At 40.0% G+C, this 576,716-nt stretch overlaps 4 protein-coding genes and 2 pseudogenes across 29 annotated transcripts in view; 5 read left to right on the forward strand and 1 right to left on the reverse strand.

Annotated features, from left to right (window-relative positions):
* Window positions 1-12,487: 12,487 nt before the first annotated feature.
* STAM2 (signal transducing adaptor molecule 2) lies at window positions 12,488-61,359 on the forward strand. Of its 2 annotated transcripts, none has more exons than XM_045821413.1 (14): window positions 12,488-12,766; window positions 30,667-30,751; window positions 31,647-31,722; window positions 31,828-31,926; window positions 32,833-32,979; window positions 34,507-34,576; window positions 35,158-35,344; window positions 42,805-42,899; window positions 48,906-48,985; window positions 49,120-49,207; window positions 49,978-50,032; window positions 54,336-54,489; window positions 56,955-57,124; window positions 58,521-61,359. In XM_045821413.1, the coding sequence occupies exons 1-14, from the start codon at window positions 12,727-12,729 to the stop codon at window positions 58,747-58,749; spliced, it is 1,575 nt and encodes a 524-aa protein (XP_045677369.1). In that variant the 5' UTR covers window positions 12,488-12,726; the 3' UTR covers window positions 58,750-61,359. The 2 variants fall into 2 exon arrangements, with proteins under 2 accessions (XP_045677369.1, XP_045677277.1); XM_045821321.1 differs by having other exon boundaries at window positions 12,490-12,766; window positions 48,903-48,985.
* A 16,443-nt stretch (window positions 61,360-77,802) lies between these two features.
* On the forward strand, window positions 77,803-313,109 carry CACNB4 (calcium voltage-gated channel auxiliary subunit beta 4). Of its 4 annotated transcripts, XM_045821840.1 has the most exons (15): window positions 77,803-77,893; window positions 78,124-78,207; window positions 259,394-259,513; window positions 261,131-261,253; window positions 268,850-268,980; window positions 271,117-271,193; window positions 272,693-272,712; window positions 272,938-273,018; window positions 274,305-274,363; window positions 282,237-282,346; window positions 286,438-286,589; window positions 288,993-289,088; window positions 307,143-307,328; window positions 308,020-308,060; window positions 309,541-309,655. In XM_045821840.1, exons 1-14 carry the CDS (start codon window positions 77,885-77,887, stop codon window positions 308,047-308,049), a joined length of 1,278 nt encoding a protein of 425 aa, XP_045677796.1. In that variant the 5' UTR covers window positions 77,803-77,884; the 3' UTR covers window positions 308,050-308,060; window positions 309,541-309,655. The 4 variants fall into 4 exon arrangements, with proteins under 4 accessions (XP_045677796.1, XP_045677606.1, XP_045677737.1 ...); XM_045821650.1 differs by lacking the exon at window positions 308,020-308,060 and having other exon boundaries at window positions 309,541-313,109; XM_045821781.1 differs by lacking the exons at window positions 77,803-77,893; window positions 78,124-78,207; window positions 308,020-308,060 and adding exons at window positions 184,520-184,771; window positions 186,691-186,850 and having other exon boundaries at window positions 309,541-313,109.
* LOC123814384 lies at window positions 276,016-276,126 on the reverse strand (annotated as a pseudogene).
* Window positions 313,110-320,405: 7,296 nt separating the features above from the next.
* LOC123824625 lies at window positions 320,406-322,135 on the forward strand (annotated as a pseudogene).
* A 2,201-nt stretch (window positions 322,136-324,336) lies between these two features.
* ARL5A (ADP ribosylation factor like GTPase 5A) lies at window positions 324,337-350,154 on the forward strand. Of its 2 annotated transcripts, XM_045831749.1 has the most exons (7): window positions 324,337-324,697; window positions 331,781-332,336; window positions 333,070-333,130; window positions 334,152-334,299; window positions 336,027-336,110; window positions 340,902-341,053; window positions 343,885-350,154. In XM_045831749.1, exons 2-7 carry the CDS (start codon window positions 332,066-332,068, stop codon window positions 343,931-343,933), a joined length of 765 nt encoding a protein of 254 aa, XP_045687705.1. In that variant the 5' UTR covers window positions 324,337-324,697; window positions 331,781-332,065; the 3' UTR covers window positions 343,934-350,154. The 2 variants fall into 2 exon arrangements, with proteins under 2 accessions (XP_045687705.1, XP_045687784.1); XM_045831828.1 differs by lacking the exon at window positions 331,781-332,336.
* Window positions 350,155-400,468: 50,314 nt separating this feature from the next.
* NEB (nebulin) overlaps window positions 400,469-576,716 on the forward strand; it is a 199,106-nt gene continuing 22,858 nt past the window's right edge. For 16 of the 21 annotated variants that reach the window (XM_045854028.1, XM_045854306.1, XM_045854386.1 and 13 more), the window contains exons 1-145: window positions 400,469-400,555; window positions 401,156-401,240; window positions 401,784-401,848; window positions 405,320-405,361; window positions 406,981-407,187; window positions 409,299-409,406; window positions 409,876-409,980; window positions 410,661-410,765; window positions 411,463-411,567; window positions 417,360-417,464; window positions 422,787-422,891; window positions 423,415-423,522; window positions 426,433-426,549; window positions 428,170-428,274; window positions 428,364-428,471; window positions 428,569-428,673; window positions 429,076-429,174; window positions 430,263-430,367; window positions 431,331-431,438; window positions 431,522-431,635; window positions 432,801-432,902; window positions 432,997-433,104; window positions 433,191-433,295; window positions 434,292-434,390; window positions 436,107-436,211; window positions 436,778-436,885; window positions 436,969-437,082; window positions 440,382-440,579; window positions 442,440-442,547; window positions 444,261-444,359; window positions 445,154-445,258; window positions 445,344-445,451; window positions 446,930-447,241; window positions 447,347-447,553; window positions 449,656-449,760; window positions 450,635-450,742; window positions 452,491-452,802; window positions 453,766-453,972; window positions 456,289-456,393; window positions 457,998-458,105; window positions 459,025-459,336; window positions 459,883-460,089; window positions 460,568-460,672; window positions 460,826-460,933; window positions 461,583-461,894; window positions 463,290-463,496; window positions 465,284-465,388; window positions 466,645-466,752; window positions 468,235-468,546; window positions 468,842-469,048; window positions 469,493-469,597; window positions 470,563-470,670; window positions 472,685-472,996; window positions 473,196-473,399; window positions 477,386-477,490; window positions 478,694-478,801; window positions 479,139-479,450; window positions 479,880-480,083; window positions 480,372-480,476; window positions 480,567-480,674; window positions 481,608-481,919; window positions 482,214-482,417; window positions 482,878-482,982; window positions 485,637-485,744; window positions 487,390-487,701; window positions 490,048-490,251; window positions 490,568-490,672; window positions 492,927-493,034; window positions 494,249-494,560; window positions 495,111-495,314; window positions 496,035-496,139; window positions 497,188-497,295; window positions 498,380-498,691; window positions 499,624-499,827; window positions 500,294-500,398; window positions 501,331-501,438; window positions 503,718-504,029; window positions 505,550-505,753; window positions 507,135-507,239; window positions 507,379-507,486; window positions 507,899-508,210; window positions 509,102-509,305; window positions 510,140-510,244; window positions 511,395-511,502; window positions 512,802-513,113; window positions 513,894-514,097; window positions 514,796-514,900; window positions 515,471-515,578; window positions 516,351-516,662; window positions 519,454-519,657; window positions 520,008-520,112; window positions 523,631-523,735; window positions 523,837-524,148; window positions 524,818-524,922; window positions 525,481-525,579; window positions 525,777-525,878; window positions 526,006-526,113; window positions 526,729-527,040; window positions 528,636-528,740; window positions 528,850-528,954; window positions 529,327-529,434; window positions 530,200-530,307; window positions 530,409-530,522; window positions 530,910-531,107; window positions 531,504-531,608; window positions 532,330-532,434; window positions 532,530-532,634; window positions 535,711-535,818; window positions 537,951-538,064; window positions 538,386-538,583; window positions 538,908-539,012; window positions 539,662-539,766; window positions 540,719-540,826; window positions 541,902-542,009; window positions 543,125-543,232; window positions 543,770-543,874; window positions 543,973-544,077; window positions 544,700-544,798; window positions 545,129-545,239; window positions 548,985-549,089; window positions 549,755-549,859; window positions 550,234-550,338; window positions 552,387-552,491; window positions 552,652-552,756; window positions 553,402-553,506; window positions 554,551-554,655; window positions 556,693-556,797; window positions 558,387-558,491; window positions 558,856-558,963; window positions 561,022-561,126; window positions 562,891-562,995; window positions 563,420-563,524; window positions 564,195-564,299; window positions 564,388-564,498; window positions 565,167-565,277; window positions 565,503-565,604; window positions 565,713-565,817; window positions 570,339-570,449; window positions 571,056-571,160; window positions 571,679-571,783; window positions 573,121-573,225; window positions 574,376-574,486; window positions 574,893-575,003; window positions 575,565-575,678; window positions 576,464-576,568. In XM_045854028.1, coding sequence (XP_045709984.1) covers window positions 401,813-401,848; window positions 405,320-405,361; window positions 406,981-407,187; window positions 409,299-409,406; window positions 409,876-409,980; window positions 410,661-410,765; window positions 411,463-411,567; window positions 417,360-417,464; window positions 422,787-422,891; window positions 423,415-423,522; window positions 426,433-426,549; window positions 428,170-428,274; window positions 428,364-428,471; window positions 428,569-428,673; window positions 429,076-429,174; window positions 430,263-430,367; window positions 431,331-431,438; window positions 431,522-431,635; window positions 432,801-432,902; window positions 432,997-433,104; window positions 433,191-433,295; window positions 434,292-434,390; window positions 436,107-436,211; window positions 436,778-436,885; window positions 436,969-437,082; window positions 440,382-440,579; window positions 442,440-442,547; window positions 444,261-444,359; window positions 445,154-445,258; window positions 445,344-445,451; window positions 446,930-447,241; window positions 447,347-447,553; window positions 449,656-449,760; window positions 450,635-450,742; window positions 452,491-452,802; window positions 453,766-453,972; window positions 456,289-456,393; window positions 457,998-458,105; window positions 459,025-459,336; window positions 459,883-460,089; window positions 460,568-460,672; window positions 460,826-460,933; window positions 461,583-461,894; window positions 463,290-463,496; window positions 465,284-465,388; window positions 466,645-466,752; window positions 468,235-468,546; window positions 468,842-469,048; window positions 469,493-469,597; window positions 470,563-470,670; window positions 472,685-472,996; window positions 473,196-473,399; window positions 477,386-477,490; window positions 478,694-478,801; window positions 479,139-479,450; window positions 479,880-480,083; window positions 480,372-480,476; window positions 480,567-480,674; window positions 481,608-481,919; window positions 482,214-482,417; window positions 482,878-482,982; window positions 485,637-485,744; window positions 487,390-487,701; window positions 490,048-490,251; window positions 490,568-490,672; window positions 492,927-493,034; window positions 494,249-494,560; window positions 495,111-495,314; window positions 496,035-496,139; window positions 497,188-497,295; window positions 498,380-498,691; window positions 499,624-499,827; window positions 500,294-500,398; window positions 501,331-501,438; window positions 503,718-504,029; window positions 505,550-505,753; window positions 507,135-507,239; window positions 507,379-507,486; window positions 507,899-508,210; window positions 509,102-509,305; window positions 510,140-510,244; window positions 511,395-511,502; window positions 512,802-513,113; window positions 513,894-514,097; window positions 514,796-514,900; window positions 515,471-515,578; window positions 516,351-516,662; window positions 519,454-519,657; window positions 520,008-520,112; window positions 523,631-523,735; window positions 523,837-524,148; window positions 524,818-524,922; window positions 525,481-525,579; window positions 525,777-525,878; window positions 526,006-526,113; window positions 526,729-527,040; window positions 528,636-528,740; window positions 528,850-528,954; window positions 529,327-529,434; window positions 530,200-530,307; window positions 530,409-530,522; window positions 530,910-531,107; window positions 531,504-531,608; window positions 532,330-532,434; window positions 532,530-532,634; window positions 535,711-535,818; window positions 537,951-538,064; window positions 538,386-538,583; window positions 538,908-539,012; window positions 539,662-539,766; window positions 540,719-540,826; window positions 541,902-542,009; window positions 543,125-543,232; window positions 543,770-543,874; window positions 543,973-544,077; window positions 544,700-544,798; window positions 545,129-545,239; window positions 548,985-549,089; window positions 549,755-549,859; window positions 550,234-550,338; window positions 552,387-552,491; window positions 552,652-552,756; window positions 553,402-553,506; window positions 554,551-554,655; window positions 556,693-556,797; window positions 558,387-558,491; window positions 558,856-558,963; window positions 561,022-561,126; window positions 562,891-562,995; window positions 563,420-563,524; window positions 564,195-564,299; window positions 564,388-564,498; window positions 565,167-565,277; window positions 565,503-565,604; window positions 565,713-565,817; window positions 570,339-570,449; window positions 571,056-571,160; window positions 571,679-571,783; window positions 573,121-573,225; window positions 574,376-574,486; window positions 574,893-575,003; window positions 575,565-575,678; window positions 576,464-576,568 — 20,427 coding nt within the window. In that variant the 5' untranslated portion in view covers window positions 400,469-400,555; window positions 401,156-401,240; window positions 401,784-401,812. Of the gene's footprint in view, window positions 400,556-401,155; window positions 401,241-401,783; window positions 401,849-405,319; window positions 405,362-406,980; window positions 407,188-409,298; window positions 409,407-409,875; window positions 409,981-410,660; window positions 410,766-411,462; window positions 411,568-417,359; window positions 417,465-422,786; window positions 422,892-423,414; window positions 423,523-426,432; window positions 426,550-428,169; window positions 428,275-428,363; window positions 428,472-428,568; window positions 428,674-429,075; window positions 429,175-430,262; window positions 430,368-431,330; window positions 431,439-431,521; window positions 431,636-432,800; window positions 432,903-432,996; window positions 433,105-433,190; window positions 433,296-434,291; window positions 434,391-436,106; window positions 436,212-436,777; window positions 436,886-436,968; window positions 437,083-440,381; window positions 440,580-442,439; window positions 442,548-444,260; window positions 444,360-445,153; window positions 445,259-445,343; window positions 445,452-446,929; window positions 447,242-447,346; window positions 447,554-449,655; window positions 449,761-450,634; window positions 450,743-452,490; window positions 452,803-453,765; window positions 453,973-456,288; window positions 456,394-457,997; window positions 458,106-459,024; window positions 459,337-459,882; window positions 460,090-460,567; window positions 460,673-460,825; window positions 460,934-461,582; window positions 461,895-463,289; window positions 463,497-465,283; window positions 465,389-466,644; window positions 466,753-468,234; window positions 468,547-468,841; window positions 469,049-469,492; window positions 469,598-470,562; window positions 470,671-472,684; window positions 472,997-473,195; window positions 473,400-477,385; window positions 477,491-478,693; window positions 478,802-479,138; window positions 479,451-479,879; window positions 480,084-480,371; window positions 480,477-480,566; window positions 480,675-481,607; window positions 481,920-482,213; window positions 482,418-482,877; window positions 482,983-485,636; window positions 485,745-487,389; window positions 487,702-490,047; window positions 490,252-490,567; window positions 490,673-492,926; window positions 493,035-494,248; window positions 494,561-495,110; window positions 495,315-496,034; window positions 496,140-497,187; window positions 497,296-498,379; window positions 498,692-499,623; window positions 499,828-500,293; window positions 500,399-501,330; window positions 501,439-503,717; window positions 504,030-505,549; window positions 505,754-507,134; window positions 507,240-507,378; window positions 507,487-507,898; window positions 508,211-509,101; window positions 509,306-510,139; window positions 510,245-511,394; window positions 511,503-512,801; window positions 513,114-513,893; window positions 514,098-514,795; window positions 514,901-515,470; window positions 515,579-516,350; window positions 516,663-519,453; window positions 519,658-520,007; window positions 520,113-523,630; window positions 523,736-523,836; window positions 524,149-524,817; window positions 524,923-525,480; window positions 525,580-525,776; window positions 525,879-526,005; window positions 526,114-526,728; window positions 527,041-528,635; window positions 528,741-528,849; window positions 528,955-529,326; window positions 529,435-530,199; window positions 530,308-530,408; window positions 530,523-530,909; window positions 531,108-531,503; window positions 531,609-532,329; window positions 532,435-532,529; window positions 532,635-535,710; window positions 535,819-537,950; window positions 538,065-538,385; window positions 538,584-538,907; window positions 539,013-539,661; window positions 539,767-540,718; window positions 540,827-541,901; window positions 542,010-543,124; window positions 543,233-543,769; window positions 543,875-543,972; window positions 544,078-544,699; window positions 544,799-545,128; window positions 545,240-548,984; window positions 549,090-549,754; window positions 549,860-550,233; window positions 550,339-552,386; window positions 552,492-552,651; window positions 552,757-553,401; window positions 553,507-554,550; window positions 554,656-555,965; window positions 556,071-556,692; window positions 556,798-558,386; window positions 558,492-558,855; window positions 558,964-561,021; window positions 561,127-562,890; window positions 562,996-563,419; window positions 563,525-564,194; window positions 564,300-564,387; window positions 564,499-565,166; window positions 565,278-565,502; window positions 565,605-565,712; window positions 565,818-570,338; window positions 570,450-571,055; window positions 571,161-571,678; window positions 571,784-573,120; window positions 573,226-574,375; window positions 574,487-574,892; window positions 575,004-575,564; window positions 575,679-576,463; window positions 576,569-576,716 lie in introns of all 21 variants that reach the window. The other 5 variants (XM_045854126.1, XM_045854714.1, XM_045855577.1 and 2 more) reach the window with 4 other exon arrangements.

Genomic DNA, 576,716 nt, shown 5'->3' on the forward strand with positions numbered 1-576,716 from the left:
CCCCTGTTGCTAACCCTCCATGTGATCTCCATTTCTGTGGTTCTGTTCCTGTTCTAGTTGTTTGCTTACTTTGCTTTTTTTTTTTTTTTGGTGTGGTTATTAGTAACTGAGTTTGCTGTCTTTTTACTGTTCATATTTTTTATCTTCTTTATCTTAGATAAGTCCCTTTAACATTTCATATAATAAGGTCTTGGTAATGATGAACTACTTTAACTTGGCCTTATCTGGGAAGCACTTTATCTGCCCTTCCATTCTAAATGAAAGCTTTGCTGGATAGAGCAATCTGGGATGTAGGTTCTTGCCTTTCATGGCTTGGAATACTTCTTTCCAGCCCCTTCTTGCCTGTAAGATCTCTTTTGAGAAATCAGCTGACACTCCAATGGGAACTCCTCTGTAGGTTACTGTCTCCTTCTCTCTTGCTGCTTCTAGGATTCTCTCCTTCATTTTTACCTTGGCTAATGTAATTATGATGTGCTTTGGTGTGGTCCTCCTTGGGTTCAACTTCTTTAGGACTCTCTGAGCTTCCTGGACTTCCTGGAAGTCTATTTCCTTTGCCAGAATGGGGAAGTTCTCCTTTATTATTTGTTCAAATACATTTTCAATCTGTTGCTCTTCCTCTTCTCCTTCTGGTACCCCTATAATTTGGATGTTGGAACATTTGAAGACGTCCTGGAGGTTCCTAAGCCTCTCCTCATTTTTTTGAATTATTATTTCTCCATTCTTTTCTGTTTGGTTGTTTCTTTCTTCCTTCTGGTCTACTGTATTGTTTTGAGTCCCAGTTTCCTTCCCATCACTTTTTCCATTATTTCCACAGGTTCCCTGTGCATTTTCCATTATTTCTCTTATTGTAGCCTGCACTTGTTCATCTAATTTGCTACCAAAATCAACCAATTCTGTGAGCTTCCTGATCACCAGTGTTTTGAACTGTGCATCTGATAGGTTGGCTATCTCTTGGTCACTTAAAAGGGTGGGTTCTGGGGCTTTGATTTGTTCTTCTCTTTGAGCCATCTCTCTCTCTCTCTCTATTTATTTGGTCTGGTTGCACCTGTTACAGTAAGGGGTGGAGCCTTAGGTGTTCACCAGGGCAGGGCACCCCAGTCACTGGGTTGTGATGTTGTATGTGGGGGTAGGGTCGAGAGGTAACAATGGTGCTTGCTCCATTCTCTGTGGGACCTCAGTCCCTTCTGCTGCTTCCCTCGAGCAAACTGGGCCCATCTGGTGCCAATTCCCGTGTGGGTGCACTTGTGCACGCCATGGGACCCTCCAGGGACCTCTCCTGTGAGGCTGGGTGTCTCTCTGTGTGTCTCAAGTCCTACAGGTGTCCTCAATCAGTGTCTTGAGGCTCTATTTCCCAGCACTGGGATCCTGGGTTGTGCACGCTGCCTTGCTTTACAATCACCACCTCACTGGGTCTGCCGGTTGCCACCCCTTGCCCAGGGTCTGCCAGCTGCCACTTGCGCACTCAGGGTCTACCCGCTGTGGTCTTGCGCACCCCCAGATGCCTTACGTGCCTGGTTCCAGCTCTCTCTGCTCTCATCGCCACAACCTGCGCCAGGCTGCCCGACTCCGCCCCTCCTACCTGTCTGGATGAACAGGTCTATTTCAACTTCTTGGTTATCTGAGTTCTATTCAGACCAATTTTCTGTCAGTTCTGGATGTTATTCTGTTTCTAAATTGTTGTTGTCCCATTCTTGGTTGTGCGTGGAGGCACAGTGGTCCACCTATGCCTCCATCTTGGCCAGAAGTCCTGTATATGTTTTTTTGAAAAAGTTTATTTAGAAAGTCACAGAAATAGTCCTGACTGGTATGGCTCATCCCACAGACCAAAAGGTCACTGGTTTAATTCTGGGTTAGGGCACATGCCCGAGTTGTGGGCCAGCCATTTGGGGGCATATGAGAGGCAACCAATTGATGTTTCTCTCTCACATCGATCTTTCCCTCTCTTTCTCTCTCCCTTCCTCTCTCTAAAAATGAGTAAAATAAATAAAATCTAAAAAAAGAAAGAAAGAAAATCACAGAAGTAGAAGTGAGCCATAGAAGAAACAGGCTTCTGGAAACAAGTTACAGCAAAAGGAGTGTCCTTGGAACTTAAAAGAAAGGGAGGCAAGGAAAAGTCGCCAAAGGGGAGGGGATGGGAGAAAGCACGGTGTGCTCCTTAGAGAGAGCTGCCAAAATTTGGTACACTATAATGAGGTATTATTCATATGACTTTTTAAGGTAGATAGAAAGGACAATGTTTTTAATTTTGGCCAAACTAGGTCCCAGAAATTTGTTTCAGAGTTTGCCTCTACATTTCATAGTTCAGGCCTGCCAGTTGATTCTAAGAGTGAAGCAATGTCGCCACCTACTGTGAATAGCATGGCAATAATGACAATAAAGGGAAAAATAAATAATTCTGTTCTAAATAAATTTTAAGGTAAAAAATGATTTTTAGTGTAATTACATTACACCATTTTCAGTTGTATTTCCAGTAAACAGAGTTACTGAACAGAATCAGCTAATTCTGCTAAGAGCCCTATCAAGTGAGATTTTTCTTCATTGTGGGCTTTTAAGAACCTTCATCCCAGTACTTTTATAAAAAGCATACACACATACATGCACACAATTTCCTGAATTTGTACATTTTTTCTTTTACAATAAGGCCTTTTAATGTTATTGTTACTTCTGTTTATCCTTTACTTTTCCATATTATCTTTTTCATAAGTTGATTTCCAAAATGATTTTTTGTCTTCACTGTTCATACATAGTTTCTCTTTTCATTTGGCTAAGGATCAAATCTATTCAATTTATTAGAGTTTAGATTTTATATTACAAGAAGAAGCATTTCTTTTCTTTAAAATGTATTTTATTGATTATGCTATTAGTTATCCCATTTCCCCCTTCTCTCCCCTCCACCCTGTACCCCCCTTCCACCCACGTTCCCCCCCTTTAGTTCACGTTCATGTGTCATTCTTATGAGTTCTTTAGCTTCTACCTTTCCCATACTATTCTTGCCCTCCCCCTATCTATTATCAACCTACATTCTATGCTACTTATTCTCTGTACCTTTTCCCCCCCTCTCCTCCTCCCACCCCCCCCCCTGCTGCTAGCCCTCCATGTGCCCTCCATTTCTGTGGTTCTGTTCCTGTTCTAGTTGTTTACTTGGTTTCTTTTGGTTTTGCTTTAGGTGTGGTTGTTAATAATTGTGAGTTTGCTGTCCTTTTACTATACATGTCTTTTCTTTATCTTCTTTTCTTAGATCTAAGTCCCTTTAGCATTTCATAAAATAAGGGCTTGGTGATGATGAACTCCTTTAACTTGACCTTATCTGAAAAGCACTTTATCTTCCCTTCCATTCTAAATGAAAGCTTTGCTGGATAGAGAAATCTGGGATGTAGGTCCTTGTCTTTCATGACTTGGAATTCTTCTTTCCAGCCCCTTCTCCTGTAAGGTCTCTTTGGAGAAATCAGCTGACAGTCTGATGGGAACTCCTTTGTAGGTTACTGTCCCCTTATCTCTTGCTGCTTCTAGGATTCTCTCCTTCATTTTTTACCTTGGCTAATGTAATTATGATGTGCCTTGGTGTGTTTCTTCTTGGGTCCAACTTCTTTGGGGCTCTCTGAGCTTCTTGGATTTCTTGGAAGACTGTTCCCTTTGCCAGATTGGGGAAGTTCTCCTTTATTATTTGTTCAAATACATGCTCCATCTGTTGCTTTTCTCCTTCCTGTTCTGGTACCCCTATAATTCGGATGTTGGAACATTTAAAGGTGTCCTGGATGCTCTTAAGCTTTTCCTCGATTTTTTTGAATTCTTATTTCATCATACTTTCCTGCTTGGTTGATTCTATCTTCCTTCTGGTCCACTGTATTGTTTTGAGACTCAGATTCCTTCCTTTCACTATTGGCTCTCCTCCGAGTATCTTCCTTCATCTCTTTTATGGTAACCTGCATCCTTTCATCTAAATTGCACCCAAAATCAACCAATTCCGTGAGCTTTCTGATCACCAGTGTTTTGAACTGTGCATCTGATAGATTGGCTATTTCTTGATCGCTCAAAAGGATGAGTCCTGGGGGACTGATCTGTTCTGTTGGGTACACGTCTTATGTCTTTCCCTGTCTCTGGTCGCTCTTGTTAAGGTGGGGGGGCGGAGCCTTAGGTGTTCACCAGGGCTGGGCACCCTGGTCGCTAGATTGTGACGTTATATGTGTGGGCGGGGGCGGGGGCGGGAGCCGGAGGGGACAATGGCGATAGTTTCGTTCTCCCGGGCTCAGGCTCTTCCTTGGGATCTTGGGCTGCGAGCTCTGCCCTGGTCCACAATCACTGCACCACAGGGTCCGCCAGCCGCAGCTTGCGTACTCAGGGACCACCGCTGCGTTCTTGCGCCCCGGATGGCTGTCGCACCGATTTCGCGCCAAATTTTCCCCGACCTCTGCGCTCCACCGACCCGCACCAGCCCCGCGCCCACCCGGCTCCTCGTCCCCTACCGGTCTGGATGTATGGGTTTATTTCAACTTCTTGGCTGTCCGACTTCCATTCAGATAAATCCTGTCAGTTCTGAGTGATATTCTATCTGTAAATTATTGTTGTTCTAATCTTGGTTGTGCGAGGAGGCACGGTGCGTCCACCTATTCCTCCATCTTGCCGGAAGTCTCAAGAAGAAGCATTTCTAACACTAAATTTGTTGGGCTAACTATTCTCAACAGGACAACTAAAATATTTTAAATGGGTACATACCAATACACCATTGATCTTTATTCAGTTAGCACTTAGTATTTCCCTTTTTCCTAATCTTCAGTGAATTACTTTCCTCAGTTTCTCCATTTGAATATAACTGATTAGAGGGCAGCTGTTATGTAATTTTCATACCCACCATCATCAACCCATGCCTCCACCACTAGTAATTTGCAAATAGTAAGCACCCAATGCTTGCTAAACTGGAACATGAAAAGTGTAGTGTACCTGAAAAATATTTTTATTCATGTACAGGAGTAGGGAAGTTAAAGTAACACTAAGGAAGAGAAAGGGGAAAAAAGTAATAAATATTTTATTGGTTATTTGGACACTTGTTCTTTGCAACCAACATTTGGAGGCTGGTGTCAATGACTGAAAGACAATAGGAGTGAATCAGAGAGATAAAGGACAAGTAATCAATCCCACATAGATTGTTGAGTGTGTCTTCATTCACACTGCTATAACCAAGTACCACAGGCTGGGTGATTATAAACAAAATAAATTTATTTCTCACAGTTCTGGAGATTGCAAGTCTGAGATCAAGGCGCCAGCATGGTCAGGCTTTGGTAAGATCCTCTTCTGGGTTACAGACTGAAACAACCTCTGGTATTTTCACATGATAGGAAGAGAGTGAGCTAGCTCTGGCCTCTTCTTATTAAGGACCCTAATCTCATTAATGAAGTCTATATTCTCATGACATAATTACCTCCCAATGGCCCCACCTCCAAATATCATTTACATTGAGGGTCAGATTTCAGCAAATGAATTTGGGGGGAAACAAATATTCAATCTATAATGTAGTGTTTGCAGTGTTCTAAGTAATAGGTGAAATGCTTGGGAGGGGCACAAAATTTAAAAACCGTACAGATCCTGGTGCTGTGTTCTTGGGGAGTTAGAACAATCACACAAGATAAGTCAGGAATATTAAGGGCTAAGTAGTGTGATGTTGACTATCTGTTCAATAAAAGTTTCAGAGAAGTGGAAGACAGATTGGGACCATTGAGGAACATTTCTGGAGAATATGGGTGTTGAATCAAATCTTAAATTTGCAGCTGTAAAAAATAAAAAGAGGTAAAGGAAGAAGATAGGTGGGAGAGGAAAGCATGTGTGTTTGGAAAGTGAAATACAATTAAGACACAGGCAATGCAAACAAGACACTTCTTTTTCTCCTTCAACTGATTTTCACAACGTTGTCTAGTGCTGCACTAATATGCTAGCCATTGGCCACATGTGCCTATTTAAATTTAAATCAGTTACAATGCAGTAAAATTAAAAGTTCAGTTCTTTATTTTCACTAGCCAGATTTCAAGTGATCAATAGCTACAGGTGGCCAATGGCTACTGTATTGAGCAGTACAAATATAAAGCACATCCATCACTGCAAAAAGCTCTTTTGTAAGTGCTGTTAAGCCCTATAGAGCACTTACTATATGAAAAGCTCTCATGGTCCTATTTCATCTTCATGGCAAACTTATGAAGTGTATACTTGCAGATAAGAAAACTGAGGTTCCTAGAACTTAACAATTTTTTTCAGTCACAGAGTCAGTGGCAGGGCTGTGATTTGAAATTTTATCTGACTTCAAAAACTGATGCTGCCAGCCATGGAAAATAAGGTTACTGGGCAGGGAAAAATGAGTTATTTACCAAGATAATGACATCCCAGACTAAACTTCTTATGGTAGACAAAATACAGTAGGTTCCTGAGTAAGGGAACAAAACCATGAAGGTGGTGTTTCAGGATAATTGTTGCATGTGTACAGGACTGTGCTAGCCCATACGAAATCTTTAGGCTAGAAAGGCTCTCTGTGATAAGTGCAACCTCATGGACTCATGACCCAGTTGACAGAGCATATAGGTCCCAGCCCCTTCTCACTCCTACATAGGTGCCCCTTTCTCATGTGTGATATTTATTTATTTATTTATTTATTTATTTTTTCACCATCTTAATAGGTGTGTCATGTTATCTCATTGTGGTTTTTAAAAATACTTTATTTTTTTATTGCAGTTGACCTACAACCTATTAGTGTCAGGGGTACAGCATGGTGTGTGCCTTCTGGCAGAGGTAAGAGTGGGATGGCTGGAGGAAACAGGAATCTGGCAAACACTGGGGGTGATGCCCAGGGGAAGGGAGGAGGGGAGAGGAGCAGAAAGAGAGTTTGAACAAAGAAGTAAAAAAAATGTTTTTAAAAAACTGGAAAATTAGAAGCAGAGTTTGAGCTTATTCCAAGGTTTCTAACATATGGGCCCAAAGTATTTGGTATTTATGATAGAAAAGAGGCCAAAAAAGCCATTGTCTGGCTTCTGGTGCAGCATCTAGGGAATTTGGAAGTCGTCACTTCTATCCACACAACAAGAAAAGAAGTGCTGAACTGAAAGCCAACAACTCTGCATAGATGCATCAGAGAAGGGAGTTCACAGGGCAAACAGCTGCCCCCAAAACTGGAGAGACAGATGGGCAGACACAGAGAACCACAATCTACTGGAGCAGAAATCACCACTGTAATCAATGAATTGCTTGAGGCTCTGTGTACAAATCTAAGTTTAAAATTTCAGAGGGATCCAGTCATAGGCAGGCCCCCCAATTTTTGTGAGTTTTACCTCTAGAAGCCCCACCAGATTCTCACACTGAAGGTTTAGAGAAAATCCCCTATGCTTCTTGCAGGGGGAGGGGGAAAGCAGCTGTTTTGAAATAAGGCCAGAGAATTCTGTTCTTAGTGAGGCCTGACCTCAGGAGGACTATGTTACCAGAGCCTAACCAACTAAAGTTTTACCAGAGCCTAACCAGCCTGGGGGAAGGAAAATACCCAAACGTATCCCTCTCTAGCCTTCCTGTCTCACCTAAGAGGGGAAGGGGTAAGTTTGCAAAGCACTTGTGAAGGATTCCAGATTTTGAGAACTAATTCTGTAGCATCACAATTACTAAGACTGTGGTCCATTGGAGTTGGGTATAGGTAGAAGGGCATGCTCTGGCTTCTATAATAGCTCTGGCACTTGAGAAAAGTAAGGGCAATTATAAGGACTGTGAAGTTGGTTGGTTATTTACTAGTACTGAAGGAAGGAAATGACAAGCTCAGGTTAGCCAGCATACTCAAGGCACATCATAAAAGCTAGAAATCTTCTATGGTAGCCTTTAAAGAGACCTTCAGAACTAGGGTTCTTTTGAGAAATGATTGATTCATTTCTCAAAGACTGGGGCAGAGAATATACAAGATGAGGCTGGACCATCTTGTGGTATAAGAAAGTAAAGACATGACCCCCCCAAAAGAAAAAAAGGACAGAGAGGCATCAAAGGGACATAGAAGTCAACTGAAAGAGCTTCCAGTTACCAAAGCGGGAACAATTTGAGCAAAACAACTATGATAACAATAAATGCATTAATGGATTACAGCCCAAATTATAAAATATGGGTTCATACTGTTAAAAATGATTGAACAAGTAAATAGAAGAGACAAATTTTGAGGACACTGCATCTCTGTCGTATTCTTTGTAAACCCCTGTAACACCTGCTCAAGCATGAGAAAACTATCAGGCAAACCTAGATTCAGGGACAGTATACAAGATATGTGGTCTGCACTTCTCCAGATTGTCAAGGACATGAAAAACCAGGAGGGACTAGGAAATGGTTACAACCAGAAGAGACTTAAGAGCCATGATAACTAAATGGAATATGGTACCCTGCTATGCAAAAAAAGAGTTACCATAGCAGGCCTGAGACTGCTATCCTTAGCAAGGCCTGGTTGCCAGGTTGGTTCCTGACTAGTATCAGGGAACTTAGATTTTAAGAGAGTCCCCATAATTCCCTGATACAAATAGCTCATGGTGCCTAAACTATTTATACAATGTAGTTTGTGCTGAACACCTACTGTTCTTTTGAGAGTCTGGACATTGGGTGCATGTTAGGGGAAGGGTGCCTGGGTGACCTGCCCTCAATAAAACCTTGGGCACGGAATCTGCAAAAAGCTTCCCTGGTAGACAGTGCTTCATGTGTGTTGTCACAACTTACTGCCTGAAGAGTTAAGCATGTCTTGTATGACTCCACTAAGAAAGACCTCGTGGAAGCTTGTGCCTCCAGATTTCACCTCCATGTGTCACTTCCCTTTGCTGATTTTGTTTTGTTTCCTTTTGTTGTAATAGATCGTAGTCATGAGGATGACTATGTGCTGAGTTGTTGAGTGCTAGCAAATCATTAAACCTGGGACTGGTCTTGGGGACCCTGACACAGCTGGATTGGATCCTGGGGATAATAATATAAACACTGGTAAAATCCAAGTTAATAACAAAGAATTGATGTTTATTTCTTAGCTTTGATAAATGTAGCACGGGAATATAAGATTTTAACAATGGGAGAAAAAGGGTGAAGGGTAAATGAGAACTGTATGTAGTATCTGTAAACCTAAGATTATTCCAAAATAAAAAGTTCATTAAAAACACTCAAACCAAATGTTTTGGAAACTCGTGAAAAATAACATAACACTCATCCTAAACAGAGAAATTATCCAAACTGAAACACAATGAGAAAAATGAGAAAGCAAGAAAGCAAGAGAGAGTGTACTTTATTTTCTGTAGCCGGCGGGACATTGACTGTGGTAAAAATAAATAAATAAATAAATAAATAAATAAATAAATAAATAAATAAATAAGACTCAAGACCTGATTGTGAGAGTAGCAGAATTTAAAAGGTTTAATTAATAATCCAAGACATATCTAATAAGTCAGGGCCCTGAAAGGGAAAGAATAAGACCAAGATCTAGAATGTGGCTATCTGGGTGGATCCTCTTGAGAACTTTGAGCTGATAGACTTACTGCAATCCTCTGGACCAACGGAAGTGGAGCACTTGCCCTTGCTATAGGACAGTGGCCTCCCTTTGTCTGAAGACCATGTAGAAATCTCACTGGAGGAAGATACCTTCCAAGATGCTACTTTTTCTTCTCAAGATTTGACACAACTACCTCCAGTGTTTCTAGAAAAATAACTAGGGTCAATTTTCATTTGTGCTGGCAGCATTGAAAGAACATACCTGGGGATGGATCTTGGTGTAGGTTTGGGGAAAATGGTCTAAAATAAGGATACCAGATTTGTTGAGTGTAAACCCCAAACCAAGAAAACCCCAAAGAGACAAAATTTAACTAAATTTAAGATAATTTTCTGTCCTGGCTGGTGTGGTTCAGTGGATTGAGTACTGGCCTGTGAACCAAAGAGTTACTGGTTCAGTTCCCAGTCAGGGCACATGCCTGGGTTGTGGGCAGATTCCTAGTGGGGGGCGCATGAGAGGCAACACATTGATGTTTCTCTTTTCTTTCTTCCTCCCTTCCCCTCTCTCTAAAAATAAAAACATTTTTAAAGTTATTTTCTGTTATCACGGAGGCAGGCAGGGATTCAAAAGAGATTGTATGACAGAATGAGGAAAAAGTTGCATTTCTTTGCACACTAGAATTTGAACACTGTCACTGACATATCTTTCAATTTTTCAGTAACTTCATTAGATCAAGTAATAATCTTTGCAGCCTCTTGTTTCTAATACAAGGTCTGGCCCTTAGGGACTTATAATTTTTTGTTAATGAAAGGACCTCATGAAGAGACTGAGTACACACAGAGAAAGGGAAATACCTACAGATTTTTTAGTATGCTTGACATTAAAGATGAGGAAGAGCTAAGTAAAGGAGCCTTCAAAATGTGAATGCTTTCCAAAGCCCAATCCTCAGCCCTTTGCCCTTATCTCAGTACAAGCTCCTGTACATGACTTCTTATGGTTTTCAAGTGAAGCAATAGCCTCCTAAACTGTTCTGCCTGGGTCTGCTTCTTCATATACATCATGCACTCTAATGTCAGATTAATATGTGGAAACTTTTTTCTATTGTTGTTCAAGTACGGTTGTCTCCATTTTCACTCCGCCATGGTCCCTACCCCACACATCCCCATGGAAACTTTTAAGAAAACTATTCTGCTGCAGAAAATCTTTAAATGATTTAGCCTTATATACTAAAGTTTGTTAAAAAATAGCTTGCTTTTAGGGTTCTTCCCAATCTGCTTCCTCTTATCTCTATCTAGCCTTGTTTTCTGTTCCAACACTAAGCCTTAATCCCGACACATCCATTCAGTCTCCAAACATATTTTGAACATCCTAGGTTCAATTTTTTAAATTTAATCTTTATTGTATTTTTCCATTACCATTTAGTACCCTTATAGTCCTCTCCCCCACCAATCACCACAGTGTTGTCCTTTTTGTTTTTTGCAAATCAGTTCCTTTACTTGAAAATATTTATTTGTGCATTTATTTGACATTAATGCACAAATTATAGTATAGTATAAAATGCAACCACCTTCCTGATCTATACCATGTGCAAGGATTCTCTCTTCTGTATCATCTTTGTACCAGAGGTTGGAAAATGATTTTGTTTGATTCATTGTTGAAATGTTAAAGTAATTCTTAACATTAAAAGTCATCTTAAAATTGGAAGCACTAGTATGGCCCAGTAGTGAACAAAACTGATCATGGAATTTATATTTGTAAGAGGGGAGACAGAAAAATGTAATAAGTAAATTATATATTTGGGAGTGATAATGCTACAGAAAGATAAAGCAGGGTTAAGGAGATGGAGTATTTGCATGAGAAGGGTGCTTGTACTTTTACACTCAGATACCTGGCTGGATCCTATGGGAATCTGAGTTTGTGATCCCAACTATACAGTAGTCCACCCTTATCTGGGGTTTTGCTTTCCATGGGTTCAATTATCTGTGGTTAATCGTGGTCTGAAAATACTAAGTGAAACATTCCAGAATAAATGATTCGTTAAGTTTTAAACTGCAAGCCATTCTGCATAGCATGATGAAATCTCCAGCCATCCAAGCTGTGTGTGCTGACACTCCATTAAGCAGTTAGCAGCCCCCTCCTTAGTAGGCTAATTTGTGCTATCACAGTGCTTGTCTTCAAGTAACCTTTATTTTACTTCTTCATGGACTGAAAGCCATTGCGATAACTTTGATTACAGTATATTAAGATAACTTCAATTTTGTTAATGATCTCTCACTGTGCCTAATTTATGAATTAAACTATCATAGGTATGCATGTGTAGGAAAAAACATCAGTAGGAATCCAATGAAGGTCTGGGACTGCATCCCCCTCCGAGAAGCAGGGACTACCGTATATCAGGATCGTCGCAGCCTGTCATGTATACACTACTGTCAGCAACCTGAAGGCAGGGAGTGCGCCTCATTCCTCTTCGGACTCCTCGAGTACAGACAGCAGTATTTTCAGGGTGCCAACACGATGGAAGCAAAACGTTAGGAGTCCCCAGAGTCAAAGTTACGTTAACCACTGCATCCCAGAGTGGTTATTCAGGTGGGGGTTTAGCACTAAGGAGCGTGCAACACCACAAGACCCCAGAGAGAAGAGCCAGCCTCTTGGCTACTTTCAAAGCCACCTCTATGACGACGAGGCTCCATCTGTTTCCAGGGCTACAGGCCTCTGACGAGAATCCAACGGCGGGGCCACAGCCACTTGGAGGAACCAGCCTGCCGCTTAGTAACCAGCTATTTAGCCATTTGAGGCCGCAGGCCCACACACAAAACCCCTGACTACCCGGTACCTACAGCAGAGCTGTAGCTTCGGGCCTCTGGTCTTGCCCAGTTCTAGGCGAGACAACTTCCGGCCTCTGAAGGTCCCTCACACTCCATGGCTTGTCTGGGTCTTACTGCAATGGTAAGGTGCCCGTGGCGAACGCCTGACCCATACAGGGGTCTTGAGCAAGGGCTGTCTCTTCTTCCCGGCAGGCGGTGGCGACAGAGGCGCTTAGAAGATGCCCCCGGCTGGTAGAACCTTGGCGCTTGGGCACAGTTGTGGGCGGAGCGCAGGCCCGGAGCTGGCGAGTCAGGCGAGATTTGGGCAGATGCGGTGGCGGAAGTAGTTGGACACCGTGGGAGCTGAGCCATTTAGGAAGGCGCGGCGGCAGGTCTTTAACCTGGAGCAACTGCCTGTGTCAGCCAGACCGCAGCAACTAGGGTTCGCCAGTCGGCGAAATGCCTCTGTTCGCCGCCAACCCCTTCGAACAAGACGTGGGTAAGCGTTGGTTCTGGGGCTAGGCTGCTGTTTGTGGCACTGGAAAGTGGGCGGTGGCGACTCCGAGGACTGGAATGCCAAAGCAAAGGAAGAGGGAAAGGGGGCGGCGCCGCTGTCTCACCGCCCGGAGGGTCACTTCGCCCTGGAGAGTGCTTTCTGCCCCCACCCCACCCCCCGCAATGTTGGGGATCCCTAAAGAGAGGACCATTCCCTTCGCCAAGCTCAGGCTGGGGAAGAAGAATCTGGGGCTTGCTGTAGACAGGGCTAATTAAGCAATTAGGAAGTTGACGGTATAAACTTTCTGCTCCCTCTAGAGCTGGCTAAGCAACCCCCACCCTTTTAGGAGATGATGCAAAGGTGGAGACTGCTGTCGAGGGCAGTACAACCCTAGAGACCTTGACTTGCCCGCATTCAATAGAAAGAACCTATTTCACTTCTCTTACATGCAAATTTATCCAAGCCCTGATAGCATAGCTTCAGGATTTATTTACACCGGTTGGAGGTGTTATTCTCTATCAGTGGGTGGAGCAAGTGCTATGAAATATTGCTTTGAAGTGTGAAAAGTAAAACAGTCCAGAACAACTAATATTGTTGGGGGTTGTAAGAGTGCCTTTGTCTCAGTGACTATGAAGTGAGAAAAAAAATGGACAGGATAAGAGAACTTGTTTTTTATTTTAGGCAGTAGAATAATAGTAAAACAAACTGGCTAAGTAAGATTTTTGTAGCAGAAGCTTAGGTAAAGTTTTAGGGTTTCGTGGAATGAAAAAACATGGCTGAAAACCACCAGAGTCACACAGATACTTTACATTACAGCAGTGAAAGCCACTTGTTTCATATTTACACTTTTCTAATTATCAGGAGACTAGAAAGGGCCCAATTTTGATATGTGATTCCAAAAGCATGCTCAAAAGTCAAGTACAATGTATAAGTTGCTTCCATTCCCAGAGAGCTGAAAATTTTTATGACATCTTAATCCTAGAGTCTTCAAATATGTATTTCCATAATTTTGTTCAACTTCTTTTGCTTAGTAGCTTAATACAGATGACTGGCATAAATCTAGGAAGCTTCTGCTTTCAGAACACCTAATGTTTTCCTTAATTGCAGTGAGACTTATATTTTTATTGCTGTTGTGAAGACTTTCATTCTGTCCCAGTGAAATAAAACAAAGGGCAAAATAGAAAAGACAAATGATTTTCAAATTTAAAAACTGTGGAACTTTTTCTTCAAGGGAAATCTGTCCTGGAAACCTATTGTTTTCTTAATGAAAACTTCTAGAAGTAGGTTGAGTTACTCTGCCTGTTTAGCTTTTCTAAACCTTCAGTGGCTTCTGAGGTCCTTCCCCAGTTTAGTGGATCACAGTTTAGTACCAATGTAGTAAAAAAAAGAGGCAGTGCTGTTCAGACATATAAATACTACTATGTTTATATTATTTCATCGGCAACGTCATTAAACAGAGCTTCAAGTACTTGTTTGTTAACTCAAATATGACTAAGTCCTTATCCAAAAGGCAGTTTAAAGGTAAAAGAGCAAATTTGATTGAGGCCCACTTGTAACTTCTTTTAGACAAGTGAATGGAATTAATAGAAAAAGTAGAATGAAATACTTAGGAATTCAAATTATCCTTAAACCTTTATCATAGGAGGAAAATTATATAATGCATTTTTCATTAACTTAAAGCTCCTTTTTTAAAAAATGTAAACACTTTTAAACTTTTTAAAAAATTTTATTTATTTTTAGAGAGGGAAGGGAGAGAGAAACATCAATGTGCAGATGTTGGGGGCCATGGCCTGCAACCCAGGCATGTGCCCTGACTGGGAATTGAACCTGCGATGCTTTGGTTCTCAGCCTGCGCTCAATCCACTAAGCTACGCCAGCCACGGCTAAAGCTCCTTGAAAAAATTATTTTTAGAGAGAGGAGAAGTGGGGAAAAGGGAGAGAAACATCAATGTATGTTTGCCTCTGGCACACCTGCCAGCAACCCAGGCATGTGCCCTGACTGGGAATCGAACTGGTAACCCTTTGGTTTCAGGCTGTCACTCAATCTACTGAGCCATACCAGCCAGGGCTAAAGCTCCTTTTAATCGGAATTAGTTAAGTAATGCAAGCAAGTCATTTTTTAACTTTTGATGTCTATAGGAATGTTCCTGTGCCACCTCATTGTCTTTCACGTACTCTCTTTGATTCAGTCAGATTTTTACTGTTGCTTCTTTTTTGTCATATCTTTGTTCATCTTTCATTCAACAAACATGCATTGAATGATTACTGTGTGTCAGACATTGTATTAAGTTCTGGGAACACAAAAATTTAATAAATGGACTGAATTCCTGCCATCAGGGAAGTCAGTCTAGTGGTGGACACATACACACATAAAAAGGCCATTGTTATATAGTGTGATTGTTACAGTACTAGAAATAGGTGACATACTTTATTTACATACTCCCTTTGTTTAAAACAGTCATTGCCTCTGAAAAGAAGACAAGAACCTCCGGGCAGACTCACTCTCTGTAAAGGTGTTGACGCTGCCCTCTCTTTCTCCCCTACTTTTCTGAGAGTAGTTTTACCTGCAGGAAGTAACTTTACCTCTTACTATATGTATGATATGGTCATTTTATAATTAAAGGCCTTTAAAGATGAAACTTCATTCCTTTGGTCTGTATAGTCTCACCAGAGACTGAGCAGTCTTTCTGACATTTAGGGAAGAAACTCTACTCAGATTCAGAGAAAAAGCTAAGTAGGTCAAAATGTCAGGAAGGCATTCCTGAGTTGATTATGGTATATGCCTTGTCAAATGGAAGCAGGCCAAAGGCTAGGGAGTTCTTATTTTTTTCAGAGTCAGAACCTACAAACCCAGATAGGTATGCTAGGAATGGTAGCATTAGAGTACTTTAAATATTTATTGGATTTGTTTAAGTCTGGATTTATTTATTTTTTGTTCAATAAAATTCCTTTGAAGCTGTGCTGAGGAAAAAGAAAAATACGTACATACCCCAGCATATTAAAGGGAGATGTAGGGTTCATGATGTGGAGCCTGGTTGGTGCAGCCGCCTTAGGCCATTCCAAGGGGAAAGTGAAACATGGGAGAGAGCCATAGTAGGAAGATTTAGTGGTTAGTGTGAAAAGGGATGTCATTTCCTTATATTCTGGACCAACTTTTCTAGTTTCACTACATTGATTCCTCACTTGTCTGTTCTACTCCCTAACTCCAGTTCTTAATTGCATATCTTTTTTCTCTTTACTCCGTCCAGGCAACCTTTCTTGTCAGGTTCTGCCTCTGCCATTTAATATTCACTGATAGATTTGCTTTTCCCAACAACCTTGGTATCTCCTTCCTTAAAGATACATTTCCTTGTGTCCCAAAGAGCTGACCTCAAATTCTACCTCTATAAAATTCTGGCACAGTGGATTGAAGTGTGGACTTTTATCTTAAAAGGAGACTTTCAAAATGAAATTTGAATGTATATATTACCATATCTTTGGCTTGTGTTTGGCTTGTTAGAACTTGACAATAAGGTAGCTTGAGGCTTTTATTTTATTTTATATTATTTTACTTTATAAGAAACCTTAACATAAAAATAGGTTTTGATAGCACTTCAGTAATACAAATTTGTTTTATATGTTCAAATTTATAACATTTATATACTAAAGTCAATTCTTGAACACAGTGAGGTTCTATCCTATTTATTTGCCTCCCTTCTCAGATTTAAACACTCTCCAAAAAGCTATAAACTCTATTTTATAACATATAATAAACTGTATTTTAAAATATATACTGATGACCATTAAACAGCATGGATATTAGGAAAACTGACCCACTGCACAGTCAAAAATCCTTATATGACTCCCCCTAAACTTAACTACTAATAATCTACTGTTGACTGGAAGCTTGACTAATAACATAGTCAGTTAACACATATTTTTGTATATGTTTTACATATTAGATTTTTACAGTAAATTAGAGGAAAAATGTTATTAAGAAAATTATAAGGAGCCCTGACTAGTATGGCTCAGTTGATTGGGCGTTGTCCTGCAAACCAAAAGGTTGTTAGGTTGATTCCCAGTCAGGCACGTGCCTGGGTTATGGGCCAGGATCCTGGCCGAGAGGCAGCAAATCCATCTGTCTCTCCTTCTCTTTCTCCCTCCCTTCCCCTCTTTCTAAAAATAAATAAATAAAATCTTTAGCAAAAAAAAATCATAGAGAAGAGAAAATACATTTACAATGTGTACTGGATCAGTACTGTAAGTTTATATCATCTGTTTTAGGTTTTGTGGTTCATCTGCAAGTTTTTTCAAATTGTCAATGGGAAAAAAAATCTGCGTATGAGTGGACCCATGCAATTCAAACTGATACTGATCGAGAGTCAACTGAATGTACTCTACATATAAGTATACTGTATCATTTTTCAGGTTTTTAAACTTCATAAAAAGTGTTATTTTTGCATTTCATTTGCAACTTTTCATTCATCATTTTTTGATAGTTTTAGCTCTAGTTCATTAATTTTAAGATCTATGTGGTGGTCTACTCTACGAATATGCCATATTTTTTATCTATGCTACTATTAATGGACATGAAGCTTTTTCCAGTGTTTTGCTATTACAGACAGTATTGCAGTGAAAATTCTTATCCGTTTTCTTGTTCACATAACTGAGAGATTCTCCAAGGATTGTGCCTTGCAGAGGAATTGATTGAAAGTGTGGATAGTGCAGAGTTGCAAAATACTGATTTTTCAATAGCAGAATTACCCTTTTAAGTGTTTTGGGGAGATTTTACTCCCATCAGCAGTGGAAGTAAAGTCTCTGTTTATTCAACATTCTCATTAACACTGTTGTCAGATTTTTAAATTTATGCCAGTGTGATGGGTATGAATTGGGTATTGTTTTAGTTTTATTTCAGTTTCATTGCTAGTGAAGTTTAGCATCTTTTCATATATTTCTTGGTTATTCCATTTTCTTTTTCTATAAAAAAATGTTTATGGCAGCTATTACTGTTCCACTCTCCTCATTACTTTTATTTATTCTGTAGGATTATTTTTTCTTGATTTTTAGTGTACCATATATGTTCTCTACTAATCTTTCATTGGTTATAAAAATTACAAATATATATCTCAGTTTGTTGTTTCTTTTTAAATTTTCTGATGTCTTTTATTGTTAAGAAAATTTGTTTTAATTTAGTGATATCATCTTTGTCCCTTGATTTTATTTTTCTTGTTTAGGAATTCTTTCTCTAACCTCAGTTTATAAGGATTTTGTCATATTTTCTTCTGAAAGTTTCATTAAAGTTTTGATTTTCACAGTTAGGTCTTTAATCCACCAGGACTCAGTATTTGTGGAAGGTCCAAGGAAGGATTTGATTGGATAGTCAATTGACAATAGACAGTGATCAGTTTATCTAATCACTATTTACTGATTGTCTGTTTTTCCTCCACTACTTTGGAGAACTCTCTCCTTCATACAGAACTTCCTTTTATGAGGCCGGTATCTGTGCTTTCTGTTCTGCTACACTGTTCTCTTTAGCTACTGTGCCTCAATACCACACTCTAATCTCAGTGCCCTTTGTAAGTGGTAGAGCAAGTCCCCTGTCTTGTTTTCCATCATTTTGATAGTCTTACCTGTTTTGGGCCTTTGTTCTTTCATATCAGTTTTTGATCAGATTGGTCAAATCATAAAAGGGAATTTCTTTTAGGCTTTTTTAGGATTTAAGAGAAAAAACATTGTAATTGATATTTTGTTTCATATGAACTGATGTTATTTAAAACATTCTCTTTTACTCCTTAGTAGTAACATTTAATTCTAAGTTTACTTAGATTATAGTTAGAAAGTAAGGCAATAGGGCAAAAGGATTATTTTTCTACCGGAGAATATATGATGTAATAGTACTGTAGCAGTGTACCGAGGTGGATATGTCTCTGTGTTGCTTTTTTGTTTGTTCAAATGGAAGGACCTGAGAGATGTTCTTACTGTTAAAAGACTACATCTTGTTTATAAGTATGTCGACTAGACTATCTAACACCTGTCACTTGACAACTGATATTTGTAACCATCTATCATCCAGGTATCAAAACAAAACTTAAAGATATTTAGCTTTTACCTCCAGTTATTTTCTCCCCCTTTTTGGTTGCCTTGTGTGCCCAAATCTAACCCTCCCCCACCTTGGTTTTTCTACTTTCCATTTTTTACAAAAATTTTTAAAGTATTTTTGCTTACAGTTTTTTTCCTGTTTTAAATAGCTAGTCAGCAACATTGGTGAGAATATTGTTTCTAGAAACCTGAGATATTTTGGCATTGTCCAAGTGTTCATTTCCCTTATCCTTCCTTTTTAGCACTGAGTTTCACACTGGCTTATTGGCATTTCTGGGTCTTCCTTTGGAGTAATAAACATCGCTCCCATCTTCTAGACTACCCTTATGTTATTTTCTTAGTGGACCTATACCTGCCTGAGCTTACGGGATAAGCATGTCTCTGTTTCTGTGACACCCTGCAGAACACTTAAGGTGTTTTTTACTCTTGAGACCTGTTTGTGACAGCTATTACTGTTTCACTCAAAAAGGACTTTTTAAAGTTTCTTCTAGTTAAGGAATGTTAAAAATTGAAGGTCCCGGGAAGTAGTTACAATTCTGACTGACTTTTAATGAACCTCAGAAGTTGTACTTAATAGGTCTCTTATAAAAGCATGAAGGGAAATGATGAATGATTTTAAAATTTTGTTACACATAATATCCCTGTTGTTTAGTATAATTTTTAAATGGTAGCATATAGAAAAAAATTGTTACAGAAATTGTTTTGTAAATGAAAACTTGCAAACTCTTTTTCTTAGTGAATGCACTCATATGAAGCACTTGTTCACCAGTTTTCATTTGCATTGTGAGAAATGTAGTGACTGAATTTTAGTTCGTTTGAACTAAAAGGGACTTTTATTGTTGTCTGGAGCAGCTTCTCTTGCTTTCATATGTCACAAGGTGAATTGTCTTCACATCCTTTTCTAAAAGCTATGCTTAAATACTTAAAGAGATCTAGCATGCTCAGTGTTTCGGTTTTCCTACTAGTACTAAGCACTTGAGGTGGAAGGTTGAAGGTTGACGGGGGAGACCTTTTTTTAAAAAACATTATTGCCTTATTAGGCTCTTACTTTACTTGCGTTAAAAAAAATTAAGATGAGTAAATTTGACCATCTAATTGGCCTTATTAAACAATTCATCAGTCAGGCAGCATCTTGTCTAGCAAGCAGAGATACTCAGGAGTTATAAAAAATGGAATGCTTTTATAGGAAAGAGGGGCAAAGAAGTCATGAGAAAAAGAAAAGTGAAAGTTCATTGGTGGAAACTAGGAGTTCAGGGTGATGATAGCTTGTCATTGGCTGAATTGTGGTGTTTCCCATTGGCTGGGCTTGTTGCTGGGCTTGAAGAAAATCTCCAGCCAGGGTAGTCAAGTAGAGACGCCTTCCTGTTGGAGGTGGACTGCATGTTGGTGGTAATTGACACAAATGGTAGGGTGTGAGAGCTCCCTCTACAGGCCTTCCCAACCCCAACTTTAGTTGAGATTTCATTTATTACAATATTTTGCTCTGTGTAATTCAGTTTTTTGCGCAAATTTTTGAGGGAAAAATAAGGATGGGCTTTATACATGGGTGTAATAATCATATACCACAGGTATAATAATGGGTATAATAACCCCACGTATGATGTGCACAAAAGCATGGGTGCGCATTATATGTGGGAGCGCATTAATTTTCACACTTGATAGTGAGTGCATATTTGTATTTAGTGTAGGGATTGAACCTAAAAAGGTTAGTGTATCAGATATCAAACATTGCCCCCTGAAGATTATTGACATTCTGAACTTATTTTTAGTTTATATCACTTTAGTTTCATGTCAGAAATTTGTCAGTATGTGGTGGTATAGTTTTAAGAATTTTAGCCATTTTAGTGGTATCTCATTGTGGTTTTAAAATGTGTTCATCTGATTACTGTTGGGCACCACCTTTAAATATATTTATTCACCAAATGATTGTCATCTCTTTTGAAGTATCTGTGTAGTCTTTCATCCCTTTTTCTTTTCATTTAATTTCTACAACACTTTTAAGCCTGGCAGCCATTGTGGCCTTCATTTTACAAGTGAGAACATGGATTCAGATTTGATTCAGAGCTGAGGTGAACTACCTAGAGACCATAAGCTAATAAGTAAATCTCAGAGCTGGGTGTAGAGAAGACAGGTCTTCATTGTTTAATGGGTGATGTGTGTACTCTGCATGTGCTCACAGAGTGTACATAACCATTTCCTCAAGTCAGCAGAGGTCATGTGATCACCTGCCCAGTCTACAGCTTTTGATTTTCCGTCTGTGACATCTTGACATGGTTATGGATACTTTGTAGACTCATTTTTCCCCAGCTATGGGTAAATGTCTTACTTATGAAACTTCCTGATAAGTCTGTTTCAGTACAAATTATCCTTACTACATTTATGCTTCTGCCTTGTTTTCTAAAGTAAGGGTGCTATGGAAATGAGGATCTGGTTTTTGAGGGAGGTGGGAGTGGGTGTGGCTCTCACCTAACAGGATTACAGCAGGCATCTTGGAAGTATTAGCCAAGAAGAAAGTGAACTTGCAGGAATATAAGGCTGGCCCTAGACCTTTTGCTTTTTTTAATACATGATTTACAATATTAAAGGCAGCAACAGGTAATTTTGATGTGTCTTTTTTATCCTCCTCCCTACCTGCCCTATTCACCCAACTCTCCCAAGATGGTGGTGACATAGCAAATGAAAGAAGAGCTGCAGTCACTCTTCTGTATTCAACCAGAACCAAAGGCTCTCAAATATATGTATTTTTAGATGATGCAATAAATGAAGTTAATCATGGCATTGCCATGGCATTCCTTATAAACAAGAGTTGAACTTGCATTTGTCTTATTTGCCTTATTCAGCATGTTTAAAATGTTTGTATATAGGGAAACTGAAAACTAACTTGTTGGGAAGGGTTAATTTAGCAGTTTTGAACAAAAATTGCATTCAAGAGGCAGTTTAACACAGTATTTAAACTTAGAGAATATACACTGAGGCAGACTGCTTCTATTGAAATTATTGTTTTACTACTTAGTAGCTGTATCACTGACCTTGTGCTGGTTACTTTCTGTGTCTCAGTTTCCTGATGTTTAGAATGAGGAATTCTTACTTTATTGGATTGAAGTGGAAGCAATTTAGCATATGTAAAATGCTTTAAAGCTGTTGGTTGTTGTTGTTTTAAATTGTTATTTATAATTCAGTACTCAGAACTGTAGGTAGGTTTTCATTGTAGGAGATAATGAACAGCATATTATAAAGTAGAATCTATGTTACTGCTTTCCCCAGAGTAGACTGAAGATTTGCATTGATAGAAATTTACCCACACAAATCAGAACAGTAAATGAGAAGGAGGATTAAAGGAGAAAATATGTGTTAAACCCAGGCACTCTAGAATGCTAACCAGGGTTGTAATTGGACTCAGAGAAGCAGGTGAAAATACTTTAATCTGTCAGGTTGAGGTAGAGGACATTTCAGTATTTTCATCTAAATTTAACTACACAAGAATTGTATGGTATAGAAATTTAGTAAGTGTGTATCATTGTTTTAATAGTGTAAACATGTATGAATTATTATAATTTTTTAAAAGATTTTATTTATTTTTAGAGAGGGAAGGGAGGGAGAAAGAGAGAGAGAGAGAAACATCTATGTGCGGTTGCTGGGGGCCGTGGCCTGCAACCCAGGCATGTGCCCTGACTGGGAATCGAACCTGTGACACTTTGGTTCGCAGCCCGCACTCAATCCACTGAGCTACGCCAGCCAGGGCTGAATTATTATAATTATAAACTAGAAAAATTGGCTCACCTACATTTTCAGTTTTTTTAATTTATAATAAATTGGTCCAAAGAACGAACATATTTAAATTTTTAATAAAATCTGTCAGCTGTGATTTTCAATATGAATTCTACTCATTTACTTTTCCTTTTCTAGCTTAGTTTTGTTCTAAAAATTTCTTTTTGCCAGTTTTCCCAGTTCTATAATTTTAAGGTATAAAAATAGTTGTTTTCTTCCTATTAATACGTAAAAATATTTTTTTCCTTTAAGATCTAAGCATTGCTTTAGTTACATCCCAAGACAGTAATATGTAGTATCCTAATTATAAATTTTTATATTGCCTTCTACTATACTCTTAATTATCTATCCTGATTGTTAATTTCTATGTGATTATGTTTTATGTTTGGTCTAATAAAAATATATTGTATTCAGAGAATATACTGTGTGTACTGTCCTAAATTATTTCTAGTTTTCGGTAGTTCTATGCACATTTGAAGAAAGATATAAACTCTGCTTTCATGTACAGGAAGTCTTCATGTAATTCCAATCTGCATGAATTTAGTTATAATGTTTTAGTTAAATAACATTGATCCCCTAAAACAAGCCTTGTAATACCTTGAACATAGAACAGGCAAGATTTTGAAATACAAAACTATGAATTAATAGCAGGTGGTGTTCTAAACCACTTAATTTGCAATAATTTGTTACATAGCAAGTTTAAAAAACAAGTAGACTGAGACTCCGTTCAGTTTTTTCATCTTTATTCTGTTTTTCAAATTTGATTACTTTTACTGACTTTTCTTCATGTTCACTGTTTCTGTAATCTTTAATCTGTTTGTAAGCTCATCCAGCGAATATTTTTAGCTGAGATCCTATCCTTTTCATTTCTATAAATTCCATTTCTCCTCTGAGCACTCACCACCTACTCAATTATAATGGCCATCTTTTGCTTTAAGTTCTTCAAAGAATATATAATACCAGCTTTTTTAAAGTACATTTCTGCTAATAATAACATTTGGGTTAACAGTTATTGGTTTTTGTCTTGATTGTGGTACACTTTTTTGTATCTAGTAATTTTTAAAATTATGTTGGTCATTGTAGTTATTCTTTGCAAGGAGGCTAGATTATGTTGTCTTCCTTTAAAGAGTGTTGAGTTTTGTCAGGTAGTTATATTATTGGAGAATCTCTTAGGTTTTTGTCAGGCTTAGTTTCCTTTGTGAGGCAAGCCTATTTTCATATTGAACTTAAGGGACCTTTACTCCTAAGGCGTCACCTTTTAGGGGTTTCAATGGAATGCCTGAAATTTTCTCTCTGTTTCAGTTGGGTGGAGTATTAGTTTGCTTGGCCTGCCATAACTAAATACCATATACCAGGTAGCTTAAACAACGGGAATTTTTTTTCTTGCAATTCTGGAAACTGGAAGTTCAAGATCAAGGTCCCAGCAGGGTTGGTTTCTGAGTTGCAGATGGCTGCCTTGTCACTGGACATTTGCAGGACCTCTTTGTGTGTGTGAGGAGAGAGAGCCTTCTGGTGTCTCTTCTAAGGACACTTAATGCTACTGAATTAGGGTCCCAGTCTTATGCTCTCACTTTACCTTAATTACTTTACTCGAGGCCCAGTCTCCGAATACAGCTACACTGGGGATTAGTTGCATATGAATTTTGTGGGGACGCAGACATTTAGTTCATAACAGGCAGGAATTCCAGAGACTCTCAGCACTGCACTACCCTTGAGCCCCATAGTAGGTGATCTGTGCTAATCCTCATAGAGCCTCACTCGGGGTGTGTGTGTGTATGTGTGTGTGTAGGTGGAGGCAGCTCTTGATCAACAAGGGACATGTGCTCAGGAATCTGGTCTCTGTCCCCCAGCTGCTCTACTAGGGCTGGTCTTCCTTATGTTGGGACAGGAAAGTGTTCCTGGGTAGAAAGCTGGGGCCATCGTGAGGGTCATTTCATATTTACTTTCCCTTAAAAACCTCAGACCTGCATTATTATTAATTTTTTGAACACAGTTGCCTCATATATTTTGTCCTCTTTTATACATGTTTTTTGTAGAATAGCAAATCTGGTACCAGATACTCTGTTATGGTAGGAAGCAGATCAGTTATGAGTTATTTCCAAACATAGTTGGAGGAGCTTTAAAGATCTCTTGTGGGCATTCTTGTTTTATATAGTTATTTTTTTTATTATTTACAGAGCCTATTTTATTAAAAGTTTTATAGGTAGACTTGAATTCCTTTTAAAGCAGTATGTTGAACATAATGGACTGTGTGGAGGGGGAGCCTTTTTTGATGGGCTGCTGCTTTATGATATTGTTAGAATCTCTCTGAAGTATTCCACTGGGTATATGAGTCTCTCTATATGCAGTAATCAAAACCTGGTGATGAAATGTTATGACTTACACCCACCAAACCCTGGAAATTTAGCATGTAGGCCTCATTTAACTCTCTTACTTTCTGTGCATTAGACATAGGACAATGTGAGATATGGCCCCAACACTGGGCAAAGTGACATGCTATAAAAGAATGGTTCCTTAATTACAATATTTAAAATTTTCCAGGAGTTTAAAATACTTGTAAGTACATAATTTAACTGTTATTTTGCTCACTTGAAAAATGAAATCCTTTTTGGCAGGCTATTATAAAGTGTTCACATTTTATACTTTTTATAAAGAGTAATCATGAGCCCTATATTTGTAGGGAGTAATACTCTGCTGGATAGAGTATTCAAATCAGGACTTTTAATTTTCTACAAAATTAAATCAAGTAAAAATATTCTGTTTAGTTTTGAAATTATTGAAAGGGGTTTGGAGGTTACTGCATCTGCTTCACATTAAATTGTGTGTCAAAATTTGGTAAGTGATGATTCTGGTTTCTCAGATCAAAGAGGAAAGGATACATTCTTCAATATTGAAACTACTAAAAATATTTTATAAAAATACTTCTCCTGCCTCACGCCATGTGCTGAATGAAATTCCAGAGTAGACTAAGTATTTACCCATTAAAGAGAAACTATATCTACACAAAAGAGAATATGAGTGAATAATTTAATCTGAAGGTAGTTTTAAACACTGTGCTGAAAGATACTATTTTTAAAAAGAATGATAAATCTGTATAGCAAAAACAAAACTCCATAAGCAAAGAGCAAAGATGAGCATGAAGATGGAAAGTCATATGTAATATAAGTGATTTGCTCTTTAGATTCAAGATATGAAGTTAGTCACCTGTGTATCACTGTACAAGAAGTCCTTTTCCTCCATCTTTAAAAAGAATAAGCAACAGGTATTTATTTCTCACAGTCCCTAGGCTGGGAAGTCCAAGATCAGTGTGCTGGCAGATTTGATGTCTGGTGAGAACCAACCTTCTGATTCATAGATGGTCATCTTCTTGCTGTGTCCTCACATGGCTCAGGTGGCTCTGAGGTAGCTCTCTGGGGCTCTCTCTTTTATTTTTTAAATTAAATTCATTGGGGTAATATTAGTTAATATATGGTCAATTTTATGTATAAAACTTTATAATATAATATTCCTATACACTATTGACTATACTCTATACTCAAGCATTTTCAACTGGTGTGGCACAGCACATGGGTGTGTTGCAAGAATTTGTAAAACCTGCAGTGCCTGACTGGTTAGTCAGGGGCACTGACCTCTTTGCCCCTTAGATTGTCAAATTGAAAAATGACAACAGCCAACACAACAGTATTCCCATGTGTATGAATCAAAATTATTCCTATTTTTGTCAGATCAGCAAAAAATGTATTATTTTTGGCGTGCCACAGAATTGTAGTAATTAGTTTATGTGTACCATGCGATGAAAAATATTGATTGCTATGACTAGGGACTTCCAGTACTGTGTCGAGTAAGAGAGGTAAAAGCGGACACTCTGTCTTGTTACAATCTTAAGGGGGAGTAGAGGGAGCATACCTAAACATAATAAAGGCCATATATGACAGACCCACTGCCAGTATCACACTCAACTGGAAGAAGGCTGAAAATTGTTGCTCTATTGTGTGCCCACCACCCAAAGCTGGTCTCCTTCTGTCACCTTGTATTTGACCCCCTTTACTTTCTGTGTCCTCCCCTTGCCACCCTTCTCCTCTGCTAATCACCATTCTGTTGTCTGTGTCTGTGGGTTTGTTTTTGTTTAAAATTTTGTGTATTCATTTGTTGCCTTTTGTTTTATATTGCACATATGGGTGAAATCAGTTCTTGTCCTTTTTCATCTGACTGACTTCACTTAGCATAATACTCTTAAGGTCCCTCCATGTTGTCACAAATGGCAGTATTTATCCTTTTTATGGCTGAGCAGTACCTCATTGCATATGTGGAGCACATCTTTATCCAGAGTTATTTCCATGTCTTGTTTTGCCTTTTGAGGCATTTCTTTCTATCCTATTTACTCCATCTCCCTGTGAGACCCCCAGAGGTATTGTCATTCCTCTTTAGTAAAACAAGAGGAGGACTGGGATCTCAGAAGCACACCAGTGCTGTTGCCTTTTGTTGTCACATGGCGTTGCTATGCAGCACCTTGGATGTGTGTCTGCTTAGGGGTGAAGATCTTGCTGGTCCAGAGCTTTGCACAGACCTTACTGGGGCCATACTGGGCATCATAAAAGCTCTTATAGTTCACGTACTTAGAAGCTCTGTTATTGATTTCCACATTACAATATTGTGCCATGGTGATAGGATATGGAGGAGCGACCAGCATCATTCATTCATTGAACAAATACTTACTGAACACTTTGTGCCCGGATATGGTTCTGTCCACTTGAAATAAAAATAGTGAATAAAATGAAACAAAAAATTCCTGCCATAATGGAGTACATTCATTTTGCAGGTTGGAGGGAGGGAGAGAAGTGGTGGCAGAGATAGACAATAGATAAAGTATTTATGCTACGAAACGTCTATAGAAAGGCCTATGTATGAAATCCTGACATTTAAAAATTATGTTGTATTTGTTCTATGTGCAGCATCAATACAATTCTAATGAATGTAACAAAGAAGAGAGTCTGGGTACATGATAGATTTAAAACCACAGGTGGCTGATACCTTCTTACTAGATTGTATAAGCACTGTGGCCACTGTATGTACTGGTATACCATGTAGCTATTCAAAATATTGGTATAGACATGTATTTATGAACATGGAGAGATGTTTATGGTAAGTGGAAATGCATGTTAGGAAATGATATATCTAATATGATTACACTATTAGTGGGAAATACCCCTGAAGTTTCCTTCCTGAAGAGGGAGTTCCACTAGTGTCATCTGACTTCCCCTGCTCCTGTATTCTTTCCATTTCTGGTGTAATGATGTTTCTGACTGGTAAACTTTCAGTTAATGGGCCCTGTTGATGCTCTTCGTCCATGTAAGAGCCAGCTAGTTTTTCCACAGCCATTGAGTGATTTTTCATCTATTTTTCATTGGAGTAAGTTGTACAGGGACTCCCCTCTGCAGGGGGAGGTCTGCCCCTGTGTAGTGCTAAAGCATGCCCAACTCTGGGGTTCTCTAGTAGCAAGCCCATTTGTCCAGCATACCTAGAGCTCCCATTAGTAATAGCAGCAGTATTTTATTTTTTTGTTTTGTTTCTTAATGTATTTGTAATTGCAGGGAAGGGGTTATCAATTTTGGGGTGCAATCTTTGGCCATCTCATACCTATGGTCTTATTTTATTTAGTTTACTGATATTTTTATTTTTCCATTTATATGTATAGAAGGAAGTCTGGAAATATATGTGTTATAATTTTCAGAGGTTGGTAGATTTTTTCTTTTTTTGTGTGTATACTTTTGAATTCACTAAACTTCTTAGATATGTTATTAAATAGTTAAACATTTTAAACCTTTGGAAAAAATACATCCTGGTCTGACTTTACAGGTAGGAGAATTAGTCATCTCTGTACAAGGGAAGAAGGTGGACCTGGGTAGACAATGTTTCTACCTACAAAGCTTGGTGCTTGAATATAGAACTTAATGCAAGGCAAAAAGTCTATTAACTTTTCTAAAACCTCTGGCTTGCCATTTCTTCACATATATCAAAATAATTACTTTCTATCCATAGTGTTAGGCAGTTCACATGGTTTTATAAAGTGAGTTCCAGCATTTAACTGAGGTTAACTGGATTCTGTGTTTTTCTTTCCCACTTGCCAAATATAGCTGTTTACTTAAGCCTGTTTATTTCTTGGCTTTTATTATTTATTGTCTTTAAAAAAAGGAACTACTTTAGATTCTTACCACTGTGATAAGCTTGTATGTATCTAATGCCTCAGTTTGGCTATATTTGAAATTATAGGATATAAAGGGGAAAAGACATAAAAAGTTTTTGAAGTATAATTTTTATAACCTCACTTCTTATACTAGCAGAAAAGAAATATATCTCTTTTTTTGGTCATTTTTTTAAAGATTTTATTTATTTATTTTTAGAGAGGGAAGGGAGGGAGAAAGAGAGAAAGAGAGAGAAACATCAATGTGCGGTTGCTGGGGGCCCTGGCCTACAACCCAGGCATGTGTCCTGACTGGAAATCGAACCTGCGACACTTTGGTTCGCATCCCGCACTCAATCCACTGAGCTACGCCAGCCAGGGTGAAATATATCTCTTGATATTGAAACTTTGTAAAAGTAAAAATATTACTTAATTTAGTAATTATATTCTGGTCATGCTCTTCAAAAATTTACTTTAAAATTTTTATTTTGATCATAAATTATTTCAAACCACGAAAAGATACTAAGAATAAGAATGATTTCTGGATACTTACTTCAGAACTTAACAAAACTTTGTAAATATAATTGGGTCCTTGTTTACCCCATTTTGATCATCTCGTTTGATGTTTTTCATTTTCATGCATATGGTAATATTTTTAGTACTTATATCTCACAATATAGTGTATTTTTTGAGTGTTTCATAACTTTGTATGAAACATTCATGTATTGCTGGTGGAATGTAAAAGGGCACAGATGCTTTGGAAAACTGCCGGATTCTAAAAAAAAATTAAATAGAGCTGTTGTAAGACTCAGTGGTTGGTTCTCCTAGGTATATACCAAAGAGGTGTGAAAACATACATCACACAAAAATTTGTGCACAAGTGTTCATAGCAGCATTGCATCCCTAATTTTAACCAAAAGTTGAAAAAATACCCAAATGTCCATCAACCGGTGGAGAAATAAAATGACGTGTATCTGTACAGTAGAATAATACTCAGCAATGAAAAGAAATGCAGTACTGATACGTGCTTCATCATGGATGAACCTTGAAAACATTATACTAAATAAAAGAAGCTAGTCATGACAGACCATATGTTGTATGATTCTATTTATGTGAAAAGTCCAGAATGGGAATCTGTAGAGACACACAGTAGATTAGTGGTTGTCTAGGGTGGAAAGTATGGAGAGAGAATGGACTGTGACTGCCAATGGGTATAGATTTCTTTTTAGGTTAGTGAAAATGTTCTAAAATTAGATAGCAGTGATAGTTGCACAAGTCTTTAATTATACTAAAAACATTGAGTTGTGTATTTCAAGTGGGTGAATTGTATTGTAACGTGAATTATATTTCAATAAAGCTTTTTAAAAAGTTCATGTAAATGTTATATATTCTACTGTTAGCTTTTTAAACTCAGCATAAGCAAAACAAATCGTTATATTTTGAGATTTACGTATTTTTGTACATTTAGCTCTGTAGAACTCATTTTTACTTTCCATTGTATGAACTTTTTATATTTTATCCATTTTTCTTTTTGCTCTTAAAAGCAACGACTCAGTGAATAGTTTAGTTCATATTTCCTTATATGATGACACATTTTAAAGGCTTTCTTCCAAATTAGAATTTGTTGGGATTATTGATAGTTTGTAATTTATTCACTAACTAAATTTAGAAGACATTTTATTGGTATAACTTAGAACATTCAATTCATTTAATTATACAATTTAAAGTTGAAACGAGCTAAAGTACTCTATCTTATGTTTTTTATAGTTCTTTTATATTTGGCAAAAGGAAAGGTAGGACTTCTTCTGTGCCTTTCCTGCTATGTCAGTGTTGCATAAGAAATGTCCTAATTTGGGGGTATGCTAATATCTTATAGAAAAAGCCACAAATGAGTACAACACTGCGGAAGACTGGAGTCTTATTATGGACATATGTGACAAAGTTGGAAGCACTCCTAATGGGTAAGATGCCTGTCATGCTCAGTAAATGTCTAAGGACATGATAACTGGTGTTCCTTTTCTTGATGTAACTTTGAAAAGTTTCTGTTTACTTTGAGGGGAATAAAAACAAAGAGATCATGGTGGGAGGGGATTTATGGAATTAACTTTACCTTGAAAGAACAGATGGAAAGAGAGTTCAACTGAAAACCTGAGGTAAATTAAAATACATAAAGCCTTGACACAATAGAGACACATATTAACAATGAATAGACTAGTTGTTGAGGAAATTGTCTTGTAACTTAGACACTTCTGGGAGTCTTCTAATAATGAGGTAAATAAATATAATAATTTAATAGGTAACATGCTGAAAAAGCCTTTCAGTAATCATAGGTAACTATAATAGCATCATAATGAAAAAAATGAATATAAAAAGGATGCTTTGCGGGGGAGATGCAGTAGTTAGGCTGAACTGAATTATACTTTAGAAGCTGAGAAGACTGAAGTAAGCATTCGTTTTAACATTACAACTTTTCAAAGTGCATTCATGCATGTTTATACTTAAACCTTTTAAGACTATATATCCTGCTCTTTTTTTTTCCAAGATAAGAATTTGCTGTCTGAAAACTAAGTCTCTCTTGAACAAATGAAAAGATATTTTTTATATGATATAGTGCTTTTGTTTTGACTGACTTTTTACCTCTTGATTTTGGAATATACAACCTTTGGAATAAGCTTTTTTTTTTTTTTAAACTTCTACAAGTCTATGAACAAAAGATTGTGTAAAATCATTTTATGTAATGAAGTTTGCAGGATTTATTTTTTAATTTAAAGTTATTTAGTAGTAGTATACCTCATATTTTTAATGTTTGATTTCAAATTCTGAATAAATATTTAATCTTCATCATTTTTTTCGTAGGGCAAAAGATTGCCTAAAAGCCATAATGAAAAGGGTAAATCATAAGGTTCCTCATGTTGCTCTGCAGGCATTAACTGTAAGTAAAAATCATGCTATTGTTTGATCCAAATTTTATGTGTATGTTTATTTTAGTAAGTTAATATCTCAACATATATATATTGATTTTTATTTTAATTAATAGCTTCTTGGGGCTTGTGTGGCAAACTGTGGAAAGATATTTCATTTAGAAGTATGTTCCCGTGATTTTGCAACAGAAGTACGTGCTCTGATAAAAAATAAGGTAAATTTTTAAAAGAGAAGAAATTTAAGTTATTAAAAATATATATATACTCTATATCATTTTAACTATATATAGCATTAATAAAGTTGTATTATAAATGAAATCATTTTAGATAAATTTGAAATGAAATAAAACTTCCTGTTCTAAAATTTGATGTTTTTGTTTGTAGCACCAAAATCTGTTTTCCTCCCCAAGGCATATATGCTAGTGATAATAGCTAATCTTTACTGATGGTTAGTTACCAGTCACTGATTTAAGCATTTTACATCAACTCTCTTGTTTAACGCTCTTAACAACACTTAGAAGTTAGATTCTCTTGTCATTCTTATTTTATAGATGCAGAAACTAATGTTTAGATATTAAGTAGCTTGTCCAGGGTAATACCAGCTAGTAAGTAGCAGAGCTGAGGTTCAGATGCAGGTTTCTGTGAGTCCAGTGTCTAAAATAACCACCATTCTGTACTGATTTCCCAATAGAGATGGAGAGCAAAGGTGGGGCAGGGTGGAGGGGGTCTTCGCTATAGGGGTGTTGTTATTGATTTCTTTAAGACGGAAACTCTGAAGCACCATTCTCATGCTATTGGTGGCAGAAATCCCAGAATTGTAGTTTAATTGACATAAAAAGCTTTTAAGAAAACATTGAAGACATAACCTCTGAATATAAAAAAAGACTTGCAATTATAGTAAGACTTAGAAATTGATGTTCAAAAAGGGTAATTTTGCAAGAAATAACTATATCTTAAAATGTAAATAGGCATTACCAAGTACTTGCCTAGGCTATGTATTGCTGGGCTTCTGTTGAAGTTCATGTGATTAAAGAAAATTTGGGTGATAATTCTCTTTGTTATTAAATAATTCAATTACTTTTAAACATAGTGTTTTTTTTTCTTTGCCTTTTCTTTGAAAGGCTCATCCTAAAGTATGTGAAAAACTGAAATCTTTAATGGTGGAGTGGTCAGAAGAATTTCAAAAGGACCCCCAGTTTAGTCTAATATCTGCAACTATTAAATCTATGAAAGAAGAAGGAATTGCTTTTCCTCCAGCAGGTTCTCAGGTAAGAGATTCATTCAAACCCATGGCTGACCCTATATCATTTTGAGGGTATGTATCTTATGTAAAATCTGGGCCAGGTCTATTGTGATCGTCACCCACCTCCACTCTCCACGTGCCTATCTGGCACAGTTTCTTATATTTAGTAGGTGTGCTAATTGTAGTGAATTTCTTCTACATATCAGAACTTTGAGAAGTGACTCGGCCATAAATAATCTGTTTGATGCTACTCTAGATACATGCAGAAGGCATAGGTGGATGAGAGAGCCTTATTGTTTAAGAAATTTATAGTAAATTTGAAGGGTAGTTATGTACATGTGAAACATAACTAAATTATAAGTGACAAATATGGATGAGGGGTACAAATGCTATGTGCCAGGACAGAGAGGTAACTATAGACTGGGTAGGTGAAAATGAAGTAGAATTTTGGGATTGGAATGTATTCAAGAGGTAGAGAAAGCTCAAGACCTGTTTGTTAAAGAGTGAAAGGAATGGTTTATATATAAGATGGGTGGAACTATAAGATGAAGTTTATTTGAGGAGATAGCTTTAGTAGGACAGAGTGGAGGCAGGAGTGATAAGTCACTGTATGGACTGTTTAGGTCTGTGGGAGAAAAACATTGTATCTTGGGTTTTGCTCTCAGTGCTTCTTGCCCTCTAATTAATATAATATATGGGTTAGGGAAAGAGACTAGGAAGAAGACTATATATCTGTGTATATCTATATCTATACCTATACCTATATCAATATCTATATCTATATCTAATCTATATAATTTTATTGTAGACTCTAAACTACAGAGGCAAAAAAAATCTTTACAGCTCACCAGGTCTAAGGATTCTAGGTAGATTTTGGGGATAGAAGTCTTATAAGTAACAAAAAGCAAGCATTTTTCTGTTCTGTCCTTTATGCACATCATTCTCAGAAATCTGTTAAAGAACTGATTGATGATTCAGAATCCTGGACATCTCTGTCTTCCCTGCCTTTAAATTTAAGCATGACCTTCCTTAGTCCTCTGCTGTGCCTGAAGAGCCACCACCATTCAAACATAATGAGTAAAAGAGGGCTTAAGAGGCATTCCTAGACCACACCCTTTGAATTTGTCCTCCCTCCTCTGCAGTAGTCATCATGGCTTCTGGCTGCCACTTCTCTTGTAGCTGTACATCTATAACGATGTAGCACCTCTCACTGAGTTAAGAGACCTTGGACAATGTAGACCAAGAAGTGCAATCAAGAAAGACTCTTATTTAAGTACTTTCAGTATGCCAAGTTCTGGGTCAGATACTAAGATTTATGCAATGTATAAGCCAGTTCCTGTCCTTTTTGAATTGATAATGTTTTCTTTAAAATTCTGATGTTTTATTTTAGTATTTGAAAACAGCTACTTAAAATTATCATAAAGAACTTCACTTTTAAATGAAACTCATTAGTTATTATCAGTTTTATTTTAAATTACCATGTGTGAGTAATTATAGAACTTGTGTTTTCTTTGAAAGGGTGGTTGTGTTTATTTTACTTGTACATTTACAGACTGTCTCAGCTGCTGCCAAGAATGGTACATCATCGAACAAAAACAAAGAAGATGAAGACATAGCTAAAGGTAAATCATGAAACGTGTAATTTAGGGTTACTGGAAACATCCTTGCCAGAATAATTTATTGAAAAAAAAAGTTATAATAAAATTGGGTATACTTTTAGTATTTTACCTCAAACATAAATACTAGTGGGGTCTGAAAATTAAGTAAAACAATTGACATGATCATAAGATTAATTCATTATCTTTGTCAATAATATGTATTTAATGTCCTACCTTTGGAAAGCTTACATTTCACCTTTTCTTTAATGCCAAAGTTATGAGTCAAGCACAGAAATATATGTTCCCAGCTTGTCCTATATGGAAAGCTACCCATATTAAAATGTCACAATCTGTTTGCTATAAAAATAATAGCTGCTGTATAAGACAGACTGTTATAATCAGGAATGAACAAAAACTTCACTTTAAAAAGTGTCATGATTCTCTGCCCCTCTAGAAAGTTAACTGCTTAGTATTTATTTGGACAAATAAAATACTCACTTGATTTACCCTTATTAAATATAACATTAATATCTTTTTTAAACTTTAAAAAAATCAGAATTAATTCTGGTTACCTTTGTTTTTTGCATTTTAATTTTTCAAACTAGCTATTGAATTATCGTTGCAAGAGCAGAAGCAGCAGCACACAGAAACAAAATCCTTATATCCATCTGCAGATGTTCAGCTAAATAATAGAGTTGCAAGAAAAGTGAGAGCGTTATATGATTTTGAAGCTGTTGAGGACAATGAACTTACCTTTAAACATGGTGAAATTATTATTGTTTTGGATGACAGGTATGTTTTAAATCTTTATTTCTGGAATATTTTGAAGTTAAAGATAATATCCTTAATTTCGAATCCTGGATATGCAGCAGTTTGACTTTGTGTATCATAGAAACTTTTCATATCTTAATTATTTTTTTCTAAAATAAAGTTTATAAAAGCGACTAGCTAATGTGATTTTCTTAATTACTATATTGAATGTGGTTTTTCTTTTTATGTTGGATAAAAGATGTATTAAATGATTGATTATCACAATTGGGAAACATAAATATTCAGTCACCAAAATTGTATATCAAAACTACTGACAAATAAACTTGAGAAAGAAATATAGCTATGTTATCTTTGATAAAGGCAACCGAAAGGTATGCTCAGCTCCTCCATAATCTTAATTTGTTACCCAACTCTCCCTCACAATTTCTCTATCATTTAAACTTGTAATAAAGACTATGTCTGAATATATTGGGTGTAATTCCAACTTCTACTTTGCTTTTAAATGAAGTTGATGAAATGTAAGAAGAGCGAGACCTAACAGCTTGTTGCTATGAACACAGATTATACATGTATCTGGTATCCATTATAAATAGCTTACTAAAGATATATTAGTGTAGTGTATTTTTATTTATTTGTTTAACTATATTTTATTGATTATACTATTGCAGTTGTCCCATTTTTTCTCCCCTTTATTCCCCTCCACCCTGTACCCCCCTCCCAACAGCATTCCCCCACCTTACTTCATGTCCATGAGTCATGCATATAAGTTCTTTGGCTTCTCCATTTCCCATACTATTCTTAACCTCCCCTTTTAAGAGTCTCTCCTCATCTTTAACCTTGAGTAATGTAATTATAATGTGCCTGGTTGAGTTCCTCCTTGGGTCCAGCTTCTTTGGGGCTCTCTGAGCTTCCTGGACTTCCTGGAAGTCTATTTCCTTTGCCAAATTAGGGAAGTTCTCCTTCATTATTTTTTCAAATAAGTTTTCCATTTCCTGCTCTTTCTCTTCTCCTTCTGGCACCCTTACGGTTCGGATGTTGGAATGTTTAAAACTATCCTGGAGGTTCCTCATTTTTTTGGATTCTTGTTTCTTCGTTCTATTCTGGTTGAATGTTTCTTCCTTCTGCTCCAAATTGTTGATTTGAGTTCTGGTTTCCTTGCTGTCACTGTTGGTTCCCTGTCCATTTTCCTTTATTTCACTTTTCATAGCTTTGCTTCTTCCTCTATTTTGCGACCATACTCAACTATTTCTGTGAACATCCTAATTGCCAGTGATTTGAACTCTGCATCTGATAGTTTGGCCATCTTTTCATAGCTTTGGTCTGTTCTTTCATTTGGGCCATTTTTTTTTTTGTCTTGGTGCCCCAGTTACATAGTAAGGCACGGAGTCTTAGGTATTCATCAGGGCAGGGCAACCCATATCACTGTGTTGTGATGCTGTATGTAGGGGAGGGGTCAGAGAGGGAACAGTGCTGCTTGCTCAGCTCTTGGCTGGCTTTCAGCACTTCCCTGGCTACCCACAAGCAAATTGGGCCCTTCTGGTGCTGGTTCCCAGGTGGGTGGGTTTGTGTACATTCTAAGACCCTGTGGGTCTCTCCAATGAACTCTCCTGTGAGGCTGGGAGTTTTTCCTGCTGCTGTATCCCCCACAGATTTTTACAGTGAGAGATTTTGAGGCTTTATTTCCCCACGTTGGAACCCTGGGTGGAGAGGTCTGTCTTGCTCTCCAGTTGTTCTTCCCTGTTTATCTGTGTGCAAATGTGGGACCAACCGGCCTGCCAGCCATGCCTCACCTACCCTGGTCTTCCAGCTGCCGCCTTGCCCCACATCCTTTCCACCCTGGCTGCCTAACCCTGCCCCTCCTCCCGGTCTGGATGAATGTTTCTTCTTTAACTCCCTGGTTGTCGGACTTCCATACAGTTCAATTTTCTGTCAGTTCTGGTTATGTTTTGTTTTTAAATTTGTTGCTGTTTTTCTTTTCATTGTGTGAGGAGGCCAAATGTATCTACCTACTCCTCTGTCTTGGCCGGAAGCTTAGTGTAGCGTATTTTTTAAATGGATAAGCACACAAAAATGGTTTTACTGTGCTGTGGTAAATACTGAGAAAATGTTGTGTAATGGGCACTGTTTAGTTCTGCCGTCTAAAACCTAGAATAAAGCATGGGAGTTAAAGTTACTGTACAGGTGATTGAATGGAATGCAGAATGTGAATGGCATAGAAGTCACGTTGGGGTCCAAAGAGAGCAGATTAGCATGTGGTGTGAGCATTTGGGAAGGAAGGCCTATCCAGGATCCATTTCAGGTGAACTTGGATTGATTTTGACAGGACAGGAAAGATTTTGCAATAACAGAATATGAAAACAAAGGTCTCTTAGGCAGTCAAGATAACACTATGTTCACAGAAGTTTTTTGCTTTTTAAAAAATAACCATTTATAATGAAGCACATGATCCCTGAAGGAGAGTAAACAGATATGAAGGTGAAGAGGTAGTGTGGGCCTCAAACACTGACAGTCTGAAAGCTCAGGCTTCTGAGTGTAGTTTCAGTTAGAATATTTACAAAGTAACTTACATTTACACTTCTGTTACTCTTATACAGCTATAAATTTAAAGACATTTGTCAAATAGAAACAAAACTAAAATGGAGTAGTTCTTGCTCTGAGATTCAAATTTTGAGCATTTGTTTAATAACAAATTTTTCTAAAATTTAATTGCTGCTCACATAGTAAGTAAATTACTGATAAATGGTACAGTACTTCATCACTCTCTCCAGCAGGTCTGTGTATTACCCTGTGTTACGATAACTGCATTTGAGTTTTTCTTTGTAACTGTGAATCCTTCATACATATTGTATCCCTTGATGTCACTTGGTGTTGGTGCGGTATTGTATACCTGTCGCAGGCCATAGGCTTGCAGTGAGTAAAGGGTTATGTTACTGTGCTGCATGTGTTCTTTTCACAAGTAATGTAGACTCATGCAAAACAATTTTCATTTGAGACTTACTGCAAAGAAAGAACTTTATTCTTTGTAATTGCTGATAGAATGCAACATGAATATGATGGAATATATAAGTTGATTGCCCTCCTTTTGAGGATAGGACACCCAGTCTTAAAATTACAGGAAAAAATATAAAGGACACATGGACAAAAAACTAGGGGGGGTGGAAATGGGAGGGAGGTGGGGAGGGGTGGGTGGGTGGGCTGAGATGGGAGTGAAGGACAGAAAACTGTACTTGAACAATGATTAAAATAAAATTTAAAAAATTACCATAGACATTTGTATCAACATGTATAGATTAAATGTCATTCTGGGTGACTGGTTATCACCGCAAGATTCTAAACACAAAGGCAAACTTGGTAATTAAAGTTAAGTGGCAGTCTTAGGTTAAGTGGAGGTCATCTAGTTGATCCAGATCATGACTATATTCCATGTATTTACATTGCTGTGGAGGTGAAAATATAAAATTAAAAATTTCACATATAGAACTTGAAAAAAGTCATTGAAATACAGCATTCTTGGACTTCAACTTAAGAAACATGGAGCTGATAGAAAAGGTGCACATTTCTTAACAGTGTGCCAATAAAGCTTTTTATTTTCTCCATTTTTAGCTGTATCTCACCGCTCCTTGTTTGTTCTATATGTACCATTTCAAATAATTAAGTGGAATTCTTGCAGTTCCAAAAATGTCATGTTGTGATTAGACTTTTGTGGCATTGTACATTTGGTTCTCTCTGCCCCAAAAGCCCTGTCAAAGAAGCAAACGCATTTAGAAAAGAATAGGAACTTTACTTGCAGGGAAGGTTTGCAAGGGAGTCCAGGCCAAGGATTTGTTCCCCAAATTAAAAAATAAAACAGATAATTTAAGGAAAAGACCCCCACAAGATTACCAAGTATCCAGGTTTACTATTTGTATGTTTGTGGCAGAAATAGCGCTTTTCTCATATGATTGTCAAATCCATAAAGGACATCACTTATCTTCAACCATTGTCATTGTAAAAGTCAGCAAATAAGTTGTTTTGGTTAAGAAGTCAAGAGGCTAGATTTTCATTTATTTTGAGACCTAAAGTGAGACAAGATAAGTTTGTTTTTTGTTTATCTCAGTGGACAAAGTATTTTATTTCTTTGTTTTTATTTTCTTGCTCATCCATAATGGAGAAGGGTATTTTTATGTCCATAGCCCTCATTTTCTTTTCTTCCTGATGAGTGCCTACTAAACCTTCAAAACCCATGTCAGATTTTTTATTCCCTGAGAAGCCTTTAAACCCTTCTCTGCCTTTACCTGTAAATTAGGAATTCTATCTTGGTGCTGCTCTAGCTCCCTGAATGTAATTGATAGCATTTCTCCTATTGTATTGTAATTACTTCTTCACATGTGTCTCTCCTGCTAGATGAATTGATTCTGCAGAGGGTCAGCACTTCCCTGGGTGGGAGGAAGGGGGAAGGGGAAAACAAATCCCAGAAGGTAAAGCAAGGTAACATGTCTTAGATAGTAGGGAGGATTGAAAAATATAGTACTAAATTTTAAATTTCTTGAGGGCAGAAACTGTTTCTTAATTATCCTTATAACTGCAGTGCTTAGTCCAGTGTCTATCCCCTCCTTGGTGGGCTTTCATAAATGTTAGCTGAATAGTCAATTTGTTGAAGGTACCATTTATGTCTTTTATATTTGCATCATTTTTTACTCCAGTGTGACTGACTTTCTTAACATAAACATCTGTAAATATAAATGCTGCAATTTTCCTTAATTATCAAGTGGTTTATGTGCAACTACAGTGCCAAATTATCTTAATTTAGGAATTTACATATTTTGCGCCATTAACATTCCATATAATCAACTAATTGCCAATGGAGAGAATATAGAGCTGGATTAGGGCTGGAAAGGAGTCATCATGCTTTGACATGACATTTGGGTGTCTTGCCTACTTTTATATTTCATCAAGCTGTTTGCAGTAGTGGTTGGGAGGGAAATTATCCTACATTAGTAGAACCACTAAGGAAGGCTACACATAAAATTTTTGATAGGTTCAAGTAAAATCCATGCACCCATTTCACAGGTTTGGGTTCTTTGGTTTTATCTAAAAATTCCTTTAAGTTCAACTTCCCTTTTTAAAATGGAAAGTTCACTTTAAGGAAGTATATGAGAATAAGGAAGAGTTTCTCATTCTGCAGATGTAATACCTTAGAACTGTCAATATGTCCATTATTTTCTGGCTTTAAGAATTTGGGTAATACATAGCTCTTTCATATTTTTGTAGCACTTCTTTTTTACACCAATGCTAAATTTTATTAAAATCAAACTACTAGTGGGCCCCCGAAGATTAAAGAAACAAAGCCCTTGTCTCACATCTCCTTCACAACAAGCATAACCTTCATGGAAAAAGACATCTGTCATCTGACCGACTAGCATTATTCTCAGGAGCATGAGCCATCAGCATGTGAATTATGACTCAGTAATTATCTTTGTTGTACTTTTTAATGAAATAATGTTTCAGGGTCATAGAAGTTAATTAATCTTTAAGTTTCATTTTTAAGAATGCTTGCTCAATAAGTCAAATTTTAGATAAATTACCATTATTTCTAGATTTTATGATTGCCTGTAGAGAACATTCAAGAGAATCAATGGGCAAGCTATTAAAACTGGTGAGAGTTCATCAAGGTTGTTGGGTACAGCTCAACACGCAAAATCAGTGGTAAACTTTACTGTAATCACAACTATTTAGAAAATGTAAGAGAAATACATGCCATTCTCAGTAGTAACAAAAATTATAAATAATCAAGAATAAAAAAACCTAACAAAGATGTATAAGGCCTTTATGGGAAAAAATACATAAAATTCTTTGAAAGATATAATGGAATATAAATATATTTAACATTTATATAAATATAAATAGAAGGAGATACTGGCTTCATGGTAAAGAAACAATATTATTTCTTTATCATGAAGCCAGTATCTACCAATATAGATTTAATTTTTCCCATATGAATGCATAAATTCAATGCATTTCCAATTAAAATTTTAACACAATTTTTTAGAGAGAACTTGAAAACACTATAATATTAATGTAGAAATGTGAAGGTAGAGGATAACAGAGAGTGTCCTTGCCTTGCTAGGAATCAAGGCACGTTAATAAGCTCTAGTATATAAATATATAGACTATTACAACAGAATAGAATCCAGAAATAGGTTCATGAACAGATAGCAGCTGGCTATTTGAAAGATAGGATATGATAAATCAGTAAAAAAATAATGATATTATTCATTAAATTTTGCTGGGGTGAATGGCTCTTTATACAGTCTAAATAAAATTTGATTTGGATTCATATAGTACATAATATTTCATTCCACATGAATTAAAAGACCTAAACATGGGAATGGAATAAAAAAGAAAACTTGAAATAAAATAACAAAATAAAATAAAATACTGAAAAATGAAATAAAAAAGAACAAAAAACATGGAATAAAAAACCCTGTAAACATCCTAAAAGACAAGTTTGAGAGAAACTATTTTCATAATGAAGTTCAGACAAACAGTTGCTGTCCAGAATGCAGAAAGAACTCCTACAGATCCATGAAAAAGACAGAAGACCCAGTAGGGGAAAAAATGGATAGAAGACATGAACAAGGCAGTTTACAGAGGAGGCAATCCGAAAGGCCGACAATCACGTGTATACATGGGAAGTGCAAATGAGACATGATTTCTCTCCTGTCTGATAATCAAGTGTTGCTTGCACAGTTAACACACGTGAGGAGAAATGACATTCTGAATTGCTGCTTAGGGAAGGAGGGTAGTGAATTGCCACGATCCCTTTAGGGAACATTTGACAATATCTAGTAAAATCAGAAATGCTTATATCTTGTGACCCAGCAAGTACATGTTTGTGCATATGCCTAGAGAATTGTTGCATGTGTGCCCCAGAATCTAGAGCGATCATTACCCCAATCTTTATAATGGTGAGAGACTGGGAGTTCCTAAATGTCCATGTGTATGGGAATAGATAAATCAAATATGCCCTATTTGTGTGATGGAACTTTGATTTAAAAAGGTTAAACCTCTGAATCAAAGATCTAAAAGTATTAACATATAAAATTAAAAAGATCTATAACAGCTAACATCTAAATCTATAGAGTAGGCTTAAATATACTTATAGATGAATAAAAAATACACTGGCAGGGAAGCTACATACTAGCATGGTGCAGTTGTTGATTGAGGGGTCTTCAGTGTTATCTATAATCTTATTATTTTAAAAGCCTAGAATAAAATGTGACCAATTGCTAATTGGTTCTAAATGTAAGTATGGGAATATGGATTTGTTTTATTTGTGCTTTTCTGTATCTTTTACTAAATTTAAGAACTACTTTTAAATATAATTGTATCTGAACTAATATTTTTCAAAGGCTAAATTTAATTTTTATTTTAATTCATCTCGACACAAAAATGCACTAAAATGTATAGGAACAAATGACATTTTTCCACTGTATTTGCAGTGACGCCAACTGGTGGAAAGGAGAAAATCACAGAGGAGTAGGACTCTTCCCATCTAATTTTGTAACAACAAATTTAAGCATGGAGTCTGAGGCAGGTAAGTTAAATCTTAGGAAAAGTTAAGTTTGTTAAAGTTCTTTGTACTTTAATTTATAGTTTAATTTTGACTATAAAGTAAATTGGCATTTGACTCTTGTTTTAAAACACTTATAGGCAATACAATTTAACCTATTTAAAAAAAAAAGATTTTATTTATTTTTTAGAGAGGAGAAGGGAGGCAAAGAGAAGGAAATATCAATGTGTGGTTGCCTTTCCTGTGCCGCCTACTGGGGACCTGGCCCACAACCCAGGCATGTGGTCTAGACTGGGAATCGAACCAGTAACCTTTTGATTCACGGGCTGTCACTCAACCACTGAGCCACACCAGCCAGGGCCACTTTAACCTACTTCTTAACCAGATTAAGGGGTTAGCCTTTCCAGGTCAATTCTAAGAATTATTTTTTTATCATAATATTTTAAAACCTTTAACAATTAACATATGTAGTTACATGTAAGACATAAAATAATCTGTGATCAAGTAAATATTTAAATCAACCTAATTATGATTTAAGAGGCCATTTGTGTCTGTTCATTACAAAGAATGCTGGTTTTATGCACCACTGAACCACAGTAGAGAAGGAGGGGCCATGGGGGTAGGGGCTAGTTGATAATTGCCATGCCAAGTGTGATTGATTACAGGGGTTGGAAGTACTCCTAAGTTTCAGACTTCTCCCTACCTTGATTTGATCCTAGAGCACTCCAGACAATATTAAAGTAATGTAATCAAGATAGTAGGTTCCTCACTCAGTTTTGTAGCTACAGACAGGTCCCCTCAGCTGCTGTCAATCGTGCAGAGAAAGTTTCTATTTGTTATGCCAGTGGGGAGGTGACCAGAGCTGAGGGTAAAGAACAGCTAATAATAATACAAATAATGATGATGATCAGAAATAAAAGAGCTCAGTGGTGTTTGAGCTGTTATGTATAGGCATTTTGCTAAATCTTTTGCTTACACTATTTATATAATCCTCATAAGTCTGTGAGAATAGGTACTTTTGTTACTCCATTTTACAGGTAAGGAAACTGAGGCTAAGAGGTTATGTGGCTACTAGGTAAAATAGCCGGGATTCTAAAGTCAGCCAGTCTGTCTTTATAATGACTCATTGCAGGAAATGTTGGTGATAATCCTTACCAGTTCTGGAAGAGTCAGCTCGAAAGCTCTGTGCATTTATATAACAGTGATTTTCAGCCTTTTTCATCTCATGGCTCACATAAACTAATTACTAAAATTCTGTGGCACACACAAAATACACTTTTTTGCCAGTCTGACCAAAAAACAATAGGTATAATTTATTTATTTTTTAATTTTTAAAAAACATTTATTGATTTTTTTATTATGGTTCTACTTTTTCCCCCTTTGCCCCCTCTCCATCGAGGAAACCCCACTCCCCCAGGCAGTCCCCACACCATTGTTCACATCCATGGGTCATGCATATAAGGTCTTTGGCTACTCCATTTTCTATACAGTACTTTACATCCCCATGGCTATTCTGTAATTACCTATTTGTACTTTTTAAAAAAAGATTTTATTTATGTATGTACATATGTATGTATATTTATGGGAAGGGCTCTCCCATAAAGGGAGAGAAACATCAGTGTATGGTTGTCCCTTGCATGTGCCCTGCTGGGGACCAGCCAGGCTTGCAACCTTGGTATGTGCCCTGGACTTAGAATCAAACCAGTGACCCTTTGGTTCGAAGGCCAGTGCTCAATCCACTGAACCATACCAACCATGGCCCTATCTGTATTTCTTAATCCCCTCACCACTTCACCAGTTCCCCTACAGCCCTCTCCCATCAGGCAGCCATCAAAATGCTCTCCTTATCCATGATTCTGTCTCTTGTTCTTATTTGCTTAGTTTGTTTTTAGATTTGTTAATAGATACGTATTTATTGCCATTTTATTGTTCATAGTTTCGATCTTCTTTTTCTTAAATAAGTCCCTTTAATATTTCATACAATAATGGGTTGGTGATGAAGAACTTTGTTTTTTTCTTGTCTGGGAAGCTCTTTATTTCTGTTCCAATTCTAAATGATGTATTTCATGGGTGAAGCAGTCTTGGATGTAGGTCCCTGTTTTTCATGATTTTGGATATTTCTTGCCAATCTCTTCTAGCCTGCAAAGTTTCTGTTGAGAAATCAGCTGACAGTCTATGGGAACTTCCCTGTAGGCAACTAACTGCTTTTCTTTCACTGCTTTTAAGATTCACTCTTGCCCTGGCTGGTGTGGCTCAATGGTTGAGTGCTAGCCTGCAAAGCAAAATGTCACTGATTCAATTCCCAGTCTAGGGCACATGCCTGGGTTGCAGGCCAGCTTCCCATTAGGAGGCATGCAAGAGGCAACCACAGATTGATATTTGGGTCTCTCTCTTTCTCCCTCCCTTCCCCTCTCTAAAAATAAATAAATAAAACTTTTTTAAAAAGATTCTTTATCTTTCACCTATGATGTGTCTTGTAATGGGCCTGTTTCTGTCCATCTTGTTTGGAACTCTGTGCTTCCTGGACTTGCATGTCCATGTCCTTTTCCAAATTAGGGGAGTTTTCTTCATTATTTTTTCAAATAGATTTCCAATTTTTTGCTCTTTCTCTTCTCCTTCTGGCACCCCTGTGATGCAAATTATGGAATGCTTAAAGTTGTCCCAGAGGCAGCTTATACTACCCTCAATTCCTTGGATTCTTTTTTCTTCTTGTTTTGCTTGGTTGCTTTTTGTTTTCTCATGTTTCAAGTCATTGATTTGATTCTCAGCTTCATCCATTCTATTGTTGTTTCCCTATAAATTGTTCTTTATTTCAATTAGTATATCCTTTATTTCTGACTGGATCTTTTTTATGCTGTTGAGGTCCTAAGTTCCTTGAGCATCCTTGTAACCAGTGTTTTGAACTCTGCATCTGATAGATTGCTTAGCTCTACTTTGTTTAGCTCTTTGTCTGTAGTTTTGATCTGTTCTTTAATTTAGGCCATGGTTCTTTGTCTCTTCATTTTGCCAGCCTCCCTGTGTTTCTATGTATTAGGTAGAGCTGCTGTGACTCCCTGTCTTGGTAGCATGGCCTAATGTGGTAGGTGTCCTAGAGGGTCCAGTGACACAGCCTCCCCTATCAACCAAGCTGGGTACTCGAGGTGTACCTTTTGTGTGGACTGGGTACACCCTCTTCTTATAGTTGAGAATTGTTTGCTGTTGTCAGGTCAATGGGAGGGACTTACCCAGCCCAGTCAGCTGCAAGGACTGGTTGTGACCATCAACCACCAACTACCAACCTCTGTCCATCATGGAGGATGAGCTGTGGAGGGGCAGGGTGATGGTGCTCTGATGTGGTCTATAGCTGTCCATTCGGAGCTCGGGCTCTGAGGTTTTCTGAGTGTTTCAGGACAAGGTCAACCCCCACCTGTGTTCTGCCTGGGGCTACCCTGCCTGATCTATAAAGCAATCTGAGATGGCTGCTACTTGTGCTGGGCTTGGAAGTTCCCGGGCAAAGCCAAGCCGTGAACCTAGGCCGGCTGCTGCTAATGCCAGGCCTGGGGCCACTCAACAAGAGGAATAGGGGCTAGGGACTCACTGAGGTTGTCTGTCACTGGTTTGAGAGGATTTAGGAAGTTGTGAGGCATGAGCCAAGACCAGCTATTCATATGGAAAAGTCACTGTTAATAGTTTGGGTTGACCTGTAAGTTGGGTGGGGTGGTATCTTAGGATCTTTAGAGCAGGGCAAACAGTGTTAGCTAGGTTGATGGAGTCTCAGAAAGGGCTCTCACTTACCAGCTCTGTGACTCTATATGGGACAGGATCAGAAACGGGACAGTGGCCTCTGTCTGCCTTTCCTTCTGGGAGAAAGCTGTCCCCCAGCTCTCGCCCTGATGTCAGACACTTCAGTTCCTCCCTGTATGCCACTGGTGCCTTTCAAGCTGCTACTCTGGTGCTGGACCCAGAGGGAGTGAGTTTGAGTAAGTCTGCATGTGGGTTCCACATACTGCTTGGGGCTCTAGCTGTTTCTTCCACCAGCTCAATCCTCCCTGGTTTTTGCAGCCAGAAGTGTTAGGGACCTATCTTGCTGCCCCTGGAACTCTGGGCGGGGAGTCCTGGTGTGGGTCATCCTGGTGTAGGTTTGGGATTCCTCCTTCCCAAGATATCCCTCCCCATTTTTACTTACTATGCATGGGTGTGGGGTCAGTTCATTCTGCCTCTCCGCCCCTCCTACCAGTGTGGATGGACGTGTTTTCTTTAATTCCACAGTTGTTGCATTTCCATTCAACTTGATTTTCTATGGTTCTGAGTGATGGTTGTTCTCTAGTTTAGTTGTAATTTTGATGTGGTTGTGTGAGGAGGTGAGTGGTGTTTACCTGCTCCTTCCTCTTGACCAGAAGTTGCCATTTATGTCTTTAACCATGTTTCTGGTAGTGACATTTGGGGCAGGACACCTTTTGGAACCTGCAGCACAGCACTAATAACTACCCTCCTGCCTGGTATTTGAAACATTAGTAGGCATGATTGTGTAGACACTTGTGAATCTGTGTAACTATCCCACAGTCTGTATTTTTCCATCTTGTGACTCTGTTAAATGGCTTGATGAATTGCACCTAGCATTTTTTTTTTTGTAGTCACAACAGAAAAGAAGAGCATTGAAATCAAGGTGGATACCTTACTGTCCCTGTCCACCATCCATGCCATGCTCAGGGCTACTTTCTGGTTTCCTTTTAATATTCTTTTTGCGTGAAAGCGCTCATGTGTGCTCGCACTCTCTGTTTCTCTCCCCCGCCCTCTCTCTTTCACCTTTTACTTATATTCCTAGTACTCTTTCATGGCCAGAACAGTTCTTCCTCCTCCAAGAAGCCAGCACCCATCTTGTCTCCATTAATTCCAGACATTCATAGTTGCTTTATAAGGCAATTTAGCCCCTAATCTTCTGGTGCATGGTGTATTACCTGTACACCTAGAATAAATCACACACTTGGGAAGTATTAGTTGGAGGAGTGAAGGTTAGTCTTCATCTAACCATATCAGGCTATCACCATAAGCTTCTTGAGGGGAGCTGCTAGTCTAACAATCACTCCCTTTTTTAACTGAGGTAGAATTCATACCATATAAAATGAACTGCTTTAAAGTGAACAGAGCGGTGCTTACAGTTCCTTTAAACTCCCTCACAATACATGGCACACAACTGGGCATACAGAAATGTTTAAGTGGGCATTTGCTAATAACACCTGATCATCTAATCTAGTAATCATAGATCATAGTAATAATCTATCGGTTTCCTCCATAATCATGCTGTGACTAATGGCTAATGACCCAGATCCTTTGAAATGGATTTATAAACATAGCCAGTGTTTTATTTTTGGGAACTCTTAAATTGTGGACTAAAGAAAGTTTTATTCTGAAAATATTAGACTCTTCTGTGCTGTTATTTAAGAGATAATTCTTCTGGATGAGCAAGTAGCACTTAGAAAGTAGATTTCAGCTTTCTCTGCATGAAAAGTTTTTTTGTGTGTTGCTTTAACTGTTATCAAAGTTAGGTTTTGATCAACTATATTTTTTTGTTCATATAGAAAATACATTTTTATAGCAAGGATAGACAGTTGAAGGAACTAATAGATTTAACTGGAATTAGTTAACTAGATAATTAGTTAACTAGATAATGCCCTACTCTCCTCTATATTTTTTCACCCTAATGGCAATACTCTGTTTTTCAGAAAATGCCTGTAATAACTGTTCTCATTATTATTGCTTGCTTGTTCCACCAGAATTTAAGTTATATCAGGGCAGGTGTTCTTGTCTATTTTACTCGCTGTTGTATTTCCAGTGCCTAGAACAATGTTTGGCATGTTGTAAGAGCAAATGACTATTTGTGGCATGAATGATTGAACATATGTAATGTTATTGATTACGAAATTGTGATGACTATACTATTTGAAGAGTTTCCTTTTTTCTTATGGATGACCATGGACCACTTGTAAATTAGTGACTAAAATACCAAAGTAAATGCTAAGGAACTTAAAATTGACTTTGTTTTCATAGCAGCTGTGGACAATTTGAATGTAATTGATGATGAGGAGGAAGAAATTAAGAAATCAGAGCCTGAGCCTGTTTATATAGATGAGGTATAGTCCTTCTTTTGTTTAATAGTTAAATTTTCAATACTTTATAATGTATTATCCTTAAACTCTTGGATAATTTCTGTATTCACCAAAATCAAAACTCTAGTGAGTTTTTGATGTGTTCTGTCATTTCTTAGGAGAAGATGGATAGAGCCCTGCAGGTACTCCAGAGCATAGATCCAACTGATTCAAAACCAGACTCCCAAGACCTTTTGGACTTAGAAGGTACTTAATGAATATTAGGGATTACTTTAATGTCCTTTAATATTTTAGCTATCTATAATGTCTTAAATTTTTTTCTACCTTGTGTTTGCTTATAGAGATTAGAAATCTCTGGTGGGAAATAGATGAGTGTACTTATGTAATAAACATGTTATTTGGAAATTGTTGTTATAAATCTGCCTATCCTATTCAAGAAGGAAGTCTTTGTATTTCTGTAAGCCCACTAATGAATTTGGCTGAAGAGATTTGCAATCCAAAAAAGGACAGAATTAGAAATAATAGCCTATTAAATTAATTGAGTCAAAATGTTAGAAATTCACATTCCTCTTTTAATTTCTTGTATCATAGTTTTAAAGGTCAAAATAATGCATGATCTGTGTTAACTTAGTAATACGGTCATTAGATGCATGCTGGTGTGTCTTTTTAGATCCCAAGATATTTGAAACAAATAAAACAAATGTTTTTATGCCTGTTTAAAAAAATCCTTTGGTAGAAAAATTTGTGATAAATGAATAAATCATCTTAAATCTTTTACTAGAATGTTTAGTTATTAATATGGAGTATTGTAGTGTTCATTATATCAGTGTTTACATTTGGAAATACATGTATTTAATTTTGACATGGCTTAAGTAAATGAAAATGGTCATATCTCATCTGTATGTAATTACATATTTTATATACTGACTCAAGTTCATTTTACTTAGCTAATAAGATTTTGCGGTAACTCCAAATTTCACAGTCTTAAAGATTTTAAAATATTTTTATGTTTACAGATATCTGCCAACAGATGGGTCCAATGATAGATGAAAAACTTGAAGAGATTGACAGGTGAAGTTTCTTTTGTGCACAAAATAAAAAGTATAGTTTTTCTATGTTTACTTGTTTTGGGTAGCATTTCAAACGAGGAAGCGTTTATGAATCTGTTCAATCTGTTGAAATTATTTGTCAGGGTCCCAAAGTCTTACAATCTAATAGGAAGGTGGTACTTTTTATTTTGCTAACATTTTTTGGGGGGGTTGCCTTTTTAAAATTTTATTTTATTTATTTATTTATTTACTTTTAAACATATTTTATTGATTATGCTATTACAGTTGTCCCATTTTCCCCCCTTCACTCCCCTCTACCCTGTACACCCTCTCCCACCCATATCTCCCTCTTTAGTCATGCCCATGTGTCATAAGTTCTTTAGTTTCTACATTTCCCATACTATTCTTACCCTCCCCCTATTTTCTATTTACGTTCTATGCTACTTATTCTCTGTACCTTTTCCCCCCTCTCTCCTCCTCCCACTCCCCTGTTGATAACCCTCCATGTGATCTCCATTTCTGTGGTTCTGTTCCTGTTTTAGTTGTTTGCTTAGTTTCTTTTGGTTTTGCTTTAGGTGTGGTTGTTAATAATTGTGAGTTTGCTGTCCTTTTACTATACATTTTTTTTCTTTATCTTCTTTTCTTAGATAAGTCCCTTTAACATTTCATAAAATAAGAGCTTGGTGATGATGAACTCCTTTAACTTGACCTTATCTGAGAAGCACTTTATCTGCCCTTCCATTCTAAATGAGAGCTTTGCTGGATAGAGAAATCTGGGATGTAGGTCCTTGTCTTTCATGACTTGGAATATTTCTTTCCAGCCCCTTATTGCCTGTAAGGTCTCTTTTGAGAAATCAGCTGACAGTCTGATGGGAACTCCTCTGTAGGTTACTGTCCCCTTATCTCTTGCTGCTTCTAGGAGTCTCTCCTTCATTTTTACCTTGGCTAATGTAATTATGATGTGCCTTGGTGTGTTTCTTCTTGGGTCCAACTTCTTTGGGGCTCTCTGAGCTTCTTGGATTTCTTGGAAGTCTATTTCCTTTGCCAGAATGGGGAAGTTCTCCTTTATTATTTGTTCAAATACGTGCTCAATCTTTTGCTTTTCCCCTTCCCCTTCTGGTACCCCTATAATTTGGATGTTGGAATGTTTAAAAATGTCCTGGAGGTTCCTAATCTTCTCCTTGTTTTTTTTGAATTATTTCTTCATGCTTTCCTGCTTGGTTGTTTCTTGCTTCCTTCTGGTCCACTCTATTGTTTTGAGTCCCAGTTTCCTTCCCTTCACTATTGGCTCTCCGTGCATCTTCCTTCATCTCTGTTATGGTAACCTGCATTTGTTCATCTAATTTGCGCCCAAAATCAACCAGCTTCCTGATCACCAGTGTTTTGAACTGTGCATCTGATAGATTGGCTATTTCTTGATTGCTCAAAAGGATGAGTCCTGGGGGACTGATCTGTTTTTCTGTTAGATTCATATCTCTCTCTCTCTCTCCCTTTTTTTTTTTTTCTTGCAGTCTGGTTGTTCTTGTTATGGTGAGGGGCGGAGCCTTAGGTGTTCACCGGGGCTGGGCACCCCAGTCGCTAGATTGTGACGTTGTATGTGGAGGTGGGGGTGGGAGGGAACATTGGGGGTAGTTGTGTTCTCCTGGGATCTCAGTCCCTTCTCTGGGGTCCTGGGTTGTGCGCTCTGCCCTGGTCCACAATGTCGCCTCACTGGGTCTGCCAGCTGCCGCTTGCATCCTCAGGGTCCACTGCTGCAATCTTGCGTGTCCCGGAAGGCTTACTCGCTCCCAGTGCCTTATGCGTTCAGTTCTCCCTGATCTCCGCGCGCCTTGACCCGCGCCCGCTCCTCCTCAATGCCCCTCCTACCAGTATGGATGAACGGGTCTTCTTCAACTTCTTGGCTGTCGGACTTCCATTCAGATAAATTCTCTATCAGTTCTGGGTGTTATTCTAGCTCTAAATTGTTGTTGTTCTATTCTTGGTTGTGCGTGGAGGTACGGTGCGTCCACCTATGCCTCCATCTTGCCGGCGATTTTTTTTTTAATGGCAGTAGAGTATATATATGTACAGCCATGGACCCTTGCTCTTACGGTGCCAGTCTTCATTTTCTTACTTGGGCTGGAATCAAGGGGTAATGAGTAATGAAGAATAAATTTATATAGAGTACAAAATGAGAACAGAGATCTTAGACAAGCATTGTCTTGTTATGTGATGAGAGTTAGTATTTGTAAAACTTTCAAATGAAATTTGCCTTTTATTTATGAAGCTAAATCCAAAGCACACACCTTATTGTTCTTCCTTACATTTCTGTTGGGCTTTTAATTTCAGTATCCCACCTAGTCTTACTCTTCCTTAGAATTAGTAACAGCACCAAAGGATAGACTAACAGGGTTTTGAGCCTTTTACTTAGTTTTGCCCCTTCTCTTATTGCTCAGAACTGTCTGTCCAACATCAGAAAGGGAAGCCATAGTGAATGGAAGACAGGGATGAGGCTTTAGTGTTCTGCGGCTGTCCAGTTCTAGATTCTGTTTCTTGAGCCAATGTGTGCAGCAGCACAAGCAGGACAGGAACTACTACCTGCCTTTACCAGAGAAGGGCAGTAGCAGCATTTTTTTAGTCACTTAAGATTATAATTTTTGTTCCATTGGGCTTTTGAAGTAAATTCTTTGTATTTTCTACAGAAATGAAAAATAAATCTCTGTTGCAGTTAAATGATGGTGGTAGTCTCATTACACTTTATTCTTATTTTGGAGATGGCATTAACAACTATCTACTTAAACGTCTTCTACTACTTTGGTTTCAGTGCAGGGATGTTAATGGTCAATGAATAATCAAACTGGGATCAATAGTAATCAATGAGTAATCAATAAAATACATGCCTATGGTTATTCTTAGTCACACTTTTGTTAGCATGGGCACTCATTTCTGAAGCTGCTGTATGTTCGATATTTCAGAAAATAGAGTTTGACCTGCCTCATACTGTCACATGTGCAAGAGGGGAAACGGCATGTTTCTGTTTTGTCTTCCAGATATAACATTCTAATAGAGGAAAGGTGACAAGTCCTAATAGGTCTCAGAACAGGTCATTTGTTTGACAGCCCTGTGTATGGTTGCCTACCTCTGCCTCTTATCTCTTGAGCCTCTTGCATATATAGAGAAAGAACTACATTTAATAAACAGCCTTGTTGGATGCCCTAGGCCAGAAAAAGTGGACATTTAACTTTTATGAACCTGTCAGTTGCAAAGGGTGTTCTTTATTACTCCCTGAGGAACAGATAAGAGTGTACCAAGTCCAGAAGGATTTGCTCTGGAGTTCCTTGGGCAAATTTGAAAATACTCTTATTGGGACTTGTTTTTACACAGTAAGGTATCTGGTTTTACTCACTTTCTTAAAAGAAATCAACCAATAAAAGCAGTAGATACTAATTTATATAGACATTTTCATTTGCATTTTCAAGGATAATTATTAAACATATTTTTCAGTTGAGCTTTTCATGAATATAACCAAATGAAAGTGAGTGTGATTTTGTTTCTGAATGTGTTTTTATTTCGGTCATATTGTGTTTCACAGCAGGTTCTGGGCCTAAGTATTTTCTTCTACTAAGATGTTTAGTTAAGGCCTGGACTCTTCCTAAATTGAGAATTTTTTCTTCTTTCTAATTGAGTTTCCAACAGAAATCTATAACATATGGAACAAAATTTTCCTAGCACCAAAAATATGAATTGATTGTATTTTGTCAGGTGGGGAAAGAATTTTCCCTAATTTTATGAAGTCATGTTATCTAATTGTTATAAGAATTAAATAATTCTGCCCTGGCTGGTGGCCCAGTGGATTGAGTGCTGGCCTGTGAACCAGAGTTGCTAGTTCAATTTCCAGTCAGGGTGCATGCCTGGGTTGCAGGCCAGGTCCCTAATTGAGCACATGCAGGAGGCAACCACACACTGATGTTTCTCTCCCTCACTTTCTCCCTTCCTTCCTCTTTCTCTAAAAATAAATAAAATCTTTAAAAATAAAAAATATAGAATTAAATAATTTCCCCTTTGCTTTTCCCCTTGTGAATATTCTTTCATCATACAGGATGGGGTAAAAGTAGGTTTATAGTTGTGAGTATACGAAATGCAGCTTATTTTTGTATTAATAATTATTAATTATTGTATTATTTTTCCATATGAAAAACTGTAAACCTACTTTGTCCTACCCTGTATGCAAAGAACTATTTAAAATATGTATAGAAAATGTGTTAAATTTAAAAAATAATTTGTGTTGCTAAATACATATTTAAAAACTTTAAAGAGTACTAAAGTGTGCTTTTCTTCTGTATCAGGAAGCATTCAGAATTATCTGAATTGAACGTAAAAGTCTTGGAAGCTCTGGAACTATATAACAAATTGGTGAATGAAGCACCAGTATACTCAGTTTATTCAAAGCTCCACCCTCCAGCACATTACCCACCTTCATCAGCTGGGGTCCCAATGCAGGTGAGCATGGTTTCTGAGAACATTTTTCAAAATTAAAAAAAAATTAATTACCAGTAAACAGACTTTTAAAGTATAGTATTAAAATTGCTACTTTAAATGGTTCTAAAACTCATTTTTGATAGAAAAATAGTGGTTAGCCCTGGCCCATGTGGCTCAGTTGGTTGGAACATTGCCCTATAAACTGAAAGGCTGCAGGTTTGATCCCTGGTCAGGACACATACTGAGGTTGTGGATTTGGTCTCCAGTTGGGGCATGCGCAAGAAGCAGCTAATTGATGTTTCTCTCTCTATCCCTCCCTTCCCCTTTCTCTAAACATCAATAAGCATGTCCTCAGGTCAGGAGGACATTATATATGTGTGTGTGTGTATGTATTAAACGATTAGTGCTCACCAGGACAAATTAGATACTGGTATTGCCCAAATACACTTTAGTTCATTTTTAGCATTAATAAAGTGACCACTAGATATACTTGGGGACTTCTGGTTCTTTATAAATGCTTTTGTAAATATAAAGCATAAATCCTTTAAGTAAATAGAAAAAATAAATACAATTTTTATAAGTATAGAGTATAAATCCTTTGATTTAGGACATTGTGACATAGCTGATGCTGTTCCTATTGTTCATCAAGGAAGACTGAACATTCTGTTAAGAGTGTAATCATTAAAAGGCTTAGTTAATGAACTTTATTTGTTCCCAGATCATGTTTTCTATTTTCTTAGATGCATGACTTAAAAATCCATGTATGATGAGGATATGATACAAGTCCATTGATGCAGGTTCAGTAAGCTGTTCATGAACAGCATCTTTCCCCAGGACTTTACACTGTATCTGTTATTCCCAGCAGAAATACTTATTTATTAGTGTCCAATATTCTGAGGCCTTTTTCAAATTCCAGCCAGTTAGTGATTGAATTTAGAATGAGCTCTGATGAGCAAAATTTATGTTAACTTATGAAAACTGGTATGTAAAAGAGTGTGTGAAGGAGATACCAAGGCGAGAGAATGTGGGTGCATAATCTTGATGACTTGACATAACATAATTGTTAAGTAGAAAAAGAATAATTACCATGGTAACTGTCACATTAGACAAGATGCATTTATCAAATATGCTATGCCCTGAACTTTTGAACAGAATAAAAGAGTCATTACAATTGAGGGTAGAAGGGGTTTCTGGGTGCAAAGACATCTTGAGTTTATTCAATATTGCTTCTTTTTTCAGAGAGTTCTTTGCTGTTGCTCTGAGAATGGAACAAAGTATTTGTACCATTGTATGATGGAATTGTGTACTTTCTTCTTTGTATGTCTGTAAAGTGTTGTCATTCCTATGTCAGCTTTTTGTGTTTAGTTGCATACTATTTGCAGTCTGTATTGTGCTAAGCAAAACTCATTTACTTAAAATATTAGCTTTCTGTCATTTTGATTCCTCACTTCTTTCTGCACTATTTATTCATAACAGCATTTGAAATATTCAAAGTTTCTATTCTAATTTGGGGAAAAAAGCTTCTATACTACATGAAAGTTGTAGGAACATACCATTAGTTGTGTCTGTGAAGGGCACCAGAAACCTTCACTGCAGAAGAGGTCCATTCCCACAGTCTCAGCCTGTTTTTGGGAGTCCTTACAATGTCTGCTTAGGAAGTTACATGATCGCACTTACTGTAGTTGATTTGGCATTTGTAGCATTCTAAATTTCCATGTCACTGGTTTTTGCTTAAAAAATAGCTCTGTTTAAAACTGGAGTGATGATAGTTATGAGATATGATATTTATTAAATGTGCATTGTTCTGAATGCTACATTTGGTAGACAGATGATAGGTCCTGTCCTTAAGGAGATGTTACCCTGAATGTTAAGTGGGGCACATAAAAATATCCAAAGAGACTTAGACCATTTTGCTATTTTGTGAAGATATACCTTTCCTTTGCCCCCAAAATTATTTTTTACTTTTGTCCAGACGTCTATCCTAAAGGCAGGAAGTAAAGGAGACATTGCTGGAAAGGACGTGAACCCCACCGAATACCGCTTATTCTTCAACTGACTGTCCTATGCTTCATTCTTAGGCAGGATTTGAATAAGTCATCCTGGGTTGAGGGCAAAGAAGGTCATCACTCTGATGGCTGCCTTTCAAGGGAATATTTAGTTTTCTGTGGTTCTAGAGCTACACACATCACTGAGTAATGGACAATCTGGATGAACTCCAGTCTGCTACTTAAAAATACGCTACCTCCCTTCTTTTCAACACCCTGCAAAATAAAAGAACAACCAAGTAAATAATAAATTTCCATAGATTTGGCAGTGCAATTTGGAAGCTCTCTAGTTTTTATATAGAGCAAATAGATTGGTGAAACCAGATTGTTCTCCCAAGAAGTGTAACATTCTATTTCATTTAAGTCCTTTAAAGTTTTAAATATATTGTTAGGGAGATGTTTGGGAGTTCAGTGAGTCACCTTTTTCTCTTTGGTTAATAGACATATCCAGTTCAATCACATGGTGGAAATTATATGGGTCAAAACGTTCACCAAGTTACTGTTGCCCAAAGCTACAGCCTAGGGCCAGATCAAATTGGTCCACTGAGATCTCTGCCTCCAAGTGTAAATTCCTCCGTGACAACTCAGCCTGCTCAAACTCCATACTTAAGGTAAGTTTTGGGGAGGTGTGTTAAGTTTGTAATTATATACATTAAATATTCACAGACTTTCAGAATAAGAATAAATAGACCCTTCTCTTTGTAATAATATTGCTATCTTTTACTATTGAGATGAAGTTTATAGTGCTGCCCATTTATAATCCCATGAAGTAAGAATTGTGCTGCTCTTAGCTTTGCTACCCATACTGAAACGGTTATCTATGGCTTACAGTCTGGGTCCCTGGAACAAAATTTTAAAAAGTAACTCTCCCTTACTGGAACCTAGCCCATGATCTATTCTAACATACATGTACCATAGCACTGTGCTGTAATCAGCCTAGCAAAGTAGTCCCAGACATATGTATCAGTATGCACACCTAAAAATCAGAAAACTGTTGTTATTTTGATTCTTAAAAGAAGTGTGTGTGAGTTGTGGAGTTTGTGGTTTAATTTTTTTATACTAACACTTCTATTCTGAAAATAATATTTAAATCTTGCCTTCTTTTACCTGTGTTAGCCACACAAAATGTTTATTATTCAGTATAGTCATGTGTAGATGATCTCCAAGATCTCTCCCCACTCTTAAATTCCATCAGTATATCTTGTAGATATCTGAAAATTAAATAAACCTGTTCATATTGGTATTCAGTTAAAATATAAAGTTTTATCTTGAAGGAGACTTAGGAATTATGGAGAAGAAACGGGTAATGTGAACATTGATCCTCCTGTACTGTAAGCAGTGTATTTGGTGTAATATAAAATTACATGTCTTTTAAAATAAATGTATGTAGTTATAGGAACAAACAGAAGTCCTGCAATTTGGTGCGATTTTTCAACTTAGTTGTTTTTTTAAACAGTGTTAATAAGTAAACTCCAGGTCAGGACTATCTTGCAGGTAGATTAAGGATCCTATGTGAAGGACACCATTCTCCTTGCCATCACTGATTTTATGTAGGTGTTTAGATTAGGCTGACTATTAGGGCAGCCTTGAGAGTGCCCTGCCAAAGGAAGGTGTAAAGACTATGACAGGATAAGAGGTGGATTGAGAGGGGCAGGGAGAGTATGGGCTGATGGTGTGCTGGGGCTGGGGTTTGTTCTCATTGAAGTTGGCCCAAGATAGCACTGCCAGAAATCATCAGCATCTCCTCAAAAGATTTTTAAATGATTTCAGATTAAATGGGCCTTATAGTCTTGTATTTTTTACTTTTTGAATACTTCTTACCAGATGTAAAAATTACATTAACAGCGCTGGATAGGTGGAATGAGTAAATCATTATCAGAATAGCACAGCTGGTAAACTTAAAAAGAAAGAAAAGGCATTTTTTATTTTCTCCGGATGATTGATCTCTGACCATAACCTAGATAATGCAAAGTAAACATGATTTTCTTTTTAAAATTTTGTTTGTAGCACTGGACAGGACACTCTTTCCAATCCTGCTTACATGGACCAGAACGCTACCCTTCAGGCAGCTGCTGGCACAGCTGCTTACACACAGCAGAGGGGGCTGGCTGTGGGCCTGCCATCGTACCCGAGCACCGCGTCTAGTCTGCCACCGCTGGCGGGCTTTCCCGTGGCAGTTCCGGCTCATGCAGGTGCACAGCAGCAAACAAATTACCATCAGCAGCCTCTCCTTTAGAAATGAACCACGCACTTCATTCAAAGCCTTCATATATGTATTATTTAACCATTATGATCTAATCTGAAAATGCTGAAAGAAAATTTTTTTTCATAACTCAAAAGGACAGACCATGAATAAAGAAAGCACAAAATTTTCTTACTCTACTAGGCCATAAAAGGTTTTTTTTCCACTTGTTTGTTCGAAGTCAAACTTTCGAACAGAGGCAGCTTCAAGTTGTTTCCAGTTGGTTTTGTCTTAATTTCAAATTTCCCTACACAGATCTGGACACCCGTGGGTAGCCTTATGACACTAAACAACATGAGATACGTACATTTTATAAAGAACCCACCTTGTACCCCCCAAACATTGTGATGATGGGGAGAGTACTGAAACCTTTAAATACATTTTGTATGGGTATTTTTTTCAGTTTCCCACACACCATTATTTTAAAAGGTGACCATCTTTTTTTTGCATTTAGCTTACCAGCATATTTTCTTTTGGCTCCTTAAATTGCCGTTGTATTTGCAATAGGTTCAGTTTTGCTCTCAGTGTATGTTGAGTAATAATTAGCATGTAATTGTCTGCAGAAGAGCAATTTGGAGGGAACAAAAATATTTTGTTATTAATAGTGAAGACCATGTCAGTGCAGGTGTGTGACAAAGCATTTAGCCAATCCTCCAGTCATGCCAGCAGTGGGCTAAGAAATGCCCCATAAACCATTTCCATTACGTTCAGAACAACATTTATTTTCCTACAAGGGTCCCTGGTATTTAGAATGGCCACTACATTGACCTTTTCCCATGACTTTGGTCATTCTGTAATGAAGACAGGGTCTGTTTGTGTTCCTTCATGCAGTGCGGTGTGCAAGATGCTGCGTTTCCTTTTTACGGATGAGATGTGAATTTGAGCCATGAGACAGAACTAATAATTTGATGTGATGAATGCCAAGCGTGGATGTTAAGTGTGTTTTTGTTGATACATTGCTTCTTCACAGAGGTGATTGAGTACCATTGCTCTGCCAGGCTGTCAAAACAAACTGGCCATTCTTTTCATGAGTAATTCTGAGTCTGTGGAATAACAGCCTGCAATGGATTGACAGGGAAGCTAACAAGACAGTTTTTCCGAAGCTTACATTTTAAATTAGTTTATAATGCTAATAGATTCCACTCTAGAAGTCAATAACTCAGTAGGGACTACCTTCTCTCCTAAAAATTTGCACACTACTGTATCATCTAGCACTTTTTAGATAACACAAAATAGAAAACAAGCCATAGTGGAAGCAGTAAGCTGTGTTATAGAAACACCAACAGACCCCCTGATGTTATTTGCAGGAACAATTGATGTTAAAAGTATATTTAGATTTCGATTTAAGAATTTTTGAGGTGTATTCAAACTATCCACGTTTCTTTGTATAAAAGAGGCAGCATCAGGAGTTCTAACTTCTTGATAATAGAAGTCTGTTAAAGTTACATCTAAAAAAAGGAAATGCAAATAACATATGCTTACAGATACATAACAGCTGGAAAAAAACATGGACATGTTTATTTTTTAAAATGATAATTATATGGAAGCAAGATTTCTGTATTTTTTTTACAGAACTCTGTAGTAGAAAGATTACCCTTAATCTTTTGTCATTTGTCATTTACTATTTAAAGAAACTTGACTCCAAATATATTTTTTTGCAAAGAAACTGTATCCCAGAAGAAAATAGTCCATGCACTACTTGGTCTTCATTTAAAGGGAAAAACAATCAGTATTGGAAAGCCCAGTTTCTGTCATTCTCTTATTTCAGATACAGGGGACAGGAAAGAAAGTTTTAACCTTTAATGCTTCATTTTATGTTTTTCATCCATATTTTTTTTTCCTTCCATGTGAATTCAATTATATACTTACAGAAAGTTCTAAAATGGCACCTTTTTGGAAACAAATCTATTCTTTTTTAAAGACTACAAAGCATAAAAAAATTTACAAAGCTGCTCTTGATAATAATGTTTTCATATATATGGAAAATCCTTTTTCTCCCAAACAATATTTAATAAATAGTTATTTTAATATTTGTGTAAATATTTCATGTATAATTTTGGTTGGAATTGTAAAAGCTTAATTTTGCATAATTCTTGAGCTAGTATGAATACTTGCACACCCACTAAATCGGGATCAGTCAGTGGAGTTCACCTAATGTAGTTTTGGAATAATGTAATATGCAACATGTATATAAATAGTATATATTGGCATTTATCTGTGAAATTTTATATATTCGGAAGTTTCTTCTCCCTCTTAAATTAAAAATAATTTTATTTTTGTCATACTGTAGTGAAGTTTGTGTTGCAGGTTGTTGATAGTATAAAAATGTTAATAAATCAGTGTAGTGAGATATTTTTAGTGTTAAGAAATACAAGGTTGTTATTTTTCTTTCTTTTCCATAATCTAATGGATTGTATTTATTTTCAAACCCGTTTATAATTAAATGTTTTCTGCCAAAGGAACTAACATCAGATTTCTACATTGGGTTCATACTTACTGTTTTTATATAAAAAATAAAAATAACTTCTGCTTTTTCACATGAAATCTTGGTACGTGAGAAAGAATTCCTGAAAATTAAAATAAAGTTTTCATTAATGTAGAAAACTTCTCCTGGTGTTAAAGTATGTGAAGTGGGATGTGTTCTCACCATGGAAATGCAGTCTACCAGCACTTTCTTGGGATTTGGTGACTTATAAAATTACCTGAACGTGAAAAAATTATAACCTCAGTTAGGATTTGAAATTATTTGCAGGTACATTGTCGTCATGTGCTATTTCAGTAGTTGATTTTTGACCACATAAATTTCACTGTACATTTTGAAGATTTCATGATTAGTTATAAAACTTTGCCTTCCAGATTATAAAAAACTTGATTTTAAATGTATAAAAAATTATGGCCTAGCGACTTTTAAAAATGTTTTTCTTAGTACAATAAAAATTGTATGCCAAGGCTCCTAACTTCTGGGAGAGGGTGGATTTATTGAATTGTTACAATGACAAAGCTGGAGTTATTTTTGTAGGTAACAGGTTATAAAGAGTATAGTACCAGTCTATCATGCTTAATTTCTGTCAAAAGGCATTTTCTTATTTGCTTACATCAGTTTTAGTCAACAAATAAAGGGAGGACTCAATTCTAAGGATTTGATTTTTTTGATTAGTTTGATTTAGCTTCTTTTGAAGATTAAAGATTTATTTTTTAAAGTTTTCCCAGAGGAATTAATCTAATTTTACCAAGCTAAATTTGAATTAGACCTTTTAAAAAACATTACTGTGTCAGAGAAATTATGTTGCTTACATAGTCTAATGGGGTGAATAGTGTCCCTCTGAAATTCACGTTCACCTTGGATGTCAGAGTGTGACCGTATTCGGAAAAAGAGTCTTTGTAGGTAAAATTAGTTGAGGATCTCCAGGTGACATCATCCTGGATTTAGGGTGGGCCCTACAGCCAATCACTGACGTCCTTATAAAAAGAGGACACCGAAACACAGCGAGCAAGGCAGTGAAGATGGAGGCAGAGAGTGGAGTGACCCCGCCACATGCCAAGGACTGCCTGGGGCCATCAGCAGTCGGAGGCAGAGAAAGTAAGGAATCTTCCCTAGCGCACTAGAGGGGGACACTGTCTTCCTGACACCTTCAGCTCAGATTTTTATCCTCTAGAACTGAGATAAGAAATTCATGTCGTTTGAAGCCACAGTTTGAGGTGCTTTGTCATGGCAGCCCTAGGAAACTAATAAACATAGATAAAAATGTACAGCAAAATCTGAGTACCAAGCTTTCTGACCTTTTATAAGATTGGTTAAAATTGTCACAAGAGTTCTGAGACCAATGTCCTGTAGCAGTTGTTATGTTTTTTAAACCATAATGAAATTGCATGGATAAATGAAACCAAACCCTGGGTTATTCCCATAACCCCATTTTTTATTAATGCTTTAATACCTCATCTGCATTTCAGTAATTGATTTCTTTATGCCAGAGGTGTTAACAAATTATAACTGACACATTTACTACCCACTCTTCTGCCCATCTTGAGTAGTGGGCATTGAAGGGAAAAGTTCAAGAGCAAGCAGAAGAACAGAAAGGGAAACCACTGGGTGAATGTTCCCCACAAAGCCTATTGAAAAATGGAGTTTGGTTTGTTTTAATTTTACACCATTTGCTATCCTAAAGAGGAAAAGAAAGGCTTTCCAGTATCTTAACAGCAAGTCAGTGACCTCTACTGATTACATTTTGGTCAAGAGAGTCAGCTAACTTTTTTTTTAAAATGGAGGTGACATCATATAACATAAAAGTAGCCATTTCAAAGTGAGCGTGATTCAGGCATTTAGTACATTCACAGTGTTGTATAATCACCACCTCTAGTTCCAAAATTAGATCTGTGTCTGTCTTTTTTTCACTTAGCCTAATGTTTTTGAGGTTCATCTCCACATAGACCACATTATATGAGGTTCATATACCACAGCTTGTATATCCAGTCATAGACTGGTGGATACTTAGGCAGTTTCCATGTTTTGGCTGTTCTGAATCGTGCTGCTATGAATGTGTGTACATGTACTGAGTACCACTTTTCAATTCTTTGGGATGTATGCTTAAGTGGAATTACTGGGTCATATAGTAATTCTATGTTTAATTTTTTGAGGAACTGCCAAACTTGCACAGCTGAACCATTTTATATTTCTACCAGCAATGACAAATGTTCCAATTTCTTTACATCCTCACCAAGACTTCCTTTTTTTTTTAATCCTCTGAGGACATTTTTTCATTGCTTTTAGAGAGATAGGAAGTGGGCAGGGAGAGAGAATGTGAGAGAGAAGCATCGACTGGTTCCCTTCTTCTACGTGTCCCAACTGGGGATTGAACCTGCAACCTAGGCGTGTACCCTGGCCAGGAATCAATCCTGCAACCTTTCAGTTGCGGGACAGTGCTCCAATCAAGGGAGCCACACCAGCCCAGGTGTTATTTTCTATTTTTTTAAATTATAACCATCCTAGTGGATGTTGAAATGGTACTTCATTGTTGTTTTAATTTGCATTTTCCTAATGACTAGTAATGTTGAACATCTTTTCACATACTTGTTGGTCATTCGTATACAAGGGGGGGACCTAAAAAATACCTGAATTATCCTTTGGCAGTCAGGCCCCTTGCAGTAGAGGCTTCTCCCATTGGCTGAGTGTTCTAGGAACCCATCTGTATCAGTGTGCCAGCTGGTGTTGTGAGAGGCCATATTCAGCTTCAGTAAATTTTTTTGGAAGACTTTCATTGTGTTTGCCTATTTCATGATGGGTGATTTACAAGTGTACCTGCCCACAATGCATTGAATGTTCAGCAGTTTTTGACCAAAAACAGCATGACCCCTCCCCGCCCATGCCCTACCCTCCCTATTCACATGATCTCATTTCAAGCGACTTTGTTCCCTTAGATGAAAAAATCCTCAAAGGGAAACATTTTGCCAATGTGGAAGAGGTGATACCAAAGATGGCAGAAGTCCAGTTTATTTTTTCTTTTGTTGCTTATGCTTTTGGTATCATATCTAAGAGTCCATTGCCAAATTCAGGGTCATGAAGATTTTCTCATTTTCTTCTATGAGTTTTATGGTTTTAGCTCTTATAATTAGGTCTTTGATCCTTTTTAAGTTAATTTTTGTACATGGTATGAGGGAGGAATCCAGCTTCATTCTTTTGCAGGATAGTTAACCCAACACCATTTGTTGAACAGACTGTGTTTTCACCTGCCACTTTTGGACACTGCTATAACATATCCTAATGGCAGTCCGCTCTAACTTTTACAGCTGCAGTGGATCAGCCCCATAGCTGGATAGTTTGCAGTTTTAGAGAGCCTTGTCCTCATCTGATCACTCTGTCACAAATCTAAAGGGGAGTCAGTGCTGTCTTGTTAGGATGTAGCTCGCAGTGGTGAAAATCTAATGAATAGATGTGTTCAGTAATAATATGGAGATGGTTTTTAGCTGTCACATATTTTTTCCCTCCAAGGAACTTCAGACAAATATTTTGAAAAATGCATTGTTTAAAAAGAAAAATGACTTAAAACCCCAGCCAAAAATAATCATATTTCTTTCTTGGGAACCCCCCAGGGATTTTTACTTATATGTCATTGGTCAGAACTGGGCCAAAATGCTACTTATTTAGTGGCAAGTGAGTCTGGGAAAATGAGTATTTTGGTTTCCAGACTCTAAATAGAGAGAAAGCAGAGGAGAAGATTGGGAATGAAAACAGAGTTCCATTATGTAGCATCTGTCCTGTCCAAGTATGTTTCCAGTGTGGTCAGTACAAAGTCAGATTGCTCTGTTGCTATCCAATGGTCAAATAAGCTCTTGTTACGATTCTCTGATATAAGTATCCCATCGCTTTTAGTCAATAAAGACTAGAATTAATATAATTACATTTGACCTGATTGTTACAACAGGGACTTTTTTAAAAATTGGATTAATTTATTCTAACAAAAGTACGAAGTATGGAAAATTAGTGTGTTTGAATCACTTCAGAGAGGAGAGAAAGTTTCACGCTAATAGACTGGACTTCGAGCACCTTTGAGCAGAGAGACTCGGAGTTGAGACAAGTGACAGCCCAGGCCTTCGGTGGCCTGGGGAGAAGGAGTCCTCTCACGGAGGGTGTGGGGACCACAGAACGGTGTGGTGATTTGGGTTTCTTCTCTACAGTTTGAGAGTGCCACAAAAACACAAAGAGAATAGGGACGGTGTTCACTGAGTTCACGGCTGGTGGTTAACAAAGATGGAAGAGAAATGCTGAGACAAAAGGAGGAAGAGCCCCAGCGGACGAGGAGGTCAGGTGGACAGTCTGAAGGCACAAGGTCTTGTGCTCCCATCGCCAGGGCAGCTCCCATCAGGAGAGCCATCCCAGGAGGAAGAACTTGCCTGTGTAATCCTGTTTTCCTGCACAATTACACAGGTCACAATGTACTTAAATGGTTTTCCCAGCTTGGTGAGTTGGCTTAAAGTCTTGTGGTCCACTGACTGACTTTGCTGTGCTGATAGGTATTAACATCAATGTCACTTTCTGTAGCCTCTTTTACAATGTTGCTCACTTCATACACAACAAAAGCAGTCTCTTCCACAGCCTGGAGGTCTGCCATCTTTTCTCTGGCATGTCGCCTCCCTAAAACTGAGACTTTTTAAAAAAGCTTTCTCAAGAGAGACACAGAGTAGGCCCTGCAAGTGGAGATGAAGATAAAAGTTTCAAACTGCTGTCTCTTCTATTTTGAAACAGATGAGGAAATTAAAGATTTATTATCAGTCATTAATGCATTCAACAACATTATTATATGCTGGGGATACTAAGAACTTGAGTTTCCAAGCCTGAGTTGTGTTTGTGGCTTCACCACATACTAACTAGTTGTATAATGGTAGACATTGCACTTTGACTTGATTGAAAACCATTTTCATACATACTGTCATTGAATTCTCATAGCACTTGTTAGGGAGAGAGGTAGATAAAGAGATGAATCTTCCCAAACTAGTAAATGGCAAAGCTGGGGTTCTACACCAGGTTCTGTCGGACATGCATGCATGTGCTTTGACTCACTATACTAGTGCGACTGTTACCTAGAAATAATTGTGTAATAAGGTTTTCGAGTAATATCTGTAACAGCTTCCTTCCCCACAAAACACTGAGATTAACAGGGTCCCAAAGGGCTGACCTGGGTAGAAAGTGCCTGCAGTTGTGAGAGTACTCCTGCAGGAAGAGCATAACAGTGGCTGGAGCTACTTATTGTGCACAAGCAGTACAAATAGCTGTCACACACGTGGGCTGACGGGACCAGAGCTTGATGTAAACAGACTGGCTCTGAGAGTCTGTGAGGAGGAGGGGGTCAAACATCAGAGAAAGCAACTTAAGGAAGATTATAGAATTCTGTATTTTGTGAATAGAAAAGAGCAAACTTCAAGGAATTGCTGTGAAGAAAACACCCAGTGATATTTAGATGAAGCTGTTTTGAAAAGGAGAGTATTCTGGCTTGACTTGAAGTGATGGGACCTGGGTTCCTCCAGAAACTGAGCCCGGTTTCTCCAGGAACAAAGTTGCTGAGAAAATCATCCAGCCTGAGCTCGGGGCCCTGTTAGGTTCTGGATTGCAGCTAAACTCTTCAGGATCGAGTGTTAGTTAGGATCTTCATGACCCCACCATTGGCAGCTCTTTCGACCCCTCCACTTTCCTGCATGCAGCTAGATTCCAGTCCCCAGACCTAAAATTCCTTGGGTGCAAATTTTGTTTTTTTTCACACCTGTGCTTGTCCCTGTTATTTTTCACTGCCTGAAATTCTTCCATCCATCAAACAAATTGTCTTTTCAAGTGTCAGCCCAAATTTCTCTGATTCTGGCCCCTAGTCACCATGCTGCACTTCCATAGCATCTTTTGACTAAAACTTTGCAGGACAAGGCATTTGGTACTTTCCCCTTCTGGCTTAGAAGGCAAGTGCAGTGTTAGGAAATAAAGCAATTGTTCTGTGACTGAGGAAGAACGTTTTGATGGTTCAGGAAGATTAAAAGTACCTGGCTCCTTTTTTGGGGGGGGGGGACTTGCTTATTTATTTGTTTAAATGTTTTTAAATTTTATTGTTGTTCAAGTACAGCTGTCTGCATTTCCACCACTCCCCACACCACCCCAGCCATCCCCACCTTCCTCCCCTGATTCCACCCTCCCTTGGTTTCGTCCACAAGTCCTTTATACATGCTCCTGAAAGACCTTTCCTCCCTCCCCACCTCCATTATCCCCTCCTTTCTTCCTTCTGGTTACTATCAGATTGTTCTTAATTTCAATGTCTCTGGTTATATTTTGCTTGCTTGTTTGTTTGTTGATTAGGTTCCACTTAAAGGTGAGATACGGTGTTTGTCTTTCACCACCTGGCTTATTGCACTCAGCATAATGCTTTCTAGTTCCATCCATGCTGTTGCAAAGGGTAGAGCTCCTTCTTTCTTAATGCTGCATAGTGTTCCATCATGTAAATGTACCATATAGTTTGGCTCCTCGATGACAACTCTGATAGTTGATAGTCAGTTGCAGACTATCTTCCTCTGGACTTCTTTGTATGTAAAAAAAATAAATAAGTCCTTGATCTGTTACCCCTACTTGTCTAGACTGCTGTTGGTAGGATTTTGCTATTTGTATCTGAAAGCATTCCTACCCCACTAGGTCTGTAAAATTCTTTAGAATTTGGAGCTGTGCTTAATTCACTGGTATATCCCTACGGCCCAGCTTAGGCACATGAAATGTTTGTGAGATGAAAAATAAAAATGGATTTAGCAGAGAGCTGTATAGCCCCTTACAGTGCCTGGTGTTCAATATGTGATTTTTGTTTGACCCTTTTTTATCCTTGCGCTTGTTGTTTATCCTCATCATTCCATTTTAATGTGTAAAATCAGGATGTATTTTACAGTGGATCAGCATGTATTGTAAGATTTTATTTTACTCCCTTAAAGCTATTCAATCAATGATGTATCTTAAACTAAAAGTTGTCTTAGAAATCAGGGAATATGGCATTATTTTAACTATCAAGAAACAAGGGAACTTAAGTCCAGTCCTTAAGTGTCAAAAGGCTAATGGCTCTAGTTTAAAAAAAAACTTAGTGTCTCCAATGCTCATCAAATGATATTCCTGGATGCTTTCCAGAACAGGATGCTCATTTCTTCACTCTGAGGCCAGGGATTGCAGCAGAAGCAGAAGCACACTGAACATTTCTTTCTGACTTGTGGCAGGAAACAACACCAACCTTTGCTGTGGGCTGGGGGAGGAACTGGTTATGAAAAACACTACAGGGGTCACCTAGAAGGTTGGAAGGTCATAGGCAGGTGACATTAGCAAGAGGCACTGCAAGAGGACATTGGGATTAAGGGCAAAGCAAATTCTATATAATGGTCCTGACAATACTGGATAGCTTGATTTTGACATCCCACATGTTTATTATACTGGTTGCAAGCCACTAGTATGGATTCATTCAAGTTCTCCAACTTTGCATTTCTATAAGCTTATGTTCTTCACTGGGCACAGAGAAATAGGAAAACTACAATTTGAACATTGCTTGGAATTTATTTACATCATTTGGCATCTTAATTTGAACTTTTAGAAGAATACTTCCTTTAAATATAGAAAGAATTAGCATAATTTATGACAACCATGAAAAATGGCAGAATGAAGGTGAAAGACAGAGGTGATCAGATTATATAACTGCCTGGTTAAATAAGCTATCCTTTATGTGCAGGATTGTATTGTTTCTATTTTTTTACTCCTCTCCTTTCCTCTGAGAGGATTGTACATATCTGTCCATGACCTTGACCCCTGGAGTAGCATGCTCCCATTCAGTGGTTTTGGTACTGGTTGCACGTCATGCATTGCCAATGGATATGAGCAGATGCAACAGAGATGCCCACATCTAAGCAGAGGCTTAAAGGGGCCTCATGAAATCCTGAGTGCTCTGGTTTCTTCCTCTCCAGAGCCGGCATGTCTAAGACCAGGGCTGCTGCTTCAACCTGGGCCTGGGAGTGGAAAGGAGGACTGAGCAAAAGCCTGGACCAGAACCAAGGGATTAGCTGATGCTGTAATCCACTAAGATTTTAAGATTGTTTGTTACCAAAGATGACAAATATGCCAGATAAAAGAAATAGAGTATAAAAAATTTAAACTAGTTACTAGGTAGCATCTTAATACAATTCTTTATTTACAGTATGTGTATGAGTCATCTTAATAATAATCATACCTAAAACTTAGATTGTTAAAATTTACTTCCATTGCCATCTGAATTATTTGTACCCTTTAAAATTGTACCCTTTTCACTAGCATATAATTTTCTTAAAGACTTATTCATTTTTAGAGAGGGGGAAGGGAGGGAGAAGGGGAGAGAAATATCAATGTGTGGTTGCCTCTCACACACCCCGCAATGGCGACCCAGTCCGCAACCCAGGCATGTGCCCTGACTAGGAATCCAAGCAGTGACCATTCAGTTTGCAGGCCAGTGCTCAGTCCACTGAGCCACACCAGCCAGGGCAATAGAATATACATTTTTTTAGGCTAAGAAAGTAAACAGTTTTTGAATCTGATTTCTAAAAATTTTACAATAGTCTTTAATATCCCAAAGGCGCATTGTTTATGTGCCTTTTGAACAGATTTTCAATCAATATTTGAACCAGAGCATTGGGAGACAGTGGAAGGGGGGGAGATAATTCTGGACAAATTATTTAGAACAAGAGAAAGTAGATCCCCCAAGAAAACAACTCATAAATTTATAACAGGGTTGTTTGGGCATAAATGTAAAAGGTTACTTCCACAAACCCGTAATATGCAATGATGCATATGTGCCACTATTGTGATTTTGTATGCTCCTAGCTTAAAAATACAAACAGTGTTCTCCTAGATGTATAGACTCTAGACAAAATGTATTATGATTTGATTTTCATATATATATGAAATGCAGTGTCATGATTATGAGCTGTGAGAGTTCTGTAAATTACACCTTTTTTTTTTTTAAACAGCACCTTGGACAGGACTTCATCTGTAGGAAGCACTTAACAAAACATTTATTAGGTGACAGAATAAAATGTATGAGGAGAGTATTTGCTGCTGACAAAGTGATTCAACACTGTCCATTGTTTTGGGGAAGAAAGTGGAGTATAATAGTGGCCACCTGCTCCTGAGCAGTTCATTCTCCTGAGAGCAGATTCCTAATTCGCTAAATGTGGGGTTTGTTCTAGGTCTAGATGGTTACTAAATTCCCCTCCAGGTATAAAGTTTAAAATATTAAAAATAAAAATATAAAATAAAATTTTATTTTGGGGCACTTTTAGATTTACAAAAAAATTGTGAAGATAGTACAGAAATGTATATTTAGTTTCCCCTATTATAAATATTTTGCCTTACTATGGTACATTTGTCACAGTTTTAAAAAAGATTTTATTTGCTTATTTTTAGAGGGAGGGGAAGAGAGGGAGGAAAAGAAGGAGAGAAACACTGATTGGGATTGGGTGCCTCTGGCATATGCCCAACCCAGAGGCGGAACCACAGCCCAGGCATGTGCCCTGACTGGGAATTGAACTGGTGACTTCCCACTTTGCGCAATGATGCCCAGCCAACTGAGCCACACCACTTGTCACAATTTTTAAACCAATTTTAATATTTTACTAAAGCCCATACTTTATTCAACTTCTTTAGTTTTTAGCTAATGCTCTTTTTCTGTTCCAGGATCCCATCCAGGATACCACACATTTAGTCATCAGGTTCCATTAGGCTCCTTTTGGCTGTGACAGTTTCTCAGACTTTTCTTGTTTTTGATAGACTTTCACAGTTTTGAGGATTACTAGTCACCACTACATTTGTAGACTATTCCTCAATGGGGATTTGTGTGGTATTTTCCTCCTGATGAGACTGGGGTTATGGGTTTCAGGGAGGAAAAAACCACAACGGTTAAGTGCCTCTTGTAATATCAAGGGTAAGTACTAACACCCTGACATCACTGTGAATGTTGATTTGGATTGCCTGGCTGAGGTAGTGTTTGTCCGCTTCCTCCACTTCCCTCTTTCTACATTGCGCTCTGGACGGAAGTCACTAATTTTCAGTTCATACTTATGGAGGGGGAGTTTGGTTTTTCTTCTCCTTTTTTTTTTTTTAGTACTCCTTTACTTTCTGGCACAATAAAATGCTTCAGGCTCATCTTGTATATTTCCTGCCCCAGTTTTAGAATAAGCTATTTCTTCGAGGTGTCTGTGTTTCTTTCATTTGACAATGGTGTTAGAAACCAAGACCTGGGTACTAGATGTGTTTGTTGCTATTGAGATGTTATTTCTAGGCCTTCAGTTGAAAACAAAAAAGAATACATGTGTACACTAACTTTGTATATATACATATCTACAAATATTTCATTATATAGCTATCAATATCTACATTAAGCTACACTTGAGCTTGTACTATGGTCTCTGACTTAAAGCCATTACCACATGGATCATCCTAGCCCTCTCCCCTTGCTTATCTGTAACCATCCACTCCAGCCTTGCACAACCTGCCTCTCGTCATCTGCTGTCCATTCTCACCAGTACTTTTTCAATTATATATATGTGTAGTGATTTAGCATTGTTGACTCATACTCCTCAAGCAACAAGTTGGTGAACAGTTGCTCATGCACAATTCTTTTTGCATCTAGTTTACAGACTCCATTCACTTCCAAAGTTACTTGGAAATGAAGTTATTTCATATAAGTTTAATACAGTTATGTTCTTTTGTCACATTCTGCATTCTATTCTGGAATCTCCCAACTTCCTAAATGATTTTTGGAAAATTGCATACATTAAGATTCACTCTTTGTGCTGTAAATTCCTATAGGTCTGGCCGACGCATAATGTCCTGTAGCCACCATTACAGTATCAAACAGAATAGCTTCAGTTTTAGGATTTGACCAGGATTATTATTTAGAAATATTTAGGATTATTATTTAGAAATAATCCCCTGTGCTTTACCTACTCAACCCTCCTCCTCCTGAGTCAACTGTTTACAGTCTTTGTAGCTTTGCCCTTTCCAGAATCTCATGTAATCATATAGTATATATCCCCAGACTGGCTTCCTTCACTTAGCAATATGCTTTTAAGATTTACCCATGTCTTTTTACAGCTTTTAGCTCATTCCCTTTTATGAATGAATAGTATTCCATTGTATGAGTTTACCATTTGTTTCTCCATTTACTTATTGTAGGTCATCTTGGTTGCTTCCAGTTTGGGGCAATTATGAATAAAGCTATTATAAATAGTTGTGTGCTGCTTTTGAGTGGACCCAAGTTTTCAAATCAACTGCTTAGATACCTAGGAGCAGCATGATTGCTGTATTGTATGGTAAGACTATGTTTAACTTATTAAGAAACTAGCAAGCTATTTCCTAGAGTGGCTGTGCCATATAGCATTCCCATCACCAATGAATAAGAATTCCTCAGTTATAAAAAAGGTAGCCATTATGATAGGTGAATAATGGCATTATATTGTCATTTTAAATTGTATTTTCCTAATGACAAGTGATGTTGAGCATCTTTTCGTATGCTTATTTGCTACCTACATATCTTCTTTGGTAAGGTGTCTGCACAATTTTGGTCTATTTTTAAAATTGGCCTGTTTTCTTATTGAGTTTTGATAAATATATATATATGATTTTACATATTTATTTTTAGACAGAGGGGAAGGGGGGGAGAAAGAGAGGGAGAGAAACATCAATGTGTGGTTGCCTCTCACACACCCCCAACTGGGAACCTGGCCTGCAACCCAGGCATGTGCCCTGACTGGGGATCAAACCAGTGACTCTTTGGTTCACAGGCTGGTGCTCAGTCCACTGAGTCACTCCAGCCAAGACTGAGTTATTTATATATTTTGTTTATGAGTTTTTGTGAGATTGGTTTCATTTTTATGATAACACTGTGTATTGCCAATGTTTTCTCTCAGTCTATAACCTGTCTTTTCAGTCATTTAACAGTGTCTTTCACAGAACAGAAATTTTTTAATTTTAATGAAGTCCAATATATCAAATTTTACCTTTCTTAGATCATGCTGTTCATGGTGGTATTTATCTAAAACTCCATTACCAAACCCAAAGTCTTGAAGATTTGCTTCTAGAAGTTTTGTAGTTTTGCATTTCACACAAGGATCTATAATCCATTTTGAGTTAAATTTTATGAGGTCTGAAGATTTTTTTTAAATAACAGCTTTACTGAGATAATTCACATACCATGCAATACATCTATAATATTTAAAGTGTAGAAGTCAGTGGTTTTTACTGTGTTCACAGGAACATGCAACAATCACTACCATCAATTTTAAAACATTTCCTTCACCTCCAAAAGCAGCCCTGTCCCATTGGCTGTTGCCTGACTACCCCAGCCTCCCAGCCCTAAGCACCCACTCATCTGTTGTTAGTCTTTATAGATTTCCCTGTTGAGTACATTCCATGTAAACTGAATCATACAGTATGTGACCTCCCATAATTAATTTCTTTTACTGAGCATAATATTTTCAAGGCTCATCCATGTTGTAGCATGTACAGTATCAGTACCTCATTCACATTTAATGCAGTAGGGCATTCCGCTGTATAGATATACCACACTTTAGTCACTCATTCTTCAGTTGGTGGACATTGAGGTGGTTTCCACTTTTGCCTACTATGAACAATGTTGTTATGAGCATTCTTGTACAAGTTATTACATGGACATATGCTTTCATTTATCTTGTTTATATACCTAGGAATAGAATTGCTGAGTCATATGGTACCTCTGTGTTTAACTTGAGGAACTGCCAATATGTTTCCCACAGTGGCTGTACCATTTTACAGTCCCATCAGCAGTGTATTATAGTTCCAATTTTCCTGAATCCTTATCAACACTTGTTATTATCTGAGTTGATTAGAGCTGTCTCACTGTGGTTTTGATTTGCATGCCTCTGATGACTAATGATGTCAAGCATCTTTTTCATGGATTTATTGACCATTTGTGTATATATTTTTTGAGAAATGTCTATTGAAACTCTTTGTCTAACTTTATTTAAACATTTTTAAAGGTTTTATTTATTTACTTTTAGAGGGAGGAAGGGAGGGAGAAAGAGAGGGAGAGAAACAGATTCTGGCACACCCCAACTGGGGGCCTGGCCTGCAACCCAGGCATGTGCCCCGACTGGAAATCAAACCCACACCACCTTTCAGTTTGCAGGCCAGCACTCACTCTACCAAGGCACACTGGCCGGGGATCTTTGTCTAACTTTCAAATTGCGTTGTCTTTTTATTACTGAGTTGTAAGATTTCTTTTATTTATAGACACACGCACACACACACACACACACACACACACACACACACACAGAGTAGCCAGGAGTTCCTTATTAGGTATATGCTTTGCAAATATCTTCTTCCTTTCTGTGGGTTGTGTTTTCACTTCCTTGATAGTGCCCTTTGAAGTACAAAAGTTTATAATTTTGATAAAGTCCAATTTGTTTTTCTTTGTTGCTAATTCTTTTGGTGTCACATCTAAAAATCTACTGCCAATGTTTTCTTCTAATAGTTTTACATTGTTAGCTTGTTTACTTAGGTCTGGTCTATTTTGAGTTAACTTTTGTATGGATCTAACTTCATTCTTTGAATTCTGGTGCTGGATGCAGCGACAACTCTCTCTGAGTGCCACCCCTAATGCAGGAGCTGAGTGCTGGTAGAGAGGGGATGCAGTCTCAAGGACCCCTTTACGTGTCTCCCCAGGGGCAGTCGGGACCCCAGTACTCTCAGAGGTGCTATGTCCACACTAGTGCCTCCACCCCATGAGTGGGTGGGGCTGGGCTAAAGAAAGGAGACCCCACCTCTCTACTGCATTTGATGGGAACTTAGTTTCAGCAACAGGGATCTAGGGCAGGATGATAAATGCTGATGTCCTTCACCTCCCAGGAAGATGACCCTCCCAATGGGAGTTGAGGGGAGAGGGAGGCCTGTATTCTAGGCTGCACCAGTGCAGTGTGGCATTTCCTTCTCTCTGAGCTGACTTTGGAAGCAGGGAGGGAGGTATTTGTTTCAAATACCACAGACTCTCACTTATCTTATTGACCTTTAGTGAACGGTCTTGAATAAATGTTTCTTCATTTGCTGGGTGTCCTTTGGACCACTTCCAGAGATTTAAATAATTAAAAAATAATTTTCACCAGTTTTGCCATGGGGTGGGTGGAGAGAGGGCCTCACTGTCATGCTGGTATGGATTCTTTTTGGATAACGCCAAGTCAGTGAGACTGTGGGCAGTGGAAACCCAGAAAATGCAACTTCCGCTGCCCACATGACAATTCATTCTACAGATATTGATTAAGAAATATAGATATTGACCTATGAAAATGGTTTAGAACTAAAAATGGATTGAGCTGACCATAACCAAAGCAAGGAGTTCTGTATTAGCAGACACACCATTACCCACAAACTTCATGATATATCTACTTTGTGTGAGGTAGAAGAATAGAAGATGAAAAGCTAAAAATCTATTTTAGAAAATAGGAGATTTTTACAAAAAGAGAACAAATCAAAGCAGCCTGCATTAAATGCCCAGAAAATAAAGGCTTCCATTTTTTAGGGGCACAAGAAACTATCCAGGACTGGAGGGGTTGGTCTTGGGGGAACAATGAGCTCAGTCAGGTTTGGAGGAAGAGTAGGATTCAGCTGTGTGTGTGTGTGTGGGGGGGGGGGGGAGTTGTACTGGGAGAGGGTGTATTCCAGGATGGAGGTGCTGAAATCAGATGGCATTTGGTACCCTGAAGCAATAATGCGCAGACCTGCCTGCTTGCCAAAAGGTCTGTGCAGTCTAGAGGTCAGGTTGGAGAAATGAGGTGCTGTCCAGGAAAGCAGAGAAGAGGAGGGCTTGGTTGTTGGTTGGGACCATGGAGTTTGTGGGCTGTTAAGAGCAATAAGTGCTTTTTAGAGAAGAGTGACTTGGACAAAGAAGTTTTGGGAAAATGGCTTTGCCTGTAGGAATGAAGTGGGTGTGTTGTGTGTGCAGGCACGCAGGCACGCTTGTGCCTGGAGGGGAAGAGACTAGTTATCAGCCCGTTAGAAAGAAATGAAGGTCTGGGTTAAGTGAAGGGGGTAGGAATGGAAGTAAGTGGTGAATGGTAAGGTATAGTCAGGACTTTGATAATGCCAACCAATTGTTAAAACAAACAGAGCAGTTTCCATTGGAAAAAAATCCTGGAATGCAATGTGACATGGACTGATTTAGCGACTTAAGGTTAGCATTTTAAGATACTATGCACATTTTAAAGATGGATTACTCATGCAGTAACTATAGTTAAACGGTTCTTTTTATTTTTTAATTCGAATATGTTTTCCCTCTTATTACTTTAAATTCCACCACTCCACAATTTGCATAATTTGATCTCAAATTAATCTCTTGTATACATTTGCAGAAGGAAACCGAGAATTGCAAAAACGGCAAAGGTTTCATGGATGTGTTTCCTTCCATGAAAACAGCTGTCCACGTAGAAATGGGAGGCACGTGGCCAACTCTGTTTTAGCAGAGGTCTTAACGTGACCTTCAAAACTCCTTAGGACAAGCTGCTCTCCTGCGGGGCTGCATCTCCCGTGAGACTCAGGCTGGCACGGTCTCCGGGGCTGCCTGGATGTCTATGGCTCGCGGTTCTGAAGCCAGAGTTGGCAGAAACACGGACAAAAAACCAAACCACAAAACCCCTTGCCTTACCACAGCTGGCTGATGAGTGAAGTCGTGGAAGGAAGGTTCTGCTCTTGCCCTTTTAAAATTCCAGTGCGGCACGCGCGCGCGCGCACACACACACACACACACACACACACACACACACACCGGTCGGCTCTTCCCACTCTCTGCCACGCTGCACCAGCGTCCCTCCCCAAGTCCTGATTCATGAACCGTGCCACCTTTGTCTCATTTTAAACTGTGCAGACTATTTTAATCCTTCCACCCCCACCGCAGATTTCCCCCTCCCTTCATCCTCTAGAAAGCTCTGAGGCAAGGCGCTCGCTAGGTGAGAGCGCGCTTCTCCCCATCCGCTCGGGTGGGCGAAATCCGGAGAAGCCCCTCTGCGGGACTCCGGCTGCGGGGCCGCTGCCCCAAACGCCGAGGCGGGCGCATGGGAAGCGCCTCGGGCCCTTTAAGGAGTCGCGCTCTCAGAAGTGCAGGCAGGGAGCCGCTAGCCGGCGTGGTCCGGCGGCCGGGTGGGGAAGTCCTGCCGCCCTCCCCTCCCCCGCTTCCGAGCCCTCGCGGGCCTGTGGGCCCAGCGCCCACCGCGCTCGGGCGGGCCATGCACCTGTGAACCATGTCCTCCTCCTACGCCAAGAACGGGACGGCGGACGGGCCGCATTCTCCCACCTCTCAGGTACCGCCCCTCCTCCGCCACCCCCCTCCTCGGCAGCCCCGGAGCGCCCCGCCCTCGTGCCCGGTGCTCGCTCGGGGGGGCCCCCAGTCCTGGGAGTCCGCGGCCTCTCTCCCCCACCCTCCTCCGCGTCCCTTTCTCCTCCCGCTCCTCCTCTTTCTCCTCCCCCTCTTTTTCCTCCTCTTTACCTCGTCCGGTCTCTGCGCTCCCGCTCCGGAGCCTGCAGCCTTCCCCAGCAGATGCCAGGGACTCAGACCCCGCGCCCCGAGAGTCTTTGTTAATGGATGTGGTGGGTGCTCGCGGGCTGCCTCTCTCGGGCATCTTTTCAGCTGTCGAGGATTGGAGTGGGCGGGTGGGGGGGGGGGGGCTGGATCTGGGGGCCGCCGAGGACACTCGGGTGCGGGCTCTGGGGGACCCCCGGGAGCTGGTCCAGGAGTGGACTGCAGCCGGGGGTGGCCGCCGGGGGTCCACGCTGTGGTCCTCACCCGATTCCCTCTGGCCCCCGTGTATCGAGTCCAGGTGGCCCGAGGCACCACGACCCGGAGGAGCAGGTTGAAAAGATCCGATGGCAGCACCACTTCGACCAGCTTCATCCTCAGACAGGTAGGAGGCAGGTGCGGGACGGAAGCGGGGGAGCAGGTTGGGCAGGAGGCCGGGCGCAGCCCCCACGTGCAGGATCCGGGGGTCGCGTCTCCGCGCGCGCCTCTTTCCGACCCGGGCAGGCGCCTCTGCTTCGAGCTTCTCGCTCTGCCTCCGGCTCGCAGAGTCTTCGGGTCCCGGCGCCTCAGATCCGCCCTGGGAAGTTAGTTTGTGCGTGTGGACCCAAATCAGCGGGGACCTGGCTTAGCACGGGGACACTGAATTTAAGACTGTAGTATTTCTGGTTGCATTTTCAGTGTGTGGGGAAACGTCTTTAAGCAGTGTATCTTGACTTTGGATAACCAAAGCTCGTGCTGCCGGGCACCTGGTTTGGTTCGGCGGAGAGTTAGGGGTCTCTTCTGTTTTGAATACTCTTCTTTGTCTAGGTCTTGGGAGGAGATCTCCGAGCTCTAGTCAAAAGAAGGACACTTTGAGCAGAAAGTTTGGTCTCCCTTTGGGACCGCTTCTTTGGTTCTCTAAATTAGGGAAAGAGTGCCAGATCTGTTTCAGTCTAAACGAGCAAAGGTCGGCACTCAGTTCCTGGGATCTGGGTGGTAACACACTTACTGTTTGTTTCTTAGTGGTTGTTTTTCTTCTGCATGGTTCCTGTGCGCGTTGTGTGTGCTGAAGATCGCAGGTTATGTGGAATACTTAGGTGCCTTTTATCCTGACCCAGGAAATTAGTCCTTAATTTTCCTTCTGTCCATGTGTTGTAAATAAAACCACCCCTACATAGCTGCTGGGTGCTAGGAAGATCATGCCAAAAAAGAAAAAAAAAAAAAGTGAGTCACCTTGATATCTTTTTGGAACAGAGCTGTCAAGGTGTGTGTGTTAGTGGTGACCTGGGGAGGACGTTGGTCATTGCACCAAGATGCTATTACCCCAGGCTCCACTGTGGACTGCTGGAGTGACCTTGGCAAGTTTTTTTCACTCTATGTCTAGGTCACTCGGAGCATTTAGCATCGTGAAATCTGTTTTTAACCTATGATAACAGCTTTGCTGTGTTTCTTTAGAGATTATCTCATCAATTTGAACAGGTTATCCACAATGACTGGGCGTTAGACTCAAAATTGGACTCAAACCCTTCCTAAATGGTCCATAAAGCATAATTAGATATTATGTAGATATTGATTTTATGCATTGGCAAAAATTGTTACTACTTTAATTCATTGAGCACTAAGATGTGCATTATTAAAATGAATATATTTTGGATTCTGAATTAATTCTAAAAGTACATTCCATTCCCTTTGCTGTGCTTAGATTTCTTACATGTTTGATAAGGCAAAGACATTCTTCGTCTTTAAAAAGATTGTTTTAGTTATGACAGATCTTATTCTTGTTTATTTGCTAGGTACCTATTTTTGGTAGTGTTTTATTGTTGCAAAATTCTTAGAATTACCAATTATACAGCAGCATTCGACTAAATGCTTTTGAATTCATCTACACCATCACTTCACTAATGCTTTATTTTACTAAGTACAAAGAAAATAATCAATATTCTTTCTAATTCTATTCTGTCCTCAATTTGCTCCAATAAATGATTAAATGAGATAATACATGTATAAGTTCTTCTTTAGTATGCTGGTATATGTTGCCATAAAAATATGAAAAGTATTGCATGGTACAATAAATAATTTTGGGAGTAATTGAAACCAATGCAGAGTTTTAGAACAAACATTATTTCATAAGTCTTTCCGATACTGGGATTTGTTAATTTGATAAAATTGTCCCATTTAAGTTGAGGAATTGGTTGTGATTATATCACATACAAAATCTTCCCATATTTTTTTCTGCAAAAATACATAATTTTTAAGCACTTACAGTTCAGTAAACCTCTTACACATGATCTCATCTCAATGGTGTAACACAGATTTCTATAAGAGCTACAATAAAAATAACTGAGGGATTTTAATTTCTTTGAGAAGGTTTAAAAATTATTGCAAATGATGTTTAACAATGTATTTTTGAAATAAAACTGAACAGTTTTTACCCAAATGTCAAAAAAAAATTAAAGCACAACAGCTCTTTGTGTTATTAGAGCTTCATTATTTGTTAAATGACCAGTGATTTATTATTTTTGAATTCTTGATGCATCAGAGTGCTGGAATTTTATGGTGATATTTCCCAGTCTGTGCGATGCTTTTGCATGTGAAGAAGATAGTGACCATACCAATAAAAATAGTGCTGCTAATTTCTCTGTCATATTATTTACAAATACATGGGAAGGAAACTTTCACCAAAAGAAAAAAAATGATTTGTCAAATCAGGTTGATAAGACTGGGCTGGTGGTAAAGAGCAGAGGACAGTTAGCAAACTCACGGAATAAAACAATGTCTATTCTTTGAGCTGGTGCAAATGCTAGTGTTCTGTGTGTATACATGCACAGATGTATATATGTGCACATCCCTGCACATGCACACATGTGAGTTGGCCTGACGACAAGCGGTGAGAAAGAGAGCCTGCCTCTGAGGACGGCGCTCAAAGTCCCTCAGGCATTCTTGACCTTGTTTCCTGATTTACTAGATTGCTGGCCTCCACAGTTTAGGAGAGATGGAGGTTTTGGAATGAATCCAGAAAGCAACTAAGTGGTTTCTTTGAGGAAAGGTGAGAAGATTTGGTATTTTGCCAGTGAAAGGAGAGAGAGGTACAGGTGACCCAGTAATGATCTTCAAACCAAGGTGGTCTTTGGAAGTGATATGGATTGTTCTCTGTCTTCATTGAGGATGAAACTCAAGAACTGGCTACAATTAGAAAGAAATGAGGTTTTATAGTAAGACTTTCCTAAGACTGTTGCTGTCATTGGAATAGCTTTCCAGGGGAGGCTGTGAAACTTTTTCCCAGGAGATTACTTATGACAGGCTGTTTAAGAATGAATTATTTATTCATATTTTATATTCTAAGGAAATGCTTATTAAACATTTGCTATGTGCCCAGCAGTCTGCTAGATACTATGAAGGAGGAATGAAAAAGATGAATGGGGCATAGACCCCATACCTAAAGGATTTTAATAGTCTAGTTATGGAGACATAGATGTATAGAAAGAAACTATTTATGTATAGCATAGTGTATGGCAGCAATATTGCAAGGAATGAGGGCATGTCCAAAATGTCTACACATGCTGATTGCTGAAATGCCCGTGGGTGTCACTCACTGAACATATAGTTTGTGTGGTGGAGCAGTCCAGGTTTCTCCCCACTGGGGTTTAAAGAGAAAATCTGATCAGAGTGGGATTGGTTTGTTGACCTGTCCTTGTTAAGTCTGCCCTGATGGGGACTGCAAAGTCTCAGAAAACCTGACTCCTACCAGCCTCATCTTGAGCCCAGAGCTCTCAATTCTGGACACACCACCTTCCTGCCTGTCCCAGGCCTTTTGCACATGCTGAGACCGCTCTTTGAAGGGTTCTTGCTCTTCCCTCTGCCTGGTTCACTTTTAATCTTCCTTGCGATGTAACTTGAGTCATCATTCTTGTTCTAACCTCTTTGATGAGGTCAATTCCCTAATCATGCACCTCATCCCAGAGAGCATTATGCACATTCTCAGTGGTACTGCCACTATTATAATTTAGCATGTAATTAGATTTCTCTGTTAATGTCACTCTCCCTATCTAGATAATAAGTTCCACTTGGGCGGGGACATGATTGGTTTGGTCTCCTTTATACCCTCATCATTTAGTGTAGCAGATATTCAGTAAATACAGGGGTAGCCATGGTCGTATGGAGAATAATACAATAATTAATAAATAATACAAGAATAAGCTCTGTGTTTTGCATTCTCACAACTGTAACCTAACTTTTGACCACCTCTCTATTCATTGGAATGAATGAAGGAATAGATGGATAAAGGAATAGTTTGGTATATTTTAGGCATGGAGTTATGCTTCCACATTAAACTTTTTGCTTAATGGTGAAAAATTGCTTTCTAACAAACCTTTGCAAAGTTTGCAGGGGTGTGCAAGGTTTTGGCGTCTGTGCACCACAGTGGAAGAAGAAGAGTTGTCTTGGGCTACACATTAAATATATTGTAATACATAATCACAAAAAAAAATCTCATAATGTTTTAAGTACATTTACAGTTCTCTGTTGGGCCACATTCATAGCTATCCTGGACCACATGCAGCCTGTGGTTTGACACCCCTGGTAGTGGCTTAAAGCAACACTTTTTAAAAAAAGTTTCTGTATGCTGACTAGACATTTCTGCTTTATATGATTTTACCTGGGCACTGGCTGGCTGATAGGACTAAAATATCATTTGCTCATGTGGTTGGGCAGCTGGTGCTGGCTGCTGGCTGAGAGCTGATCTAGAGCTTTTGGCAGGGGGCTCAGTTTTTCTCTACCTGTGTGTTTGCTTAAGCTCCAAGGTGGCTGGGTTCCTAGAAGGAGCATCACCAGAAGTGAAGGCTGAAGCTACAGATTTGGGAGGATCTAGTATCAAAAGGTATCTGACACTACTTCCGTTCCAATCTCTAAGTCAAAACAGACCAGAGGGCCAGCCTAGTTTCAAAAGGAGGGTGAGTAGACTCTATATTTTGATGGAGTAGAGAAAGGTCACCTTATGAAAGAGCATGAAGAATGGAAGATATTGCTGCAGACATCTTTGGAACCATCTGTCTTTGAGCAAGGAACCTTGTTTTTTTTGTTTAAGGTATGCTAATCCAATGATCATTACAATAATTCAGTGAACCCACACTGTACTTAGAGATCTACTAAGTTGATACTATAACCAAACAGGCTGGCAAAAAAAATCCTTTGGGTTGTAATTTGAACACTGATTATAGACACCTTTTTCTGATGAAATGCAAAGTTTTCCCAAGTGAAATGCAAATTCATCAAGACAAGGTGGATATACTCTGTGCCTGGCTCTAAGAATAATCATATGCGTAGAGACATATATATGCAAAATTTATCCATAAACTTAGACTCACAGAATTTTAGAACAGGAGGAGGTTGCAGAGGGTAAGTGCTTCAATTTCCTGTTTTCAGATAAATAAAACAGAAACCAAAGGACATAAAGGCCTTACCAAAGTCACACCAATTGATAGTGAGACAGTCTCAGATTCTATGGTTTTTCCACCACAACATTATCATCTCTGAAGAATCAAGGCAGACAAACTAACACACATCCATGTGGACACAGGAAAGGACATATGGAGCTTATTCCTTGTAGGTCCTAGAGGTATTCTTAATTTATATGTTATTGTGAAGAACAAAGCAACAACCAGAGGATCTGGAGACAGGAGTTTGTTTTCACAATTTAACATGGGATGGAATTTTTGTTTGGATTGTTCATGGTTACATGGAGGCTTTACTGTTTGTTTGTCCTGGTGTGTTTATTTACCAGCCACTGTTCTACCCAGAGTCTAACCAAGAAGCAAAACTACTTGAGTTTTTAAAACTGAGGGACTTAAATGTAGAGACATGGTTAAACAGGTGATGAGACAGAGAAGCTAAACCTAGATGTTGGCAATAGAGAGGAGCCACTATCACCTCTAGGCTAGAAGGACAAGGAGAAGAAACTGTTATAGGAGCCCAGGGGCCAGAATCACCTGGTAGATGCTGGAATCACTGGGGTACTGTTTTGCAGGAGCAAGAGACACACAGGATATTACTTCACACCTGTCAGAATGGCTGTTATCAAAAAGACAAGAAATAACAAGCGCTGGTGAGGATGTGGAGAAAAGGGAACACTTGTGCACTGCTGGTGGGAATTTACATTGGTACAGCCATTATGGAAAGCAGTGTGGAGGTGCCTCAAGAAATTAAAAATAGAACTACCATATGATCCAGCAATTACACTTCTGGAAACAAAAATACGACTAACTCAAAAAGATGTCAGGGAATTAAGAAGTACAAATAGGTAGTTACAGAACAGCCATGAGAATATAAAGTACAGTATAGGAAATGGAGTAGACAAAGGACCTACCCATGTTCATGGACATGAACAATGGTGTGGGGATTGCCTGAGGAAGTGGGGGGTACTGGATGCAGGGGGGCAAAAGGGGAAAAATTGGGACTACTGTAATAGCATAATCAATAAAACATTTTTTAAAAAAGAAAAGCTATCTGCACCCTTATGTTCATTGCAGCATTATTCACAATAGCCAACATAAGGAGACAACCGAAGTGTCCATGGATGGATGAATGGATGAAGAAATTGTGGTGTATATGTTGTGGAATATTAGCCATTAGAAGAAGGAAATCTTGCCATTTGTGACAACAATATGGGTGGACCTTGAGGTCATTATGCTAAATGAAATAAGCCAGATAGAGAAAGACAAATACCATATGACCTCATCTTTATGTGGATCTAAAAATAAAAAACAAACGCCACCCTCAACTCCCCCTGCAACCCCAAGCTTATAGATACAGAGACCTGATTGGTGGTTACCAGAGGTAGGGATGGGTGAAATAGGTGAAGTGGATCAGAAGATAGAAACTTCAGCCAATTATAAAATAAATAAATCCTGAGGATGTAATATACAGCATGGTGACTACAGTTAATAAATAATACTGTTTCAAATATTTGCAACTTGCAAGTAGAGTTGATCTTAAAAGTTCTCATCACAAGAAAAAAATTGTATCTATGAATGGTGATGGATATTAACTAGACTTGTGGTGATAATTTTGCAATATACACAAATACCAAATCATTATGTTGTACACCTGAAAGTAATATAAGGATATCGGTCAGTTATATCTCAATTAAAAGACAGAGTGAGAGACACACAGAAGAAATGCAGCCTCTGTCAAAGGAGCCACTTGAGGTGGAGAGAATGGGAGGGAGACTGGCTTCTTGCTTTTTTCCGCCCTCAACCCACACCCTCGCTCCCCCAGCCCCACAGAGAGCCTTCCATTGGCTGAGCATAGGTACGTGGAAGCCAGCTAACATGGGAGCCTGGGAAACAGCCCACCAGCCTAGGCCCCTCTGAGATAGAAAGCACAGCAGGGAAAGGAGAGGAATAAATCTAAGGGAAACAGGCCAGGACTGGCACAGCCATTTATTACATTTTAGTTGCATGGAAGACAATAATGAATCGTTTTCCACCAGCAAAACTGAAAGTTTTTATTTGACCTGCAAGTAGAACTTCCTTGCTAAATGGTATAATCCAATTACAACAAACTTTAAGGAAAATACCCGTTTATACCCGTTTCCTTTCTGAATTTTCTCAGTAATGCATCTCCCAAATTGAGATCTGATAGAGCAAGAAAGAACTCTGCCTCTCGTGGCAAATTCTTGCTCTTGGCTTTGAATAAGTGGAGCTGAATTGATCAAGCTCCTGACTGACAAATCTAATTATTGGGCAGCGAACCAGTTAACCAGTAATTTTTGCTTTTCTCCAAGTCCCTGTTTTTGGCACACAGAATTCCCTAAATGTTATTTTTGTCCAAGAAAAAGCTCCATCCGTTTAGGATGGTGACATTTTATTGAAACTTAGATAAATTCTGATTTGAATCTTGATCTCTCTAGAAAGTCATAGGGTGCTGTGTGGAAACAAGCTGAGAATGCCTTTGGCTTTGCTGTGCTCTCCCCTTAATGCTGCATGTGCAGATCAAGGAGCAGAGACTGCTCCTTATTGAGGGACAGAGCAAAGGTGGAGCTGAGAGAATGTAGTTTTAGTCAAACCTTGTGGAGTGGTTAGTTGTGGAAACTGGTATCCTCAGTCCTGGTGAGTCTACTAACTCAATGGGGTTAGGTGGGTCCAGCAAAGCTAGGTCCGACCCATCTTTTCTGGCTGAGGCCATGGCATCATCAAGCTCATCATCTTCCTCTGAGTTTGGTCTGTTCTTGGTCTCATTTCTGCAGTTCAGACTCAGAAGAAAGCGTAAACCCTAACCAGGGCAAGTGGGCTTGCAAGTCACCCAGACTCACTGATGACTTGGAACCATCCACAGATGTGGGGAGTGGGCAGGAGGCCCCGTTTCTCTCTGTAGCTCTCTGTGTTTGGCCTCTGCATGCTTTTTAAGCAACATTTTGAAATGAAGTTCTTCCTAGGACCACAAGCAGTCCCACTCTCTGCTTGCTCCCTCTTTGCTGGACCTTCCTTCCCAGGAGCAATGTGTTTACTCAGAAACATAGATCCTCTGAGTTCTGCAGGCAGAGCCTGTGGATGTTTTCACTTCCTAGGAACCCAGGTGTTGACCAGTATTCTCGCTGTGGGCTAAGCAGAGCACTGCCTTAAACATCTGCAATCGACTCTCTTTAGAATGCCTCTCCAGATTAGAAATCATGAAATTAGTAAGTCTCAAGAAGAGGTAGGCTTTTATTTTCAAAGCACCCCCATAAACACACACTCTGACTTAAGCACCTGCCTTCACAGTTACAGGCTCTCATACTTCATGAACCAGGAACACGTTCAGGTAAAATTCCGCACTCTGTCCTAGAAAGAAGGTAAGTTACAGACTACAGAGCAAAGCATCATGAATTTTACATGGATGTAACCATGTGAACTGGGGCAAGGAGAGAGTGTAGGATTAGAACTAGAAGCCTGAATTAATGAAAGGGCTAAATCAGAGATTCAGTTTTAGGGGAGTACTTGTATTGCTTTCGAGGAAATAGTGATAAGCTGTGTGCTATGGCAGCCAGTTTCCCAAAATAGATGAGGCTGATGCACGATCAACACCTGGCCTGTGCATAGGTCAAGATTTGAAATTCCTTGAAGGTAGTTCTTATTTTAACCAGTGTAGACATGCCCCTCTGCACACTTTGCTATTTTCTTTAACATATCCTTTCTTATTACACAGAGCACAGGTAAATTACTTGAATTGAAGGGATGGCATTCAGCACTTGCTCTTTATAGCTACTGAAAGCATTAGGAGAGAGGAACTATAAAACTTAGGCTACACATGACTAGATCTTTCTGATCATTTTACTGCAATCATTTGGATGACAAACCATTCCTATTTTATTCTTCATTTTATGTTTTATTCTGTTGCTGGAGTATCTTTGTCCAGGGTGGCAATTTAATTGCTATAGTACACAGGTGGCAAACACTAGGCCTGCGGGCCGAATCCGGCCCTCCACCTTGTTTTATCTGGCAGCAGCGCCAAGCGCTTTGCCCCTAGTTAAGGAGTAGTGACATTTATACAGTCCTAAAATTACATTTGGCCTTTGAAGGCAACCATGAGGCTATGTGGCCCCCAGTGAAATGAGTTTGACACCCCTGCTATAGTAGTAATCTTGAAAAGAATCTGCATTTTTCCTGGTTATCAGAATCACTAGAAATGGTAAAGTTTTGCAGTGTCCACTGTGTTTGAATATTATATTAATTATTTTTAAATTAGGGAAAAATTTTTAGGAATTTTTTTTTAATACAGGAAAGACCAGCAGTAATGGAAGTGCGTAGTAATTTATGTAGATGAATTTATCATACTCTCCTACTTTCTTCTCAAATGGCCTAGTGCCAGTGTTAACAACTCATATGCTGATTGTGTTTCCAAGTCAGGTGGGTAAAATAATCACTGTGAGTGCTCTGCAGGCATGATTTCTTATTGGCCTCATTGTGTGTGTATGTATGTGTGTGCGTGTAACAGAAAGGGGGAAGTCATTCAGGAATCCCAAGGCTGTATTCTGTTACCACCATGACCCAATTTTAGATCACTTTCATCACCCCAGAAGAAAGCTTGTACCCATTAGCAGGCATTTCCCATCCTTCTCCCTACCCCAGCCCTAGGCAACCCTTAATCTACTCTCTGTGACTATAGATTTGCCTGTTTGGACATTTCATGTAACTGGCGTCATACAATAACTTAAGAACTTTGTGACTGCCTCCATAGTTTTTCATTGACATGTTCTCCACACCAGCTGAGGGTTCCCAGTTGGAGCCCCTGGCCTAGATATGCAGATGTTGGCCTGTGGGTGGAAAGGGACTTGTATCAAGCCCACATCCCAGATGGCTTTTCAAGTGACGGTGTTGAATGGGGTATCTCATGTTTACATTTATTTTGGAGCTACAGTCTTAGGTAGTTTTTAGCAGAATTTTTAACCTGCATGGAAATCGCACCCCTGATGTTGTCCTCCTCGTTCTTAGTATTGAACAAAACTGAGTGGCTCTCATCTATAAGAGAGGACATTATGGGATGAGAAGGAACAGGATTACTGCAATCTGTCAGAACAACATGAGTGCTTACTGCCATCATTTTCAGTAACTTTTAGTAATAGGAATGTCTTGGGTACTTATAATTCAAAATATTTCCCATCTTTTATCTAGATCTTCATAATAATTCAGCTTTGGTAATTATATTTCTTCCTTGAGAGATGCAGTTCAGAAGAAAGCAGAATGCTTGACTCTTAAGCTAAGTACAACATTTATGGGAATTATTGGGCACATAGAACTGTACTCTCTACGTGGCAGGTGCCACTCAATTATGTTTGAGCACTTCCCTGGGGGACAGAAGTCAATTATCAACACAGTCCTGTGGCAGAGAAATAGGTCAGCTGCAAACTTTCTCTGCTGATTTCAGAAAGATTGAGGAGTGATTTAGTTTGGAGGATTTTTTTATTCTTTTTGTCTCATGTAGTAGGGAGACCTTGAAGTAGCGAAGGCTCAGTGTTTCATTCGGTCTTGACTGTTGTGCTTACTTACTTCCATGTAACATAAATATTTCTTTTAATCTGTAATACAGACAGAAACTAAACCAAATAATATCTTTTTAAAAACTGTGTCAAATATACATTGTAAGAGTAATAATGTGTACCGTGGTTATTGTTATTATTTTATTGCTATTTCTACATGATAGTGATGCTCAGGGCTTAGGCTAACCCAATAAAATGTAAATTTCATGTTTCTAAGTATTTTGTTTACTTAATACTTCTATGTACAAAGACTTAATTGCAAAAAAGGAAGGACAATGGTATTTTTTAAAAATTATGCTTTTTTATATTGTGGTAAAATACACATAATCTTAATTTTATCATTTTAGTCATTTTAAGTGTATAATTTAGTGACATTAAGTATATTCACTGATGTTATTTTTTAAATGAGTGTGGCAGGTTATTTAAAAAGTACAAGCAGACAAAACTTAAATATGTCTGACTTACAAATATGCTAAAAATACCCACCATTATCCAGGCCTCCTACCACAACTGTGGCCTTGTTTAAAGCAACAGAAACAACAGAAAACAGGCCTTGGAGTGTTCACCAAACCATGGGCCCCCACGCTGAGAAGAACCAGGAAGCACTGCGGAAGCTGAGCAGACCCTCGGGGTGGGCATGGGAAGTTAGGGCTGGGGCGGGACCCTGCTCAGGGTGGTGCCCTGCCCCAGAATTCCTGCTTCCCCACCCCGAACACTTCTCTTCTTCCTCCACTGTCTGAAATCCGAACAGTTTTAAGATGATTTGGGTTACTGAGCAGCCTATTTTTAAAATGTGAATGCTCCCAGGAGTCTTAAGGGGTGCTAGTCATTCATACATTATTGTCATTTGACTCACTGCTCACAGATATGCTCATCTTCCCGTCTCACAAAAGCCCAGCACAACAAAGCAGAGGTGCTCCCCCAGAAAGGCCCTGGGGTCTCTGGGGCAGTGTGTCCTTCCACACAGTGTCCTCCCCTCACTTCTCTATCCAAGATCCTACCCTTTCCCCTCCATTCTTCTCCCCAACCCCACCATCATGCCACTCCTTCTCCTGGAAGAGGTCTCACCATTTCCATGTGATGATGATCTTTCTATCCATCAAACCCCTCTAGCATCTTCTCCCCTGTGAAGCTCTGTAATACGGCTCCAGATCTTTTTCTCTGGCACTCCCTGACATCCTGTTTTGACTGTTAACCTGTTAAATTCTCCCTGGTGTAACCTGGAGGTCCCCATGACTCATTGGCCTGGACGTTGTTTCTAACATGTCTTGTGGGACAAGAGCAAAGAGGAACAAAAGAAAAAGTTATAAGGGATCAACATTAATAATCCCCATTTTGCTTGTTCATCTTGCTTAACGGTCGTCATAGGAACTCAACACCTTGCTTACTTTCTGTGAATCTGCAGGGTGCTCATTACTCTGTCCCTCACTGATTTCTGCTGCCACAAGCCTTTGGAGAAGGCTTCTCCTGCTCCAGTTGCTCTGCCTTTGTGAAAACACTACTTCCTTCCAACTGAGAAGCTGTTTCTCAGTCAAAACCTAGAAGGTGGCAAAGGGCACCATGTTCTCAGCTTCTCCGTTCAAGCTGTATTCCAGACTTTCTCCACTCTGGGTCTCTTTCTGTCCCCCGGGCCCTTGGGTAGTACCTCCTGTGCCCTGCATCTTGCAGACTGCCTTGAAAAGCCAGACTTGTGTGCTATCAGCCCACACCTCTCTTTGTAGGGTTACACTGGGGGACAGACCTCATTCTGCCTCTGCCCGGGACTGTCCACAAGACTCAATTCTAGCAATGACTCAAATATAAGTTGACCTACACAAATTGATGTAGACAATGATAAACTTTAAATCCCTTTTAACCTCAGCTGCAACATACTCTTAATAATTTATGCTTTTTTCTTGATTTTTGCTTTACCAATTTGCACTGGAAACCATGGTGTTGAAGAAGTAAGAGGAAAGGGAAAGGTGATGGAGCCGAAGTGCTTTGGGAGTTAGTGTGGGCCTGGGTGGGGTGTCAGAATGGGACCTTGGACAGATGGAGGGCACTGGATGCCTGGGGAGAAAAGACAGTGGTGGGTGGGAGTTGGTTTTAGAAAAGGTGGATGAGGATCAAACTTGGTCTTTTTCAGACTTTGTTCTGGAGCTGTGTTTGTTGGGAATCTTTCAGTGGCAAATAAACAGAAACTCAACACCAAGTTGAGTTGCTAAGGCAAAATACTGAATTATTGGCTGATGCAAGTGAAAAATCCTGGAGCAGGTCTGGCTGACTTCAGATGTGGCCCATTCTGTGAATTCATGACTTCATTGGGGTTTCTGTTCTCTCTCTCTCTCTCCCTTTCTCTCTCTGCAGTTCTTTTAATGTTGCCTAGCTCTTCTGTGCTCAGTTCTGTGTGCTGGCCTAGGTCTCAGGTTAGGACCTGTCATTGGCGGCAGCAGTGGCCACAATGGTTCAGGATCTCCCATTCATCTATTGCCCTGTCCATAGGAGGAGATATCCTCTCTCGTGGTGGCTCCAGCAGAACAAATAGTATTTTTGTTTGGTAGACATGCTGTCCTCCCCCTGCAGTGCACACACACACACACACGCACACACACACACACACACACCTTGAATCTTATTAGCCTGAAATGGCTCATGTATCAACACTGCAGCAGCCAAGGAACTGCCTGAAGCCAGTAGGTGGCCACTCTAGACAAGAGACCGAGGTCCCCACTGCCAAGGCTGAGAATGGGGAGGATCAGTTCCCTAAGGGAATTTTTGGGAGCTAGTGGTAGATGGAGGGGAATATGGTTATTGTAGAGGTAGTTAGCCAGATATTGACTCAGAGAAGGCCCCTCAAGCAGAGCCAGGCAAGGTAATGGGGATTTCTTCCTTCTCTTGCTCCTTCTTCATTGTGTAACATGTTTCACCTGGTTTGTGGGTTAAGTAGGAATTTTCAAAAAATTGTGGTAAAATACATATAAGACAAAATTTACCATTTTAACCATTTTTTTAGTGAATAGTTCAGTGACACTGAACATTCACATTGTTGTGCTCTCATCACTACCATCTATTCTAGATCTAATTTTGTAGGCTCATATGGGAGTCTGACTTTCTATTGTAATATTGTTTCTTAGTAAGAAAATATGTATCAAGTCTCAAATAACTGTCTAAACAATGGGTTTCTGGGATACTACCCAAGTATTAATATAAGAGTGACTACCTGAATTAATATTTCTCAGGGCCTCTGTTTTCCTGCCTGTAAAATGGGGGTTTGAGTGGGGTGGGCTCGGTGACCTCTGAGATTCATTCAAGCTCTAGTATTATAGCACTTTATGTCTGTGTCCACAGATGTGTGTGGTCAATGCATTTGTCTTAGAAAACACTGTTCTGTAGTGTTTTTGGGAGTCCTGTGACATGTAGCTGCTGAGATGAACTCATAAAACATAGAGTTATCAAAACTTATTGGAAGTATTAGATGAAGACATTCTTTTAAGAATGTAGCAAAGAGTTGATGTGGAGAAGTTCACAAGAGGAAAGCTAATTTGGATGGAGCTGGAAGTTATAACTCTTTCAGGCATATGCACACAGAATGAAAGGATATGCAAAGTATAGAGTGGGTTGTCAAGAATGAAGTATTTGTGAAATGTGGCGAGATGGTTCTCAGACTCTCATCCTGGAAGCTATTAAGAGGAAGTCGCTGAGGAGTAGTGTGGCTCCTGCTGTTAAGATTATTAAAGCCACCAGGAAGAGCAAGGAGCTAATGGGGCTTTACATCTATAATAAGAATAACAAAAGTTGCCAGATTGAAACTTTGCTCTAGGTGAGTAGAACCACAAGATTGATTTTCATTGTTTGAAAGCATTGCATTAAGAGCTTTCAGTACTGACTTTTCTGCTTATCCCTGGTTTCTCGAGACATGATATTTTGCATAGGTAGTTCATCATGGCTCCCTGTATTCTAGTATGTGAGGCAGGGATTTCTGTTTTTAAGTGAAATTAAGTGGTGGGCTCTGGGGCATCTGTTTACAACACACCTTGTGTGTTCAGGTTGCCTTGGGTAAGCTGGTGCATTTGACTGTTTTTCTTTTCACCCCTCTTTCAGTCAGCGAAACATGCTCCTTACTTATTATTTACAAAAGCATTTATATACTGCTTTGTTCTGGACATGGTTTAAGTTCCTTGTGTGTTATCACAAATGAATAACGTGAACCAAAGGGAAAATAAAGAGTAAGACAATGTACTGAAAGCACAGAATGTGTGCCAATGAAATCCTAGCTACTTGCTCATTGGGGGCCTCAAGTTTATCTCTGAAGCTTCTAGGAACTACCCAGAGAGGACAGCAGGAGCATTTACAGGCTTTACAAAGTCCAAAGATAAAAGGAAAAGTACAAATACTTTCCACACTGAGACTAGACAGAAGTTTCTCCCATGTTCTCATAAAGTTGACACTATGTAAGGCATCAAATGAAACCTTATCATAATTCTGGAGTTATTTCTTACAATATCATTCAGTATATAGATAATATCCCTCATCATGCTGGAGTACAGTGCAATAAAAGCAATTACTGGGAGTCATTGCAATATGGTCCACAGACATCTGTGATTCTTAACCTGCATATTAGAATCACTGGGGCAGTATAAAAAGTCCCCATGCCCAGGCCATGTAGCCTAGTTAAATCAGAATTTATGGGGCATGGGGGAGACGCAGGCATCAGTATTTCCCAAACTCCCCAGGTGATGGATGTGGTTCTCTGGTGTCCTGTAATGCAGAGAGAGATTTTAGAACAGCTGTTTTCAACCAGGATGTATTAATCAGGATAGGTTAGGTGATGGTACGATAATCAAACTTCCACAAAACAACAGCAATAACAACAACAGCCTATTTTGCACTCACAGTTCAAGTATCTCCTGAATTAGCTTGGGGCTTGTCCTCTGTTATTCTCACTCCAATAGAGCAGCCGCTATCTGGAACATTTCTGCTTGCTGCCTAAAAGGGAATGAGACCCATGGAGTATCATACATTGCCTGTTGAAGCTGCATGAGTATATGCTGAGCTGCTGTAACACTGAAGCTAAAAGATACAGTGTATACTTCTGTCACTTAACAGTCCAGAGGTAGGTGGGCGAGAGGAGGAGGAGGAGGAGAGAGAAACATTGATATGAGAGGGAAAGAAACATCAATGTGTGAGAGAAACATTGATAGGTTGCCTTCCATACACACCTGGTCCAGGGATTGAACCCACAACCTAGGTATGTTCCCTGACCAGGAATTGAACCCACAGCCTTTCAGCTATGGGATGGTGCTCCAACCAACTGAGCCACACTGGCCAGGGCCCCAGATACTGTTCTTCACAGCAGAACTTCGGAATGGTACTAAAATGATGGATCTGAATAATTCTTCCAGCCAGTTCTATCTCAAAAAGCCATCTCGAATCCACGCATTTCTCTCCATCTCTCCTGTTGCTTCTTTACTTCCTTCTCTGACCCACCACCATCTCTCTTCTGGTTTGCTGAGTTTCCCTGCCTCTATTCACCACTAGATCCAGTCTTCACACAACTTCCAGAGTTATCTTTTATTTTTATTTTCTTATTTTTATTTTTTAATTTTTACAGAATATATTGGGGTGACATTGGTTAATAAAATTATGTAGGTTTCACTTGTACAATTCTATAATACATCATCTGTATATTGTATTGTGCATTTACCACCCCACATCAAGTCTCCTTCCATCACGGTTTATACTCCCTTTATCCTCTTCTACTTCCCACCCCCCTTTCCCTTTAGTAATCACCATACTGTTGTCTGTCTCTAGGAGGATTTTTTTATTAAACCCTTCACCTTTTTCATCCAGACCCCAAAAAGCACTCCCCTCTGATGCTGTCAGTCTGTTTTACATATTTGAATCTGTTTCTATTTTGTTTATCTTATTTTGTTCATTAGATTCCACATATAAGTGAAATCATATGGTATTTGTGTTTCTCTGACTGGCTTGTTTCACTTAGTGTTATACTCTCCAGGTCCATCCATGCGTTTGCAGAAGGTAAGATTTCTTTCCTTTTCAGGGCCTAGTAGTATTCCATTGTGTTAAGGTACCAGAACTTCTTTATCCACCCATCTACTGACAGGCATTTAAGCTGCTTTCAAATCTTGGCTATTGTAAATAATACTATAGTGAATATAGTGGTGCATATGTTCTTTGAATCAGTGTTTTAAATTTCTTCAGATATATTTCCAGAAGTGGAATTGCTGAATCATAAGGCATTTCCATTTTTAATTTTTCAGAAAACTCCATACTGTTTTCCACGGTGGTTGCACCAATCTGCATTTCCACCAATAGTGCATGAGGGGTCCCTTTACTCTATATCCTTGCCAACACATTGTTTGTTGACTTATTGATGAAGGCCATTCTGACAGGTGTGAGATGTTATCTCATTGTGGTTTTAATGTTCATTTCTCTGATGATCAGTGATGTTGAGCATCTTTTCGTATATCTATTGGCCATCTGTATCTCCTCTTTGGAGAAGGGTCTAATTTTACCCATTTTTAAATTGGATTGTTTGTTTTATTGTTGTTAAGTTGTATAATTTCTTTCTAAATTTTGGTTACTAACCACTTAACAGAGGTATCATTGGCAAATACCTTCTCCCAATCGGTAGGTTGTCTTCATTTTGCCGATGGTTTCCTTTGTTTCCTTTGCTGTACAAAAACTTTTTAGTTTGATGTAATTCCACTTGTTTATTTTTTCTTTTGTTTCTCTTGCTTGAGGAGATAATCAGAAAAAAATATTGCTCTGAGAAATGCCTGAGGTTTTATTGCCTATGTCTTCTAGGACTTTTATGGATTCAAGTTTTATATTTAAGTCTTTCATTCATTAGAGTTTATTCTTGTGTGTGGTGGAAGAAGTTGGTCTAATTTCATTTTTTTTGCATGTATCAGTTCAATTTTCCCAATACCATTTATTGAATAGACTGTCTCTACCCCATTGTATTTTTTTGACTCCTTTGTCAAATATTAATTGACCATAAAGATGTGGGTTTATTTCTAGGCTCTCCATTCTGCTCCATTGATCTATATGTCTGTTTTTATGCTGGTACTATGCTGTTTTGATTACTATGGCTTTCTTGTATAGTTTAATATCTGGTAGTGAGATTCCTCTTCCTTTGTTCTTCTTCCTCAATATTGTTGTGACTATTTTGGGTCTTTTATGGTTCCATATAAATTTTCAGAGTATTTGTTCTAGTTCTGTGAAATATGCCATTGGTATCTCGATAGGAATTACACTGAATCTATAGAATTATTGGGGTAGTATGGATATGTAAATGATGTTAATTCTTCCTATCCATGAACATAATATATGCTTCCACTTATTTGTAGTTTCTTCAATTTATTTCTTTGGTATCTTATAATTTTCTGAGTACAGGTCTTTTACATCATTTGTTAAATTTATTCCTAGGTATTTTTTATTCAATAGTACATGGTGTTTTAGTTTCTATTTCTGATAGTTCATTTTTTGGATTTAAAAATGCCAGTGTTTGTTTTGTATCCTGCTACTTTACTGTATTCATTTATCAGTTCTAGGAGTTTTTTGGTAGGATCTTTAGGTTCTGTATAATGAAGTATCATGTCATCTGCAAATAATGACAGTTTTACCTCTTCCTTTTTGATTTGGATATATTTTATCTCTCCCTTTTGTCTGATTGCTGTGGCTAGGACTTCCAGTACTATGTTGAATAGGAGAGATGAAAGCGGACATCCCTGTCTTGCTCCTGATCTTAAGGGAAACACTTAGTTTTTGCCCATTAGTGTGATGTTGACTGTGGGCTTGTCATATGTGGCTGTTATTATGTTGAGGTATGTTCTATTTCCACTTTGCTGAGAATTTTTATCATAAATGACTGCTGGATTTTATCAAATGCTTTTCCTGCATCTATTGATATGCTCATGTGATTTTTATCCTTTATTTTGTTTATGTGGTGTATCACATTGATTTGTGGATATTGTATCAACCTTGCCTCTCTAGAATAAATCCCACTTGATCATGGTGTATAATCGTCTTAATATTTTTCTGAATCCAAGTTGCTAATATTTTGTTGAGGATTTCAGCATCGATGTTCATCAGTGTTATTGTCCTATACTTTTCTTTCTTTCTGGTGTCTTTATCTGATTTTGGAATTAGGATACTGCTGGCCTTGTAAAATGAGCTTGGGAGTCTTCCTTCCTCTTGAATTTTTTGGTAAAATTCACCTGTAAATCCATCTGGTCCAGGACTTTTGTTTGTTAGGAGTTGTTTGATTACTGCTTCAATTTCATTAGTTGCATCTGTTTATTGAGATTTTCTGATTCTTTCTGATTCAATATTTGAAGATGGTATGTTTCTCAGAATTTATCCATGTTGTTCAGATTATCTAATTTGTTGGCATATAGTTGTTTGTAATATTTTCTTATAATCCTTTGTATTTCTGTGGTGTCAGTTGTTGTTTCTCCTCTCTCATTTCTGATTATTTGTATTTGGGTCCTCTCTTTTTGATCTTGAATCTGGTTAAGAATTTATCAGTTTTGTGTATCTTTAAAAAACAACTTCTAGTTTAATTGACCTTTTGTGTTGTCTTTCTAGACTCCATTTCATTTATTTCTACTTTGATATTTATTATTTATTTTCTTCTACTTGCTTTGTTTATTGTTCTTTTTCCAGTTCCTTTAAATGAAAAGTTAGGTTGTTCGTTTGCAATTTTTCTCATTTCTTGAGGTAGGCCTGTAATGCTATGAATTTTCCTCTTAGGACTGCTTTTGCTGTGTCCTATAATTTTGGGTTGTCACCCAGTTCTCATTTTCATTTGTTTCAAGGTTGCCACCCAATTCTCATTTTCATTTGTTTCATGGTATTGATTGACTTCTTCCTTGATCTCATTGTTCATCCATTCATTTTTTAGTAACATGTTGTTTAGCCTCCATGTCTTGTGGTTTTCGGGGTTTTTTTTTTTTCATGTGATTAATTTCTACTTTCGTAGCATTGTGGTCAGAGAAGATGCTTGATATGATTTTAGTCTTCTTAATTTATCAAGACTTGTTTTGTGTTCTAACATGTGGTCTGTTCTTGAAAAGAATATATAGTTTGCTGCTTTGAGGTGAAATACTCTGAAGATATCAATTAAACCTATCTGATCGAGTGTGTCATTTAAGCCCCTGTTTCCTTGTTGATTTTCTGCCTGGAAGATCTATCCATCGATGTCAGTGGGGTGTTAAAATCTCCTACTATAACTATATTACTGTTGATCTCTCTCTTTATGCCCAAGATTTGCTTTATGTTTAGGTGGTCTTATCTTGGGTAAATAAATGTTTACAAGGGTTGTATCCTCTTGTTGGATTAATCCCTTCAGCATTTTGTAATGTCTTTCTTTGTCTTTTTTATGTCCTTTGTTTTGAAGTCTGTTTTGTCTGATGTAAGTATTGCTACCCTAGCTTTGCTTTTCGCTTCTATTTGCATGAAATATCTTTTTTCATCTGTTTACTTTTAGTTTGTGTTTAACTTTCATTCTGAGGTGTGTCTCTTATAGACAGCGTATATATGGTACTTGTTTTCTTATCCATTCTGCTACCCTATATCTTTTGATTGTAACATTTAAGCCATTTATATTTAAAGTGATTAGTAATAGGTACATGTTTATTGCCATTTTATTCTTTATAACTAAGTTCTGCTGCTGTTTAGTATTCTTTGTCATTATCATTGTCATCATCTTCATTTGTCTTCTTTGTCTTCTAAGAGTCTTTAACATTTCTTGGTGGTAATGAACTCCTTCAGCTTTTTCTCATTTGGAAGCTCTTTATTTCTCCTTCAATTTTAAATGATAGCCTTGCTGGATAAAGTAGCCTTGGTTGTAGTGGAGTCATCTTTTTACAAAGGAAATCATGTCATTTTTCTGTTTAGAACCCTCCTATAGATTTCAGTTGTGTTAAAACAGAATCTTAATTCTTATTGTGATCTACAAGGCTCTGTAATGATCCTGCTACTGCAAAACTCTCATATTTCATCTTTAACTCTTCTGTTTATTGCTCTGTGGTCTTTCTCCCACCCCATCCCTATATCTCTGGCCTTCTTTATGTTCTTTGGATCAGTCAGGATTAATTCCACCTCCAGGCCTTTGTAGTTCTGTTCGCTTATCCTGGAATGCTCTTTTCCCAGCTCTTTACATGGCTGGGCTCCTTCTCATTTTTCTTGTCTCAGCCTAAACGTCTCCTTCTTAGACAGACCTCCTCCAGCTGCCCATTTAAGGTAGACTCCTGTCTTCCCATATTGCTAGTACATTCCTTTACTATGAGAAGTCATCTTATTTATGTAGTTTTCTTTTTACTTATTCATTCTATCAATCCTCACTGGAATGTAAGCTTCCAAAAGGCAATTAACTTGTATATCCTTGTCACTGAACATTCCAGGAGAACAGAGTAGGCATCTGACACCTAATGAGTGTTTAATATTGATTGATAAATGGATAGAAATGACAGTGATTTTGTGATTTGTAGCTGGCTCAGAATCTGGGTATGATCTAGACTTTGTTGTCACTTAAGTGAGAAATCACGCTAAGGATAGAGTTGATGTTTTCCTTTAAAAACTGAGGTATCTAAGAAGGAAAGTTTCCTGGAAAGAAGGCTTAGAGGTGATCCAAGCAATGAGGTACCTCCTTGAAAATAAGTTTGGAGTTTACTCAAAATACACATGAATAGTGTGTATTCACTAGAATGAATACACACTAGTGTTCATGGACCTGTAGTTTCAAGCTCGAAGGCATAGCTGCAATGATTTGGGCTTGGAAAGACCATTAAAGCAGTAGTGGTCACATGCCACCTTAGCCCCTACCATGACACATCTAGGTTTAAGCAATTCCCTTCATAATCTACTTTCCAAAAAGACCTCATGACAAACTATATATCAATGGCACTGCCTTACAGGGTTGATGTCAGGGATGTTAGCTACAATTTGGTGAAGTACAGGTGAGCACTCTGTTTCATTTGGGTGTTCCATTCTGGATTTGCATCATGACAGATTCTGACTTAATAGAGGTCATCTGAGAGGCCTCTTGGTCATCAGCAACTGACCAGCACTTGGTCTCAGCTCTTAATCTCCTTGTGGCTGATGCTTTGGTCTGGTGCCTGGTGTTGGATGCCTGAATTCCTACAGATGAGAACCTTTTGTCCCAGACTCCCTTGGAGACAGCAGGACTCTTGGACTTTGGAATCTGAGCCAGAGTTAAGAAAGGGTGAGATGAGTGTCTGTGTGTATGGCTGAGGGGTGTAGGGCTCCATAGGAGTAAAGAAACAAGCCGATAGTTTGACCAGACCGGGGCGGGGGGGCGGGGAGGGGGAGGCTGTCACCGGCAGGCCAGAGGTCAAACGTGGGAAAATTGGGAAAATCAGCACAGCCAGTGGGAGTAAGTAAACACTGCCTGTGTCCCTCTCATCTGCTCTGCTCACACTCCACCGCAGTGCTCCTCCCTCCACTGCTTTTTCTGGAGAACTCCTACTCCTTTTCTTCACAATTGCATAAACGTCATATCCTCTGTAAAGTCTTCTCCAACACTTGCGGGCAGAATTAGTTTCCTCCTCCCTTAGTATATTTGGAGCACTTTCACACTGTTTAGAAATGATCTGTTTACAGGCATTTCCCATTACCAGTGGACAGCCCAAGCACTTGGTTCCCTCTTAATTTTCTTCAGAGAGGCGGAGCAGCAGAGCTGTTAACGGAACCAGCTCTGACTCGGGTGGGCAGGAGTGTGAGGACAGGCTCCATCGCTTTCTACTTGTGTGACCTTGGGCGAGTAACGTCATCCCTGGGGCTCATTCTCCTCCCCCACAGAATGGGGATAACAATACCTGCCTCATAGAGTGCTGTGAGAATGTTGAGAAATAAGATAATATATGTACTTCCTGGATGAAAATTATTTTATTTAAAAAGCACAACCTGCTGTTGCTGTTCTGCTTTTTAAGCAGGTTAGTGGCCATAATTTGTATCAGTACTGCTGCCTTCCATTTTTAGAGACTGGTGGAGAAGGCTGACATCTCAAAGCCTCTGCCAGCTCCTCTGCTGGAGGAATTCTAGAGGGATGCTAGTCAAATTGGTGATGATGATGGTGGCTGTACTGATGGTGGGGTTGAGATATTCGTGGTACCCGTGGTGGTGCTAGTGACAGTGGGGGTGTGGATGGGGTGGCGATGGTGAAGGTGGCTGGACGTGGTGGAGGTGACTATAGGGTGGTGCCGTGGAGGTGGAGATGATGGTGGTGATGGTGATGGTGATGGTGATGGTGATGGAGGTGGTAGTGGTGAGCTGGCGATGTAGTGGCGGTGGTGATGGTTGTCATGTTGGTGATGGTGATAGTGAGGGTGGAAGGTGGGGATGATAGCTGTGGTAGATCTGATGGTGGTAGCATTGGTAATTCTGAATATTTTGGGGAAAAGGTGGTTTCTGAGGCTTCCTCTGGGCTCTTCACCTATTGCTCAGCCTGCCAATTGGAATTCATGTTCCCCAGCCCTTGGACTGATGACCATACAGCTTTATCTTTTTTTTTTTGGTCTTCTGTCTATTTGCTTTATTCTGAACTCAGTGCCCTGAGCTCATGGGCTTACCTGGGGCTCTTCACCTGGCTCCTAGCCCTTGACTCACGCTAGTTTTGGAGGCAGTTTCCTGAATCTAGCATAGACTTCTAGCCCATCTGTGCCCACCTTCTAGTCCTAGAGCCCTGCCTCTTCTGGTCCTAGGTCCTTGCTCATCACCTGGGAGCCAGGGATATGTTCCCAGTAAACTTGTACTTTGAGTTGCTTGTCAAGTGAGAGATTTCAATGCTAGAGTAAGACATTTCTTACTAAAGGGAGTGCTCCAAGTTCTGAGAGCCCCCCTCTTGAAGCTGTTGAGGATGTGTTTCTTCAATCTGTTTTCCTGAGGGAAACAGCTGGCAGTAATGGAGGTTGGGCTTTCTTTTCAGCAATGACAGCAGATTGACATGTATGCTCACAACTGTCTTTTTTTATTCTCAAAATCTATCCTGATTTCCATACAGTTTTTATTATCCCACACTGTTCCAATCTCTTAACATCACCTCACTATTTGTTTATTTGTGTACTTAGCAATTAATTTGTTTACATTTCTATCTCAGCTTTTTCAAAATTCATAATAATTCCATTCTCCTGCCAACTTATGCCAAGCTTGGTGATGGCACTAGAATCTGGGGGTGGTGGCTACATTCTCACGTAAACATAGTAAAAACATGATTGCCAGCTGACTACACAGGGGAAGCAGCATTGAGCTCAAAAGCAGCCACTGCAAAGGAGAGGGCACTTCCAGGTATGCTGAATTTGGTGCAGGGGTTGGGGGGGAGAGGTGGGATAGGAGACTTTTGGAGGCTTTTGATAACAAGGAAAAAGGTCTCCTCCTTAAGGAAATCACTGTTTTGACATTGTGACATTTGCATTTTTTAATGGCTGACTGTCCTCTCAGCTCTCTGGACCTTATTGATTCTTTGCCAGTTGTAAAAAGCAGCTATGTATAGATTTCTTTCAAAGACCAGTAGCATTTGTGATATATTGCTCTCTGAGAGCATGTCTCTGTTGTTACATAAAAACCATTAAATTGGCACTAAATTCTGGTCTATCAGAAAGAGCACAATAATTACAGCAAAAACTCAAGTTCAAGGTATAGCTTTACCATTTCCTAGACCTGGAGTAAGTCATTTCACTTCTTTGAGTTTAGTTCCATCTTTGTAATATGGAGATAATAACTGCAGTGCCTTTATTGTAAGGTTTTTATAAGCCTGACTGAGATAATATCTGTGAAAAAAATGTTTATAAGAGTTTACTATTGTATTTTTATATTTAACTTACAACACTTACCTTAGGAATACCTTTACCTGGGAAGTTTGCTGCTTAGGAAAATTAATATAAATAGCACAGATATTTGTGAATATCATTACATTTTGAAACTACTCTGCATATAAAATCATCCTAACGTATAACATTTATTAAGCCATCCTAGCCATGGTGACTTTCTCAAGTTGTCTTAGAACTGTGAAATGAGAGACTGGAGGCCGACAGTCTCCAGATTTTGCCTCCACACTGTGCTCTCACAGGCTGGAGTGACTGTCCCCATTCCTGCCTGCTGTATGCCTACTCCTCTCTCAAGCCCCAGCTCAAAAGTCACACTTCTGGAACATAACTGCTCCTGGCAGAAGGAGTCATTTCTGTCATTTTGCAGCTCCTTATTCTCATCTGTAAACTGCCCCTCTCAGTTCCTGTCATCTAATTGTAAATGACACCTGAATGCAAGCTCCAGGAGATCAGGGATTTTTGTCGCTTTTGATCCCCGTGCACTTCCCAGGGCCTGCAGATATGCCTGGCTCATGGTGGCTGCACGGTGAACCTTTACTGAATGAATGGATGGGTGAATGAATGAATGAAGCAGATAAGTCTCCTTCAGTTTCCTAAGGGCATGCGCTGGCTGACATAGATGTTTCCTGTGCCTTCATCTTAGTCAGGGCTTAGTGCCTACTAAGTTTGCATGTTTGTTGAATGAATACATTTCTGGACTAGGGACTCATATATCTAAAAAGCAGAAGAGGAAGGTTAAATATTACAAGGTTCTAAAAATGTCATTGTACTTTCACACCATAGTTGTTTAAAATATTTTTTTATGTTTTTAGGTTATCAAAGACATTATTACTATTTTTATAAGAGTCTGTGACAAACATCTGGAGCAGTTTTTAAAACCAAACAAACTGAATAGTTAGGCTTCTCTGGACTAGTTTTTAATAAAATTTTTTAATTTTTCCCTTAAAAACAATGTAAACATCATTAGCATAGAACATACCAAAATATGTTTTACACCTTTAGTATCCTAATATACAGATATTAGTAGTTGCCTCTAAATAAGAATTATTGCAAATTCATAGTTAGTATCAAAATAATGAGAGCCAGATTTTTGCAGATGGGCATTTGCCAGATTTTTTGTGATTTCCTCCCCTCTACTGTGTTTGAGGAAGTCTTTCTCATAGTAAGGTTTCTAGAATTATACTTACACAATTTTATATCCTCTTCAGCAGATGAGCTGACCGACTTATAGTCTCCATGGTAACAAGGTTTCTGCATCTCCCCCAACTCTTTTTAAAATAGCCTAAAGTCACAGAAGGGAACTTAGATATTAATAGCCTATGAAATTTCAGCATGAAAAACAGTTATTAAATATGCAGCTTTTGATTATTTATTTCTTGATCCAGAATCATCATGATACATAGCATATATGAATGTGATTTTAATACTCATACAGATTAGGATGTTGGTTTGCTGAAATGATTAACTGTGGGCAATGAATGGATTTAAATCAGTCTTCATTTCCCAACTTCCTATTTGCTAGTCAAGTCAGATTAGGCACTCTCCTCCATTTAGGAATGAGTAGCGTAGTAATAATGCTTTAAGTTACTTTAACATCTATGTGAAAGACAAAACCAGGGCTCTTTTGTTGCTCTGCAATTCCTGTGAACACCCGTTTATGTTAGGTGTAAGTGTGGTGTTTGTGCTAAATAAAGAAAAAGCAAGGATGATTTCTTGGGGCTGCAGACTCTGTTGACTTGTTTGGGTTCTTTGACACCCATAAAAAGTTGCAGCCCCAAACTTAGCTTGTGCATAAATGATTCTCTAAGCCTAGTACTCTAGCAAGTCATGACTAGATATTTTGAAATAGGGTTGTATTTAGTTTCTTGAAATTCTGTTTTTCCCCCCAGAAGTACCCTATTTTTGATACGGCATGAGCTGGAGCATCACACAGAAAAACTGATTTTTATTTTTGGGCCTACTTCTAAATATTTATTTTTGAGAAGTCATGACATATTCTTGCTTGTTAGCTGTAAACATTGACATACATTATTATTCTATCAAAGATCTAGAATAAAGGATACATTTTTCTCTAAAACAGCAGAAATTTATTAATACCTGGGCTTCTTGACATTGTGATAGGCTTTTAAGAATATTATTGAAGCTAAAATCCTATTACAAGATTGTCTGAGGGTCATACCTAAGAAGCCACTAAAACTATTTCCGCCTTGCTTTCCACTGTCATGTCTCCATATTTATTTTCTTTGCCGTCACCTGATCAGGTAGAGCTGTGTAAGACTGAGTGTGGAGGGTATGTGTGAAAGTAGCAACCAATTCTACTAAAAAAAGAAAAGGGTGTTGCTTATATGCATGTGATCAAGATTTGTTTGGGGGTGGGTGTCTGCTGATGAGGCTGTTGTCATTACTGCAACTCCCATTGTGGGGCCAATCTCCTAGGAACCTGAGGTCCTCCTCTACTCCTTGCCTACAGCGATTGGGCTTTGTTTTATCCAAGGTTCCTCTGAACACTTTTGTGCAGGTAGTTTATTTGGGAAGTGATCTCAGGGAGCAGGAGTGGAGACAGTGCAAAGCCAAGTCCAGAATGTGTTAACAAGTTGGCCAGCGCTGGGAACGACTAGTGGTTGATGACACCACACCTCTCTAAGGAGCCTTATGAACTGTGTGTCAGAACTGCCCACCTGGACCACAAAAGGGGGAAGCATTTCTCCATGAGCATCTGTCCCCCATTGGTCAAGGGTGACCCCACGGGGTTGGTTCCCTCACACTACCAGGTTGCACATGCATGAGTATCAAGTATCCTGTCCCTCCTGGTCAGAGAACCCGGGACTGGAAGCCGAAGGCCCAGGGCACAGGCAAGGCCAGGCACTGTCAGATCACACCTGTGTGAAGCTGGCGGAAGGCTGGGTGGCACTGATCACTGCAGCAGTGACAGGAGTAAGGGGTGGAATCTAGAAGATATGAAGTGGCTCCTAAAAGGAATGTGTGCATCTCCAAGACTCCAGTGCCTCCCTCATCTGTTCATGGCTTATTACCTTGTGGAGGGAGAATTCTCTGCATCCTTCCAGGAAACAAAGGTGGTGGATCCTTCAGTCACATGCGATAGATCCATGCTTACATTCTGCCTGACCCTTCTGATCCCTTCGTCAGCCTGGTACCTCCGCCTCATTAAGAGGAAACCATCATCATGTCCAAGCTTCATGGAGCCATTCCAGCTGGATGTTAAGACAGTCTCAGGTGTCCCTGATAGGACTTTGAAACCAGAGTCACAGGAGAATGTTCCCATGTCAATGTTACTCTTTACCCAGCTTTGTATTTTCCACCTTCCAGTCTGAAACCCTCAGGATCCAGTCCAAACAATCTTCTTCTGGCTCTTGCTGATATATATTCCTTTGATGCTTTGATGAATAAATGGTTTACTTCCATTTAAAAAGTTTTTTATTGATTAATTTGAGAGAGAGTCATCAATTTGCTATTCTATGCATTTATGCATTCACTGGTTGCCTCTTTTATGTGCCCTGATTGGGGATCAAACTTGCAACTTTGGTGTGTGGGGATGACACTCTAACCAACTGAGCTAAAAAGCACTTACTTCTGAATAAGCAGTTTGCTTCTGAAGAAGGAACTGTATTTCCCTGTTTGAGCTGTGCCAAGATTTCACTCTAGTTATCAGCTCAGGAGCAATGAGATGAGGTAGCAGTAGATTTTAAAAAGGACAATAATTACCTTGTCAGGCACCTGCCTTGTGTGAGGACTTTGTAGGGTCTCTGGGAAAGGGGAGGCTGCTCTCCTCCAGCAAGGAGAGAGCTGCTGTTAATGGCTGGGAGGATTCAGGAATTTAATATTCTTAGGCTCATCCACCCAAATGTCCAGATTCCAGGTCAAATAATCACCTGACTGGGTGATTTCCTATCAGGGCCCTGACTTCAACTGAGGAGATGCGTTTAGACTGCACTCAGCCACTTTGCAGGCCTTTCAGCCTTACAGTTAGTGTCTGAGCCTGTTTTTCCACACTGTGTGCCTGGTGGCTACAGAAGATGAAGGTCAACCTAATGGCTGTCAGAGAGGCCTTTCACAATGTGCCTTGTGTTACTCATTGGCTGATCTGGATGTGTAATTGTAATGTTACCTCTTCAAGGCTCCCAAAGCAGTTAACAAAAGCCAGATGACTCTATGATTCTCACAATTACCCTTGACCCCCATGTCATTCAAATACCACAGCTACCACTTAATTCAGTATTTTGTGTTCCATTTGCACCTCATCCTAATCCACCGAAGTTAAGAGCAGTAGTAAGTGTGATGAATACTACATGCCAGGGAGCCACCATCCTACTACCACCAGCAAAGGGGTGAGTGATCCAGCTCCATTATCCAAAAGGTCTGCTTTTCAAGTCCACTTCTTTATCAACTTTCTTAGCTTGGGTCCACAAGGAAGCAGAGCCTAAGATAAACACTTGCATGCAGGTGGTTTATTTGCAGTGTGATTCCAGTTGGATCAGAGGACCTAGGAAAAGGAAAGGGAAGGAGGGAAAGCCAAAACATACATGCATTATCAAATGGCCCACTGCTGAGGGCAGTGGGTATCCCTGTATTTTTGAGGAGTCTTATAAGATTTATCTCAGAATTGTCCGCCTGGCTGCTGAAATGAAGAAGCATGTCCCTGTTGGCTTCTGTCCCTGCTAATCAAGAGTGACCCAAAGGTGATGACCTCCCTGCACTTGTGGGTTGCAAGTGCATGAGTGTGGAGTGGATACCTGTGGGTGCCTAAGCCTTTGTTGGCATGAGGAAGCACTGGAGCAAGAGGTAAAGGGTATGTAGAGGGGAGAGAGAGAGAGGCAGAGGTGAGGTGCGGTCAGATTACACCTGCACAAATCTGGTTGAAACCTGGTTGGACCTCCTTGCTTCAGCAGGGTGGGAGTAGGATGTGGGGCTGAGAGGTTGTGAAGTGATGGGTGAGGGATGTCTAACAAGGCTTCATTGGTTAAATAGATTCATTTGTTATACTCACTAATCGTATCCATTTTCTTTTGATTTTCTATTTTTCTAATGTGAAAATATGTAACTTTTATAATCAAGAATAATGTTATTAAAAATATTATCTCATTCCTTAAAAAACAAACAAACAAATAGTGTAGTCTTAAAGTGAGGTTATGTAGGACTGCCTGGGGGAAAGGACAAGTGAAGAATGTAGAGAAGCAAATAACTTAGGAAATTAAATTACTGATTGCTGTTACTTTGCAAGTGGAATGTAGGGAAGTTAAACATGATAGCAAAGGACCTGCACTTACACTGTGTGAAGTCCTTGAATTTCTGGTCAGAATGGCTCATTGTTAAGAACTCTTCTTTCTAGCACTTCTTTTACCTCTTAGGAAGATTGTCTGTGTGTTTTTAACAGATCTAATAACCAAGTCTTCAAAATAGTTGTTACCAGCCAGGGAACTTGCCAAAAGTGAAACTACACGGGAAAAAGCTCATCATTTCTCTTCAAATTGGCACTATCCTGTGGATCAGGGTTGGAGGACAACAGATATGCAAGTAAATAAAATTTACTACTCAAGCAAGAGTATACATTAAGTGCCTGCTCTTGCTGCTGGTGGAAATTATGTTCTTTCACAGGCTCTCAAGGAAAGCATTCTGAGAGACCCACCATCGGGGGCTGTGGTGTGGTAAGAGAGTAGAAGGCTGGCCTTGCGTGCCCAATGTCTCACCTCTATCCATCCTGCCATGGAAAAAGTCCAGCCTCGTCTTCATCAAGGCCAAAACAAAGGCCAGTGTCCAAAGAATCTGTGCCATTGGTCCAGTACCATCACTCTCCTTTCTCCTCCAGGTAGCTTTGTGCTGTTCCTGGCTGTGATTGATTGCTGTACTGCTGTACCCAGGCTCCCTCTTGGGGCTTGCATTTGGACTCTGTGTGACTGCTAAGGCCACATGGTTGCTAAGGAGACAGAACACACTGAGGGAACAGGGTGAACTTGTGTTACTCAGTGTGTGAGAGAGAGAGAGAAGGTGCAAGGTCTTTGTCAGCTGGGATTATATTATCTCGGGGTTGGGAAGGACCAGGCTCCCTGTTCAAACTAAACAATCAATTTCCCAAGATTTCATGGGTTCCTGATGGGTCTACCCCCTAACCAATCTATTTCCTAAATCTTCTGGGGTTGTGTCTCTTATCTAATTTGATTCTTTTCTCAGGTTAGACTAACAGGCCTCCACGGTCACCACCTTGGCTCCTATTATACACGTGCTCACCTCCTCCTTTATTGTTCCACCCCTTTTCATTGTGATCTGTGGGGAATGGACCAGTGTGAAGTCGTAACTTCCTAGGGGAGCAAGCAGGCTTATGCTCCCTAGTGCATTATATTTAATAATGTCTGATTTCCTGTGGCCCCCGCCTTTATTAATAACTAGTTAACTACATATGCTAATACTCTGTGCTAGGCACCTAGCACAGGAATGTAAATAAGAATCAGCCCTTGTTCTTAAGAGCAGTTCCTTCTGCTAGCCCTGATTTCATAGGAGCACTACTGTGTAGCAGCCAACTGGGGACTCGTGTGTTTGGTTTAATGTTGAATTGTTGGTGAACTGTCTATATGACTTGCATAGGGAGGATATCAGGGATTTCATGACTATGTAGATAGGATGTCTTGGATTTTATAATCTAATTTCTCTGCCTGAGTATATTTTGATGCCAGTGTAGGTGTAATTACCATAGCCAACCATTTTGAAGAAGTTTGTTTTCTTTTTTATCTGTCATTTCAAGAATGTATGCATGGAGTTCTTGAAAATATATAGACATTATGATGCACATATAAAACATAAAAATTTAAAAGAATAAAAAGTAGAAATATAGCTTTGACCATTTTCTTTCTATGCCCTAGTGGATGTTCTTGCCTACCATTTGGAGTGCGTGACATCCACTTTGTTGATGCTTGACTTGGATGGCCATGACTACATCCATGTATGACAACGGCGTGAACCTTGGGAGATGTTAAAACTCATGTACTTGCCATTAGACATATCCAGACCTAAGTCAACCTTTCTGTTACTTGTATATTGAAGACTGTCTTCTTAACATTTCAGAATTTTTACCAGTTTCCAGCTCTCTGCCATTCGGAAGGCCATATTGCATTGTCTGCCAGAATCTAGAACAGAGGGGGCAGCCTATGTTTGCAGATAGATTTTGTTGGCTCATCATTCAGAGAAAAATAATTTTGAGTAAGTGCCAAGACTTGAAGATGGGGGGAATTTTGCACAAGGTACTTAATTTTTAACTTGTCTTTAAAAAGAGAAATTACAAAACTTAGTTCTGCATTCCTCTAGGGAGACAATTGTCTGGAGATAACTGCATTGCATGGGCATTTCCCATCTCTGTCCTTACTGACTCCCACCCCCCACACCCAGCAGGCTTCTCATCCTCTCACACCCAGCATGCTTCACTCAGTTATGCTAGCTGTGTGTCTTCTGTGGAATTTAAGCTGTCTCCTTTGGTCTAAATTTTGAAAATGATTAATGTTTAAAAAGGTTTCTTGAAATTATATAGTGTACAGAAAACCTATTCAGGCCTTATTCTCCAAGGAATGCTGTTTGCCTAGTTTATTCACTCAAAGCCTCAGAATCTAGATTACGTAGGCGGGTTGGAGTTGGCTCGGAATAGTGTGGTTTATTATATATAGTCTAGTTACGGCACAGCCTCTAGACCGAGATTACCAGGGTCCAGATTCTGTCTGCCATTTCTTAACTGGGACCTCAGGCATATTACTTAGCCATGTTTTGCCTCAGTTTTCTCATCTGCAAAATGGAGATAATAACAAATGGATAGATGTAAAATAACTGTTAAATCACATTGCTTAGTGTGTAGTAAGCAAGTGTTGGCTGTTATATTGTCTTTAATTTACCAATTTCTTTAATTTAGTATTTAATGATGATTATTTCACAATCTCTAACTAGATGAGAATAAACTAAACCCACAATGTGGAATGATCTACATGCAGTTTATTGAACATAAATATTTGTACAATAGATTCCCATTAGTATTCTGGTATATCTGATATTAAAACCAATAGTTTCCACTACAATTAAAATTAGTAAGTTCCTGAGTGTGAAGCAGCCATGGGCATTGTCTCTGACCTGGTCCATGTGGATACTTCTCAACTCACCTGCTGAACCGGAACCCCTCCTTTGTGGCTGGCTGGCCCATACCCTAAGGCTGATTGGAGTTCAAAGGGGCACTTTTTCATCCCAAAAGTAGATATGCTAATTTCAGAGAAGTGCCAGCCTTTCTGTCTAAAACTGCTCCTAGTTCTCACCTCATATCCTGCCTCCTGCTCTGTTTCCTTTCTAGTTTGTCATTAGACAGGTCTGAGGAAAGCCAGACTTCAAGTAAGTTCTCTGCTCTCCTGTGTCCTCTGTCACGTGCCGGCAATCTGCTTTGCCATGCTGCTTCACGTTCCATGCTCCTCGACCAGCCTCCTGCCCTCCTCAGAGATGCGGAGATGACTGCTTCTGTGGCACTTCCAGTCTGGCTCAGCCACAGGTTTCACTGTTTAAATTTCACGCCCATACCGGGAGTCTGCCGCTTTCGTTTGCTTTAGGGATGCAAGTATCTTTCAAGGATGCTGTTTTGTGAGTTCTTTATTATGGTGGTTTAAAGCAAACTCACCTATGCAAATGCATAGATGGGAAAGGACTGAATCAAAGCTAAAAAAAAGTGACTTCGAAGAGTGGTCAGTGAAATGTTCAGGCAGTGTTTGTCTCGACTCTGCAGAGTGGTCGAGACCCCTGGCTGGGGGAGTGGGGACTTTGGGGTGCGCTTTGCAGCATTTCCACTCCCGGAATAGTTTTTCTTAAACTCTCTGGCTGTTCTTTTTTCTTCTACTTGTTTTGATGCACTAGGAGTTTTATACATTGATTGGCCTGTACTTATTTGTGGGACCAATAAAAGAATAGTGAACCAGAATTTTCAGAAACTTTTCCAAATAAGACAAAATGAAAAATGAATTTATCCAGTAATCTTTAGTATTTGCTAAAAAGAATTACTCAGGACATTTGAGTATCCACAAAATATTCTTAATCATTATTTTTACAACTATACTTTATTTTGCTATTTGAAATGACCAGCTGCAGCTGGAAACACTCCTAACATTGCCTTCCCTGCTTTGGGAGTCAGAAACCATAGCCTCTGCATCTGGCTTTTTTACTTACTCCATGTGTGACTTGAGCAAGTCATTTACTGCCTGTAAAAATACTTAGTAAGCTCTTCCTACTTCACAGAGTTTTGGGAGGCTCCAATAAGCCTACTTATTTAAAGCTGCTTTTAAAAGTAAAACATGATAATGGTAGGTGCTTTTACATTCCAGAATAGTAATTTAGTACATATTCAGTAGGCAGTCGATGTTTGCTAATTTAAGATAATACTAATTAATTCTTTTCTATATTTTAAGCAGTTTTAAAGTTTTTGATTAAAAAGAAGCACATGCTCATTGCAAAACATCAGAGAAATATAGAAGAGTGTAAAGATAACCTGTAATGTGATAACTGCTTTCTACAAGTATTTTGGTGGAGAGCCTTCCACGCTCTTCTGTGCATACATATGCAGAAAGTGCATTTTCGCCCACATTCACATAATGCTTTGTTGCTTGCTCTTTTCACATAAGATGGCCTTGTAGACATCTTTCTCAGTTAATAACAAAAGCTGGTTTATTGCCTGTGTGCACATACCATGATTTACTTAACTTACCTCTAATGCTGGGTACATGCTGGTGTTTTATTCTTTTATGATAAATTCCTAGAATGGGAATTCCCAAGCACTTGTTTTCTAAGCCAAAAAATCTAACATACCCCCACCATGATACTCTATAGAGTATCTAGTAACATGGAACATATGCTTTCACAACAGTGTTTAATACAGTGCGGGTCTCGCAGCGTGCTCCGGTGTCGGACTTATCAGAGCAGTAGTTTATCTCTCACATGTTTAAAGGAGTCACACAGCAGCTATTGGAAATAGCTCAGGATCTTATTATAGGATAGCTTTACTTATAGCCCAGTACAGTGGTTCTCCTGTGCATTAATAATGTGCTAATAATTACTTTTAAAAGTAGTTATTTTAGTGTAATGAGGTGTAATGTGTATACATTTAGCAAACATTTACTGAGTCCTGAGTGTTTAATCAACTTTTTGTCACACACTGGGGATATAAAGTCGAGTGAATTGCAGTTACTTTTCTTGAAAAACTCAATATAGTGGGGGAGACAAACATGTAAACAAATAAACATTATAAGTTATATTATATTTATACTAAGTCCTTGGAAAAATGGAAGTCCATCTCCCTGCTGCCTGCCTTAGACAGAGATTAGAGAGAGGAATGGTCTCCCTTCTATCTCTATATTTTATGTATAATATATACTAATATATATAAATATATATTAGTATATATATATTTATATATATAAATATATATTAGTATATATATACTAATATATATAAATATATATTAGTATATATTATGTATTCCTTTCCGATTTTTACCCTGAGATGGAAGGTGTCATGAAGGAGGAGGGAGAGAAGAGCACAAAAGGCTGAAAAGCACGATGGAGTGGCCACAGGATTCTTACAAACTAAATGTCCAATATTCAGCTTTATGTTTTTAGGATTTTTGTGATATAAAGCCTCTCTTGTCTCCTAAACCATGAATAAAGTCTCCTATACACATAGAAGTCCTGAGTGAAAGGGGCTCTTTGTTTATTTGTTAGGTTTTTGTATTAGTTACCCACTGCTGCATGAACAAAACCCATTTATTATCTCATAGTATCTGTGGGTCAGGAATCTGAGCCTGGCTTAGCTGGGGCCTCACCTGCAGTCTCAGGGCTGCAATCAAGGTGCCAGACAGGCTGGGGTCTCATCTGAAGCATCGGCATCTGAACTCACCTACATGCTGGTAGCAGGATTCAGTTCTTTAAGGTCTGTTGTACTGAGGGTCTCAGTGCTTGGCTGGCAGTTGACCGGGGACCATCCTCAGTTCCTTGCCACGTGGGCCTCTCCAGTTGATGAAAGGGAGTCTGCTAAGAAGGCAAGAGTCATCTTCTGTCATCTGATCATGAAGGCAACATTGCTCAGTGTTGCCAGATTCTGTTGGTTAGAAGGAAGTTACTCATGGGGAGGGAATTGCACAAAACCAGGAATACCAGGAGGTGGGGATCATTAGGGGCCATCTTACAGGATGCTAACCATTGTTTTCAGTGGAATTCAGCATAAGGAGTTGAAGTTCATGTTTGTGGAAGCAAGGTTTAGCCCCAAGGCACAGAGCAGAAAACAAGAACTTGGTGGAGGTAGAAAGTCAGAGGCAATAGTAGCCACAAAGATGGAGCACCACTCCCCCTTCATCCTCTAGGAGTTTCAGGAATCTTAGATGGGTATTGAATTTTCCTCAGGATGGAGTTATAGGATAGGCTAGTTGCACCTACAATCGAAAGGGCAGGGTGATTCCAGTTGCCCCCTGGGTTATAATAATAACAGAACTATGGAAAAAATGCTGAGGATATCAAAAAGGTAGAATCTATTAATTACCTGGCACAGTTAGGAAGACTTCAGCAGGAGACAGTACTTCACGCATGCGTAGGAATCTGCTGTATGCAGAAGGAGGAGAGCACAGTTGAGAGCCAAGGCAGTTTTAGGTGTCCAGCGTTTTTTGGATAAATGGATAAACTTTTTTTGATAAACTTTGAGTGTGGGAAACATGGGCGATAATTGTGTCAAATAAGATGGAGAAGTATTTGTGGACCTGAAATTTCTGATTTCTGAAAATTTCTGATGTCAGAAAAATCTCCCATGTATTGATGAGCCAATTGATATGATCAGATTTTAAATAAGCTTCCTCTGGCAAGGGAGCAGTGGGTGATCCAGTGGGTGGTGGTGAGAGTGAGCGATGGTACAAGAACAGGAAGCTTTGAGCACCCTAACTTTCAGTGCTCCTTGACTTCACTGTCACATCCTGCCCAGTTTCTCTTTCCTTCCTCCTTTCTAGTCAGAGCTAGAGAATTTCAGAGGTTAGAGTTCCTCTGAAGAAAGTTATTTGCCTTTGTAACAACTTCTTAATTATTTTCTCTTTGAATGGGGCGGTGGGAGATCACAGCTATTTTAAGTATTAATTAATTCCAAAAGCCTCTAGAAGCCGAAAAGCCTTCTGTGGATGCGTGAGGGTTCAGTAATAATCACAGTCACAATCAGAGAGCAGCGGGACTCAGTGGGTGTGGAATCCACTCAGGCCTCACACCACCTGCGGGCTGTGTGGTCTGCTGTGTCTGCCTGCATGAGGGAGTCAGGCTGGGGGAGGCCCTGCTGCTAAAATGGAATGGAATCGCTGTTTGAGGCCGAGAGACACAAACGGAAAAAAGCTTGTTAAAAAGAAGTTCATCTTAACATATGACACCAAAGTACAAGTAACCCATCAAAAACAGATCATTTGGATTTCACTAAAATTTTTTAAAACTTTTGTGCTTCAAAGGACACTAACAATAAGTGAGAAGACACCCCAAAGAATGGAAGAAAATATTTGCAAATTATATATCTGATAAGAGACTTATCTCTAAAATATATAAAGAACTCTTACAACTCAAAATAAAACATATAAATTAATGAACAAATATGCCAAGGATCTGAAAAAGATTTCTCCAAAGAAGATATACCAGTGGCCAGTGATCACATGAAAAGATGCTCAGTGTCATTAGTCATAAGGAAAACGCAAATCAAAACCAAAATGAGATGCCTCTTTATGCCCACTGGAATGGTTATAATCAGAAGACAAAACATTTTTTCTAAGAATGTGGAAATAATGTCGTGTGAGGATGTGAACTGTGCTGGTAGGAATGTCAAATGGCCAAGCAGCCTCGGGAAATAGTTTGGTAGTCCTTCAAAGGTTAAACATGATGGGTCGCCTTAGCAGTTCCATTCCTCGGTGTATACCCAAGAGAAATAAAAGCCTATGTCCACATAAAAAAATTCTATACAAGAATGTTTATTGCAGCAGTATTCAAAATAGTCCAAATGTGGAAACAACCCAAGTATCCATCAGAGAAGAGGGAGAGAGAGGCTGGGGGAATGAGGAAGTAAAATACGATACAGCCATACAATGGAATATTATTTGGCAATTCAAAGGAATTAACTACTGACATCTGCTATAATATGAATAAATTTTGAAAACATTATACTAAATGAAAGAAGCCAGACCAAAAAATTAACCTCCACATATTATATGAGCACTTTACATAAAAAGTCCAGAATAGGCAAATCTCCACAGTCACAAAGTATATTCATGGTAGCCCAGGGAGAGAAGGGGCAGGGAGCTGGGGGAGTCACTGCTGAGGGGAAGGGACTTCTTTCTGGGGTGATGGAAGTATTCTAAAATTGTGATGATTGCACAGGTCTGTGATTATACTAAAAAAACACATTGATTTGTACACTTAAATGGCCAACTTGAGTGATATATGAATTATATTTCAATGAAGCTGTAACAAAAAATAAAAAAAGAAGAAGTTAATAGTAGAAAGCCAGAGGGGAAGCTGGGAACTCAGTAGGGATAGGGGGAGGTCAAGGAAAAGGGCTTTATTAGATAAACTTCATCAGTCACTGTCTTTACATTGTCATTCTACATGTGTGTGGTTTTTTGTTGTTTTTGTTTTGTTTTTAGACAAAAATAGGTATACCTCCATTTTCTTTTCCTCGCTAGACTAGACCTGGCCCCACTTTCTTGTTAAAAAAGCAGTGAACATGGGTGGAATGTTAATGGTCTGAACTGCATAAACTTTTCATCTGGCTGGTACTCTCCAGGAAGCCTCTTTTTATTTGACTGTGACTGACTGATTAGACGGTTTGTTCATGTTTCATTTGTGCTGATTTGGCTCATTTGGAGTTAGTCTAGTTTGTGATTTGCCCTCCTCCCCTTTCCCAATATTCCCAAAAGCCCTTATTAAGAGACTGTTCTTTTCGTAAATAGAAAGTGATGACATTTCTCACCAGCCAATGTGAGATAAGGATCGAGGGGACAGTGAGGGTTGCAACTGTGCGTGGGACAGCGCAGACACTTTCTTCCCTGGTCTCTCTAAAGGACAGGCCGCAGGCTCAGCACAGGGCGTTCCTGTGAAGAGCCCTTTCCCTGGCTCACTGCATTTTACCAGGGATTCCGTGGCCCTCCCCCACCTTACTGCCTCCTGGACCAGTGGCAGCTCCACCAAGATACGGCCACATGGCACAGGCAGGCTCACACTGGGGCTCTCCAGGCAAAGTATGACGGTTGGGTACCCCACTCTATCTTGTGGCCTGCTTGTTTTAAACAGGTCGAGACATTTGTCCTTCACTAGGAGTTCCTCGCCTGAGGTTAATGATGGTCATTTGCAATCATAGCCATAACTGGAGTCCTATAGAAGGAATCAAACACTTTCCTGTGCTACATTCATGTGCTACAGCAGGAACTTAGCATGTGGAAGCCTCATCTTTTGGGATGCAATTTGACTTTCTCTCTGTAGATCTAAATCTTTTGAGGAGATGGAATGTAGGGCTGTGGCTGGTAACCTACTTCCCTCTTATGATGAAGGTCAGGGAGAGGGGGAGAAAGAACGAAAGAGGGAGGGAGTGGAAGGAGAGGAAGGCAGGGGGAAGAGAGAGAGAGCAAGCAAAGCAGCACCACAGAGAATCACAGCAGGAAAGATGTGAAGGGATCTGAGTAAACCGGGAGAAAGGAGGAGACGTGAGCTTGTAAGACAAGAGGGAAGAATCTTGCAAATGGAGGAGAGTAGTATCAGAGCATGAACCGAAGACTGAAGAATGAGTTAGGAAGGGTAAAGCTGCAGGCAGTGCTGAAAAATATATGAGTAAAATGCTACTTATTATTGATTCTTCCTTCTTTATGTTCTAGAAATTGCATTAGATTGTTCCTGGCCTTAATTCTCCATGACTTTGAAGACCTTAGCTCATGCCCCTTCATGCACACCGTGCAGCCATCTGCGAGTTGTCCATCATCCCCTTCGTTCCTCTGCCTCCTCTTCTCTCTGCTTCTTTCCTGTACCCTGCCCAAGCACTTGGCCCCTGAAATAGTAGCACTTTAAATCTAGAAGTAACCTCAAAGAAAGTCTAAGAGATTTGGCTCTTTCACTTTACAGAAAAAGAAATCCAGAAAAGTTAAATAACTTGCCCAAGATCATATAACCAGCAGGTTGCAAAGCTAGACTAGAATGCAGAGCTTTCACTCCAAGGGCACCTGGCAGACCCAGGTGTCTCCATTTGGCTCACGCCCTGCAGAGATGATGTTATGGATAGGTCTGGTTGTCAGAAGGGAGGGGAGAGAAGGCCAGCCAGAGAAGTGCTAGCCTTGTCAGCATCTTTTATAGTTGAGGGGTGGGTGGGTACTTCTTATTTTCTTCTTGACTTCATTTAGCTTGGGGATTGAGGTGGAGGCCAGTTGGTTTCCACTTTGACAAGTTCTCATCCTTTCTAACCTGGATCCAGCTGGGCTGCCTGGGGATGTGCCTTCCCAGATCTATCCCGTGGTCTCTGGAAGGGTGGAGAGTGGAAGTGGGTGGGGAGTAGAAGTGGGGAGGAGCATTCACATTGAAATTTCTGATGGGCAGTAGGATGGAATCTCATTTTACCCCATTGGTTCTCAGCTGGGGTGGTTTTGCCCCTAGGAGGACTTTTAGCAATGCCTGGGGACATCCTGGAGACATTTTTGGTTGCCCTTTCCTGTAGTAGTTAGAGACCAGTGATGCAACTATAGGTCATGTAATGACATCTGAGAGTGAGAGCGAGAGGGTGGGGGGGTGGTGCAGAGAGAGAGAGAGGAAGAAGCACTGATTGGTCAGCCCGCCCCCACACGTGCCCCAATGGGACATTCGAATCTGAAACCCAGGTATGTGCCCTGACAGGGGATCAAACCCACAAGGTTTTGGTGTACAGATGATGCTTTAATCAATGGAGCCACCCACTTGGGCCAACCTAATCTCTGCATAACAGAAGCTCAGGACCCACGGCCCAGGACAGAGATTCTTTTTCCTAACTGGATGGAAGCACCTGGGGACAGTTTAGTCCAGATACCTGGGGCTCAGGCAAGCTGCTTGAGATGATAAACTGACTAGAATTTCTGGGTTAATTAACTTAATTTAAAAAGCTGAGGTTTGGTGAAAAGCAGGCAGAATTCTCATCTCCTTTTGAGATGCTTACAGCTCAGCAGGCATATCTCAGGTGCTCTCATCAAAGGCTTCTTGCCCGGGGTGACAGCTTAAAAAGGCAGAAATAAGGGCTCTCTCAGATGCAGCCTCCAGCGGCCCAAGTGTGGCATTGAACTGCCAGTTGTGGAGAATGAAGTGGGGAAGGAAGCGAGTGTGAGACCAAAGGGTGAGAGACTGATTTTTAAAGGACAAAATACCTGTATTTTGCCACGTGTAATGCACACCCACATTTTTGGTCCAAACTCTCAGGAAAGAAATCTTCCATTTCAATTTTTAATTAATTAATCTTTAGATACTTTTTTGTGTTATAAAGGAATTTTAGCATTTATTTTTGAACATATTATGGTACAAGAAATTTTATGTAACAAATCACCGCAAAACACAAGAACAGATACAAGAAATTTTATGTACTGGTAACAAATTTATATTTATGCATCACAGAAAAGCCAATAACTCCTCATCACTGTCAATATCAGAAGTATCTTCTTCAATTTCTACATTACTGGTGTCTTCTGAAGTCCGTTTCCTCATCCCGGTAAATTTCATGTCCTCAGTTCCATCGGTAGTGTTGCTGATACTGCAGTTTTCAAACAACTTCACAACCACTTCCTTCTTGACACTGTTCCATGATCTTAGGGTTCAGTCACTAACCTGGGTGATGGACACTTTCTTGGTCCTGCCTGTGGGTGTTAAATCATTACCAGCTGACTGCATCCATGGCCTCCACTCTTTCTTCATTAGGGCCCTGAAAGAGGCTTGTTTACCGACAAGGTTGCAGTTGGCTGGTTAGCCCACCAGCTGTCACAGCAAGTTGGGTTTTCATGTCCGCTGTGATTGCTTTTGCACTTTGTGTAACATGGGCTTTGAAGGGATCAAAAACAAGCAAAGCTGGTTTTTAAAGTGCTGGTAGAGTGTGCCGTTTGCTGCAGGCAAGTTGAAACCAGCCACTGCCATAAGGAAGATCATCATCTTAGGGCCTGTTCTAGGCCAAAGGTGTTTGATTTAACACATTTATGACTCAAACTCATTTTACCTTGTTGAGCCCCAGAGTGTGCTTGTATTCCTAACATACCTTCCTTCCCTGGGAAAAGCTGTTTCTTCCTGTGGTTGCATCTGAGAAAATGGGTGCTCTGTGCTTTGGGGTGTTCAGGTCTCTGCTGAGTGGGCAGTCCATGGAATATAAAACTGTACTCCTGTGTAATCAGTTTCCAGGTGAAAAGTTGCCATTTTCTTCTAATAACTCATTTCTCTTTTTTATTAAAAAAGCTAACTCAGGTTAACCCCAGATGACTTGATTTCTTCTTTCCCTGTTATTGTAGTTGTTGTTACAGAAAATGCTTTCCACCCTTTCAGTGGTTCTCAGTTACTTGAAAGGAGACTTGCTGACTTCTAATCATTTATTGAATTTTTTAATCCCTCTATTCTAGTCTCTGTTCCAAAAGAAGGGAAAAAGAATCCTTTCAACTGTTCATTACCTGTGGGATTTTTTTCCTCTTCAACGAATCTGCAAAATTTTAACAAATCCCTGCTTGATTCAAGTCTGTCTGGAGCTGTGGGCTCTATGTTCTGGAACCAGGGGAGGGAGTTCCCAGGAGTGGGATTTCCCGCAGGTGGGTGTGAGCTGCGGGGGCATGTGTGGGGTGGGAGGGGAGGCTGCTTGTAACTCTGTAGACTACACACTGGATCCTCTCCCAATCCTTTTTTTTTCATTGTGATAGAAATTTACCATTGAAGCCGTTTTTAAGTGTACTGTAAGGTGGCACTAAGCACATTCACATTGCTGTGCAACCATCCCCACTGTCCATCCCCACCACGTTCCCTTCACCCCACACTGTGTCCAGGAAACGGTAGCTCCCTACACCTCCTGCCCCCTGCCGTGGTAACCTCTGCTTGGTTTCTGTCTTTGTGAATTGACTATGCTGGGTGCTTTATGTAAGTGGAATTACACAGTATTTGTCCTTTTGTGTCTGGCTTATTTCATGTAGTGTAATGTTTTCATGTTCACCCCTGTTGTAACATCAGGATTTCATTCCTTTTCAAGGCTGAGCAGTATTCCATGTATGTACAGATCATGTTTTGTTTATCCATTTATCTGTGGGTGGGCATTTGGACTGTTTCCACCTTTTGGGCACTGTGAATAATGCTGCTATGAACACAGTTGTACTCCAGTCCTTTTCTTTTAGAGCATATTAAGAACTCATCTGCCTTGTTAAAACACTACAGTGATAGCTATCTTTCCATATTTATACATATAACATCTATATTTGTGTATTTATCCATACATATGTACTGGGAATAGTTACACAGTGGACATGGTTTTTCTGGCCTGAAGTCCTGTACCAGAGCAGTGTCCTTTAATGCACTTGCTGTGTGTCTCCCTTCATTCCCCCCAGTCTGTCTCTCTCTCGCCTACTCACTGTTACCACCTCTGTCCTGACTCTCCTTTCTCTCAATCCAGTCTAGTTTAGCATACTTTTATTGTTGAAAACTCTTCGGGTACAAGGTGCTTTGGGAATTTTGAAGAATAAAATTGCCCGTGAGTTCTCCTGGCCTGGTGGCTCGGTTAGTTGGAGTGTCGTCCCATACACCAAAATGTTGCAGGTTTGGTTCCTGGTCATACCTAAGTTGTGGGTTTGATTCTCATTTGGGACATAGACAGGAGGAAACTGACTGATATTTCTCTGTCCCTCTCTCGCTCTCTCCCTTCCTCTCTCTTTAAAGAAAAATAAAGACAAAAAAAGGTGTATCTTCAGGTGAGAGTTAAAAAAAACTGTCCTTGAGTTGAATTGTTTATAGTCTCTTACTGGAGACTAGACCCGCGATACCAGTGGCGTGGACCTGCTGTGGCGCTGGGCTTTCTGAGGGGCGGCAGAGGGAGGGGAACGTGTTTCAGCCAGAGAAAATGACCCCAGTGAAGGCTGTGCAGTGGGAAGTCCTGGCAATGTTTTGTTTTGAGTTGGCTTTCTTGGTATGTGCCCTTCAAAAGTTTTTCATTACTCTACCTGGGAGCAATAGTGATTTCTAAACTCTGTACAGTAGATTTTATATGGGAAGTTTCTCTCTCATAATTTTGTTTTGAAAGAAGTGCTTTGGTGTGTTTGTTTGTTTGGTATAACCTTAACAGATACTCTCCATGGTTCCAGTTGAGGAGTGAGTAATGTTTTTAGTATATTTTACATCAGTCATTTATTTTGATTTTTTCAGATAATTTTATTTTTATTAAATTAATCTGATTGAATCAAATGTTTGTGAGGCCTCTCAATTTAGTTGAATATTTGAAGAATGGATACTGCTCAATTGAATGGTTTATATTTGGAGAATGAAGGCATTTATGTTGATTTATTTAACAAAAGAAATGAATTCTAGATATTTTTCACAAATGCATTAAAAACTCAAGTATGTGACTTTATGGATATATGTGTATACTAGGTCTGTCTGGAAAATGTCCAGCAATTGCTAATATAATGAGAATGGTTTGTGCAACATTGATGTAACCTGGCAGCCAAGGAGAGTGGACTGGAATGCACATGTGTGAACAATGATGACTTCACTGTACCAGTCAGTGGGATGGTAGATAGCATTGAGTCAGTGGGGATGGTAGATAGCATTGAGTGAGCATGTGTGCTGTGTGGTCATCACATTCAAAATGACTGAGTGAGTAGAGCAATGAATCTGCATCAAATTTTGTGTTAAGCTTGAACATCCCTCCACGGAAACTATTCAGATGATTCAGAAGGCTGCAGCTATGGGCAACTGGTGATTGGCAGCTTCATCACGACAATGCACCCACTCGTGTATCGTGTCTCATGCAGAGTTTTTTGGCAAAACATCAAATCACCCAGATTACTCAGCACCCCCTACAGTGCAGATTTGGTGCCCTGTGACTTCTGGCTTTTCCCAAAACTAAATCACCTTTGAAAGGGAAGAGATTTCAGACTGTCGATGAGATTCAGGAAAACGTATCGGGGCAGATGGTGGTGACTGGGAGAACTGTGTGAGGTCCCAAGGTGCTTACTTTGAAGGGGACTGAGATGTCAATGTCCTATGTGCAATGTTTCTTGTACTTTGTATCTTTTTTCAGTAAATGTCTCTATTTTTTATATTACATGGCTAGATACCTTTTGGACAGACCTCGTATGTATATGTTTATGTATATTCTCTCTCTCTTTTAATTCTAAGTGTAAAGGTAAAAAACATTAATAATACTTTCAGCCAAAAGGGACAACCTAAGATGTAACATACCATTTTCCTTTCCCTTAATCGTCTTCTAATGAGTAGCTGCTATTAGCAGATGGCCACACAATATGAGCAGTAAATAATGTAGTAAATTTAGCTGGTGTTTCTGGTCAATGGTACTGCCAGTCTAGCTCCTTGGACATCAGCCGGACTTTGACGAGTAAGTCTAGTCTGTGGGACTTACTCAGGAAGCCTCAGAGGCTTGAGAGGTCCAGGCCTCTTCTTGATCAGGAGCCTGAGAAATACAGTCCAATCCAATGCACTGGACAGTCACACACATATGAGAGTAGGGCCTGGGAAGGGAGTGGGTAGAAGAAAGGAAATGGAATTGGACGGCGTTCCCAGGGTCACAAGGGAACAGCAGCAGGATGCTATTTGAGACTATGCTGGTGACCCCAGATGAAGTGGTAGGATGACTCAAAAAGGCATTCCAGCCTTCTTGCTGTTGTAGCAGCACGTAGTTCAGAGCTCTTGGGAGTCTGGCCCTCGCAAAGTCACTGACCTGGCCCTGGGTGCTGGAAGACAGAATATTGCTTCTGAAGCAGGACTTGGCCCATTGCAGCCCTGTGTTGGGGTGAGGTTTGCCTGGAAGAGTGGTGGGCTGAGCAGATTACAGTTTACTCATTTGTTCACACATCCCACTAATATTTACTGAGCACCTACCATGTGCCAAGCATTTCTCCAAATGCTGGTGATGATGAAATGAACAAGACAAAGGCCCTGCGTGCAATTTACATTCTGATGGAAATGCTTTATTTGATACATGTGCAATGATTACCACAATGAGGTTAGTTAACATACCCACTACTTCACATAATTACATTTTTTTTTGTGGTGATAACACTTAGAAGCACTCTCTTATCAACTCTCAAGTATATCATTCAGCCACCATGCTGGACATTATTAGATCCCCAGAAATTATTCCCTCAGGCCAAGGCTGGGGTCACAGTTGCCACTCTGCTGCCATGGACGTTGAGGGCTCACCTGAGATGGTCAACAAGGGGATTTAATCACAATGCAGTTTTGTTCACGTGGACATTTTCCACTAGGAGATTGTCCCAAAGATACCAATCATTTCACAAAAAATATCAACTAACAGTGAATTACCATCGCTTAGCACAGGCAGTGTGCGTATTTGGGCGTGAACTAAGGGCCAGATTTTTAGGTAAGGCCTACATTTCTTTGATATTGAAAAATTCCTTCAGAACTTAATGAGTTGAAGGAAATGTTAGTGAAACATGAGACCTGGAGTAGGCATGGCATCATCTGTTTTGATTTCATCTTTTTCTGAGCCAGACTTGATCATAGGGATTTATAAATTTGAAGGTTCTAGATGTTACCGAATTCCTTTAAAAATGCTGGAGTTACATACCATGACAAAGGAGAATCATGAACCTTCTGATACAGCAGATGTATGAAATTCTACACTTTCACTAGTATATGGGTTACCTCTTGGTATTTTGGATACTTAAAAAAAAATCCCCCAACTAATTCACTCAGAATAACCCTTAAATGAGACATTCCCATGTAGCAGCAGAGAAAATAGGGGGCTATCGTGTATCAGCCAGGACTGTTTTTGTAGAAATGGAACATGGAATCAGAATTCAGATTCTGTTGGACATAAAATATATTCGTTTCCCCAACACAACAAAGGAGCTTTGGTGTTCGCCAAGCTGTGCCCGAAGTGCGCACAGGAGGCATAGCGTCACAAACACCTTCTTGTTGCTCCCTGTTCACACAGATGCGGCTCCACATGTGTTCAGGTTCAGTGCCTGCTCCGGGTCTATGACTCCATTGGTAAGGACTTTCTTAGATTTCTCAGAGCTTTGCTCTGCTTGTCCAGTGTCAAAAAGGAATTCCTGCATTTCTCTGAGCAGCACTGGCCCCACCCTCCTTCTTTGCCCTAAGCAACTGCCGTGGGCAGAATGATCTGTCACGTATTTTTGCTGAGAGATGGACAGCAGTGGGAACAAGGCTGATCTCAAAGGGCGAGAGTGTGGTTGGGAAGGTCTGCGAAGACAAATGTGAACATTCTAGGGCTCCATATGCTGTTTGGCAAGTGAATAGGGTAGGAATACTGTAGGCTTTCTGCCACAGGTTGGTCAAGGAAAGGTTTGGGTTCAGCATTGGGAGATAAAAGTTTTAAATAGGTAGTGATTAGAAAGCTATATTTCTTGATTTTCTTTTTAATACAAGAATTATTAGCTCATAGAGCTAAACCTTTTTCAAAAATTATTTATCCTTGATATTTTAGTTTTATTTAATGCTTCTGAATGTGTAATTATTATTTTTAAGATTTTATTTATTTATTTTTAGAGAGGGAAGGGAGGGGGAAAGAGAGAGAGAGAGAGAGAAAGAGAGAGAGAGAGAGAAACATCAATATGTGGTTGCTGGGGACCGTGGCCTGCAACCCAGGCATGTGCCCTGACTGGGAATCGAACCTGGAGCTAAACCTTTAAAAAATGCAGTTTAATTACCCCCATATAAACTAACCTTCAGTTTTGGATTAGTTTCTAATCTTTCCACTATACTGGTCCAGGGCTCTTACAAAGGGCTGACAGGGAGTTGTCTCTGGGTGGGGACCTCTTGAGGAGGGGATGCACAGACCTGGGAAGATAGTGGGAGTTTCCCTTCAGCCCAGGGAGTGGCTGGGCTCCCATCCCTGTGCACCACTTACTGGCTGTGTGACCTCATCCAAGTCACAGCACCTCACAGGGTCTCTGTCTACCTGTGTGGCAGTAACCTCTTGGTGTCCCACTCCTGGAGTCCCTGAAATGGCTGAGTCTGTAGCCGGTCCTGCCTTTTTATTGCCTGTGTCTTTTTATTGCTATTGTCTTTCATGGAGAGAAATTCAAGAGGAAAGGGAAGCCTTGGCCTCTGATGTTAATTTGCTCTAGAAGATGCTGGGCTGTGGTGAGGGGCCTGGCTGAGGCGAGGTCTGCTTTCCCCTGCTGTGCCTCCTGGCTCCCTCACACCTCTCCACTGGAGTCAGTCAGGGCCTCTGTGAGGTCTGAAGTGCTCTCTCTGCTGAGCACACTCATTATGTGCAATCAGGCTGCACTTACCAGCCAAACCCCTGTTGTCTGCAGTAGAAGTTGCGTGGGGGATTTGCAGTCTGAATTCCCCCCATTAGGCCAATTCAGACAGCAGAGGCATGAGATCAGCAAACTCCAGTATTCCAAAATCACCAACCTCTTGCCTTACAAGGTTATTTATTATGTTCCCACTGCAGGCGAGCATCCTTGATTTTTTAAACTATTTAGGAACATTGCCATCAGCAGGATTTATGAAAGCAGCCAGCACTCCCAGTTCCTGCTCCCAAGTACAGTATGTTAGGTCACAGGTCCCTGACATGCATTTGTTTCGGGACCCCTCTGATCGTCCCCAGTTTTCCCTGCTACTGTGAACCCTGAACAGATTCCCTGGGGCCTGCATTTTGTCACAACTTCTTTGGGGGTCCTTGACTTTCCCGTCCAGCTGCTGGAGCCTGGCTCCATCTTTCTTATAGTTTGGGGTGCTGCTAGCTCTCTGCCGTAGCACTGGGCAGGCAGCTCTGAGGATGGGGGGCAGGTGGCTCTGAGAATGAGGGTGCAGGCCTCTGAGAATGGGGGGCCAGGCAGCTCTGAGAATGGGGGGCAGGCAACAGTTCTGCAGGCCTGCTGATGTCTTGATTGCAGGTTGGCCTAGCCGACTGACTTTCAGCCAACTGGGAGAAGAAAATTCTGTCTGGCAAAGTACCCCCTCCCTTTGGGTCTCAGAGGTAAGGTGTGGCTGCCCTATAGCAGTTCTTCTTCCCTCCCATCTCTAGGAAAATACTGGTGTCATCCTCCATGCTGTGCCTTTACCTGGGAGGGGTTAGGTGCTTTTGGACAAAGCAAGAAGGAGAGAAACACAGCTCCAGTTAGAGTCAGAATGTGTTAGGATATGTTTCTTGCCTTACCACATATTTCCTGCTTCTTTTTTTGCTTTGAAATGCCTAAATCAAGGAGTCAGATGTGCAGGCACTTGCAGAACTAGGCTTACATAAACTCCACAAGAGCACGATCCCTCTGTCATGTCTGCAGATGCATTTCTTTAGCAAAGACTGAGGTTTGGACCCAAGCAGGATTTATTGCTTTTGGAACAACTCAGCTTGTAAATCAGTGGGATGCAGATTGCCACACAAGCACTGATTCTTACTCAAAGGAGGAGAGTCTTGTTACATTATTAGGTATAGTAAGTGTGTTATTACATCTGCCTTAGAACTCTCATCACAGGGGGCTAAAATGGGAGGGGGGGCTAGCATTATTTCTGCCTAGACCAAGATTCTCAGATACAACTCGTTGAGAAGGGACCAAAACAGAAGGCCGGTATAAAGACCACAAGGAAGCCCTTGGGAACCTATTGCTATTTGCCCCAAGAATTAATGGCTGCGTGATCAGCAGGTTGCAGTATGCTCTAACAGCGCCCTCTTGTGGCTAAGGTCATCATAAATATTTTGAGATAGAAACATCCAAATAAGGATTCTATCTAGGTTTGTTGCCCTTTTGCATTTTCTAGTGTCTAGTGCAGGTCCTGGCACACTCAGTATTTGTCAAACTAAAGTTTCTGGAGAGACCTCATGTGTGGCAGAGGATACTTGTTCTATGTTGAACTAGAAAGGCATAGCTAAGACTTTGACATTTTGTCTTTCAGCCTTGGTTCCTAGGCCAGTGGGTCTGTTACAGGGTGCAGCCAAGAGGGGGGACCCCAAATAGGCATTTGAAATGGGGTCCAGAACTTAAGGTGTCCAGGAGATTTTAAGGTGTCTTCATCCCTTCCCCCACAGGTGTGAGTTGGGGGAAGGGGCACACAGAGCAAGAACATGCAGGGCAGCTTTGCAGCTAATCCATGGCATGGTCATTTAGCATACCTATAGACTTTGGCTGGTCACTTAGATATGCTAAATAGCTATGGCCATGCTCAAGGCCAGGGGGGATGGAAAGGGATCTCCCCCCAAGATGTGACTGGGGGGCAGGTCCCCTGAGTTACAGCGCCTGCGTGGGAGCTGGGAGAAGATTGGCTCCATGACATGGGGTGACACCTGCCCAGACCCACGATGGCGACCAGAAAAGCTGGAGAAGACAGCGGATTGCGGGCAAGTGTGCCCAAGTGGAGGAGGAGTCGGAAATGGGGCTGCAGAAGAAGATTGGCGCGGGGGATTCAAACCCAGACACGGCAGCCATTGAGGGGGAACCACACGGCCTTGACAGAGTGGAGACTCCCGTGGCCCTGGGAGAGAGGACCACGTGCCTGTGCCAGAGTGGGGACCCCCACAGCTTTAGAAGGGGAACCACCACCTGGTTTTAGCAGAGATCCCGGCGACTCAGCGGAGGGTGCTAGGAACCCAGGGAGGTCTCCCAGTCGAGATGGAGTACTAACTAAGAACCAGAGGACTGCCTGAGCCATGGACTTCTATTTCCTTTCCTGAGATACGGTACTCTGGACTGGGCAAAAGGGGAAGGAAGGAAAGACTGTGTGTTTGTGGGTGTTTTTAGGGACTTTAGGATTTTTGATAAAGACATTAGGTCACTACTTTAAGTCTGTATAGCATTAAATAAACATTTCCTTTCCTTTTCACGAATCTCTGGCATTGAGAGATGTCTTTCCTCTGACAGCAGACATAACGGACCTGGGGGCTTCTTTCAATAATAATATATCGTCCCAGGCCCCCCTTGTTTGTTCTGTAACAGGTCCACTCTAAGACGGAATACTCTGCGTTTAGTCTGGGCAGACAGGGTGTCCTGGGGCATCACTTCTCATGCTCTAGAAACTGCCTCTGCAGGTCGACCTCTTCATTGAAATGGACCCTTCATTACAGTTAACACTTCCATTTTCATTGACGTGATGAGGTTTAAACATCTTCTGGAGAATTTAACTTGTTTTTGTAGTTTTAAACTCAAAAGAATGCTTGAGGGAACAAGCTTGAGGGAAATTTTTATTGACTAATTTGAGGTGAAGTAATCTTGTGATTTGTCAACAAGGACAGTCTGAATCCACATTACATCCCTTCTAATACTCTTAATATTTTAAAAATTATCTTAAATAATTTTGGGGGCAAGGAAGGGAATAAATATACAGAAAGTAGTGCATTTAAGAAAGTTTTCCCCTCCCAGGAAGCATTTGGATATTGCCTGTAATATGCTGGAGACAGTATCAGGCATTACCTCTGGCTGGGAATCCAGACTGTCCACCTCCTACCTAGAGGTTTGGGGTTTTGCTGGGTACTACAATATAAAGAGGACCTACCTGCCCATTTGTGATTGGGACAGGACGTTGGAAATTCATTCAACAACATGGCCCCCTCATCAACCTCTGACGATACTTTGCCACTGCCTTTCGGGGACGGCCACCTATCCACGTGGTTCCTTTGGTCACCTTGTCTGCCTGGACCCTACTGTTGGTTCCACATAGGATAGAAAATGAAAACCAGGTACTCCCATTCAAGCAGCACCACACAGTGCTCAGGAAAGAGTAAAGGGGCCAGGGCCACTCTTCTCCCCAGAACACTTTTTTCTTACTCAAAGGTTAGCTGTGTTGGGGCGCGGTTTGCTTCAAGGGCCTCCCCGCTGCTGTGGAAAGCAGCAGCTCCGCAGGATGCCACCCCCTGGTCTTTGAAAGCCAGACTGCAAACACCTGGAGAGCAAAAAGGCCACATCCTCCTAATTCATATGCAAAACATTAAGTTAAACTTGGCATTTATGTGATGCTTTTCATGACAGGAGGCTCTTTCTGTAGAGAGGCTTGCCTGCATGGCCTCATTTTGTGGTAACAGGGCTTAAAATAGAGAAGGCCCAGAGCAGGCGGTGCGGTCAGCTTGCTCTTCTTGCCTGAGGTAGGTGTCACCCTGGAGCCCCCAGTGAGCACCGCCGGGGAGGATCAGAAGCATTCTGTCCATTAAGTGTTGCCATTTCAATGCCAGTCTCTGCTCCCATGTCCTCTACAGCGCTCTGCTGCTCACCATGGATGTATTAAGACCTACTTTGCAAGACATGACTTCTGTTGGGGTTTTAATTTGGAATGAAGTTTAAATGCAGTGACCCTGTGCATTCTGATAATTTTAACAGCTCTGTTGGGAGATACTAACGAGGAGAAAGTCTCTCCGAGTCTATCTCGCCCTTAAACCTGACAGGTTTTATTTGGAATGGTAGCCTGTTAGTGAGGGAGAAATGCTCATTTTTTTTCCTGCCTAAGGAGCTGTTGAACTTTATTATTCCCCTAGGTGTCAGGAAACAGGAATTAAAAATAGTAGCTGACCCAGACACACTGCGCAATCAAAGTTTCTTTCTCCTCCCATGTTGCTGATTACCTGCATCTCGTTAATAGGGAAGAGGAAGATGTTACCTGAAAACTGAAGATGTCAATAAATCTATTCAGGGAAATTTAAAATATCAGAGGAATTAAAAGAGTTCTTTCTGAAGGTCAAAAGCTTACATTTTTCATTTTTCTCTGTTCCATGTGACCATTTGACGTTTGCCTTAAAGCCTCTTTCCCCACTTTCCCTACCCCCCTAGTTAAATATTGTGTCAGATTATTTAAGTTTCTAAATAGGGGGAAAAATTCTTCCAGGTTTGGCTCCTCTGTCTTTTCAGGATATACAGTCTGAAGTAGAATTCACAAAAAGGTGGGAGGCTGGGGTTCCTGTTACTTCTAGAAATGGTATTCACCCGAGTCACGCTGAATCTGCCTCTCGCTGCTGGAGACAGTGCTGAGACCTCGGGATGCCCGTTCTGCCAGGTGTGCCTGCATCTGTGGAGAGAGGCTCAGGCTGCTCCTCTAGGGTGCTGGGCCCAGCCTCTCAGTACCTCTCTGCTGTTTTCAGTAACTTGGAAGCTATGGCAGTCAATTCACAGCACCCGGGGAAGGCCTAGACCAAAGGGTTTAATTTGCATCAGGAAGTAGACATCTGCCCTTTTGCACAAACACTTGCGAGCACAGCTCTTCATCCCACTCCCCTCCATTCTCCGTGGTGGTTATTTAACCAGCCACATGGGCCTCCGTGCTGGCCCTCAGTGCATCCAGCTCATCCCCACCAATCTGCTGCCCTGCTTGGTGTGGTGTTCTCCAGGTCTCTGCCTGGCTCCCTGCTCCTCACTCAGGCCTGATTGGGAGTGTGACCTTTGCTGTGGGGCCTGTTTGCACCAACCTAGTTTATCATTTTTCTGTTTTCTAGCTTTGTAGCTTTTTCAGTTCCAGGATTGACTTTAGATTCCCGGTGAAAGCAGACTGTGGTCCCAGATCTCGTAGGTGAACCTCAGCTCCACTACTTATGTTAGAAGTCTTCTGTTTGCCTTTTCAAGTCCAGCTTCTACTCTCCTCCACCACCTTCCGTGCCCAGCACATCTCTGGGCTTCTTGCCTCCGGCTTCCGTTTCTTCTTCCTGCTGGTTGGACTCAGCCACTGGAGGGAGGCTGGGGGGGACCTGAGGTCAGTGCACCCCTCTAGGGATGTCCACACCTTCAGCGAGTGATACTGTTCATTGACCCACCCTCTCTGGTTCCGCTGCTGCCCCCTGCACTGGGCTGGACATGGTTCCCTCTGTTTGTGTCCTGGGGTTCTGTTCTATCCCTTGTTAGTATCCTTAAAAGCTTCCCACACATTTGTAAAAAGAACCTTTTTTGAACTCTCCTGAAATCACTCAGTTTGAGAATGTCAGTTATTTCTCACAGAGGAGTATAACTTAACAGCTACAGGTAGTTAATTCACTTCTCTGTGCCTTAGTTGCTGCATCTGTGAAGGGCACTTTAAGAGAACAGTCTTTGCAAAGTTGCTTTAAGATTAAATGAGTTAATATTTGCAAAAATGCTCAGCAGGGTACTTGACACATGGTAAGTACTGTGAGAGCATTTGCTATTTTAATTGCTGTTGTTGTATGCTTGTTGACCCTTGACCCTGCTGGCATGCCTGCTTCTTGGGGGCAGGGGCTGTGTCTTCTCCCTGCATCCCAGGCTCTAGAACAATGCCTGCTCCATAGAAGCACTAAACACATTGGTGTAAATTAAGTCTGTGTGCACAGCGGACTTAAAGACATTATATGTATTTTTCTAGGGAGTTTATGCGAACAAAGGTCACACAACCTATTTTAGCAACATTAGTAGTTGCTCAGATGGTAGTCAGTGCCTGGATTATACAAAGGAAATGAAACAGGGGGTCTGATCCCAGTGAAGAAAAATGGGCAGAGACTACCTAGAAGACGCCTAAGCTAATTTTGTCCAGTCAGTGGTTTGTTTAGCAAGATTCAAGTAGTCGTAGTGGGGTTTGCAAAAACTGAGCGGTGTGACAGCTCCAGAATCCGACTTCCGGTACTCAGGTCCGGGGCTTGCTGTCGACGGGCTCTGTCCCTTGGTCAGATTTTGCTTCCTCAGTTGTCTCTTCCATAGAGGGGGACAGCAGTGGTCCTTCTCCTGGGGTGAGTCAACACATAAAAGTCGGTGAGTCCAGTGCTAGCTGTTATTATTTGACCTGTTCTTTAACCTTCCAACAGAAATACCCAAAACTTCTTAAGGTGGAAAGATATAAAGTACATTGAGACCTTCTTTGGCAACAGAAAATGCATAAAGTGAAATACTGTTTAGATTTTTGAATTCTCTATTATTAAAAGTTAGGTTTTTAACAAACATCTTGGTAATAATATAGTTTAATGGCAGTCATCATTTGCTGTCCTTAGGGAATTTGTCGTTTACTGCAGTACCCTGAGGCTCTCAACATCCTGAGTTAGAGGTGTCCTCTTCAGTAGTCGAGGGATTAAATTAGTTGCAAGTTAGAGAATCAGTTGTTGATTTCTGTGGGCTGTAAAATATGTTTTGGTCCAAAGTGCTTTCAGGGAGAAGCAGTTAAAGTGAGTCTCAGGGGTCCTGGCTTTAGCCCCTGGCCGGCTGTGTGGCCGGTCGGCCCTCCTCCCCTGCAGACCTATCCCTTGTTGGAGGACAACGATATTGGATGGGTGAGAACAGGATTCCTCTCAGCTCTCACAGCCTTCCGATCTATATTTCGAAACCATCTGCAGGGCAGTTTTAACAGAAGGTCTGAGAAATCAGACTTGGTCGAGTGCCTGCAGTTCCTTTTTCTTCTCCCTTCTTCGCCACAGTTTCCCACCTTGGGGGCTGCAGACACGTGAGTCACGAAGGCTGCGCTGCACTCTGTTCTCGCCTGAATAGGAAACGAGGGAGTTTGCTCTCCCCTCACTGAACCTGAGTTAAAGTACAGCCTGGGCTGCCAAGCTGTAAGCCCCTGGTTTTTCAAGACCGTCTTTGGGGCACTTACCTTTTAGAGAGCTGGGTGCCAAGAGAGAAGACAGCCTTGCAGTATGGAGGGAAAAACCATTTTCTGAAATGGATGGCTGTGAAAGCATTCTCCTCTTTCCTTTCCCTAACCTGGGACTCCCTGCAGGGTCTCCTGGAGTCTCCACAGTCTCGCCCTTCGCTCCTGGACGGCTCTCAGGACTCTGACACCTGTGCATGCAGAGCGGTCAGGAGGGGTCGTCAGGGAGGGGAGAAGGCTGGGATTAAGGAGGAGCATGTCTCCTGCCTGGTCCCTGTGGGCAAGTCCCTGGTCATCTCCCTCAGATGGTGTGGCCCTGGAGGGCACCCTGGGCCCGCAGTGCAGAAGGCAGCACCTGTAACGGCGGAGAGTCCGGAGGAAGGAAATCAGTGCCCTGCGCACTCTCTCTCTTCCCCCTTGTCCGCGTTCCCAGTTTCCTGAGAGTCCTCCTACCAAGCTGAACTACACGTCAGGTGTCACAGGGGACTGCACTTTAAATCGAGGTTCACTCTCGCCTTTATCCAGTCTTTATTTCATTACCTTAATACTTTATAGTCATCACTTGCCCAAATTTAATAATTTGTGAGGTGTCCTTTGTAGAGTGACCAACCATCCTGGGGACTGTGCAGGTTTTCCAGGACATGGGAGGGAGGTTAGGTGCTAAAACCAAGACAGTCCTTGGCCAACCAGGGTGGTTGGTTAGCCTTTCTCTAGGTCTTTTCTGTCTTGCAGAGTTTCTCACTACAATGTTATTTATTGTCTATGAAGTATTTGCTGTCCCACAGCAATACCTTCCATCTACCCCAAATGCCCTTTCCTGGTGATGGCTTCATCCTCGTCTTTCCTCTTCACTCCCTTGCCTCATGCCGAGGCCCAAGGCTGCACAGTGAATGTGCCACCTTCCCTGGACCTTGTGTGACGTCAGTCTCAGACTCAGAGGGTCCAAGTGCTCAGAGCTGCTCCTGGAAGATAATGAGGCATCACGATTCTGGGCTTCAAGGCTGCCTACTCAGCGCACCCTTTTCTGTGGTTTCTGCCTCACTTCTCATCATGATGCCGCCTTTGCATCCACGTGACCTTATAGCCCATCTCCTCGGCCTTACTCTGTTGCCCCCGGCTGGAGCGTCCTCTCCCAAGTGACCTGGATTTTTCTCCTCAGAGCTGCTTAGTGCCATCCTCTAGGAATCTTGAACAAACCCTCTCCTTCGTTTCTCATCCCTAGCACTTGTTGGTGCCCTTTCATGTATTTATCCTTTCCCTGCTGCTATCCACTTGTCTGAGTTCTTTGTTGCTTATTAAGTTTTAAGCACTGAATGCAAGGGTCTACTTCTTTCCTGGGACTTCTCCACAGCTCACAGCCCCATTCACCATGTGGTGACGCATGGGTGTTTTTGACCAACAGATTGCTCATTTGGTCTCAGCCTTGGTCAGATGCCAAGGAGGACAAATTCCAAAAAATACTCCCTTCTGCTTCTTTCACCACAAGACAGATGTAAGCGACGTGATTATATTGATTGCATCATGATGATGCAACGATGGCATCACCACCGGGCCATCATGCGGGTTGAGTATTCAAAGGCTCACTGAAGGAGTGGTTTGTCTGCAGGCCACAGTAGATCCAGTTGGGTGCATGAGGGCCGCGAGGGGTGTGGGCTGTTCTGTGTTTTAAAACAGGAAGCGGCACTGGGGGCAGGAGGATGCGCATTGACTCATGTGGGCCATGTATGAATCTTGGCCACAGGGAAGTGCTGGTTCATGTACTATCTATATGTTCAGGGTAGCTTTAATGTATTTAATGCAACTTTCCCCAGTTTTGCCCATTACTGGTTTGGAGGTTACAATAAAAGATAACAAATCAGCAGCCCTTTGGTGTAGCATCCACCATCGGAATCCCGGGAATTCCCAGTCCTAAATGGTTTCTTTCCAGTTAGAGGAACTTAAGGGCTGCCCACTCCTTTGCTCATTCCTCATTCACTCACTTTTTTCAGGTCTTGGCCCAGATAACCCTTCTCTTGTGGCTGCTCCCATGGGGTGGGGAGGTTCACTCTGACCCCAGATTGGGCTCTGATGTGGAGACAGTGATGCCACATGTGCAGGGAGAGGCTGTGAAGAGATTAATTACTCCCAAGTTGAGACGCCGTGGAGTGGACGGCAGGACCCCAAGCAGTACTGAAAATGGCTTCAGGGGGCGGGGAGGGGCATTGGCTTTGGCTTTTCTGCTAGATGGGGCTTTGGGCTTGTGTAGTTTGAGCTTCCCACCAAAGCCAGGAGAGGGGGCACACGGCTTTCCTGCCAGCTCGCCTGACATGGGCCAGGAGGGGAAGAGGAGGCATGGGGCTCGAAAGCTGTCAGCAGTGCAACATCCAGCGTGGAGGGAGTCCCTTTGTTACAGCCCTTTTCAGGGACGATCTCTCTGACCACCACGTGGCACTACCTGATTTTATATTAAAAGTTTATCTGATTGCTGTTCCCCAGTAGATTATAAGAGCACTGTTTAATTTGTTCACCACCCAGTTTCCAAGGTCAAGAATTGTACACTGGAGCCTCTCAATAGATTTTTGCTGAAAGAATGCTGTGGTATGGGTAGATCCCACCTCCTGCCTACCGACCACATCTCTGACCCTTCGCCCTGTGGTAGGTACCTTCTCTGCTCCTTCCCATCTGTGGCTCCCAAGGCACTGAGTGGACTCTCCTTCTCACCACAAGCTTATTTATGAGGGCATCATTGTTAGAGTGGCGTTTGTTCCCCTAAAATTTGGAGAAGTAATTAATCTTGGGCATTAGCAATTAGCCTCAGTATTTTTACTTGTCAAGAGTCTATACTTTGGGATGAGATATACTTAGATTTATATTAGGTTGCTTAATAATTGTTTAACTTTGCTCTGACTGGCATGTCTTAGTTGGTTGGGCATTGTACAGCAAAGCAAAAAGTCACTGGTTCGATTTGCAGTCTGGGTTGTGGGTTTGGTTTGTAGTTGGGCCACAAATGAGAAGTAACAGATTGATGTTTCCCTCTCACATTGCTGTTTCTTTCCCTCTCTTTTTCCCTCCCCTCTCTCTAAAACTAAATAAAATCTTTAAAAAAATTGTGTAACTTTGACAATTTACTCAACAATTTTCTGCATATATTTTTTCATAAGTAATGCGGAGGTATAAGAACTTAACTCTTAAGCTGGGTGTGATTACAGTGCCTGGCATATGAAAAATAATAAATATTATTATTATAATTATTGGTGTTCTCATTCATTCATTCATTCAACCTCTGTTTATTAAGTGCCTGCTATAAGCCGTACACCATTTTTGGTGCTGAGGATCAGCAGTGAGTGAACAAAATGGACCAGAATCCCTGGCCTCATGGAGTTTAAATTCCAGTAGGAGAGATTGAAAATAAAAAGATTAATTAGGAAAACACATACGCTGTTAGAGTGTGGTAAGTGTCAAGAAGAAAAATAAAGTAAGGTCAGAAAACAGTTGAATTTAAAAAAAATTTTATTAAATTTATCGAGGAGACATTGGCTAATAATATTATACAGGTTTTAATTGTGCAATTTTGTAGTATGTCATCTGTATATTACATTGTGTGCTCACCACCCAAAGTCAAGTCTTCTTCAATGACCACATATTTGACCTTCTTTACTCTCTTCTACCTTGCCCTCACCCCCCTTTCCCTCTGGTAACCATCAGGAGTTTTTGTTTGTTTGTCTTATTTGTTGGCTTGTTGCTCTCTGTATTATATTTCACGTGAGTGAAATCATATGGCTCTCGACTCTCTCTGTCTGACTTAATTCACTTGGCATGATAGTCTCAAGGCCCACCTATATTGTCACAAATGGCTGTATTTCATCTTTTCTTATGGCTGAATGCATATGTGCATGTGCACCATATCTCTTTTTTCCACTCCTCTATCAAAGGGCATTTTGGTTGTCTCCATGTCTTGGCCACTGTGAATAAGGCTGCAGTGAACATAGGGGTGCATATATCTTTACAAATAAATGTTCTCAAATTTCTCAGGTAGATACTCAGAAGAGGGACTGCTGGGTCATATGGTAACTCTATTTTTACTTTTTTTGAGGAACCTCCATACTGTTTTCTATAGTGTCTGTACCAGTTTACATTATGACCTGCAGGGAATGAAGGGTCCTTTTTCTCCACACCCTCTCCAACATTTGTTATTTCTTGTCTTGTTGATACTAGCCATTCTGACAGGTGTGAGGTGGTATCTCATTGTGGTACTGATTTAAGAGTTACCATTTTAAACCAGGTTGGCAGAAAAAGACCTCAATAAGAAGATGACATTTAAGTAAAGACCTGAAGGAGATAGGAGAGGGAGGCAAGTGGTTAAATGGGAAAAGAGCATTACAAGCAGAGGTTACTGACAGTGCAAAAGCCCCGAGGTAGAATCATGCTTGATATATTTAAGCAGCAAAAAGAGCAAGTAAAAGATGTGATCTAAGAGCTCACAGGGGTCAAGTCATGTTGTAACCTGTGTGACCTGATTTCTTTTCAAGTGAGAAGGGAAACCATGGGGAAGTTTGGAGCAGAAGAGTTACATATTCTTTCTTACATTTCAACAGGACCTCTCAGGCTGCTCAGCTGAGACTAGATTTAAGGAGAAAAGTGAGGGTGGAAACAGGGACACCAGTAAGAAGGATATCGCAACAATTCACGCAAGAGATAATGACGACTTCAACTTCTGGTAAAGGTGGTGGCATAGGTAAACACGGCTCACCTCCTCACACAATCACATCAAAATTACAACTAAATTATAGAATAGCCATCACTCAGAACTGCCAGAAATCAAGTTGAATGGATGTTTGACAGCCATGGTATTAAAGAAACCACATCCATACATACTGGTAGGAGAGATGAAGACATGGAAAAGGCTGGACCCACACCTACATGTGGTGGATAAAAATTTGGGAGGGATACCTCAGCAGTGAGGTGTCCCAGCCCCACACCAGCTCCCCCTGCCCAGGGTTCGAGTGCCAGGAAGATAAGTACCCATAACTTCTGGCTGCAAAAACAGGCCAGGACTCAGTTGGTAGAAGAAACTACTGGATTCCCAAGAGGTGGGTTCTTTAAGAGGTCCCAAGAGATTCATCTTAAAGAACCCACACACAGACTTACTCAGACTCACTCCTTCTGGACTCCTTTACTGGGGTAACAGCTTGAAAGGCACCAATGGCATACAGGGAGGATGTGAGGAGTCTGGCATCAAGGTGAGAGCTGGGGGACAGCTTCCTCTCAGACAGAAAGGCCATTTTTCCTTTTCTGAATCCACCCCTCAAAGAGTCATCAAACCAGCTGGCAGGTGCCATATCTGAGACTACATCAACCTTGCTAACACTGTTTGCCCTGCCCTGGAGATCCCCTGAGACTGTCCCACCCAACTTACCAGCCTACCCAAACTATTAACAGAGACTTTTCCATATGGATGGCTGATCTTGGCTCAGGCTTCACAACTTCCTAAATCCTCTCAAACAAGCAACAGCTGACCTCAGTGAGTCCCTAGCCCCTATACCTCTTGCTAAGTGGCACCAGGCCTGGCATTAGCAGCAACCAATCTAGATTCACAGCTTGGCTTTGCCTGTGAATCTCCAAGCCCAGCACAAGTAGCAACCATCTGAGATTGCTTTATAGCCCAGGCAGGGTGGCCCTGGACAAAACATAGGTGGGGGCTGACCTTGGTCTTCACCACCTGGGAAACCCTAGAGCCTGTGCACCTAGTGGACAGCTACAGACCACATCAGAGCACCACCACCCTGCCCCTGCACAGCTGATCCTCCATGGAGGGCAGAGGTTGGTGGTCAGTGGTCACAGCCAGTCCTCGCAGTTGACCTGGGTAAATCCCTCCTATTGACCTGACAGCAGAAATCAAGGCTCAGCTACAAGAGGAGAGTATACTCAGTCCACAAGAAGGACACACTTCTAATACCCAGCTTGGGTGATAGGGGAGGCTGTGCCACTGGACCCTACAGAACACCTACTACATTAGGCCACACTACCAAGACATGGAGTCATAGCAGCTCTACCTAATACATAGAAACAAACACAGGGAGGCTGCCAAAATGAAGAGAAAAAGAAACATGGCCAAAATGAAAGAACAAATCAAAACTCCAGAAAAAGAATCAAACAAAATGGAGATAAACAATCTAGCAGATGCAGAGTTCAAAACAATGATTATAAGGATGCTCAAGGAACTTAGTGAGGACCTCAACAGCATTAAAAAGATTCAGTCAGGTATGAAGGATTCATAATTGAAATAAGGAACAATTTACAGGGAAACAACAGCAGAGTGAATGAAGTGACAAATCAAATCAGTGATTTGGAATATAAGAAAGCAAAAAACAACTAATCAGAACAACAAGAAGAAAAAGAGTTAAAAAAAAAGAATAATGTAAGTAGCCTCTGGGATAACTTCAAGCATTCCAACATTTGCATCATAGAAATGCCAGAAAGAGAAGAGAAAAAGCAAGAAACTAGAAATCTATTGGAAAAAATAATAGAAGAAAATGTCCTTAATTTGGTGAAGGAACTAGACATGCAAGTCCAAGAAGCACAGAGAGTCCCGAACAAGATGGATGCAAAGAGGCCCACTCCAAGAGACATCATAATTAAAATGCCAAAAGTTAAAGGTAAAGAGAGAATCATACAAGTAGTAAGAGAAAGCAGTTAGTTACCTACAGGGGAGTTCCCATAAGACTGTCAGCCAATTTCTCAAAACAAAACTGTAGGCTAGAAGGGTGTTGGCAAGAAATATTCAAAGTTATGAAAAGCAGGGACCTACAGATGAGATTGCTCTGCCCAGCAAAAATATCATTTAGAATCAGAGGGCAGATAAACAGCTTCCCAGACAAAAAAAAAAAAAAAGAAGAAAAAAAAGAAAAAGGAGTTCTTCATTACCAAACCATTATTATATAAAATGTTAAAGGGACTTATTTAAGAAAAAGATCAAAACTATGAACAATTAAATGGCAATAAATACATATCTATCAACATTGAATCTAAAAAACAGACTAAGCAAACAAGAAGAACAGAGACAGCATTTTGATGATTGCCAGATGGGAGGGGGATGTGGGGATGGGTGAAGAGGTGAGGGGATTAAGAAGTATAAATAGGTAGTTACGAAATAGCCATGGGGATATAAGGTACAGTATAGGAAATGGAGTAGCCAAAGAATTTACATGCATGAGCCATGGACATGAACAATGGTGAGGGGATTGCCTGATGGTGGGGGGTGTTGGATGGAGGAGGTTAATGGGGGAAAAATTTGGACAACTGTAATAGCATAATCAATAAAATATATTTTTAAAAAAGAAATAATGATGGCTTGGACCAGGAAAATGAAGGCATTGAAAAGTGGTCATATTCTGGACATATTTTGAAGGTTGAGTCAACAGAAATTGCTGTGGATTGAATGTGGGGAGTGGGGAAAAGAAGAGTTGAGAGTGACTTTATAGGTTTTTGGCCTGAGCAACTGGGGGAATAGAGTTGCTGTTTTTAGAAGATCAGGAGAGGAGCAGGTTTGGTAGGGGAAGGGAGTACATCAGGAGCATTGTTTTGGACATGATACGTTTGAGATACCTATTAAAAGTCCAAGTCAGATACATGAGTCTGGAGTTAAGTGGGAAGGTTAGGGATAGATGTGTAGAGTTTGGAGGTATTGGATGTATCACCTGCCTTGGGTACCAGTTGGTTTACTGTTGATATCTGCCACAGCTGCATTAGGTAGGTTGCTGTGAGCCCAGACTCACCTAAAGTGCAAACTTGCCACAGCCTACAAGTGCAAGGGAGTTAATGCCTCCAGTGAAACATTCCACCACTGGGTAATGAAGCAAATGGGCAAATGCATCAGCATTGTGTGGTGGGTTTTGGGGGTGTTTCTGTGTACTTCTCAGGAGGCCCAGCAGAATCCAGCCCCTCTTGCCCAGAACAGTGACCCTGGAAAGGTACATTTACACGGGCTTTCCTCATCCTTTCTCTTATTCTCCCCACTTTCTCACTTATGATAAATGGAACATGTTCCAAATAGACTCCCTACACTCAAGTCCTCAAGTTAGGCTCTGCTTTCAGATGAACCCAAACTAAAATGCCGGTTTGTAAAAAGTACTTAAAGCCACCAGTTTGGATGCTAAGATCACCCAGAAAGTGAGGGTAGACAGAAGGAGAAGAGGTCTGGAAGCTGAGCCATGGGTGTTCCAGCAGTCAGAGCAGGGACCCTCAGTCCTGGAGGAACATAAGATCACTGGGGGAATCTAGTCACTCACCCATGCCTGGGACCCTACCCTGAAGAATTAGACCAGAGTCATTGGGAGTGGACTCTGGCATCTGTATCCTTTAAAAGCTTTCTGGATGGTTATAAATTATAGTTAGCATTGAGATTGCTGATTAGAGGTTGGGAAGATGATGATCTAGCAAAGGCAACTAAGGAGCAGCCAGAGAAGTAGGAGGGGTTGCCAGTGGAAGGAAGGGTTCTGAGGAAGAAAGAATGATGTCATCTGTTGTCAGTGGGTCAAGATTCACCAATAGATTTAACCACATGGAGACCTTTGGTGACTTCAGTAAGAATGCTTTTGGTGAGCAGTGGTAGAAAAGCCTTATTGTGATGGGTTCAAGTTAGAGGGCGGCCAGATTGAAACTGGAGTCAGTTAATGTTGGCAACTGTTTCAAGGAGCAAGGCTATAAGGAGGAGTGGAGAAATGGGGAGCTAATTGGAGGGAGAAGTGGGTCCCAGAAAGGTTTTATGATGGCGTGTTTATATGTTGATGCTGGTGGAAAGCGTCTAGTGGAAAGGGAAACACTGATGATGCAGAAGAGAAGAGAGGGAATTGCTGGAGCCCAGTCCTTGAGCCCAGACTGAGTGCATTACTGGGGATGCTGGTCGTATGGGGGTCTAGGCTCTTTGCTCATAACAGCAAGAGTGCTTGGACCCATTGCAGGGAGGAGGGTGGATGTGGAAGTTTGCTTTTGATGGCTCCCAGGAACCTCTTCTGGGCACTCCAGCGGAGGCCCAGTGGCCCTGGCTCTGTGCCCTCCAGAGGTGCCCACTGCAGCAGCATCTGTAGCGAGTGCTCTTTGTGGGTTCCATCCTCACAGCCTCCTCTTTTTACCAAGCACAGAGATAGATGAAGCAACACTTCCTGCTGTAAATGCAGCTCTTCCTGTGCGTGTATCTTTTTCTACAATGGTCTAGGCTCAGCTAAAATCACATTTAAAAACACATGTAAACAAAAATGCCCCCAAGGAAAAATGTACTGTTCTATGATATAACAAGAGACATTGAAAATTTTCTGCAATCTTGTTAAAAACCACACGGGGGCGCTATTCCTTTAAAACTACAGTATATCCAATTTTGATGATTGAAGGAATGACTTCTTTGAAGTTGAGTTTCCAGAAGTTCATTTTCTATAAAATGAGAAGCTCTTGTTACAATAACAAGATATTTTCTGCACTTCATAGGGCATTTGACATGTTCCAGAGACCTGAATTTTTTATTTAATCTGGCTCTTGAGCAATTCTTTTACTTCTCTTGCCACTTCCTTTGTACTTAAAGCACAATGCCTATTTTTTTTCTTATTTCTACTTTTTTATCTGCTTATGATACAGGCTGAAGGCTAGCCATGAATCCAGTTTGTGCTCACGTCTGGAATCAGGTGGACTGAGTAGGCAGTTTGGGAGAATTTGGAAAATGTGCCCTTGTCTGTCTTGGTTCCCACTCCCCCGTTCTCAGACTCTGGGCTGTGAAGCTTGCTGTGTTGCATTTTGTATGGTGTGAAAGAGAAACTTCTTTTGGACCATTTCTTGTTTTCAGTAAGTCATAATTCCTAATTTATACAAATGAAAATAAAGGTTTTGGAGGTGGGGTAGGATTGGAAGAACAGTAAAATTCAGAATTTCCTTACTAGTCCAGCAATAGAGAAGCTAGTGGTTGCAAATGAGTTAGCCACAATGGCCAGTAGGTCTGAGGTTACTACTGGGTTTTAGATTTCTGGTTTTGCAATTTTTAAATGAGTGTTGCCTGACGTATTGTTACACTGTCAGGTTGCTGGGGGTGCAGCACCTGTCAGTGATATAATGGCATGCTTGTGGGTAAGATTTCATAGTGCCTGTTAGAGTTGGTGTGCTAAACTAATAAGCAACAACTGAGGTAAGATTTCTCCCTCTTTATATCACAGTTCAAAGCTAAAGTAGCATATAACATTTTAATGCCATTTTTAGGACGATCCAGTTAGAAAATTACAAAGTCCCTTATGTAAAAGCTTTATGGAAGCTGCTTAAATATGAAAGAAATATACAAGCAAAATACAAGCAAAAATGTTGAAGAGAAGTCATCTCAAACTAAATAATTACAGAACTATGGGGTACAAATATTCATTTTAACCACTTTGTGTTTTTCTCAATTTAACTTTGACTTGTAAACAAGTGGTCCTGAAAGTAGACATGTCAGTGTCTTTTTGACATTTGATGTACCTCCGTCCTGATCCGCTCACTCATCGTGCTCCATCTTAAATATCGGTCATCGCCATGGTGCCCAGGTGCGTGTGTCTCCAGGGCACAGTTCTGATTTGTCTGCATTTGCAAAGGTTCTCTTTTTGGCTTTGTGAAAACAGAAATGCTTTCAGTTCTCTAAGTTGTACCCTTCAGTTGTTCAAAACAAACAGTCTACCACTTTGCTGGGGGAAAGCTATTTAAAGTGAATCCCAAGATTAAGATTAAATGTGAGTACTGTGCCCATTCCATTCCCACTATGGCCTTGATCCTGAGTTGATTCTTTTTAAATATTTTTTTGTACAAACCTATTTCAGTCTTGCTGTTCTTGAACCTCCTCAACTTTCTAAATGCAAGCATTGTCGGGAAATAGCAACTCAAGCAACCTTAAAGCAGCCCCCAAATCATCGGGATGATTACAGTCGTGAGGTCTGCACACGATCTGCCAGGGGAGCTGTGGCAGCAGCGTCATGGGTGCTGTGGGTCCCAGCGGGACATTAAGCTCCCTACTTTTTTACTTTATGTCATTGCATTAGGGAAAAATCACACCAAACATCTAATCATGCAACTTTGCAAGGAGGACTGAGACAAATGTAGAGGTTACATCATTAAAGTAAAGTCTGTGGTTTCACACACACAAGTCGAACATATTGAAGAGATGGACACGCTGGCACCTCTTTGAGAAGGGATATTGCACTTCTTGTCCAACTTAATAAAGCCAGGAGATTTGAGAAAAATTGTAGCAATAGATACAAATCTTGATTATTCTTCAGAGTTTTATATTGTGCTTGGGATGAATTCATTGCTTTTGCACTCTGAAGCACCTTGCTTTTATGTGAGCTGAGCCATCAGTGGAGTTCTTTGTAAATTCAGTACTAGTTTCTTATTTCCTCCACTGCTTGTCTTGAATGGCTGTGGACTGTGTGGTTCATCTCTGCCCTTCACTCAGCATGTAACGAAGAGTGCAAACCAAACACACTGGGTTTACTTGCAGGAGTTAAATCGAGATGGGTGTGCATTTGGATGGAGAGGATGCAGGCGTGTTTGAAAGGGAGAGATACAAGTAGTAAGCAGACTGCTGGAGAGTGGAGCCGAGGGCCCCGTGCGTCCCTGGAGTAGTGGCTCGCGTGCCGGCACTCCAGTTCTGAGGGAGCTTGTCTGTGACTTTTGATAACAAGGGGCTTACAGTTCTTGAATGTACATAGCCTTAACATCAAATATATATTATACTAGAGAAAATCTTTTTAGGAAGAAGACTAAATGTAAAAGCCCCAGGCCCATTAAGGTGAAGAAGAAGCTGTGCCTTTTCTTAAGAGGAGAGAATTGAAGGAAGAAAGTGAAAAGGAAACACCAGGCTACTTTCAGCTTTTTCATTTTCTTCCTCTCAAAACTCTGTCCATGAGTGTTATCTCTAGTTCTATGAAATCTTTAATCAAATGATATCTTTGCACTTGATAAAACATGCACTTTTTACACTTGACATTTTACACTAATAAACATCACTGATTCACAAATAGAAGTACAAAAAAGAAAAAAGACACTATTTTAATATTATTTGTTTTTATAATGAATTATCACAAAGAAATGTCTATAGAGAAAGAATACTTTTTAAAAAAGAGTTTATTTATTTGTTTTTAGAGAGAGAGGAAGGGAGGGAGAAAGAGAGGGAGAGAAATATCAATGTGTGGTTGCCTCCTGCACGTCCCCTATTGGGGACCTGGCCTTCAGGCACGTGCTCTGATTGGGAATGGAACCAGCAACCTTTGGTTCACAGCCTGCACTCAATCCACTGAGCTATACCAACCAGTGTGTTTTAATATTTAGAAAGAGTGTCAAATATTCTTTTAAATTTTGACAGTATTCTCAAAAGGAAAACATTTTCATGTTAAGAAACTTTTCATCTCTCTTTTCCTAATAGCCTATTGACATTTCTAGGTGAATCAAATGGTAAGGGAGGATGGGTTGATGGGTTGATACAAATGATACCCGTGTTTTGTCTGTCTAAAGTGTGACATTTCTCTCTCTCTCTCTCTCTTCCTTCCTTTCCTTTCCCTCCCTCCCTTCCTTTCTTCCTTCCATTTAATCTTTCTTGTATTTTTTCCATTACCATTTAGTACCCTTATACCCCTCACCCTAGCAGTCACCCCACAGTTGGGGTGACATTTTTCCTTGCTTGAAGTTTTAACCCTTTATGTGCTGATTTATAATTTTATTTGACATTCTCAAATGGATTGTGTATTTTTCTGTTTAGTGAAACAGGTGGTACAGAACTAAATCTGAAAAAAAATTATTTTAATGTCTCAGAGTGCTGTGTATTTTGAGGGCAAGTCACAGATGCAAGTGGCAGGTTAAATGTATATATTTATATACAGCACATTCTAGATGCTCTGTTTTGAGCTCTTGCTCCTTCCCCTATTTCCACATTGTTTCAGAGAGGAAATACCTGAGCTTTCCTTTCTAGGGCTTCCTCCTCCAGGTGTGTGTATATGTGTTTTGATAAAGATTTTATTTAGTTATTTTTAGAGAAAGAAGAAGGGAGGGAGGGAGAGATGGAGATCACACAAACCATCTCACACACACATCTCACACACACATCAATGTGTGAGAGAAACACTGATCGGTTACCTCTTGCATGCACCCTGACTGGAGACTGGGCCCACGACCCAAGCATGTACCCTTAGAGGGAATCGAACCAGCCACCTTTCACTTTGCTGGATGACACCCAACCAACAGAGCCACAATGGCCAGGGCTCCAGGTGCGTTCTTAATCCTCCAGCCCCATCACCTGGGTCGTCATCTGTTAATTATCACTTTGGTTATGCTCTTGAACTTCAGTCTCCACCCTCTGAGAACTCCTTTGGCTGCAGTGGTACTTAAGTATACTCTGTTTTGAGGTCAAATCAAGAATAAAAAGAAAAACTACCAACTCCTTACAATTTCCCCAGGATGCTGCTGGATCTCTCTCTCATTCCTTTGCTGTCAGAGGTCTCGGAAGAGCAACATTTTATTCACTGCCTTTATTTCCTCATTGCCAATTTACTTCTCAGACAGAAACATTTGGCTTCTTGCCCCATGGCTCTATTCTGAAACGCTCTCTGAAAAGCCACCGAGACTTCACTGCCAATTCCCAAGCCTTCGTGGAATGCTTCCTATCATCTCCGGAACATTTCAACTCTCTGAAAACTCTCCTCGCCCTTGACTTCTGAGACACGCCTCTGTCTCTAAACTGCAGTGCTGCCCTCCTGCTACAGGTGCCGTTTCCTTAGTGGGCTTCTCTTCACTACCCGACCACTACTTGTTAGAGCTCCGGAGTCCTGACTTAGTCACAGTCTCACCCTTCATTTCTGTGACAGACTTATCCATCTGTATGCTGAATATTCCCCAATGATTTTACTGTCCCCAAATAATCTTTGGTAGAAGGAAGACAAAATGGTCTTTTGATCCCACCACCCGAGTCATCCCAGCTCACCGCTCACTTGGAAATGCCCTTGCAGACAAGACCTTCCTCCTCGTTGAAAAGGCTCTGGTCCGGCAGGCAGCCGTGCACGGTGTTGGAAGGTGGTCACTGCTCGTCAGGCATTGTTGTGGCTCCAACTTGTGTCACGGGGTGTCACTGAGACATTTCACTGACCAGATTTCATCTTTTCACCTTGCTTCTCTTTTTCATGTCATGTCCAAATACTTTTTTCCTTAAGTTTAACTGATATTTTTACTTTTCCACCCTTATTCATAGATAAAATTTAGAATCCCATTTTTATAATAAGTGTTTTAATATCTGTTCCCTTATTGCTGCTTGGTTAGACCAGTTGTACAAGCTTCTGTTTTCTGTCGTATAGTGTGTGTATCTCACGGCTTAACCTGTTTCTTTACTATTACATGTAAAGAGAGGTGCTCTGCTTTCTCCTTGCCTTTGGAACCAACAGGAATATCCACCAGAGGGAACCAGAATACTTATAACATTAGAAGGTTACAGTCACAAGGACAGTTTCTGGGGCCATTTATCTCCCTTTCCATTAACTTGTCAGAGCAGTGGGGACATAGCTCCCTCTCTGCCCCTGAGTTCTGATTAGTTCTTACCCAGGAGCCCCAAGCAGTGACACCCTGGAAGGGTAAGGAGAAGAATGCCGCCCACCCAATCCCACCAGAGCCCAGATGGACATAGACATGCCTGACACTCTCTCTCAGTTCAGCTACTATGCGCCTAGCACCTCCCGCGGCCCCGCTTGGGTAGCTCTCAGCCTGAGAAGGCCCCCTTTTCAAAGAGAGTATGGCTCATAGTGGACAGAACCAGGACCCATAAGCTCTGAGGACGTTGACGGGGATGGACATGAGGCAGCACTGCAGGCTGCAGGATTAAAGACCTTGAGTTGGAGACAAAATAAAAGCACAGTAACTTTTCCCTGAGTTTTTAGAGCTTCACCTAGTGTCTGGACCTCTTTACCCACTCAGCTTGCACACCGACTGCCACTCAGTCTGAAGGCCTCTCCTGCCCTTTGGGCAGACACGTGTCCTGCTGGCTTGGCCCCTGTTTCCGTGACAGGGTCCTCCTGTTGGTCTCGGGGCGTCTGTGTGAGAGGCGTTTGAGTTTTCTGGGACAGTGGGAGGGAGAACACCAACTTTATCCGGGAGCACCTCCATGCTCTCTCCTTCACGTTAAGTGCCTATACACATGTGAGCATCCACACACGAGTACATACATGGTGGCTGTCTGACTGTATTCCGTCCATGTCTCATTTTAACACTGTTTAAGCATTATTCCTGATATTCTTTTGCTGGGGAGATAACCATCTTCTATTTTATCAGAAAAGCCTCTAATTCATTTATACAATACATCCACCCACTCCTTCTTTTGGTAACCCATGTATTCATTTACCCATCTATCCATACACCCACCCACCCACCTACCCAACCGTTAAAAATGCACTGAGGAACTGTGTTGTGCCATTGCTGCCTGATACAGGGAACTCAAAAACTGAGAATAATCTCTTTTTATTTTACTATCTCCCTTGCCTTATACATACATACGTCTAACTTTTTGAATCAGTTCTAACTGACCATGAGGTGTAGAAGTGGGATGGAGAAGATGCTTGTATATAGAATGATATTCCCAAGGCAGAGCGGTAACCAGAAATGATCTGAAATAACTTGTCACCCAGTTTTACTGACGGAAAGGAGTCCAGGTGAAAATGATTGTCGGCATACCAGTCCTGGAACGCCCGCGCGGTAATCAAAACTCCTCCCCAAGTGCAAGTGCCCACACAGTGCTGACCTTTGTTCATCACGAGAGTCTGGTCACCGTGCTAACGTCGGCGCAACGTGTGGCCCCCAGGCAGTGCGGGACAAGCCATGTTACAGCGGTAACATCCCTCTTCCAAGCCCAGGTCCCAGTCGCCAGTCAGGCCTTTCCCCCTTGACTTCACCCACCCTCACCAGTAAACTGGCTTGTGTCTGTCTTGCCCAAGAGAGAGAATGGTCGCATACCAACTGGTAATAAGCACTCACATGTTTATAACTTAAGTGGTTTTAAATGGAAAATTTCCTTAAATATTTGATATCATTGTCCTTTGAAAATATGCAGAATATTATAAATCATGACAACTCCCCCTCCTTTTTGTTTTTGGCTCAATATCAAAAATGTTATTCTTTTTACCGTGTTTTGAAAAATAGTGCCTCCTCCAGATGTGTGGAGGGATCATGGTCTCAACACTGATGCTCGCAGGCTCGGAGCTTCTTTGAATGCTTGCATTTGAACACTTTTCTTTCTGCTGCCTTGTTCCTCGCTCTCCGAGTACCAAGTTTGCTGCTGTCTGTGTTCCCGCCTGAGGTCCCGTTTCCCTGCTATCTTTGTTTCTAATCTTCAATGATCTTGAAAACCAGATCACTGTGCTTCTTGGAGCTGTGGGCGGAACCAGAAGAAATAGACTGATCGAAGGCCTGAGGAGAAGTCGGAGGATTAAAGTACAAGAGATTTATTGTTTTAAGACTTTTATTTTCTGCTTTTCTATCCTCCAAGGTTTTTAAAAGGCTATCTTCTGTGTCTCAGCCTTCTTTTGCATAGGTAAAGTTGCCCCATCTATCTGCCACTGTTCATCAGCTGATTTGGGATGGGTCCGTATTTTCCAAAGTGTAACCTGCAGAACACCTGCATCAGAATCACTAGAGGTGCTGTTAAAATGCAGGTGCCTGGGTCCCACCCCTGACTCGTTGAATCAGAATTTCTGGGTAAAGGGCCTGAGAACATGCATTTTCATGAAGCAGCCCCAACTACTTGTTTGCCCTAGAGCTTGAGAACTATTGGAATGGGTGCAATGCCTGTATTTTTAATCTGAGCTAAGCGTATTTTATATTTGTCGTTGCAAATTTCTGAGATGCTCAGAGAGACAGAAAATCCTAGTGGTTAAAAGTGAAGGCTCTGGAGCCAGTCTGCCCAGGTTTAAATCCCAGTTCTACCTATAACTACTACATTTTATTGAGCAGCCTGTGTAAATGCAATGTGCCTCAGTTTCCCCATCTATAAAATGGAGATAATAGTACCTACCTCACAAGATTGTTGCATTAACATACAAACAGTTAAAAACAGTAAGCACACAATAAATGTTCACTTTTATTAATGCAATCATATTTTTGCATAGTGGCTATGTCACACACAGCCTTTGCGGTTTATGCAAAGCACAGTGATCACTGCTCTACATAAGAAAATCTTCCCCACCACTCTCATGCCTGAGTATGCATGCAGAGACACGCATACCTGGTACCATGAATGAGTGACATGTTACACTTGGCTTCAAATAGCACAATTGTAGGTCATCCGTTTCTTTGAAAGTTACTTCCATCCCTTTGAAAGCCAGATATCTAAGTTTGAAGGAGTATCACTGTCATGAGCCTTAATTTTTTGTAGAAATTTAAGCCTCAAATTGTGAGACTCATCAAGGAATTCAAACCAGAGTTATGGTTTTGGTTTACGTTGAGACAGTGAGGTGGGTTCATCTGTGTGCACCGAATTATGCAGCAATTACGATGAAATCCCATCCAGAATTATACTGGTTTCTATGGAAACCAAATTCAAAATAGGATCTTAGAAGCCTCTTCAAGTAGAAAAAGCAAGTTTTATTTCTCCTATACTTATGGAATATATAGTTTATGCAAAGCATTTTCTAAATTGAACTTTAGTTTTTTTTCTTATCTTGCCATTAATAATTTTAATGTTGTTGTAGTACTACATTTCTAAATTTTCTCTGAATCTCTGACTGAGAATCTTGGGCCTCCCTAAAGTACTCATTTTGCTATGAATAGCTAATGTTTCACTTTGTTGCTCATAACAGATGCACTAGGTATTTTTACTTTTCTGAGTAATTCTATAGTAATTAGTAAGAGGAGAGAGCAGCTGCTACAGAATTTCCAGGTTAGCAAGTCAACTTATTTTTAGTGGTAATTTAAATGAAAAGCTTTTGAGTAAATCCTTAATTTGTATAAAAGACGTATTTTAGCGTGTATCTATCTGAGACAGTTCCAAAATTGGAGCTTGTGATCACAAAGACCACATCTTTTGCAGATACTGACTAAGTGGTTTGACAATTGCAGGTATAGTGGTGAGTGAGGATAGGCTAGGTTTTACTGTGCTAAGAAGCACACCCAGAGTCTCAGCAGCTTATGGGAACAAAAGTTTACTTTTCATTTGTGCTTCCTGCTCCTGGCGGGTTTTCTGCAGCTCCTCCCCCTGCCAACTCACCCTGGGACTTGGGTTCCTAGCCAGCCCCTATCAGAACATTGCTGGTCCTGTGAGGTAAAGAGAACAGAGAGCATGGCAAGGGGACTCCTGACTCTTAAAGCTTCTGTCCAGAAGTGACACATGCAATTTATTGTCTGCTCACAATTTTTTGTCCATAGCAAGGCTCATGTGTGGGCCTGAGTCTGCAGACTCGGGGCACATTGTCCTCCTCCAAGGCAGTGAATATGGTACTCCCGCAATAGTAAAGTCTGCCACAGCAGGGACATCAGACCTTGGAGATAATAGATGTTTTTAAGAGATGGTGGTGGTAGGGAGTCATGGTAGAATTACAGAATTTTTGAGCACTTGGGGAAATGGCCCATAAGGGTTTTGTGACTTCCTAACATCCCTCCAGCCATTCAGTGGCAGAGTAGCACTAAAACCAGGTCCCTGAGCCCTAAACCTAGCCTTCGTTTCTCTGTAAAATTAGGAAACTTGGTCTCATGGCTTTGACAAATGAGGTCTTTGTACAAGATAGCAGACTAGTCAGCCTTGGGTTAGAGTGCTTTCTCTTTCATTTGTTTTTGTCCTTTTGATTAACTCTACTTTGGATAATGAAATTAAATTAAGCATTTTAATTTCTGATAGTGGAACACTGCAACTGCATTAATGCTTTTCTAATTGGTTCTCTGAGCACAAGACCTTGAAGCAATGCAAATGGCCCAACAAGGCATTTTCCCAATGGTAGTTTTTTCATATTGATGGGAATTATAATTTTTTAAATGCACTCAAATCATCAGAAAGAAGAAAGCTCTGGAAAGATACAGACCTGTACTGGACCAAGAAGGATGTTTTTGAATTGCAAGGTATCGACCATCGACCTGGAATAAATGCAGGACCCCAGCTGGGACTGGGCCAGTGCCAGGTGTGCTGGGCCATTGTCCTCCTGGCCTGGGCAGGCTGGTCCTGGTGGGCAGGCACCAGTGTGGCCATCAGAAGCACCTGGGCTCAGAGTCCAGCTCTGCCACGTGCTGGTCATGTGACTCGTGTGTCGTTTTCTAATCTTGGAGCCTCAAGTGTTTTCGTCTTGTAAAATGGGGACAACAATCCTTCATCCAGGGGTCTTGTGAGCAATAAAAGGATGACATGTTTGAAGTGTGTGGCATGTAAGCTGTTCACAGTTTGTTTTCCCATTGTTCTGAGTATTAAACTTTTATTGATTCAGGATAATATTGTTTCAGCTGTTTAGTAGCCATATCACTCTTATGCCCTTTGAAGATGATCTCAAGTCTCTAGGTCTTCCTCAGGTGCTGTGGTGGAACTTGTCTCTCCTGTCCTCTGGAAGGTCCGTAACAAGTGTCTCATGGAGATACCAGCACTTGCCTCATAGGACTGGTCAAATTTTAACCTCAAAAATATATATCTCAACCCAGGGAAGGCAGACAGCATAGTGCTGGAATATTTCTTAGTGTTCTGTGTCCTTAACCCCAGATTCTCGATACCCTTTTAGCAGGCGGCTCCACTCAAGGAGGAAGATCAGGAGCGTTTAGATTGCAGGGGCCTCTTTCAGGCCCAGCAGACGGAGGCTGGATGGACGTCAGGGTCAGGGGCAGCCGTCTGCCCTCCAGCCACAAAGGTGTCACTTGGATTACACAGGTGTACCGAAGGCACCGACCTGTGCCCCTGCAGGAAGTTAGTGACACAAACGTTACATCCCACACATCGGCGTTGTCATTTTGATGCTCTGTCTATTCTCTGCCTCCTTTTTGAAAATAAACTTTTTATTTCCGTTTTAGATTAGCAGCAGAGTTGGGAGGGTAGTTCAGACAGTTCCCCCACACCCCGCCCCCCAATTCTCCCTGTTACTAGCACCTTCTGTTTGTATGCTGCATTTGTCACAATTAATGCACCGTCGTTCACACACTGTTATGAACTGAAGTCACACTGTATTCAGCACTCTCAGTTTTTATGTAATGACCCTTTTCTGTCCTAGGTTCTGCCCAGGACACCACATGTCTTTTAGTCATCAAGTCTCCTTAGGCTCCTCTTGGCCGTGATAGTTTCCTCTGCCCTATTTTTCAGCCTGTTTTGAGCTAGTTTTTAAGAGATGCTTTTTCATATTTTTGACAAATGCTTGATAGTGGGTGTTAATTTTTAGTCAGCAAACATGTACAGAGCACATCTACAACAGGAGGTGACAGAACCTAATGATAGAATGAAAGTAAGTTGTTTTTCCTGATCCTAGCACCACTCAGCTCTTAAAGTGCCTGCACGTTATTGTGCACACCACCCCTGCTCTGGAGATCTTACTAAAATACAGATTCTGGTTCAGCAGTTCCAGGGCAGGGCCTGAGAACCTGCATTTTAACAAGCCCCCAGGTGTGCATATGTCTCAAGGGGCCACACTGTGCGGATAAAGACCCTGTACCTGTGCAGAGTGCCTTGTTAGGGGCCAGTAGGAGCCTGGGGAGGGGGCAGGAGAGTTATATAGATTGTCTATGACAGTCTCTGTTATCAAGAAGTTTGTGATTTTGTTAGAAAAAGAAGACAATGAAACAAGGGAGTAGAAAGCAAAGTGAAAAATGGAAATTAAGGCAATAGACAATTTGCACTTTTCAGGATGGCTATTATTAAAAACCCCAGAAAATAATATATGTTGGAGATTGCTAATGGGAGTGTAAAGTGGTGCATTTTCTATGGAAATTAATGTAATGGTTCCTCAAAAAATTGAACATGGAATTATTCTATGACCCAGCAATTTCATTTCTGGGTATATACCCAAAAGAATTGAAAGTGGGGTCTTAGATATTTGTACGGTTATAATCATAGCAGCATTATTCACAGTTCACATTCATATTATTCACAAAGTTGGGAGAAGCTCAAGTGTCCATTCACAATGAATGGATAAGCAGAATATAGTGCATATACATATACATACACACACACAATGGAACAATCAGCCTCATAAAGGAAGGAGATTCTAACACATAACTATAACTTGGATGAACCTTGAGGGCATTATGTTAAGTGAAATATGCCAGTCACAAAAGGACAAATACTGTTTAGGAGGTACTTAAGACTAGGAAAATTCAGAAACAGGGCAGAAGGGTGGTCGCTAGGGCCTGGGGGCGGAGGGAGTGGATGCCAGTGTTGACAGGTGTGAGTTTCAGTTCTGGAAGAAGTTCTGCGGGTGGATGGTGGTCGTGGTCGTGCTGCAGCATGAATATGATTGACCCCATTGAACTGCACACTTACAAATGGTTAAAGTGGTGAATTTTGTGCATATTTCACCATAATTTTAAAATCATTTTTAAAGACATGCACAAGAGGTACAAGAGGTGCTGGAGCTGTTGGGTGAGGAGGATGAGATCACGAAGGTGAGTTGCATGTGTGACGTGCGGGGTGCCAGGTGCTCATGGACTTGTTAGCCTCCCACAACTACCCGTGACGCTTGTTAGCCCCATGTGTCAGTGATAGAACCATGAGAGGGGAGATGTCACTGAGGGCTGTCACAGTCAGGGGGCAGTATCCAGTGTGGAACTGAAGTGGACCTGGGAGAGAGACAGGAGGTTGGTACAAAGATGTTGGGATGCGTTCCGGACGGGTGGTGGGGACTGGCTAAAGAAAGATACGGGGGCTGGATGGGAATCACTGTCCAGCTCCATGACTGCATTTGGAGTGATGACTAGAAGGGGAGACTGTGAAAGACCCTCAGTTCCAGGGACTTTGTCAGGGACTGTATCTTGTGGTGTCTAAGCAGGGAGTATCAGAGAGCCAGCAGGTGGCATTAATGGGAGCAGTGGCCTAGTGCAAGGTGACAGGGAGTGGTGTGGACTATGGCAACTGAATAGAACACATCCCACCTAAGGTGTTCAAATCTCACACTTAGACCTGGAGTAGCAGGGGCCACTGTTGGGCTCCCCTAGAGGCATCAGATAGTACTGAACTCAGTGTGAAGTCCCTGCATCCCTGAAGGAGTGCAGAGCGATGCTGAGGGCATGTAAGACCACCTGCTGCATGCGGCACATCTTCCTGGCTGTGTCAGCAGTCCTCAAAGATCATGGGTGAAAATTAATGCAGTTTCACTAAGTACTTAAAATATTATTTTTATGTTATGACAAAGATAAATGGAGTAGAGTACTAATGTAGCTAACCAATTGTTAGCACCAATATTTATATTCCAAAATTTAAAAGTACATTGTATCAATGAAAATAACACAAAGCAAATGCTAATTTAACACTCACTGTGTGCCAGGTGCCATTCTGAGCACTTTGCATGTGCTGTCTCCTTCGATTGCTCTCACAGCCAGCATGCTCAGTGCCATTATTCCTGATTTACAGCCAAGGGGACAGAAGTGCTGTGGGGGGAAGTCGCTAACCCAGGCGATTGTGGGAGAAAGCTAGCATTCAATGTTGTCACAGATGCACTTCTAATTAAATCTAAGTTTCATTTCTTTTTTCATGGCACCTCAGTCCAAGAGTAATTTAATTAGGGACCACTAGATGTCACTACCTGGTGCTCTTTAAGAAAGCGGAGGTCCCCTGTGACTCCACCCTGAAGAAAACAAAAAACCCACATAACCACTGGTATTTACCGATTTCTTGTGCTGATGTGACTTGGTTCCCACAACACCTCTGTTTCCTTTCCTCCCACCTAAGGTCCAGCCCAGCTAGTTGGGTGCTATTGGACCCCCGCCCCCCATTCACCCCCCTCGTCTGCTGGTGGATTTTATATTCAGAAAAGCAAGGCATTGTCACTTCATAAGTCAGTTTCCTTTCAGACAGACTGCTACCCCCTGCACTGAAGGCAGGGGGGCAGGGTTGATCAGAGGTATGTGTGTGAGAGAGCGTGTGTGTGTATGAGAGAGAGAGAGAGAGTGAGAGAGTGTCTGAGTTGTGTTTGTTCCAAGTTTGAGTAACAGAATAACCTGGAACATGTCTTTGCAAATTGGACTGGTGCTTTCAAGTAAGACCTTTTCCAGCACAGTGCTTCTGTAGGGTAGTAGTGTGACAAACATCTGCTGTTAAATTGCACAGAAGGGCCAGACCGGGGCTTGTGCACAGGGTGCCAGCAAATAAGGAGGGGATCTGGAAAGGGAATAGGGAGGGTACTGGGTCTCCCTGGAGCAGCGGGTGTTGGAGGCACCCTGGGTAGAGGAGGAGAATGTGTCAGGGGCACATCAGAGGGAAAAGAAGGGCCAGCACAAGGGGCCCTGTGCCTCTCTACTGGCACCCGACCAACCCTGATTCAGGACATAGTAGAATATACATGTTCTACTTCAAGGGCTTATAAAAACCTGTCAGAAATGAGCAAATTAGCCTGGACTGGTGTGAGTTGGTTGGGCGTCATCCTGCAAACCTAAAGATTGCTGGTTCAGTTCCTGATCAGGACACATATCTGGGTCGTGGGTTTGGTCCCCAGTTGGGGTGCACACAAGAGGCAACTGATTGATGTTTTTCTCTTGCATTGATGTTGCTCTCCCTCTTTTCCTCCCTCACTTGCCCTCTCTCTAAAAATAAATAAGTAAAAATTTTTTAAAAAGAAAAAATGAGCAAATCAAATATATAAGATTTTTAAAACTTTTTTCTTCCTTGATTCCAGCATTCTCCAATTAATTTTGAAATCTTTCTTCTTTACTGTCAACTTCTTGAGAGTTCTGCACTTATATCTAAACACAATCAATGGTATGATGGATTACATTTTTATTCCAGTTCACTTGAACATGAACGTAAATTCATATTCAGCAAAATGAACAGAGGGCTCTGTAAAACATGGTGCTCCAACAAAAGGGAGCAGAGGGGGAATCTGCTGGAAAAAAAAGGGAAGTTTTTACTGAGATGGATCTCCTTTCTGTAGGAGAGGAGTCAGCATATTAATAGACGCATCAGGAGTGTTTTGAAAAATGGGGCTAAGTTATGAGGACAACCACAGAGATCTTTTTTAAACAAATCTGGACAGGAAAGCAAACAGTGCAGGTGAACGTCTTCAAATTACAGGAGGCGATGTCAGCATCAGGCAGAACTTCGCACTTTCTGTGGGCCCCGGAGGCGGGAACCCGCTCGCATAGCAGTGGGCCACTTGCTGCACTGGCTTCGCTGCTGGCCTGTGTTTTCAGTGTTTGGAACATAATAACTGGTGCTGTCAAGACACTTTCTACTTCTATTATTTTAGATGTAGACTTTCTGCTAAACACTCAAAATGCAAATGCTGATTCATTTCAAATAGGAATACTATTGACATGAACTTCTTTGCTGTAGGTAACTACACAGGCTGCTTCCATTTGAGTCCCGAGTCATCACCAACACCACACAGAACGCCAGCTAGCTTGTTTGGATGCTGCTGCGTTTGTTTGATAAGAATAACAATAGCCATAGCACACATTTGAATCCCACTTTATTATATGTGGTTGCATTTAGTTCTTATAGTAGCCCCATATGGTATAAGGCACACACTGGTAATTACATCTGAGAGATGACAGATAGATGAACAAACCAGGCCTCAGAGATGTTAACTTGCTCAAGGCTACAAGTACTTAGTTGCATAAGTTCATATTTGATCATGGAAAAAATGTTACTAAAATTAATTGGATTCCATTAATCAACATTTTGCTTTGGCGAAGTATCTGCAAAATATTGCAGTGCAGAAATTTAGTACTCTCAATAGTATTTGTTATATATATGTGCAGAGAAAAAGCCCAGAAGATACATCTTTGATTTCTGTTAGCTCCATATTATTCAGTATTTTAAAAAGCATCTTTCTAAAAAATTCATGTTCCTGGTTTGTTGAAACAAGAGGTGCCATCATCAGCAAAAGAAACCATCAACAAAAATAAAAGACAACCTACTGATTGGAAGAAGAAATTTGCCAATGATACATCTGATAAGGGGTTAATATCCAAAATTTATAAAGAACTCATACGATTTAACACCAAAAAACACCAAAAAAAAAAAGGGCAGAGAACTTGAATAGAAATTTCTCCAAAGAGGACATATAGATGGCCAGTAGACATAGGAAAAAATGCTTAACATCACTAATTCTCAGAGAAATGAAAATTAAACCCACAGTGAGATATTACGTTACAACTGTTAGAATGAATAGATCAACAGCAAGCGCTGGTGAGGACGTGGAGAAACGGAAACTGTCCTGCATTGTTAATGGGATTGCTAGTTGGTGCAGCCACTGTGGAAAACAGTATGGAGGTTCCTCCAAAAATTAAAAATAGAACTACCTGTGGTCCAGCAATTCTCTGGATATTTACCTGAAGATAATTGAAAACACTAATTTGAAAGGCTATATGTGCCTCTGTGTTCATTGCAGCATTATTTACAATAGCCAAGATATGGAAGCAGCCAACGTGTGCATTAATAGACAGCTCGATAAAGAAGTAGTAACACACACATATATGTGATGGAATATTACTTGGCCATAAAAAAACGAAATCTTACTATTTTCAACAACATGGGTGGACCTAGAGGGTATTACGCAAAGTGAAATAAGTCATGCAGAAAAGACAAACACCCTATGATCTCACTTATACGTGGAATCTACAGAACAAAATAAAACAGAAACAGACTCATAGATAGAAAAAACTGACAGCTGTCAGGGGGTGGGGGTTGGGAGCATGGGTGAAAAAAGTGAAGGAGTTAAGGAGTACAGATTGGTCGTCACAAAACAGTCACTGGGATCTAAAGTGCAGCATGGGGCATACAGTCACTAATATTGTAGTAACTGTGTGGTGCCAGGCAGGTACTGACTTACTGGGGGAATCACTTTGTAGTGTGTATAAATGTCTAACCACTATGCTGTACACCTGAAACTAAGATAAAATAATACTGAATGTCAGCTGTAATTAAAAACTAAAATAAAAATGTGTTATAGAATGGTACACTTGAAACCTGTATCATTTTATTAACCAATGTCGCCCCAATAAATTTTTAAAAATTTTAAAATAAAAATAAATAAAAAGCGCCAGCATGTTTGTTTTGTTTTTGTTTTTAAGATGAAGAAAAGGGAGGAAGGTGGAATGCCCCTCCCCCCCACCCCGCTTCCCCAAGTCTTCAGTATAAGAATATGGCTACATTGGAAGTCAGGCAGTCATGAGACTCTGAAACAATCTTTGCTTTAAAAGATTCTGGTGCTTGCTAATAGTGGAGGTGCAGATGCATCTCCGGTCGTGTCCGAAGCAGGCAGGGGAAGGTGGACGCAGCCCTTTTGCAGTGGCACAGGGTTTGGGAAGGCGTTGGTATATCACGGACCATTCCCCGGAGAGCTGGTCACCATCAGTGTCTCTGTGTCTAGGCCTGGCAGGATGGCAGAACCCAGTGCTCTGAAACCACCTCTCACAAGTCCCCTGGCGTCTTTTGCATCGTCATCCCACCTCATTGGAAAAGGTCCCATCGACCCTCACATCGACTGGCATTCTCGTCAGTGGCCCATCAGAATGCGTCTGCCATACCCCTTCCCTGAAACCCAGCCTGATGGAAACTTCATCCTCTGAAAGCATTTATACCAGTACAACTCATTTTTAAAAAACTTTTATTGTATTTACCATTACCATCTAACCCCTTATACACCCCTCACAACTCATTTTCTTTTTTAACGGAATGGGCACTGCCTTGCCTGCTGGTGGTTTTGTTCAGGAACGTACAGCTTTCACCTCCCTGGCTCCAGTATAAACTTGAGGAGGCCAGGAGCTGGGTCTTAGGCCACACTCTTGCTCTCCACCCTTCCAGCTCCTCTTAGCACCCAGCCCTAGGCCAGGCCCAGTGTGCTGAGAGGTGGTGTCTGTGGTCGTTAAGAACCTGTACTCTGGGCCTGATTTCCTGGGTTTGAATCCTGGCTGTTACTTATTGGCCATGATCTTTGACAGCTCAGCCTCTTAATCTGTAAAATGGTAAATTGTAATAGTACCTGCCTCACAGGGTTGTTGAGAAGATTCAGTGAGATACAGGGTGAAAAGTGCTTAGAACAGTATCAGGTGCTCAGGAAACATGATAGAAGCCTTAGCTGCTGATTTTCTTCAAGAAATTGCTGCAGGTAAGAGGCTGGAGGCCTGTGAGGAGGCTGGTGGGGCAGTGAGGGTAGAAGAGATAGCTCAGTGCCTTTTTCCACACTGCCTGGGCCCCAGCCCAGGCCCCTTGGCCAACTGGGAGTGGAGAGTAGGTGCAGTGCCCCTGCTGAGAGAGAATTCTGAGGTAGAACAGACAGGATTCGGTATCTGTCGCAGTGGATGCAGGGGACGTACATGTGGATTTAACGATGTCTTCCAGCCTGGGTGACCAGGTTGAGAGTGATGATGTTAACTGAGTAGACCAGGTTAGAGGGGCATGTAATGAGTTCATTATAGACATGCTGAGTCTGCGGTGTCTGGGATGCATCAGATGGAGAACCCAGGAGCAGCGATGACCACAGATGACACGTACTGAAGGGTGATCACCTCTGGTAACCATTCCAAGCCCTTCACTGGGTTTAGTCCACTTAGTCTCACAACCACCCTATGAAGGAGGCACTTCTGCTATTCCCATTTTACAGATGAGAAAACCAGGTGCAAAGTGGTAATGCCATTTGTGTCAGGCCACACTGGTAATAAGGGATGGCACAAGGCTGGGACTCTAGACAGTCTGGGGTTGAAGCTTCCACGTTTAGCCCTACTGTGTGTGAAGACTCTGTATCTGAAGTTTCAGAGGGAGGGGGGCCCAGGCATGTAGACATGGTGAAGCCGTGGTAGTGAGATCCAGCTGTAAGGGAGACTGCCGAGTGCAGTGGGTGCTGGAGGAAAGACACTCATTTGCTGATACAAGTGAACATCATTGTGGGAGATACAGGTTCCATTTAATGACTGGGACGGAAGGTCAGGTAACAGGTTAAAATTTTCAATGGACTGAATGCTTTATGTCCCTGCAAAATCCGTATGTAGAAGTCCTAGTTCCCAATGTGACAGCATTTGCAGGTGGAGCCTTGGGGAGGTACTTAGGTCAGAGGGAAGAGCCCTCACAGTGGGGTGAGCTCTCTCAGCCTCAGGCAAGTGAGGAGGACACAGTAGGAAGGCAGCTGCAGTCATAAGCCAGAAGAGGGTCACCCCCAGAATCTGAGCATGCTGGCTCCTGATCTTGGACTTCAGAGCGATGAGAAATAAATGTTTGTTGTCTAGGCCACTCAGTCTGTGGTGTTTTGTTATGGCAGCTCAATATGACTAATACAATAATACTCTTTTTAAAAATCTCCAAAAAAAGGTTATGGGCTTGATGATGATAATTTGATACAAATTTCATAAAACATTTCTATCACCCATCTCAGTCTACAAGGTTTGTTTAAATTGTTTTCAATTTCCATAAATTAACCCTCTTGTGGGTAGGTCGGTAGAAAGTGTTATTATTGAGGGCACAGGAAGAAATGAATATGGGGGCAGAATCCTAGCTAGTGCCCCCATAAGCACTTATTTAAGAAAGCACCATTGAAAGAGGGTTTAAACTTAAAGTGATAGTTCTGTCCTGAAGTTGAGTGAGTAATTGTCAATGAACTTTTGGGTGGTGTGGCCTGGTACCGAACAAAAGGAGGTGGCTGCTAATGACTTACTTTGTAGTCTACATGTGCCTTTATCTTACCCGGGGGTTTAATGCTCTCAGCTCTGGCTGCACGTCAGAATCACAATCACCCCAGGAGCTTTAAGGAGCTGAGCCCTTAGGCCCCACCCCTGTGAATTTCAGTTCAGTAAATCAGGATGGGGGTAGAGGAGCAGGCCAGTGACTTTTTTAAATTATTTTTTTTTAACTAATGCATTTTTTAAATGGGTGCACTTTTTGTCAAGATGATAGAATGGTACAGTAGTTATTTCTTTTTCACTCCAGAAGTTCACTGAATTGATTTCTCCAAAAAGTATGAGAAAGAAAAAAATCCATAGTCGAGCTGGCAAACAGGAAAAAGTACAATCACCTGATAGGAACTTTTGAGGATTTTCTGTTACACATCAGCAGATGAGATGGGAATTAAGCAGAGTGGAAAACTTGAAAGGATCTGGCCTGACCTGCTTGAGGTGAGCGCTGGCCTTTGGGCAGCAGCTGGGAAGAAACGCTATGGCACCATCTCGTGGAGGTCAGGAGTAGGCCTTGGAATGCTTGATTATCAGTCTAGTTAATTAAAAGATACCCTGATCCCACCTGCTTCCTCAGGCCCAGCAGCTGGTGGCAGCACTCATTCCCAGGCTGGAGCTGCAAGAACGATTCTTTAAATAAAATTCGAGCTCTGTGCTGGGGTGAGATTTCCCAGCACTGGCACTCAGGTGTCAGAGAGAAGCAGAAGAAAACTGGAATTTGAAGGGAGTGAAGCTCACCACGCTTGTCCTACTTTCTTGGGGGCATTGGTCACTTGCTTGTGACAGCCCCTGTCCCTAGCCCGCCCGCCCTGCTCACACAGACAATGAGGGAAGCCTGGCCATGGCCTGTCTGCCCACTGACATGCTGATTCTCACAGATTCCCCTACACAGCTCCGACTGCACGTGTACAAACAGAACTTCTGGGTGTGTGCTGAATAAAACAACATCCTGACCCAGATTTGACAGAGCAGCCAATTAGCCATATCCGTTGTTGAGTCTCCGACATGGGTTACTCAGTGCCTCTGTGTGCCTGGTTGTGGAGGGGCGATGGAACAGAACTCGAATAACAAGCACTGTTGGTTTCCGTACAGCCCCCAGTCATGCTCACATCTCTGATCTGAGCATTAGAATAAAACTTGTGAGGTGTTGGTACTTTTATTCCTGCTTCACAAATGAGACAGCTGAGGGTTAGAGAAATTAAGGGACTTATTCACACTCATGCAGGTAATACGTGTCAGAGTTTGGATACAAAAGTAGGTTTGGGGATATCAGATTATGTTCTCTTCACTTACATAGTTTCCAATTTAATTTTAACTACTTGATTAGCATTTGTTTCTACATGATAGAATGGACTCGGGGATTCTTAGGTAGCATTCGTTATATGTGCCAATGCAATAGACTGATAAAGCCACAAAATCTCGAGACCTCTTCTTACATGATAGCTGTTCTGGGAGTGAGACGGCAGTGTGAAAGGGACAGTGTAGTGTATTAGAAATGGGTTAATTTAGGGCTTGAATTGCAGGTGGAGAGGGTTCGTATTCATTTCCTGAAACTGCTGTAACAAATTACTACAAATTTGGTGGCATAAACCAAGAGACATTTATTTTCTCACAATTCTGGAGGCCAGAAGTTTGCAATCAGGGAGTCAGCAGAGTCTTCTCCCTCTGAAGGCCCTGCATGGGGGATGCTGTGCTTTGCCTCTTCCAACTTGGCTGTTGTCGTTCCCTGACTTCCTGGCTTGTGGCTACGTCACTCTGACTTCTGCCTCCATTTTCACATCATCTTTTCCTCTGCGTCTCTGTGTCTTCCCCTCCTCTGTCTCTTATAAGGACCCTTGTCGTTGGATTTAGAGCCCACGCAGATAATCCGAGATGATCTCATCTCAACATTTGTAACTTAATTGCATCTGCAAAGATCCTTTTTCTGAATGAGGCCACTTCTGGACAGCCCAGAGATCGGGATGTGGACATCTCTTTGGGGGCAGGGGCACCATTCAGAATCTAAGTATTTAATTTCTTTTTTCACAGTGAAATAAAAAACTCTTGGTCCTTATACCCTGTGATGTATATTTATACCACAGTCGGTGCCCTTCATCTCCAGGGACTAGGTCTATGTTATATTTTCTTAAACACCAACAGGTAGCAGCTCTTATTTGGGAAACAAGGGCTTTTCTTGAGCCTTTCCCATGCCCATGTGTGACAACGTTTCTTTTGCCTCCTTCTCTCCCTTCTTCTTTTTTTTTAGCTCCCTAAGCAAGATATTTGGATTTCCAGTCTTGGAAACTGCTTTTCAGAAGAGAGGCAATCAAGTGAAAGAAAATCAGAAAACTGTTCTGTGGTTTCTGTATTCTTATTTGTGGAAAGGAGTGGCAGGTTTACTCAGCTCCAGATGGGAAAGAAAGATAAAAGTCTTAGGAAGGGAGTGGAGACTGGGCTATCTGAGTCACTCACATTCTTCATTTTGCAGATAGAAAACATTGAAAGCCATAAGGCTTATATAAGATCACTTGGCAAGTTGTAGGCTGACGCAGGATTAACACTTGGGGCTTCTGAGTTCTCTACTTCTATTCCCTAAATCACAGTATGTCTCAGGGTTCTATTCCCCAAATCACAGTGTATTTCGGGGGTTCTTATTCTGTTAATCTTTGGTTGTCTGGGTGGTACAGGAGGATCTTGACACTCACAAATGAACACACAGGGGAAGTTAAGCCTTGAATGTGTTGTGTTTGAGCCTCATTCAATAAATGAATAAAACAAAACAGAACTTGAATGCTGCGATTGTATTGTTCAGGCTCTCTAAGCTGGCTCCTGCAGTGGTGTCTACAAGCAAACAGATTTTTAGAAATACCATACTGATATCTACCACTGGCAGTGCCTTTCCTGAATCCGACTAAGTTGTCTGTAGGATTACCATGGCTGGAGCCACTGTTTGTATGACAAAAACAACAAAACAGAAGACAGCCTTTGTCCTTAACAAGGACTGAGCTCCAACTATCCATCTAAGGGCAGATTTTCCCCTTGCAGACTTGTAACTGCCTTGAACTCCATTGTAAGGTCAGCCCTCCAAGATTTCAGTAGCAGCAAAGGTATTTGGGGAGCTGGAGCAAATGTTGAAGTAAACTGGGCCAAGGAAAACTTTGCTCTATCTCAGGAGCAGCTAAGAGCTCTAACAGGTACTGGTGGGCGATGTTACAACACAGCCCGAGAACCGGGCGGTGTTGCCAGGTTCCCAGGGCTTCTGAGTGAGGAGCAGACTTTCACAAAGCACGTTTGTTAGTGGTGTTATGCTTGAATAATTTTGCCTATAAATTTAATGCCTTTGTTTGACTACTGTACTAAGTTTCCTTTTGTGGTAAGCACATGACTAAACAATTATAAGCCACAAATCTTAAACTCAGAAAGTTCACATGTTTTTTCATTTGACCTCATAACTGCATGGGCCTTTTGGTTTTTTGTCCCTGCCTGGGGGAGCTTTCAAGGCACATTTTTACTTTTGTCATCTAAAGGACTTGTGTGTATCTAAGGGCAGGGTCACGTTGGTAGTTATGTTGGCATTTAAGCTTGCCAACCTTTTAGAGGTACTCAGTGGGCCAGTAAAAGCTTGAAATATATCTTCTTGAGAATAAACATCTGAAAAGCTTAAAATCCAAAGGTTCTGCAAATTTATCAGGCTCCTGATTTGATCAGCATATGGGCCTCAGTTCTAAGTTTGTTTTCTATTTTTTTCTTGGACACAATAGTCATTGCCAGATAAGGTCATCTGACCCTGACCTTGTGCCAGGATTTGCAAGGCTAGTAGAAATCAGTGGACTCAGATGAACCTGGCCTAAATGATGTCATCTACTAGATGTAGGCTAGGCAGGCAGGAACGCTTGCTTAAGGAGCACAGAAGGCGTGGAAAAGGGACCCTTTTCCAGAGTGCTCATAGTAGAATTTAAACCTCAGTATGAGGATGTTTGGCACATTGGACTGATTTTCTCCAAATGTGTCTCTTTGGGTTAATCCATTTCACCTTTAGAAATGGTCCCTAGCCTCTGCCCCTTTGTTCAGAGAGATAGCCTCTGGAAGTAGCCTACTTTTCTGATTACTTATCTGACACTTAATGCAATTTGTTAGCCTCCCCTGTCCTACAGATTTCTCACTGCTGTGTTGTCTCATCCTTGCTTTGTCACTTTTACCCTATGCTCCTCTGGTCTGACTCAACTTTCATTGGTTCCCACGAATATCATCTCTCTTGGGCCCTAGGCTCCTAGTTCCTGTCCCCAAAAGTAGGTCTGGGTTTCCTGGGTCACGCAAAAATGGTATCTACAAATTACTTTGTCTCACAGAGTGTTTCTAGATATAGTCAGTGATCAAAAAATGTGTTAAGAAAACATGGTTCAACATCTCTGACCCTGACCTTATCCAAGATGTTTTCTTGCCCTTTCTTCCCACACCTGCCAAAAAAAGTCACCAGAGTTGAGAACCTTGTGAGATCCACTCAATTTCAGCCCTGTCAGTGGGTGTGAGAAAAACAGTAATTACTGAATTTGGAAGCCTGTGAAGGTGTCATTTTGACGGTACTAAGAACCAAAGTTTTCTGTTTGCAAAACTTATAAAACCATTTGCAATTTAGGAAATGGAATATTCCCGAAGCTTCTTCAGTGACGTGGCATGGCTTGGATTTTGCAGGAGTAAAGGTCAGTCAAAGGATGCGAAACATTCAGCTTGCAATGACCAAGCGCTCAAAGCATCACCCTTTTCTAGGGGTGACAGAATTGGCCCCAGTTGGAAATGGTGCTGAGAGTTGCATCTTTGATTGACAGAGTGGCTACAGTCTGGTTGCAGCTTCTCAGAAACTTAAATTTGCTCCCTGCTGTGCCGGTTGGCATTCACACCTGTCAGGAACTATTATAGTGACATGTGAAATAGTTATGCTGTTTACAAAAAAAGCTGGAACCTTGTGTTGGTAAATAAAAGCCCTCCAGAGTAGGCATCTACTTAGTGGTTCCTGCCAGTAGTTATTATATTTATTTTCTTTCCATGGTTAAGTACTTAACAACCTCCCCAAGCCATAGTTGCCTTTACATTTCATTCTTAATTACTTGAAAGATAAACTAATAATGCAGGGAGTGAATGTGCACCGTTATTAATTAAAATCCCCAGGAAATGGGACAAACTGAAGAGAAAAGTGTTTTTTAAAAATAGTAAGTGTACCTTGCTGTGCTGCATAGAGAATCTTGTACCCACATGTAGACATAGCTGCCACTTCTTGGGCCCCACCCAGCATCTCCTGGGAGCACCTCGGATTTCAGGTGCAGCTGTGGTGGACAGTTCTCATGCTGGAACCTGCTTACCTTGTCTCTTTTTTTGTCTGAGGGTTTTGCCCTGAAGCTTCTGAAGTTTACTCAGACCTGGCTGAAGCCAGTTCCAAATGCCGGGGAGTTAACATCCTGTCAGCCAATGGGTCAGGAGCACCCAGGATAAGTGCCCTCACCTGTCATCCCTCAGAGGGGCAATTCAAAGAGCATCACACTCTGATGCTCAGAAGTCCTCAGGAGGATTGAGCCCTGAAATGGCACATCAGAAAAACATTTTCATGGGCTTTTTCTTCTTCCCTATTTCAGTCTCTTATCTCCCTGAGGTCCCCTTCTGAAGTCCATTGTCTTAGCTTCTGCTTTAGGGGAAGCCTAATTAAGAAAACTGCCATGGTAGAATGAAGGGACCATTAGGACATCGCTGTCAGCATCTCTTTTTAACTCCCTGTAGATAAAGTTAACAGTTCCAGATTTTTTTAAAAAACAATGGGAAGCCAGAAAAATGGAAAGCTGAAGAAAAGGATTATTTATTTCTTATGGTCACTTCAAAAAAAAATAAATAAAAGAGACTTTCAGAAGGCCTGCATTGATATAGTTATGGCTTTAGACAGTTAGAAGCACAGTCTTCACACCCCATTTTTAATTATAGGCATGTGATTTGACGCATGTGCAGAGTTTGGCACCGAATGGCTGCTCCCAGTTCAGAACCAGATATGTTGAACTATAAATGAGACAAGGAAAAGTCATATGGTTGACCCCTCTCGCTTTTGACAGAGCAGGACTTACACTCAGTGTCTTGTTAGGGAGGAACATGGAAAAATATTCCACACTGAGCTTAACAACTATTAAGACCAAGTCTGGGAAGATGGTTCCCCAGCCTGAGCTCCATTCACTCTGAAATTTTGGTGTTAAGTGTGGTTGATTAATAAGAGCTAACTTAGGTCTCCATAATGGAATTCCTGTGCTCAAAGTCCTAAAGCCAATCTGAGCTGAACTCTGAGTTAGAAGGTGATGGCTGCTTGATTCCACTGTTCAGAGCAGTACCAAAGCCCTCTTTCTAAAGAGGTTCACTGAATGCTACTTTGACAGGAGCATGTTAGAGGTAATCTGAGTTTCATCATGAGTCAGATATTTTCTGATGTAACCAAGGGTCTAAAGATAAATAGGATTTTGACATGCAGTTTTTGAAAGAACTTTAGGGTAATTTGTATTCCACATGGAACTCATTGCAAATTTATTCCCACTAGATAATGTCATTTTCTATAGCTATACAATTCACCAACTCCCACTTGGGAAACAACAGTGTAAAGTGACATTTTAAACAAATTATTAGCAAGATTGTAAATGGGCTTGTCATTTTATTAAATGAATTTTTGAAACTTCTCACATCTTTTTTGTGTCTGCACATGGTAACCTCTTCCTGATGTGGTTGACTAACTACTTCCTTGTTCTCCTCACTCACTCCGTTGAAACTGTGGCGTCATCAGGATTGGCATGGTGACATTGGCGTGTTAGACAGAATCAGAGAGCAAAAGGGATCAGAAGGTGCTTCGTGGAAACTGCTTTCCCGAGGACAAGGTTAATCCCAGAATCCGTGGAACTCTTTCAAGTATTAAACAAGTGGGAGAGCATGTTCGTGTCACAGTCACTGCAGTGGCTATTGAGGAATCAGCAAGGGGCAGTCCCTCTGCCTCCCAGACCCCCTGTTCTCACCTGAGTGTGGAGGGTGCAGTGCGGCGAGGTCTGTGATGCCACGGCGCCCAGACCTGGGAGACCTGGGAGACCTGGGAGACTTGGGAGACCTGGGAGGCCTGGGAGGCCTGGGAGGCCTGGGAGGCCTGGGAGACCTGGCAGCGGCGTGTATCTCTGATGGGAGAGGGGTGTGCCTAGGCTGACTTTTGAATGAGAAAGTAAATAAGTGAGGACTGTGGTAGTGAAGCAATTTTTTTGAGGGAGAGGGTTCAAAAAACACAAGTAGCAAGAGCAAGTACTTCAGAGACTACAGTATTGTATGGCTGGAGCGTATGGTGTGAGGAAGTCACACAAAAGATGAGGCTAGTCACATCAGGAAGTGGTTTGTATTGTACTTAATCCATGAAAGAATTTGAATTTTATCAGAGAGAAAGGGGGGTGCTCTTGCTGTGGTTTAAACAGAGTCCAAAGATAAGATATACAGAATATTTTGGTATTAAAATGGAAAGGAATGTGGAACCTGAGAAGAGGGCACAGGTGGAGGCAGGAGGACCAGTTAGGAGGCGATCACGGCAATGCAGGGAGAAAACTGGGAGAGCCTGCACTCCTAGGGATTGAGGAAAGAGGAGGCATTTAAAAGGTGTCAGGGGCAGTGGTAGCAGAATGTGGGATTCTGTAGAGAGAGGGAAGGGAAGCATCCTCAGTGCTTCCCTTCATACAATCTCTAGTGAATATATATGAAGACATTCTCTGGGCAAATTTATGCAAATATATGAATGCTCAAGAATGGACACCAGAAAATGATACATATGACAATAATGAAATTAATTATTATTAATTATTAATTATCATTAATATTTCATTATTATCAATGAAATGATAATAATGAAATATTATCACTGGAAATGGAAATATACCAAGGGAAAGACATTTAGATTGGCAGACCTTGTCGAAACTAATGGACTCTCTTTGTGCATAGGTACTAAGTTGTCTGAGTTAACAGCATTTATAATGGCACTAAATTTAGAAAAATAAAAAAATATGAAGATGAGAGAAAGTGCTAGTGTGGTGATTTACAGTGACACACAGCTAAATGGCTAGCTGTGAATATGTGACCTTGTGATTACACTTTCGTATGTGTGTCCTGGTTTGCTAATTCCAGTCACCAAATTTGCTGTACTTATTAATGCTTTTTTCTCTCTCTTGGTTCAAAACATCAACAATTCCGCCCCCCCCTTTTTTAATGTATCATTATAGCTTATTATGCTTAGTGGGTCCCAGCTTCTCTGTCCCGAGACTTTTTTGAGGATGGCTCCGTGATGGAAACAATCCAAGGGCAGCAGAGTGGCCTCTGGAAACAGATGAACAGAGTGAAACACAGTGTTCACTCTGCTGCCCCAAGCTCAACCAAGCCCAGAGAATGAAGCACCCACCCTGAGCTGCAGCAGTAAACCATAACGAATATTCATTGCCATATAAAGATTTAATTTTTGAAGTTCAAGTAGCCTTTCCATCATTGTTAATTAATTTGTACCAAGAGCCTGAGAAAACAGTTGGTAATGCTGATACTTTGGGGAATTGATCTACAGACCAGATAAAGTAATTTGTTTGGACTCATGTTCATCCTAATTTTGAAAATCTGTCTCTTCCTTTTCTTGTTGGAAAATTGGAGTGAGTTTTCCACTTATGGATTTGTCAAGGACATGAATTTACTCATTCCATCATGACCTGACATTGTAGGTATTGGCTCTTAGCACTTAAGTTGGGGCCTTCCTTCCATTCCCCTTTCTCTTCAGTGGTAGGGGATGACCACGTTTAGCAGCTGGGAAAGAAGAGATCTCTAAAGCAACTGTGGCAGACCTCCTTGTGCTGCTGATGATGTGTAACTGTCCCAACTGTGCTCACCATAGGGAGTAGGCCAAAGGAGGCGCTTGGAGCCAGGCAGTGTTGAGGGGTCTGGTTGGACCCAGGCTGTTCCTATGCTGGTGTATTCCAGCCAAGTGATTTGATGTGGCAGGATCTTCTTTTGTTTCCCTTCACATCTTCCCCCATTATGGTGTTAGCTCTGACTGGGAGATGAGGGCACCTCATAAGCCCACATTACGTCAGGTTGACAAGTATGCTAAGCCATGTGACAGCCGTATCAATAGCTGTTAACTTCTTGTTTGGTGTTTAGTAGGGTGCAAGGGCAGCAGTTGGTGGTTTAGAGATGGGAGAGGGATTGGGGGTGGGCCCAAGGGTTAGCTGGGATTTCATATTTTGGTAAACATCATCCTAAATCAGTAAATAATATGAATATTTATCCCTGGCCCAAGAGTACAGGCAGAAGCTGTCTTTGAGTTGGAAGAGGCACCATTTTGAAAATTCACACCAGATACTTTTTCTCCTGTGTAAATACTTAAGCCAAATGCTGAGTATATAAACAAAAGGTATATCAGTATTTAGATTACTTTCTTTTCATGTGAAACAAGATCATTCTTAGAAATGAGACTAAGAGGTATGGGCAATGTCATGTCACCTGGTAAAAGTAGATTTCACAGGGTGAATAGGTTGCTTTATGTATATAGGGTCAGCACCATAGAACAACGTGAAAGGTTAGAGCATAATGCCCTTCATTGTATGCCTAAGGAATTGCATGCAGTAGCCTATTTGCCTAACAGGTGTGATATGTAACTGTCACAGTCTTAGCCCAGTAATTTTCTCATTCAGTTGCCTACTGAAATGGCAATGGAATTTTTAGAAAATAAAGATGGTAGAACCTCTACTGAGCTTGACTTTTCAGAGGGTAAATAGGTTGTAAACAAAGCAGGTGATGCTGATCTTCTGCCACTGTTGACAGCTACAACCTCAAATGTCATCTTCATGAGACTTTCCCCAAAAAGAGGAAACAAGAACTTTGCAGTCTCTGTTACTTAGGTGTGAAAATTCCTCATGCAGAGCCATTAGATTTGCTATGCTTGTGAAGGAGGCAGTGTTTCATATGTATACATTTCTTTTCACATATATATGTTCACTAGCAAAAAAAAAAGCAAATTAAAGCATCAGTGAGATGCCACTTTTTGCATATCAAATTAACAAATGAAAAAATTAGGCCTTTAGGTCTCCTCTTGCCCTATTACTGGTGATAGGGCTGAGAATTAGAACTTTACATCAAACTAATAGGAATATAAATTGGTAGAATCATTCTGTACTGCATTTGGCAATGCAATCAAGAGGCTTAAAATGTTCACACACATGACCCCAAAATATCTGGGCATCTAGCCCCCAAAAGTAATCTGAATTGCTGACTAATATAATTCCAGCATTATTTATAAGAGCAAAACAATGGGAACTGCATGTTATATTTATATGATGAAATATGTAATTGTAGTAAATTATTTTTATGAGGAATTTTTAGTAATGTGAGGAAAGGCTTGTGTTATTGTTAAGAGAATATAAAATGCTACAGAGAAAGGCACCAAAGTATGGACAGTAATCATACCATTTAAAAGTAGGTTTACAGTTGTTCATGTGGAAAATAATACAATAATTAATAAATAATAATACAAGAATAAACTCCACTTTGCATACTCATAACTGTAAACCTACTTTTGCCCCACTATGTATTTCAGTAGCTTTTTATTCTCATTTTTATACTTTTATTAATTTGTCAAGTTTTCTACAATAGTACTTTCTTAAAAAATTATTTTTATAATTAGAAAAATAAATATACTCACTGGAAATGCTTTGACAAATTTGTAGAATTGGCAGTGGAAGATCTCATTACAGAGAGCTGATCTGTGAAAGGAAGAGTCAAGGAAAATTTCAGGCGATTAGAAAAATGCTGAAGTTGGTTTCAAGCATGAGAAGCAGCAGGAAGCTGGATTGTAAATGCACACATTTTGGGGGAAAGTGTAATGAGTGGATGAAATGCGAATGAAGTGAGAAAGGTGTAAAGTAGAGATGGCAGTAGTCACGTAGATCGAGGATGAATATAATGAAAACTATATTTTATTCTCTTCTTTTATTGTTTCAGAATAAAACAATAAAACAATGATGTTAGGAAACTTTCCCATCATTTCTAACCCTTCATATTTTTCTGTTTTTTGTGTTTTTTTTTTCTGTTCCTCAAGTATATGGTTTAAATGAGGCCAACACAACCAACAAGAGTTGAGTGTGAAAGGAAATCAGTGACTCCATTGACTATAAAATTGCCTTGGTCAGCCCTTCTCCTCCTGGCCCTTTTCTTTTTCTCCCAAGACTTTTGGTAGTCAATTGCTCGATCGAAGGCAGGATAATGATTCCCAGTGTGGCTGTGCTGGTTAATGTCTTACTGTTCTGGTAGATAGTCTTTTAAACAGGTAAGCCTTTACTAGTTGAGGCCCACAAACCATCTGCCTGACATAGTCTTTTAGTTCAAGGCTTTGATGGAAAGCTTTCAAGGTACTTGGTATGGAAAGTGCATAATTTCTCATTAAGTTAGGTAAATCTGAACATTTACTAATAACATTCCTTCTCCTAATGCCTTCTCCATTGTACTCTGACAGCAATGTGTTTATGGATTTACCCTGTTTTTCTGTGATGGAGTATTGGTGTGTTCTCTCTCTTTCATTGTGTGTACACATACTCAAATTATGTTAAGACAGTTGCTTCATATTCATGGGATCCATACATTTACGTGCAGAGGTAGAGGACCCTGAGAAGCCTAGGCAACATCAGAATTTGACTTTACTTCCAGACTGACGAGTTACTAGTTTGCTGTCTTGTAGTGTTTTATACATATTTAGAGCTAATTTGATGTTGAAAGAGTAACTTAGGACTGCTAGAAATAATTTGTTTTAAACTACTGTTTTTGAAAATTATGATACTATTGTCATTCCCATTTTAAAGGAAAATAGATTTTTAATGTACACAGGATAGAGGATCAAGTAGTATTTATACCTTTCCCTCATACACGAGGCTCAGAAGTGCAGTGAGTTTGGGGTGCTGTAAGGGACATGAGAGGGCACCTAAATATTTATTTGAATGTTGGTACTTTAACTTTCAATCTTTCTTAAATATTTGAAGAGGACTTTTTGTTGTGAAGAAAAGGCATTGCCAAACACCTTTGCAAAGCCGTGTGTGTGTTGCTGAAATCTCCATGCTGTGTTTATGCTTTTGGGTTTATGAGGCACACTGACAGATATAAGAGATTATTAATAATGTTTTATATTCTCTGTTTTCTATCAGCACTAATGTACAGTATTTTTATTATTCATCCCTAAATGTTTACTATTTTTTATGGAGATAATTGCTATTTTTTTTTGAATACTTGATGCAAGGATCACTTCTGAGAATTAGAATTTAGATTAAGTAACTCAGCCTGTTTCTGACTGTGCCTCGTGGGGAAAGGCTCTGGACTTAGTGCTCCAACCAGTTTTCCATCCAGTGCTGCAAGGGAAAGGACCAGACAGATTGGGAACTAAGAGAAGTGATATTGAAAATACAAATCTTCATGAGCAAATCCTTGTGGACTTTACTAAAAGGTGGTGAATATTTTCCTTTTTGTAGTGGTCTAGTTTAATTCTAAAACTGAGTAGGGTTAAAAATTTTCTTTAAATTCATTTGGGCTTTGAAAAAATGGTATAAAAATTGGCAGTTTATGTTGTGTTTGGCTTACCAACATTTTGGTTTTGTTCCAAATCTTTGATTTTGGAAAATAAACATGCTTATTGAGGATTAACAACTACATAGCAATGTTCTGATTTTACTGGGGATGGAGCAGGTGGGGTGGGGGTTTGCTAGAACTGACCACCACCTTGCTTTCGTGAGCATTTTGTAAAAGAGTGAGAAGAAGTGACAAACCAGTGAGGTGTACTTTTCTGCATTCAGTACCTTCCTTCTGGACACAATTTTCTGGTTGCCTTGTTCCTGCTCTAATGAACTGTATATTTCAGTTACTTTTGCAACTGGTGTCAGTTAGTGTAAGCTGCTTCAACAAAGACATTCCCAAGTAAAGATGCCTAAATAAGATAGAAGTGTCTTTCTCTTTCATTTATAGGAGAGCATTCTAGAACAGCAGAGTAGCCCTCTCTACATGTTATTTACTGACCCAAGTTTCTTTAGCCTAATTGCTCTGCATCATTCATATATATGGTGGAAATTAGTTCATTAGCACCACATGCAAAGAAATGGGTAAGAGAGTGTGTGCTGGGCAACCACTATTCTTTCAAGAATAAAATATGGAAGTTGGTCACATTACTTTCACTCATCCTGTTGGCAAGAACAGGATCATATCTAGCTGCAAAGGAGACTGTAAAATGTAGTTCCTAGTTGGAGATGCGTATTCCTTGCCAAAATTGGGTGTGGAATGGGGTTTATTGCTACAATGAGGGAGTGAAGAATGGATGTGAGGGCTTTTAGTTGTTTCAGCCACATAGAATAAGAGAGAAGTCAAAGCTTAGCAGGGTGCACCAAAACCGCCATTCTCGCACGACTGTTCACTGAGTTGCAGAAACTGAGAACTATCCATTGCCCTAGATAATCCTACTCAAGTCCAATGGTACTTTAAACAACTCTAGGTCTACTTGTAGGTGGGACCTAGAGTGAGTATTATTGCTACTTTAAGCTCAGTATTTTGAGCTAAGTCAGATTTCCCTACTCTGCTGTCGAGTTTCTAGCATGTCTGGTGCCTGAGGCTGCCTGAGATATGCTAGAACTGGACACACATGGTGCATTCAGCGCTATGTTGTATTGTGGGGGTCATCTACATCGTGCTAGCTTGTTTGGCTTTTCCCAGAGTAGTTATTGAACTTCTATTTTCCAGAAGTGGTGCAAGACACTGGCTTAGAAAGGGGTGTATTGACAAGATAAGAGATAGTTCCTGGCCTAGAAGGGTACATAGTCTGGCACTCTTTTCCAAAGGGAAACAGGCATTTCTCTGAAAACATGCTCTAAGGCAAGAAAATTTTGGGAAACATGCCAGAACTCTAATGCTACTATCCATTCATCATCTAGCAGCATCCCCTCTGCCCATAGATTTCACCCAAGAAAAGTCTCTAACACTGACCGAAGTCCAGCTCACGTCTGAGTTTCTGACAGCGCTTTTCATTTTGTAGTTTGTTTTCTAAATCTGCAGCAGCCCTAAAAACTGGCCTCACACATTTCTGGCTTATTACCTTCTCTGTTGCCTCACAGTGAGGTCTCCAACATCTGCTGGAAAAGACTGCATGGATTATGGTGGAGGCAATGTCATCAGGGCACAAAGGGTGAGTTTTCTTTTATGTTTGTCATTTAGTTCCTGTAGCCAGTGTTAATCAAGGATTTTCTGTGGAATAGAGCATTTGGGGTACAAAACTGGGTAAGACATGGTTCTAGTTTGAGTTGTTCATATTGTAGTGGAGGAAACAGGTCTACTGGAGGAATTACGACATTGTGTGGTCAGCCTGTGAGTAGAGAGAAGTGCAGGAGACTGGAGTGTGATGGGAGTATAGAAAGAGCATCTGATGTTTGAAGGAGTTGGGGAAGGTCTTAGTGACATTTGCATGGGACCTTAAAGAAAGAATGGACTCACCAAATAGAAGAAGGTGACAGTGGGGCATGGTGGAGTGGAGCGGGCCTCCCACACAGGGAAACATTGTGTTAAGGTCTGAAAGATCATGGGCTCTTTGTTCCAGCACCAAAAAACAAATGAACAAAAACCTCATCCATGCACTATAAATTATGTTTTCATTGACATGGAAGCATTGTCAAAACAGCACCTAGGTTATCTGATATGTGAGAATCTGACCCTGAACAGGGCCCTCTCTCTCAGTCAGGCCATGAGGACAAGTTTGTGAGGACCTTCTAGAGATAGCCATGTTCTGGGTTTTCTTAGCTCCAAAAAAAACCCAAATTTCATTTTAAAAAATTTTATTCTGGTCACTGCCCAGTTTTGGCAGCCACAGTGCAGGAGTAGCCATGGAGTTCAGGGCCTTTGTGAGTTATTCATATATTTATTGAAAACTATCTATGTGCACGGCACTGAGGTAGGGGACATAATAGTGATTCCCTTTTCCACAGAACTCACATTCTGGACACGGATATTAATTCATCAACCTCCCTAATGCATGTTCATGGGGACAGGGTGGGGGGAAGTGTGGGGTTTAGGTAAAGGGCTCAGAATAGAGTTTAGTCATAGAAGGGAGTGTGATGTTTCCAAGAAGGCCAGACAGGCTGTAGGGGAAAGGGACAGAGGTGCAAAATGAGAGATTCAACTGTTCTGTAACTACCAGTCTGTGCTTCTTAATCCCTTCACCTTTTTCAGCCATCCCTTCTGCCCTCTTCTGTCTGGCAACAGTCAAAATGTTCTGTGTATTGGGGGTGGGTTGAGGGTAGAAGAGGGCAAAGGGAGGATGGATGGCAAAGGAACGAGACTCGACTTTGGGTGGTGAACAAACAATACAGTGTACAGATGATGTGTTATAGAATTGTGCACCTGAAACCTATGTAATTTTATTAACCAATATCACCCCAATAAATTCAATAAAATCTTTAAAAAATGTTCTCTGTGCATCTGCTTCTGTTCTTCTTATTTGTTTATTTTGTAGATTTCACATATAAATGAAATCATCTGGCGTTTGTCTTTTTCTGTCTGACTTATTTCACTCAGCACGACAAATACAGCACAGGGAATATAGTCAATGATATTGTAATAATTGTATACAGTGTTGGATGGGCACCAGACTTATTAGGGTGATCCCTTCATGAGTTATACGAATGTCTAATCACAGTGTTGTACACCTGAAACTAATATTGTAGGTCAACTGTAATTGAAAAATAAAAAATGACTAAAAGAAAAAAACAAAGAGAGATATGAGAAGAGAAATGTTGAGACTGTGGCTAGACCATGTTAAAGATCTGGGTCTTTATCTTAAGAGCAATGGGGAAGCCTTGAGACAGGAGCCAGCACAATCTGATTTTGGTTTGGAGGCGATAGCAGGTACTCAACAAGCATTTTGGGATGTTATTAGGTGACTGAATGCATCTGTCTGTAAACTGTGTTATCAAATCATAGAGAAAAACTCCCCCCAGGAAAGAAAAACATGAATTTCTACCTGAAAGCAGTAGCAAATTAGAAAAGAAAATTTTACATAAAAAATGAACTGACCTGTTTCTTCTCTGCAGCAGATTTGGGATCATGGGAGTGGTTTGCCCCAGGCCAGGGTAGGAAGTTGGTGGCTGACTCATTTCTGCCCTGCTCATAAGTGAAACCCATGCCTTCCTTCTGGCTTTCTTGTTTCTCACCCCTGGTGAAGAAGCCGTGCAGATAAAGAGATCGAATTACTCTCCAGCTCTCACTGGAGGTTCTCAAATTGAGAGCTTTGATTGTACCCATCACCTCGGTTCAGTTTCTGTCCTAAGGATACCCAGTATTGCTACCACACCATCCCTCTGTCGGCTTCCAGGGGGATGCAGTCATGTCTTGCTGATCTTCAAGTTCCCAGCCTGGAAAATAGTGCAGAGCAGCCGGCAATTGAAAGCTGTAATTGTTAAATTAGCACTGACAATATTAGCTGAACGATGTAGAGGCAGCAGGGAGGAGACCAGCTGGACCAGTCTCCTCACTTCGTTTTGGAGCAGAGTGGGAAATAGAATGGCATAACATTAATGAAAATTGTGGCTGTATGGAATGTTTTTGCCAAGAGATTGGCATTTTTTAACAGAAATTTCAGAAAGTGAGAGAATACTGAGTAATACGTCAATCACAGGGTGGGATCTGTCATTTTCTGGCAAGTTGAATAGGCCATGGGAATTTTTTACCTCACCTACGCTCACTCTTTTATGAATTATGAAGTATTATTTTTTCCTGGAGCCACCGAGAATTGCAGAGAGGAGGAAAGCTAGTCCATATAATCATTCTTCTGAATGTCTAGGGTTTTCTGTCTGCCTCTTTATCCCTCTCTGTCTGTGCTTCTGTCTGTCCTTCTCACCTTCTTCCTGCTTCCTTGGTAAGAGCCAGTATTCACATGAGTCACAGGATTTTCATGGGGGTGTTTTCTTGGCAGTGGCTTGTGGCAGGTTGGGGCAGTTCAGGAGGGGTTGGTGGGGGTGATGGAGTTAAGAACTCTATTTTGGCAAGAGACCAGACCATTGGGAAGGCCAGTGTGGGGATGGCTGGTGCCCAGGGCACACAGGAAATATGCAGAGTTCAGCAGGGTGGCTAAAGGGTCAGGGTGTTATCAGGCCACAGTGGCCTGGCTCGCATGCCAGCTTCAGCATAAGGAGTAATCAGCCTGGCCAGATGAAACAGGTAGGCAGCCTGGGGGAGGCTGGCATGAAGCTAAGTAGGGCAACAGGAGGCAGGATGCTGGTCTCAGCTCTGCTGGTAGAGACCGGGGTCCCAGGTGGGGTATGAGAGGATCAGGCCAACATCAGGGGCAAGTATTAGGAATGCCAGCCCAGAGGCCCAGGGTACCAGGGCCTCAGGCCATACCCAAAAGAAGAAGCGACTGATGCTTGTACAGCATTGAGTTGTGCCAGGCACCATTCTGAGCACTTTCTTCTCTCAAGGCTTTTCATCTACAGAATAATCTTGGGATAGTCCTCATTTTATAAGTAAGGAAATGAAGGCAGAGAAAAGCAGAGTAGCTTGCTGAGTGTATCTAGCTGGGAAGTGGCACAGCAGGGATTTGTGGGCAGTCTGGCTCCAGGGCTCCTGCTGTATAGTATTCCTGTTTCACTGCCCAGGAGTACCATGCATACGAATTGCAGTGTGGGGGGTTCCTTGGAGCTGGGCTGTGTAGGTGGTCCTGATCCCATACTACTTCCCTTTAAAAAAAAAGCCAATTCTCTCTGCCTTCTGTGCACCAGGAAATTCCTATGTACCTCTCATTTATTAACTCATTAAGTCCGGAACTATTTTTATCTCAGTGTTACCCATGAGTCCCAGAGACACTCAAGAACATGCCTGCCTAGGTAGTGAGGTTTAAATTCAGACTCAGAGGATGAGTAAGAGGGGAATCAGTCGTCCATAATGCTTTGTTATGTTTTGTTTTCATTCCTTTGTCAGCCGTGCAGACACCACCGCCTGTCTGAAGCACGTTTCAGTGAGGAAACGGGGTTACAACATACATGCTTGCTGTGTCACAGATTTCTAGATGAAAACGAGGGAGTGGATTAGCTCTTGCAGAGCCAAGGAGGGAGAGAACCATCTAGCCCACTGTAGTCACTTCACAACATTTAAATGAAAGCAAAAAGCAAAATAACGCCTATAGCTGAATTGGCAACGGAGGACGTTGGGCTTGTGTTCTAATTCATAGAGCCAACGAGAGTCCAAACACGGTCCCTTTGTTCCTTCCCTGACCTCGCAGAGTCCTCCTGTAGAACTCATAACTACACGGCTTAGGAAAGTTACATTCCGGAAAAACGTGGGTGGAAATTGGGCAGCAACATTTCTGCTAGCTTCCACATCTACCCCTCTTGTCTTGATCATGACTGTCTAAAACTCAGAGTGGATTAGCTCCCTCTTGGTTTTTCTCTCCCTCTTCTCCCTCTTTCCAAACACATGGAAAAGAGGGGAAAATGCTTGTCCTTTGCATTCCACCATCAATCCCAGTGTTGGCTGTGCCATGAAGCCCAGCCCAGGTAAGGGAAAGGAACTCCATGTCCCTGCATTTGAAGCCAACAGAAACTAATTCAAAGTAATGTTCTCTTGAGATACAGAAGAAAGCTTTCCTGGTTTGTTGAGGACCATACCATTTCTTCTGCTGAACCTCAGAGATCAGCTGTGGCATTTGTCAAATTGCAAGAACAACCTCTCTACCAAGAATCATGTGGAATTTATGGGGTGGGGGTGGGGAGTAGTGAGGGGTAATGCAGACAACTGCACTTGAACAATAAAATAATTAAAAAAAAAGATGTTCTCCATTACTATTTTAAATCTAAACAAATAACAAAACTATAAGTAAAGTCCTGACTTACAGCAAAAAGAATCATGTGGAATTTATAGCAGAATCCCATGAGCATGCCTTGTTATAGGGCCTTTTTTGACTATTGATCATTATGAGATGACTTGAAAGGAAGTGGGTCAGAAACATAGTCAGCAAGCAATCTCAAAATGGGAAAGAGTCATTTTGGGCATGTGACTTTGGGGGCTACTCAGTGTTGAGAGGGAGGGGGTTACTGGCAAACACCGACACAGGGTGACTGCAAGGACTTCATACTTGTTCTCATTGTAACCTCAGGTAGGAGAAGCAGACCATCCTCTCAACCAATCACTTAACTGGAGAAGTCTTCAAGTCACACCAAGAGACTGCCAATCCCTTAGTTACTTTTCACCTTTTGCTGCAGTTCAGTGTGATACCCTTGAAACTGGGCTCTTGGGACTTAAACCTGCTGGAATCCTGAGGCCCTTTGACCAAAAGCTGGTGACGTGGGATGTGAAACAGACCCAGACTGCTCCCCGGGCCTCTCACAGATTTTCAGTCAGCTCTTAGTTCAGAGCATCTTGGGATAGAGATGGTCAGTTCCAGGATCCTCCTGGAGCTTTGAGTTCATTTTTATGGAAACTCCTCAGAGTTCCTCTGGGGAAGTCCAGTCTGAGTCTCTCACTAGGGTCCCTCTGGAATGCGGGATCAGCCTGAATATGGAATTGAAACCTCACCTGACTTGCAGGTGCAGTGCTTGTTCTGTGTAGACCCAAATGCTAGGGGCTTCCCTAATCTACTGAATTGATTTTTAGTTGTCAGCTTGTGGATGACCAAATGATTTGTGATTCGACAATTCTTAGAAGGAAAGGAATGGTAATAAAAAATAGTCCCTCCCCCCCACCCCCACCAAAGAGGCCTCCTTCTGTTTTACCAGATTCCTTCTGGGAACATGTCCACTGCTCCTCGTCCCTCATCTTGAAAACCCCATCAAGAAGGGAGTGGGGAGGAACTCTCAACACTAGAAAATTACAGCTTTGAATACAGCAATTTAGCCATTCTGGGTATTAAAATGAGGGCTGGGTTAGGTGACTCTGGGGTTCTCCCACCTCTAGAAATTTGTGATTCTGAGTCCAGTATTTTTCCAAGCTCCCGAAGAGCAGGCTGAGGCAGGCTGCCCCTGTTTCACATCTGCTCTTAGTCCCTGAAGGGTCGGATGAAGGGTTGCAGGGAGTAACCACAAGCTGCTGCGCTTGTTTGAGTGCCTTCCTCCTGACATCCCACCCTGAGTCAGACTCGCTTACTGCATGAATTAGTCTACCACAAAACGAGCCTCTGAGCTTTAAACACTTCCTTTAGACCCTCACATTAGCTGTAGGGAGCACTCTGAGGCAGGGAAATGCAAGGGATTGAGTCATGTGTGGTTTTCTGGTTAGGGGGCAGTTTCTCTCATCTCGGTGAATAATGGAAGTGGACTGCCTTTCCTGCCCCCTCTTCTGCCTCCCCGCTACCTGCCAGTACCTTAGATTTCCATTTAAGATACTCAGGAAATATCTATACTCTCAACTGAGGTGGTAAAGTGAGGAAATGATCTGGAAAATCTAAAGAGAAAAAAGACCCTCTTGCCTCAATTTTCTGTACATTCTGACTAAAATATCACAACTCTGTATAGTTATAGACTTCATTAAAATGAGAGAATCTGACACAGGGATTTGAGCTTACAAATCCTTTGACTCGTCCTCTTGCTTCACGGAGGGGGTAGTGGAGGGGCAGCCTGGGAAGGGACTTCCTCCAGGACACACAGTCGTCCACAGGCAGAGCCGGTACCGGCTGTTTTCCTGTGGTGCCCTGCCAGTCGCACCCTTTCTCTTTTGCCCTTCTCCCTCAGTGTCTGCACAGACGGCATCCATCCTCTATGAACCCTCCCATTCTGGGGTTCCAAAGGACAGAGTCTCCTTGCTATTGTTCGTATTTGAAAGTGACTAAGTACTGGTGCCCTTCAGAAGGTGTGCGGCTGTGACTGAAAGACACTAAGGGGTCAGTGCAGACTTGGAAGAACTGCGCTCTGCTCGACAGTTATAGTTCTGGTGTTGCTTTTTGTGACTCGGGTTTGTTTCTTTATGAGTTACACTTTTCAGAGATAGTGGCTAGAAGGATGGACCTCATTTCCTAGGTCCAGAGCCGGCCAGTTAACCCCGTGCTGAGCTCCCATGACCAGCAGCCAGCACCTTCCGGCTGACAAAGCAGGGTGACAAACACTGATAAGTGTTTGTGTTGCACTTTAGATTTTTAAAGTCCTTCCTCTGAGTTACTTCTAACCTCAGTTTGGCAGGTGTTAAAACTAAAACCCATAGAGTGGTGACAGGTCCAGAACTGTCCGACCGATTCGTGGTGAAGCTGGTATTGGACTCAGAGCCTGTGAGTTTCTGGGTCATCGCTTACTCCAATGAGTCATTCAGCTTCTCTAGATTATGTTTTTTTGCCCCTCACCAACGTCTTCCCCTGCTCAAATATAGCTGGCTTCTGTTACCGTGAGCTATAGAGCTCTCCTGCATCAAGGCTGCAGCGCATATTGGTTGACCAGAAAACCCTTTTAAGTGTTTAGGTGAGCTCCAGGGTGGGACCTGCCCTAGGTCACACCAGGCTGTGGTATGGTGGCAGCCAGGGGAGGGAGTGGGACTGGTCAATGTGAGTTTTGGGGAAAAGATCCATGCTGTTTGAGGAATATTAAAGGTCTAAACGTTGGAAAGGGGATGAAGGACTTAAGCTAAAACATTGGCTGTTACTAAAAAGCAGTTAAAAAAAATTAAACTGAAGAGGCATTAACATTTTTACATCCAAATGAAGGCTTTTGAGAGCTTTTGGTTTCTTTTTTCACATTTCACTCATTGGGTTAAAGAGGTATTTTCCTGACAGTGAGGCAGAGAATATTGAAAACTTTTACGCGAGATTATTGAAAACTTTTACAGTATAAATTCCCACAAGAAATCTTACCATCTGTTTATTTTATCCATTTTTTACCTTATTCCTTTTAAAAAACAACAAACTTTTAAGTGACTTATTGCCCATTTGACTGAAATTGCATCTTTCAAGTACAGATGTTGGGTGGAAATTAGTATCTGTTTGCCTGTCTTTACACAGTATTCTCTGAGAATAAAATTTCTCCTTTGCTCCCCTACTTCCCTTCAATTGTGAATTTAATTAAGAAGATGAGCAGTCGTGTTGAGAGTATCCAATAGTCTGCCTTTCCAAACGTTCCAAGCAGCCTCTTACATATCGACGTGTTTATGGCAGAGCTATACAGTGCAGGCGAAACAGGAAGCAGCTCTTTGCTGGGGAGGATGCTCCAGTCGCCCTCCACTCTCCCGGGGAACGCTCTTCAGCTGACTGAAGCAGGCAAGCCGAGCCAATCAGAGGCTGCTTTCCTAGCTCAGTCACCAGTCTGTGGTTGAGAAAGGGTTTTGCTTTTTTTATGCTCTGTATTGGGAAGGCAGATAAAATGCCAGGTCTGAACTGCCTCTGGTGATATCCTCAGCCTGTGTGATGTGAATGAATAGCATCTTGCCTGGCAAATCCACAGGAATTGATAAGGCAGGTGCAGTTCTCCACACAGGCCTTTTCTATCTTTTAGCTCTAGCTGTGGCTTCTGTAGCAGTTTTGCTTTTTGCCTTGAAAGAGGTGCTCTGGATTATCAGACCTCCATGTATGACAATTTGTACCTGCATGGAATTGAAGACTCGGAGGCTGTAAGTATTTTCATAGATAGCTGATTCCCTCTCCCCTCCTCTTCCTCCTCCCACTGAACTCACCCCCTCCCCCATTTCTTAGCCAACGCAGGGAACATGGAGCTGAAAGCTAACATCTTTTGGGTGCTTGCTGGCTTCTGTGTCAATGTTCTCTGTATACTTTAGAGTTAACTGAAATAATTCTTTATTATATAACTTCTTGTCTAGCAAAAAAGGAATTAGGATGATAGCAAAGGCAGCTAAGAGAGTACGCTGTTTGGATTTGTACACTGCTTGGTCCACGTTTGATCTCACCAGGGGTAACTGCTCCTTGTAGACTGGCTTAAACTCTGCAGAAAGTGACTGTGTTTTCCAACAGCAGGGTTCACAGAAAAGGCTCATTCATTATATAATACACATTGTTTATGGAGCAAGCATGAATGGAAGTTCATGCTGTAGCTGTATTATACACTTTCTGGCCAAACAAGCGGTTCAGATCTACTGCTTCTTTGTTAAGGAAATCAGATGCAAAGGTTGTAGTCATACGACACCCCAGTGCAGAGGCAGGGGGTCGTGTGCCTGCACGCCCCCCTGGGGGACCGGAGTGTGCTCATGTGTGTTCTGGCTTAGAGAGCTCGGCTCCTTTCCCTCCACAGGTCAGGCTCATGTCATCTATTAAAATCGGGATAAAAATGGTTTTCTGAAATTTCTAAACTCATACTATCGGAATGCTAGCTTTTGAATATAGGGTAAAGCTGATTACTGAATATTTCTTTTACTATTGCTAGTGTCAGTCCTTTATTTTAGATCAGTTATGTAGAAACCTTGCAAGGTAAAATGATTCGAGGTGGCTAATGGGCACTGCTGTGGGGAGTCAGAACTGTGTGCGAGTGTGATGCCATACATGTTGCTACCTTTGAAACAGGACTGTGTTATATAAGGTTCTCTGGCTCAATCACCAAGTAAACAGACTATAACAAAAAAAACTCCTCTATAATATACGTCAGTGCAGACGTATGTATCAAATGATATACTATCTATGAAAGACAGAAATCCTCTGTTCTGATAAGGCATTTCGTTTTTCCTCCCTGTCTGTGTGTTAGCTCAAACTCTAACTCTGTTTCTGCAAAGTCTCTCTGCATGTTGCCCAGCATGCTTGTAAATTATCAGACTGTCAGTTTACTGCAAGGGACCATAGGCTGAAACAGTGCTGGTTGAAATAGCCAAGGTCCACACTTGCAGGTGGGATGGGAGAACATAAAACACAACTATAGGAGTTCAGTAAACCAGCTTCTCCAGCTGGGTTCCTCAGGAGGCCTGATTATTTCTCACCCCTTCTTTTCACGGCAAGTAATAAAACATATAATGTATTATTGAATTGTAACTTTTTTTTTTGGCCATTGGGTGTTGTATTGCACTTAAATGGATTGGTTGGAGTTATTTTAGAAGCCAGCAACTATGAACAGAGTCGGCTAGGAACTAAAGTATCCAGCACCTCGTTCTCCAGACCTGTATAAATTTCTGATGCACTGGTTCAGAGGGGAGCCATTATAACTATGAAAACATTTTTCTTTCCTTTTGGTCCAGCCTTGCGGGACAGCTGAGTTTTTCTGTAGGGTGGGAAGTGAAGAGTGCAGTGACTTGACTCGGCGGCGGCAGTTGATGGCAGGTAGTGCTAGGTACTGCAGTGCTGTGCTCCTGGTGACTCAGTGGTGGCTCGCAGGCTGAGAGCCTCAGAGCTGCGCACATCTGCGGGGGCGAGGAAGGTGGGAGCCCTGAGGAATGAAGAACGGCACTGGGCCACTCCTGGGTGAAAGTACGGGAGGGTTTTGGAAGGGTGGGATTGAAAGCGTGTCACATAAATCAGAGGGAAAGGCAGAGATGTTCGAAGGGGGAGAACTGACTCTTAATGCTTATTTGAGTTTATTTGTTTTTATAAGGACGAATAATGTGATGTGTTACCCAAGATGGTGTGAACAAAGCTTCAAGCCAATGGAGAAGACTAGGCCTAAATAGCTGACCTGGTGAAGTGAAAAATAAAGCCACACCTGGAGTGCCACATCCTCAGCAGCCTTTCTCAGTGCCAATGCATTTATGGCTGTAAGTGTGGGGGTTTGCCCAGGTGGAAGTGAAGCTCTCGGAACAGGTCTGGTGGATAGGCGTGGAGAGGCTTTTCTCAGAGGGCCAGCTGCGGTCCAAGAATACACAGGCACTAAAAGCTGAGTACGGCACTTCCTTCGGGGTTAGAGAGATGTCCGTCTGCATCTGTCCTGCCACTCCGTGCTGTTGCAGGCGTCTTTGTGGGGTGCGTGGGGTTCAACTTGTGACAAGTGATTACATTTAGTATGTGCACATAGTAAGTTTATAATAAGATCATCTTGCCTAGGGACTATTGTATTCTGCATAAGAATGAAGCAATATTATCTACTGCTAGCACCTTCTTACATCCCTGCAGTATGAGAAAGATTTGGGTACTTTGGTGTGAGGTTTTTCTTAGGAGTCTGGTCTAGAGGTAGATATTATACTTATTGCATCCTAGATTTTTGTTTGTAACCTCTAGTTCATGAATTATACATTTAAAGAAAAGGAAACAAGAGCCATGCTGGAACATACTTGAGTCTGAGCGTTTTAGATTCTTGGGTTCTATGGAACCTTTTGGACAAGTCCCTTCTGCTCTGGTTTCTAGGAAGGCAGTTAAGTGTCAGCACCGTTAAGAATTACAAGGAAGTATGTAAGATCCTTCAGTGCCCCTACAGCAAGGTCCTGTGTGGGAACAAGAGATTTCATGCCCTGTATCACTCGTTTTGTTACCCTGACATGGATAATGGAGTGTGTGCTCCTGGGTGAGTCCGTGTCGAGACCAGGCCAGTCATAATGGATCACATACACAGAATCCCACCACACTGCCCTCTGGGAGGGTTACCCCATTCCACCTTCACTGCCCACACTGGGTCGTTATATAGCTCTTGGTGGCCAAGATGTATGTTACTGGGTGAGCCCCCCAAATACATTATGTATTTTTTTAATCTGAATCACAATAGGTTTTGATAGATCTGCTCCCTGGTATACATGTTTTATAAATGGAGTCAATGTGTATTTTGACATTTGTGGAATCATTATCAAAACAGACTTCTTTTTTTCATTTAGTAGGTTTATTACACAAACTATAGGAGGGATCTTCTTAGAGGGATCAATGGAAGAAGCAGATAGGTAGAAAAAATTACCTAAAATCCTCCCAGACATAATCACACTTAACATATTGCTATATATCCTTTCAGACTCTCCATGCACGTAAATGTCAATTTGTCATTTTAAACCTGCTACTGCTTATTGCATTTCTGTGAAATGCTGTTTTCACTTGATAAAATATTGAGCACACTAGTATGAGACTGGCCTGTGCTGGAGATGCTTTGCAAAATTTAAAGCTCCTACATGGACCTTTGGGATTTTGAGCAATTTCAATGAAATACAAATTTTTACATCCTGTGTTTTGTAAAGTAAAGCCAAGGTTATCTTCACACAAAATTGACAGCTGATTTCTCTGATACAATTGCATCTACTGCTTAATGCTTAAATTCTAACATATTTGGAGAGAGAAACCTGTTCTATTTCAGTGGAAAAGATACATAGTTCAAAATTTTTGGCATTTACTAGAGAGGAAAAAATACATTTTTAAGTGTTTTCAGTTCTAGAAAAGTAGCCATAATATATTAAACCGTTAAAAATCTTGTAGATATTGCTCTGGCCAGGCAGCTCTGTTGGTTGGAGTGTTGTTCTGTGCCCCAAAAGGCTGTGTGTTTTATTACTGGTCAGGACACATACCCAGGTTGCTGGCTCGATCCCGGGGCAGTGCATACAGGGCACAACTGATCAATGTCTCTCTCTTTCCTTCTTCCTCTGTTTCTAAAGTCAATAAAAAACACATATCACCCTGGCTGGCGTAGCTCAGTGGATTGAGCACGGGCTGCAAACCAAAGTGTCGCAGGTTCGATTCCCAGTCAGGGTACATGCCTGGGTTGCAGGCCATGACCCCCAGCAACCGCACATTGATGTTTCTCTCTCCTTCTCCCTTCCTTCCCTCTCTGAAAATAAATAAATAAAATCTAAAAAAAAAAACAATCTGAAAAATTAGGTTTAAAAAAAAACAAAAAAACCCCAAAACACATATCTTTGGGTGATGATTAAAAAATAATCCCATTAGCCCTGGCTGGCGTAGCTCAGTGGATTGAGCACGGGCTGCAAACCAGGCATCACAGGTTCGATTCCCAGTCAGGGCACATGCCTGGGTTGCAGGCCACGGCCCCCAGCAACTGCACATTGATGTTTCTCTTTCTCTCTCTTTCTCCCTCCCTTCCTTCTCTAAAAATAGATAAATAAAATCCTTTAAAAAATCCCATTAGCCTTAAAAAAAAAGAAGTCTTATAGATATATAAGTTAAAGCAAAGGTAAATTTTACAAACTATACTGTGTATATACAAAAGCACGTATTTATTTATTTATTTATTTATTTTAATAATAAACTTTTTAAGATTTTTTTATTTATTTGTTTTTAGAGAGGGAAGGGAGGGAGAAAGGGAGAGAGAGAGAAACATCAATGTGCGGTTGCTGGGGGTCATGGCCTGCAACCCAGGCATGTGCCCTGACTGGGAATCGAACCTGTGATGCTTTGGTTCGCAGCCCGCGCTCAATCCACTGTGCTATGCCAGCCAGGGCCGAAAGCACGTATTTAAATTTATATGTAACTCTATTTTAAGGATAAATATGTTGATTATTTAAACTGTTCGTTTTCTATAAGCCGTGTATTTTGGCCCAAATGTCTGTATGCCCATAGGTGCGTACAACTATACACCCTCGTACATTCACACACATTCATATCTACACGAACTCCACGCTTTGCTAATTGATAGTTAATGCTAAGTGGGGGATTTCTGCCCTAGAGCTTTTGGAGAAGGAAAATTAACTGTGTTTGCCATAAAGAAAGATACCCAAGAGGGTTGAAAGGCAACATATCCACAAGAGAATAAAGGATTGCTACTTCCAAAGGTATAATAAGGTTATTTTAAATATGGAAATATGTTCTTATGCTTGGTTCGGAGGATGAACTACAAACAGAAGGCTTGGTGTGCTTAGGGACCTTCGGAAAAACACTCTAGGGACAGTAAGGATTAGATTTCTTTTGGAAAAGAAATGTGTTTGTGATAGATCAGAGGACCCCTTCTGGGGTCAGGGAGTTTTTCTGACCTGTTTATAGAGAATGAGTCCTGTTCTGTAGAAGGATCAAAGTGTCAGCATCACTGACCAGAGAGGAAAACCAAATGCTGCTCGTGGTCTGTGTAAGAAATTTGACTGAGAAAATCAACTTGTTTTACTCAGCTGAGTGATTTTGGTGTTTGTCTAGAGTCTAGGTAAATGGTGAACAGAAAATTCTCTTTAATCAAACAGTTCTTAGCAGTGATGGTTTTCTAACAAACACATTGAAATGATTTCTAGATGCAATTGTCATAGAGTTAAGGAGACAAATTCCTTAAATCAGACCAGAACCTGTGAATTGGCCTCTCTGAGGTCAGTCTTGTCACTTTCTTTGTAATTTACAATATCAAAGGAAGTAGGGAAGTGTTAGGTTCAATCCCTGCCTTTCCTCGGGGTGCCCCATCTCCTTTCCTGCTGGTGTTCTTTTTCCTGTGAGATTATGATGTCAGTCAGGATTTTAGAGTATTGTCCTGTGACTCCATAGCTCAGGTCCTGTGACTCAGTGAGCATTGCATTATTCTGTGGTGCAAGACATTCTGGGTTAAGGTCAGCAATAACCACGAAAAAATTCTTTTAAGGGTGAAGGTGGGGAGGCATCTCATTGCCTTAGCTGTTCTTTTTCTATCAGAGTTCAGCTTGAATCTTATTTCTATGCAGTGCTTCTTGTTATTCTGTCCACAGTCACCCTGTAATATCCTTTACTTAGGTAAAGTAAGCCACCTGAGGAGGACAGAGACATAAATGGGTCTGTTATTTTTTGTTCTCTCCCTTCCTTCTCCCACTAGTTTTTATAATTATCAAGTCATGAACTCAGATATTCATGAAGCTAAGTTAAAAATTATGCCAAGAAGCTGTATAGATATAAATTCTGTATTGTGATCTAAATTAGGTGGAGTTAGGTGCCTTTAATGTGTTTGCAACAGGCCACACGGACTTTGAAAACAGCAGCAGCTCTGAAAGGCCAGACTGGCAGACATTTGGGGTAAGACCCATGTGATCTCACCTATTGAGAACAGGGCCCTAGTTGGCCACTGCTTGGTGTGTAAGCTCTAGGGAATTTACAGTTCATATAATATAATGGCAAGCAGATTGGGGGTTGTAGGTTTTTATGCCATGGATTTTCAACTTTTTAAGACTTTGACTAGAGTGAGTCCAAGATAAACCTGCGTGGCCATTTTTACAGTGCTTATGGGTTTGCCCAAAGGAAGATGGCCTGCATGTCTTGAGTGATCATTTTTGATATCTAAATAGACCGATACTCATTCTTACTCTGCATTTATGTATTCTCTTAAAACATAATTGTGTTGTTTCAATAATAAATATTTTTCTCTCATCTTAAATCATGCCATGATGTCAGTACTTCCTACATCCTATTTTTTCTTCTTGTGTTAAATCTAAAACAGTATATTTTGAATTTGCTTTCAGTCTTTTTGTTCAGAGGACATGATCTAAGGGATGCATCTTAACATGAGTTTTGAAAACAGTCAGTTATTTAGGAGCTTGATTTTATAGTTTGTGTATGACTTAGTTCTCTTATTTTGCCTTTTTTTATCCTATTACTCCTTAATGTCTCTCTTCTTTTTAGCTTGAGCATCATATAGTAAAGCGATTCTGACCTTCACTGTTATTACTCTATTAGCAGATTTGTTGAGAAGTTCGGTGAGTGATAAGGTGTTTCTGAATCTTTTTTAACCTCCATAGAACTTTTATCTTCTATTGACCATGTCTATCAACCAGGGAAATAGCTTTTATTTTTTGTACTTTGTATTTTGAAACAATGGTGTGATTAAAAGCAGAGACTCGGTGGAAGATTGCTAGCGATGAAGTCCCAGCTTTCCACTTCCTAACTGGTGGCCCTGGGTACATTTCTTAAATGTTCTGTGCCCTGGTTTCCATAGCCCTGAAGTGTCAGTAATAATGGAACTGTCCTCTTGGGTGATTTGGAAGATGAGGTGAGTTAACATGCATAAAACCCTTAAAGACAGAAAAGTATTTTCCACTATGGTTATTATACATATAATGAATGTGCTTATACTTTTATAATTAAACATGCCCCTTCCTCTGTAGGCTTTGATGTTCCTATCAAATTCTTTGGTTTATTTTCAGAGCACTTGTGTGATTTTTGACAGTGGTTTCCAAAAACATTATAGATATTGACAAGTAAAAGAAAGCACTCATCTCCTAAGGCCTTGTCAATAGTTTGTTGAATTTTGTTTCAATAGAGTGTAATTTACAGAACACTAGGAGTGGAAAGTCTTGGTCTTTCGCACTTACTAGCAGTTATTTTGCCCAAGTCATTTAATTGTTTTAATCCTTTATTTTTCCTCCTGTAAAAGGAAGAGATTTGATTTAGGTAATTTCTAAGGTGTTTTTTTTTAAATATCCCAAATTCTGTTCTATTTGCTGATAAGCAGTTTCTTCAGTTGGGATGCCAATGCCACCATGTGACATGTGCTTCCTGAAATGATCAGTTACCATGGTGTCTTGTGCATTCCAAGTAAGATGTTAGTATTTGGACCTTGAACCTGGATGATTGGCCTTTTAAGAATCTTTGAAGAGGAAAGTGTGTGTGGTGCACATCTCTAAGAGGACTAGATGTTTGAAAAGGGAGACATTTTATTTAAGATTTTTAGCTCTAGAAGCCAAAAAGCATGCTTTGTCTATTGCTCATTTGCTTGCCAATACTCACAATATCCTTCTAGCCCACAGCGATTTGAGTTGGAAATGCTTGAGTCTTATCTTTCAGAAGAAAAAAAAAATCAAAGGCAACTGCTTACTGAGAAGTCAGCTTCCAACTCTTGTCACAGCAGGATAATCAAAGAGAGATATGTCTGCTTTAAATGCTATCTTTTCTTCTTGGCTCAGGTACAAGAAGATGTCTTAGCTATATACAGGAGGAGAGTGTTGGTCCAAAAAAAAACCCTAAATAATTGTTTTATGGTTGTTGTAATGCTTAATCACTAAGAATGTTTATTGGTTGGTGCTTTTTTTTTTTTTTTGCTTTACAGTTTATCTTCAGGTCATTATTATTATCTCTTTGGATATACTAAAACAATAATCCATTAGAAAACCTGGGAATATAATAAATTCTAAGAGACATTTATTATTTTCTAAAAAGTCATATATGACATTTGAAAGGAGTAAATGTGCCTAATCTGTTCAATTTTCCTCCATGATAAAGTGAAAGGCCACAAAGATGAGAGAAGCCATCTTTACTTTAGCCCAGTCTCTCAAATATCCACCTTAAATATTTCTTGAATGTAGTAAGAGTTGGAGGCAAATATTTATCATCAAGCTATGGTGAATGTCATGCCAAAATAATTAGAGGGTAAACAAATTTATTCCCCAGTTTATTTCCAGAGTCATTATTGAAACCTTAATAGTGTTTAATTTCAAATGATGTCCAGAGATTAGTATCTTGAAGCTTATTTGATTCACTGGCTCTATTGATCCAAACTATAGAATAAGAACTCATTTATCAGATTTTCAAGTTATCTCACATTTGATCGTGTTCTTAATGCTCAGAATATAGGAGTGGAATTAAGGTGATTTGCTAAAGAAGGGAAGCGCTGAACATTTCCTCATTATCACGATGTACAGGGCCCTCAGCGAAGTGCTAGGATACCGCAGAGTAGAGTGAGCAATAAAACCGCATTGATGTGAAAAGGCTAGGTTGATTTTAGAGTTTAAAAAGAAAAGACCACGTTGGTTGCATTTAATTATTAAGCGAAGTCCACACATTTGTTGCATAAAACATGACGCATCTTCATACAGTGCCAATGCTAATTTTTCTATATTGTGAAAATTTATGAAGTCATAGACTGATTTTATTGATCTTAAAGCATATTCCCCCCATTCTAATACATGTGTGTCTTAAAACTAATGGTGTGTAATAGTATTATTGACAGCTTTCTTCCCTCAGTGATACATAATCTAAGGTTGAGTCTTAAAATAATTGGTGTCTTAAATTTGGTGAAATGGGTTTTTTGGGAAAAAACATCTAAATGATACAAAACTAGATAGTGTGAGAAGTTAGTCTTCCTTTACAACCTCCTGACCTATTTGCCTCCCCACAGGTAGCTGTCTTAGCACTGCCTTGGATATCCATTCTGACCTTTTTCTATACATTGACAAACTTGGATATTTAGAAAACACAGTTAAAAATACACATGTCTTATTTGTAGTTTTTAAATATATAAATAAGATCATAATAAATATTATTCTGTGACTTGCTTTTTTTACCTAAAAATATAACATGGTTATTTTTCCATATCAATTTATTCCTTTTATTGAATTGAATGACGCCATGATCTTACAGTGTGGATTTACCATGATGAATTTAGCCCACTGATAGTTTTAGAATATTTCCCATTTTTCAGTTCTGCAGATAAATGCTACAGTTACCATTCCTACATATGAATCTTTGTATACACATGGAGCCATTTCTCTGAAATAACTTTCTAGAATCACCAGATTAAAGGGTTAGCTCATTTTTTAAGATTTATGTACATTGGTGAGTATTGTAAAACATTTTCATATTAAAAGAAACATAAACCTTTTTTCCATTGAGAATAAACTAAATTAGTTCAAAATTTTAATGTGAAATATTAGACTTCAAAGAAGTTTTTGATTGTGGGAAGCAGCTTTAGGCTGTTGCCCCCAGCATCCATAAGAAGAATTTATTTACTCTCTGTTGTAAAAATTTGGTAACAAAAAGTTGAGAAGTTTCATCCACCAGTCTTTCTTCCATAAATGAGAAAAAATGAGATCCAAAGAAGCTGGGCCACTGTGTGGAACGACCCTGACAATTTCTGGTGGACCTGAGCCTAGAAACCTCCTCACATACCTTTCTAGAGCTCTGTTCTTTTTATGATGCCAAATCCAAGGATTAGTAAAATTAAAAACTAGAACAAACCACTGAAGGGTGATACAATCATCTTATTTCTGTGGTTTTTACTTGACAGCTTATAAAGCAGTTGGGTGTTAGGGGGAATCTCCAAAAGAGAGACAGATTGCTCTTTGACCTCAATGGGGAGACCTTTATCTACTCGGAATCCAGATTAGAGTCCCACTTGCTTTCGAGCTTTCTTGTTTCCTATTGCTTTCTGATATGGTGTGAATGCCTGAGTCATTGATGAATTAAAATGATACTACATGCACAAAACTTAAATGAACATAAAATCTAGGGAATATCGGAAAGAGGTTTTGTTTTAGGGAATTGTTCTTATTATTTGTACTCAGAGCTTAATGACAGTTGCACATTGATGCCACATTTGGCTTTAGTCAGGAGTATCAAAGTTTCTTTTTATTCTGTCTTCCTCATTTTTGATTCATCTCCATGAGCTTCCAATTCTGGAAAACATTTGCATGATTCAGTAGTGATATTTTTAAAAGTAAAAAGGATAGCAATATTTGAAAAAAGTAAAAGGAATGGTAAGTTCTGAGTAGAGGGTTGTTGCATCAATCAGAATCCCTACAGAAAACAGATACAATCCTTAACGTAGGACAATTTTAGAGGGTTAGTAAACTTAAAAGGTATTGGCAAGGTGTAAGGAAACCAGAAGGGAAAATGTAATACTAGTCACTGCAGAGCTGTTCCCACCTTAAGCCCAGTGGGACCAGGAAAGGGCATGATTACAGGAACCTGGAAGGATGGACCTTTGAGGAGGATGCATCCTTTCCCATGAAGAGATACAGCCCTCCTCCCTGGGGAAGAAGCCAAGGAATAAATACCCCAATCTCATTTCCCTCCTTCACTTTGATCTCTGCTAGGGTGCCTATTGGCCAAAGCTAACCAGAAACCAAAGAGCAGAGCTTATTGGTCAACCACACTGTAGAAGAACAGAGTGGAGAAGGATGGAGGGTGATCTGGAGAGGCAGAGGCGTGCTGGTTTCATCCACACTGTTGATGGGCCCTGTGAGTGTGGTGGTGTCAGCAGATGAAACCATGCATTTTGGAGATGTTCCTAAATCACACCTCTGAAGATGCTAGTACAGCTCTGAAAGAGTTGCTGTTGGTCCTTTTGCATTGAAGATATGTGTTGGCTTTTCATATGTGGAAATAGTTCCACTGTAAATGGTGACTTGGATTTTAATTCCTGTAGTATTCTTATTTATTAAGATTTGGAGTACTTAAAAAAGTTCTTGAAATGGGAGAAAGTAAAAGATTTAAATGTTAGTTTTTTGGAGAAAACTTGAGAAGTTCAGCTATGTGGACTTCTGGGACTGCCTGAAAATACACAAGGGTCTCTGCAGATAATGAGCAGATACAGAAAAGCATGTATCAGACCAACCTGTGGCTCTGCTGTATTTCACTGTCCTGACCAGATCAGAAGAATTCTCCAAATGTCATCATGTCATGATTCCCACCACATAAAACAGTGAGAGAACTGCTGGGAGTAAGGATTAGCTTCCTGAGATTTTACAGTTCCACTGACAGCATCCTTATTAAAAATATATCGACTGAGTGCGGGATGGAGAGGAATGCTAAGAGAGTATCTCTTTACAGTGCTGAAGGCAGACTTGTGTTGGAAGGTATAGGAAGCCCATGGAAAGTAGTAGCCTGGAATACAGGCCTTGCCATTTTTAATAAAGCTAAACAGACTTTGTCTGTCTCTATTAAAAAGTCAATTTTGACTGGTTGCTGGTTACATGGTGTATAAAATTTGTGAATATCTACCGAACTGTACAGATACATGTGTAAGTTTTTGTATGTGTGTTATACCTCAATTAGAAAGTTTGGGTCTCTTTTGAGAAAACAAGTATAACTCATGGGATTCTGGAAACTGGGATTGAGATTGGGAAGGATATAATACAGGCCCTTACTTCCCATTGTTAGTGCTTGTGAAATGTTAGAAGGGAGTGGATTTGTATACTGACTAGAAGCCAGAGTCCTGTGTTCAGAAGGAGCACTGTCCTTGACTGGTAGACCTGTTGACCAAGGACAGGACACATGATTCATCCCTGGGAGATGGGAAGACTGTACCTTCCAGTGCCTGGAGCAGAAGTCTCTCTCATTAGCTGATGCTCAGCTTGGCCTCTTGCTTCCTTCACTGTGCTCCTGGGACAAATCTCTCGAGTGGTGTTCATGTGCCATTTATGGCAGATGCTTCACCTCCCTGAAAACTGCAGCTCTTAAGGTAAGGAGGACTCTGGGGAGTAGATGCTCTCCCTGCCTCCAGTGTTGTCTGCAGAGTCAGAGCCAGGCTGTTCTCAGTGTCGAGAGCCGGTCCTGCTGCTTAGAAAACTGGTGCCCAGCAGAGAGCCAGTCCTGATGATATGGGATGAAATGATGATTGCCCTGAGTCTCAGATTGGATTTACTTTAGTAACGCTGTAAGGTTCAGAAGTTTACTTTTGGAAGTGGGTGTGTGTGTGGTATGTGGGCATACACAAACACTCAGTAGAGAGGTCCTGCACAAGTCTTCACGTGTGCAGAGCTGTGTTAAAGCTGAGCTAGCCTGCATATGATATGGACACTGATTAAATGTTTTCATTTGCAAAATATACACATGAAATATTTTTCAGAGACTGTTTTTTTAATATTATTTTTATTGCCCCAATTCTCAAATTATTACTAGTGCAGAGGGCTGTGCTGTAAGAAGGCTGTGGTAGATCTTATAATTGAAGTACACAATTACCATTTGTTATTATAGATGCTTTCTTCACCTGTGGCATTTTGAATGGGGGGGTGTGTGTGTGTGTGTGTGTGTGTGTGTATCAAAGCTATAACATAAAGAACTATGCAAACTATAAAGATATTGTAACAATCAGGATTTTATTAGGACTGTATAGTATGTTTATAAATACAGTATTATTTTGTCTTGGTTTTGAAATACACACTGGTATAAAGGTAACTAAAAAAATTGTCACATCCCAAACTTAGTGTGGGTGAATCACCCCCAAAATTTAAGGGGTAGAAAAAGAGAATATAAATAAGGTAGAACAAGGACAAGGAAATGCATAACTTAGCTTCTGTAAATTTTAGATTAATATCCCTTGAATCCCTTTTTAACTAAAACATATTCTGGCTGTAAGATGTGCAACTAGTTGTTAGATTTTTCATTTGAGTGTTGCATTTACATAGAGAAGTTGGCTTTCAAAATGCCGGCCAGCAGCCAATTCAAATACAGATTTGTCTGACTTAGTGACTAGTTTGGTAAGGAGATATCTTGAGGACGTTGTGGGGAAGGCACACACCAGACCAAGGTCTGAGTTTCCAGACCTTGTACTGGAAACTCAGCCAGAACTTTGTCAGTTGTGATCTACCTGATTCTTAGGTTATTTGAATTTTCAGTTCTTAATTTAGAACTTAAAATACACCTGAAGTCTCACTTCCACGTACTTAATGGAAAACAGATAGTTTTGAAGTTCCAGATTGCCTTCCTGGAGGAAACTGGAGGATATTCAGCAGACTCTGGCTATAAACTATATCATCTCTTTAGATGTATAAAAAGTACCTATTATCCCACCATCATTTGTGTTTTAAGTGACTTTTGAGATCCCCTAGCCAAGGACATTGATAGACTCTGAAATCCTTTCCCAATTTTTCTTATGGGGCTTTCCTCTGGGTCCCGAGTCTCCAAAGAATTATTGGACCTTTCTGTCTGGGGGACAGACCAGACACTGAGAGGTAGTCTTCTTTGTTGTACCTGCACATAAAGACACCCAGCCTCCAATTTCAAGAGCCCTCCACCTCCCTGTTTTCAATCATGCAGTGTATTAGTGTTCTGCAGAATTTATGTGAGGGAAATTATTTGCTATAGGTAACTGAGAGCTGTTGAAGGATTCTTGAACTGGAAATCGGTAGGATCAGCTATGCATGGGTCAGAGTGGAAGATGGATTTTTGAAGAGGGAGAATTCAGGCAGGAAGTCCAATTAGAAAGCTGTTGAAATTGTACAGGTATTAGATGATGGAGACCTCAACTAGGGCAGCAGCAGTGGGAATAGAGAGGAGGAGGTGAAGTGAGAAATATTTGTTGTGAGTGCAGCAGGTTTTATAACTAATTAGCTTGGGAAGGGAGAAGAGTCTGGGCTGAACACCTCCACTCTGGCTTGGGTGCCTGACTGGTTGGGTGGTACGGCTGCTGAGATTGGTAAAGTAGGCCATTTCTTTTGATGCATTTTGAACTGACTCAGGGGGGAGCCCAGGTTAGAAGCGGGTCCAGATTTAGAAGGCCTCAGTCCTCCAGTAGTTGAGCTCAATTCCAGCTAAGAAAATGACTGACTTCATCCAAAGGTGTGAAATAGTTTTGATTTGGAGAGCCAGGACTCCCAGTGACCAGGAATCAGCTGCAGAATAATTATGTTCTCACTCTCTTCCTCTGGACCCTGTGCCCATCCTTATGTTATGTCAGATCTGGAAACCATGGAGGGAATATGCTGTGCTCCCCCAGCCTCTGTCCTGAGGAACCTCTCAGCAAAGAAATCTTCATGTTGATTTTTAAACATCCCCTGCCTCAGTAAATGAGTGTTACTCCAAGTGACAGCTAGACTACAAAAATGGGTATTTGGGATATTGCTCAGAGAGTAGCCAGGAGGAAAACTATCTTTAAGTTTTTATTCGTATATATACATACACACATACACTCTGGATACTCTGAAAATATTATGATCTTTTACTTTTTATAAGAAAAGAAATATATATTTTCCAGAGTATCTCCTAATTTTGATAGATAAGTTTCTAGCCATTAATTTAGTATGCCCATTGACATCTGTGGAAGAAAATGGGCCCTTAGTCAAATAAGTTTGTAATGACCGCCTCTGCTCCTTCTCAAAGATTCAGAGCACACGGTAGGCCACAAAAATCTCTTAGCATTTTGTAATATAGAAACCAATTAAATTTTGTTTAACCCAGAGTTAGCCAAAACTTATTTGACATCAGAACCTTTTTTTCCCACCTAAGGAATGCCTATGAACTACTGAATGAACTAGCATTTTGCAGAATGTGCTTAGGGAAATGCTGGCCTACTTTTTCATACCAGCTTTATTTACTGCAGAGAATCTTGTTGTCTTCAATCTATTGAATTTTGTGGGATGGGATGAGGTTAACATTAGATAGATATATATGTTCCTGGGGCCTTCCTCTCTGAGACTTTCACTCAGTTAGTTTGGGATGGAGCTTAGGACTTACATTGTTGACAGACACTCCCAAGATGGTTTTCAGGTGGATGACTTTGAGAAGTACTGGGTCAAATGACTGTCCTCATCAGCCAAAGTTTGTGACAACGCACAGCACTTACTGGTTCCCTTTCTTTTTGGTCCCTGTCTGTTTGTCCTGTCTCCCTCTGCAGTGGTAAGTGCTTTGAAGCAGGAATGTCTTTCTTAGTCCTCTCCCTCCCGTGGCATAGCCCTGCTTATCTTGCGTGCTTCCCCAGGCAGGGACTCAGTAAATGGTTGCTGGGATGGATCACCATTCAATAACCTTAATTCCTCCAGAAATCAAGAGAGACCTCTGGAATGGTCAGAAATGATTGAATATGATACATTTGTCAAGGGTTCCCAAGGGACACATATATATCCATGACCAACCACACTATCATTATTCTTTTTGAAAAATTAAAACAAATTTTAAAGTGGAGGTTAGCAGGTTTAAGAAATTAAAAGGCCCATATTTTTAAAAGAGTCAGAATGTGATAAGGGAAATTCAGTCTTCTCTCCTTGTATTTCCAGCTGGGCTGTATTGATTATAAACAAATTAGTGACAATATAAGTCGCCCTCCCCCACAACACCCTCACCCCCACTCCTAGATCCGGTTCTTTAAAGTCCATCTCTCTTAACAGTTTGTGTTTTTAAATAACAGCTTTACTGGGGTGTAACTCACATACCATGAAATTCACTCACTTTTTAAAATATATTTTATTGATTATGCTATTACAGTTGTCCCATTTCCCCCCTTCACTCCCCTCCACCTGTACATCCTCTCCCACCCACTTCCCCCCCTTTAGTTCATGTCCATGTGTCATACTTACAAATTCTTCAGCTTCTACATTTCTCATACTATTCTTACCCTCCCCCTGTCTATTTTCTACCTACAATCTATGCTACTTATTCTCTGTACCTTTTCCCCCTCTCTCCTCCTCCCACTCCCCTGTTGATAACCCTCCATGTGATCTCCATTTCTGTGGTTCTGTTCTTGGTCTAGTTGTTTGCTTAGTTTCTTTTGGTTTTGCTTTAGGTGTGGTTGTTAATAATTGTGAGTTTGCTGTCCTTTTACTATACATGTTTTTTTAAATCTTCTTTTCTTAGATAAATCCCTTTAACATTTCATAAAATAAGGGCTTGGTGATGATGAACTCCTTTGACTTGACCTTATCTGAGAAGCACTTTATCTGCCCTTCCATTCTAAATGAAAGCTTTGCTGGATAGAGTAATCTGGGATATAGGTCCTTGTCTTTCATGACTTGGAATACTTCTTTCCAGCCCCTTCTTGCCTGTAAGGTCTCTTTTGAGAAATCAGTTGACAGTCTGATGGGAACTCCTTTGTAGGTTACTGTCCCCTTATCTCTTGCTGCTTCTAGGAGTCTCTCCTTCATTTTTACCTTGGCTAATGTAATTATGATGTGCCTTGGTATGTTTCTTCTTGGGTCCAACTTCTTTGGGACTCTCTGAGCTTCCTGGACTTCCTGGAAGTCTATTTCCTTTGCCAGAATGGGAAATTTCTCCTTTATTCTTTGTTCACATACATTTTCAATCTGTTGCTCTACCTCTTCCCCTTCTGGTACCCCTATAATTCGGATGTTGGAACATTTAAAGATGTCCTAGAGGTTTCTAAGCTTCTCCTCATTTTTTTGAATTCTTATTTCTCCATTCTTTCCTGTTTGGTTGTTTCTTTCTTCCTTCTGATTCACTCTATTGTTTTGAGTCCCAGTTTCCTTCCCATCACTATTGGTTCTCTATGCATTTTCCTTCATTTCTTTTATGGTAACCTGCATTTTTTCATCTAATTTGTGACCAAAATCAACCAATTCTGTGAGCTTCCTGATCACCAGTGTTTTGAACTGTGCTTCTGATGATTAGCTATCTCTTGGTCACTCAAAAGGATGAGTTCTGGGACACTGATATGTTCTTCTGTTTGAGCCTTTTTTTTTTTTTGTCCGGTTGCTCCTGTTACAGTGAGGGGCGGAGCCTTAGGTGTTCACCAGGGCTGGGCACCCTAGTCCCTAGATTGTGACATTGTAATTGAGGGCGGGGGCGGGAGGGAACAATGGTGGTAGCTGCGTTCTCTGTGGGACCTCAGTCCCTTCTCTGGGATCCTGGGTTGTGCACTCTGCCCTGCTCCACAATCGCCACCTCACTGGGTCTGCCAGCTGCCGCTTGTGTACTCAGGGTCCACCCGCTGTGATCTTGTGCACCCCAGATGTCTTACGCGCTCCCGGTTGCCTTCTGCACCCAACTCTCCCGGTTCTCTGTGCCACAACCCGAGCCCGACTGCTCGTCTTTGCCTCTCCTACTGGTCTGGATGAATGGGTCTACTTCAACTTCTTGGCTGTCCGACTTCCATTCAGATAAATTTTCTGTCAGTTCTGGGTGTTATTCTGTTTCTAAATTGTTGTTCTAATCTTGGTTGTGCGTGGAGGTACGGTGTGTCCACCTATGCCTCCATCTTGCTGGAAGTCCTCGAGAATATTTTCTGAGAAGCAGCCATGTCACCCTGCTCCCACTGTGGGTTGTTTTCTCCTGGAATGACATGCTGAGGAGTCACACCTGCATTTTGACGATGTGCCTTCAAGGACCTCAGCACAGCCATTTTAGTCTGCTTCTACCACAATCACAGGCAGAAGAACCATTGTAGGAGGCTCTCGATTCAACATCTACAGTAACTTTCAGGATTCACGGACATAGGAAGGAGGACTGAAAAATCAAATTTCAACCTGAAAAACCAAAACTTGGAAGGACCAAGTGAACATTTCTATTCCAAGCGGCTTTCACATCAGGAGGACACTGCGCGTGCTCAAATTCACCCATTTGAAGTGTGCAATTCAGTGGTTGTAGTGCATTCAGAGTTGTGTGATCCTTCCACAATCAATTTTAGAGTGTTTTAATCACCCAGAAAGAAATCATGTGCCCAGCACCAGCCACTCTCATTTCCCCCTCGACTGCCCGTCTGTGCATCTGCCTCCTCCAGACTCCTCAGTCACGGGGAATTGTGCAGTATGTGGCCTTTCATGACTGGCTTCTTTCAGTTAACATAATGTTTTCAGGCTTCATCTGTGTACACATCAGCATTTCATTTCTTTTTCTTCCTATATAATAGTCCATTGTATCAACATCACCCAGTTTATGTATTTATTTATTTGTGGATGAGTATTTGGGTTGTTTCTACTTTTTGGCTGCTATAAATAATGCTGCTATGAACATTTGTATGCAAGTTTGTGTATGCATATGGAACTTAACAGTTTTTTACCAATCATATCAAAATGTAGACCATTTTTAATAATTTGAGATATATTAAAGACATGTGGAAAATTGAAGGTATTTTTGCATCTCACTCCACTGTCCTATATGGCCCTGTCTTAGCTATTTTCATGTAACCCTGCTCTGGTCAGCATGGCCCTCCCACAGGTGGGAGTGGGCAGTGCTCAACCTCAAGTACAAGAATTTTGGACACCATTACTGCCTCTTCCTGCTCCGCTTTTCAACTCTTATTCTTCTTCTTCCATGAGGCTCTTTCCAGGGTTTTCCAAACTCTTCTGAATTCACACAGCAGCATCCTGTCCTACCCCTCACCTGGGCATTAACCGCCTCAGCTTCATATGGCTTCTTCAGTTATTTCATGTGCTTGTGTCTCATCTCTGCAAGTATAAGATTCTGAAGGACAAGGATCAAGTGCTGCCATTCTTTTGTGCCTCCCTTCCCTCAACCCCAGCTACCAAGGGTAAGAGAAAGGAATAAGAAAGACATGTAGCACAATGACACAAATTAATATTCAACGAGTGAGTAGATGCTATACCTCAAAGACTCTGTGGCATTGATGTTCTCAATGCATCATAAAGTAGGGCTGGTTTTCACCACTCAGGAAATGATGAGAGTTATCAATTAAACCAGGTGCAGCTCTGAAATTGCAAGGGACTCATTTAAAGAGTTGCTGGCTTCTCACAGAGTGTGCTGAAAGGCATCCTGTTTAGAAATAATCCTGTATGAACATATATTCTCTTCATTTCTTCTTACTTGTTCTCATTTGCAAGGACATGTTCAGGGACATTGTCTTGGAAATAGGATCTTTGCAACTTCCTCTCTTTTATTTACCAGCTTGGATCATAATTCAGCAACTCTGTCATTATCAGAGCCATTATGTCTGTGAGGGCCGTACCCGAAATTTTTGTGACTTCATAGACATGGTCGGCTCTTTGCATGACAACCCCCACCCCCAACACATAGACCTCCTCGTGTCAATCTCTGAAGCCAAGTGGAAGCAACAACAACAACAAAATTATAGAAAATTAGGCAAAAAAGTGTAATAATCTGAAGCAGAATAAAGATATTTTAGTTTTCCTGGTGCCTGGCAATGAAACTTTCAACCATTTTTCTATAAAACCTACTCTTTAGATATTTCTCTGTGGATGAAACTATTAAATAAATCATCTCAGTTCTTTATGATCCAGTTATGAAGAATTCCATGGAAATAATTCTGCTTAAATAAAATCACTCTATTAATTCATAGCCTTAATTTTTTTGTGATGCTGAAAATAACTGTGGACGAGGATAGTAGCCCTTGGTCACTGCTACCCTGATTTAGAATGAGGGCTGGTCGAGGATTGTAGGGGCAGATTGTACATGGTAGTGAAGCTGCAGCTGTTACATGTTATTCAGGGCCATGCTGATTTACCTGGTCACAGTTGTAATAATAGGTAGAACAGTGGTAGATCCCTTCAGTAAAAATGTGTCCTTGCATCTCCCCAAGGTCATGCATGTAAAGACAGGGTCCACTGGACAACTTCCTTAAGATTTTACTGGGCAAAAATACTGATGTATTTGTTCCATGAATAGATGGAATGTTTTTGTGAAAACATCAGCTTTATAAATTATTTGTAGATCTATCTATTGGTGGCCTTTTTCCAGGGCTAGGAAATAAGTAAACATGTCTTCAAAGAATTGTTTACAGAAGTATTTTTTCTAAGCATCTAAATGAACAGTTAGCCTGTACCTGTGGCACATCCAACACTGTGCCTGGGGTAGTACCTTTTATAAGAGTAACAGAAATAGACATTCCTATTATGAATTAAATCAAGAGGACCAGACCCATTCATATGAAACAACCTGGAGGGGCATAGATTAGTGGGATGGGCTTTATTTTGCAAAAAGCTTTGGATTCATCACAGTGCTTGACATTTACTATTTGGATTTGGAAAAATTATTTACCTTTCTGAGTCTACTTCCTTATCAGTAAAATGGGAGTAATAATATCCTTACCTGGCTACTGTGGTGATGAAATTAATTTAGGTAACATATATAAAGAGCTAACTACAGTTCCTGACACATAATTTAATAAAGTTTAGGTACTATTATTAATTGGAAGAGAGCTTTGGGTGACTGAAAAAAAAGATTCCAGACATTTGGTATAGAGTATATACATAGGAACAAAGGAATTGGAATCATAAAAGACTTTGGAGGCATGGAAAAAGTCAGTATGATTTCAAAAGAGTAATAATATTTAATCCAGACCACTGTGACCATGATAGAAGTTACAATGGCTGAGGGCCAAGGTTGTTCTAAGGGGGCTACATGGATTCTTTCTCTTAATTTTCACAACAACCTTATGATATACCTTTGTCATCCATTTGCTAGGTATTGAAAATGTGAAGTGATATGGCTACTGTCATGAAATTAGTAAATGGTGGAACTAGGATTTGAATCCACGCATATGACTCAGAGCCTCTTCCTAGAACAGAGAAGTTAGGGGTTTGGGCAGCTAGAAAGGAGGGCATGGCATACCAAAAGAAGAAACAACAGCAAGAGAAAGCATAAGCAAAGTAGTTGTAGACTGGTAAGGACGGAGGCCTGCTGGTCATGGGACATAGCTACGGGACTGAAGTGTTTGGACTGATCGGAAGGCAGAAGGAAGCCACTGCCTCTCAAGGTGGAGCATCCTTTGCACCTGGAGGAATTTTGGGAGCCTGGTGGTCTCTCATTATTGCATCTGCTCCCTTTTTGAATTCCTGCTGATGGTGACTGAGACTTGAAATGTCCATTTCCTGTATCACGGTGAGCTCTCATCTCATCTGAGTCATCCCAACTTTTCTTAAGTTGAAGGCAGAAATTGCATTGTAGTAGACAACCTAATATTTATTTTTTTTCTCTAAACATACCCTGTCCTCTCATCACAAGCCATTCACTCACTCATGCAGCCAGGTCTGAACACTTGAAGACTGTGTTAGCAAAATGATGAGCAAAGCCATAAATTGTTTTTCATCCTTCTTATATGATTCCCTGAAATTTAGCCTCTATTCCCAGGAATATAAATGCTTCAGATAATTTTGAGAAACAAGGTCAGTGTGTGAACCCACTACATGACCAAACATGCTCTTAGTTCAGCAGGCATTTCCCACCCTGCTGTAGTGATCCTTTTTCTGGGAAGGAATCAGGGGGCTGATTTGCATTCTGGTGCAAGTTCCTATCCCCCCTCTTCAAGTCCTGGACCAGCTGCTCTGAGGTCTTTCTGTTCAGGGCCTCTAGACTTCTCAGGCAAATTATTGGCCAGTTTTAAATATACCTCGTGCATATTTACATTTCCTTTGTGCTTTCAAGTTTCTGGAGAATAGGGTCTATTTTGCCACCCTCTGTGGATATCACCTGTCTACAAAAGTGGGGTGTGAGAACAAGGAGGCTCCCAGGTAAGGGGGACCTTCAGAGATATTTTCTAGCCTGTGTTTACCTTATACTTAGTTTATCTTATACTTAGAGTTATCTAAGAGTAGTTACACAACTATGTTTGTTACACAAACAATGATCCCTGGAATCATATTTCCAGTTTCTTTTCCAATTAATAGGGTTCCACTGAAGGCTTATTGTGAACCCTGGACTATTTCAGGGCTGAGCGGTATGTTATTTATGTAGCACAGAGGCAGGACATGGCTGGTGTCCATTCTGATTGGGACACTTATTTTTGCATTTATTCTGATTTGTTAGTATCACACCAGTTATCAAACGATTTGAGTATTACACTGTACTTTCAGAATATACCATAAGACGTATTTCATTTAATTCCAACAAGAGTGAATGACATAGGTGTTATTACCTCTATTTCAGAGATGAGGAAACTGAGGAACAGATAGGATAAATAACCTTCCATGCTGACGCAGTCTGTGGCGGAATCCACACTTACACCCAGAGCCTCCAGGCCTGTCTCCTGTGCATCGCTACTTTCCAAGCCCTAGAAAGTTCTCACTCAGTTCTTAGCATTCCTAAGTAATGTCTTACTGCTTTGTTGACTAGATGAAGTCTTTCAGAATGCCTCCTTCGCAAAGACTGGGAGAGGGAGGTTTAATTGGCTTCCTTGTGCACAGCACTCCAGCTTTCTCGTAAGTCTCTTTTAATAGGAAGAAACAGAGGCCCAGCTGTGGCAGAAACCAAACACTACAGTCTGCAAGCATCTCACAAGCTACTTTCACTGAACCCTTTTGCACTTGCTTCTGCAATGGGACCTAAGCTTTCTTCCCATGCGAGTGTCTCGTCTCATCGTTATCCTGATTTATGTATGGCATATCTCATTTCACGCAAAGGAACAAACTGAAAGTGGTTCTCACTGACCCTCCCTGATTCTGTGGGCCCCTCTTAGCATCCTTAAGACAAACTGAAAGATGTGGTCCTCTGTGGCTGTCTGCCAGCACTGGAGGTTGCTCTGGTCAACTCCAGCCTTGCAGCACTTCAGTCATCAGGAGGCTGATTATCGGGGAAGAGGGCTGGAGAAAGATAAGAGTGAAATTATGCTACTGGGTTAAAAAAAAAGTTTTTTTAAATTAAGATGAAATTTACATACCATAAAATTAACTATGTTCAAGTGAATATTTCACTTGCATTTAGTATGTTCATAGTGTTGTATGACCACTACCTCTATTTAGTTTCCAAACATTTTCATCACTCCAGGATAAAACCAGTACCCTTTAAGCAGTTGCTATAGATTTAGTTCCCTGTCCTCCCACCCTTGGCGTCCACCAATCTGCTTTCTATTTCTATGAATTTACCTATTCTGGATATTTCACACAAATGGAATCATATAATGTATGGCCTTTTTTGTGTGCCTTCTTTCACTCAGCATGTTTTCGACATTCATCCATATGTATCTACCAGTACTTCATTTTTATGGTAGAATAATATTCCATTACATGGATAAGCTACGTCCATCTGTTGACAGACCCCTTGCACTTTTTGCTGCCTGTAACATTTTTGTTTAAGTAGCTATTTAAGTAGCTATTTGAGTAGCTATTTTCAATTCTTTGGGGTGTATACATAAGAGTGGAATTCCTAAGTCATATGGTTATTCTACAATATGTTTAACCATTTGGGGAACTGCCCAAATGTATTCCACAGGGGCTGAAGCATGGGTCATCAGTTTTGATACAGATTTTTAGCGCAAACATGGAGACAGGAAAGGACATGTGCCTCTTCCTCTGCGGAAAGTCTACACATCTTGAAATAAGACTAAAAATGTACATTTGGATGTCTTCTGTGGACCAGTGTGGAGCAATAAAAAATATGGCTATATATGTACCCACGCAGAGATTTTTCTTATGTCTCTTTTGGTTCACCTCCCACTGGGATTACTGAGATAACCTCTTCAGTGGGTGCTCTCCCTTTGCTCTGCCGTTGTACCTTTCTAATCCTTCCCTTTGAAGTGGCTTGCTCTCAGAATTATTTTTTTAAATGCAAGTCTCACCTTATTACTTACCTATTTAAAATTCTGAAATGGTCCTCCATGGGCTGCAGAGCAGATGGCAGATTCTGTTTCCTTCCTTCCTTCCTTTTTTTCCCTTCCTTCCTTCCCTCCTTCCTTCCTTCTTTCCTTTTGGAACATCAGGACCTTTAGCCCTGGCCTGTGCTGGGGTCCTTGCTTCAGCTTCTCCTCTCTCAGGCATCCTTACACTTGGACCACATCACCTACTTGTAGGTCCCCAAGAGGGTCAGGTTCTTACATGACTTCTTTCCTTTGCACACGTTCCCTCCTTTGCCCACAAGCTAACTGTTGCATTTCTTTAAGGCTTAACTCAGACACCATCCTGCCCAAAGTCTCCCACAACTCCTCAGTCTGAACTCTAGGTACTCTCCCCTGTACTTTAATTACTTCTCTATATCTTTTACTAGGCTCCAAGAGGGCAGGGGCCATTACTCTGTTTTGTTCATCTTGTGTCTCGGACACCTGCAATGGTGCTTGGCACAAAGGAGCTCTTAAAAGAGGTGTTAACTGAATGAGTGGCATCCTTTTAGGTGAGGCTGACATTTTTCATTTTGTTTTTCTACTATCCGACAGGTTATAAGTATCAAATAAATGTTAGCTGAAAGAAAGGGTGGAAAGGAAGAGGAAGGTTCAAACAAGGGAGAAAGGGATAGGAGAACGTGAGAAGGGATAGGAGAAAGGGATAGGAGAACATCTGCACTGTGACCAGGGGCAGGAGAACTAGCAGTTTTCAAATCTCGGAGGGTATACGGCACTTGGCAAGAATAGCTGTTTCCATTAGTCCATCATTCTTAATCTGAAGGACAGAAGGAAAGAAGAAAAACAGGAGAGGCAACAACAAGACAAAAAGATTAAAACAGAGGAGTGGAAAAAAAGAGGCGTGGGAGTGAATGAAACTGAGGAAGGCAGGGCATAGTTAGGCCAATGATGCCTAGCTTCGAAAAAATGTAGCCATTTATTCCACAAATTTAAACTTAATACGTTAAAACTCGTGCTTGCATATTAGAAGGGCAGAGAGAGGAAGACTGAAGGAGTGGAGGGCTTCAAGTCTTGGAAGGAGTGCCTCCCAATCCCATGCCATTCCACCCCATTTCAACTACATCTGCACTGTGACCAGGGGCAGGAGAACTAGCAGTTTTCAAATCTCAGAGGGTATACGGCACTTGGCAACAATAGCTGTTTCCATTAGTCCATCATTCTTAATCTGTTTTGGGGTACCTTTGGGTCAGAGCACATAAAGGGATACTGGAGATCGCAGTGGAAGTGGCTGTCTTCTGCCCAGCCTAAGCTCCTGCCTTTTGCTTACACAGCACATATTACATAATCACAAGCAGCTGCTAGGTGATGCCACTACCTTCTGGCTCTGCAGCTAAACAGAAAAGGAGCACTGGTGTGGGGCTAGAAGACTTCTTAAATTCAGGTGGCTACAGAGAAATGACACCAGGTTCATTCCTAGTTTCTTGTAAGGGATTTCTTAGCAGCCAATCGAAGTGTGATAAATGCACTAATGACACTATCATTCAAACCCCCATTGCTTTTTGCATGCCAAAACCTGAAGGCCTCTGAATGAGTCATTGGCCTCCTAGAGTCATGAACTCTAAGTGGAGCATCAGGATGCCTTCACCTACCTTGGGCAGCCCCAGTCAAGAAGACTCCTCAGTATATGACTTCTGTACTCTCCTTTAGTAGCCTTTTCTTCCCCTTTGAAGGCTACTGCTGCTTGTTTCTATAAACCAGGCACTAGTCAGCCAGCAAATTGGCATTCTTGTAGCAGTGGTTAAACCTGATCTCATAGATCTCTCTGCTGAACCCTGTTGGGGTAGGCACCTGCAGGAAGTGCCGAGCAGCCTCAGAGAAGGCGTGTTGCTGGCAGTTCTCACTCCCAATAAGCAGCCTCTGCTGCCAGAGCCAGAAGACCTCACAGCTTTTTGCAAATCAAAGAACTTTCTCCTTACAAAGGGAGCTCTGCAGTAAATGCTTCCAGAAGCACCTTTGGTCATTCAGGAACCATCTCTAAATTTGTTTAGTCTACATGTGATCCAGAACCCCTACTGCTGTGATTCTCAAGAATAGTCCACAGGCCACTGCGGTAGAATCACCTGGCAAGCTGGTTCGGAATGTGGTTTCTGGAACCCCATTCAGGATCTGCTGGGGGAAGCAAGGAGCACTATCTTTAAAAAGCACCCTGGGGGAGGGGTTCTTTGCTCACTCAAGTGCCAGAACCACAGTTTTGCAGGTTGACAGAGCAGTGTATCTTGACAGGCAAGCTGCAGGCATCTGCTCTTTACATACGTGCAGAGCTCCTTCCCTGTTGTCTCCCCTAGGAGACCCCATGGTCCAGATGACTCGACCAACTAGGTGTTATCTGCAGAGGCCTCATCTGAAAATCTGATGTAATTCATTCTTTTCAGCTGGGTTGCTTTTTCTGACGATTGCTCTTTTCTTCACATTGGCCACATACAGAATGTTTTTCATCCGGTGTCTCTCCTTGGGGGATTGGATTGAAATCAGATCTCAGGCTGTGAGCACATGTCACACCACGATCTGTGGCACAGGGCACCAGGATTTACTGGGATTTTGTTTTCTACAGGATGCAGAGCTGCCACAGTCATTCAGGGTCATACTGTCACTTCTATAACGATCTAGAGAAGAGATCCTTATAACTCTGATAAAGTACCCTTCAGCTAGGAATGGATTCTGCTAAGATTGTATGGGAGAAATAGCATATATCTGGAACTGTTGTTTCTTTCATTCTTTCCCCCTCCCTGTTTGACATGCTGGCCCTCTTTCCACCCTGTTTGGCCCAATGTCCTTCTGAGCACTTGGCTGGTCAGAACACACCCTGAAGCTCTGATCTTTTTCTGACTGCTGATTACCCATGAGAACTTACCTATCATGTGGCTCATGTTCTCAGAATTTTGCTAGCTAAATTGGTGATCTAGTGGTAAAGTATTAAGGAATGCTGATGGTTTAAACAGATGCAACCATTCTCTGATAACATTTGCATCTCAGTAACAACTGTTAGTGAAATGAATGATTAGGAATTTAAGGCCCCTTAGCAAGACCCATCCAGGTTTGCCTGGGCCTGACTTGTGTCCTGGGAAACACCTCAGTCCCAGGCAAAAGGTTAGTTACCCAAGCCTACTTGGGGAGCTGTTTTATCATAATAACAATAGCAGCAGCAATAGCAATAATAATAGCTATTAGTTATGAGGTCCTGTGTGCTAGGTATTATTCTGACTTCTTTACACATGTGAACTTGTTTATTTTTCTCAACAACCCCATGGCTGTGTATGATCATTTCCCTCATTTTGTAGTTGGGTAGACTGAAGTACAGACACACTTGCCCAAGTTCATGCTACAGAGGAGGCTTTCTGGAATTCCTTAAGGTAGCCATGTACCTGCCTGCCCTACTTCTGTGTAAGGCCACCCTGCAAGAGATAGTCCTGGCATGAAATTGTCTTCAGAACCTGAGTATTTTTTCTTATTCCAGGTGGCTTTCCTGGTGATGAACTTTTGCTTTTGTGGGAAAGTTGAGAAGTCATTTTAACAGATAAATACATTGAGGCACCTGCAAACAGTTTCTTGATGTTTGCAGTCTCTGTTAGTTGAATTTCCAATAAATATTGAACTTCATCCCAGTGAGTGACTGAAACCCTGGGTGAAGATATTAAATAATTCCCAAGTTATCGATGATGGAGCCAGAAGCAAGATCTGAAAGAGCCCATGATCTGCGTATTAGTCTGCTTGACCTGCCATAACCAACCAAATACCACAACAGAAATTTATTTTCTCACAGCTTTGGATGCTGGAAATTCAAGATCAAGGTGCTGTTAGGTTTGGCTTCTTGCAAGGACTCTCTTCCTAGCTTGCAAAAGGCTTCCTTCCCAATGTGTCCTTACATGGCCTTTCCTCTGTGTGTGTTTCTTGAGCCTCTTCTTTTTCTTATGAGGACACCAGTCCTATTGGATTATGGCCCTACCCTTATGACCTCATTTAACCTTAATTACCTCCGGTGGCCTTATCTCCAAGTACAGTTACAGCAGGGCTTAATACTTCCACATATAAACTATAGAACACACAGTTTAGTCCATAACAGCATGGAAGGCAGAACTTCCTACTTTAGGTCTTGGTTCTGCCACTGATTTTTCTCATGGGTAAGAGATGATTCAGGCTCCTTAAATTGGTCATTCTGCACAGTAATGTGATAAAAATGGTTCCATCTAGTGGGGCATGTAGTGTCATCTAACTTGGGCTCATCTTGCTTATGCTTAGTTTCCCCAAACCCATAACTTGGACTTCAGGTTGTTGTTGTTGAGTGTGCATGTGTGTGTCTAACTGGTACACATGTCCATATAACATAAAATGATTATCACACAGGAAAGCTCTATGGGAGCAGAGCTATTGTTGTGTGACAAAACTAGTGGCTCTTCCGCCATGCTTGCTTCTTCTACTATTGGTGACTTTGGACCCTGGATCCTGAAGACAGCTATTTGGCACAGTTGCTGCCATCCTGGATATCTTTGCATCACTGGCTACATCGTCTAGGGTTTTCTACCCCTTTGATCCCTCCTACATCACCTTTGCTGTCTTCTTTTCCACCTCAGAATCCCTAACATGTGCTGTTTCCTAAGTTATATTTAGTCTTTGATTTTTTCTCTTACTTTCTTCATTGTAGAGTTCCTCTATTTCACATCTTTATTGCAATAAATCTCAACTCTTTGTCTCAGACTTAACTTCCAGGCTCTAGTACTACAGCTCCAATTGCCTACCAGGTATTTCCATTTTTGTATCTTACCATTTTAGTTCCACTGCCCCTGAATAAGCTTATGCCTTCATCTCATCTCCTGGAGGTAGCTAACGGCTAAATCCTGACAGCTTTTCATGTGTTAGGTATTATGTTACTTCTTTCTCATACCTGTTAATAGTGACCCAGTCTAGACATTGTTGTCTTTGTCTAATAACTGGATTACTGCCACAGCCTCATTTCTGAGTTTCTGGGTTCTAGTCTTTCTTCTTTGTTCCATTACATATGCTCCTGCTAGATCTGTCTTCAGGTACAACTTTTACCAGTTGTACCTGAAGCAGTCTCTCTCCTGCTTAATAATTTGACTCTCTTTCTGTTGTCCTCCAAATTAGACCTGAAAAACTCTGACTTTGACCTCTGCTACATTCTAAATCTCTTGGAATCATAGATATTCCACACTGAAAAAGACCTTAGAAAGCTTAATCCTGTATCTGATAACTAGTGTCTCACATGGGCTATCACTCAGGAGCAGTTTTAACAAGCTTAGTGACAGGCCACTTCCGGAAGCACATTCTCTTTTCCCATACTTTAATTGTCAGAGAAGTCTTTCTCAAATACAGGTGAAATCAGAGTTTCTCTAATGATTGTTCAGTAGCCTTGGTTTTGCCCTTTTTTCATCTGCTAGCCTTTAAATATTTGTTCAAGGTTACCATGTGTTACTATCCCCAAATGACACATGACCAGTTTATTCACATGATCCTCAAAAGTCCCTTACTTTCCTGGTTGTCTTCTGGAGGCCCTCCTGGTTGACTCTGCTCCCCCTAACTTGGGGCACCTAGAACTGAACCTCATATTAGCTTTGAGGAGTAGTGTGCTGACATGGTGAATATCAACTTTATAGCTAACTAAAACCACAACCCCTTTTAATTATTACTTGTACTACTTTTAAGTCATATCTGTCATAACTGTATTTGAGAGTTTTTCTCCTCTGAGAAATCAGCATATTTATCTATATTAAATTTCATCTTGTTCAATCTGACCATCATTTTAGCTGCAAGAATTCTTTATGGATTTTCCATCTGTCATCCAGTATATGAATGTTCTCTTCCAGTATCATGGTCACCTGTAAATTTGGCCATCAGTACTATTTATGTCTTTTTTAATGGCTCAAATATGGTATAAGTTTATTTTTTGCTCATCTAACAATACTGGGCAGGTGAAGTCATTGGTGGGGCTGCCATATGTTTTCAGTTATTCAGGGCTCCGGGCTGATGTCATCTTTTAAAAAAAATTATATTTCCTGGCTGGCATAGCTCAGTGGATTGAGCGCGGGCTGCGAACCAAAGTGTCGCAGGTTCGATTCCCAGCCAGGGTACATGCCTGGGTTGCAGGCCACAGCCCCCAGCAACTGCACATTGATGTTTCTCTCTCTCTCTCTCTCTCTCTCTCTCTCTCTCTCTATCTCTATCTCTCTATCTCTATCTCTATCTCCTTCCCTTCCCTCTCTAAAAATAAATAAAATATTTTTTTAAAAAAGAAAAAACATTATATTTTATTGATTATACCATTACAGTTGTTTGAATTTTTCCCCATTGCCTCCCTCCACCTGGCACCCCTCTTCCTCAGACAATCTGCACACTTTTGTTCATGTCCATGGATTATGCATATGAGTTCTTTGGTTCCATTTCCTATACTATACTTTACATCCCCATGGCTATTTTCTAACTACCTATTTGTTCTTCCTAATTACCTCACCTCCTCACCCATTCCCCCATATTCTCCCAGTGGACAACCTTCAAAACTCTCTCCATATCCATGATTCTGGCTGTGTTCTTCTTGTTTGCTTAGTTTTTTAAATTCATTTTTTATTTTTTTTTTAGTTTAATTGTTGATAGATATGTATTTGTTGCCATTTTATTGTTCACAGTTTTGATCTTTTTCTTAAATAAGTCCCTTTAACATTTCATATAATAATGATTTGGTGAGGATAAAGTTTTTTAGTTTTTTCCTTGTCTGGGAAGCATTTTATCTGCCCTTTGCTTTTAAATGACAGCTTTTTTGGGTAGAGCAATCTTGGCTGTAGGTCCCTGTTTTTCATGACTTTGAATATTTCTTGCCAATGCCTTCTAGCCTGCAAAGTTTCTTTTGAGAAATCAGTTGACAATCTTATGGGAACTCCCCTGTGAGTAACTAACTGCTTTTCTCTTGCTGAATTTAAGATTCTGTCTTTATCTTTGACCTTTGGCACTTTGATTATGATATATCTTGGAGTGGACCTCTTTACATCCATATTGTTTGGGACTCTCTGTGCTTCCTGGACTTGTATGTTTATTTCCTTCACCAAATTAAGGAAGTTTTCTTTCATTATTTTTTCAAATAGATTTCCAGTTTCTTGCTCTGGTATGCCTATGATGCAAATGTTGGAACACCTGAAGTTGTCCCAGAGGCTCTTTACACTCTCCTCATATTTTTGGATTCTTTTTTTTCCTTGTGGTTCTGATGGCTTGTTTTTTGCTTCCTTATGTTCCAGTCATTGATTTGATTCTCAGCTTCATCCATTCTACTGTTGTTTCCTTGTAAATTGTGCTTTATTTCAATTAGTGTGTCCTTCATTTATGATGGGATCTTTTTTTTATGATATTGAGGTCCTCACTAAGTTCCCTGAGCATCCTTTTAACTAGTGTCTTGTACTCTGCATCTGATAGATTGCTTAGCTCTATTTTGTTTAGTTCTTTTTGGAGTTTTGATCTGTTGTTTCATTTGGGCTATATTTCTTTGTCTCCTCGTTTTGGCTACCTCCCTATGTTTGTTTCTATGTATTAGGTAGAGCTGCTATGACTTGGCAGTGTGGCCTAATGTAGTAGGTGTCCTGTAGAGTTCAGTGGTACAGTCTCCCCTATCACCCACACTGGGTACTCAAAGTGTGCCCTTCATGTGGGTGGAGTACACCCTCCTCTTGTAGTTGAAACCTGACTGCTGTTGGCAGGTCAATGGGAGGGATTTAGCTAGGCCAGTCAGCTCCAAGGACTGGCTGTGACTGCTGATCACAAATCTCCGCCCTCTGTGAAGGATCAGCTGTGCAGGGGCAGTGTGGTGGTGCTCTGATGCGGACTGTAGGTCTGTAGCTGTCCACTGGGTGCCCAGGCTCTGTGTTTTCCCAGGTGGTACAGGCCAAGGTCAGCCTCCAAATGTTTCTGCCCAGAGCCGCCTTGCCTGAGCTATAAATCAATGTGAGATGGCTACTACTTATTCTGGGTTTGGAGATTCCCAGGCAAAGCCAAGCTGAATCTAGACTGGCTGCTGCTAGTGCCAGTTCTAGGGCCATTTAGCAAGAGGCACAGAGGCTGGGAGCTCAATGAGGCCAGTTTTTGCTTGTTTGAGAAGATTTAGGAAGTTGAGAAGCATGAGCCAAGACCAGCCATTCATATGGAAAAGGTGCTGTTAACAGTTTGCATGGGAAAGTAAGTTGGGTGGGGGGAAGTCTCTGGGGATCTCCAGGGCAGGACAAATGGTGTTAGCAAGGTTGATGGAGTCTCAGTAATGGCACCCACATGCTGGCTCCATGGCTCTGTGGGTAAAGGGATCAGAAAAAGGACAGTGACCTCTGCCTGCCTTTCTGTCTGAGAGAAAGCTGTCCCCCAGATCTTGCCTTGATGCTAGATACTTTAGTTCCTCCCTGTATGTCACTGGGCCTTTCAAGCTGCTACCTTTTTTCTGGAGCTCAGAGGGAGTCAGTCTGAATAAGTCCATGTGTGGGTTCTTTAAGAGGAGCTACGTGGGACTCCAGAAGTTTTGTCCACTGACTCAATCCCTGCTGGTTTTTGCAGCCAGAAGTTATGGGGACTTATCTTCCTGGCACTGGAACCCTGGGCTGGGGTGCTACATGTGGGGCAGGAATTCCTCACTCCCAAGGTATCCCTCCCAATTTTTATCTACTACATGTGGGTGTGGGACCAGCCCGTTCTGCATCTCCACACCCACTAGCAGTGTGGATGGATGTGTTTTCTTTAACTCCACAGTTGTCTTATTTCCATTCAACTCGGTTTCTGATGGTTTCTGAATGATGCTTATTCTATAGTTTGGTTATAATTTTGATGTGGTTGTGAGGAGGCGAGCTGTGTTTACCTACACCTTCATCTTGACCCGAAGTTGCCACTTATGTCTTTAACCACACTTCTGGTAATGACATTTGGGGAAGAACACCTTTTGGAACCTGCAGCACAGCACTAGAAACCACCCTCCTGCCTGGTATCTGAAACATTAACTGACATCTTATGATTATTCAGACACTTGTGAATCCATGTAACTATGCCACAGTCTGTATTTTTCCAGCTTGTGACTAACTCTGTCAAATGGCTTGATGAATTCTACCTAGCATTTTTTTTTTCATAATCACAATAGAAGAGAAGAGCATTGAAATCAAGGTGGATACCTTACTGTCCATCATCCATGCCATGCTCAGGGTCACTTTCTGGTTTCCTTTTATATTCTTTCTGCCTAAAGCACTCACATGCACGCTCTCTCTCCTTCCCTCTCTCTCTCTCCCCTCCCACCCCCCCGCCTTTCTCTTTCACCTTTTACTTATATCCCTAATACTCTTTCATGGCCAGAACAGTTCTTCCTCCTCCAAGAAGCCAGCACCCATCTTGTCTCCAATAATTTCAGGCATTCATTTTTGCTCTGTAAGGCAATTTAGCCCCTAACCTTCAGGTGGATGGTGTATTACCTGTACACCCAGAATGAATCACACACTTGGGAAGTATTAGTTGGAGGAGTGAAAGTTAGTCCTCATCTTGATCAGGCCATAACCATAAGCTTCTTGAGGGGAGCTGCTAGTCTAACAATCACTCTCTTTTTATTGAGGTAGAATTCATATAACAAAATGAACCACTTTAAAGTGAACAGATCGGTGCTTACAATTCCTTTAAACTCCCTCACAATGCATGACACACAACTGGGCATACAGAAATGCTCAAGTAGGCATTTGCTAACAACACCTGATGTAATAATCTATCGGTTTCCTCCATAATCATGCTGTGACTAATGACTAATTGCCCAGATCCTTTGAAATGGATTTATAAACATAGCCAGTGTTTTATTTTTGGAAACTCTAAGTTGTGGACTAAAGGAAGCTTTATTCTGAAAATATTAGACTCTCTCATGCTGTTATTTAGGAGACAAAGAATTCTTCTGGATGAGCAAGTAGCACTTAGAAAGTAGATTTTTATTTAGTACCTCCAAGGAAATATATAAAATGAACCCAGACAGACCAGGGGTGATTTGGAAAGAGAAACACTGCTCCAGCTGCCTTCTTAGTCCATGTTGACTGCCTAAAATAAAAATGTCATAGTTATGGGGACAGTAATGAAATAATTTATTTACACATCTCTCTCCTAAGATCCTTTATCATAATGCCACCATTAGGAACACAGGCATTTGGCATAGTTATTTGATCCCCAATTTAATTGTTAATACCACATAACCCTCTCTTGTCTTCTTTAATACTTTATGGTTGACAAAGGATATCCCCTTCAAGAATTCACTGAGTTAGGTGGTAGTATATTGTGCCTACTTTACAGATGAAGTGGAGACTCAGATAGGATAAATATCTTGCCTGAAGCCCAGCAGTTAGTAAATGCTGAGGCTGAGAACCTTCAATTCCAGCCTGCACCTCCCAAGTATTCAGATGCCCCCAAGGCACTCCGAGCCCTCAGATTTGCCCCCAGTGGTAAGGAGTCAGTAGTCAGAAATCTGGCCTCCTATTCCAGAATCCTGTTTTGGGAAAGCAATTTAGTTGAAACTTTCCTCAGCACTAATACCTTTTGACCCATGTCTATGCTATTTCTCTCTTCTGGTGCCACTTTCTGTCCAAATCCTATTCAAATGCAGAGGCTTCTTTTGAGGGAGGTTCTTGAGATCTTATAGCTTAGTTGTAATTTTGACCAGTGTCATGCTCTAAGGTTTAAGGTCAGCACCTTGGGCTTCACATCTGGTATGTGTAGGGTAAGGACTGAGAACAATATTTGTTAACAAATTTCACAGTATCCAATAACAACCATTCCTCCTAAGAGCAAACTGGTTTCCTTTGCTTGTTAACTTTCTTGTGCATATATGTCCACATTAACACTGCCAATCATGTAGATAAGTGAGGGATCCTTACTTGGGCAAATTGGATTAGGCAGGAACAATTTTTTTTTGTTGAACCAATTTTTTAAACCAGCAGGAGTGTAATTTAGGTATAGAACAAATTATTTGATACAAAAATTGATGCATTTCTCAGCCATTCCTATCTAAGAGGCTAGGCTTTTTTACTTTAACAACTGAATTGAATGAAGTCAGTGAAAAATTATTTTTTCTTATTTGCTTCTTATATCTTTACATTTTATAGTATTTTTTTTCTTTCACCAAGAACTGTTATGTCGTAACTGGGTGAGTTTCACCATTGTCTAGCCCCATCGATATTCTTTGGTAGTGGAGCCTGCTGGTCAGTGCCCTGGGTCACTGAGAAGAGGGTTACTCACATGGAGCAGTTGGGAGGGGGGCTCAGCACATCAGGGCATGGGCAGTTACTTTGGGTGGCTAACTCCCAGGTGAGGTGCCCTGGGAGTGGCAGTTCCTTACCTGCCAGAGACAAGAGTTCAGCCCAAGGGACCCATGGTGACCACATAAATGGTAATGAATGATGCTTCATATGGAGGCTTCCAGACTGTGTCGTTTGTTCAAGGAGAGTCCTTGGCCATTTCCATTTACTTCCTGTGGATTCTCAGGCCTGATCCCCTTGTCTTAGATCCCTTGCAAACCTCCTCTCAGGTCAGGCCCCATGTTTCCCAGCCCTCCTTTCTACCCTCGAATCCAGGTGGCCATCTGGGACCTTTGGCCTTCTCCCTGAAGAGCTTCCCTTTGATTCTCCAGGGCACTTTCTTCCCTCAGCCAGATCCACTACTTCGAAAAAAGCATTTTGGCTTTCAAAGCTGTTATTTCTCATGCAAGTTTTTAAAATCTGTTTGGGAATTCAGAACTGAGTATAGGCTCATTTTTCTCACTGTATTCCTGCTCTTTGGATGCCAGTCTTAATTCTTCTTGAGGCAATGTGGATGCTGCTGACTGAGGGGAAAGGGCTCCAATATGGAAGGGCATTAAAAAAAAAAGGTTAATCTCTTGAAACAGTATATAGTAATTTTTTTTAATTCTTTTAGGAATAACCTGGAAAAGTATTGTGTCTACTTTATAGACAAAGAGATGAGCTATAAGGAGGGCCACCAAGGGTCTCAAAGCAGAGCTCAGAAGGCATCTAGGTATCCTGGCTCACGATTCTGCTCTCACTGGAAAACATGGCCAGTTCTCATCTTTGGTTCCTCCCATTGTTTTTACCAGCATTGGGCATCTGAGGCTGTGTTGCTATGTTACTGTCCCTTCCCTCAGATATTCCCAATGCAGAAAGAAATCCCGATTATGCTTAATTATGTGGGGGAGAGGAAGAATGATGGTTCAACCTTACTCATACTTCACATTTTTTGTAATCTTTTTTTATCTCACTGATATTCTGACATCCAGATAAAACTCTGAAATGATAGGAAAGGCCTTAACATACAGAAATCTAACTTAAGGTAAATGTAAAAATGGCTGAATTTCTAAGCACCAATAAATGATACCCTGTGCTCATGCATACCCTAGGGAGCAGATACCATTCCTTGTTAGCCTCCCCTCTTCACTCAGACATGGTGCCATTCTGGGGAGACACAGATGAGAAGTAGAAACTTCAACTGGGAAGCGTTTTTTATAACCAGTCAGAGGCTACTTATTTGGGTACAAGATTTCAAAATGCTGTATCTTATCATCCTTCTAAAAAGCAGGTGCAAATATATAGCTATAAAAGAAGAAATAAACAGTTAAGAATGGTTTGAATCATCTTCCAATATATTCTGGAAAAACTAAGATACCTTCTGCATGTTCATGTCTGCTGAACAGAGCTGATGTGGTTGTCCAGGAGGCCATGTTAGGACATTTGTGTACTTTGAGAGAAAACCTCAGCCAAGACTTTTATTCTCTTTACTTACTCACATCCGCTGAGAACATGCTAGAATTTCTTTAAATCAAAGGCAGTGTGTTTATTCCCATTTCTGGAACAAAAAGACTGTCCTCTGATAGTTGAGTAACTCATGTATATCTGACTTGCCCTGTGGGAGCTCAGAGTATTAGAATAGAACCCATGGATAGGAGTCTCAGGGAGGCAGATTTTTATAAAACATAAGAATAAAATGTTAGAACTTTCTGAAAATTGAATGGGTATATCCCCCAGATCTGTAGATGTTCAAGCAGAGACTGGAAGACCACTTGGCATTTATTTTTTACATGGACTTCAATCTTAAATTGGCAAATGAACTAGATCCTCCGTAAGAAGTCTTCCAACCTTTAAGTGAGATGATCCCGTTTGTCAGTTGGAAGTCAGACTTTGGAATTTGACCATTATTACATCAGTGGTCATTTAGCAGTCACCAAATATGGCACCATGATGTAAGATTCCATTGCTCATCGCAAATTCTACAGGTCCTGGTATAATCACTGTCTACAGAACAGGAGACCATGAATGATCCCTGGGATAATATTCCAAGACTACAGAGGGAAAGATGATGCACTGATTCCTTAGAGGACGTTCAAGTTTTTATTTGGACTTCTGAGCTGGTACCATTCCAGAATATCCTGTTATTTTCTCCATAGTATGCAAAAGTACATAGAAAATTGAAATAAACTCAGAAAGCTTTCCTTTCTTTGGGGGGGCCTGGTATCTCAGATCCCTTCTCTTCCATCTCCAGGTTTTTCACTAACTCTCTGGTAGTTGGGAAGTAATCTCTGAGTTGATAGCTGAAAAAGGCTTAATGTAGTTAGTGCTCCTCCCAGAGGTCTCTGCATTTTCGTCAGAAGTTCTGGATGATCAGGGCAAAATAAAACAAAACTCGAACACTAATGGTGTAACTTGATCCTGGGACTGGCAGAAAGGGATTTTTAAATGGAGTGGGGATGGGGTGGAAGAAAAAGAGCCTTCCTGGCATATAGGTCATTATCTAACCTAGCCACTTTACAAGGCCTGCTCTGATAGGAATTTACTGAAATGTGTTAGTTTTGGTGGTTTCCAAATAGGAGACTATGAGTATGGAATGGCATTCATTCATTGCTGAAATTGGGTTGCAAATTAATGTGGGCCCTTCCCATGACTACCACATGTCTCCTCTAACAAGGCCTCCCTCCATTCCCACAAAGAAAACCTTATTCGATGAGACGTATAAAGATACCAAATGAACTCTCATGAAATGACTTCCATAAATCAGCTAAAGCATCTTTAGTGATTTATGCTGTGAGGGGCCAGAGAACATTTATAATCTTGAAACAGGAAGGCTTTTAGAGGTCTTTAGTGGCAGTTTTTCTGCTTCATATTAGATGAAGGCATATTAATCTGCAGGAAGAGAATCTGATTTATACCTGAAGATGTAACACTCATCTCGTTTCCCTACTGAGAGTGGCCTGGGGCCTGGGGCCCTCTCAACCACCATGACTGAGAGAGAAAGTTGAAAGGAGAAGGGAATGTTCCCTTTCTAGTGTCAAACATGTTCCCAGTAAGGCTAATTCTCATTCCTGAAGGAGGCAGTCGATACACAAATGACTGGAAGCTAATACCACAGAAATCTAATCCAATACCACAGGCACAGAATATGTTCTGTGCACAGAATATTATGCACAGAATAATTCACAGAGCTGAAATGAAGGAACATGATTCTTTTTTTTAACAATCATTTTTTCACAACAGAACCCAGAGCCTTTTACTATTCTTTGTGGAATGGGAACCATGTAAGCAAAGTTATTTGCATGAAATTTCTTTGGAGATCTAACTCCTGTTTTATGCTTTTTTGGCCAAGGTCTTTGACTAAGATTCCCTGAAGAAGTGGGCAGAAGCAGAATGCACTGTGATCCCTGAAAGTCCTCTAGAGCCTGAATGTGACTTTTCATTGCAAGAAAGGTGTAGTCCTCTGTGTAATAAACAGTTGGCTGCTCCCCAGAATTTGTCAATCAAGGATTACTTACTAACTACATGCTGTTTGAGCTTCCACTTCTTGCAAAATTAACATGGGCTCTCGGGCACTCTGCAAAACTGTTTACATTTGTGTTTCATATAGCACAGAAAAATTCAGGTATTGTACTTTACTTCACACCTTCAATTTGTTATAGACCATACTGCTTAATTGACCAAATCTTGGAAATCTTAAGTTAATGCTGAAATAGTTTTGGATGTTTGTTCTGTGCTGTTTTCAGAGCTGGGTAAGAGTTCCGGCATGTGTTAGCACCTATAAGCTTGATCCATACTAGTTTGGGAATTTGAAAAATGGGTAGATTCACTTGCACAAAAAAATATAGCAAGAAGAAAAATAATAGTTTTTCAGAAAGCAATCCACATCACCTTTTTCTAGGTATTTCATATTTTCTAAATGGAAACCTTTTTGAAAAGTTGATATTTCAGTTGAATAAATGAATACCTAACAGCTTAATAAAATACTTTCTCCAAATATAACAATTTTATGTCTATTGGCATCACATATTTTGATAATTTGTAATGAAATGTTATAAATACAAGGTAATTTAAATTTTCTTGAGTTCAGCATCTACATTCAAGTACAGTGGATTATATCCACATGTGGGTCCCTCTATAGTGATGTGCTATAACTACCATAGTGGTTGTTCCCAAAAGGTTATTGATACTAATACAGCTCACTTGACTAGGTTCAAATAACCAGGTCTTATTTAAGCCTTTCTTATGTTGAAATAGGAGTCTACACAAACCCAAAATAAAAGCATAAATTTCATATGTGCAGAGGTGTTGCATTACAGACCACATGATAATTTCCACTGACTCAGCCCCATGCTGCGTGCACTGATGCGTCATCACTCTTACTCCAGAAGCTCTGTGGGAGACACACACACACACATCTAATGGTAGTCGAGCTGTTACAAATGAAGAATGGAGAATGAGAGAACTCATCATCTAGCCAAAGGCACAGCTGATGCATAGGGGAGCCAAGAACTTAAAACAAAGTCTCTTATTCCAAAACCTCTCAGTTAATCTCTTCAATTTGAGAACTTTCCCTCCATCTACACAAGAGGCCTTGTTTCACGTTGTACTATACTGTACAAATGAAGACAATATTTTGAAGTTCTAATGGTTCTAAGAGTTCTACCTAAGTTAGCCAATCAACAAATATTTAATTTTCATTCACTCATGCTGTTCCAGGTGAGTTCTGGAAAGGAACAGAGATCTCTGCTAACTATACAAAGAAGAACATCACTAGCACTTTTACTTTGAAAACATGGAGCAAATATGTGCATATTTGGCATAGTCATAGTGTTTATATATGTTTAGTTGTATATTATCAATCAAGAAATATTATTGAATTTCTATACGTAATGTGGTATAATAGAAAGAGTAAATATGGATTTTGATTGAGTTCTATATCTAGTGCTGTGTTACTACAACTTAATTGAAAAGTCCAAGTGTAGCAAGCTTGTCCTGTATTCAACACCGTGCCATACTCTGGGGGAGACACCTGAGTATAGGCAGTGGGATTAGCAACTCAAAAGGTGGGCTTGGAGTTTCTCAGACCGAGATTTGAGCCCAGGCTTCTGATGTGTGATCTTGAGTATATTGCTCAGTCTCTTTGAGCTGCACTTTCTCTACCTGTGAAAAGGGAATGATGATAACAATGACACTAACAACCTCAAGGATTGGGGGGGTTATATAAAGTAAAACACGCAAAGCACAATGTTTAATATTCAGTACGTAACCAGAAGTACTAGCTGTCATTGTACAGGAAGATGTGGTCAAGGTGCTTTCTTGTCTTGTTAAAGAGATAGCATGTGTCCACAGAACAATCAGATAGTGTGATTCTGTTAATAGCATAAGAAATTGTGTGAAATGTGTACTAATGCCACCACTGAGACAGGGAGATTTTTCACTTACCTTGTTAGTTTCTTGGGTCTTCCCTATCAAAGTACCACAAACTGGGTGGCTTAAAACAACAGAAATTGATCGTCTCACGGTTCTGGAGGCCATGCCCTCTCTGAAACAGGGAGGGGAAAGATCCTTCCTTGCCTGTTCCAGCTTGTGGTAGCCTCAGATGTTCCTTGGCTTGTGGCAGCATAATCAAGTTCTCCCTGAATCTCTCTACGACGTCTTCTCTCTCTCTGTGTCTGCTTTTATGTCCTGTTTCCCCTTTTTATAGGGACAACAGCCATATTGGATTGGGGACCACTATATTGACTCCATTTTAATTTGATTACCTTTGTAAAGACAAAATTGCCAAAAAACGTCACATTCTCATCTACTGTGGGGTAGGACCACAATAAATCTTTTTGGGAGGACACAATTCAACTTCTATTGGATACATAGTTTCTAGTGGTGTCTATGACCTGAAGCTCCACTGGCGAATGGCCTTTACTGACGGTGTTTATGGACCGCCCTTCACTGGAAATTTCTGAGTTTGTGGTTCACATCTCATGTATAGCTTTGAGGTATGGTGGAGATTGGCCATGCTCACACAGATTCTTCTTCTTAGGATGTATACTTGTTCAGTGGCCTATTTTACTTTCTTTTAGAATGTCTTCCTTTTTATTTTATATTTTTAACATTGCAAAAGTAATACGTGCTTATTGTAACAAGTCAGTGATATACAAAAGCAAAAGTTAGCCATCTCACTCTAGCTTTCTTCCTCTTTCATCTTCAATGGTAAAGTCAGTAATAATAGCCTAGTGTCTATTTTTCTATTTATTTCTTCTTGTTTAATCATGTATAAATATACCTTTTTATTTTGGGGGGGTCGATTATTTTTACAGAAAATGGGATTATGCCATGTTGATAGTTTTGCACCCAAGTCACTAGATAGATAGCTGTGTCTCTTTTTAATAGTTGCATAATATATGACTATACTATAATTTTTTAATATTTGTGTAAAAGTTATTTGTGTAAAGAACAACTATTGTTTTTTACATGTTAATATAGTAACCAACAACTAACTCAATTTTATTCTCATTAATAATAGTTTTGTAGTTGATTCTCTTAAGGTCTCTAGGTATACAATAATATCACCTGCAAATAGTGATAATTGCTGCCTCTTCCTTTCATCTATGGATATTTATTTTCTATCTTGATAAAAAATTATTTGTATGCTATTACAGACCAAATTCAGTTGTCTTTTGTTTCTTAATTCACATAAGTTATTTAATATTTTTAAACTGTAGGTCATGGCCCATTGTGGGTAATTAAATGCATTTAGTGTATTATAACCAGAAATAAAATTAAATAAAAATAGGATAAAAAGCTATCGGAGAACATTACATATAGTAAGGGTTATGAATGTTTTAGTTGCATGTGTGTGTATGTGCACATTTGCCACAGGGAAAAATCAACATCTTACAGTAGGTTGTGGCAAAAGAAAAGTTTTAAATATATTTATATGAGTGATTTCATTTCTGGAACTTACAAATACTTTTCCTTTCCCTCTGGCATTGGGAGGATACCCACTCATCCTGGCTGCACCAACCCTTCCCTCCCTGTGAGTAACAGGAGCACTGCTGGGGGTGATGTAAGCATTCTCACAGCCTGTCAGCCTTTTGATGGAATGCCAGTGGGCAGCAGCAGCTCTGGGGTGGAATGTGATACCTTCAGCAGAACATCCAGGAGATGGAGACTAGAACCAGGTTGCTAAGTAGAAGCAAAAGTGAAGGAATGATTTGTTGAGTTCAGACAGAATAGTGAGTCCATATATATATTACCTTTTGGGGAAAATGATGAGTTATTTCCCAAATAAAGTGCAAGGTTTGTAAATCCACACTTGATTTTTCAGCTAACTTTCTGCCTACTTAGGCAACTCAGTTTCTTAAGGAGGAAGAAACAGGTGAGATATAATCAGGGCGTAATCCCTGCAGAGTCATCATGCCTGTGTATTTGCAGCCAGCCCCTCAAGCACAAAGGGATGTCCTAAGAGCAACAGAATAAATGAGGTGTGGTTCTTGCCTTCACAGGGCTGCTTTTGGTTCTGTTACATTATAGTTATTCAGGTGCTTACATTTTGCCTAGTACTTAAATATCTACAATTTAACACAAAATGTAGAAAGTGCTATTAAAGGGTGCATCAAGCAAGTCAAAAGCTCCTATTTGTAAATTTGAAGCCATTCAATAATAAAATGGTATTTAAAAAATTAGGTAACCAGTGGCTCTCATTTGCTTTTATACTCTTTTATCCAGATAGGTGTGTGTGCTCAGAGTCTGAGGCAGCTCCAGGGATCAGGTTCTGAACAGGTCATGGCCTGAGCAGCAGGAGCCAATAGATCCTCATTCCAGCACTCAGCTGTTCACCTGACCAAGTCTTCTGCTACCTTGTACTCAACCCTGGTTTCTGCTCACTTAAGACTTGTACTTCCTCACAGCTCCCATGCCTCTTCAGGATCCAGCCTTGCAGCTTCTGCTCCTGCGGCCACCAGCCTGATGATTTTGCTTTCTCTCATGTTTGACTCTCTAAAAAGCAGGAGACATGAAAGGGCAGAAAGAGAAAAATGAATCTGACTGATCACTTCTCTTTTGTATAAGAGCTCTTTATTTTTCACCCATTGGCCACCCTCAGCAAGCTTGCCTTTCTCTTGCTTCTTCACTTGCACAAGCCTACTTGTAGCCACCTCTCCACCTACTCAGCACCTGCACTGCGGCAGCTGGATAGGGTTAGAGTGAAGCACGCATCCTGCTGACTCACTTGGAATTTGTCATCATTAACCTCAAGCGAGTCTCCAGTACTGTTCTTCTGTCACTCTGCATTTCAGTAGTCCATTCACTCTTCTACTGTCTGGACAACCACTCCATTCATATCTTCTGTTCTCTCCTCAAAGCTTTAGCACCAACTCTCCTATCCTCACTCTCAGCTGATGGCTTTGCTTCTTATTTTAGTGAAACTAGGGAGCAATCAGAAGAGAACTGCCATAGAGGTCCCATCAGCACCTCCTCCCACCTCCCTGCCTCTCTGCGCGTATTCTCTGCCTTCTCTTACTGTGCAAAAGTGGCACCATCTTAGGCCAGCTCTCTCACTTGTGCATTAGATCCATCTCCTCTCACTCAATAGCACTTTAGTAACTCTCCCTATTTCTACATCATCATTTCCACCCTCTCTACTGAATTATTCTTATCTGCAGTACAAATATCTCTTTATCTCTCCCATAATAAAACATTCTGTTGTTGTTTCCCCCTCCTCCTATTATACATTTCCCTCTTCCTCTTTCATCAGGTGTTCTCACCTTCTTTGTGTCGTGAAGGCCCTTAGTGGTATAGTGGACTGCTATAGCAGTCTGTGGACTGCTCAGAATAATGATTTTAAACACTTAAAATAAAACATAGACTCACAAAAAATTATATTAGAATATAGTTATCAAAATAACTTTCAAGTATTGTGATATGGTAACATGTTATTCTTTATTAATGCATAAAATAATACATTGAAAATACAGGCAAGCTAATGTTCAATTTTGTTTTTTAAAGATGTATTGCTGCACAAGTTCTCTCTGGTCATAGCTCCTGCCCCTACCCATCTTACAAAAGGTTGTGGCATCTAATGAGAATTAAATTTTTATTTGATGTCAAGTTTTGTAAAATTTAAACAATGAAAATCAGTCACTTGTTTTCATATATCGATCAACATAGAAAGAGGACCTTTGTTGCTTAGGAAGCAACAAAGATGTCTGGGTTACCAATGTGAGGACAGGTGCCTTCACCTCCAAGCAGCTGGGTGACTTCTGGGCACGTTGGCCTAGTGGCCAAGCTTCTGCCAGCCTCATTTGTGTGAGCAGCTGTGCAGCAGGAGGTGGCAGTCACATGAGAGCTAATGCTGGGTCTGATAGTTGCTGTCAATTTGAACTATGGAGGATCATGATGTTTTGAGATATCTGTAACAACTTCATTGCTGATATGAAGATGTCAAAGAAATAGACACTGATGATTTTACATTAATAGCAAAATATCAAGAAAATATCAGATTAGCTAGAAAGTAATGAAAATTAAGATATAATCCTTTTTCCATCTAAATTCATGGGCTCTCTGAATTCTACTCACATGTTCTTTGGGGGCCCCCCTGCTTTTATTCACAGAGGCCCTGTTTTGATAGCAAAATTCTCTTTATGAGTTGTTAATCCTCTGCTTTCTACTTCTCTTTCCTCTTTCACCAGTGAGTCCATGCCAGGCAGGCTTTTGTCCTCTTAATTCACTCTGTTTCTTATCAAGGTCACCAATGACTTCTGTATTGTTATAGCCAGTGATCTTGCTCACCTTATCAGTATTTGAGACAATCCGTCATTCTTTCCTTTTGATATACTTTTCTTTACTTGGCTTCAAGGATACATACTCCCATTGTTTTCCTTTCTGCCTTTCTGGCCACAAGCTCTCAGGTCCCCTTACTGGTTCCTCATCTTCTGCCTGCCTAATCTTGGAGTGATGCAGAACTCAGTCCATAGACATCTATGCCTATCAGTACACATTCTCTTATTCATCTCGTCCAGCCTCGAGGCCTTAGATACTCATTGTATCTGACATTACCACCCCTCCAACACAATAATTATAGCTGTGACCTCTCCTCTGAATTCCACACTACTATCTCCTACTGCCTGCTCAGTATCTCCACCTGGTTGCCTAATAGGCAAACAGATTCATCACATCCAAATCTTAGGTACCTGGTGTTCTCCCCAAACCTGCTTTTCTGGACATCTTTCTTACCTGAGCAAGTGGCAGCTCCATGCTTTCAGTTGTTTCGGTGAAACCCCATGGAGTCAGGTTTAACCCTTCTCTCTCTCACAGCCCACCTCCAGTCCGTCAGCAGAACTTGTCAGGTCTCTCTGGGAAGTGTATCCTGAGTGTCACCATTTCCCAGCACCTCACTGTTGTGGCCCCGACACAAGCCTCTGAGGCCTTTCCCCTGGATATGCTGCAGCCTCCTCACCATTCTCCCTCCTCTTTTTTTTTATCCCAAAAGTTGGAAGTTCACAAATCTTACAACCTATGCCCCCACTCCTCTCCTCTGAACTCAGAAGAAATATGTACAGTGCCCTAATAACTCTATTCAAAACTCTTCTAAGTGCCTTGTGCTGCTAATATACATGATTCCAGAATGGTAGATATATTCCCATGAGTGATTCACAGAATTCATTTAGCAGCAACATCATTAGCCTGTTAGGATTTTAAATGTAGCCTACAGGTTTAATACCCATATTAAGACAGTTTAAAAAGCATGGTGCCTCAACCTTAGGAGCTTATTTTTAAAGGATGCTCAGAAATTGTTTCAAATGTTCAAATGAAATTATGGTCTATGTTTCCAAAATATTATGTTACTTCTGCCATGTGACTGCCAAAAACACAAAATGTGTTAGCTATAGCTGCATTCTTCTACTGTTCATTCTCTGCCATGGAATAAAAAAAAACAATAGAAATGCCTAAAGTAGCCGCCATAACCTTTCTTAGCAAGTATTTATGTCATTCATTCAATAAACACTATTGAATGGTTTTTATGTGCAAGGCACTCCAGTGGGTGCTGGGGGTTCAAAGCTGCACAAAATCCAGTGAGCATCTTCCGAGAGATCACAGACAAATGGAGGAGGCAGAGGAGTAAATAACTAACTAGGTATAATGCAGTGTGATATGCATCATAATAGAGGTGGCTGGTATTCTTTGTACAACAATGGCACAAAGAATGGAATGATTAGCTCTGTTTAACTGCCTCAGGAAGTTCCATCTTGAGGCATCATCAAGGATTTCTTGAAAAACAGTATGATCTTGGTTACCATGTGTAAACAGTATCTGTGTCTTCCACACCCCAACTCAGTTCTGGGGCTTGAAATTCTAAAGGATGAAGAATAGATATCATAAGTGATGTAAACACCCTAGGGTAGAAAAATGCTGGCCTGAAATGTTCCAGAAAGTGAGCTCTATTCTGAAACTTCCTAAAGTAAATATATTCCAGAACCTCTCTTGTTCATTCCTAGATTGAGAAAGTTTCTTAGGGATTCCTGCCTTATAAATAATTTACAGTGGTGGACAAAGCAGGTTTATAGTTGTGAGTTCACAAAACACAGTTTATTCTTGCATTAGTGTTTATTAATTATTGTACTATTTATTTGTACTACAACTATAAACCTACTTTTGCTCACCCACCCCTGTATATATCAAATACCAGATGTTCTGAGTGGAGATGAGATGGAAACTCCTGGAAAATTACTAGAAAGTTCAGAATTATAACACTACCTAAGTGTGTTAAAATATCATCTTGCTGCCATCTTACTTTACTATTGTAATAATAGCACGTGATCCAGAAAGTAATCCTCCGACCCTCTTCAGGTTACTCACAAGAAAACTGAGAGCAGTTTGGGGATGAGGAACCTTACTGGCTGCCTGCTGATCTGTAAGAGCATTGGGAGTAGAACCTGAGTTTCCTGCCTCGGTGTCGTACTGCTGCTGCTGCTTCCACTGTTTTTGTGATTTCACCTGCAGATGCACAGAAATGACTTTTGCCTTCAGGATTCTGAGGGCTAATCTGAGATTATTTGGCCAAGAATAAATATTTTTAGGGGGAGTATCAGCTAGAATTCATCCAGTAGCCCTCCCCTAGTGGCTACAACCGAAAGGCCACATGAATAGCTCCAGCCATCCTCAGGCAAGGGGCCACATGGGTGTCCGCTGGTCTAATGCTGACACTGGGGAGCACAGCACAGGAGAGGTTCAGAGTATGGACAGCAATGCACTGAAACCCAGACTACCCGTGAGCGATCCAGCACCTAAACAGAAAAAGCAAGACGGGATGTCAGAGCCTTTAAGAACAAGAAGGAATTGAGAGGCAAAGTGAGATGAAGCTGTAATGGCAGAGTAGTAATAACGGGTCCCCTGGAACTGTAGGAACAGGAGCCAGGTACTGAATGGATATAACCTCTAGCGGGGGTAGCAAATTTAGAGCCTGGGAGCCAAATTTGACCTTCAGTTGTATTTGCTTGAGAATAGTTTTTTTTTTAATTGTTTTAAATGCTTTTAGGCAGGTCACAGGCTGTCCATTTCAGCACAGTCCCACCTGTTGTCTCACACCCACTCAGACAGGCACTTAAAGAGCCCAGGCTGCTCTTTCCGAAGGGGTCCAGGAGCTGCACAGCTGGAGAGGGAGCAAGCTCCACTCCCTAGCACAGCCTGGTGTTCCTCATAACCTCACAAGTCTGAATGTGGATAAATTCCAACATGAAGTCCTTTTTACAGGAGGCAAAATCAACAAGTCTTGGGCAGTGACTAGATCTGGTCCTTCAGAATCAACTCAATATTTTTTTTGAAACTGACTTACGGAGTTCAAAAGGTTTCACAATAATGGTAAGAAAATAGCATTTGTGATTTTCAACTGACTTGTATTTTTTTAAAAGTTCTGATTGTCAGGAGAGTCTAGACCACACGTACCAATGATCCAACACTTGAAATGGTATGGATCCTATAAACGCTGCCTCACCCAGGGCAAATTTCATGATAAATTCCTTCTGGTAGACAGAAAGCTGTCCTCCCAGAGATTCCCACATGCTAATGCTCAGAAGCCATGAATATGTTAGGGTACATGGCAAGGGAGAATTAAGTTGTTTATCAGCTAGCCCTGAGATATTATCGTGGACTATTCCAATGTTGTTATTAGGGTCCTCATAAGTGGAAGAGGGAGTCCGAAGAGAGATAACCAGAGGTGTGGCAGAGTGAGAAGTCAACCAGACAATAGTTGCTTTGAATATTGAAGAAGATGTCTGTGAGCCAAGGAATACTGTGGCCTCTGGAAGCTGGAAAAGGCAAGAAAACAGATTCTCCCCCAGAGCCTCCCAAGGGAATGCATTCCTGCTAATACCTTGGCTCTCGACCAGTATGACTGATTTTGGAATTCTGACCTCCAGAACTGTAAGATAATAAATTTGTGTTGGCCTAAGCTACTGACTTGGTAGATGGAATATAAATCTAAAGGAGGTATGACTAGGTTAGTGTGGCTAATTGACTACCACTCAAGTTGTTTTAAACCAGGATTCACCATCTGATATATCTAATTTGACCTTTACAACAATCATTGTTTTTAGATGATGAAACTATGACTTATTTCCAAAAGATAATATTTGTGAAGTTCTTTCAACTTCTTAAACCCACTGTGTCAGTTTTACAATGGCAAAAGCTGAGGATTCCAAGGGCAGCCCTCAAAATCTTAAAGCCCCATCATAACTCTCTCTTAGCACTGTTTCCTTGTCAATTATAATAGTTGCATGTTTAGGTGGAATGTCTTCATTTGTAAATGGAGAACCTAATTTTAAATTACATGGGACTGACCCATGTCTGAGGTTACTACAAAGACTCCAGACTCATAAAGTAAAAAATGAACATAAAACAAAGGCTTTTTGCAATTGTTTCTATTTCTGTTAATTTGTATTCACAAAGGAAAAAATACATCCTGACACCTGATAATTTCTAAATTGGTGTGACACTTAATAGGTTGCCATAATAGGATTACCAAACATATAGGAGGAGCTAATTTAAAGGTGTTTAATTTGGAAATCACAGCCATTGCAAAATGGCTTTAAAGCTGGATTTTGGGGGGTGTTCCTCATGGATGGGAAGAAAAATGAATTAGCTAGAAATTCAATTCTGTCTTGTCTAAATTTTCCAAGGTGTATTCTTGTTTTTAATTTTATGAGAGAAAAGAATCAGTCTAGGTAGTTTTTGTTTTTAAAACTTTCACTTAAGATATGCTTCTTTGATGGTGGATCTGGTCTTCCTCTATGTTTTCCTTCTGGTTTCTTCTATGCATTACTAGATCCTGGTTCTCCGAAGAGGGCATAGAAGACTGATATACAAAGTAAAGGGGGCACCAAATTCAAGGAGGAAGAAGGGGAAAGATGAGCAACAAGGCAAATGAGGAGCCTAGCCTACAAAACTTAAGGAGGTGCTCACTCTCTGTAGTATGCAAATGCCAGCCTATATTTGCAAGGCCCTGAGGGCAGTGCCTCTGTAAGAGGAGGTGCTTGCTCACTCTCAGGGCCACCCACATGCTGAGTAGGTGCTTGCCCCACCCTGAGGGTGGGTGCCTCCTTACATTTTGCACTCAGGGCACCTCATTTGTCTCAGTAGCCTCACCCTGGAGATAAGAGCATGACCAATGATGACTGTGGTGATGAATATAAGCCTCTCTCTAGCTTTGAAGTCATTTTCTGTCCAGAGCATACTCATGCATTCCAGATCACCACTCTTTGCCAAATCTGCAGCCAATAGAGAGACTATACAGAAAGTTTACCTTGTATGGTTCCAGATCAGTCCAGAACTGGGCAGGTCCCCCTTTGAACCATACCTCCAGAGCCTACCTGGCCAAGGTTCTAGACTTGCCTCTCAGAGCTTGACTCTACAGTCAGCTTCGATCTAAAACACACCTTCTGTGTATGAACAGAACTTCAGGGAACAGGATTAATGCAACTCTCCTAGATCTCTCCTAGATGCCTTTGATTTCAAAAACCTCTTTAGTTGGTGATTATCTGAATCTATTTTGTACAAATAGAAACATTTAAAATTTTATAAAATCTGTCCAAAATCAGATTAGTTAACTACAGATGTAGTTAACATGATATTTGCATCTCTGGACATGCCAGCATTTCTAATTCTGACCTTTACACAAGGGCTCCCTTGCATGGAATGCCACATAGTGCAGATATAATATCAGTTTTATTTGGAGAACAATTACTAAGCAGATATGTAGCAGCGTGCACACAGTCATTTGAACTCTCCTCCCACAGCTCAGGCCAGGCGTGGATGTCTGTGTGCACCATGCACAGCCACAGCTCTGGTGGAGAACACTGTGTGTTGACAGGGTCAGTGGTCAGGGCGCATCTCTGTGATTGTGCAACAATGGAAGCTCTCTGGTCAGGGAAGTGGCCTTATTAGAAGAAGCCCTCTGAAGTTCAACAGTTGGTATCAGCTCATTTTCTGTTGAGCTGAGCCAGCTTTCTGCTCAGCTAGTGAAAGAGGGAAGGAAACAGATCTCAGGAGCCATCCATATTTGTCTCTTGCTAACAAAAGTCTATTGTTCTCTTTGTCTATTGTGAGCAATTTGAGAGGAAAGACAAAATCATATGGATTTTTGCAACTCCCACGGTCCCCTGCCAGTGGTTGAGTGCTTTCCGTGTACTTGTTGATTGAATGAATGAAACAATAAACTTCAATCAGTGCTGCATGAATGCTGTATCAAAAAAAGAAATATATGCTTTTGTGGCAACTTGAAAACATTGGCTATGCCTCCACAATGGCAAAGCACATGAATTGGCAGGGAGCAAACCAGTACGTATGATTGAGGGTGACTGTTCGTGTTCCTAATGTGGAACCCGGTAGCACCCTCTCCCCCAGAGCCCTCTTCACTTTTGTTTCAGAACATTTCTTTCTGCCACGTTGAGAGAAGTTGAGACAAGGCCTCCCTTAGTTGTCAGTGTACTGAGGTTCACAGCCAGCTTTCTGTTTAATGTCTTTCTAGTTGTGTGTAGACAGTGTTTGGAGGGGAGATGTTTGAGGTTAAACAATAGTGTTTATTTCTTTGAAATATTTTTTCAAATATTAAAAACATCTTTTTTGTGTAGATTTGGTATTCATAGTAACAACAGCAGTCATCATCCTTCCTTTTATTATGGCCAGTATATTTTTGAACATTTGCTCTGTGTCTTGCAGTAAACTGAGCTCTTCATGCTGCTTAGTCCTCAGTCCTTTGTTAAACTCATTACCAGCACATTCCCAGACCTGAATTCATCTTGTAGTCCTTACATCTCTTAATACTACAGCAGCTGCCACGAACAGGGAACTCACTGAGACTCAGTCTAGCAGGTCTTGCCTGGTCTTCCCACCACCTTTCAAGTTGACAGTCATCTTTTCATCCATGTGGTTTCATTCTTGCACAGGAGGAAACTGCATCCTATTCTGGATTTTCAAGGGGTGTGTCATCAAATTATTTATATTATAAAATATTTATAAATATTAACATTGTATTTGTGTCACCACATACTAGCTATCTTCCTACTGGCATGTGTTGAAAAGTGAAGCTATAGTTGGTTTCCTGTTAATCAGAAAAACACAAACATATATCCACTTAATTAAAAATATACTGGGCATTAGGACAGCTTATGATTGTAAACCAGGGTTTGTTTTTTTTTAAGTGTACACAGTTTGATCAATTTGGACATAAGTGTATATCCATGAAATAGTCACCACACTCAGGGCAATAGAAATACTCATCACCTCCAAAAGTTTCCATGTGTCCCTTTGTATCTTTTCCCTGTGTGATTTCCCTGTGTAAGACACATGATTTACTGTCTTAACAGTTTTTTAAGTGCACAATACAGTATTATTTTAAACACAGGCACTATGTAATAAAGCAGATCTCTGTGACTTAGTCACGTCACATAACTGGAACGTCATAGCCACTGAACAATGACTCCTCTTTGTTCCTCCCCACCAGCCCCTGCCCCTACCATCTTACTGTCTGCATTTATGATTTTGACTATTTTAGATGCCTCAGGTACGTGGAATCATGCAGTGTTTGCCCTTCTGTGACTGGCTTATTTCGTTTAGCATAGTGTCCTCCAGGTCTATCCATGTTGTTGTAAATAGCAGGTTTTTCTTCTTTCCTAAGGATAAGTAATGTTCTACTGTCTGCATACAACACATGTTCTTTATCCATTCATCTGTTAGTGGACACTTGAGTTGTGTACACATCTTGACTATTATGAATAGTGCTGTAATGAACATGGAGTGAAGATATCTGTTTGAAAGCCCAGTTTCAGTTCTCTTGAAAATATGCTCAGAAGTGGGATTGCTGGATGATACGGCAGTTTAAGGTTTAATATTCTGAGTAACAACCATACTGTTTTCCATAGCATAAGCCAGAGTTTCTGAACCTCAGCACTGATTACTGCCATCTTGGACCAAGTAAATTCATTGTCATGGGAGCCTGTCCAATGCATTCTAAGATGTTTTGCAGCATCCCTGGCCTCTACCCACTAGATGTCAGTAGCATCCCCTACCCACCTAGTGTGACAGTCAAAATGATCTCTGAACACTGCCGAATGTCCAGTGGGGGTTACAGTCTCCCTAATTGGGAACCAGTGTTCTAAGCCCATAGTCTAAAAAGCTTGACCTTGCACCATGACAGAAATTTGCTGTTTCCTCTTGTGGCTCTTTAGGCAGTACACACTTTCAGTATTTTGGCTTTGTTGTTGTTGTGGTTGGATATGAGTAGTTATTAAGTACTTTGTAGTCCATAGGCAAACATAAATATGCATAATTCTTTCCCTTCAACCACTTAAAATCAAGATTTAACATTTTTTAGTCGTCTAGTTTAAAACCAGTAATAAATTCTTATGTTGAATGTTTTACTCCACAATAGGTCTTTTTCAATGGAAAGCTTTTAAAATAAGCATGAGTAGTTTTATGCCTTTAAGCACTTTTATTTTTTAAGTGTTCATATAAATATAGAGTAACTGGTTTATTTTATATCTTTCTTGATTTCTCATGCATTTCCATTTGTTTTTCTCTATAACAAATAGGGGTTATATCAGGAAATTATGCAGTAGGGGACCTTCTATGCTTTAAAAGGGGCAGAGGAGAATGTAATCATTGTTAGAGACCTGTAAACATTAAAAAAGGACCCAGGAATAAATAAGTCAAGGGTACAACTTACCGAAAGTTTTTTCCCCTAAACTTGTTATAATTTTTCAAGCATAATTCCTTAATTCCTGTCCTCCCTTCTTTTATCTTCACTTGAGGATATGTTTATTGATTTTAGAGAGAAAGAGAGAAAAAAAGCATTGGTGTCAGAGAGAAACATCAAACTGTTGTGTCCCAACAGGGGATCAAACCTGCAACCTAGGTATGTGCCTTGACTGGGAATCAAACACACTACCTTTTTTCATTCTTCTTGTGTGTGTGTGTGTGTGTGTGTGTGTGTGTGTGTGTGCTGGACTATGTTTTAACCAACTGAGCCATCTGGCCAGGGCCTTGTTCCCCTTTTTCAAAACCATTAAATTTCACAAAATTCAGAAATCCTTTATGTTAGCATGTTTGCTTCTGACTTCATAAAAAAATAGGAAACTATCTGAAACTCCAACTTATACTCATTTTAAGTAAACTCTCAGAACTATGAGGGAACTTGAGAAAACAGGCATGGGATTTTATATCCTGTATTAGAAACCTAGTCCTGTGCTGAATAATTCTCAGTGACCTGGTCAAAAACATGTGTCCTCTTGCTGCAAGGAGGCATGTTTTCTCTCACGCTGTCCTCACTGCAAAATTACTTTTCCCAGCCCTTGAGTTCAATCCATTCAGATTCTTAAAGCATGTTATTTAAAATCTTCCCTTGGCTTTCCTTCTCCAGATTAGTTGATCCAAATTTCTTTGCCATGATCTGTCATCATCTGCAACCTTCACACGCTTCCTTCAGGATCTTTGCTCCTCTCTGTGGCGCGGACCACTGAAATTAGCCAGAGTTCAGCCTGTTAAGGTCTCCTGATTGGCTTTAACCTACTGTCTACCTGGAATAGAATCCTCTCTTCTTTGTCACCAAGCAAAAAGTTTAGCTTCCCTTTGCCTTAAAATAGTCCCTGCATGGTGTCTGCTTTCAAACTTTCCAAAGTGCTCAAGTTCACCACCTCTACCTAAATATAATGCTCTGTATCTTATAGAACTGGGAACACGGAAATTAGCAGCAAATGAGTTCCTTATTTTCCAGCTGTTAATGCCATATGGACCTTGAAAGGCCCCTTTGCTGAAGTCTGGCGCCTTTGTTCCTTTTCCCACTGTGTCCTTCCTCACCAGCCTCCCTGCCTGTTTTTTTTTTAACAGTAGCAAAGGTCCAAAAGGTCCATCCCATCCCCATATTTTCCTCCTGCAGCTCTTTTTTCTAACTCACCACACCAAGCTAAGCTTCCAGACAAAAGCCTCTTGAAGAATATTTGAGAACTTTTGATCCACATGCGGTCCCTTTGTAAAACCAACTCCGGGTGCTCTTTGATACTGGTGTCTTCTTTGCTATCATCTCTACTCTACCTCAGTTTCTTTTACTTAGAAACTGTGTGCTGACCTGATTGAAATATTCTTAGCCCACACGAGTGAACAGCTGTTTCTGGCAGTTGAAGCAGGACAGCACCTGCCGCTCTTCCTGGTTGAGACCAGGCAAAGAGGCTGCCAGCCGGCCGCCGGCCACCACATGACAGATGGAGGAAACTGAAGAATGTCTGAGAACTTCAATCAATCTTTGAAACAATTTTTCTTATTTGCAATCAAGTCAATATTTGACTTTGAAAAGCATGCACTAAATACAATGTGGTGTCCTGAAATGGATACTGGAACAGAAAAAAGGATGTTAATGGAAAACCGGGGACATCTGATATCTCATTAATGCTAATGTAGCAATGTTAGTTTCTTCATTTGGACAAATTGTCATGGTTACGTAAGACGTTCACGTTAGGGGAAACCGAGTGAAGGGGATGTAAGACCTCTGTTTACTACCTTTGTGACTTTTCTGTAAATATAATATTACTTCAAAATAAAAAGTTTATTTTAGATGGCCGCAGCTCTGCCCCAGGCCCCTCTCACACCCACACAGGCATTTTCAGGTGCACTGGATGGAGTCGGGTGACCTGAGGCAGCATTGCCACACCCAAGGAGGAGTGGCAGCTGTCTCTGTGGCCCCTTGATGCTCCTTCCCCACCGAGGCCACTTCTACTTTTTGAGCTGCCCATAAATTTAAAATAAAAAATTTGAAAATTATTGTAAAAAATTTATTTTAAAATATAGCATATTTTTGTCTAGAAAAATTTGTGTTACTTACATCTGTTTCATAGATGGCCACTATATTAAGGACCTGATTTGAGGAAAAAGGTATTAACATAAAATACAGCTACTTTAATTGTTTAATTGTTGGGGCTATAATTCATCTATATACCTACTGATGGTATCTGGTATTTATCTGATATGTTAGTTCCCTTACTTGTGCTGTTTTTCTTACCTTCTGTTCTTGGCTTATCTATACATTATTTACCCATGTGTGTGTTCCCTCATTTGATAAACATTTATAAAACCAATTAGCAAGCTTAACCCTGAGGGCAGAAATAGAATTGAATAAAACATGGTTTTTGCCTTTAAGGGGTGCATAAACTAGTGGGGAATAAACATAGAGAGAGTAATTATTTCTAAAGATTGCAGTGCAGTGTTAACAAATCAACACAGCAATTTTATTGAAAGGTGAGGGAACCCACAGAGGGTTATCAGAAAAGCATCTGAAGGTAGCACACCTCTTCTTCCTGGATGAGTGGGAGTGAAGGGCGAGCGTATTCAAGAGACACGTCAGGGTAGGAGTCTCCGTGACGTATTCAGGGAACCGGAGAGGCATGAGCTCAATGCACAGCATGTGGGGGAGACAGCAGGGAGCGCTGAGACATGAAGCTGGAGGATCAGACAGGGGCCTGTCTCAGAGCCGTCACAACTAGGCCTTCTGTTCTGGGACAGGCCTGTAGATTAAACAGTAAGACAGCAAAAGGTAAAGACCAGACAATTTTATCTTCCCCTTATTGACCATCAATTACAGTGGCTCACGAGTTTCTTGAAAATACAGCTGACCCCTGAAGGAGCAGTTCTCACCATGAAAGGAGTTGGTGGCTTTATAGTTGGGATGATCACTCTTAGGCTTGTACCCTCTGCCCCAGAAGCTGGAAACAGCAGTTTATTTTTTGTGTTATGTCGGTACTAATGCTTAATAGTGAGTGCCACTTGAACAAATAATATATATACTTATATTTACCTCAGCAAAAGAGTAAAAAATAAATCTTCGACTTTTATTCATAGGGCAACCAATGTCTTTAAATACTTCTCATTTTAAAAACCTGTGATGAGGTCAGGGCACATGCCTAGGTTGTGGGTTCAGTCCCTGGTCCAGGCGGGTGGGAGAGGGCATGTGGGAGAGGCAACCAACTGATGTTTCTCTTGCATTGATGTTTTCTACCTTTCTCTCTTTCCCTCTCTTCCCTTCTCTCTAAAATCACTGAGCACGTCTTTGAGTGAGGATAAAAAAAAAAAGATGGAAAAAACTCTTGATTAAATATGAGAAGTTCTTATTTAAAGAAGACAAGTTGCTTCTTTTTAATGTTTTTACATTATTAACCACATTTGAATAGAGGATTTCTAAGAATGAAAGTGCATCTGAGTAGTTCTTTCTTTATAGCAAGGCCCCTAAACTTTTTGCAGAGAAAAGCCAATTCTTTCCATTCCTGGAGGCCTTTGAGTGGGTAGCTGGTAGCAGGTGTGTGTGCATGTGCAGAAAGAGAGTGAGGTAGCTGCTGCTCATGCAGAGCTAGAAGGAAACAAAGTAGAGTTTTGATGAAACATCTTTTTACTTAAAGATGGTGCGGCTATATGAGTGTTTATGCCCATTGAGTTGAATATGAACTGGATGTGAGAAACTACGTATTCTTTCAGTTTGTGAACACTGTCATTAAGAAATTACTTCAGACAGTAAATGATACATTTCCATTTCTGGCCAGTGAATGATTTTTGACATCTAGCTCTCCTTGCTCTGGTTTCTCTTGTTGAGTTTCTTCAGATCCCAACCTATCTCGGTCATCTTTCCCTTGCTGAGGCTGGTGATGTTCTCTGAGATGTGGAGAATAACCCTTTGTTAGCTAAAGACCTGGCCCTGATACAAGCAAACTGAACCTGATCCTCACTCTATACTGTAAGGCATTACATATATACACACACATATATATGTATTTGTGTCCATTCTGTAATATTATTAATTTCCTTAGGGACCTAAATTAAAGAGAGCTGTCTACCCAAGATCTGAAAATATGTGGCTTAGACAATCAAATTATTCATTTCTTAAGCTTATGAATTGTTCTTTTCTGCTGTAGACAGAGTTGGATTTTCAGCTTGAAAGATGAGTACACATATGGAAAATGTGTGTCAGATGGGACTAATATGCAGTGCACATTATCTGTAGCACATAAATTGTAAATTGATAATACCATGTATCAGCAAATGGAGTGACAATGGGTGACAAGCAACTGACTGGTGAGAACCCCAGTTTTAGGGAAGGAAACGTCTGGGCATGGTGGCCGAGCTTTTTCTTTCCTCCTTTGGAGAATGGGTTGAATATTTTAGGTTAATCTGCAGGCCTGTATTACATTTCATAGCACAGTACCCTGGCACACACTTGAACCATGCTGAGAGGCTGACAGCCAAAATGAGCTGGATCATGTTCCCACTTCATTATTTGATTGCAGACTATGAGGGGAAATGATAGTATTCTAGTTCCTCTTTTTGGGAAAGTCTGCATTACATTTTAGAATGTTTCATTGCCAAATATTGCATAGCTTTCAAGTGTAGTTCCTCTCGTCCAACCTAGCAAAATAAACCTTTCTGAAAGCCAAAGAAAGGCTTTCAATTTCAGTTTCAGTCGTTAAAATGTCTTTATGTTGAGTGTCTCAGGGTTCACTGATTTGTGGGATGTATCTGGATTTTTTTAAACCCTGTTAGTAGAAGAAAACAAGAGATAACAGGAGATTGAATGGCATCGTACTTATATGACAGCAACCAACAGGGCAACTGGAGTTAGCCTACTTGTAGCTTTTGTAAATTACTCAGCTGTTTGTCATTAATGGCAAAGTTCATTGCTTGATTTTGATTGGCTAAGGAGTAACAGTGGCTCCATTTCAGCAGATAAATACTGAGGATTTGAATCTTTAGTAAAAATTAATGACAGCTGGAGGAATTCCCAGCTGCACATGTTATTGTAAGTGCCTAACTACCCAATTAATCATAAATGGATAGATTCAGTGGAACATGAAATTCAGTCTGCTTTTGTAGTGGTGGTTTTGAAAAATTGGAGGCAAGCATTTTTCGCCACTGAATGCAACTCACTAGTTGAGTGGCTAGTAAAATGCCATGTATTCTTTGTTAAAGAGCAATGCAAAGAAATATTTGTCCTTCCCTTCCTCTCTGGCTCCCACCCTTCCTCTTTTCCTACCTACTTACCTCCTACCTACCTACCTACCTACCAATATTTATCATACACCAACATGGGCCAAGCCCATATTTGGGGCACCAAGATGAAAAGATGCAGTACCTGCCCTGAGTACTTACTCTCAGAAAGGTAGAACTACACATACAAATTATGAAACAGTGGATGGATGGAATGGAGTGTGCCAGGTGGACAGGAGAAAAGAGGCTTTTCAAATAAGGGTCCATGCCCTGGCCAAGGGCAGGGAGGCATCAGAACCTCCCTGTCCTGTCCAACAAGTGTTCCCCGAGGGCCTGCTACGTGCCACACACTGAGACTTAAACAGGCGTGGAAAAACTGGAGGCGCGTATTGTGACCTGAGCGTGTTGGAGGAGAATGATGAAAGATGAGCCTGGTGTTGTCAGGGAGTTTAGAATATCATTTTAATAATGTTGCTCCCAGTTTTGTTCTTCTTTTCAAAGTAAATGAACAGACATTTTCTTATTTTTGTTCTAGTTTGATGTTGATTAAATAAAGAATACTTAATGGGACGAAGGTTTTGAGTTGATTCAGTACATGTTTACACCCAATCTTAGTAAATAATACAAAGAAACATACTGAGTAAGTCACAAACTCAGTGTTCAAGGGCAGAACCAGGCTAACAAGTGGCACAGTGCAGTACTTAATTTCTTGTTTGGAAACCTCCCAGTGGCTAACAGGGACCTGGACAGACAGCAAGAGAGGGATTGAAAATCTGTCTGAAAAAAGAGACTGTTAATTTTTTTAACCAGATAGCAGCAACCAAGGGCTCAGAACTATCTGTATACATCTCTAAAGAACATGGGAGTTGGGATTGGAGTAAAAGATAGAATATTGTACTGCAACAACAATTAAAATAAAATTAAAAAAAGAGAAATTTTTTAAACTTTAAAAAAAGAACAAGGGAAACTTTCACTTATCGCAAGTGGTGGGATACAATTTGATGAAATTTATTGTTTTTTTTTTTTAAATTTCGGGATAAGGAGTTGTACCTCATCCAGCATCGATTTTGAGGTGACTTCAAAGATACCTCAAAATAAATAATAGCCCCCTGAAAAGGTTAGTAACAAGCAAAAGATTGGAGTCATGGAAAATATAAATTAAGATAAGAGTTCTATACCAAGAAGAAAGTTAGAACTTAGCTCTGAGCTTCCTGGTGGCTGAAGCAAACAACAAAATATAATCAATTATAGGCTTCTCATTGTCCATAGGGAGGACATATCTCAGGACAGGCAATGACTTAATTTTTATTATTGAGAACACAAGTTTCCATATTTGTGAAGAACCTTTCTTCATTTAGTCATCCGAGGAAGCAGCTGATTGTAGCCAGCCGTCCGTGTGTTGAGAAGTGCTGTGGGGCTGCAGGACTTTGCCTGGACATCCGTGGGGCGTTCCTGCTGCAGTTTTCCTGTGAGCTTAACTGACTTTCCACGAACAAGCCAGTGATAGCGTTGCCCACCGAGAAGAATGTTGCCAACTTCAGCTGCCTGTCCTTTATTCTCAGGGGGCCTGCTTTTTGATAACATGTGTAGTGATTTGGTTTTTGGTGAAGTCTGGGTGTTGTCTCAGCGTAAGCTTCATTTCCTCTTCATATACAGCATCTTTATAGCATTTCATGCTAAATGCTGATAAGTTCTATTGTAGTTTCAATTTTGTAATGGAGTAATAGAATTTGCAATAAAACCAAGTTCCCTGGAATTTGTTCAGTAAAGCAGTGATTGCTTAATATGAGAAATGTTTGTTTCTCAGATTCTTTTCTCAAAATCAATACAGGTCCCAAACCCTGCCCAGTGAGGCATTTTGCTTACCTGTCATTGTCAGTTTTTATGCTGTCTTCGGTTATAAATAATTTCTGGAACAAGTACCAGACCACATTTTAATAGCAATGTTCAAAATTCAATCCACAGCCCTTTTTTAAATCCTTTGTGATGTTTCCTAGTAGAAAGGATTATTTACTAATTTTAATTTTGCAGTATTGTAGATAGTATTGCCTTCAAGCGGGGGAGCTTAAGTTGGTGAAGAACCTTTTCACAAAACGTGAAGTTAATACTGAGGATTTGCTGGACTTGTTAAAGAACTCCAGAGATGTTGAAACATTCCCGGCTTTACTGCATTGTCTCTCTTACCATCTCTTGACTTTTATTTCTCCTCATCTCTGCTGAATAGAAGATAGTTAAAATGCTGAGAGTTTGTTGATAGATTTCACATATTTAAAAAAACAAATTGAAAACTACTTGTCTTCAAGTTGAAAATGATTCAACTAGGTGATCTTCTTTTACCTCCTATGTCGCATTTAGTTAGCCTTTACTACAGTGCCCGGCACATACTAAACAGTCAGTAAATTGCCAGTATCTCCTGTGTCCTGTCAACCAATTTTAGAATATGTCCTTTGAAATGTGTTTCTGGTTTGCCTCTGCCTCCCTCTCCTCATTGCCATTATCCTTTCTGCCTCCCCGTCAGTGTCTCTGACCTCCCGAGTTCACTCTGCCTGGTGGATCCTCTTCCTCTGCCTCTTCATCTGAAACTCACCCACCCACGTGCAGCATCCCATCTCCTCCCAGCCAGAGGGCTGCGAACCCTCCTCATGGCTTTCCTAGCTTGTTAGGGTCTGCATTTATTCCACTCGATGATTTTATTTCCAGCTCCTCCTCCACGTGAACCTCTGGATTTCTCATTCCGCAACCTGTCCGGCAAGGTGCTACTTTCGTGCCTGTCTGTGTTCACACTGCCCCTGCCTTTTCTTGAAATGCCTAGCAACATCTCTGACCCCAGCCAGTTGTCCAGATGAAGTTCTAACCGGCCTTCCCCGTGCAGCTCACATGGCTCAGCCACTTCAGACTGACCTCTGCCTTGTTGCAACTCCGAGGGCAGTAGCCCTAATTGCTTTCTTTTTAAAATAACATAGCTCTAGCACTGAACCGCTGTGTTTCATGAGCACATATTTCATCTGCTCAACTTCAGTGCAAACCTTTAAAGGCAACACCCATGCCTTTTCTGTCTGGCATCTGCCGCAGCTCTCACCCCAGCAGTGACTGCAGAGTCGCCAAACTCCATCATTCTCCAAACATCTCCTTTATTTTCCTGCCCCGTGACCTTGCTGTCCTGTTTCGACGCCTTCAGCTGTGCAGCCAGTTCCTGACGACCCTGCCTAATGCCCACTTCCATCTTCTCCCAGAGATCTTGTGCTCCCCCAAACAGAATCTCCAGACAGGTAATCTGTTCTCTCCTATTCATAAATGGACTTGTATTTTTGTTGCAGCACTTCCCATGCTCTTCATAATGTGGTGATTTGCGTAACTGTCTGCCTTACCAGATTTGAGCCCTTGTTAGCAGTGACCACGTCTTACTCATTTCTGTGCCTACCGTTGCACTTAGCACAATCTCATACATTCTCAACAGGTGTTTGTCATTTTGAATCCCATATTGGATGGTAGACACCTGGACGTGACTGGCATCATTGGGCACCTCCAACTGTGGTTTGTGTGTGGAGGCCCACTCACCTGCTCAGTCCTCTTGGCCACACAGAACCTGTGTACAGAATTACAGAACCTGGTAATTGCCTCAGTTAGATTCATGTGGTTCATATATATATATATGGAACTTCATAAAGACAATAAAGTGCTTAAATGAATAACTAAAACTGAACTGTGGAGTTAGGACTAAGCAGTTAAGCATTATTTCACATCGTGCATGCAGCAAGCTGCAGAGACTCTGCAAGGCTGTTGAATATTAACTTCTGGTCCCTGTCATTGGGTGTTGGCGGCACCCTCGCCCTGAGGAACATGAGGGAAATGTCCCTGGGCCCCCATCTTTCCAGAGCCCTTGTGCAGCACTGCTGACTGGTCTGGTGCTGTTTCTCAAGCCACCTCCACTGGACTGTTCCTTCCTGATGTGAAACCTTTTAATTCTCTGCCTGTTGTTAGCGTTTAGTGTAAATCTTAGTGTTTGTGTCTATATTTGCCCCAAATTTTCTATTTAAGTGCCGGATCTCCCTAAGCAGAGTCTCTCGGGCTTGTCTCTCCTGGTCCCACAACCCAGAGCGCAGTTGCATGCCACGCTGGAGAGCTGGGAGCACCTGGTGCTGGCTGCGCTTTTCAGGGTGGCCCACTTCTGCACTGTGGGTCTCCCTGAGCTTTGCTGCCACAGCATGGAGGGAGTTTTATGTCCTCTGAAATACTGGGGGGAGGAGAAGAGCTTTCAGCATGGGCCGAATGAGAAAGAAGCTTTCCTACGGAATGGACATCATGTCTCTAATATGTTGGTATGAACATTTTTCCTCCCCTCAGGCTCTTGCCTTCCCCTGGACTTAGGGTTTGCCCTACAACCATCATCATACCTGACAATGGAGACTGTAGGACCATGAGACTCAAACATTTGTTAATTTATTTCACATCCAGCCATTTATATTATATGTGTATATGGTTTGTGAATTTTTTCTCATCTATCAAGATGCAGAGTGATAGCGAAACCTATTTTAATAAATTTGCCAGAGCTTTAAAGTGGGAGTTTAAAAAAAATATTTTAAGGATGTATTTCCAGGAAGCAAAAAGAGCAAGAAAATAGGGGGGAAAACTTAGCTAAGTAAAGCAACTGCTATCTTACTTTCCTCTTTGAAATGACATAGGGCATACTCTGTGGCCAGAGGTCTCCTATTCTGCTTTTGGGAGAGAAAAGAGAGTCTCATCTCTCAGGTGTGACTTTGAACCCGTTTAGGAATCCAGAAGTCTTGATTGGACTGGCTGGTTCTATTGTCAGGGCCGGCCCGGAAACCTGGGAAGTGGGTTGGGTAGGAGAGGACGTGACAGTGCCGTGTGACTGGTGACCACCCCAGGCCTGGCCATCTCGACAGGGCCCCTGGAACTTTAGAGAGGAGGCTCCCACATCAATCTGGGCTAATGGGCATGTGACTTGGAGCTGCCAAGCAGTTCAGAGAGTGAGTCAGCACCACTAGCAAAGGACAGCAGTTTTATTTCTGCAGCTCTCTGGAAAAAAACAAAACAAAACTGATCATCTCCAGGTTATTCCCAGAGAAGGAATGCCTCCTGAGTAAACACAGCTTTTGCAGGCAGAAAAAAAAACATGGAGGAATAATGCCAATCTGATTTATAAATTTCATTTTAGCAAATACCTTTAACTGTTCCTATCAAAGTTCTTACTAGAGCCTTTAATTCCTCTTCACCCTGATCAATTGAAGCTTTACATTCTATCCATTTTTAAAAGATTTATTTAATTATTCTTAGAGAGAGGGAAGGAAGAGGGAGAGAAACATCTATGTGAGAGAGAAACGTAGATCAGTTACCTCTTGTACAAGTTCCGACTGGTGACCAAATCCACAATCCAGGCATGTGCCCTGACCAGAAATTGAACTGGCCACCATATGCTTTTTGGGATGATGCCCAACCAATGGAGCTACACCAATCAGGGCCACATTCTATCCATTTTTAAGGGAGGAGTTAAAAAGAGCAAACTGGGCTCATCCAAGAACCAAGAGGCCAGGATAAATCCATCAAGTGAAGTGTACTTGCTAGTGTACTGAGTAATTCCACTGCTGAGTGCATACACTGTTTGCTCTGAGTACATAATCTTCACAGTAGTTTCATAAGTTAATATGCTCCTTTTCAGAAAAGAAACTGAGCATAGAAAGATTGCTTTGTCCAAAAGTAAACATCTAGTGAGTGGCAGCCTTAGGATTGCAACCTAGGCATTCTAGCTTCAAAGCCCAATTCTGAACTGAGTATTTGGCTCCAGATCTCAAATGATTAATCATTCTCCCTCCTTACATTTCCTAATGAAAAATAAAGGTGATTGGAATAAATCATAGTATCTTTCCCAGATACATTCTAATCAATAATTTTATCTCTTTTTTTTGTTTGTTTGGTCCAAAAGTTTCTAACAACGACAACAGCAAGCAATGAGCAGATGTGGATTTCTTGTCTGACCACTTAGGATGTATTAATGAGCTAATGGATAGACCTGACGGAATGGAAGAAAAATCTGCAAGCTTGATAGTCACATCCTTAGTAATAGTTGATTGCATGTATTTTCATGTCAGTTCAAGTGCATCGCCAAGTACTTGAAGACCTAATTTCTGACACTATAAAGACATCTTTAAGAATCTTTGATATCATTCAGGAGATGCTCTTGCCACGAACACAAATCTTGGCTTCATCAGTTTGTGGCTGGGTGACTTAGGGCATGCGGCTTGACCTATCTGTAAGGTCTCAGAAGAGCTTTGGAGAGATCAAATTAATGTACTGGAGAGAATACAGCACACTCAGTAATTGTCAGTTCAATCTAAATGCAAAGAGAGTGAACGAGAGAGAGTGAGACAGAGAGAGGGAGAGAGAGGGAGAGAGATGGTGGAGGTGTGGATCGGGGAGAGAGGTTGACATTACTTTCTCTGTGCCTCTAGCCTTTGTCCTCTGCTCATCCAGAATTGCCTTGCCAGCGCCTCTCCTGGGCTAAGTTATCAGCTGTTGGCAAGGACTTTAGAGTCAGTCAAGTCATATGAGATCACCACATTTCACTCGTTGCATGACCTCGGGCATATTATTGGTGTCTCCAAGCCTTGTTTACTTCAGTGTGGATAACAAACACTACCTCTTAAAGTTTTTATGGTGATTACATCAGATGACATCTGCAAAGTACTGTTTTATTCCAATGAGAGCCTCATTTCTTAGTTCCAAAGGTTGAACTAAGAGTAAGTGCTTTCCTTCTAATCTAGTGGTTCTAACACAGAATTTGTTTTATTAAACAAAACATTATTAAAAGGGAGTCAAAAACAAGCCTCGGTTTCAGCTCCTCCCACTTGGGAACCCACTAGGGAGGAAAGTGCACTGCCTCAGGTCAGGGCGTGGGCTCTGGCCCTTCCAACTGCAGATAGGTTGGTCCATGCTGATGGGGAGGGCTGGGTCCTGTGCAGTTAGAATCAAGGCCCTAAAGAACTAAGGGTGGATAGCAAATGTGTAAGGGACACAACAGCCTAAAGACAGGTTTGGTGACTTTGAGCTGTGAAGAATTCCTTCTTCTTTGGAGATAACTAGGGGTAGGCATGGCTCTTACCTAGAGAACAAGCATCCTGTGTGTGCATAAGGTGCAAAGCTTTGTTCTCAATGAAAGTTGATAAGACATTATCTCTGCCTGTAATGCAGCAGATGCTTCACTCAGGCTTCCATTATCTCTGCAGCTGTCTTTTGAGACGCATTTCTGTTCTTGATTACACACCTGGACTCTTTGAGCTGTCAGCACACATTCCCACAATGAGAAACTTTAAATAAAAATTATTTTCAAAGAATTAAAGATAATTCATCAGCTTTTGAGGCTATAGAAATGATACAGGAGCGGTTCAAGTCCTTTCCATGCTTTCTTGTTCTCTTTTAAACCAACTCTATGTAATTCCTCCTTTTATATGTCAGAAGGAAAAGTCTTTTCTTATTTTTCTAAGGTAAAGTGATTGCTTGAAATCGTATTTAGGAAAAACATATTTACTATTATCATATCTCCATCCACTACGACGCTCAAGAAAAAGGGCCATGACGTAAAAGCAGTGTTGTGTGGGCTACTTTGTAAGCCCCGCTGGGGGAGTGTGAGAGGGGGCACTTCTCAGTCAGTTACTTTTCTTGAAGGTCATCAGAGTTCACATTTACAAGAAACTGGTAGCTGCCTCATCTTCAGGCAGCCTTGCATCTACAAGCAGCACATTCAAGATTTCCTGAGCAAACACTGTCATTTCCTTTTTAACATCCCTGCTAAGACTAGAATCAGTGCAGCTGGAGCTGCAGTCTTTGAAAGAAGACCTTGTGCCTTGGCTAATGCTTACAAGGTGCCAACCAGGTGTGGCCACCCAGGCACCCACCCGTGTCACATGGATTGGTCAGAAGCTCTCACTGAGTTTCAACCAGGCAGCGCTGGTTCCCTGGGTGGCTGCTCAATGTCCTGTGATATTATTCTGTGGCCCATGCAGAGTAAAGCCTGAGTGCTTGAAGCCACCTTCTCCCAGAAAGTGGCCACTTTTCCTTTCCCAGTAGGAGAGTGAGGTCCAGGATCGCACCATTCTTACCAAGACGATAAAGTTCTTACTACCTGCAAAAACACGGTTAGCCTTTAGTCTCGCAGAAGGGTTCTGATTTATTGCTAATTGTGTACATTGATGTGGCCCTTCTTATATACTCGTTCAATGTGATGCACTGATTATCAAAGCAGTTTTGCCAGATAGCATCTATGTAAAGTAATCTTCATGTTCTGTTCACCCCCAGTGTTATGAAATTGCAATTCCTATAGTAACCAGATGTGAAAGGGATCTGCCCCCGTCACCACTATCACACTGCTGTCACTGCAAACCTGCTGTAGCCTCCATTTCCACTTCTGTTTCCCAGGGGCCTCAGTGGCCATGGCTGACCCAGGTTTCCCTTCCATCTCCATGTGGGCCATTTTGTCACCTCTCTCCCTCCCTCTTTTTTAAAAGCATAGTTATATTAGTTATATTAGTTTTAGGTGTAGTGAGTTAGGGGCTATGAAAGTCTAATCACTGTATTGTGATCACCATACAATGTGGTGACCCCCACTAATTCTAGCAAACATCTGTCACCATGCAAATGTCATCTCCCTCTTTGTACTATGAGGTCCATTAAAATTCTTCTGCTGTTATTGTATCTCCTTTAATGGGTCTCCTTTAAAGACCCATTAATGGAGATACAGCTGGAAAGAAATAGCTGTCTGGAATCAGGCTGTTACAGCAATTGCTAACCTAGTCACCATAACAAGAGAGGTAAAGTTGGCTAAGTTTTCTAAGGGCTACTTCCCTTGAAATAAATTATATAAAACAGTTATAATGGAACCCATTAATATGGATTCCACTAATGATATAATTCAGATAAAGTCTGTAGTCTGTTTTAAACTATATTTTTCTACATAGTTATAATTTGATTATAAAAAATAAACTGTATATAAGTAGTATAAACACAGTTTGAGGAGTTAATACTTATGAGAAAAAGAAAATGCTCCAGGGTACCTTAGAATCTCCTACCAGTAACTAAAAGGCTGAGTAAAATCTCATCATTGAAGCAGAAGCTCAAAGAAATCTGCAAACTAAAACCTTGATAATCTGGAGACACCATGTGGAGTCAGAATCAGAACATGTCTTCTCATTTTTTTAAATTCTCACCCAAGGGTATGTTTATTGATTTTAGAGAAAGAGAAAAGTGAGGAGCGAGAAAGACAGGGAGAGAGAGAAATGTCAATGGGCTGCTTTCTGTATGCATCCCAACTGGGAATCGACCCCACAACCTTTTGGTGCACAGGATGATGCTCCAACCAGCCGTGCCATCCAGCCAGAGCTGAAAATAGGTCCTTTGAAAAGTAGTCTGCAAGTCACTTTCCATGATCTCAGATTCCCAGTTCCTTCCCTAAATCGATCATTTTCAAATTAGTGAGATGTTGGTATATGGGCAATGTTAACAAAATATTGCAGAATGTCATGTTGTTTTATTGAAGGCAGGTGAAATGTTTGATATTTTCCTGTTTTTTGTATCAGATTTTATAGAGGAATTTGTTTAAAAGATTCTGGCTGTACTGTTGCCCCTGTGCAACATGCCAGGATAGCGGCACACAGAAGTTTTTACTGCCTGAGCCTCAGATGCCCCATCTGTGAAAAGGGGACAGTCGTAACCTCCCTCACAGGGTTGATGTGATAATTAGTGATTCACATAAAGCAGGCGATGAGTAAGTGTTCATTCTCTTCCCCCTCCCTTTACGAACTTTTCTGAACATACTCCTTTGCTGCCCTTGACTGTTTGAAGCCTAACAACAAAGCTTACTTAGTTCACTTAGTGACTGAGGCTGAACTTGAGGTCTTCTGTCTAATAAAAGTGGGCTGCAGAGCTGGCCTTATTCTTTCAACCAACATTTTTGAGAACCTCCTACTTACAAAAAATGGTACAAAATACCTTAGGGCAAAGTTAAATTGTCATGTCTTAGGTATAATTTCAAAAGTGCCCTGTTCTGCCTAAATGCTGGGAAGGTGGGCATCATCCAGAGCTCAGGATTAAGGCATTGAAGACTACAACTCTTAACAAAATTCTCATGTTATAGGGTTGGGGTCGCTAAAAATTAACATCACACCCAGTGAGCATAAATAAACCTTGGTCACTTAACCAACCATCATAGAAGAACTTAAAATCATGGAACAAACAATACATAGATTTTGATGGGAATGAGATGATCTGTCTTTCAACAAAATTGCGATGCTCCCGGGTGCCAGACACTGCTCAAACCTGTGTACTTGGAGGCACAGCCTGGACCCTGCTAGTCTGGGTGCCCTAGCAAAGAGGTCTGGACAAGTTTTGTGAAGGGGAGTGAAGGAGAAAAAAGCATCAGCAAGAAAGCAAGGGATTGGCCTGTCAAAATAGATGTTGCCTACAAGACATTTTTGCCTAGGGCAGCCTCATGAGTGGACTCCTTACCTGCCTCCCCTGGGAAAAATTTGTTCCGTCTGCAGTGCGGAAAAAGTGCATTGTCAAGTCATCACCAGCTCAGTGGAGAGAAACAAGCTCAAATCCTTTGGGAACGACAGGTTTCTGTGGACATTTTGCTGTCACCTAGTCCACTTAGTGCAATCATTAGGATACCAAATTGACACCAAGTTTCACATTCACTTGTCTGATCTGGAAGTGAAACTGACATTTGGAGTGTCTGCTACTGCACAACCCAATATGGTAGCCACCAGTTACATGTAGGCTTTAAATTTAAATTAACATGAAATAAAATTCTAAACATTTAAACATTAAACAAGCAATTCAATTATTTGGTCTCACTAGTCACATTGCTAGTGCTCTATAACCACGTGTAGCTAGTGGCCACCATATTGAACAGCACTCACACGGAGCCCATCCATCACTGCAGAAAGTTCTCCTGGACAGCACTGGTTTAAGAAGTGTCATTATTACGCTGTACACCATTGTCCTGTGGTGTCTACTGATTCTCCAAAACAACCCTGAAGGGTTTCATTCCCATTTTGTGGATGAGGAAAGAGTCTCAGAAAAGTTAAGTGGCCCTCTGCTCACGTAGCGGCCATTGCAGAACCTGACAGATGGCCAGTGTCCAGCGGGTGTGCAGCCAAGCGAGGAAGTGGGAATCCCAGACTGGCTGACTGGGCAGCCCAAAAGTCCAACTAAAACAAGGTTCTGTTCTAGTAGTTGTGCATTTTGAAACCAAACATTTGTAAATTCTCCCTCCTGCTCAAATTTAATGACATATCTAAATTCTAAAATTACTCATAAGAAGAGAAAGTGTATTTTAGTTTAAAAGGACAAGATAAGTAAGTGGATGCCTGGGTTGAGTGACGGGATTGGAGAGTGGCTACAAATGGGTACAAGGTTTCTTTTGAGGTGACAGAAATATTCTAATATTAGACTGCTGTGAATTGTGTTTTGTAAATTTATTAAAATCATTGAGTTGTTCATTGAAAATGTGTGAATTTTATGGTATGTAAATTATACCTCAATAAAGCCATTTAAGAAAAACAAGATATAAATCCTAAAACTCTAGGACAACCAAAAATTTAATGTTGAAAAGCTGCCAAAAACTTTAATTAGTGAGTCAGAGATTAATTGCTGGCCTTTCCTAATTTCCCTCATGATGGTAAAAATAAAAATGATGCTCTGTCTCAAACCAAACACTGGGAAACTCTACAAGGTTCGTATTATTATTCTCATTTCACACAGCAGGAAATTGAGACTTGAGGTTAGAATAAGTTGCCACATATACACAGATAGTGAGAACTGGCAGTGCCAAGCCCCAAAATGCTGGCTGCAAAGCCCAGAGCCACCCGCCAGCCCCCAGCGTGTCCCTGCTCTCTCGGTGTGAGAAGAAACCCTTCCACTGTTTGACCTGAGATCACTTTCCGTCTTCTAGGACAGCAGTAAACTGATTCTCCCATGTTTCTATAAACTTTTCAAAAACTTTGCACTTAAGACAATTCATGAAGGGAATAGGCTGGAATCTGTTTTCAGTGTTAAATAAAAGGGAAAAGGAGAGTCTGGGCTGAATGTGAATGGAGAGATGTGAGTTTCTTTTGATGTTCACTAGGATACATTAGTTTATGGCTTTAAAAATTACATGTGGGTGTATGTATATAATACATGTTATATAATTTATTTATGAAAAGCCTTTCAGCAGTTGTCTCCATTTTCCTCCTGATTTGGTCGGTTCATTGGAGACTCCAAGATGTGACTCGCCATGGTGGCTGCTCGGTAACTTGTGAGGGACTAGCCTCTGTCTGCCTCTCACCCATGTGTAGACAGCCCAGGACTGGCTCACGCAGTAAGTCAGATAGCTCACGCTTTGCCCTGTTTATGAAATGGGATTCTGAAAAGTGAAAAGCTGATGGGGCTGCATTCTCCAGCTTTGGCCAGGCCTGGAAACCTTTACATCTTCAGGTCTATCCTCTTAGCATCAAACATTATGTCCTTGTTAACCATTTCCATGCTCCTGATCATAAACGGTTAACCAGACCTCAGCCTGGGCAATCCCCCTTCGACCCTCCAGTTTATGAAGCCTGCGTAGCCCTCCCCTCCCCGGTCCTTCTCTAGTCCCTCCCAGGCAGTCTCCGCTTGCCTCCCTGGGGCTCTGTTGTTCTCTCTGTGCCTTTGTAATAATAACCGAGGGCCTTTTCTTTTCCTTCCTTTCTCCTGAGATATGTCTATGATCTCTTTAAATCAGCTGAAACAAAACAAAATAAAAATAAATAAAAACAAGGAACCAATTCTGTGCCACGCCAGCAGAACATGTCCACTGGCCAAACGTGGGCTTTTGACGTTGCCCCTCTGCTTCCCCTCAGACCCTGAGCAACAGCACCAATGGTTTCCACACTTGAAGAAATGTAGAGGTCACCAAAGAAAGGAGAAAACACACAGAAGATGTTGTGACGATCTAAGACTGTAATTATGAAAATGGATGTCATGGTGCTTTATTTTTCCCTCTACCAATATTCTTAGAAACGGGGAAGTCACCAGGAGCTTTTGCTTTTACATATTTGGCAATAGTATAACTTATTAAGTAATTTTGAAATTCTTACAATTTTGTTCACATTTCAAGATAAAGTTTATTTGCAAGAGTCCTTGAATCACTTCTTGTGTGCTCAGAGATTGAATGCCAGGATTTGAAATGTCGTTAAGGTAGGTTCAGGAAATTAGCCATCTCCTAGTGTCAACAGTAGGTTGTGTATTTTAGCCGGTTGACTCACTGCTTCAGTGGGCAGCCTGCCCTCTGGAGAACTGTAGCCATTAACCTTCCCCAGCACATGTTTTCCAAACAAGGCCAGTGCCTCCTTCCTGACCTCCCGCATCATGATCCCTTTATGGTCCAGACGTCTTCACGCAGCCAGTGGGCTACTGCACTTACCACCTGTCACCACAGCATCACCTAGGACTAGCTCAGAAATGGCTTCATATATATATATATATATATACACACACACACATATATGTGTATATATATGTATATTAATGTGAGTTATATATATATATATAAATTGGGACAAAAGATGTTCTGAAAGAACTCTGTTTTAAAGGATTTCGAGGTAGCACTTTTGAAAGCAATGAATGCACCTATAAAACTGCCACCATGTATTTATTCATTTTATAGGTCCAGGCTTTCCCCCAATAGATTTGCACAGAAGAATTTGATTAACAAATGCACTTTCTCTGTACAGGGCACTTTTGAAAGCACTGCATAAAGTGCCTGTATTTAGACACATTGCAGTTATTAAACATGAAGTGTGTCATTTTGCAATATGTTAGTGTGTCAGATCAACAGGTGCACAACGTTATATATCAATCATATCCACATAAAACTGGGGGAAAGCAGTGTTTTCTTTGCAGCAAATGCTATGAGAAAAAAAATGGATACATTTTAAGATGGGCTGTTTTGCATAATCTTTAAAAGGGAGTTGAAAAATGATTAGACTCTGATTTCTTTTTTAAAAGATCAGTGTAGAAATATCAGCACTGGGAAGGGGTGAGAGTGGCTAGAGTGCCTACTATAGGCCAGGTCCCAGAGTAAATATTTCATACCCAGTGCAGCCCGTGTAGGGTTTGAAGCAGCTGGCTCTAAGGTTGGACGTCCTGAGTTTGAATCCCAGCTTCCATGTTTCAATACGGGTTCCATGGCATAAGGTATGCAAAGCACCTAGCCCCATGCTGATGTAGTAGCAGGAGATAAATAAATATTAGCTGTTCATTGTATTTTATTTCACTTAATCCTTTGATGTAGTCAACATCCCCATTGTACAGATTGGAGGCTGAGTCTGGAGTGATCTAAGTAACTTGCATAAAGTTTCAAAATTAGGTTGCAGAGGCAGAATTCAGAACCAGGGTTCTATGGGTACTCTCATAAAAACTCTGACTACGAGTTACCATTCTAGGCTGCCAGGATAATCTGTGCTGGGACTTTTTTTCTTCTTTTTTTAATGGTGAGAGAACACCATTTATACCCCCAGCTAGAATAACACCCTCTACTGAGAGACAGTGCTGTCCTTACAGGCAGCAAATTTACAATGATGTATAAACAAACAAACCTTAATATTTCTAAGTTTAGAAAAACTTTCAAAGGGCCCATGTCAGCAGTTAACCATTCTTAGAATTCTTTTTTTCACTTTGAATAGCAAATTTTAGCTATATGGGTAGGTCTATGCTTTTCAAAATCTGTGCATCATTTATGAAATATGCCAAATAAACCAATCCTATTAATACCTCTGCTGTGTAAATGTCATCATCTGTGCAAATATCAACTTGTAATGCCCGCATAAGGAAGTTATAAGGATGTTCCTTTAGCAACCGGAAGGTCAATGTCTGGGATGTGAGGCCAGAAGTAACTTTCTGACTGGCTGCTGCAGGTTTCATCTCTTTCCACGTCCAGAGTGGCTGACGATGCTGGGTGTCCTCAGTCCCTCGGCCACACCACTCAGGCTGGGTCTCATATCGTCCAATAGCCTTTCTAGATGTGGGCTTCAACTGAGGACATCGTTGTTTTCATCCTCAAGGTGCTTGGCTTAGTGGCTGTAATGACCAAGTATGGCCACTATAGGACGATGATTGAAGTTTTAATAGTGAGAGAGTGTTCAGCGGTGTTCACATTGGAACTGGCAAATTATTTTACTAATGCAGGATTCTGCTCAGCTTTGTTGAAATCCTAGGCAAATAAGTCATCTGCAACCCAAGATACAGATAGGATTTAGCTCTTGTAGTAGGCTGACTCTCTTTTCTCTTTAGACGTATGGATATGAGAGAATGGAATTAAACTTCAATTTCACAAATGAATGTGAGCTTAATATAAAGATAGCAGGAAGCAAGAGGAATTTGGGCTGAATATCACATAATTTTCATTGCAGTTTACTTCCTAGCACTTAATCCAGTCAAAATATTTTCTTCACAGCATTGCTACCTTCAGAGTTATTCAGATGCCTAACTGTATTCCGCCGTCTAAATTTATATCCACAAGAAGGCACAGAGTGTATGCCTCGAAGTCTATGCAAATGAAAAGAACCCGCTTCTGGATGGTGTTATGAGTGGGACAGTTTTAGGAAGCTTCTCGCCGCCTCAGCTAAAGCACTCTGGGTTTCCCTTTCCAGGGTTCAGCGGATTCCTACACGAGCAGGCCGTCAGACTCTGATGTCTCTTTGGAAGAAGACAGGGAAGCGATTCGGCAGGAGAGAGAGCAGCAAGCGGCTATCCAGCTTGAGAGAGCAAAGGTGACTTTCTTACCCCTCTTTGGTTCCAAAGTGGAATATTGATCAGCTCTCTTCCCCTGCCTCAGATTTCTCTGGAAAAAAAAAATCACTTTATAATCATCCTGAACAGGCACCAGACTGTAAGGCTTTCTGATCCATTCACCCCTAAGAGAGGTTTATTGACCTTCCCAGTGGGCCATTACCTGGGACACTGACAGCTCAACCTTTTGTGTTTGGTTTGGGGGAGGAGTTTTTTGGTGATCTTCCAACCTATCAGTTGTCGCCAATATCAGGCTGGCCACACCCAGTGCTGGCAGGAGCCTGCTGAGGTTGGAGCTCACCCCACCTCTTCTGTGACACTGGCCTTCGCTGCAGGCCACACTGGCACTGTTGTTCCATGGGTCCCCCTGTTGTTCTCTCTGCTCTTCACTCTTGGTTTCAGTCTCCCACCTCAAGTTCAGTGTTAAGTTCAGAACTCTGAACCAGTACTAGCATTGCAGTGAAGAGGAGCAATAAGGACATTGACAAAATAGACCTCCAGACACTCCACAGGGAGAAAACCCCCAGTAGTCCCTGCACCTACAGGAGGCAATAAAGTGCATTTTTTACTGTCAGAGTGAGAAGGGCCACTAGAGCTCTTCCATTCTGTGTCTTTTAAACTACTTTTTTATTTTTTAGCATAGACTCCTTTTGCCCAATGAAATCTTATGCACAACAGCAAATTTTTAAAAGAGGAGAATGACGCAGTTAGTGAGGTATCTTCTTTTGCTCCAACACCTGCCATGCCTGTGTTAGGCTGGCAGAAGGGGCTTTTGGGCAGTGCCTGTGAAGAGTCATAGTGGGACTTGAACTCAGGACCTGCCTCAAATGTTGCTCCCTGGCCATGTTCACAGAATGAACCAGCCTGGGACTGCTCAAACTTTGTATACTTAGTCATTTGTGGCTAATTTTTGTTCTAGTTTTCTTTCAGAGTCTGTTTTGGGGCCATTGTGGTCATGCAAAAGTCAGTGCAATACCATTAGTGTAGGCTGGTGGTTTGCTTAACCTTGGCCAGGATGCACCAAATGCACCCAAGAGTATTTGGTCCAGAAAGACTTTCAGAACCAACTTCTGTTAGGTAGGGAGTAGGTGATGTGTGAGCCACTCTGCCCTTCCTGTCTACCCCTGGCTGGCCTTTTTTTCTCCTTGGCAAGATAAGGTATTCTATTAAATGGGATCCCACAGGTTTTCAGATCCAGCTCACCACCCACACCACCACAATAACCTTTTTATTTAAGACCCAGCACACATTTCCTGTATCGGGAGGGTGGGAGTGTCTGTTATCATTTAAAATAACAAGCAAGTTTTATGACTAGAGGGCAAAGCAGGCAGCCCCTCCCACATTTCCATTCATTCTCAGTCCTTCAAGGCACATTTTTTGTGTGGGGTGTTGGAAAGTACAACAGTCATTTTCAGTGTCCAGTCTGCAGATGTCTCAGTGCTGCCTGAGGATGTGAAACCCATTTGAGGTCCCCCTTTGCAGAGTGACTTCCCTACTGCCTGGTACTACCAGTTATCTTACTATAATGCTACATGTCAATGTGAAAAACCCTCCTCTGTCTCCCTCCCTCCATCCTTATCCCATGATGCTGTGCCCAGTCCAAGCCTGTAGCCTTTGCTGTGAAGACGAATGTGAGCTACTGTGGTGCCCTGGACGAGGATGTGCCTGTCCCAAGCACAGCCATCTCCTTTGATGCCAAGGACTTTCTACACATTAAAGAGGTAAATGTAGCCACTCTGTGACCCTTAACCTGCCCCAATGCCAAAGCTGGGGATCAGCTCTGAGCCAAATTACCAGAGAGAAGCCCTGAGGAGCTGCTGTTGTGTTACCTCATTTGATTTACTGGGACTTCCAAATCCATTCTTTCTCACCAAGACCAGAAGCCTGAGATCACTGCTTGCATTACCACACATTTAAAACATTGGATCACAGTCATCACAGGAGGGACTTAGTATGGACCTGTGGTCTTCTGATCACCTTTTAATTGCCTTGCATGACCACAAAGCCATATATCTAGGAATCCACCTTAGGGAAACATGATTTTGGTGGCATGGGACCTACCCATGAGGGACCATTTGCAAGGGATGTTGTAATGATAAACATCTGGGCTATAATCTAGTGGACCTTGACCTTGATATCAATATTCACCAGTGTAATAATTACAGTGTTAAAACAAAGAAGAGGGTAGAGATTTTTGGGAAAAAGAAAGCTTAAGGGATTGAGCAATACTAGGAGGACTTGAAGTGTTCCAACCCAAGACGGTGGAATAGTAATGCCCAAAACTTTTATTCACATGACCTAAGTATATTGAAGTCCTACTTCATGTCAGACACGAAGTGTCTGATTGTGCTGGGCAGTGGGAGGTCAGAGATGAAGGCTCAGTTTACCCATGGCCAGGGAGCTCTGAGTGTGGTGGAAAAGACTGAGAATTAAACAGTTTCTGCACAGTTGACAAGTTCCATTACAGTGCAATTGAATGGGTATTGTGGGAAGATCAGGGGGACCACCAGGCTGAGGAGTAGGAGGATCAGGGAGCCAAAAACCTCTATAGAAGTGGTGAAGCCTGAGGGAGTTCACACTGGGGTGGGGGGTGGCAGCAGGTAGAAGGGGCAGCTAGGAGCAATGCAGCGTGGGTGGGGGGCAGTGAGTAGGGAGTGGTACATGGGATGGGCCAGTTCAGAGAGGCAGGAGCCTGATTAAAACAAGGACCTCTTAGGCCATGACAAGAAGCCTGGACTTGATCACTAAGCAGTGGGCTGGAGAGGAATTTTAAATAAAGGATGGATGGGGCCAGCCTCTCCCGACCAACTCTGATGGTCAAGAGAGTATTGCAGAGGCTGGGAGACACCGTGGGGCTGGAGAGTGGCTGTAGCAGGCAGGATGGAAAGAAGCAGCAGCTTGGGAGAGAGGTAAGGGGCAAATGGACAGGGAGATTTCACATGGGTGGGAATATTGGAAAAAGTAAGATAAAGGATAAATGAAAGGTGGAGGCCAGTTATTCCAACTTACTTGAAAGGGTGGAGGATGGGGTCAGCTATCAAAATAAAGAAGGCAGAGAAGGGAGAAGACTTGTGATGGGGGTGGGCGTGGTTATAAATATGCTTTTAGATACACTATGTCAGGGGTGCTGTGAAACTCCCATGAAGATATTTAATAGACCTTTATCCATGTAATCTGGAGGCTAGAGGGAGGAATTGCAATTTTCTCTGCCTGAATGCTAAGGGTTGAGGAGACTGGGCTCTAGTCAGGAGAAGATAAAGAACTGAAGCATGTTTTTAAGCTTTGCTTTGCTTTTTTTTCCCTTTTGTTTTCTTAGGATGGGAAAGATTCAAGCATGTTTTCCATGCTGAGATGTTGAACCTGGTGAAATATTTTGGAAGGAAAAGTTGTAGCTGATAGAATGAGAGGAGGGAGTAGAGGGGAGAAGACGGCATCTGGAAAATGGGCACAAGAATTAGGCTGAGTCAGGAGGAAAGTCTTGCCTCCCTTGAACTTTTCTGCTGTGCACAGAATTTCCTAATGGGGCTGGGGTCATACGCTGCAGGACGGGCCTGCTCGATAGTCTCCAGGGGCTCTGCTAGAAAGGAGTCACTGGAAAGTACATCTTAGGAAAAGGAGAGTGTAAAGGTGGAGAAATGAAGAGAAAGCCGAGGAGCCTGAAGAATGTGACCGATGTAAACATATCACTTAATGTCACTGAGACACGTGCGTGGTAAATGTATGACAGTTGTGAAAATCATTGCCTTTGAAACTCTGCACTCTGCAATGGCATTAGTGACACCAGGACATATGCATAGCTTTAACATTTTAATTATTTGACTCCAAGAGAGTCAAACATCTGGATGTCTGCAGATGTCTCACTATCTTTACATTGCACCCATGTGACCTACATTTGTGTAGTCACTCACCCAAGACACAGCTCTTGAGTATTTGGTATGTACCAGGCTCTATAAACAAAGCAGACAGAGTCCCTTCCCTCATAGACTTCAGTTCTAATGAGGAGAAAAGTATGAACAAATGAACATTCCAAATTGTGAATGCTTTGTGGGGGGCGGGGGATGAATTAAATACTGACATTTTTAAAATATAAGGACAAGGGGGTTGCATACTTGTACATAAAGGGTGATCAGAGAAGGCCTTTGTGAGAATGGGACCTTTAAGCAGAGACCTGGAGGATGAGGAAGAGTCATCCTTACAAAGAACAAGGGGAACCTTCTGGGATGAAGAATCTGCACATGCAGAGGACTCGAGGTGGGAAAACAGCGCAGCACAGTCAGCAACCCGGAAGAAAGACATCAGGCTGGAATGCAGTGAGCCAGGGGCCCAGTAGCAGGAAACGGAGTTGTAGGAGTAAGAGGGCACATGTCACATAGAACCTTACGTGATGGTGAGACTTCAGGTTTTTCTCTAAATGTAATGAGAAGCCACTGAAGACTTTAAAAGCAGAGGGGTGAAAAGAATTTTTTTTTAAATTTTCCGATTGTAGAGACAATGGATTGGAGTGGGATATGTGTGGAATCCTTCTAGGTGAGAGATACTGGGATTGACCCAGCATGGTGATGGTGACATGGAGAGAAGCAGACAGATTTGAGGTATATTGTAGACATTCAGTGAAGAGCACAGGTGATGGACTCAAGGTAGTAACTAAAATTGAGCAACTGGGGTGTTCATTACTTGGGTGGGGAGAGGACAGATGGGGAGAGAGGTTGGGGAATGGACATTTCAAAGAAGATATCAAATAGGAAACTAGCTATAAGAATCTGGAGCTCAGGGGAAAGGGTTGGGCCAAAGATATAAATTTGGGTCACTTGTTTATGCATGGTATTTAAAGCTGTAGTAGTCAAGGAAGTCACCTACTGCTAAAGAGAGAATAGAGAGAGGAGAGAAGGCAGCTCTGAATCAAACCCAAAGGAATTCCATCCTGCAGAGGTGGGGTGCATGAAATGATTCAACAAATAAGGAAGCTGAAAAGCAGAAGTATGAGGCAGAGGAGGAAAACCAGGACAGAGCAATATGTGGACGGTGCGAGAAGAGTGTATCTACAAGGAGGAAGCAGCCGGCTGTGGCAAATGTGACGTACCCCCTGGGATGAGGCATGAGGAATGGACCGTGGACTGGCAGCATGGTGGTCAGCAGCATGGAAGTCACTGGGACCAATGTCTGGAATTGTGGAGACGGAAGCCTGATGGAATGGGATGAGGAGAAAAAGGACTATATTTAGCAAGTGGAGACCATGTTTTCAAGGAATTTCACACTGACCAGGCAGTACACTGAGGAGGGTATGAAATCAAAAGAGGTTTCCATTTCAAACAGGAGCTATTGGAGCACCCATATTTGCTGTTATTAACAGAGAGAGAGAGAGAGAGAGGTGGGAAAGGAGAGAGAGGAAAAGGAGTAAAGTTTTTGAGTAGGCAGGAAGGGTGGGATCCATGCCCTGAGTGGAGGGGCAGCCCTTTGATAGGAAGGGGAACGCTTCTTTATTGAATGTGCAGGAAAAATGCGTGCAGACAAAGACTGCCTTGGTAATGGGAAGCTGACAAAGCGTCAGCTCGATGGCGTCTACTTCCTCCCTGGTGTGTGAGGTGAGGGCATCCACATCTGCTTAGAGGACAAAAGCCCTGGACCCGAAACCTGTGCCTGGTATTTGAGTGGTTAAGTTCATTTTGCCTCATCATCCCCCCCCCCCAATGACCAACCATCTTCATTAGTTGCTAATACTCTTTGTTCCCAAGGAAAAGCAGAACTTCAGACACATGGTCCCATATTCCATGCAAACTCACACATACTAGCATTCCCACCTTGCTGTATTTTATTGTTTCCCTCCATTCTGTCCATATTTTCCAGTTTGTCCTGTTGGTTGCTTTTTGATCTGTATGCTCCTTGATCAATGACTTTTTCTTCAGTCTGGCAGTTTGATGTGTGGTATTGAGTTGCTAGTCCTATGTGGATTAGAGCCAGTTGCTTCAGATCTTGAAATATCAGATGGGAAAACATCTTAGAAAGGGAAAGCACTAATCATTTTAGGGAAATCAAAATGAGAATGATTGGAACAACAGTAGAGTGACCTTGCCAGAAAGCTGGCTCATGCTTTTGGAACTGCAACACAAATGAACACATTTCTGTAATTAAGTCGTAGCCTTTCCTCTCCATTGCCTAGGAGGTCATCTATTATGCACTGTTTTAAATACTTTCTCAGTAATGGAAAAGTTCAAAGGCAGAGAAAAGCTACAGCTCTCCTTATCACACATACTAAATTATAAGCAAATTATACTCTTGATTGTACATAGTGAGTTTCTCTCAAGTGGCTCAAAGAACTTTTATTTATATGAGTCAGATTCTCAGTGTGCTCTATCTATGGTTTCGTAGAACTAAGTGAAAACATACTGGGAAGCTGCAGTAACCATTTCAGGAAGCCCTTTAAGGTCACTTGAGTACCATTTAATAAATTAGTGTTCCAGTGGGCTAACTTAATTTCAGGAAATAACTTAAGCCCCAGGAAACTATGACTCAGGGTCTGTTTTGTCTTCACCATGGTCAAATTTAAATACCAGCCCTGTGCACCAAAGATTCTAAAAGGTCCTCCTTGCCTCTTGTTAATTCCAAAATAGATAGACCTATTATTTCAGGTCTATTGTCCTAAAATAAAAGATAGGAAGATGGGAAAGACTAAAACCAGGATTATTCAAGATTCTTTATTGATTCAACTCTCATTTCTCCAGTGTTGTCTCATTCTGCATGCCGTGCATGACTTGTATAGAAGCTGTGTGCATAATAAAGGCCAAATCCCTAAACCACGTTTTTCTGCTTTTGAGCGTTAAGGCAGAACTTCATGATGTGATGAGGCAATTAAACTACCCATTCTTCCTTCACAATGTATCAATGCTTTATGCATATAAATTCTACTTTTTTCTGAGCTAGGCAAATTGTGCTACATGAAGTTGTTATATTTTGGAAAAAATAGATATTTTTGGATCAAACTAGAGAGTTATCTTGTCCACCAACCATCAAAACAATAAAGGAAGTTCTGGGAATCATCTCTGTGGGTGTAAATAATAGGACTGATAAATCTACTCTGGGAAATCACTGGCTGAAACCTCCCCTTGAGGCAGGTGGGTTGGATTAAATGTGTTTTTTGCCCTGGGATTCAGTAAATTCATAATTGTAAATGCAGTTTCCCTGACCCACCAAATGGGCCACGTTGACAGAATCTCACTCTGTATTGACTGAGACCTTTGCATGGGTCCTTCAAGTTTATGTGTCATGGAACTTTATTGAAATGGAAATTCTGGTGTTCCTGTTGGGCTTTTGGCCATCTGGAGATTATTTCCAAAATATTCCACATACAAACATACAATATGTTTAGTCTTTGTAAGATTAGGCTTCTTTTTCTTCAGGTAGTAATGTTGACCTTAATTTGCAAACCTATATTTGGAGGTATGAGAGAGGAAAAATAATTTTTCTTTATTCTTCCAAATTCTTCTGGCTAGTCTTATAACCAAATTAACATGAGACAGATTAACAGGAGAGAACACCCAAATTTATTATGTATGTCCCTATAGGAGTTCCCAAAGAATATGAGGCCCAAGTACACATTGGGCAGTTCAGATTTGTATGTCATTCTGGAGCTAAGAAGAAAGTGTGTGTGTGTGTGTGTGTGTGTGTGTGTGTGTGTGTGTGTGGTCTGACACTTCAAAGGGCAGGAGGGCAATTCACAAGGAGATGAAAAAGCCCGTGTTGGGTAAATAAAGTGTTGGCTGGGCCATCTTTGGCAGTGGGGTACAGAGAGGACTTTGAGCAAATGGGCCTCACTAGATTTTCCCGGTCACACCTAGTTCATATTAAAATACCATTATCTAATATAAACAAATTAATAAACTATGGTTATCTATGATGATATCTTCCTTCCTGAAACAAGTCCTCTAAGTTGTTTTAGGCAGTTAGGGGGAAGGTAGTGGTTTTTCCTGAGTCTTTCATTTCTTGAAAATAATCAGCTTAAAATAATTAATATTTCGGGTGGCATATTTTGGGATGCTAAACTCTGCTTCCCCTCAGAAGATTGTAATTCCTCCCCATTGAGAGTAGATTATAGACTCCATCATGGATTTCTACCTAAAAGCTTTTGACAAATAACCGACTATTGAATGTATTTCATTTCAGACATGCCTATCTTCAAGAATTTCAGTTACACCAATGTCTATTTATTCTTATAAAATATATTCTTTAAGAATAACTAAGGCATTTTAATAAGGACCAAAGGAATCCAAAGGTTAGGACCTGACTTTACACCAGGGATTGGCAAACGGTGGCCCCTCTGCCGTTTTCTGAAAGAAAAGATCTACTGAAAGACAGCCACGCTTCCTAGTGTATGTGTTGTCTGTGGATGCTCCCGCACTGTGACAGCAGGTTTGAGTGGTCGCAACAGAGAGCATATGGACAGCAGAGCCTGAATATTTACTATCAGGGCCTTTAGGTAGAAAGTTTGTAGACCTCCACTTTAGTGTTTATACAAAGCCTGTCCGGAAGGTACCCAGCCATGTACTATGAAAAATAGAGACATTTATTGAGGAACATACAGGATACAAGAAACATTGTACATAGTATACTGACGCCTCAGTCCCCTTTAAAGTTGGCACCTTGGGACCTCACACAGTTCCCCCAATTGCCATCAGCTGTCCTGTCATATTTTCACAAATCTCATCGATGGTTTGAAATCTCTTCCTTTTCAAAGGTGATTGTAGTTTTGGGAAAAGCCAGAAGTTGCAGGGTGCCAAATCTGGGCTGGGGTGAGGGGTGCAGCTGAGTCACCTGAGTGATTTGATGTTTTGCCAAAAAACTGCACGAGATGTAATGCAGAGCAGGTGTGATGTTGTGATGAAGCTGCCCATCACCAGTGGCCCATAGCTGCAGCCTCCGGAATCATCTGAATAGTTTTCATGAAGGAATGTTCAAGTTTAATGCAAAATTTGATGTAGATTCGTTGCTTTACTCCCTCAGTCATTTTGAATGTGATGGCCACACAGGACATATGCACACTCAAGGGAGGGTACTGCCCCCGCTGACTAGTACAGTGAAGTTGTCATTGTTCACACATGCTCATTCCAATCCACTCTCCTTGGCTGCCAGGTTACAGCGATGTCAGCAAACCATTCTTGTTATATTAACAATGGCTGGACTTTTTCTGGACAGACCTCATATGTATAATATAGTACAATATATAGTACGAATGGTGTTTCGTTCTTCTGGTCCCCTGAAATTAATTAATGGAACGTGAAGATAAGTGAACTACTATTGGTAGCAGTTTTATTTCTGCATTCCAGAAATATAACAATGATTGGTGGATAGGAAGGCTGGTGAAAGAGGGCTGTGAGATTGGCTTCATCCCAAGTCCACTTCGACTGGAGAACATACGGATTCAGCAAGAACAAAAACGAGGACGTTTTCACGGAGGGTAAGGCTCCTTTCTTTCTCTAAACTTTGCAGGTGGATGCAGGTAGGAACATTAAGTGATATATTCAAGCTTGCTTATTAGGTTCAAACTGTATGCTTTCAAAGTAAAGACACTTTTCTTTGTATGGGGTGTTCCTGAAATTGACACAAAAGTGTTTCAGACATGCCTTCTCCCTGAAGCCTGGTCCCACTGGAACCCACGTGAATTTCTGCAGCCTCAGCAAACCCTCCTTGGAACCTGCTCTTTCCTTCATTAGAGTCATGGAGGACAACTTTCTCAGTGCGGGACATGGGAGCCTGGCCAGAGGTAGCATCATGGCTGTTCCTGGTTAGCTTTCAGAGACTCTTTCTCAGCTTGTCACGGAATGTGGTGGCATGTGCGGGTCCAGGTACTAGCAGCACCTTCCCCACCCAGGGCTCTTGGTGGCATCTGCCATCTCTTGGTAGTAAAGTATCAACTCTGTCTAGCTTCGGATGAATCAGCGTCTAGTGGACTAATGAAGTAGCCATATAGGTCGCAGCACACCGGTCCCAGGAATGTACCAAAGCTTGAGAGAAATCAGAATCATACTGAACCTGCACGTGTGAGCCTGCCTTGAAGCATTTTATTTGTTATCATTTATTTCTAAGGCCTAAGATAGAAGCAGTTCCTTCTCTTGACTCTCAACCTCCTTTTTTCTGTTGGATCCTTTTCTATTTTGAAAACTCCTGTGTTCGTGAGGGGCCGTGTTGCCTTTGTCACATGGGAACCTCTGAAACAGTGATAGGAGATCACAAAACTACAGTCAGCCCCACTTTTGGTTATCAATCTCATGTAGTGTATAACATGCCTATAATGTTAATTATTAATTCCTCTTGTTCCCTCTACTTTCAACTGTCTCTCCTGATGCTCTTTAAACACATTGGTAATACAGGTTTCCACCTCAGGACCTTTGTACTTGCTGTCTCCTCTCACTGGAGCCCTTTCCTTCATTTTTCCACCAGATAACTCCATCACTTGCTTCAGGTCTTTGTTAAATGTACTTGTTCAGTGGCCCCTTTCCTGCCACTGTATTTAAAATTGTGCCCACTTCCCATCTCTACCCTGACTTTGTTTTCTCTGTTGCATTTATTACCATTAGAAATACTATATATTTACCTATTTATCTGTTCGATACCAGTATCATCCACTAGACTCTGTCACTGTATGTGACAGGATTTTGCATTTCTCCCCCCACTGTTGTACGACTAACTTTGGAAACAGCGGATACTCAATAAAATATTTGCTTAATGAAATAATAAATGCATTATTATCTCATTTATAAGGTTATTAGTTTATTATTTTTTCCATGATGTCCTTATATACTTATATAATTTTGGACTAAAAGCTTACTGTGCAAAAGGTGTGAGAGTAAAGCCAAGAGCTACAGACATGATCTTATTTTCTTTATGCCAACCCTGGGAGGTGGAGCCTCTCCTTCTGCAGATGAGGACGCTGAGGCTGAAAGGTGTGATAAGATGTGCCAAGGTCCCATGGCTAGTGAGTGGCACAGCCAGGATGAGAAATAAGATTGTTCTGACTCTGGGGACCATATTCATAAGCACTGAAAGGGCAGGTTGCTGGAGAAGTGGGGAGGTGGGCTCTATGGGCCCCTGTGGGCTCCAGGGAGGCTTCCAGAGCCCGGTGAAGAGCCCCATGAGGAGACTAGTGCCAACGATCTTCCATTCTGGGCCACACACTGTCAGTTCCTAATTCTGATCCCACGTAATTGCTTCTCGGAAGAAATGCTTCTTCCTGGTCTTCCTGCTTGTTTTGAGCTGTGTTTGACATCTGAGTGGTGCCCTGGTGGGCCATGTCTGTTAAAAGCCAGCTGTTCACAAGAACATCCCTGTCAGTGATTCCACTGCCTCATTTCTGTGATGAATAACTAGGAGAGAAATTTTTGCAAAATATTTCCAGATCCTAGTTAGTTCCCCATTTTCTCTGAGAAATGAGGTCAAAGAAAACATTTGGACAGATTCTTGAAGTTCTTCTCTATAGCAGGATGTGGTGTGTTTTGAATTATCTAGGAGGATTAAGCCAAAGAAAGCTTTGTACTCTCAAGTTCCATTTTCAAGGGATCTGGAGAAGGACTTATGTTCCTGTTCTATATCCTAGGAAATCCAGTGGAAATTCTTCTTCAAGTCTTGGAGAAATGGTATCAGGGACATTTCGAGCAACACCTACATCAACAGGTGAGGGTTTTAGTTAAACTCTTTTTAATATAATGTTTTCCTTGCTTAATATTTGAACATATGTGCAAGTGTTTTTACTAGTTTGTAAACAACTTAAAGGGCTTGATTTAAAGATAATTCTACTTAATATTTTATTGCTCATTTGCCTTTCATAGTAATTTGATTTGACTTAAAGGGTAGGTGTGGTACTAAAAATTTAGATATTTGTATGATATTGAAAAGTCTTATTTATTCATCATTGTGTAAACCAATCTGAGGCAAGTTCATTATTCCATTCATAAACTCAACAGTCTTGGAGATGGTGAGGGCCAATGAAAAAGAAAAAACAAGTTGTAGACTCTCAAGAAAATACTCTGTTTCAGTCTCCATGGGCAATGTTAGGATGTTTTGGTACAGCCTGGGCTGTGGAGATCGGGAGGGTTGAAGCAGAGAATGAGCCTGGATGAGGGCTGGGCCTAGATGACCTCAATTTTCTTTGGCTACCAGACAGCTAAGCTCTGAAGTTAATGGTAATGAAGAGAGACTAGTAGCCCAATCAAGAGTTGTGCATTTGGAAGTTGTGGAGGTCCTCAAGCAGGATTTTTCTTCCATCACATTTTCTGATGCCTATAGGCTAATTTCATTCTGGCCCAGACCTGATGCTGCAGTAGGACATTGCATATTACCAATTCAGAATGACAAGTCCAGGGTCTCTCCTTGCCTACCATTGCTGCAGGAAACTGCATCAGTTCTGGAACAGTTCTGAGTATATGGGTCCTTGTGCATGTGAGCCCTTCTTGGTTTCAGGGCCCTGAACTAAACTAGGTCTCTGGGTTGCCCCCACATGGACTGGGCCTGCTTGGATGGCCACAAAAGCACTTTAAGCAGATATTGAGTATATTTTGCCTCATTGCCATTTATTGGACATTTAGGGCATTGTGGGTTTTCACTATTAAAAACAAAAACAAACAAACAAACAAATAAGAATAACTGGTTATAAACTTAATTGTAATCAAGAGTGGCATAGTAGGAAAAATGTGTCACTATCCTGGAAAGTGAGCTAAAAGACTTAAGAATGCATAAAGGACTGCAAAACCCAAAAATAAAACAAGTGACAGAGGTGCTGATTATTTTTACCCAAATTGTTATTCTGAGTTTCTCTTTACCACATTTGCTTTGTCCACGATGTTCTCAGCCACACTGTGTGCTGTGTTTGGCAGGAAACCACCCATGGCCCATGCTGGCCCAGAACCCCCAGTGTTGTTTTCACACCCACCCTCCCCACCCAACAGGAGATTGGGATGTAAGGTCCCTCCTACGTGGAGGAAGTTGTCTGTTATTTCGTGTCTTCAAAGGGGCCTGTCCTGAGTGAGGTGATGGAACCGTGTTCTGCACAGTGGGTGGTAGTGAGATGGTGAGACTCACAGGGACAAGGCGCACATTCTTCCCTCCTTTAAAATCGTGTGCTATCGTTTGCAGAGGTGACATATTTTGATATGGCTCTCATTGTTGTCTTTTAGCAAAACAGAAGCAAAAAGTGGTAAGTTTGTATTTCCTTTTTAAATCTACTGTTAAGGTTTCTATCCCTGGGTGCCTGCCATGCTCCATTTCAGTGTCTTGAGTGGCTGTAAAATAAGGGATGAGCCTCATCAGCCGGGGCCTGTGGTGATCATTTTCTGTTTGACCAGAAAGTGGTGAATGTTGTGGCTGCTGAGGAGGTATACCTCACTTCACCTTGTCACGAGTGTCAAATCGTCTCTTTCAGACGGAGCACATTCCTCCTTACGATGTTGTGCCGTCCATGCGTCCGGTGGTGTTAGTGGGGCCGTCACTGAAGGGTTATGAGGTACAAATACCAGCCTGCTATGCTTCAGTTCTTGATCAGGAATCTGGGAGACAGCCATTTGGAGCTGGCTCTGTGGGCCTGCTTACAAAGAGGTACCGACGGAAGCCACCTCTCAGCATGTGACAGAGGCTGGTGCAGCGTGGGGCTTCTCATCTACTACCGTATTACATTGTTTAGAAATAAATGATCTCCCTCAAAACATTTCTAATGGGAGGTTCTGTTAAAAGGTTTGCTCTGCATCACATTCAAAGAAATGGACTTTCTCTGTCTCAGCCATTCCCATTACTGTTAGAAGTGACAGAATGTGAACAGCACGTGGGAACATACAGACATTCTGCCAGCAAACCTAAACCCTCAAAGCACCCACACATCTCCTCCTCCTGGTGATCAGGTTGATGGCATAGTCCACCAAATATATTTCTCTGCTTATTTATTTCGAAGGACATAAAGAAGGAAAAAATTCACTAAAAATATGAGTGAACTTCTTCACAGATTAATTAAACAGTACCATGTTAGAAGGAAAGAGTAAGGACTTAGATGTACTATGTTGCAGATGTTGCGGTTTCAACTTCGTTCTAGAATAGGTAATAAGTGGGACATTAAAGTCGAAGTTCGGCAGCCTCCAGAGCACCATTCCCACGAAGCTAGGACAATGTCTAGCACCTAGTGGGAATCTATTTCTTTGAGGTAGATCTGAGACTCCTACCTTCTTCCTGCCTCTTTTTCTCCTTCCCCTCTCCCTTTCTGCCCCTCTCCTTTCCTTCTCCCCTCCTCCTCTCAATGGGGACCTTCGCAGAAGAGCAGGAAGAGGTGACTGGCCTACATCAATCCAGCCCTGGGCACAGAGAATTTCTACCAACATGCACAGACAGGCAGGAGCGCAGAGCCTAGGGCTGGTCTGCAGGGAAGGGTCTAGCTTCTCCTCACTGGAGGCCAGTGCCACTCAGGTTGTGGCAAGGGCAGGCCACACCTGTGTGCAAAGCCAGCCTGTGGTGGGCTCCTGAAGGTAGTTCAGAACCTGATAAGGGAAGAGGTTTGCTTTGGGTCAAGTGAATATTGCTGGTTTGTCCCTTAACACCCTGGAGGCAAATCAAGGGGGAAAATTTAGTGCCTGCAGGTAGTTAAGAATGAAAAACACCTTCCACGGAACCTGCCCCTTGGAGAGGACTGGCTGTGAGAAGGTCTTTGCTCAATCACAGTGCCCTTCCCTTCCACCTCTCTTACTTTTGACTTCTCTCTCTCTCTGCGTGTGTTTGCCTCATTCTCTTTTTCTCACCTCTGCAAAGGTAACAGACATGATGCAGAAAGCCCTCTTTGATTTCCTGAAGCACAGGTTTGATGGGAGGTGAGAATATAGATATTTTTGTATTTTTATTTTTCTTTAATCAAACATGTATGGTGGAATTTTTTGTGGATCTATGTTTCCAGCAATTGCAGAAGATCTGTAATTAACAGTTAACTCCATCAGGGAAGGATACAATGAAATCGCTCTAAAAATATGAAGTTGTGAAGTATAGCGTTGAATCCCTAAGGGAAAAAGGGCCTTGAGAAGGAAAATAATCCATTCATTTTACTTACTGTATTTTGCCATGTATTACACGCTCCCATGTATAATGCACACCCACATTTTTGGCCCAAACTTTCAGGGAAAATATCTTTCATTTTAATTTTTTAATTCAATTTTTATTTATATTTAGAAACAAAACCTATTATCGTATTCCAGGGTATTATTTTGCATATAGGTATTGTTATTGCTCTCTGGAGTTACACTTTTAACACAGAAGCATAAATAAAAGAATTAAAAACATTTATATAGATATGGAATTAGTACTACCCATATATAATGCACACCCTTATTTTTCCCTAAAAAATTTGGACAAAAAGGTGAGCATTATACATGGCATAATATGGTAAATGTATGTGTTTGTCTTTATCTTCTCACTGGTTGGTGAATTCTTACCAAACTTCTTTTATGAAAATTATTAATTTAAAATATAGAATAATTATGATAAATATGGCAGCTCACTGATCAAGCTGGGTAGTATTTGGGAGTTACACTTGTGTATGTGTGTGTATCATGTAGACATATAAATGTAAAGTACTCAACTTGCTCAAAAAAACCGTGGAAGAAATGTTTTCATCTTAAGCCTCTCAAAGTGACTATTTTGTAGGGAATAGTACTTTGGAGGTTTAGCTCAGTGTTTGTTTTCTAGAAATTACCTTGTTATTTTATTGGTCTATTTTATACACATTCAACTATGACCCATATTCAACATGGCTCAGTCTTTAGCTATCAGATAATTTCATCATTTAACTTTTGTGAAAAATGTCTAGAAAGAGTTTCTGTGTTTTGCAGAGAAATGGTAAAAAGTTCCTGTCGACTCAATGCTAATTCTTAGGCTCTTTCACAATGCATTGTGAATAACATAACCACCTGCAGATACCTGAAAACTTATTAAAAGCAAAAAAACCTAAATAGCATGTACTAAAAATATGGTTACAGGCATCCAATGTACCAAATATTTTAATAAATATGGTATTTTAAGAAAAAGGGAAACATGAGAATGCTTTAAATACAAATTGCATGTACTTGTCAAAAGAAAAACTTTCTGGATAATTGTGATAAAAATAGTCATTCATTTATTGGACTACGTACAAAGAAAATAAACTGAGATTTTAGTTCCAGTAATTGAGATTTTAGTTCAAGAAATCAGAATGCCTCTGTGCAATTATTTGAATTGCTAAGTACGTTAGTGGAGGCCAGGGTGCCTTAATGAATACATCCCAAATTGTATCATGATTCCAATACAATGAAAGCTTATTGTTGCCCATTTAACAATCTTAGGCAGATGTTCCCCAGCTGAAAGACAGAGGAGAGTGGAGCAAGGGGAGGATTGGGCAGAAAGCTTGTTCTGCCCATCATTTGGGGCCCTTGGCCTGAGGGTGGTCTCTTCAGTCACCTGGTGGGGACAGGAGCATGGCAGCCTGGAAGTGATACCCATTGATTGTCACATTTCATTGGTTAAACTGGGTCACATGGCCACACTTAATTGTAAAGGAGGCTGGGAAGTAACGAACTATAGAAATGATCCCTGAAAGTATAGCCTTGAGGCTGGGAAGTATATAGTCTAGCTGTGGACCCAGGAGGAAGAGGACAGAGATACTGTTGAACAAGTAATAGTGGCTGCCACATTCATCAAGTGGACCCAGAGAGCTGTAAGCAAACCAGAAGTTTATCCTGTCACCCTCTTTTTAAAAAAAGACAGTCAAAGAATAAAGTAGTTACAAAACAACCAAGTGAGTAACACTGAATACTAGAATATTGGAGTTGGAGGCAAATGTATAAGTTATTTTATTCTAATCTCTTTAACAACCACTAACCTGCTTCTGTTTGGAAACTGTTGGCTATAGGGGATCCATTTCTTAAGAAAGCATTACAAAGACACAGCAGAGCTCTGGCTTTTTAACTTAAACAGTTAGCTTTGGTCCTGTGCTGTGATGATCTGAGCCTGAACCTTCACCCAGATGCAGCTCTCCATGGATTGGAGGCAGCTGACATGCATGGCTCCGTCTTCTGTGTTCTTGGCTGCACACGCACACGTCCTTCAGCTATGCTTGGAGTCACCTGGTTTTAAACCGTGGTGCCTTTACCTAAGAAGTTCTGAGCGGTGCCTCTGTCTGTGGCTCCATAACAGCCCTTGAGCTGAACAAATTCCACCCCATAACACAACCTCACTTAGTGTTAGATTGCTTTGGTTCCCACACAGCATCCTTATAAACAACAGTGTTAAAGGTTTGAAATGTAGGACCTATGGAAAAAAGAAAATAATTATTATAATTTGGAAAAGAGAAAATGAGTGACTTTATTGCTTGCAAGAGTGAAGAATCTGAGGTACTGCCTCAGGCCCAGAAAGAGGAAATGTGTTTAACTACACCAGCAGAGATTTGTTTTGAATCAAGGAGAATGGTCTACATCAAGCAATTACACACACTACTGAAAATGATGTAGTGGAAATAGAATTAAAATGCCCATGCCAAGTGCTCCATGGCATCTGATGACACAGCAGAGGAGCCGAAGATATGAAGGTGAATCCAACAACAGCAAAAGTAACAGCTGAAGAAAGTGACTCAGCCCCAGGGAGATCTCATGCACGGCCGAGTTGGAGAAAGATAGATATTAAAGGTGGCGGTATGTGAGTGGACTTGCTTTCAAATAATAAGAGGCCAGTGCGGCAGAAAACTGAACACTGAATCTACTCATTGAGTGTGTTTGGAGACTTTGATAAGGACAGGCACATCAGAGTCTGTCCTTACATTTTGAGCTATGACAATCTGCTGCATGATGTTTTACCAGTGAATAAAAGGAGAGAATACAACAAATAGTCTTTAATTGAAACCAGCCAAGAGAACAATTACACAGAAGGCATTAGCCCAGTGATACAGCATACACAATATGTTCTCCTGGAAACCTGCTCTGTTTCATTGGCCATGGGTGTAGTAGGCTACACAAAATTGTCAGGAGAAAGTCTTCTTTTTTAGAAAGGGCAAAAAAGGGGATCCACTTACTAAAATTTCGTCTTCAATACTGTTTTCCAAATCTTGGTTAGAAAATAATTCAACACATTGGATTAAAGTCCAGCAGCTTGATTATTACACAATCATATGCTTGCCTTTCTTTGATACCTTAGAAATTGAGTCAGTTTAGAGCTACTTATACAATTTCTTTTTGCTATAACTTCTGTTGTAAGGTCTAACAGTAACACATGTAAGAAAAATGAAAAGCCCAAATGAAACAGTTCCTGAGGGATACCTGTAGGTGTGGATGTCCCCACATGGTGACAATTCCTGTGCACATGTCATAAACTAAGTGAGCCTTGACAAGCTGCTACGATGGCACCGGCCTGGTGAGACCGAGTGGCTGCACAAGAGCGTGGAGCTTTTCTCCTCATCTCGCACCACACACGTGCCCTGGGGACCGGCCTCGGGATGAGGCTTGATCTGCTGGTTGCGTCTACCGTTCATAGGCTAAACAGCAAGCAGTCAAACTAGTTGCGATTTGTTGACTTACGCTAATTATTTCAAATCTCAGTAAAGTTGGTACTTTAAGCTGTTTGACACCTGGATCAGATAAACTCTGTGGCAGTTATTGGAGACTTTGTAACAGACATGATCATGGGAGAAATCCCCAATGAACCTCATGTTAACTTACACAGATCGGATCTAAAGGGAAAGGAAGTTATTAGTCAAACACTTGAAGAAAAGAAAAAAAGGACTTGAGAAAGAATTTGAAGAAAAGAGGCCAAGAAAAGAACTTAGGGAGATTCAAGACATAGTGTTCATTTATAAAAGGAAATGGGAATGATTGAGGCTATCCCAAAGCAGCCGAGCCATGGAAGAGGGAAAACAACTTGTAATTGCAGTCCACAAATGGAGAATAACACAGCGCCTTCAGTGTCATCATCAATACCCTTCCTCTGTCACTTCCTCCTCCCAAATGCAGACTCACTGGTGGACAAACACCAGAGATAATTAACTGAACACTCTAATGCCAAACATGAACATGTAAGTTAGCAGGTTTTAGTTACATGTGCACCCAGATTCTCCCACCCTCAAAGTATATGCAAATATCACAGACTCTGGAGACGGGAGAGTTCAAAAGTTGGTAGAGTCAACTTTTAAGGACAGGATATAAAGAAACTGTCTTTTTCAAGTCTTTAAATATCCAGTAATGGTCTTGTATACGTTATATATGTACCTCTCAACACAGGGCATTATGAATAATTATTTAAGAATGCTCTTTTCATATATTACCTTGTTTTCTCCTAATGACAATCCCATGAGATAGCTGGGCAAAGCTACCGTCACTATAACATCGACCACAATACTGACGTTCCCCATATGGTGTGACTTGTTCATGGTCCTGCAACCAGCAAGAGAGATGTCCAGGAGGAACACTCAGGCCTAGGACGCCTTCCATCCCTGTTGTCTTGTTGGCGCCCTGTCTGTTCTTTGGAACACTTTTCTCCATGAATATTAGGACTTAAAATATATTAACATACTAAGAGGGTTGCATATTAGGGATGGCAAGGATAAAGTATAGCAGGATTTTACAGTTGTTCCATTACCAACATAGAAAAACTAATTTTTTAAATGACTATACCATCACTGAAAGTAATATCTTTCCATGGAAAATCACCGAAAACTGATCCTCACAGATCATAATGGATTGCAGCAACTATGGTGAATTCTGACACAGAAATAAGTAATACTTGGGGTTCAGATTTGCTAAATTTTGAGAGTGATTTTGCTAGTTTTTGGTGGGATTTGCTAGTATACCCAGTTTGCTGAGGAACGGACATCCTCTTAGTCTGTTATCTACAGACCAGCAACTACTGACACTATGTCACAGGAAAGTTTCCCAGGGGACTTTTCAGAGACATATATCAAACAAGATGCATGGAAGTGCTGAAAGACACGAGAGGGTAACAGATAACAAGAATAAAAGTAGAAAGGATATCACTGTAAGTTAAAAAAAGTATATAAACTACATAACATTTAATGGTGAATGTAATCACATTTCTGGGGAGCATTTTACCAAAAAAAAAAACCAAAACAAAACAGCTTTGGATATGGTTTCTGATTTTAATAATAGTAAACATCTTTGCCTGGGGGAGAAAAACTCTTGCTTTGTCTTATTGAAGGGTTCCTGTGGCTGTGTTTGTCTTCTCCTGAGCCCTTCCCTACATGTGTGCTTGATTTAAGAAGTCACTTGTGTAAACAAATTAACTGGTATTTTATTAACAAGCAAGACAAGAAAAAGAACCATCTATTGTCCATACATTTTCCTGTTTTTGGAATACAGGAAGCATTTTTTTTCTGTTTGTGTATGTGTTCGGCAAAACTTTGGATATGTTTGAAAATGGCTTTGTCAAAATGTTTATAACCCAGAAAAAATAAAAGTATGCATCTGTTGACAATTTCTTAAACTTTTAAGAACCAAGGGTCACTATTTGGCTTGTATGGAACCATAACATTTGATTTTTCGCCTAAGCAAAATAGACTCTGTGGGCCTATCAAAAGTAATTATTCTAGAAAGCTGAATTGCTCTGGAACTTCACTCTATGCTTCTAACCAGAAACTTTATTCCTGAAACAACAAACAAATAAACAAAAAACAGAAACAGAAGGAATAAACAAGCAGACTCAATCCTGCAAATAAAAGGAGTTATGACCACAGGACCGCCTATTAGATTTCATAGTTGCAGCGGCCAACTGGGAAACGGAGATTCAGATGTGACTTTAACCTGAGTGAATCCTGACCATCTCTCAGGACATGGCCAAGACTGACTGGGCTTCTGCACTGCAATGATTCGGCTTTTTGGCTGGAGAGCTGGGGTTGCTGGAGAAGAAAACTGAAACTCGAGGAGAATTACAAGTCAGGTGACTAAGGCCTGGCCCTTGCTTGGGGGACTGTGGTTTTCACCTTCTTGGCCTCTGACTAACCATGTGGAACTTCCTCTCTGCATCTCAGTTTTTCTTCTTGGTGAAATGAAGAAATATTACTTGACCAGTGTTTTCCAATGTCTTTTAGCAGTTGAAAAACTTTTTGCGATGAAATTATATAGAAAGCCCCAATGCAGACAACAAATGCAGAGGCATTTGCCTGTGGTTGTTGGTGGGAAAGCTGGAGCCCCGCCCACTCAGTCTCCCACAGAGTTCTCAGTACACCGAGGTGTTTCACAAAACTCCTGGTTTCTGCAGAAGACAATGTGAAGATGTTTCAAGTAATTTACAAGGGCCTAAAAATTCTAAAAGTTCAAAAATTTGGAACTTCCTGACCATCTAGAGCTTATAAATACAAAGACACGAGCAAGGGGTACTTTGCTTTAAAATGGCACCAGAACTTTTGCACAGTCTGTTACTTTGAAACAGACTGAAGAAGTAATTTTGAAGAAGTAATTTTTGAAGAAGTAATTTTCAACGATTTGTTAAATGAAATATTTTTAATTCTCCTCAAGGCTTCCGGTCACTGAAGCCAGGTGAACCACCTCCTGAGAGTGCTGATAATGTCCCAAAACAGGTGTGAGATGACATAGGACTTAATAATTATTAATAATTATACCTCTTCCCTGCTCCAACTCCAGAAGGAGTTTGCAAATGAAAGAGAATGGATGCACAAACTGAGTATGAAGAAAAAGGAGTGCTACTCCCCTTGTCTCCTTTTTGGAACTCTGCCAAGTTGGTCCACAGTGGTGGTAAATGGCTTAGAGAGTTGTTCTTTGCATTCTACAAGCAGATAATAGTCTGCTTGGGCACAATCCTAGTTTAAATGAAGAATTTTTAAATTGTAAGTTCCAGAGATTCTCATTTGATAATCATATGCAAGCAGACCCCTCTCACCATTCATTCGCAGTGCTTTCAATCCTTGCCGTGGCCCTGTGAGTCAGGCACTTGGTGTTGGGAGACCTGTGTTCATTTGCAGTGCCTTTCCTTTATTCCCTTTCATGATGGCCGGGGACTTTCTAACTTAAAACATCCTGGCACAAGCCTCACACTGCCTTCTTATGACTGCCCACCATCTATATTCAAAGTCACATGGAAATATGCTGAAGAGTCTTGTGCCTGAAAAAAAGAAATCATATTTTTCATATTCTTAGAAGTAAAACCTTCCTTTGGACTGGTGGAGACATGAGTCATGTTATTATAAATTAACTGTTGAGCACCAGGAATGCAACATAGCTACCAACTGGTTAATTGTCTTTGATGATCAAAATGAAGAGGGTTCCCCCCTTTGACCAGCAGCATTAATATGCCGGGGCATCTGTAGTTTTTGAACGTCTCGTTCAAGAGCAACTCAACTGTGAATTGTAGGGAAAATGTATTGCTGCTTCCTAGAAAGAGCATGGTTTATTCATGTGTTTTCATTCCCTCCTGGTATGGTGTGCATTAAAGAGCATCCAGCAAGGCAGACAACAGTGGAGGGAGAGCTGCAATTTTGCTGCAGTGATTTTTTTGTTAAATAGTCAAAACCTTCCTCTGCTCTGCTCTGCTTGTGTTTTAATACTAGCCAAAGCCTGTTTAAAATACTTGTGGTCAATGTTTATTATACTGTGGTTGCACTATAGTATGTAAAGTGGTTATTAAGTATGGTGGTTATAACTCACTTGAAGAGCCCTAAACCATTTTTACTGGTGTTTTGTTCTGTGTTCCTATTCATAGGATATCAATAACGAGAGTGACAGCTGACATTTCTCTTGCTAAGAGGTCTGTCCTAAATAATCCCAGCAAGAGAGCAATAATTGAACGTTCCAACACTCGGTCCAGCCTAGGTAAGATGTTCAAATGTGGTACTTTTCCAAGCTGTGCTTTCAGACTGATATGACACGTGTTATGTTTGGGGGTGGCTTTTCTAGTTTGCTTCCCATTCTGAATGGGGAAACGCTGGGTACTGGAAGAGAATGCTGCCCATGGAAAAGAAAACAGCGGAGTCCTACAGCAGCCACAGCCTCCTCTATCTCAGCTCTAGTCAATTAGCTAATTAGTAGTCTGGTGGGAAGTATCCTCAGTGGGATCTCCAGTCTGTCATTGCCTAACCATGTGAAGCCACTCACCTCCACTTTGCCCTAGCTTCTCGATGTGGTTAATGATGTCTGTCATACCTGAGTCACAGCTGGCATGAAAAGAAATGAGATGTTCCGCCCTCTCAGGTCTTTAGAAGAAAGCTAGATCTTGATGTTCTTAGTGTTGCTTCTGCTGCTAACTGGGAGTACCCAGAAGAGTCACATCTTAAGTGGAAATAGTAACCACCACTAATAATATGCAGGTTGTTTAAACATGTCTTTCCTGGAACACCAGTTAGAAAACATCTTGAAATTTCCCGAGATGTAGAAGAAAAAAATGCTGGATAGGGTTAGCTCTTTCAAGCCCTGTATGAGCAGGACTGTGGAGGCTGGATTCACCATCCACAGAAGCAAGTCTGTGCTGCTGGTGAATCACAACATGAATATCAAAAGGCTCCTTTCAAGCAGTGTAGGCCACTCACAACTTTCTGGGAGTCTCTTTTGTATTCACATTCTAACGGAAACTTGTTTGACTGCCATTTCCTAATGGGTAGATAGGGTCTTCTGTGCTGTTACATTTCTTTTTAACTACTGAAATGAGTTCAAACATGTCATCAAGAATTCGTTGAAGGCTGTACCAAGAATTGAGCAGGTTGGAAAGAAGCTATAAAGTACCATCTCTATATTCCTGGCATGGAATTGGCACATGGCAATTGATCAGTGAATGTTTGATGGATGCTTTCTGAAAGAATGCTAAACTTACCAAATGAAGTAGGTGTCAGAGCTTGTCCGGGCAGGATCCCAGGCAGCAGTGGTTTCTTTGGTCCTGTATTTAGAACCTTCCACATACAGAATGAAACACTTTGAAAGGCACAATATTTTCACCTTGAGGAGATGATGATGGCAGAGCTGCTGCTGCTGAATCAGATTAGGTAATTGATTAAAATCAAATATCATGGGTGACAAGGACGCCAAATTAAATTAAGGATTTCTCAAATAAGCATCTGGTCTCTGCTCTCCTGTCTTTTCCTCTTCTCTCCTCACAGTGCCTTTGCTTTCTGGTGGATCACGAGAGGCTAACAGATGCTTAAAAGCATAAGCTAGGTTGCTTGACTCTAACCATACACACCAGCCAAGGGTTTCATGAATATTCTTTGAAGTCATCAGCATAATCCAGTCACCTGTTGTCAGAGTCAGTGGAGTGGGTGGGGTGGAGTTAGTGTAAATATTGAGGAAGAAACCACGTCGATGTCAGTTCACTGCTTTTTCCCTTTACTCTGAAAACTCACATACCACAAGTACTGGAGTTAATGGAATGGCGATCTATTATAGTAATCACTGTTTGAGCCACTTCTGTCCATTTGCCTGCTCATTCATGCACATTGGCAGATTCCTTCATCAAATGTTTATTGAACACTTGTTACGTGCCTTGCATTATGCCAGACTTGGGAAGTGTGAAGATGACTAAGACAAGGTATCTTATACACAAGCAAACAGGAAGAAAAAACAGGTGGTTATCATACTGTTTGATTGTGTCTGATTGTGCTTCCAGGGTACTCACTTTGGGAAATGTTGCTTTGAGCCTAGGGAGCCATTGAAGTAGTTAAAGTATTTGGATAGAAAAAAGATCACAGGTGATAGAAAGGCTAGGGAGAGATGGGTTCAGATCAGTCATGGTCAAGTTTGGAAGTGTTTGTTAATATTCCTCCAGCACCATACTCCATGACTTCTCACAGCTCTCTTTATCTGAACTAAAATCATGATGAAACTTCCATTGGAAGCCTTCTGAGAAATCAGCCTGTGTAGTCAAGGTTGTGGGTTTGGTTCAAGTTTTGCTTTAAGAAAATCAGCTGTGCAGATAAACATGCCTTTCTCTTCCTCACACACACAATTTATTTACTGCTTTCTGTATACATATTATCCATATATTAGACTAGCTCTAGTATACAGTGTGGCTCTCTGCAGCCTCCTGCTAGCTCTGTCCAAGTACCTCTCTCTTCATGCCAGAGTGCCCATTGCCCACCAGTTTTGTGCTAGTTAAGCAGGAGGTGTGCCTGCCCTCAGCGCCTGTCAAAATCCACACTGTCCTGATTGCTGGTGCAGAGGAAATAAAGCCCAGGATTTCTGAATTACTTACCTGGGAGACTCAGAGTGCCTGGAAGATTCTTTATACCAGAGCAGTCCAGGTTGTCACTGCTTTTTTGCTACTTCAGAAAATACTGTGTTTGGATTTGAAGCTTAAAGCAATATCGACTTGTCATAGCTTGGTCCAGGCCAGGAGTTACATTAAACCAGTGGAAGCTGAATAAAAACAATAAATGGAGAACATACCCCAACAGCCTGAGGCTGAAATTTACTAATAAGTAAATACAATTTATTTTTTAAACTTCTCTCATAAGAAAAATCTTTTTTAAACTGTTTCTGACATGAGAAAAAAATAGATGTGCTATTATTACTAACAAATGTAGAATGTAATTTTAAAAAATTTTTCAAGTAAGCCTAATTGTCCAAACTTTTTACATTGCCATCCTCAAAGCTAGTCACCTTTCAAAGCAACATGAAATCTTTCAAGCCATTGGTATTAGATAATTTGAAAACAGTAGATATATTGACTCTTTAAATACATCCTTCTAATACAGTGATTTTGTGAAGAATAAGAAGTTTATACTATTAGGCAAAACCACAGAAAATAAAGTTACGTGATAGTTTTGAGCATTCATGTTCCCACACACTCTGTCAATACATTTGATTATCGAAGGAGGCGACACGAACTTGAGTTTATACTGAATAAGCAAAACAAGCCAGGGGATTCTGGTACAAGCCAGGGGATTCTGGTACAGGGAGGATATGTGAGCAGCACTGCCTTCTCCTAGGCCATCTCTGAAGTAATTTAAATGAGATATCTTTAGCTACTCCTTGTAACTTGGATGAGATTACATTGTTAGGTCATACCTGTAGCTCAAAATAAAAAGTAAAAAGCAAACCAAGATCATCTCTCTGAAAATTGTTTGATTCAGACTTTGAACATGACCCAGTAAGTCAGGTGATTTGTAATATATATATATATATATATATACTTAAACATTTTTTTATATTTCAGAAAGCCATATTAGGTTTTATGGAAAATCTGTTTTGCTTTTAAAAGTAGCTGGATTTCTTTAGACATTGACAATAACTAGATTTTTTGTTTGACCAGATTCACTCATAGATTCAAATATCTTGGCTATTATAGCCACCGAATAGATTTGCATCTAGATTCATTACAGCATTTTAATATAATTGGTCTTAGTTTTATTTTAAATAAAACTGAAGATAATTATGCCTCAGAACAGTCCATTGGCCCTAATACTTAGGTTGAGACTTAGCAATATCCTAGTTACAAGGTTAGACCCAGAATGTTTAACCAGGGGTCCAAAAGCATGCACATCAGTCAACACAGGTGAGTTGTGAGGTTTTTTTAAAAGATACCCATAAAATATTAATATACAAGTTGTTCATTGGTAGAAATATTTTTCCTAAATGTGGTTTCAGCTTCTATAGCCAAAATAAAAGTTCTTGAGACAAAGCAACAATTGAAAATAACATAGCTATGTCAGTAGATAAATATTAGGGTGAATGTGAGACATAATCAAGAGAGCCATCTCAAATTTTCCACCAACTGGTTTTATGCAAAATTCAACCCACTTCTCTCTCTTTAGACAAAAAATCTTAAGTTAGATCAGAATATGTAAATTTTAAATGTTCTGTGTTCCAATGTAGACAAACATCGGAAAGGGCTACTATATTTTTTAAATATAAGAACTAATTAATGAAAACTAATTGTTATTAATTTACTTGTTATTTATTATTTCTCCTTTTAGCGGAAGTACAAAGTGAAATTGAAAGAATCTTTGAGTTGGCAAGATCTTTGCAACTGGTTGTTCTCGATGCAGACACCATCAATCACCCCGCACAACTTATAAAGACTTCCTTAGCGCCAATTATCGTTCATGTGAAAGTCTCGTCTCCCAAGGTAATTACATCTCTAGCTTAAGAATTAGCAGCTCATTTTATTTTGCTCTGCTTTTCTATTAGTGGGCAAGGAGAACGCCCTGTTTAGACCCCTTTTAATGAGCACAGGTTTGAATTCCCACAGTTTGTAAAGATTCTAGAAATTCTGACGTAGCAAATTAAATTCCTTCAAAAAGCTCACAGTCTATTGTGGTTCCCTAACCAGGCAGTTTTGTAAGAATATAATGGAAACAATAAATTAAGACAGGTGAGGAAAAGTAACCTCTGGCTTTTCAGAGACTTTAGGTTTAATTTTGGTAAATTTCTTGGGTAATGTTGATTATTATATCATCTATATTTTCTCCCCAGTTAAGAGGGCATGTAATTCAAACAAGGTATCTAGATTTATCACACATGAAGTCATACATCACTGTATAAAATCTCTTATGGAAACATTTTAGACCCTTACATTTGTGCTTAGGTTGGGTTCATTGAGGAATATAGTTATTCTGTGATTAAGCACATATGTTATTTTCCAGGCGTCTTCATGCCACCAGGGGAAAGAAAATGAAAGTGCGGCTGCCTCAGATTGGTCATTTTTTATTTGTGTTTTCTTTAATTTTTAAAGACTATTGATGTTGAAAAAGTTCATATGAAATATGAGGTCTATCCAGAAAGTATCCCACCATGTACCATGAAAAATAGAAACATTTATTGAAGAAGATACAAGGTACAAGAAACATTGTACACAAGACAGTGACACCTCAGTCCCCTTCAGAGAAGGCACCTTGGGACCTCACACTGTTCTCCCAGTCACCATCAGCTACACCGTCATGTTTTCCTAAATCTCATCAACAATCCGGAATCTCTTCCCTAGCAAAGGTGGTTTTAGTTTGGGGAAAAGCCAGAAGTCACAGGGGGCCCAATTTGGGATGTAGAGGGGCTGAGTCATCAGGGTGACCTGATGCTTCTCAAAAACACTCTGAATGAGACATGATGTATGAGTGGGCGCATTATCGTGATGAAACTGCCAGTCATCACTTTCCCATAGCTGTGGCCTTCTGAGTCATCTGAATAGTTTTTGCAGAGGAATGTTCAAGCCTAATGCAAAATTTGATGCAGATTTGTTGTTCTATTTGCTCAGTCATTTTGAATATGATGGCCACAAAATACACATACAGACTCAATCAGGTCTACTGCCCCCACTGACTAGAACAGTGAAGTCGTCATTGTTCATTCATGTGCACTCCAGTCCACTCTCCTTGGCTGCCAGGTTACATTAGTGTCACCCAAACCATTCTCATTATATTAAGAATGGCTGGACTTTTTTTAGACAGACTCCGTATGTACCCTTAGGAGATAATACCTTAATAATCAATGCTTTTCAGTGACTCTAACAGTACATTTTAATACTTAAATGCCAATTCAACTTCCAACCAGAACAGTAGTCCCCTGTCATGGGTGGAGAATACCTACAGAAGCTGTGCCTCCACAGCCCCTCTGTTGTCCTCGACCTTCCATTCTGGCACTGGTTCTGCACAGGATGAATTTGGGAATCCTGACCAAAACCAGGACCTTTTGGGAATCATTAGAATGGACAGAAGTTGCTTTAACTACCTGGAGGTCTCTATGAAGGGGACCGAAGGGGATTCAAACACCCTTTACTGCAATGATTTCAACCCCTCTCAGCCCCTGCCCTAGTCACCATGAGGTTCATAAGTACAGGAACTGGGGTTCTTATATCTGCTTGAGGTATCACAGAGCCTCATACATTAGCACCGGTTTTGGGAGAGTATGCTGTTCCAGCTAAAAAGAAACTAAGGAAAAGGGCAGTGTATGGCAAAATGCAGTTACAGGAGTTCCCAAAACACAGATGTATCACTGGTTTATATGTGGCAGTATACCAGTACAAATGTTTTGCTTAGATTCTATCATGAAATCATCTTATTAATGTAAAATTAAACTGGAATGTTTAATTTTTAGGAATAATGTTTAATTATTGGGATAATTATCAGTGACAAAAGAACCAGATGTATAATTAAATGTGATATTTATCTTACATTTAGGTAGTGAACCAAAATATTACTCCTGAATAACTGAATTTGGACATAATGACCTGGTCCAGTTTAGTTCCTCTATTTTGCAGGGCTGTCTTTGCAATTTCTGGGTAAAATGTAGGGGTCGGGGGGGACTAGATTCCACCAAGGACTCACATGGAGTGAGAACAGGAAGAACACACCAAATGCACTCTAACTGAAAGCCAGTGTAAGTGGATGATGTCATTACAGAGTTTATATATGATTTATCACATTGCGTTTTCTCACTATTAATACTCAGTGCTAAACAGACTATAAAAGGGGCCTGGGTTTATTCAGTTTTCTTCAGCTCATTGATAGCATCTCAGATTCATGTCTTCTTCTATCAGGTTTTACAGCGGCTGATTAAATCCAGAGGAAAGTCCCAAAGTAAACACTTGAATGTGCAACTGGTGGCAGCTGACAAGCTTGCACAGTGCCCCCCAGTAAGTACAATCATTTTTGTCTTAATTATTCTTGACTCATTAGGAGAGGGGGTAATTTTTTCATATTAGCTTTGTCATTTTTATTCTAGAATGATGGTGAAGATGAAATGTTGTCATAAATCTAATGGATTTCTTGAAATAAATGTGTGCTATCATGTTGGCTATCTGCAGGCATCCAGAACTGGTGGTGTCTGCCATGTAATAAAAAATGAAGTTCGTTAATCCAGTCATGTGGAACTTTTATGAAATGAAAAAAAAACATACTGATCTGATTTTCTTTCACTTTTCTGTCTGAAAGTCCTGATAGGTATAAAAGATTATGACTTTGGTGGTTGAGAATTTATTGGAACTAGAAGAGCCCTGTGGAGATAGCAGGTGAAGAGCTCAGGGTTAAGTAAGGTGAAAAGACATGTTATAGCAACTTTTTCCCCAGTGCCGTTGCCAGGAAATTAGCTGCTGGGTTGGGAGCCAAGCAAATGGTGGGAGGTGGGTGGGTGGGGGAAGGTAACCACTATCACGTGGGTGGGTCACCAGTGACTGATCAGTGTCTACACCTGCCCAGCTGACTTACTGTTTCTGCCTGTGTTTCTCTAAAGGAAATAACTGTTGTTTTTCTACTGATTTGAACACTAAATTTATACTTGTATAAAGATTGTTTATGCTCTGTGAAAGCATAAAATTCAATTCAGATGGTTACAAAGACAACAGTTAAAGGAGGATAACTGTTAAAGGAGGGGAATGTGGGTGGGAGAGGGTGTGCAGGGTGGAGGGGAATGAAAGGGGGGAATGGGACAACTGTAATAGCATAATCAATAAAATATATTTTTAAAAAAGTATAGACTCTGGAGCCAGACTGCCTGAGTTCAAATCCATGCTAGGGATTGCACCCCTACTTATGTAATCTTCAGCATGTACCTACCTTATTGGGTTTGTATAGACTTAATGAGTGAATATATGCTAAAGCTCTTAGAACAGTGGCTGGTACGTAATAAGTACCATCTAAGTGTTTCTGCTATAATAACTAGATATACTTGTGCTATACTATGCCTAACCTGTCAGGCTCCCTAAGGATCTGTGTCTGTCTGGTTTACTGTTGTATCTCAAACTCCTATCATAGTAGGCCCACAATAAGTATTTAGTGAATGAATGAAAGGATGTACAGGCAATGAGTAATAATGCATCCTTTTACTAGATGCTTACAATGGGCCAGATGCCATGCTAGATGTTTTATGTAGATTATCTCTAATCCTCAGTTACCTAGTAAGATAAGTAATATTATCCCCATTATATAGTTGAGGCAACTGAAGACAAGAGGTGAAATGACTCCTCTGAGGTCAAAGCAAATAAGGATTAGATTTATGATTTATCTGGCTCTAAAACCAGTTTCCTCCCCTTAAAACCCCACCCTACTACTACACACACACACACCACACATCTTATTACCTACCTACAGATAGTTAATTTGGATAGCTTGGAGTCTGGAGTGCTATGTTAAGAAGTCTGACTTCACATTGTCTACTAATGAAGTCCACTTATATAATGGATTATATAATTGAAGCACTGAGCAAATATAGAAGAACATATTACCCAGTTGAAGGACACTAACCTTTATTGATCAACTACCAAGAGCCAGGAACTATTATTGTTTTCAATTTTTAGAATGGTCTTCTATGGATAGTTATGTCAGTTAGCGTCTTCTGGGAAGCAGAGAAATAGATGAAATTAGAAATGCAGATTTAATGGAAAAAATACCAGTGAGAGATGTATGGGAACTGGCAGGAAGGGCCTTGAGACCTGCTTCAGGCCTGACACTGTGAAAGGAGGGTGGGAAGGAAGGAGAATGAGTAGGAGGAGCCTCAGATTATGATGCAGCTTTAAGAAAATCTCAGTTGTTTACATGGGGATCCCCAGAGAAAAGATTGCCCATTAGAGGAGTCTCGTGTTGGGCAGAAATGTCCAGGCTCCAATCCTGGCTCTGTGCTCAGGCATTGACAGGGAGTAGCCTGGGGAAGGCATGGCCTCAGCTTGAACACTGTGGTGGATACTGAGGGTACAGCAACCCAAGTCTGTCTGCTGCCTACACTCATCACAGCAGACTTTCACTCAAGGGGAAATCTGAGCGCACACCTCTATGACTGCCCTAGTAAATAATGGTATCCTTCCTTTCTAGAGGAGAAAGTAAGTCCCTGGTTAAGAAACCTGCTGGAGGTAGGAGTTAGTAAATGAGCTCCAGGATTCAAACCTAGATCTATCTGAGTCCAACAAACTTCTGTCCACTATGCCACTCCACCTCTACATAGAGTTGTGTAGTGTAAATGAACCTCTGGTCCCAAACTTAGCCATGCAAGAAATAGTACATTTTATATTTAGACCCCCACTCCACTAGGCAGGCAGGATATTTAGCTATGCTTACAGCCACATTTACCCTAACCAAGAGCAGAACAAAGACCCTAAGTTGTAAAGGTAAAGTTGGTGAGGAAATTGACGGAATGAGGAGGAGAGTTCCAATTCAGAAAACCATTTGCCACGCCCACCTTAGGGGTGGGTGTACTGCTGTATCAAACCTTGTGGAACAGGGGATCTTTGTAAGGCAGGGAGATACATAGCCCTCATCTCTGGAACATTGCAAAGGAGCTCCCTTCCTTCTCTGTCTGATGGAGAGGAGGTGTCTTCCTCTTTTCCCCTCTTGTTGCTATTAAAGGAACTTCCTCTAAGCTTTGATTGTACTAAAAGCATCCCCACTTTCATTTCCAGAGGTAGTTAGTAAAATCTCTCCAGCCAATTTGGGCTTTTGGGAAATAAAACCCAGGAGGGGAAATGGAAAGCTGGCAATTTCCTGCCACAGTCTCCATCCCCCAACTTCCACCTCTTCCTCCACTACTTCCCAGACAAGGGAGAACAGACCCTGCCACCTATTTGAATGATAGAAAAGAACAGGGAATATGGTAGACAAGAACAGGGGAAATGGTAGACAAGAACAGGGGAAATGGTAGACAAGAACAGGAAAAACACAGGTTAGTTTCTCAAAACTTGTTTGCCACGTGTGTTTTCACAGATGTAGAGGTCTACACTATGAAGGCAGTGAATTCTGTGAGGTCCCAGAGATGGTGCTAAGATCAGTGGGAGGGATTTCCAGTCAAAATGGCAGCACAGGTAAACATGGCTTGCCTCCTCACAAACCACATCAAAATACAGAACAACCATCACTCAAAACTCTCAGAAATTGAGTTCAGTGGAAGTCTGACAACTACGGATTTAAAGAAACCACATCTATCCAGACTGTCAGGAGAGGTGGAGTCTTGGATTTGCTAGTCCCTCGCCCACGTGTGGTGGATAAAAATTTGGGAGAAATCTCTCAGAGGCGAGGAGTCACAGCCTCACACCAGGCCCCCCAGGTCAGGGTTCCAGTGCCAGGAAGATAAGTGCCTATAACTTTTGGCTGCAAACGCCAGTGGGGATTGAGTGGGTAGAAGAAACTTCTGGATTCACAAGCAGTTCCTCTTAAAGAACCCACATAAAGACTTACTCAGACTCACTTCCTCTGAGCTCCAGCACTGGGGTAGCAGCTTGAAAGGTACCAGTGGCATACAGGGAAGAACTGAAGTGTCTGGCATCAAGGCAAGAGCTGGGGGATACCTTTTTCCTAGAGAGAAAGGCAGGCAGAGGCCATTGTCCATTTTCTGAACCTTACCCCACAGAGCCACAGAGCCAGCAGGTGCGAGCCATATCTGAGACTCAACTTGGCTGGCACTGTCTGCCCTGCCCAGGAGATTCCCTGAGACTCTGTCCCACCCAACTTTCAGGCCCACCAAAACTGTAACAGTAACTTTTCCATGTGAATGGCTGGTCTTGGCTCATGTTTCAGAGCTTCCGAAATCCTATCAAATAACAGCCAGCCTCAGTAAGCCCCCAGCTCCTGTACCCCTTGGCAGGTGGGCACAGGCCTGGCACTAGCAGCTGCCAGCCTAGATTAACAGTTTGGCTTTGCCTGCAAATCTCCAAGCTCAGCACAAGGAGGAGCCATCTCAGATTGCTTTATAGCTCAGGCAGGGTGACCCCAGGCAGGACATAGATAGGTAGTAACCTTGGCCTGCCCCCCACACAAAACTCCAGGGCCTGTGCACCCAGTGGACAACTACTGACCACACTGAAGCACCACCACCCTGCCCCTGCATAGCTGATCCCCCACAGAGGGTGGAGATTTTTGGTCAGAGGTAGCAGCCAGTCCTTTAAGCTAACTGGCCTGGCAAATCCATCCCATTGAACTGTGAACAGCAGTCAAGGCTCAACTACAAGGGGAATGTATACTCAGCCCACACAAAAGGTGCACCTTGAGCACTCAGCTTGGGTAGTAGGGGAGGCTATGCCACTGGACCCTACAGGACATCTACATTAGACCACACTACCATGACAGGGAGTCATAGCAGCTCTACCTAATACATAGAAACAAACACAGGAGGCTGCCAAAATGATAAAACAAAGAAACATGACCCAAATGAAAGAACAGATCAAAACTCCAGAAAAAGAACTAAATGAAATAGAGATAAGCATTCTATCAGATGCAGAGTTCAAAACACTGGTTATAAGGATGCTCAAGGAACTTAAGTAAGGACCTCAACAGCATAAAAAAGATCCAGTCAAAAATGAGGATGCACTAATTGAAATAAGGAACAATTTACAGGGAAACAACTGTAGAATGAATGAAGCCAAGAATCAAATCAATGATTTGGAACGTAAGGAAGCAAAAAACAATCAATGAGAACAACGAGAAGAACAAAGAATCCAAAAAAATGAGGATAGTGTAAGCAGCCTCTGGGACAACTTCAAGAGGTCCAACATTCACATCATAGGGGTGCCAGAAGGAGAAGAGAAAGAACAAGAAATTGGAAATCTACTTGAAAAAATAATGAAAGAAAATTTCCCCAACTTGGTGAAGGAACTAAACATGCAAGTCCAGGAAGCACTGAGAATCCCAAACAAGATGGATGCAAAGAGGCCCACTCCAGGAAACATCATAACTAAAGCACCAAAGGTTAAAGATAAAAAGAGAGTCTTAAAAGGCTGTAAAAGTTTTTTAAGAGCCTTAAAAAACTTACAATTAGTTACTTACATGGGAGTTCCCATAAGACTGTCAGCTGATTTCTCAAAAGAAATTTTGCAGGCTAGAAGGCATTGGCAAGAAATATTCCAAGTTATAAAAAGCAGGGACCTACAGCCAAGATTGCTCTATCAGCAAAGCTATCATTTAGAACTGAAGGGCAGATAAAGAGCTTCCCAGACAAGAACAGACTAAAGGAGTTCATCATTACCCCACCATTATTATATGAAATTTTAAAGGGACTTAATTAAGAAAACAAAGCAGTTCAAAACTACAAACAGTAAAATGGCAGTAAATATCTATGAATAATTGAATCTAAAAAAGAAACTAAGCAAACAGGAAGAACAGAGACAGATTCACGGATACAGAGAATGTTTTAATAGCTGCCAGATGGGAGGGAGGTGTGGGGGAATGGGTGTGGAGTGTGAGGGGATTAAGAAGAACAAGTAGGTAGTTTTAGGATAGCCATGTGGGTATAAAGTACAGTATAAGAAAAGGAACCAAAGACCTTACACTCATGACTGATGTACATGAACAATGGTGTGGAGATTTCCTCATAGAGTTGGGGTGCCTGGTGAAGGGGGGCAAAGGTAAAATTCAGACAACTGTAATTGCATAATCAATAAAATATAATTAAAAATAAAAAATAAAACTCCCATAAGTTACGCTACCTCAAAAAATGAAAAGAAAAAACATCAGTGGGAGTTTCCAGGAGCAGGTCTGAGTGGACTTAAGAGCTGGTAGGACTGTCTAATTTCATTAGTCTGCATGGTCGGACTGACCCCCCAGGAGAAAAACATTTCACAAGCCTGCCCAAATGGAAATGCCAAAAACAACGGGCTGGCTTTCTAAGTAGTGAGCCCTTGTTTCAGGGGATGGGTAGAGTAGGCTCTATGAACAGATGGCAGATATATTGTGGAAGGAATCTCCTCTGGTGAAGGCTATGGGTATGGTAAGCTAAGATATGACTATGGTATCTAAGATATGACTATGGTATCTCACCCCTAAGACTCTGATTCTGTCTAGATTTTGGGAGTGATCAGCATAGAGATACTATTGAATCCTTGTGGGTTGTGGAGGCCAGGGAATAGGAGAATGTAAAAGTAAGAGACAACAAGTCAGATGATATCTTTCTTCATTATTTCAAAACATCAAGATCAGACACTTCCACAGGTCACCAGTGGGCATGTCTGAGGACATGACATCCATGTCTCCATGTGGTTGAACCAGACAAATATTTAGTCATCTCAGTTCCATGTGGCTCTTTTGCAAGTAACTTTCTTGGCAAGTATTAAAATACACTCAGCAAACATTTAAGTATTAGGCCTGGTTACCTCTCCAGAGTAAGGGATACAAAGGCATGCCCCTGCCTTCAAGGAGTACATGGACTAACGTGATTACAGTTAGTTAAATCAACTCTTCACAAACAATTTGGTAAGTCATAAATCTCATAGATTAAAAGAGTAGTTTAGATCAGTGTTCCTTAACTCAGCGCTATTGACATTTTAGTCTGGATAATTTTTCTTTGGCAGTCCTCTGCACTGTAGGATGTCTGGTAGCATCTCTGGCCATTAGCTACGCTCAAGTGTGACAACCAACAGCATCTCTAGGCATTGCCAAATGCGCCCCCGGGAGGGATCACTTCAGGTTGAGAACCACTGAATTAGATTAATATATGCACAAATTTTGGTAATCATGTTATAAGTCTCAGTAAGTAATTCCTTGAGATACATTCTGGGTGAATTTAACCTGTTTCTTGTTCATTTGATCTTTTTATGAGATTGAGTTTGTTAACATTGATTCCTAGTAATTACTAGAGAAAATACTGATGTCCTATTAAAATGAGGAATTTTACTGCTGAGAGAGTTGTATATAATACAACGTATTTCTGCTAACAAGTGCATATAATGCAATTGTTGGGTCTGAAATAGCTGGAAGCAAGAAAAGATATGTGCATACTAAATGCAAATAATACTGTGAGCTGCCTTAGTGTTACCAAGCAGAGTGGTATTCGGGTGTCTGACGTTGAACACAAGCATGAAACAAAAGTTGGTGGGGAAGAGAAAAGGTCTTTATTGAAATGTTGCCCAATTTGGGGGAGCAGGAGACCCCCAATTCCAGGCCAATCTCTTCCAGAAAACACAGAAAGAACCCAGCTGCCCCCAGAACCAGAGACAGTGTCTAGAAACCCTGCTCCATCCTTATCTGTCCTTCTGGGGCACAAGGATGCTATGTGGATGTCTCTCTGGCTTCATGCTCCCTTCCTGGAGTTATGCTTTTGGGGTGGATGCCACCATTGCCTCACCGCAGCTTCCTGTGCTATGGCCTAGGTCCTGCCAACCTCTGCACCTGGTCATCAGGGGATTCGTCCTCGGGGCCCAGCACTTGAGGTTTCTCACATCCCCAGGGCTGGTGAGGTCTTTGGCTGCTGATCTCTTAGCAAGAGAAGGGTCACAGCCTGGCACTGTTCGTTGAGCACACAAGATGTTGCAGCATTCCATAGGTGGCTGCCAGGGCAGGCTTCCCTGGGATGTGGCCCAGCTCATTGGACTTGGCCTCTACCAGCCGGCCCCAAACATGTGAATGACAGGCAGGAGAAGGGCTGCAACTCTGCCTATGCTCCATTTAAATCTTTGGCCCCGAAGTTCCATGCGAGCTGGAAACAAATGGATCTTTTCCTCAGTCCAAACATTTCACTCTGCTTGCGTAAGCTCCCTGCAAGCTTCCTCCTGATGTATTGAGTGACAGTTTTATTTATCCTTTACCCACAGGTGTGGAAATCTATCAGGGCACTGCCCTGCAATTTCAGTCCCAAAGCTTCTGGCATTTCCTTCCACCCTTCCCTTTTCTGGGGAACACAGGCTCTCACACACTGCTTCAGGGGTCCCTTTCTTCAGGCTCCTCAGTGACCTCTCCAGATCCTCCTAGGATGTGTCCCCATGTCAGATACGTCAGATAGCCTCATACAGTGGGAAGACAGCTTTGCCCTAGCACTGTCTCTCAGCAGGATAAAAATTCCTTGTTTTATAGCATTAGTCAGATAACCTAGAATTTTACTTTACTTTTTAAATATATTTCTGTTGATTATGCTATTACAGTTGTCCCAATATTCCCCCATTGCCATCTCCACCTAGTGCCCCCAATTCCCTCCAGCAGTACCGCCCCCCCCCATAGTTCATGCCCATGGGTCATGAAAGTAAGTTCTTTGGCTCCTCCATTTCCTATACTGTTCTTAACATCCCCTTGTCTATTTTGTGCCTACCGATTTGTATTTCTTAATCCCTACACCTTTTCCCCCATTATTCCTCTTCCCCCTCCCAATGGATAAACCTCCAATTGAACTCCATATCTATGATCTCCATTCTGTTCTGTTCTGTTTATTTGCTCAGTTTATTTTTTAGATTCAACTATTGATAGTTGTGAATTTATTGCCATTTTAATGTTCATAGTTTTGATCTTCTATTTCTTAAATAATTCCTTTTAACATTCCATATAATAATGGCTTGGTGATGATGAACTCCTTTAGTTTTACCTTACCTGAGAAACACTTTATCTGCCCTTCCATTATAAATGATAGTTTTTCTGGATAGAGTTATCTAGGTTGTGGGTCCTTGCTTTTCATCACTTTGAATACTTTTTGCCAGTCCCTTCTAGTCCGCAAAGTTACTTTTGAGAAATCAGCTGACAATCTCATGGGAACTTCTTTGTAGGTAACTCTCGGCTTTTCTCTTGCTACTTTTAAGATTCTCTGTTTATCTTTAACCTTTGGCATTTTAACTGTGATGTGACTTGGTATGGTCCTCTTTGCATCCATCTTGTTTGGGACTCTTTGAGCTTTTTGGACTTGCATGTCTATTTCCTTCACCAAATCAGGGAAGTTTTCTTTCAATATTTTTGCTTGCTCTTTCTCTTTGCCATTTCAGCTAATGTAAGGTTCATTTCTACTGGGTCTTTTTATGCTGTTGAAATACCCAATGAGTTCCTTGAGCATCCTAATAACCAGTGTTTTGAACTCTGCATCTGCTAACTTGTATATCTCCATTTTGTTTAGGTCTTTTTCTGAAGTTTTGTTTTGTTCTTTCATTTGGGTCATGTTTCTTTGTTTCCTCATTTTGGAAGCCTCCCTGTGTTTGTTTCTATGTATTAAGTAAAGCTGCTTTGATTCCCTGTCTTAATAGTGTGACTTATTGTAGAAAAGCATACCTGTAGGTTGGATGGTGTGGAGCTTTAGGTAATCACCAGGGTCAGGAAACCTGTGTGAACCAGACTGATGTAATCTCAATATGGTGTCCCTATCTGTGACCCTGTGTGGGGATGGCTCAGAAAGGGGACTGTGGCTGCTACCTGACCTCTAGAATTTTGTCTGGGAGGAAGCTGTCCCCCAACACTCACCCTGATGCCAGACACTGCAGTTTCTCCCCATGTGCCTCTGGTGACCTTCCAGCTGCTGCCCCCAGTGCTGGAGCCCACAGGAAGTGAGTCTGCATAGTCCTAAATCCATTCTGGGCCCTTTAAGAGGAGAAGTCTGAGAATCCTGCAGTCCCATTTGCTGCCCCAACCCCCACTGATTTTCATAGGCAGAAGTTATGGGGACTTGTCTTCCTGGTACTGGAACCCTGGGCTGGGTGGCCTGGTGTGGGGCTGGGATCCCTTACTCCTGAGGTTTCCCTCCTGATTTTTATCCATCCCACACAGGTGTGGGACTACTTATTCTGCCTATCTGTGTCTCCACATCTCCCTGTCTCTGTGTCTCCACATTTATGGCTCCCTGCCCATCTCAATGAATGTGATTTTTTAAATTCCTGGTTGTCAGACTTCCATACAGCTCAATTTTCTGACAATTCTGGGTGGTAGTTGTTTCGTAGTTTAGTTGTAATTTTTGATGTGGTTGTACAAGGAGGAGAGCTGTGTTTGCCTGTGCTTCTATCTTGATTGGAAGTCTCCAATAACCTGGAATTTTAAACAAGCAGTCTGGATGAACAAGGTTACCTTGTATTTAATATTTTAAAATACTGTTTACATTATGAAACATGTTCATTTGTTAGTTTGTGAATAAGGAATTGTACACTCAATGTTGACATGCCTGAAGAAATCTCTAGATTATTAAAAACTAGGAGTAATCCAAAACTGTGTCTGATTTTTCCCTGCTTTATTTCAAGACCATAATTATAATTGTCTTCCAAAATTTGTGATCACTGTGTCATTTCAGTTCCTCAAGAAGAATTTGTGACTTGCTTAATTGACCACTGCATCCTCAATCTCTAATGTCAGCAAACTACACAAAGTCTCACATTGCTAGGAAGCTAAAGGCAGCAGTCTTTGCAAAGAGAAGTCTGGAAGAGTACTGAAAGCAGTTGACTCTCTCTTACCAAAACAATGAATCCTAGACTCTGGGACTGTGGAAGCAAAAAGGGACCTTTAGGAGAACCCGGTGTAGTACTTCCTGGAATGTGTTCTTCCTAATGTGGGCACTACACAATGTCAACAAGTGTGATGAAGAAATGGCCCCAATACCAAGAATGTTTGAAAAAACACTGTATAAACAAAGGTAAACTGCAGAAGCCTTAATACTGAGCATTTTATATCTTTATTCAGTCAAATAGTGTGCAGTGCTTCCCCTAAATTTTGACTGTACAACCATTTTCCCATAGAGCATCCTATAGGTCTAGTGTTTCACGGAATGCTTTAGGGAAGGGCTGATCTAGTCCAACCTCCTCCTTTTACTTATGAGGGAACTAGGACCAAGAGAGGTGAACCAGCTTTCAAAGTTCCACTTACCTTGGCTACAGTCAGCATAAGATCTCTGCCTTCTTTGACAGAAATTTAGATAGTGAATGGCAACAGGCTGGTTATCACATATTCTCCTGGAGAGAAATGATGAGTTTTGTGGGGAAGGGAAGTCCCCCCCCTTTTTTTTTCTCTTAGTTTGTCTGGCTGGTCTAATAACCAAATTGACATTAGACAGATTAGCAAGAGAAAATAACCAGATTTAATTATGTATGTACATCAGGGGTTCCATAAAAATCTAGGACCCAAGGACAAATCTGGCAGTTAAATCTTATATGCCATTTTAAGCTTAAAAGAAAGTGAGGTGTGGTTTAGGACTTCAAAGAGCAGGAAGACAATTCATATGGAGATGAAGAAGCAAATGTTTGGTAAACAAATGTTTGCTGGACCATCTTTAACAATGGACTCAGAGAGGACTTCATTCAAATGGGCCTTACTGCATTCCTCCCTGCCCCTCACACCTAGTTCATATTAAACTTTAGTTATCTGTGATGATACCTCCCTTCCTGGAGCAGGTCCAGGTCCTCTATCTAAATTCTGTTTAAGCTGTTAGGGATCAGATCATAGGTTATTCCTCAGACCTTCATTTCTTAAAAATAACCAGCTTAAAATAATCAATATCCCCCAAAACTACATATTCTGGGGTGGCAAACTGCTTCCCCTGGGTTTCATGGGTAAGGCTTCTTCTAAAACTTTTTCAGTAAAGGGTCAAATAGTAAATATTTCTATTTGGCTTTGTGGGCCATTTGGTCTTCACAAAATGACTCACTTCTGCCTTTGTAGCAAGCAAGCAGGCAGCCATGGACAATATGTTAATAAGTCAGAATGGTCCAGTCAAACTTTGTCTATGGGAACGGGAGGCAGGCTCAGTGCCAGCAGCCCACCCACGTGGCCATCTCTATTCTATCCAAGACAAGATTCTAGTTACCTGTAACTCTGCAAAAAACTAGTTATTTATTACTGTCTTGTTACCTATTATTGTTCTATTTATCTATTACTGTGCAAAAAACTACCTCAAAACTTAGTGACTTCAACCAGCCACCAGTTGAGTTGGTGGGATCCAGCTGCTGGCTGAATGGGTCCCTCGGCAGGTGTGGCTGGAAGGCTGGGCCCAGTCAGCCCCTCTGCCTCTCTGTGTGGTGTCCGGGCCTTTCCATGGGATCTCTCCAACAGGGATCCATGCTTCATACGTGGCAGCTCCCAGGGCACCAAGAGCAAGTATTGCAGACTCTCAGGCTTAGATCCTGGGCTTAGATAGTGACACGGTATCACTTCCACAGGTTTCTGCTGGTCAGAGGGTTCACAGAGGCTGCCCAGATTCCAGGAGAGGGGACACATCCTCCATCTGGATACAGGACTTGTCAAAGACTTGGTGGCCATTTTTGATCTGCCACAGACAGAAAGATGAGTGGGGATGGGGGCTGGGCTCTGAATACTTCTGCTCTGGAAGAAGGAGGACTTTCCTTCCTCCCCCACTCTGGAGTCACAGAAGGAAAGGTGAGGTACAGACAGCAAAGGACCTATGAGATTAGGACCCACGAGCCCTTTTCACATACACCTTTTTATATGACTAGCCTGAATTTGTGTTTATAATATACATCTGTACAGTATATTGTTAGATTTCATTTGGTTTCTACCCATTTACTTTTCAGAGAATTTGAAAATAGTAATTTTAAAGAAGCCAAAGTTCCAATTGCCCCAGTACTATGGTAATAGGAGCTACATAATACATGGTGAGAAAAGCAGATAGGCAGACAATTGAATCTATAAATGAAATGTAATCCTTTAATCCTACTTAGTTACAAGCTGGTTTGTGTTACCAAAAGCTGACCCAGAGGCTCTTTGAGCTTTGTAATTTTTTTTTTTTTTTTTTTTTTTTGTGCTGGTAAAATGACATTGATCGCTCTTTCTGCCAGAGGGGAGCTCATGTCCTCCGAAGAGTCTGGCAAACCTCTAATGTTACAGTAACTGTAGCAGTTCTCCTCTATCACCCTTTCTTTTCCATTGCTGAATGGACTCAGATTTATTCTATTAAACACAAGACCTCTGAGGTGAATGATAGTGCCCAGTGTCCTTGATCGTATTCCTATCACAGTAGTCATTTTCCATGGCCCTTTTACAGTCATTTTATTTAAATTATTTAAAGTTGTGTGGACTCACCCATCTGTTTGAAATGCTGTCCCCGGTGGTGCATTCGTTATTACAGAGCCTCTGCATGTTCGTAGTTTAATTCATAACACTGCTTTTGAAAAAGAGAGTCATCGATTCCAGAGGTTTCCTTCTCTAAATAAGGCCACATAGAATCTTGTTTCTCTCCGTCCGAAGGGTACTACTCTTGCTGCCATCACTAGGCCACTCAACTTGAATATAGGGAGTTAGGGATAGTTCACTCCTGCCCACCCATGCTGACTTACCAGTTGCATTAGCAGGAATTTAAAAGCACTGGGTGCCTTTTCTACAGACAATGAGTAGCACTGGTAGATCTCCTTATACTCTCTGAAGGCTAAGGATGGAGGGAGTGAGGTGGATAGGACGGGGCGGTGTGGGAAGGAAAATGTGGCTGGGGCCATAGTGATAGCACAGGTTGTTGAAAGAAAGAAGCTAGCAGGGGTCGAAGTCACTGATATTCTTTGCCTTCACATTGTCTCCTCTGATTAGTGGCAAGAATTCTGATTATCTTTCCAGGTTAGCTTGCTGAAGTGGAAACCGTGCCGGAGACTAACTGCTAGAGCCCCATAAGGTTGGCAGGCTCTCCTTTGTCCCGGCAAGACCCCCCAAATCTTGGAAAATCCCGTAATCATCCTGTTCCTTATCACTAGTTGACCAGCAGTGAGTTAAGTACTCAGGATTTAAAAAGCTTTAGTAATATAAGAATGCAGTTTTGATATCCAAGAAACGCTGGGTGGTTATTTTGTAATCAGCATTACATGTTTGCCATTCAGCCATTTTATTTTACTGGATGGTATTTTCCGGTCTTTTTTTTTAAATGGTGGCAGATTTAGGATTTTTATATTCCAATAGAAATAAATAAAAGGATTCTCACCCCTATTATTTCTTTTTCCACTTAGAAGTAGGAAAGTTCTCCCACGTGAGGTTTTGTGTATGCACGACAAATGCATGTAAAGCAATGTCTACACCATGGGAGAGAGTGTGTAAATTTAATCTCCCAGGTAGCTAGTATTCAGTAAGGCACCAGCCTAAAGAAAAGTTAAACTGCAAAATTAATTTCTAAGTTTTATAAACTTGTTATTTAAAATATTCAATAGCAACTTCCTAGATAACATTAGTTTTAGTGAAATTCTCCTTCTAGGAAATATGTATTTCATAGTCATAAACACTTGCCCACTCTCTCTCTATCTTCCTCCCAAAAGAATATGAAAGAGATAAGTAGAACCTGTTTGAATTCTCAGTGTAAGAAGTGCTCTGTCTTCTGTAAAATGTAGGATGACCAACTATTCCAATTTTTCCCTAATTTTCCAGATTTTCACACTAATAGTCCCAACTCCCCACTCAGTCCCTGGCAAACCGAGGCAGTGGGTTGCCCTAATTCAGGCACCTTCCCTGAGGAAAGTTTGTGATGCTCTGGGACTGGAGGACTGGACAGATCGCTAAGTGCGTGTACTTACAGTTTTTAAAAAGGACATCGCAGGTCGTCATTTCACTTTATTCAGCTTCAATCTTTCACCTTCTTTCTTCCTGTCATTTTCATTTTCAGAACCACTGGATGAGCTGGAGGCATGTTTTTCAGTCTTGTCATTTAAAATGCTTTGGTTTTTAAGTTTTCTGAAAGAGCTTATCTAGAAAAAGGGTTGCTTTTCCAATGGTTTATTTGGACCCCGTTGTTCACTGTAGTTCCATGGCAACATTATTTCTGCCACCTCAGCTGAAGAACATACCCTGCTCCAGGACGCCAGGGGCACTTGCGGTGGCAGTGCTTTGAAAACAGCTCCGAGTCACCCCATCTCCAGCAGGCCCCGAGGGCATGATCCCACGGAGTGCCTAACTGTTGCCCGCCCTGACTGGCCCGCTGCTCACACCCTCCTCTGCTGATTAGGTAGCTCTCAGAACAGCAGCCACACCAGAGGCCTCACATTCTGTACAGTAAGCTGCTAACTGGACTTGAACCTTTGAAGTTTATGAAAAATAGGCAAAGCTGGCTTGCATAATTCATTGAGCTGCTTCTCTTTGAATTTCATGTATAATTAAATTTTTTTTTCTCATTACACTCACTTTCTACCACTCTGGTTAATCAGCTGTGTTATTTCCTAAACAATTCAAAAGAAAAATCGTCACAGATATACAAGCTGTAAAATTTTTAGTTGAAACTAAGTCGTGGTATTTCATTCAGAAGCTGAAATTTGCTCTCCTCTGTGCTTTTGAAAGCCCAAGAGCAGTTTCAAATGATCTTCCACCATGGAGCTGTTGTTTTAGCACTGCACACACATCATTTCCTGGAAATGACTGAGCCTTGGGCAAACAGACCTGTGCCGAGATGGAAAATGTCTGTCTGTTAGCACAGAGACATACTTTATTGAAATTATTTGTAACTAAGTGTATGTTTAGTGGTGCCTGCAGCCATGACAAGGTAGCATGTGGGCAGTCAAGTGGACATGAGCCTCAATCAAATACTGTTCAGCAGTAGGTGCTGCCCTCCTCATTTGCCCCATCTGGGCTTTGCAGTCCTGGCTGTGTGTGATAGTGAGGGCCCTCACTTCAGGTGTCCCTGCGAGGCTCTGTAACTTTAAGAAAGCACACAAATGGCTTACTGAGATTAGACGTAGGAGAGAACCTGCATTACAGAGTGATGCCTATGTAACTGAATTATACAGTTAGCTTAAATAAAATTATGTGAACAGCTGACACCACACAACATACAGTCTAGAATTTGCCAATAGTTCTAACCTAGAGTGGCCCTTTGCTCCCGTGGTGGCCAGTTTCCTCCTCCTCCTGCGTCATCTGTCTCAATCCGGGTCTGTGCGTGCTTTTTGAGGTAGGGCAGTTCTGGTCCTACTCCAGTTAGCACTGCAATGCTATCGGAGAATGCAGTGTTTATGTCAGAGCATTATGCTCAGTTCTCAGGCTCTATATTTGTAAAGTAACTGCTGAAACGTTAATGACAGAGGGGGCTTTTAATTGCAAGAGATAGAAACTCACTTGAGTTACTTTAGTGGAAAAGGAGATTTATTGAAGAAATATATGTTAATGAAACTATAAAACCTAGCTCTTTTCCCAGTCTCTCATGGGTCATGTGGTCTGTTTCTTCTATTGTGTCCTTGCTTCTCTTTATCTGTTTTATTCTCTTATCTCTACAGATAGAATTCTTTGACTTACTCATAATTTTTCCTCCCTCATAAATTCAACTTTTACATGTCTCTTTGGGCCTTCTTTCAAGTCTAGAACTTTAAGCTGCAGCTCCAAGCATTGACTGACTCAGTCTCTTTGTTGTTCTGAATTAAGGTTCCTGTGTGACATAGCTCATTAAGGATTTTAACACTTGTCTCTCCCAACATACTGTATGCTCTTGAGCATATGTTTCTTTGCCACTGTATACCCACAGTGCCTAGCACAAAATACTGAGTAAATATTTGATGAATTAGTAAAATATGAAGAAAACCATCAGAAATCTATTAATAGATGTTCTTATGGGGGAAAGGTTTCCTGTGAGTTGAATCAGATGAGACTTCTCAAACAGTAGTCAGTTTGGACTGGTCATCTTATTCAGGGTCAAAATGTTCAGTAAAGAATAATGTGATGTGCCCTGGTTGGTATGCCTTAGTGGACTGAGTACCAGCCTGTGAACCAAAGGGTTGTCAGTTCAATTCCCAGTCAAGGCACATGCCTGGGTTGTGGGCCAGGTCCCCAGTAGGGGGTGTGCAAGAGGCAACCACACATTAATATTTCTCTCCCTCTGTTTCTCCTTCTCTTCTCCTCTCTCTAAAAATAAATAAATAAAATCTTGTTTTTAAAAAAGAATAATATGATGAAGAGATTCAAATAGTAAATGTTGGGGGAGAGATTTTTTCCATGGTGACTTCTGCCCCAGAAAGCCCTCACATGAATGAGTGAGTCTGTTGACTCACCACCCACTCAAAGTCATCCAGTTGACATTGACCTGCAATCCAGACACAGTATTAGTGCTGATGCAGTAACCCAGTTTGCTTCATTAATGGGAGGTTCTTATTTTGATTAAAAAAAACTTATAAAAGCAGGTGGGTGGCGGTGGAGGTGGTGGGAGAGAGAAGGTGCAGATCCAGCTGTTGGTAGTTGGGGTGTGCTTTCACTTACCTATGGAATGGCTTTTCTCTTTGCTGTGGTTTCTGACTGTCCTCCAGGGAATCTGTGTCCCAGGTGTATTCTGTCTGTGTGCCCCATCACACTGCAGTGACAGAGGGGCCACTCTGCTCCTCTGGGGTAAAAGAATGCTTCTTGATTATAAGCCAGATGAGGTTGTTACTGCCAGAAACATGGGCACCAGTTCCTTCTTGTGTGACACCCCTCCCTTCCCACATTAAATACTCCTGGTTCTTGTCCTTCCTTAACCATTTCCCAGATTTCATAAAATGATCTTCTGTTAGCAGAAATCACTATAATGTGATGATCACTGTAATGATTTTCTAGTATTAATCCTAAACCTTCTTTCCATATTGTTTTATCATGAGACAGATAATGTCATTTTCATAAACATTCTGAAAATTATCTAAGTAAATATTATCCCCTTCAACAGAGTTACTTGGGGAGCTGAAGTCTGTATTCCAATGATATTGTCGTTACCCAAAACAGTTTAGAACTCCTCTTTCAGTACCATTAATTGCTTCTCTCATATTTGAACTAATTATAATTCAACTCTATAGGAAGATGTGGATAAAGGTGAGAATACATTATCTTTTCACTATATTCTACTTATAACACCTTTGTGCTTACCTCATCTTTTTCTTCTAAATAATGACAGCTCTAAATTTTTAATGAACACTCCCATTTTTACATCAACATCCAAGTTTGCACGTGGTTAGCTCTGCAGCTCTTCACTTGACTTTGACTTCAGAAACTGCCAGCAGAGCCCCTGGCATCTGATATTTGCTACGTGAGACACACTATGATCTGCATTAAGTAGTATTTTAGGCTCCATTGCCTAAAACATGAAGTGTAAATAAAGTGGATGTTTCTTGCAGGAAATGTTTGATGTTATATTGGATGAGAACCAGCTGGAGGATGCCTGTGAACACCTGGGAGAGTACCTGGAGGCATACTGGCGTGCCACCCACACAACCAGCAGCACGCCCATGACCCCGTTGCTCGGAAGGAATTTGGGCTCCACAGCACTCTCCCCATACCCCACAGCAATTTCCGGGCTGCAGGTACTGTCACTTTTCACTCATGCCATTACATCCTTCCTCTGGGATTCGGTAGGGAGCGGGGTTGGGATAGAGACTGAGGTTGTCCTTAATCTGAAGAGGGAACCGTGTGTGGGCATCATATTAAAAAATCTAAAATATTATTTAATCATGGTCTGCCCTTCACAAAGTGAACCAGAAAGTGGCCCTTCCTTTAGAACTTTGCTCTCTGTTCATTTAGAATGGCTTTCACTTAGATAACAGAATCCCTCTAAGTCTAGACTCTGCCGGGAAAGTAACACCTACGCAGCACGGCTCTTCATTGTTTCTCTGTGTCACCTCTCGGGATGATATGGTAGTGACCAGCTGAGTAAAATATCCTGGGACAGATGAACCTTTTGACTGTGCTTAACTAATCCCGCCCCACAGGCTGCTGGGCTCTCTAGCTTGCCCAGTCAATACAGGATGTGCCACAAGTAAAACCGCTTTGTTCGGAAATAGGGACAGATCCCTGAGTTTTCCTGGTGGCGTATGGGACCCACCTTGGTCAGAGGCTATGGCAGATGTCCTCTAGGGAAACTGGGGATGAGCCCAGGCTCTTTCCCCTGTTGTTCTGGTGCTGTACTCAGAGCTAGATGCGGGGAGCCAGAGGCATTATGATACAAAGTGAGTCTTGCCTTTCTACACCAATTATTATTTACCATTTATCAAGCAGCTGCTGGAATGTGGCCAAATCCCCAGCTGACTGAGGAACAGGTAGTCAACTGAACCCTCTTGCATCATGATAGTTTTGTATTAATGGATTATAATGATAGTCATAATTGAAGATCATGTAGAGTTAACTCTGAGATAAATGGCACTCTCTGAAATGCTATTATAACTGTATTACTCTGCTACAAAACGGCATCTTTGTAAGCAGAAAAATTGCCATATAAATGAATAGCTTTTCAGGCTGGAAATGAACATGGGAAATGTGCTACTATACAATATACATATATACTGTATACAATAGTGTATACAATACACAGTACATATGTATGCACCAGGACTATTCCTTGCCTTGTTTCATTGCCTGTGTGCTGCTCTGAGTGTGGCATCTCCACCGACTAATTTGGGTTGGCTCCAAATTGTACACTGTGGGATGAGAAAGGGATGCATGAGACCATATGCTTCTGAAATGTACATAGAAATGAAATGTTGTACTTTGTCTATAAATACAACGCTCTTGACTCATCATCTCTAAAACGACCACTGAGAGTGGTTCTCCCAGTTTCACTTGTATCCTGTGACCTATTTTGCCTAGTAACCATGGCATCTAATTGTTAGACCCCAGTGAGTTTAAAGGCATAGGCTGTGGCTGTTGACTGAGTTTCCTTCTGTGTGAAGGTGAGTGTCTTTTAGAGGACATGTACTTTGGCTTTATCACCGTCCTGTTTCTCAACTCAGGTGACCCTTCTAAGCAGGTAGACAGCTGTGGTGATACATGTTTTCCCATGATCTGAAGAAAAATGTTGAATGACATTTTCTGAGCCATTAAATAAGTGTCTGAAGGTAATTTCAATCAATGGTGTTAGAGGAATTTAGTTTATGTCTAAGGATTATTTTTGCAGGACATTTCAAGTTGAGGAAGCAAGATTTGTAAATGTGTCAATTAGTTGACTACATAATTGTATACTCCTTCAGAAAGAATATCACATTTATGTAGGACACAGAAACAAATGCATTATTTTATGAGCATAAATCATAGTTGCATTAAAATAGTTTTAAATGCTATAAGGAACATTCAGATAGTTAAAGGCAACATGTGTGACCATAAGCAGAGAAAGATTTTATCAGTTCAAGAGAGAAATAAAATTATAGATGCTATTCTGAACTTTGTTTGCCAGTAGTAAAATACCCCTCATTTTTGCAACAGAAGTGGAATTATTAGACCTTCCTAAATATGTTAAGTCCTATTCAGCTGTTAACTTTCAATTCTGTATTTTAATAAGAAGCATAATCATGCAGCATTATGTAATTAAATTCATAAACTATCAGCATTTTGGCATATTTGCATGTTATATCCCAAATAAATAAGATCAGATATTTTGAGCAGATCATTTGTGCATCAAAATGCTTTATTAAGTCAGATATTCAGCATCTTATTGTACGGATCCTACTGTTTGTACACACATGTATGTGTTTTAGATGAATGAAGCTGACATTATTTAATCAATGAACTATCTGATATTTTTAGAGTCAGCGTGTAAGGCACAGCAACCATTCCACAGAGAACTCTCCAATTGAAAGACGAAGTCTAATGACCTCTGATGAAAATTATCACAATGAAAGGGCTCGGAAGAGTAGAAATCGCTTGTCTTCCAGTTCCCAGCATAGCCGAGATCATTACCCTCTTGTGGAAGAAGATTACCCTGACTCATACCAGGACACTTACAAACCCCACAGGAGCCGAGGATCGCCCGGGGGATATAGCCATGACTCCCGACACAGGCTTTGAGTCTGCTGACACAAACAAAAAATTTATTTGTTGACAATTTGCCATAGCACTGCTAGGATAAACCCATCATCTAACTTGGCAAGTACGGCACAGTATTGACTGTGTTTATGGGCTGCTGTCATTGGATGCTAAGTAAGGGGCAAAAAAAATGTACATTATGCCCTTAAGTCTGGATGGATATTAGATGCCCAATCATATAGATATTTTAAGTGCAACATTTACATAACAGTACCTTTATTTTATTCATTAGATTTAGACACATCGATTTGTAATTTAGGGTACTTATTGAGGCACATATAAAATAATTTCCCATGCTGGAAATTCCAAATGACCAGTTCCAGTTGGAACCAATTTATAAACCAATTCCTGTTGGAATTTGGGTGAATTGACTAGAAAGTCTACTTGAGCATGTTGTGATCCCTTTAAAAAATCTGAAAAACACTAATGAGGATATCAAAATACCAATAGAAGCCAAAACCAGCTATGGCATTTATTTGCTGAAAGTTAAATTTACCCTTAAAGTTGGAACATACACACATTTTAATACATGTTAATGTTGCCAGAATGGCTTTTCTAACTTACCAAATATATTGATAGTGCCAAAAAATCTCAAATTAATGCAGAAATTACACAGTCTCCTCAAGATTTTAATATTTTTCTTTCCTGGCACAGCTGTTGTTTCAAAGTGTTTTGCTTTTTGTTTAGTCACTACTGTTAGCTCTTTTGAAGTTGGCAAAAATCTCAAAATTTCTTTTGCAGTAAGAAAGAAGAGTCAAGGGAAGCCCAATCATAGCTGGGTATATGAAAGGCAAGATGGGGTGTTGTTTCCATTTTAATCAATCCGAGCACAACTAAGCACACCCAGGAATCTGCAGGCAGGTAGTGAGGGTGGACACAGATCCTCCTGAGTGCAAAGCTAAACATCTCCAGGTGGCAGCTTATCCATCCACTTACTGCAGACATGGGTTCAGTATTTCCCACCAGACACAATTGAGTACTTTTTCATTGCTTCACTCAGCCTCTGTCTTTGAATATCTGAATGCTCTAGCCCTTCCTCAAATTCTTTATAATTATGTTAAAGATGTTAGTTTTACATAGAAACATTCAATTTTGATATTGAAAGATGTGTTTATACAAAACAATTAATTGAAAATGTGAAAACAAATGAATTTAAAGGCTTGCAATAAAAATAAACTCATAGATCCAGAATATATTTGTTCACTAAACATAGCATTTTTATTGCAAAGAATTATAAAGAATTTGGAGATTGAGCCATCTTATTTCTAATCAACACTCCTCTTCACATATTAAGTCTTCATAGTTTTTCCAGTGGCTATAATTATGGAATTAGTGTCCTTCTGTCCTATATTTTTAAAAAAGACTTAGATTCACTATGACCCAAGAAATTATTGAAATTGACCATTTTATATAATACACACACATCTTTAGGAAAAGGCTCTTGTTTCTAAAAGTCCACAATGCATGTGTTTTCTAAAGCCCCAACTGGACCACGCATAAAAGTCCTTTTGTACTGGTACATGTCACAAAACCTATTTTTTGAGAACAATAATAATTCATTTTCTATTATCGTATTCCCCCCACCAAGCCTTTCAATACTTAGAATCTCAAAGCATGCACCAGTTAAATAATTTTCCTTACTGTGAAAATAAGTTCCATATTCTCTATGAATTATACATGTCTTGAACCCTGTTCTGACGTCCCACCTCCCCTCCCCTCGTGTTCACTGTGCACACTCCATTATGAACCTGTGTCGCTGATATGAGGATGCCTATAATTATGTAAGTTATCACAAATATTTGATACAATTCAAAAATAGGGGCTCAGTAAATTCTAAAAGTTAACAAGTGATCTTGGCTTATGAGGTTCTTTTGTCATCTAGTGAAGCCTACAGAACTTTCAGTTAAGACATTTAAAAGAGCTATATCCATTAGGCACTTTAATAAACATGTAAACTGCCATTACTGAATATTTTGTTAGAGCACAGAAGAGCACTTTCCAGCAAACAAAATATATTTATTACATGTACAGCACATATCTGCATGAGAAAGAAAACATTAGCCAAAACATTTTTCTAGATGCTTTACTGGTTTCTTGTTTGTGCTCATTAAAGTATTTAATTGCAAAGAGTGCGCCAAGGTGTATAAATTTAGACTAGACAGCTGTTCTGCTTTTTCTGTAGTAGCATTAGCAATCCGGTCCTCTAACTATTTTAAGATATTTACATTTTATGGCAGGTAGCTATAACAGCATTTACATATATTTCCTAGTCAGCAAGATTACCATATTCTTTCACTTTAAAAAATCACTTGTTTTAAAAGGCCTCTCAGAGCCTTGTTCTAAGTCTTCCGTGTCATGCTGATAAAGAGAGAGGTCCATTCAGTATCTGCACAAACCAACCTGTCATTTACCACAAAGTGTCCACATCTGTCTTGCTTTGCATCTTATTCAAAAGCTAACAGTCTTGGAAAGGGTATAATGTATATTTTCTTGATAGATATATTTAAAATTTTACTTTGATATGGCATATTTTTCCCATTCCTTTTGTAATGTTTATCTTCTCCAAATGAATAAGAGATGCATTTTCCTTTTTTTTAAGGCTTAGAGTTTATTGTGTAAATGATACTAAAATACAGATATATACTAAATGAAAAGTTTTATTTTTGCCAAGCACATCAAGCACCTTTGGAAAATACATATTCTACAAATAATTTGTTTTTAACTGATTTCATTTGAAATTAGCAAATGATAAGCAGGAGAAAGAAGTCTTATAATATTTTGAGGCTGTTTTGACTTGTAGTATAAACCACATATGCTGAAATTTCAGTATATGGAATTTCAGAATATGTAAGTTACATATTCTGTAATTTCAGTCATTGAACATGTAACAGTGCAGACTCATGTGACAATGTGGGAATGTAGTCCTGGAAAAAAGGAGTGCATTTTGTCAATACTGATATTAATTCTCAAGGCTATAATGTGACTTCAATATTATAATCAATAATGTGATCTTGTTTACTCCAATATTTAAAGCAACACTTGGAAATGTTTATAAATGACTAATGATTCTCTCTTATCTTTATACAGTTCTATTGGAAAGAAAATTGAAATTAACAATTTAGACTGATAGTCTTTCCTAATAAGAGAATCTTAATTATGTGACAATATTTCATTGCACTTAGTCCTTAAGGAAATGAATTTTTTAAACATAAAACAAATTCTGAGCAAATTATTTGTTCCCTTTAAATAATTTGTGAATCACTTGATTTATTATTGTTGTTGTTTGCAAATTGTATTTTTGGAATGTTAATCTCTTTTCATACCTGCATACTTGAACTTGTCTTTTGTGTGGGGCCTTAAAATTCATAATAGGAGCTAGGACAGTGGAAGGGAGGGAGAAAAGAAAATCATGCCAATAGTTGGTTTGCAAATTTAAATTCTTTGAATGAACATATCATAAAATGTTGTTGAGACCCAGGATGTCAGTTAAGAATATTTCTAGATAACCTTAATTTGCATGCTAGTGTATTTTCTTAGTTATACAATTTTATTTTGGTATTTGTTAAAAATAAAAACAATGTAATACCACCATAGAAATTGCCCTATACGTTGATATTTATACTACCTCTTCTCTAGAGAAGACAAGCTGTCTTTAAAGAGAAAAACACTTTTCAATAAGTAGTGATCAAATTTATCACTATCACTGCTAACCTTGCTGCAAAGCTAAATACATAAATTGTTAAACTATACCTTCCCTTTAAATTTAAACTGTTTCCAAAATACTCTTGATACCCTTTCTTTTCTTCCATGTTCATGAGGTTTTCTTTGAATTGGTTCACTATTTATTAGACGTCAAGGTTAATGTAATGAATCATTCACCACAGGGAACAAATCACACTGCAGGGGAACTGCCTTTGTGTGTAGCTTGTTATACCGTCTCGCTCTAAGTCCAAAAGAGAGCAGGTCTGGGTACTTGCTGTTCAAGTGCAGCTGGCGTGTGAATTCTAATCTCGTCGAACCTTGACTTCTCCTATGGATACTTAGGCATTTCCTGGGTAAGACTACACATTTTCTTGGACTCCCATGTCATTGAAAAAAACTTTATAAAATATTTCAAATAAATGGGAATGTACCCCTCATTTCTTTTCTAGTTCTGCCTTTGTCTTTCATGACAATGTTGCATGTTGTTTTCTTTTTAATTATATAAAACTCCTCTTTGAATGACTATATGAATGAAAACATTATAGGAAATTATATAATAAAATTTGTTTGCTTAGCTCCACATATCTTTAAGTATTGTTCATACTCTAGCTGTTACTAAGTTGCTTTCTCAAGCTGGGTCTACAGGTCAGAGAACAGCGAGGCTCTCTTAAAGGGCAGTGGGGGTCAAAGCAGTCCGAGCAACAGAGGGCAGACCACAGGGGCCACTGTCTCGTGGTTCACTTAATCCGTCAAGCGAGTGAAATAGTGGAATCGCTTTACATGGACAGAGAGCTAGAACATTCAAAATTACTTTCTGAAGGTTTCTTTTCTTAAAACATTCTCAAAGGAAATACATACTGGTATAGCAACTATCTCTGTCTGCTTATAGATGATTTAATCCCAAATGCTTCATACAATCAAGGGACATTATCAGAAGACTAGACAATATTTTATCAGATAATCTCGACTAAGGGCTGTAACTCCTACTTACTATGAAAAAAATGTATAAATGAGTGAAGGGCAACTAGTTTTGGGGAGTCATAGTTACATATGGAACTTTCCTTTGTTTCTTTTAATGTATGTAAAATGTTTGCAGAAAATTATAAAAAATGTTTCTAATGAATTCAGAGTGATTTGGAAAATACACTGATGCTTCCTCTTTGAAAATTATGAGTTAAAATGAGAACTATTTAAGAACCAAAAGTAGCTGGCCTCTATCTTTGCAATACTTGGTAAGTGTTCTTGGTTATGTTTTGAACACTTAAATTTCTCAACAAATGGCTATATCTATATTTATGTAGGGGCCACCCTTACCCTACTCGCATGCCAGCTTCACACACTTTTAACTGAAATCAGTGTGAATTCTGTATGCATAAGGGATGTATTAAAGATACAGGACCATTAATGCTATATTGTTGCATACTGTTTTTCATATGCCTTACAATATTTTCTGGGATGTTATTAAAATGAAAGCATTTTATTGCCAAAATAAATCTATGTTGTAACTTCTAATCTGCATTAGCAGTAGAAAAATAATGTAGCAAAAACATATATTGTACAGTACAAAGTTATAAAGATATATATATTTTGCCAATAATATGAAAATAGATTGAGAAGAAAGAAGCACATTTGTTATAGCACAAACTTGCAGGAAATTCACTGTTAAAATTGGAAGTTGTATTTTTTAAAAAGATATAGCGTTAGTTCTAAGTTTTATCATATATATTTCACTTATCATCTTTCTAACTTGCTGCAGAATACTTTTCCAGCAATTTGCTTCATAACCCTGCAATCTGTGGATGTAACTTATTTTACTTTATTCCCTTCCATAACATTTATTAAATTTTACTTTGTGATAAGACTCATACTATATTTACTGTTCTTATTTCTTTTTCAATCGCAACTACAGAAAAGTAACAGCAAGTAAGCTTATAGAGTTCCTCTGAATTTCAGATGTGTTTGAAATGCTTTATATTTTTCACAGCCTAAAGTCAGAATGATAAATAAAAAGTGTTCGAACAACAAAAAGTAGTTAGGGATTCTTTACTTTGTTTGTACTAAATACTATTTTGAAACATAAAGCCATTATTAGCTTTTTTATTTTGAAGGGGTGGTGGGAGGGGGAAAAAACAGAAACTTACTACTAATAAAAACCAGTATGGCAATTGATGTAGAAAGTTTTCCCTACGATCCTGAGAGGGCTGCTGGGATCCCAAGCTATTGCTATATTGCCAGCTACAAAGTGCAGGGAAAAATCACCTTTGTCACATAATTTTTTCTTTCTTTAAACTTTAGTTATTATTTTGATAATTTATCCCCCTTTTATGTTTCTTATGTAGGTAAATGTGTAGCATTCTTCAAGGCATGCTGGGTAAAATATACTATGCAAATGTGTACAGTGCTGCATGTTTGTTCTCCCTCTGCTTTAGTGGCTTTAAAGGAAAAAATGTGTTGTTATTTTTGTGAACTAAAACATTTAACAAAGAAAATGCAGAGTGCATGCATATAGTATACTAATTTCTATGGATATGTTTTATGGAATTTCAATGTGTACAAACCAACTGCATTACTTTTTTTCTTTTATATAATAAATGAAAAAAAAACACTGAAACCAGCATTATACCTCTCCTTTATATTATTTATTATAGAAAAAAGAAAAAGTCTAAACATTTACCCTCAAAACACAGACAGATTCAACTAAATAACTATTTCCTGACTGCACTGTTAGGTGCTGTGAGGGATCACAAAAGAAGAATTATAGTGGTAGGAAGAAGCTTGTAAGTTAAATGCATACTCTCATGAATGGGAATATTTTACAATATACATGTGAGACAGGATTGAGCACCATATAGGAGAATAAACTAGATAAACTGTATTGTTCACAAGAAGCTCCTAAGTGATGGATTTAATGCAGCAGTTAGCAGATGTTCCCAGAGGCACTGTGCACCTTGGGCGTATGATGAGTTTCATGCGCTCGGGGTCAATTGTCCATGTGTGACTTGATCAGCATTTGACTTTTCTCTCATTGCAGCAACCAAGACATTGAAAAGAAATGTGTACTATGTTGATTATCATCACTGCATTAGAATTATATAATGATTTATTGCAGTTGAGTTATTTCACAAGGTTTATCACATTTTATCCATCTGACTGCCCTAGAAAATAGGCAGGGCAGAGTATTAGACCTAACTTCAAGTGAATAAACCAAATTTCACTGTACCTTTTCTCTCTAAAGTACTTTTATCTAAAAATACATATATTAAGTGCTTTTAAGATGATGGTCATCTGAAGCACACAAGACAATGCCTAGAATACAATAGATGTTACTGAATGAACGGTCCCTTGGTTATTAAAATACTGTACAAGGCTGCCCCAAGGATCAAGGCATTGCACCCAGCAGTCCGAAACTCTGAGCTGGCGGAACTGCAGCTCACTGCAATCACTCCTTCTACCTGGCCGTATGCCTGAAGTCACCTCTCTTGTCATCACCACATCTCCACTAATAAGACAGACTGTGGAAACAGCTCGTTTGTCCTGCCACACAACATGCAGTGTAGCACGGAGGTTCCAGTGTGGACGCTAACTCTTGCCTGGGTTCAAAGTCTGGATCTGTAAGTAACGAGCTTTGAGCTTGGGGCAATCACTTAGCTTCCCTGTGCCTGGGTCTGTTTCTGTTCAGTGATTTTCATTTTGATGATGGGTCACATTTTCCTGTTTTCTTAACTAATTAAAGACCTGATTAAGGTGACATAAAACACAGAAATTATTTTGATAAAGCAGAATCTTTGCTTTCTTGACAGAAAAATTTCAAAATATTGAGAGCAGACCAGTCATCCAAGAAAATTTGTGCTTTTAACAGATGAAAAAATATTAGCTTTAGTACAATATTGATATTAAAACTTATTTTTAAAAAACCTTTTGTAACAAATTTATTCAATTTTATCCAGCTTTATCTCACATAAAATTTCTTTCCCAAAGTAACATTTTATGAATCTTTCCTCAAAAATGCATTTCCATACCTTATATCTTCTTTCCTGAAAATACATATTTTTCCTTCCATATTAATTAAAAGTCTTAACCCTAAAAACCTTAATTTCTAATGACAACTGAAAGGTAAGTAATTAGCATTCTTTAGATTGGAAAATGTATTAACATATTTCATAACCTCTGGAAATAGAAGCTCTTCATATATATGTATATATGTGTATTATATATATGTGTATGTGTATATATATATATATATATATATTTTTTTTTTTAAACAGATTTAACCACCTTATTTTTCTTGAATAGAGTTATATGGTGGCCACAGCTGGAGCCTGGGTCCTCTGCATGGAAACTCTGGGGCGGGCCCCTGCAAGGTGGTCAGTGAGCTCCTGGAGGGAGGCTTGGTGAACAGTCTCTTTCCAGAAGTGGAGGTGAGAGAGCTGTAGTAGGTCTTAGAGGTGACATCAAAGGTGGCCTTGGTGCAGTTGCCCAAGGTGGAAGTTCAGCCCCTGGCTGAGATATAGCAGTTGTCAATACCAGCTATCATCAACAGCTTCTTGAGCACAGGGGCCGAGACAATGTCCATGCCCCTGAGTGCGGAGGGAGTGTGCCAGCACAGAGCCACAGTGGACAGTCACCTCTCAAGGGACAGCGTGGGGCTTGTTGATCTTGTCCCCCCAGTAGCCTCACCACACAGGGACAACAGAGAGCTTGACCAGAGTGATGACCTGACAGATGGCAGAGGTTACTTCCTTGGAGTGCTTAATACCCAGACCAACTTGTCCATTGTAGTCCCCAATGGAGACAAATGCCTTGAACATCTTCTGGCCAGGGTGGGTCTGCTTTTGCAATAGCATAATCTTCAAACCTCTCCTGGAGGGATGCCCCAGGAAAAAGTCAGTGATCTCAGATTCCTTGATGGGCATGGAGAAGAAATAGACCTCCTCCAGGGGTTGAAACTTCATGTCCTTGATCAGGTGGCCCAGCTCGGCGACCCAGATGGACCCAGATCCACTCCTCGTTCTCAGCTTGCTCTTGGCCTCGCCTCTGCGAGCTCCACAGCTTCACCCCGGCTGATCCCATTCTCAACCTTGGCCTTGGATACCGCTCCCAAATCCACTGAGGCCGTGGCCTCCCACCCAAGGGCCCTTCTGCCTGCCAGCATCATCTGCCACGTGGTGACTCCTCGGAGAAGAAATACTGGCTGACAGTTCACAATGTTTAGAAACATGCTTCTTAACAAAGCACAAAACATACTACAAATCCAAGTTTATCTTTTAGTTTCTCTGTAATAAGGAGTTAAAAAACATAAACTTCTTTAACAAATAATGTTAACAATATTTATCTTATTTAGAAATGATCTAGATATTCTAAGATTTTAATTTGACTTATCATTTAATTTAACTTGTCAAAACTCTAAGGTTTCAAGTTACCAAAAGATTTTGGGAAATTAAATAAACATACCATAAAATGTAAATAATGCTGAAGAGTTCACCTAAAAACTTATTCCATCTACATCTATTTATTTTACTTGTTCTCAATAATTACAGTTGGGTTGTTGCTGCTGTAGGAATGATGGCTGGACTTGTTACAATAGTATCATTGCCTGAAAAGAGAAGCCCTGAATGGTTTAATAAGGGGAGCATGGCCACTGCTGTCCTACCAGAGAGCGGGTCTTCCCTGGCCTTGCGTGCCCTGGGCCAGGGCTCACTGTGTGCACGGTGAGGGGTTGGTGTGATCAGCTTCTTGAAAGCTTTAAGAGTTCACAGTTTGTGGATCATGGTCATGACTGGCATAAAGGCAATGGAGTCCTTTCCAAGTATGAGGTTCTCAAGCCGAATACAATGTACTACAGGATCTCCACTTCCTCATATGCAAGGAAATCTTGCACAGGCTCCTTACTGGTCTGGTATGTTACATTTCAGAAAATATAACCTTATTTTTACCAGTACTTAACTAAAGCAGTTTTAATTGGCATACATACTAAAAATAAAAAATCTGGGTTGACCAATTATACACATTAAATATTAAAGAGAAGTTTTGTTTATAAAACTTAAATTTAAGAAGTACCTTCAAAATCAACAGAGAGATAGTGGCCAGACATGATGCACGAGATCAAATGGATTTAGTTGACATCTTCAGAGCATTTCCCCCCAAAGCAGGAGAATACACATTGTTTTTGGTGCACATGGAACATTTTCTAGGATACACCACATGTTAGGACACAAAAGAAGTCTCAATAAATTTAAGAAAACTGAAATCATTTCAAGTATCTTCTCTGACCACAGTGCTATGAAACTAGAAATCAATCACAAGAAGAAAACAGAAAAATACACAATGACATGGAAGCTAAATAACATGTTTTTAAACAATGAATGGGTCAACAATGAGATCAAGGAAATCGAAAGATACCTTGAAACAAATGAAAATGAAAACACAACGATCCAAAATCCATGGGGCACAGCAAAAGCAGACCTAAGGATAGTCATAGCATTACAGGCCTATCTCAAGAAATGCCAACATGGAGCACGACATAGAGACACCTCAAAAATTAAAAATGGAACTGCCTTATGACCCAGCAATTCCACCTCTGGGGGTTTATCCAAAGAAACCCAAAACACTAGTTCAAAAGAATATAAGCACCTCTATGTCATTGCAGTGTTATTTACAATAGTGAAGATTTGGAAGCAGCCCAAGTGTCCATCAGTAGATGAGTGGATATAACAACTATGGGGCATTTACACAATGGAATACTACTTAGCCATAAAAAAGAAGAAATTTTACTCTTTGCAACAGGACAGCATGGATGGACAAGGGGAACTTTATGCTAAGTGAAATAAGCCAGTCAGAGAAAGATTAAGTATCATACGATCTCACTCATATGTGGAATCTAATGAACAAACTAACAAAAAAAAGAGAGACAGACTCAGACAGAGAGAGCAGGATGACCGTGCTGGGAGGGGTTTGGGGTGGAGGATCAAGAAAGAAAAGGGACTTATGAACACAGACAGCAGTGTGATGATTGCTGGGGAGAGGAGGGTGGCTGGAGGTGGAAGAAGGTATAAGGGGGATAAATGGTGACGGAAAAAATACAATAAAATTTCTTTTTTAAAAAAAGTACACTCATACCTTGGTACTTGTAATCATCAGACCTTGCCAAACCTGGTACTTGTCACATTTTGATGAAAAAAAAAAAAAAGTTTCAGCACTCAGCACTTGCTTGAGACTTGTTGCACTTGCTAGAACTTGTATGAGTCATGACACAACCCTGAAAGTGAAAATGCTTCATCACTCGGTACTCATTGGTTTCGGTGCTTGTCAGGAGTTCCAGAACGAATTCACCACGAATTCCGAGTACCCCTATACTTTATAGAGTCTGCTGTGAGACCTTACAAGCTGGGCCTGCCTTGCGTAGCCTCAGTACCACGCTGAGGGGTTGGCTGTCCATTGGTTCACGGCCTTGCACAGAAGCAGTAGCAGGCAGAGGAGGTGGCCAAGCTTCACAAGCTCCCTTCTTTCGTACCTCAAACCTTGCCTGCTGCATTCCTCCATTCTCTTCCCCCAGCTTTTGAGTGAATGGCCATGAGCTGGGCTGTGGGAGTCCTGTGGGCCAGCTGGAGAGTGGGCACTGGGAGAGCAAATCTGAGTCTGGGGTTGGCACCGTGTCCCTACCAGCCAGTCTGCATCCCACTCAGGGGCCCTTGGCCCATTATTCCTGTGTCCAGGATGGCAACTGTCAAGTGTGAGCTTATGAAGAATTTAATTTCAGAGGAAGCCATTCATCACAATAAGATCTCCGTCATAGGAACTGGGTGGGTTGGCATGGCCTGTGCCATCAGCATCCTGCTTCAAGGCTTGTGTGATGAGCTTGCCTTGATGGACACTATGGAATCCAGCGAACAAAGGCCAAATGATGGATCTTCCACATGGCAGGCCTTGGACGGAAATGCCAAATATCATTGCCAGCAAAGAACACCTTGCACTGCAAACTCCAACCTAGTGATTATCACAGCAGGTGCACGCCAGGAAAAGGGAGACGCCCACCTTAATTTAGTCTGATAAAATGTAGCCATATTTAAATCCATGATTTCTAATAATATTCAATACAGTCCTCACTGCAAGATGATTGCTGTTTCCAATCTCATGTATATTTTAAATTATATAGCCTGAAAATTAAGTGAAATTCCCCAAAAAACATGTCATTGGAGGTGGTTGTAAACTGGACACTGCCCCTTTTCCTTTCTTGATTGGGCAAAAGCTTGGTATTGCAGTCTGAAAGCTGTTGTGGGTGGGTCCTTGTAAAGCACGGAGACTCTCCTGTTCCTGCGTGGAGTCTCTCTGAAGGATCTGAATTCAGACATAGGAACCGATAAAGATCCTGAGCAGTGGGAAAGTGTCCACAAAGTGTCCACAAAGATGTGATTGCCAGCACCTATGAAATTATTAAAATGAAAAGTTATACTTCCTGGGCCATTGGCCTTTCTCTGGCTGATTCAATGAAAGTATTTTGCAGAGTTTTAGGATAGTGCATCCAGTTTCCATCATAATTAAGGGTCTCTCTGGAATAAATGGAGAGATTTCCCTCAGGGTTCCTCGTATCCTGGGAGAGAATGGTATTACCTTATAAAGGTCGTGCTGATCTCTGAAGAAGAGTACAGAAACACTTTGGGAGATTCAGGGAGCTGTCAAGTTTTAAAGTTGCTAAAACTACCATTCTGAAGTTATTGAAGAAGAGAGAGTAGTTATGGGTTGTATATGTCAAAATTTTGAATGAACTTAGATTCCTAAAAGTTGGAAACAGGAAGGGGTAGATTAACTCCCCTGTTTATTTAGCTTCTCAGCTTTTTTGTTTAGCATTGTTATTTTTTCTTCAACAATTCCTAAGTGACTGCATCAAGGGTGTTTTTGTACCACTCATGGACCAGTACTTACCTTGCATTTATATGTCGCTGCCATTTGATCCAAAAGAGCGGAGTGTAGGTGATTTTTGTGTGGCAGAAATCGATTCTTTTCTTTAAGTACACATTATTTCTTTCATTGTGGTGGACTTATGTACCATTTCATTTATTTATATATATTTTTAAAATGTGTAACTTTTTCTACAATGTGAAAATAAATGTACAGAAGTATTTTCTAAAAGAAATTAAGTTTCACTTACTTCTTGCACAAAAACAGTTCAAAATGCCTCTTATGGCCCCTCCCCACTTCTTTCTCTTCCTTTTGAGACCAGCCTTAAAGAGAATAGAAGGGGATGGAGGGAGTTTTGAGGGGTTTCTTCATCTAAGCGAAGTATATAACCTCAGTTTTCCCCCATTTTTTCTAACAAGAATAGAGAGCAATTATCATAGTCATCAGGTGACCCAGAATCAAAGACAGACCTCAGACACAAATCCTCTGCTTTTACATATGTGAAAATGGAGGCCTAAAGAGGTTTAACTGACTTGGCCAGTTAAAAAAAAATACATACTCTGCCCAGCAAAGCTGTCATTTCAAATCCAAAGACACACAAATTACTTCCCAGGCAAGAAAAAGCTAAAGGAGTTCATCATCACCAAAGCAGTATTACATGAAATGTTAAAGGGTCAAGGAGAAGGAGGAGAAAGAAGGAGAAGGAAGATAAAAATATGAACAATAAAATGGCAATAAACATGTATCAACAATTAAATCTAAAAAAATGGACAAGCAGAAGAACAGAAACAGACTCATACACAGAAAGAACATTTTGATAGCTGCCAGATGGGAGGGGGGTTAGGGGGTTGGGTGAAAAAAAAGGAAGGTATTAAAAAGTACATATTGGTAATAACAGAATAGTCAAGGGGATGTAAAATATAGCATAGGGAGTATAGTCAATATATTCTAATAACTAATGTATGGTGTCAGATGGGTATGAGATTTATTGGGATCACTTATTAAGTTATATAATGTCAAATTATTGGTGTGTACACCTGAAACTAATATTGCATGTCAACTGTAATTGAAAAATAAAAATTAAAAAAATAAACTAGAACAAGAACTCTGATGCCAAGCTATCTATTGATTCACTTAAATTCTCGTTTTAAAGTATTTTACAATAGAGGGTTGATTAAATACAGTGCAAGACTTGCATAGCACAGGACACGGTGGTTCAAGGTGTACAGGTAAGAAAACTGGAAAAGCAGAGAGAACATCTGATCAGCTGTTTAACCAGCTTGGAATAATGGAAATTACAGCTGAAAAGGACAGCTGGGGTCATATTGCAGAGTGCAAGTATTTCAAGTGTTTGGACTCCTGGCCAAACTGCTTTGGTGCCAGTAATGATTTTTAAACATGGTTGTGACTTGATCGAAATTGTTGTTTGGGGGAAGACTGACAAGAAAATCGGAGACTGGAGGGGGAAGAGCCTCAGGTTCAAAAAAGACCATAGGACAACTGCCTAGGTAAGGCTATCTGCTGGGTGTGGGGGCAGAGGTTTGGGAAAGATACAAACCTCCTCTAAGAGTTCCTGCTGGAGCTCTATGCCTTTGAGATGTAGGACACGGGGCTTTTGGTGTAGTGTGCGTGAAGCGTTGGGGATGGGAACTGGGCACTCAACATGTTTACATTATGGTTCTGAGGAGAAAAACAAAATTCGGGGTAGGAGCGGAGAGTGGAAAAGCCATACCACGCAGTGGAGACCATCTGCACCAAACCTGCAGCCCACGTTGCCAGAAACCTAGGGTTCAGTCCCGCAGCCTATAGGTAGTCTAGTTAAGCGAGGGCCCGCTGAGCGCCCTTTCCCAGGCCCCGCCCCTCCGGCCGCGCGCCTGCGCGTGCGCCTTCCCGTCCCACCCGCCCCCACTCCCATTCCCCGCCCGCTTGGTCGCCGACACCGCAGCCGCCCAAGAGGAGCTGGGGGAGGACGGTGGCCTGCGAGGCTCGCCGCAGACAAGGCGGCGGCGATGTCCGCGAGCCAGGCGGGTGCCGCGGCAGCAGCGGCGGGGCCTCGCGCGCGGCTGGGCGGCCTGGGGTTCGGCCTCCCTTCGGTTCCTAGGAAGCGCGCCGGCGGCCAGCTTGGGAGCAGCGGCAGCGGAGGCGAAGGCTGCGGCGCGTCTCTCTCCTCCCCGTCAGCCTAAGCCGGGGGAGGCTAGGCGACCGGGTGGCTGGAGGGGGGTCCGCTGCCCGAGAATGGGAATTCTCTTCACCAGGATATGGAGACTGTTCAATCACCAGGGTGAGGGGCTCGGGCCGAGGGCGTAGGGTGGGGGAGAGGGTCACCTTTGGCCGGGTGAGTCGGGGTCTCCAAATACTTCCGGAGCGTGGGCGGCGCGGTCGCGCGCGGTCTCTGCGCTGGGTGCTGGCAGCTAGGGTGCGGGCCTGGGTTGTTCAATCCCACTCTCAGCTCGGGAATGGATCCCGACTCGCAGCCCTTTGTGTTAGGGGACCTTCCCAAGAAATCCTTTCCTCGAATACACCCATTGCTCCGATTTCGGTAGGGGGTGGCAAAAATTTCGTGTCTGAAGTCCCTGAGTGGCACAGCCTGGCCTTTTAGTCCCTCTTCCTTCGGCAATTGGGTTTGCACTCCATGAAGAAATGCTGGGGTGCTCTGGGAGGAAGGTTGTAGGTTATTACCCCGCCGCACCACCGAGCGACCGAGGGTGGCAGAATGCGGAAAACACAAGGAATCGCTCTTCACTCGCCAATGCACCTCAGGCTTAGGAACTTTCCCTGCACCTCTACCACCCTCTCCACGCCCCCCCCCCCCCAGGAACACTTCTGCATCCTGGATTGTGGTGGACCTCATTGCAGTATTTATTTATATCTATCTGTGTTTAAAGTTAAGCTTGAGGTCATTTTCCTACTTGTGTCGCATATTTAAGTCGAGTGGGGTTTTTTGTTTCGGTTGGGTTAAGTGTTTCACGTAAAGCATTTGAAAACTATACTATGTGAAACATTTGTTAACCGTGGGTAACCAGCAAATTATACTCTACAAGTATAGAGTGTATTACTGTATAGGGATGCTTAAATTTATCTAAACTCAAATATCGTCTTGAAATGCATATTAGGTGTATTAAAATTTGTTACAAAATGAGTGTATAAAACTAGGGGAAGGATACAATTTTAATGAAAAGCCTCCATAGTCATTAAGATACAATATAGTTAGTGGTGTACTTTGTTTCTTAACTCAAGTTGAGTGATTCACTATTCCTGCTGCCAGTAGCTTAGTTTGCGTTTTTCTCTTGTGTAAGCTGGTAGTGGTGTCACATCCCAAAGTTTTCCAATACTTAATGAACGGTGGCATTTGTTATGCACAACTGCTGACCCCACCTCCTCCTTCATGATTCAGCGTCGCCTATATAAGACAGTGACAGGAAGGTAGCAGAATTTGAACTTGTGATCACTCGTGTTTCTGTTTCAAAAATAAAAATGATAGTGCAGATCACATGATACTCAATGGAAGAATAATATTTCCAGTTATTCTTCTAATGTGGAGATTTTTCATAGAGTAGAGAAAACTGGTTCTAATCTGTACTGTATCCAGCTAGCTGTTTCTGTTGGGAGAAGTGGAGTAGGAGTCAGCCGGTCACTTAACCTCTCCGGGTCTAGGTGTTCTCACCTAGAACACCAGGGATTTGACTCTGTGACCTTGGAGCCTACACATCTTGAAAACTTGATCTCTACGTGTCAAGTATTGAAACTTACATTGCCATAAAACGGTGGTGCTCATAGTAGATAAGATCTATCCTAGTTTTAACATCCATTATTTTAAAAATGAAGCTAGTTCCAACTCTGCTATGAAATTTAGAGTTTGCTTGTCAATTGACTCTAGTACTGCAGCAAATTAGATATCTCCACTTTCTAATTTGAGTCAATGATAAAATTATTTGTCTTTGTAACTTAAGAATGAATTAGATCTTTGCCAACAGCTACTTGCCAATAGTAAAAAAAATATGGATGTGTGTGTTGTTGCACCAAAAATCTACTAATACAGTGTTCTTATTACCTGTATTTTGCAGTAATTTTTGTGTGGACATTTATTTCAGTGCTGGGAAATTAATAGTAAGAGGAATTAATGAAGTTAAGTTTTAGACATTTAGATGTCAATATTGTAAAAATATGAATAAACTATTTCTCTTGGTGGCTGTGTTATCAGTAGGGTCACTTTTCAAAATACTATTAAATCTAATGTCAGATGCTTGTTGGTCTTTTTGGTTCTCTGTTAAACTGAATATATGTAATATATATATATATATATATATATATAATGCTTTATTTTACATTCAGAAGATACAGAACACAATCCTATATTCTTTTCACATAAACTCTTGGAAGGAAGATTTGGGGGATTACAGAATTTGACATGCTGGTGAAACAGTCTGTACCTTAGTTCTTTTTTCTGAAACCTCTTTAGAACATCTTTCTCATTTTAAAGGTAGATAGGTTGAATGCACAGTGAAAGTTAATTGCATACTGCCCACACTTGAGAAACCAGAGTTTGCATGTAGATAATACCTATTTAAATAAAATAGAGTATAAGCTTTGTTATAGATGCTGTTGTATGCATCACTTTAAATAGAAAAGCTTCAACAGTCCTTTGAAGGAGTACTCTTTTCCACTAAAAAGAGGAAACTGAGGTTCCAGTGGAGTGATTTTACTGAGCCATGCAACTTGTAAATGTCAGACCTAGGCAAGTTAAAACACTGAAGAAATATGTTGCTGATACTTTCTTCAAGAAGAGATTGGTATCATGTCTTTCGTCCCCGACCACACTGGTAACCATTTTAGAGCTACTAAACTATAAATTTTTAGGACTGTATTTTAGAATAGAAGGGCATGTGATCCATGGTTGATTTGTTTATTAAGTAAGTATTTTTGAGCACCTCTTTTGTGTCAGGAGGTGGTGGACATAAAGCAGGGAACAAAACAGGAAAAACCTCCTGCCTTTGTGGAGCATTCATTCTTGTTTGGGGAGATGGAAAATAAGCTAGCTCCATCTCTCTAGATAAAATAATATCGTTAACTGATTTATGCAAGATTAGGTTGTAAATACCAAACGCAGATTAGTTGATTTAGTCTTAACTGATTTACTCTGCACAACAAGCCTACTGAGGTAGGTACTCTCACCATTTTATAAGGGCCAAGAAACATTAGGTAACTTGTTTGCTTAAGGCACTACAATGAAAAGTGATAGACTTGGGATTTTACATCTAGTGCCTGAATTATTGCTCTCCAAACACAACAAAATCCAACAGACTTTCTTTGTATAAGAAAGGTTCATGTTAGATAAAGGAAGAACTTTCTGGCACTAACATGAACTATGAAAGAAGTTGGGAAATTGTTCCCATTGATAACCTTGTATCATTTTCTGATTGGTTCTTAGAGGAGAGGTAAGTAGTAAATGAGTTCTGGAGTAACTGTTTGTGCTTCCAGAGCCTGGTGCTGGAAAGCCACCTCTTCTTTTTTTTTCTTTTTTAATTTATTTCTTTTTATTGTATAGGAGTTCAAATGTATAGAACAGTACATATAGAAACTGAGTGGCCAAAGGGGTGGACTGTGCTAGTTATTAGACATTGTAGCTCCAAATTCACTCTTTGTGCATGCTTTGGTTATGGAGCTGGGTCCTTCAAGTCCTTGTCTTTTGCCAGCTGACAGAACATTGGGCTTTGTCAGACAGCATTGGAGGGACTCTGCAGGAGGAGTGGGTTTTTCTTCCTGGTTTAAGTGTGCCCTCAGCAGGATTTGCCCTGCTCTTGGACTGTGAACCGCTGCTTCAGAGGCTGGTTCTTGCACTGCATAATGGTCAGCAGCAGCCAGCAGCTTCCCATAGGACCCAATTCAGTTGATTTCAGGATGGAGACCCTCCGGCAAAATGCATAAAATACACTGGCAAGTCTGCACAGCTGCTTCTCTGACATTCAGAGAGCCATAGCCCGGCCCTCCAGCAAAGTCTACATCTCAGTCCTGGGGAGCTGGAGGAAGCTCTATGTCAGCCCTCGGGGGTAGTTAGTACTCCATGGATTTGACATTCCTGTAATCTTCAGAGTTAGCTCTTATTAGCCAATCCTTCAATACTCCAACCCCTGTAATAGTTATTTTCTTTACATTAAACTTTGCAAATTCAAATTCTGTGGTTTCTGTTTTCTCATCTTGCCATGTATAATTGCTTTTTATTCAGCAACTTCTAAATACAAAAGATGTGTTGGGTTTTTTCCCTGAATCTTCACTACCTTTCCTATAAATAGCAAGTTTATTTTCAAACTTTGGGTTTTTTTTTAAATGATACTTTGAGATTTAAAAATGGAATATTTAATACACGGTCTGGCACAAATAATGCCTGTTTTTATTACATAAAAATTTTTATTACCAAATCATAAGCTTGTAATTCTGTAATAATATCACACTCAAGCGCACCATGACATTTTAGGTGAAATGTTCAAATTGCTGTCCATCTCATGCGAGACATCTGTGTACCCTGCCAGCCACACTCAATGGCGTTACTTCTGCCAGACCCTGTACCTAGTGACTTCATCGGTTATCTGCCTTCCAGTCTTTAAATTTTCTAGATTTATTTATTCATTCACACCGTGCGAGGCACATGCTGTATTCCAGAATCTGCAATGGCCTGAGAGAACTATAGTGAATGTGACAAAAGTGGACTTTTTGCTGTATGTGAGAATCAACAGGGCTTAGTCATAGTTTGGGTAAGAGGATGAGAATCCTTAGTCATAGTTTGGTGAGAATGAAGAATCAGGATGACTCTCAACTTACTTGCCTTAGTATTTGTGCCTCCAGGATGACATGATTTTCATTTGTTTGTTTTGCTAAATTCACTGACTGGTAGTTGGAAAGATGTATATTGACCCTTAGAAACTAGCAACAAATGGAACTGTAGGCTGCCTGGGTGTATGAAAAGGAAATAAGTGAAACTGGAAGCATTTTCATGACCAAACAGTAAAGTACTGATTAGGAAACTGAAGCCAAAATGGCAACTCTAAATTCCATCCAAGGATTGTAATAGCGTAGAGTTGTTTGGCTTATCTGTAAGAATGCTGTGGCACAGTTAGTCTAAAAGAAAAATCATACTAAGCAGTAAACTTGTAATAAATCATGTGCATCAAAGAATTGGAATAGCCAAAAAATTTATTGCATTTGCTCATAATAACATCTCTTAGTATGCATATTATATTTTAGGTTCTGTAGAGTATTTGTTTTAAAGTACATTATAATACTTTGGGGCTACAAATTTATGTTTCGCATAAAATACTGTTCCATCTTGGTAATTAGAATAGGCTGGGATGGTGAAAAAGCCTAAAGGCAAGTAAAAAAAAAGTTGATTTAGCCCTGGCTGGGATGGCTCAGGTGGTTGGAGCATTGTCCCATAGACCATAGGTCACGGGTGTGATTCCCAGTCAGGGCACATGCCTAGGTTGTAGGTTTAATCCCCAGTTGGGGCATGTAGGGGAAGGCAGCCAATTGATGTGTATGTCTCTGTCTCTCCATCCCTTCCCATTTCTTCCTTTCTCTCTGAAAGCAATGAAAAAATGCCCTCTAGTAAGGTGTTTTGTTTTTTTTTTAAAGGTGATTTAGGCATACCTCATTTTATTGCCCTTTGCACACAGCTGTTTTTCACAGATTAAAGGCTTGTGGTGACAGCCTTGTGTTGAGCTATTGGTGCCATTTTTCCAACAGCATTTTCTCACTTTTTGTCTCTGTGTCACATTTTGGTGATTCTCGCAATATTTCAACATTTTTATTAAATTTGTTATGGTGATCTATGATCAGTGATCTTTGGGTTACTGTTGTAATTATTTTGGGGCACAACGAACAGTGCCCATTCATATAAGACAGCAAACTCAGTAAATGTTGTCTGTGTTCTGACTGCTTCACCTACTGACTATTCCCTCATCTCTGTCTCTCTGCTCCGACCTCCCTTGTCCCTGACACAATAATATTGAAATTAGGCCAGTTAATAACCTTACAATGGCTTCTAATATTCAAGTGAAAGGAAGAGTTTCATGTCTCTCAGTTTAAATTAAAAGCTAGAAATGATTAAGCCTCTCGAGGAAGACATGTCGAAAGCTGAGATGAGCCAAAAGCTAGGCCTTGTGCACCGGTTAGCCAAATTGTGAATACAAATGGAGAGTTCTTAAAAGAAATTAAAAGTGCTACTCCAGTGAACACATGAATAAAGAACATGAAACAGGTCCTGGCTGGTATGGCTCTGTGGATTGAGCACCAGCCTGCGAACCAAAAGGTCACCGGTTCAATTCCCAGTCAGGACACATGCCTGGGTTTGTGGGCCAGGTCTCCAGTTGGGGGCATTTGAGAGGCAACCACACATTGATGTCTCTCTCCCTCTCAGCCTCCTCTCTCTAAAAATAAATACATGAATTTAAAATAAAAGAAAGTGAAATAGCCTTATTGCTGATAGGGAGAAAGTTTTAGTGGTCTGGATAGTTCAAGTACCCACAACATTCCCTGAAGCCAGAGCAAAGCCCTAACTCCATTGAATTCCATATGAAGGCTAAGAGGTGGGGAAGCTATAGAAGAAGTGTTTGACACTAGCAGAGGTTAGTTCATGAGGTTTAAGGAAAAGCTGTTTCCATAATGTAATAGTTCAAGGTGAAGCAGCAAGTACTGATGTCTAAGCTGTAGCAAGTTATCCAGAAGATCTGGGCAGGTCAACTAATGAAGATGGCTACACTAAACAACATATTTTCAATGCTGGTGAAGCAGCCGTACAACAAAAAAGGATGCCATCTAGGATTTTCAGTAGCTAGAGAGGAGAAATCAATGCCTGGCTTTAATGTTTCAAGGGACAGGGTGGCTTGTTGGGAGTTAATGCCACTGGCAACTTGCAGTTGAAGGCGGTGTTCATTTACCATTCCAAGGTTCTAGAGCCCTTAATAATTTTGCTGAATCTACTCTGCCTCTTCCCTATAAACAACATGGGTTACTGAATATTGTAAGCCCACTGTTGAGACCTACTGCTTAGAAAAAAAGATTCCTTTCAAAATATTACTGCTCACTGACAGTGCACCTGGTCTCCCAAGAGGTGTGGTGATGTGTGATGAGATTAATGTTCTCATGCTTGCTAACAAATGTCATTCTGTGGCCCACTGATCAAAGAGTCATTTCAAGTTTCGAGTCTCACATAATAAATACATTTTGTAAGGTAATATTTGCCATAGATTGTGATTTCTGTGGTGCATTTGGGCAAAGTAAGTTGAAAACTTCGGGAAAGGATTCACCATTCTAGATGCCATTAAGAACATTTGTGGTTAATGGAAAGAGACCAAAATATCCACATTTACAGGAGTTTGGAAGAAGTTGATTCCAACCCTCGTGGATGACTGAGGAGTTCAAGACTTCAGTGGAGGAAGTAACTGCAGCTGTGGTGGAACTAGGAAGAGAACTAGAACTAGAAGTGGAGCCTAAAGGTGTGACTGAATTGCTGCAATCTCATGATAAAACGTTACGGGGATGAAGAGTTGCCTCTTATGGATGAGTAAAGAGCATGGTTTCTTGACATGGAATCTACTGGTAAAAATGCTGTGAAGAATATTGAAGTGACAACAAGGGATTTTAGAGTATTATAAGAATGTATGCAGTAAAGTTGAGATGGTGTAAGGGGGTTGACTCTAATTTTGAAAGAAGTTCTGTGTATAAAATGCTATCAAACAGCACTGTATACTGCAAAGAAATTGTTCATGAAAGGAAGAGTCAGTTGATACGGCAGACTTCACTGTTGTCTCACTTTAAGAAATTGCCACAGCCACCCCAACCGTCAGCAACCACCACCCTGATCCGCCAGCAGCCACCAACATCAAGGCAAGCAAAAAGATTACTGCTCTCTGAAGGCTCAGATGATGGTTAGTATTTTTGAGCAATAAAGTATTTTTTACTGTCTGTTTTTTAAGACATAGTGCTATTGTACACTTAAGAGACTACTGTATAGTGTAAATACAACTAATATACCCTGGGGAACCAAAAATTTGTGTGACTCACTTTATTGTAATATTCACTTTATTGCAGTAGTATGGAACTGAACATACAGTATTTTGAGGTATGCCTATATTGAAAAGTGTGAATAATCTAACCCTATTTTGGGGGGAATAAGCTGGCTTTTCACCATGGAGTTGGTACCTTTATCTTCGAGCCCATTCCACAATTACTTCTTAATTCAATAGTTTTCACTGTGACCTACATGTTATACCTTAAAATTAGGAAGCTGTTAAAAACAGCCATTGGTGCTTTATTGTAAAAACACATGAAAACTCAAATATAGACACAAGTCTTGAGAGGGAGTGGATAAAACTGGTAATGAATGTGGCTTGTAGGTGTTGAGGTGAGATGAAGAGATTCAAGATCTCTGGATTCTGCATTGGAATACCCTTCAAAGAGATTTCAGGCTGCTCCACAGAAGCAAAGGGAAGGTGAGACTAATGACACACTTCTGCTAGTCTTGCCAGGATGTTCTTTTGCGTTCCAAGAAGGTTAAAGTGCCACTCACTGAGTTATACAATAGCTGGAAAGAATGGATGAAATAGCATATTTAAAAATGTTTTTAATAACTTACTGGTGGGTTTTGTTTTTTTATTTCAGAGCACAAAGTCATCATTGTTGGGCTGGATAATGCAGGGAAAACCACCATCCTTTACCAATTGTAAGTAGTGACTGTTTTAAAAATGTTTATTTTATTGTTTGTAGTTACTTTTTCTGCTTGGGTGGTATTTGATTAATGAAAGCAATAAAAAAATTATATGGAATCTAAGTTACTTTGTAAACAAAGGCAGGTTGACCATAAACAAAGAACCTAATTTAAGCAACTGTTTCTAGAGAGTTGACATTTATATGACATTGAGAATGTTGTTCAATTGTTTTGCTTGTAGAAAGTAGAGAAACATGTGTTTATATAGTTTTCTGGAGTGAATATAGAGTATTGCAGATAGCCCTCTACCTAGTTCCACCTCACTTTAACCCCTTAGCTCACTCTTATGAGCTACTGGAAAAGGGATGGGGGTATAAGATATATTGGGTTGGCCAAGAAGTGTTTTTAGTTTTTTTTTCCATATGATTGCTGTAGTAGGGCTTAGTTGTCTTTAACTTCATTTGAAACAATTTTTTTTAGATTGTATTGTGACAGCTCTCATATCAGTGTACATTTACAAAAAAACATCCAAATTGATAAATTTTTGTGTAGCCATTTTAATATTGAAGATGGAAGAAAACACACCACATTTTTGGTCTACTATGCTTTATTATTTCAAGAAAGGTAAGAACACAACTGAAATGAAAAAAAAAAGGTTTGCACAGTGTATGGAGAAGGTGCTGTGACGGATCGAACGTGTCAAAACTGATTTGCAAAGGTTGTAGGTACTATTGACATTTTAACCAAATAATTCTTTGCTGTGGGGCTGTCTTATGCATTGGAAGATGTTTAGTAGCACCCCTGGCCTCTACCCACTAGAAGCCAAAATCAGGAGAAAGCCAACATACTCAAAAGATCCAGATCATAAAGTTATTGGTGAAAATAAAAAATATGTCTTTTATAGGAAAAATGCAGTGGACTTTTTGGCCAACCCAATAAAAGGAGGTTGTGCTGATTTATCCCTTAATTGAAAAATATTCAGACAATCAACTTCCTTGCTAATTATAATATACTCGAATCTTTTTTTTTTCTTCAGTTCTATGAATGAAGTTGTACATACATCCCCGACAATAGGAAGCAATGTAGAAGAGATAGTGATTAATAATACACGATTCCTGATGTGGGATATTGGTGGCCAAGAATCTCTTCGTTCTTCCTGGAACACTTACTATACTAACACAGAGGTAATGTTTCTTAATATACTAGAACTTCTATGAGAAGAATGCTTTAGAAACACCTTCTAGATATGAACTCATAGTTAGCTTTTTCAAATATCAGTGTGTGAATATAAATGAAGTTTAAACGTAGTGGTATCTTTGATTCCCTGTTTTAGCGCCCTTGTTCTGTATATCCTTCTCATTTAACCTTTCTAGGGAAAATTGGTGATTGATGCATCTGAGTGTGTATTGATCCTAGAAATTCTTTTAAGTAGTTGTTTATATAATGAAGTCTATCTCACAGTTTATAATTTCTTTTCTTTTTTACCATTTATTTTTGTGTAGAGGATGTTTCAATCCTGACCAAAATCTTATTATGTATTTTCTTTTATGCAACATAATTGCACATTAAAGAATTTTTTTCTTTTGGTTACAAAGCAATTTAGATAAAACCATTTTTTTATTTATAAATGCTATTTCCCAAAAGGAAATTTCAGACCAAGGACATTTCAGACCTTCATTGTATAGACCTTGTAAATTGAAAGGCTGTGACAATTGTTTTATACTGCTGATTTTAAGTTAATAAAACTCCAAATGTATACAAAGATGAATATTGTCAGTAAGACACAATTAATGACAACTGATGACCTGATCCCCTAAAACTCCATAACATATTTGATCATGTTTTTGGTAGAAAGAAAGGTAGATATGGGTACCATTCCTAAATTTAATGCTGCAGGTATCAAATTCATGGCAACACTTTGAAGATTAATAGCTTTATTATATAAAATACCTTGGAATAGAATGAGTCTTGCGGTAATAAAGCCACATATCAGTAAGATATCAAGTGAGAAAAGAGGTAAAATAGTTGTTCTCTTACTCATCTACTTTGTGATTCATGAAATCTGAAGAATAGAAAAGACTTAAGATTATAGTGGTTTATTTGGAAACAAAAAACTAGTTCTAAAAAATAAATAGTGCGTGTTAAAAATAGGCAGTCTGAATTAACTTGGCTATTACATGTGCCATCATAAAGTGTATCTGCTCCTGTTTCCCTTTCAGTGAAGTTGAGGAAGGGGTACAATGTAGCTTAGTCCTGGACAGCTCTTTCCATTGCACTTTCAGTGCCAGGATGCTAGTCTTCTCACCCCTGCAGGAAAAAGCTGTGCTTGCCTGTAGCAGGTGCCATTTATATAAAGAAGAGAAGGCAACTTTAGGTATAGATTTATTCTTATAATTTGTTGATTTTTAAAAATTAACTGTCACGTTACTGTACTCCCATACCCATGCCATTTTAGATTTTCAAATTGATATTAATAAATAATATTTATCTAGAAGTAACTGAAAATATAGGACCACAATCTGTTTTTCCTTACTGACTTACAGTGTAAATGTAGAGGATTATCATTGGAAATGAGATTTTAAAGTCTCACAGACAACAGCAAGTCATTATTGTAACTCATTTATTAGACTGATATGAATACAATCTTGTTATGTATTGGTTAAAATTTTAGCAGAATGTTCTAATAGAATGTTAGCATGTATTCTCTTTTCTCCTGTTTTTCTCTGAAAATTTAGAAAATACATTTGAAGTAGAAATTGATTAGACCTGTAGGCTTCATGATTTATATAGTAGGTATCTCTGGTTTTCTAATAATGCCATACCACTAGGTTCTAATTTATTGATAGTTCTTTATAAACTTTACAAATGTCAAATTATATAATCACTAATGATTTTTTTGTAATTATTTTAGTTTGTAATAGTTGTTGTGGACAGCACAGACAGAGAAAGGATTTCTGTAACTAGAGAAGAACTCTATAAAATGTTAGCGCATGAGGTAAGTAGATTTCTGGCAAAACATGTATTTGTGGGGTATTTCTATCACATTTCTTCTTCTACTTTCTCATGAGGATACTATTTCAAAATTTTAAGGAAAAAGCATTTATCTGCTGGCCATGCCTGCTTTATAATTTGACACTTTTTAAAATTGGAATTGTATCTGGAAGCAGCAGAAAGATTGTGGAGTCATTTGTCAAATGTTAGTTCATGTATCTCACATAAATTTGGTGTAGAGGTTTTCCTGAGCAAAACTACCTAAATAGGTTTTTAAAAAACATTTTGAATAGATTAATTATACAAAGGGTTATCGTTGGAAATGAGATTTTAAAGTCTCAAGACACATGGCAAGTCTTGGTTGTAACTCAGTTATTAGGCTGACATTTAAACATTGCTGCTTTTCTTTCCCCCTGATACTGTCCTTGGACGAAGCAAGCTTGTCTGACTATCCACATTTGCTTAGTCCTGAAGAAAGATCCCTGGTAGCAGAGTTTAAAAATTTTATACACTGAAGGATATAGTCAATATTAGTAACTATCAAATTATGTAACGTTTACTACAGTGACAATTTATTATATTTTTAATGCTTTTTATTGCAGATGGAATAAACTCAATTATAGGTGGAAATAGAAAAGTGAATATTTAGATGTATATCATTTTTATTTTAGTAGAAGTTTAATAAAGCTTAAGAAAACTGGGATATCTTTGTAAGAAAAGCTTTATATTAATATTGACTTGATGATTTACTTTTGAGATTTGCATTAAGAATTTTGGTATGTTTCAAGCAACTGTTCAAAACTTAAGGAAAGCTAGTGACATGTTTATGTAAATTGAAGTTCCTGTATTTCTGTGGTGATCATGCCCACCAGCGTGTGCTTCCCCCTGTTTGGGACTGGTTTTTAAACCCCTTTGAGATGGTGGTTAAAAAATACATCTTGCCATTATGCATGCATTCAACAGGTTGCAATTACAGTTTGGGAAACAAACTATGAAAGAGGCACAAAACTAAGGATTTTTTTATTTCCCCTTTGTACTTTACAAAAATGCAACAGTTTTTCAGTTAATATCAAAGGGTCATTTCATGTTGTTCTGTGAAGATTTTAGAAAAAGAAAACTAAGACACACATACTTGTCTCAGCTATGTTTTTTCACTCTGTTAACAGGTAGCCTCCCTATTTAATTCTTACTCTAATTGGCCAGTATGCAGCAGGATTAGTATATAAAGTAGTAAGGGCTCAAAGAAAGTCACTGAATTTTACTTGCCCAGGGCATTAACTTGGGCAGGTCAATAAAATGCATGTTATGGATGAGTACACTAAGGCCCAGAGGTTTATGTGACTTGACCAGCTTTTTAAAAGCCAGGATTTGAATTTAAGCATTCTCATCTTTCAGGATCTTTGATGGGGGATCGGGGAGAGGGGTACTACAAGTAGGGCCTAGTTGGGAAGTGAAAGGAAACTGAATGAGGAGATTACCAGAGAAGAGAGGAATTACAAATGAAGTTGGGACCTAGAGTAAGTCACAAAAAGGGGTGAAGAAGAGCCAATAGAGATCTGGAGGGGAACAAATGGATGAAAGAACAAGAATGTATTAATGAAAAACAAATTTTGACATGGGGTTAGTCAGATGTTTTATGCATACCACAATAACCAAGAAAATCTTATCATCACTCATAGTGGTTCTCAAAAAGTACTATTAAATACAAAACTATAAAATGTTTTTAAATATTACTGTAAGCTTCATCTTAAATGAAGTGCAAAACTTTGAAGCTCATGAATTTTAAAATAATTCCAAACACAAAAGGACAGATGAAATTTTATTCAGAATGACTCAACTTCTAGGAATTATCTTCACAAATATAGCTTTGAGGAACAAATCGACAACTACATATGGCATATAGAAGATGCTAAGTAAATATATCTTGCATGTGCTATGTTTCATCTTCTTGACTAAACTAAAATATATTTTTAAACTCTTAAAACCAGAAATCTGTAACATGTAGCAGAAAGTTCTTAAAAGTGTTGAAAATGGCTGATGTACACAAGATCACCACTGTGCACCTTGTACTTTGACTTCTTGTTAAATTGATGAACGGCCTTGATCCAATATAACTCTTTTTTTACTATTATCATGCATAATTGGTTCTGAGGTTATTTAATTAAAAAGTAAAGGACTATTTTCTTTCCTCTCTTCCCAAATAGTTAAAAATAGGTAAAATATCTGTTGGGTTGTTTTTTTTTTTTAATAAAAAACACCAATAAAAAAGTTTGAGCCTATGAGGCTTAGAAAGATTATATTCATTGTGGGGGTGGAGAGGATTGGAGATCTTTCAATAAAAAACTATTTCTTACGCTTTTCAAATTGTAGTCCAGAGGCTTCTTTAAATAATTCAATCACTAAAAGTAAGAAATATAGATTATTTATAAATAAGAATAAACTTAATGTTTCCCAACTTGTGCCAAGTATTTCTGTTGTCAAACTGTTGTTCTTTAAACGTGCCAGCATTAGCAATCCTGACCTATATAAAAGATTTCAGCAGACACTAGCAAGAGATATTGAAACCTGGAAGATAGGAATTAAATCCATGGAAAGTCCATCTACTCTGATTCCACCACATATCAACTATTGATACTGTTCCATTTCTGTTTACGATAAGAGAAAAAAAATGCCTGTATCCTTGATGGTGAATACACCACACTCACACTAGGTGCAGGCCATCCATTCAGATTTTTGCCTTTTATATGAACAGGTAAACTGAACTATTAGGTAAAACAAATTGAGTGTGAAATCTTAAAAATTAACATACTAGAGCAGCGATTTTCAATCTTTTTCATCTCATGGCACACATAAAATAATTACTAAAACTCTGTAGCACACCAAAAATATATTTTATGCCCATCTGACAAAAAATATATATAGGTATAATTTTGATTCATTCACACCAGATGTTGTTGTGTTGTCTATTGTCATTATTTTATTTGTCAGCCTAAGGGAAAAGAGGTCAGTGCTCCTGACTAGATAGGTTTTGCATTTTAAAACTTTTCGAGGCACCAGTGTGCCTCTTGCTGCATACACGTTGAAAATTGGCTGCTGTAGAGTATTTTTTTCTGACAATGCTATTCAGGTCACTGTCATGTACCACAGCTGCCATCCTGCAGAGGGCACTGTAACTAAGAGGCTCCATTGTCATAGGAAACATTTTACGTAAGTCTTTTTTACCACGTATATTGTTTATTTCCATCAGAAAGGATCAATGAAGTCAATGAGACTATTTTAACAAGAGTAAAATAATGTGGAGCAATGTCAGTTTGTACTTACTGGAGACTTTTCTGCTTTAAACACATACACATGATTGAAACCAAACTATCCCACCAAAATCCCTAAGGAGAAGAAAGATGGCATTCAACACAGCTGAGAAAACTTGCAAGCATAGCACCAAAACCACAGCATCTCTTAATATATGAATGTGAAGAATTTCATGAAAGTTTAATCCACTGAGTATAACATCACGGATTCTTAGCCCATGATCTATAAATGGACTTTAGGGTGTCTTTACATATATATCTGTGTGCATTTTTATGAGTAAAAGATCTACAACTTTCAGTAGATTACCAGGGAAGTTCCTGACTGTAAAAAGGGTTGGGAGAGGAGAGGGTGGAATAGTCAAAGGAAACTAAGAACCTTGGTCTGTGTTCTGAATAAAATATACTAGTCATTTTGGGCTATGCACAAGTAATTCTTATTTTCAGGGCAGTAAGTGAACTAATATTTGTTGAACAGTCTTCAAAAGCCAGCTACTAAACTGAGTGCTTTAAAGGTAATAACTTCATTCATTTATTTAAAGAACATCCCTAAGAGGTAGGTGGTGGTCTCAGCATTTTGCAGATGAGGGACAGCAGTTACAATGGGAAGCTCTTAGCTCAAAACAAGTCCTATTATATGACCTTGTATGATTTACTTACATCTGAGGCTTAGTTTCCTCATCTGTAAAATGGGGATTGTAAAACTTACCTTATAGCAATCTTGTGAGGATTAAAGATATTTTTATTTAGAAAAAGGTTCCTGTGGTGGGTAACTTCCTCAGGTTGGATACTCAGTAAATGTTGGTAATGAGGAACAAACTCAGAAAGGTTAAAGAACTTGGCTCAGAGTCAAAGAACAGAAGTAGTAGAACTTACTCTCTAATTGGGGAATTTGATAAGTTTAATGTCAACCCAAGGTTGACCTTAAATCTAATAAATCTTCATGGTTCATGGTCAAAGATAGAGGAGCTAGGACTCAGAAGATGAATAGGATTGGTTTAGGATGGTACCACCCCTAAGGCTCTAAGGCATACCTGGTATATAGTGAGTCAGTTTATTTCCTGTGCACCCAGAAGGTACTAGCTGTGGGTATTGATAACTATAGCTCAAGTATAGGTTACAGTGGAATTTTGAAAAACTTGTGAGTGCCATGCTGAAGAGTAGTTCTTAGGAGTCATGGACACCTAGTCTAGGGTTGGGGGGAACGGATAGTTACATATTTGAAGACATGACTGTTTGTTACATATTGCACTTAGGACTATAAATGAATATAGGACTAGAAGAAATAGTGAATCCATAAAAGTATAGATTGGTTTATTTAAAATGTGTTTAGTGTGAAGTTTACCTTTCATCAGTACAAGAGCTATGAGTTGCTTTTATCAAGTAGTTGAGAAATTCTAAGTTAAAAGATTATCAAAACATTCTATTCATAAAGTTGGAAAATCTCTGGAAAAATGCACTGGCCTTTACACTTTTATTTGCTTTTATAGGACCTAAGGAAAGCCGGATTGCTTGTTTTTGCTAATAAACAAGATGTTAAAGAATGCATGACTGTAGCAGAAATCTCCCAGTGTCTGAAGCTGACTTCTATTAAAGATCACCAGTGGCATATCCAGGCATGCTGTGCTCTTACTGGCGAGGGGTAAGAAGTCTTCCTTGTGGATAACATGTCTTTAGCTTAGAAATATGAATTACCTCTTAAAATCAGATTTTAAGTTTGTCATGTAGAGAATGTTATAAGGGAGAGATGTAAGACATAGTCCATGTTTACAATGAGAGTTTTTTATTTCGTTCTTTGAAGAATAAAACACACAACATGCACATAAACACACTAAACTAGTGTATGAGCATGTAGATAATAGTTGCTGTAGGGGTTCAGAGAAGTTGGAGTGCCTTGGAGATCCGGAGAAGTCAGAAACAGTTCTTGATGGGGGTGGGAACCTCACTGTAAGAAAGGAACTGACAGTGGCTGAGCCTGTGCTGTGTCGTGATTGTTTTCTTTACAGTATGTCATATATTCCTAAGAATCGTGTAGACCGATTGTATTTAATTCACACTTTATGCAAAAAGACGTTGAAACAGAAGAGGATTCATGTGTGAGACTACTTTGAATATACACACTTTGCCAGTGGTGGTGTCCGGAGGGAGTTTTTGCACTTAAAAAAAAAAAAAGTTAGAATTGGAGAGTGTAGCTTGGGGATCCTTGGTTCTGGAAAGAAAGGTAGGTGCCTAAAGGAGAACTTTGCTGTAGTCTAATGCCCATAGATGAAAGGATTTTAGGAAGTGGTTGTCAGCCTTGTGAAGTGTAAGGACAAGACCAGAAAGATGGAGAGTGCTATCAGCAGAGGTGGAATGGAGGTTAGAAATTCGGTAAAAAAATAAAAGGCTGGGCAAGCTAAATAATGTTTTCATTGAAGTTTATTATCCAAATGTGGTATATCTGTATGTATTTAAAAGCAGAGAAAAAAGAATTAAATTTGAGATGAAGGATTCTAGAATTCTTAAATTTGGATTTGTGGTTCCTCGGGTGTTAGGAAAGGGCAGAAGCTTGGGGCACAGATACAGTTTGAATAACTGATTGATTCACCTTTCACCGTGTTTTTGAAAGGAAGAGAATTTCTCCCATTTCCACTAACTTCTCTGGTTATGTCCCAAGCTTCTACCCTTTGCTAACACCAAAAGAACCTCACCCCAAAATTAAGATCTCTCTTTAGAATCTGTTATGTATGTACCTTTTAAAAACAAAGAAAAAAATAATTAAATTGGAGATGAAGTTGAATCTTAGTGAAATAGAAGGTACTATTGCCTAATTACAGACGTTTGGAGGGCTTAATTAGAACCTCAAAAAACCAAACCTGTTCATTTAAAGAAAAAAAATAGATAATACCAATTGTCCACATATTCAACTAAAAATGTTACATGTTTCTTTGTCAAATAGTTTTAATACATATCAAGATATATATATATATATGCATATATATATATCTTTTTATATATCCATATATATCTTTACATTTCCGTATATATCATTATGTGTATCTTTATACATGAAAATATACATGTATACATGTGTATCTTTATCTATGAAAGGACTTCGGGCAAAAGCACTTACTGTAATGCTAAATTTGACAACAAAAACAAATCTAGGATTGATACAATATTTAACTCACATACTTTGAGAAATCGTGTAGAAAATATATCATTAGTTAGAATGGATGTGAGCTCTGGCAGTTTCATTTCTGACAGAGGTACCAGTAGCTGTTGGTATCTTTCCAACCTCGGGTGCACATGGGCTTCCGTTCGCAGTGGTTGGCAAGTGGACGAGTTTGGTGTGGGCAGAGACGTGGCCTGCTGCAGTCTGGCCGCCTCGGTCCAGACTCTTGGTTCTGGTGTTGGTCGGCATTTTGACTTTCCCTCTATCATTTGCTAACCTCCCTATAAGCCCAGGTTTCCTCTAGTATGGGAAGGGTTCTAATCTCAGTATTGTGAAGAAATGTTACAGCAATGGATATTATTAAGTGCTTAGCACAGTGTGAGCCAAAAACAATAATTTATTTACCTCTGCTTTTTTTAATAATTCTGTATTTTGTATTGTTAGGCTCATACACAAAAATCTGAGTTTTCATAACTCCTTCTATCTGTAAAAGTGCCTTGTAAATAATATTTAATGCTTGGTTACAGTGTGTTTTGTTGCAACATGGTATGTACAACCATTTCCCTCTTGCTAAACATTTATGTTCCTTTACCACAACAAACATCTCTTTGTGTATTTTGGATTATGCTCAATTATCCATTGTTCGGCAATAACCGATGTTAGCAATATGATATTTTACTTCCTTAAAAAATTTTTTAATATATAGATGTAGCAGACATGTTATATATATACTTTGTTTTAACAGCTCTTCTATATATTTAATATCCTGCCATTTTTATTTATTTATTTAGATCATAAGCATTTTATCATATTGTAAAATAGTCTTTGAAAGGAAGTTTCTAATATTTTACCATATAGACAGACATTCCATAATTTGTTCAATGTTCTCTATTTCTAGACATTTAGATTCTTCTTTTTCCTAATAAAAATGCTTTCATGAACAGTCTTATACATAAATCTGTCTTTATGCCTTATGTATTTTTAGGATATATTTCTAGAAGTAGAAAGAGAGGTAGAGAGAATGTTGATATTTTAAATGCTCTTGATATGTATTGCTAAATTACTTTCCATGGGCATTTATATAATCACTGAGCTTTTACGTGCCAGGCAGTGTTCTAGGCACTGGAGACAAAGCAGACAGAAAAGCACAGGTGCCCTGTGTGTGAGAGTGCGGCCTCACCACAGCACTGCTGATACTGCATACTGCTGATTCTTGACTCTTCACTGTTGAGGTAAATGAAAAATGGTAACTTGTTTTAGTTGGCTGTTTATAGCTATTTAGATGAGAATTTAATCAAATTATTTTATCTTCTATATAGATTATGCCAAGGACTTGAGTGGATGATGTCACGACTTAAGATTAGATGATCTCTGCTGACCTCTTCTCATAGACTTTGTATAAACGAAGTGCTGGACTTTACCTGAAAGCTGCAAAAATTAATGGTTCAGATATATTTATAGCAAACTGATTTAAACTTTTTCTATAAGAAGAAAAATTAAGACCACTTATTTGAAAATGAAGATGAAGTCTCACCTTCCAATTGCTTTCTTATTAGTTTCTTCCAAAGCAAAATCTTAAAGCTGTGATTGACATTTTTCTCATAATGAATCCTCTCAGGACATGTGTAGCCTGTGGTAAGTAGGAAGGGAGAGGAAGACATTTTTAATTTTACCAGCTTTATTATCAGTATAACCCTTCTTAGTTGAATGTTGTTCTCTTCTTGTTCGATTAAGTCAAAGTACAAATCAGCACAGATACTCAGTTTCCAATATTTTAAAATGTAATATTACTTATGAAAAGTATTTTTGCATAATCTTGTGTCCGTATTGTATATATACCTCAACTTCAAGTTAATGGTTTTGATTTATGTTCTAAGGAAAAGTGAATAACAAAAATTAATAATATTCTTAATTATAACAATGAGATGAGTACTGGCATTGGTTTAAGTGCCAATCTGTACTTTTTCCCTATGTACTGTGTCTTGTACTGACCAACCCCCCAAAAATCATTGAGCTGCTGTTTAAAAAAAGAAAAAATGTTTGACATTGTGTACCTATTTTTTTCTTGTTGATCAAATTGCATACATGGAAATGTGTGACTCGGTGAGTGCTGTATCTGTCAACTTCTTGGCTTAGTGTTACCAATGGGACAGTTGCACATTGAGCAGTTATATTGTTCCCTTTATTAGACCTTAATGCCATCTAAATTACTGAGTAAATTGTTAATCCATTAATCAGTCATTCATTGTGATTACAATTACCAAGTGATTTTTTTTCAGTGTTAATTGAAAACTGTTGTGTGAAATGCCTACCCAGAGAAGTGTCATCTTATAAATATAATTAAATAATTTAACTAGATTCTTCTAAATTATATGTCAGGCATTTAAAGTGAATTTGAAATGAAAAGTGAAGCATATTTTCTAAACAACAAAGATAACAATTTTAAAAGTGTTTATATCTTAACTCTTGAAATACTTTAAGATTTTTCATTTGTTTTTTTATCTTCTAATACAACATGAATGTATTGTTTGATAATTATAAAATACAAATTTTTAATGCTTTTACGAATTTGGTTTAAAAATTGATCAACATAATGCATTATTTTTCCTAAGACTTAACTTGGCCAAAAATATCTTCTATGTTCATGTAAGCTATATATTTTTTCAATATCTGAAAGTCAAAGGTATTTGTGTTGTGACTATAAACAAACTTACCTAACTAAATGTATTAAAACATATTCTTGGGTACTCATTCCTTGAAAATCTGAACAGTAGCCCAAACTGGCATGTTTTAGAATATTCAGGAAAAAAATAATTACTTTTATTGTAATACCAGTCTAGAGATTTCATGAAGATTTTAATGAGGAATAAATAATGAGGTATATACTATAAGCATTGACAAAACTTTGAAAGTTCCTTTCGATAAAATTAAAATACTCAATATCTAAGGCTAAGTTGGACATAGGAGATCAGTGTTTAACGGTGGATGTTTTGTGTTATGGTATAATGTTCAAAATGCAAGTATAACATTTTATTTTTTTGTCAACTTTTATAAAAGTAAATCCTTAATTACTAAGCTTTACTTGTTCATTAGTCTCATACTTTTTTCAAATCACTATAAGGAATTATTATATATTAAAAAATCCCTTAAAAACCGAAATGTATGTTGTAGGTATTGATTGCAGTTTCATCAGAGAAAAATAGTCTGTACAGTAGCCCAGCAAATCCACACCTTTTATACTTTTTATTTTTTTAATTTGAATAATCTCAGTTCAGTCTCTTGGGTTGCTGTCACATCAGTCAACCGTACACCAGCACATTCCCTGGTCATCAGTGTGTTGGCTAAAGTTAATTCAGATTGGTGTTTAAAGCATGCACCACATTGTTGCCGTTGATTCAGTGTAGTAGATTATTGACAGCATCATGAGAAGGCATGAAATCTTATACCACACTTGCAAAGCATGATGTTTTTTTTGCTATATTTCATTCTAGGCTAAGCATTAGAAATGCGTTACCTATATACTCGTGCATAAAACCAAAATTACAATCGGGAAAATAATTTAAATTCATGTATGAAGATGCATCAAAATCATTTTAACACTTCCAAATAAGATGGAGAACCTCATGAATAGTCATACTGGCCATTTATATGTAGCTTAAGTGGACTTAAGCAAAGGGCAATACTTTTGGATTTTTAATATGCTACTTTTGGATGTAAACAAAAGATCTTATTTTGGGTCAGGCTTAACTTTGAAAAGAACAAAGTTTCATATCTCTGTACATGTGGCTGGATTTAAATATCTCGTGTTTGCTACTAATTTTGAAAGTTGTATGACTTCTCTTGATATCTTGGTAAAACTAACCATATGCTATAAGCATTTAAATATGTTGAATTTTATCATGATAACATTTATAAAATATATCTTACCCAGTATGTTGAGGATTCTTGTTTGAAATTTTCAGTTCTTTCTATTTTCTCTGACTCTCAAGATGGGCAAAGAATACAATGAAGGCAGGTACTTCGGGTAGAGGGGGTCGTCGGTAGAGGATGATGACATTTTGCCTTAAGAATAAAAAAGAGCTTTAGCACTGCTGACTGGCATTTTTAATGCAGGTAGTTAAAGTGGGTTTCAGAAGTGTGGCATGAGGCAGGAGAGTTTCTGTTTTCTGGCTTTAAGAAGTGCCTGGTAGGTGGCTGCACTGAGATCACAGAGAAGGGCAGAGCGCTTGAGGAAAGTCAGGTGGTCCCTGAAATGTTCTGTTCTTTTTTGTCTGAGTGTATAGAATTAAGATGCCTAGAAATGGGATTCTGTTATCCCCACTTACAGGCACTTTACATTTACAGCTGTGACTACAGCAACCACATGCAGTACAGACAACCTCAAAATCTGTATATATTAGTGTAAATAGAAACACTGTAGACAATTTTCTCTGCAGGCATTTTTGGGAATATATCTGTAGTGTGTTCTACTTTGCATATAGGGTATAGCAGCACGTCCCAGATTGTCTGTGGACTTGGGGGTCATCGTCTCTCAGTTAGTTGCCCAGTTGTATCTTGGCATCAGTCCATCTTTCAGGGTTGGATAGAGACAAAATTTTTTTGTATGACTTAACTTTGATCCCTCCCACTCTCTAAGTATAATCTGGAACTTCTTGCCTCAGGATCAGCTTTCCCATAGTTTAGCCATCCTTCAGCTGTACCTTTATTCGCCAACCAGGTTATCTCTGTACTGGAGGGATGCTAAACTTTACCTGTATCTATTGCTCCCCAAACCACTGGTTTGTAAGTAGGCCCTCTAGCTCTTTGTTGTCTCCCAGCGCTGGCTTGATTCATTGATTGGTGCTTTGCTCATTAGAAAGTACTGTCAGAGTTGTTGAGTGCATCAGGGCTGGCTTGCTGTGTATACAGATGTGTATACAGATGCCGTTGAGTTTATTAAATTGTACTGTATTTTACATTCTAATGCCTCTTAATTTTAGCTTTGTATGCTGAAAAGTAGATTCAGAAAGATAAGAAAACTATCTAGACTCTGCCAGCTCTTTGAGTTAAAAAGTTAGATACGGAAAGGATTACCTTATATGAGTATTATCTTCCCATTTCCCAACTTCCAAAACTTGGTTACGTTTTAGAGAGTACTAGTACAAGTGATCTCTGTTGGAAAAAGGTGTCAGACCACATTTATACATAGTACTTCACCTGAAAACATCTTTACCCCCTTAAATCCATGGACCACATTCCATTTTTTCCCTTTGTTTACTTCAAGAAAAAAGATAAACAAATGATGAAAATCATCAGCTATCTTATGTTGATTGTGTAGACGCAGATATAATACAGAAAATACTTCTCTTACGTTCTACTTACACATAAGTAAAGCTTCAATATTTTGCTCCCTCAAGGAATGTATGGTAACTTTAAGATCATACTGGTGGAGCAAAGGAAAGACAGACAATTTAAAAACTTCGGATGCTAAAAAGTAACTACTCCTATTAAATCCAAAAATTGTGTGTGGAATTGTAAAGAAATTGTACCAGGATGCAATTGGGTTAATTATGCAACATTTCTTATAAATCGCCTAGCCCTGTGTATTCTAAAAACTAAACCCTCAGTCTTTATGGTCTTGCCTGCGAGATAGTTCCTTGGTGGAAAATTCCCATGGTCTGTACTCAAGAAGTGCCTAAAATAGATTCGTGTTGATTTGTAAGTCCTCTAATAAATGATATGTGTTTTCTATGGTATTTATTGTATGTGCTTGTCTTACTGATGACACAGCCCTGTGAGTTTCTAACTCCCAGTTTGTGCTTTATTTGAATAAAAGGCCTTGAAATTGAAAATACTCATCATAACCCTCAACAAACCAGTTTAAAGACACATGAGTGAAACCACTTTCTTTCCTAATACAAATATTCTGTGACCATGATGTTAGTTAATGCAGGGACTAGAAAACTGGACTCTTGTTTCTGTTTTAAAAAATAGTGTTAACACACAGAAAATTATACTGTGTGTTGTAAAACCTTAGTAAAAATTTGTTGCTCATGTAAGAAAAGCCTCTTAATTCTCATAACTTAGTGGTTAGCAGGTTTGAGTGATTCGTGTCATTTAGATTGTGAGCCATTGCGTGGTTGCATGCCAGAACCCTTCCTCTTTCTTTAGAATCTACCTAGAAACCAAAATATCTGTTAGAGCCCTTTTATGTTTTTTTTTATATTGTTTCTTTTTTTTCTAATCATAGAGTATGACTATAAACCTAGGGGCAAGGACTTGAGTGTATTTTCAGTGATTTACAGTTACATTATGTTCATATTTTAAATCATCCTGCATGGAAAAATGCAATGTGTATGTGATTTTAAATTATTGTAATGTATACTGTTCCCCAGAACTTCTCACATTGATGATATACAGAATTCCTCTAACTATTTTTGCTTGAAACTATTTCTTTAGATTCAAATAGTCTTTTCTTACATATGTCCCTGTATGGTTCCTTGAGATGAGATGATACCTGCAAAGCACTTTTAAACATATTTTCTGGGTTAATGTTCAAGATAACACATTGAGGAGGAAGCTGTAATTATATCTGGTGAGGGCATTTTTTGGTTGCTAGAGATAAAAATATACTAATTTGATTTGTGCTTAAAATACATTTTACTAATTATATTCATTTTAAATGACAGATTCTTATAAATAGTAATCTTCCTTGCTCAGTGTATTTTCCTAGGTAAAACTAGATGAAAATGTGTTCCAGCTAGTTTTTGTGTAACTTCCCTTCCCGAGTTGAGCTATGTATATTAACATAATTCAAACCACATTTAATGCAACAAACTAGAAACCCTTTTGAAAATTTTTAGGCTTGTTGTATTGAAATTTCTAATATGATAGAAGGTTTTGATTTGAGGTTTGTAAGCAAGATGAGGCAGAAAATTTGTCTTGTCTCTATCATTTTATGAACTTGCGTTTCTCTGTATCCTAGGAAGATTTTACACTCTAGGAATATTGCAAAGTGATGATCTTAGAGTCCATGGGTGCTTCCATACTTCTCCAGTGCTGATACATTAGATACCTGGGGAGATAATGCTTCAGGGCCTTCTTGATGAGACAGCTTCATGGGTGGTTGGGAGACATTTATGTTTGTTCTCAGGGTGGGAGGGACTGGCAGATTGGAGTAGGGGCCTCTCCACTGGTAAAGCAGTGCAATCAGTTCTTTGCAAATGTGTTACTTCATTAGACTTGTAACAACATTCTTGTGTCCATCCGTAACTTACTGAACTGTTAATCTACAAAATGTAAGGCATTGGGTCAGGTGACCAGGAATATAGGACCTTGTTTATAATGAAATAAAGGAACAATGTCAAGATATGTGTGATGCGGGGGGTGGAGGGTGTGACCAATAAGATTTCACTGGTGAATTTCTATGTTTAATATGTACATTAACTTTTTTTAAGGTTGCATGTTAACCTGGGATAAAGTATTGTCTTTGCTTTACATTTTGCTGAGTAAAAAGACAAAGGGAAAAAAAGAGTTAAATTGTTACTCTGTTATGTACTATTATATATACCTTTTCTTTTAGAAAGGGCTAATTATAATTACTGTTCACACGTCTGTGTTGTCAGTGTTTTTATTCTGGTTTATTCTTTGAATGAGTGCAAACTTGGTGATGGTAGTTCTATTGTGTTAACTTTTCAGGGCCGGGGTCTTCCAGGGCAGATGCAAAGGTGCATTATGCACATGCAAGAAAGGGTTGCCCTGATCTTCTCTAGGAACATAGTATGGAACTTAGTCCATGAATAGAAGAGTATTCTACCTTTTACTTCTGGAAATTTGAATTGGACACTAATCTGATATATAGTGACCAGTTTGTATGGTTAATTTATTTGTCTTAAAATGTGAGGCAAGTCATTTAAAATGAGTATCATTAAAGGGAATATCCATAAGAATGGTTGATAGTAATCAAAAGAAAAATGAGGGGGAAGGTCAGGGAGAGGAGTCACCCACATGCACATGCTCATCTGAATACTGGTCCCTCTCACTTCCACCAGAGTGTGAGCTCTGGGGTATCAGTGACTGTGAGTGTCGGATGCATGAGTTTGTATCTCAGTGCCGAGTGCAGTGCCTCGTATGTGACAGGTGTTCAATTGATATGTTGGGACAAATGAATGAGTGAATTATCAATATTTTTGTGGGGTTTCTCCCCCATGGATAGGTTTTTCTTACCTATGTGTTTACAGCATACTGCCATATTTAATTCTTAATTTGTATTTAATTCTGCCTTATTTTAAAAGGGATTCAGGATGATTATGTTTTTCTCATAAGTGCTTATAGTAGAAAGCAGACTTGTGTCCTTAAAAATGGCCTGAAAACATCATGCAGTACAAATAAATATGTACAAATTTTATTTCTTTGAATTCTGCATGGATCTGCATCTGGGAATACCAGGAATGTACCGGAATTCATTGTAACCGCCTACAGACATTGGAACAGTAAATGGAGCAATTACTCTTTTGGGAAAAGATCTGTGTCATCTTCTTGGTCCTTTATGCCCTTCTCTTTTTAGTGTATCCATCTGGAATATCCTTCTTTTGCTAGTAAGTAACTTCTGTCCCGTGAAAAGAATGAGATGTTTACAACATAAAATAGTCACTGGTAGTCCTTTTGAATGTGCTCCTTATGACTGATACCGATCTTTTGAGAAACCATGAGTTAGGTTGAGTGACCATTTATTCACATCACTACATGCCTTACATTCTAGCAAAATCATTCTGTGTCAGAGTGGATCGAATCTTTTTGAAATACTTTCAGTGTTTGGTGACTTCTTATATTTAGACCCCAAAATATATTCTGTCATATTTCCATTGTTTTTTGTGTGCAGTCTCTAACTTACAGTGGTTCTACTTAACAATTTTCCAGCTCCAGTGGTGTGAAAGCATTGTGCGTTCAGTAGAAACAGACTAGGCTAAGCTATGGCGTTGGGTAGGTTAGGTGTATTAAATACATTTTTGACTTAGGATTTTTTTAAAGATTTTATTTATTTTTAGAGTGAGGGGAAGGAAAGGAGAAAGAGAGGGAGAGAAACATCAATGTGTGGTTGCCCCTCACGTACCCCCTACTAGGGACCTGGCCTGCAACCCAGGTACGTGTCCTGACTGGGAACCAAGCCGGTGACCCTTTGGTTAGCAGGCCCACACTCAATCCACTGAGCCACACCAGCCAGGGTGACTTAGGATATTCTTGTTTTACATTGGCTTTATCAGGATCTACACCCATCATAAGTCAAGAAGCACCTATGCAAGGAACATTGTGATGGACATCTTTCACTGAAAGCTTTTTTCATAGTTAAGAGCATTTCTTTTTGCTAGACTCCCAGAAATGAAATGACTGGTACAGGATTTGAGAATGCCTGTTCTTCCATGTTACATTAATATTGTGTGTTTTTCAAAAAATGCCTTTTCACTTCAATAAGAGGATAAGCATGTTGTCTTGTTTTTCACTTATTTGACTAAGAATTTTTCTGTATGTTTGTTTACTCTTAATTATTTTGTTAATTTGTTCACTTATTTGAATCCTGTTTTTCTTATGAATGAATCATTCTTTAATATTAGATTTTGATCATGTTTTTTCAAACTTCCTAGTTTGACCTTTAATTTTTATAATTTTTGAACATAGAAAAGTTTTTCTTAATGTAAAAAAATCGCATAAGAAACATACGATTTCTTTGAGTGAAAACCAGAAAAGAGACATAATAGGCAAAAACAAAATTAAAGTTGTTCAGTGTCCCATCATCCTAAGAAAACTAGTATCAGCAGTTTGGGGGATATATAAATACAAGTGCGCATATATATATATATATATATATCCGCTGTACCCCAGCGGATTAAGTCAGTGTTCTGAATGTACAATTCTAAAAATCCCTGTATTTTGACCACAATAAACTAAATATTTTTACATGTAAAACATTTTAATGGATGTATTTGCTGTTTGAACTGTTATAACTTATTTAACCAGTCTTCTGTTGATGTACATTAAGTTATTCCTCACTTTTTACCATTAAAAACAATAGTGCATTTGGAACTCAAATTTATTTTTTACTTAGTTTACAAGTTGAACGGCTGTGTCAAGGTGTATGGATTTTTGAGTGGTGGTGTTGCCCATGGCCTGGTGTCTGTTGGCATTGCCCATTGCCTTCCCAGAAGGTCACCCACGTCTTGGTCAGTTCTTTACTAGTTTCAGCATTACAGATTTGTGGCCATTAGTATTGTTTAAACTTTCTACCTCTTTAACATTTTAGTTGACTATATTAGGCTTTCTTTATGGTTTGTGCCTCTTGTTCACCATTTTTGTGATGGGGAAGATGAAAAATAACTATAATCATTGTAGGATATTTTTATTTGTACCCCAGCGGATGAGAGTGACTTTCTCTTTATTTCTCCCCTCCCCCCAGTAAAATCCTTAGTTAGTATGATAAAATCAGTGAAGAGGACATGATTGGTTTTTTACCTACTGGATATGTGCTCTGCATTTTAAGTGTTTTTAAGAGTTTGCCTTCTTTGCAGAACCCTCCTTAAGCCATATGTTGAATACACTTTAAAAGTAAGAAGCATTAAAGTCCTGTATTAATTCATTAAAATATATATATATATATATCTAGTGTCTGCCCATCAATACTAAGGGATTTGTTAAATTAGAAGATGAAGCATCCTGCCATTAAATTTTTTTTACAAGGAGCTTTTAATGACATGGAGAAGCAATTGATAGTTGTGACATGTGAGGTGGGGGAAGGTGCAAGCCTTTACATCTAGTGTAACCTCAACTGTGTTTGGGGGAAAGGCGTTTAAAAATAGGAAGAAATATGTCTAACATTACATAGTATAGGTTGTTGTAAGGTAAATATGTTGATATTTTTCTGATTCTTCATGTTTCTGTGTTTTTCAAATATTCTGCATTGAACACATTCCATTGATAATTAGGAGTAGTTGATCATTTTTGTTTTTAAAGAATCTTCTTTAAAATAGGGGTGGGAAAGAATACAAAAATTTTCTTAATAAGCAAATAATATGTAGCTTTGGTTTTTTATGTTTTTCTTCATCTAACACTGCATTTGGGGCATTTTGAAGAGAGATGAAGATGATTAGTAAAAATTAACTCATGGAGGCAATACCATTCACAACGTCCAGTACAAGTTTTGGCGATTTTGGTAGAATCCCCATCACTTGATATTTTACTACTTTTAAAGGATTCTTGAGCATAGATAATCTCCATTCAGCTGTTTTTGTTTTTGTTTTTCAAAGATACAAGCAAAATGCAGTGAGAGAAGAAAAGTGGTTATTTCCAATGGGAGATTCATAGAGTAAACCAAACACTGGGTGGGAGACAGCCTGGGTTTAGACTTAAGTCAGCCATCAGTGTGTGCAGGGTGTTCTAGTGCTGTAAGGCCTCAGCTTCTCCATTTTTCAAAACCGTTTTTAGCAATACCACTATTTTTTCATAAGTGATATTTTATAGAATCTATAAAACAGAAGCATGATATTAATGTTTTATCTCTGTGTATTTTCTCTAGTTTCCATACTATTACTGGGTGAGAACAAGGGCAGTTTAATTAAAATTTAATTTAATTTAAAATTTACATTGATTTTTTTAAACAACAGCCATTTTTTAAAGATTTTATTTATTTATTTTTAGAGAGGGAAGGGAGGGAGATAGAGACAGAGACATCAATGTGCGGTTGCTGGCGGTTGTGGCCTGCAACCCAGGCATGTACCCTGGCTGGGAATCGAACCTGTGACACTTTGGTTCGCAGCCCGCGCTCAATCCACTGAGCTATGCTAGCCAGGGTTACATTGATTTTTAAATTTAATGTGTTTTCACTTTTTAAAAGTGGGAAAATAATTGACAAAAAAAATGGAAAAGATTGATTTACCTAGACAGAAATTATAACTTTAAAATATTTAATGATCTTATTGTACATTTAAATGGTATTAACATTTTGGCTTCATTTTAATAAGACTTAATTAAATGATATATTTTAAAGAGAGTGTAGTCATTTTTTAAAGAAAATGTAAGCCCTTGCTGGAGTAGTTCAGTGGATGGAGTAGCTCAAGAGGAAATGACACTAAATGGTTAATGATGGCTTCTCTAGGAAATGGGGTTATGAAAATGCAGAGTTGAACTTTTATGCCAGTTATCAAAACGACTTAATTATAGATGGAAATTTTTATTTTTATTTAGTAATTCAATCATTAAATTGTTAGAGTATCAAATTAACTAATTGAGTGTTAGTCATAATTTTGATGTTGGAGCAGAGAAGTTTAAGAAATATAGCTAATAAATATAAACAAATAATTTAAAATTTTCTAGTCTGACAATATCAAAAATATAATTAACATGCTGTGTGAACATTAGAAAACAAGCTAACACTTTAAACATTAGTAATAAATGTATTAAAATTAAGACAACTTTTACTTTAAAAGATGATTCAGGTAATTTGTGCTAAACTTTCTATTGATTTAAGTTGCCAACAGACAGAATGTAAACAAGCATATATTCTTTCGTGCTGCATGGAGCTGAGCGCAGTGGCTGTGGGCTTATTCAAGGACAGAGTGCTGGTGACATCATTTCCATAGTCAGTACAGTGCTGCAGCTGGCTCTGTCAGTCTAAGAAGAGAGCTCGCTTTAAAAAAGACCATGATGTAATTTGCAATTCAGGGGCAGTATTTTAAAGGAAATGAGCTGGAAGTCTACACATTAGTCAAAGGAAACTGCTTTTTAAAAAATTTTTGTTTCTTCAAAGTGGAACCATACTACATTGCATAGCCCATTAGGGATTCAGGAAAAGGGATGGTGTTAAAAGTTCTTTGAAGAGAGACATTGGGGAAGAAATTCTATAGGTGACTGGAATTTAAACCTACATGGTTAATTTCATTTAAGACATTTAACATGTGCTTCACAGATGTTTATTATCTGTTCCCTCACAGTGTCAGTTGACAAGCATGTGCATGCATAAGTCAAAAGACATGAAAGCAGAGTCAGAATCCACACCCTCCTTAGCTCAAAAGAAATGCAAATGCAGTGAAGAGCATTAAATGGACCAATAATGTGGCCAAAAACCCATGAAGTGCATATCTAGTTTCCTTAGGACAGTATTTTAGCTACAAATGATTTTTTGGTACCTTGTGTATCTCCTCACTCCCCTTACCTAGTGTCCCAACATATGTCCTTTGGCTTCTGTGGGGTTGTGCTGGACATGGCTCTTCCAACCCCCATAATGGAAGGTTGGTGAGAGGTTCCTTGGCCAGAAGGAATGTGTATTGCTTTGAAAATGGATTGTAATTCCCTCCTTATCTCCTTTTGGGAGCAGCTTCTTGTCCTGTGACTGCTTCTTGATCTTTTCACTCTGCGAGTACACTGTGAGGTAATGTAGTTTAGAGTCACATGCAAGACACGTGCCCCCTTCTCAGGGGCCCTTTTAAGTAAGTCTGGGTCTCAGGGAGGTGCAGTCCCGCTTTGCTGATCTGCGCCATCGGTGCTCCCTGTAACGTGAGTAATAAAGGCTCCATATGTATGCCCCACCCAGTCGTCGTGTGGCTTTTCCGGCTTATCTGAACAAGCAGTTGAGATCCCCAGACTCGACCTCCTGCATTATAGCTCACTATATACAGCAGCAAAATACTGTAAAATTCAACAGGTATGTGAGTACCTACCAGTCTTAGAAACTGCTAGGGCTACTTAGAAACATGTAGAGAATGACACCATGTATGTTCTTAGGTTGCTTAATCTGGTGGGGAAGATGTATAAAATAGCTTGTGCAGTGTTAGAAACATAACAGATAGAGGTATTTCTGCATTTAGTCATAAAATTTCTGACCTGTGTACCCTTGGAATGGCCCAAAGGTCTGTAAAAAACAAATATGTGCCAGAGCATCTCTCCCTTTTATTAGACATCAGTCATAAATTTGGTTTTCCATTGGGATTTTTTTTTCATATTTACACCTACTGACTTCTCTTTCATGCCTGTGTTGTGGGCATTCCTCAAGACATGCCTCCACTCTGCTACTCCAAGTCATTCAGTCAAACCTCCCTCTCCATCCCTGACCTTTTTGCTCTTTTTTTAAGAAAAAAATATATTGACTTTAGAGAGAGGGGAAAAAAGAGAAACATCAATTTGTTATTCCAGTGATTTATGCATTCATTGCTTACTTCCTGTATGTGCTCTGTCTGGGGATCAAACCTGCAACTTAGCATATTGGCATGATGCTCTAACCAACTGAGCTACCTGGCATGGCCAATGTATTGTTTGAAAAGTAGCCCTGGGTGGTGTGGCTCAGTGGATTGAGCACCAGCTTTTGAACCAAAGGGTCACTGGTTTGATTCCTAGTCTAGGGCACATGACTGGGTTGCAGGCCAGGTTCCCAGTAGGGGGGTGTGTGAGAGGCAATCACACACTGATGTTTTCCTCTTTCTCCCTTCCCCTCTCTAAAAGTAAATATTTTTTTTAAATGAAAAGTAAGTGGATAGGGAACAGTTCTAAGTTGAACTTTAACCATGTATATAGAGATTTTTCTAGTATCCAGACTGTTAGTCTTTCTTCCTTGATGTAATAAACTACGTAAATAAGCCTTTTGGATCTTTTAGTATACAAGAACCAAAATATAAAAGGAGTTTTCTACAGATTTACCTACTGACCTGTAAACTTGGTATTCCAACCCCCATAATGGAAGTTGTCTTCCTAACAACTTTTCGGTACAAGTCACAGATTCCTTGAAGCTGTTTATTTATCCCATAATTGTTCAGGGCAGGTGTTCCATTTTGATGGCCAGGTTCTTCCATTTTGTGGCTCCACCATCCCCAAGGCCTTGCTGTCATCTGTGTCAAACCTGAAGAAGGGGACAGAGAGCTTGGAGGAGGTATGTCTGTTCACAAAGACTTGAGGGCGGCATGCCTGACTTCTCACATTCCATTGGCAAGAACTAGTTACCTGGCCACCCCAAGGTGCAAAGGAGGCTGGGAAATGTCATTCCTGGCTGGGCTGCCACATAACCAGTTACCACCATATCACCATGATGGGAAGAATAAGGTATGGTGGACAACTGCTTTCTGTCATATAGTATTTGGACAAGTGAACAAATAATTACAACACCACCACAGAGAATACATTTAACGTGATTAACTCAGACTGAGGGACAGTTCAAGAAATGCTTTGGGGAGGAGGTGGCCTTTATTTAAGCTGTGTCTTGAAAGAAGAATATGAACTAACCAAGTGCAGAGGACGGAAAAGGTTTTGGGTAGAGAAAACATGCAAATATCAGGGAGTATGAAAGAATATGGCCTACTAGGGGGACAACTGTAGTGTGGTGTAAGTGGCTTGTATTGGGAGCCACGATGAAAAGGTGATCCAAAAGATTTTTAGAACATAGGATCCACAAGGTCTGGAATGAGATGCCACCTAAACGGAGAGAAGTGGCCAAGTCATTGAGAGTTTGGGGCCACCATATGTCACACAGAGGGAATAGCAAATGCAAAGGCCTCGGGTGGAAATGGGGCTGGAGTGTCTGTGGGGGGAGATGAGGGCTGAGAGGTGGTGAGAGGCCACACCATCTAGGGCCTTTTAAAGCATGGGGGGCTTTTTGGATTTCATGCTAAATCCAATGGAAAGTTATTGGAAGATTTTAAGCATGGGGGTGAATTGATTCTGCAATAAGACTAAAATAAGGAAATGCAATTATCTATTAAATCACCACAAATATATTCTAACCCCACTCCCCCAAATATAACATTTCTAAATGGTACATGTCAATGTAGTATACTAGTGTGGAACTCGTTTTCTTAGAGGGACACCTCCATGTCTATCCTAATGAATGTTCTCAGCCGTCTCACAGTGAGAACAAGTCAACATGCAACAGGAATAGAGAAAGAAAACAGGTATGGGGAGAGAAGGGAATGAAAAAATGCCAAATGTTGCTACTTTTAATATTTAAAAAGTGGACATTCTTGGTTTTGCAAAAGCCGAGCCAAGATTTAGTGTTAGGGGAAGTCCCCAAAGAACATCTCCCTCTCATGCAAGAAAATGGCATCATTTCCCCCAAAAGGCTGTACCCCGATTCTCTCGATTCTCTCGGAGTCTGTGGAAGGTGCTGGCCTAACAACTCCCTGCAGAGGATCCTGGGAAGAGTTCAACAAAAGTTCAAAGGAATTGTAAATCAGAAAACTGCTTCTAAAAAAGAATCTGGGACATGATTTGAAAATATACTTTTCAAAAGTACCTTCGTTTGACTCATACAAAAATCACTTAGGAAAGGGGACAGTCTTTGGTACAGACCAAACCTCGATGCAGTTGCCTGCAGGATGTGATGTGAGAGGCTTTTCTGAGAGGATCCCTGGTCAAAACGGCTCCCCGCAGCCCCTCGCTAACCCCAGAAGCTTTCTGAAGCACTTGGTATTAAACTGTCATTCTGTTAGCTAGGCGAGGTTTTTACCTCAGAGTACAATGGAAATGCCCTTATCCGGATAGTGCGGATGCCTTCACAACTGACTGACTGAAAGGAGACCCACCTTTCACAGAGTGTCTCCCGAAGCTCCGAGCTCAGTACACAGAGGGGGCTCCTCCTGGCCCACATGAGGGTAATGCAATACTTCACTGCACAATTCAAGTTTCCTCCTCTACTTCCCCATCTTCAGCAAGCAACCTTGTTTTGTAATTAAAAAAAAAAAAAAAGAACAGCGAACGCAATGGGATGTGAACTTGATTTTCTGTCCTCCTGTCTCCACATTCATCTCCCTCGCCTGCATTCTGGAATTAGTTCTCTCCAGTCACTGAGGCTGACTCAAGGCTTCTTCCATAACTGCACTCTTTGTTCCATTTTCCTTTGCATTAATTCCTTAATTGTTTGCTTCCTCCAAAAGTCCTTTATTGAGCTCCTACTATGCATGTGCCGTTGTGTTTGCTGCTGGGAATACAGCTGTGATAATTAAGGTCGTCGAGGTAGAGCTTCCATTCTAACAAGAAAAATCCTCCTCATTGGATTTTCAGTCTCTGTCTCTTAAGTGTCTCCATCTCTACAACCTAAAATAGCACCTCTCTCCCTATTAAAAAAACAAAGATATTGAAAGCCGCAATTTTATGCCCCCTTCTTGATACTATCTATCGCTCCCCTTCCCTTGTCAATATGGGAAAACATATTACAGTATTTGTAAAACATGTGTGCACATGAACTATTTTTAAAGAATCTTGATCAATATCTAATACTGTGTACCAAAAAAGCCCCTCAAAGTGGGATATAAACTCAACTGTAGAACTTAGAACTATACAAATTCATTTAAAAAATACAGGAAAATCTTTGTGACCTTGAGATAAGCAAAGGTTCATTAAATATATTACCAAAATACAAGCAATAAGAGAAAAATGACAGATTAGGTTTTATCAAAATTAAAAACTTTGAAAGATGCCCTGGCCAAGTGGCTCTGTGGGTTGGAGTACTGTAATGGTGCAGCCCAGAGGGGGGCCCCAAATAGGGATTTGCAATGGGGTCCAGAACTCAAGATGTCCTGGAAATATTAGGATGTCCTCACCCCTCCCCCACAGGTGTGAGTTGGGGGAAGGGACACATGGAGCAGGGCCATTGAGAGCTGTTCTGCATAGCAACAGCTTTGCAGCTAACCTCTGGTATGGTCGTTTAACATGTCTATAACCTTTAACTGTTTGCACAGACATGTAAAATAGCTGTGGCCATGCTCTGAGCCAGCGGAATGGAAGTAACTTCCCCCCAAGATGTAACTGGGGGGCAGGTCCCCGAGTTACAGCGCCTTTGTGGGAGCTTGGAGAAGATTGGCTCCATGGCATGGGGCCACACCTGCCCCTAGTCATGGCACCCCAGTAAAGCTTGAAGTCTTTGAGAATACTGGCAGGTGTAACTGGTTGTAGGAGGAGTGGGAAATGGGGCTGCAGAGGAAGATTGCTATGAGGATTTAAACCCAGATGTGGCAGCCACTGGGGAGAGAACCATGCGGCTGGGGCAGTGAAGGAGGAGCGAACCACTCCGTCTTTAGCAGGAACTCCTGCAGCCCTGCAAGAGAGTATCACCATGTGGCTTTAGCAGAGAACCACCACTCAGCTTTGGAAGAGTGGTGACCTCCCTCCTTGCAGCCATTGAGGAGGAGAACCATGCAGCTTTGCCAGAGTGGGGAACCCCGTAGCTTTAGAAGGGGGAACCACCACCCGGCTTTAGCAGAGATCCTGGTGACACAGCTGATGGTGCTGGGAACTAAGGGAGGCCTCCCAGCCAGCACGGATTACTGGGAAGAACTGGGGGCTGCCTGAGCACAGACTTCTATTTCTTTTCCTGAGATACAGTACCCCACACTGGGCAAAGGGGGAAGGAAGGACTGTGTGTGTGTGTGGGTGTTTTAAGAGACTTTGGGATTTTGATGAAGACATTAGGTCACTACTTTAAGTTTGTCTAGCATTAAATAAACATTTCCTTTCCTTTTCATGAATCTCTGGCATTGAGAGATGTCTTTCCTCTGGCAGCGGACATAATGAGCCTGGGGGTTCCTTTCTGTAATAGTATATCGTCCTGAGCCGCCCCACCCCCGCCCTTGCTGTTCTGTAACAGTATTATCCCGGACACCAAAAGGTAGCGGGTTTGATCCCTGATTGTGATGCATACAGAGGGTAACTGATTGATGTTCTCTCTCTCTCTTCCTCTCTCTCTCTAAATATCAATCAATAAATAAATTTTTAAAACTTCAAAAGATTCTGGTAAGAGAATGAAAAAACAAGTCACACATTGGGACAAAATATTTGCAAATCTTGTATAGCACATATATCCAGAATGTACAAAGAGCTCAAAACTCAACAAGAAAATAACTCGATTAAAAAGTAGCCAAAGGTCTGATCAGACATTTCATCAGCACAGATACACTGATGACAAATAAGCACATGAAAAGATGTTCAACAACATTACTTGTAGGAAAATGTAAATTAAAACCACAAGGAATTACCATTAAAAAGACTGACTAAGCCAAGTGTTGGTGAGGGTAAGAATGTAAAATAATACAACCACTTCAGAAAACAGTTTATCAATTTCTCAACAAGTTAAGCCTACGCATGTCATGTGACTCAGCCATTTCACAACTAGTTATTTGCCCAAGTGAAATAAACATATGAAGACTTGCACACAAAGGTTCAGAGCAGCTTTATTTGTAATTGTCCAATACTGGAAACCAATGTACTTCAGCAGATGCATGGATAAACAAATTGTGTCCTAGCCATACACATATACCTCGTATACAATCGAACAGTACTCAGCAATAAAAAGGAATGACCTATTTAAATGCAGCACATGTGTGGATCACAAAATTATTATGCTGAGTGTTAAGCCAGACAAAGAAGATAGCATATTGCATGATTCCATTTATATAAAATTCTAAACAATGCAAAGTAATCTAGAGTGACAGCAATCAGTAGTTGCTTGGGAAGAGTTGTTCAGGAGCCATAAGAGGTAGGATTACGAAGCGGCGTGAGGTATTCAGTATTTTTACACTGATGATGGTTTCATGAATGTATATGTATGTCAAAATTTATCAAATTGTATCCTTAAATATGTACAACATATTCTATGTCAATTATACCTCAATCAATGTATTTGTTTGGTCTTAAAAGGCTACATAATGTTCAATTCCATTAATGTGACATTCTTGTAAAGGTACATATATCAGGACAGAAAGGTATCAGTGGTTTCCAGGAGCTCACTAGGGGTGACAGGAGAGCTTAACCAGAGTGGCCTAGGGGACACTTTTGGAATGATGAAACTATTTTATATTTTTATTATAGTGATGGCTACATAAACATACACATTTCTCATAGTTCATAGGACTGTACTTGAAAGAGGGTTAATTTTACTGTATATAAATTATACCTTATGTTTAAAAATAAAAAATTAAATGACCCTATGAACATTGGTATTGTTTTTGTTAAAATTCCACATAATAGTACACATATAAAATCAATTATATTTTTGCAAATCATCTTTATTACTTATATATTTAAACCAAAATATACTTCCAAGTCAAATTTTTAAAACTACAAATTTAATACCATTCAAATAAATAGCATTCATTCAATAAGACAGGCGAAGTATTTTACTGAAAACAGTTGTGACTGCAGAATCTTTCTGAGACCGCCTACCTCGCCACCCACATTGCCCAGCACACAACATACTCTCGCAAGTCCTATCCCCCGTCCTGGATGGTCCCTCCCTTCTTCTGGCTCCTTCCCCTCTCCTACATTCTCACAGCCACTCCACCCCCAAGGTTCCAACTCCAATTGTGTCTCAGCCTCAGGTAGTAGTTGCCATTCATTTTCTGCTCCCCATAAATTTGTAAGATAAGGGAAAATGGGAGCTTCCGATTGTAAAACTGGAAAAGGAGAAAGAGGAAGCCACCATGTGGGTTTCACCTGAGAACAGAAAATCTGAAAAATAAAATGGGAAGGTAACAGTCCCCCTGGCATGAATCCTTTTCTGTATGCTGGGAAGTCTGTCTCTGTCACAGGACAGAAGGACCCTTTCTGTTACCTTAGCCTTCAAGGTGCCAGGCCCGATGGAGTAGAGAAGGGGGAAAAGTCTCACCCTGTCAAACCTATCTTCTCTTTCTAGGCTCTGAACAACCTGAAGACAGACAACTTAGAGCACAGCCTCTTATTCATCTTTGTATCCTCAGTGCCTTGCAGTACCTGACCGGCCAATGAGTGAATGAATAAATGACTAAATGAGTGAATCAATCAAATTCATTCAATTGTGATGAACTGAATAAAGATCCAATGATTGAATGGTACAACCCAAACATAACTTAATTTTTGCCTTAATTAATTTATCACTAAGTGTGATAGGGGTGTCTGCTGATAACACCTTGTCAATGTTTGTGTCTTTGAGATGCCATGTTATCCAGAAGAAGCTTTGGGGACTGAGCTTCACCCAGGATTCTGTTCAGCTTACATCACCAAAGAGGTCCAGAAGTCTATGTGTTTTAAAAAAATAGAAGGTACAGACTCTAATCTTGGGCAAGTTGGATAATTTCTCTGAGACTCAATTTCTTCAGTAAAATGGGGATAATAATAATTTAGTAGAGTTGATGTGAAGATTGAATGATCCCATACATGTGACAAGCTTGGCCCAGTACAGGCTACAAAGTAACAGTAAATGTTGACAATTACTCCTCAGCCTCCTCCCAGTCCAGCTGTTACTACTGCCATCACCACCCCACAGCCTTACTATTTTGCTTTCTATTTCCTATTAAGATGCAAGTATAATCTTGCATAATTGGAGGAAGTATAGTGAATTCTGACCATTGTTCTGTTCCTTAGGAAAATATAAGGAATTTCTGTCTGGTGTAATTTCACCTAGGATCTCCACAGGAAACTACTGCTTTTTTATTTAAAGCTAAATAGAGTAAATTTGAATGACTAACCAGCTCCTGGGCACATAGAATTGGCTCTTTAGAGAAGAAATGAACCACCAGCTTATTCTCAGGAGGGAAACTGCCCCTAAATTAGAATGTATTTTTGGTCATACAAATTCTACGAAATTTGTTCTTGAATCTAGTTATGTAGGTAAAGAGTGGGTTTCCAAAAGGAGAGGAGAAGGAGGTGGTGCTGTGAGGAGAAATTGGACCTAGCCTGTGGGCCCTGGCTGCAGCGGGAGGCAGTGTAGGCTGGTGGTGGCCTTCCTGCATGTAACAGTGGGGAACAGTAACCCACCCCACCATTCTTTTGACGTTGTTTCTGTACACGCTGACTCTAACATGTAGGAACTACATTGTAGGTTGTAGATAAACAACATGTTTATAGAAGGATCCTGGGAACTAACTTCAAAAGATGCAGACTCTGACCTTTAGGCATCCCAGCTCCAGGAGAATCTCTGACCTTTGTCCACAGAGTCAGGAGGACGTGAAGCCAGGAGGACGTGAAGTCAGGATGACTAAACCAGGCTGACGCACACCAGACCATCACTGTCCTTATCGGAGTGGACTGTGCTCGTCTGCACAGAGGGAACCTTCCAGCTCCCTTCCTTGATCTCTGTGCTCTGCTCCCCTCTCCCTCTTTATAAACACCTCTGCCTCCACTGAGATGTGGAGATGGGCTTTGAGACATGAGTCCCCCTTCTAGGTGACCAGCATCGGAATAAACCACTGTCTTTACATTAGCACCTGCCTCTCAAGCACTGGCTTTCACAGCGGCAGGCAGCCAGACCTGCATTCGGTTACAAGCACTTAAGCTGGATGCAGTTTTAAATTGTCTATCCATTCCTTATTGGCTGTATGATTTAAAGCAAATTATTCCCTTAGCCACTTCTTTTAGCTCAGCTTTTCTTCATAAATGGAAATAACACCTGCTTCATATAAAGATTAAATGAGGTCATAAAAATATGGAGGGCAAAAATATTACTAAAAAACCTAATTTTGGATGCTTCCACATGAAAGGGGTTCAACAGAAACAAATTACCCTTTTATTTATAAAGAATGTTAAAGAAAAGGAATGTTGATGGGCCATCTACTCATGAGAGGCCAAGTCCCACACCCCCATCTGTATGGGGAAGATGGGGACAAAGTGAGGAATGCAGAGAACTTGCTCTTCATAATGAAGTCATGGGACTTTTAAATTTCCTCCTTGAGGCCCGAGAAAAGGAGCCCGGACCCAGGAACTGGAGGAAAAGTGACTGGGGAAGAGCCCAGAGTGCTCTCCTCAGCAACAGTCACGCTGGACAGCCAAGTGCAGGCTGCTTTCCCTGTGGTGCTCCGGTTTTTTGTTGCCCTTTCCTGTGTCTTCGGGAAGCTTTACACCTTCCTTAGGCTTGTATTAGCACTGCCCTAGGGAACCAGGAAAGCCATGTTCACAGCAAGCTGGGGCAGCCCACATGCAGTGGTGGGGGATCAAGTGTCAAGTCTAGGTTAGGGGGCAGGAGGAACTGGTGAGAGGCACCACCAGGAAAACGCAACTTTCTTTCTGGTACTGCTCAAAAATATTAGGGAGGGAGCTGGACTCTCCTAATTAATCATTTGTTTTCATTGTACTGTCATTATATTCTTTTGAGCCCCCAAATGGGAGGACTTAGGGACAGGTGAAACATTTTCCACCAGCACTTTCTGCTGCCACCACCTTAGGTGGCCACCTTAGAACAAGCTGGCCACACCTGTAGCCTGCACAACTGACTGCATTTCCTCTTAGCCAGTGTCTCTGCACCTGCGAGTGTCCCTTCTAACCTATTCTTTACACAATTGCCAGAGGAACCTATTTTAAGCATAAGGTAGGTAAGTCATGCCCTGGTTGGGCAGCTCATCGATTAGAACGTCATCCTGATACACCAAGGTTTCGGGTTTGATCCCTAGTCAGAGCACAGATAATATAAGAATCAGCCAATGAATGTGTAACTAAGTGAAACAAAAATTGATGTTTCTCTCTCTTCCTCGCTCTTTCTGTAAACATTTAATAAATATATGTCATTACCCTTCTTAAATCTCTTCATTGGCTTTGCATTTTACCTTGAGTGAAATTCCAACTCTCTATCTTCACCTCACAGGCCTGTGTGACCTGCCCCTGGTTCTATTGAAACAAGCTAGTAAGCCAGGAGAAGCAGAATAGAGAAGCAATTTGCAGCCATCTAGTAAATCCTCTCTCTAAACAAAAGACTCTTAGGAGTAAATGGTTTGTACTTCTCCTCAACCAGAGAGTAAAGACCTTAAATCATCCTGCTCAGGGAGATGAACAGCAGAAAACAAATTAGTGCCACTTGCCAACTGCATCCAAGGACAGATGACATTAAGGGAGTAAACCTCATTTTGGCATATCAGCATAAAGCTGATGACTATTCCATTGAGATGCTCCCCTAAGACTCCCAGCCTTTAAAAGCCCTCAAAGAGCCCTGGCTCATATGCCTCAGTAGATGGAGCACTGGCCTGTGAACTGAAAGGTCGCCTGTTTGATTCTTTGTTAGGGCACACACCTGGGTTGTGGGCCCGGTTCCCAGTTGAGACAACTGGGGGCCTGGGACGTGCTAGAGGCAACTGATCAATGTATCTCTTGCAGCACATTGATGTTTCTCTCCTCTTTCACCTTCCCTTCCCCTCTCTCCAAAAGTAAATAAATAAAATCTTTGAAAAAAAATAAAACCCCACAAAACAAAGGTCCCTGTGTGCTGTCCCTTCCAGGAGCATGCCCCTGTCTTTCTCTTCCCTCTCTTCTCCTCCCACGAGCATGCATCTCCTAAACTCCAAGGGACCCCATGACGCTTGCAACTGGGGAGCGGTGGGCAACAGCAATTGGTGATGCATGAACTCTCTGACCATCCCCAAGGCTTCCTTTTCTCTGACTTCTTGGTGAGCCAAAGCAGCCCAGCCTGAGATTATATTCCCACCTAGTCCCTCTCATGTTGCCTCTGTCCTGGGTCCTTCCTTATCTCACTGTCCCCAGCTTTAATAAACGTCCTAAAAAAATTACCTGGATTTGTGTTGTGATATCTTTGCTGTGTGAAGTCAAGAACCCACACACCACCAGCTGATCCAGGCAAGTCCACTCAGGACTAGACCCCCTTTCAGGTAACACCATAAGCAGCTTCCCACGGTGCCCAAAAGCCCCTCACCCACGGTGTTCTGGGACCCGCAGGGTCTATATACACCCTCTTCCCTTCTCAAGGCCTCCTCCCCGTGTTCTTTACAAGCCTGGCTCACCCCACTGTTACTGAACAGCAAGCAGGGTCCTGCTGCCTGCTGCTACCCTCTAGGCAAAATCCCAGAGGCAAAAGTTTGGCAATAAAGGAAAGGAGTCTTTATTCAAAACCTACACAATTTTGGAATAATAGCTTTCCACTGAATTAGTCACTTAAGCCTATTGATTAAGGCTAAACTCTTTCATACCTGAGTTCTTCTATCATTTCCCCATGTTAGTTTTTAATTATCTTATTTCTGTAGGGCTAGTTTATAAAGTAAAACAAAAACTATAAAAACTACACAATTTTGGAAGAATGGCAGGCTTCTGAACTGAGCGCTCGTCCCTTCTGGAAATCCAAATATCCCTGCCACCCTCTGCCAGGCCAGCCCCATCCTTGACTGCACATGAAGTTTCTTCTCCCATCCAAAATCCATCCAAGATACTGTCCTTCAGGAAACACAGGCAGCTGTGGCATGATCACCCAGGCATCCTCGAGGAAGAAAGCCTGAGAACCAGTCTATGCTCTCCTTTTATTTTAAATCTTCTGGATCATAATTCCACGTACTCTGGAGGCATTCAGCTTCTCAGCCAATCCCATCCTAGGCTGTTTACCATTGCTTTGGGCAACATCCTCCTGTGGTGCTTTCCCACTCCCCTGCAGTGATCTGACCAGATCTCTCTGTATCCCCACTCTCAGTCTCAACACCAGTGTCACTTTCTTGATAGACCTTCCTTGGCTGCTCTAGGTAAATAGATATCACCATCTGGTCCTTGTTAATATCTATTGCCACACCCTGGTGGTTTCTTCATCATATTTATCCAGTTTTGTGGTTATTCACCTTTTTGCTTTTATATTACTATCACCATGAGGGCAAAGGCTTTATTTCACAAACCCCACCATGCATTTAGCACCTGCTTTAGTGCCTGAACCCTAGAAAGTCCTTAATTCAAGGGATCAAATTTTAAATGGGGTATTTTACTAAAGGACAACACTGGTGCCATTTGCTATCATGGCACAATTTGCCAAGCAGGCCCATGACCTAGTTAAATATGACTTCCAGTTTACTGTTTTGAGCTTATGTTCCCAGGACTGAGAATTACTGGAAAAGCAAGAACAGAACACAAGTAACTGCCCCCACAGCCCCAAGCAAATGGTAACATTAGAACAAACTATATGTTATGTAAAACCAACTGAAACCTCCTATGTTGTAAAGCTCCTAACAGCCCAGTGGCCACACAACAGCAAATCCCCACCCATTATAATCCAAGAAAAGCTCACAGTCCCAACCCTTCATGCTGGTGCATTTGTCCAGCCTAGCCCCTTTCCTCCCTTGGAAAGTGAATAACCTTCGCTCTCTGCATTTTCCTCTTTTTGTTACTTCTTTTACAACCTGCATAAATGGCTACCCTAACATTTTCCATTTTTTATACTGTCAATGTAAGAAACATCCAAACCTGTAGAAAATTTTTTTCAAGAGTTTATTTTTGTCAAACTGATGACATGCCTGGAAGCAATATCTCAAATGTTTCAGAAACTAAATTTATGGATTTGAAATTAAGGAGGAGTCCTAAGGAAGATCGGAGAAAGCAATAAGGGTTGGATTGTAGAATAGTGAACAAGATTGTGTGCTCTCTTGAGGGTTAATACCCCCTTCTGTATATTTGGATGGTATTTTAAAAGTGTGTTAACCTTGAAGCACAAGAACAGTGGGAAGAGTTGGCTTAAAGCCTTTCACTACAGAAGTTATGTGCTTAGAGCATGACTGCCCACCATGACCTGCCCAGTTAAGAATTTATGGTCAGATCACCCTGTGAGGCTGCTTTCCATAGAAACCTTTTTTCACCCACAGTACAAAGTCTTCAAAATTTTACTCTTCAAAATTTTACTCTTCAAAAATTTACTCTTCAAAATTTTGTACTCTTACAGTACAACTCAATTTGAATAAGCTATATTTCAAGTGCTCAATAGCTACCTGTGGCTAGTGGCTGCTGTAGTGGATGCAGATCTGGAAAATTGGTGCTCAATATATGGTAGCTGTTGAATAACAAAAATCATACAAAGTTTCAGAGGAAGAAAGGCTGATTTTTAGAGCTGTGGTGAAGAGCTCTACTTCCTAGCCAAGTCCACAGGATCAGTCCTTATCCACCTGTTAGCATCTGGAGCAGCAATGAGATCTCATGTGTCCTGGATGGATGAGTAAGGCCACTGACTGGAGCAAGGTATCTATGAAAAGCTCTTCCTTCCAGACAACCACAGAGAGGGTGGAGAGACGAAGGTACCCAAAGAGCACCAGGCTTGTTGCATAGGTGGGAGGAGACAGGCCGGGAAGGCCTCTGCCAACAGAATATCTCAAAATGGAACCCCTCTAGGCACCATCAGAAATCTTAAAGAGAAATGTACTGCTCCTGGGGTTTGTTGGTTGTGCAGTAGATAAAGTAGATTTTTAAAAAATTTCTATGAAACTTCCTTTAGCTAATTTGTGGCCAGCATGTTCCATTTGGTAAGCCAACTAGGTTGTCTAATGAAAAAAGTTTTACCCAGGTTTCTGGTTAGAAAATCATATTCTAAAAAGTAGCTTTTAGAAGTGATCCATTCACTAGGTAATATTCACCATCATATCCATGACACAATGCTTGGAAGAAAAATCTGTTATGTATATTTAAAACTCAGTTTTAATGCTATGAGAGTAAAATGTGTATGATATAAAGAAATAAACCACTTACTCTGATATTGAAAGCAAGAACTATCTCCCACCCACATTTGACTTGCTTAATGCCATTACCTCTTGTCACTAGGAGTTCCTGAATCAGAGAGACAAAAGGACAATTAGTGCCAAGTCATCAAGGCCATCTCTTTGTTCTTAAGGAGCAGCCTGAGTGGTAGATCTCACAGTCTTGCTCAGAGTTCCCCAAGATGTCAGTGGAGGCCTGTAAGGAGGGGCAAGCTGAGAGTATTTCAGGGTGAATTCTCCTGTGCAGATATGAGGACCCAGCCTGCAGCTCAGAGTGAACAAGTTTAACATATAAACTTCTCCAGAAAAGGAAGACCTCCCTAACATACACACACACACAAGTTTCAAAGAGTATCTCCCAGGAATATTTTGTTGGTGATCGATGACTTACCGAAGGCCCAGTAACTTTGGTGAGAGATTTCTAAGGCAGGGGTGAGTGGGGAAGGTACAGAGAAAATGTTTCCCCAGCCCTGGAGAGTCTGCTCACTTGATAAAATCTGATGTCAGCTGCTGTTTGAAAACACATGGAAACATACCATGAAAGCACCACTGTTCCTTTCAGGCTGTATTAATAGAAAAATCTGGTAAACAAGAAAGATTAATACAAGAATGTTCAACCAAGTAGGTCCAGTGTCTCTAAGGAAATGTTAATCCCCACTCACTACATTAAAAAGAAATGAGTCATCATTGTGTCACTGATTATTTTAAGAGATTTTATAAAGGTTAAAGGGTGTTAGAGTCAAATGAGTCTTTTTTATTTCTTTTCTTGCTCCTTCAAATATTTGAAAAGAAAATTGCAGATATATTCTTAATTAAAAAACATTAAAATATATTTAAAGATTCTTATGGGCTCTCCACCAATATCATCTCTTTTTCCCCTCAACATAAGCTGTATTATCAAGTCTCAGTTCCATGCATACTGGTGCTTGCTGTGTATCTGGGTCCATGGATGAAATACAGTGTTACCTTTGCATGGTTTAAACTTAAAAATAAATGGTAATGACTGATAATAATTTGTGTCTCCTTGCAAAAAATTCTATGGCTATACAAGCATATATATGATTTTTTAAATAAACTCATACTATATGCACATTTCTACACCTTGTCTTTTTCACTTACTGTATCATAGTGATCTTTTTATATTCACATATATATCTATCTTATTCAGTTTAATAGCTGTGAGAATTCCATGTTAGATGTGTCTTTAATTTAATTTCTTATTGGTGGGTATTTAAATTGTTTACTTTCCCCTGTTGCAGACATTCTTCTACTAGGGTTATTGCTGAAGATTTTTCTGCGCACTCATAAAAGTATACCTACGAAGTAAATTTCAAAGGGTGTCTTCATTTTAAATTTCAATAGGCATAATTGAATTACACTTCAAAAAGTATGGGTGTTTCTCCATTTCTGGGTATTATCAAATGGTCAAACATTAGTCAAGCATAGGCAAAAATGGCATTTTATTGTTTGAATTTGCATTTCTTTATGTGTGAGACAAAACCTCTTTTCATTTGGTTTTATTTCTTTATCTTTTTCCCTTGACCTGCTTATTTATAGGCTTTTCTCATTTTTAAAAATTAGATTTCTTTTACAAATTGCTATATAGGTGTTTTTGTATATTAGGAAAATCAACCACATTCTGTGTATTGCAGCCCTTTTTAACCAGTTTACTTTTGACTTGTTTATGGTATTTTTTAATGTCTACTAGATTCTGCAAAATTTGATTCTCTCTTACTTCCCTTCCTTACTGTGGACTGGGTCTGTGCCACTCAGAGATTTCCTATTGAACAATTACAGAACCAGTTCAGGGTACTGCCAAAAACCCCTGCTTCACCAAACTACGGAATTCCAGACCTGGCAGTGCTTCCAACGGGCACTAAAACTTACCTGGCAGGAACATTGAGTGGTGGACAAGGAGACTGGATTTGAAGGTATTAGAGCTCCTTCTACTTTTCAATCAACTCCAAAGTGCTATGAGGAGTCTGGTTGGAGTCATTTTCCAGGGTCTTTCAGAATGAGCATTTTTGAGTCCCCTTCATGGTCTGTCATCATTTCCATTTACTGTAGGAAAGTTTTCCATCCTGGCTGCAATGTAAGCCTGTGTGGCCCTCTGCACAGAAAAGAGGTTGTAGGCATGTGACTCACGGGCTGTGGCCATTCCTCCCCACACCTCCCTGGCCCAGGTAGGGAAGAAGAGTCAGTTTGTGTGGCATGTGAGGCCTCCAAGGGTGGTGGTGGGACCACCTGTTGATCAGCCAGAATGCAATGTATTCCACACTCAGTGTGTTTGCTGGCTTGTCCCTAAAGATGGACACGATTCCCTTTTTTGTTTAAACCACAGACACAGAATAAACAACAAATGTTGGTTGTCATAATAAGCCATGGTTGCTTCAAAAAACAATAAACTCTCAAGTAAAACCAGCATTAATGGGCGCCAAACAACTGTCACATCTCAGGCGCCAACTGAGCTTGCTATTTGTTAGCCTATGACCTTTCAGTGTGAGCCCACTCCCGAGCACCACTGGAGCAGACCCAACTACTTTCCCATAGTGCACAGGGGTGGCTTCTGACAGCTGTGTCTGCCCAACTGTTTGATGTCACCTCTCTATTTAGCCCATGGACTAGATCTGAGAAAAGAAAACAACAGCAAGTCCTAAACTGTAAGCATGACATGACACTGAAAATGACTTCTTTGCTTAGCTACGGGGAATGCTCCACAAAGCTTGGCTTCGTGAGTCTGGGTTGGCCTAGGATGCGGATTCCTCAGGTGTGGCCCTCCTGGATTGACTGCAGAGAGTGAGTCTGGGCTGCTGATGGGGAGAGGCTACTGAAGAGAAAGCAAGGGGTCCAACTCAGTGACGAGTCACCACAGATTTCTTCACAGAGGGAGACGAAGATCCTCCAGCATGGTGGTGTGGGGCTCTGATAAAGGGCCTGGAGTATACAGAGGACATCCTCCAAGTTCTGGCTCTACCTTGGCTAAGCTATATTGTCTTTAGCCTTAGTTTATCTCAGTTTGCCTAGCTGGGTAATTGGTACACCACACTTCATTAGATGACCCCTCAGGTCTTTTGTGGCCTCTGATTCTAAGAGCTTTGGTAACCTTTGCAGAGTTAAACAGACACCAGAAACAATATAGGAGTCCTTGACTTCACCCACAAGTAGGACTTATGAACATTTTTTGATGTCCTCTGTGAAGTTTACATAAATTTTGTCACTCCATAAATTTCCATATTTCTTGGGCTATTTGTACTATGAAGATGGGTAGGGAGATGATACAATTTTATGCTTCCATTCATTGGAACAGAGGGAGTTTGCCAAGCTGGAATAATTTGCTCAACCTTTTAACTTCTGAATCCAGCTCTTGTCTGTCACTGTCATAGACAACAAACACAAGTATTCATAGTAAGTGAGGAATGTACTGTGTCAGGAACTTGGTTAAACACAAAATCCATGCCTGGCAGCCTCACACTGTCATTGGAGAGGTATATTTTGGAGTAAAGTAAAAAAAAGTAAAAAAAAAAAAAATAGGGAGTACCTTCTGTGGATTTCAGTGGAAGATGTGAACAGGAGCTACGTGGGTGGGGAGAGCCCTGACACGAGTCTTGAGGAGGCTTCTGTGCAGTGAAGAGGAGCTGGGCGGTGCTCCCAGGCAGGAGGACATGATGAGCAAGGCCACAAAGTGCCATGTGTGGCAGACAGTGAGCAGGTGGGCCTCCAAAAGACAGGGCCAATGAAAGTGCCTGCACAGTAGATTCAACTGGAAGTGGGATTTGTGTTTTGCCTGACACTGCTTCTTACCTACCCCAGTAACTTTTCTCTTCTTTCTTGGTAGTCTAGCACTGATTTTTAGCCAAGCTTCTTGCTGCTCAGAATTAAAGATTACAGTTAAGCACCAGCTAGTGTGGCTCAGTGGACTGAGCACCAGACTAGGAAGCAAAGGGTCGCCTGTTTGATTTCCAGTCAGGGCACATGCCTAGGTTGTGGGCCAGATCCCCAGTAGGGGGCACTTGAGAGGCAACCACACATTAATGTTTCCCTTTCTTTCTCCCTCCCTTCCCCTCTCTCTAAATAAATAAAAAAATATTTTTAAAAATCAATATTACAGTTAAGTGTGATCACATGGTCGAGTTCTGGACAATAAAGTATAAGCAGAAATGTTCTGGGGGGCTCTGGGAACATGTATGTTTATAGTTCCCCTTTTTCCTGCTACATGAAATGCAGATGTAGTGGCTGGAGCTCCAGCAGTCATTTTGGACCAGGAGGTGACTTGAGAATGGATATCATGTGTTAAAGTTTATTGAGAAGAAAAGGAGGAAACTGGGTTAATAATGGTTGGAAGCTACATACTAGCCTAAGGCTGCTTATCTTTAGATTGGTTTTTACATGAGAGAAAATTTTAAGGCACAGTTCTTTAGTATTTTTCTGTTACACATATATATTGTCTAAAACAGAGCCAAATGTGGTGCATGTAAGATTTTAGAATGAATTGTTTGGATTTAATCCTTTAGAAAGCCTACAGATTTTTACTCAATCTATCAATTATATTTCAGTACTGTATATCAGACAGTATAAATGTTGGAGGGATGTTAAGCTGATTTTCTAAAGAACATAACACAGAGACACTTTTTGTGGTTCATCTAAACTAGAGCTTCCTCTATAGTAAGATATTTCTTTTTTACTTTGGCTCATCATGTACCAATTAGAAAAAGAGCTTTCATTGCCCAAGAGCATGTAGAATATAACAAATTCATGAGAATGTTTGGCTGAGGCAGGGAGGCTAGAATATTTTAAGGGAAAATTAGTATTTTAAATGTTGGCTTAAAATTAAACTGAGAGAAAATATAACAACTCCCCTCACATTCCTGTAACACATACACACACACTAGCTGCTGAATTAAAAGGAGGGCAACCCAAGGCTGATTTCCTGACCAGCTTTTAGATGCTGCTGGTCCACAGGTCATGCTTTCTGTAGCAAACTTCTAGGAAATATTACCCATCCCAGAAGTGCTATAATTCAGCTTCTTATGAGCCCTGAGCTACTGAGGATGAGACACAGGATGCAATAAGGAAATGGATGACCATGGAATGTACACTGTTCCAGTGCTAAGAACCTGGAGCATCCAAGATAGCAAACCCTTGATATTTCTAAGTATTCTTTTTGTAGCAGTAATTTCTAATAAAGATTGTGGTGAAGACAATATTAATGATGTAAAGAATAATAATTGTAGCTAATCTTTTTTGAGTATTTACCATATGTCAGATGTTGCAAATGGTATATTACATGTATCACTTAATTCAATGCTAACAGAAAGTCTGTACTAAGTATGATGATAATCTCCATAGTTCACCTGAGGAAAATGAGACTCAGGAAAACCAGGCAAATTTCCCAAGGTCACATGGCAGGTTCACAAGAGCAATAGCAAATATTTCCCTGTGCCTTTCAGAAGAAAGTTAAGGTGTCCTCACTATTGCTCTAGACAGGTGCAACAGAGACTCATCTGTCAGTGACGAGGACACCCAAAGAGAGACCTGGAGTCTGGTGCAGGCAGGTCCAGCTGGGAGCCCTGTGGTGCAGGCCGGAAGAAGGCTCTGGCGCCAGCGCTGCAGCTGATCAGCAAAGGCTGTTACCTTCTCTGACAGCCAGTGTCTTCCGTGTCAAATGTGGGTATGAACCCCTGCTTTGCAGGCTTTAGCACGTGACACTTACTCAGTACATCTTTACTTACTTCCTCATTGGCTCAAACTTTGACTCTTGAGTCAGGAAGCCACTTACTGAATATCATTCACTTGAGATTTCCCTTGCAGTTCATTAGAAGCAAAAGAAGAAGGGAGACATAAAAGAGAGAGAGGTGATGGGGGAGAGAGGGAGGAAGAAAGAGAATAGGGAAAGCAACAGAGTTAGGGGTTAGTTGCGTGAATATTGTCCTGTGAGAGTCATGACCCTGAACTTCTAGCCTCAGGTTTTACTGCTGACCGTGTGACCTGGGAAAGCCACTCTACCTCTCTGGCTGGGCTCCTTTTCCCCCATTTCTAAAATAAAATCCATAAACTAAGAAGTAATTTCTAGAGTCTTATACTACACAAAAAAATCTGATCCTTGCCTCAGTCATTCAAGTTCTTTACATACCTTTCACATGCCACGAACAAGCCCATGTGTCTCAAGGTGCCTGTGTCCTGGGGAGGGAGACAGATAATAAATATATAGTCCATGGCGAAGGTCAGATAGCAAGTAGCACCACTAAGGGAAATAAATAGGGCAATGCGATGGAGACAAACATGGCTGATAGGCGCTGGCTTACACGTGGCAGGAGGCAGTGCTGTTTGAGCAGACAGCATAGTGGCAGATGGGGAGGAGCCCAGTGAGTGCTTAGAAGTGTTCCGGCCAGGAGCTGCAGCAGGTCTGAAGCCCAGAGCCCCCATCAAGAAGACCAAGGGACTGGAGTACACTCACAAGTGATGGGGAGCCTGGAGAGGAAGGAAAGGGGCTGATGGAAGAGACGGGGTTTCATTCCAAGTGTGAGGGCTTTCATTTTGTTTCAGCTCTCAGAGCTATAGTTCAGAGTGTAATAGGTAAAAAAACTGCTTCTCTGAGCCACAGCCCTTCTGGGTGGTGGTGGAGGTTGGGGAGGGGAGGAGCAAGTGGGCATGGGAGGGCTTTTTGGAGAACTCGTGAAGTTGATAACTGAAGAAAGGAAGCTGGAAATGAAGCACATTCCACTTCATCTTCTATTTTCAAACTCTGCATTCACTGTTTAGAGTGAGGAGAGAAGCTTGTTTCCTCCCAGCTTTCCTTTTTTTTCTCCTGGAGTGAGAACACAGAGATAACTGATATACATGTCTATGCTTTGTCTCTTAGCTTATTTTTAAAGTATCTGCTAAGCTGAATAATTATGTGTTGTACAGAATTATCCCTGTATTATCTTCCAAAGTTGTTATTTCAATAAAAGCTTTTGAAAGCAAAAAGGAAGAAAAATACTACCATCCCAGCCTTGGGCTTGTCCTAAAAGAAATAATAAAATAGAGCAAACTGATAAACAAATAAAAAAGAGCCAGCCTGGGGTTGGGCTAATGACTCTAAAGAAAAGGGCAAATACCAATACTAGATATGGCTCAGCTACTTCCCAGACTCAGATCAGCTGTTGGTTCACCTTTTTTCCCTCGAAACTTGGACCAAGTTGAAGGACCTGGACTGGCTGACTTGTGGTTTGCATTTTGTCTCACCCCAGTTCACTTTCCCCAGACTCTACCAAGGAGGGACATCTCCAGAGGGCATGTAACAGGAAGAAAGAGAGAGACAGTGGGCCGAGGGATGCCCACTTCGACCTAGCCCCATAGCATCCAAGAGACTTGGATGGGTGCTTGTTCTCTACATGTAATGGTGGCCCTCTGGCTGTCCCTGAAAAGTCTGCCAAGGACATTGGCTCAATTGTCAGAACTGATACCTTTTCCAAGATTATCAATGCAACACCTAGAAACCACTTCCCTAATCAAAACCTTCCAAAAGCATAACAAGTGCCAGCAGAATATGACTCTGATGTGTATTCCTGAATGGTCCCTGGCTAGTCTCCATCTCTCCTTCCAGTCTGCCTGGCTTGGCTTTTACTTGAATGGGTCAAGCATGTCCCTTCCCCAGGGTCTTTGCTTGTGTTGTTTCCTTTGCCTGGAATGGTCTCCCTCAGACACTCACACAGGCTCACTCCCTCCTTTCGTTGAGGCCCGTGCTCCAACTTTACAGAGTGCCTGTGGCTCTCCCAGCCCGTTTGCCTCTTCAGTTACAGTATTACTCTTTCCCATGTATACTGTCTGTCTCCCTCACTAGGATGTTAACTCAAGAGGGCAGAGACTTTGTTTTAGTCATCACCATATCCACATCACAGTTCCTACCACGTAGTTGGCACTAGATAAATATTTGCTGGATGCATGCTTTGATTTGTGGGGTAAAGTTATGCTTGCTGGTCCACCCAATGTCTCCAGCACAAGCTTGGTTCATGTACTTATGAATATCATTTGCATTGATTATATCCCCTGGTTGTATGTGTGTGCACATGTCTGTGTACATGCATGCATTTGCATGTTAAGAATAGATCTAATAAAAATGCTACTTTAGCTTGAGTTTTGAAAATAGTGATATAGGTATGGTCTGGCTTGCATTCATAAGCAATGGTATCATTTAGCATCTGCTAATCCAAAATTCACTAAGCACAAATATTTTTAATCTTTTTGTCATTCAAGAACTATTTACTGAGTGCCTGCTATAATGCATTAAATTCTGCCTTGCTTTTCAAGAGCATAATTCCACGTGCAAAGGAGGGGGAAATGGAGCAGTTCTGCCATACGCTATTATGGGCCAACCCCAAGGGAGTTCTTTACAACCACCAGGGATCTGAAGACTCTGGTCAGAAAACCTCTGGGCAAGAATATTTTGGAGAATATTCTCCAAAATATTGGAGAATATTTTCTCCAATATTTGGAGGGGGAAGAATATTTTTGAATGTTAGGAGAAAAAGTGTTATTCTCAGATCTATATCAGTAGCTAACTTTAAAAAACATGCTTCCAATCAAAAAAATTTTAATTGAAGTTATTGAGATTGCATTGGTTAATGAAATTATATAGGTTTCAAGTGCACAATTCTATAATTCATCAACTGTATATTGTATTGTGTGGTCACCTCTCAAAGTCTAGTCCCCTTCCATTACCATTTATCACCCCCCTTTATCCTCTCTTACCTGCCCCTACCCCTTACCCTCTGGTAATGAAATACTACTCAGCCATTAAAAAGAAGGAAATCTTACCTTTCACAACAGCACAAATAGACTTGGATGGTAGTATGCTAAGTGAAATGAGCCAGTTAGAGAAAGACAAGTACCATATGATTTCATTTATATGTGGAATCTAATGAACAAAACAAACAAACATGCATCCAATTTTAAACCACAGTCTGGCTAACCCTCTGGCAAACTATTGAAACTCACACTGCTTAGCAAGTAGACAGGTCTGTGTGCCAATTCAAAGAAACAAGACCCCATAGTAACCAAGTGTTGAGTCTGAAGCACTTGTGCCCAGAGCCACACACTTGGATGGGTCAGAGTCCTCTTGATTATCTGGCATCATGTTGTTCAAACTGTATGAGCCAATCAGGATTCTGACCATTGAATGAGGCATCTTCCCTATAGTGTGGTTACTGCAGACAGTGGCAGGTAGCATTTCCCTTTCTGGTGACTGGTCTGCAGCCTAGCTGCCCTGAGAGCTTGATTTCCTGAATGTTTTCTCAGGCAATCTGGGAAACAGATGGTGAGCCCGCCGTCGTCCTTTCCCATCCGATCCTCTGGGCAACCATCGAGATCGGCTGGACAGCTCCAACATTCAAGTCATGATGGTTCTCAGTTAGAAATAACTCAATTTGCATCTAAGGATAAGTAACAAAAAGTAAATTTTTATAGTGAGTTATAAATTAGGTGTCTTTGAAGTTACACATTTTGAAGAAATTTAAAATATCCAATACTTCTGTAAACACATAAACTTAATGAGTTGATTTTTGTTTTACTCTTCCTTTTCCTTTTGTTATATAGCTCACTTTCACATAACTGATGTGTTTAACAACAGGATTATTTTTAACCAAATGCCTGCAAGTACAGTAATTATTGCCCTGGCCTAATGGTACAGGCCACAATGTATCCAATCAAATAGCATTGACACCATCTTCAGAAGTTTATACGCACACCCACACACACGAATACAGGTGGTGTATGTGCTCACACGTGTGTGCAATGCACCGAGAGGGAGAAACACTGAATTACAGCTTATATCACCCAGATGTGCACTTAACATCTGGGTGATGTGAGTGATACAAGTGATACTCATTTTTAATTTTAAGCAGTTTTTCTCAGGCAAATCAGTAAGGCAAGTCAATTGTCTGTAGTTTACTTTTAAAAAGACCCCAAAAAGCAAAGTGTGTAGCTCAAGGGTGCTCAGAGGTAAGGACCAGATCCAAGGTCAAGGCTGTGTGTCTCAGGTCCCATAATGCCCTTCAGGTCCATTTTACCGCTGCCCCCGTTTCTCATACCCGGCACCTTTGTGTACATATTAAGTTGGGAAGTAGTTCCCTATTTGAGGGCTGGGGGCTAGATGGGGACTAGCAGCCATGCTGAATCCCAGAGGTTTTTTGAGACATATTCATTGATTCAAACATGAATTTATTAAGCAACTGCTGTGTGTGGAGAAACAGGTGAAAAACACAGCCCCTGCTCGTTGCCTAGCTCAGGAAGACAAACATAATATAGGACGGGGGATTCTGTTCTAACGGATGCCTGGACCACCAACAAAGGCTGTCAGAAACAGACGGAGAATGTGGCCTTGTGTAACAGTATCCAAGGACTGCTCTAATGAAGCACTACAAACTGGGTGCCTTAAAGCAACAGGAATTTATTGGCTCAAAGTCTGGGAAACTGGAAGTCTGAACTCAAAGTGTTGTTAACTGTGGCCCTGTGAAACCTGTAGGGGAGAATCCTGTCCTGCCTTTTCTAGCCCCTAGTGTTGGCCAGCAACCCTCACATTGCTTGGCTTGTAGAGGCAGCACTCGAATCTCTGCCTCTACCTTCACACGGCCATCTTCTCTGTGTCTGTGTCTTCACATGGCATTATCTGTGTCTCTCCTCTTATAAGGACATCAGTCATATTGGATTAGGGCCCACCCTAATCCACCCAGTATGACCTGATCTTCATTAATTACATCTTCAATACCCCTATTTCCAAACAGTCACATTCTCACATCCTGGGGGTTAGGACATCAGCATATCTTTTTGGAGGGACACTCTTCCACCCATAAAACCCTGAGGTTCATGTTATAAAATTAATATAAACCTTCAGGAGACTCAGTGCCTGGCCTGTTCTACTTCCTCTTTGGAAGTTCCTGGTCTATTAAAATTTTACCTTTTGTGACAGCATGGATATACCTGGAAGGTATTAAGCTAAATGAAATAGGTCAGTCAGAGAAAGACAAATACCATATGATTTCCTTACCTGTGGAATCTAAAGAACAATATAAACAAACAACAGAAACAGACTCATGGATACAGGGAAGACTGGTGGTTACTGAGAGAAGGAGGTTTTGGGGCACTGGGTGAAAAAGATAAAGGGATTAAGAAGTACAAATTGGTAGTCACAGAATAGATATAGGGGTGTAAAATATAGCACAGGAGATATACTCAATATACTCAACAGTCCTCAATACATAGTACATACTCAATACTACGTATAGTGCCAGGTGAGTAGTGGAAATATTGGGGAACACTTTGTACAGTACATGATTATCTAACCACTACGCTGTATACCTGAAACCAGTGCAAAATAACATTGGATGTAAAACAAATGAAGATAAATAACATGAAACATTGGAAGGGATAGCCTACCTCTAAGTAAATAAATAAATGAACAAAACAGGGAACTAGCATTCTCGTTCTCTTCGACTTCAAAAAGTAAATACTTTTTTAAAATGTGTAGCTGGATTGGCAAGATTGTAAACATTGTGGGACACTTTAAGTGTTTTCAATCAACACATTAATTTATAACACAAAAACAGAGTGCAAAGTAATTATGTTATTCACAACATAGTTGCAGAATTTACCTAGAAACTTAAGTTATAAAAAAAATACTCAGGTCTGGCCAAGATGGAGGCATAGGTAGACATACTGTGCCCCCTTGCACAACCAAAAGAAGGACAATAACATTTTAGAAACAAAATAACAACCAGAACTGATAGAAAATCCAACTGTATGGAAGTCCGAAACCAAGGAGTTAATGTAGACACATTCATCCAGGCCAATAGAAGATGGGAAGTTGGACAGCCAGGAAGGAGAGGGCTCGCAGCAGGGTGGCTGGTTGACCGGGTGGTCCCACATTCACACCCAGATAAACCAGGTGAAACTGGGGACTGAGACAGACCTCGCAACCCAGGATCCCAGCACCAGGAAATAGAGCCTCAAAACACCGATTGAAAACACCTGTGGGGGTTGAGGTGCAGGGAGAGACTCCCAGCCTCACAGGAGAGTTTGTTGGAGAGACCCATAGGGTCCTAGAATGTACACAAGCCCACCCACCCAGAAATCAGCACCAGAAGGGCCCAATTTGCTTGTGGGAAGCAGGGAAGTGACTGAAAACCAGCAGAGAGTGAAGCAAGCGCCATTGTTCCCTCTCGGATCCCTTCCCCCACATACAGTATCACAACCCAGTTACTGAGTTGCCCCACCCTGGTAAACACCTAAGGCTCCATCCCTCACTATGTAACAGGCTCATAAAGACAAAAAAGTGGCCCAAACAAAAGAACAGATCAAAGCTCCACAGCAAATACAACAGAGCAATGAAGAGGTAGGCAACCTATCAGATGCACACTTCAAAGCACTGGTAATTCGGGATGCTCACAGAATTGGTTGAATTTGGTCACAAATTAGATGAAAAACTGAAGGCTACACTAAGTGAAATAAAGGAGAATGTACAGGGAACCAACAGTGATGGGAAGGAAACTGGGACTCAAATCAATGGAGTGGACCAGAAGGAAGAAAGAAATATCCAATTAGAAAAGAATGAAGAAAGAAAAATTCAAAAAAAATGTGGAAAGGCTTAGGAACCTCCAGGACATCTGTGGACATTCCAACATCCAAATTATAGGGGTACCAGAAGGAGAAGAGGAAAAGCAACAAGTGGAAAACTTATTTGAACAAATAGTAAAGGAGAACTTCCCCAATCTGGCAAAGAAAATAGACTTCCAGGAAGTCCAGGAAGCTCAGAGAGTCCCAAAGAAGTTGGATCCAAGGAGGAACATGCCAAGGTACATCATAATTACATTACCCAAGATTAAAATGAAGGAGAGAATCCTAGAAGCAGCAAGAGATAAGGGGAGGGTAACCTACAAAGGAGTTTCCATCAGACTGTCAGTTGATCTCTCAAAAGAGACCTTGCAGGCAAGAAGGGGCTGGAAAGAAGTATTCCAAGTCATGAAAGGCAAGGACCTACATCCAAGATTACTCTATCCAGCAAAGCTTTCATTTAGAATGGAAGGGCAGATAAAGTGCTTCTCAGATAAGGTCAAGTTAAAAGAGTTCATCATCACCAAGACCTTGTTATATGAAATGTTAAAGGGACTTATCTAAGAAAAAGAAGATAAAAAAATATATACAGTAAAATGACAGCAAACTCATGGTTATTAACAAACACACCTAAAACAAAAACAAAAACAAACTAAGCAAACAACTAGAACAGGAACAGAGTCACAGAAATGGAGATCACATAGAGGGTTAGCAACAGAGGAATGGGAGGAGGAGAGGGGGGGGAAAGGTACAGAGAATAAATAGCATAAATGGTAGGGAGAAAATAGACAGGGAGAGGGCAAGAATAGTATGGGAAATGTAGAAGCTAAAGAATTTATGACACATGGACATGAACTAAAAGGGGGGAATGTGGGTGGGAGGGGGTGTGCAGAGTGGAGGGGAGTGAAGGGGGGAAAATGGGACAACTATAATAGCATAATTAATAAAATATATTAAAAAATAAAATTAAAAAATACACTAAACCTTAATTTATCGTGTACTCCAAGAAGTGGGAGCCAAATTTTGGTCCCCTGATGAACAACAGCTTATTTTAATCCCATTGGTTCATCTCAGTCAGTGATTGATTGTGCAACCTCATTAGACATAACACCAACTTTTGAGGGTCTTAGTGAGAATGAGACTGGTACAAGGGACCTGACTCCCCACAACTAGCACTGTCCCCCTTGGGGAAAAGCCATTTTTGATTGAAATGTGAGTACTTCTTTCCTCTCACCCTGCTGAGCCAGCACATGCTGCCTTTGCTCTGACTCAGCCTTGCTCACAGTCCCGTGCCCCTGACTCAGAGCGATGCCTGCTGTCCCTTGTCCTCTCTCGTCTGCGTCCTGCCTGCTCCTCCCTAGAAGGCAGATGGACACCTCACTCTCCAGTCTGCTGGCAGCTGCTGTTTGCAGCAGTGAACTCCACAGTCAACACTGTGCTGACCCCAGGGCTTAATCCTGTTTGCTTTTGCCTGGTGACCCAAAGAGGGTGACTCTAGAGCTCAAGACAATTTTCTCAGTGCTACAAGCATTCTCCCGAGAGACTGTGAAAGTGCCTATGGTCATCATATTTTGATGCAGAGGGATTGATTGCTTTGCTTGCCCATGTTGCTACAGCCCCAAAGCAGTGAAAACAGTAACACACATTTATTGCACATTTAACATGGATTAGGCACTGTGCTCAACTGTTTACATGTGTTATCTCATTCAATCTGCACAAAATCTTAGAGGTCTATACAAGTATCTTCTTCATTTTATAGATAAGGTGGACAAGGCACTAAGCAGGTAGGCTGTTTGCCCAAGATCACATTGTTAGTATCTTTGCAGAGCCTAGACTTATACTCCAGTGCTCTGACCCCAGGGACAAGACCCTTCACCACTCTGGCCACCTATAGAGGACCATGGTTGGGTGATGGCTGAGTAGGCAGATAGACAGTAGAGCAATAGACTGGTCTCTGCACATTGAGCTTGACTGGGCTGTCTGGGACATGTCAGGCCCTTTGGGTAATGTTACATGCACACAGTTACAGACATGCTGGCGCGGCAGTAGTGCACAGGCGTTGGTGAGCCCTGGGTGCCTAGCAATGGACAATTATAGGGTGGGACCTCGCCACAGGGTGAGCTTTCCTCCCATAGTGTATCACTGGTCATGTGGTTCAGACCGTCCTCGGACATTTTTTCTTCTGGCATGTCACTAACAGTAAGAACAAGGGGGCCAGAACATAGTCATATGAATCCCATGCAAGCCCATAACCATTTCCTTAGGCATTAAGCCCTAGAGATAACATCTTGGCTTTGGCTGTGTTTCAGTTCCAGGCCCAGAAAAGCAGCAGGGCCAGGCAGGGCAAGTCTATGGCTGACATTGGGATGAGCTGCACTGGCTAATGACCCTGTTACCCTGATGCTGACCAATCAGTAGAGACTGTGATCCTGAAAGGACACACCTGGAAAGCTGATGAATATTCTGTTGAAATCCTCCCATGAGACCTCCAGATAAATACCCTCAAGACAGAGGACTCACTGCTTGTGCATGCTCTCTCTCTCTTTCTCTGCAGAGCATACCAGGGCCTTACTCCTCCCTGTCTTCTCTTAAGGCATGTATGTACCTTTACTTTCTTTCTCCTAAGCTCCAAAGGCCTCTGTAACTTGTTTCCTGAGCCCACACAGCCCAGCTGGCTGACTTCCTCCACAGCTCACTTTTTCTCCCTCCGTGACTTTATAAATAAACTTTTGGTTGCATTTAAGCCTTGACTCTGAATTTTTTGTCAGCCAAACTCAAGAATTGAGGCTGCGGAACTGAGTCTGACATCTATTGCTGTTTCGCCATTAACAGGGCTAGGAGGTTCGGCTCTGGGGTGACACTACCTGGGTTTAAACCCCAGCTTTGTCACTTTCAAGTTTTAAGAAAAGTGTGTAACCTTTAGCAAGTTTTTCCACATCTGCATGCCTCAGTTTCCTCTTATGTAAAATGGGAGAATTATAGTATCTTATGTTTGGAGTGTTAAAAGGATTAAATGAAATGATGCATGTTAAACTTAGATTAAGGCCTGGCAAAAAAATCAATGCTCACCAGATATTGACTAGTTGTGTTTAATAGTTACAAATAATTCTTACAATTATTTAACAACAATACTTTACTTCTGTGTTATACCTCACAGCTTTTAAAGCTTGTTATAAATATTTTCTCATTTGAACCTCAACCAGCTCTCTGCAATAGACAATTCTTTATCTCTAATTTATAGAGGAAGAATTCATCTCAAAGAGTTTAGGAACGTAACAAAATCTAGAGCCCAAAATAGTAAATGCAGAAGCGGCTGGAAGCCATGAGATCTGACTGGGCCATGAGTGGTAAGACTTACCTTGAGGAAAATTGGAAAAATGCAGGAAAATATAGTGTTGGTCCCTCACCTCTTTTTCTCTGTTCTCTGCTGCAGCCTAAATTGCTTCAGACTACCAGTCTCTTCCAAGATTTCATATTGCCTTGAAGGGTTGCTTTTTACACACCTATGTCTTACTTAAAAAAGAGTCACAGAAGGGGTATTTTAGGCCCTAATAAATGCATCTGTAATAGTGATAGTTCAGGCCCCTCTTTGGGGGTAGGGTGAATGGAGAGGTGCACTGTAGATACCTTGGTGTGTCTGTAGTCAAGGACACTTTAAATAGGCAGGAACCAAGTCACAAATGGCTTGCATGCAGATCTTGAGGGTCTTGGATTTATATTTAGATGACAGGAAGCACTAGAGGGACATAAGATATTTGTGCCCTAGACATATGAATCTAGTGGTTGAAGGAGAACAGATAGGAGGCCTGGACTCAGGGAGACCAGGTGGGAGGTGGCAATGATAATTCAGGTGATAGATATGGGTTAATCTGAATTAAATGGAAAATGAGAAAAGAGGTCAATATGAGAGATTTTGGAGGTAGCAATGAGAGCTTAAATTGATTAACTAAATGTGAAAGATGATGGGGAAGTGGAGTTGGAGATTTTTACAGTCAGGTCCAGGTGACAGGAAATACTTCCTAGGACAACAGTAGCCACCAAACTTTGCTGTGCATCACAATCACTTGGAGGGATTGTTAAAATACAGAGGCAGGAACCCTGCCCAAGAGTATCCGATTCAACAAGCAAGGCTGGGGCCCAAGAATTTGCACTTCCAGCAAGTTCCCCAGATGCTGCTGGTCCTGGAACTATACTTTGAGAACTACTATCCTAGAGAATAGTATATTTACTTAATCTTGATGTAGCTTCTAGGAGGAATTTTAGCATAGATTAACTGAGAAGATGGAAGAGAATATTGTAGATTACTTAAGGCAGCATAGGGAAGACAGTGAAAAGAGACCCTAACTAGCCCTTTAGAATGGCCTCTTGAGAGCCTGAGCATGGTGGGGATGAGACTTTATGCTTTCATTGGCCCCTTTGCAGGATTACCTGTTTTTGAGAACTTCCCTTCCTCATGTTGTGAAATGGCCATTGAACAGAACACATCTGAATGTGGGTTGTCCCAGATGCAGACACTGCAGAAGGATTTAAGTGGAAGCACTTTATTTAAGAAGTGCAAGTAGGGACTTCCTGGTCTAGTTGGTGGCATAGGTAGACATGGTTCACCTCTTCACACAACTGCATCAAAATTACAGCTAAAATTTGTAAAAACCGTCATTCAGAACTGTCAGAAATAGAGCTGAATAGAAGTTGGACAACTATGGAATTAAAGAAACCACATCTATCCAGACTGGTATCAGGGCCACAGATGCAGAATGGGCTAGTCCCTCACTCATGTGGTGTATAAAAATTTGGAAGGGATATCTTGGGAGTGAGGAATCCCAGCCCCACACCTGCCCCTTCCCCAGGGTTCTACTGCCAGGAAGATAAGTCCCTAGAGCTTCTGGCTGCAAAAACCAGTAGTGACTGAGTCAGTGGAAGAAACTGCTGGAGCCCCAAGCAGTGCCTCTTAAAGAACCCACACATGGACTCACCTACTCAGACTTACTCCCTCTGAGCTCAAGCACCGAGGTAGTAGCTTGAAAAGCACCCGTGGCATACAGGGAAGAACTGAAGTGTCTACCATCAAGGTGTGCAGAAGCCATTGTCCCTTTTCTCAACCCTTCCCCCAACAGAGTCAGTAAGTTGGTGCCATATCTGAGGCTCCATCAACCTAGCTAACACTGTTTGCCACACCTTGGAGATCCCAAGACTCTGCCTCACCCAACTTACAGGCCCACCCAAGCTGCTTTTCCATATGAACGGCTGGTCTTGGCTTATGCTCATAACTTCCTAAACCCTCTCAAACAAGCAGCAGCTGGCCTCAGTGACCCCCAGGCCCAGCACTAGCAGCAGCCAGCCTGGATTCACAGGTTGACTTCCCCTGTGATTCTCCAAGCCCAACACAAGTAGCAGCCATCTCAGATTGCTTTAAAACTCAGTCAGGGTGGCCTTGGGGAAAACACAAGTGGAGGTTGATCTTGGCCTGCACCACCTGGAAATCCCTAGGCCAGCACACCTAGTGGACAGCTACAGACTACATGGGAGCACCACCACCCTGCCCCTGCACAGCTGATATTCCACAGGGGATGGAGGTTGGTGGTCAGTAGTCACAACCAATCCTTGCAGCTGACTGGCCTGGGTAAATCCCTCCCATTGATCTGCCAACAGCATCCAAGGCTCAACTGCAAGAGGAGGGTGTACTCAGTCCACATGAAGGGTGTACCTCAAGTGCTCAGCTTGGGTGATAGCAGAGGCTGTGCCACTGGACCCTACAGGACACCTACTACATTAGGCCACACTACCAAGACATGGAGTCAAAGCAGCTCAACCTAATACATAGAAACAAACACAGGGAGGCTGCCAAAATGAGGAGACAAAGAAACATGGCCCAAATGAAAGAACAGATCAAAACTCCAGAAAAAGAGCTAAATAAAGTGGAGATAAGCAATCTATCAGAGGCAGAGTTCAAAACACTGGGTATAAGGATGCTCAAGGAACTTAGTGAGGACCTCAACAGCATAAAAAAAGATCCAGTAAAAAATGAGGATACACTAATTGAAATAAAGAACAATTTACAGGGAAACAACATTACAATGGATAACACCAAGAATCAAATCAATGATTTGGAACATAAGGAAGCAAAAAACAACCAATCAGAACAAGAAGAGAAGAGAATTTTTAAAAATGAGGATAGTGTAAGTAGCCTCTGGGACAACTTCAAGTGTCCAGAGCTTCCCAAATGAGAAAAAATTAAAGGAGTTCATCATCACCAAACCATTATTATATGAGATGTTAAAGGGAAGTATTTAAGAAAAAGAAGACCAAAACTATGAACAAGAAAGTGGCAAAAAATACATATCTACGAACAATTGAATCTAAAAACAAACTAAGCAAACAGAACAGAGATGGAATCATAGATACAGAGAGTTTTGATGGATGCCAGATGGAAGGGTGGTGTTGGGGAATGGGTGAAGAGGTGAAGGGATTAAGGAGTAAAATAAGTAGCTACAGAATAACCAAGGGAATGTAAAGTACAGTATAACAAATGGAGTAGCCAAAGAACTTATACTCATGACCATGGACATGAACAATGGCGGGGGGATTGCCTGAGAGAGTGGGGGGTGCTGGGTGGAAAGGGGCAAAGGGGGAAAATGAGGACAACTGTAGTAGCATAATGAACTAAATACAATTTTTTAAAAAGTGCTGACAACTCTAGTAGAGACAGCCATGTTATACAGGGAAGGGAAAGCAGAGCTATTAAACCATAGTGCAAACTACATGCCTCAAAATTGTCCCAGCCAAGGTGGGAGGGAGCTGGGGTATTCATACAAGAACTCCTGACAGTCATTGAGTATGGTATCTCCTTGTTCTGTTGAACAAGCAGATGTGTGTGTGTTGAACAAGCGGGTGTGTGATACTTTTTGGCAAGTCTTTTCTACAGTACTCCTTAGTCCTGAGTGAAAGAGCTTCAGGCACAGAAATACAGATGGGGCTTTAGAAGCTGTGGAACACATTCAAAGGGCCAAGGAGAGACTACAGTGATAAAGCACCACTTCAGGCAACCTCTGGATAAATGCCAGTCAGGGTCTCTGATGAGGCTCCTGGTCTGGACCTTTAGGCTGCATGGAACCCAACAACCAGCCTTGTGATTCTGGGTTCACTTCTGTTCTGTGCACCTGGAGAAAGAAAAAGTTGTTAAGGTGAATTGAGGTGGGATAAGAGGAAGAATTCCTTCAGTTTTGTAAGGATGCCAGGTACTTAGCCTCTGGGAGTAGTGCATTTTAGCATTAATATTCTCTATCTACTCCTAATATGTAGGACTATTCTTTATCTATTTCTTATCAGTAGAACTATTTTTTACTTATTCCAAGAGCAGAAGTAAATCTAAGCTTCTGAGGTGGTTGGGAATTTGTTTCGAATTGTCACTTGAGATTAATGCATTAATAGTTTATCTCATAGTTTCTTGCTACTATCTTTTCTAGATGAAAATACCACAACTTGGGTATTTCTTTAAATATTCCTCTCTGGAATTTATATTTTCCTGGGCATTTAAATTAGATTTGCATTTTATCTTCTATCCCTTCCAGTCTCTGCAGCCTCAGATTCATTTTTAGATCAGTTGGAATGATATTCTATCACCATTTGGAGTTAATCAAAATGGCAGAAACACTGAATGTTTCAGCTGCTTGCTAAGTTCTTGTGGTGGTTGAATAAGGTGCACATGTAACCAATCCAGAAATGTACCAATCACATTGTAAAGTATTTTATTTCTTTTCATAAAAAGCATGAGGAAATAAATAGAAAGTTTCTAGGTAAAAATGTCAGCATTAACCTGTGGCTTCTGGCATAGCTCTAAGGGACATTGGAATGTCTCTTGATTGTTTTCCTGTCCAGAGAAATTGCTCAGAAAATATTGGCTAGCTTTAAACTTATTTTTTAAAATAAAAATCAGGACTATAATTAGTATTTGTTAAATAAAAATATACCATTGATTTATAGTGCAATGTAATAGTTTAAAATAGTGTATAATATTTTTTCTTGGCAGTTGTGTTGGTCTTGTTTGAAAGTTACTTTGTGTAAATCATCAGTTATAAATTCATCCTGAGACCCAAGATATGGAACATCTATTTATGGATGATTAGCTGTGGTGTCTGTCACTCAGCAGCCCAAGGGGCAATGGAGAGGTCAAGTTCGAAAGTGAACCCTACACATGGGAAGAAAAATAATGACGGAGCTGAAAGGGTCAAATAGCTCACTCATTTTACAGATGAGGAAAATGAGTCCCAAAGAAGCAGAGGGATTTCCAAGAGTAACACATTTAGAAGAAAAATAAATGGCATGTAGGTCAGAGATGGGGAGGATCGTGAACTGACTCTCCTCCCAACTTTGGGTGCCAGTTTTTCTGTGTCAGTCCCAAAGATTTGGGTTTAGACCAAGGGAGTTCTACAGTTGCTACTCTGGACGACTGTTAATGTAGAGTTTCACAAAGTCTATTCAATGGGACAAAATTAACTGATGTTACGTAAAGATATTGTTCTGTGGTTGTAAAATTTTCAGACGTGCAAGGTGAAACAAAAGAAGAAGCCAGTAGGTTTCTTTAGTTCAAGGCTATTTTTTGGAGTCATTACAATTGAATGGGTGCCAGCACTTCCCACACTTGTTGACAACAAAACCCTCTTCTCACGGACACATTGTGAGGCTAGTGATTCTCAGGACTCACTGAGAAAGGTCAGTCCCAATTCCTTTGTTTATTTATGAGGAAAGGAAGCCACTGAGAAGTTTCATGGGACAAGACTTTCATTTTGGGAAAAAATATTCTTAAGTTTAACCAAATGCCAGATCATGCCCACACTAGGAGGCTGTTTACTGAAATGATAATTCCAGGGGTACACTAAGTAAGGCTTTGGTTTGGATCTGAGTTTGTCTCTTAGGATATAGTGCCATCTTGGCCTTCCCTAAAATGTATTTAGGTCACTGGAGATGATAGAATTGACCCAGTTTTTCAGGGACTTCCATAACACTTATGTTCAGTGGATAAGCTAGACTGCCCATCTATAATGAACTGGATTTTGGGACTAGATTTGATCTCTATATATCTTCTTGGGACTAAACTACACTTGCTAATCAACAGTACATTGTCATCCACTGTTTACCTGACCATATTTGCTTTATTGTCAAATATATTCCAACTTCTAGTTCTGTATGACTGATTATAAAAATTTATTGCTGACAAACTCCCTCCTCTTCACTTTCCTATTTGGAAAACAACCTGTTCTGGCCCCAGTGACAAGGGCAGAAAGATGAGATAGATATCAGCTCAAACTCTGTCGAGTTAGGCATTGTCAAACTGCTTCAGACTTCATGTGAGCATTAGGAACTATTTAATCATTAAAAAAAACTGTTTCATAAATCATTGTCCATGGATGGTTTAGGGGGGCTGGTTTGGCAAACACAGAACCTCAAAGACTGCTGTCTCCTCCACATAGCCTTCCCTCGCTAACGAGAAAGTGACATGACAGCTTCTTCCCCTAAGACTAGTTTATGCAAAAACTAATGAACATGGAAATGCATATGAAAATTTAAAAAATTATTGTCTGAGCTAGAGGGACCTTTTATGTTGTAAATTTTTTGATTGTCTCTATGTTCATGTTTACATTAAATGAATACATGTAATGAATAATTTTTGAACAGTAGGCCTTATTTTTAACAGCAATATAAGGACATATATTCAAACTGTCATTTGGAAAGTCATTTTAGGGAAAAATACACATACACACATATCATTTGTGTGTGAGGGTGAGAGTTAGAGGCACTGCCTGTGAAGTTGGTGCACAAGCCACACAAGAAAATAAGCCTTGCTATTTTATATTTATATTTCATTGGAAATGCCTTAGAAGTCAGCAATTTAAAGCTGGCCTTTTTTGAGACCCATTCATTTGTGAAGACTGGTTAGAGATGGGCAGTAAACTGTAAATTCTCATAATTCACTCCATGACAACTGAATACCTAAGGATAGTGGGTTGAAAGAACAGTTTGGGGGAAGCTATGAGAGGGGGGAATAGAAGCCAAACATAGAAAAAAGCCTTGGCTGTTCTCATTTCCATGCAGATGTCAAGAGACACACAGCCTCAAAGTCAGGACTCTCCAAACAACACAGCTTAGTGAAGAGCTCACTTGGAAGACAAGCCTGTGCCCAAATCCCATGAGAAAGCAGCAATGGGGAAAAAGGAGCTAGAAACAGATCAGAGGGTAATTTAACATTTTCAAATCTCCCTCTCCTATGTTTATGTATTTTTCATAGAATCGGATTTTAGGGAGCATCAGAAGAGGAAGTAGGAGTATTTAGAAGGATAACTGGGCACCATTGGTGAAAGTTGTGTTCAACATGGATTTTGGAAAGCAGATAACACCTGAGAGTTTTGATAATTTGAGAAAGCCCATATTCATACTTATACACCACAGTATTGCTGAATCTGTGTGATTCCCAATTGAATATGTTTAATTGTATACTGTATAATGTCTGTTTCTGATATACTTGTATTTCCACTTTGCTAATGTCTGATTGACTCAAAGCCCTACACTATGTAGAAGAGAATAGCAATGTGAAAATGTCAGAACATACCACTTTCTACTGCTTGGTTGGACACAGGGTCCTCTGTAACATAGCTTCTATCTTGTAGTCTTTCATTACTTCTCTTCATATTCCTCACTTGATCTGAACCAGTTTAATCTTCATTCCCCAAACATGCCACACACTCTTCCATCTTTATGTGCTTGCTTAAGTGACCATAGGTACTCGAGATCTATAGTCATTAAAACAGTGTGATACTGACATAGAACATCAAATAGATTAATTGAACAAAGGAGACTGTACTTTTTTAGGGAAATTGGTAAGCTGCTTCTAAAATTTATATAGAATATCCAAGACAGAAGAACCAGAATTTTCATAAAGATATAGCCTATGGTGGGAGGACTTGCTTTTACAGCTGTCAAGGCAGATCATGAGGATTTATGGAGAAGACAGAAAGATCATGAAGAATTACAAGAGCACTGGCAGTGGTATGGGTGCAGGAACAGCCAAATAAACAGGCGGACAGGACAGGGAGCCCAGAAAGGACTCATACACATCTGGGTAAGATTGGATACAAAGGAGGAATTTTAACTAGTGGGAAAATGATGGAATTTCTAATAAAAGATGCTGGCACAATTGGCTATCCATATGCAAAAATAAAAATTAAGTGTCTTGTTCATATCATATATGAAAAATAAACTCCAGGTACATTAAAGACTTTAATGTGAATGGTGAAATGCCAAAGCTTCCAAAAGAATATATAAGAACACATCTTCATGATCTTGAGGTAGAATAATTTTTTAATTGAAAGAACTAGTCACAAAGAAGATGGATGAAGATGACCACATAAAAATTAAGAAGTACTGTTAATCAAATGTCTGTGTGAAAATAATGAAAAGAGGAGCCACAGAAAAGGAGCAGATATTTGCAACAGAAGTAACCACCAAAGGATTAGAATTCAGAATAAAGAAGTCATGTACATCAATGAACAAAAGGCCAGTAGCTCAAGAGAAAAATGGACAAGAGAATTAAACTGACACTGTTTAAAAAAATCAAAAACACACAAATATCTGTAAACATATGAAAAGTAGTTCAACTTTACAAGCAGCCATGTAAATGCAAATTAAAACCACAAGATTTCACTATTGTACATCCATCAGAGAGACAAAATTTAGAGAGGTTAGTCTTAACTGGTGGCCAGGTAAGAAGCATACATCACTGATGAAAGTATAAATTGGTACCAGCACATGAAAACAGGTAGCACATTATTTAATGAAGTTGATGATAATCATATTCCTATATGTTTATATGAAAGTTACAGGACCAATAATTTTTACTTTTACTTACACACTCTGATCATTTAGTTGCCTGTGAGCACCAGAATACATGTTCAAGAATGTTTGTTTAATCTTTGTTCTTGATTGACAAATGCTGGTAATACTCAATTACCCCTCAACAACAGAATGGGTAAATGGAATTATATTAGAATAATAAAAATCAACAAACATTATATTAAGTGAAAAGTTAAGCTACAAAAGTTGCATATAGTATGAATCTGTTATATAAAATTAAAAATAGACAAAACTAAACTATGTTGTTTAAGTATGCATACATAGGTGGTAAAACTGAAAATAAAGGCAAGGAAAATTATTTCTGTCAAGGCCAGGAGAAAGACGACCTTTCTATACTTGAGTGGTAGTTATATAGATGCTCATTTTACCACCATTGACTGAACTGTACACATATGTTTTATATTGTTTTATGTATATTATACTTCACAATAAATATACAATCAAATAAGGTAAAAAACAAAAAGCTAGGTGAGAAGAAAACAAAACAAGAAAAAACATAAGAGATAAGAAACAGACATACATTTAATTCAATATATGCAAAAAATGGCATTTCAAATTCAGTGCATTCAATTAGTAGTGTTGAAGTGGAAGAAAGGGATCGTCAGATTTGACGGCAAGTAAATGCTAAAACATCTCTATGGCCAAGGACACCACAAACCACTTGGAGAAAATATTACACATACAAGAGGCAAGTGGCTAATATCATGATATATTAAGAGTATCCTATACATCAATGTAGGAGGGAGATATGGGCAGTCAATACACAGAAAAATAGAAAAAAATAGTCAAAAATCATAAAAAATAACCAACTTTATTAGTATTTGGTAAAGTATAAAATAGAAAAAATTAATATATAAGGAAATTTTGTTTGTTATTTAATAATTTTTATTGTATTATTTAAATTACCATTTAGTCCCCTTGTACCCCCTTCCTCCCAGCAATCACCACACTGTTGTCCACGTCCATGAGTCCTTTTTCCTTTTTGCTCAATCCCTCCACTCCCTCACCTCCTCCTCTTAGCTGTCATCCTGTTCTCCATCTATGGGTATGTCTCTATTTTACTTGTCAGTTCAGTTTACTCATTAGATTCTACATATGAGCGAAATCATATGGTATTTGTCTTTCTCTGACTGGCTTATTTCACTTAGCATAATGTTTTTCAGGTCCATCCATACTGTTGCAAGGACTAAAACTTTCTTCTTTTTTATAGCCTGGTCATATTCCATTGTGTAAATATCCCATAGTTGTTTTATCCACTCATCTACTGATGGACACTTGGGCTGCTTCCACATCTTGGTGACTATAAATAACACTGCAGTGAACATAGGGGTACTTATGTTCTCTCAAATTAGTGTTTTGGGTTCCTTTGGATATATTCCTAGAAGTGGGATTGCTAGGTCAAAAGGCAGATCCATTTTTAAGTTTTTGAGGTATTTCCATACTGTTTTCCACAGTGGCTGCACCAGTCTGCATTCCCACCAACAGTGCAAAAGGGCCTCCCTTTCTTCACAACCTCTCCAACACTTCCTGTTTATTGATTTATTGATGATGGCCATTCTGACAGGTGTGAAATGGTATCTCACTGTGGTTTTAATTTGCATTTCTCTGATGATTAGTGACATTGAACATCTTTTCATATGTCTATTGACCATCTGACTACCTCTTTGGAGAAGTGTCTATTCAAGTCCTTTGACCATTTTTTAATTGGGTTGTTTGTTTTTTTGGTGTTGAGTTTTGTAAGTACTTTATAAATTTTGGATAGTAACTCCTTATCAGATGTATCAGTGAATATATTCTCCCATTCTGTGGGTTGTCTTTTTATTTTGTCAAAGTTTTCCTCTGTTATGCAAAAACTTTTAGTTTGATGGAGTCTCATTTGTTTGTTTTTTCTCTTGTTTTCTTTGCCTAGGGAGATATATCTGATAAACTATTGCTATGGGCAATGTCTGTGATTTTGCTGCTTATGTTTCCTTCTACAGTTTTTATGCATATACTGTGTTCATGGATAGGAAGAATTAACATCATTAAAATGTCATACTACCCAAAGCAATCTCCTTGAATTGCAATATGGCAGTACAAAATGTCATACTACCCAAAGCAATCTCCTTGAATCTCCTTGAATCTCCTATAGATTCAATTCAACTCCTATCAAGATTCCAAAGATGTATTTCAAAGAACTAGAATATTTTAAAAATTTATATGGAACCACAAAAGGCCACACATAGCAACAGTGATCCTGAGAAAGAAGAACGAAGTTGGAGGAATCATCCTACTTAATATGAAACTATACTATAATTCCATAGTAATTAAAACAGCCTGGTACTGGCATAAAAACAGACACATAGATCAATGGAACAGAATAGAGAGCCCAGAAATAAACCCACACCTTTACAATCAGTTAATATTTGACAGAGGAAGCAAACACATACAATGGGCTAAAGATATTTTATTCAATAAATGGTTTTGGGAAAATTGGACATGCAGAAAAATGAAACTAGACCACTTTCTTACAACACACACAAAAATAAATTCAAATTGGGAAATTTTAAGTAATCACTATGTAATTATCTGTATAATTATATATTAAACTTATTAAATGATAAAATAATTACAAAATATAAAAATTAAAGAAATCAGCCCTGGCTGGTGTGGCTCAGTGGATTGAGCACTGGCCTGTGAACCACAGGGTCGCTGGTTTGATTCCCAGTCAGGTCACATGCTGGGTCGTGGACCAGTTCCCCAGTAGGGGAAGCTCGAGAAGCAGCCATACATTGATGTTTCTCTTCCTCTCTTTCTCCCTCCCTTCTTGTCTGTTGAAAAATAAAATAGATAAAATCTTTTAAAAATATTAAAGAAATCATTACATGTAAGGCTTCTTCTAGCTTTATTATTTTTAGTGTATGATGTATACCCTCATAGACTCAAGGTGACTGCAGTGCCCCAGCCTTTATATCTGCATTCCAGCAATGGAGAAAGGAAGAATGGCAAGAGGAAACAGTACATGCCAGCTGAATTTGACCCTGCCTATCAGCCAAATCATACTTCTCCCAGAAGTGTTATTCTCTAGAAATTGTACTTAAATCTATTGACAAAATATGTCACTCTTAGGGAATTGGGTGTATTTTTTAAATGATCATATTTCTGTTCCAGACTAAATTGTAGTTCTGTTAATAAGCAAGAAGTGAAGCACACATATTACTTAGTCAACTAGTAGTGCCTACTGTGTGAAGGAAGCACGTGGAAGAGTGTTTGGTACACTGTACATACTCAAATATCAGTTAAGTAAAGGAATTGGAATTTTCACATTAAAATATGCATTATCCCCAGAATAACAGTGAAGAGGAATCGAGAGCCAAGCACTAGCTATAGAGGAAACTAGTCCAGATGGAACAAAAGGCTCCCTGAGAGATTTAAGATGAAATGGATACAACTGTAGAATGCTTCTTAATGTCTTTGAAAAATGCCAGAGCAGATTCAGACAGAAAGTTTTGGTGGTTAGTGATAACGTCTAGAACTGTGCTGTTCAACACTATGGCCACCAGCTACATGTGACTATTTAAGTTTAAATTAAATTAAAAAATTTAAAAGCTCTGTTTTGTGGTCATGCTAATTACTTTTCGAATGCTCGATAGCCACATGTGGCTAGTGGCTGCCATATTGCATGGTGCTGGTATAGAGCATTTCCATCATTGCAGGAAGTTCTACTGGTTTCTGCTCATCTAGGAAAATGAAACCAAGGAAGGGAAAAGAGAGAGAGAAAGAAAAATATTGACTCCCAGAAAAACAAACCCTTGTGCAGGAAACAAAAAGTAATCATAATACATGGGCTTCAGCTGTGAATAGCATTTTGCTAATCACAATAATATAAACATTGAATTCCTAATTACATAAATAGAACTTTATTACCAGAATATAAAATTGGGAGATGAGGTTTGTGTCTCATGAGAATGGGGGTTTATGGGACAGAGAGCTAAACCTCGTTTTCCAAAGTGGTAACTTAACAGATAATGCCTATGATTGAAAAAATCAGTAAACAGCAATATAGACCTTTTATTAAATGTGTGGAGATAAATAACAAAAGACTCAGCTAAAAGAGTTAAAATAATTGTCTCCAGGGAGGAACAAATAGAGGAACAATGGGAACCAAGCATGCTGATTTTAGTAATAAGACTCACAAAACTATTTGATTCTTAAACGATGTACAGATGTAATTTCACTGAGGTAATTAACAAAATGAAATCAACTGCAACAACAAAAGCCCTGTTAGAATGCCATCTTCCCCATCGAATCTCTTCTGGTCTCCTGACACAACGCTTCTCTGCCTTGGTCTTCAGGAAAACACCCTCTCGAGCGTTGCTATTGGTGCTGAACTGTATACCCTGCTTTGCTTTGTAGTCACACAGGCTTCTAGTCAAACTCCTATTGATTGTAAATTCTTAGACTAACTAATGTCTGCTTTCAGAAGTTTTGCAATATTTTGCTATTTCAGTGTAATACAAAGGAAAGAGCAAAGACTTTAATAAAATGTAAAATATGGTAAGAATCAACAAATAACAATAGCCAAATTTATTGAGCACTGACTATGTACAAGACATGTGATAAGAACCTACCAATAAACCAGGACATCAGTTTATTCTTCCACAGAACCTGGATAGGCCAGAAAAAAATAGAGCTCTCTTTCATCCCTAGATGGCATAATTCTAGATTAGCATTAGAGTGTCTATGTTTATTTGTCCTTGATATAATTTGGCACTATATGTTTTTTTAAAAGTGGGGCCTGTATTATTTTTTAATTTAACACCATCTTTTAAAACACACAATGAGTAGTAAGTCACAGTTCTTCTAGTATGCAGCTACCAAGCAGGTGATCTCATATCACACATATATCCTTTGCCCACGAGACCTGGGAGACTACACCAAATGAACAGGTATAATTAGTAAACATGACAAAATGATGTTCATTTTTATTCACGACCATATGAATCACAGAAAAGGGGTAGGCACATATGTTTAAAATATGAGATTACTTCCTAACATTCAACTAAAAAAGAACTGTTACGTTTAGTCTTAAACCTATATCAAGATATGGGTGACCCATGGGGTTTTTGCTTTAGTACAGAGGAGCAGAGAGAGATTAAATCAGTGAAAATTGTATTCAAGCAGAAAATGTTCAGGTAATTTTTACACAGCCAATGTCTTACACTCTGACTTGCCTAATAGAGCATTATCCGTCCTAGTAATTTACTGATTTCCATTTTATCTGTTCCTGCTGTTCAGAAATTGCACCCTTTTGTACCTGCATCCACACTCTGCTTCTAGGAGCCATCTGAGCACATAGAAAATCAGTAACCTCATTATGAAAGAGGCTCTGTATTCCCAGCTGTTGGCTGTACCTGGGGGAGAGTGGAGATAATGAGCATGGTCTTGGCTTGCTCTTATGGTCCAGCAGCAGAGAAATGATGGGGCCTCATCTCTTTAATTACACCCTGTGGATAGCTTATCTAGTGTCATCATCAAATATTTTCACCTATCATTTAATTTTTAATAATTTTTGCCAATTTGATACTTTCTGGATCTTCTCTTTCTGTTTGTTTCACATCAGTATCTGTAATGTATATGTAGTTCACCTGGTGAACTGTACATGTAGTGAACATGATTACCTCTGACAAAGGAAGTGAAGAAAGCAGTTACAGAAGGTCAATGCCAAAGCCCCTCAAGAGCATGCTTATTTTCTCCTACATTCTTTTGCACAGATATGGCATTAAGCAGGGGTACAATAAATGAGAGATTTAATGTAAATTTGAACCCCATATGCTGGAAGTTAGGTGAAATTCCTCTACATTTGAATAGTTCTAAGCAAGCAATTTGTTACCCTTTATCCTTTAGTGGAATTGATGAACAGGTGGTTTTCAGAAGATCACTCAGTATATTTAGCTTCTGAAATTTGAGCAACTCAAGATCTGATTGGCTGTTCTGGCCACATGATAATTCAGAGCCCCGGCACCTCGAAGGCTCTTGCCTGGGGTTCTCAGGAGGGGAGAGTTGGGAGAGGCTTTGCTGCTGAGGAAATTTATTTGATAGATTGAAGGTAAGGCCGGTTTATGGCTTTTTCTGTAATGTTCTTTCAGGAGACATCGCACAACTGCCCTTGAAGCATTTTCCAAAGTTTTGGGTCATAGCTGGGGAAATTAGTGAGGGAAACGGTGACTAGGACAGTCCGTAACCCCACTGCGGTGCTCAGGCCCTTCTCAATAATATCTGACATGCAGCGTCCTGTTCTAACTAGTGTACTGTTTGACTGGGTTGGCTCTCTTGTCTAACAATTTTTTTTCATTTTTGCCTTTGTTTTTTATTCTAACTATATTAGTATGAAAAAGGATTTATATTTTATGTTCCTATATTTATCCTTTTCCATTGGGCTTCCTTTGCCTCTGGAGCGGCAGCTTCGCTAGCTTAACAAAACCAGCCATAGCAGGGTATTGGTTTACATGGCGAATGTCTTTGGGCGAAGAAGGGACAGCTGCTCCAAGTCATCATCCACTTTTATCGAGAGAGTCCCACTCTCTGGCCTCAAACTACAACGGCCTTGGGAGATCCTTTCATTAGTTCCTGAATTAGAAGCTTAGGCCAAAGACCCACAATATTACACATCCTTCAATCAGTGCTTCAAAAATCTGTTATTTTCCAGGTTTGGACAGGAGCTACAGAAACAAAAGAGAAAACTCCATACAAGCCAATGGTGTTCGGGAAGAAAATAAACACATTGCCTTGAGGTTTCTATTTTTCTTTTCAGATCTACTGGCAGATTTATTTTTATATGTTCTCTTTTGACGCCTAAGATATACTGTGTGCCATGTAACTCTTAGAGCACATGGAAACCTAAGGCAGCACTGTTAGAATTTTGGTGCTACGCAGGGAAAATTACAACTTCTCCCAAAAGCCGAGCTGACCCTCCTTTTACTAAAACTTTTGTTTAAAAATGTGCTTCTCCAGGCATTTGGAAATTTAAGCGCTCTGTTCTTTTGACTCGAAGCCCCCTCACTGCCTTATCTCCACTTGGTTTCACAATATGAACTAAGGCAATGACGTAGCTGCAAGCAGCAGTGCCCAACATATTCCCGAGGGAACCGAGAGAAAAAAAACTTGAAGCTTCAGTTTTTCAAACCTGCTTTTAAATGTTTTTTCTCACTTAGCCTGCAGACATATATGCATATGTAGAATGGATAAATTTTAAATTCTGTTTTTATAATCTTATAAGATGATTCTGTTCTGGGGATCAATTTTAATGTGTCTTCATTTGTCTGGAATATGAAAAGTTTGTAGGTGCCACTACTACTCTGAGAAAATGGCAGATGACGAAGAATATGAGGAGGTGGTGGAGGTAAGATTAAAAACAACTGACTCTGACAGCAAAGTATTTTATGTAGCAACAATCAAAGCTGTGTGGGTGAATTAATCATTTTAAAAATACGTTGTCTATTATAACTTCACAAAGAGTCACCATTAAAACAGGAGAAAGGAATATTTTATGTTCAGTCTCACTATAATTATGTAGGATTTAAAATTGGAAAGAAGTATCACTATTTCCCACTTTTGCTTTTCTTTAAACTCTTGAAAAAACAAAGGGACAGGGGAGACGAAGAAAAAGCTCTGGAAACTGAACTCTATTTCTTAGGGTATGCATAGAAATAGAGGAGAAAAACTCTTTGCTTTAACTGGGTGATTATCTATAGGGAGATAGGAATTAAATGTTTAGAATAATGTATGTGAGATTATATGCATATATGAGATTTCATCTACATATATATGTGCATGCACAAGCATGTAAAAATAAACTCCCAGTGCTCCTAAGCGAGAGTTGGAGCCTCTTTCTCACCAGCCCCACGGTATTTACCCAAGGGACCAGAACTAATCTTTGAATTTGAATTTTGAAAAAGAATAAAGACCATAGTGGCATCTTGAAAAATTCCCTCCAGATTATTGGTGGGTGTTTAACACATTTAACAAAGTTGTTGTTTATTACATATATATAAATATAATTTTGTTTTTATCATGTATGGTTTTTCTTTATCAGCTCTTGCCTTTACTTTCATATCCATAAGTATATTGCCATAGAATATAAAAATGGTAATTAGTAATTATAATTAGTAATTAATAATTACTAATTGGTGATTATTTATATATATATAAAAACTGGAGGTGGTTTTGAAAATCTGTACTTTTTAAAAAGCATGAAATTAACTTTAAGAGCTACCCAGAATCAAATTTCAAGTGAAGTGCCAAAGTTTGTCTTCAGAAGTTTATTTTGTGGACCCATCAATATTTAGATGAGGAAAATTTTATTTTATTCTACAATGAAAATTGCTTTTATTACTGAAGGATATACACAGGGGCCCAGTACAAATAATGCCCCTTTTTTATTACAAAATCATAAGCATGCAATTCTGTAACATGACAATATCACACTCAAGCACATCATATGACATTTTAGGTGAAATGTTGTTCAAATTAAAACTATAAATTATTACACCCATAGTATTACCCTACCAACCACACTCAAGCAGGCATTACTTCTGCCAGACCCTGTATATGTGTGTGTGTGTATGAAACCCAGAATGAATCTCATATAATATAACAAACTCTTTGGGGTCAATGTCAAAGGCCACATTGTCAATGTTCAAAATTATTACTAGTGTACCTTTGTCATATGTCCCTAAGGGTAGAATAATCAGTCTCCAACACTAACAAAATTATAAATGAAATTGCCTTCCCTATGATTGTAAAACCAGGAATACTTTTTTAGTTTCCAACTGAAATCCCTTGTCTTTCTTAAAATAATTGTGTTCATCGGTCACTGGAATCTGTCCTTAGCCCTAGGCTTGATTGATTTAATGAGATGGCATAAAAATGGCGGGGGCTATTTTTAGGCATCTCATCCTCGCCACTTTGTGCCCATTACCGCTCTGGGCTGACCAGCAGGTGCTAAACGAACAGACTTCCTGCCAGGGAGTGTTGAATCAAGGTCTGTCTGACCTCAAAAAAGATGACATGAGAATGGGGTGAAGGCAGATTTGAGAAAAAAGTCAGGGGAAAGTTCACAAAACAGACAGGAATTGGCTTTTAAAATACATCTCCTAGGGATCTTGGTCATCTAAATTAAATTATACTGTCATTCTGTACTCAAATTTAAATAAATTTGGAAAGAAAGAAGAAGCAAGGATGTACTATCTAATCAGTGGCAAAACTTTTTTAAAAATGAGGTTTGGCTTACAAGTCAATGCCAACCATTTGGCTAATGTTGCCTTTCTTATAAGCTTATTTCTAAGGTAACATTTAGCAGCCATGAGAGCCCAGCAAGGTGAAATTGGATGGCTACCAAAGAGCTGCTTTTACATGGAGGCTAGCAGAATCCAAAACCGTAGTGAATCATCCATTTAAGTTCAAAGTTTCCTCTCAAGTCACTGGTGCTTTGTGCGGCCAGAGGAACGATTCCGTGTGGATCAGCACCAAACAGTGTTTCCCAGAGTGTCCACATGGCATTCCCATGTGATGAAGGCACAAGCATGTAAAAGACATCCGCTGTCCTGTCAGAGCTTGTGATTTCTGCTGTGTTGTGTGAGGACCCAGCGATGGAATTAGATTCCAAATTTAAAAACTAGAAAAGAAGCAAAGAAATTGCAAAAGTGAGGGACATTTGACAAGGTTTATACTAATTTTACTGGGTGTGAAATAGAGCATGTGGTCTATTGACAAGGGTTAAGTAATTGGCTGAGAGGACACTGGACCAAGGGCAGAGAAAAAAGGGCCACTGAGGGAAACTTTGCATTCAATGTTGTTTCATTTTCCTGAGTATATATTGTGGTGGCAGAGAAAAGAAAAATAAAGCAAAAAATCATGTCCATTTTTTTTTGCTGAGAAAATGAGCCAATGTTTCATTTTTATCCCCTTCTTTGTGTGCCTGACCTAACCCAGTCTTCCTCGGGTCCATCAGGCATTGCTGGAAGAGGGTTGCTGGGAGAGGCTGGGGACAGGATTCCACCCCCCTCACACATCTGAAACAAAATGTCAGCCAGTTCCTCCCACGTCTATTTATTGCTGTGATGTCAGAGGTAGAACAAAAGTAGATTGATTTCAGGCCTAGCCTGCAGGCACCTTGGAGCCCTCAGTGGCAAACTGCTGCCTAACTTTCCCACATTTTGTGATGAGGAATATTTTCATTTTTTCCTTCACTCCTGGACATTTGTAAAATTTCATTTTAACACCCCTTTTAGGGTCATGACACTATTGGAAGGGATTCAACCATCAGTCTAGAAGAAACTCTCATTACTTAGCAATCAGAGTGATATCGGGATAATTGAGATGTGTATATGCCTTTGGGTCTATCATTTCCATGATACAGTCCATTTAGAAATTTTATTCACACTGAAGCTTCTGTTGTGTTTTACTGTCAGTCAGCAAACACTGAGTTTTATCAGAGTTCCTCTCTGCACAACCCACACACCCAAGGTATTGGGTATTATATTCTTTTCTCAGAAAATTTTACTTGGGTACCAGAAGAAAAACTTTACTTGTCCTGAGTAAAATAGCGTCCCATGATGAGAAACCAGCCTCAGGCACCTTTCTTGCCACTCTGCATCTCCTTGTCCAGTCTGACGCCGTTCATTGGACTTCTCAGAAGTTTCACAGGCTTAAAATGGGGCCCAAAATGTGAACAGGCTTCCTCTTCTACTTCCTTCCACACATGTAGCAAACCAGCTGGGCAAGTGAAATAGCCCAGGTGGTTCAGCTGAGGCAGAGGAGAGGTGATTTCTGCTTTGGTTCTCATGACCATACCTTTGTGCTCTATTTTTAGTACTACACAGAGGAGACAGTCTACGAACAGGTCCCGGGTCAGGTAAGACCCAACCTGCACCTGCATGAACTGTATGCTCCTTAAAGCAGGAGGAGCCTTCTGTCTCACACACACTCAGGGCCATAGAGCTGAGGAGGGATACTCACCTGTGTGTATCAGCAGCTGGTGGTAAAAGAATGAATGTTACCTGTTTGACAGGTTTTATCACCATTTTTGCTATTGAGCATACCCAAGATGCTGGGGCATAGTTTTCCCAATCATTCAGGTGGTATTTTTGGTGAAGGTGATGCTAATTAGAGTAATGTCAATGGCTGTCACCACTCTGACTGCAGCAAAGGGATAGCCTTGGCCTTGTGATTTGCATGGGGACCAGCAGTGGTGTCGTGTAGAGTTGTAAGCTGTGGGGCACCATCTCCACGGACAGGGATGGAAACCCTTGTCTTTGATGGTGCCATAAAATGCTAGTTAGTTTTTAGCATATTAGTAATTCTGAGAAAGCCATTCTTGTAAATATCCCAAGTTGGAACTTTTTTTCCCAAGGTGAAATACCTCAGTCTCGCTTCATTTTCTGCATGGAGCTGTTTCTTTTGAGCAGGACAATACAATGGTGTGGGTGGCTAACCCTAAAGCCCACTCACAGAGCCCAAGATCGCATGGAAACTAAGACTCGTAGGAGCTGTAAATTGGTTAGTTTCTCACGGTCAACCACACGTCATTGATAATGAGCAGAATGCAGCCTATTAGCAACAATCTGACAACACTAGGGAAAGTTGTCTTAGCCATACAATTTCCTTATTACTTAGATTTTTCTTCTCAAAATTGATGCTGGAACTCTTCCCCTGATTCAGGTGGTATTAGCTGTAAAGAACATTATACTCTGAGATGGACTGAAGACTAGGCTGCTTATCTTCTTTTATTACAAACAGTATTTTAACCTTGGACTAGACCCAAACTTTGGGCCTTAGTTTCTTCCACGTCAGCTTTTTTTGAGAGAAAGAGTAATTTCCCACCTGCCACACACATAGGACTGTTGTGAGGATAATTACCCCATTTTGTGTCATCATTATTGTTGTCCACTTAAGCATTTATTAGTGTGAATGTCATTCCAGTTCACATTCATGAACTGACTGAGCCAAAGAATGGTAATCACTTGTAATATTGATGTGATTCATTTTTTATGAGGTTCATTATTCTTTGTCTCATACTACAGGGGAGAATGCCTAGATACCTGCAAAACACGCAGCTGACTTCCTCGGACTTATTTAAAAGTCTTTGATTACCTTCATCTTTTGTTCTCTGATCCCAAGTTTGCTTTTACTTTACCCAGAGCATTTAAGAACATTTTTAAATATTTAAGAATAGTTTACTTCTGATTTTTACCCCAACTTAAAGAGTTAGAGTTCCTTTCTTTGATGGAATTTTAAGGCAATGTTGTAAGTAAGAAGGAGTAACTGTTTACTCCATGCAATCTTAGACAACCAGCATTATGTTTATAACATAATGTGCTGTCAAATGGACGGAGTGAGTGATTTCCTGCCTTGGCCTGCTTTAGTTATGGAGAAATAATACCAGGAAATGTGTGGCAAAGTCAGAATATCAAGATCATGCTTATCACAGTTTTTACTTTTATAACAATGCTGAACTGCCTGTCAAAATTTCAGACAATAACAGAAATCTATGAAACCACAACCACGAGGACGACAACATCTGACTATGAGCAGTCAGAACCTTCCAAACCAGCGCTGGCTGGGCCAGAACCAGGAAAGCCTGCGGAGAGGAAGAAGGTTGTCAAGAAGAAAGTGGACTCGTCAAAATTTATGACCCCTTACATTGCACACAGTCAGAAAATGCAGGATCTCTTTAGCACAGTAAGTTTCAACCGGACTTCTGCTAACCTGGTTGTATGATGGAGAAATTACTGATCTCAACCAGCTCTGTTTTGGATACTCGCTGGATTTTGTTTCTCAACCAGTGTGAGACAAAACTGATTTTGCAGAAATATGTGCTCTTGTGAGTCTTGAATTTTCCTTTCTTGTAATTTATTTGTACCATTGCAGCATGAGGAAAAGCATCCTTATTGAAAATTTCCTGCAAAATAAGCATAAGGCCAATTATAAAGCATTTATTGGTATTTAATCACAGTTATTTATCAATCTAGAATAATGAAACCACAAGTATGGATTTAGTTAACATCAGTTCATGAAAGCTAAATAGCATCTTTTTAAATGATGGCTGAGCAGGATGCCTCTGAGGTGGGTCTCTAAGAGGCGGATAGTGAAGAAGAACATGTAGGGTAGGAAACCAGGACCAGGCTAAGACACTGCCAATCGGAGTGTCTGCACCCTGGAACAGTGGTTTTGAACTATGGCTGCACATGTAGAATTCCCTGAGAGCTTTAAAGTGGAAAATGGCCCAGGACATTCTTGTTTAATTGCTCTGGGTTTGGGCAGAGTAGAAGGATTTTTAAAAGCTGCTCAGATAACTCTAAGATGCAGTCCAAGCTAGAAATCACTGCTCTCAGTGGTCCCTGGTTCTCAAAGTTAAGTTACACTGATTGGCAGCAGATTTAGACCTACTCGTTAATTACCCATGGTGGGCTGAGGTCTCACTAGGTAGACTGATTTTATGTCCTCTGGAGGCTCAAAAATATGTAAACTATCTTAGGGAACATTGGATTATATAGGACTAATGCTTTTTTCAAAGCATCCTGTTGTGGTTGGCCAATAAATATTCACTTTTGGTTGAGTATTAAGTCTTGGGGACTACTTGGTAAATTTCTAGTTCAGATTAGTTTTTAAAAAATATATTTAATTGATTATGCTATTACAGTTGTCCCATTTTTTTCTCCCCTTTATTCCCCTCCACCCTGTACCCTCTTCCACCATCATTCCCCCCACTTAGTTCATGTCCATGGGTCATACTTATAAGTTCTTTGACTTCTTCATTTCCTATACTATTCTTAACCTCCCCCTGTCTATTCTGTACCTGCCATTTATGCTTCTTGTTCCCTGTACCCATTCCCCCATTCTCCCCGATCCCCATCCCCACTGATAACCCTCCATGTGATCTGTATTTCTGTGAGTCTCTTCCTGTTCTACTTGCTTGCTTAGTTTGTTTTTGTTTTTATTATTTATCTAGTTCAGATTTTTGACTGATCTAAAAAATAGACTTCTAAGACTTAGATTTCTAAAAATAACATCATCTTGACTCTTTTATCACTGTAGTATTCAGTAAAAATAGAAATTATTTTTGCCAACTTATTGCCATAAAATCTCATTAATTTCAGATGCTAATATCCTAGAATTTCTGGTAGACTGAAAAGAATGTTGGCACAAGCTTTTAATATTTTAAAAGTGGTTAGTAACTAAATCAATAACATAATTTAGATTGTTGACTACTCCACTCAAGAGTACTCTTGAACCATTAATAATGATATATTATGAACATTATATTTAAAGCAAGAACTCATTGTATATTTAGCAGAAATAATTGAATTGCACTTCTTTTCAAAATACTCCATAACTTAGACGTTTCATTAATTCAAGTGGTGTCAGCTGTCCAAATCACTGAGATTTAGTAGCAACTTCTGAATTGACTATTTTTGCATTGTATCAGCAGTTAAGTCTTTTCACATTTGGTTCAATTTCTATATTTATTTTCTAAAATTATTGCAGTTCAAGCTTTTTTATGTGTGCACTCAGACAATAAAAACGTTGAGAGAATCATTGCAGGGCATTTCCAAGACAATAGTCTGCAATACCATTTCTACTGTCTCTATTATAAACCATGTTTTAGAGAAGCAATTAACAAATCTATTTTAGTGTTTGCTGAGATTCAGGGTAGGGGACAAAAAAATGCTGTTATGACAGATAACTGTTATAACTCACAGTAATTATTATCAGAGGGGGATGAGTACATTGCCTGAAATTTCTTCTGCTGCATTATAAGGTTTCAGGCTAATATCTGGTATTCTTTTCAGAATAAATACAAGGAGAAGTATGAGAAAGAAAAAGGACAGCCAACCACTATCACAACCGATACCCCAGAACTTCGCAGAATCAAGAAAGTACAAGATCAACTCAGTGAGGTGGGCTGCATTGCTAAAATAAAACACATATCAAAAATATGCCTCCCCCTGGGAACTTGTTTTAAATAGATATGGAGAAAATAAGTGGTTGAGTTACTATGAGCCAGTCCAGAAGTCTAGAGGAAACATTGGCCATAGATGATGTTGCTCTAAATGTGAATCCAAAGAGGCTTCTAAAAGGTTGGCTTTGAAAGTTAGCTTAAGAGGTGATATACTTTGGAAGTTCTGACTCATTGTGGTCTTCCATACTGGAGCACAGGGAGGCTGGAATTTGGCCAGGAAAGCAGACAAGCAATAAATGCAGGTGCTCTGCAAACCTCTGAAGATCATGATTTTCTACCTGCAATTAAAAAACTTTGCATTGTGATGCAAACATAGACTGATTGGGTCAATGATCTTGGATTATAGGACATTCTTTAATCACATGGTTATGCCTGTCATGAAGTCTAACTGTACATTTATTCTGCAGGTTAAGTATCGAATGGATGGTGATATTGCTAAAACTATCTATCACATGGATGAAAAAGCAAAGGACATTGAACATGCAAAGAAAGTGTCGCAGCAAGTCAGTAAGGTAAGGTCATGGTATGGATGGCTGGACACAAAATAGAATGTGTGCCACCTCTGCCCAGCCTTAGAAGAGAACACCAGACAGGCCTGATCCTGCTCACCAGTCCCACTGAATCACAGGCATTGTGAGCTCTAAATGCACACATGTCAGGGAGGCTGTCCAGGTGACTGAAGTGGCCCAGGAGAGCACTGTGGGTTGGAGCCCGTGTGGCTCAACAGCAGGCAATTGCTGCACAGAGTGCAGTCCCAGTGTTGTCAGACTCTCTTATTTTTTAAAGAATTGGGAAGCTGAAATTTTATGATAAATCTCCAAATTTCAAATGTAGGGAACTAATTAAAAATACTTTTTGAAAATACCATGTCAGTCAAAAAAATTCATGTATCATCCAAATTTAGTCAGTGATGGATAGGTTACACCCTTTGAAAGGAATCTGTAAAGAATCAGAATCATGACTAAGATTTTTTTAAAAACTAGATATTTTTTCAAGGAAAAGCTTACTAATGCAGGAAAGGTATTATGGGATGCTGACATGGTCAATGTTTTCCTAATCAGTGCTAGAACCACATTGGCAACCATTGTACGAGGACACTTTGAGTGTGAAAAACTCTTCACAATGCTCTCTTTTGTTCTCTAAATCGTCATGCCATGGGGGAGACATCAAGCCCTCTGCTCTTTCTGTCTAGGTTTTATACAAACAGAACTGGGAAGACACCAAGGATAAGTACCTGCTTCCCCCTGATGCCCCTGAACTTGTCCAGGCTGTTAAGAACACAGCCTTATTCAGTAAGGTAAGGGCCTCTGCTCTGTCACCACCTCTGTCTTCCTCTGTTCTCCTACCATGTCATTTAGAGGAATACTCACTACACTCTTGATAATCTGAAATACAGTTCCCCAGTCTTTTGTGAGTAGCCTTGAGACTAGTGTGGTTTCAGGAATAGGGCTTGGCAAGGAGGAACAGAGAAGAGAGCTCTGGGGAAGAGGAGAGGAGAGGGTCCTATCAGGAACCTGAGCAACCCGGGAAGAGCGAGTAGGAGAACACAGTTGCTCCTGAGGTCCAGCTCTGGAGACGTACAAAGTAGTATTTTAGTTTTTCTGTAGACCCTGTGCTACACTTTGGATATTCCTGGCTATCGCTCTTATTAAGGGTCTGTTTTGTGACAGTAACTACACTAAGTACCTTCCTGGCTCCTTACACTTGCATTAGTACTTGTAGCAGGATTCAGGTAAACTCACAGAAAAGAGATGAAACAGAATTAGACACATCTGCCCTTCTGTAAGAAAGATTTGTCAGGAGAAGCAAGACAATCTATTAATAAATATGACTCGAATTGGATGGAAAAGTGGAGATTATCTGTGAGTTCCATTTACCTTTGCTCTTACCTTGCCCTTGAGTCTTTAGACCATTGATGAATGAGGTAAAAATTATATATTTTCATGTAACTGTGATTTCATATTCTCACAGCTTTCCACTCTTTTCTGATTTAGAAACTGTACACTGCAGACTGGGAAGAAGATAAAACTTTGTTTTACCCATATAATGACAGCCCAGAGCTGAGGAGGGTTGCCCAAGCCCAGAAAGCTCTCAGTGATGTAAGTGGACTGCAATCACTACCATTTGTAGTGTGGAATCAAGCACCTCAAATTGTATCTTCTGGCCAGATGCTCACTACAATTATTTAAGAGAGACTAAGTGCCATTTTTGCAGAGGGATACACCTAGAATAATAATTTTTGATGTCTACTTTAGATTTTATAGTTTACATTACATAGAATTTAGTCAAATCTGCTTTTTTGACAGGTGAGGAACATGAGTCTAAGGTCACATGAAATAATTAGTGGTAGAGCCCACACAAGAAACCTGGTCCTGTGATCCCAAGACCAGCGTTCTTTGCATTAGAGCATGCTCCCTTCTGTCCCCTTGGCTGGTATTGAAGTTTTTTCTGTATAACAGAGTAGCATTTTAAAAACCTACTGGAATTATAGCCACCTTCTCAAATTTATTAGATAAATATATTATTGCAAGATTTTGATTTGCTATCCTAATCATACAGTCAGAATTGTGGCATGTCCCCCTTTCTGGGCAAGAGGTCCTAGACTGGCGTACTTGTCCAGATGTGTGTGTGTGGTTGTCCCACAAAGACCTCTCGCCACTGGTGTACACAAAGAGTACCGCAGAGTCAGCAAAACCTTGGCAGTCCCAGTGGCTAGAATTGTATCTTAGTATCTTAGACCTTGAAAACTGTTCATTGGAGGAACTTAAAAACCCTGATAGGGCACTTAGGGTTAAAAGCAACAGCAGAGAGCCTTGTGTGGGCCCAGCACTTCCCCTTGCTTTGTGTTACTTTATTTCTTGCTCCTTATATTTGCTAGAGGCCATGGTGAAAATTCAAAGTCTTCAGGAGACACTCTATTATAAAATGACAAGTTCTTTTTCATTTTGTTGTCAGCTAGGTCCTTGGAACCTCTTACTTTCAATATAAACTTAACAAGCCAGCTGGCATCTTAAAACTTATTGGATTTACTTCCAATGGATCTTAGGATTCTAGCTTGCTCTGAACTAAAATTATACATATACATTTGATGGTGTAGCCAACTTTTGAGGTCTAATTTTTTTATTGCCTCTTACTTGATATCACCTGCAAATTTAGTGGACATATTTTCTATTCCAGGTTGCATGTAATTAGTTAAAATATAGCAGATATACTCCTAGCCTGGCACAGGGTAAGCTAGGAACTTAAGAAGGTGTAACAAAATTTCAAGGCTATCTAGTCTGCCAATTTTAGTGTGTGGGGACCTCCTGCTTTTCTTTTAAGATTAGAGTTTTGGTTCTGTATCTCATGAATATGTAACATTGTATGACCGTTACCAAGTGATCAATCATTAGTTATTGAAAGTCCATTATGCATGCATACCTGGCAAGACAGGAAAGTGAAACAAGAAGTTTTTATCCTTTCCCTTGAAAATCTATAACCAAGCTGGTCAGATGAAAGTGCTATATACTAAACCATAAGAAAAAAATTTAAAAACCCACACAAACCCTACAGTATAATACTTGGTAAGAGAAGGACAAGATATATGTGAGTAATCAGAGAAGGCCCTGTGAAGATGGTGATTCTGTGAGAAGGGGCAGCAATGAACAGGAAGGGCATTTCAAGTTGAGAGCACTTGAACAAAGGGACAGAGGGGAAGCGAGCCTGGGGCTTAGAGCACAAAGAAAGTGACTGCTGTGGGTGCTGAGTTATGAGGGCACTTGTAAGAAACTGGTAGCAAGACCTTGAAAATCAGACAAAATAGCTTTGACATGATCTGGTAGTCAATAAGAGGCATCATAAGATTTTGGAGAAATCTCATTACATGATAAAAGTAGAATCTGGAGAAATTTTGATAGACAATATGATAGAGTGGGACTAGGCAAAATTGTAGGAGACTACTTGTAGAAGACTGTTTAGTAAGATAGATGAATCAGAGGGATGATGGAGACAAAGAAGAGGAAAAAGAAATCTAAAGGTAACAAGTATTTAAAAAGCATTAATGATATTGAGGACAAAAGAGAGAAAGGGGCCACAGAAGAATTTATGACCAGGACTGGCAGTCCAGGTGGGCAGAGGTATAACTGGTAAGGATGTGTTAGTTAAAGAGAACTAGAATTGAGACAATAGGGGGAATATTCAGATCAAGGCATCTTATAGATAAATTAGAAATCTAGTGCTAGTGCATAAATGTGAGATGACAAGAGATTAATATTTGAGAGTCATCAGAATCTAAGTGAGCCAATGATACCTCAGACAAGGGTTTGATCTCCAAAATATATAAAGAACTCACATGACTCCACTCTAAGAAGACAAGCAACCCAATTAAAAATGGGCAAAGGACCTAAACAGACACTACTCTGAGGAGGACATACAGAGAGAGGGTCTAGAGACATATGAAAAGATGCTCAGTATCGCTAGCTATGAGAGAGATGCAAATTAAAACCACAATGAGATACCACTGCACACTGTTGAGAATGGCCATCATAAACAAAGTAACAAACAAGTGTTGGAGAGGTTGCAGAGAAAAGGGAACCCTAGTGTACTGTTGGTGGGATTGCAGACTGGTGCAACCACTATGGAAAACAGCATGAAATTTCCTCAGAAAACTAAAAATGGAACTACCTTTTCACCCAGCAATTCCACTGCTAGGATAATATCCTAAGAACCCTGAGACACCAATCCAAAAAAACCTGTGTACCCCTATGTTCATAACAGCACAATTTACAGTAGCCAAGTGTTGAAAGCAACCTAAGTGCCCATCAGTAAATGAGTGGATCAAAAAAACTATGGTACATTTACAGAATGGAATTCTATGCAGCAGAAAGGAAGAAGGAGCTCCTACCCTTTGCAACAGCATGGATGGAACTGGAGAGCATTGTGCTAAGCGAAATAGGCCAGGCAGTGAAAAGACAAATACCATATGATCTCACCTTTAACAGGAACCTAATCAACAAAACAAATAAGTAAGCAAAATATAACCAAAGACACTGAAATTGAGAACAGGCTGACAGTGACCAGAGAGGAGAGGAAAGGGGATTATAGGGGGAAATGGTGAAGAGTTTGCACGAGCAGTTATAAAGAACATGTGGACAATAACAAGGGTGGGTGAAAATGGGGGTGGGGAGGTGGGGAAGGTTGGAGTGAAAAGGCAGAAAACTATACTTGAACAACAATAAAAAGATGTTTTAAAAAAGGAATCTAAGTGACAACTGAAGACAGGAAAATGTATGAGGGAGGAAAAACAGGGTATGACCAAAAGCAGAGTTTTGAAGGACACCGACACTGAGGACACCTGGAAAGGAGCCAGCAAAAGAATGAGGGAACAGGTTGTTGAAGTTGAAGAGAACCAGGAAATGCACGTCATGTAAGCCTAAGGAGAGGTTCCCAAGAAGACATTAATCTCCCAATGTTTCCCTTTATCCATAAAGTGGGGAGATGCAGACTTGCCTCCATGACACTGTAGTGCTATGGACTTTGAACAATTAAAGTTGGCCACATTTTTCTCAATAGAAGACATAATGAAGTGAAATCTTCCTATCCTTGCTCTGAAAGACTTGGCAGTTAACACATGCTTTTATTTTTATTACAGATCAGGTATGCACTAAGTATCAGATGACCAGCATGCCTATTAATACTGCTGTCAGTACCATGAACTTTTACAATTATTGGGCATAGAGCAAGTAATTTGTTCACAGAATGTACCACTGGGAAGGCATGTAGATTTCAAGCTAAGGATTTGGGTTCAGAGGCTTCCTCTCCCTCTCTTGTCCTTCTTCCTCTGTTTCTCTTAACTCTAATTATCATGTTTTCTTTATTATCTAAATAGAGACCAAAGACTTTGCAACCACTAAGAGAGTCCTTAAGCTGGTCCAGACTACAGAATTCTAAATAAACAGAATTCTGACCAAGGTTCCTGAGAAATTAGAACTTCTAGATCTGATTTCTCTGAAAGTTCTTGACAGGATGTCATCCTTAATCAGCATTTCTCCTGGAAGAACATTGCTTTCTCCTCTAGGCCTTAGCCAGCAATGCAAAATACAGGTTTCCCTATGTCTAAAATAAGTCTTCACTCTTAAATGAAATTAAGCAGAGAAATTCAATGAACACCTTTAAAAATTTGTCTTTTGTATCCCAATTGATTTAATGGTCATGAAAGCTTTTCTTATAGGTACTAGGTAGATATTATTAGGATGAGGTAGAATTAGACTTGGTTAAAGCGTGAAGAAAATAATGGGGACCTCAGAACTATGTACCTCTTTATAAATAAGAATATTGTCACAAGGGAAGAGAAATAATTTGTAGAAGTCTCACAGTTGAGCACTGGATGAATTGGGAGGACTGTTCTCCTCAGACTGGCCCCAATGGCCTCTGTGTGGAAATCACACATTCAGAAGTCAATCACTGAGCCTTCACTCTTGTCAAGTACTGTGTAGGCCACAAAGGTTCCCAGGGGAGAAATTATGTTCTCTGCCATCCCAGAAGTCACAGTCTAAGTAGGGACAGAGATGTAAACAATCAGTTACGGTGTTATTTGATAATTTCTTTAAAGGGGGTAAGGGCTAAGTTGAGTGAGAATCCTAGAGAAGGCGATGGAATCAGGAAGGGCACAGGAGGGGAAACTGTGCTTGCCCTGAGGCCTGGTGAACAAGTAGCAGCTTGCAGGCAGATGGGGAAAAGGCAAAGTTGGGGCATTCCAGGAAAAGGCAGCAGCATGGCTGAGGTCCAGAGACATAAGAAGGTTTCATGTATCTGGGGATCCATGAATACTTTGCATTGTTGGAGGCAGGAGTCAAGACTGGAGGGAGAAAAAGCCAAAGCAGTCAGTAGTGAAGAAAAATGAAGGCAAGAGTGAAGGGGATGAATAATTAATGGGCATAATACTTTTTTTAAGATAGGAGAAGTCTTTCATAGGCTGAGGGAAAGGACTAATGAAGAGGGAGAGGTTGATACTGGAAGAAAGAGGAGAGGTGACTGATAGAGTTAGGTACTCAGGGCTGCTGGAGGGAACAGTACCCTGAGCGCTGGGCTCATGTCCTGCAAAGGATTCCTCTCCTCTGGGCCATGCAGGTGGAGGGGAGAGGTGAGAATGAACACAGAGAAAGACAAGGGTGCAGACTTTCTTTACTCCATGGAAGAGGAAGCTGAGGATAAGATGCAGTTAATTGAGCTTAAGGGCAACGTTGGGGTTTGTATCTGGTGGAGAATGATCAGAGGCACATATGGGATGTTCAAGCTTCAATAAAGGCAAAGTGGCCTTGGATAAATTTAGACTATTAGGCACAGAGCCCCATACAAGCTGTTGTTCACAGAATGTGCCATTGGATAGGCATGCAGATTTCAGGCTAAGGCTTTTCCCTCCTCTGTACCTTCTTCCTGTGACTCTTTTAACCTTGGTTATCATGTTATCACTACCCAATCCATAGAATTGTGTGACTTTCCTCAGTAGCTCTCAGCATCCTGGATATAAGAACAACAGAAGTGTCTGGTTAAGTTGATCCAGAGCTGGTAGTTTGTTAACGAGTGTGATGGAAAGATACGACACTGGGAGCTGAGGATGCTGGTTAAGAGAATAATTTCAGTTGCAGGTTATGATGTGGAGTCAAAGGCAGGAAACAGATCTGGGGCCACTAATCTTGGAGAGGAGAGAAAACTCAAAGAGGGAAATCTCCAGTATGCTGAGAGGAAAGACATGCAGTATCTACAAGGATAAATTATGGTTATGCAGTACACTAAAGTTTAAGACTTCAAATCTAGATGGAAACATAGTCTTAAAAATGCCAACAAATGGAACATGGACAATATTAATAAAATGATTATCTGTAGCTCATTTGCATCCCTTTTATTTTGTCAGATTGCCTACAAAAAAGGTCTTGCTGAACAGCAAGCACAATTCACACCTCTGGCGGATCCTCCAGATATAGAATTTGCCAAGAAGGTGACCAATCAAGTGAGCAAGGTACGTAAACAGGGCTGGAACACTGTTTCCCTTGAAAACCCTGCTTAATAAGCTCAACCAACCCTCAGAAAAAGTAACGAAGGTGAAAAGACACAAGGTAAACACTGAGTGTTTTTGCAATGACCCTGAAAAATGCTACAGCAAAAGCAATACATTCATGAACATCATAACACTGTGTGAGTGAATGTTCACCCAGCTTAAAGACTCAGTGATTGATAAATATGAAAGCTGCCTTTGGAAAACTGAACCTGTGTCCTAATATCCTTTGACATCTGACTTATGAAAGTGATATGAGCAGAGAACCCAGTAATCACAGGATCTGACTGTTTCAATTCAGTGTGAAGACCCCATATAGTTTTATGCTGTCAGTTAGATATGGGGAAAATAAGAATGCATGAGTGGTCTCTCAGACATAGCTTAAATTGACAGCCGGGGGGAGGGCACCTCATAACTTTTAAGGTCCTGGCAAACAGCCTAGTCTGCCTATATTTAGACTGGTAAACTAGCTCTGAGGAATGCAGAGGAACAGATGTTCAATGATGAATAGACCATGTTAAATTCTTTTTAGAAAATTAGTCCAAATCTGGCCACTTTCTCCTGGGATACTGCTGCTTTTAAATAAATACTTTTCTTAGCCCTCTGAGAAGTTGAGTGATAGTTTGGTTTTAAATTTTGGTGGAACCTTCGGATTTGTATCTTGTCAAAGTATTTTTTTTGAAAGAACATGTCCAGTAAAGAAGAAAAAATGTTATGGATGGTGAAGTCTATCCAATGGTGTTTTTTAGTGCCTGAGATTGCAGATTACTTAACTGTATAGCCAAGGGCTACTAGGGTAAAAGATCTAATAAATACAGTAGGAATACCTAATAGGAATACCATGAACCTATTTTGTCAGGGCTAGTAGAAATCACTTAGAACTGTCCATAAAGACATGGCCCATTGAAAGTATTGATATTGTAAATAAGATTGGGGAGCAAGGACCATATATCTTTTTGGAAGAAAAAGAAAAGGCTGCTTTCAAATAGTCACTTAGAAAGAAAAATCTATTTTAAAAGATACCTTACTAAGCATATTTTAAAGGATAGCTTACTAAGGCAACATTCTCTTGCCTTACTTGAGTATGTAGTGTGGTACTTGAAGGTGGTAAGAAAAAAACAAAAAAACTTTCAAACTCCTCTATAATCAATCTCTCTACAAAATTAGGCTTGCCAGCTAGTTTAGAGCTACACTTTTCAGAATAGTAGCTTTTAGCCACATGTGTCTATTGAGCACTTGAAATGTAACAGATGAACTGAGAGTCCCATATGTGTGAAATATACACTAGGTCTTGTACATGTAGTATGACAAATAGCTCATTATTTTATGTTGCTTACAAGTTGAAATGATAATGTTTCTGAATCTATTGGGTTAAGTACAATATATTATTAAAATTAACTTCCCACTTATTCCTTTTTACATTTTAAAATATGGCTACTAGATAATTTTAAATTATAGTGGTAGCTTGCATTATATGCACGTTGGACCACACCACTCCAGTTGGATATGGAGATATCATCGGGAATTTTGAAGGCATTCTCAGGGCTGGGTTTGCCCTTGTGGAATAATACTATGAGCCAAGAAAAGGATGGCTGTGGAAGAAAGTCACCAGATTCTATCATGATGATAGTTACTCATCCCAGTCTTGCCCAGATCTCCAAATTCTTTTAAAAAAAAATTTTATTTATTTATTTTTAGAGAGAGGGGAAGGGAGGGAGAAAGAGAAGGAGAAAAACATCGATGTGGGTGGGAAACATTAATCGGCTGCCTATTGCACCCCACCCCACCCTGCAGCTGGGGACCTGGTCAGCAATCCAGGCATGTGCCCTGACTGGGAATCGAACCAGTGACTTTTCAGCTTGCCAGATGATTCCCAACCCACTGAACCACACCAGTCAGAGCAGATTTCCAAGTTCTTAATGGCAATTGTGCATCCCAAATAATGGTTATGTTGGAAAGAAATACTTGGGATTGGTCACAGCCCATTGAACAACAAACCATCCAATAAGATAGGTGTAGGGCTGCCAGGGGGACTCAGATGTGGGACTCACTTCCTTTCTCTTGATGTCCTCTCTGCTGTCAGGCTGCTTTGACCCATGCTTCAGTATCATTTTCTTTCTTTCCCCAATAGGCAAAGTCTCCTTTACCTACTCACTTACATGCATTTAAATTCTTATCATTTCCTTGTTAAATCATGTCTCCCAGGTCCATCCCTTTGGATGGATCTTTACAGCCCTCAGTTTCTATGTTAATATAATGTGTACATATCTCTAATGATTATATTGCTGTTACATTCTGTTCACCAGCCTTCCTCACTATACCTGTTAGAATCCCTACTCTCACCTTTGTCTTTGGCCAAAGCCATCAGCTACATGCCAGTACCTCCTCCTGGTTCAGCTCACTTTGCAACTCTAGCACAGATGGGCAGACAGGCAGAGTTGTTCACATAGGCAGGCATTTCAAGTGAGGAAAGTATGCTCACTACAACGAGCAACAAATGGGTCCTGAATGCAGCCCTGGGAAGTCCCTTTACTTTCTCTGTGCCTACCTCTGTGCTTTCTTCCAGATTCACAACAGGAAATATAAGATTTCAGGTTGTAATTTCCAGGTAATATCAAGTGGGATCTAAAATTAAAAGAAAAACTCTGTAGTCATAACACTTCTGATAGTCATGTGGTTAAGCAAGATACTAGGATACCTAATTTACGGTCCAATAAAAGCAGCCTCAGCTGGCTTCTGGAGAGGAAGGACTATGGTTTGTGGGAGCAAGCTGACTCATCTATTAACATGTGGTTACCCTCTTGCCCACAGAAGATGTCCTAGAGCTTATAATTGACCTAATGGACTTTCCTCTATTAAATGAACAAACACAAAATCCTAGAGCAAGTTAAATCAATGCTTACCTCCAGGTTTCCATCGATCAACCACAAACTGGACAGAGTTAGAGAGAAAGGTTAGGGTAGAGGTTGGAGGAAAGTTGGATGTTGGACCCCTGATGTGGTTAATCCACCTCCATGTACCACAGCAACACTCAGGCCTCCTGCAGAGGGAGACCCTTTGGCTGGCGGTGGGGGTGGGGGGTCCCATGTGGACATATACCTCTGTCTCCTCTTCATTCCTCTAGTTGCAGGCCTTTATCTTTTCAACTTCTCTTCTACCCCCAAATGAAGGGGAAGGCCACAATTTCCTCAGCAATTACCAAGCTCTAGTCCCCTCCCTTCTAGCGAAAATCTTCCCAAACTTGGAAGTACTCAGGAATGGGTTGTGGGAGATGCCCCTTTACTCTGACCCACTTTGGCTCTGGGTGGATGGAAAAGGCAAGCTCTGGTCATGAAAGGTAAGAAGGGAGGACCCTCAATGAGGTGGTTTTCCACCCTTCTTTTGTACCTTGTTTTAATATCTTTTTTTAAAAAAATCACATATCCATTTCATACTGTGAGAATTAATCTCCTACTCAATTTTGCTTAACAAATCTACATATGTGATACTTATTTCTCTATAATAGTCCACTTTTAGACTTCATTAATAATATATTACCTTCTCAATTTTAAATTATATTAATTATATTTCAATTTGGGAATGCGTCTGACCCAGTTGCTCCCACTCCCAATCCTGGAGTTTTCTTCCTTTGAGGCAGGCAGAGGAGTGGCAGGATCTCTTCCAAAAAAATTGTAGATTAGGAGATTGTAACCACAGGTGTGTGTACATCAAATATCTCTGAAGTTATAAGTATTTATGGGCATTTTACAGCTCTCTCAAATTCCTGATGAGTTCTATTCTCCAAAAAATTTAGAAACACTTCTATAGGCTGTCTTAGCAAATTGAAAAATCAGTTTTATTGACTTCAGTTCTTTAAAACTTTAAACAAGGAGGGTAGGCAAATTAATCGATGACATGAAGAAATTTTATCTTATGAAACTTTTCACTGAAGAAAACACACGTGGACACACACAGTTTTCTTTTCTTCAGAATTTCATACTCTCTGCTATGTCACAGTTTTTATACCTATATTTGCTTATCACTGTAAAGTTGACAAAGCATTCTTCAGTATATGTATGGTCTTATTTAATCTTCCCAACAGTCCTCTGTGTAAGTATTATTGTCAGCATGTATGGTTAAGAGAGGTCACTGAAGTGTAGAGAGACTAAGTTACACCTTTAGAAATCATGGAGTTAAGTCTTGGGCCCAGAGCTTTTGAACTCAGGTCTGGGGCTCTAAAATGTATAGCTATTAAAGCCACTTGGTTATTAATTAGCATATTAGCCTTTCGAGAAGGAAAGATATAGGGCATTTGAGAGAGGGGTGAGCTTCCTTGAACTCAAACTCATTGGACCTACACATCAGTTAACCTTGGTACTTGTCCTGTTAAAGGTATACATACCAGAAAACCACCTTCTTTTTCCTTGAAGCATGTGATAGGATAAGGGTTAAGCACGCAAACACTTGGAACACATTGGTTAAGTCTGTCAATACATTCTGTGAACCAAGGAGGGGAAATTGCCCCAACCCAGCTGTGACTCCAGCTCATGTGCCCAGGTTTGGGGTTGGCTATGCAAATTCTGTTCAAATAATGCTTATGCCAAAGTCATTCAAAACCACATACCATGGCCTCAGTTCAATTTAGTGTAGTTGAACATTTATAAGGTAACTTCTACATGCTGCCTTTTGTGTTAGATTCTGAGGATACAAAATGAAGAAGACATATTCCTCTCTCCAAGGATTCTGCAGCCTGGGATTCGGGTGCTATGGTATTTGAGAACAAGTTGGGGCAGCAGTTTAATTTTTTAATTACTTTCCAATTCTCAATAAAATTTCTTGAAGTCTAAACTAGGAAGTCTTAGTCATTAGCCTGCAAGTCAAATTTTGTTGTGGTATTGCTTTCTGTATAACTACAAGTTTTATTAATGCTCAGAATCAATGGCCAAGTTCATCTGGCATGGAAATTTGGGGTCAAGTGGTTTTATTGCAACAATGAATTACAAATGGGAGATGCTTCTGTCTCTCTCCTTCCTCAAACAGCAGGGAACATCTGTGAGTTCTGAGATGAAGTAAGTCCCCAAACTCAATAAGAGGAGGCAGAGTTAGTACTTCTATCCCCTTCATTTAACATTCTTGTTGGATAAATTGACAGTGTATTGGAAGATTTGAAGACATCTATTAAGGATCCAAGAAGAGTCTGATTAGTCAAGATAATTTTGAAAGCCGCCCATTACCATTTAATTTGCTCTCTTATCTGTCAAATTCTGGATTTTGCTTGTCTTATTTTCTTTTTTTTTTTCCTTCTAGCTAAAATATAATCAGGATTATGAAAATAAAATCAAAGGCAAATGGAGTGAGACACCTTGCTTTGAAATTGCAACTGCCAAGATGAATGCTGATAACATCAGCGCAGTAAGTGGGAAGGGATGGCCAGGCTCCCTTAGGTCGAGGGGGGACCCTTCCTTAATGGCTTCTTCCTGCACTTCCTGCACCCGAAGTGGTACTGGAACATTTATGTGCTGGCACTTCTTCTGGAGTGCAGGACTTGTATAGAGTTCCCATTAAGAAAAAATAATCCCACAATCTTTGTTTTTTTTTTAAAATATTGTTTTGATCAGATACCCTTTTTCTTGCCTCAGTTTTCACAGGAATATTGTTTTAAAGTGAGTACAGGTGAAAGGGACCCATTTTAATTAATTCTTTGCTGGGAACCCAAACAGTACATTTATGAAACTGATTAGTTTCTTCCCAGATTTTCCTCACTGGAAAACATAAGTGTTTTTTTTTCTCTTAAGTTCTCCAACCCTGGCTTTGGGAGCTCCTTTTGAGTCTGTCTTTAATTCTGATTAGAACCAAGTGGCCTCTGTCCTCCAATGTAAAAGCCTTACACAGTTTTTTCCCACAGAAGTTCTTCAGTATGTTTAATGTCTTACAGAGGAAATATCAGGAAAGCTTTGAGAATATGAAAGACCAGATCTACTTCATGCAGACAGAAACACCAGAGTACAAAACACACAAACAAGCTGGGGTGGCTGCGAGCAAGGTATGTGAAAGTTCCCTTATTTATCTTGATGATCTCAGTATGGGTGAACTTCTTGTAACTCTTGATTTTGCATGAAATGAAAAAAAAAAGAGGGTTCTTAGTGAACAAAAAAAGTACTTTGGTATTGTAATATGGCTACTACATTGTTTAAAATTTTGTCATGTATGAGCATTCATAATACCCAGTTGCCACCTTCAATATGTAATAAAGGACCTTTTGAGACCCAGAAGTAGAAATGTTATAATCTCAAAAAGAAGACAGAAGATACCTCCTCAGGAAAAGGCAACTGGCAGCCTTATATGAATATAGCCCTTCCCATACTCACCACTACCATTATTTTTCTTATATTCCTACTAACTATAGACAAGTTGCATTAATCAGGGAGAGCTCATATATGCCGTAGAGTGACTTTGGTAAATCGACAGACTCCCTGGCATTCTAGAGCAGGTTGGGTACTAACAAAAGCATAAACCTCACAGCCAATCAGACTCAATTCTAACCCCGGCCTTGGCTCTGCTGGAGGAGTGAGAGGAGGAAAATCATGTCACGTAGAAGGCTGTGTCAGGTGCTGTTCTGAGCCAGGAGGGTAGCAGGACAAGTGATGAGAAGTATTTTGGAAATAGAGCCGAACTGATTTGATGATGGCTTAGGTGTGGAATATAAGGCAAAGTCTTGGTCTAAGCAACTACATGGATAGGGTTTCCCTTTATCCACATAAGAAAGATGAAAACAGTGAATATTTTTCTCTAAATTCTAAAACAATTATTTATATTTATTGATTTTAGAGAGAGAAAGGAAGGAGAGAGAGAGAAACACTGATTTGTTATTTTAGATATTTATGCATTCATTGGTTAACTCTTGTATGTGCCCTGACCAGCGATCAAGCCTTCAACCTTGGTGTATCGGGACGATGCTCTAACCAATGGAGCTACCTACCCAGGGTTTAATTTTTTTTTGGAAGATAGATGTGAGTTCAGCTTCAAACTTGTAAGATTTGAGATTCCTTTTAGACATCCAAGTGGAAATGTCAAGTGGGCAGTTGATTATAAGTCTGAAGTTCCAGGGGAGATATCTGGCAATGTTGTATAAATTTGGGAGTTATCAGCATATGAACAGTATTTTTTAAAGATGTTATTTTTTAGTTTATTTATTTATTTATAGACAGAGGGGGAGGGAGGGAGAAAGAGAGGTAGAGAAACATCAATATGTGGTTACTTCTTGTGTGCCCTAACTGGGGACCTGGCCTGCAACTCAGGCATGTGCCCTGACTGGGAATCAAACCAATGATGTTTTGGTTCTCAGGCTGGAGCTCAATCCACTAAGCTTCATCAGCCAGGGCAAATAGATTTAATGACATAAGAATGGAAGCCATCAGGGGAGCAAGTGGGAAAACTCTAAGGACTGAACTCTGGAGTGTTCCATGTGAAGATATCAGTGAGATGAGGTAGGAGAAAAATCTAAAGAGAATGAGTTCTTGAGAAGCAAGTCAAGGGAGAAGGAGTGACCAAATGTATCAAATGTTTCTGAAATGGATTTATCACTGTATGGTCCCTGGTGAACTTAATAAGAGCTATTCAGTTGAGTCTGCTTGCAGAGGGTTCATGAGTGAATGAGAAGAGAGAAACAGAAGAATGTAAGTATATTCAACTCTCTCAAAGGATTTGCTGAAAAGAAAAGAAGAAAAAGTTGTAGTAGCTGATGGATAAATGTGTGAAGAAGGGATTTTCTTTTTTAAGATAGAAGACAAAAACACCATGTTTCTATGCTGGAAAAATCCAGGGTGGAGGGAAAGTGTGATTGTGTTGGAGGAAGGAGAGTGGCTGGAGTGATGTCCCTGAGCAGGTGAAAGGGAAGGGGCTTGAAAGGAAGGGTGGCTTGGCCACAAGCCCTGACAGTTCACCTGTGCACAGGAGTGGTGACTGTGTGTTCCAAGTGCAGGTAGGGGAACAGTAGGGTTTGTGGAATTTCCTTTCTGTTTCCATTTTTCAAGGAAATATGTAACTCTATGAGACAGGGGAGGTTATCTGTGTTTTCTGTCCCCTGTGAGTCCTCTGTGTAGCCTGCAGGGAGTGGCGTCGCTGGCTTTCAGTGGTGTATCTCCTGCCTTTGGATACCAAGCTGATTTCATTTTTTCCTGAGGTTTTTAAATGTTGATAGATGGTCTAGGATTGTTTAAACTTATTTTATGGTTCTATTGGTGAAACAGATGGCTGGCCCTGGGGATCATGGTCAGAACTAGGGTCTTCTCCTCTCATTGGACACGTTCCTGACAGGGGCTTTTGAGCCCTCGTGTGCAGCTTCTGCTGGAGCTGGAATTAAAGGTGCAAAGTGGGAAGGGTGGAGAGAAAAGCTGAAGGTGCCACCATTAGTCCAGCCCAATCCCTGCCTTCCCCTCCTGTGCGGGCATTAAGTGCACACTTGCCCACACACACAATCAGAGTTGAGATGTAAAAGAGTAGTGCATGATGTTTCATTTCTTTTCAAATGTGTTGGCAGATAAGATTCTGGAGCAGCAGGCATCTGGGACATGTGCTGTCATTATTTGTGCCTCTTTCTCTCTCCCATTATTTACGTATCTATCTACCTCCATCTTTTGGAGCAGAGGCTATATGTTACTCTCTCTTGTATGTGTCCCAGAGCCTGGCATATAATTGATACTCAAAAATATCATGATTGATATTTTGGAATGAATAAATGAATAGGAAGAAAAGATACCTTGAAAATGTATGCAGTTTCTCCACTACTGTTATGTATTTTATACTTATGCTACTGTATTTTGCTTATAAAACATCAAGCTGTCATTTTTCTAAAGAGAACATTGATTTGTGGAACTATGTCATAATTTGGTAATAGAGACTAGAACAAAAATAACTCTTAGAATTTCTTTATCACTTTATTTCACTCCTACAGGTAAAATACAAAGAAAACTATGAAAAGAATAAAGGAAAAGCAGATTATAATGTACTTCCTGCTTCAGAAAACCCTCTGCTCAAGCAGCTGAAGGTGGCAGGAAATGCCCTAAGTGACGTAAGTATATTCTCATCTAAGTGTTTTTTTAACTTCAGCTGCAAGAGAGACAAGCTCATTCGCTTTCTATAATGACTAAACACAAATAGACATTGCAGGTGTTTTAAAGTTGTGATGTAGCAGTTCCCCTGGAACTGTCTAACCACAGGAAGGCCTTAGCACCTCCGAGTATGATGTGTGTCCATTTGTGGGGCTGGGGGACATTGGGGGTTAGGACAATGGGCAGAGAAATCCTCATTTGCTTACAGGCTCCAGGTGCCTGTGCCTCCAGGGCTACTGTCCATTCTGGGAGATGCTTTGTGATCTTAACAGAGGCAGAAGGAGATTTTGAAAGGGGAGGAGAGAAGGAGAGATGAGGCAGTGTTAGCAACCTCCCCGCTGCTGGGAGAAGGACAATGTCCTGTTGCAAAAGTTCCCTCTCCACCTCTGCTATTGTCTCCTCAGATCCCGGCCACAAAAACCATCACTTGCACACAGCAGGACTCAGAAGATGGCCCCCTAAGTCTTCACAGGAATTCCTACTTGTGGAGTTGTTAAGCACTTTATTAAACCATTAGAAATGAAATAGATTAGATAAGTGAGAAGTGGGCCTGGCATTAAAAGACTAGCAGCCCAAGTCCACTTTTACGATATATTAAAGAGACTGAACATGTGATCAGTTGCATTTTTCCTTATGGTTAGGTTATATTAAGCTTTCCCAACATTTGAGGATTATATGTGGCTCTCTGGGTGGGCCAGTTATCTTCTCTGTGTCCCTCGGGTTGTCAGCACTGCAGAAATGAGCACAAGTGATCGAGGAGCGGGGTGAGCAAAGTGACAGGTGAGAGAGTGCAGATGGATCTGTCTAAATAGCTCCACAGGGAATCCACGCACACCTCCTGCTTCCCAGATGAAGGCCGTCTTTATCAAACATATAAAAGCCAAGGTTTAAATCCACTCTGCTGATAAAGACAGGACCATAAATATATTAAAAATGAATAGCAGCATTTACAACTTCAAAACCCAGGATGAAAAAGTGACAACAACCTGCCTCCTCACCTGTGCATTTACACTCTCAATAATTGTTTATTGTTGTTATCAGAGCAAAAGATAAATCCTAGCAGAGAATACAAGTTGGGAGTTTCATGATTTGAGTTCTTGTATATACTTTATGGTACAGTACTGAATTTTCTGTGGTAGAAGGAGGAAAAAACAGAGTGTGTATTTCTCAACATTTACTGAAGTTTTTCACGCAAGTTTGTTTATAAAACAGGAAAATTTGCTGTTACTCAGAATATCCCTATGTGAGGTGCAGCATCAGTGAGGGACGTGTGTGTGAGGTGGTGGATGGAGAAGGCCGATGTTCAGAAACACACAAGAACCTCTGCAGCTAAGGGCTTGGTTGGAGGCAGCATATTGGCTTTTTAATTTTTTGAAGCATGTGCAAAACTTAGGCTTTACAAGAATTGCTCATAGAAAAGGCTTATCATTCGTGACAGCCTAGTATCTGATTGTCAGTTTTTAAGACAGTTGACAGGCAATATCTTTCTTCTTCTTCTTTTGTTTAGTGCTAGAAAATACAAGTGTTGCAATCAGTGTGGGAGTGACAGGAATCCACTGAACTAATTTTTTGCTTTACAGAGATTATACAAGGAAAACTATGAAAAGACAAAGGCAAAGAGCATAAACTACTGTGAGACCCCCAAATTTCAGCTTGACACCGTTCTGCAGAAATTCAGCAGTGATGTAAGCAATCCTGCGATTACTCCTGTTCAAAAACAAACAAAAAACCCCACCATTTCACAAATAAATAAATGAAATGTCTTGTCTTTCAGAATAAATATAAAGAGTCCTACTTAAAAAATATTTTGGGACATTATGTAGGCAGCTTTGAGGATCCACATTATACCCACTGTATGAAAGTCACAGCTCAAAACAGTGATGTAAGTTCTAATACAATTTGTTCAGCTTTCCAAGTAACACAATTTTAGGGCATGAATATAATGGTTGCATCCTTGTGTCTGATTTTTTTTCTCACAGAAAAACTACAAAGCAGAATACGAAGAGGACAGAGGTAAATGCTTTTTCCCCCAGACCATAACTCAGGAATATGAAACCATCAAGAAGCTGGATCAGTGTAAGGACGTAAGTCTGCAGTGCGACTGAGAGCATCACTGTGCTCCATAGCATCCAGGGGTCCAGATATGTTTACAATTTTGACACTTTTACAAATAAATCCAAGGCAATAAATTGTAAGAAAGAAAATTTATTTTATAATAGATGTACTATTTTTTTGTTCATACATTTCAAGAGCTAATTCTAGATTATTTTCCCAAAGCGGAGTTCTTGGGCATCTGAAGATATGGGAAAGTTTCTTGTAAAAGTGCCTCTCAAAGATACTGCAGCCTAATTAGGAAAAAAAATAAGTGTTTTATTAACTACAGGTATTTTTTCTGTGGGGGAATGGTGTTATGCTCACTAGTCCTGTAGGCCTACGTGGATTTGATAGGTGATATTGCTAAACCTGATTCCTTTTCTCCCCCACAGCACACCTACAAAGTGCACCCAGAAAAGATAAAATTCACTCAAGTAACTGACTCACCTGTTCAGGTGCAAGCCCAGGTCAATGCTAAACAACTGAGTGATGTAAGTTCCTTTGCATTTCCAGGAAGTCCAATTACGAGGGACAGCATAGCATAACTCTGTATAGGAAGTCCAGTGACTTGTCACAGTTACAAAAAAGGCTATGTAAATTGTGTGTATATGCAGTCACCTAAAATATTTTCTATTTAGTTGTCTTGCATCTCCTGCATCTTTTTGGGAGGATAATACTTAAGGTAAAATGGTTCTATAAGGGAAACTAATTTAGCTTAAAGCACAGGAAAGAACATGAGTTCTGAAGTCAGATAAAACTGGATTCAAATTCCAGCTCTGTCTGGGCAAATCATTTAACTTCTTCTTGCTGCATAATTCCTATTGTGGTTGTTCTGAAAATTGAGTGAAAGGAGATATGTGCATCGTCCACACCCTGCCCCAGAGCAGATATTTAACACCTGGGATTTCTCTCTCTTACATAAGTACTAGAAAATGGAGTGTTTGCAGTCAGTTTATCACATGAGTTTTAAGCATGAATTTCCAAGCTTATGTGGAACTAAATAAAATAAGAGTAACCTCAGGAGATTTATGACCTGAGAAATGAAAGGCCTTAGTTAGAGTATCAACAAGCCATAATGTATGCATGGGTGTGGGAACATATCCTCCCCTGGAGGAGGAAAAGTAGGTTTACCATTGTGAGTACGTGAAACAGAGTTTATTCTTGTATTATTACTTATTAATTACTATATTATTTTCTATATAACCAAACCTACTTTTGCCCCACCCTGTATTTGTTAGAAAAGATTCTCCTGTGAGAATTGACAATGAAAGGGAAGAAAGGGCTGTCACCCCCAGAATCAGCAGGGCCAGTTGTGATATACGTGAAGGGGACCGTGCATGAAAGAGCCGCCTCCTTCCATTTGAGCCCCAGCATGGCACCAAATGAGGCAACAGCTGCCACGTGTCTGAGACACAGGTTGTCAGCTGTGCAAGGTGGCCTACTCTAGCTCTGGATTTTTCTTTTAATCTTAACAACTTTGTCCATTTTATTTAAGAAAATTTATTCCACATTTTGTTATGAAAATTTGTTCTTTAGAACAATTCTTCTTCTGAAATCATCCTCTCTCTCTCTCTCTCAGCTAAATTACAAAGCGAAACATGAAAGTGAAAAGTTTAAGTGCCACATACCTCCGGATACTCCTGCCCTTATCCAGCACAAGATCAATGCATACAACTTGAGTGATGTAAGTTCCTTCCCACCATGCCGTGTGGTATGCTGACAACTTGTGCTTTTATTTTTAATTGCTTCATTAAATAATTATTTCAATGGTAAAGATGGGAAGAACAGTTAATGTTTGTATCATGTTCCTATGCCTCTGCCAATGTAACTGAATTTACTTCATAACATGTGTGTAGCAATCATGTAAGTAGCTTCACACAACTAGACATTAATATATTTTAGTCAACCTTTAAAATTCTGTCACCCATGTATGTCTAGTTGGAAATTTGATGCTAGATCTGTTAGTCATATATTCATTTATACTATGCTATAATTAATTTTCTTTCAGGATTTGATTGTTTTAAGATTTAGCTTTATTTTATTTATTCTTCAAGTCTGTAATGTTTCTTGTTTCACATAGATGATACTTATTTCCACATGTAAGGGTACTTGCACTAGCAAAGATATGAGGCATTCAAAAGGTGTAGGGCTGGCTATCCATTGCTCTTTCATTTCCAAACTTAATTCTATAGAAAAACCAAATTATCCTTAGATGTTTCCATTTCTTCAACAACCCTTTCCTTAAGTACAAAGATTATCCAGCATCAATGAGTACTATAATGATTCATGAAATAACTTTTGCAGAGGATTTTGAGTTCAAATTAAAGCAATGCCTTTATATTATAAAAATTTAACTGTAGAATATTTGTGCCATTGTAAAAAATATTCAGTGTTAAAAATCAAATATTGGTATGATAACTAGAATTAAGTTAATTTGATGAACTAGCCCAATGGAGAGTACATAAGATTAATCTGGTAGAATTAGAAGCTTCAACTTGAAGAGAATTAGCTAAAATATGAATGATTTCAAGGACAATGAAAAGTCCCTTTATATTAAGACAAGGTATTGGGTTCCCTTCTAGTCTTCAAAGTGTGATAACACACGTATCCTTTTTGTCAATTCCTTTGTTAAAAACTTCCTGCACAGAGTATTTACAAGTATGACTGGGAAAAGAGCAAAGCTAAGAAGTTTGACATTAAAGTGGACGCCATTCCCCTCCTGGCAGCCAAGGCCAACAGCAAGAATGCTAGTGACGTGAGTGTGGCCTGGGGACCTGGGCTGGGGGCTCTGTGGTGTCCCCTGATGGGTGGGATCTGGCATGTGTGATATCCTTGCAGGTGATGTACAAGAAAGACTACGAGAAAAACAAAGGGAAAATGATTGGAGCCCTCAGCATTAATGATGATCCCAAGATGCTGCACTCTTTGAAGACAGCCAAAATGCAGAGCGATGTGAGTGCTTGGGTCAATCACCCTTATTTTCTGATGCAGCCACCTGCACCTACTGTTGAATGTGAGCTCAGATGTGATATTAGCCTAAATGAAATCTCAGATCCAGGAAGACAATCAAACATGAAAGCCGAGTGGATGATTTACTTCCTCATTTTTATGATGTCTGTGATCTTTGAGACATCAGTGAATATTGTAAAGTTTCCCTTCATCTCCTTAATGCCTTCCTTTGTATAGAGGGAAATTTTCTTAGCAATATCATTTTCTTTATTGCTTTGCTTAGAAATGGGCTCAGTATCTCAGGATGTTTAAATATGTATTCATTCATTCCATGCCATGACCTGACTTAAGTAAGGTACTTAGCAAAAATATGTTCAGAAAAATAAAAGGCTAGAAATGAGAAGATCAGGCTAAAGATAAAGTAGGAATAACTAGATGAAGCATAGCTTTAAAAGCAAATTATTTTAAGAATTTTATAAAATACTGATTTCACTTTAAAGCCTTTAGATTGCTTATTAAATATAAAATAAAACTAATTATAAAATTGCCTTTCAAATTCATACCCCAAAAAGTATATACTCCCTTGTCTGTATCATTTAAATATTCCTGTATTTAGTATGCTTTTGCATTTCTACATGTGAGGATTAAAAGAGAATGTGAAGAAATATATGATTCATACAATAAACAGAAAAACCATCTGCCATGTATTATTGCTATAAAGTAAAAGATTAAGCCTTAATGATAAAAGCTAACTTCCAGAGGTTTTCAAGCACTGAACTGAAAACTTTTCTAAGATTGTATCTAAGCACCTAAGGCTCATCTTATACCTTTGACCTCATTTTACCAGCTCTTAAAAAACTAACACATTCAAGAGGAAAAAATTATTTCATGACAAAAAATTGCTTAGACAGCAGCATTCATGTGCTCTGGTTTATCCTGGCTGAGAAATATTACAATCAGTAAAGTAAATGTATTTACGGTTATCAGCAGAGTAAATCAGCCAGGAAGACATGAGCCGCTACCATGTTCATCCTGCTTTTTTTGCTTTGTGGAAAACCAGTGCTGCTGAAAATACAAAATTTGCCCTTTTGGTTAAAGTGTAGTAAAAATGACTTTTACACCATTAGATTTATTTTTCCTTTGTTTGATTTTATTTTTCCTTGGACAGAGATTGTACAAAGAAAACTATGAGAAGACAAAGGCTAAGAGCATGAATTACTGTGAGACTCCTAAATACCAACTTGACACTCTGCTAAAGAACTTTGGCGAGGTTGGAAAGGCCGTGGTTACCTCTGGGGTTTGAGGGCTTTCCTACTGTTTGATGAATAACTGTCCATTTGAGTGCCATATGTTTTCTTTTTCAGAATAAGTATAAAGATTCGTATGTGCAGAACATTCTGGGTCATTATATAGGCAGCCCTGAAGACCCACATCAAATACACTGCATGAAGGTTTCAGCTCAAAACAGTGATGTAAGTTTCAAGACAATTGCTCTTGCATCGCAGTAACACTAGGGGCAATAACAATAATCATCTGTTGTTGTTCTTTCTCATTATAGAAAAATTACAAAGCAGAATATGAAGAAGACAAAGGAAAATGCTATTTCCCTCAGACAATCACACAAGAATATGAAGCGATCAAGAAGCTAGACCAGTGTAAAGATGTAAGTCAGCTGCTCTGAATTCTGGAAATTGGGTTTGGGACTCTTGTGCCATCTAGTGGTAATTCAGTAGGAGTTTAAATACTAGCACCCAGTAGTTAGGTGTTAAATTCTTAATTTTGGCTTTTGGGTGGAATTGGGGAACACAGAAATTACTGCAAGGATGCCTATTTGTTACAGAATAATTCTGGGATTTATAAATCTCTGTTTTCACCAATGCATACAGGGCCTAGGGGAAGGGGAAGACAGATTTGTGAAAGCTAGGTGTTCCTTCATGAGGGGCTGTTTACATGAGGGGCTAGCTGGTGCCAAATGCTGTCCTTGGTGCTGACAAGGTGGGCTGCCTCTCATGGCAAGTTCTTTCATGGGAGGTACAGACAATGAAGAGCACAGAGGCAAGGCAGATACCAGCAATGATAAAACAGGTAACGCAGAATGATGCTACAGAATTGAAACACGATGATGTGGGGAGAAAGATTGGGTGGACACTGTAGTTTGGATGGTCAAGGGAGGCCTAAGGCAGGAATGTGCAGCTGTGCCAAGAACAGAAGAGCAGCAGGAAGAGCCACCTAAGCAGACAACAAGCTTGGCATCTGAGGATTGAAGGAATGAGGTGGCTGAAGTGTATTGGGGAGGGGGGTAGTAGTAAAAGGTAAAATGGTAGGAGATGAACGAAGGGGAGGTTTTTGTAGGGTGGGGCTTGTAAGCCAAGATACAGTTTAGAGTGACTATGAAGTCCAGTGGAGAGTCATGTAGGGCTTCGGCCGAGGGAGGAGCAATCTGGTTGCTAAACTGTAGCAGGAAGTCCAGTTTAGAAGCAACTTCAGTGGGTGGAGGGAGCGGAAAAAGAACATATCAAACAAGTTTTCAGGAAGTAAACTAACTTTTGGCTAGAAACGTTTTATATGTTTATATATATATATATATGTTTTATAGTGTGTATACAAACAAGAACATAAAGATACATTATGAAATTTCATTAAAGAATATCTTTTCTAGCATACCTACAAAGTTCATCCAGATAAGACCAAATTCACGGCTGTCACTGATACTCCTGTACTGTTGCAAGCCCAGCTCAATATGAAACAGCTTAGCGATGTAAGTACCTTGACTTATGCACGTGTGGTGATCTGGAATGCTGTGATTATCTGAACCATAAGCATTTACATGCATAATCTTCTTTTGTCCATCTGTTATCTCAACAATGTCATTAGTCAAGATATCTTTAAAATCTTGCAATGAGGCGGCTGAGAATATGGGGGAGACAGTAGTAAGAGGTCTACTACTGAAATGGTAGGAGATGAAGGAGGGCATGGTCTCTGTAGAAATATGTAACTGCTGGATTGAACTGCACCCTCAGGAAAAATGGTGTTAGATAATAATTAAAATAAAATGTAACTTTTCAATAACTCATCAATTTTTAGTAGGAATTTGCTCATTCCCACTGAAGATTATACCAAATCCTCAGGATTTAGTTGTGTTAATCATTAGGACTATACAAAAAGTAATGCATACTAAAAATAATGCATACTAAAATTCCATGATAACTTAAATAACAAAAGCATCTACTTTGCATAGCTAACAAGTGACAAGGCAAGCATTTCCCATTCTTAAGTTTCCTAACAAAGGCTTTACGAGAAGAAAACAAGCACAGAAACAAGAAAGGTGTCAGATGATAATAAGAAAACTAAGATACAATGGAGATACAGAATTAAAATAGGATGCCATGAGGAGGATTGACTGGCTGGGCACTTTAGATCAGGTAGCCAAGGAAGACCTATGGCAGAAGGGTCCAGCCCTGCCACGGTCTGCAGAAGAGCAGCAGTGTTTCTCAGACATTCACAGTCATGTGGCTTACCCATGGACCCTATTAAATGCAGACTGTGATTCAGTAGGTCTGGAGGGACCCATGTTCGGACTCTCTGATAAGCTCCCAGGTGATGCTGATCCTGCTGATTGGTAGACCCCACTGAGTAATGAGGTGCTGAGACAGCTAAATCATGAGGAGTAGCACATCCTTCTCAAGACAGTAAATCAAAACATAGAGTTTGCTCTACTTCAAAACCTGCTTTAATAATGAATTAGCTCATGTGCAAATTGGTAAAGAAGGGAATAGTGTCAGTATAACCCAGAAGTCATATTGGTTCATAAGCAATGCTTCCTAGCATGTTAATATTCTGTGCCAGAAAGAACTGCTAATCATTAACACCACGGACTCCACTGAACTTGGTGAGATGCAGAGAAATACAGTGCTGTGCGCAGTACCTGGTGCCCACACTCTTCTCGTTGGCCTCGTTAGGCCACGGGCACTGTTCTGAAGATGCTTATTGCACCATCCTTCTCAATCTCGTCCATTTGCTGTTAGCTTCACAATTCAACAGCCCATTTGCTCTTTATGCTGCCTTTCTCCCAATTAATGTTACTTTTTAAAAATGTTTAAAGTCTTCTATTTGTATTTAATAAGAATTTACATATCTTTTTAACAGCGCTAGCATGTTATTTAGAATTATTATTATTTTTGTCAGTGCTCTTCAGGACTTTCATAGGTTTGGGGTGTTTGTGCCTTCAGCAGAGCCTAGAAGTTTAGCTCATACACACTGCATCTACAAAATGATGCCCAAAGTCTGGTTACACCACAAGCCCCAAAAGAGGGGCTGAGCCTGTGGGCTCTGTGTGGCACTTCAACTGGATAAACTATTTCTTTGGGGCATTTTTCAAAAAATGGTAGCGATGACTTAGCTATATAGATTCTCCTATGTAAATTTGAGGAAGTTCCTATCTTAAACTGTTTGGCTACCCTCTACTCTGTTTCAGCTGAATTACAAAGCAAAATATGAAGGTGAGAAGTTCAAGTGCAATGTACCAGCAGATGCTCCACAGTTTATCCAGCACAGAATCAATGCCTATAACCTGAGTGATGTGAGTACCGAAGGCACAGAGGCCTGTGTTCACATGTGCATGAAAGAGGGAATGTCACAGGGGTTCAAGAAGACCAGGTTAGGGGTTATGCAAATAAACAACTAGTGAGATTGTTGCCAGAGTGTTCATAGAGCTTTCAAGGCCTAAATACTCCTAAAGATCTTACTCAGCTATCAGATTTCATTTTCCAGTCTCTGGTACCATCAGAAACATTCTCTCAGTTGCCCTTGGTCATCCCTAGGGTTTTACAAGAACTCTCCTGTGTAAAGGGAACATCTCACCTTCTCCAGGTGGTTTTCTCTTTGTTATTATCCTGTAAACATCACGATAGCAGAGTCTTTAGAAATTTCACAGAATGTTTTAAAAAGTATATTATACATGCTCGGGAATGTATGGACAATGCTGAATTATAGATAAATAAGTAGTATTCTACCACTTGGTAAATACAGTATTTATAGGTGAAATAAGTCCACACGTACAAATTTTCAATGTTTTTAAAAAACTTTTACTGTGTGAATCTGTGTTAGATGTTTTTACAATTCCTTTGTTAAAAATTTCCTGCACAGAGTATTTACAAGTACGACTGGGAGAAGAGCAAAGCTAAGAAGTTTGACATTAAAGTGGACGCCATTCCCCTCCTGGCAGCCAAGGCCAACAGCAAGAATGCTAGTGACGTGAGTGTGGCCTGGGGACCTGGGCTGGGGGCTCTGTGGTGTCCCCTGATGGGTGGGATCTGGCATGTGTGATATCCTTGCAGGTGATGTACAAGAAAGACTACGAGAAAAACAAAGGGAAAATGATTGGAGCCCTCAGCGTTAATGATGATCCCAAGATACTGCACTCTTTGAAGACAGCCAAAATGCAGAGCGATGTGAGTGCTTTGGTCATTCTGTCTTGTCTTTAAGATGGCGCCGCTGTTAACATGTTCAAGGGCAGTGGCATATGAAAGGGTTCTGTATCCATGGGGTATGTCAGGTTCAAAACAACAAGCGGCTGGAGAGAACTTGAGCAGTGGAAGGCTCCCCTAGATTCTTACATCTCTCATGATTGAGGAAAAAGGTTAGTCATTAGTATTTGATATTTATTTCACTTTGAAAAAAATGTGTTAATATTTAATAGGGTATCAGTTGTAATTCTTAAAACCTTTTAGAAAACATTGGTAAATGTTTGAATATTTTCTTCTAATTCAAAAATGTCCTTTAAAATGATGGTCTTAAACTGTTTTTATTTTGGAAGAAAATCTTGATTCACAGGTAAAAATCTTAGTGTAGCTATCAATTGCTCCTCATTGACTTGGTAATTACTACTGGCTTAGGTCCCAGAAAAATACTCAGTTAATCATAGGCCCTTTTGAGAATCTGATAAAATATTTGGATCATCTGTCCAGAAAAGCAAACTTTTTTTCATAACTTTTGCCTAAATTTCAGAGAATTTATGGATTTTCTAAGGCTTGTCTATGGCCATCTATTATCTTTTGGTTAACTCCTTACTATAGAGAAGCAAACATCTACTATTGCAAGCTGCAGTATCCGATGTGTTCAAAAAATGTTGAGTGAATCACTTAAGAGTGTTAAAAATGTTCAACATAGATTGCAAATATTATTTATTCATAATTAAATAGAAGGATGTTTGTATTACTTGTTTTCATTTTATCCATGTGTTCATGTGATCTATATAATACTATATAAATTTATATAAATTATATATAAATCTATGTAACTTACCGCCACCACCCCCCAAAAACCCCTGGAATTATGTTCTGCAGAGCAGGCCCCTTGCAGTACAGGCTTTGTCCACTAGGTGAGTGTTCTGGGAACCCATCTGAATCAGCGTACCAGAGGTGTTGCTGTAATAGGCTGTGTTGGGTTTCAGTGAAATTTTTTTTGAAGTCTCTTGCAGTGTGTTTGCCCATCTCATGATGGATGATTTATGAGCACACCTGCCCATGCCACGCTGAGTGGTCAGCAGTTATTGACCCAAAGTGGCATGACTCCCATGTCCCACCTTCCCTATCCACCTGATCTCACCCCAGAAACTCTTTTGTTTCTCTGAAAAAAAGTGCTCAAAGAGAAGCGTTTTGAAAATGTGAAAACATGAAACAAAAAACGGCAGAAGCACTAAAAGGCATCAAAATTGACAAGTTTAAAAAAATAGTGGGAAAAATGTCTCCATATGGGGAGTACTTTGGAGGTGACTGAAATTTAAACATGTAAGAATAAATACACAATTTTTAATAAATAAATTCTGAGATTTTTTGGGTCCCCCATATACTTATAAAGAACTTTAAAACATCCCATTCAGTTACTTTATCTAATAACTTCATGCTGAATTATGTCATATATAGTGCTTACATGCACAAACTTATCTTGTTTTCTAGTTCCTTATCCCTTCTTAACTCAAAAAAGTTATAGTTCTCTCTTGAGAGCACACATATTTTATCTTTGTTTTTCATCCTATCATAAAACCCATTAGAACACTAGGCACATAATAAGTGCTCAATAAATACTTTTTAATTGATTGATGTTGGCAACCAAACATGGAGATAGTCAATAATGAGTCATTCTCACATGATATCCAAGCTCAACGCTAAGCTACAGGTCTAGAACATGCTTCACTTTTTAAAAAGAACCTTTTAAAGCCATTTGGACCTTTGACAACATTTTATATGTGCACATATGTGTGGATTGTATGAAAATGAACAAGAGAGTCAAAACAGTTTAGTCAAAAACACTTCCACACTCTGACTGCTGTGCAACATTGCTTATCAGTTTCTTTCTTTAGATAGTTTTTTTTAAAGATTTTATTTATTTTTTAGAGAGAGAGGAAGGGAGGGAGAGAGGGAGAGGAAGAAGGAGAGAAACACTGATCAGTTGCCTCTCGCATGTCCCCAACCAGGGACCTGGCCAAAAACCCAGAGATGTGCCCTGACTGGAAATCAAATCAGTGACCTTTCCATTCGCAGGTCGGCACTCAACCCACTGAACCACACCAGCCAGGGCTATTAGTTTATTTCTAATAAAGACAAACTGTCTTTATTTTGTTAATGTTTTTTCGTATCATTAGAAGGTTTTCCTATTTATTTTCATAAACTAGGATCTAGACTTTACAACTAAGTGATACATTTATTCAGTGAAAGTTATTACCCACAAAATGTTAGAAGGAAGATTTCTTTCCCCAAGAAAGCTGAAAGACTGGATCATTTGCAAAAAAAATGTCTACAGAAGATTTATAATATACATCTATGCTCAGTAGCTTGGGTTACTTACTCTCTTTAATGCTTACATGACTATGAGGGCCTATAATGGGTTTAGAATTCTCCTAAAGGCACTGGTTTAGAATTTTTCTCTCTGTTAAGGTCACTGGTGAGTAGACCTGATGAAGCTTGGACTTTCATCTAATTAGCAACCTGTCTAACCATTCCAGAGCACCAGCCAATGAAAAGTGCCTTCTGAGGCTTAGTCAGGATGTTTGGATTACGAGAACACTGTCCATGGGGGCAAAGGTTACTTTAATGGCTCAGCTTCCCACACTTTTCTCCTTTGAGGTGTTATAACTGCTGCAATCTGAAGCTTTTTAAAAATTGTTACCAAAATTACACTTGATATGAAACAACCTTTGGGATTCTCAGTGGGGCTTATCCACTGTCAAAAGTAGAACAGTCAGGTTGAAAAAATCAGAAACTACTCATTTAAAGATGACTTTAGAAATCTAAGAAGTCAAATGTACAGTTCTATTTATCAAGTAGCCATTTCACAAGATCAGAAGTATGAAATGATTGTCATATGATTTTGGCCAATCAAAAAACAGAAACTCCCTTATTGGAAAACTCTTCAAAGGACAGCTTACTTCAGTAAATCATAATGCTTGTTGGTGGTCTTTGAAGACCCTTGTTTTACTGTAAAGTAATACCTGGCTGAAGCAGATGCTGTGGCCCAGGCCTGGTGTCTGTCAGCTGTGCTGTGATCTAAAAAGAGATTCGAGAAAATCTGTCCATGTGTGATTTTGGGGGGCATTTCAACGATGTGTAACGTATGAACAAAATTTAGGAAAAAATAACAACTCACATGTTTCAATCTGTTTTTTCTAACTTGTATTTGTTGTTTATGGAGAGATCTCTGTGCTTTTCTGGAAATCTGTTAAGGTAATAAATGGGAATTTTTTTATTCACAGCGTGAATATCGTAAAAACTATGAAAAGTCGAAAACTAACTACACGGCACCTCTTGATATGCTCCCAGTCGCCCAAGCTAAGAAATCCCAGGCAATTGTCAGCGATGTGGACTACAAGCACCTCATACACAGTTACCACTACCCTCCCGACAGCGTCCCCCTGGACCTCGCCAAGAAGTCATATGCACTGCAGAGTGATGTGAGTGATCAGCTTCTCTCTATCCCCTCTTAAGGTGGAAGCTGAAAAAAATGGCTAAGTTGAATGAGTTTTTTGGCAATTCTCAGAGGTGTCTGTGTGATCTTTTGTGCGTAGGAAATATGTAATGGGGACGTCACCCTGTGGTCCTAAGAGACCACACCCTCAGCAGTTAGACAGACCTGGGCTAGCACACACCCCAACACTGGTGCCCTCTGGAAAAGCTACCAACCTGGCTGAGTGTAGAGCCCTCCTTGTAAAATTGGAATAAAACTAAATCATTGTTTAGAGGATTTAAAGGTGTGCAGAAATACTGAACAGGGTATCAGGTTCATCAGGGTTACAGTATGTATTGGAACTTCCTACCTTTTTGAGGTTGGATATTGTTCTCATAAAACATTCATTGTTACTATCATCACCACTGTAATAATGATCACATACACCAATATCAATAATTTTTTACAAAGATAGCCATTGTGTCTAAAAATAAAATCTATGATTTACAGCATCAATTTTTATAGTAGCTGGGTTTTTTTCTGTAGATCAAAACATGTTTAGGCGAGTTAATTTTAGCTACAGAATCAAATGTTTTATCTTAACAATTCTATTTTCTAAAAATGTGGTAAAATACACTTAACATAAAATTTGCCATCTTTACCATTTTAAGTCTACACTTGGGTAGCAGTTACTTATATTCACGCTGTTGTGCAACCAACCTCCAGACCTTTGTCATCTTGCAAAACTGAAACTCTCCACCCGTTAAACAACGGCTCGCCTTTTCCTCCTCCCCTCAGGCCCTCACAGTCACCCTTTTACTTTCTCTTTCTGAGCTGGCCTGTTGTAAAGACCTCATGTAAATGCAATAATCAAGTATTTGTCACTTTTTGTGACTGGCTTATTATCAGTGTCGTGGTGTGTGTCAGGCTCTCCTACCTGTTTGAGGTTGGACGTTGTTCCATTTTGTGTGACATCGTATTTTGTTCAGCCATTTTTCCACCAGTGGACATTTGGGTTGCTTCTGTCTTTAGACTATTGTGAATAATGCTCACATAATGAGATCCCAACAGTTCTATCACTAAGAATTCTGTTTTATATATTATCATATTATTTATTTGCTTACTCTTTGCTATATTTCTGCCTCCCAAATAGATTGTAAGCATCTCAAAAGCAGGAACCAAATGGTTTCTTGATTTTTCATTCCAGTTAAAAGCCCACAATAAGGAACAATTTGAATTTTGTTTCTAGAGTGTTTTAGGTGCCATCTAAGGCCAGGTAAAAAGGGTGGCTCATTATTTGAATAAAATAAAGTAACTGTCCTCAAAATAAGACCAATTCCAGAAGATAACTGCTCTCTATAAGCAAACTAATGAATGCAACTATGTTAAAGTGCCCTGTTAGCCAATGTAGAAAATCTCTTAAGTTGACCATTACACGTGCAGGTCACTGTGTGCAAACACTTAGTACAAATAACACTATCAAGTCTTATCCAATCAGAAAATGAGCAAAACTGTCAACTTTTACTTGGCCTTCAGTCTTCATTTGACCTTTGAAATATAATAGTTAGAGCTCTAGTGAACAAACATCTCACATTTGATTATCTAAATATAACAATTTCATTTATTATTTGAAATATAGCTTTGATTTTAGCATTTCCCAGATTGAACTTCCGTTCATTAGGAAATAAGGATGAAATGAAACATATGCCAAGTGAAAAAACAGTGAAAACCTGAGGGCTGTGAAAATCTCTCACCAAGGTTATGTTTAAAATGCTGTTAATACATGGAGTAAGGGAGCTGGTCAGAAATCTTAACATCCTTTACAATGATTAGCAAAAGAAATTCAACCTTCCTCTTGGTGTTTTAGGTCGAATACAAAGCCGACTACAATAGCTGGATGAAAGGCTGTGGCTGGGTGCCCTTTGGGTCCCTGGAAATGGAAAAGGCAAAGCGAGCTTCAGACATCCTTAATGAGGTAAAGCCAACGCCCTCGTCACAGAGGGAGGTTTGGGCACGTGCCCCATGAAAAAGCCCCAAAACCATGGCAAGTGCCTCCCTTACTGCTTCATTCTCTAATAGATGTTGCTGAGGGGAAAGACTAAGCACATGCATGAATTATTCTGATAGATAAGCATACTGCTTTACATCACCAAGACTATGTGTGTGAACCATTCATGATAAAAATATTTTTAACAACTTTATCAAGGCATACTTTGCATAAAACAAAGCACCATGTTAGGTGTATATCTTGATGAGTTTTAATAGGTTTATATAGTTGTATAGTCATCATTACAATTGAATTTTTAAATTCTGCTAGTACTCTAAAAAGATTCCCTGAAAAATTCCTGCTCCCATCTGCAGTGCCAGGCAATCCCTCATCTGCTTTCTGTTTCTATAGTTTTGCTTTTCTAGAAATTTCCTTTATATCAGTCTTCTTCCATTAAGCATAATATTTTTAAAGTTTATTCATATTCTCACATGTGTCTGAAATTTATTTCTTTTTCAAGTAGCATTCCTTTGTGTGGCCATGTTGCGTTTTGGTTGTCCAGTTAGTGGGCATGTGAATTGTTCCAATTTTTGGCAATTATGAATAATGCATACAATAAATATTATAGAACTTCTGTGAAGTATTATACCCGATGTCATATTCTTGATAGCTTTGAAATAGTTTATGTTATTATTCAGGCTAAGAAAAAAAATGGTGATCTTGTAGTTGTAAAGCAGCCAGGCTATCTGTCCCTTCTCTGCACACAGTGAAACATCCCACTGCTGTCAGGTAAACCATCATCAAGGAAGTTAGACTACGTAAAAAAGGGACAAAGATACTCAGCGAGAGCTGTCTTCCACACTCAAGAGTTTGTTGTTCTTGTTGTTTTTTGCTTTGGTTCATCTTTGGTGAAAACCATTTTATCTACTCAGAGATTTTTCAGAAAAAGTACTTTTGAGTTGGTAGTTGTCAGAAGTCTGAAGTTGAAACCGTGATGCAACTATGCAGAAGTGAGATATTTAATACGCACAAAGTAAGAGGACTGGGGGAATCAATGGAGAGGAATATTGGAGTAAGTGTAGCTAGAAGTTTTCAGCTCCCAGCTGGATCACATTCCAGGGTTCTCTTTACTCTGCCTTCTAGCACTTTAGTGACAATCTATATACTGACCATATTAAGGCTTGCAAAGCAAAAATTCTCTCTATTTTTTTAAATAATCCATAGCTGTTGTCCTAATTCCTCAGTGCTTCCACCTCAATGAGAGAGCTTTTCTGTAGTTGCTGATGGTGTGACAAGGAAAATGACATCTTTGAAAACTTGGTAGTGTCATGCAAAGACACACCAGGTTGTTTTTCTGCATGGTTTTCTGTTAATCCTCTAGAAAAATTTGGGATGTTTCTGGATTCCGTTTAGCTGAGAGTATTTTCTTTTATGTCATAAGCAAGAAACTGAGAGAGTAAAGTCTGATTTCTGAAAGTTATATTGGCTGTACTGCCCCATTAAATCCAAGATTAAGGCAATTTGTAAATAATGGTTTTTGTGTTTTATTTATTTCCCCCCCACCCAACTAAATATCCAATGTTTCAACATTTTAAAATCAGGAAAAGTCCTGTCTCCCCAAAATAAATTTCAAGGATTTTAATATATTAGCCTTCAGTGCAAGTAATACTATTGTTTTTCTTTTTTTAACTTATCAAACAGAAAAAATATCGCCAACATCCAGATACTCTCAAGTTCACCTCAATCGAAGATGCTCCGATTATAGTACAGTCTAAAATTAACCAGGCCCAGAGAAGTGATGTAAGTGTTAATCTTATCTGTGTCTTAATGAATGTTAATGAATATAAGTACATTTGTATTCCAAATGTGCTAACCACCTGTAGTTGTTATGGAACTTAAAGAGCTTCAGTTACACCAGCAACTATGCAATTCCCTCTGCTTATTGTTAATAAAACACACCTAATTCATATCTTTAGAGTGTTATGTACAGTGTACTGACTGTTCTTTTAGTATTTTGACCTTGCTTTCCAAAAATAAGGTAAGAGGGGCTTCTCTTGATAACAAGGAACACTTATAAGCCTATTTCTAGGAAAGATCAGGAAAATGAATGAAGGCACTACATCATACGGAGGAGTTATATTTTAAGTCAGAGCTAAGACAAAAATCATATGTAATAAAACCTACCCCTCAATCTCTTCACGAGCCCACCAAGTGGAATATAGGAGGTGGGTTTATCCCACCGTTACTGTTTTTCCTGTACTCAGGAATGTGTTGGCAGGTTAACATTTTCATCGGGTCCCCTCACTGGGCTACTTTCCAGGAGCTGCTCCTACCTAGATCCAGAGGTTCATAGTGCATACATACCAAGGGGCTTTTGCCCAGGCTGAACCAGCACAAAGATAAGACCCTGTGTAATTGCATATGACACCTAGAATGCCTACGAGATATTTGCAGGTGAATATTGGGACCATGCAATGAGTCTTTCACACAAAGCATTTCTGTGCAGTATGATCCTCTCTGAGATGCTTTTCCTGTGTCATTCAGTCCCTTTTCCTACTTTATTAGTTTGTTTATGCATTTTTTTTCTCTTTCAGGTTGCCTATAAAGCCAAAGGAGAGGAAATTCTTCACAAATACAGCCTGCCAGCAGACCTACCCCAGTTCCTTCAGGCTAAAGTTAATGCCTACAACATCAGTGAGGTGTGTGCACCGGCTCAGCTGCTGATTGTGCGATAAACTTATCTAAATGTGCACTGCATTATATCAAAGTGATTTTTTCTTTCAGAATATATACAAAGCAGACTTGAAAGATTTGAGCAGGAAGGGGTATGACCTGAGGACGGATGCTATTCCCATCAAAGCTGCCAAAGCTGCCAGGCAGGCTGCGAGTGATGTAAGTCCAACTGGTGGTCACCGGTGTATGACTAGAAAATATAGGGTGGACTTGTTATCTAAAAGTGACCATATCCGCTATCTCCGACTGCAGGCCAGTCTGCTTGAAAACTGTTTAGAAAAGAAAGTTCCCTAAACAGATCTGAATTTTCTTGGGGGTAAAGATTTGTATAACCTTTATTAATCAGTTCTGATCGAGCACCTTAATTAAAAATTCTCCTCTATACCTCTATACAAATGCACTTTATTCTTCTTTGTGGAAAAAAATAACTTACATACTATTTAAGTCATAATAACCTCCTGATGGTAAAATTTTATCTCAGGGCTTACTAATGAATTCCCTATTGCTCAAATAAGTGATTCTCTTTATTTCATTGCTTCTATGGATGGTGACTTGGCTTCAAGTTTTAAAGCCTCTAATAGTCAGTCATTAGGTTCCATTAAAGTTAGGAATGTTGTTTCTTTTGCTATCTTACTTTGACTTGACTGTGGACTAGAGTCACTTTGTTCTTTGAGATTTAAGTAAAATTGACTTGAGCCCCACCTGTTATCCTGTAGGAAGAAGGGCACTCTCCCAGTGATTGCTGCAGGTGTCCCAAGCGTTTTGTTTTGTGATCACCCCTGTCTCTGGGTTTGCTCACGATGGTTTTGCTCTGGTTCACTTGCCTGGGCTCGCCTTCCCTGGATTCACTTCTCTTTCTGCTCTGTATGAGCCAGAACATAGCCATTTGCTTTTGATTTCTCCCAAGTACCAAGCACTACTTTATTGACTCGTTGTTGGAAATGAAATCGGCATTGCACCAGTGTAAATACAGATGGTTGAATAATAAATGCCTGTGTCCTAATGTCCCTGTTATCCAGAATTCCTCACCGATACCCTCTCAGTGTGGGTGGTTTCCTACAGCTCCCCGACCTCCTCCCACCCCGACTTACACACAAACCTTTCCTCACATCCCTGCTTCTCAGTTTCCCAGGTTCTTCCCAGGTCTCCCCAAGGAAGCTCAGTTCTCCTCACTTTATTATTCAGAGCCAATTAGTGTTTTCACACTGCTGGCTCTGGGTTCTCTTTGAACATGCAGATGCATTAAAATTCTATTACTACCTCTACAATTCTACTAATCAAGTAGCCAGCTGTTTGGTATCTTTTTTAGCAGCACAATATACTTGGTAGAGAATGTGAAATGCTTATCTTTTCTTTTGTCTCAAGTGTCTAAGTGGGAAGGAACTTATTTTACTTCATCATTGGTATGAATTATAGTAACGCCCCCACCTCAACTTCTCTCAGGTGGCAAAATCAACTACAGACAATCCAATGTGCTCAACATTACATTTTAATTTTACCTGGCTATATACAAGTGAATATTTAATTGGTTATTGAAGTAACTTCTAGAAAGCCAAATTGCTTCAAACCGTGGTCTCATTGTTCAGTAAAATTTTTATTACTACATGTTAAAATATGTCCATATTTACTTCTAATAGGTTCAGTACAAAAAGGCTTTTGAAAAAGCCAAAGGGAAAATGGTTGGCTTCCAAAGTCTCCAAGATGACCCGAAACTGGTTCATTACATGAATGTAGCCAAGATACAGTCAGACCGGGAGTATAAAAAAGACTATGAGAAGACAAAGACGAAGTACAACACACCTCACGACATGTTCAACGTTGTGGCAGCTAAGAAAGCTCAGGATATAGTCAGCAATACCAACTATAAGCATCCGCTTCATCATTACACCTACCTGCCTGATGCCATGGACCTGGAGTTGTCCAAAAACATGATGCACATACAGAGCGATGTAAGCAACATTTACTGCATGAGTCAGTCCCTCTTCAAGGCCAGAGCCTGTGTGAGAGAGCACCTTGCCCAGGGCATTCACTCCTCTTTTTCCCCTTTGCTGTAGAATGCCTACAAGGAAGAATACAACAACTGGATGAAAGGCATCGGCTGGATACCTATTGGGAGTCTGGAAGTAGAAAAAGTCAAAAAGGCAGGTGATGCCCTGAGTGAAAAGAAGTACCGGCAACATCCAGACACCCTCAAGTTTACCAGCATCGTGGACTCCCCAGTTATGGTCCAGGCAAAACAGAACACACAGCAAGCCAGTGACGTGAGTACAACAAATGCACAGGTGCCAAGGACAGAGGGAGGCATTAACTGAGTATCAGCTCACTTTTTTATTCTTCGGAGCCAATGTCTTTTCCTTTAGAAATTATTTAATTGAAAATTAATTATTACAATTATTTTTAGTTTGGGCACTGATATTTTCTTTTTCTTCTGTTTTGGTTTTTACCTTCCTTTCTGAAAACTATTCCTCCTTAATTACCTTGAAATACTGTATTATTGGATAAATTTGAAATGGTGCAAAAACTTCTACTCTAGTATTATACACACACACACACACACACACACACATACACACACACTAAATTTAAGCTTAAAATCCCAGGCATTTTATTGTGGCAAATTTATCATATCCAATGCTATATAAAGTTCCTCATATTTAGTTTTCATATATAACACAGGAAAATAATACATGAGTATATGCTTTTGCTCCTCAATTCATCATATACAATTATAGAGACTCTTTTTAGAGACATTTTTTATGTCTTGGTGGAGATTGGTACATTGTTTGCCTGCCTGCCTGTCCATGAGCCATGTATATGGTCTGGCTGAAGTCAGAGTCAAAAGAACATCTGGTGCATAGAAGAGTTAAAGGGACATCAAAAGCATTCATTAATTAATTCACTGAAAGAATGGTTTTTTACACCTGCCATGTGCCAGACACTGTATTATGTGCTGATGGTGTAGAGATTAAATAGATGAGGATTAGCGGGATAGGAGCTGTAATGAGGACATAGGACAGGGGTGTAAGACAAAGGCATGGACACAAACAGCACTGCCATACAGAGCTGTCCATGCTACAGGGGAGACCTGTACTGAGTAAGTACAAGGGAAGCGGGTAACTGCCTACCCGGGCTTCCCTGGCAAATAAGGGAAGAAAAGCATGTTCCTGGCAGAAGGAAAAGCATGACAGCCAAGAAGTAATGAATGGGAAGTACAGCAAAGGGTTCAAGACCGTAACCCAATCATTGAGGGGTTTGTATGCTAATTTATAGTCTGGACATTGTGGAGTAGGTAACAGGATAATTTTAATCCATGGAGTTGCATTATCTGGCCTTTGCTTTAAAAGAGAACTCTTGCAAACCATATAGAGGCTATGTTGGGGAGGGGAGAGATTGGAGGCAAGGAGATGAATTACAAAGTGGTTACAGACATAACAGAAGGCTTATTTAGACTTTAAGTCAGTAGCAATGGGAAAGGTAAGGTTTAGAAGGTGGAGTTAATGACATTCTGTGAATGCTTAGAAAATGGTTCCTAAAGGTAGTGAGGACTCTAAAGGCTAGCTCTTGGATCCTTAGAAGAAATTATTTAGTATTTGAGGATTCACTTAGATATCAGCCATTTCAGACTTTACTTGTGATACATTCACACCAGTTTACATACGACAGACAGAGACACTCCTGGGACATACCAAGAGACTGAAAATCTACTTGTGATTCCAGTTCTGTTTTAGTTTTAGAAATTAAGCAATTTCTTTCTTTTTTATTACCAAGGGGAGGATACAATATCATTTCTATATTATACTCTTATGATATCTTTCAGATATCTTTAAAATGACAAGCCAGGGTAAATACAAAATGGTAAACCTTTTGAGTGTACTGGATTTATGTATAAGCACCTTTATTTTGTGAGAAAATTACCTTCTTTTCCTGATATGATTATAACTGGAGAGTGTTTAGCAGAAGTGAAAGGACTCATTCTAACAATCATTTTCTTTCTAAAAATAAAAAACCCAAACCAAGGAAACCACAGACTTTAAGAACTACTGACTTGATTAGCAGAGAATGAACTCTTCTGGCTTTGATGAATTATGTGATTCATGTTACAGTTTCACATTTGAACTTATTTTTCATTCATCTCTGGCATTAAATGATTCTATTCTCTGAAGGATTTTTTCTCTATTGTAATACACAGTCTTCCTAAAGATAACAAGATGCTTGAGTTTCTTAAAAACAGGAACATGCCTTTGAAAGTTTTTAACAATAGAAATAGTGAGGGATTGTGTTAGTAATGACTATAAGCATGAAATTAATGAATTTTCTTTTTGTACTATTGTAATGCATTTTATTTTACGGCTGTGTGTTGCAGATCTTATACAAGGCTAAAGGAGAAGATGTGAAACATAAATACACTATGAGTCCCGACCTTCCCCAGTTTCTTCAGGCCAAGTGCAATGCTTACAATATAAGTGACGTAAGTAGGGTCTTTGATGGGGTGTGAAATCCAGAACTGATAATAACTAACAGAATTGCAAGGTATGATAGGGCCTTGACAGCTGTGTAGGTCCATTTCCCACATGGCCCCTTTGGCAGCTCATCCTGGGACAATGGCTCTGTGCCTCTTGAGTCGGCCTTTTCAAGTACAGGATGACTTTAAAGGATTCTTCTTCATCTTTAAAAAACATTTTTATTGAATTTATTAGAGTGATATTGATTAATAAAATTATATAGGTTTCTGGTGTACAATTCTATAATACATCATCTGTCCACTGTATTGTGTGTTCACCACCCCAATTGGAGTCTCCTCCCATCACCATTTATCCCCTTTACCCTCTTCTACCTCCTCCCACCCTGCCTTTCCCCCGGTAATCACCATAAATTATTCTTTATGTAGAGCTTAACATTCAGTTCTCTAAACTTCTATTTAGTTTTCCTAATTTTTCATGTGAGGAGGTTATTATCCTCCAGAAAAATAAGAATAAAGAAAATCTTTTTTCTTTTATTAAAAATAATCCTAAAACTTCTAAAGCTAGGTCTTCCCTTGAACTTCTTTCCATAAGAGACTTCTCCAGTTGCTCCTCACACACCATGGTTTCTGGCATTTGTATCATCCTCCCCTCAATCCACTCCAGGTTCTCAGTGTCCCTCCCCACTAGGTGCCCACACGAGATTTGGGTGAGTAATTAGTGCAGAGTCCAGTAATTTCATACTATATTAAGTGTGACATTTTGCTATAGGAGGTTCTTTTAGCTTCTATCTGGAGTGGAATAAAATAATCCCAGCCATTGAAGAGTCACACTAGCTGATTACACCCAGCATGCGACAGCCTTTTCGTTTCTCTGCCCCAGGTCTGCTATAAGCGGGACTGGCACGACTTAATAGCCAAGGGCAACAACGTGCTGGGTGACGCCATCCCTATCACTGCAGCCAAAGCATCAAGGAACATTGCCAGTGATGTGAGTAAATGTTTTGCCTAAAACCTGGGTGATTGCTTTTTTAAAAAGTACACAAATGTATGTTTGTTTAAATGATATCCATTGAAAACAATGTGTTGAATTAATGACATTCAAGTTCTCCACAAATTATTGTTTTGAGAAACTGTCATTTTTTCCATGTTTAGTGATTCTTTTCGGCTTACCCCACTTGGTGGGGGAATGTCACAAACCTGACAGCAGCTCTCTCCCTGCTTCACAGCCCAAATCCCCTCCTCCGACACTCCCCCTGACAGCCCACACTTTCAGTGAGAATGCCCCGGCTAACACGTGACATTCAGATGCCTGCCTGCGTTACAATTTTATTGAGAAGATTGAAAAGGTGTTACATAAGATGTACAGATTTTATAAAACAAATGGGGAAATGGCCCACTTTTCCTGAATGTAATTTTCATTTATGTAAATTGATGCTCATTTTCATCTGTAACAGAAAAAGTGCACACTTACTCTTCTTCCCATCACTGAAACACACAATTTTTAAAGGCACACAGGCCTCGCACACTCCACTGTCACCCCCGTCCCAGGGGTGTGGTGTTGGTTTGAGAAGAGCAGCAGGACACCACCCACATGTGCAGACCACACGAGGGCCAGGGGTTCTGCAGCTTCTCCTGGTGGGGCTGCCACTGAAAACCTGTCCCTCAAAGATTTGTACATCACAGTGAAATACATTTCTAGTTTCAGGAGAAAGTGAAAGTCTAAAGTGTGGCGTTATCTTTTTTCTTTTTAGCACTCGCACAGAGTTTTTCTAACATGCCTAGAAATTACTTGATAATCCTTTTGCCTGCTAAACTCTTGTGGATCTATCAGTGCTTAAAGGGCAAGAGCAGCGTGTGTGCAGAGTTTAGGTGGATTTGAACTTTCTTATGTAAAAATTGAGGTCTTGACCTGTTACATACAGTATAGCTCAGTCTACGCCACATTGCGGATTCTAGCAGCGAGAGATTTTGGACAGCAGAGCTTTTGTGTATAGATTTTTATGGACAGGGAAAGCTCACAGCAGTTCCTGTCCTTACTGTAGTTCCACTATTCATCTGTAGCCACTTCAGCAGTGAGCTTGGAGAGTAGTTGCTGAGAAATAGGGGTGGCTGAAGGCCCAGCTACCTGTCTATGCAGCACCTAAATTGATGCTACCTAGAAAGAAGAGGGCTTTTGTTTTAGCTTTATTAGGTCAACCTGAGACAAAAATCACAATAATGATTTCTATCCTTCACCCCACGATGATCTGAGTGTAAACAACTCACATGTAGCGTTTTTTAGAGTTTCTTCTGCACCTGTTGTGTACATATTACTAAGCCAATTGGAACAGAAAATGGAAAGTTTTCTCAATAACTTCTAATATTCTATGATGTGCAATAATATGATAGATTAGGCAAGATTGCATTCCTGGGATGTGTCATGTTTATACTTAGTATGATAATCCACTTGGTTTTAAATAAAGTTCTAAACACAAACCATCTATAGGACTGATAACATAGAAAAAAACTGGTCTTGAGGGTATTAGAACACCCATTTGTAACACAGTAATGATGAAAATAAATGCTGTCACTCTGAACTTTCTGGGGAATGTGTGTGGGCCAGGGGAGTATGGTTTGCATTTTTGTACAATCTTCCAGAAAGTCACAATGTTCTAAGTGCCTTTGTGTGTGGATATAATTGTTGCACCTGATATTATCAATGCCTAGGACTTTGCTAACCAAATTCTGTCTCTATAGTACAAATACAAGGAAGCTTATGAGAAGTCCAAAGGAAAGCATGTGGGCTTTAGAAGCCTCCAAGATGATCCTAAGCTGGTCCACTATATGAACGTGGCAAAGCTGCAGTCCGATCGTGAATATAAGAAGAACTATGAGAACACCAAAACCAGCTACCATACCCCCGGGGACATGGTTAGCATTACAGCGGCAAAGATGGCCCAGGATGTGGTTACCAATGTCAATTATAAGCAACCACTACATCATTACACATACCTCCCTGATGCCCTGACGGTCCAGCACACCAAGAATGTGAATCAACTTCAGAGTGATGTAAGTATGTAGGATGATGCCGACCCAGAGATGCTGGTACTTAAGAAATAATCACTTCTTCCTATTTTAGTAGACTTTACAATACAATAAGATATTTGAAAAAAAAGGTACTTTAAAATAAACAATCATTATTGAAAGGCTAACAAAGGCATAGTGAACAAGCTGTATTTTTGCTGGCTTTCTGTACTCCTATCGTAATCATTGGCATTGCTTTTATTGACTTCTGGATACAAGATAAAGCCATGTTCCACTAAGTGCATAAGCCACGTTGGTTCACAACAGGAAACAGTTGTTGCTAGGGGAGGCCTACTTCAGGGCTGAGATGTATAATGCAAAATAGCAGCATTCTTTATTCTTTCTGAAGTCAGGAAAGTTATTTTTGAGTTTCTGAAACTCAAGGTCACATTCTCGTGCATGTAAATCTATGTAATGAGTCATCTGAAACGAACCAAGAGTGCTTTGTGATTCTAGAATGATTCATGGAGAGCTGCCTAGGGAGGGTGTTTAATATTCAGGGCTTTTCCATCTGCAGGAGCCCGATTTCTATAAGAATCTGTGAAGGAGAGAAATGGTGCCCATTTATTGTTGCTCAGTGAAAGTGTCTCTCCCCAGCTGAGATCAAGAATAGTGAGGGCGAAATTCAAAGTTGTGCAGTTTTCAGAAAAATCAAAAGAGAGGCCCAATTTGTTGTCAAAAGAGACACAATATTTTTTAGCAGTACCCATGGAAATATGTGGCCTAGATTTTCTGTTTTGTGTAATGCACTCTAACCACAGAACTGCTTTCCCTTATTACCAAATTCTGGGGAAGAAGCTCTATGACAGATACAACCAAAGTTCCATTCCAGACACAGGCATGCTGAAATAGCTGCTGTTCATTTTCCCTGCAGAAAACTGTAGATGTTAGAAACATCGCTTGACTATTCTCTAAGATATCTCCTCATATGAGATTACTCTTTTACAGAATGTATATAAAGATGAGTATAACAGCTTCATGAAGGGCATTGGATGGATCCCTATTGGTTCTCTGGAAGTCGAGAAGGCCAAGAAAGCAGGCGATGCATTAAATGAGAGGAAGTATCGACAGCACCCAGACACCATCAAGTTCACAAGTGTGCCTGATTCCATGGGCATGGTTTTAGCTCAGCAGAACACAAAGCAGCTAAGTGATGTAAGTGGTTTCCCTGCAGAAGAGCTTGTTCATGAATAACCCCGTGACGAGCCACTCCACCATCCTTCTTAACTCAGTACATGGGGCTACATCTATATTACCAAATCAGCTGCTCTCAGAGGTATAATTGAAAGGGTTACTTTTGAAGCAACCTGGAGCTTGAACATAGACCAAACAGGGAGGGGAGAAACAGACTGCTTCAGATAGGTTTTCTTTCCCCCAAAAAGTAGAATCTGAGCTATTCATCAGACATATGAAATAAAACTATTCGTATTAGTTGTTGCTTTGTATGAATTGCAGACCAAGCTCTTTATTGCTCTGAGTGGCAACAGTTCTACTTAGCTACACAGGGAAAAGACATAATCAATGCCCTAATCCTCGGGCACAATAGCTCCATGTTCTGAGCGGCAGTCCGGAGGGAGGCCTCTGGGAGGGAGATGAGGAGTTTACTTTTCAGGGTCATCCAGAGTATCCTCTCTGAGCCTGGGTCTCTTTGGACCCTTATCCTTAGTCAGAGGCTAATTACAATGCTCAGTGCTTTACCTCATTTGGTAACTTCAGAGTTCTGCTAAAATATCTCCACCAGCAGAAAGAGATACATCAAAAGCAAAGGAGGGAAGATTGTGTGTTTTTAGTCCCAGATATTGGCAGGTGGCCAGTGCTTTGCTTGGCTCAGATATGAGGCTTATCTGTGGATTTTATTTCTCAGGCCAGTCCCTGCTCCCATATTACCAGTGACATTTCAAGATTAATTCTATGTCAGTGGTAATAAATTTCATAGAGTTTCCCAATTTCTTTGTATGGACCAAGGTGTTACTTCTTACTGTGTTTTTTTTCCAGTTAGCTGGGAAAACTGTGCTCTTTCCCATCCCAATAAATGCCATCAACATCTACATGGTTACTCAAGCCAGAAACCTGGCTGTCACCACCGATGTCTCTCTGTGTGAAGCCCACAATCAAAACTTTTGCTGAGCCAGCCTCCTAAATCTAACTCAGCTTCCTGTCGCTGTCTTTCAGCTGCCACCAACCTAGTTCTGGCTTCCTTATCTCTCACAGGGACAAGTGCAATCATCTGTTATCTGGACTCCATGCCTGGGGACATACACCACAACCAGGGAGACCAGCTTAAATCAAATTACATTCCTCTAATACTTAAAACCTTCTGGTAACTTTTTGAACTGAAAACAAAATCTCAACTTATTAGCTCAGCTGAAAAGGCCCCCAGCTCTGTGGCCCTGCTCCCCATCCCATCTAACCTTCTGAGTCCCCTCGGCATCCTGCAGCCCCATGACATGACTCAGGCTGCCTTCAGTCCCTCCAGCTGGCTGTGCCCTTTCCACACTCAGGGCCCTGAATGCTCTTCTCCTGGCTTGACCCCTCCCTTTTCTTCAAGTTTGGGCATAAATATTACCAGAGAGCCTTTGCTGACCACCCTTGTTTCTTTCCTAAAGTTATTTTATTTACAACACATCACAAATTCTAATTCTATCTTATAGTCCACATGTTTAGTCTCTGTGTCCTCTACTGGGCTCTAAACTCCAAAAGTACAGGTCTGCCTTTTTCAACCCTTTAAACACAAACTTACGCCCTATTTGGTCCACAGTGCCGTCCAATAACATTAGTGAAATGAGCCAAGGAATATGAATACCAGCACCCCCTCTGCATGATAGTCTAGGTATTTGTCTTACACAGGCACATCTTGTTTTATTGTGCTATGTGCTTTTGCACTTCCCAGATACTGCATTTTTTATGAATGGAAGGTAATACCCTCTACCGACAAAAGGATTACAACTCAATAAAGGCTCAGATGATGATTACTGTGTATTTTGCCACGTATAATGCACTCCCATGTATGATGTGCACCCATGGTCTTGTGCACATTATACACGGGGTCATGTAATCATTACACCCAATGTATAATGTGCACCCTTATTTTCTCCTCAAAAAATTGGGCAAAAATGTGCACATTGTACATGGCAAAATACAGTATAATTTTTTAGCAATAAAATATTTTTAAATTAAGGTACAAACATTGTTTTTTATAAATAATTGTACACACAATGAACTATAGTATGGTGTAAACATAACTTTTATATGCTGGGATACCAAACAAATGATAGTACTCACTTTACTGTGATATTCACAGTAAAATACCTTTGTTGCTGTGATCTGGAGCTTAATCCACAACATCTCTGGGATAGGCTTAGATTTGAAAAAGCACAAATGATAGCCTTCCTTTTTAAAGGAGTGTATGCTTGATGAAACGTACATGATGCCAGTTAATGACATTTACATGCTACCCTCCTTTGTTTTTAGTTGAAGTACAAGGTGGAGGGGGAGAAACTGAAGCACAAATACACCATCGACTCCGATTTGCCTCAGTTTATTCAAGCCAAGGTCAATGCCCTCAACATGAGTGATGTGAGTATTCATCCTAATGACAGTCTAATGTTGCTAATGTAGGTCTTTCCTTTCCAGTTCTGGGTAACTGTGGAATTTAGAATTTTAAGGGGAACAAACTGAATGGGGCCCCTCTGAGTCTCTGTTAGAGGAGGTCACAGAGAAGATTTGACTGCCTTTTGGCTCTGAGCTGGACCCGGGCGAATGCAGGCTGCCCACTCCCTTCACTGTCCTCGAGATGTATGTTCTGCCCATTTCCACAGGGGGAGTCATTTCCAAGGGCACAGCTTTGAGAGAGCAGTGTGTTGTTGAGACCACCTGGATGGTATATGGGACTGGACCCCATTAGGGTGTCTGTAAAAACTTTTAAGGTTCTGGCAGGTGGGTGTGGAAATCTACCATGAGGCAACCTCGTATGTAAGTTCCCTTGCTTATTAAACCTGCACCTACAGTCTGGAGTGACCTGACTCTTTCTTCATCTCTCCTTGCTCTCTATGTTCAGGGGCTAATCAAGATTGGACTTCAACTATAGAACATGAGACTAGAGGTTACCATAAAATTTTGCTTAATGCAGACTGTTCCAAGCTGGGGACTATGAAATCATTAGTGGGTTATAAAATCAATCAAGTAGATTGTGTTCCATTAAAAAAAAATAGAACAAAATGAGGTAGACAAGATTGGAAAATATAGTAGTACATAGTCTGTAGTAAGGTTAAGTTTTGCTTTATTTAACTTTTATTTCAGTTATTTGTTAAAACTTCTAAGAAAGTTTACTGTGGATGGAAGTGGGGAGGGTTGGGTGGGTGGGCTGGAATGGGAGTAAAAGGGAGAAAACTGTACTTGAACAATGATTAAAATAAAATTTAAAAAAAAGTTTACTGTCATTTTCTTTAGAAACTCTTTTTTTGTATGTGACTAACCTCTCTCTCAGGTAGACTAGATATGTAATTGATGGTGATATTTCAATTCACTATTATGAATTGTTTCCTTTTGCTTTTTATTTTTGCAGTTGATAAATTCTGGTTTAAAAACATAATCAAACCTGGAGAGAATTGTTCATTTATTAAGAGATTCCTTAGTCATTCTTTCTCATTTTTTAGGCTCTCTTTTATCTCCAAAAAAACATTTTTTGGTACTCATTTCTATGCTTTTGTTTAATTTAGAATTTTTTCCTGATGTTAAAATATTTAAAAATCAAGGCTAAGTAAAACTGGGTGGCACTAAATCTGGATTTTCAATTTTAGTATCAAGTAACTTTCTGTAAATTAAAATTCTTTATTATTAAAATACAAGAAAATAAAAATATTACATGCTGATAGAAAAGTTGGACATATTGAAAATTATTTTCAAAATTCAATTTGTTAACCCATATTCAAAGCATCACCTTTCCATTGTTTTGTTATGTCAACATATACATTTTTAAAGCAGTTGAGATCATATGGTGTATTAGTTACTGATGTTTTTGTTTAAAAGAATCATGAAAGATGAACTAATAGCCCAAACTCTGTGAATGCTCTTAATAGAAATGGGTATATTATGACATGTTTTATAGAAAGATCTTCACATCCTGTTTCATTCATCTTTTAATTTTGGCAAATAACAAAATAATATTTCTTTTTTTCAAGGCTTATTATAAAGCAGACTGGAAGAAAACCATAGCTAAGGGCTATGATTTGAGGACAGATGCTATTCCAATTGTTGCTGCAAAAAGTTCAAGAAATAATGCTAGTGATGTAAGTCTAATTTGGAAGTAGTAAATTCCCTTTCTGTATATTTTTAAAATCTTTACATGGAGGCTATATGAACTATATTAGAAAGCAAATAAAAAGTTATAATACTGAAATATTTTTAATATCCTAAGTACCATTGATTTTTTATATTGCTCCACTTTGAAATCTTTAAAAACTCAATACTGTTATTACAAAGAAGAAAATTCTCTTTTAAAAACTGTAAAATATTTAGAACTCTCATTAGTATCATTGTTATAAAAATTTATTTTTATTTTAATTTAGTCAATAAAAAATCCTTGGTAAACTAAAATTTCACCAACTGGAAAAGTCTCCAAGTGTTTTTAAAAGGATACAATTTTCAAATAATATAATTTCCACAAACAATTGTGAAATATGAAAAACCAGGAAGAATTATAGATTAAAGTCACCGGATTTTAATTAATTATTTTAAACAAATTAAGTTATAATTTCTATATGAATTGATATAATACCTTGATAGAGTAAAAACACAGTCATTTAAAGTCCAATATACTAATTTGTATAAGGACTTTGCTGAAATTTACTCAAGGTTATACAAATACTTTATAAGATAATGCAAAATAACAGTGGAAACACAATTTAAAAACTACACTAAATCCACAATAAACAAATTTTTCAGGAACCTTTGAGCATATTCAAAGCATCTACTTTTGTATAATCTAAGTAAAAACTACAAATTATTCCACTCTCAATTATCCCCAGAGCACATCTCAAGACCATCCACTAGAAATACTCTGCTAATTGTTTATTTAACAATACTAAAATAATAGATCCAGGCTGAATTTAACTATTGCTTAATTTGCTATATAACTTCAGTTTAATACTTTACTATTTCCTACATTATGCCTTATCAAACTTCTGCCTGCTCTTCTTTTTCATATAGTTCAAATATAAACAGGCCTACGAGAAAGCCAAAGGCAAGCAAATTGGATTTCGTAGTCTTCAGGATGATCCTAAACTGGTTCACTACATGAATGTAGCCAAAATGCAGTCAGATCGTGAGTACAAAAAGGGCTATGAAGCCAGCAAGACCAGGTACCACACACCTTTGGACATGTTCAGTGTGACAGCGGCCAAGAAATCTCAGGAGGTTGCTACTAACGCCAACTACAGACAACCCTTCCACAACTACACTCTGCTGCCCGATGCCTTGAATGTGGAGCACTCCAGGAACGCGATGCAGATTCAAAGCGATGTATGTAATGATCAACAGATAGTTGGCATAGAATTATTCATTTCTAGCTGGCGTGAGGGAAGATCAAGAAATCAGTAATTCCATTCATTTTACCCTAAGCCTGGCTGGACTCATTGTAATTAGGGGTCTTCTCCAGAATTTAGAGCTTGAGGATTTTTCTCATTTGAACTACATGTTCCTTCTTTTGGGGGTTGTTTATACTTTAAAACTTTAGATGTTAAACCCAATATATGATTTATCTTAAAAAAAAAGGAGAGATTCAAATGGGTGCTATAGCATATGTTTTCTAGTGCAAAATTTTGTTCACTTTTCTCCCAAGGCAGTTAATTTTTTAAAGGAATTATTGGGTCAGGATTTCCTGTTCAAAGCCACCATGAATGCAATTACTTTTTTAACTAATTGTATTCCAAGAGACAATAGGGAATAAAAAGCTAGTTATTCTCCCCCAGCTCATTTTCATTCTTTTTGATAATTAGTGAATCATCTAGCTAATGAAACACAAGCCCTGACTCTTTCTGAAATGAAAATTCCCTTTTATGTTTAAAGAATCTATACAAATCCGACTTCACCAACTGGATGAAAGGGATCGGCTGGGTCCCGATAGATTCTCTGGAAGTGGAGAAGGCAAAGAAAGCAGGAGAGATTCTTAGTGAGAAGAAATATCGCCAGCACCCTGAGAAGCTGAAGTTCACATATGCCATGGACACCATGGAACAGGCACTTAACAAAAGTAACAAACTGACTATGGATAAGGTGAGACCTCGCCTGCTGGCCTCAGCCCAAGGACACTCACAGGGCTCATGCATGGAGCCTGCCATGCACTGCCATTATGATCTTTCTTTGTCAGCATTTCAGTCTCTCTGATAGTCCTGGTGGTGGTGGTGATAGGAGGGGCATTCTATAACTCACTTCATTTCTAGAGAGCTCTCAATAACACTGACCCTTGGGCTGTCTGTCAACACCATGCTGAGGGTATGAACGAACCACAAAACTCATGCAGTGTGAGGTGAAGGCAAGATGGTATTTGTTGTTTCCATGGAAAAAGGCTCCACTGTTTGATCATTTTTCCCCTCATCTTGTGTCTAGTCTCATTAGTCCCTGTTGCTATCCCACTCATTTGTCATATCAGATTTAAGCTCTTCTACCATGGGGTTTTGAGTCTCTCCCTCCTGATAGCACCACTACACACTGGTCCTGCTGTACCATCATGTTCCTGCCCTTCTTGTTTTAGAGGCGCTACACTGAGAAATGGAACAAAGACAAGACCACCATTCACGTCATGCCTGATACGCCAGACATTTTACTCTCCAAAATGAACCAAATCACCATGAGTGATGTAAGTAGATGAACAACAAAAGTAGAGGAGAAGGCGAAGGGAACTAATGTTTATGGAATGTCTGTCTTCTACATGCCCACCACTTTGGAATCAGGATCCCTGTTCTAACCCAAATAACAAGATGCTGACTGTCTTTTCTGTTTAATTGTTTAGAAACTGTACAAAGCTGGCTGGGAGGAAGAAAAGAAGAAAGGGTATGACTTGAGGCCAGATGCCATCCCAATAAAGGCTGCAAGAGCCTCTAGAGACATTGCCAGTGATGTAAGTGCTTCCACAGGGCATGCTTTAGGCTGAGTGAATCAAAGCAAAGGAGCCAAGCTTGTGTGTTCTGGGAGCTGCAGTCGGCTCCACCCGGTGTTGGCAGGACCATCACCCCAAGCAACACACAGCCACATCCCTTCGCTCAGTCCACGGACACTCTAATCATTTGTTCATTATTGAATGTGAAAAGTGACTGGGTCTTGTTAAAATAAGTTGCTTTCAGAGTATTCAAATCATTTATAGGCAATTCTAAGCAAAAACATAGGAATGCAAGGTACACATTTACCTAGGAGACCCATGAGCAGGCTTTTCCTAAATTTAAAGGTGCAGCATGAAATACTGTGTCTGCAGCCTTTTCTGCTGGTCAGACAGCTGGGCGGGAAAAGCTGCTTTCTAAAGCACCCTGGAATAACTGATTTCTACATTTATTTGATTAATTTTGAGATCGTTTACTTTCTATGGACTCAAGTCTGGCAAGTAATTTGAAGTAAAAAGATTTTGCTCCCTGCCCCTATGAACTCTTTTCTTTCTAACTTTAGAGTAGCTTTAAAACTCCACACCTATGACAAAGATAATGGCATCTAGTTTACTACATTTTCTTCTCTTTTCTCTTCTCTCTTCATCACCATGCTTTTATTCCTGTCCACAGTTCAAATACAAGCAAGCCTATGAAAAAACCAAAGGGAAACACATTGGCTTCCGGAGCCTAGAGGATGACCCCAAGTTGGTGCACTTCATGCAAGTGGCCAAGATGCAATCAGACCGAGAATACAGGAAAGGCTATGAGAAATCTAAGACATCCTTTCACACCCCAGTGGACATGTTCAGTGTGGTGGCAGCCAAGAAGTCTCAGGAAGTGGCCACAAATGCCAACTATAGGAATGTGATCCATACCTACAACTTGCTTCCTGATGCCATGAACTTCGAATTGGCCAAAAACATGATGCAGATTCAAAGTGATGTACGTCATAGCCACTCTATTTGCACAGCATTTACTCTAAATAAAAAGCAAATCATTAATGACCATAAGTAATGATATTTTGAAAATCCTAAAAGAAATTCATGTGTAATTTTCCAAATGAGGTGTTTCTTCTTCTTTTTTTTAACCTTAGGTTAAATTTATTTTTTTTAAAGATTTTATTTATTTATTTTTAGAGAGGGAAAGGAGGGAGAAAGAGAGAGAGAGAAACATCAATATACGGTTGTTGGGGGTCATGGCCTGCAACTCAGGCATGTGCCCTGACTGGGAATTGAACCTGTGACACTTTGGTTCGCAGCCCGCACTCAATTCACTGAGCTACACCAGCCAGGGGAGGTTAAATTTATTTTTTAACAAAAGGGGATCAATTCTAGAAACTAAGTCTTATTTTTTACTCTTATTGCTGTGAGTCTTGCTGGATGCTGGATTCAGCAGTGGCAAATGAAATTCAGTTTCAGAAAGAATGTGTTGAAAGAAGTCTGTCTGACAAAGAAGCCTAAAGGCTCCTAATGAAGGAGTGAGAGGGAAAGCAGCAAGTAGAAACATGAGAACTCCTGCCCCTCACTCCCAACCAGCCTCCATTCCATTGTGCCCAACTTTGTGTTGCCTGTATTACCACCTGAGGAAATACTGAGGAGGTGATGGCTGAGGCAGCTTATTAGAATAAATGTAAAGGAGGCACTGACAGTAGAGAGCCAAGAATTCAGCTACAGAGGACACTTGGTGGCTGGAAAAAGTGAACTTAAATTATATATTAAATGCCAGCCACACCAAGACCGTATTTCTCTTTGGGAATGTAAGAGCTGAGCTATTCTCTCATATATATAACATATATATTACATATATGAGGTACATAAGTGCCCAAATGAAAGCAACTGTGTATATAGTTGCAGAGGAGCATGTCAGAGCTGACAGGAGAAAAATGAAATTTGTACAAAGTACCAGTGAGGTTCCTGGTATACCTGAGGGAGTTGTAACATGGTGGCTGATGAGAGGCTTATGGCAAAAGAGGGAAATGGGGCCCCCACAAGTCACCTATTAATCAAGAGAACTTGAACATTTTTGTAAGAAAATTAGGCTAGCATAGTCACCTTTCTTGAGATAATAGTAACGTGGAAATTTAATCTATTTTGTATTTCTTAGCACTTTTTCTTCAGGAAGGCATTTGAGAAAAACAAATCACAAAGATATTACTGCTTATTTTTAATTTCTCATGCGAAGAAATGTATAAAATCTGAAGTTAAGGGATAAAAATAGTTGAAATTCAACACACTATTGGTTGAAAACTGAAATGGAACTCATGGAACATTAAATACCCATGCATGGTTCTTAGAAGTTGTGGTTTCTTCTCATTCTCAAACTTTTCCTCTTTTGCAGAATCAGTACAAAGCTGACTACGCTGAGTTCATGAAAGGCGTTGGATGGCTTCCTCTGGGCTCCCTGGAGGCCGAGAAAAACAAGAAAGCCATGGAGATTATCAGTGAAAAGAAGTACCGTCAACATCCAGACACTCTGAAGTATTCCACATTGATGGACTCAATGAATATGGTTTTGGCTCAGAATAATGCCAAAATTATGAATGATGTAAGTCTTTCAATAATGTAGTATTTCATCTGCATCAGAGAGAAGCCAGGCATGTCTTACATTTAATCCACAGATTTTGCTGAATTTTTTTGCTGAATTAATTAATCATAATTAATGTTTACCTTGAAAGAGGACCTTATAATTAAAAAAATTATATATAACATATATATAATTTTTATACATATATATTACTCTTAGTAAGTACCCCTGCCCAAATGCTCAATGAAGCACTCTACCCAATAGATGTGACAAAGTAAACATGGAGTCTTGTTTGTCTAAGGTGAGTTTGAGTAGAATTTCACAAGACTGAATCAGAAGATTGCCTGGTAACAGCTGGGTGCTGCACCCACCCTGCTTCCTAGCTGCTGTGACGGGACCAGAGCAGACTCCTAGATCACGCGGCTTATGGCAGCATTCTTAACCAGGGCCTTCTCTGGGAATTCAATAGTTCCTTGGATTACTAATTACTCTAGCCTTTAGTAAAGCCTTAGTGTATTTTTATATTTCTTAGCTATAAGTTGATATCAGGACCAAAAAGTACATTGAACTTGGACATGTTTTTAAGTTACAAATAATAAAGCAATTGCAGCAACATTGGCTATGTTATATGGATCACAATTTGAAATGCTATTGATTAGCAAAGAAGGGGGGAAATTATTTTGACTCTAACATGAAATAGTTGCAGAAAATGTTAGTCCTAAAAATAGAGCTGTATTATGCTGAGTCTCTGAGTAAATCCTCTGGAGTCTTCTGAGAAAACAGATTTGTCAAGAAGAGCAACCTCCTTGAAAGGAACTTGCTTAAAAGAGGAGGCACGCCCCTCAGTGCCTCTTTTAACATTTAGAATTTACACTATCACAAGCGTACTATTATTTTTACAACATTAAATATTCATATTTTTCCTTATTGTTAATAATTACCATTGCAGAATAGTGAGGCCAGGACAAGAATCTTAGAAACAGCAGATGCTAACACTGAGAGATAGCCTGGGGATCATCAGGGTGAATCCTCCCATTGCAGCTCTGAGGAGAGAGGCAGGCCCCTTCCCTAAAGAAAGGCACACAGTTGGTGAGCTGCTGGGTATAGACTAGAACCAAATTCCGATGACTAGCTACTGCTCTTTCCACTAGAATTGTGCTAATACTATAGCCAGTAGCCACATGTGGCAATTTACATAAATTAAAGTTTTGCATGTTTTCTATGGCTGCTTTTACACTACAACAGTAGAGATGAGTAGTTAATGACAGATCTTTTGACCCACAAAGCCTGAAATATTTGCCCTTTCCAGGAAAAGTTTACTGACCCCTGGTCTAGAAGAAGGTTCTATAATTTTGTTTTTGTTTTCTCATTAAACTTGCTAAAACAAAGAGAACATTTTTTTTTACCTGTCAGTTTGCAAAGATTTTAAAAGTTGTGTTATGTGCAAGGGAGTAAATGTTAACATAGACTTCTAAAAAGAGCAAGATATAGAACATTGTGTATTATATGACCTCATTTACATAAAGAGGACTCTATGTGAGCTTTAACATGCCCAGAAAATTTTAGGTTGGAGATGCTGTCTCCAGGCCATCAGATAAAAGGATAGGACATTTCACTTTGTATCCTACATCCTCTCCACTGCCTTGTTTGAATAAGCTCCCTTTTAATTTAAATTTTATAAAAATATGATCTAGCTAATAAAAACATAAAATATTGATGCTTATGAACAATGACATATATACTAAGCCAGACTCCTTTTAAGATGTTAACTTCTGCTGAGATTTTTTGTGTTCGTTCTTACTTTCTAGCACCTCTACAGACAAGCATGGGAGGCTGACAAGACCAAAGTCCACATCATGCCTGACATCCCCCAGATTATTTTGGCAAAGGCAAATGCAATTAACATGAGTGATGTAAGTATAACCCCCCCTGTTGTCATCTTTCTTTCCCACCTATTTAAATCAGTAGAAATGAACTAACTAGTAAGTCTTAATTATGAGAGTAAATGTTTTGAAAATAAGAGTCAGAATCCAAAAATGAGAATCTTTCTGTCTTACTTTGCTGATAACTGGAGTCAGCCTATCGATGAGAAGTGGCCCCAGCAATTAGGAATTTGAAGGGCAGGCGGATTTTGTTTTAGGAGCAAGTCCTCCTGCTCAAACTAAGTCACTTGGCAAGAGAAGCACTTGAGGAACAGGGGAAGAGGAAAAGCAAGTGAAAATCCTAGGACTTGGTTCTTAACAGTCCATCCACCAACCTTTTGAGATGGTCCTAAACAAGGGGTGTGGAAAAGTTAAATGGAAAAGTAAGATGCACATTTTGAAGAATTTGAGGCAAGCCTCATAACAAGCAATGTGCAACACTTAATGTTAGAAAATGCCGAGGTTGTTCTATTCCATTTCCTTTGTCATCCTAACCATAGTTACTAGGAAATCTTCTAATTCTGTCAGATTTTTTTTTCTTTTCTTTGAATTACATAGAGATTTGGAATTGCTGATTTCTTTTCAGATTATAGAACCCACACAATTATATAAATAAAAGTGTCAACTGCAAAACAATGAAGTGTTCCTTTGATGTAAGATTGTGGTTGTTTTGTAGTCTTCCTTTGATTTTTACTTAATAAAATGCATCGATAAGAATCTACTGGGTCTTCTCATTTTTAAAAAGCATATTTATAAGCTAATAGAGAACTTTTATTTTTTCTGGTTTCTTAAAGATATGTTTGAGTTTGTAATGAGTATTTTTCTTTTTTTCTTTTTTTTTTTAAAGTTCAAGTTTGCCCAAATTGGCAAATGTTCTTTTTTTTTTAGATTTTATTTATTTATTTCTTTATTTTTAGAGAAGGAAGGGAAGGAGAAAGAGAGAGAGAGAGAGAGAAATCAATGTGCGGTTGCTGGGGGTCATAGCCTGCAACCCAGGCATGTGCCCTGACTGGGAATCGAATCTGCAACACTTTGGTTCTCAGCCCGCGCTCAATCCACTGAGCTACGCCAGCCAGGGCAGTTTTTTTCAAACACAGTTGTTATATTCGTGAGAACATTCGGCCATTGAACCACCAGTGAAACATTCTGTTCAAAAATAAAAATAATGCCACAGTACTAGTTTACTATTTTAAAATAAATCCAGGACTTCTATTTAAAAGAAAACTATTCCTCTGCCTCCCTTACAGAAACTCTACAAACTTTCTTTGGAAGAGTCTAAAAAGAAAGGCTACGATCTCAGAACTGACGCAATTCCTATCAAAGCTGCCAAGGCCTCAAGAGACATTGCAAGTGATGTAAGTCTGAAGGAAAGGAGTCACCTGGCTGGGCGGAGGTTTCTTATCTACCAGAATAATAAGGGCTGAATTCTGGAAAAACTGAGTTCATAACATATGGAAGAAAATGTGCCTGCTAACAATAGCCTCATTCTATTCTGTGAATTCTTCCTAGTGTTGCTATTTTGTTTTCTCCAGTATTTCTGGGGCGGGGGAGGGGGGACCAGAATGCTAACCAATTATGATCATATAGATGTCTGCTCCCTGATTCATGAGACCTAGGTGAATTTATCTTGAACTCTGACACCAAGGCTGTGGCCGGTAGAAACTCAAAGGCTTGGATTGTTCTTGCCTCTTAGGATCTGTCTTCCTAACAGGATGTCTCATGAAGTGGTGTGCTGGGCATGCTGATCTTTTGTGCTCATGACAACTGATTATTAAATAACTGGGAACTGTTCAAACCAGTTGTTAAAATGTTGGTAGCTTGACATAAGCCACAGTGGGAGTATTTACACCACAGAAACTGGCAGACACTACAACTTAGGGCTTTCCCCACCCAGGAGCTGGTGTGCCAGTATACCACTGCCATAACTTACAAAGTAAGCTTTGTGAAACTCAGCTCTTTCATTTGGTTATTTCCCCCAAAAAATCCACTCATAGTGAGTATTTAGTGACTTAGAGATAGTGAGAGGTGCACATTTCACAACACTTTTTCTTTAGTCATCCTCCAGTCATACTCTCTCCTTCTCTGTTTCCGTTCTCCACGTTTCCTTTCCTCCTGATCCATCCCTGTCTCACCCCTACATTGTCCCAAGAACTCCAAACTCTTCTCCCTCTATTAGGCTGGAGGAATTGGCTCTCCCAGCTCCTACCCCCTAACTGGCACACTCAAACCCACAAGAGATAAGTAGAATGTATCCATGTATCAGGTTCTCTCCTCTATAGAGGGGAATTGGGCGATAAATAGTAACATTTCTTCCCTATTAGACCAGTATAGAGAGTCTCAAGAGAAAAGGAGCTCCACAAATATAAAGCTAGTCTAAAATCATACTATGAATCGCATAACTGAACCTATTATCATCAGTAAAAACTGGATGATTTCTCATGGAAGTATCAAGCTCTTAGAACATTCTGCTTTTTTCTCTCACTTGCTGTACTCTGATTACCAACTAAAGGCCTCTTTGACACTAACAGCAGAGTATGTGTGCAAGGCAGTGCGGTGTATCATCACACGATCTGGGTTCTAATCCTTAGTGACCTTACAAATCCCTTACCTCTGGCTCCCAGCCCACTCATCTATCAAATGGGGGCAGTAACAATGGGTTTGCATGTACCTGACAAGGTAGAGTTGTGTCAAGTTACAGAAATGAATGTGAAAAATGTGTTTTGTGAACTGTAGAATTCTATACAAGTATTACTTATTATGAAATACAGAATGCTGACACTAGAATGATTTCTAAGTCAAGGAAATTGCCCTGAATAAATGTTCAATTTTTTTCACAGTATAAATACAAATATAATTATGAAAAGGAGAAGGGGAAAATGGTTGGTTTCCGCAGTCTTGAGGATGATCCCAAATTAGTCCATTCCATGCAAGTGGCTAAGATACAATCCGATCGGGAGTACAAGAAAAACTATGAAAAGACAAAGACCAGCTACCATACCCCTGCCGACATGCTCAGTGTCACGGCCGCCAAGGATGCCCAAGCCAACATCACCAACACCAACTATAAGCACCTAATTCACAAGTACATCCTCCTTCCAGATGCCATGAACATCCAGCTGAGCAAGAATATGAATCACATACAGAGTGAAGTAAGGCTTTCTTTTTCCTGGATGATGCATGGATTCCTAGCATTGGAAAGGAGATCACAGTCTTCTATGCCACAATTTTCTGTTGGGTGAAGGGATTAGCCAAAGAACATATATACATAACTCATAGACAAAGACAACAGTGTGGTAAAGGCCAGAAGGAATTGGGGGAGGTGAGGGTTGGGTGGAGGTGGGCAAGGCAGGGAAAATAGGGATATCTGTAATAGTGTTGCCAATAAAAATAGAGTTAAAAAAGTAAATTGATGCAGTAGCGTAGATTTGCCTCTTCTCTTTATAGAATGAATATAAGCAGGACTACAATGAATGGTACAAAGGGCTTGGTTGGAGTCCAGCTGGTTCCCTAGAAGTGGAGAAGGCCAAGAAAGCAACTGAATACGCCAGTGATCAGAAATACCGCCAGCACCCCAGCAATTTCCAGTTTAAGAAGCTGACTGACTCCATGGACATGGTTCTTGCCAAGCAGAATGCGCTTAACATGAACAAGGTAGACAGAACAACCCTCCTTCCACACAGTTCCCAGCGAGGCAGGGCTCACAGCTCTGGTTCTTGTCTACGACCTTTGATTCTGATTCGCCACTTCTAGGTGCAGACAAACTGTCCACAGCACATCCTATGCCATTTTCTCCTGCTGCCTACCTCTTAATTTTATTTCTTCTGCCCTTTTAATTGAGTTAGAAATCACTTTTTTCAATTATTTTATCTTAAGCATTTCGACCCATCCTAGAAGATAGAAAACATTTAAAAGTTTATTTTTAATATCTGAGTTTTCTTCTGTGTCTTCTCTGAATGACATACTATTTTAGTTAATGAATCAAGTTATTCTAATTCAAATTGCCTGCATTCAAATACTCTGCTATATTTTTTTCTTTCTGGTTTGTCCTCAAAAGTTATTCAAATGTCAAATGCTTTTTTTTTTTTAACTTTCTAGCACTTATACACCATTGACTGGAACAAAGACAAAACCAAGATTCATCTGATGCCCGACACACCAGATATTTTGCAAGCCAAGCAGAATCAAGCACAGTACAGTCAGGTAAAGCCATATAAAAACTTGGCTTGAAGCTAATTAAGTTTATTAAATGATATAACGGTAAAAAAAATTGATGTAAATGCTAAAGCATTGGAAATGGATGACTCAAACCAGCTAGCCAAAATTCCATGGAGGCAGGCACTGTTTTGTTTTTCTCAGAGAGTGGGAATTAATAAATAACTGTTGAAAAAAAATATTGTATCAAACAGACCTGGTATGAGTTTGGTTTTGCCATTTATAAGTTGTATAATATTGGGTCTAAACCTTAATTTCCTCATCCCTAAAATTGGGAACATGGAAGTGCCCATGACATTGAGTTGCTGTGAGGACCAAATGAGAAATTCCATGTAAGGCTCTCAGCACAGAGCCCAACCCTTACAGAGCCATGCAGTAAGTCCTGGATGGCTTTCAGCTGTTTTTATTATTATTCAGTTTTCACATACATGCATCCATTCAATGAATTTGACTCAGAAAGTTTAACTCATTTATTGCATCTTATAAAAGGCATCTTCTCACTTAGATATTACTTTTAATTAATTAATTGATTGATTAATATGAAATTACTTTTATCACTTAGATAATTACTAATTATTACCTGACTTTTTGTTATCAATTATTTTAACATCTTTATTCAAAATATGCGTACACAGGCATGTCAGGTATATTGGGAAAGTTACCAAATATACCTGACATTCCCGTATTGTGTCTGAAAAGAGAAGGCCATACCCCATGGTACCCCCTGTTGTGGGGGTTGTCTCAGAGCCAGAAAACTGAAGCCAGGTCACAAGATGCTTAGTCAATGCTTTATTAAACAGCTCGTTTTACTTTTGTTCCTATCTTTAGAGATAAGGTAGATGATGTTAGATTTTCCTAGATCTCTATTCTCTAGATAAATTTTTGTTTGGTAATCTGTTGGTGATTTAATATACACTGAATAACAACCACTGAATCATGCCTTTAATTTGCAGAAACTCTATAAACTTGGGTGGGAAGAAGCTTTGAAGAAAGGCTATGACCTCCCAGTTGATGCAATTTCTGTACAGTTGGCCAAGGCTTCAAGAGATATTGTTAGTGATGTAAGTACCACTTTGACTTCCATAAGGATCTGAATCAGCTACCATAATGCTTCATTTTTGTCAATCCCAACAGTAAACCACAAAAAATTCAGAAGACTTTGGCTATAGAAAATAAATTATCAGAATTTCATAAGAAAGCACAACCTCTTAATCACAATCTTTCAAACCAAACAAAACAAGGAACTGGTTTGGAGAGAAAGACAGTCTAAAGACAGAATCTAACAATAAATTCTAAGAATGTAAGGGAAGATTCTCTCTAATTCAATTAATTTGGGGCACTCCAGAAGTGTTGGAAAACTAATTAGATGATGTATTAGTACCTGCTTTCTGGCTTGAAGGTCAATACCTCATTAAAATGAGTCACTGTGGTAATGAGACTGGAGCAATAGCTGCAATAACGATGATTGCAAGTTCCCCAGAATGTAAGCTCATTTTCATCTCACGTTATGTGCTCCCCATAAGGTTAAGATAGGGTAGGAATTAAAGAAAGAACATCAGTAATTTCCTAACAATGCAACATTTGATAGTACCTATTTTCTTTCCAAGTGCCCTATTAGAAACTTTTGAAATCTTACACTAAAATTAAATGAACTATTAGTGAACTTTCTCACAATTGTACAGATTATATCTCCTCTTGGTTTCAAATGATTTTTGTATCTATAAAATTTAAGAAAATTAGAGCAATTTTTATAAATACTTAATAAATTAAAATCATAGAATTTAGAGTCAGAGGATAACTCAAAGTTTACTTAATCCAATCCACCCATTCAATGCCTTCCCTCCTCTTTTTCTCCAACATGTGGTCATCCAGTCTGTGAATGCTTATGAATGTAAGAGTTTTTGTGTCCAATTCCTTGTTGGATCATCTCAAATTATTTTATATTTTCTTATATGGAACTTAACTCTCTTACCAATCGGCTACAGTTCTGTGTTCTAGAAACACCACAAAGTAGCTTATTTCCTCTTCCACCTGATATGTCTTCAAACATTTCAAGTTTCTTACAGATTCTCCTTTGACTTTAGTTCTATAATTCCTTCAATCATCTGATCATTCAACTTGTAATCTACTCTATTTTTTTTTCAAAACCCCTCTCAAAATAAGAGTGCCTCAGACCTTGGTGTTGTTTTCCTGGTACAGAAGGTCAGGCCAGAGTAAATGAACTTCTGACTTGCCTTTCTCTGTGTCTCTGCAGAATCTGTGACATGTTTTTATAAGCAGTTTTGTCAGATTGCCCATTAGAGCTTATAGTCAACTTAAACTCCTGAGTATTTTTAATATACAAACCATGAAGTTGGTGTCAAGGGAAAGTATAACCTACTTCTGTGAGGTGTAATGTGTGCTCAGCATCCAGCATCATGTAAATGCTATTATTACTACCATTATTACCATTGTTGTTATTGTCATCCAGTACTAATGCAGTTTTCCCAACTGAATCTAAACATTGGATTTCACTTTTACTTTCTTAAATTTACCTAGTTCCTTTTGACCCACCTTCGCCATATGTTGAGATCATGTAGAATTTTCTTTCTAATCTAATATATTGTACTTAGCTGTTTTTAACCATTTGTGCAGTAAGAAATGGATCCTGAACAGGACAAGTGTATAGGATATAGCCATGGAAACCACTAAGAATCCTGCTGCTTAATAAACTAATCTTCACTATTAGGCCTGTTCATTTTTTTTTTTGCCTTTCTATTTTCCCATTATTCCCTTAAGAATGTCATAAACGCTTCATCAAACAATACCCTAAAGTGAGCAAACACAATGCTAGCACATCCCAGAATATATTTCTGCCTCCAATTGAAATTAATTTCTCATCACAACCTCTCTTGATGCTCAGTTACATTATATTTCTTTGGAAGCCTCTACTTAAGTTTTTACATTTCTTACTAAGTTAACATAAACATGCCTTCTCTCATTTCAATTTTGAAAAAAAAACATACCAACAAAGCAAGCTGAGTTTAACATAACCTCTGCTGATGTTGATAAAAGAACTGTTTCCTCTTATTTCAGTTTAAATATAAACAAGGCTACCGCAAGCAACTCGGCCACCATATTGGATTCCGGAGTCTGCAAGATGATCCAAAGCTTGTGCTGTCCATGAATGTAGCCAAAATGCAGAGTGAAAGAGAATACAAGAAGGACTTTGAGAAGTGGAAAACCAAATACACCAGCCCAGTGGACATGTTGGGGGTGGTGCTGGCCAAGAAATGTCAGGCCTTGGTCAGTGACGTGGACTACAAGAACTACCTGCACCAGTGGACATGCCTGCCTGACCAGAATGATGTTATTCAAGCTAAAAAAGTTTATGAACTACAGAGTGAGGTCAGTTTCTGTAAAACTAATAGTTTATATGTTACTTCCTATGTCATATAAGTGGTCATTTAGTCATAGAGAGACAGAAACTAGAAAAAGGACTTATTACTGAATATCTGAAATGCATGTGTTTGTAACAGGTAGACTCACTTGAGTCAAGGGTCCACATGAGAATGGGATTTTGATGGCTTGCTTTGTGTGTTCACAGAATCTGTATAAGTCTGACCTTGAGTGGTTGAAAGGCATAGGATGGAGTCCCCTGGGATCCTTGGAGGCAGAAAAGAACAAGCGGGCTTCAGAAATCATCAGTGAGAAGAAATATCGTCAGCCCCCAGACAAGAACAAGTTCACCAGCATTCCTGATGCCATGGACATAGTTCTGGCAAAGACAAATGCCAAAAACAGGAGTGATGTGAGTACAATTCTTTGAAAATGAATAAAATAAATCATAGTGCCAGATATTTGGTAGGTGCTCAATATAATTTGCTTAATAAATTAGTGGGATAACATAGCATCACATCACACAAAATAGCACAACACAGCATAGTGTTTTATACTTAGTTGCTTCCTTTGAAGTATAAACTGCCCCACACTGAATTATGTAAACATGGGTTAGCATCAGCTTTTGTCACCCAAAGATCATTTGTTTGATTGTTTATCCAAAGTGTAATGAGAAAACTATTGACCATATTTTTTTTTATTGAAACTAGTGCATTTAAATCCCAGATTTTGTTGTATGTTGTTGTTGGGGCATAATGTATGCAAGGGAGATATTCTGAGTACCTTACACACGCACAATAGAAATGTTATAAAGAGATCATTTTCTTCCACATGATAGTAATGCATTTTGTTTAGCTGAATCAAGATACATAGACAATTATAAATAAACATATTTATAAATGTATATACATATATACGCACATGTATATATATCCCATCATCAACTTCTTTCTCTACAACTGACACCAGTGTCTGACTTGTGATAGGTGCTGAATAAATATTTATTGAATAAAATAATTTAAAGATAGAAGTATACAGTAATTCTATGCAAAAAAAGTAGAAATTAATCATAATTCTTCAGTTAGAAGAATGACCCTGAACATTACAAAAAGATTAATTATGTGCATTAAGATTCTGGAACTCATAAGAAAGTTTAAATCAATATATAATAATAACTGTTTGGCTCTTAAAAGGATATAAATATATTTAATATGCAATATATTTTATATACATCATATATGTCAGTTTTTATATAATGCATATAAGCTCATAATCAACTTATAGTAAGCATTTGATAAGTTGTAGCTCCTTACTTCCCAATCCACCTCTCACAGATCTCTTGCAAGTTTGGTATCCAAAATTTATAGTAAATGCTGACCTGTCAGTTTTATTATGAAAGTTCAGGGATTTTTGTTTTGTTTTGTTTTTATGATACAAATTTGAATCCAACAATCTGGGTAATAAAACAACAAATTTATGCAAAACATTTCCCCCTTTGGAATCCAAGCATTTTTTTCTCTCCTCAAAACAGGCCTGTTTACAAAGCTCTGGACTAATAAGGTGGTCAGGAGAAAAGTCCTGGGTCATGGAATTTATCAACTCAGTGTCTCAGGACAGACTCCTCGACAGTGTGCCCTGGTTACAGATCTCAGGAGAGAGGCCCTGAGGCCCTTGAGCCTCCTGTCTCTCCTTTTGAATAGACCAATACATCCATCTCAGGATAAACAACTATTAGCATTTTCTCTATTTTCCCTTGGGTAAAAATGACACATGCCTTTAAACAAATGATCCAGCTTAATGGTTGTCAACCAGGGACAATTTTGTCCCACAGGGACATTTGGCAACCCTTAGAGACCTTTTTGGTTGTGACAGTGTGAGGGTGGTGTGCTACTGGCATCTAGTGGCTAGAAGGCAGATATGCTGCAAACATCCCAAAATGTACAAGACGGGGGGCGGGGGGGGGGGGAACCCGTACCCCTACAAAGGATCATCCAGTATACAACACTAACATATTGTATAGGTTGACAAACTCTGATCTTACTTAATCAGAAAGGTTAGTGCAGAACCAGCATAAATGCATGTGGAAATTCACAAGCCTTGTTCATTTTTGCCCTGAGAGTCTTAATCATCTTCCCTGGGGGGATATGGACTGTAGTGAGCATGTCCAGGAAGGAGGAAAGGGCCAACCCCACACACCCTACACTGCATGCCTCAAAGGGAAATTGACAAGTCCAAGGAACCAAGGAGACTTTTAAAATTTTTATATTAAAATAATTTCAGGCATATAGAAACATTGCATAAATAATACAAATTATATATATATATATAAATGTTCAACCACATTGACCAGTTGTCAACATTTTGCCACATTTGCTTTTTTTTTTGCTTTCTCTCCCTCTCTCTCCTCTTTCATGATGCTATTCTATCCCTAAATACTTTATTACATACTTCCTGAAAATAAGAACATTCCACAAGAGCATAACCACAGTGCAATGATCAAAATTAGGAAATTAACTTTTAAACAATATTAGATTACAGAATTTATTCAATTTTACGACTAATATTCTTTAGAAAAAGTTAAAAAAGTTCTGATCCAGTATCCAATCAAAGATCACACACTGAATTCACTTGTTATGTCTGTAGTCTCCTTGAGTGTGGACCAGGTCCTCACTCTGTCTTTGTCCTCCAAGTCCTTGATATTTGCAAAAGGCACGGGCCAGTTATTTTATAGACTCTCCCTCAGTTTGGGTTTGTATGGTGTTTCCTCATGATTAGACTCAGGCTCTGTATTTTTAACAAGATAACACATGCTGTATCCTCCCGCACACATTATACTAGGAGATAACAGAACTTCGATTTGTCTCACTATTGATCATTTTATCTTTGATTGCTTGTTTAAGTTGGTGTCTCCAAGTCTCTCCACTGTCATTACTATTTTATGCTTTGTAATCAATGAGTATCTTGTGGAGAGATTCTCTGATGATGTTAGTATCCTAGTTTGGGTAAATCAAAAACATTTTTGTTTGGGTCTCTTTCTGTGGAGAAAGAGGATTGTTCTGGAACATACAGGAATTTTTTGTAAATTCTCATAAAAAATCCTTTTGAAAATCCTAATCCCCCAAATAATTATGGAGTATAACTATAAATAATAATGTAGGAAATGAGACTCCCTATTTTCTAGACACATCTTGACTATGTCATCTTTTGAGAAAGTCTGTCTCCCAATTTAACACTGAGGGAAACTTTTACAACCCAGCAGATGGAGAATTGCTGTTCCATTTTATCATCTTGGCAAAGGCCCCAATTCCTTGGCTTGATTTCTTAGGCAGGGTTATCTGTAACTTGGAAAAGGTAATTCATCTCTATTTTGAAAGGCAGTTATGTCCCAGATAAAGCAAAAAATACTGTAACTATTTTATGTGTTGCGCGTGGGTCACCGGCCAGCAGTGACCACGGAACACTGTGGATGGCTCGACAATAAACACGCGAGAAATAACAACATGCACAGAGACAAACTAGTTTCTGTGGGGAAGTAGGGACGAAATGGCCACCGCCCCTAGTGGGGAGCACGCCGATTTACAGTCCATACCTGCTTTTATTGGGCTCATTTTGCATAATAATTCAGGTAAAGTACAATACTCATTAGGGGGAAGTAAGGAACTATAGAAAACAAAGAACTCTGCCCGTCTATTGAGTTGGGGGTCAAAGAGCTGTAAGACTGAGGAACAAAATAACTTCCTCCTAAGACCCTTCTCATTCAACTGAGAGCATTCTAAACAAAGAAGGTTTCACAGTAATTTACATATTCTTTCTTAGGCCTGATCACCCTGGGGAATCCGCACTTCTCAGTACCGAGCTGCACCACCCTGTCATTGTTTCAGGCTTAGGTGGAGCAAGGGAACTAAGGCAACCGAGAGATAAGGAGATTTTCTTCCAGACGCTGAGAATTCAGGCTATGTCAAAGCCGAGGAGCGAGGGTCCATCACCCCCCTTTTGCTGCAGCCCCCCAAGTCCTTCTTTTGGGGGGGCCTCCCAAAGTGATTGTGCCTGTCTTAGGTCGTTCCCCCATGGGGAATCTTACCCGTCTTTGGCTAACCAACCAAGCTTTTTGGGGTTCAGTTATGAATAAAGCAGCAGAAGCAGCATTCCTGCCAGGAAGATAAGCTTTTGTCTCCTTGCTGGCTTACAGTTCCAAGGGCGTTCCCTTAGCCTTAGCTAGGCGGGGGTTTCAGCCTCTGATACCAGTCAGGGCGGTTCCCAACATTTATGCTTATACTATCTGCTTATGCTGTCAATTGTAAATCTTAATTCAGATGAATTCAGTAATCCTGTTTCAAGTTAACTATGTCATTCACTATTCTAACAACACCACTGAAAAACTCTTACTTCTCATTTTAGAGACTTTATAGAGAAGCTTGGGACAAGGACAAGACTCAAGTCCACATCATGCCGGACACACCCGACATTATTCTGGCTAAAGCAAACTTAATCAACACAAGTGATGTGAGTTTCCAATTCAGCATGTGTTTTCAGACAGCTAATTTTAATTGCTTCTAAGGCAGTACATTTATTTGCAAGTTATTTCGAATGCCTGGGTTATTCCCATTAATGAACTACATGTGACTTAGATTCCTCATTTACTGGCTTTTAACTTGAAAATCAGCACGATACCACTCCCTATCTCAGGCAGAGATGGGGTGCTGTCTGTCCCTGTAGTCCGTGATTACACTCATCATCGTAATGTGATGGCCTCTGTCACTCTCCCCTATGTGGAGGGGAGCTCGTTGGGGGCACGGACAATTGCTAATGAATCTGCAGTGCCTCACTAGAATAGCGCCTGACCCATAAAATTCAATGAAATGTAAAATGAATCAACATAACAAAACTCTTGCAGGAAAATTTTATTTTTATTTTTATTGTCATCATAGCATAATCTCCTGAAATTTATAGACGTAAAAATTAAATACTTTAAATACAAACTCTAATAGAAAGACTTTAATATTAAGTAAGGTATTAACTAATGCCACAAAGAAAGATTATATATATAATCTTATATATATAAAAACATCCAAAATCAACAGGCATTTTAAACAATCTCATTTCTGGATAAAATGCATTAAATTACATTCTCAATTATGTAACAAATCTGAAAAAAGTTTATTTCACTTGAGCTTATAAAATTCAATTATTTAAATTTCCCTCAAATAATCTTACATTTTAAAAATTATGAAGGGCTATGTTTCATACCTACAGATGTGATCCAACTTTGGTTGACCTTACACTGTGAAGCAGATCCATTTCATAATGCTTTAGCTACATGGAAGAGACAGCTCGTTAGGCATGATTTCCCCCCACCAGAGGTGTTAGATGAAAAGGCATTGCTCTTTGCTAAGAAAAAGTTCTAATGAAACACTCTCAGTTAATTGAAAAATAGCACCTAAGTCATATTTTATTTTCTTTCTCTATCAATTTACTTCTGCTCTATTCTCATAAGAATTTGAAAAACACTGACATTTAATTTTGTTGATGTAGGTAATTGAAGAGCTTTGACGTTTAAAATAGAATCATTAGCAGTCAATGGGGATAATTTCCAATTACATTTGCGTATTCTAGATACTATTCCCATGGACTCTTAAAATATTGAGCACGTTGGACTCATTAGGCTGCAGTTGTTTATTTCCCAAAGTGATCTTCATCTCTTAACAGAAACTCTATCGAATGGGTTATGAGGAGTTGAAGAAAAAAGGCTATGATCTTCCACTCGATGCCATACCAATCAAAGCAGCAAAAGCATCGCGAGATATTGCCAGCGAAGTAAGACTTTATCCCGTTTCTATTGATTTGATTGCAATTTATCATTCCCAGTCTCAATTTCATTTTAAATTGAACAAAATCTTTCAAGGAGTAACAATTAAAACAGAGTGAAATGATTCCAGACCTGCAGTGTGGGGTGAGGATGAGCTCAAGGATGTATTTATTTTGTATGAAATTTGAGCTGGATTTAGCCTTTCATCTTTCCTATAAAAAAAAACTTAAATCTGTGGCTCTCTAGGCTTGGTGAAATATTTGAAATTAATGTGTTTTTTCATTTGCCACAAATATGGCAACATAAGTTAATCTTGAAAGGAATAAGACATTTTTTTTCCTTTAGTACAAGTACAAGGAAGGTTTTCGCAAGCAGCTCGGCCACCACATTGGAGCCCGCAACATCAAAGATGACCCCAAGATGATGTGGTCCATGCACGTGGCCAAGATCCAGAGTGATAGGGAGTACAAGAAGGACTTTGAGAAGTGGAAGACCAAGTTCAGCAGCCCTGTGGACATGCTGGGTGTGGTCCTGGCCAAGAAGTGCCAGAGCTTAGTCAGTGATGCGGATTATAAAAACTACCTGCACCAGTGGACATGCCTGCCTGACCAGAACGACGTCATCCATGCTCGGCAGGCCTATGATCTCCAGAGTGATGTGAGTCTAAGATTTTCCTTTGGCCAACAAAACAACACATATACTTTCTTAAGCATCAAAGTTCCCCTAAAGTGAGGGAAATTAAGTTTATACAACTGACTTATACTTCCCTCAACAAATGGCCACACTCTGTCCAGTCACCCAAACATTATTCCACAAAGAACCAGCAAAGCCCCCATTACTTTGGTAGAATCTTCTAGACGGTTGGCCTAGAAAAGTTGTATCTTTCTATACATGTTGCTCTTTAAAAATGTTTTTCAAAATATTGCTTCTAATATGAATATTTTGTTGATATACAAAACATACCAAAATGTTAAAATTTCCCATGAACTCAATAATTAAAATATATACTATACCATACTATAATTTTACTTCTTTAGGGACCTATTATGATGCTCATGCTTGGTTATCTGGCATTTGTAATTTCAGAATTTGTACAAGGCCGACCTTCAGTGGCTGAAAGGCATTGGCTGGCTACCTAGTGGCTCTCTGGAGGATGAGAAGAACAAGAGAGCTATGCAAATTTTGAGTGACCATGCCTACCGTCAACAGCCAGACAAATTCAAGTTTTCCAGCCTTATGGACTCCATTCCAATGGTTTTAGCAAAAAACAATGCTATTACCATGAACCATGTAAGTTCTTTCTTATTTGGGAAGAGTATTAATTTTAGTCACTCTTTGTGACTAAACACTGAAATCTGTTTCTATAAAAGACAAATCACCTTCAATTCTTTTGTTTTGTATTGAAGTGGTTTTTAAGTGAGAGTTGTGCTTCTTCCTGACTCAGGACATCGGACCAGAAGGTGTCACAGACACTCACTCATAGAGCAGACTCTCTGTGCTCTTATTCAAAACCAGATTATTTGTCGGTATGTATACATTACTAGCCCACACTAGTCATGTCTTCTTTGTTTGTTTTAGCGCCTCTATACAGAAGCTTGGAATAAAGATAAAACCAGTATCCACATTATGCCAGATACCCCTGAAGTTTTACTAGCTAAACAAAATAAAATAAATTACAGTGAGGTAAGCAATGTATTCATGCTGCATGCTATATTTTCCTTACACTGCATGCACTTTATAAATCAAACTTAAAATAATTTATACCTGTTTCAGAAACTATATAAACTTGGCCTAGAAGAGGCCAAGACCAAAGGCTATGACTTGCGGCTGGACGCCATTCCCATCAGGGCGGCCAAGGCCTCCAGAGACATTGCCAGTGAGGTAAGGGCACCTGAAAATGTCTTGACCTTAGGTTTGACAATTAATCTGTGAGGTTAAAGTTCTTACTAACAGGCTTTTTTCTCAGTAAATAGTTTAAAATAATGGTAATAAAATTCTCAACAAAAGGCTAAATCGTGGTAATGGCTGAGTTTATAGCAACATGCATTTCAAAATATTATCTATTTCCTGCTGAACAAAAGCACTGGATACTTGACTATAGTTCAGACATCCTTTTGGCTTTTCCACATGATGTATCCCTATATGCAACCAAACTCACTTTAGGGTGCCTTCAACATCCAGTCCATGCTCTAAGAGCCAATGGATCTATGAGGGCTGAATGAAGGGGACATATTATTCCATGTAAAGTCCATCTGTTTATGTGGACCATATGTCTCTGCATCCAGTGATTGGCTACAGATATTTATTTTCTTTAAAACATAAATTTGCTCAAAATTATTTTTTACTTATTTCCAAAATATGGGAAGGGACCATCATAACTTAAAAATAAGTGTTCAACAATCACAAAAGTGTGAAAAGCATTAGTATATACCAATATAATAGAAAATCTACTGCCATTGAAGTTCATGTTTATAGAGAATATCTAATGATACAGAGAAATGCTTAAATGATCACTGAAAAAAGCAGGTAAAAATCCATATACAGTATGACTCAAATTTTAATTTTATTCTCCTCACCCCTTCTCTCTCACTCACCACAAAAAGCAGGTTTTTTCCATTGTTATCTCTAAACGGCAAAATGTCTTCATTTTTATTTTATTTTCTGTATACATATATATGCTTTATTTTCTAAATGGTTTATAAGATATTTAGGGTCAAGTCATTATCTTTTTTAATGAATAGAAAAATGTGAACTTAGTAATTGCTTTTTACTAAACATTAAAATAAGTGACTATCAGCATTTTTCTTCTTCTAGTTCAAGTACAAAGAAGGCTATCGCAAGCAGCTCGGCCACCACATTGGAGCCCGCAACATCAAAGATGACCCCAAGATGATGTGGTCCATGCACGTGGCCAAGATCCAGAGTGACAGAGAGTACAAGAAGGACTTTGAGAAGTGGAAGACCAAGTTCAGCAGCCCCGTGGACATGCTGGGGGTGGTCCTGGCCAAGAAGTGCCAGAGCTTAGTCAGTGACGTGGACTACAAGAACTACCTGCACCAGTGGACGTGCCTGCCGGACCAGAATGACGTCATCCATGCTCGGCAGGCCTATGAACTCCAGAGTGATGTGAGTACCCAATGGTGATAATGACATGCAAGGGTCGGAAATCAGTGAATTTACACTGCGTGGAGATCGTAGCAAGTGGCACCAAGTTCACACACCCCCACAAAGGGGGGAATAGCATTTCTTTTTCCCTTGTGTTAATTGTGTAACCCTCCAGACCAAAAAGGAATATTGTCTGATACCTGCCTGGCCATTAAACTAAATTTTCAAGAGGTCTCTTGCTGTATTTTATATCCTTCAGATGAAAACTATTTCCCAGTGCAGAGATAAATATTTATTGACTATTTGTGTCAACAGAATATGTACAAGTCAGATCTCCAGTGGATGAAAGGCATCGGCTGGGTTCCCATCGGCTCTTTGGATGTGGAAAAATGCAAAAGGGCAACTGAAATTTTGAGTGATAAAATCTATCGCCAGCCTCCAGACAAATTCAAATTTACCAGTGTGACTGATTCTCTGGAACAGGTGCTGGCCAAGAATAATGCCATCACCATGAACAAGGTGAGGCTTCAAAATTCAGAGACTCAAGGTAGGGCTCCTAAAGCTGAATCAAAGAAAAAGAGCATGGTCAAGAAAAGAAACGAGTACTGAGCCCCAGAAGACTATCTATCCATCTATCTATGCATATATCCATCTATCTATCTCAGTCTGATATTTTATTTATAATATTACTTATGTCATTGTTTTATGGTTTTGATAAGTAGCATATTTTTATAGAAAATAATCTCTGCCTAAAAGATATTCTCAATTTCCTTTTGTTAACATACATTTCAGATTATCAGAAATATTTATTCTACTATGAGCTGATTACTTTACTTGAAGAAATGTGTATATAATACATAATGTGTTAGAGTGCATCACCTTTTATTATTTTTGTTTACAAAGTTCTTGTGGCCCTGAAACTCTTAATAACTTTACACTGAATATTTTTTCTGATGACAGTATATGTTTTCTTTGATAGCGCTTATACACAGAAGCTTGGGACAAAGACAAGACCCAGGTCCACATCATGCCAGACACCCCAGAAATTATGTTGGCAAGAATGAACAAAGTCAACTACAGTGAGGTAGGAGCAAATGCTAATTTTGTAATGTTTTGTGCTGTTTCTAACTTCAGTTAATCTATTCCATGGTGATAGAATACTAAATGACAACTTTATAAAGAATCTCTTTTTGCCCTGTGTGAACACCAAGTCCTGCATTTCTTAGTCACCATGGTAAACATCAAATTTCAAGTAACACAGACTATCATTTAGGAAGTACAAATTATAAGAACGAATGATATAAGCGGTAAGATTAGACTTTGTCCTTTTATTATTTTTTTATTTTTAATATCAATTTATTTAAATTTTTGAAATGAGAAGCATCCTCTTAATGAAAAGCTGTAATCTAATACAATGATGAAATATATGTGAGTAAGTGTAGTTATTCTTCAGCGAATTAGAATCTTTTTTAAAACCATAAGTATTAGTGGTTGTTTTCATCACATATAATATAAAATGAACAATAGAATTTAATTAAAAAAACATATTGGGCTTTTTCTTATGAAAAATTATCAGTTTCTCATTAAGTAGGCAAAAATTAGAGTAGTACTTTTGCCACTGCTACTAGAACACACAGTAGCATCTGTGGGAAATGCCCTCTGTTCCCATCAGGGCTGCCACTGTCCCAGACCTTACTGCCCTCTTGACAAGTCTTTCTTCTGCTGCTGAATGTCTTTCATCTGCTCCTCCAGATACATTTTCTACCCTTTGCCTCCCTGCTGTGTACCTCAGAAAGCTGATTATTAAACTTTGCACCAAATAGACTCACTTGCCCTTTGGCTTTCTGTTAAGTTCATTCAAAAGGAGGCACTGAAGGAGACAAGCGGGTGGAAAGAGAGAGAGGCCAGTGTGTTTATTCCCATGGCTCTCTCTGTGGGGGCTGTGGTTTGACAATAGCTGCTAGGTAGCCCTTTCCTAAGCTTACAGGTCTTTCCAGATTCCAACAACTTCTTGGCATTGTTCTTTCAGGAGTGCAGTGACCTTCTGTTGTTGCCAAACCTAGGGTTGATTTCCCTTGATCCTACTCACACCCTTGTAAATAGTCCAGTCCTTAAACTATCTGGAATCAGCCCTTTTGGGTGTGTGCTCTGTTTTCTTCCAGCATGCTGGCTGATCGACTCATCTACCCCTCAAACATGATCGCTTCATTTCCTCAGAGTTCAAGTTGTCAGTAAAAAGATCTACTAACCAAACTTAGATTAATGTGCTAACCGTGCCATGACTTTACTATTTATCTTAGAAAGAAGTTCAAATGTGAGTCATATCTAACAAACCCACCTTTGCCCTCATTTCCTCTACTTGGTTTTATTCATTGTTCCATCCCTCCTTAGCTTTTATTAATTTTTTTAAGTTAGGAAATTAGCAATAACCCAAATACACATTTATTTCCTTTCTCTAATACATAGCTATACTAAATATATATTTCCCTATATGATTTACTTTTCATAAATTATAGTTTAAGATCAAAATTTAAGATTTTTAATGGATACGATTAAGGATGAAAATCACAGAAGTACTACCAGTAACGCGGAGAAAGGGAGAGACAGAGAGGATCTGCCAGTGTTTGTATTCGCAAGGCCATCTCCTTCTTACTTTCTGTGAGCATAGGGCCATGTATGCCCCCACCACAGACGCACAGATGTTTAGGCTGAGAGGTCAGCCTCTCCTAGTACAGGAGTCTGCACCCAGTACATAGGTTGTTATCCTGCTTTTGCTCAAGTGTTCTCAGTGACAAAGAGCTTGTCTCATAAGTCAACCCATTTGTTCTGGAAATTCCATTAGGAGATGCTCCTGGTGTATTGACTCAAAGATTTCTCTCTGCAGACCCACATAGCCCTCTGAGGCCATGCAGACCAATCTGTGTCCAATCCATGGAGAGGGCGATGGCAACTGGGTGCCTCCCCTGCTGCCGCAGCCCGGGCTGTCTTCTAATCCAGACAGCCCGAGTTCCTGGGCATTCCTCACACGACACCCCTGCTAGAGCAGGACTCTCAGAACCAGACAAAAGTCTGCAAGTGAGGAATGATCGATGTAGAATACAGTTGACATCCCATGTCCTCTTTTGGACATCTGACCTCCATTTCTGCGCTGTGTGTCTCAGGGCTTGGCAGCAGCTGTGTCCTCTCTGAGGCACATGGAACTTGGGATCAACTGAAACCCTAAGACATCATGGGCTGAAGCTAGGTTTCCTCTTCCTGCACTTATATTTTTGGCAATTTAAATCCCACTTCCAAGATTGACATTTATCTCTCCACGATTTCTTCTTCTTAGACTGGGCCTATTTGTTTAAGCCCATGGAGACTTTTGTGACTCTCAGATTCTGTCAGATGATGTATTAGTTATTTCTCCCAGGTTTGTCCTCCCAGCAAGAATAATAGCATTTCTTTGACAGCTTAAATCAACAGTATATCACTCTTATGCAGAAGGTAATTTAGAGAATTTAGATAGGTTAGCCACCACTTTAAGTCGTTTTATTTTGGAGGTGTGAAAACTGTCATTTTAGAGCTTATGTAACTAGTTCTTCTCACCAAAAACTAAAAACGCAGGAGGCTTGGAACTCTCAAAAGTAAGATTATAGGCACCTACCCATACAGAACTTAGTGAATTATTTCAGTCCCCATCAGTTTTGTGGCATGGATGTTAACATCTTACTGACTTTTTTTTTGGCCCAAATTTAGAGTTTGTACAAACTTGCCAACGAAGAAGCAAAGAAGAAAGGCTATGACCTGCGGAGTGATGCCATCCCGATTGTGGCGGCCAAGGCCTCCAGGGACATCGCCAGTGATGTGAGTTGTCAGTTGTGTTCCAAGGATGTGATCCATCAGAGATGACATTCTCACTAAACTAAATCTTTGAAAAGAACTTTTCTGGCCCTTTGAAAATATATCCTGATGTGTTTGTGTGGGATTTTTGAAAAACCTAATTTTAAGGGAAGCAAAAAATGTGATATTAATAAGAGGTGTTTGTAGCCGTTAGGACACAGAATCTTCCATTACAACCAGTCCATGGAGAGAGGAAAATCCATGCATGTGGAAGTTGTTAGAGGGGGCTGCAGGCTTGGAGATGCTTGTATAAAAAGTATCACAGTGCTTACAGAAAGTGTAACTCAAAAACTTAAGTTCTCTCAGTGAGAATCAGGGCTTGGCTTAATGTAACATTTTATTACACTATTTTAAAAATGTATATGACACTTGCCTTAAAATCCACTATTATAGGGTTACTGAAAGAAGATCTGAACCAGTGATAGTTACTAACCTATGCTCATACCCTTAACAATAGCTCCTGGCTGTGTAGCTCATACCTCCCAGAATAAAACCATCATCTTTTCCTGGGGACTCAGGGCATTTTCAAGGAACAGACCACTGCTCTAAAACTTGAGACCCAGTATTCAGGAACGTGGAAACACACTGTGCACTGCCCTTTCTATTGGGAAACCATGTTAATGACTCACTTTAGTTTATGTATGTTGGACTTCCCGTACAAATGGATTTATTCCAACAATAATAAACAATGAAATAATGATAACCAAAAGTACTGATAACTCTGTACTAAAAGCTTTGCATGTATTATTTTACTTACTCCTCATAATTATCCTAGGATAATAAACCCTAATAAATAGTGTTACCATTGCCCCTTCATGGATTGCTTAAGCAGCTTGTCTAAAATCAAACTTGGTGGTGGAGTTGAAACTCTAGGCACCCTCATTCCTTTCCACGGTACCATGTTGCCTCTTGCTGACTCATCTACATTTTCTCAGCTTTCTTTAAGACTAAGAAGCATGTATTTTAGACAACTGGCTCAGGTTACAGGACAAAGCCATTGGACATAGAACAGTGAAAACATTGTTGGCCCATGAGGAACCGTGACTTTATTAGGAACATGCTCTGTGCAGTTAGGCTGCTGCAAAGGCTTAACCAGAACAATTAGTTTCAAAGTGATGCCAAGCATTTGCCACCACCAGTGAATGAATGGATCCATTATGAAAAAATAAATTCCCTCTGTTGCTACTGCGCATAGCCCTTGACCTAGAGTACTGCCCCTGCAACCAGTCATGTCATTACTTACTAAACACACCAAGTCACCAAGTGCTTCCTTTTCCTGACATACTTTTGGTGCATAAAATCCATTTCTCCAAGGTTCAAATGGCCTCTTCCCCACTTCCACCAGTAATGTTTCCCTACCGTGTGTGCTTCCTGCCTCCAGAACTATTATTACCGGGCTATAAGTGATTTAGGGTATACACTACATTTATACTGATTACACCTATTACTGGCTACCTCTATGAACTTCTGTGAAGTCAAGGTACCGGCTTGAGTTAGTGTTTATTAGCAAATATCAAGTTACAACTGAGATGTAAGCAAGATGATTTTCTATAGACTTGGGGCCTCTAAGATTTACAATAAAAACCTAATTTGTACATTTTCATCTCAGTACAAATACAAAGATGGTTACCGCAAGCAACTTGGCCACCACATTGGAGCCCGGGACATTAAGGATGACCCCAAGATGATGTGGTCCATGCACGTGGCCAAGATCCAGAGTGACAGAGAGTACAAGAAGGACTTTGAGAAGTGGAAGACCAAGTTCAGCAGCCCTGTGGACATGCTGGGGGTGGTGCTGGCCAAGAAGTGCCAGACATTAGTGAGTGACGTGGACTACAAGAACTACCTGCACCAGTGGACGTGCCTGCCGGACCAGAACGACGTCATCCACGCTCGGCAGGCCTATGAAATTCAGAGTGATGTGAGTACACCTTCTATCCAACAGATCTGTGTGTAGAAATAAACTATACAAAAATTATTCTTTGTATACAGTTAATGGCCTACCCAAACTAGGATTTACTAATTAATATTTAAATATTTGATATTTGAGTCAGTGTGTAGTTTTATGACTTTATTGTGAATATGTTAATAGGTTTTATAAGGAAGTAAAGTATATGAACTGGATTTGATCTTATCAAAGTAAAACTGGAATTAAGCAAATTTAGAATTCAGGGTTCACCAGAGGAAGACATTTTTTCTTCTTTTAAAGGGAAAAGTACACATTTTAATTTTTTTAATTACTCTGATATTGTTTTTTATTTAGCTCTCCTTACAAAACAAATGAGGCCATAATTGACAGAATACTAATATCTGCTACATTACTACATGCTACACCTCTAAATGGTATTCTCATGAAATAATAAAAAAAGCCACTGTGCCTGGAAACTGTTGGATCATTTAGTGACCCTTCCTCCTCTTAGCAGGGCTCTCTGTGAGGAGGGGTCACATGGTAATGGCAGACCTAGGACCTGTGAGAAGCAGATGCACCCTCTTAAAACAGTGTGAAAAGCCCATTTCCTGCAGCATATATTTTATAAATGTTTGAAGGAATTATTAAACATTAGAGGGCTTTGGAGAATAAAGCAAATTAATAATAATTATATGTTAATTGGCTTTTCCTAGAAACTGTATAGCCCACCTGTGAAAACTCCCACATCTGGTCTGTAACTTTTGACATACAGAATGCTGTGCCTTGAAATTCTTTCCAAAAAGAAAGGCATTGCCTGCACTGGAAAGGTAGTTAAAAATGGTTAGTGTCACACATAGTGTGATAACATCGACAGACTGCTTGCGTTTGTCTGTTGAGTACTTTTCAAGATTGCTGCCCTCACACTGTGATACACTCAGAAATGTGAGAAGCATCTGAACGTTAAAGTGCCCTCTAGGTGTATAAAATGTTATTGTTTTCATCTTTCCTGTTGTTATGCAGGGGGCAATAACTACTCAGTATAAGGCAAATCTAATAGGCTTTTTGTCTACACTGCAAAATATCAGTGTATTTTTCTACTTCATTATTATTACAAGTAAAATCCTTCAAATGAGTCAGGCAAAGGTTCAGTCCCATAGTCATGAAATAGTTATGAATATTTAATGGCACACAACATTATTGTTAATAAATATTTTTATTTTTTATTTATTCTTTCAACTGCTGTTTACATTCAATATTATTTTGTATTAGTTTCAGGTGTTTGGATAACATAGTGGTTAGATAATTATACATTTTACAGTGATCCCCCTGATATTTCCAGTGCCCACCTGGCACCATACATAGTTATTGCACTATTAGTTACTATTTTTCCTATGCTGTATTTTACACCCCATGACTATTTTGTAACTATCAATATGTACTTCTCAATTTCTTCACCTTTTTCACCCAGTCCTCCAACCCCCCTCTCCTCTGACAACCATCAGCCTGTTCTCTGTATCTATGAGTCTGTTTCTGTTTATAAAAATCTTCAACACAGAGTAAAGTGAGAAATAAAGATATGAAAAGATGATTCTGGAAAGGAGTCCATATTTCCCATCCTGAGAACTTGGTGGGGAAGAGACTGGGCCCAGGACCAATGAAACTGCCCGTTACTGTCCTGAATCTCGGACAGCCTTACAGCCGTCCAAGTTCTGCCCCAGGGTGTCAGGAGTTCTACCTCATCGTCTTCATGATTATGTTTTAACTTCTCTCTCTCTCTCTCTCTTTTTAAAAATAAGAACATTACAGATATTTTGAAATCTAATAAAAATATATCGATGGCAATAGTAATCCAACCACTCCTGCTTATGTAATTTCTCACACAATATATCTACATAACGTATGTGCTATTCTTTCATTTAATATTATATTAATGACATTTCTACAAGTCATCAGTATTCTTAAAAATATGACTTTTAATAGCGGCAGACTATTTCACTTGACTAAGGCTAACATTTATTTACTGATAACCCGTTGCTGGACATGTATGTGGCTTCTCGCACTCTGGCTCGGCATTCCTCTCCTTTGCTCATGAACACCACATCACCGAGCTGACTGACAGGAGATGTGAGTTTGGATCACTCCTCCCTTAACAACTTGAAATATCTGAATCACTTTTGTTATAGCCAGGAGACATTTTGGCGTCATTTTTTAACATAGTTCCTCTTTTCATCAGCCTAGTACTTATTTTCTATGAATAGCAGCAACAACCAGAATTGTACTTTATTACTAATTTCATTTCCACCTTTACCCTAAATCTTTTGATTTGCTGAAGAGTTTTTGCCTTTTTCCTCTTCACAGAATGTATACAAGTCTGATCTCCAGTGGATGAAAGGCATCGGTTGGGTCCCCATTGGGTCTCTGGACGTGGTCAAGTGCAAGAGAGCTGGAGAGATACTGAGTGACAACATCTACCGCCAGCCTCCTGACAAGTTTAAATTCACCAGTGTGACCGATTCCCTGGAGCAGGTGCTGGCCAAGAACAACGCCATCACCATGAACAAGGTGAACCTCAGCTGCCCCAAGCTTCTCCAGGGTGCCAAATGGTGTCACAACCCTTCAATGACCAGTGGAGTTATAATCATCCATGAAACTGTGGGGTCACATTTACCTCCTAAATTACATACTTGAAAGCCTCTAAATAATTTCTGTGATTCCTGGTTTTAACCTTGATAACCAGCACTGAGACTCAAATCTCCAACTGGATATCTTTATTCAAATCTGGTTTATTTTCCTTCATTAGAACAATAACATCCTGTTTTAATCTGACACTTTGTAATTCTTATTTCAAATGGTTTTCTATGAACATCTTTCTTGACAGCGTTTATATACAGAGGCTTGGGACAAAGACAAGACTCAAATTCATATAATGCCTGACACTCCGGAGATTCTGTTGGCAAGACAGAACAAAGTCAACTACAGTGAGGTAGGAGCAAAAGTGTGTGGCACTACACTTCTTTTGTTGTTTTTGTTGCAACTGTTTGTTTTTCTACACTTTTGTGGAGGTGTTCAATTGTGATGGCGCGTGTGGCTCCGTGATGTGAGCACTCAGCCCATCCAACCTCTCAATCTGGCTTGCACGTCATAGGCTATCAGATTCCACAGACAAAGTGAAGTCACATTCTCCCTTCACTTTATGGCCACTGCTAGTGTGAGTTAGAGGACTGAGTAGTATTTTTGACATTTCCAAGAGGTAGGACAGCCAAATAAAATTCTGGATCAATATTTATACTAAAATATTATTTGTTGTTTATCTGAAATTCAAGTTCAACTGGTCATGCTATCCTTTTATTTGCTAAATCTGGCAACCTAGTAAGGCTGCTCTAATAATATGCATCTCTTCCCCACCTGGATCCTCAGTAAAACTGAGAAGTAAAACTAAGGAGTAGAAATAAAATTCAAAATATCACATTTTTTACTGCTAAAGTTAAGTTCAAGGACACATTTGTATAAGAGGCAGACCACCTGCTAACTAAACTGCAGAACTGGGCTCCTCATCCAGGTACAGGCCACATAGGAGCAGGACAATCAGCTCCACCCCTCCCAGGGGTGAGGTACTGCTTGGAGCCCAGAGAAGCTCCTGCTTGGAGTTTGTTCCTAGAGGGAGCAGTTTAGGGCTGAGCTGGGCCTTCCCAGGTATCCCATCCCTACCTGGGAGATAAATCAGTAAATCACTATACCTCTCCAGGGACAGAGCACGTAAAGGAGCAGTGAAAGGAGTAAAGCCTGAGAAAATAATGGAGCTCCTTCAGTAGAAAGAAAACCTCAGGCATGAAAAGAAGTACTCTCCATTAACAACACTGATTACTTTTTTTAAACTAAAATGCAATTTTATGGGTGCATGTTTTACTAATGTGATATAGCTAAAGTCTAGAATCAAAGTTTTTTTTAAGACCAAGTTGCCTACATTTTAAATTGGATTTCAATCTTTTTCTTGGTTTTTAAATGTTATAAAATATTGCATGATTGTCAAAATTGTCAAAAGTAAAGAAATGAGTAAAAGTATATATATATATATATATATATATATATATATATATATATATATACATACACACATACTCATATATACATGAGGTCTGCCCAGAAGGTACCCAACCATGTAATACTGAAAAATAGAGACATTTACTGAAGAAGATAGAAGACACAAGAAACACTGTACACAGGACAATGACGCCTCAGTGCCCCTTCAAAGTGGCCACCTTGGGACCTCACGCAGTTCTCCCAATCGCCATCAGCTGCCCAGTCATAGTTTCCTGAATCTCACTGACAGTCTGAAATCTCTTCCCTTTCAAAGGTGGTTTTAGTTTTGGGAAAAGCCAGAAATCACAGGGCACCAAATCTGGGATGTAGGGGAGCTGAGTCACTTGGATGATTTGATGTTTCACCAAAAAACTCGGCATGAGACATGATGCACAAGTAGATGCATTGCTGTGATAAAGCTGCCAGTCACCAGTTGCCCGTAGCTGTGGCCTTCTGAATCATCCAAATTATTTCTGCAGAAGAATGTTCAAGCTTAATACAAAATTGGATGCAGATTTGTTGCTCTAGTCACTCAGTCATTTTGAGTGCAAAGCCACACAGTACACATGCTCACTCAACAGTGTTTACCACCCCCACTGACTAGTACAGCGAAGTCATCATTGGTTACACACGTGCATTCTAGTTCATTCTCCTTGGCTGTTAGGTTACACTGATATCATGCAAACTGTTCTCATTATATTAACAATGGCTGGACTTTTTCTGCACAGACTTCATATATTCTAAACAAAGAAATTAAACATTGTTCTGCAATTTCTTTTTTCTCTTAGAAATATGTATAGCTGGATGTTTTGTCCATCTATTTACATTATGACCACATTAATCAATGTTGATATGCATAAATATCATTTAATCTACATGATATATATTGATCTATTACATATCATTGTAGATTAATAATAGATTAATATATAAATCTTTGCTATATAATAGATTAACCCATCTGTTTTAATGCTCACTCATTTGTTTCTAATGCTATATAGTTTTTTTTAATAAGATATAATGTATTTACTTTTAATATTGGTAGAATTTTTTAGTTTCCAGAGCCTTTTTTTTTCTAAATGGTGTGGTGTGTCACTTGATAATCTCTAAGTGGTCACTGTCAGACCTTTGCTCTAGCTCTGACTTTCTTGCTGTAGACTCTGTACAAACTTGCCAACGAAGAAGCGAAGAAGAAAGGCTACGACTTGCGTAGTGACGCCATCCCGATCGTGGCAGCCAAGGCCTCCAGGGACATCGCCAGTGACGTAAGTAACACCACTCCATGTATGTACGTAGCTGGATGAGGTCAGGGCTCCTCATGGTCATTATTACAACAGAAAGATGCAGCTGGATGCCAGTTCAAGCACATTTATTGTGATTTAAATAAAACAATGTTTTTCCGTTGGAAAAACTGTTTTGCATTTTTAACTTCAAAAGACTTGAATATTCAGGTCCCATTGGGAGGGGGTGTCCTAATCTTCAGTATAAAATTGAATTTGAATCTAAAGTTTTTCCTAGCTATGATTATGAGACATTATCTCCATATTTTGAGCACATGGCCTATGCAGAAATAAGAAAATGCCAGAAAAGTTTAAAAAATAACTTGTTTACATATATTGGTTCAACATCAGAAAAAGGCCTGGTTACAGTTAGGTCTAGGGAAATACACCTTTCCCCAAACCTGCTCTGGACTTCTGTCAACTCTTTCTTTGAAAAACTACCTTATGTGCTTCCTTTTGAGTTCTTTTTAAATGAAAACAGAAAAGCAAAGGCAAACACCTCAAAACAATGAAACGGTGAGCCTGACTCTTCTTCCCGCTGTCTCTGAAGGAAGTGGGTCCTAAATATACATTAGGATTTGTGTGACATTGTCACCTCAAGTGGACAGAAAATGTCCAGAGTCAGCATTTACCACCACCTCCAACAATATGCTTTCTTGTAGTTGTATAATTTATTTTCTCACTTGAGGAACCCGAGCAAACCTTAGCAAAATTTGATTTTAGACAGAGCAAGAAGCATATGATGGGAAAACCAGGCCCGTCCATTTCAGGGAAACGTCCAGTCAGTGGAAGTCAGCAGAGCCAGACTGGGGAGGGGCAGTCTATAGTCTGGAGGGTGAAATGGTGCCTGTGGACTCAGGAGTAGCATTCTCAAAACCATATGTAAAACTTCTGGGTTAGTGACTGTACCGGCCCAAGTTGAAGCAAAGGTAGCATACAATTCTAACTGATTTTCTTAAAAGTGTTGCTGCTTTTATTTCCAGGGCCTTAATGTCTGCAAAACCTAAAACTGTGCAGTTTGGCACACCTTCCGATTAGAGTGCTTTTGTGAAGCCTAATCAGAGTTTAGGATGAGGAGATAATTCATATTCAGATTACATTTCTCTGCAAGAATTACCAGTTTCAAAATAATAAACTTTTACATTAATAAGACATTGAGCTTTTTATTTTTATTTTTAAAATGACTGATTTTATTTCAGTACAAATACAAAGATGGATACCGCAAGCAGCTCGGCCACCACATTGGAGCCCGCAACATCAAAGATGACCCCAAGATGATGTGGTCCATGCACGTGGCCAAGATCCAGAGTGACAGAGAGTACAAGAAGGACTTTGAGAAGTGGAAGACCAAGTTCAGCAGCCCCGTGGACATGCTGGGGGTGGTCCTGGCCAAGAAGTGCCAGACATTAGTGAGTGACGTGGACTACAAGAACTACCTGCACCAGTGGACGTGCTTGCCGGACCAGAATGACGTCATCCACGCTCGGCAGGCCTATGAAATTCAGAGCGACGTGAGTACTGAGACCCGTTAAATACCACCGGTAACCACACTCATGATAGTAACGCAGCAATGTTCCATGGGTGTGCCACAAGATTTTTTGAAACATGTAATACCTGACTATTTTGTTAGGGGCATTGACCTCTTTTCCCTTAGATTGTCAAATAAAAACTGACAACATCCAGTACAACAATAGCTGTCCGATGTGAATGAATAAAAATTATACCTATTTTTTGTCAGATCAACAAAAAGTACATTTTTGATGTACTGCAGAATTTTAGTAATTAGTTTATGTGTGCCATGAGATGAAAAAGGTTGAAAATCACTGTAGTAATACATAGATAACAGTCTAAGATTAGGTAGAGCTCTCAGAAAGAATAATGTTTTTTTTCTCTTCATGCCTCATTCACTGTGCTATACTTTTCTTTCAGAGAGGACATAATATTTTAAAAGAGAAAGACATGAAATTTGCCTATCCAAGTTTTCCAGTCTTTTTCTTTCATTTTTAAAATCGGGTGTCATTAACAACTTTAGTAATACTTGCTTTTGTGTTTTCTCACCAGAACATTTATAAATCAGATCTCCAGTGGATGAAAGGCATCGGCTGGGTCCCCATTGGGTCTCTGGACGTGGTCAAGTGCAAGAGAGCTGGAGAGATACTGAGTGACAACATCTACCGCCAGCCTCCTGACAAGTTTAAATTCACCAGTGTGACCGATTCCCTGGAGCAGGTGCTGGCCAAGAACAACGCCATCACCATGAACAAGGTGAGCTCCCAGTTTTGGGGAAAGTAAAACAGGGCTATAGGTTCTTGAGAATATTTATAATTAATTAAGTTAATCCTTTTGTTTTATTTAATTGTCATCCTATGTACAGTGATTTGGTTGAGTTCTCTATTCAGTTACATTATTTGTGGGAATTTCTGCTTTAACATCTCTTGGGAAATTCAATTGAGTTAAGAATAGGACAGCTATTTGGTGTGCAAATTGTTTGAAATCTATGAGAGTTATTATGGTTTGGTATCAAGTTTTTTTCTCATTGGGTACTTACCTAGGTAAGTATATAACAAACAAGTCAAACGTAAATCTCAATACAACTTATAAAAAAGAAATCTAGAGATGGCTAATCCAGGTACATTTGCAGTTAATAAAACAACAAACAAAAGATCAGGAAGGATTTGTTAGTAAGGCCACAGTACATGTGGCTGTCCATATATGCTTGGAAAGAAAATACTTGCCTTTTATTTAATTGGAATGGAGGTGATTTTGTAATGAGACACACAGTTTTACTACTCATATCTTAGCCTACATTTGTATTTAGTAATAATAATCTCGTAATATCAAAGAGACTGGAGAGTATTGGTCTACTGCATGCAGCACAGATAGTGAGGATGCTGGCTTTCACGTTTGTCAAAATGTCTAAATCAGAAATTTCTGTTTACAGCAAACACTGTGTATCTAATTCACTAACCTTTTTATCTCTTACAGCGCTTATACACAGAAGCCTGGGACAAAGACAAAACCCAAGTCCACATCATGCCTGACACACCTGAAATTACATTGGCAAGACAAAATAAAATAAATTACAGTGAGGTAAGACCACTTATTTTATTTCCTTGATCTGACCACATTGATTTTTTGCTGACATATAAGAAAAGTCAGAATTATGGATTTAATTCTCATGTGGACCAATTAGTTTAGTTTTATTTCTTATGGCCAATATTCTGCCCTGAAGATATATATAATTGTATTCAAAAAGTAGATAGGTAGATAGAGAAATAGATAAATACAAAAATTCTCTATAACAGGAGGGGGGAAGCTCTCAAAGTCAACTATTAATGATTGAAACAAATTGTAATTTTAATTAAAAAACAACTATTGCTATTTATCAGATTAATACTTGCTTCAAAATTTGTTCTGTGAATTTTTCTTCAGTTACTCATTTGTAAAACAGGATAAAAATGCCTATCTTAAAGAATTTCTGTGATGAACAAATGAGGTTATCTGTATATATACACTGAGTCCAGTACAAAGTATTAGTAGTTGCCTAATAACTTTAAAATTTCCCTTCCCATTTAAGCCACTATGAAAATTAGATTTTTTAATATGCTCAAAATAACTTGAGGTTTATTTGCAAGAACTAAGAAAATTTTTAAATTTGGCCATTTAGAATTGTTTGAAGATGGTAAAACACACTCTTGCACAAGTCATCTCCAGCTAACTTGTCGCCGCGTGTCTCTGCAGTCCGGGGGTACTCCTGCAGAAACAGCTTCGTGCCCAGTTGTTCTTGACAAAGAGTTATCTGGTTTATTGAGGAAGAATTCTGATGTCTTATGTGTCTGTGCATGTGTCTTCCTTTTTAACAAAAGGGGGAAGGTAAACTTTTCTTCAGTTTGAGAACACTGGAAAATTTAAGCACTCATTTCAAGACTTGGCCATATTCATTGTTTCACCCACATTAATTACTTTGCCTATAAAAATGTAGCCCTAAAGAAGAGGCATACTTACACCTTTTTAAATTTTATTTAAGGCTGAATATCCTAGTGCAGTTCTGCATCCAAAAGTAGTCTTCCTTTGGCAAAAATACATTTTTAGAGTGAAAGTGAGTACTGTATCTAAAATCTACTACTTCTGTCCTCAGAGCCTCTATCGCCGGGCCATGGAAGAAGCCAAGAAAGAAGGCTACGACTTGAGAAGTGACGCCATTCCCATTGTGGCTGCCAAGGCCTCCAGGGACATTGCCAGTGATGTAAGAGCTGATCAAGTCCCTCCCTTTGTTCCCAACAGGACAGACCCTGCGTAGGGAATCACATTACCGGGACACAGCTGGAAGTCTCTTTAGTTACCATCCATCTTAACCACCTTTATTTTACAGGCGAATAAGTTGAAGCTTTGACACTGTAGGTGACACGCCCCAGATCACAAGCGTCATAGAACGAAGCCTGGACTAGAATGTGGTTCCTTTGATTTTTGTCATTTGGGCTTTGCTTAATAAAATTGAGTGCTTTGATTAAAGTTAGATGGACTTATGCTGAGCTGCTCCTAAAACCTCCTGAGCTCTCCTCAGGATACACCTATGGCAAACATTCCAAGGAAGAAGAGAGTTTCACTGAGTTCTCCCCCATGACTTGAAGAAGGACATAGAATAGCAAAAAAGCTATAAATTCCCTTGCTGAGGGGTACACAAAATCAATATTCCATTACCCTAAAAATAAAAGCATCAGATTCCTTGACAACTTAATATTAATCTGAGAGTAACAATATTGTCCATTTTTATAGGTTTTTCTTTTTATCATAATAACAACACATAACATAAAATTTACTATCTTACCCTTTATCAAGTGCACAGTTCCTCAGTCTTAAGTATGTTCTCACTGTTTCATCTTGCAAAACTGAAACTCTTTACCCATCAAACAACAAAAACTGCCCAGTTTTAAACTACACCCCAGATTATTTGTGCAGAGGAGATTATTTCTCAGAATGCCCTAGAAAAATAAAATCGATAAACCGTGGAAACACATCTCAGATGTACCCCTCCACATGACTGACTTCTGAGACACTTTATCACTCTACTTGAGCTCACCCTTTCAATGTTCACTTTTAACCACTTTTGTCAACATATAATTTTTAGCATGATATAAGGGAATTGTCGTAGAGTTAGCCTGTGGGGGTGTGAGACCGAGCACATTATCATCTTTGACGGATCAGCACGCCCCACTGTGTTGCATCCCGGCTGCAAGTGACGAAACTCCCCTAGTGCCTTTCCCAGAAAAGCATTGCCACAGAAGGAACAGGAGGAAACAGCTCCTCATTTACTAGGTTCTCTCTTTCAGTACAAATACAAAGAAGCTTATCGTAAGGAATTGGGTCACCTCATTGGTGCCCGAGCAGTACATGATGACCCCAAGATGATGTGGTCCCTTCACATTGCCAAAGTGCTGAGTGACCGCGAGTACAAGAAAGAATTTGAGAAGTACAAGACCAGATACAGCAGCCCAGTGGACATGCTTGGCATCGTTTTGGCCAAGAAATGTCAGACCTTGGTCAGTGACGTGGACTATAAACATCTTCTGCATGAGTGGACATGCCTGCCTGACCAGAATGACGTCATCCATGCTCGGAAAGCTTATGACCTGCAGAGTGACGTGAGTACTCCCAATGCGGGTTCTCCATGGCAGAAGCAGCTCTGAGTCATGTCCGTGGGCTCTGACTAGTGCCAATGGACTGGAATTTGTTTGTATATTTCTGAATAATATACAATTGAATGTTCAAAAACAGTTTCCCACTGGTAGCCCTATAGATTATTTCATAATTTTTCTTCCCCAAAAGCTATAAGTAAAAGAGGAAATAAAGTGTAAATAAATTATCAATTCTGTGCAGGTATATTTCTTCTTGGTAATTTGGGCTTTCTTTGTCTGAGTTAAATGAAACTTAGTCCTCAAAATATATAACTATACACATTTTGGGGCAGAAGTGGTAGAAATGTATGTATATGTGAATGGAGGGTATTATGGAGAGTTAGGACACAGAGGTATATTATGCTAAATTATTTTAATATTCATATTTTGTATCTACTGACAGGAAAATACTAAGACATTCGTATCTTTTTCATGATTTTGTTGAGCTGTCCACTTGAAACCTGTGTGGCTTTGTGAACCAATGCCACCCCAATAAATTCAAGAAAAATAAAAATAAAGTAAAATAAAATAAAGTTGGTTCTTCAAAAATAATAATCTAATTTTTATTAAAAATTGACCTATCCTATTAAGGATAAAATAAAAAGAATAATTAAGGAAATGTCTAATATACTACCTTGTGTAAAAGTTTTATAATGCACTCAAGGGTATAACTGTTTCCTTTACATTTAGAAAATTTCTCATAACTCTTGGTATAATGCTCTGTACTAAAAAATGCTTAAAAAACACACACTCATAATTCAATAATGTTTATGAATGAGTGATCTAGGATGCCGGGAGCCCTACCTGTTCACCAGAAGTTTTGTTGTCTCTCTAGTGTGAGCCATTTTGTGACTGTGAACCTGAAACACTAATGAATAAATGTGTTTCCTGATTTGCAGAATTTGTATAAGGCAGACCTTGAATGGATGAAAGGCATTGGCTGGGTGCCCATTGGCTCCTTGGAAGTTGTTAAAGCCAAGAGGGCCACAGAGATACTGAGTGACAATATCTACCGTCAGCGCCCAGATGCGCTGAAATTTACCTGCATAACTGATACACCAGAGCAAGTGCTGGCGAAGAGCAATGCGATAAACATGAATAAGGTGAGTCTTCACCCCTCACCGTTAGGTATCAAAATTCACTGTCAAACAAGGTGAACATTCTGATGTATCACTACATTTTAAAGATTCCTATAGGGTTTATGATACCTTTAAAAATGACTTTTCCATTGTAAAGCCATAGTTACTTATTAATTCTTCAAAATATTAAACTAATGTTAAAAATACTATGTGCTGTAATTATTTTATAACTACAGATTTTAAACACTACAACCCAATTATACTTTTCAGGGCTGCTACAGAATTTTAATAAGAAACAGTAAAAACTCTGAGTCCACAAAATAGCAAGCTAAATACTCTTAGAAATAGTAATTTATATACACAAAGGTAGAAATTTATGCAAGTTTAATAATTTTATTTCTACTTTGTATAGAGGAGAGGTGACTGGCAAATAATCCAAAAAAAAAGTCTGTGAACTCCAAAATAATTTTTCTCACTTTTTTTCTCATAGCGCTTATATACTGAAGCCTGGGACAATGATAAGAAAACCATCCATGTCATGCCTGATACTCCAGAAATCATGCTGGCCAAACTCAACAGAATAAACTACAGTGATGTGAGTGAGCTATTGATGTTATAGTGAACAGAAAGGCAAAAGTGAACTGTTGTAATTGTTTCCTTCATGAACTGTTTTGACTAATTTATTATACATACTCCAAACTAACATTAAGAGTAAAAGGTAGTTCTCTCTTGATTCAATTTTGGGCTATGTGGTAGGTCCACAAAGTAGGCCAGCCTTTTAGTGACAGAATATCAAGGAATGAAATTTTTATGGAGAAATATTCCAATAGGAATTATACTACTAAAGCCTTCCCCTACATGTCAGTGAGGGTATCGCGTCATTATTTTATTCAACAGCTATTTATTAGGCAAGCCCTGGCTTGGAATTCACTTGATGGTCAGTGAGTTTTTATGCTCTGCATTATTTTGCTGCTTCATTAAAGTTCTGGTTACCATTTAATGTTATTTGCAAGCATTTTTTAGGCATTTCATTGAGAACTAACGTTTTCATCAAGGCACTGGTTCTGAAACCCTACTTTACAGATAGATGATGGTCTTTAAGAACAGTCCACGGTAAAATGAGAAAAAATAAGGACAATGCATTGAGTATTTCATGAATCTAAATATATTGTTTTTAAATACTTTCCTTCTTCTTTATTACTAAAATGGCCTTTCTTTAATATTATGGTGGTAATAGTAACTCAGTTTTTTTAACATGTGTTTGTTTGGCCAAACAAAATTTTGGCAACCACATGTGGCTCTCTCCCCCAAATTCTTAAAATTTACCAACGAATAAAATTCCAAAGTTTAGAACATGTGCCTTAAAATACTTAAGTCCTATGAAACCAGGTTTTGTACAAACTCGTCCTAATACTTCACTTTGTGGATTTGTTCCTGTAGTTTAAATGAAGATGGAGAAAAAGTAATTAATTAACAGATTCCTTTTTCATGAAAGGAGGAAGGACTTACTGCCTCTCTTGTCTGCAGAAACTCTACAAACTCGCTTTGGAAGAGTCTAAGAAGGAAGGCTACGACTTGCGTTTAGATGCCATTCCAATCCAGGCAGCCAAGGCTTCCAGAGATATTGCTAGTGACGTAAGTTGATGTTTTTAGAAGAGGCATCTCATATCCAAAGATGTTCACAAATAGAAGCGTTTATAGTTTCTCTTGACAGAATTTTTGTTGTCCCTAAGTCTCAATTTCATTTAGTGATTGCCTCATGTGCAAAATTGCAAATAAAACAAAAAGAAGCAAAAGATACTGTGTCCATTATACCTACTAATCAATTAAAGATAGAGGTATTTTCTTAAATATAAATATTTTATGGACACTAAAAATGGGGTCATATGTTTGAAATTGGGCAACAGTTGACACAGAAATTTGTAAAAAAAAAATTGACCGCACATGCCAATCAATAAATATAAGTGTGAACAGTTTCCTGCTACTCCTATCCATGTATTCTGGCATTAAAAGAAGACTCTACGATGGATGTGTTTTAGAGTTTTGGTTCAGACTTTGTGATGTTTAGTGAGGTTTTCCTGCCAAGATGCCCATAACTGATCATAAGAACAAATTGAGAAGTAAGCAAAGCTTTTCCTCTCTACCTGCTTGTCTCTTCTCTCTAGTTCTTCCTTTCTCCTGAGGCCCCTCTGGGGAGGGTCTCCAGTCCCTCATTCTGTACGAAGGCTGCGTAGAACCCAAATCCAGACTTTTCTTGTTCTAGAAAGGTCCCATGTCTTACATGATGCTTTATTCCTTCTATTATTTAAACATTTTCTGGCTGTCCAGCTGCAGAATCCCACACTATGATCACCTCATGGTAAAATGGACCATAACATGTTATTCTTAAATTTTTAAAAGTATTGACCCAAGGCATGACTTTCTCACATGAAAATTTAATAACATTGACAGGCTAATAGGGGAGGTTGTTCCTGGTGATTCTATCTGAATATAGCCCATGTCCTCCACCAAGGAATTCACTATGCATTCTAATTACAAGGAATATCTTCTAAAACATTCTAAATATTAAAGCATTTTTAGAAAAAAAATAGCCACATCTTTATATTCAGGAGATGCTCACTTAAATTATACAAGATATTCTACCTTTACTTGTTAAGCAATGCTGTGTAAGCTAGGTAGTGTCGTCCCCGGGCATGGACTGGCCTGGTGCGGGGCTGCCTCAGGCTGGCTTGCAGGATGTGGGTTTTTGACTTAGTGCAGGAAGGATTTCACAACCAACATGAGTCCAGGTGATTTTGAGAATATGTTTATTAAAGGTGGGACAGTGAACAAAGGAAGGACTTAAGGTAGAAGAAGCAATAGGAGAAAGCCTAGGCGGCACTCTGCTTTGACTCCCTACAAACACTGTAGAAAAGAAGTGAGACAAGGCGCAGCTGCCATGAGCTCACTGGGAAGTCAGAGAAAACGGGGGCCTTGGAGACAGGATCGGGGGAGTAAGCCGGGAACGAGCTGCCACTTCCCACTGGTCTCCTGGTTGCAAGTCTTGTGGGGACCCTGAGAGTTTAGGATGAAGGAAAAAGTTCATACCCAAGGAGGTACATGGGCGTGGTCTAGAGGGAGCCTGTGCTGGCATTTTTCGTAGTGAGGGTTTTTATCTCTCTTCTGTGGGAGAGACTGTTAGGGGAGGGTTTCAGCATACTATTCATCAGCTTTTCCATGTCCATTTTCAACATGCCCATGCATCAAAATAAGCATATAGGAGAGTTTGGGATTGATTATTCTTTGGTCTGCTTTACTGTTTTACTTTTATCTTAGTCTGTCTGACTCTAATCAGGTTTTTGCTATTTGTTTCCTGTACTTCATCTGTTCTTGGGTTTGTCTGGCACCAATGACATAAATTGGGTCTCTGACCTCTATCTCCCAGACCAGAGGGATTTGAGCTATGTATTCTCTGGTTAGGCAGGAGAGGTAGGAACCATTTTTTCTCAAGTGTTCTTGGTGAGAGAAGATAACTTCTTGTGATTCACTAGCTGACTATAAGTTGTTCAAATTGTTTGGCCTTGTTTAATTTTCTTGTCTTAGTTTCTCCATTCCACTTGTCAAGGAATTTTCCTAGCTTCTTGCTATCCTGCCTCACTGTAGTTTAGGAGAAAGGGGAAAATATTAGGAACCAGATACTACTCCATTTTAGTCTCAACTCTGCCACTTACTTGTGATGTGACCATGAACAAAACAACTTATCTTCTCTAGACTTTAGGTTTCTATTTGATAAAATGGGGTTGATAATATGAACCTTTCTCTCTCACACTAGAGGTGGCAAAAATCAAAAGAAATTGTGTGTGTATGAAATTGTGAAATGTCATATACATGAGATGTTCTTGTCATCTGAATAATGTCCCTTTTCTTTTTTGTAGTACAAGTACAAGGAAGGCTACCGTAAACAGCTCGGCCACCACATTGGGGCCCGAAACATTAAGGATGACCCCAAGATGATGTGGTCCATTCATGCGGCCAAGATCCAGAGTGACAGGGAGTACAAGAAAGATTTTGAGAAGTGGAAGACCAAGTTCAGCAGCCCTGTGGACATGCTGGGGGTGGTGCTGGCCAAGAAGTGCCAGATCCTTGTAAGCGACATAGACTACAAGCATCCCCTGCACGAATGGACCTGCCTGCCTGATCAGAACGACGTCATTCATGCTCGGAAGGCCTATGACCTTCAGAGTGATGTGAGTGGGTCTAATATTATTCAGCATGTGTTTAAAAGGTTTAAAAAAGAGGTTCTAACATTTTTTGTGCCAGGGAATCTTTTGACAATCTGGTTAAAGCTATGCACAACTTTTCACAACAATGTCATAAAATGTGCAGATTAAAAATATATACGTATTTACACATATGTGTGTATATGTGGATGTATGCTCTATTAACATATTAAATAAAGAGATCTAGCAATGGGTGTAACCACTAGTTTAATTTAAAAAAAATGAGGATCATAAATTTCAAGATGTCTGCAACAAGTATAATAGAATATGAAAATATTTGTGAATTCTATTGCTGACCAAGTCCCAGGTAGTGTTAATACTACTATAATCTCTTGCCTAAACTTACAATGGAAAGAAATGCTATATTTCAGTTACAGGTTAATGAAAATAAATTTAAATATATATATATATTTATATATATAAATATATATATATATTTTTTTTCTATCCAAGTTCATTGATATCAGATTTAAAATTCCTGGTTCAATGCAATCTAATTTTCCAAATGAATTGATTACATTAGCATTTTCCTGACTGCTTAACTTATAGGAAATATTTATTATAACTTGGAAAAGGAAGTTTAGGAATACATTATACATTGAGACAATTTATCTAAGGAGCTGGAAACAATAGCTGCCTAGGAATATGTTAGGCACTTCTGTTTTCAACCTGTAAATTGTCCTTACTAATGCCACCTCATTGGTTTAGTAGCTCCTTGGTTTTTTGTTGTTGTTGTTGTTTTTTGATCAGGCTCTAAAAAGTAATCACTTTCAAAAGAATGATAAAAGTAGTGGTATTGTAAAAAAAAAGTTTCTCAAAAATCCATAAAAATAAAAAGGATTGTTACCCTTAATGATGAGAAAAATTCTCCTTCAACCAATTATTTTAAATTTAAAGAAGAAAAGTGAAAGAAAAATGAAATATCTTACTTTACTTGATTTATAACAGAAAAAAGGAACTGAAAATAAAATGGAGTAAAAATGTTAATACCTTCTGGCTTAGAAGCATGTATATAGAATTATATGAAAAGAGACATTCTTTTTATTTTCCCCAGAAAGCATATCAATTCAACCTGCGATCAGCCAGGACCATTCATCTTCTCTTTCTACTATAGGACTGGCTGTGAAGGCCACTGCCCGATTAGATAAGAGCAAACTCTATCCTACCAGAATATTAGTCCCACACAAGGAGGCATGCACACTCAAATCAGAAAATAAACACTTTGTATCAGGAGGGAGGAAGTAATTTCCTTAAAATAATTTTGTCAATGAAATTATATATTACTAGAGAGATTTCATAGGTCTTTAAAACAGGGTTATATTCCGGGGTAAATTGTTTGACTAACTCTTCTACGCCAAAGTGAGTCTTCCCAGAAATTTAACACAAATAAGATTTAAAATTACACATTCTCTGTATATGCTAAATGAGAATCAGACACTGGATTGTCTAGCAATTTCTATAAGTATTTGACATTATTTCATTTTCAGGCTATTTACAAAGCGGATCTGGAGTGGCTGAAAGGCATTGGATGGGTGCCCATTGGCTCCATAGAGGTCGAGAAGGTAAAGAGAGCTGGAGAAATACTGAGTGACAGGAAGTACCGCACACCTGCAGACAAGCTCCAATTCACATGCATTACAGATACCCCAGAAATTGTCCTGGCGAAGAATAATGCCCTAACAATGAGCAAGGTTAGTCTTCAGCTATTTCCAGTTGCCTAAGTCATACCTCCCATAAAGTGAAAAATGTGTAACCATTTAGCATTTTGTTCTAATGTCTGGGAAATGCAGTATTTATAGCCATGCTGGTGCACAACTCAAATTAGTTGCTTGGTTTACTCTTTCTCCTTAGGTTGTAGAACTCCATTTTGAAAAGTGAGCTGCTGTTGTTTTCAGTTTTAGTACGCAAGACAGATGATCGGTTCTTTTTTACAGAGTTCTAGCAATCTGTTTATTGAGACCGAGTTAATTCTTTATCGAATGAGTAGGGCCTCAAATATGCACATTTTAGATTTAATTCAACTTATCTGAACTCTCCCATACCTTCCTGGACATCTTCCAAATATTCACATAGTGAGACTGAATGCTTGTTCAGTGAAGAATATGAAATTGGCTCTCAGCAGATTCCAGAGTTAGAGGTATTAACACTCCAGAAATTCTATTTTATACCAAACCCATCAACAGCAGCCACAGTGATAATAGCAATAGAAAATATCATAACATCTGTTGAGTGCCTACTATAACTGATGCATTTTATATATATTATGGTTAATCTTTAACCAAAAAAAAACTCAGTAAAAAAGATATGATTATCTCCCTCCAAGACGTGAGGAATACGAGGCGTTATATACATTTCTCAAGATCACACAGCTTGGTGGGCTCTCTCTGCAGTACACCTGTGCCTTGTCTCAGGGGTGAACTTCTTACTTTCTTCCTCCTAAACTCCAAGGGTCCCCATGAGACTTGCAACAGGGGAGCAATGGGGAGTGGCACCTTGTCCTGGGCTAACCCCCTGGTCTTGTCCACAAGGCCCCATTTTCTCTGACTCTCCAGTGAGCGTCAGAGACAGCAGCCCCGCCTTGGCTCACTGCTTTCCCATGACATTTCTAGGGAGGCAAGCAGAACACACCTCATCTCTGTCCTGTTGCTGCTTCCACCCTAAGCCCTTCCTCTGTTTCACTGTCCCCAGCTTTAGTAAATGTACTCTAAAAAGAAAGTCACACACAGACCCAGTGGAGTTGGGCTTGAACTTAGGCTTGACTCTGCAGTCTAGGGATTCCTACTGTATCACCAGCTATAGCCACGCTCTGACCTTGGAAGGCCTGTGAGGAAGCTTGAGTTTCACTGGATAAAAAGAATGAATAATTGAGATCATTATGTTGCTTCATATTGACTATGAAACAATCACATGGCTGTTTAAATATTGCCATTTTTGTCTCTCCTCACTACCCTTTTGCTTCTCTCACCTCCAAATAACTTTTAAAAGGCTATTTTATAGTTAAATGAGTCCAATTTGACATTAACTATAAAGTATTGGCTTTTTAAAAAGGGTTTTACCTCACTTTCCTCACAGCATTTATACACGGAAGCTTGGGATGCCGACAAAAGTTCCATCCACGTGATGCCAGACACCCCAGAAATCATGCTGGCCAAGAGCAATTCTGTCAACATCAGCCACGTAAGAGATCTTCCAGTTGTTTAAGCCTTTCTAGGAGTAATTAAAATACTTTTTCTATCATACCACCTTTCTTTCTGGAATTGGCCTATTAACTTTCCATAACACTTTTATTTTTCTGTTGTGATTATTCTCCACGTAGAAACTTTATACCAAGGGATGGGATGAATCAAAGATGAAGGACTATGACCTGAGAGCTGATGCTATTTCCATCAAAAGTGCCAAGGCCTCAAGAGACATCGCCAGTGATGTAAGTGCTCTCTGTCTCACACCCCGGGTTTTGTACTGCTGACTAACCTTAGTGCAACCTTACTGCAGCCAGTGGCCACACTTTGTGACTGCTTTCACAAGCATTCCTCCAGCCCTGCGTCCTAGGTCCTAAGATCTTGCCCTCTGTTGTCATAGAGAAGAAAAATACACTTTGGAATTACAGTTTCAGTTGATGCAGGAAAGGGTTTTACCAATGAAGATATATGATTACACTCCAGTTATGTTTGTAATAGTGTTTATAAAGTGTTAGTTTAAAATTATTCAGTGAGGCCAAAATGTTTGCAATATAAAATTTACCTATTTGTTTGTGGGTGTTCATGATGTCTGTAATTGTCTGTGTGTGTATGGTTATAACAGAATGGGTTTCTAAACCTGTATTTCTGATGTTTTAGTACAAATACAAAGAAGCATATGAGAAACAGAAAGGCCACCACATTGGAGCTCAGAGCATTGAAGATGACCCCAAGATTATGTGCGCCATACATGCAGGGAAGATTCAAAGTGAAAGAGAATACAAGAAGGACTTCGAGAAGTGGAAGACCAAGTTCACTAGCCCAGTGGACATGTTAGGCCTCTTGCTGGCCAAGAAATGTCAGACACTAGTCAGTGACATTGATTACCGAAACTACCTGCATCACTGGACATGCTTACCCGATCAAAACGACATTATCCAAGCAAAGAGGGCCTACGAACTGCAGAGTGATGTATGTACCGTGAACTTCGGGAAGGGTGGAATGGGAAGACACAGATTTACTAATTGTCCAGGCACTACCTCTCTGGACAGATCCAGGGGGTGCCGTTCACAGTGCTTAATAAAAACCCGTATTGAAGACTTACGTCATGGGAACGAAGAATATAGATAAAGAATCCTTCTTGGGTCATCTCTTTTATTCCCTGGCCCACATTCCAGACTTTTTTCTTTACATCATTTCTTTATTTTTTGGCAATGAAAATGTATTTCAGACAAATTATATGAATTTTTATTTTTTAATAAAACACTTTTGTTTTATTTAATTTTTTTCTTTAGATGATATTTCTTTTTAAAGAGAGGGGAGTGGAGGGAGTAAGAGAGAGGCAGAAACCATTGATTGGTTGCCTCTCACGTGCCCCCAACTGGGGACCTGGCCTGCGACCCAGCCATGTGCCCTGACCAGGTATCAAACCTTTGACCCTTGGGTTCACAGGCTGGCGCTCAGTCCACTGAGCCACACCAGCCAGACCATGAATTTTTTTTAAAAACTGCCACTACTGTGCTATATACGGAACATGAAATAGACTTTCCATGGATCTCTTATTATAGGATAAAAGTGGAATGAGAGTCAACAAAATTTCCTTTTTAAAAAGTTTCCGTTATACAACTTTTAAACATCAAATAATTATCATGAAATTTAACATTATTGCTATTGTATTCCTATTTGTGGCCAGTATAAAGAATTATACTTCTACAAATTACTCTGTCATTTATATTAAAACCCCAAGTCATGTAAAATCTCAGGTCTTGCTTTTTTGGAGCCACCATCTCCCCATGAACTTTATCCTTCAATTAAGGGATATGTCTAATATGGGAACAAAATTTCTGTCTGACGTCTCTTCAGAATGTGTATAAAGCGGACCTGGAATGGCTGCGGGGCATCGGCTGGATGCCAGAAGGCTCAGTAGAAATGACCAGGGTGAAAGGTGCTCAAGACCTGATGAATGAAAGACTCTACCGGACGCGACCAGAAGCCTTGCAGTTCACTTGCATTACCGACACTCCAGAAATTGTCCTGGCAAAGGCCAATTCTCTGCAAATCAGTGATGTAAGAACCATCTCATGTCAAGCTTTCCTTTTGTGGGGCTCTGTTACCAGATGAGGCCACCCAGCCAGACTAGTGGACTGTTCCTCTTCAAAGGCTGTCGTGGTGGGAGTGGCTCTGAGAATCTCTCGTCTAGTTCAGGGAAGGCACAGGCAAGGTAGAACTCTGACAAATGACAGTGGGCCTTTCTCCTGCCACACACTTGGAAGCACTAAAATTAGAGAAATGTTACTCCATTACGATTCAAAAAAAACAAATATCTATTTAAGTTCTATAAAATACTAAAGCCTGTGGCATAATGCTTCATATTAAGTGTTCTAACACTGTATTAGTCAGGATTCTCCTGAGAAACAGAACCAACAGGATGGGCAGGAGAGAGACATTGGTTTGAAGGAACTGGCTCACACTGTTGTGGAGGCCAGCAAGTCCAAAATCTGCGGGTGGGCCTGCAGGCTGGAGACCCAGGAAGGAGGTGCAGTTCAAGCTCAAAGGCAGTGAATAGGCAGAATTACTTCTGGCTCAGGGGAGGTCAGTATTTTTTTTTCTATTAAGGCCTTTGACTGATTAGACTAAGCCCACCCACACTACAGAGGGTAGTCTGCTTTACCCAAAGTCTACTGATAATGTTAATCTTATCTTAAAAAATACCTGACAGAAACATCTGGAATAATGTTTGACCAAATATCTGAGTACTGTGGTTTATCAGGTTAACACATGAAATTAACCATCACAAACATATATAAAAACATTTTCCAGGTTAAATAGTCACCTAAACTTTATGTTTCAGATCTTCATTCTCTATTAAATATTGAAATAATATGTCCCTTCTCTCCACAGAAACTGTATCAAGAAGCCTGGAATAAGGACAAAACCAACATCAGCATTCCCTCCGACACACCAGCCATGCTGCAGGCCCAGATCAATGCCTTACAAGTCAGCAATGTAAGAGGCACAAATGTGAAGTGTAAATGCCTTTATGAGACATCTGTCAGCTTATGCAGTATGCTATAGAAAAATTACCTGTCTTAGAAATGTTTCAGCTTTTGGAGTTGGACACTTTCTCTCTCTCTTTTTAAAAATATTTTATTTATTTTTTAGAGAGAAGGAAAGGGAGGGAGAAAGAGGGGGAGAGAAATGTCAGTGTGCCAGAAAAAACATCAATCAGTTGCCTCTTGCATACCCCCCAACCGGGGGACCTGGCTAGCAGTCCAGGCATGTGCTCTACCCAGGAATCAAACCAGCGACCTTTCAGTTCATAGGCCAGCGCTCAATCCACCTCGCCACACCAGCCACGGATAGACACGTTCTCTTTAGCTACCATTCCCAATGCAATATGAATAAACATTCTCATTAAAACGTTAGTTCAGATACATGGCCAAGTTCCTGCAGCATTTGGGATACCTGAATCTTATTAGTGTACTCCTTTCAGCCTTAAAATCTTTGTCATATGCCCAGTGTTTATAGCTCAGTTTCATTGCATGTTGTTTGAGAATACTGAAATCCTAGTTAAATGCCTCTTATGCAAGAAAGTATAAGAGGTAACAGTCTCTATTGCCTTTTTTTTTCTATTTTCTTTAAAAGGTTTTTGATTGATCCAAAACTTTCTTGTTTGGCATTTAAAGGCCATAAGAAAAGCCAAAAGACAACTTATAATTATATGCAAAGGGCAGAGTATGTATGATATCTATGTCACGTCCCATCAACAGAGACCTCTAAAAGGTTGAAGGTCAACATGAGGAAGAAAATCTAATCAGGTCTTATATGGTACCTTCTGAAGGTTCACAGTTGATTCTTAGTTTTCACGTACTTGCAATGGGATTTCTTCAGTGGACCATTTGTGATAAATGCAAATATTCGAATGTTAGTTTAACTTCAGATGTTTAGATTTAGATGTTTGCCTTTAAAAATTTAATCAGAAGTATCCTGCTCTCCATGAAGTAAATAACCAATAACCAAAAGAAGAACTCAGAGGTGACTGTTGTTTTTCCTAGGTTGCCTCTGTTGACGTTACACCTTGTGATTCATGTGACTACTTTGAGTATATTCACTTATTTTCAATCCCTGTAATCAAACCTGTGTTTTTCCTCAATAGAAACTCTACCAGAAAGACTGGAATGAAGCCAAGCAGAAAGGCTATGACATACGAGCAGATGCCATTGAAATCAAGCAAGCCAAAGCCTCCAGGGACATTGCCAGTGAGGTACAGCTCTGTGTCTCCTTGTGGTTCTTCTCCTCCATGCAACAAATAGGAAGAGTATTTTTCAAGAATTTAGGTGTTTTTTTAAAAATCTATGCAAACTATTTTGTTTTGTCTTACACTAAAGACTTTATTTAAAAACATTAAAGTGGGAAGAAAAACATTAAGGTAAACAGAGAGGTAGTATATATGATTTTACTCCCCCAAATATTTATGACATTCTACATAAATATAAATCACAGATGAAAGTTTCAAACAAGTAGACTTAAGAATGAAATCACTCTTTAAAATCAAGTTGTTGTACTCAAGGCTTATATATGATGATCTCAGTAACCTTTTGATTCATTTAACAGCAATTTCAAAACTTACTAAGCCAAAATAATTATCCTATAAAGTCTCCCCCACCCCAGTTCCAGATCTTTAAGTCACCTTTGTTCCCTTTATCCAGGTTCTTCTCTATTTTTTATTTTATGTATTCAGCTGTTTCTTCCTTCTTATTCCTCATTTTTATCTCTAAAAGCCATAGCAGAGCACATTATCTGCCTTATTCCCATTCTCTCCCTTTTGTCCAAACTTGCCTATGATACCTAAACAAAGGGAAAGAGAGAAAGAGAAGCTCTTACTCTCATCCTAAGACACTTAGGATCAGTGTGGACCAGGTGGAAACTCTTGTCCACAGGCCTTACTGCTGTCACCTTCTGATTCAAATCAGCAACCTTGCTTTCCATTCCTGAAACATACACCCTGTCTGTCTCCTAAATCACACATGACTTTTTCCTACTTGAGGTACCTTCTATATTCTCTAGGGACCATCTGACTTAATGTTCTACCTGCCAAGCAACCTTGGGGACAATGGATACCCTTTACTGTATCTTATTTTCCCCATCTCAAATATGTGATAATAAAAGTACTACCATGTAGAGATGTTGTGAAGATTAAATGAGCTTATAATTGCCACTGGCAACTATTTTTAACTAAAAAATTCAGCAGTACCTTATAGATCAACCTAATACATTTGAAGCACTCGTAATAGTGTCTTGCATATGGTGATTGCTCGGTAAATGTTAGCTATTATTATATTTTTATTACTCTTGTTACCATACTGCTTCCCTCCTGATATGTGCATGTCCTCTATAAAACTATCTAAAAGCCCTATCTAATTTTCTTAAAGTGAGCTGATGTGCATAATGACTGCCAATGTTGAGCAATTTTACATTAAGAAAATATTCTGAAACATTTAATGAAAAATCCTCTTAATACATTATTTTCACATCTCTTTTTATTTGATTTTTACAACTTCAGTATAAATACAAAGAAGGCTACCGTAAGCAACTGGGCCATCACGTGGGTTTCCGCAGCCTACAAGATGACCCCAAATTGGTATGGTCCATACATGCTGCCAAGATCCAGAGTGACAGAGAATATAAGAAAGCTTATGAGAAGTCTAAAGGAATTCACAATACACCATTGGATATGATGTCAATTGTTCAAGCCAAGAAATGCCAGGTCCTGGTTAGCGACGTTGATTATCGCAATTATCTGCATCAGTGGACATGCCTGCCAGATCAGAATGATGTGATCCAGGCTAAGAAAGCCTATGAACTGCAGAGCGATGTGCGTATATTATCACCAGACTCTTGGGGAGATGTGTGTCTCTGTGTCTAGTCACAATGCATTCCCTAGGGAATTAATTTAACTGGTAACCTTAATAGAACTTAACTTGTTCTGTACACTTCATGATAGTAGAGGCTTTCTCAACATTTATTTTTTTAATCTTACAGAGGATCCCTTTTTTGGCAAGGCCTTACTAATCAAGATGAAAATCACTCTGCTATTCTATGTAATTAGGTAGAAAATTTCAGTCCCAGTTGTTCTGATTCTATATATTTGCATTATCAGATATCTAAATTTCAAAAAAGTTAAGCATAAGAAAGTTTTAAATTTCAAGTTTATCTGATGCAGGTAGGAAAACATATATTTATACTTTATATAGAGAGAAAAGTCCATATAGACATAGCTATGAATTTTGTTATCCTTGTACATTCATCTAAGGACCTTTTTTTCTAGATTCCTACAGCTGTTATTCCCAGTGGTACCTAAAAGGCAGATTTCAAGTGATAAGCACCAAAGCTCGCCCTTGATTTTATGCCATTGCTATCTGTCATTCTCCAAATGCCACTTGTCAGCCCTACTCCAATTCCTATAGGGTACTGGGAATTTCTCTGAGATGCGCACCAGAGACACGACACTCAGATGTTAACATTTAATGCTGATCCTTGAATTTTGTGGGATTGGCCACCCAGCTGACTTAAACAGAGATGTGCATGGTTTGCTGGCATTATGTTCTGGTAGGTAAGTTTGACTGCTGCACTCTGTGGTCCTCCTGTCATGCAGAATGTATACAAATCAGACCTGGAATGGTTGAAGGGTATTGGATGGCTGCCAGAGGGTTCTGTGGAAGTGGTAAGAGTGAAGAATGCCCAAGATATTCTCAATGAAAGGATGTATCGTACAAGGCCCGAGGACCTCAAATTCACCAGCATTGCTGATACCCCTGAAGTCATTCTGGCAAAGACCAATGCTCTCCAGATCAGTGAGGTAAGTCAGATTTATGGTATGCTCAGATACATTGATGAAATCTCAGTGAAAATTCTAATTGTGAACTTTAAACTGCCCATACCAGTATTAGATTCTTGAAGATACATATGTCCAGATAGAATTTTATATGGTCCATCAATTAACAATATCCACATTTCATTTGCTTGGATAACTCTTTGGCCAATGTGAGTGTGGTGGGCATCTTCATGCTCCACAGATTCTGATAGGTGCTTTAATGCATTTTGAGAATTTGTTTGTAATGCAGGTCAACCAGTTAATACCATGCTCACAAAATAGCCACCATCTTTTGGCATTCAGTCATGAAATAAGTTGAAAAGTCCAGGGGCAGCAATATGAGTCACTATGGTAGTTTATTTGAGCTCAGAGAGCCAGGACGTTATCAGCAATGTGGGTTGTTAACTACAATGTGGGTTTACCTGCCTGATAAAGTACATGTGAATAAATGCAAAAGAGTCACTTCACTACTGTGTCTCTGACTGACTTTACACTTAGATTATATTACACATGAATGTATTCCTCTATGTAGTTACTATTGACACTTTCTAAGTTAAAAAAATGTGATCTATATTTACATAGGAGAACCTCCAAAGAGAATTTTTAATTGTCCCTATAATTTTATTCATATTGTACTTAACTTATTTACTAATCAATTATGCTTTGTTTTTCATTTTTATCAGCCATTGTATCGCGAAGCCTGGGACAAAGAGAAGACTAATGTGAATGTGCCAGCTGACACTCCAGCAATGCTGCAGTCCAAACTCAACGCCATCCAGATCAGCAACGTAAGACACCACACATCCACTTGGTTTACACAGCCTTCTGCCTAACTGAACATTCCGGCTGTGTGCTCCAGCAAGAGTTCAGCAACAGGCATTTCCCTGCCATTACTTTAACTTCTAGTCTTTAGGCCAATGTGTGTGCGCACCTACATGTGTGTTTAAAATATGGAGATGTATGTCTTTAGATCTTTGTTGGAAGGAAGAAGCAGTGGTTTTGCCAAAACACAACGTAAACATACATATGTATGCATAGTACTATTCAGTTCTCTTTTTAGTGGTCCAGCATTGATTTTTTTGTTTTAAAGGCCAAACAATATTTTTTTTCTCATTTTCACATGATTTACTGTCTCCTAAATTTCTTTCCTTAAGAAAAAGTTATTAGAGAGTACTTTACTAAATTTCATTAAAAATCTATTGGAGCTTAAGTTCAGTGTGAAACCAGCTTATTTTATAAATCATAAGGGGAGATTAATTTTCAGTGTTAACTGTTAACATGTTCTTGAACATGTCAGTAATGCTGACTCAGTAGCTCCCTCTTCAGATTGACTGTAGTGTTACAATCTCCATTTGCAGAAACACTATCAGCAAGCTTGGGAAGACGTCAAGATGACCGGTTATGACCTGCGTGCAGATGCCATTGGGATCCAGCATGCCAAGGCTTCCAGGGATATTGCCAGTGATGTAAGAGCTCCTCCTTGCCCAGCTTTAACAAACACTAACTAGTAGGCACACAGGGAGTTAATTCCATCCTAATCTTTAACTTATTCCCTCAGGAATTATATTTAAGTAAAATGGAGGTCATTGTTATGAGAGTCTTGTTTTCAAATCCCAAATTCAAGAACAACTTTTACAACAATTTGATGCTCCTCATGCATCTCTGCTTAGTTTTGCTTTTCTTATGTTTAAGCACAGATTTTGATTTTCTTTCCAATACCTTCTCAATATAAGTTAATTTATAAGCACTTAGGGATTTATGGGTAGAAAGAATTGCGTTATTGCTCAAAGTGCAAGATGCGTAGGTGATACCTGTGAAAATTTTATGCAGTACATAAACAAGCATTTTTAAATGGTTATATATTTGTTTTAATGAGTGCTAGAAAATACAGATTTTATCCTATTTAGATAGAATTATAAACTTTAAAATAAAAATTAGTCAAGCTTACACTTTAAAAGTAAATTTATGTGAACAAAGAATCAAGTTGGCTTCAAGTATGAAGTGTATGTGGCACATGTTTGTGGCGAAACATGTGAGGGTGCTGAACAGTGACTAAATTGTAGGAAACACAGGACAAGCCTGGACTGGAGGACAATTGGGAAGCACAGTTCTCACTTTAGGGGTGCTCACAGTGCCCTCAAGAGAGTCGTGTAGGGGAATGGAGCTATTTTGAACAGGATGTGTAGAAAAACTGAGTTTGAAAAAACAACTCTTCTTTCTTCTGTTCCCACCCACCAGTATCTATATAAAACTGCTTATGAGAAACAGAAAGGCCATTATATTGGATGTCGCAATGCCAAGGAAGACCCTAAACTGGTCTGGGCAGCAAACGTGTTAAAGATGCAGAATGACAGGCTGTATAAAAAGGCCTACAATGACCACAAGGCCAAGATCTCCATCCCTGGGGACATGGTGTCCATCAATACTGCCAAAGAAGGCCAGGCATTAGCAAGCAACGTGGACTATCGCCAGTACCTGCATCAGTGGTCTTGCTTTCCTGACCAGAATGATGTGATCCACGCCAGGAGAGCGTACGACCTGCAGAGTGACGTAAGTGTGTGCTTGTGAGGGGTGAGCCACTCCCCAGGGAGAAAGCCTTCCACAGCTTTGCCTGGGCACTCTTTCCAGTACTTGGGCAAACACAACTCTTCCTACATAACAGCTTGTCTTTAGTATTTGACCAAGTTTATTAATTCCCTACCTCACTGCTGGGTTTATTCAGAACGTTTTCATTGTCACTGTTAAATTTTCCTTTTCATAATTTTTCTATAGATTAGTTAACATGTTCAGTGTTTGTAGTTTATTAGACATAAGAGTTGTCAAGGTTCTTCAACTGTGTACTGAAGAAGGACAGGGCTGTCTTCCCGAAAGTTAATTTGAAAGGCTAGCAGCACTCTCCAGACTCACTAGTTTTCCTTACCTGGGTGTGCTTCACAATATGCTGTTTCATTAATTCACCCAAAGTACTTTTAGATTTACTCATACTTTATGCCCATTCAATGTCTTGGAAATGATGAATCCCCTCAGGCTATTTATTTCTCCTTAGAAGGGATACTTTTTTTAGATTCTGTGAACTAGGTTCCCCTAAGTTTCAAGAGATGCTTTCTCATAATGAATGAGTTTCCTACAGGAAAGTATACCCATCACTTGAAATGAATTGCCAACCTGTGGATATAAGCCATTTTCTAAAGAAGTGCAGTCTCTTCATTAACCTGAATCACATTAGTATACTGAAAGCGAAGAAGGGAAATTTCAAAATTTGTATGTAATTCTCTTTGAGAATCCTTCTTTTGAGTTCTGGATATCTATCAAACTTTATACACTAAAACATATGCCATTCTTCATTAAGATAGAAATTTTCCTATATTTTTCACTTCTCTTACTATCTTTTTAGCCTGGTATGTGTATCATATTAACTAGTTATTAAAATACCATTTTTGAAGAACACCATAGTTTTTAGTAAAATTAATAACTAGTATTTAACATAGAGCAACTTTATATGGTTAACCACTTACCTGTGTGTGGGGGGGCTGGTGCTCTGCCCGCAGGGCCCCCCTGGTCACCACGGATGAGAATAAGTCTACCAGGACAAGATCTGCTCGGGGAGGAAAGGTAGCCAATCTCTCAAAGGAGAAGGGCCAAGAGCCTTTTCCCTGTTGGCCTTTTATTGGATTCATTTGCACAGGAATACAGATAAAGCTCATTAATCATTGCCTGGCAGTAAAGATCAAACAATAGATAACAAAGAACTCTGAGGGCCTATTTTCAGTCAGGGTCAGATAACTAAAGAGCTGTAAAATTTTGAGGAACAAACTTACTTCTTGTTTGGACCCTTATCATTTAATTGAGGGCATTCCAAACAAAACAGGTTTCACAGGATTTTACATATTCTTTCTTAGGCCTGATTGCCTGGGGAACCTGCCTTTTCCAGCACAGGGCTGCACCACCCTCTGTCATTGTTTCAGGCTTAGATGGAGCAAGGGAAGTAAGACAGCCAAGAGATTAGGAGATTTCTTGCAGACAATGAGGACTCAGGCTATGTCAAAGCCAAGGGGCGAGGGTCCATCACCCCCTTTTGCTGTAGTCCCCAAAGTCCTTCCTTGGAGGCCTCCCACATGATCATGCCCGTCTTAGATCGTTCCCCCCTTGGGGAATCTTACCCATCATTGGCTAACCAACCAAGCATTGGGGGTCAGGCAGGGTGAAGTAAAAGGGGCTGAAGCAGTGCTCCTGCCAGGGAGATAAGCTTTTGTCTCCTTGGTGACTTACAGTCCAAAGTCACTCCCTGAGCCTTAGTCTTGGTGGGGGTTACAGCTTCTGAAACCAAGCAGGGTGGTTCCCAACACTGTGTCTGGGGAAAGAGCTTTAGATAACCAAGAAAATGAAAATCCCAACTCAAAGGGAGGTGCTATCTTGGAAAAAGAAAACCCAATTAAAATCAAAATTGTAGACCTAGGGTAGGCATTCAAATCTTAGTTAAATCTATTAAACATACCATGTGTCAAGCACTGTGCTGAGCACTAAAGATACAATTGTGAAGAAATAAGACGAAGTTCCTTTAGAGAATGTTAGAGGATTCACATTGCTAACAAAGAAACAGATGTTAGAGAAGATCAGTAAATGTGAGATGGCTGAGAAGGAGTGATCTCCAGCCCTATGAGAGGTGGCAAAGCTTACCGAAGGAAGTGTTGATTTAGTGGGGATATGGAGAGAGAGTAGGAGGTGGCTTTGTGAGGAGGACACAGAGGACAGTCCAGCAGAATGACCAACATGTGCAAAGGGGGCTGTATGCAAACTGCACACTGAAAGGTCAACACAGACAGAATGCACAGGTCAAAAACAGGTTGAGACTTGTGCTAGATCATCTCTCACCTTCCAGTTCATGTTAAAGATTTTGATCTTTATCCTAAGACTAATGGGAAGCCACAGGATGGGGGAATGCTGTGACATCAGATTGGAATTACAAATTTTGACAAAAATCATTCCGTCTGCCTTGAGGAGAACTTACTGGAGAGCCCATTATTCTTGTTTTTGAAGTCTACATTGACTAGTATGATGATTACTTAATACTATTCAAAAATTTTCCATGCATCCCCCAGAGAGCTCCTTGTACATCTTTCTGCTTTTTTAAATGTGCACATACACCCCAACATAGACCCAGTGCGACAGAAAACATGCAGAATAGAACACTGCTGTGCAAATGAGAAATTATGTTCATCAGAACAATGCTCAGCTTTTAGTATGGTTTGTGGAAATTAAAATATAATGTACAAATTGCTTCCCTATTTTAACTACAGGTTTTTTTAAACTTGTTCCTAGCTAACCCTATTTTCTCTCACAGGCTATCTACAAGGCTGACTTGGAGTGGCTGCGCGGTATTGGCTGGATGCCTGATGGGTCACCCGAAGTCCTGAGGGTCAAAAACGCCCAGGAGATCCTGCGAGACAGTGTCTACCGGACACCGGTGGTGAACCTCAAGTACACAAGTATTGTTGACACCCCAGAAGTTGTCCTGGCTAAATCAAATGCTGAAAACATTAGTATTGTAAGTCACCATTTTCTCTATAATAAAATTAGATTAGTCTTATAAATAAAGGAAATAATAAGATTGGAAATATAATAATAATACTATTGATGATAGCAAAGATTTTAATAAATGGTGTTGACAGGGTTGTTGTATTAGTACTTAGTTAATTTTAAACAAAAATTCAAAGTATTAATAAAAGGTACTAATACAGATTTCATATCAAATCTGAGCAACTTATGTGAAAAGACTCTATAAGTCTGTATTTTAATATGAACAAGTTTTGGATCAGAAAAATTGAAAGTTGTGCATTGGAACTGGCAAAATTACAAATTATGAAATAATTTTGTTATTATTGGTTCTTTCCATAGCCAAAGTACAGAGAACTTTGGGACAAAGATAAAACTTCGATCCACATAATGCCAGATACTCCAGAAATTAATCTCGCCAGAGCCAATGCTCTAAATGTGAGCGATGTAAGTACCGCGACAGACTCCCTTTTTGTTTAAAAGTCACTCAGCTGGTGCTATTGCAGTGGACCCCTCCATAGCCAAGGGAGCGAAGGTGGACTGGTGGAGCCAGGGAAGACTCTTCTCCATCAGCCCTGGGCCAGGAGTGAGGAAAGGAGCAGACCCTGGCTCGGAATGGCTGGGCAGGGTCAGTTACTGGTGAGCCAGGGTCAACATAAGAGCAGGGAGAAGGGAATAAGTACCGGAAAGATGAGAGGAATAAAGAGACCCACAATCAAGAAAGAGAATTCATGATGGAGTCAGATGAACTCACAGTATGAGAATTCTTTGCAAAACTCTGCACATTAATTTTAAAACCCACATTATAGCAACTTTTCTAGGAAATTACAAATTACTAAAATTGACCTCAGAAAAGGAATAAAAACATCTAGTAAGAAATTAAGACAGTTGTTAAAGACTTTTCTCTCTCCTCTCAAATGCTAAGGTCACCCAGGTGATTTCACAGAAGAATTCTTTATCAAAACTTGGAGGAAAAACAAAACCAAACAAACTACCCTGAAGCCCAAAGAAAGAAGTTACCGAAACTTGTCAAAATAGTTTCACTAGTGGAAACTAGACCAATAATAATGAGGAAGACCTTAAATAAAATATGAACAAATCAAATTCAGTTGTACATAAATACATAACCCAAATGACTAGGTTTCATTCAGGAATTCCAAGGGGATTCCATATTCAGAAACCTAAAAATATAATAGAACAAAAGAGAAAAATCTGCTCATTTTATCAGATTTGAAAAGACATATGAGAAAACCCAATACCTGTTCTTATTTCTTAAAATCAAATCTTAGCAAAATAAGAATAAATGAGTATTTTATTGATGTGACTAAAAGAATAAATCTCAAATCAAAGGCCAGGCTCATCCTCAGTAACTAAGCTTCTTATTCAAGTCAGGAATAAAATAAGGAGGCCCATTAACATTCCTCCCACACTTCTAGCTGAGTAAGCTTCTCTTTTGAGCCAAAGTTATTAAGTAAGAATAAGAATAAGAGATAAATTTTGGAAAGAAAAAAGATAAAATTATTATATTTTCATAATAAGTCAGAACATGCCTGGGAGAAACAAGGGAATCAACTTAAAAATATTTTAGATAAAATGAGAGAATTTAGTTCCATGGCTAACTACACAGTTCAGGTATGTTCAAGAGCATACCACCTTTGTGGACCACGGAGGTTTCTTCTGTGTAGAATAAGTAAGACCTTGGAAGAAGAACACTACCTTAGCGCAATTCACCATCATTTGAAACTTTTGTATGGACTTCAGTGTAGTCATTGTTTGGGGGGTGGGTAGGGGGACTAAATGGTTATGGAAAATAAATACAAATTTTAAAAATTTTATTCACAGAAACAATAATAATAATAATACATTTTGTGTGAGAAGGAGCCTGGCAAGCAGATTCCTCACCATGTGCCAAAGTGTGCACCATCAGCTCCATTATAACGAGCCACTTGGGAGCTAATGTTTTCAAGGGTTGAGAAAAATACCAAAATTTTAGGGCACTGATACATTTTGGGGGGGACCTGAATCAATATCATGGTGCAGTGTACTCTTGTCAAGTGACTGGAGGGAGAGGCAGTCACCTCTTCATTTCAGCATGGCCTCCTCAGCAATTTGGTTTGATCCAGAAGCATCTGTGGCAGGAAAATTCTGGAAAGTCTCATGTGCTCTCTTTCACATGATAAATTTCTCAGCTGGAAATACCAGAACTCTACCATTGATATGATGATATAAGCAAGGCTAATAATTGAAACTATGCCAAAAGTAAAATTATTAACTTTAGATATTTAGCTATTAGATAGACAGATACTAATGAGAATGGCTTATGTTTTGGAAGAAATCAAACGTCCTATTTGCAGTGCTAACCAAAATGTACATTTTTCTTTATGGTGCCACCACTATTATAATCTTTATAAAAGCCACTATTTAAAACCCTCCCCATCATTTAGAAAGCACAACATTTTTTCAAATATTTGTACACGGTTTTATAGGCAACCAGGCAAATTCATTTTAAATTGATGTATTTAATCTTCAAATTAATCACATGAGTAAAATATGGTTATTTTATTTTATCAGATAGGAAGGATGAGACTTTAAAAGATTAAGAAATTTGTCTGTGTTCTCAAAGTTAGTAGATGAAGAAGTTTGTTCTCAAGCCAGATATTTTTTTAGTTCAAATAAAAAATATATTTGGCCCTGGCTAGTATGGTCAGTGGATTGAGCACTGACCTGCAAACTGAAAGGCTGCCAGTTTGATTCCCAGTCAGGGCACATGCCTGGATTACTGGCCAGGTCCCCAGTTGGGGGATTGAAAGGGGCAACTGATTGATGTTTCTCTCACACATCAATATTTCTCTCCCTCTCTTTCTCTCTCCCTTCCCCTCTCTCTAAAACTAACTAAATGAAATCTTTAAAAAATATATATTTGACTATATAAGCAAATAAAAAGTAAAACATAAGAAAAATAATGTAATAATATATGTAATAAAATTAAAACATAAATTAAAATAACATAATGATAAGTTTTCATTGAATATTCTCTAGTATAATACATTTAAATGTGGAGAATACTTTTAATTTTGTACAGAAAATAATGTCAAGTGTTAAAATAAGCCCACCCAAATTCATGCAAAAACTTGAAAAAAAATTACTATAAAACATATCAATGCTTACAAAGACAAAATTTGTTTGAACACTCATGGTTCAGATGTGAAAAGGCCATGAAATTGTCAACAATTGAAATTCACCCGTCCTTTCTGCACTGTTCAAGATCCCATACTGATGGGTATGTTTTCTAAATTATACATGTAAATTACTCTTATTTCTGAGTCTTTTTGACATTGTCAATACAGAATGTGCCTATTTAAATATGAACATATATTTTTAAAGTTATCTGTAAACTAGTCACTTTATTAATTAACTTCTCTTTACAAACAAAAAGACTACATTTTTTAAAAAATGGCTATTAATACCCAATTGTGCTTTAGCAGAAACATCCCCAAACAATGTGCATCCTCAATCACATAAGATCTAGGAAATCATATTGGGGGGAAAACCCCACAAATGTACAAAGCTTATGATTCTGAAGATTACACAATTGAATTTTTTAATTACATAAATTGAATTATTGAATTAAAGAAATTCAGTAATAGCCCATTAATGCTTGGACATACATTTATCCCAAAGCTAGCAATACCAGAAGCAACTAAACTCCTTTACATAAACCATGAACAACTACTTCAAAGCTGTGATTCAAATTAAAAAGAAAGAACTCTTGTCACCCCCAGATACTTGGACCCCAACGTGATTTTTATTTCAGTGGCATGGTGCAGAAGGATTCTTTCACCTATTCTCTTTTCTTTACCTGGTTCTGGGACTTCAAAATTGTATCCCTCTAATAATAATTCCACCTGAGCCCTTGGCTGCATTGGTAGATCTGAACCTGGAATGACGCCTTTTGTTCTCCTCAGAAAATTTACCGGGAAGGCTGGGAGGAAATGAAGACGGGCTGTGACGTGCGGCTGGACGCCATCCCCATACAGGCCGCCAAGGCTTCCAGGGAGATTGCCAGCGATGTAAGTGTGGCCTTGTTTAGCGTCTCCGTTCTTCGAACAAATGCCCTAGCTGCATCAACAGAACAAACTGTGATCCATCTGCTTTGTTTTTGCATCCCCAGTATAAATACAAGCTTGACCACGAGAAGCAGAAGGGCCACTACGTGGGCACCCTCACAGCCAGGGATGACAATAGGATCAGGTGGGCCCTCATAGCTGGCAAGATTCAGAATGAAAGAGAGTATCGGCTGAACTGGGCCAAATGGAAGACGAAGTTCCAAAGCCCTGTGGATATGCTTTCCATCTTGCATTCGAAAAAATGCCAGATCCTGGTCAGCGACATTGATTATCGCAACTACTTACACCAGTGGACGTGCCTGCCTGACCAGAACGACGTGATTCAGGCCAAAAAAGCCTACGAACTGCAAAGCGATGTGAGTGGCCTGCGTTTTAGGATGAGCTCTTCTCTGTTTTGCCATGACTCCCAGGAATTTTGTCATTAAGTCCTTATATCATAACTTTATGTCTTACACAGCCAAGAATTCAGTTTTAGTTACACCTTATAGTATAATATCAAAATCACCTCTAGACGTGGTGTCAAGAAATAAATGGTAACATGAATATAGTTCTTAATCATTACAGGGTAAGGACAATTATATTATTTCTATAGAATTTAAGTAGCAAAAGAGGTTCATATCATAAGTAAAATATGGGCAGTCCATGGAAAGGATGTTGGCACAGATATGCTTTTTAGTTGACACAATGTGTAAAAATTTTGAGGTTGCCAATGTTTTTAGACTAGGACATTTTGGGTGCAAATCTAGGATTTCCCATTTCTCTTGAAAAATCAGAGGATGAAGCTCTGAACGTGTGTTAGCCCTGACGACAATAATCTGTAGCTGAACTGCAGCTAATGTCTTTTAAATAAAAAGTATGTCCTTTAGTTTATCATACCATCTGGCCTCCTAATTAATCTACTTGCGGTACCTGCCTGGCTGCTTGAGTGTATCATTCTTAAATCGTATTTCTCCATCAGACCTGTGGGCACAACAAACAGGACTGTGGCTAGGGTTGCTGACCTGACCCCAGCCTTGTTTTCACAGGCTATTTACAAGGCCGACTTGGAATGGCTGCGCGGGATCGGGTGGATGCCCAACGACTCCGTCTCTGTCAATCACGCCAAATATGCTGGGGATATCTTCAGTGAGGTACTCCCGCATTTTCTCTTGCCATCTTTTATCCTGAATGACTAAACAGAAATACACAAGCCACAGTTTGGCCATACCCTACCAACAATTTAAACAATTTCAATTTCTGTCATTTAAGTCAAGCATACTTTCTTCCCCAGAATAAGCTCTACTACAGCTATGACACTATAGGACGACATCCATAATACAAAGTCCCACACACTCACTGATGCTTGGGATTGTATAAATGAAAAACTTATTTTGGCAGCAACAGGAAAATATTTGAGAGACATTTGTCCATTTGGAAAACATGTGTTGAGCTTTATGATGCACGTAAGATACACGTACATAATGATCCATTACATGACTTTGGGAGCTGAGCAAACCTGCTACTTTAAAATCTATAAAAAGCTGGCCCCTTTGTTAAAAAATAAAATGCTAAAAAGAAAGCCAAACTGCCAAGGAGACACCATTCACGTATGGTGCTCTATGCCTGTAGCAGAAAAGGATCCTCGAATTTAGCCTATCGTTCTCAGCTCACATAGGACCAGTGACACCTGTCTATTTTCTTTCCCATAGAGTAAATATCGCACAAAAATCGAAACACTGAACTTTACTCCTGTGGATGACAGAGTGGATTATGTCACAGCAAAACAAAGTGGGGAGATCCTAAATGACGTAAGTACTTGGCTGTCATTCTAATATTTCGCAATCATATAGATGTCACCTCCAAAGCTTCTCCACCTACTTGCACTCAGCAAACAATCATTGTCTGAGATACAGACGTAACCACTAAGATCACTGATGCTAGCTAACACTTGCTTACGTTATTTTTCTTAGCATCAAGTAACTTACCCCTTGCCTCTCGTTTCCAGATTAAATACCGGAAAGACTGGAATGACACCAAATCAAACTACACCCTCACAGAAACCCCGCTGCTGCACACTGTCCAGGAGGCAGCCCGGATCCTGGACCCGGTATGGCTTTTACCCAGGTGTCAGGGACTTTGTGTGGGAACAGAGGACCGTGCTACAACCATCGGAGATGTGTGCACACGATTTATCCCTCCATGCTGACCTCTCAGTTTAATCCTCTGTCTTCTAGTACCTCTACAAGGAAGGCTGGGAGAAACAAAAAGCCACAGGTTACATCTTGCCTCCAGATGCCGTGCCCTTTGTTCACGCCCATCACTGCAATGATGTTCAGAGCGAGGTAATCGATTCTCCTGCTACAGCACACTTTGTGAAGGCTGAAACTTGCACGGGGGGCACCTCAGCTATGTCAACACATAGTGCAGTGGAGGGTGCCTTGTCGGCTGGGCATGCCTGGCCAGGCGTGGGGACGGTGAGAGTGCCTGACCTCCTGGTTGTTTTCCCATGGGCTTTGGGAGTTCCTTTGTTTTTCCCTTGGCTTTTTCAAAGGCTAGTGTTTGAGTTTTTTACTTTTTCTTATTTATTTATTTTTTTTAAGTTTCAGGTGCACAACATAATGATTTGATATTTGTGTAGACTGTGAAATGGTGACCACAATGAGTATGATTAACATCCATCACCATCTTTACTTTTTCTTCTATTCCCTGACTTTCCTAAGCTCTCTAGGCCTTCAAACACAATATTGCCAGAATTAGAAAACAAATGCCTTTTTTTCTCATTTTTAAGTTGATAAATTCTTATCTTTATTTATTTATTTCAATGTGTTTTGTCATTTCTTCTCGGGGTGGAGGTGTGTGGCACAAAAATCTTAGGGGCTGAATTTGATGATGTTCAAAGTCCCTTTCACCCTGTGTGCTTATAAAACTGATGGAATCTCTATGCTTCTTCCCACCAGCTGAAATATAAAGCTGAACACGTAAAGCAAAAAGGTCATTATGTGGGTGTCCCGACCATGAGAGATGACCCTAAGCTGGTGTGGTTTGAGCACGCAGGCCAAATTCAGAATGACAGACTATACAAGGAGGACTACCATAAAACAAAGGCCAAAATCAATATACCTGCTGACACAGTCTCAGTGTTGGCCGCCAAGGAGGGGCAGGCTCTTGCCAGCGATATTGATTACCATCATTACCTGCACCAATGGACATGTCATCCTGACCAAAACGATGTTATTCAGGCAAAGAAGGCCTATGATCTACAGAGCGATGTAAGTGGTTTTTATTTCTTAATTATCTAGAAACATATGTTATAGCCTGAGAATTATAAGCAGTATGCTGGAGCCACCACTCTTTGAAACTTGAAGCTTAAATATTTAGTTTGTTCATGGAGGGAGCCAAAGCTGGATGTGAAGAACAGAGAGGTCAGGAGCAGGGGTTGAGTGACAGCATTGCCGACTGGCTGCATTTCTGAACCAATTTCAAAGTTATTTTTTAAAAAACCTGTTGCTTTCCTACCATCGCATTAGCAACTCCTCATTCACATTTGCATGAAAAATTATCAGCTGATATAAAACAATAATTGGCTTGGGTGGGAATTGAGACCGAGTTGGGATTTTGACTACGTTGCCTGATAGAATAGTCACGGCTCTGGAAAGGCCCCATTCTTGCTTTGCCAGGCATGTCATTCCCCAAGGCATTTAGGAAGTAGTTGCTTGCAAGGAATCAAAGCAAAAGGGCCGCAAAAGACTGATGAGCCACATGAGGGCCCAGAATTTCTCATGTGGAGCTTTGGTACAGCAAGGGTAGAGGATGTGACTTAGGCTACCTGGCACCGAAGCCTGCATCAGGATCTCTTCCTGACACCAGAGGCATGTAGGGAACAGAAATGATGCATCCGCACGGTGCTCAGGTGCCCCGAGGAGCAAGCTCTGCGGAGGTCTCCTCTTTACTACCAATCTGGAAACAGAAAGACTGCCTGTAACTCGGATGCTGAACTTAAACCTCCTGCCTCACAGGTTGTGAAGAACCATGTGGAACTTGAATCAGATTAGTAGCTCCTCTTCATTTGCTGTGGCTGGGCTGGGAGAATCCAGGAGCTGGGTGGGGAGGTGTAGAGCAAGCTTAACTTGAAGCTTGCCTGCCCCTACCCTACAATCCATGAGCATTTACTTGTGTAATTTCCTTTATTCTAAATGTCCCACGCACTTCCATATAACTAAATATACTAAATTCACTTAAAATGACCACTTTCTTGGTAAAACCTTCGTTTATACTTACAGTTGTAAACAAACACCGGCTCCCTGCCCTTAACCCCCACGGCACTTGAGCACTCTTGCTCTCACAGCACTCGCACTTCCCACTTTGAAAATGATTTCTGTCTATGCCTGGGCTTCTTTTGTATGTTTATCCCTCAAAGCACCCAGCACAGTGTGCCATTCACAATGAGAGGTTAAAAAAATATTGCTTAGGTGTACAGATGAAATCACCAGATAGTCAGTGAGACAACACCTACAAGATACTGAAATCCTTTAAAAGCTGAAGAAATTGTTTATTGTTTTTTTATCTTCACCTGAGGACATGCTTATCGGCTCTGAGGAGAGGGGAAGGGAGGGAGAGAGACAGGGAGAGAAACATTGAGGTGAGAGAATCATTAATCGGTTGCAGGGCGTTCCTACTGGGACCCACTCTCAACCCAGCATGTGCCCTGACCGGGAATCAAACCTGCGACCTTTCAGTTACAGGACCATGCTCCAATCAGCTCAGCCACACTGGCCGAGGAGGAAGAAGTTGTTTTTAATCTGCTATCTGTAACCTTGTGTCTGGGTCACTTTTCCCTGCTTCATATCTCTTCTCCTGCCCTCAGATTATCTACAAAGCTGACCTGGAGTGGCTCCGAGGCATTGGCTGGATCCCCCTGGATTCTGTGGACCATGTGAGGGTTACTAAAAACCAAGAGCTGGTGAATCAGGTACACAAAGCCTGTTATTCTTACCTAATGCCTGGCCTCCTTACCTACCATGTAGGTATAGGTACTCTGTAGGGGGAGACCTGTCTTCATCATGTCTATTACTTTGCAGGTGAAATATAAGAAGGCTGCTCTTGACAACTATCCTAACTTTACAAGTGTGGTAGATCCTCCAGAGATTGTCTTGGCCAAGATTAACTCAGTCAACCAAAGTGATGTAAGTTTGCTTTGTGTACAATGAGGTACATAGACTGGGAGCTAGTTGTCTCTCACTGAACAGATTGGCTTGTAAGAAAATTGGGGGGGGGGCGGCAGTTACGAGATAATCTTTGGGAGAGAATGTCTTAAAAGCTACTGGTAGGTAGAATAACTGTACCCACTTTTAGATATCCATGTTTTTGTTCAAGTTATTCTATTGTATTAGTTGACATGGACTGAAATTAATCCATTTTAATCTCTAGTCCATTTGTTCATTTCAATCTCTAAATGAATGTTAACTGATTATTATCTTGCTTAGGTAAACCTATAGAACTTAAATATACATTCATAGTAATCAAAGGTTTGGTTTGGTTTTGTTTTCTCTCCTTAGATAAAATATAAAGAAACATTTAATAAATTATTAAAGGGCAAGTATACATTTTCACCGGAGACACCATACATCACCCACTCGAAAGACATGGGAAAACTTTATAGTACTGTAAGTGCCATTTTATGTGATATACAACTCGGTTCCTAAGCTCTCGTCAGTATTCATATTCCTGGATGATTTTGTGAACAACTGAACTTTGGAGATCTATTATATCTATCATGTTCAGTCTTGTTTATTAAAAGTAGCACACTAATTAGACCACATAGCGTTTGTTCAGCTGGTGTTTTTTGAGCTGCTATGCTGTACAGAGCACTGTAGGAGGTGCTGAGGAGCTAATGTTCAAATGAATCAGGCCTTTCAGGAATTTACACAAATGAGAGAAACAGACACACAAACGGATAAATAATAATGTAACAAGTGCTGTACCAGCTCTGGGTGCACACAGGACAGAGCAACTACCATCAGAGAAGAGATGGAAAAGTTGGGTAATTCCTCAGTAATCATGTACAAACATTTGCAGCCAAGGAATGGAGCACTAGGGTAATATAAAGGATGATGTAAATGTGCATGCGGTGTGCATGCATTCAATCTCAGTGGGAAACAACCTTCAGCGATTCTCTCCCTAGGAGCAAATTTGTTTACACTTTTATTAGAACTGTAGCTATAGTTAACCTTTGTTACAATGCCTCAGAGTTTGTTAATTTCATTTGCAACAAGCCAAAAGACTGCCTTGTCCTTCGTTAGGCACACTAACAGTTTTAAATAAAGATTTAAGCCTTGCCTTTAAGCATAGATATTTTACTTTGATCTTACCACTTTCTTTTTAGTGGCATCTGAAGGCAAAATTTGTTGACACACATTTCTTTGTTCTAGATACTGTATAAAGGGGCATGGGAGGGTACCAAGGCCTATGGCTACACCTTGGATGAACGCTACATCCCCATTGTTGGAGCCAAGCATGCTGACTATGTGAACAGTGAGGTTGGTAGGACTTTCTCCTCTCATAGATTTGAGAGTCTTTACTGGGGAGCAAGGGCTGGTTAGAAAACCCAGTGGTTCTCAATGCTGAACCTATTTCACAGCTGAAATACAAAGAGACATATGAGAAGCAGAAGGGTCACTACCTGGCTGGAAAAGAAGTCAGTGAGTTCCCTGAGGTGCTTCACTGTCTGGATTTCCAAAAGATGAGGAGTGTGGTAAGCAAAGTTCACTTTAACTTTATTTCTGATCTACCTTTTGGTTCCAGATTAGCTGCAGATGGGGTGGTGAAGAATGAGGCAGTCAGAGGCTCTCCCCCACCCCTGCCAGTTAGCCTGTGATGGCTTTGAGTCCCCCCCCCTTCCCTTCACCTTCACTACTGCACAGTGGGCCTCTGTATTTGACCATAAGGTCATTTTTTACTCAGTGTTATATAAGGATGGGGGATTTTTTTTTTTTAAAGAACATATCAAAGCATCATTTGTTTAACCTCTATCTATTCTCAAGGTATTGATCTTTATTGGAAATAAGACCCTAAGAGTTTGACCTAGAAAATTTACATTTTCCTTTCTTATTTTTGTCTTTAAAAAAATATTATTCTTTAGTTGAACTACCGAAAACATTATGAAGACACCAAAGCAAATGTTCATATCCCCAATGACATGATGAATCACGTGCTGGCCAAAAAGTGTCAGTACATCCTCAGTGACCTAGAGTACCGGCACTACTTCCACCAGTGGACCTCTCTTCCAGAAGAACCCAATGTCATCCGGGCCCGAAACGCACAGGAGATCTTGAGTGATGTATGTCTTTTTTGCAGTTGAACCTAATCCCAGGTTTTGCCCAGCCCTGCTCTGGCCCCCCATGCTCTAATTATCCCCGTATTCATAAATCCTGCTGCTTTCCAGCACACAATGGCATGAATAACCACTTTTTGGTATAAGAATTCCCTCTGAATCTTGGACACCTATGTTTAGCACCTAATATTTAGTCTGTTTAAAACAAGACTAAAAGTTAGCTATTGCCCTCCTCCTAAGCTGCCATAGGCCAGAGCATTAAAGACCTCCCAGCTGTTGAGAAGTCCACACTGTGACCACAAAGCACCATGTGCAGCCAAGAGCTGATAGGAAATCATCAAACTGTTCACTTGCAAATTCATTTAGTACCTATTATCTTTCACCATTCCTTCCTTCTTGCAGAATGTGTATAAAGATGACTTGAACTGGCTGAAAGGCATTGGGTGCTATGTTTGGGATACACCCCAGATCCTCCAGGCCAAGAAATCGTACGACCTCCAGAGTCAGGTGAGCCAGGCTTCCTAGAATGACTAACAGGCTGTGGACCAAAGGAGTCCATGGTGCTCTCAGCAGGGTATTGGCAAGGTTGTCCCTGTGTCCAGGCAGAGAAAGTTGCTCTGACAGTGCATGATCAAAGGAAACCAAAGGCCCCCTTCCCAGCAAAACCTTTCCTGGTGGGCTGCTCTGGTACTGGACCTTCTCAGCTTGAGTCTCTCGATAGTTTAAGGCATTAGGCATTTCTAACAGAAAGTTATCTGGGAGGTGTTTCAGAGTAAACCAGTCTCAAGCATCAATACCTTGGTTGATCAAGTTAACCTGTGGGTAGTAGAATGCAAATGCACACTTTGACCGTAGGCAGGTAAGCTCTCAAGTAAAAAAATAGATATTTGGGAAGCCTCCCAGCACATGGTTCAGCTCTGATGGGGCAGACTAACAGAATGGCGAATAGAACCCCCAAGGAGCTGCAGTCAGGAGGAGTGTGGGCATGGGAGAGACAACAAAACGGGGACGAGGGCCAGGAGACATCCAGGCCTCACCCTTGGTCAGGAGAAACGGCTGGTTTACAGCCACACAGAGTCTGCAGGGCTGCGCAACGGCAGCCTCTGTGTTAGGGTTAAAGCAGGAAGCCCTGCTGTAAATGAGGGCACATCTAAGTTGGCACAAACTGCCAAAGCTGACAGCAGACCTGTATGTTACCATTTTAGGTGACTCTTGTTTTTCTTCACAGCTACAATACACAGCAGCAGGTAAAGAAAATCTACAAAATTATAATTTGGTCACAGACACACCACTTTACGTGACTGCTGTTCAAAGTGGCATCAATGCCAGTGAGGTGCGTCTTTCTTATCTTCTGTTCCAGAACCAGCCATCATTTGTCTTTGTACATTTTGCAAGAGAAAAGAATAACCCACCTTTTTGTATCTGTAGGTGAGATACAAAGAAAACTATCATCAGAATAAGGACAAATACACGACAGTACTAGAAACAGTGGATCACGACAGAATCAAGAATCTGAAGAATCTTTACAGCAGTGTGAGTTGAGTTTTTCTCTCTCTCATTTGGGTCACCTTCCCCCTTCTGAGTTAATAAGAAAATAAAAGGGACAAGCCTTCACTCCCAAAGGTTTGTCCAGTTTTTTCTCCTGGACCTTCAAATTTCTACTTTATCTCATTAATCCTCCCAGTTGCAATTAGGTGAACCCCAATCTGAATACTGCACTATTTTACACATTTGACACACATTCAGCAACTTCTTCCATGTTGCAGGCAGGTACCGTTGAAGCTATTCTTTGCTGATCTTGAACTTGTCCTTCTCTGGCTTCTCTAGTGGCCAGTGGCTTACAGACCAACCAAGGCACTCTTTTTCCTCTTCTCAACTGATTAAATTCAACACACATTTTTTAAACTTCATTTGGAAGTAATTTGAGATTTTCAGAAAAGTTTCAAAAATATTGCATAGAATTCCCCCATAGTTCTTTCTGTAGTACAATGATCAAAATTAAGAAATTAACATTGTTGGAATGTTAATTACAGACCTGATCTAGATTTCACCAGTTTTTCCACTAAAGTTCTTTCCATTCCGGATGCCCATCCAGGACTCCCCATCACACTTAGTTCTCATATCTCCTCAGCCTCCTCCAACCCAATCATTTCTCAGCCTTTTCCTCATCCTTTTCTCATGATGTGTTGAGAGAATACTGGTTGGTTATTTTGTGGAATGTCCCTCCTTTGTTTTTATATGAAGTTTTCTCACGATTAGATTGAGAGCATTTTTGGTGAGAATAACACAGGCCCTGACCCGTGTGGCTCAGTGGGCTGGGTGTCATCCCACAAAACAAAGAGTCACCAGTCCGATTCCCGGTCAGGACGCATGCCCAGGTTGTGGTCCAGGTCCCTCATTGGGAATGTGCAAGAGGCAACCACTCCATGTCTGTCTCTCACATTGGTGTTTCTCTCACTATTTTCCTTCCTTCCCCTCTCTCTATAAATAAATATATAAAATATTTTTTTAAGAATACCACAGAAGTGATGTGCCCTCCTCAGTGCCTCATGGAAGGCGGTACGTGATGTCAATAACTAGTGATGTTGTCCTTCATCACTTGGTTAAGTTGCTCTTTGATGAGCTTCTCCACCATCGAGTTACTGTTTTTCCCTTTTTATTAATAAATACCATGGAGGAGATCCTTTGAGACTACACACCATCCTGTTTCTCCTCAAACTTTTTTTCACATATTGATGGATCTTGCAACCACTATTACTGTGAAATATGCTTACTGGTGATTTTCTTTCCCTTAATCCTCCTACATTTATTCATCAGAATTCTTCTGTAAGGAACACTATTCCTCCTTCCCTGTTTATTTGTTCATTTGTTTATATCAGCATGGGATCATGAGTGTTTCTTTTATTTCATGGGATTTGGTTTAATACTATTGCTATTTTGCTACTGAAATTGTTTCAGCTTTGGCCACTGGGAGCCCTTTCAGGGTGGCTCCTGGGCCCCCCTGACACACCCCGTCATCGTGTGTTTTGAGCACTTCCTTACTTCCTGTCACCACCAAATGCTCCGTGCTCACCTTGTATTTCCCCTGTTCCAGACCTGGAACCAACCTCTCTCCAAAGAGCCCTAGCTTATTTATTGGAGAATGGTATTTCAAAAGCCAAGATCTAAGCACTGGGTGTGCTTGTTGCTCCTGGGATGCCATTGCTATGTGCTCCTTTAGGTGCACAGAGCTTAGAAATACATGTATGTATACCAACCAATGTATCCTTACATATCTGACTTCTGTGTTTATCCAGCTATATCACCCTGATACCTCCAATGCAATTCAACACCACAGGGTTCATTTGAGCCTTCTCCCTTTCCTTACTTGTAACATCTTTCTCCTACTTGTACCTTTCTTTTTCCTATCTAGTGAAAAGCCTGGCTCTCATGATCTATGATATATTTATTCATCTGTGCTACCCTTGTATGCACATAAAGTATTTTCAAGTTGCTAAGCTGTACCCCAGTGAGAAATAGATTTACTAACTAGAGTGCAGTACTGTGTATACAGTTGTTTTTGTCTATGGCATTAGAGTGTCCCGTCAAAATTCCATTTTCCAAAGTCATTTAAATTAGTTGTTTTCTCCCCAGTTCCATCACTGAAGTCTGGTTGTACATTTGTAACACAGATTTATTTGTTACAGTTTGTATTCCATCTTAGTCCCCTCCTTCATTCTGATTGGATCTTTCTTTGTTTTAATTTATGTGCAGTAAATCTCACTATTTGTGGAATATACTGCTGTGGCTTTTGGTAAATACATACAGTCATGTAGTTTCACCAGTACAGTCAAGATTCAAAAAAATTCTCTGTAGTTTCCCAATTTCACTCATGCTGGCCTCTCCTGTCTCTCGTGGCGTCCATGGAGACATTTCCTGTCCCTAAGGTGCTACGTTTTCTAGGACACCATGTGAATGGAATTGCGTAGCATGTTGCCATCTGGTCTGGCTTCCTTCTTCTGGCAAAATCAATTTATGTATCATGTGCATTGCTGCATAAATCAGTAGGTTTCCTTTTTTATTGCAGAATGGCATTGCATCACATGGATGTACCACAGTTTGTTCATCCATTCACAGTTAATTAACTGTGAATAGATAAATTCACAGTTAAAGGAATTAGAGTTGTTTCCAATTTTTGCCAATTATGAATAAAGCTGCTATATACTTTTACATAGGTTTTTGTGTATACATAAGTTTTTATTTCTCCTGGACAAATAAATGTGTAGGAATGAAAACAAACATATTTTGTGCTTCTACTATCTACTTAAAAATAGAGAAGGGTAAATATTGTTGTTTTTTTTTAATGTTAGTGGTTTCCATCCTCCAGGAATTCTTAGACCTATGGGGAATGAATATGGCATCAAAAGCTCTGCTAACTGTCACATTGTGCTAAGCGTGGTCGTGGCATTGAACCAGTGATTCACCTGGGTACTTGAGCCTTCAGAGGGAGAAGGTCTGGGGTTGTTCTGGCATGTCTGAGAAGGGCAGAAACAAAGGGGAAAACCTGCAATTCTGAAGCTAACCAGAATGTGTTTTTCCATATTCACAAGAAAGTTTTTAACTCCTACAGAACCTGTACAAGGAAATCTGGGAAAGGGTGAAAGCCACCAGTTACATCCTACCTACCAACACCATGTCCCTGACACATGCCAGGAACCAGAAGGATCTGGCCAGCAGGGTAAGTGAAGTACAAGCATGATAGCCTCCCACCCACTCTCTGCCCTCGCCGGCTCTCCACTCCCAGGGTTGCTCTGGCTGATACACATACTGCCCAGAAGTGCCCCCCACCCTTCCACAGGCATGTACCCACCTGCGAGAGTCCCAGATGCTCAATCATCACAAGCTCTGTGCACTTGCTTCTTCCTCTCAAGGGCCCTGAGTCCAGAGAAAATCACAAACACTTGTATGAAGGACACAGGTGTGGCCTTTTAGGCGGATTGCCTGCAAACGACATCAGCCTGAAGTGGGGATAGACAGAAGTCATACTATACTGCACAAAATAGACTCTTTTTCAATAGAATTGTGTGGGTTGTAGCACAAAAATAAACCAGTAAATGTGATAACTGGTCATTCTACATCCCTGAATAAGTCATTTAAAAGTAAATACTGGTAGTTATCTTTATTACCATGAAATATAAAAAAAGAACAACTTTTCTTAGGTACAGAAATGATTGTTAAAAATCCTAAATTACATGAGCTGTTTGAATCTAGTACAAAGTTTTATGCTCTTTAACCCTTTATGCCTAAAACATTCTTAAGTAAAACCTCCTATTATAAAATTCCCTGTAACCTTCACTGGAGATCTAATAAACCCAGTTCTCTTTTGGGAACTTTACCTCTTTTAGAAACTTTCCCTCCTTAATTGTGAACATTTTATATAACATCTTAGGCCATATTTCTCAAAACTTTTTTTTATCAAGACCCACAGTGAGAAATTTATTTTGTATTGCAAGTCAACGCACATACAACCGAAGTCACTGTGAGTCCCTTTTGACAGAAATGTTTTATAGAAGAGGACTTCCTGCTCCACGAAAAACAATGCACTCCACTCATTTCATTTCTATTCTATTCCTTTATAAGGACAGTGACCTAGTAAGCTGATTTCACTACCCTCTATTGGACCTATAGATATATATTTTTTAAAAAAGACCTTGTTGTATAATATATGAAATTAATATACTTCTTACTTGGAGAAAAACTAGTACACATGATTTTTCCCAACTCCAACTATTTGGAAGACTGTAAACAGACTAGCCCAGAGGGGCAAACTTTTCACTTGGGAAGAGAAGCTTCATAGGTAAGAGTTTAGAAAGCTTAGCAAAGAATTTATTTTTGTTTTTCATATTTTTTGTCATGAAAAAAGTTACAGAGGCAGGATTCTTGGAAACTTGTTCTTGGAACAAGGTGGGACACAGAGAAATTAATCCCCTAAAAGAAGGGTTCCAACAATAGTTTTTTTAAAAGGTGCCTTTAAATATTATCCTCTTTATAATCGAAGAATGGGTTAGGTGTAAGAAGTATGTGAACTAATAATCTGGAAAATTCTGATGGGGATTTTGTTTGATTTCTAGTCAGTGAAGAGCTTTGCAAGAATTCTAAAGCAAATACTCCCATCTCCCATTTTTTATACAGGGATGCGGGCCTCTGTTCTGAGGCCCAGTTGTTAGAGAATTGTTACTTTTGTTGTGTGCCGGGGGATTGTATCTTAGTCTCTGTAATGGCCTTGCCTCCTAGTTCATGAAATCATGCAGCACTAAGTAAAAGCCAATACAACTTACAAACTAAACGTTAGTTTTCCCATAGAAGTTGATTGCACTGTATCTTTGAAAACCATGGTAGAAACCAAAACTCGAGTGTTTCTTATGCACCAGGTTTGTCAGCTACTAAAAACAAAGGAATTCCTGAACACATTTTTCCTCTTTCACATATGATTAAGAAAAACAAAGCCATGATCACAAAAGAGATCATTTAAAATTACATAACCTTTGAAATGAGGTAGTTGTAGTAGCAGCACAAGTACTAGTATTGGGATAGAAGAATTACAAACAGTGACTAAAATTTTATAGCTCTCTATACTTTCAAAGGCACTTTCATTCATAGTCTGAATTAAGCCCAGGATAACCTGCGGCAGGTACTACTGCCGCACCTCTGCCACTGTGCACAGGTAAGAGAAGGGACTCACGGCAGTGGTGGCCCCAAGGTGGCTGGGCTCAGGGATGGGCTCTTCCTGTTAAGTCTCATTCTCTCGTGACAACACAGGCCCATTCCTCTCCCAAATGACGTTTCTTCCTCTGAGCTTTCTCTCTGTAGATCAAATATCGGGAAGAATATGAGAAGTTCAAAGCTCTTTATACTTTACCAAAAAGTGTTGAAGATGATCCAAATACAGCACGATGTCTCAGAGTTGGCAAGTTTAACATTGATGTAAGTAATTTCAAAGGCCTTCCCTCAAATCAAAGCCAAGTAATATAGCCATCTACTGTAAGTCAGAATGGTTTCTATTAAACAGCACATGTGGCTCTGACTGTGCGTATGTGAAGAAGTTAGGGGTTACTTCAGCCCAGGCTGCTTCTCCTGCTCACACGAATCTGTAGAAAGTGTCAGAAAACTCCAGTCCCTGCTCTGCCCCCAACTGGTTGCTATAAGTTGGTCGTCCTGACTTCTCTGGTATATAGGAAAGTCATGCATGGCCGTGATTCCATGCACAATTTCCTTTACAAGTGGCATGTCATCTTAACTTCACAGCGCCTGTACAAATCAGTGTATGAAAAGAACAAGATGAAAATCAACATCGTGCCTGACATGGTAGAGTTGGTTACTGCGAAGGATTCTCAGAAGAAAGTCAGCGAAATTGATTACCGCCTCCACCTCCACGAGTGGATCTGCCACCCTGACTTGCAAGTCAACAGTCACGTCAGGAAAGTCACGGACCAGATCAGCGATGTAAGCGCACTGCTTCTGAAGGCCCACCCTCCCCAGCCCCACATGCCCACCCTGAAGTGAAGCAGACTCACCTATTTCTTCACCTCAGCCTTCTTCAGGATGGCTTTCCTGTGTGCTCGTGGGTCTGATTAAGGTCAAAAGTCCCCCTGGGAGCAGGACTCGGTGTGCCAATGTTTCCACAGCATGCTTGGCCTCATTGCATAATGCTTTTTGTTTTTCATCCCACAAAGTCAGCCTTGGTCCAGAGGGTGCACATGTCTCTGGTGTTACATTTACAGTCAAATTTTATCTCGCCAGTCCTTTTTATCTGTTTCCATTCTGTAGATTGTGTACAAGGATGATCTCAACTGGTTGAAAGGCATTGGGTGTTATGTCTGGGACACGCCTGAAATCCTCCATGCCAAACACGCTTATGATCTACGCAACGATGTGAGTTTGCCTTGTTTTTTTCTCGTATTTTTTTTCTTTATGTAGTCCAGAGTCAAGGAGAGGGTATATAAACGATGAACATTGTCACAGAACAGCTGCATCTGAAGTCGTGGTGGGGATGGCCAAGCCACAGAAAGGCACTTAGGAATTGAAAGCAGCCCTTTCTCGGGAGTGCAGATGGCATTCCTACTCGACAATGCAGTTGAGCTGTCCCATTGTACCCTGGGGGAGAAGGGGCACATGGCTCCTCTCCCTACTTTTTGGGCTATTTTGGGTATATCAATGAGCATATAATTGTCATTATAGGAAGAATCTCATTTGCTAAGAGTTTCTGATGCTATAGACAGGATCTATTGGTTCAGAGAGGATTTGCCAGGCAAATTAATACTGTAATCAAGATCTCAGTAAGAAAGCTTAAGTGTTCCTAGAATAGCAATTGTCAAACCTCCTAGAAGACTGTAAAAGTTCCATATGACTCTAGGAATTGATGACGCTGATTGTCATAATTTCAAACAGATCCTGGTCTGTTAAATACGTGCTAGTGAACGTAAATGCCTGGAGTTAAAAACAACCGAGCCCTCCGTGAAAACCAGTAGTGTCTAACGTAGTGAATGATCTAACACAGGCTTTATTTTCTTTCTTGTGGCAGATCAAGTACAAAGCTCATGTGCAGAAAACAAGGAATGACTACAAGTTGGTCACCGATACCCCAGTCTACGTCCAAGCTGTCCAAAGCGGGAAACAACTAAGCGACGTAAGTGCCCATTGGGGATGCTGCTGTGGGCAGAGACAAAGACAGGGCCACCATTCGGGAAGAGGTGGCAAGAACGGAAGACTGGGCAGTGCCTAGCCTTTTTTCACTAGGAAACCAGAGTTGATGCCTTAGGGAGTACTTAACATTCTGCTCTGCACCTGAAACTAATATAAAATAATATTGAATGTCAACTATTACTGAAAAACAAAAATAAAAGATTCTGTTCTGGTTTTCTGAAACCTGTTGTGTTCAAGGAGCTCCCTGGGGTGGAGCTGTAAGTGATCTAAGTCTATAAAACACTTGTCATTTTAGACAGAGCTTGCAAAGCTGCTTTTTGTATCCCTGTACCAAGAGCAGCAGTGTAGGTGTCACTGCCTAGACCTTCTAATACATGAGAGCCAACTGAAGGAGAATAAGGAAGCAGGCTCTGCAATTAGAGGTGTGTATGGAGTCCAGTCTCTACCAATCTCTGAGGCTTAGGAAAAGTACGCAATTCTCCAAGCCTTAGCATCCTTATCTGTGCAATGAGAAAATGGGTGAAAAGCATCCACTATATGCCTGACATAGAGCAGGGAGAACAGGCACAAAGCTGCTCTTCTTTTATGAACTCCACAGGTTAATTAAGTAAATGCTATCCCAACAGTGATTTAGAACATTGAGACCTATTATTTTTGAACTTGCAGTGGTAAAATGACCACTCTCCTCTTCTTCTGCCTGAGCCAACTCTTACACTTATTTCTCAGGGTGATGTCCACACCCTGGCTCTGATCTTATTGGACACGGCACAATAATATATCAGAATTTTTCAGACAAAGGGAGCACGCTACCTTTTAATAAATAAATAGATAGATAGATAGATAAAAAGAGAAACTTGGGTTTCCATTAACTTTGCTTCTTTCTAACAATGCTGCCATAGTCTGAATCAACCCCCTCTGCTTCTCTCTGCACCCAGGCCGTCTACCACTATGACTACATTCACAGTGTCAGAGGCAAAGTGGCTCCAACTACAACAACCGTGGATCTGGACCGGGCTGTGCATGCGTACAAGCTCCAGAGTGAGGTGAGCAGTGGGAACTCTATAAGCACTGGCACATATCCTGGTGCAGCTTACAAAGGCCAGGTACTTGACCTCTGTAGAAGGCACCTCGGCTGGACATCTTCTCAGCCTGACCTGGTAAATTGTGTATACTGTTCCATTCACATGACTTAAAAAAAACAAAACACCCAGTGCATAGCCTGTCTTTCTTTTCGGCTGGCTGGATCACCTTTTTAAGCAAACAATGAACATTTTTGGAGCAATGTTCACAAGTTACAAAGAAGAGGACCAATCTACCATCTCTGTTCTCAAAAAGCTTAAAATCGAGATAACAAAGACAAAGCTATAATCATAAAGACTATTAACAATAAGAAATAAAGCTAGAAATTGCTATTGAAATTTAGATAAGAAAGAATATGGATTCTATTTACATATTTAATTATTTCTATTCTGTGTTACTTGATTGTGCTATTTTGGTCTCAACCTTCAGTGCTACTCTGCTATTTTGCATGTTAGAAGTAATTTGTTTTTGAATATTTTAAATATTCTTACTTCTGTAGCTCCTCTAAGAGACAGATCATTTAAGATCACAGAAAGAAACTCCTTCCGCCTCCTGCCAGGAATATGAGCATCCTACCTGCTTCATAGTCTAACATCGAAGCTGTGTTTGTGGGGGAGATGGGTTTCCAAAGTTGTGCCTTATAATTATGAGTGTCTCTGAGATCGGTGGCAGCTCAAATATCACTTAAGAGTGTGGTTAAGGACAGAAGTGGCCCTTGGCAGCCTGTTTTCTTTACTTAGCCCAAAGTCTTGCTAGTTGCCATGCAGTCAACTGGGCACATGTTCGGAAGCACGGAAGAATTAATTTCTATAAGTCTCTGCACTCATTGCTCTTTTTCTCAAAAAACAATCAGTGAAGAATAATTTGATTAATTGCCTGACTCTTAGAACTGATTTAATTTCTCTCTGAAATCGATTCAGTAAGCACAAGTACTTTAGTATCTAATTGAAAACCCCACGTGAACTGGATGTGACTTGTTTAGCTCAAATCAGTTATTTGATGCAGATCTCATGTAACCTGTTCTTCTTCCTTTGGCAGAATCTGTACCGAGGAGCTGGCAAGCGCTCCCTGCCTACTGGGTACAGGCTTCCCGTTGACACTCCGCACTTCAGGCACTCCAAGGACACCCAGTACATGAGCAGTTATGTGAGTGCTCTCCTCCTCGTGAAGATGGGATCGGAATTGGGAGGGCCACTCGCAGTCATTACTGGATTATTCTCATCCCCCAGCACCACCCTGAAGGTTCGACATGATGTAATTATAGGAGCAGAGGAGAGGACACAGCATATTTCCCAGGCGCGCTGTGGCATTGGCCTGCTTTCAGTTTGGCAGTGTGCACAGCCCACTCAATAAGCACAGGGCTCCCATGGGACTATGTCTGTGAGACTCAGTCACCGTGGCTTGGGGTTCATGGCTGCCATGATGCCTCTACTTCTGCTAGCTGTACACAGAAGCCACCCACTAGGAATGTAAATATGTTCACTATGGATGTGTGGTGGTAGTGTTGTCCTTCTTTTGCAATATTGAATTGAAAAGAATATAACATCACTGTGTATTTCTTTGAAAAGAAAGACTTCTTTCTGGGCTGCTGGCCCTGGTACTTACCTTACTACTCACCCTTGGTACCCATGTCATAGAAAGCTCAGAGGGACAGATAGCTTCTCACTACCTGTGTCCTGACCAGTTGTTAGCTCTGACACCAACCTTCCCCACTTTTTAAAAGTGCCAGGCTGGGGCTCGATACCATTTACCTGAAGGATAAGGCCTAGGGAAATTTCATCTATTCCAGTGACGCTGGCCTGCAGATCATACCCCCAAACCAGCCATCAGCTGAAGAATAAGCTCTCCCTTCCAGGTCATCCTTCAGAGTCCTGGGACTCCAACCTGCTGGCCAGGCAGGGCCCAGTATCGATCTGTAAAGCCTGTCTCAGTCTTTAAAATAGTCTCTTTTTTCTTTGCATTTCCTAATTTATTAGCTATATTGGGGCTAAAAATGTAGGGTTTCTTGCATTTTGCATACCTGCCTACAGATTTCTTCTAGGCAATCTTGGATTTTATTCCTTTCTATACCTGGCTTTATCAGCCAACAAAATAATTTTCAAGACTAGGATTATTATTGAAATTTTGTCAATGACTTTTTTCTTATACTAATGCTTACAGAATCATTTCCAAATGAAAGCGACAGCTCTTTTCCATCTGAGAAATGTAACCCTACTCCTTGTTTGCCCATCAGTGGTCTCATTCTGACTTTGCTTTTGCAGTTCAAGTACAAAGAAGTTTATGAGCACATCAAGGCGAACGGGTACACGCTCGGCCCCAATGATGTTCCCTTTGTCAATGTCCGGAGGGTCAATGATGTTACCAGCGAGGTACTGTGATGCTAATTCTGTGAAGGAAATCTTACATTTCAAAGACCATGGTTTTGTTTGAAATGCATTAAGAATTAATTGTATTTCAGCTATAAACTTATACATCAGCAGGGAGTAAGAGGGTCTTATTTGTCACCGTTTTGATACTGGCATCACTTGGAAATGTTTTTCTATATTTGATAATGCCATTGTAAAGAGCCAGTGCCATACATTGTAATGCAAATTAATTTTATATTTTGATGTTTGTGTCCAAAACTTTTTAATAGGGTTACATTTTATTCTGATTCATGATCCTAGTTTTCTATGTGAATTATTAGTTTGTATGTCTGATCTACCATCTAATTATCTGATAGAAAATGGAAGACTTTATACTCAAAGTTTTTCACCTAAATAAAATATTATTTTCTGTTTTGCATAATCTAAATCATTTTCTATATCTTTAATCTCCCCTCTCATGTCTCTTTATGTAAACTATTTGCTTGTTGACCAGTCAGTGTCCCACACTAACCACCTGAAATGGTGTCTCCTCCAATGTAGAGACTGTATCGACAACTGTACCACAAACTGAAAGACAAGATTCACACAACCCCTGACACGCCTGAGATCCACCAAGTCAAGAAGACACAAGAGGCTGTCAGCGAGGTGAGTATTTCTTAGGAGAGAAGACAGGCCAGGGAACCCTGAGTGGCTGTCAGCCATTCAGTCTCTAATGTGTGTATTTGTGGACATTCTTTCTGTAGTTGATCTACAAGTCAGACTTCTTCAAGATGCAGGGCCACATGATCTCACTGCCATACACACCACAAGTGCTCCATTGCCGTTACGTGGGAGACATCACCAGTGACGTAAGCATCTTATGGGGTCTCTCTGGAAGACTCTCACCGAGAGGCTGGCTTCTTTCAACACTTAAACCTTTGAATAACCCTTTCCACTAAGTATATAAGCTGGAGGTGAAGTAGTGTGAGAGCAGGAACCCACATTTTACCAGCTTTGGAAACAGTGGTTAGAGGACCACTTGGGAAATGCAAGAATGCTGGCTGCCGTTCTTCATTCGCCACTGAATCATGACCAACTCCTCACTCTCCAAATGCCTCTGCTTCAGGTCATGGTTAGGATCTTTCTCCTGCTCTTCCCTAACTCCCATGCCCTTAAGCAACTTCTTGTTGTCTTTTTTAGTTTTTCCTCCTTGGATATTTTCTTCCCCTGAAAGACTACTCCATTAAATCTAGGCTCTTCTCCCATCAATACAATAACAAAATGATAGCCATGTCCTCACCTCAACTCAGCATTAGATATTTAAATTTTAAAAACTGTGATTTACTTGCGTGCAAGCAAACTAAGAGTAAAAGGTGGATGTGTTGAATTGAAATGAAAGATATATCAATAAAAAAGTGCCACGACTCTGCCTTATCCATCCTTGATTTACATTTGCTCCTGACCAGCTGTATTTCTATCTTTGCCACACAGATTAAATACAAAGAGGACTTACAGATGCTGAAGGGACTGGGCTGCTTCCTGATGGACACTCCTGACATGGTTCGCTCCCGGCACCTGCGGAAGCTCTGGGTGAGTGTCCGTCTTCACAACACCTGGCTACTCCGACACAGCTTTAGGAAGCTGGCAGAACGAATCATTGCCTGGAGCTACTTTTAAGGGGAAATTTGCCATTAACCCTCCTGAGCAAGTCATGACCTACTTAAAATGATCTGTGCCCTCTATCAAAGGTGATGAGCTCGGGTAGATGGCAATTGTTTTTGTCCCTGCTTGGGAAGACATCCAGGGCACATGGAGGGTCAGCTTGACTTACACATATCAGCCATTTGAAAGACAATGTGTAACTATGGCCTGCAGTTCCTTAAATGATGAATCAGTTTATATTTTTGTTGGTTTTTTCAGTCTAATTACCTGTACACTGATAAAGCAAGGAAGATGCGAGACAAATATAAAGTGGTGGTTGACACTCCAGAACACAGAAAAGAACAGGAACTGAAGACACACCTGAGTGAGGTAAGTCTGCGGACCTGGCGCTGACAGGGTGTGTTCCTCTCATGATCACTTTTCAGGCAACTCTGTGAGGCAAATATCTCCCCTTTGCCTGTAATTACAGACCCCTCTTTTAATAAGATGAGGATATTGCCACTTGTTTTACCTATGACTAGGACTGCTGACAGTTTACATGATCTTATAGATCAGAAAGGTGTTGTCTTACACTATTGTTGTAACCAAATTTATTTCAAAAGTTTCTCTCTCTTTAATTCCTGCTATCATTAACCCTAATCATGGTAGTGTCATTTGTAAGTCTTCAATGGCTTCCCACTCTGTTCCCACTCAATAAGTTCCAAACTAAAATTTATTTGTGTGCCCATCATTTTCCTCTGCCCCACTTGGCACTGAGGGTCCTGATTCATTGCAGCTCATTGTGCTTAGTTAGATATGCTGTCTCCTACACTGTTGATTACTCAAGGGTTGGACCCCATCTTATGTACATGTGTTTCCCTTAGTGCCATGGCCATAATAGATGCCCATTTTTGCCAATGGCTAAAACTGCTTTGGGAAGGTAAGGGCATTGCACAGATGTCGCTGATTGCCCTTATCTTAGGTCAGCTGGCCATTCTCCCTCAGCTCTCAGTTTGTCTGTGGCCTCATCCACCAGGCTCCATCAAGCTGAGCCAAGCTTTGACTGTTGGGCCACTTCACTGACTACCCATTCTCAGTAGCTCTGATGGCTGCTGCTGAGGAATCATGTAGGCTCTTAGACTTCGAGATGCCCAGTAAACCCAATGTGGCCCTCAGTGGAGGAGGTGTACAACTTCCCACACTCTCGGAGAGCCAGAGGCAGAGGATGATTAATTATTCAGCTGTTATAAATGCTACATTGAGCCCACTTGCTTTTCCAATAGGAATGCTTATGTGTTGTTGTTGTTTTTAAATCTCTGTAAAGGCATTTTTCCACTCTGGCTAAGTATCAGAATCATCTGTCTGTGAAATACTTTAAAGCTGCCCTCGAGTGAGCTCTGATCCCCATACCCACATATTGGACTCTCTTGGCCTGGGATTTTACCTGCTCCATAGGTGGTTCTAATATGCCACCAGTGTTAAGAACCACTGCTTTAAAATAGCACATCTCTCCTCCAGCAACCAAAAATAAAGAAGTGTGTGTTCATATCTCTGAAATACCCCTACTTCTCTTGGATGTCTGGGTTCAGAATTATCTAAAACTTTAATTTGTCCTCTTCCCAATTCCTCTTGGGAACTTTATACGTACTGTGCATCAACACTGAGGAAGAAGAGTAGCCATTTCTTAATAGTGCAGTTTCTCCCACACTTGCTTCACCATGGAATGACCTGGATTTGATAAAACATTGATCCAAGCTACCTTGAATTCAGAAGGTCTAGGGAAGAGATTGCAAATCAGTTCTAATAAGGAATCAAGGGAGGAGGGAGTAGGAGGGGAGGTGTTGGATCAGGAAAGTTTGGGAAACGCTGGTTTAGTAAAACACTTAATAGCTAAAGGAACTTTAAGTTATTAAGTTTTGAATTATTTTTGAATTGTACAGATTCTTGTGACATAAACTTTTGCAGTACTAGGAAGCAGGAGTATTGTCCCAAGAAGCATAAACAATGGGTACCTACTCATGAGGAAACACAGCGCAAAGAGAGCTGTGGAAAGGACATGGGAGAGGGGGGCCTTAGTCCCAGCTTTTCTGCCCATTTGCTGTGTGACCTTGTATAAGCCACAACTTCAATACCCCAATTTCCTGAGCTAGAGATTGGACTTGATAATAATTTGGGTTTCTTTAACCATGATATTCTATGGGGTTTTTTTCTTTATTTGACATTTAGCTTAGAAGAATGTAAATTTTTAATTAGGTTCTCTCTTTTGGTAATCTCAGAAATAGACTCAAACATATAAGCTCATTTTGTTTCAACTTGCACTTGTATGTAATTTAGATTAAAAAAATGGACATGTACATACATGTGCATATACTTTTTATTTCTTACATTTTGTCTGTCTAATTAGCATTTATATTCATAATTAGAATTTATTTGTTATCCATTTATACTTTCTAGTTTACCTCATATTAAATTCCCTCAACATTTCTTGGAGAGCTACTGCTTTTCACATCACTTATCTAAGCACAAGGTGATAATAGAACAGAGTCCCTGCATTCCACGGGCCCATAATCTGTAAGAGGACATAGGCATCAACATGATAAATGGTATCCTATAGAAATAATCAAGACAGTTGGACCCCAGGAGTTTTCCAGTCAGATAGGAGGGGAAGGAATACTCTAAGCAGAAGGGACAGTGTATAAAAATGGCTGTAATGAGGTCTAGACATTGGGAATCGTTTAAAATAGCACATGGCGAGAGTGGAAGGCTGTTGGGAAAGGACACCAGAGACAGAGGATAGAAGCTAGGTTATGAAGGTGCATGGGTGCTGTATCAATGACGGGGGCTTGATGAAAAATCATTGAAGAATTGCTCTGAGCACAGTAGAGCTGAGCCTTAAGATCTGCTTTAAGAAAGATCTCTTCCTCAGACTTGTGAAAGATGATGAGCCATGTGGAGTGTCCAGCAGAGGATTTGGGGAAGTGGTTCAGGGGGCTCCTACAGATAAGTAGTGACATAGGAGGCTGAGCCAGGACAGTGGTGGTGGGAAAGGAGAAGGATCAGACTTAAGGACTGTTATGAAGTTGGGAACCCAGGGTTCACAACCTTTTGGATGTGGGGCTGAGAGAGAAGGAGTTGGGGTGACTCCCCAAGTTTCTGACCTGGGTGACTGGGAGATCAGGAGTCATTTAGCAAAACTGAGAAAACAGGAGAGGCAGATTTGGCCTGGAGATGGGGGTAACATAAAGAAACCTACATTGAACACGGTAAGTCATCCATGTTCAAAATGTTGAAAATTTGGGTCTGGAGCTCAGGGGAGACACTGGATATACAGATTTGGAATTCACCAATCTCAGATTGATGGTTGAGGCCCTGGGTATGAATGAGGTCACTCAAGGAGAATATATATGATGAAAGGGGCCAACCAACCCTTAAGTCCAAAGAATAGGACCCTTTGGGGGAGGACAGAACCACAGAAGGAAGCTGAGAAGGAAGTTGCTCCCTAAGCACCCAGGGGAGAAGGGAGGAATGAGGACAGAGAAGAGGATTTTCAGGAATGAAATTGATCAGCAGATTTAGTCGCTACAGAGAAACATTCTTGGACTTGGCAATTGTAAAGTTTTGGTAATCTCATTGAGAGTGACTTCACTGGAGTGGTTGGGGGAAGCCAAACTATCTCACCTTGAGAAATGAATCAAATGAGAGGAAAAGAACAAACACATAGTCTGTTTGGTTGTGGAAGGGAAGAGAAAGTCCATTGCTAGAGGTTGGAAAAGGCTTAATGAAGGGAGGAAATTGAGTCTGTTTGCAGACGAAGGGAGAGGGCTGCAGAAACAGAGAGCTGAGGATATGGAGGGGGAGAGGATAGTTGCTGCAACAGGGTCTTAGAAAGGACAGATGAGAAGGGACCAAGATCACAGCAGAAGGCTTCAATCTTGGATGCACTACAGATGTATTTTGATAGGAGAGGAAAAAGTAAAGGAAGCCTAAGGCGGTAAATGAATTACTGGTTTCCTGGGAAGAAACTGAGATTGTTGCAGTGGGAGGGCCCTGCTCCTTCCATGAAGTATGCAATGAAGGATCTGCAGGGAACATGTCGATGAAGCAGAAATGACGGTGATGACTGTTTTATGTCCAGCTGGTGTACAGAGCTGCAGGCAGAAAGCAGAAGTCAATCTTCACTTCAGTTCCTGATACTCCTGATCTTCTAAGAGCCAAGCATGGACAGAAGCTTCAGAGTCAGGTAAGATCAATATACAAAGATTCAAAATCCTGCCGCACTGGCATCACAAAGGATGGTTATGGGTGCCTGACTTTTCCTGGTCAGCAGCAGCCTCTCACACTTGGTTGTCCTTAACATAGTTAGGTGCCCGTTAATTTCAAGAGGCAGTGTTTGTCTGGGCTTCCATCACCATGGTTTTGGTTTACATGAGCAGGTAATGCTGTGTCTTCTTTTTCCAAGTTCTGTACAACTTTTGTCATTGGATAGGTGGTCTGTGGACTCCAGGTAGTGACAATAATTTGCTTGACTCATTCTGTAGGACCTATCTATTGTCCACAGATGAATGAAACTACATGTCATGCATTCAGGCAAAAATGGAAAAAAAATTTGAAGGCTCTATCAAAATCCTCTCGTTCATCTATCAGCATTCTTTGTTATATGGGTTTAGATTGAACTGTACTCACCAGTAAGACTATTAGTCAACTGGGGCATGATTGTGTGTTTCCAAAATGAGACACAGAGAGAAACAAATGAACAGAAGTACATATAACAAACAAAATACCCTCAGGAAAACAGACTAAAGAAGACTGAATGTTAAGTCTTCCCTATGTTGAATAAAGAAGACTGAATACTGAATAAGAAATGTTTCATCTCTATAACATCTGATCTCTATTCTGATTATTTAGTACCTATATGTTGAACTTGCCACGAAAGAGAGACCCCATCATCATGCTGGAAACCAGACCACAGCCTTGAAGCATGCTAAGGACGTGAAGGACTTGGTCAGCGAGGTAGGTTGGGAATTTGGCACCACAGCATTGGGTTAAAGATAAAAATCCTTTCTTAAAACCCTCACCTGGGGTGGAGGGATTGAGCAAAAAGGAAAAAGGACTCGTGGACATGGTCAATAGTGTGGTGATTGTTGGGGGGAGAAGGTATAGGGGGGCTAAATGGTAATGGAAAAATCCCTCACCTGCTGCCTGTGACAGGAGAGACCGTGTCTATTAACTGTGCTCAGCAGCATGAAGAACAGAAGACAGAGCCATTCTCCTAATGAGCACAATACATTGTGTCCCCAGGGCGGGTCTGTGACATGGTTGTGAATTGTGAGGGATGGAAACATGTGAACTTAACTTTGTCTCTCTCTTTTATCTTTATTTCTTAGAAAAAGTACAAGATTCAATACGAAAAGATGAAGGACAAGTACACCCCAATTCTAGATACACCAGTCCTTATCAGAGCCAAGACGGCTTACTGGAACGCCAGTGATGTATGCATCCCCTTCCTTCTGTTGTGCTAGGGACAGCAGAGGTTGAGGTGCCAAGAAATAGAAGAGCTTACAGTCATATCCCTGATCCCACAACATGGACCAGGGGGAGAAGTCCCAAAACGTAAAACACAGGCACAAACAATAGTTAGGCAAAGTAGTAGCTAAGAGTAATGCTGAAAGATGCAAAAAACATATTAATGATCACATTGCTCTTCTAGGAAGAATACGACCCTTTCTTGTGACTCCTTGGTAGCATTTCCTAGGATATGTGACAAATAGTTGTTACTTACCTATAAAATCATGTTCTTGGAGTCAGTGAGACATGGTTTCAAATCCTGATACTGTCACTTGCCAGCTCTATGACTCTATACACCTTACCTAATTTTTCTGAGGCTGTTTTCTTGTATGTGCAATGAGGATAAGAATTGTGATAATTAAATTAGAGTGAACAAGATAACATTCCTCACATAGAGCTGGTCTCTTTGTTATCCCTCAGAAAGTGTTTGTTCCCTTCCTTCACCTGATTGTCTAAATCACATGAATGAAATGCTTGTTAGAATCAGGAGGGACAGACTTTTATTTCCCATACCACATGATTAAGGACTGCACTGCCTTCTAATGGTAATGGGATTATCTGTTAATAAAGACATGAAATTAATCAAGCCAGGGTAGATGGCCAGTCCTTACCGGTTCTGTCTCAGAGCTCAATAGCAAATGCCCTCTACCCATTACCAGAACCAGAGTCCCAGGAGCACTGGCCATGTTGAAACTTTAACTCAGCCAAAAAAAGCTCAGTCAACCTCACAACCCCTCAGCTTAGCAACACAGCTCTAGTATTTCAAGGCCTCTTAGAGTAATTATAGTGATCCCAAAACAGAAATGTGAAAGCATACAGCAAATTGGAATAATATTCAGTTGCATAATTTTGTCAGAAAATTTTATTTGGAACTGAAGGAAGTCTGCCATTTGGAAAGAGACAATGACAATTTGTTTCAAATGTAAGATGAGAAAATTATATGCTACCCACAAAATCTATCCCCTGAGATATATTTAGTCTTCTTGTGACATCCCCATCTTTACCACTACAAGGTCACCATTGAATGTTGATCCTAAGCAAGCTTATGCTGCATCACCACTGTTGGGAGTGGCCACACCATGAAATTGGCCCCTGGAGCTCACTATGCCTCATTGTCAATACCAGTACTGGTGACCCTGACCCTTAAACTAGTCCAGTGGAGCAAGGGTGGTACCTAGCATTAAGATCAGCCAGTCTACCATGGTTATCCCCACAGGTAGAACTAAGCAATTTAATGAGATTATCCTTGTGAACAGCAAAGTTAAAGTGAAAGAAAAGACCTGTTTTATTATTTGTTTGCTCAGCTACCCAGAAAGAAAAGATTTGTTGAAGGTGGCTGCTTGGAAAGGTACCCATCTTGTGTAGATGAGGGGAATCTTCTATGTCGTTCTTAGGTTAGAGTAAGAGTTGTTGTTTCTTGAAATACAACAAAGGTAAATATTATAATGAAACACAATTTCAGGATTGCTTCATGGGGAAGGCATTTTAATACCAGGAGTTAGAAACAAAATCTTTCTCCTCCTTCCAAGCACAACAATATGTCATGGGCTCAATAAAGTTATGTTTTTTTTCTCCTCCCAAATGAGCTCTTTGTTTGTTTAACATTTTAGTAAACTGTTTTACCCTGAAGTAGTATTAGGTTTACAGAAAAGCTGCAAAAATCGCTCCGAGTTCCCCTGCAGCCTACACCTAGTTTCCCCTATTGTTAATACCTTAGGTACCATCGCACATTTGTCACAGCCAATGAACCAATACTGATACATTAGTAACTAAACTCTATACTTTATTCAGATTTTATTAGGTTCCTCCTCACGTGCTTTTTCTCTTAGAGGATGGGAAATGAGTTTTTGAATCTCTGCTAAATTTATTCATGGGGAACCGTAAGAGAGAAGACTCAAAAGAGTTTAAGGTTTAAAGACCTCAATTATTTAACTCAGTAGTTTTCATCATCCACGTGTGTTTTCCTTTCCAGCTACGCTACAAAGAAACATTTCAAAAGACCAAAGGGAAGTACCACACAGTGAAGGACGCTCTGGACATCGTGTATCACCGCAGAGTCACCGATGACATCAGCAAAGTACGTCCCTGGATATTTCTGCAATTCCTGTGTGGGGCTCAGTAACCCACCAGCAGTTTTAAAAAGTGTCCTCCCTTTCCTAACGTTCTGTAGAGAAAAGAAGACTTTTGTACATTAATTTGGGTAAGATTTTATACCCGTCTTTGTATTTTTACCACAGGTGAAATACAAGGAGAACTACATGAGCCAGCTGGGAATCTGGAGGTCCATCCCTGACCGCCCCGAGCATTTCCACCATCGGGCAGTCACTGATGCAGTCAGTGATGTGAGTCTGCACCTCTTCTGTTTCCACACACAGATTCGTAAGCCCATGGCACTTGGGGAATCAAATGCCACATGGAAACTGATTAAGTACTTGACCCAATGTTAGTTCTTATGTATGGAGGTTTAAACCATACAACTCATTGATAAATTAGTGAACTTCAACTTGGGAGAGAAAAAATATACATTCAAATTTATAAACCAAATTTTTTCTCTAAATATATCATATTACATGACTGGAAGTGGTATACTTCATCTAAGCAATAACCTACTTATGGTCGACTAAAGAGACAACTCCATGAAGCAACTAAGTTGTGTAACAGTGCTCACTGAGAAAGGGATTCCAGCTCCTGAATGAAAATATAGCTGCTGAGTTACTGATTTACTCTCTGGGGAAATAAACCTGTTAAATTTGAAGTCTTTACTTAGTATTAAAAATAAAAATTTCCATATATAATATAACAGTATACCATAAAATGAGCAGAAAAAAAGGTATTACTGGAAACTTCTCTTAAATAATTGTTTTAATACTTTATTATTCTATATGCCTCAGTGGTTAGAGCTTCTATTTGTCCCACTTATATCAATCCTAACCTACTGCTATTTGGAGAGAGGTTCTTAAAACTCTTCGATGATGTTCTTCTCCCAGGTAAAATACAAAGAAGATCTGACCTGGCTCAAAGGCATTGGTTGCTACGCCTTTGATACCCCTGACTTCACTCTGGCTGAAAAGAACAAGACCCTCTACAGCAAGGTATAACTACTCAAGGACACTGGCCACACCCGTTTAACACACCTCAGTGCCCACAGAGAGGATTAGCACTGAGGATACAGCTTTTTCATACTTCCACTCCATCCTTGCATCCAGACCCCATAGCTGGAATAGCACTGAATTGTCACCGTCGGACGGGCTCTGCCAAGTGGCATGTCTCAAACTGTTTTTGTCACTGACCTCATTGACTATAGTCATCATTTGTTTACATAATTTATGGAATATAATAAATGGTCTTTTTAGTACAACTCCTCATGTTCCTGCCAGAATACCCTCCTTATTAATATGTCTCTGAGTGATTCACCCGATTAGAGTTGACATGGTAGCAAATATAAATTGGGATTATTTTACTCTACAAACCTGATGTGTGACTTGTGGCAAATAACTTTGCTTTTCTGTCTTCATTTTTCTATTTCCAAAATAAAGTCGTTGGATTAGCTTCCTCTGAGTTCTAAAATAAGAGTCAGGAAACCTTACTTAAAAGTACCACATAGTTAATATTTTAGACTTTGTGGGTCACATTCATTCTGTAATATGTTCTTTATTTATAATCCTTAAAATTGTTTAAAAAACATTCTTAGTTCATGGGGCCATTTAAAAATAGTTGGTAAGCTAAATGTTAGCCTACCCTTGCCCTAAAATATTATGATTATCTGATTAATTACTGGAAAATTATTTCAAATTAATGGACTAAAGTCTGCCTTCAACTATACATGGTAATACCTTCAAAGTAAAATAATAATCATTATAATATGTAGAAACAGAGGAGGAAATGATTTGGATTTTTGCCTAATTTGGAAAACAGATTTGTTTGTCATCCATTCAATAAAAGAATATATTTGGGGGTGAGTTTTCAAGAGATCCAGGTACATATACCCTTCATTGCCTTGGGAGACAGAGCAAGCATTCAGTAATTACTCATTTACTCTATGAATGAATTATCATAATTGTATAAGATAAATGGCATGTCTCATTCTTAAGATAATCATGGCCCGCTATCAAGTAACCACATTCTGTTTTCTCTAGTATAAGTATAAAGAGATATTTGAAAGGACGAAGTCAGATTTCAAGTATGAAGCTGATTGTCCAATCAATAGACATTTCAAGCATGCAACTCAGTTGATGAATGAGGTATGTAATGATCTAACTCAATTAAGCCCATTCAGTTCCCTTAAGAAGTCTGTAGAGGTAATTGACTGTAGCCCAAGAAATAAAATTACAGGAAAGCCTTTCTAAGTGTTGATTCAAGATAAAGATTTGGGAAGATCCTTATAAAGTCACCATCTGAGGGGCTCTGCCAAAAGCATGAGTAAGAACAAGTGAAGGGACTGTGCAGAGTGGTGTGAGGGCCCCACCACCATCACCACCTCTGTTCGCACTAGTGTAGGGCAAGGACGGCAAGGAGGTAAAGGATTTTGCTGACTATCAGCCAAAGCCTCTTATCCTTGATACTGTGTAGAGTTGGGAGACACAGAAGTCCAAGGTTAATTTAGTAACCCTTACTAAGACACAAAAATAGCAGTAGTTGGAAAAGCCACCCCTCAGGGGGTAGTTGTGATTCAGCATTCAATTGTATTGTCATTGTTACTAATACATTGATGTAGAGAAATATCCATTTGCACCCAAACTATTCCTTCATATTCTACCCTGTTATTCCTAGAACTGTCTTTGTAATAATTTAAGTTAAATTTAGCTTAAAAAGACTGAAATAAGCAAGCTATGGATTAATTTATGTTTGGATGGTTTTATATTTAATTTCTTATCTTTGGATTTTCCACAGATTTATATAATTCAAAAACAATATCAGAAAATTAGTAAAATATATCTAAAATGGAAATGTAACCAATGGTATATTTATTTAAATGTATGGCATTTTTGTTGTTTTTAAATTTAATTTTGTTCATTTTCAGTAGACTTCCAGGTTGGACAACTCTGAAGAATTACAGTTAATAGCTTCTTAGAATACAGTCTTAATACATTTTGTTTCTATTTTTCACATTCACAGAGGATTTCCAGGTCTCTTTTGTAATCAAATAAATTAACTGGCAATAGAAGACTATTAGAATTTTTCATAATTATTTTTTGATTCTCCCATTCATAGATTGTAAGCCTGTAGATTGTCAGTGCCTTATTTTAAATACAATGTAAGGTGCCATAAATCCTAATGTTGCTAATAGCATCGTGTGTAGAGAGGGGACATGTTTAGGTACAACATACACCAATTTTGTTGTCATAAATCAGATCTACTGCAAGGCCCAGCCTTCTCCAGCCACCTCCCTTCATTTGACTCTCTTTGCCTCCCTGTGTTTATCACCCTGGATGCTTTGGGAGCCCACCTCCAAAATGACATATTTCTAGGTCTCTGGAGTGTTTATCTAGGGATGTTTCTGTATAGCCTTGAAGCTGTACTCTTGCTATAACTTGATCTGATGTCTGAGCAGAAAAAATACAGAGCTGATTATGAGCAGCGGAAAGATAAATACCACCTGGTAGTGGATGAGCCTAGACATCTGCTGGCTAAGACCGCAGGCGACCAGATCAGTCAGGTACTGTGATGGGGCTGGTTGGACAGCCCAGGCAGGATTGTGCTCCAGGTTTCTCCTGAGATGTTGTTCTGTCTGCTGCAAGGATGTCATAGGTTCTGCCTATGATATTGGGATGTTTTGTTTCGAAGTATCTGTCTAGCCACCCAAAGAGCCCATGAGCTATTTGAGTGTGCCAGTCCATGCTCTGTGTCCTCACATGTGCTGTGGTGAAGATGAGAAGGAAAGCTGGCTCCTCCCAACCTTTATTCTCTGGAGGGCCTGTTGTTAACCTACAATTGCAAATTTCAAATTGAACTGCAAAAGCAAAAACAAAGAAGCAAATTAATAGAAGGAAAGAAGACAGAACTCCTACCCTATTTTTCTCCTCCGGTGAAGTCTTTTTTCCTGTGAGGCAATTTTGTGGCACTAGCTATGTCATTCCCCATCATTCCCATGATGACAGTTGGTCAACTGCAAGTGTTGCAGTCATTTTGCTCAGCTCTGTAATGTTTTTGTGTCTTCACCACCCAAACATGCGAGTACATAGAGTGTGTCTGCCTACATCTCTTCACTCAGAGGTGACTGGGATATAGAGCCATGTTCTTAAGTCTCTTTTGTGCTTCACTGCTCTTTGCATGAACAGAGAAAGTATAAATCTAGTGCCAAGATGCTTCTGAAACGAGGATGCAATGAACTTCTGCGTCCAGATATGTTGACTGCCCTCTACAACACATACCTTTGGAGCCAGGTAATTTCGGATGTGATGTAAAGAAGAGATTTAGAAGCCTTGGGGGCATTCACCTTTATGCCTTCCTTGAATTCCTTCCCCTGCCCCCTGCCCAAGCTGGTTTCACATGACAAAGCTGCATAAATATTCATTCCTTGTAAATGAACCATGGGTGTGACCAACTGTTATGATGCAGTGGCTGTCATCTGCATATGATAGGACACTTTGGAACTCCTAGTAAGATTAACTGAGACTTTTCCAAAGTTTGTTTCCAAATCAGTGAAACATTTATTGATATTTTTCAATAGATGCCCACCCCCACAAATAGATTCCTTAGAGACTGAGGATATTAAGTAGATTCAACAGCATATAAGAGATCTGAGTATTTAATGTTTCCATCTAGTTTGGTTGTTGTTCAGTGGCCACTACAAGTGTGCCATTCAGGAGAGATGAGGAGGATCACAGTGAAGCTCTTTGAATGTTGTACATGTTCAGCCCCCTCCCTTGAGTTCAATGCTGAATTTGCTAGGCTATGCCCCGCACACCTGTCCTCTCCCACACTTGTTAACAACGTTGCTGATCACATTACCTTCCTACAAGGTTAAAGGAAGCACACAGCACCACCTTTCCATCATATGCTGAAAGGTAAATTTGAAGCAGCAGAAAATGGTGACAATTGCTTAATTACCAGATACAATGTCAATAAAATGCCATTGTTTTCACACACAAAAAAGCTTTTCATCAGTCTTTTGTATTAGAAACTTGTTTTGTCACTTTAGTTTGACATGAAATCAACACATGAAGCGGGGGATGAGGTCTCCTGAGGAATATCCTATTTGCCTGCCACTCTTCTTTTGTCGTGACATGGTCGTTGCACAGTTGTGCATGAAACTTCGTTGTGCTCTCTGTATCTGCACTGCTTGGGACAGCTTGTGTGCATGGGGAAATAGTCATGACTTAGAATTACAAAAATGAATGTCTTTTTTTAAATGTTAAATCTTTTAAACTGTTATACTCATTTTTTACTTTACATCTATTTTATCTTTGCTATGGAAACATACCTAAAGAGGTCATACATATTCAGTGCAGCATACAGAGTTCAGCAAAAGTAGTTCACACTTGTCAAGTACACAAAACACAGAGTTTATTCTTGTATTATTATTCATTGATTATTGTCTTATTTTCCATACAAACAATAGTAAACCTACTTTTGCTCCACCCTGTACTGTGAGTGAACCATTACTTGTCAGAGACCAGACAACGAGGGTCTGGGCCTGGCTCTGAGAGTTGCTCTGTGTGTGCCCTTCGCTTAGTCTCTTAGCCCTTCTGGGCCTCAGTTTCTGCATGTATGAAATATATAGAAATTATATTTACTATTGTCATTATTTTCTCACTCCATTACGCTATGGCTATCAAATACAGGTTTATATTAAACATTTTCAATTAGAAGTTAAAGAGAAAGCATGATGGCCCCACTCCCCCACGTCTGTGGCTTGGATAATAATAATCCTACTGTTTGCTGTGGGACTCTCTCAAGAGGAAAATTATATTCTTTAAAGCCCTGTCTTCTACTTCTTACAGTTAATTTGTCTTTCCCTTCCATAATTTAGATCAAATACAAGGAAAAGTATGAAAAATCTAAGGACAAGTTTACCTCAGTTGTGGACACTCCGGAACACCTGCGCACTACAAAAGTCAACAAACAAATCAGTGACGTGAGTACAGGAAACACTGTGTGCATACTCAAGGTCGGGGGGGCATTTGCAAATGTGGAGGGACATTTTAGATGGTCACAATGTCTGGAAGACTCTTCTGCCCGTCGGTGGGAGTGAGGCAGGGGTGATAAATGTCCTGCTGTGCTCAGGACTTCCTCTGACAATAAAGAACTGTTCCAACCGAATTGGCAGACCCCCTATTTGAGAAGCACTGGGGCCTTAGCAGAAAGCATGAGAGCACCTGTTGAATTTACAGGTGTTTCTCTCCTTTACATACACTGAAGAAAACTCCTTGCATTTATAATTTTATTGAACATTGTAAATTGAGACATATAACATTTTTCTGCATTTTCATCTCCTTTAGATACTTTATAAATTGGAATACAACAAGGCCAGGCCTAGAGGCTACACCACCATCCATGACACGCCCATGCTGCTGCACGTCCGGAAGGTCAAAGATGAAGTCAGTGATGTAAGTACCAGGATGGCTTTGTAGCGCCTCCCATCCTGCCCTCTCCAGTGTCATATAACACACCCAGGTCCAGTCATCGACTTCTGCACAACAATCTCCCTAAAACTCAGTTTCTTAAAACAACGATCTTTTTTTTCTCATGACCCTGTGAGCTGACTGGGCACAGCCTAGTACATAGTCTGTTCCATGTGCTGTTGGCCAACGGCGGAGGCTCGGGTGGGCCTGGATCTCCAGATGGCTCACTCACGTGGCTACCAGTTGTAGGCTCTGGGCTGGGAGTGTGGCTGCTGTGTAGACAGGAACCGCCCCCCATGTGGCCCATCCATGTAATTTGGATATCTCACAGACCAGTGGATGGGTTCTAAGGGGCTGGAATGGAAGCTTCCAGACCAATTCAGGGCTACTCCTAGAACTGACACAAGTCACTTTTGCTGCATGTGACTGGGCACTGTGGACACCCAGGTTCAATGGGTGGAGAGATAAATGCCACCCCTGGATGAACAAATGGCAAGGTTCCATTGTAGAAAAGCATGGAGGAGGCTATATTGTAGAGACCATTTTGTAAAATGCAATATATATAAATGCTATTAATAAGCTTTATCTTGAGTAAGACGAACAAGGTGGGCATTAAATTCTAATACCCAGGATCTGAGGAAACACTGTAGTCATAAACTTTGAGATATGTACTTAGATTGTATGGTTGAAAACTATCACCATTGTTTATTTTTTTAAAAATTAAGAACTCCATGACTACATGGGTACCCAAGAGCATATTGAAGGCAACTGTGGAGTACCCTCATCCTTACCCCAAAGTGCTGCGCTGACCATGGCTGGTGTTCAGGAATTCTCTGAGAGATGAATAAATGCGTTCACAATGATGACCTTGGGTTGCCGTGAAAAAGTGTTAAATCCATTCAGTGTATCATTTATGCAGGCAGAAATGTATAAAAATTTTTTTCATATTTTTCATTTTAAGTTGCAGCATTTCAAACATGAACATCAGGCATTCGTTCACAAACATCTATCGGTCAGATCCTTTATGTGAAGGAGCCCATCCCCTTTCACTGTAGAAAATGAAGCATTTCTGTGTCCATTCTCCCACATTTTCTGATTAGAACAATAACCCGAGATATTGATGAAAGTATGGATTCCCAGACCTCTCCCCTAAATGTATTGATTTAGCCTGTGTACAGTGAAGTGCAGAAAAGTATGATCAAACTTACTAACACTGCTGGGCTTCCTTAGAACAGTTTCACTTCAGATTTAACAACTTGAAAACCTAGGATCCTTCAGTAACCATTACTCAGAAAACCCAGGTGAGGCTCCAGGGCCCTGAAATATAAAAGAAGCAAAATAGAGTGAAGCTTGAACTTCCAGGCCCAGAGTGCAGAAACTGCCTATTGGGCCCACAGAGACCAAATCTTCCCCAACACTCTCCCTGCCACCCAAACCACAAATGTCCAAACTTGCTAGATGTGGCTCCAGCGATGATGGTAGCAATGACTACATCCATCCATCAGCTCATCATTCAATCATCAAATATTTATTGGGTTTCTATGTGCCTGACACTAGGGCTAGGACACTCAGTCTTTGCTCTGGATGGGTTCATCTTTGTGGAAAGAACAGACAGATAAACAAATAATTACAACATGAGGTGGCAACAGCTGGAACTGCAGGGGCCCAGAAGGAGGGCCAGACTCATTCCATCTGGATGAGAAAAGCTTCTCTTCCATTGGCAGTTTTTGAGATGTTCTGAACTTATAATGTTCTGATTTGGAAAAGGAAAAACATGCAAGGGTAGCTGTGCAGCTGGCTCTTTCAGCACAACCTCACCGGATGTCAAGGCCATGGCGACGCTAGTGAACATACCCAACGTATCCCGGGGGTCGATTTTAAGATCAGAGATGCACTGCTGCCTCCTTTTTACACACAGATTTATTCTGTCTTAAGGAGCATTGTGTACTATAGTCATGATTTTAATGCCTTCTTTTAAAGAAAAGCATACCGCTCAGGGGCTGCTATAAAAAGTTAAGCTTGTCATTGTGTTTCTTCCCACAGCTGAAATACAAAGAAGTTTACCAAAGAAACAAGTCCAACTGTACTATTAAGCCAGATGCAGTTCATATCAAAGCAGCTAAGGACGCCTACAAAGTCAACACCAATGTAAGTACCAGAAACTTCCCCAGGCCTAACGGGGATTGATTTTCTCTGCAGGACACATGATCTCGTTCACGTCCCTTCAGGGGACTGAGCTCTACTGAGTCCAGATCAAGAGTTAGGCCCCAGGAACACACATAATGATGCTGAAAGGTTCTCACCAAGCACAACAGGGAGAGCAAGGGTGGCGAGCCCATGCCACAGACACTACTACACCCACTCAGCCTTTGTGCTAGGAGGCTGAGAAATAGGACACTCACTTCAACATGGAAGCTGCATTTTGAAAATTATCTTCAGCATCTGTTATTGCCTCCATCCTCCATGTTCTCCTCCTGCCTCAAACCCTAAAGCCTGCTTCTTATGAAAAAAAAAATTTTTTTTAGTCACTTGGTGCTGTCAGGAATTGGCCTAGACCTTCCTTCTGCTTGGGCCTCCTCTACAGACTCGGTTCCTCATGGTGGGGCATCTTAAAGCCTCAACCACAAAACCATTTTTGTGCAGTTAGGTGAGTATTAGCTTTCTAAAAAATATGTAAATGGTTATATAATGAAACCACCATACCCAGCTAGTCCTCTCTAGTGCCAAAGAGAATGTATGTTTGTTTGAACCAGCAAACTGAGATGTCTCCAGGGACTGGCAGGTAACTTACAGGTGTCCTGAGTATGGATTGAGGGATAGGTAGCAGGATGGATGGAAGAAAAGGCAAATGCAGTAAAATGGACAGTGTAGCCCTGGCTGGGTGGCTCAGTTGGTTGAAGCATCATCCCATATACCAAAAGGTTGCAGGTTCAACCCCCAGTCAGGGCACATACCTAGGTTTTGGGTTAGATCCCCAGTCAGGGCACCTATGGGAGGCAACCAATCAATATTTCTCTCTTACATTCATGTTTCTCTCTTTCTCTGTCCCCTCCTCTCTAAAACCAATAAAAAACAAAATATTCTCAGGTGTGGATTTTTTTTAAAAATGTACATTATAGAATGCAGGTGGTGGGTATTTTCTAGAAGGTTCTTGCAACTCTCTTGTATGTTTGAAAAAATGTCACCATAATATGGGTGAAAACTCATCAAATAGTATACATAGATACATGCATGTTTTATGTACAAATTAAACCTTGACAAAAAGAGAGAAAGTATGAGTAGAGAAATGCGGTCAATATAGAGAGCTCTTCCCAAAGAAAATCAGTGTAAATTACAGACACTTCAGTGCCTCAGATTTGGCTCAAGGCAGCCAGCTCAGATGAAAGTCTAGTAAGTGCACAAGCACCCAAAACCAGATCACCTGGGTTCAAATCCCAGCTCCACCTTTTACTGGCTGTCTCACCTTGGGCATCTTACTTAATCCTTCTGGGCAGTTCCTCAGCTGTCAATTTCATGCAGTTGTTACGAAGATTAAATAAGTTAATATTTATAAAGCGCTTAGAAAAATGCCTGGCACAAAATAATTTACTATATGTGTTCAAGATTTTTTAAATTAAACCTGAATTTAGTTAGAAATTAAAAGTTCTCAGGTACTCTGAAGATGATTAAGCTCCACTGGCAGACTGTAGAAACATTTCACCCAGAGGTCTTTAAAAATTTTAGCCCCTGTTTTGGGACCAAAAGTTCCCTCCCACAAGATGACCTCTTGAGTGGCTGACTAGCTGCATAAATTGTAGGGAAATTTTAATTGGGGCTTTCTCTTGCACAAAGATGAGTCCCTCTGAGCCATGCGTGTGGTTAGGAACTCAGCCCACTGACTGACGTGACTTGTTTTCCTCTTGTGAAAAACAGCTGGACTACAAGAAGCTGTATGAAGCCAACAAGGCCCACTGGAGGTGGACCCCTGACCGACCAGACTTCATCCAGGCCGCCAAGTCATCCCTGCAGCAAAGCGATGTGAGAGAGGAGAGACGTGCCTATGGCAGAAAAATGAATAATTATTTATAATTACCACTGTCATGAGTTTTAACCTAGCTCATTTGAGGTCCAAGAAGGACAGGAGGGTTGTGGGGAGTGAAGGGCAAGCCCGGGAAGCAGACCTGGCCACACAGCTTGGTATCCCATGGCTGGGCCCAGACACTGATGGTTCAGAGTCCCAGGCAAGGCTGGGGTGGGGCTTGTGGCAAGCAGGCTGGGGACTTGGTCTTGACCCCAGGGCTGGAAAGGAGTTCAGCACCAGCTGAGGGGCCAGGAAGACCCTGCCCCATTTGGGTAGCAAGCCCTCTTTAAGAGGAGGACTCCTACTGGATTTAATCAAACCCTAGCTTTCCCCTGTGCCTGCCCCCCTTTCCCATCTTCCTCTGCTTTTCTTCTATGACAGTTTGAATACAAGCTGGACCGGGAGTTCCTCAAGGGTTGCAAGCTTTCTGTCACTGACGATAAAGACATGGTGCTGGCCCTGAGGAATTCCTTAATAGAAAGTGATGTAAGTACCCAGTCTCTTCTATGATACGGGACCTCACTCAGGGCCATCTTCTGCAGCACAGTCCCCAGGGACACCCAGGAAAGGACCACAGGCTGCTGCTGGGGAGCTGAGGTGTGGGTCCTGAAATATGACCTTGCCCAACCCCCAGCCCATGAACACCAATGACATGGCAGAGGAGGGCAGCAACAGAGGGAAGCTATTCAATCCAGGTGACCATTTTTGACCTTTCTTGAACCCCGAGATGACTCACACAGCAAGAATTGGGAATCTGAAGGCACGGCTGGATCTATAAAGAATCTAACTCATGTTTGTGGGATCCTATGCTTCCTATGCTGCAGTTTCCTTGTCTGGAAGGGAAGAATAATAATGCCTCCTGGGCTTTGGGAAGAAAAGCCGGGTCAAATTATATATTTGAAAGTACTTTGAACTAGGCTATATGCATAAAAATTCATCGCAAGACATATTGTGATTGTTATTAAAGTCTCAACTTGCAAGAGATAGATTATTACTGCATATTTCCCAAGATTTCCAAACATCAAATCTGTTACTGAGTTTTATGTTCCTACTGTGTCAACAATGCTGTTCTCCTAGCTCTATCTAGTGACTTGGGAGCCTAAAAATATGCAGGGGATGCAGAGGAACTAAAGATATGCTTTTTTCATCCCTGCAGCTGAAATACAAAGAGAAACATGTCAAGGAAAGAGGGAGCTGCCATGCTGTGCCTGACACTCCTCAGATCCTCCTGGCCAAGACCGTCAGCAACCTGGTGTCCGAGGTACCCCTCCAGCTGCCCTATGCTCTGCTTTCACCTTGGGCTAATGTCCAGCCAGACACTCTAACGAGCTTTCTGTGGGTTCTCTCAGAACAAGTACAAGGACTACGTGAAGAAGCACTTGGCCCAGGGCTCCTACACGACACTGCCAGAGACACCAAACACTATTAGAGTCAAGGAGGTGACCAAGCACGTCAGTGATGTAAGTGGCCAACCCCAGGACTCCGGGCTGCAGCAATGCTACTTTACCTTAGGAACCAGCAAAAGACTGCAAGCTGCTGTTTTGCTTTCAAATACTTGGCTTTATGTCACTTCATTCTTACCATCAATACCTGTCTGAATTTTGAACTCTGATTTAAAGGACAAGTCATTATTTATTAGCTTTCCAATTATGACAAATGTGGCAGATGTGCGTATTGCCTCAGGACGTGTTATCCAGAAATTTAAGATGTTGTTAACTTAGGGTTAATGAAGGGGAGAAAAGACTGCTGATGAAGATGGGCTTCTCCTACCATTAAACTTCTAAACAATTTTAGAGAAGTAACATCACCTGTTTGTGTCTCAGTAGTCTCTGCCCACTACTTTGGTAAGTAGTGGGCAGTTCCATATATTTTTAAAAGGTAGAAATGGTGCATTAAAGAGCTTAAGTTCCTTGTAGTCATTTCACCAAAGATTGGTATGTGGTTCAAGTATTGGCTTACAGGGCAGAAATCGGAGAGAAAACTAGAATATGGATTAGAGATCCAAGTTCCAGACCAATCCATGATGGGGAGCCCTGATTTTGCCTGGAGATCTTCTCAAAGTTCTTCAAGTAAATCAATTCTGTTCCCAGCGTCCTCTGCTCACATATGTAACTCTGGCTATTTTTAGACAAATTACAAAAAGAAGTTTGTCAAGGAGAAAGGGAAATCCAACTACTCCATCATGTTGGAGCCCCCGGATGTGAAACACGCTATGGAGGTGGCCAAGAAGCAGAGCGACGTAAGTTTCTCCTCTCGCCACTCTCAGGGGCCCACTGAGCCCATGGACCACACGCTGGTGCATGCTGGTTCCAGTCACCCTAATATCTGCATCTCCTAGTTTAATAAATATGGTGGTAGGATTAGTTTGGTTTTAATGAAAAAAATTCTTTCACTTAATGAGGACTTTGAAAAGATAGGATAGCTCTCAAAGGAGTAAACGTTTCCACGCCCCCCCCCCATAAAGGTCGCTTACAGAAAAGATGCCAAAGAAAACCTGCATTACACCACAGTGGCTGATCGGCCAGACATCAAGAAGGCTACGCAGGCAGCCAAGCAGGCCAGTGAGGTAAAGATGTAGTTAAAATGTACCTGGTCCCCAGTGGTCAGTGCCAACAGTAGTGCATGGCACCCACCACCCAGAATACATTGCCCATTTTGGTTTTCTTTGATCCAGGTGGAGTACAGAGCCAAGCACCGGAAGGAGGGCAGCCATGGGTTAAGCATGCTTGGTCGCCCAGACATTGAAATGGCCAAGAAGGCGGCCAAGCTGAGCAGCCAGGTAATGCAGATGGGCAAGAGGCAGCTCTAATGTGTGAAGATTTTAAAACTTTGCAGCAGCCCTGGCTGGTGTGACTCAGTGGATTGAGTGCTGACCTGCAAGCCAAAGGGTCACCGGTTCGATTCCCAGTCAGGGCACATGCCTGGGTTGCGAGCCAGGTTCCCAATTGGGGTTGTGTGAGAGGCAACTGATTGAGGTTTCTCTCCCTTCTCCTTCCCTTCCCCTCTCTCTGAAAATAAAATAAAATCTTAAAAAAAAAGCAAAAACAAAAAAAAAACAAACAAAACAGGACCTTGCAGCAGAAGGCATTCCCAGATAGAAAGTGCAATACTAATGACTAAATTGACGCTGGGTCTTTGATAGCACTGCAAAGCTTTGGAACATCGGGTCAGGAAAAGTGTGCTAAGGACCTTCTTTCATTTTTCTGGCTGACATCTCTAGGCCTTTGTTTTTCTCCCCTTTTCCATTTATGGGTATGTATCAAAAATATCAGCTTGTGAGCTCCTTTTGGAACCTCTCTTCGGGCATTAAGAATCGTATCCCAAGGGCTTGCTTCATACTTGACTCAAGCCCTGTGGGATCACCTGTGGGATCTTGCTGACATGCAAGAGTCATGAAATTCTCATTTCTAGAATCCATCTGGATGCAGGAACCCTTATTCTTTCATTGAACATTTATATATAAAATGCCTGTGTTAGGAACTAGGGTGAGTAGATGTCCTCTGATGATATGTCCATGGATAAGTAAGTGCTGGTGGGGTGATAAGTGAGGGAGAATGCTTCATTCTAACAGATTTCCTATTATTAAGAAGATGGACTCAGAAACGTGTTGCCCAAACCTGATTGACACATTACCTAATTTCCCCTGTTGCACCAGTTATCTAGAATTCCCCGAGTATTGTTAGACCTCAGCCCTGAAACCTATTGATCTACCACCAGCTCTTTCAGATAGCAAGTTCTAGTCCTACAGGACTTTAGCTCAAGAATATCTTATTTCTTCTCTGATTTACAAGTCTTACCTTCCTCTTCATTGTCTATTCTCTCAAGTATTTTTTTAAAGAAATAGGTTTGGGATACATATTCAGTTACTATATGTGTGACTCTTAGCCATAGCACACACAGGACCCCAATCTTTGGGGAGATAGAAACTAGTAACATCAAGTGACAAAACAAGTCACAATCATGAAGAGACAAAGGTCCAGATGACTGAATACAAGCAAATAAGACTTTTAAAAGTGTTTTAATTTAAAACTCCTATGCAATGTTTTTATTATAAATTAATGGAATTGCATGAGCATTTGAGACCAAGATATGAAATCACCAAGAAAAACAGTGTAATCTCTAATGTAATGAAATGTAATGAGAACTTGTTCATGTAAACATTTTTAATATGTTTTAAAATTTCCTAAGTCATACCATTATCAAGTTAAAAACAAAATTCATTTTGATGTTGAAATCTTGAAGACTTTGCTGTTTTTAAAAATCAAGAGGCTCATATTTCTAATTCTAAGTGAATGCAATGATGTGGAGAATATGACCCCACCAGATCTCTTTACAAGCTCACCTTCTTAGGTTCACTTCCTGTGAAATGCCTGCCTCAGGATGTACAGTGTCAGGGTGTGACCCCTGGCCCAACAGGGCTTCCCCTCCCTTTGGGCCATCCCCATTCTGACTTTGCTGTCTTGCTGGCACTCTAGGCAGAATACCTCAAAGGCCAAAGGAGAGGACACGGGCACGGCGCCGCATCTTATGACACCCCTATGATGAGGCATCTTAAGAAAATTAATGTACTCATCAGTGATGTAAGACTGGCACCAGCAAGCCAAGATCTTTGTCTTTCTCTTTTTCTTGTCAACTTTCCTAGCCTTGGTCAGGTGACTGACCAAGTTGCCCTCTTTTCTGTTGATTTTGTGTTGGAATGTGTAGAATGCTGTGGGAATTTGTCAAAGAATATACTTTTGCACACAGCCATCTTTTCTTGCATGAAGCTTTCCCTCTGGAATATACCATTTGGAATAGGAAGAGAGACTAGACTTGGACAAAGGCTCCCAGTGGTTTTTGGGTCGCTGACAAAGATCAAATTAAAAGATGAGATGAAAACAAATGAAGAGCTCAACTTCAACCACACAGAGAAAACCTCTGCTAATGGCTATTGTTGATGTTTAATACACGTAAGACTGGCACTTAATACAGTTTCTCAGTCCAGGCATATTTATGGATCCACAGAATAGACTCCTTAAAATGTATTTACTCACAGTTCTTTCGCCCCCTGTTTTACAGTCTTAATAGCAAGAAATTTTCTAATTCTTGGGCATATTCTTCAGTCTTTAGAAGTACCAAGTCCCTGATAAGGAGCCAAATGGGAATGTTAGATCTTTAAACTTAATTAAACATTGAAAGAGTAATTGATTTGAAACCACTTCCTAGACTACATCCATATAAGCCAACACCAGAGCCTGCTGGGGTCACAGACACTGGTGTTGCAACTGCTGATACGTGGCAGTATACAGTTGGCCTCTCAGCCTCCCAAGGCTAACAAGAAGAGGAAGGCTTTACCATTCCATAGTGCACACATATGTAGCCTTACTGTATTCCCTGCCCAGTGCAGTACCAGGGATTTACTGTATTTAGTGCGTAGTCCAAGAATTCTTGGAGTCCTAAATCTGATGTGTGTCCACATCTTTCAAGATGTACTAAGTAGTTCTTAAGAAGATCCAGTTGAAAACAAAGGCCTTTTTGTGCTGAATTCAGATTCATAGTAGTAGTTCTATAGGCTGCATTTCCTCAGGGACCTTCCTGTGGGAAAAGGAGGCACAGATTTTTTTAATTAAAAATTTGAAAATTTAAGTTTACTTGAAATTAACAGAAGAAAAAGATACTGAAGCAAGACCAATGGATTTGCTGCTCTTCAAGTAAATATTTCTTCAGAAAGAAGTTGTTTTCTGAAAGATAGAAAGAGGAATCTAATGTACTTCTAAAAGAAGTAAATTTACTCTCATTCAAGATGGATCTTTGTAACTCTTCTTCCTCAGCCTGACTGTGGACATCTAGTTGCTTTGCGTGTCTGTGTTTCGTGGCTCTTAGGATCAAGCCTAGTCTCATGGGTTCATACATCTCTTAGAAAAGGTTTCCTTTGGGTCCAGACACCAGCTCACTCACTCTGACTTTCTTTAGCAGGCTTTTCATTTCTTTATTTTGAGAAAGGATTTTTCTCAGAGAGGAGCCACTGTAACATTCATTTACATTTTCTTTTCCTTTTATGTTGTGTTTCTGCCTCTTTCTGTGTCTGTCGCAGTGTACACAGTACTGTTTTGCATGCTTATTTTTTCCCATGCATTTCTATTGTAGGTTTTTTCAATATAAGTGTGTCTCAGCCTTGTGAATGCACTTTCGCTGAGGTGACAGATGTCATTGTTCTTAGCATTTGTGCGGTATCATTTTGTGTCTGTTCTGCTGGATCTGTCAAGTTGTGGGGAAGTGAAGTGATGAAGCATGAGGGGTACTGGTTTGAAATGTCTGTAGAATAAAATATTGGAGTGACCGGATCCTGGTGTGCTAACTTTGAGTGAGTCTTTCATCTTACCCATAACATCTAGAGATAGCTCATTTTTCATTCTTCTACTTCTAGATTTAATCCTACAATACTCTTGACAAAGGCAGTAGTCCATTTCTCAGTAAGGAAATGTTTCTGTCAGTTTCAGTTTATTCTGTTGAATTTTCTTATAAATGAAACATCTTCTTTAGTTATTTTACCTAGGCATAAACACTGTTTCTTCCTTTCATTCAGTCAAATCACATTTATTGAACAACTATTAGAGCCAGGCATTATACTTATTTTTTAATTGAAGTAATTAGTTTTTTGCATAGTCTTACTTTTATGTATTCAAAAAAGTATATTTAATCCTATTTTCTCATTATCCTAAAATAGCTCACTTCTTTCTTTCTTCTAGCCTGAAATGATGTGGAAGCCATTATCTCCTAAACTTCATTCTTTTTACTCAGAAGCTATGCCATTTTTTGCCAAATTTAAAAAATTAAAGTGATGTAGCCAAAGAACTATTTTAAAATAGCAATAAATTCTCCTAATTTATCAGATTTCTAACATCTCAGCCTTCTGGATTATAGACAAACCCTCTTGGAACTCCTTGCAAAGACCTAAAATGCATTCACCTTTCTAGTTAGGAAGGCTGAGGTACTCCAGATCAAACACTTCAGATCATGCCTCTGAATTCAGCTTAATGCGTTTTCCACTTACTTTTGCTTTGCATTAAAAGGAGGTGATTATCTTTCATACCTCTGGATGATATAAAAATGACCAAGCCAAATACTGTATCACTGGATCTCATTCCTGATTGACTGTTTTCCCAACTGAATTACTAATAAAAATGTCCTAGTTTGAATAATAGATTATGTGATCACTTTATGTATAACACATATTCTTTTGCATTTATGTTTCCTCCATTCCTCCATCCTCAAACTCATTCATGTTCAAGAATAATTTGATTTTTGTATTTGCTCTTAGGTTAAATACCGAGAAAATTTTGACAAAGAGAAGGGTAAGACACCAAAATACAACCCAAAAGACAGTCAGCTCTACAAAGTCATGAAAGATGCTAATAATCTCGCAAGTGAGGTATGTTTATTATTATTATTACTTTTGAGTTATTTTTTTAAAACTGGAGTAAAACACATAACATGAAATTTGTCATTTTAATTATTATTAAGTGCGTAATTCAGTGGGATTAATTACACTCACAATTTTGTCCAGCTACCACCATCATTTCCCAAATTTTGTCATCAGCCCAAATAGAAAACTCTATACTAGGAAAATAACTCTCCATTCCCCCACAATCCAGACCCTGGTAATCTCTAATCTACTGTGTGTCGCTATAAATTTGCCTATTAGAGATTTCATACATGTGGAATCATATAATATTTGTCCTTTTTTTCTTCTGCCTGATTTCACCTCACTTAATATTTTCAAGGTTCATCCATGTTATAGTATGTATCAGAACTTCATTCCTTTTCATAGCTAAATAATATTCAATTGTGTATATAAACATGTTGTTTATTCATTCATCTGTTGATGAAGTGTGTTTCCAATTTTTGGCTACATGAATAAGGAATGTTTTTTCATTACCATTTCCAACATTTGTTTCAGGATGAGTCTTACCATGGTTTCTATTCATACTGTTTACCATGTCCTACTTACGTGATTTATTTTCCTCTTAACATACAGGTTAAATATAAGGCTGACTTGAAGAAACTTCACAAACCTGTGACTGACATGAAGGAATCTCTGATAATGAATCATGTCCTGAATACAAGCCAACTAGCCAGTTCTGTAAGTTCATTTACTCCAGAAACAGCTTGTCCCACCCACTTGCACCAGATTCCTTCTCTGAGCTCACATGTGTCTCCATCTCTGCTACTGAGACACTAGATTGCTCAGAAAGCTCTTCTCTTACTTGAGTGCATTCTTCCAACTTATGTTAACCTACACTTCTCCACTGACTATAACACCTTTTAGAATATTTTTTAATGTTATTTTTAGAATATTTAAATTTTTTCAATTAGCCAATCCTTTTCCTCCTTTAAATAACTTCTTTCACTTTTAACTTTTCACCCTTAAAACCTACTTTGAATGAGCCATATAACCTAAGTGTTTGCATCCCATATTAGTGGACAATGCTGAACATGGATCTTCATCCTTTAAAATGTTTTCTTAACCCCCAAATTCATGTTTGCTCATTTTAATTTGGTCTTGCTGCTGCTGCTGTGTAAATGTCTAATCTTAAGACAAAATATAAAAACACCAAGCAGCTTTGACGTCCCTGTGCCCTTTTTGCCATTCCCCCGCAGTACCAGTACAAGAAGAACTATGAGAAGAGTAAAGGCCACTACCACACGATACCCGATAACCTGGAGCAGCTTCACCTGAAGGAGGCCACAGAATTACAGAGTATAGTAAGTTCGTCAAGGCTGACCTTTTCCCTGTTGCTTATCCATCTACAGTGTCAAAAACTTTTGTGGACTCCCCCAGGATAGTAGTTATAGTTTCAGTAATATTGAGAAAATGCCCAAAGATATAAGGGGTGTTGAATTTAGTAACATTTCCAAACAAATTTTTATGTTATAAATGATAACAGCATCAACATATATCAGGGAAATAGTTCATATACATGCATCATGTGTGAGACAGGTTACTGAATGGGAAGAAGCATAACATTATGCAGCAAGGGGGCAAACACCTTACGACAACTCCGATGTGCCCTCATGAGCCTGCCTGCAGGTTGGGAAACAATGTAAGACAGGGAGGCTTAGGAAGACTTTAAGCAGAGAAGTAATATGATCAGATCTACCATAGAGGTAATCTCTGGGTATTTCAGAAACTGCAAATTTTGTAAAGTAATTAAGATTCTTAAAAAAAAAGATTCTTAAGATTCTAAAGTAAAGTAATTAAGAAAAGAACTAAGAAAAGGAGCTTGCTGTCACATGACCTCCCATATTTCAGGTTCAGCATTATTAAGGTCCCCTGTTGGGCATTACCCAAGAGGGCTAAATTACTAGAAATGTCCCCGTGTCATCTATAAAGTAGCACATGCCCCTAGACCTCTATATTAAAGTGTTGTTACAAGAAAAAGAGTTGATATTGAGCATTGCCACCAAGATGCTGCACGAACAAGGGCCTCTGCCCTTTAATCCCATGAGGATAAGGGAATTCTATCTGTGAAATAGTGTTTGGGGCAGGTTAGAGAATGTGACTTTTTTAGTAAGTCAGTCAATGTGTAAACTGGTTTTCATTTTTATATCAATTTTGGTTGCATTAAATATGTAACCAGTTATGGCCTAGACAGAGTTATTAACCTATAAAGTTTCATGCATTATCTATTAAATCAAGACCCCAGGTGTCTGCTAACAGTTCTTATGAAAGAAAAACTTGAGATTTAAAAAATTAGAAATATTGACTAATGCCATAGTTAAAATGTTCACATCTATACATATCAGATCTTGGCCAACTTTATCTATGGGTGACTTTCCCATTCCTTTCCTCACCTCAGTGTTTCTCTCTGCTGATCCTTCAGCAGTGATTCCTTGTCTCTGTAAACTGAGCACAAATCCTGATCATCCTTGTCAACAGGCGTTTTCCTCTAGGCAGCAACAAAAAGGTCTGGATCTGTTTTGAATGGCAGAGATGCCACCCAATTACACATAGGTATCAGTTGAAAAGTGCAATCATTAAATTTGTGTCTGTCTACAAATTGACACGGGGAGAGATATCTGATGAGGCTTTTCACCACCAGGTAAAATATAAGGAAAAATATGAAAAGGAACGGGGAAAGCCCATGTTGGACTTTGAAACACCAACGTACATCACTGCCAAAGAGTCCCAGCAGATGCAAAGCGGGGTAAGTCCAGCAAAGCCACACAACAAACACGCCGTCTACCTGATGAAAACAAACTCTGCCCATGAATGTTTCCAGCCTTCTGCTATGCAAAAAGGGTAGACAAGGGAATTTTTAACATGTGATCACTAAAATATTTCCCATCACAAAGATCCTACAACACAATTATCAAAAGTTTTCAAACAGTAAAATTTACCAAATGTTTTATTTATTTAAGCTATCATTTTTATAGAATTAGAACATAGCAAACTATTCCTAACACTGAAGAAATTATATTGAACACATACACACACACATATATATATGAATTAAATGTTTCCTCTGCATAGATTTACCATCAACTTTGGATGCCCTTCTCTTAATAGGCAGCCCTAAGCCAAACAAAAAGAAATTAGTGATCAATAAATTTATCAAGACATAGAGAGTCAAGGTGCCATAATTCCTATTTCAGAAACATAAGCAGAGAACCTAAAAATAACTTTGTCCACATAATATATTTAGTGATTAAAAATAATAGATCATGCCCTCACTGGTGTGGCTCAGTGCGTTGGGTGTCGTCCCGCAAAGCAGTCAGCCACTGGTTTGATTCCCAGTCAGAGCATATGACTGGTTCAGTCCCCGGTCAGGGCATGTATGAGAGGCAACCAATTGATGTTTCACTCTCACATTAATGTTTCTCTCCCTCTCTTTCTTCCTCCCTTCCTCTTTCTCTAAAAACCAATTAAATAAAGTCTTTTTAAAAAATAATAATAGGTCATCACTATGAAAAAGGCCAAGTTTTTATTTGGTGCCCTCAGGTTCTCCTTCCTCTGAGTCACTTACTTATAATTCAGAAGTAAAATCTTTTGTCACCTTAAGCAAAATGTCATCCGGAGAGATGACAGTAGAGAAAGAGTATCAATGGCACATAGGTGCTGCCTTCTGCTCTCTGGAGGGCTGGCCCCAGCCATGGCTTGAATGCAGGCCCATCAATGTTTCCCAGCCACTGGCTCTGTACAATCAGACATGTTTCAAATGTGTGACTATCAACAGAACTATGATTAAGTTAAAAGGCCAACATAGAAGGAAAATGTAATATTTTGTCCTCCTAAAATTGAGAAATAAACTATAATAAAGATTTTTTTAACATGTCTTTTCTTCCTATTCACATTAGAAAGAATATAGGAAAGATTATGAAGAGTCCATCAAAGGCCGAAACCTGACTGGCCTGGAGGTCACGCCAGCTTTACTACACGTCAAATATGCAACCAAAATAGCCAGCGAGGTACTGCCCACCTGTCTTTTCTTTCTTGATCTAAATAACTGCACTAGTGCCACTCATCAGGATGTTCTTTCTGCCATTTTCAGCACCGCCTAACTTTTTGGGTTTCAAGTTGAGTTCACATTTGGTACTACTATCTAATCTATTACCCATGTTAATTTTTCTAACTTTTTAATTGAATACCTAATAAAATGCTCTTATCTTACCATTTTATTAATTTCTAGTTCTTATTGGATACTTAATACTAACTGATGAAGCTGATCCCTTGCTTTTATTGATATCTTTATTTACTAAACTGCAACTGTTTAAAATGGGAAGTGTTTTTTTATCTTTTGGTTTTTGGCTCTTTGCTTGAGAGGAACAATCCAGGATTTCTGGTCATCATTGCTGCTTTTATTTTGTGATATAGAAAGAGTACAGGAAAGATCTAGAGGAAAGCATCCGTGGGAAGGGTCTCAATGAAATGGAAGATACTCCCGACATGCTAAGAGCAAAGAACGCCACTCAAATCCTCAACGAGGTGGGTTCTCAGCCAACTGCATGCACTTAATTCACAGAACATCTTCTTCTTAGCCAAGTGGCACACACACACACACACACACACACACACCCCAGAAAGATGAAAAGAAGAGGTTTTGAATTTCAGATTCTATATCCAACATGATTATTACTATTAAATAAAATATATCTTAATTTCTAATGAGTTGATATTATAACAGTCTGTGTCTATAGTGGTTATTGCTATCATAACCTGTTATTTACCTAATAGTATTTGATTTAACCTTGACCCATTTTGTGTGCTCATTTAAATAAAAACACCACATGAGAGTGGTGTGTGCCTAAGTTTAATCCTAGCTGGGTACCAAACTTGATTTCAAATTTGCTTTATACATTGATGTCCTAAATAAAGGATGCTAAGGCATTTGAAAGGACGCCGTAAAATGGGCTTTGGTGGTCACCACTGCATCCTACCACAGGGAAGGATTAGCGCAAGGTGCCATGCTATGTGTGGGTTTATAGTCACTCCATACATTTATTATGTAACCATGGAAGTAAGGTAATGTTTTTAATGCTACTGTAGAAAGAATATAAGAGAGACCTGGAGCTGGAAGTCAAAGGAAAAGGCCTGAACGCCATGGCCAATGAAACTCCTGATTTCAAGAGGGCCAAGAATGCTACTGATATTGCCAGTCAGGTCAGTGCCACTATTTTATGGCAACCTTTCAAAAAAGTAGCTGTGATTACAAGGACACAAATTGTCCTTCTGTTATCTTTCTTGTTCGTCAATGACAGACAAATGCGTGAAGTGTCATTCTTAAACATCCGCATGGTAAATACATTCTAATAAAAGGATCAGGGACTCTGCCGGGCCCGCTTCCTTCTGCCTTTCTGAGCCATAGTCACAGGAGACATGCAGAGCAAGGGGCGGAAGTTGGGGAACCAAATAGCTGCTCTGAAATGGGCGGACTCTGATGTCCTGGCCTTGTTTCTTAGTCAGTTTGCTCCTCCTTTGGCACAAAGAATTCCTTGCTAGAATATTTTGGAAGTTCTGTCCCTCCTTTCAAGGCCTAAATTTAAAACACAATTTTTAGGCATCTCTCATTGTCTAGTACTGATTGGTATGGGTATTTTGCTTACTTGTTGTGCTCCCAGCTCTTATGTACATAAAGAATCCATGCCTTACTATCTGCTGATTTTTTCTCTCATTGCCCATTACTCCTCCCCTCCCTTCACCCTTCTCTTCCCCCCTTTCCTGTTTCCATCCCCTTGTCAGTTTCTGTTGAATTTAGAACTCAGTCATTCTTTCAGAATTTCACTCTTTAGTATAAAGCTATAAACATAATAGGAAAAATGTCTGTTGAATGTCAAGTGAATGAATTTTTTTGAAAAAGAGTTATTGATCACCTCTTAATCAAACTAAACTAACAAGTGTTGTGCACATTGTAAACATTTAGCCAATTGTTGGATGGTCTTTTGCAGATTAAGTATAAGCAATCAGCTGAAATGGAAAAGGCCAATTTCACATCTGTGGTTGATACTCCAGAGATCATTCATGCCCAGCAAGTCAAGAACCTTTCAAGCCAGGTAAGGACATTCATTAGAATACCATCTCTCATTGACCCCAGTTATGAGGAACAAAGTTTTCCATTAATTCATAAGGAAGTTCTTTCAAATCACAGTTTTGCCCAATAAAAGAGGAGGAATCTATCTATGATGCAAGTTTGAGTCAAAG

Source organism: Phyllostomus hastatus, unplaced genomic scaffold (genome assembly GCF_019186645.2).
Source record: "Phyllostomus hastatus isolate PE091 unplaced genomic scaffold, TTU_PhHast_1.1 phas_contig_1, whole genome shotgun sequence".
Taxonomy (NCBI): domain Eukaryota; kingdom Metazoa; phylum Chordata; class Mammalia; order Chiroptera; family Phyllostomidae; genus Phyllostomus; species Phyllostomus hastatus.

Bases quoted from the DNA above. Each gene is read 5' to 3' on its own strand.
- STAM2 (XM_045821321.1), top strand. From the start codon at position 12,727: ATGCCTCTGTTCGCCGCCAACCCCTTCGAACAAGACGTGG. The intron at 30,752-31,646 runs GTAAGATGCCTG...TTTTTTTCGTAG, and splicing joins GTTGGAAGCACTCCTAATGG to GGCAAAAGATTGCCTAAAAG. The intron at 49,208-49,977 runs GTACTTAATGAA...TTATGTTTACAG, and splicing joins AGACCTTTTGGACTTAGAAG to ATATCTGCCAACAGATGGGT.
- CACNB4 (XM_045821650.1), top strand. The intron at 274,364-282,236 runs GTGAGAATATAG...TCCTATTCATAG, and splicing joins AAGCACAGGTTTGATGGGAG to GATATCAATAACGAGAGTGA. The intron at 289,089-307,142 runs GTAAGTACAATC...TGTTTCTTGCAG, and splicing joins AGCTTGCACAGTGCCCCCCA to GAAATGTTTGATGTTATATT.
- ARL5A (XM_045831749.1), top strand. From the start codon at position 332,066: ATGTATGCAGTAAAGTTGAGATGGTGTAAGGGGGTTGACTCTAATTTT. The intron at 336,111-340,901 runs GTAAGTAGATTT...TTGCTTTTATAG, and splicing joins ATAAAATGTTAGCGCATGAG to GACCTAAGGAAAGCCGGATT. The intron at 341,054-343,884 runs GTAAGAAGTCTT...TCTTCTATATAG, and splicing joins TGTGCTCTTACTGGCGAGGG to ATTATGCCAAGGACTTGAGT.